This window comes from Stegostoma tigrinum, chromosome 30 (assembly GCF_030684315.1).
Source record: "Stegostoma tigrinum isolate sSteTig4 chromosome 30, sSteTig4.hap1, whole genome shotgun sequence".
Lineage (NCBI taxonomy): Eukaryota > Metazoa > Chordata > Chondrichthyes > Orectolobiformes > Stegostomatidae > Stegostoma > Stegostoma tigrinum.
Window position 1 is genome coordinate 19,025,932 of NC_081383.1, and position 561,228 is coordinate 19,587,159.

General features: G+C 40.1%; 9 protein-coding genes, 1 long non-coding RNA gene and 1 other non-coding gene across 22 annotated transcripts; 5 read left to right on the top strand and 6 right to left on the bottom strand.

Moving 5' to 3' along the window:
• Window positions 1-9,179: 9,179 nt before the first annotated feature.
• LOC125465980 (diencephalon/mesencephalon homeobox protein 1-B-like) lies at window positions 9,180-24,390 on the top strand. 2 transcript variants are annotated; one of them, XM_048560036.2, is made up of 6 exons: window positions 9,180-9,292; window positions 9,612-9,685; window positions 16,875-17,104; window positions 19,331-19,509; window positions 21,856-22,126; window positions 22,979-24,390. In XM_048560036.2, exons 3-6 carry the CDS (start codon window positions 16,936-16,938, stop codon window positions 22,987-22,989), a joined length of 630 nt encoding a protein of 209 aa, XP_048415993.1. In that variant the 5' UTR covers window positions 9,180-9,292; window positions 9,612-9,685; window positions 16,875-16,935; the 3' UTR covers window positions 22,990-24,390. The 2 variants fall into 2 exon arrangements, with proteins under 2 accessions (XP_048415993.1, XP_048415992.1); XM_048560035.2 differs by having other exon boundaries at window positions 23,986-24,390.
• Window positions 24,391-30,591: 6,201 nt separating this feature from the next.
• On the bottom strand, window positions 30,592-47,342 carry LOC125466021 (uncharacterized). The gene is made up of 5 exons (XM_048560116.2): window positions 47,150-47,342; window positions 42,438-42,794; window positions 35,765-36,085; window positions 32,564-32,659; window positions 30,592-30,764 (listed from the first exon to the last, which is right to left on the bottom strand). The coding sequence occupies exons 1-5, from the start codon at window positions 47,205-47,207 to the stop codon at window positions 30,712-30,714; spliced, it is 885 nt and encodes a 294-aa protein (XP_048416073.1). The 5' UTR covers window positions 47,208-47,342; the 3' UTR covers window positions 30,592-30,711.
• A 4,058-nt stretch (window positions 47,343-51,400) lies between these two features.
• ap3d1 (adaptor related protein complex 3 subunit delta 1) lies at window positions 51,401-161,161 on the bottom strand. 2 transcript variants are annotated; one of them, XM_048559804.2, is made up of 34 exons: window positions 160,828-161,161; window positions 128,743-128,838; window positions 127,961-128,041; window positions 120,371-120,451; window positions 120,136-120,243; window positions 119,909-120,038; window positions 116,762-116,901; window positions 114,673-114,746; window positions 112,734-112,783; window positions 104,487-104,536; window positions 103,621-103,669; window positions 102,722-102,867; window positions 100,348-100,496; window positions 99,934-100,164; window positions 98,540-98,771; window positions 96,175-96,320; window positions 95,240-95,384; window positions 90,653-90,724; window positions 89,287-89,362; window positions 86,889-87,082; window positions 84,101-84,174; window positions 82,374-82,397; window positions 81,030-81,183; window positions 80,243-80,371; window positions 75,228-75,281; window positions 70,771-70,845; window positions 67,941-68,078; window positions 66,014-66,061; window positions 63,773-63,962; window positions 61,497-61,585; window positions 61,326-61,411; window positions 57,911-58,032; window positions 55,323-55,402; window positions 51,401-52,109 (listed from the first exon to the last, which is right to left on the bottom strand). In XM_048559804.2, the coding sequence occupies exons 1-34, from the start codon at window positions 160,921-160,923 to the stop codon at window positions 52,011-52,013; spliced, it is 3,708 nt and encodes a 1,235-aa protein (XP_048415761.1). In that variant the 5' UTR covers window positions 160,924-161,161; the 3' UTR covers window positions 51,401-52,010. The 2 variants fall into 2 exon arrangements, with proteins under 2 accessions (XP_048415761.1, XP_048415762.1); XM_048559805.2 differs by lacking the exon at window positions 82,374-82,397.
• Window positions 161,162-194,684: 33,523 nt separating this feature from the next.
• On the bottom strand, window positions 194,685-297,251 carry LOC132206088 (uncharacterized). Its single transcript, XR_009442811.1, has 3 exons — window positions 296,812-297,251; window positions 258,595-258,713; window positions 194,685-194,791 (listed from the first exon to the last, which is right to left on the bottom strand). It is a non-coding gene; the product is annotated as an uncharacterized LOC132206088 (long non-coding RNA).
• A 110-nt stretch (window positions 297,252-297,361) lies between these two features.
• Window positions 297,362-397,124, top strand: dot1l (DOT1-like histone H3K79 methyltransferase). Of its 4 annotated transcripts, none has more exons than XM_048559494.2 (29): window positions 297,362-297,907; window positions 313,306-313,349; window positions 314,903-314,977; window positions 316,951-317,014; window positions 318,539-318,767; window positions 319,015-319,109; window positions 322,453-322,515; window positions 326,554-326,609; window positions 332,003-332,082; window positions 335,257-335,325; window positions 337,074-337,180; window positions 338,026-338,067; window positions 339,955-340,032; window positions 340,456-340,675; window positions 341,772-341,885; window positions 345,334-345,425; window positions 346,439-346,540; window positions 348,328-348,465; window positions 349,030-349,155; window positions 352,919-353,400; window positions 354,876-355,014; window positions 360,155-360,307; window positions 362,848-362,965; window positions 364,925-365,556; window positions 368,582-368,784; window positions 376,858-376,943; window positions 379,687-380,205; window positions 391,566-392,181; window positions 392,937-397,124. In XM_048559494.2, the coding sequence occupies exons 1-28, from the start codon at window positions 297,827-297,829 to the stop codon at window positions 392,150-392,152; spliced, it is 4,794 nt and encodes a 1,597-aa protein (XP_048415451.1). In that variant the 5' UTR covers window positions 297,362-297,826; the 3' UTR covers window positions 392,153-392,181; window positions 392,937-397,124. The 4 variants fall into 4 exon arrangements, with proteins under 4 accessions (XP_048415451.1, XP_048415452.1, XP_048415453.1 ...); XM_048559495.2 differs by having other exon boundaries at window positions 379,687-379,866; XM_048559496.2 differs by lacking the exon at window positions 391,566-392,181.
• plekhj1 (pleckstrin homology domain containing, family J member 1) lies at window positions 345,827-428,848 on the bottom strand. 3 transcript variants are annotated; one of them, XM_048559500.2, is made up of 7 exons: window positions 428,355-428,848; window positions 418,443-418,510; window positions 415,752-415,818; window positions 412,269-412,359; window positions 411,643-411,706; window positions 409,493-409,558; window positions 345,827-347,225 (listed from the first exon to the last, which is right to left on the bottom strand). In XM_048559500.2, the coding sequence occupies exons 1-6, from the start codon at window positions 428,446-428,448 to the stop codon at window positions 409,493-409,495; spliced, it is 450 nt and encodes a 149-aa protein (XP_048415457.1). In that variant the 5' UTR covers window positions 428,449-428,848; the 3' UTR covers window positions 345,827-347,225. The 3 variants fall into 3 exon arrangements, with proteins under 3 accessions (XP_048415457.1, XP_048415455.1, XP_048415456.1); XM_048559498.2 differs by lacking the exon at window positions 345,827-347,225 and adding an exon at window positions 404,793-405,858 and having other exon boundaries at window positions 409,497-409,558; XM_048559499.2 differs by lacking the exon at window positions 345,827-347,225 and adding an exon at window positions 404,793-405,858 and having other exon boundaries at window positions 428,355-428,847.
• A 91-nt stretch (window positions 428,849-428,939) lies between these two features.
• Window positions 428,940-448,206, top strand: sf3a2 (splicing factor 3a, subunit 2). Of its 5 annotated transcripts, XM_048559502.2 has the most exons (10): window positions 428,966-429,053; window positions 433,353-433,559; window positions 434,012-434,170; window positions 434,261-434,332; window positions 435,931-435,977; window positions 437,790-437,899; window positions 441,156-441,205; window positions 442,220-442,360; window positions 443,355-443,423; window positions 447,112-448,206. In XM_048559502.2, the coding sequence occupies exons 3-10, from the start codon at window positions 434,045-434,047 to the stop codon at window positions 448,057-448,059; spliced, it is 1,563 nt and encodes a 520-aa protein (XP_048415459.2). In that variant the 5' UTR covers window positions 428,966-429,053; window positions 433,353-433,559; window positions 434,012-434,044; the 3' UTR covers window positions 448,060-448,206. The 5 variants fall into 5 exon arrangements, with proteins under 5 accessions (XP_048415460.2, XP_048415458.2, XP_048415459.2 ...); XM_048559503.2 differs by lacking the exon at window positions 433,353-433,559 and having other exon boundaries at window positions 428,940-428,992; XM_048559501.2 differs by lacking the exon at window positions 433,353-433,559 and having other exon boundaries at window positions 428,944-429,053.
• Window positions 448,207-451,782: 3,576 nt separating this feature from the next.
• amh (anti-Mullerian hormone) lies at window positions 451,783-472,077 on the top strand. The gene is made up of 5 exons (XM_048559467.2): window positions 451,783-452,164; window positions 457,912-458,093; window positions 460,716-460,836; window positions 467,786-467,957; window positions 470,918-472,077. Exons 1-5 carry the CDS (start codon window positions 451,810-451,812, stop codon window positions 471,873-471,875), a joined length of 1,788 nt encoding a protein of 595 aa, XP_048415424.1. The 5' UTR covers window positions 451,783-451,809; the 3' UTR covers window positions 471,876-472,077.
• A 9,520-nt stretch (window positions 472,078-481,597) lies between these two features.
• On the bottom strand, window positions 481,598-520,118 carry LOC125465750 (glutamic acid-rich protein-like). Its single transcript, XM_048559529.2, has 7 exons — window positions 519,839-520,118; window positions 500,926-501,023; window positions 499,755-499,801; window positions 493,932-494,073; window positions 491,698-491,841; window positions 487,085-487,155; window positions 481,598-482,440 (listed from the first exon to the last, which is right to left on the bottom strand). The coding sequence occupies exons 2-7, from the start codon at window positions 501,014-501,016 to the stop codon at window positions 481,730-481,732; spliced, it is 1,206 nt and encodes a 401-aa protein (XP_048415486.1). The 5' UTR covers window positions 501,017-501,023; window positions 519,839-520,118; the 3' UTR covers window positions 481,598-481,729.
• On the bottom strand, window positions 483,824-483,952 carry LOC125466088 (U6atac minor spliceosomal RNA). Its single transcript, XR_007250381.1, has one exon. It is a non-coding gene; the product is annotated as a U6atac minor spliceosomal RNA (small nuclear RNA).
• Window positions 520,119-530,677: 10,559 nt separating the features above from the next.
• oaz1a (ornithine decarboxylase antizyme 1a) lies at window positions 530,678-536,853 on the top strand. Its single transcript, XM_048559530.2, is given in 6 exon segments — window positions 530,678-530,952; window positions 532,165-532,222; window positions 532,224-532,310; window positions 532,742-532,914; window positions 533,551-533,636; window positions 536,443-536,853. Coding segments are annotated over 6 exon segments (645 nt in total). The 5' UTR covers window positions 530,678-530,842; the 3' UTR covers window positions 536,574-536,853.
• Window positions 536,854-561,228: the final 24,375 nt, after the last annotated feature.

Sequence of the window (561,228 nt, forward strand, 5' to 3'; positions counted from 1 at the left end):
CAAATTCAGTCACAGTTTGTGATCTGCTTAAATACACAGGTGAAGATTCAATTTCCATGCCAAGTTTTGCATCATGCAATTTTGTTAGTTTTTATCTGTCATGGTTTGGGGAATGAATGATTCAAACTTAGTTGCATATACAACAGTAATTAGTTCAGTTTAGATGTTATTAATCAAATCCCTCCAGTGTGGAAATTGGCCCTTTGACCCAACAAATCCACACCGACCCTCAGAGCATCCCACCCAGATCCATCGCCCTCATCTACACAGAATCTACAGGAGAGAATGTGCAAACTCCACATAGTCACCCAAGCGTAAGATAGAACCTGGGTCCTTGGCACTGTGAGGCAGCAGTGCTAACCACTGAGCCACTGTGCTGATTATTTTTTTTTAATCTTCTTCCCTTTAAATGTTGAAATCCTACAGCAAGCTCACATTTCGACAAGGAGATATGCCCAAAATGAAGTTGCTCACTCATGTAAAGATCAGGAACGGCTATCATGCACTCTCCGCACTGACTGGATCTACAGTTCCAATGTCAAACAATTTATATTCATCCCACCCTTCTTCCAGATGGCTTGTCAATCCTCTTTAGGCAATTTACCTTCACTGCTCCTTGGCGTTCCTCCAGCCAAGGCAGCCGCTGAGAATCTGAATATTCAGGTTGAGATTTCATAAGGGGCCTTTGAAAACCTCTCAGGAGGCGAGCTGAAAAGAACCAGCAGTTTGGAAGGGAAAAATTGTCATGTTAAGAAAGTTGTTAGGATAGAAAAATGTCTTTTTTTTTCTTTCAATAGTTTGAAATGTTAGCCTAGCCACAGCAGTGACTCTGTTTTGCAGTGAAATGTGGCTAAATCAGAAAGTGGTGGACTTGACTTCACTCATAGCTGAGTACAAATTCTAGGCAGGCATTTTCTTTTAAGTGGGATATAGGCATCTCTGAGTACGCCAGCATTTATTGCTTATCTTTAATTGCTCAGAGGGCAGATAAGAATCAACAACATTCCTGGCATCTGGAGTAGCATTTAGGGCTAGACCAGATTTCCTCCCCTAAAGGACATTAGTGAACATTTTTTTTAAAAAATGACAATTGACAGCAATTACATGGTTACCACTAGATTAACTGTTTCCCTCCAGATTTTAATTAGATCTTAATTTAGCCATCCAGCATGATGGGATTCTGAACTTACGCTTTCTAGCTTATTAAATCTAGCAACATTACCACCATAATATCATTTCCCCTACAGAAACAGCCACAGAGAATGCTGGAGAAACTCAACACATCTGGCAGCATCTGTGGAGAGACAAATGGAGTTAACATGTTAAGTCTTGACTTCCCAAGAAGAGACTGGAGGTGCTGCAGTAAGGAGGATAAAATTAAACCAAAGTCCTATTTATCCTTTTAGCTGGCTGTAAAAGATGGCATAGACCTACTTTGAAAAGAGAAGCCTGTTTACTATTTATTTCTTAGTCAACACCTGCTGATTTGGTCAACATCACTATGCTTTCCTTCAGATCATACAGTGTGCAAATGCATACATGCTTGCTACGTTTCCTTTACTCAGAACGGTTACACTTCAAAAGTAGCTCAACGGCTGTAAGATGGTTTGAACACCCTGATGTCTTAGTTTTCAGAGGTGTAATTATTAAATTCCCACATCAGCAACTTCCAAACCCATGAACTCTACCACCTAGAATAACAAAGGGAGACAATATTTGGGAACACCTGCATGTTCCCCTCTAAGACATCCATCCTCCTGACTCGGAAATATATTGCCATTCCTTCACTGTTGCTGGATCAAAATCCTGGGACACCTTTCATAATGATACTATGGGTGTAACTACACCCTAAAGACTGAAGCAACTTAAGCTCACCACCATCTTCTCGAGGGAGGGGTAAGAAACATTTGTTTAACCAGGGACACCCATCCCATGTTGAAGTTCTTTATCTCCAGTGAATCGTATGGATGACTGGATGTTAAATATGCATTCAATCAAAATAAATTTAAATCTTAATGTAGATTTGATATCACATTGTTTTGTCAGTTTTGAAGCAATGAGTCTCATGGTGGTATAGGCTATTTTCAGTAGCTAAAATCAATTATTTGATTTTCTTGTTTCATTACCAAAGGATTTGTTATCTCAGTAAGGTGAAAATAATTACACTCTATTGTGGAGAAGTTGATGTACACAAAATTATCTGAATTACAAAGCTCAAAGTACTCAAGGATAAGAAGATTAGAAATAGTTACAAATTATGCTTTTTGCAGTTTTGACAGGAACATACAAGCTTACATATATATTGCAGGTCAAGGTTGTACACAATTTCAGAACTTGAACACCATCAGCACATTGTTTCTGGAGGAAATTGAACAGAATGGAAAGAATCTGGTCCTCTTGTACCTGTTTTTAGAACAATGAACGTGGGAAATCAATTTTAGGGGGCAATCTCTCTGGCTTAGAATTGCACTGAACCAGAATTGCACTGACTTGCCAAATTGGAAGTCACTGACTTCCATATGCCCAAGGAACATACTCATTTCAATGGGAGGACACTGATATCACCTCCGCTGTTGGTGACTGTTGTCTCAAAATAAAAAGCTGTGGTGGGAAATTCAAAGTTTTCCAACATCATTTCTGGAGAGATTCATGCCTCAGCCTGGGAAGGTTGACTATCCGAATGGAGTCTAGAAGTGTTCAAGAGATGACTGCATGACTATGATGTAGAATCTGCTTGGAGACATGCTATATGTAGTGAAGATAACCAAGTGGATCTATTATGGGATGAAGCTGTAGAGAAAGGGCCAGATGAGCGACAGCAAATTCCACATAGAGAATGAGTGAAATTTGGTATAGCAGTTTTACCAGGAGTCTTTGACATGGAGATATTCCATCCTTTAGGGGAATACATACCAAATACAGTAGTATTTAACTTGGAGAATTGGCTTTAGAGTCAGGTGGTGAATTAAATTAGGACCTGAAAGTAAAACAAAAAGTTAGAGATGAGAAAAGTCATTTGACACAAATGGGACAAGGATGTTAATTGTCAAGCATCATCTAACTGTGCATTCCCCTGGAAATGCCACTACAAATCAGGGTTAACTGGCCAGACATTTAGTACATTCATCTGATGTAGGATTAAAATATTGTTCCCCCTCATGCTGGTATTCTGTTGGATATTCTGAGGGGTGCAAGATGGAAAACTATTTGTAATTGTCCATAATGTGCATGTTTTATACCACTAAATGATTTGTTAGATTAAGTACAATTATTTTCTTGTTTAGAAAATACAATTCAAGTAAAATAATCATGAGAGAGGCCATTTTTAATCTGTTCAATTTGTGTAAAAATTTCAGCGTTCAATTTTCCCTTAACAAAGACCAAATTCAGGATAACAACAACAATACTGTCCAATCTTCTTTATGTTATATGCTTTGGTAGAAATGTCTAGAAATCAATTACATTTTCACTAAATTTGTCCACAAAAGTGTGCCATTTTAACTTAAATATAAATTAAATGGGAACTTTGGAATTCCACAGTGCCATCTGTTGCTTGATGGAAAAAGTCAAAAGGTCTATCTTCATCACTTCATCAGCTCCTCAACATCCACACCCGGTCCTTAGCTTCTGCTCTGATCGGATTTCAGTGGGTTATCATTGAGTAATTGCTCAATCCTCACAGATTTCTTCCTCCCATCCCCACCCCATCCCAGCCACAACCACATTCCAAATGAAGGAATAAATGTTAGAATTACACAGCAATCCGGGCACCAGTTTTAATATCAGAGATAATGGGAACTGCAGATGCTGGAGAATCCAAGATAATAAAATGTGAGGCTGGATGAACACAGCAGGCCCAGCAGCATCTCAGGAGCACAAAAGCTGACGTTTCGGGCCTAGACCCTTCATCAGAGAGGGGGATGGGCTGAGGGCTCTGGAATAAATAGGGAGAGAGGGGGAGGCAGACCGAAGATGGAGAGTAAAGAAGATAGGTGGAGAGAGTATAGGTGGGGAGGTAGGGAGGGGATAGGTCAGTCCAGGGAAGACGGACAGGTCAAGGAGGTGGGATGAGGTTAGTAGGTAGATGGAGGTGCGGCTTGGGGTGGGAGGAAGGGATGGGTGAGAGGAAGAACAGGTTAGGGAGGCAGAGACAGGTTGGACTGGTTTTGGGACGCAGTGGGTGGGGGGGAAGAGCTAGGCTGGTTGTGTGGTGCAGTGGGGGGAGGGGACGAACTGGGCTGGTTTAGGGATGCAGTAGGGGAAGGGGAGATTTTGAAACTGGTGAAGTCCACATTGATACCATTAGGCTGCAGGGTTCCCAGGCGGAATATGAGTTGCTGTTCCTGCAACCTTCGGGTGGCATCATTGTGGCAGTGCAGGAGGCCCATGATGGACATGTCATCTAAAGAATGGGAGGGGGAGTGGAAATGGTTCGCGACTGGGAGGTGCAGTTGTTTGTTGCGAACTGAGCGGAGGTGTTCTGCAAAGCGGTCTCCAAGCCTCCGCTTGGTTTCCCCAATGTAGAGGAAGCCACACCGGGTACAGTGGATGCAGTATACCACATTGGCATTACCCACTTCCTACAGACTAAGTGGGTGGCCGTGGGCACCCACATGGGCCCCAGCTATGCCTGCCTCTTTGTAGGTTACGTGGAACAGTCCCTCTCCCGCACTTACACAGGCCCCAAACCCCACCTCTTCCTCCGGTACATTGATGACTGTATCGGCGCCGCCTCTTGCTCCCCAGAGGAGCTCGAACAGTTCATCCACTTCACCAACACCTTCCACCCCAACCTTCAGTTCACCTGGGCCATCTCCAGCACATCCCTCACCTTCCTGGACCTCTCAGTCTCCATCTCAGGCAACCAGCTTGTAACTGATGTCCATTTCAAGCCCACCGACTCCCACAGCTACCTAGAATACACCTCCTCCCACCCACCCTCCTGCAAAAATTCCATCCCCTATTCCCAATTTCTCCGCCTCCGCCACATCTGCTCCCACGATAAGACATTCCACTCCCGCACATCCCAGATGTCCAAGTTCTTCAAGGACCGCAACTTCCCCCCACAGTGATCGAGAACGCCCTTGACCGCGTCTCCCGTATTTCCTGCAACACATCCCTCATACCCCGCCCCCGCCACAACCACCCAAAGAGGATCCCCCTCGTTCTCACACACCACCCTACCAACCTCCGGATACAACGCATCATCCTCCGACACTTCCGCCATTTACAATCCGACCCCATCACCCAAGACATTTTTCCATCCCCACCCCTGTCTGCTTTCCGGAGAGACCACTCTCTCTGTGACTCCCTTGTTCACTCCACACTGCCCTCCAACGCCACCACACCCGGCACCTTCCCCTGCAACCGCAGGAAATGCTACACTTGCCCCCACACCTCCTCCCTCACCCCTATCCCAGGCTCCAAGATGACATTCCACATTAAGCAGAGGTTCACCTGCACATCTGCCAATGTGGTATACTGCATCCACTGTACCTGGTGTGGCTTCCTCTACATTGGGGAAACCAAGCGGAGGCTTGGAGACCGCTTTGCAGAACACCTCCACTCAGTTCGCAACAAACAACTGCACCTCCCAGTCGCAAACCATTTCCACTCCCCCTCCCATTCTTTAGATGACATATCCATCATGGGCCTCCTGCACTGCCACAATGATGCCACCCGAAGGTTGCAGGAACAGCAACTCATATTCCGCCTGGGAACCCTGCAGCCTAATGGTATCAATGTGGACTTCACCAGTTTCAAAATCTCCCCTTCCCCTACTGCATCCCTAAACCAGCCCAGTTCGTCCCCTCCCCCCACTGCACCACACAACCAGCCTAGCTCTTCCCCCCCACCCACTGTATCCCAAAACCAGTCCAACCTGTCTCTGCCTCCCTAACCTGTTCTTCCTCTCACCCATCCCTTCCTCCCACCCCAAGCCGCACCCCCATCTACCTACTAACCTCATCCCACCTCCTTGACCTGTCCGTCTTCCCTGGACTGACCTATCCCCTCCCTACCTCCCCACCTATACTCTCTCCACCTATCTTCTTTACTCTCCATCTTCGGTCTGCCTCCCCCTCTCTCCCTATTTATTCCAGAACCCTCTCCCCATCCCCCTCTCTGATGAAGGGTCTCGGCCCGAAACGTCAGCTTTTGTGCTCCCGAGATGCTGCTGGGCCTGTTGTGTTCATCCAGCCCCACATTTTATTACCAGTTTTAATATTCAGACTTTTAAAATATGCTGAATTTCTTTTTTTTTGGGAAACCTCGATGAAATTCCTTTAGGTTTCCATGGAAGGTCGTTGCAGGTTCATTAGTAACCCACACAACAGAGGCAAGTTTAGCTTGGAAAAGTGCAATGTAGAGGATCATACTACAATATATCGTGGGTTGGTATTGATGTAACACTTGAAATGAATCCAAATACTCCCAGCCCTTCTAAAAATAGGGGACAACAGAAACATATTCGTATATGTAGAGGGCTATTTTTAAGTGTTTGCCTCAGTTCACGAAACACACAATAAATTCGCCTTCCCTTTAATAACTGGTCTTGCAAAGTGATCAATAACTGTTCCTAGCTGGGCGCCTGCCAGTCTCTTTTTGACAAAGTTTATTAATTTCCAACCAAATAAGTCGTTTAGATCATCCTTTGCCCTCGAATTTCCAAGTCTTTTTAAATCTTGCAGATTAAAGTCATGCTCTTTGTTTAGCCACACGGGGGATTAGGAGAGATTTGCCGCTAGAAAACTTGCGATTTAATCGCACGTTTATCCCTCAATAGTTCGAAAATTGGTGCTGGCTGCGGCTTAGTGCCAGACAAAGCAAGACTTGTGCAGAAAAAAGAACTGATGGAAAAAAATGCTCCCGTTTGTTTCAAGTGAGAGGGATCTCTACAGATTTCCACGGTGTTATTGTTGTCTCCCAAATCCTCCTTTCAATTTGTTTCCATATTTCTCGGCTCCTTTTCAATGGTCAGTGAGAATATTATCTTCACAATGAAAAGGGATCTCGCCGAATCTTCAAATATTGACGACGGTGATGGTGCGGAGTGGAGTGAGCTTTTGTCAAATGGAATTGTTAAATACTCCCCTTTCTAATCTCTCGTTTCACTCCCCGCCCGTCATTCTTCATTGATTGTACTAGTTTTATTTTCCAAAAGTTAACGCCTGTTCTAAAGCTCACACAAGGGATTTTACATTGTGGTAGTTTTAAAAAAAACTTATTTTTAAAAGTTTTAAAGTTCTTAAAAATTTACCCTCCATAACACCCTCCTCTCCCGCATTGAATAATTTATCTAAACTAGTTTTAATATGGTGTTTCATTTGATAAGCCCTTTCTCAAATGGTTTCAAGGTGTTGCCCTGGTTTGAAAGGAAGGTCCACGATTAAGCGAGAGATGTTTATTACAATTTCAATGTTGATTTCTTTTTTAAAGAATTCCTGCTTCAGGAAACGCGTGGATGGATTTTCCCGAGGAACCGAGTAGCGAGGATCTGTATAATTACCTATCAGATTTGGAAGAGCCCAAGATGGACCGGGAGTTTCCTCGCCTCTGTTCTCAGATACAGTTAAATCCCATGGTTGGTCCTTGATTGAATGTGTTGCCGAGTTCTGCACCAAGCTGGACAACATGCTCTCTCAAAAACAGGGGTTTGTAAAAGAAAATGCGGTTTCTCAAAATTATTGACTGTTCGCAGTTTTACAAAGGTGCGTCAGTGCAGCCAAACAATAATTTATCAAATCCACATGCAATATATCAACAGTATTGATGTAAGATTGAAACAGTGTTTGAAGTACCGCAGGATGAAATATTCATCTTGAAGGGAAACTGATGCACTTCGATACGGGATTATCATTTTATCAGCACACTGACTTCAAATAACACAATGCAAATAATAGACTGTCAAATAACTCCAAATCCTGACAATACAGAGCAGATTCTGCAGAGAAAAGACGACTTTCACCGTTGCAATCTGCACTTTGGAGAATTCAACGCTCAGCACTTTTTGCTCGCTTTTGCACTTCAGAACAAAAATGTATCAAACAGGTCGGAAGTGCCAAGCATCCCACACTAACAGAAAGGAAGGAGGGAAGCATTGGGAATCCTGCCTTAAAGCTTGGTGAGAAGTGGATTTGCTAAGGATTTATAGAGGGATTGCAGTTTAGTTAATACTGGGAAAAAGATGTGGGAATGCAGAAGAGTGCTGTCCGCGGAACTGAGGGTTCCGCTTATGTGGAATTTCGGAGGAATTAAAGAAATAGGGAAAAACTAGTCAATTGATGATTTCATATACTGGAGAAAGGAATTTCAAACGGAAGCTATTACTCAATAAACAATCAATGATTGCTGTGCGTATTTAGTATCAAGGACAGAAGATGAAGATCTCTGTGTTTTCTGTAAATCCTCCCAATTACCTGGGATTTCAGAATTCAAACAATTCCATGTTCCAGAGGGTGATGGGGGCAATGTTTTTGAATAAATTTGAAATGTTCGAATGTTGTCGCATGAAACAAACTAGCCCCGATCGAATCGGGCAGACACACGAGCAACAGAAATTAAATATGTTAGCAGTTCCGGACAGCGCACCTTAGTTTGCCGTGAGGGGAAAGTACAATGCAGGTATCGTCCCATAAGACAAGGACTTCAAGCTAACAGGAGTGACGCTCTTTGGGGAAATTCGACTAAGTTTAAAACTTCCATGCCCCAAGTACAACTGATTATTGATCAATTGTTCATTTGAAAACTGAGATTGTTTTTGTTTGAAAAACAAAGATATGATAAGGGTGTGGAGAAAGATGAATATTTCGAGTTAGACGACAGGTGGTCACGATTTCATTGTGTGGTAGAATATAGAAGGGGGGCGATGTGAACGATCCTGCTCCTGTATCTCTGGTCCATTCAGATCTCTTTTATGTTCCATTCTTGTTTTGTATGTGAAATTAAACAGTAACTGGGGCCAACATTGTAGCTTTGGTGATCCCGGGGTTGCAGTTTGTTCGAGACAGAAACACGTTGAGAAACGGCAGCAGCGATTCCCGGACAGATCAGCTTTCACTGGCGATCGAATGGAGGGGAGGATCAACTGGATATCCCCTCGGAGATGGGGAGGGAGGGGTGATCCTTTTTCATTGGCCAGGGTCTGCCGCCCAAGAGCTTACTATTACTGATAAACCGCGGTGGAGTGTCTTATATAAATCGCTGTAGTTTGAGAGGGACTGCACACAGGGGGTTACTGCTACAACGACAGACGAAAGGCTGAGCTCCGGCCCATTGAGCAGCGGAATTAAAGGTTTGATCGAAATCAGATTTCAAAGCCGTCCAGTGAGTTTTTTTCTGTGTTCTGAAGGAGGCTCTGCTTTCTCACCAAAGATGCTGCCAGACCTGCTGAGTTTCTGCAGTCATTTGTGCTTATGTTTCTGATTTCCAGCATCCACAGTTCTTTGTTTCTTTCGTGTTTACATGTTTTTAAATTGGATTTCAAGAGTTCTTTAAGAACTGAAATGGGATCAGAAGTTGTATTGGGGAATGAAACGGGGTGTACTTTAGCTGGGGAGATGTTTGGAAATCCCCATTCTTTCAATCCTATAACACGTTTCTTTCGGTTGCAGATTGGATTTGCTTGGGAAACGTTTATTTGCGGAAGGGGTTATTGCGGGAGCAGCACAGTCCCGCGGGGTTGAAGGTAATTATCTGAACAGCTCCTGTTTTTGTGTTCGCAGTCAATAGAACCCTCTGAGCGTCCCAATGACTACTACTTCGGGATAGTCATGTTGTTAGAAAGAAAGTGTGATCTATGAAGTAGCCCCCAGGGAGATTAAACACACATTTTACTATGTTTAATCAAACAGAGTTCTCCTTTTCCAGATTTTCCTTGGATTTTCACTCCGTGTCTGGTTTCCAAACTGCTTTTGATTCACAGTGTTTAATAGACATTTCCGCTTTAAGTTTGGACGGGCCGGGGTTGAGTTGGGATTCCTGCCACTTTGAATCAAACATGTGAGAACGCAGCGTTTTGATCAGGAGTACAGTACAGTGGCAGATGGTTGGTTTCAACAACGCGCTCTGCACACACTCACCTACACACACACATACACACACCCACCAACACACACATTTACACACACACACTTACACACACACCTACACACACTCACCTACACACACACCTAAACACACACACATCTACACACACTTAAACACACACACCTACATATATACGCATACACACCTACACCTACATGCACTCCTACACACACTTATACTCACACACACCTACACCTACACACACATACTCGACTGTTTAAAAAGTATTTCATCAACCTGTTCAGAGTTGCTACACGCTGTCATTTGACAACAAATGCCCATTGTCAGCAGTTAGGTACGTAAGAAAATTTAAATTGAATTATGTTAAAGAAATTGTCCTTTAAACTAAAGTGATTGGTAGAAGGATTAAACAGAGAGATGAAGATATCAATATTTCATCCAAAGGATTCTGGATCACACTGCCTGAAAATGTGGTGGAGACAGAAACGCCTAGCTCATTGAACACATGCCTGGATAAATACCTGGAGTAGGCCAGGTGCTTTCTGTCAGGAGGCACAGATCAAATTGGCCGAGGACATCCATCCAGCTGTAACATTTTCCTACTTTTTCAAAGTGTTCCAAATATTTGAAAAAGAGAAAGGTGCAGGGGTATGGGGGAGGGAGGAGCGCTGCATTAGTTGCTGGTCAGGTGACATAGAGTCATACAGATGTACTGCACCCAAACAGACCCTTGGCCCAACTTGTCCATGCCCACCAGATGTTCTAAATTAATCTAGCCCCACTTGCCAGCATTTGGCTCATATCCTTCTGAGCCCTGCCTATTCACGTAACCATCCAGATGCCTTTTAAATGTTGTAATTGTACCAGCCTCCACCACTTCCTCTGGCAGCTTATTCCATATGTGAACCATCCTCTAGGTGAAAAAGGTACCCCTTAGGTCCTTTTAAAATCCTTCTCCTCTCACCTTAAACCTATGCCATCTAGTTTTGGACTCCCCTTCCTTGAGAAAAAGACCTTGTCTAGTCACCCTATCCATGCTCCTCATGATGTTATAAACATCTATAAGGTCACCCCTCAGCCTATGACACTCCAGGGAAAATAGCCCCAGCCTAATCAGCCTCTCCCTGTAGCTCAAATCCTCTAACCCCAGCAACATTCTTGTAAATAGTTTCTGAACCCTTTCAAGTTTAACAACATCCGTCCTAGAGCAGGGAGACAAGAATTGAGCACAGTATTCCAAAAGCAGCCTTACCAATGTCCTGTACAATTGCAACTTGACCTCCCAACTCAAAACTCAATGCACTGACCAATAAACGCAAATATATCAAAAGCATCTTTGCTATCTTATCAACCTATGACTCCACTTTCAAGGAACTGTTGACCTGTACTCTGAGGTATCTTTATTAATCAACACTCCCTGGGGCCTTACCATTAAATGTATAAGCCTTGTCCTGGTTTGCCTCAACAAAATGCAACATCTTCCATTTATCTACATTAAAACCCACCTACTGGAGGGTCAGAGGAGACAGGACAGATTGACTGTCCCTTTTCTGTGCTACAAAGCTTCTATGATTCAATGTGAACAAAACCAACCAATTTAACTCCTCCAACCTTGTCCATCATTATTTGAAATAATTAGTTACCTGTATCTTTACACCATTTCCTGTCTTTTATTCCATAGTCCTTTATACCCCTGATGCCAATATCTGTCAATTTAAATTAACTGAGACAAAAATATTGCTTTCCTTAGAGAGGTTCACCCCACTTGCACGAGTAAGTGCTTTTCAATTTCTCTCTGGAATGGCCTTTCTTTGACTTTTAAGCCATGTCCCATCATTTAAGACTTTCTGAAAAGTAGGATTTTTTCCTACCTATCTATCATACCAAAATTCTAAATATCTGAATCAGCCATCCGCTTGGCCTTCAGCTTTGGAGGGAATATAAACCTGGTTTACAAGATCTCTCCCTATTATCTAACAGTTACACCCAAGTGAATTTCTGCCCCAGTTCCTCCCAGACCAATGTATCTTTTCTAAGGTGTACCCAGATTTGTTCAATTCTCCAAATGTGATCTAACTAGGTCTTTGTTTGGTTAGTTGTTAGTACATTAGCCTCTTTGATTTGGTTTTGCCCCTTGTCACCACATTTTATTATTCTCCATACATGGACTGCTCCGTGTCTTTGAGCCCTTCCTGTACCTAGACTTGCTGAATATCACAAATATTCTGGTATAAAACACGAACAGTTCAGTTAATTGTGTTATATTTCAGAGCTGAAAATAAAAATTTTTCATGAAATTTTATGCAATGTTGTAAAGTGATCTGTCCCAGAGCGGAAGATCCTTACATTGATGACAGGGACATAGAAGACTGAGTCCTAATTCATCCTCTATCAAGGGTTTCAGCTATATTTAGTAGGAACAAGTAACATTTCTATTCAATCTTTATCAAAGTGGGAAGAATTAGAATCTAGCTCAAATATATAAATATGTTATAAACAAATAATAATTCAAGTAAATGCATAAGATAATAAATGCATGAGTGAAATGCCTGATTAATACATTCAGGATATTTATATTATTTAAGAGAAAACCTCAAGCAAGTTGCAACTATTTCTATACCATTTTCATTCAGAACTTGCATTGCATCTTTTTGTTGAAGAAAAAAGCTTTTCTTTCAATTTAATCTCCTCATTCTCTTCCTAACCTGATTCTGTGGGCATTTCCTGCATTGTGGTGCAGCTATATAGGTTCTATGCATCTCTTGGTGACACGCCTGTTTAGCTGCTCTTCATACAAAGGCACGGGTAATGAGGATAAACAGGCCTTTCAACTACTGGTACATCACCATTAACATTGGCTTGTCCTCTGCTGAAATCCATGTTTCTATGCTTTCCAGCCAGAACCATTGTATTATAATTAAGATCAGAATTTCTGGCTGCATTCTTCCTTCACTAGTCCATTTCATTGAACCCATACTGCAGCATGTGCCAAGAAAAGGAACATCTGTGACTTTAGTATCAAACAGCATTATCCTTCGGCCATTGTTGTAATGTGGAAAGTCAAGGAAACATGATGAAGGCGGTGAGAATCTAATTGAAACATGCACTATCATATGTTTGACAGCATGATACCATTTCAGCAAAGTGTGTTTACTCAGAAGGGAACCAATAGGAACTGCTTTGTACTTGTAATATTGCTCTGGATGTAACTGGTCATGAAAGTGAGATCACATGGGATCTAGAGAGAGCTAGCTAACTGGAATCAAAATTGGCTCAATGGTAGGGAGCAGATGGTGATGGTTAAAGGTTGTTTCTTGGACTGGAGGCCCTTTAACTATGGTGTGTCACAGTGGCTGGTGCTGGGACCTTTGTTATTTGTTATTTACAGAAATGATCTGGATGTGAATGTACAAGGCATGATTAGTATGTTTGTGGATGATACAAAATTAGGAGGTATGTTGATGACAAAGAAGGTTATCAAAAATTACAGAGGGATCCTGATCAGTTGGGGATGTGGGCTGAGGATTGTCAAATGCAATTCATTACAGATAAGTGTGAACTTTGGAAGTTTGGAAAGTCAAACCAAGGTAAGACTTATACAGTAAACAGTAAGATGCTGTTGAACAGAGAGACCTAGGTGTTCAAATACATTGTTCATTGAAAGCGACATCACAGGTGGACAGGGTGGTGATGAAGGCATTTAGCATTCTGGCCTTCATCGGTGGAGACATTGTGTATAGAATTTGGGATGTTATATTACACTTGTACAAGTCATTGGTGAGGCTGCACTTTGGATACGGTGTACAATTTTGGTCGCCTTCTTATAGGAAAGACATAGTTAAATTAGAAAGTGTGAAAATAAGATTTATGAGGATGTTGCCAGTACTAGCAGGCCTAAATTATAGGGAGAGGTTGGCCAGGACAGAACTTTATTCCTTTGAATGTAGGAGAATGAGGTGTATAAAATCATGAGGGGCATACATAGGGTGAATGCGTGTAGTCTTTTTCCCAGTGATGCAGAGTTGAAAACCAGAGGCATAGATTTAAGATGAGTGGGGAAAGATTTAAGAATAACCTCAGGAGCATGTTCTTCATGCAGAGTGTTGCGTACATGGAGTGGGCTGCCAGAGAAAGTGGTTGAGGTAGGTACAATAGCAGCATTTTAAAAAAAAACACTTGATAGGAACATGGTTGGAAAGAGTTTAGAGGGATATGGACCAAATGCGGTCAATCGGAACTGGCTGCATGGGCAGCATGGCCAGCATGGACCAGTTTGGGTGAAGGGCCTGCTTCCACGCTGTATTATTCTATGACTCTAAGTAATCTAATTTATTTAGTAAGTTAAAGTCACAAAGTATGCTTCATCACTGAGAAGGAAATTTACGTGATTTTGTGAGTCAGTATCCTTTATATCCAAAGCCTCCACTGGGAATTGTTCCTCACTCTTAACCTTATATGTTTGGAACCCATTGCACAAAGCCTTTTGTGGTATATAGTTGTTTGCTGTATTCACCTATCATAATTTTTATCTGGAGACACATACATGACATCTGACATTCATTAGAAATCATCAGTATCATAGAGATGATATGGATGGTATGTAAAATGAAGGCATTATCAAAGTTTTCATGTAGTTTTTAGTTTAGCAAGTGCGGAAATTGCTTTCCTAAGATAGATTGAATGGGAGGATGGTGAGTTTAGGAGTGTGCAAACCTTTGCCTGTTTGCTAAGAGAAGGTGAAGACTTGACTGTTAATGAAATGGTGAGAAATATTAAATTAATGCAAGTCAATGTCTTCTACAGAAGAAAAAATATGAATGTAGTAGATTTTACTCTGCATTCTCTTGAAATTGCTTATATTCATCAACCAGACTTTTTTTTATTACTGGTTTTGGGAGTCTCTCTCCTCTAAGCTACCTATCAAAGAATTCCTTCAAAGGCAAAGTTATATGGCAAGCAGCAAACAATTGTTATTCTATAGATATCATAGCAGGTTTACATTGGAAGTCTCTCTCTTGAGGAACAAGTGTCTGAACTGTAATTGCTCCACACCTAGTTTATATTTCACTAAGAATCTGAAAGCCACATTATCTTCATTATTCTGAGGAGAATGAAGACATCTCAGGAGAAGAGATTGCGGAAGAAGATTTAAGGAGATGGGGCAAGCACTCCTGCCCTCCTTAGCCCAAAAACAGTGTCCTCCAAACATCGGCTTATCAGTTGGATCCCATCCTTTGGTGGCTGGGTTTTCCACGCCCTGGGAAAGGGCTGGGTCCCACTTTAAAAAAAAAATTCCCAAATTCTGAAGAGATAAAATTCATTTAAATATTATCCACAGATTTGCTTCACGAGAGTTTTAGTTTTTGTATCAGGTTTCATATATTTGTTTGCTCAATACCTTTTCCCTATTACCTCCTCATAAATGGCTCAAGCAACTAAATGATTTACTTTTGCTCTTATTTTGTAGGAGTGTGTGAAAAATTTTGTCATTGACAGAACAATCATTAGCAGGCAAAAACTTTATGTAGCTTGGTGAATAATGAGTCTTACCAACCACAGGGCTGCTCTCTCATTAGAGAGAGAAACAACTGTTGATAGTTTAAATTTTTGTCCAAATCTTTTGTTAAATAACTTTTTTTAACAATGGGCTGAAGGAACAGGAAGAAACTAGACTCAGAAAAATATTAGTTCTAAGCAGATTTGCATATCGTTGCATTAGAAATGGATCTGAAAGGAGTTATAAAATTATGTCTCCTGGCATAATGAATCAGCATTAGATTCTCGTGGTGTGACTCACAACTCCACAGTGCTACGCCAAAGTGCCTCACAGCCACTGAAATTACTGCTGCACTGCAGGGAAATGTTGCATCAGCTTTGTGCACAGCAAGGGCTAACAGATTAATGACAAGTAATCAGGTTAGTGATATTACTTGGGGATAAATAATGGCAAAGACATGAGAAAACTTACCCACACTTTTTCGAATGTAACCTCTTTCATGGGATCCATTATACCAGCCCAAAAGGGCAGATAAAGCCTCAGTATAATAATTCTTCTAAATGATAGTACTTCCAGCAGTAAATTTACACAATAGCCTGGACTATGTGGCCAAACCTCTGGAGTGGGCTTAATCATGCCCATCTGGCTCAAGCCTAAGTGTTACTTCGTGTTATTAGCTCAATTGGCAGGACGGTTGATTTACAAGGCAGAGTGATGCCAACAGCATGGATTCAATTCCCATTACTGGCTGAAGTTGCCATGAAAGATTCTTCCTCTCAACCTCACCCCCTGTCTGAGTTGTGATGGCCCTCAGCTTAAACCATCACCGGTTGTTTCTCTCTCCAATGAGAGACCAGCCCTGTGGTTGGTAAGACTCATTATTCACCAAGCTACATAAAGTTTATGCCTGCTAATGAATGTTCTGTCAATGACAAAATTTTTCACATGCTCCTACAAAATAGGAGCAACAGTAAATAATTCAGTTGCTTGAGCCTGATCTCCAGTCAATAAGATCATGGCCAATCTATTTGTGTTTTGAATTGCACATTCCTATCTACTTCTCATAATTTTTGCTTTACTTGCCTAATACGGAACTATGTCCCTCTGCCTTAAAAATATTTAATGACTGTACATCTTGACCAAAGTTCCAAAGCCTCATTAACCTTTGTGAGAAAAGATGTTCTCCTCATCTCTGTCTTTTCAACAATCTGCAGAGATGTAGTGAATTATTGCCTCATAAGAAGTGACTGAGAAAATACCAAACAAGAACATGTTTATATCTTTATCATATATATCTGAAGAATAACTTCATGTTTTTTGAACTTTTCAGGTTTTAATTTGAATTATAAAGAATAAAGCCCACCTCTCTGCATAGCAGTTTCCCACAGAAAATGAACATGGTGTATTATTACAGCGGGAACAGCCATCGTCTGCAAAGTGTGAATTCCCTAGCTGCAGGATTTTACCTGCACCAACAAGTGAATGACCTGTTTCATCGAACAGAGTCAGGACGGCAGCAACCATTTAATCAAACCCGCACAGTGGCTGAATACTTAGCTGGTGAGTGTTCATTATTCTGGCACTGAGTAAGAGTGAAGTTAATTGCACTAGAGACGATGACTGTGACTCAATTATTATGTTGATACTCATGCTTTGCAACTTTTACTAACGAGCCTCAGCTTGGTAATAGGCTCTTGTGGTGCAGTGGTAATGTCTATACCCCTCAGATAGGAGGGCCTGGGTTCAAATCCATCTGTTCCTAGTGTGTGTTATAACCTGCCTGAATAGGTAGTTTCAAAATTTACAAAGATTAGTGATGGAGCTCTTGTGGTACATCTGAATTAGGAAGCCTGGGCTAAAGTTCTACCTGCTCCATAAGTTAGTCATAATATCCCTGCAGAAGCTGATTAAAAATGCCTAAAACTTGATGATAACCAAAGGCATGTTCATACAACGTTTGTACCTTCTGTATTAACTACTCCATTAATATAACTACCAGATAACTAAATCCATTGTCATTTTAATTCATTTTATTAACAATTAAAATTTGGTGTTTTCTAAAATGGACAAGAGTTCTACCTTGTTAATTTTACAATAGGCCTTATTTTCAGTAATTTCATTTGTCCCTCTTTCAACACCACATTCCTCACCATTCCTATATCCCAAACTTTATGATATAATAATCACTGGCTCCTACATGTTCCCCCACTGTCACCTGTTTATTTGTTTCTCTTCATTCCCAACAAATGGGCCCAGTAGTTTCTCTTTTCTTGGTATATTGCTACAAAAGATCTCTAGAACACAATCTAAGAACATGACCATCACTGCCCCTTACACTACCATTACCCGAGTCTGTATATGAGTAATTGATGTCACTGTTATAAATACTCCATGATATTTAGACCTTTCTATAACTTCCATGCAAATTTGTTCCTCTATCCCCTTCCCAGCAGTCATGATGTGGAGGTACCATGTTGGACTGGGGTGCACCAAGTTGAAAGTCACATGACACCAAGTTATAGTCCAACAGGTTTATTTGACATCACAAACTTTCGGAGCGCTGGTCCTTCACCTACAAATAAACCCATGGATTATAACCTGGTGTCATGTGATTTCTGACTTCCTAGGTGTCAGCGATCTATGGAGTAAGCTGAGCGATGTAATTGTTTCCTTATTATTCCCGAGTACTAGTCAAATCAATTCTGTCCTTGAACCCTTTGAACAAACAATCAACTCATGACTTTCATGTGATGCTACTCTTAAAACTTGTTTCTAACGCAGCTGAGATGGAAAATAAGAGGGCCCTTTTGTGGTGCAGCGATAATATCCCTAACCCTGGACTGAGACACCTGGGTTCAAGTCCCAGCTGCTCTAGAGGAATGCAAATAACATCACTGAGCAGATTGATTAGAAAAATAGATTTAGTTTACAAAGAAATGAGTAGGAGGGCTTTTGGCTTGCAGTGGTAGCGTCCCTACCTCTGACACAGAAGTCCTAGGTTCAGGACCCATCTCTGAACAGTGTGATTCAAAAATATCTAGGATCAGAATTAGGCCATTCACCCCTTTGAGCCTGCTCCAACATTCAATATGGCCATGGCTGATCATCCAACTCAGAACTTGTTCCTGCTTTCTCCCCATACCTTTGATCCCTTTGACTCTAAGAACTATTCCCTTCTTGAAAACGTTCAATGTTTTGGCCTCAATTATTTTCTAAGACAGATAATTTCACATGTTCACCCCGCCCTGGGTGAAGAAATTTCACCTCCTAACTGTTAATTATAGTGGGGTAATGAGTATGGTATTGCATTATGAACATAGATGTCTGGAGTTCAACTCTTAAGAATCTCTCAATTTACTTGAACAAATTGGGTAATTTTTGGGCTTGCACCAGAATTATCTTCATGGAGCTTATAAAGCTTGTTAGGTTCGCCAAGAAACTTCTCAAAGGAAAAGGTTTTGCCAAGGAGAATTCTTGTCAGATCTGGCCAACACTTAATTCTACTTCACAAGAAATTGATGAGTTTTAACATGTTTGCAGTGGTCTGGATGCAACTTAAGCATAAAAAATTTATTAGAAGGTAGACTACTCCTAACCACATGCATCAATTAGGGAAAGGCAACCAATACCAATGTTATCCATATTCTGACAACAGTTCCTTAAAAAAAATTATAAAGCCATTTTCTTTGTTCTTTAAAAATGTAGAACAGTGCCAAACCTGTTCAGAAAAACACTGAATATTTCAGACTTAATTTAGTTAAACTGACATTTATTATTATTTTGAAGAAATAATCCTAGAAGCGAGATATGGCAGCCGTCATCAGAAACAGAGACGGAGTAGAACAGCCTTTACAACTGAGCAGCTGGAGGTATTGGAGCAAGCTTTTCAGAAAACACACTACCCTGACGTGGAGATGAGGGAGAGGCTTGCAATGTATGTCGACCTTCCAGAGGCAAGAATTCAGGTATATTTAGAGGTGGTCAGAGACTACAGTATGGTTGCTATAGTAGCCGTGGACCAACCTACCAGATGGATGATTGTTCAACTGAGTACAAGATTGCCCATTACTGAAACTGGTCATCGTTGGGCAAGAACATTGCCAGTTTCTGCCACACCCCCACAAGATGCAGGATTGAAATGATGAACTGTGTCCCAAATTAGTCTGGAATGTGCCACGATGATGTGGTGAGGCTGGTGTGCACCCGATGCCAACTTCCATTGCTGGGAGGGTTGTGTGAAGGAAGAGGCTGTGGGCGTGAATGCCGAGGGAGGGGCAGACTGGGATGTTAGGAAATGCTTGACAAGGTGGAGGCTCAGAGAAGTAGGCAGTGAGCTGCAGCTGCCAAGTACCTGCTCAGGCTCTCGTGTCGGGAACTATCATTGTCTAGTTTCGCTCTGACATGTGGGAGAAAAGGTAATTGCATATAAATGAGATGAAATTAGGAAAAATAAGGATGTAAATAGATACAAATAGGCCTCTCTGCTCACTGGTGAGATTCTCAGCTCACCATTCAAATCTTGGATGGAAAATCAGACCTTTTTTTCTTTAACATAGAAAATCTAATTTTACTAATCATGTCATATTTTCCTAACTGACCTGCGATTGCCCATATCATCCAATCGCGGGGACAACTCAACGCTATGTGTCCAATTTTGGGCACCATACTATACGAAGAATATGAAGGCATGGGAGAGATCACTGAAAATATTTTTGAGAATGATTCTAGGGAGAACAGGCTTCAATTACATAGTTAGACAGAGGAGTTGGACGCTTTAGAAAGGAAAAGACTGATTAGAAATTTGTTAAATGTACTCAAAATTATGAGAAAGTAGGCAGGGAGAAACTATTGATGGATGTGCAAAAGATAAACGGAATACAAAAGATGACATTAAGAAAAACTTCTCCACACAGTGTGTAGTTAAGATCTGGAATGCACTGCAAGTAAGTGTGGGGTGGAAGAAGAGCCCATCATAGCTTTTAATGCAAATTTGGATAATTATTTGAAGAGAAATCATTTTCAGCACTGGGCGAGGGATGGAGAAATTGAACTGAGTTGCCCTTGTAGAAAACCAACACAGATACAGCCCCTTAGCTGAATTATGACTCTATATTTCGTCTGTCAAACTTTTGGTACATTCAAATACTTTGGAAGCTGAAGGTGTAGATTTCTCATTGGTGAGTCTACATCATTGCAGTAGTTTTTCAGGTTTGATTATTTGTAAATTTAATGCCTTTAAAATGGCCCTGTCTACTCCAAGCCAGTTGCTACAACGACGTCACCTGAACTCGCGCGTTAAAGAAAATGATTATACATTTGTAGTTTTCTCAGAAAAATGGACTAAATCTCATCCATAACACAGAAACAAAAAAAAGAATGACAACCCAAATAGTGGAAAAATGGAACTTGACAATTTTGTCATTTTATGTCAGTGAACTAGACAGATAAATTGTCATGGACAAAACTTTGGAAAAAGCCTTTGAATCATTAAATTAAAGTGGAATTTGATGTTTTGTCAGTCACCATAAATCTGTAGTTCTAGATATGTTTGATCGGAATTATGCATAAGGATTGTTATTTATTGTCTGGGATCTGCTACTTTAGAGAAATCGTGATCTATGCTCTTGTAATTTTCTGATAAGCCTGTAAATACTGTTTGGAAAAGAGAAATGGAGAGCTTTTGAAAAATATCTGCAATCTTTACCTATTATACAAAATGCATCTCCCAGTGCCATTAAAATTCATTTGGTTATATACACCTTTAAATTGGTGGCATAAAAATGTGCTTCCCAAGGACTTAATTATTGGTAATACACATAAGGATGATAATTTTTTTGATATGTTGTAGAGGTAGTTCAGGTTCTGACAGTGGTCTGCGAGGAACTAAGGCAGGGGAGTTTTGTTTAATTATGGAGCTTTGGAGACCAGCAATGAGACACAAGTGACGTCTGACCAAGAGGAGCAATAAGAATCAATGAGGGTCCAGGCAGTAGTGTCTAAGCAAAGTCAAGCCTGAAGAACGTAGTTTAAACAGACTCAACTGAACATGAGGACACAAACTATTCATGCTCAAAGCAATGGTCCAAAGCAGTAGACTATTTACTTCTGCAGTAAATACTGGTCTGATTGGGTTCTTGAAAAAGGAAGTGTTTTCATTTCCTAAATCACCAAGAATCTCAGTGAGTTGTGACTGTTTCTGCATTGTACAAATGTGCTTTGTAGACCTAAAACAACTATTGGAAACATATAAACTTTCTATTGAATACGTCTATGTCTTTTAAACAGAAATACTAATTACTCACCTAATTTAGGTATGGTTCAAAAATAGACGAGCCAAGTATCGCAAGCACCAACGCAGTTCAGAGAGGGATGAGTATCTGATGGATGAAAGTCAATGGATGAAGAACGGTGACAGAAGAGAAAGGAAGATCAAATTGGAAAAAGAAAAACCTCACATCCAACAAAAAGACTCGGAATTCTGTAGCTCTATTAGTACCACATCAACATCAGTAATTAGATCTCTGGCTACAGATCTGGCCAGCAGAGAAAAACCAGCAAAGCATGTTGTTACAGCAGGCATGGGTAAGAAGCTTGGTTTCAGATTCTCTCCAACTATGTTCTTTGTGTGTGATCTGTGTAAGAATAGTCAATAGGTATAGCATGCAATTACAACAAACAGTTATCTTTCTTCATGAAGCCATATAGTTTTTACAGCATGGAAAGAGGCCCTTTGGCCCATTGTACCTGTACCAGACAGAAAACATCCATCTTTTTTAATCCCATTTTCCAGCATTTGGCCTGTAACCTGTTTTCTGTTGCACAAATTTCAATAATAATTTTGCTTGACTATTTTATGGCTTTTGATGTTACGTGTTGCCAGATATCTTATGGAAAGCTGACAGGAAATCACATCTTTCGAGAAAGGGAACATATGAGCCAAAAATGATAAAACTTGATTGAAATCCACTGAAAACAATTTTAGATTTGTTAGGTTTAGTTGCGTAGAAATTGGCCCATTTTATGGGAATAAAATGAGCACAACAAGGCACAGTTTTTAGGACCATCAATCTGTGCTGCAAAGGTATCTGAAAAATGTCTTACCAAAATGAAGTTATATTATTTGCTAGGCGTTGAGCTGTCTTAAAACCTACTGGGTCTCCTAAATTTGTAAGTGAGATACCTTACGCTTGTTCTAGGCTATCTTGCTGAAGTTGGTCAGTGATGAATGGGAAAGCTGTTAGGCCTGGCCAGTTCAGGGTCTTTTAAGTTAAAATATTCAAATATTTACAAAAAACCTTTTGAGATCAAGGAAGGGTATTACCTCACTCTCAACCCCTGAAGTGAGGTAAGTTTCAAATTAATCTGCTATCAATGGAAGTTAGATAGTGTACATGAGTTATGACAAAAGATCTAAACTTTACTGATTTTTTAAAGGTTTCACTTGAATATGTGGAGAACTTCTTGAATGAATACACGACTAAGAAAATAATATGACAAATCTGATGTGACTACAAAAGCAGTATGTATCCCGGGTTACGGATGATGCTTAATACTAGTTGGAATGTAGGACTCCTTCCGTTATGCTTTTTTTTTGCTTTATCTAATATCCTGAAGACCATCAGGAGGCCATATGCAAGCTTTATCTGTAGAGATTAAAATAAAAACATGTACATCTATTTAGACCAGGCAAAAATTCAGTTCAATTTGGTTCCTAAATTTAATGGCAGTCCTTTAGCATGAAGCTATTGTAGCAAGGGGGTAGGCTGTGAAATCTCATTTCAAACAGCTTCCAGGATCACCCAGAAGAAACCCCCCCAAGGCAGTTAGTGGCCAGAACATCAGCACAGATTGGACATAGGTCTCTGTGCTGCTAGGTTGGTTATCATTGCACACATTTGCATGGAAAACGGATACAATAACATTGAACTTAAATTCCACTAAAGTCTATAGAACGCGCAAGCTTAATAAAACTAAAAGGGTGATGTTATCATTTGATGCTAACCTTTTTAAACAAAGTCTACCTTATACGAAATGTGAATGGATTATGTTAGTAGATTGAACCCAGCCACACTCACGTATTTTCCACTAAGTACCAGGAAACTGAAATTGGAGGTGGGAACTACTGGCTATTTGTTTCCTCCTTTCCATTTAGGGGAACTCTGCAACTTCACTTGCAAAGAGGACAGCTTCTCTGCAAGAGAAGAGTAGAATTTTTCCTAAACTGCCTAAATTAATTATTTTATAATTACTAACTAATTCTAATAATGTTGAAAATTGTGGCTTTCCCTTGAAACTTTCCTCACGACTTTTTTAAGAATTATGGAGATGGGTTTCGCATTAACCTCTGCGTTTTTTCTGAGGACAGAACATTTTGATTGTCTGCACTTCAATTGTATGTCCTTTTAAAAATGATTTTATCCTCTGAATAATGTTTACTGCAGGTCCCATTGCAAAGCTTGGACTAATTGACGAAAACATCAACAATCAGATGCCTGAATATTGTACCATGCAACAATATACTGCAACTCTGCATGATCAAATTCAACATCACATAGCTTTGGCAAGTTTCTTCCTGCCAGAATCTCACTATGGAATCCATGTCCCAAATCTGAATGTAAATCAGGTGTCCGCACTGTACCCCTCATACTACCAGAGGGTTGCTCATACATTGGAAGCTTGTCCCAACTCACTCATTCACCACTCTCATAAATTGTCAGACTTGATCCCAAAACCCAATAGTATGGGGATCATGAGACATGCCAAACAAAAGGCAAATTTGTTGGGCCTTAGTCTCCAAAATTAAAGAGAGTTTGTATTAATCACTGAATTTATGGATGGTTATGATTTTGTATAGTGAAAAAATGAACAAAAATAAAGTGAGTTTACATTGAAATCTAGTTTTTTTTATTTTACTAATACCTCACAATGATCACCGACAAAAAAGATAAGTAACCTTTCATAAAAGCATGTGTATTTTTTAAATTCAAACTCCCCATTAAAGAAGTATAACATGAATAAATATCACTTAAAAGAACGGCCACTATTTAGGCTGCTCCACAGAAATATCTGCATGATTTAAGAAACATTTGAATGAAAGATGTAAAAATTGATATGTTGTCAATGGGGCCAATTCTTTTGCAAGACAGCTGCTGTACTTCTACTGGGAGAGCAGTGGAAAGAGGGGCCAGGGAGAGGCCATTTAAGCAGGTTTCAGCCTTCTGCCAAAACATTTCTAATGGGATGGGGGGAGACAAATCTCTACACAATCCAAGCATGGACAAATGTGTAGTGGCAGAGGGGCAAGTGAACTCCCAGCCCAGAATTTCCACAGCAGGCAAGTTATTGGTGGCCAACACTCAGGGTGGAGCTCTGGTGTAGTAACCCATCCACTGGCAGGAGTCAAACCCATCTGGAGCTGCCGTCCAAGGATTTGACCTAAACCTCTGCACAGGAAACTATTTTGTGGTCACCTCCCAACATGCTAACCAAAGCCACAGTTTGCAGACCATCCATCTTTGCAGGCACTTGAGATGCGCCCCAATATCATAAGTACTCAATTTAATTAGTTAAGATTAGGAAACCTCTCCTGAACCAAACGACACTGTCAAGGACATCATTGAGATCCTAGAGGTTATATCTTGACATGTCCTATAGGTGATGCCTCGACAGATTTTTGGCCTCATCATCCATATCACTCAGTGTAACATTTAAAGCAATCAAATACAATGCAATTAAATATAAATTAACCAGTCCTCTAGTTTGGATTTTATTTCTGAGTTCTAAGCTGCCAGGTACAGCTGCTATGCAAATATTTAATAAAAGCTTTAAACTCTGTGTTCTCCTTTGTGAACTGGTTGTTGACCACAAGAATTGAAGTTCCTTCATCGCTCTAGAAACTTTACATATTTTATTTCAGAAAAGAAAGCATAATTTTAAATAAATAAGAGACGCCTTGTTGAAAGAATCCGGGGGAAAAAAGTCTCTGCTTCTAAGAAAATGCAAACAAATCCTTAGACCATGAAACCATGAGAAATAGGAACAGGAGTAGGCCATCTGGCCCTTCAAGCTGCTTCACCTTTCAATAGAATCATGGCTGATCTGACATTCTGCACAACGAGTTCACTGCCCTTTCCTCATAATATTTGATTCCACAACTAACCAAGAATCTATCTATCTCAACCTGAAATTAACAAGGACTCTATCCCCACAGCTCCCTATGGCAAGGAGTTCCAAAGACTCACAGCCCTCTGAGGGAAGAAATTCCTCTTCGTGTCAGCCTTAAATTAATGAGGTGTAATTCTGAGACTGTGACCTCTGGTTCTAGAGTCTCCCATGAGGGGAAACTTCTTCTTAGCATTTACCCTATCAAGCCCCTTAGGAACCCCACATGTTTCAATAAAATCACCTCTCATTCTTCTCATTTCCAGTAAGTAGCATCCCAACTATTTTTGTCTTTGGTCATAAAACAATCCCTCCCCTCTTTCGCTCATCCTAGTGAACTTTCTCTAAACTAACTCCAATGAACAATTGTTTTAAAAAAGGAGATCAAAATAGCTCACAGTTCTCCAGTTGTGGTGTCACCAGCACCTTATACAGTTGCAGCAAGACTTCCCTACTCTTTTACTCTAACTGCCTTGAGATAAGGGCCAACATTCCATCAGACTTCCACAGTACCCGCTGCACCTGTGTTCTAGATCCTCCATTTAAGATCAGTGTTCAGAGTTTCATAAACATTAGAATTCATTTTTTAAAAAAATACATCCCTTCACACAGTTAAAAACAAAAAGATGTCCTTCCAAATAGCCAGTCAATACTAGAGATGTACACTCACTACTTATCTTAATGTAACTTATTAGGAACAAAAACCCACCCGTCCTTTCTCTATTTACTTCTGAGCTCCCTTCTCACTTTCTGTTTACCATCATCTCTGCCACTTAACTGGTCCTCCCACCTACTGACTAATCCCTACCACTCCCTACCTGCAATCACCTATCACCATCCCACCTACCTTCCCCAGCCCCATCCCTCCTCTCTCTATTTATTACTGAGCTCCCTTCCCCCTCCCCATTTCTGAAAAAGGGTCCTGGCCCGAAATGTCAACTTTGCTGTTCCTCTGATGCGGCTTGGCCTGCTGTGTTCCTTTAGCTCCACACTGTGTTATCTCTGACTCTAGCATCTACAATTCTTACTATCTCCAACCTTAAATTTAGGTCTGGATGCTGGAAGTTCAGTCCATTAAGACCCAGCAAAGCAGAGGCACAGAGCTAAGGACCAAAACAATTCAGTTGTAATGTCACTATGTCTTTCCTTCAACTTGTTCCTGAAGATCATGGTTCACACTTCATACAACTACGTTGGAAATCTCACTCAAGTTTCTACACTTTATCTACAAGATCTCATGAGTGTTGTAGTGGAGAAACTACCAGGCGACACGGCGAATTCTTCAGGAAGTTAAACTTTTATTTGCAAACTAAAGCTGTGACAGTCAGAAAATGGTTTCCCGATTGCCCCCGATCCTCGTGGCTCGTTATTTTTTATACCTTTTTACTAACCTATTTTCTTCAAATTTTCAGCATGCCCAATGGTATTAATTGGTAAACAACTTATGTCACTACTCTTAGATCATTTCTATCTCATGACAGAGAGCCACTGCACCTGCACTTGAAGGTCAGTCAGAGTGGTTAGTGATTCTCTATCTTATCAGGTTACCGCTGTATTTTGAAAAGCTTATTGTCTACTATCTTGCTTTGCAGCGGCCTGAGGGTTAGTGAATTATGTAGCTTTAGCAGAATTAGTAAACAGTTTGCAGCCCAGAAGCCATTTTGTTGCTAACTTGCATCGAGAAGCCATTTTGTGCCTGTATCCAAGTTTCTTATTTATTATTACATCTGCCACAAGCAATTGAGCTGCCATTAACAGCTAATCTAGGTGTACTACCATTGTGTTACACTTCTTCGACATATGCTCAAGCACTTCACTCTATTAACGTACAACATTCTATTGATTATTGTAACACTCCATAAATCAGTACATCATCCTGCTGATCATTGTGAGATTTAACCCTTCGTCTGCCCCTATAATTTTAATTTCCATCAGTGTCCACAGGCCCAACTAGCTGATGGGAAAGGGAATAATTCCAACAGTATCCTGAGATCAACTCATCCATAAATCATTGACAAGATCTTCAATATTTCTGACCCACTCCATCTTACTGAGTGGGTGCTGCAGGAAGTGCACTAGTTCTCTTTTTTAAATAAACAATATGCTATCAGGCATGATGGTTTGGATGGGGAGGGAGGGGAAATGAAACAATGTAGTTGCAAAGATAATTTTGATCTGCTTATCTGTCATTAATCTGACACTTTTTCATAGATATCTCTGTACTTTCAAGTTTTTTATAACTTCAGCATCTGATGGGCATTAGGCTGTGGTTAGTTGGAGGCACAGTTTCCTAACCACTGATACAGCCTTCATTTTTACTTTGCAGTCCAACTCCCTGAGGGTTGGCTGCATATTTTATCTCTATGATCATTACACACTTGATATCCAGTGTGCCTTGACCTACATAGTTTGCACCATCTCTCGGTTAAATCTGAACTTGTCTGCTCCACTTTTAGATCTTTTCCCAAGAAAGTGCTCACTGACAGGAAAATTAAAAATTAATCAATTAACTATTTGACTCCGAAATTTTATTCATCGCTTTTAACCCTTATGCTTCTTAATCTTTAACAAAATGTTTTGCAGATATTCAGTCCACTCGATTGTCAGCAAAGTGACTGGAGATTTCAGTGACATTGCTATCAAGCAATATCCTGAGTGGAAAATAATATTCAGGATTGTCCTTTACAATCACAATTCTCTTGTTGGTAATTCAGTGTAATAATATAGTTATTTAAATAATTTAAATGCAATAATTCCATCTGACAAATCAAAGCAGCCTGTCTTTTTGTAGTTAGGGTATTTTAATAGGCCTGGTGTCTGTAAGAAGGGTATCTTTGACAGTACTGTCATGCAGCACTTACTGAACAGTAATGTTCTCATGTACTCGGTTCAGGTTCCACTGGGAGAACTTAATTTCCGAGTTTCTTTGTTACTCATTCATGGAATGAGGACATCACTGACCAGGCCAGTATTTGTCGCTCATCCTTAATTGCTCAGGGGTGGTTAAGAATCAACCACATTGCTATGGGTCTGGAGTCACATGTAGATCAGACTAGGTAAGGATGGCAGCTTCCTTCCCATACTGGCATTAATGAACTAGACTTCCCCCGCCCCTGACAACTGATTCATGGTCATCATTAGCATCTTGATTCCAGATTTTATTGAACTCAAATTCTACCATTTGCCGTAGCAGGATTTGAACCTGGGTCCCGAGAACATTACCTGGGTCTCTGGTTAACAGTTCAGTGAAAATACCACAAGGCCGTCACCTCTCCATTGCACACAGTAGTGTTAACGGGTACTTCTTTGGCGTGGAAAAAGGTTTGCAGTGGAAAACAGTCATATTGGATTTGAAACGTTAACAATGTTTTTCTCTCGACAGACACTGCCAGATCTGCTGAGGTTCTCCAGAACTTTCTGTTTTTACTTCAGAGTTCTGGCATAAACAGCATTTTGCCCTTATTCAAATCGACATTAACAAGCTGGTGGAACGTGCAGATAGGTGGCAGGTGAAGTTTAATGTGACTAGATGTGAGACAATACACTTTGTACAACAAACATTGAGAAACAAGATAAATAAATGGTATACTTCTGAAGTGTGTGCAGGAGCAGAAATGGGCGTATATGTGCATAAATCATTAAAGGTAACAGGATAGGTACACAAAGCTATTAAAACAACTTTCTACACTTGATTAATAGGGGCATGGAATCCAAGAGCAGAGAGGTTATGCTGAACTTACGTAAGGCACTAGTTAGATCTCACCTGAAGGATTGCATTCAGTTCTAGCAGCAACACTATTATGTGGATGTAAATGCATTGGTGAGTGGGCATAAGAAGTTTACAAGAATAGTTCCAGGGTTAGAGACTTGAGCTATGAGAATAATTGGAGAAGTTGGGACTGCTCTCTGGAAACGTGAAAGCTGAGGGGAAATTTAATTGAAGTTTTCTAAATCACGTGTGGTCTGGCCACAGTAGACAGGGTGAAACTGTTTCCACTTGTAAAAGGATCAAGAATCAGCAGATACAGTTTCCAAGTGTTTTGCAAAAGAAGTAAATACAAAGTAAGAAAAATCGTTCTCATACTAACATTGCACCACAACACTTTCATCCTTCCTCTTCGTACTTGAGTCTATGGGCCCATTTGGTTAACAGTACTCAAGAATGAACCATCTTAATGAGAATAAATAATGGTTTTAACAAGATGTAATTTATTGCGTTTAGGAATAGGCTGAAGTTGTATCTGTGGAGCAGTGTTAGTGTCCCTAGCTCTAAACGGGAAGGTCTGGATACATGTCCCATCTGCCATAGAGGTGTGTCGTAACATGTCCAAACAGCTGATTAAAAATAAGATATTGACGAGTTGTACATAATAACTAGGCCCATTATGATACTGCTCTTTCCCCTGCCAAAGACTATATTGGAAAGTGCTTAATCCCATCTCCAACACTGAATTTTTCAGATCCACTACATGGTACAAAATGTTTTACTAAGGCAAAGGCCTGAGATGAGCCATAGCTTAGCTCCTGTATACAGCTTCAATACTGATGCAGCTTCACTGCAGAGTGGTCTCCAGGTATGTCATAAAATAGAAATGATCTGTAGGCTGTTGTACTGTGGCGTGGGAGCAAATGGCTACCATCTGTTAATAAAAAGAATATATGACTGTATGGGTGCATATGTGTTACTATTCACTGCAAAGGCAGATGAGTAATTAGAACTTATTCATGACATGCATGTATTAAGGCACACGCTAACTTGTGGCGATGGAGAAAAATAGTTGGAGTAGATTGGCCACATGTTACACTCCCTGACTTCTTTCACAAATATTTACCACTTGAACTACTGATCTATTTAAAAATATTTTAATAAAAGCTAGAAAGTGATTTACAGCAGATTACAAGTCATGATACACCATTGTTAAAGTGGATGTATGAAGCAATTTATTTCCACAATCCTACATTGAGATCTGTGTGGAGTACTGCAACATTTTTAATTGACAAGCTTTTCATTTATTTTCTTCTTCATTCCATTGTTGTGTCTTCAGATTTCTGCTACTGCCTGAAACAAATGAACACATTTTATTCATTTTTCTCCATTTACTGCAAGATCTTGAGATTCCAGGCAATGCCAAAATATATTAATTGCTAACAATGTTTTTAAAGAGTAGAAAACAGAAATGTATTTATTAGCATGCATGTACAATAACATATTTCCATGTAACAGAAACTACACAATTTGGTTGAAAAGTAGTCAGAAACGATCTGTGGGTGAATATATTTGCTCATGCACTATGTATGCACAAATATTAAGACTTCCCACAATTTAATACTGTAATCTAATTGTACTGTCACTGCCATTTCATTTCAAATGGTGGTCATTTCAAACAGGATTCAATAAAATGGAAGAAATCAAAGGTGATTTACTGCCTAAGAATCCTGTGCATTTCAGATTTCTTTTTAAAATCGTGATGACTACTGTTTATGATGTGTAAATGTATTCTGTAGCTGTCTGAATAGGAAAACACATGTGTGTCACTCCCTGCTATAAATACTCTAAGTATTTCCAGATTTGGGTCATGGAGAACATATGAGATTTGAAAGAACCAATTTCCCAACTTCAGTCTGCTCACAGCTCAGAGCCGAGTTTGGCACAAATAAAAGGCAATCAAACATTCAAGACGAAATCAAATGCATTGTGAGCATCACAATAAGTAGGTTAGAGCATAAAAAAATCTGCCAGTGTACTTTGTGGGTGCGTGTGATAATGGGATGAAGGGTCTAGGCCCGAAACGTCAGCGTTTGTGCTCCTGAGATGCTGCTTGGCCTGCTGTGTTCATCCAGCTTCACACTTTGTTACTTTGTGGGTGCACTGGCTTTATGTGGACAGGTTGCAAATAGAATTAGCTATTTGCTCAGTCACAGTATTTTACACAGTAATCCCCACTACTAGAAACATGGTAATCACTATAAATAATCAACGTGTAAATGTACTTTTGTGAAAACTATTTCAAGAGTATCGGCTGTCTCTGAGCCAAAAGATCTAGGTTCAAGTCTCACACATGGACTTAATAGCCAAGAAAAGTATGTTCATAAAGTCGCTGAGCAGGTAGACTATCATCTAGAAGATGATTAGTTTATGGCAGGCTGTAAGTGCGGGACTGTCTCCTGGTCAGCCAAGCTTGGTGTGGAGTGGCCTCCCCCTTCAAGCTAAAACCTCTGGCTATATGTTCCAGGAAAAGCAAACTGTGAAAAAGGACATTGGCACGGGCTGCACCTGCCTCATGTGCCACTAGACATGGCAGAAAACCTATGAAGAAGTATTTGTCTATTTTTTAATCTAACAAGCGAGTTATGTCCTCAGAGAGTTAAATCATCGCTGGTGCAGCTACAGGTGCATGATGTGACACTTTAAAAATGTCAAGTTGATATAGTTGTGGACGAGCTATAAATTTGACAAAATGTCTCTCAACAAACATTTGAAATGTGTGAAAAGTCTGAGCTCCACTTGAGAAACAGATCGCCACAATATATAATTTAAAAAAATACTTTTCTTCTAGTTTGCATACATGTATTTGTCAGCCTTGGATTTGTACAAACTAATCCCTGAGTCAGTAGAATGTGATCTAAGAATTTTTTAAAAATCAATTTGTTCTTTGTGGGTTCTTGCTCTATGTAAATTGACTGCTATATTTCCCTATTTTACACTGAAAAAGAATCATGAAATGCTTTCGGACATCCTCTGATTTTACAAAGGTGCTATATGCAGCAAGTGTTGTGTTTCATAAACAACACAATTACAGGCTCTGCCTTTGACAGTGTGAACCCCTCGAGAAGCTTCACACTTGATATTGCACTTACCATTTCCGTTTGCAAACCCAACGACCATAACAATCACCAAGACAACAGCTTTGCAGGCAATGAGCAGAGAAATGTTCAACAGGGTGGGGTTGATTGCTGGAAAAATAATAAAATGGTAACAATCTTCCGGTGAAGTATTAAATGACAAGAATATTTAAAATTTTGAGGATTAGCGCAATCCCAATTTCTACTCTCAGACTCAGACTAGTTGTTGCTTAAAGTGCAGAACAAGGTCATGTGGCCCACTGTGTTCACACTGGTGAACAAAGATCTGACCGCACCAACCCCATATTTCATATTTTGGCCGATAGCCCTTGAGGCTGTGACAACCCAAGTGAATATCTAAATGCTGCTTAAATGGTATGAGAGTTTGTGATTCAGCTACCCTTTCAGCCAATGAGCTCCAAACTGCTACCACCTTCTGGTTGAAAATCTCTCATTAACTCTCCTTGGAGCTTTTGACCTCTCACCTTAAATCTATGCCTCCTGCTTATTGACCCCTTCGCCGATGGCTAAAGGGCCTTCCTCTCCACTCCAACTATATTTCTCATAATCTTATATATCTTGATCAGCTCCTCTGTCAACCTTTGCTCACCCAAAGAAATTATCTCAGTCTATCCAATCTTTCCTCATAGCTCAAACCCTCTTACCTAGGCAGCATCCTGGTAAATCTCCTCTGTACCTTCTCTAGTGCAATCTCATTCTCCCTTTAACATTGTGACCAGAACTACACCCAAAAGTCCAGCTGCAGCCTAACCTAAGTTTTGTACAAGTGTTCAGTGTTATTCTTGCTTCCGTGTACAGCAAATGTTAAGTTGCACAAACAAGTGAATTTTTTAAATTCATTCATGAGGTGTGATATTGTCCATCCCTGGAGAAGGTGGTGGTGGTGAGCTGTCTTCTTGAACTGCTGCAATTCTTGGGGCATAGGTGACCTCATGCTGCTGGAGGGAGATGCAGGATATTGATTTCCAGTGATTATGATGGAATAGCAATATAGTTCCAAGTCAGGTAGCGCCCTATCTTGGAAGGGAACTTGCAGGTGCTGGTATTCTCACGTGGTTGTTCTCATTGTTATTCTGGGTGGTAGGGCTTGTGGGTTTGGAAGGTACACACTGCTGTCACTGTGCATTGGCAGTGAAGGGAATAAATAATGTACAAGATGGTTGCGTGACTATCTAGGACAAAGTAGTCGACTTGATTGTGTCAAGCTTCTTGCAGGTGCTTGGAGGAGCACCCATTTCTCTTTCATCAAATTGACTGACTCTGCAAAGTGACAGGCTAGTGCAATCTCTTACCATACTCAGTAATGTGTTTCCACGCTGTCCTGCATTTACTCTTCCATTCCCCATCCTTATTCCAAACTTCTTTTGTCCAATTCTTTTTCTATTTCCTTGTATTGAGACCCAGCTGCTGTTCCTTAAGTTCCTCCTCAATCAACCTCGAACCACTCATGTTTCACTGCAATCCCATTTCTACTTCCTATTGGTTCCCTTTCTCATGAAACAAGCTCTACCCTTTCAAGATTGCCTTTGTGGATTTTCTCTATCAAAAACAGATATTAACTCATTTGCAATGCCTAACAATTTCTCCGTTGTTAACCCCTCTCTCCATGCAGGACCTTTTGGTTGTGTTATCACTTCTGAATTCCATTTTCATTTAACAAATAAGATCCTACTTGACAGATAACAACAAAATTGCACGATCAAAGCCAATACTTTTTATGGTGTGACCTTGGTGTACTATTACTCCTGCTGTCCTCAGTCGCTCTTCAGGGTTTGACGCAGCAAAACACATTGTTCTTCTCCATTGTCCAGACTTACTGGGACAGTTCTTGCATGGTTTCACTCTTACTTGCCTGAATGTAACCAATACTTAATGGTTTCTCTTCTTGCAACTGGTATTATCTTTGGAGTCATGAAATAGTCTATCCTGGCTTCCTTCCCTTTCCTCAGGCTATTCCTTGATTTCATGATTTTGTATGCTCACTGTTAATACCCACTTTTCAAATGTAATGTTCATTTGCATTGTGTCATAATATCTGTTTGATGTTAGGCCATGGATAAGTTGAACTGAGCTTTGGGAAGACTGAGACCATTATAGGAACAAGAGTAAAGAAACGAGTAGGTCCGAAGCAAGGAGGACACAGTCAAATGCCATGTGGCAGGGAATGGCCTGTACACTGACAAGGAGTTGGTCGTGAGGTTCAGGCCCTGGCAAGTATCAGGTACATCTCCGGCCTGCTGAACTGCATCAAAATAGACATTGAAATCAAAGGCTACAGTGCCTCCTACAGGCCTCCTAAGATAGGGAAAGGGCTTCTTGTTTGATCTCTATAAATTTACCTATATGTGATGGTAAAATGCAATGCAATAACTACATCCCTAGTGCCCTAACCTGCTAGCATAAGGCAATCAAGGCATCATGCATCTGTAAACAGCCGTCTAACCTGCTCCACCATTCAACATGAACATATCTCACCCTTCGACTCCACTTTCTAGCCTACAACCCCTCCCTAAAATCCCATGATTCTCTGAGAAGGAAAACAAATCTGTCTATGTCAGCCTTAAACAACAATCGAGTATCCTTAACCCTAAGGGCTAGAGAATTTCAAAGTTTCACAACTCTGAATGAATTCGCTTCTTCTAATTTAGGTCTTAAATGATTGGGCCCTTATCCTGAGACTGTGCCTAGTGGTTTGGAGTGCCCTTTTTTATAAATTGCCTCCATTCCACCAAAACCATGGGTAACATTTGGAATCTCAATGCAATTGAGCTACTTTTAGGTAGAAGCGAGGAGGAACAGAAATGGTTAGATTTCAGGATCTGAAATCAAATCCCAACTGGTCTGCTGAATGAGCTGTTACTCTGAGTTGACTGTTCAATAATATTCATGGTTCCCTTCCTGCAGCTGATACTATTGTATTTTCTTCATGTAATAACATTTACTTCTCCATTGTTCAAAACTATATTATAAGAAAACTGCTTTATGCTGTAAAAATCAAAACTAAATGCACTCAAAAGAATGCAACATGGTTCGACATTTTAATTCAAGGTCAGAAAGGAGAGATTGATGGCTTAACATTATGCTTTTCAAATACAAAAATTACAATTAAAAGCAGAGGTGCTTGAGTTACTCGTGGCAATGTTGCATTACTATATAGAGCTTTTTTAAAGTCCTCTTAAAATGAACGTAACTCACCGTAAATTTGCACATTTATTGAACCGCTTGCAATGATCTGTGATGAGAGGTATGTAGCAGCACAGCAGTAGTAATCTCCAGCATCTCCATGTTGAAGGTTGGACAGAATCAGTGTAAAATCATACCTATTCGTTGCCATTGATTCATTGTAGAATCTGCCACTGTTAATTGGTATCGGCTGGCTACAATTTTCATTATCCTTTGTCCAAAATACTTTCAGTGTTTTACGCAAATTCTCACCAAATTTCATGGTACACTGAAGCTTTAGGAAGGCTCCTTTGTGTCCTCTCATTTTGGAATTGGGAACAATCATCTTGAGTTCTTAGGATTAAAACATAAAACTATTTGTGATCATGAGATTTAATAAAATGTGTTTTTGTGGCTGACAGTATTGCAAAAGCAGAGAAGTCTTATCGCATGGATGGAAGCCATCCAGTCTGTTGTGTCTGTACCAGCTCTTCGAATAAGTACCATTACCTGGTGCTAATGTCCTGCTGTTTCTTCATATCCTTGTATATTCTGTTTGCTCAAATAATCATCCAATGCCTTCTTAAATGCTATAGTTGAACCTGCTCACACCACACTTCCAGGCAGTCCATTCCTTAGCCTAACCACAGACTGAGTGTAAAACCAGTTTTCTCATATCAATTTTTCTTCTTTTGCAAAGCATTTTAAATGTATGTCCTTTCGTTCCTGTTCAAGCTGGGACAGTTTCTCCCTAACTACTCAATCCTGCCCACTCGTGATTTTGAAAAATTCTATTGGATCTACTCAGCTTTCTTCTCTCCAAAGAGTCCCAATGTCATCTTCATCTATCCTCATAACTGAAATTCCTTATCCCTGGAACCATTCTTGTAATTCGCCTCTGCACCCTGTCCAATGTGTTCACATCCTTCCTACAATGTGGCACCTTGAACCATACACAATACTTCAGCTGAGGTCTAACCAGCATCTTATGCAAGTTCGACATCTCCTCCTCACTCTTATACTCTATGCCCATATTAGTAAAGGAGAGAATACTATCTGACTTACTTACTGCTCTTTCCACCTGCCCTGTCACTTTCAATGATCTCTGCACCCCACTTAGAATTGTAGCCTATTTAATATTGCCTTCAATATTCTTCCTACCAAATTGCATCACCTCACACTTCTCTGCATTGAAATCCATCTGCCAACTATCTGTTCACTCTACCAACTTGTTTGTGTCCTTTGAGAATTCTACGCTGACCTCCTTATAGTTTAAAAATCTTCCAAGTTTCATGTGATCTGCAAACTTTGAAACTGCCTCAGGCACATTAGATCTAGATCATTTATATACATTGGGAAAGGCAAGGGCTCCAATAACAACTATTGGGGAATTGCACTCTGCATCTTCCTCCAACCCCAAAAATATCAATTGTCTATTACTACATGGTACTTCATACATAGGAACTGTCTCAGAGTAGATCATAGATCAGAGAATTCCCACGGTGTGGAAACAGGCCCTTTGGCCCAACAAGCCCGGACCGACCCTCAGAGCATCCCAAACAGACTCATCCCCCTATAACCCACCTCATCTACACAGCCCTGAACACTATGGGCAAGTCAGCATGGCCAATCCACCTAGGCTGCACACCTTTGGACTGTGGGAGGAAACCAGACGAAACCCGTGCAGACACAGAGAGAATGTGCAAACTCCACACAGATAGTCACCTGCGGCTAGAATCGAACCCTGGTCCCTGGTGCTGTGAGGCAGCAGTGCTAACCACTGAGCCACCGTGCCAAAGAGAGAAAGGGGTAAGATATATGATGGCTGACAATGAAGATCTGGGAAAGAGAATGGTTCTAGAAGGTGAAGGAGGGCAGCAAGGTGGAGAGTTCTGGGAAGCTGTTCTATAATAAATGGAGAGTGTGATTGGAGGAATAGCTACAAATGCTGGGAATTAGGAGCTTAGGGTATATGCAGCAATGTTGAACTAGAGAGTATCACTGGTATATGGTGGGACAAAGCTATGAAATATTTGAAAATGAGAATGTGGATCTCTTAATTGTGCTCGGGCACAAGAAGGCGATGCAGATTCGCGAGGGTGATGGTGATCGGAGTGCTGGAAATCTGGTATGTTACAGCACATGGCACAGAAAACTCACAAGAAGATTGGATCAACAAACATCAAGGTGTTACATGCATTGAATAAGGTCTGAATAGTGCTGGGAAGATGTACAGAAGAAAGATGGTATTGTTTCAGAGGTGCTTGTGGTTATGCATCGGATAAGACTAACATCATCTCAAACATGAGCAGGATACGAGGCTCAGCCTAATAACCAGGTTCAGGCCAAAAACTGAACAATCGCTTTTCACTGTAGATTTCCATTCCCTTACACTTCCACCATCCTGAGAATGGTCTGCTCCTTTCTGGGATGAAAGCCCACTTAGTCCTCACCCATCAGAGTCCTTGACTGCACTGAACTTATATTTTCATTGTTGCTCCAAATAACATATCGCTGTGCAAATCCATACTTCTCCAGGCTATGCCTAGCTATTTCTGGGATTTATCTATCAGCCTTTGTTCCAACCCCATTCCAGACGACTAATGAAACTCAGCTGATCGAGTCCCACAACTCTTTATCTTGTATTTTCTGTCACAGACACATCTTTTCTCACAATACCAGCTTCCATGCCAGTGTAACCAATGTGTTTTCTTTATTCCTCCAGTGAGGTTTTCCTGCCAAGCTGATTGATTGGACCCTCAATTTTGTATGTTTAATGCTCTTTCTGCAGTCACTCTTTCCCCACAACTATGACAAGCCTGTATTTTCTACCAGCCTACACACTTAACAGATCAACCTCCAACAGTTTTGCTCCATACAGCATGATGTTATACCTTTTTAACATCCGAGGGACCACAATATCCTGGTCCACATTTTACACATTGCCAACATTCCCACGCCTCTTTTCAATAAATCTTCTTACAGGAGATGCAAAAATTTGCCTTTTCACCTCCTTTCTTCTCACTGTCCAAGACACCAAACATTTCTTCCAAGTCACTTCATTGTAGTTCTTTTGGTATGTTGTACTGTAATGCACTGCTCAGGTCTGCTAATGATGCTGTGTCCTCCGTTGTTAGGAGAACAAGCAAAGATCGTATTTTGCTGAACTCTTCTGTCCAGGTCAATCATGAGCCAAAGTTTCTGACAGTCAATTTTATTTATCCACTGCAGTCGACGTCTGACACCTCGGTTCTTGGCCTCCTACACTTCACTGAAACTCAACAGAAACACAGTAATGTATCTGATGAGGCACATTTTCATCTTCCCAAGTAAAATACTGTGATCAACAATTTAAAATCTTGGCAACTTCTCACATTTTCTTTTCACAGACTAACAATAAATAATGATTTGCTATTTTCATTTATAGCTCTTCAAGGTTTTCATCTTTATTTACCCCACTACCTTCATTTTTTTTCTCTGTAACTGTATACCATTTGTCATGTTATATTATAATAATAAAACAAAGAACTCCGGATCCAGGAAATCTAAAGTGAAAACAGAAATTGCTGGTGAAACTCAGCAGGTCTGTCAGCATCTGTGGGAAGAAAGCAGAATTGACATTGAGTCCAGAGCCGAGTTCTGATGGAGAGTGGCCAGATTTGAAATGCTACCTGTATTTTCATTCCACAGATACTGCCAGACCTGGCAGCAATTTCTGTTTGTGTGTCACTTTATGTCTCCTGCCTTGAACCTTTATCATAGACCATTCCTTCTGTTCCTCCCCTGCTTTTAATGTTTCTGAAGTGCTTACAAACTGTTCCATCCCTAGCTTAGCCACTTTTGAAGAAAGTTAACTCTGTTCTCTCTTTACAGATTGGCCTCCTCATTTCTGTTTGACTTCAGATTTCTGTTTTCTGATTAAGTGTGACGCATCAATAACTTATCTAGTCACGCTATAGGTTTGGAAATTCAACAGTATTACAACTATCCCATCCATTTCACAGATGCATCCTGTCAACTGAATGCCATTTATAAATTAAGCTACAGGAGATTAAGCCACATAGCTGGCTGCAGTCTGCTAGAGGGTAAATGGAGCAATATAAGGTCCTCTGTTGCAGAAAAGCTCTCAATCACATACAACTCTGTTGTGATGGTTACATAGCCAAAGTATGCAGGAGGTATAGAATCATACAGATATACAGCACAGAAATAAAGCCTTTGGTCCAGCTCGTCCATGCTGACCAGATATCTCAGATAAATCTAGTCCCATTTGCCAGCATTTGGCCCATGTGCCTCTAAACCTTTCCGATTCATATACCCACCCAGATGCCTTTTAAATGTAATTGCACCAGCCTCTACTACTTCCTCTGGAAGCTGAATCAATATACACATCACCCTCTGCATGAAAAAAGTTTCCGCTTACGTCCCTTTTAAATTTTTCCACTCTCGCCTTAAACCTATGCCTTATAGTGGTTAGCACTGCTGTCTCACAGCACCAGGGACCCAGGTTCGATCCCGGCCTTGGGCGACTGTCTGTGCGGAGCTTGCACATTCTCCCCGTGTCTGCGTGGGTTTCCTCCAGGTGCTCCGGTTTCCTCCCACAGTCCAAAGATGTGCAGATTAGGTGGATTGGCCATGCTAAATTGCCCATAGTGTTCAGGATGTGTAGCTTAGGTGGGTTATAGGGGGAATGGGTCTGGGTGGGATGCACTGAGGTTCGGTGTGGACTTGTTGGGCCAAGGGGCCTGTTTCCACACTGTAGGGATTCTGTGAGTTCTAGTTTTGGACACCCCACACCGAAGAAAAGACCTTGCCTGTTTACCCTATCTGTGCCCTTCATGATTTTATAAACCTCCATAAGATTATCCCTCAGCTTCTGATGCTCCAGAGTAAAAAGCCCCAGCTTATTAAACCTTTCCATTTAGCTCAAACCCTTCAACCTTACTTTCTGAACCTTTTTTCAAGTTTCACAACATCCTTTCTGTAGCAAGGAGACTAGAAATGCATGCTGTATTCCAAAAGTGGCCTAATAGCTGCAACATAACCTCCCAACTCACATACTCGATGCACTCACCAATAGAGGCAAGCGTACCAAACACCTCCTTCACTTTCCTTTCTACCTGCAACTCCACTTTCAAGGAACTACGAACCTGCACTCCAAGGTCTCTTTGTTTAGCCACACTCCCAGGACCTTATCACTAAGTGTACAAGTCTGCCCTTATTTGCCCTTCCAAAATGCAACACCTCACATTTATCCAAATTAAACTCCATCTGCCACTCATTGGCCAATTCGCCCATCTGGTCAAGATTCCATTGTACTCTGAGGTAACTTTCATTGCTGTCCACTACACCTCGTACCTCTTGTATTCACATCCAAACCATTTATATAAATGACAAAAAGCAGTGGGCCCAGCACCGATCCTTGCGGCACACCGCTAGTCACAGGCATCCAGTCTGAAGAGCAGCCTGCCACCACTACCCTCTGTCTTCTACCTTTGAGGCAGTTTTGTATCAAAGGACACCCCGTAGTCCATGTGATCGAGCCATGCTAATCAACCTACCATGAGGAACCTTGTCAAATGCCTTACTGAAATCCATATAGGCTGATAGGTGCAGGGAAAGGTGAATGACTAAGGAAATTGAGGTTGTGGTCAAGAAGAAGGAGGAAGCATGCGTCAGGTATAGACAACGGAGAAAGTGAATCCTTAGAAGATTATAAAGGCAGTAGGAGTATATTTAAGAGGAAAATCAGGAGGGCAAAATGGGTACATGAGACAGCTTTGGCAAATAGGGTTAAGGAGAAACCAAAGTGATTTTATAAATACATTAAGGACAATAGGGTATCTAGGGAGAGAATAAGGCCCCTTACAGATCAGCAAGGCTGGCTATGTGTGGAATCATAGAAGATGGGGGGAGATAGTAAATGAGTATTTTGCACCAGTGCTAACTGTGAAGAAGGATATGGAAGATATAGAACATAGGGAAATAAACAGTGATATCTTGAAAAATGTCCATATTATAGAGGTGGTGGTGCTGGAAGCATAAAAGTGAGTAAATCCTCAAGACCTGATCAGGTGGACCCTAGAATTCTGTGGGAAGCTAGAGAAGTGATTGCTGAGCCCCTTGCTGAGACATTTGTATAATCAATAGCCACAGGTGAGGTGCCAGAAGATGGGAGGTTGGCTAATGTGGTGACACTATTTAAGCAAGGTAGTAAGGAAAAGTCAGGGAACTTTAGGTCACTGAGCCTGCCATCGGCGGCGGGCAAGGTATTGGACGGAATCCTGAGGGACAGGGTTGACATGTATTTAGAAAGGCAAGGACTGATTAGGGATGGTCAACATGGCTTTGTGTATGGGAAATCATGTCTCATGAACTTGATTGCATTTTTTGAAAAGGTAACAAAGGGCACTGATTAGGGCAGAGCGGTGAACATGATCTATGTGGACTTCAGCAAGGTGTTCGACAAGGTTCCTCATGGTAGATTGGTTAGCGAGGTTAGATGACTATTCCTAGCAGTTTCAGAAATGACTGACTAGAATGCATTTAAGACTGCATGGTACCATATGTCCTTGGTTGAAAGATGTAACAACAACCAAAGTTTGACTGGATTTGTTTAGAGAATTGAGCCTTGGACATGTCTTGAAATTTCAAAACATTACACACTTGAAAAAAAAACTGAAAATTATTCTTTATTCATACTTACTTTTTACCAAGATTGTTACCATGTGGCCCATCACAGTGGCTGGACTGTAAGTAGGGAGTCGGCCCTGACACTGATAGACTCCACGGTGGTTCATGTGAACAGGGGAGACCCGAAGGACAGAAGTCATTGTACCTGGTCCAAAATGAGTACACGATGTGGTCCGATTGACAAAATCCTTCAGCTGAGGTAACAATGTGCAACCTGTTGACGTCTGCTTACACCAATTTACTTCTGGTAGGGAGGAACTATTCCTGCAGTAATTGGTGGTGCATGAGAGAGAAATTTCAGTACCTTCCACAGCATAGATTGTAGATTTTGAATAAGTGAGTTCGAGTTGACACTTCTTTTGATTGTATCCTGAAATTGAGGAGGGAAAAAGGAATGACTATTTGATGCTTTGTGAAATAATAATTTGAAGAAAATTAGTGTCATTCATTTTCAGTGGTTGTGTCGATAATGAGTTCTTTGATGAAATAATGAAACAAATTAATAAAGGAATGCAGTGCACATGGCTTTTACAAGATGAGTAGAATAAAGCATGCAACTGAGTAAAATAAATATATATGGTACTGAAGCGAATGAAGCAGACAGATCTCCAGTAGATGGCTTAAGGATAGAAAGGAAAATCGTGGGTCACTTGATATTTTGAAGACTCTTAGAATGTAATATTGATTGCGACAAAAGTGATCAAGCTATATTGAATTGTAGTATGAAATTTTTGTTAGAGTATAATTTTATTTGCTCTTTGCAATGTGTAAAATAATGGTGTTGAGACCAAAGTTTCCTACAGATCGAGCTATCATTAACTTCCAAGTCCCATGAGCTAATTGTACAGGAACATGATGTATAGATGCCAGCGTTGGACTGGGGTGGACAGAGTCAGAAGTCACATGATACCAGGTTATAGTCCAAAAGGTTTATTTGAAATCACAAGCTTTTGGAGCTGGTGTTGTGTGACTTCTGACTTTGTACAGAAACAGGCAAATATTGTAAGAAAGAGAAGTAAGGTAGGGCAACAGGGAACTGCTTGTGACTGGATAATTGTGATTTGGGCTTTTGCTAGCACAGAGATTTTTTTCAGGTGAAAAGTACAATCATAGGCATGAAGAAGCCATCTGCTTTCATCACACTACCTCTTAAATCAGACCACGTACATTCTTTTTATGGCTTTTGTTAATTACTGCTTATGTGCTTGGATGTTACAAACTTTGCTTATCTACTGTGACGGAAGCCAGTGATTTCAATTTTAACCAAATGGATGGTAAAAGGGACTTAAAAACCATTTGTTTAAAATAAATGAAGTATTGTAAACAGTGGTGCCCTCCTGCTACACTCCATCCAATACAGCTTGATCACTTATGTTACTAACAATAGTACATTCTAACAGGCTTCAAAATATTGAATGGCCAAAATTTTGTTTGCTATCTCTCAGCCTAGATTCTATCCTTGTGTTAACAACACAAATACAAAACTTACCATGGACTGGAAATCTATTCTTTTTACTTGGTTCACTGCAGTACCATATGTATGTATTTTACTCAGTTGCATGTTTTATTTTACTCATCTTGAAAAGCCATGTACAATATATCCCTATATCAATTTTCTCCATTATTTTCTCAAAGAGCTCATTATCCAGACAACCATTTTGGATTTGAAAAATGGAGTACAATAAAATATTTTCAAACAGCTAAAAAAGTGTTTAACTATAATATAATTTCAGAAAGACAAATGGGTTAGTAAGTTGCTTAGACAGATCTCTAAAGAAATTGGGCATGCTATATATGTAGGGAAAATGAAAAAGGCAACATACACTCATTCATAAAACTTTAAAATGAGAAGCAAAAATATATAGAGGACAAATTGCTAATGCCGTCAAAAAGGAAATGCGGTTGTTACTTTTATAGAAATGGGGATAAAAAGCAAAAACAAATAAGTAATGCAAAAATTATGCAGAATGCGGCTTAGACAACATTTACATTGCCATATTACTGGAAGAATTGCTTAAGACTGATAACAGTGATGAGATTCGGTTATTAAGAGGATGAGAGCAATTTGGGTTCTTTGCAAAGGATGGAAAATGTTTGCGAAGATATGCTGGGGACAGAAGTTAGTTGTGATTTTAATGATTAGCACCAAAGGAGGTGCTTGGTAACATTTTTAGAAGATTTCAGAAAATAGAATATCTTTTAGTTTAAATGGTGAGAGGGATTTTTTAAAAACAAAATGTGACAAACCTGCCAATCCCTAACTACCCATTTAAGAGACAGAGAGAGAAGTTTCATATGTGCCAGAGATGGTAAATACTTTCCTGAAAGTACATTAGTGAACCAGATATGTCTCTATAATAGCCACCATTACATTAGTTTTTAATTTGGATTTATTGAATTCAAATTTCACCCTCTACCAAGGTGGGATTTGAACCTAGGTCCCCAGGACATTAACCTAGGGTTCCAGGTTATTTGACTTGTGACATTACTAACATGCCACTAGCTCCCTACAATAAGAAAGCGAATAAGGAAGTGTTGTAATAGATTCTAATACACAGAATTACCCTCAATTCACGACCACCAGAAAAAAAGGTGGCCACTGCAGGCAAAAAGAAGTTCGTGTGAACTAATACTAACCTTGGGTCACCTCTGATGGGGCATACCCCGAGCTGACCTTGTCAGAATTCACATTAAGTTGGTTGTTGGAACTCAGTTGAATTTCAGCCTTGATTCCTCCTTTCTTGACCTGATTTCCTTCTATCTAACCCCTCTTCCTCACACTCTTTTTTTTCCCCTCTTTCTCTATATCTGAGCCCCTTTCTCTTACCCCTCTCACTATCTTAGTCTGCCCCTTTTGACATTAAGAAAATAATGCATGGGACTCTGCATTTCAAAGCTTTCCACTAACATCATTATTCCACTCATAAACATTTCATGTTGAAATTAAAATGGCCATGTTTTTTTTCCCCAGAGAGATTCAAATCCAATTTGACAAAAGGCAAGAGATAGTAGGAACTGCAGATGCTGGAGAATCTGACATAACATGGTGTAGAGCTGGATGAACACAGCAGGCCAAACAGAATCAGAGGAGCAGGAAAGCTGATGTTTCAGGTCTGGGCCCTTCTTCAGAAAATGGTTTCGCAGTGGGGTTAAAATTGTTTCAGAGATAAGGTCTAGGCCCGAAACATCAGCTTTCCTGCTCCTCTGATGCTGCTTGGCCTGCTGTGTTCATCCAGCTCGACACCTTGTTATCTTGGTAAAAGGCAATTTCTTTTTAGAAAATTGAAAGAAAGAATAATCAGCGGGAGGGTCAGCCGATTAGTCCCTCTCCCCCCAAACTCTTATTATCTTATACTAGTGATGTGACTCTCATCTCCTTTCTGTTCTTCTTAGCCACAGGCTCCTTGAAAAACTCCTAACCCCAGAGCTGGCCCATCGACTCCTGGCCTTGGGCTACTCATTGATCTTCCAAATACAGACTACTGCTCTCCCATGTTTGTTGCTCATAGTCTCACCAGTAAGGCCTGCAGCAGCACAACAGGACAGAAGGAGCGTCTGATGGAAGGGGCAGCTCCTTGCAAAGTCTTCCTCTTCTAGTTAAGTGTACTTGCAACTGTGGCTTCAAATAAAACAAATTCACTTTTCATCATTATTTCCTGGTCAATCACACAGATCCAATGTAAGATTGTTTAATTATGGGCACCCTCTGAATGAACTGTAAATTCGCTCTAGCAGTAAAACAAATATTGGGTCCCTACAAAGTCCTCTAGTGAGCCATTTGTGGCCTGCCAGCCATAGATAGCGCACCCCAATAAGATCTTACAAAGGTAAAGTCACCAAAATCTTACCAGGCCATAGACTCAGTCTCTCATTAGAGACAGACAGGTGACTGGCAGTAGTTTTAACCCGAGTGTCACCACCACTGAAGAAGGGAGAGATTGAGAGGAGAACACTTTGTGGCAACCTCAGCCTGTGCAGGAATTTCACTCACATTGCTGGCATCACTTAGATCGCAAACTGGCTGTCCAGCCAACCAAGCTAACCAACCCCCTAAAGATGATTTCATGACGGCACAGAGAACGGGTGGACTACTCAGTTCTTAGAGAAAACCGACGAGTACAATTGGCCAAAAGACATCCTTCTGTGTTATTGTATTTTTTCACACCTTTAGATACTTTAGAGGAGGGTAAATTTCAATTGCATTTTTAATGAAGTTAATTTATTTGTTATATACTCCCAGACAAGTCTTTAATCCTAATTTAGGAGTGGAGAAACATGGACCCTACCAGCACAATCTTTTTCATTAACCAAGAAAACACAAAATGATAGCATACTCTATTAGTTTTCATTTATAATTCAAATATAACTGTACACAACAAGTTTTCCTATGTATTAACAAAATTATTTGAACACCGAACAGAAAGATTAAAGGTTAACTTGTGGAGTTTTTGCAGGTAGGGGGAGGAATGGTTGAAAGAACTCCTTTCACATAGAAATGGTTACAATTCTATTCAGAGATAGTAGGAACTGCTGATGCTGGAGTCTGAGATAACAAGGTGTAAAGCTGGATGAACACAGCAGGCCAGGCACCATCAGAGGAGCAGGAAAGCTGATGTTTCAGGTCTGGACCCTTCTTCTAATGTTCTGACGACAAGCTACTTACAAAAGAAAATCTTTTGTAAGGCTTGGAATTAATTAATTACTGAATTTTATGAACATGCCTACCTTGTACAGCAGACATCCACCAAGTAATTATCAAGAATAACCTGCTGAGAGGCATCATTACACACTTAGACTGTCGACGGTCCTTCCCGACTGTTTTCAAAGTGCTGCTTTCAATACAAATTTTGCTTCAAAGAAACGCTGTATCCATTGAAACAATGTGCAAAGCACTGTGCTCTTTCTTGTTGCCTGAACCAGAACGTGGCATGAAGGACAATATTTTGCTGCAAGCAGGAAGTGGCTTTTAAAAAAAACCCACCAATAAAACAATGTAGTTTATCATCAGTTGCTGACAATGAACATGACCTTTCCACATCCCCAGTTTTCCATTTAAATTTAAACAACTTAACATTCTTCAGAAAAAGGTAAATTTTTCAAAATCTTTTTGATCACCTTATTTACAAAATTCTTCTCCTATTCACCTGGAATCAAAGTAAGCTAGTTAAAATATTTACCAGGGTTGCATTTATTGAAACCATGCTTAAGAAATTGTGCTTTAATAGCATAGCTGTGAAATTACTAACTAACGATTGCACACATAAAACACCTCTCAAGTCCCAAAATACTTCACAATGAAAGAAGTAGTTTAGAAGCATGTTTGCTGCTGCAATACAAAGTCCCCTCTGGGCTCATTCTCTAAATCCCTCAATTGAGGAGGTATTAGGTGAGGTCTGTGGCCATAAATTTACATTTTCTTTTGCTATAAATGATGCGCCCATGAACTTTTTAATGATTGACAACGGAGAAGCAATCTGTGCAGCAGGACGACTCATACTGAGACAGAATAAACTAAGGACCAGGAAATCAAAGATTTATATCACCAGATCCGAGTCTGAAACATGTCACGCTGAATTCTCTTGTGTTTTTTTACATTAGCGCAGTGTATTCATTAACCCAGTACACAGATGACAGTGAGACAAGGACAGGAATAACTTTTTTTTACATTAAATGGACAGTAAAGGGTAAACATTCTCAATTACCCAGGACCTAACTCACAAAAGCTAAAATGTAGAACTTGTCAGTACTGTACAGTATTTTCTTAAAATGATGACTCATAGATCATAGAAACAGACCCTTCAGTCTAACACGTCTATGCTGACTAGACATCCCAATCTGAACTAGTCTCATTTGCCAGAATTTGACCTATATCCCTTCCGATTCACATACCCATAAGGTTGCCTTTTAAGTGCTGCAATTGTACTCACGTCCACCACTTCCTCTGATAGCTCGTTCCAAAAGCACACCACCCTCTGTGTAAAAAAAGTTACACCGTACAAGTCCTTTTCAAATCTTTCCCCTCTCATCTTAAGTCTGTGCCCTTGATTTAGACTCCCCACCCTTGGCTACTCGCCCTATCTATGCCCCTCATGAGTAGATTGAAAATTGGGGTGGATGTCTGTTCTCCAGATAGTAATAGTGATTCTCTCACTTTCTATATCGGAATTATTTGTGAACAAACAATTATCTGCCACACATCACACAAATCTGTGTAATTCTGACAGGCCTAACCCAATAAAGGTTCCCCAATTGCTAGTCCAAAAATTAAGACTACAGATCCTGCTGGGCCAATTGGAATGTTGAAAATATGCCCAGACATTTAAAAGGGTGGCAAAGTTACCTTGATCAGAGGCAGGTAAATAAAGTTGAGCTACAGATCAGAGCTGATCTTATGGAATGATGGAGCAGACTCAGCCTGAATTATTTACTCCTACTTCTTTATAATTAGTAAGGATTGAAGCTGGACCCCTCCTATTAGGTTTGATCCCATCTCATTACAATTCTTTCATTCATTGAGTACCTACTATAATGTTTTTAACATGGGTCAGCAGTACCTAGGGTTATTTTGAGATCATAACACTTTGATGATTTCAATTTACAGGTTCATCGCTTCGACTGTACATTAAAGCATTTTCTATAAAGATGACGTATCTTCTGGAGTGCAGGATAAAGGACCTTGGAGAGTTAACATTTGCACAGCATGCCACAAAGAAAGGTTTTATAACCATTGCAGTCAATCTCCTGTTGATATTTTTCATGTAGAAGGAACAGTCTGTCCTCAGCACATAATTTAGCATTCCCAACACTACTGAAGGAGTGTTGCATTATCAGGACATTTCAAACTAGCACGTGACCAGCATTTCTCAGTTGCCACCAACCACAAGACACTGTGTGAACAGGGACATGGACTTTTCCAGGCATTCTAGGCAAACATGATCACAAAAATTACTAACTGATCATGAAGTTCAGGACTGCTTCTGAGATATTGTTCACTTAACAAATGCTGTGTTGTTTGTACAATGTAGTGGCAAAAGCAATTCAGAATTGTGACATTACAAGATGCTTTGGAAATTATTTTTTCTCACATTTTCAAGCAAATTATTTTGTTTCCCTCCACCCCTCCCCACCAATTTCACATTTCCCTCTTTGCATGCTAATTTGGTCAACTTTTGCTCCTTTATATTCTTTCAGTTGTATTTTCAGTCATTCTTCATGTATTTGGATAATATGCATACAAGTAAACCAACAGTGATTCTGCCTACCCTTAGAAGATGAATTTAAGATGCTTTTTAAAAAAATAATTCACCTCTACAATGTCAGCATCATTTGCTAGGCCAGCACTTCATGCCCATCACGAGGTGCCCTCAAGGCGACAGTGCTTCAGTCCACATGCTTGAGGTAGATCCCAGAATGCCATGTGGGAGTGAGTTCCAGGACCAAAAATGAGTTAAGCTTAACCCAATTACACTGAAAGAGCAGCCATATATTTTCAAGTCAGGATGGTGAATGGCTTGGAGGAGAACTAGCAGGTTTTAGTGTTTCCATGCATTTGCTGTCTTGGTCCTTCTAGATGGAAGTGGTCAGGAGTTTGGAAGGTGCTGTTTAAAGATCCTGGATGAATTTCTGCAATGTCTTTACAGTCCTTCACCTGACAAAAGAGCAGTGCTCCAAAACCTGGCAACTTCAAATCAACCTGTTGGACAATAACCTGGTTTCAGGTGACTGCTGACCTTGGAGACCAAAGTAAACATCAGTACTTCTCCATCAGCTTTACACAGCACAAAATGTTATTACCGAGCATCAATGAAGGCAGTGGATGCGTGTCAGATACAGTACCAAGGTAATTGGGCTATATGATTACAGGTCAAAGTCTTTGCATATTGCTGTAGCTACATTCATCCAGGCAAGTGAGGGAGGTGTACTCTTGACTTGTATTCTGTAGCTGGTGGACAGATTTTTTGAGGAGTCAGAGGGTAGTTATTTACTGCATGATTCCTGATCTCTGCTGTAGCCAGAATATTTATACAGAGTCCAGTTGAGTTTCTGGCTGATGGTAACCCCAGGAGGTTGATAGTGGGGACTCAGTGTTGGTGAGACCACTGAATATCAAGGGACAAGGGTTAGATTCTCTTTTAGAGGAAATCAATGCAACGTATTTGGGTATTGCAAATGCTACTTGACACTTTTTGGCCCAAGCTTGGAAAATTGTCCAGGTCTTTCCTGATTTAAACATGGACTGATTCAGTTGTTGAAGAGTTGCGAATGGTGCTAAACATCGTGCAAGCATCAGCAAGAATCCCCCCCACTTCTGACCTTATGATGCACGGCGCAAAGAGGAGTTCTTTGATGAAGTAGCTGGAGATGGTTGGGGCTAGGAGACTGCTGTGAGGAACTCCTGCAGAGGTGGTGTAGAGCTGAGACCCCATCCACTTCCCAAACAGTAGACACTTTCTCTATTTCCATTGACTCCAACTTTGCTGGAACTCCTGGAGGCTACACACAGTGAAACGTAATCTTGATGTCAAGGGCAGTCACTGTCATTCGAGCTCTATAAGCAACTGTTTTCACTATGTTTGAACCAGAATGTAATCAAGTATGTATATTTTCTTGAATGCTAATGGTTTAGGATTATTTATAAAATTAATTCCATAGAATCCAGGGGTCACATGAAGCCCAGCAAATTTAGAAATAACAAAGGAATCCAAAAATGTGTGGGGTGGAATTGTGTATTTTCCCCTATAAGCAACGGAGACAAATAAAGCTTGTATGGCCCTTTTAATGTTTCACAAGAAACATTCTCCTGGAATCAAATGGACTGATGGACTGCTTGATGAAATCAGAAATGATACAATACACCAAGTTCAAATTACCTGACTGTATGGTGAATTAGGGGATGAAAAACAACCTGATGCAAGACATTTAAAACTAAAGGAGTGAGGACGAGGTGGGGTTTTTTTTGAAAAAGCAAGCCAACAGAAGGTTTTATATTTTTATTGGTTTATCGACACAAAAGATAACAGCAGCTTGTCATTATTTCTTTTTAACCTCCAAGAGGGAATGGTGATAAGTAAATAATTTTAAACACATTGTTCAAAATCCTAGAATCAACACACAGGATTCTATGAGAACTCTACATGCTAGATTGACAGTTTTGACCATCAAACAAAACACCACTTTTTTTGGAATAAACATTTAATTAAGACAAATTTAAAGTAAATGTTCAGTCTCTGACTGAGACTGGCAGATTACTTTGGGTTCACAGCTGCTTACACAGCATCACTACAATTCAATTCTTCAGGAATGCAGTATCAATTTGAAATACACAAACCAGTTCAATACACTCTAGGAGTCTGGATATTTGAACGGCTGCTGGTCTCAGTAACCAGTATAATACACATGGTTGCATAATGAGATTGTAATGAAACAATATGTGGAGTAGTGGCCAAAGAAACCAAAAAACCTTAAACACGAGATTAAGATGTTTAACGGCAAATGACTGTGAAGATAAATAATTCACATGCCTTGTGTTATGTAGCTCATGCTTTCAGGGAAAACATAATACAGTTCTAGTGTGATTTACAACAGCTCAGCACGTCTCTGTCAATGTCTGCTTCAATTCATCAAGTAGATTTCCAAGAAGGGAGGAATCACTGCATTTCCCATCCACAGAGACAGAGCTATCACCCTGTTTAAAATAAAATTGTAATGCTTCAAATGAACGCATCAATTCACATTTGAGAACATAAAATCTCACTTGAAAGCAATTACTCTGCAATATTTCAGTCCGAAAAACACTTGATAAAATTGAGAAGATTTGTAGCTCAGGTTGAGTTTCTGGATGTGAGTTTGCTCGCTGGGCTGGAAGATTAGTTTTCAGACATTTCGTCACCATTCTAGGTAACATCATCAGTGAGCCTCCGATGAAGCGCTGGTGTTATGTCCCGCTTTCTATTTATCTGTTTAGGTTTCCTTGGGTTGGTGACGTCATTTCCTGTTCTTTTTCTCAGAGGATGGTATATTGGCTCCAAATCAATGTGTTTGTTGATAGAGTTCCAGTAGGAACCTAGAAGCATGGCATTCCAACCAGAACTTCATCAACAAACACACTGATTTGGAACCAATATACCATCCTCTGAGAAAAAGAATGGGAAATGACATCACCAATGCAGGAAATGACATCACCAACCCAAGGAAACCTAAACAGATAAATAGAAAGCGGGACATAACACCAGCACTTCATCGGAGGCTCACTGATGATGTTACCTAGAATGGTGACGAAATGTCTGAAAACTAACCTTCCAGCCCAGCGAGCAAACTCACATCCACTTGATAAAAGTCAGCAAATTCAGACCCCAGAGTGACTCTGAGCTGAAGATTATGCTTTATTGTTTGGCTGTGCTAGGACAATTATAGGGTACTACAATCAGTCCAGGCACTGCTTGTTTAGCTATAGTGCCTTCTATAACCAGAATTCCTAATATTCAGTTATCTAGTCCTGTAAGAAATCTCACATGGCACGCTAATATTTTTATTTGACATTAGAAAGATTCAGACGAGGGTCTGGATCAGAGAAACTAAAACAGTGGGAACAGGGCTTCTAATTTGTAAACTCATTGCTTATCTTTACAGGATAGCAGTCATGACGAGGATATCAAATATAGCTGGTCCCTTTTACAGGCTGAGCAACACAATGAAATTTGAGATAACTGGATAAACAAAATCAATTGCAAAGGGACTGTTAGAAGAGAATTTCCAAAGTATTACACAAACTTAAATTCTGATTTGAAATGAATACTTCAGAATTCCAAAACAGAAGAATGCTGGCGCCACATTATTTACAATATACATTAATGACTTGAATGATGGAAGTGAAAGTACTACTGCCAAGTTTGTGAACCATAAAAATAGCTGGGAAGTCAAGTAATGAGGATGACACAGTCTACAGAGAAATATAGACAGGTTGAATGAGTGGGCTAAATTTAGCAGATGAAATAAGTAGGATGATACAAGATTATGCAATTTGACTGAAAAATAGAACAGCTGAACATTATTTAAATGGGGAAAGACTGTAAAAATGTGCAGCACAGAGAAATATGGGAGTCCTTATGCATGAATCACAAAAAGATAAATTCTAGGTTCACTAACTAATAGGACGGCAAATTGATTGTTCGGCTTTATTTCAAAGGAAATGGGGTGTTAAAAATAGGGAATTTTGCTAAAAGTATATATGACATTAGTCAGACCACGCTGCGAATAGTTTTAGTCTCCTGATCCAAGGAAAAATATACTGACATTTAAAGCAGTCCAGAAAAGGTTCACTACAATGAGCTCAGGAATAGAAGGATTTTCTTCAGAAGGTGGGGCTGCATTGAGTTTACAGGCTTTGACAGAGTAGATGCTAAGGCTGCTTCACCTTCTGGGGAGAATCTAGTACCAGAGGGCATAATCTCAGAGTAAAGGGAAGCCCATTTAAGACAGGGACAAGGAGATTTTTCTCTTAGAATGTGATCAAATCTGTGGAATTATTTACAACAGCTGGCTGTTGTGACTGGGTTTATTAGGAAAATTCAAGGCTGAGGTAGACAGATTTTTATCAACAAGGGAATCATGGGTTTATGGGCACAAGGCAACTATAATCTCAATGAACTACAGAGAAGGCTTGATGAGCTGAATGACTGACATCTGTTCCTACAACATATGGTCTATGGGTTCCTTAAGAAAGAAAACAAAAACTGCGCACACAAGTTGTAGCCTTACCAATGCCTTGAGTTTTATTCTTTTTATATATTCTTTTATATTTATATATAATTATATATTCTTATTCATTTGCACATGCTCAATTTCCTTCATAATAAAGGATAGCATTCTATCAACCTTCTTGATTACAACTAACCTTTTGAACTTGTGCACCAGTTCAACTAAATCCTTCTGCACATTGGATTCCCTCAGTTTTTCTCCATTTAGTTAACACTACCTTTTATTCTTACCGCACAGTGTGACGTTGTTCACTTTTCTCATACTATATTCCATCTGCCAAATTTACGCCCATTCACTCAACCTTCCATTTTGCAAACCCCTATGCCTGCTTCATAATGTATGTTGCTATCTGCATCATCTGCAAGTTTAGCTAGCATTCTTTCATTCCCCTCCCCTAAGTCTTTGATGTTCAATTATAAATTGAGGCCTCAGCACAGAACTCTGTGGGACTTTACTTGACGCATCCTGTCAATCACAGATCCACTGCTTAACATTAGATTTAGTGTCTAGCCATGCTATCATGTCACAGCCTACACCATGGACTGTACCTTCTGAAATAACCCCTGATGTGGCATTTTACAAAATTTTCTTAAATTCCTTCCTGAAATATAAGTACAACATCCACAGTACATCACATTACTCCTTCAAAGTCACTTAATAAATTTAGTTGAACACTATTTTCATTCAGGAATCCCTGAAAATCTTTCTGAATGGCTTTAGATTTGATGAGGGCACGTCTATAACCTCTGTAAATAATCCACTTTAATATTTACAGCTTCCAATCTGATTAAAACTTTTGAATCTAAGGGCTTTTGGAAAATTAACACCAATGCATCTACTACCTCATTAGGAACCTAAGATCCGAGGATGAGGTCCATCTGCGTTTAGAGACTTGTCAACCCACAGTTGCTTCAGTTTGCTCAGTTCTGCTTCCCTAGTGATTCTGACTTCAATAAGGTCCTCCTTGTCTGCCTTAATTTACGATTATTATGGGAACATTCGCAATGTGTGATTAAATTCTTGTTGCGCTTAAACTATTGGAGTCACTTCCTAGTTTCAAAAACTGATGGAGGCCAAACAGAAGCAAAAAGGATTGTGGCGTAGACACATCACTACATTCTACTTATAGGCTCATACTCACCATCTTCACCAAAAGACACATGTGATGACCCTGGATAGAACGACTATACATAGATGCACATGAATTGATTCGTTCCACAACTATGAGGATGGAAAGAAAGATTATTGCACACACAATGCCACAATATACAATCTGACATATTATAGTGAAACAATTTAAACGTAAGTGGTTTATGACAAGAAAGTACAAAAAATGCTAATGCAGAACATTGAAGTTTTATGAATCCATTTTATAGAATTTTCTAATGAGGTGTAGGGACCAAGATGGCTCAAGGCTGCTTGAGGAAATGAATTGGAATTAGGAGAAAAAAAAAACTATTTTAGTTTTACAAATAGAATTTCAATCAAAATATTACATCTTTCAGGAGATAACAAGCCTGCATTGTACTCAAAAATTAACAGTCGGGCTCTTTGCAGTAACAGACAAGTTGACAGCAACCAGTAAAATAATTGTCGATCTATCACGTTCTTCTTGGCTGTCTGAAGATATATGAGCCATTCCAAATAGAACCTTTTTACATACCCTCAAATTAGCACATGTTGGTATTAGCACTAGCACTTTGAGATGCCACAGTATTGGGATATACTGACTGATGGCAAAACAATGGAGTTTAACATGGAATGTTTTGATGGAAGGTGTGCGATTTAGATATACTTTATTTATTTTTGAGTTTGCATGCTTGAATTCGAATTAGTGACATGTGGGTTATGTGTGCCTGAAGGTGTTTAATGTACGTATTTCTGTAGTCAAGGAGACTTATTTTAAACAATAATGTGAAGGTTTTTGTTTAAACTGCAAGAATTTACGTTGAGCAAAGTAGTGCATTATAGCTTTAGGTAGAAGATTCTGGAATAATTCTTTTTGGGATGTAGGGGGAACAAACAGGTTGGAAAAAGTATTTTAAGTTTGGGCAGTTCTGCAGGGATCTTAGCTAAAGATGGATGTCTAAAACAGGGTGCTCTTAAAAAAAGGGAGAAAGTAATTAAGAATGATTAAATATACTTTTAGATTAAAAGTTTCACACCAGAGTATTTGGTTAAAACAGTGCAGAGGTTATGTGAAGCTGAAAAGGTTTAAGCTTAGTCAAATGACAAGGCAGACAGAAGGCCATCAGATTTTCACAAGTGGGAATTGAATCCACAGCAAAGTCAAACCTGACACAAGATGGAGAAGAGCATGGTCTGTACTGTCATGGAATGCTGTTTGGATTACTAGGATTTACTTCTAGTGTGATAGTAAGAACTGCAGATGCTGAAGTCAGAGATAAAGTATAGGGCTGGAGGACCTTCCTCCAGTTCTATACTTTGTTATTTTTTATGTTCTTTGAAATCTTTAGATTTGTACTACTTAGTTTGGTTTATTCTATTTTGCCATTTCTTTTGTACAATAAAAGATCTGTTTTATTGTTAAAACCAAAATGTACAAGATTGAGTGTTTGTGTTTGAGAGACCATCCCATTAAACAAATAAAAATCAAGCTAAAGTTCAGCCTGTGATCTTTCTGGTAAAAATATCAGCTGAGATTGCGACAGTAAGAAAGATAGAATGATCAATCTTTCACTGTTCAAGTTCCAGCAGAAGATTAGTTATATTTTTCACTAAACACGGATCTCTCAACATACATGCACTGGACAGTCCGTTCCAGAAAATGAGTGTTCACTTTTGAACAATGGAACAATTATGACCTTTTTGTACATGATTTGTGTAACTATAGCAGAATTAAGAAGAGTCAGTCAGAATTTGACTAATCTGAAAGTAGATTTTTAAATGTCTGACTGTAACTAAATGCGAATCCAACACACATAGCATACAAACTAAACTGAGTGAATATAGAGCTGGTTTGACACATACTGGATAAAATGCATGTTCATTAGCAATTCATGTACGTTACTATGAATGCAAATACATCACTAACATTCAATTTTCACCATTCTGGCAAGAACAAACACTTAATTTCACTGACGTGCAGTGCAGTCTCAGGCAAACAGAAGGAATTGTTAATCTTCAAGTTACCATTCAATGGATGTTCCTGTGATTGTTATAATTGCTGAGTCTGTGATTAATTCAAATGATGCATTTCTACACGTCAATGGCCAGGTTATACTGGAAATGCATCACATGTAGTAAAAATTAGTGCTTTAAGTCAAAAGGTTCTATGTAAAAGATAGCAGGAGATTGCAAGTACTAAGTACAAACACTGCATTTGTTGGAAACTAAAAGCGAGAAATTATCATGCACTGTTGGAAACAAATTTCCAGGAAGAATGCTTTGCATTGGAAAAAACACAGCTGTGCCACAAGTAGTCCAAAACATTGTGTCCATGAAATAAACTTATTACCAAGTTGTTTCTTTCAGCTTTCACTACACTGTTCATGTAGGTAAGGCCAAGTACATCTTCTATGGTCTTTGAGTTTTAGGCAAAGGCTCGGAATTGTTCTACTGGCAAATTACGGGGCTGTGAAAACCAGTATATCTGCAATTCACTCTTAAAAATACAATGTCAGTTGTATAGAGGTCATTAACATTCAAAACAAAATGCAAATGTCAATACAACAAAACAATTCTCTAACTGAGTACAGAAAGAAGTACCTGAGAAGTGGTGATGAAAGCAAATTCTAGCCAGAAGAAGCTGGAAAGAAATATTTATTCCATCCACTTTCATTGAACACATCTTCAATTCACCAGACTCTAGCAATTTTGCAAATGCATCACTGCAAAGCAAGAGAAAGCATTTATAAATGGTAGGTTTTTGATTGCAGACTTTCAGTAAAAGGTCGGTCTAATATGTAAAGCAGAGGATATAATTACATCAACAAGCAGTACATGTACTCCATATATTGGCATCTTTATAGCTAGAGAATTCTTGCTATATGCAAGTTTGAAGAATATTTAAATTCAGTATCTAGCAAGGTTGCCGAGGTAGTGGACTTCCTTGACAAAAAGCTAACAACTGAGAGACCTGAATGTCAATTACGTAACTGAAGTCACACATACACCAGGCCAGCATAGGTCATTTTAGGAAAAGGAATTTAGTGAATAAATAAACAACTTTCATACAATTCTTTTCTACTTGTCCATCCACTAATTTACAAACATAATTTTGAAGTCAGAACTTGACAGTGATGCATATCACTAAATGGCATTGCTATATATGCTGGCATGGCCCTGTTAATAATCAATAATAATCACGTCAACTTTTACTGGTCATAAGCTCAAAACATTATAAAATTTACACTAAATATAAACTAAATCTTAGGCACACTCAGCGTATCTGGTTGCACTTGTTCAGAGAAACAGCTAACATTGTATTGACTCAGAAGTAAAGGTAGGTAGAAGAATAATGGGTTTTATGAAAAGGGAGCAAGGGACAATAACAAATAGACTAATTTGGGAAGAGGTGCAGAGGGTAGATGAAGTTAAAAGACAAAGATGACGAAGGCGGCACAAGGAGTTTATAGTAAAACAAACAAAAACATTTTTTTCCAAAGTGAGTGAGACTGTCGGGATAACAGACAACGTTTTTCATGAACTTGTTTGCAGGCACACAAAATTAAGACCAATATATGGCCAAAAAACTGGGGGACAGGCTCAATTTCAAAATTGTTGAACTGCACTTCGAGTCTTGCAGGCTGTAAAGTGCTGATTCAGAAGTGCTACTCCTTAAGCTTGCAGTGAGCTTTACTGGGACAATGCAGCACAATGAAGTACTGAACCATGGCACGAGAGAAATAGTGGCAAATTAAAACGCTAAGCAACTGGAAGCTAGGGAAACAAGGAGGGCTCTCAAACTATCCTGGTTGGAGAATCAAAGTACAGAGAGATCCCTAGGTGTCCCTAGTGAAGTGGCGGTCAGGGTCAAGAAATTGGAAATTACTGAGTAGAGTGACAGGGGAGGGAGAAATGGCCTAGACTGAGCAGAGAAAAAAACGGAGACATGTTAAAAAGAAACAGGTTCAATGGAGCAGGTACAGATTAAAACAATGAGTGAACCAAAACAGCCTCATCTGTAGGTTTTGGGGAAGAGGTAGAATTAGATTTATATTAAGCAGGTATATTGGTGTTGTATCAAAAGGACTACTCCAGGAGCCAAACAGGAGACCATGACTGCATTCGGCAGTGCAGGACCACCATTTGTTCAAGTTTTAATTTGTAGGACCTTGAAATTCCTTCTATTTAATCAATTAAAAAAAACCTGCCACACTCAAACATGGAGTCTGGCCCTTAGGAGAAATCTTGTAGTTATTGTATAGAAAATGTTAAGCCACTGCTGAACAATTATTCAAGATACTAATTCAGTGGATTCCATAAAATGTTAGAAGACAGAAAGAAGAAGATCCTCCTATAGAAGGGTTGTGAGATTACAAAGCACAACTTTCTGCAGATGAGCAAAAAACAAACACAAGCTGCATTATTCATTAACCACGAGACAACTAGCATGTCATTGCATCGGACTGTCCACTACAGGATCCGAACATTAACTTGCATTAAGGCAAGAGGTATAAAAACATACTATCATTCAGGATTTGATCTTGTAACAAAATAGGCAGATAGACTTGGTCACTGCTGTGAAGTTAATGTTATTTCTTCTTAAAAAAAGGTCAAAATCATGAAGTCAGATCACTGCCAAGAAGGCATGTGACTTCAATCAAATGCCTGGCAAGGTACCTGTGGTGAATGGATAGCATGTTTAACAAAAACAGAAATTGCTGGAAAAGCTTAGCAGGTCTGGCAGCATCTATGAAGAAATCAAAGTTAATGTTTCAGCTTGAGGGACCCTTCCTCAGAATCCGAAACATTAAATTTGATTTCTCTCCACAGATGCTGTCAGACCTGCTGAGCTTTTCCAGCAATTTCTGTTTTTGTTTCTGATTTACAGCATCCGTAGATCTTTCGGATGAAACGTTTATATGGTTGACTAGAGACTTGTTGCTTAGCTCTGGACTTCAATACAGAATAATAGTTTTCTCCGAGCAGATCAGAAGAATCAGGATTTCAATTCAGGACACAGACCAGTTTTCTCCCAGCTGGGAATTTGTGAAGTTTCCAAGCCGACTGAGCTTGAATGGAAGTCTTTAAGCTATTAAAACTCAAAGTTTGGACCATTCAGAATTGTGAAAGGTTCATGCCAGCAGACCTGGGAATGATTTTTAAAACTGTTTCAGCAGTCCAAGGGGAAAAAAAAACCACAAACCAGTTTAGAGTATAGAAGAATCAGTTTAGTTAAAAAAACGTATGAGCTAAGACAGGAGTGACATTTCTCTGTATTCAAGTATTGGGAGAAGAATTGTGTTGGGAAATAGATTGAAAAACTTTGCTTTGTTGCTGATTTTAAGATCTAAATGCCTATATACTGCTATAGTTGCTATTTTTGTGTAACGTATCAACGTGCTTATGTTTCAGTGATGAGCCACCACAGTAACCAACAGCAAAAATAAACATATTATCTATCCAGTTCTGAGGAAGGGTTACTTGAAACAAAATGTTAACTCTGCTTTCTCTCCAGATGCTACCAAACCTGCTGAGCTTTTCCAGTAAGTTGTGTTTTTGTTTCTGATTTACTGCAACTGCAGTGCTTTCAGTTTTTATACTATCAATCGAACGAGATTTCATTCCAAGATCTGACTCATCCAGCATTACCATCAACCACGATCATAAGAACTTACAGCTGCAATACTACACTGTTGTAAATAACTACAAAGAGAATAAATGCACATTTGCCCAAAATAATTGAACAATAAGTTTAACGTCTAATGTGAAAAGTTGCAGTTATCTGATGACACTAAAGTTGTGAGCAAAGACAATTATAATCCTCAAGAAGGATCTTTAACTAAAACGTAACCTATAATTCACTTCAGATCACAACTGTACATGTGAGTATTCGATTCTTATTTCAGTCACTTTATTTTAATATGTATCATTATTAAAATATCATTAATACTTGAATTGTCTTGGGAGTCACCAATTTTCTCAAAGTAGAATAAGTCTGCATAAGTTGAAAACAAACCTATAACAAGGCGTCGTAATCATGTAGGAAGTGCAAGTGAAGTGCAACTTAAAATCAAGTTTTTCGTGCGAAGATCCATCGTCTGTCTGGAAAAAAAACAGTACAATGAAGTACTAGATAGAATAGAAGGAAAATTCAGAGACAGGAAATCTACACAATGACTGAACTTACTTTTACTATAAAGGTCAGGGTTCCTTTCAGTTTTTGTGGCATGACTATGCTTTCCACAGTAAACACAAACCGAGCTTCATTTGAAACTCCTATATATAAAAAAAAAATGCAGTTCAACTAGTTAACTTTCTCTCAAACACTGTGTTAAACATAACACAAAAGCCAACAATTAAAGTGAATATACTATGCACAAAGAAAAACAATGCCGAAACAGTTTTGGAATTTCACCCCAATACAAAGATGATGCAAAAGGTTCCCTCCAAGTAACACACCATTCCGAATTAGAAACCATCACTGGGTCAAAGCGCTGGAACTCTCTAATAGCTTTCATAGATCCTTGAATTTGCAATTGTTAAGGAGGATAGCTCATCACCACCTTAAGAACAGGTGGGAATAGGAAGTAAATGCTCCCTACACCTCACAGACTAAAGAAAAAAAGAATGGCTTGAGAAGCAGCCTTGCAGAATGTGCATCTTTCCAGTGCTAAGAGGTTGCACAGACAGTTATCCCTTTTCTCCCATACGTGGATTTCTCCGCCAGCATTTCAGAGAAAGAGGAGCATGCCAATACAACATGATGACAGCCACATGATTGAAGATGGTACACAAATGGATGGGCTAGTGGTATTATTGCTGGTCAGATAATCCCGAGACCCAGATAACCTTCTGGGGACCAGTGTCCTGCCATGGCAGATAGTGACATTTGAATTCAATAAATATCTGGAATGATGATCATACATCCACTGCCGATTGTTGGGGGAAAAAAAACCCAATTGGTTCACTAAAGTTCTTTAGGGAAGGAAACTGCCATCCTTGTCTGCCTAGCCTGCATACGACTCCAGGCACACGGCATTGTGGTTGACACTTGACAGCCCTCTGGAAAACTAGGGATGGGCAATAAATACTGCCCTTTCAGCGATGCCCACACTGCTGCCTCTCAGCATCAGGGACCTGAGTTCAACTCTACCTTTGGGCGACTGTGTGGATTTTACACATTCTCCCTGTGTCTGTGTAGTTTTTCTTCCATGAGTTCCGGTTTTCTCCCACAGTCCAAAGATGTGCACGTTAGGTGGTCTGGCCATGCTAAATTGCCCATAGTGTTCAAGGATGTTTAGGTTAGGGGAATGGGTTTAGGTGGGATGCTCTTAGGGTCAGTGTTGACTTGTTGGGCCAAAGGGCCTGTTTCCACACAGAATAGAATCATAGAATCCCTACCATGATTCTTAAAAAATGCAAATGCTGCCAAATTTGCACAAAGATATCACAAGTAGTCATACAGGTGACACAAATGGCAACTTATCTATGACACTAGATGTTAGTTTGCTCACTGAGCTGGAAGGTTAGTTTTCAGACGTTTCGTCACCATTCTAGGTAACATCAGTGAGCCTCCGACGAAGCGCTGGTGTTATGTCCCGCTTTCTATTTATCTGTTTAGGTTTCCTTGGGTTGTGGTGTCATTTCCTGTTCTTTTTCTCAGAGGATGGTAGATTGGCTCCAAATCAATGTGTTTGTTGACGGACTTCCGGTTGGAATGCCGTGCTTCTAGGAATTCTCGTGCGTGTCTCTGCTTGGCTTATCCTAGGATGGATGTGTTGTCCCAATCAAAGTGGTGTCCTTCCTCATCTGTATGTAAGGATACTAGTGATAGTGGGTCATGTCGTTTTGTGGCTAGTTGATGTTCATGTATCCTGGTGGCTAACTTTCTGCCTGTTTGTCCAATGTAGTGTTTGTCACAGTTCTTGCAAGGTATAAACTGATGATGTTGCCTAGAATGGTGACGAAACGTCTGAAAACTAACCTTCCAGCTCAGCGAGCAAACTTACATCCAGAACCTTAGCCTGAGCTACAAATCTTCTCAAAACTCGCTATTATCTATGACAATTTAAAAGTTCTTATTTGAACAAATAAGAAACTGCAAAACTCTGTTGGAATATCAAAATTTTAAACAAGAAATTGGTGAAAAATCACAGGGCAGTAAAAATCCACAAAGCAATGTCATCCTTTGTGACAGACAAAATTAAAGCTAACTTTTCAAAAGATGCCAATGATTGGGCTTTTGGTTTTTTCCAGATTTCTGGCAGATGCTGCTTTTGTTTTAAAACTTGCTTTGTAATTGTACATTGATTGTTGTTTGTTCTTCAAGCAGTAAATTTGTTAAGCTTGCAATGTTTATCAACTACATTCTACAGCACTGCTAAAGTAGTTAGAAACTACCTGAAAATAAGCCTGAAAGTAAAACAACATGACTGATCACGCCATAGCAATGAAATATCTTACCTGGTGGAAGTTGGAAAGGAACTGGTAGACCATCGTGTATAGAAGATCCTTCTGGTCGAACCAGTTTAGTGTTGAGAGAATCTAAAACATTGAACTCCATTGATTTAAGATAACCACTACTTTGATTTTCGAAGATAACCGATACAACAACTTGACTCCCATCCTGAAGGTTTCCTTGAACATCATACATCTAGGAAATAGTTCAAAGTAGTATGTTCTTAAATAATCATGTCATTCAACAGAAACAGTCAACATATTTAATAAATTACACAATCACCTGTGACATGGCACAAGGCGAATAAGGCCCAAGTACAGTACATGGCTAAGGGGAAAGGGAAAAGAAGGTGGAACAGGATGGAGAAAAAGGACCAGCTTGAGTGTTCGTAGGGTTAACTGTCAGTGTTAAGCAGTTAGTTTTTTAACAAGGGTCCAGGTGGATGGCAGCAGGGAGCCGACAGTGGCTGAGCAATTTTCAGCTTATGGGTGAAAATTTTGCATCAGCTCTATTCAACTCCAATTGTGTCTAAACATGGTGCTGATCATGAGGGTTTCACTTATTTATGGAGATTTTGTACTGAGTTCACTGACTACCAGAGACATGACTTGGTGTGGTTTAAGGTGAGGTGAGGTGAGAAAAGAAAATTTCTGAACTTCTCACTCAATTGTAAAATTACAGGACAGAAATCTTAGAATCCCGATAGTGCATTTGACCCATTAAGTCTGCATCGACCCTCTGAACAGCACCCCACCCAGACTCTCTCCCATACCCCACATTAACCACGCTCATCTACATGACTTGCACATCCGTGGACTGATGGAGGAAATACGATTAACCTGGTGGAAACCCACACAAACACAGGGAGAACGTGCAAACTCTGCACAGGCAGTTGGCCAAGGCTGGAATCAAATGGGGTCCCTGGTGCTGTGAGGCAGTAGTGCTAGCCACTGAGCCATTGTGCTGGCCTTACTATTTTTGTGTGTATATTTAATTCCATTACCTGTTCTGGGGCCTCTCCTACTTCCGTTCTGGTCACTCTCTCATGTTGGGTAAGAAAACTTTTCTATTCTAATTAGTTGGAACTATCCTCTCCCTGCAGTGCAGTTTCCTTTAGCTTGGGTGGGTGGAGGTGGGAAGTATGCCTTTGAATCCTCGGAAAAGTTGACACTGGTGGGGGTGGTGGTGGGGGAAGAGTTGGCAAGGTCTGAAAGCTATCGAACATGGCACCATTTAAAATTCCACACTGCACTTTTTCAGACAGTTTAGTAGAGGGGTTCTCTGTACTGATGCATTACCAAAAGATTTCTCAAATTTGCACAACATACTTGGAAAATACTGCTGTCTGTTATGGTGTTATTTCAGCACATATAAAACTGCACTTGACAATACAGGCTATAGTTTAATACTGAAAATGGTGATCACAGCATCACCTAGAGGCCCAACTGGCACTGCAGGTCACTGTCAGCACATCAGAAAATACACAAAGAATGGAGTAAGACTTAATGTGTCAAACTGCAAGTATAGAAAGCTCTTCCAAAATTGATAAAAAATTGGCTGAACTGTGAAATAGTGCAGACTAAGAAGAAATAAATCAGAGGAATGGATGATCAACCTCCTGTTGCCTCAAACTACATAGTTGAGGAACAATCCCTTTGCCTGCCACACCCACATTCAGGCACGGACTCAAATCTTTGAAGTAATCTTTTCCTCTTCTTTAAATATTTGTGTCCAGTGTTAAGACAGGCATACAAGTACATCTTGTGATGTGTACTAGGTGTATGAATTGTGCTTGAATGACACTTCTGTTGATTTACTTGGGGTTTGCAATTTTGTAACGCTGGGGTGGTCGAAACATTATTCATATTGTTTGCAAATAGCTGGTCATATACACTGAAGCGAGAATTTACTGAGAGATTCTAATTTTGGGAACCATTTTACGCGCAACACAATCTCACCATATTCGTTACACCAAAAGAATGCAATAGGATCGTGTTCATTAAAAAATAATGTGAGCAGCACCTGTATGAAATCTGATGACACATTCCTAGAGCAAGCCACGGCCTAAACCAATGTCGTTCTCATCTGCAGATGCTAGAAATTCAAACAACTATAACTGAGGGATAAAAAGAGGCAACTTGGAGAAAAATTGAGGAAATCTTATTCTGGATTTATTTCAAAATAAATAATGCTTCATTTAAATGCAACTTGCACGACAATGTAAATTGAAGTATTATGGTACTCACCATTTTAATGTAGGCATCTTCTGCTAGAAGGCAGTAGTTGGACATTGGCTAGAAAATATTTAAAAGAAGAAGAACTGGTAAGGATGTACAAAACTACAAATAAAAATATAAAAATGACTGGCAGGTAGAGTCAATACAGCATGTAAACCAGAAACGTTGACTTTCCTGCTCCTTTATGCTGGCAGACCTGTTGTCAGCCTCTAGCTCCATACTGTATTGACCCTAACAATACAATATCTAACAGATTACAGGTTACCTATTACTTGAGAGAGTGTGAAGCACACTCCTATATGAAACAGTCCCACTTCTTGCCTGCTAGAATGAATAACCTCAGTTTTCCACATCAGTTCTTTACCCCCACTAACTTAACAGTGTACATCTGTGTAGACTGTTTTTCTTATTACTTGCTCTCAGACCTGTTGTATGTCATTCACAAACTTTATTATTGTACATTCACATTCCACTTCCAAGTTATTAACATACAGTAAATAATTGTTGCAGGGCATTGGTCCTTGTGGCACTCCACTTGTGACTGACTGCCACCTTTAAAATGCCCCCTTACCCCAATGTTGCCTTCTGTTAGTTTGCCCATCCTCTATCCATGTTAATATAATACAGTCAACAGTTTGGGCTCTTACTCTTTTAAATAACCTGACAATTACTTGCTTGTAACCTCTTCAAAGATTTCCTCTTTGTGAAGCAATGCTGATTCAGCTTGATTATATTTTGCTTTGTTAAACGCTTTGCTACTACACTCTATCTAATACAAAGTAACTTTTTAGTGACTGTTTTTGTATCTCTCTCCCTTTTTGAAAAAAATGGTGCTCGCATTGACAAATTTCCAAATCTTGGGATATTTTCACAATTTATCGATTATTGGAAGATTATGAACAGTACATGCTCCATCTCTCTATCTAGTTTCTTTAATATCTGAAGATGCAAACCATTAAGTCCAGGGGATTTATTGGCCAATAGCCTCACAGGGCTGCTGCTATTTCCTTTGGGCTTTGTTATAGTGATAGTTACAGTATGTATTTCCTCCTCTATCCCACATACTATTAGCCCCTTGATTATTTAGTATTTTTGGAATGGCATTAGCATCTTGTACCATGAAGCCAATTGCAAAGCATTTATTCAACTCCTCCATTTCCAGGTTCCCCATTATTCCTTGCCACACTCATTCTTTAATATGCCCATGGTCACCTTGGGTCCTTTACTGTATATGCTTTTACAGAAGCTCTGACTGTCTATAATTTTTTAGAAATCACTATTACCACATTTTATATTATTAAACTTTTTCCTAGTTCTGATGATTTGCTACTTGGAACAAAACATTCAAGGCAGACATATATGTTTGAAACCTGGTTGCAATACATACTACTAAAATCATCCTACAGTGGAATAAACTTTAACAGTGACTCATCTTTGGTTCTGTTTACTACAATTAAGTAGTCAATACTGTGTTCTTTTGCATACCCACACACTTTTGGGCTTCATTTGGACATTATATTAGTTGAAAATCATCACTAGGCCACAGTTAATGGCTATGAAAGAATGTAAGTGCAAGTGTTATCATTCCCACCCCCCTCAACTGCAGGCACTTTGCAGACAGACAGACGCAATGGGCTGGAAAGGGTATGCCCCAAATAAAACTTTTAAAGTGAGCTACTTAACCTGAAGGCTATTTGTAATGATGACTTGTAACAATGATGCTTGACAATTTAATTGCGAATTCATTACAGTCTGCAAATTTACAAGGTTGAAAAGGTTTCCTACATCTCCTAACAGGAAACAAGTATCGTAAGGTCTTACAGCATGGCAATGGCAACAAAACACAACAGTGATTCAATCATTTTTGTTTTGATACCGCTCTGCAAAAGGATCGGCCACAACCTGAAAACCTACTGCAGTATACAAATTAGCATACCGGTAAAGGCTCATCCTCCAAGCTACCATTCTGAACAGATTCTGGAGCCTCTTCATCACTGTGGTGTTTCTTTTTCTTTGATTTCTTTTCTTCTTTTGATTTTTCTTTGTGTTTCTTCTTTTTATGCTTCGATGATTTCTAAAGCGGTAGCAGCACAGCAATCAGAAAACTGTAATTATAGGCCCTATTTAAAACTGATTTGCCTTTTTTATGAAATTAAAAGCCGTATTCCACATTTAGCAAAGCCAATTTATGAAACAGCCAGACTTTGATCTATGTCACCAATTCTTCACTCTCTCAGAGGAACAAAATCATGGGGCCCACTTTCTGTTTGCACTGTGGATTTACCTTCACTTTAGTATCCACCAGCAAACCCATACCTCTCATTTCCACAATTCTCAGGTCCAGACTCTGGCTCGTTGATCCTGAGCTCCTTTTGCTCTGCTACTGACGGTGTTGGCCTTAGTCACAGGTGGTACAGCAATGCCTCCCAAGCATTTTCCTTGGTATGACCCCTTTTAATGCTTCGTCTGTTATGTGACTACAGAGTGAAAATTTGGAGGCTTTGCATACTGCTGAGCTAGCTGTGCGGAAGAAGAGTCTTCAGCTGAGATAGTAAGAACTGCCGATGCTGGAGTCTGAGATAACAGTGTGGAGCTGGAAGAACCCAGCATGCCAGGAAGCATCAGAGGAGCAGGAAAGCTGATATTTTGGGGTGGGACCCTTCTTCAGAAATGGAGGGTCCCGACCTAAAATGTCAGCTTTCCTGTTCCTCTCTTACTGTTCAGTCTGCTTTGCTCCTCTAGGTCCACACTGAGGCTTCTTCACACTGGGTTGTTGGAAGGAGAAAGAGAATCCAGGAGTTGAGAATTGGAGTGGGGAAAAAAAAATCAAAAAGGTGTTTTCACAAAAAAAAAGCTGGACAGCCTACCTTTTCAAAGGCTTTTTTTATTTTCAGTAGCAAATAGGGCCAAAACACATCCAATCTGACCAGGCCCACCAGTATGAAAAACAAACCCAGGTATTGAAATAGATCTCTCAGCTGCCAGAAATCAGTCTGTGCTCCACAGCAGCCACCACCTTGATGTTCTTAATCCTAATATCATGGCCTAAGAAACTACCTGGTATCAAGACTTTATTTCAGCACTATACTCTGAAATTCCCTCTATTTTTCGTGTTTCTCAACCTAGTCCTTGTTCAAAATTTCCCTTTTTTAAAAAAAACTTTGGTCACTGGTATTATATGGTATTTTAGTTTGAGTATTAATGGTCTGGTCAAACTTCCATGAGGCTCCCACCGCCCCCTATAAATTTAAGTTTGGTTTGCGCTTGTTTAATTATCCAACACAGATGATGTATGACCAGATTGTCCTGTAAACTGTGTTAATGCCTGTTTGCCATGGAGCCATGTAAGTACTGTTCAGGGAACAAACTGTGCACAAACAGTTGTCCATATCGGCACACAGACAGAACAATCTTGGAGGGACCCAGCAGTGCAACAAATGGGCTACACACAATAAAGATCATTACAGGGAAATAAAACCAGACAGCACAGGAGACACTCAGCGTCTCTGGCAGCACCTGTGCTAAGAGTTTACATCAAAGGGTCTGTTCCCACTGCAACACGCTGGCCCACTGTATCACCGCCAGTACCAAATGTGTCCTGTTCTCTGTGGCAACTTCCCATGCAAATCGCTGGAGGTGTAACACTTGCCCTTGAACCGGGTCCCTCTCCAAGGCCCAAACCACACTTTCCAGATGAAGCAGCAAACTTCCTTATACTTTTTTCGGTTGAGTCTATTTTATTTGCTGCTCACAATGTGGTCTCCTCTACATTAGGGAAACTGTGTTGCGGAGTTGGGTAGAGTATTTGTGGATTGGGAGGCAGGAAGTTGGAATTTGGTGTTTGTAAAATACTATGGGGTGTAGTGGTGCGCGGTCCTTTTAAAACATCTTTTGTGCTTTCAGTGCTTAGAGATTTAAAATGGATGTGAGCAGCAGCTTGAAAGTTTGCAAGAACACAGACAAATTGAAACATTTGTATTGAAAGGCTGTACACAGTTTGCAGGCTAAGCAGCAGTTTTTATCAAGACAACAAGCTTCTAAATTTATCCTACTTGAACCAGACACTTAAATACCCAAAACCTATTAAATTTAAATTTGATGGGTGTGACAAGATACAACCAATCCTATTGTAAGGAATATTGATAGATCATCAAGGGCATAAAAAGAAAAGGACAGTTGGACAAAGACCCAGAGTCAACCACATTGCTGTCGGTCTGGAGTCACGCCACGGACAGACCAGGTAAGTATGGCAGTTTTCTTCCCTAAAAGACATTAATAAACCAGATGGTTTTTTCCCAACAATTGACAATGGATTCATGGTCATCATTAGACCCTTAAATGCCAGATTTTTATTCAATTCAAATACACTATTTGCTATGGCAGGATTTGAACCCAAGTCCCTAGAACATGAATTGAGTTTCTGGATTTTATAGTCCAGTGATAATACCAGCAGGCCACTGCCTCCCCATCATAAAGTGTTGATGCCTTAAAATAACAGCTCTTTGCAAGCAACAATGCTGAAAGGAGCAAAATCTTACAATAGAACATACATTCTTAAAACAAGGTTACTTAGATGAGAAGTACTCATGACAGGATGGCAAACGCCAACATCGTAAGAATCCCAGGATGGTTAACTCAACTTGATAAACTGCAGAGAGTATTTACACTTGATGAAATAGCACCACAATAATATGGAAAACCCTTATAGGTATTTTGTTTAAGGCGCAGCTTGATGTCAACTAAGTCTCTGAACATTAAGTACTTACTGTATCCTCTTTCTTGTCATTTTCTTTTAATGTCTCTGGAGGTTCAGAAGCCACTTCATTCCTAAGCGGTTCTTGCTGCAAACAGATACCAACATTTCAAACTATTTAATGTCATCCACATTACAGTTTTTCTTGACTTCGCTTCACTTCAGTTCTCAATAGAAATCAATCCATGCAACTGTAAACCAAGATCTAGATTGTCTTATTTCTAATGGCAGCAAGGTTCAAAAGACATGTTTTCCAAGATTGTGGGAGATATCTGCAAGGCTACATCTATTCCTCCCACTGACTGAGGACGAACGGTCAGTCCTTAGCAAGGGGCTCACCTTTGTCCCCCTACAACCACACATCAACGAATACCAGTCACGATTGGACATAGACGGCAGAAAAACTGCTCTTCGCCTCCATGCCTACTTCTTCAACCGGGAACCTAACCCTCCTTCCACTGACCCCTTCACCCGCTTCCAACACAAGTCCTCCTCCTGGACACCACCCCCAGGCCTCCTACCCTCCCTCGACCTCTTCATCTCCAACTGCCCTCGAGACATTAACCACCTCAACCTCTCCACCCCTCTCACCCACTCCAACCTCTCCCCCGCAGAACGGGCAGCCCTCCGCTCCAACCCCAACCTCACCATCAAACCCGCAGACAAGGGTGGCGCAGTGGTAGTATGGCGCACTGACCTCTACATCGCCGAGGCCAGACGTCAACTCTCCGACACCACCTCCTACCGCCTCCTCGATCATGACCCCACACCCGAGCACCAAACCATCATCTCCAACACCATTCACGACCTCATCACCTCAGGGGACCTCCCACCCACAGCCTCCAACCTCATTGTTCCTCAACCCCGCACGGCCCGTTTCTATCTCCTTCCCAAAATCCACAAACCTGCCTGCCCTGGTCGACCCATCGTCTCAGCCTGCTCCTGCCCACCAAACTCATCTCCACCTATCTGGACTCCATTTTCTCCCCTTTGGTCCAGGAATTCCCCACCTACGTCCGTGACACCACCCACGCCCTCCACCTCCTCCAGGACTTCCAATTCCCTGGCCCCCCAACACCTCATATTCACCATGGACGTCCAGTCCCTGTACGCCTGCATTCCGCATGGAGATGGCCTCAAGGCCCTTCGCTTCTTCCTATCCCGCAGGCCCGACCAGTCCCCCTCCACCGACACTCTCATCCGCTAGCTGAACTCGTCCTCACACTCAACAACTTCTCTTTTGACTCCTCCCACTTCCTACAGACTAAGGGGGTGGCCATGGGCACCCGCATGGGCCCCAGCTATGCCTGCCTCTTTGTAGGTTACGTGGAACAGTCCCTCTTCCGCACCTACACAGGCCCCAAACCCCACCTCTTCCTCCGGTACATTGATGACTGTATCGGTGCCGCCTCTTGCTCCCCAGAGGAGCTCGAACAGTTCATCCACTTCACCAACACCTTCCACCCCAACCTTCAGTTCACCTGGGCCATCTCCAGCACATCCCTCACCTTCCTGGACCTCTCAGTCTCCATCTCAGGCAACCAGCTTGTAACTGATGTCCATTTCAAGCCCACCGACTCCCACAACTACCTAGAATACACCTCCTCCCACCCACCCTCCTGCAAAAGTTCCATCCCCTATTCCCAATTCCTCCGCCTCCGCCGCATCTGCTGCCACGATAAGACATTCCACTCCCGCACATCCCAGATGTCCAAGTTCTTTAAGGACCGCAACTTTCCCCCCCACAGTGATCGAGAACGCCCTTGACCGCGTCTCCCGTATTTCCCGCAACACATCCCTCACACCCTGCCCCCGCTACAACCGCCCTAAGAGTATCCCCCTCGTTCTCACACAGCACCCTACCAACGTCCGGATACAACGCATCATCCTCCGACACTTCCGCCATTTACAATCCACCACCCAAGACATTTCTCCATCCCCTCCCCGGTCTGCTTTCCGGAGAGACCACTCTCTCCGTGACTCCCTTGTTCGCTCCACACTGCCCTCCAACCCCACCACACCCGGCACCTTCCCCTGCAACCGCAGGAAATGCTACACTTGTCCCCACACCTCCTCCCTCACCCCTATCCCAGGCCCCAAGATGGCATTCCACATCAAGCAGAGGTTCACCTGCACATCTGCCAATGTGGTATACTGCATCCACTGTACCCGGTGCGGCTTCCTCTACATTGGGGAAACCAAGCGGAGGCTTGGGGACCGCTTCGCAGAACACCTCCGCTCAGTTCGCAACAAACAACTGCACCTCCCAGTCGCAAACCATTTCCACTCCCCCTCCCATTCTCTAGATGACATGTCCATCATAGGCCTCCTGCACTGCCACAATGATGCCACCCGAAGGTTGCAGGAACAGCAACTCATATTCCGCCTGGGAACCCTGCAGCCATATGGTATCAATGTGGACTTCACCAGTTTCAAAATCTCCCTTTCCCCTACTGCATCCCTAAACCAGCCCAGTTCGTCCCCTCCCCCCACTGCACCACACAACCAGCCTAGCTCTTCCCCCCCACCCACTGCATCCCAAAACCAGCCCAGCCTGTCTTTGCCTCCCTAACCTGTTCTTGCTCTCACCCATCCCTTCCTCCCACCTCAAGCCGCACCTCCATTTCCTACCTACTAACCTCATCCCACCTCCTTGACCTGTCCGTCTTCCCTGGACTGACCTATCCCCTCCCTACCTCCCCACCTATACTCTCTCCACCTATCTTCTTTACTCTCCATCTTCGGTCCGCCTCCCCCTCTCTCCCTATTTATTCCAGTTCCCTCTCCCCATCCCCCTCTCTGAAGAAGGGTCTAGGCCCGAAACGTCAGCTTTTGTGCTCCTGAGATGCTGCTTGGCCTGCTGTGTTCATTCAGCCTCACATTTTGTTATCTATTACCCCTACTTTTGTTTGCTAGGCTTGTGGGTGTTTTTCCTTGAGGAACAGAACAAAACCATTTGGGTTGGTACCATAACCTGACAGTTCTCACAGCATTATTTTCTTCACATCTGATTTGCTGTTGAGATTTATCGCACTGAATTTCACAAATTGTCACAATGGAATTTGAACTCGACATCTGAGTCGCTAGTTCAGTACCACAACTAACACGTCACTGCCTGATGCTGTGCCAGGAATATTAATACCAGGGTGCAAACCCTTCACTTGATTGCACTTATTCTCTAGGGAACATAAGTGTCCCACTATATTAGAAGCTGGTTAGATACAAGCACTTCAGCACAGATCAAAGACTACCTGCAAATACTGGCAGTAAAGTTCTTTCTCTCCTGATACAAAAACACAACGCATCACTAAATTCACACTTCAAAAACAAACGAAACTGGCAAATGGTCATTCTCGTCATCCACACACAAAAGCATTATTCAAAATATTACAGCTCAAAAATGGAAAAAATTAGGTCTCCATGCATCCTGGGATAGCAAAAACTGCAGATGCTGGAGTCAGAGACAACACAGTGTAGAGCTGGAGGAACACAGCAGGCCAGGCAGCATCAGAGAAACAGGAAAGCTGACGTTTCAGGTCAGAACTCATCTTCAGCATCCTGTTTCTATCCATAAGTCACTTAGTGTAATGCTATTATCCTGTTTACTGTCAGTATTCTTTTTCAAGATATTGATTCATTTTCACTGTAATTGACAATCCTGCATCAACTGTTTGTGCAGAAATGCTCTCAACCTTCTTTTCAATGCTGTTACCCTATTATTATTTATGCCCTTGCTAGTGAAGGGCAACTGCAAACATTCCATTCTTTCTCAAAATAATGTTGCAGATATTTGAATACTTATCAAGTTGCTCTCAAATTCTCAACTCTGGTGAAAGCAATACCCAAATTCTAAGACATCTTGACAAAACATGAACCTCTACTTGGAACAATTCTTCTTCTGATAATTGAATTTACAAAACCAGTGCTTCCCAAAAATTTTGTACTGTGATTCTACTTTGTGCACTGAAAGTAGTCTTAACTCAATGGTGAGTAGTTGTGGGGCGGGATGGAGATTGGGGCTCGTGACCCCAAAACTGAAGTTCACAACACTTGTTGTCCAGTCCCCCATTTTAGGAAGTCCTGTACTTAAGCACAGAAAATACCCCAGTTGTAGCTCAAGGTCCAACTATTTATTTCCACAAAAGTCAAACATAATTACTTAATATGTTTCTACACAGAATTGGCAGGATCAATTCAGCTAGCTTAATATTCTTCTGTAGCCTCTCAAATCAAAATTTGCTTTGGTTGTATCTGGGGCTGTGTGTAATCTTACATCTTCTCTCAAGACTGTAAAACAAAGAAATACAGACACTACATACTATTCTGAATACTTTAAGCACAAGAAATAAGGCCAGCTTTATTTGAGATGTGGTTTTAAGTTTCATGGAGTACTTTGCTAACTATTCAGCTTAGGTGCTTGGTCTAAAATGAGTAAGATTAATAGATGAACACGACTCTGAATATACATACCTGCAGTTTACTTTGTATGGGAGCAGGAGACAACCAGAAGTCCATATCTGATGCCTTAACAAGATTAAAAAGAAATTCAGCAAGGTTATAATCAAAATCAGGAACTAAAAATAATAAGCAGACCTCACAAAGTGAATGTAGAAGCTGGAGTAGACGCAATTGGATCTTCCTTTTCAGAAAAGGAACATTAGGATATTAAAGTGAACAATAAACCTCTGTTTCTAAATTCCAACACAGCTAAATGAAATTTCTTTTAAAAGAATTTAGAAACATAAACTATTCTGAACAGAAACCTCTCTCACTTTCATATACTTAAGTTTCAAGGAAAAGCTGAAACAAATTTACAAGTGTTTTGGCACAATTTGTCAAATGCCATTGTTCCTTGCTTCTCAATACCAGCCTTTTTCCTTCATTTGTTCCACTATGCAGTGGCTACTCCTTCAGCCAATTTGCCGTCATTTGTTGGAACTCTGACATCAGCGCCTTCAGTCGTTTATAAAACTCTAGGCTTGCCACAGATATGTTACAATCAGTTATTTTCTTTTTAAGAAAGAAAATAACTATCAAAGATGCTTGACTCTCACCTACTCTACTTGGGTCAAAACACTGGCATCGGATCTGTTCGGGGGAGACTGCAGTGTAGAGTTCTGGTTGCAACTCAGTAAATTGCCAGTCTTAGGTGGCTCAAATCACCCCCAGACTATGATATATAGGATCAAGCAAAAATCCTCATCAAAAATACTGGACAAGACTCCTGGACTTTTCAAAACTTTTCAAAGTAAGGGGACAGCTGGGCTGAGGTCTGGGAAAAATACACACACAAAAAGGTAGCTGCTCAGAACCATTGTTCAGCCTGCGACTCCAATTTAGGCCTCTACACCAAGAGAGCAACCAAGCAAACTTAACACTCTAGAATGGAGAGGGATAGCAGGTACTGTAGATACTGCAGAATCTGAGATAACAAGGTGTAGAGCTGGATGAACACAGCAGGCCAAGCAGCATCAGAGGAGCAGGAAGGCTGACGTTTTGGGCCTAGATCCTTCTTCAGAAATCGAATTTTCTGAAGAAGGGTCTAGACGCGAAACATCAGCCTTCCTGCTCCCCTGATGCTGCTTGGCCTGCTGTGTTCATCCAGCTCTTCACCTTGTTATCTTATACTCTAGAATGAAGCTAACTTTTATACCTCAGGCTACCCAGCACAGTCAGCATAGGCCTACACAGATTACAAACAAACATGAAGTTTCAATTGAAATCGATTCACTCAAAGTCTTAACAATCAGGAAATAATCGACTTCAGAAGAAACATCAGAAAGACAATATGCAACACAGATTTGAGTGGAGATAATGGGGCACATGGTCTGTACAACTGCTAGCGCTGATATGACCTGAGAAGAGAGCCTTTTGCAACAACAGGTTCTGAACAAACAACTTCCCCACAGACTTCCAGAACTGTTACAAAGCTGGGTAGAGTAATTGAGGAGGAAGGCAGAAAGCTAAAATAGGTGGTTCCTAGGACTCGGACTGTACAGTCTGACTGTATTTAACAGATTTGTGCTTTGTACTTACAATTTTTGTTTAAAATGTCTATGTGCACAGAAACTCAAGTTGCCAATACAGAGTCTCAAAAAGTGAAACAAATATGTCAAAAATGCCTTACAGGTGGCAGGCAAAACAACAGTCTTGTTTTGATGCTATGACAACAAATTTGAATTCAGCCAGTTACCTTAAAACCAAACTCAGCAATTCAAAGCCAACTGAGTTTAAAAACTGATGGTGTTGACAACCTAAAACCAAATCATATTATAACAATTTGTGTCATTATGAGTATATAAGGCGAGGGCGTTTGGAAAATTGTAAAGAGCCAACTGCAATCTAAAAGACAGCCTAGTCACCTGCCACAGTTAGCACCATTCAGCTCTTACAGAAAGCCCATCTAATTAATCAAAGGTACCATGGTATTTTAGCTCAAAGTCGTCATGGAAGAAATTATAGAAATAAAACATCCCTGACAGCAGAATTAATGGAAGAAAAGTGTTTGTGAAGAGCACGGAGATGACAGAATATTCCAGAAGACAGAATATTCCAGAAGACAGTCTGTGCGAACTTGGAGTATAAATTAGAATTTATTGCTTATTAATTGGGTTTATATGAATGGGACTGGTCTTTATTTAAACAGCATTCCAGCAGAATTTAGACCAGTTCAGGTGTAGTTACTAGTCTAAAGGGTTTTGTCAGTTTGTTAGTAATTTTGTTAATTTGTTTGTTGTTGGGATAAATGAATAAATAAATTGTTTCTGGTCACTTGTCAAGTGGAGATCAGGGATTTTCTTTTAACTAATCTTAAATTATGAGGGGAAAAGATAGCTTTTCTGGGTGTTTTGGGGGTAATTATTAGTAAGGAACCTCTAATCCTGTCAGCAGATTGGGGCCTGTGCTTTAGTTTAATTATCAGAGCGGGGTGGGGTTCGGCCATTCTGAAATCACGAACTACAGAGGCAAAACAGAGAAGCTGAACAGGGAAGCCAAACCCAAGGCATCATCGCCAAAAAGATGAGCGCGAGGGGGCGGGATCCAATCGACAGCTTCCAGACACGGGCCTGTTTCAATCCAACAGAATTGACAGCAGAACCTCACCAACCAGGCACACTTTAAAACCACTTATTCGTCAGTAGTGAGCTTAAACTCCCATGACCCCAACGCTCCTGACATAACTAGCAGGGACGAGAAAGCGGGTGGTGACAATGCATGGGACCCCAACGGTAGGAAGCCTGATTAAAGTTTATGATAACAAAAGCTATTTAGCTTCTAATATTTTTAAACTGTGTTTAATTTAATGGTGTACTTCATTACTGCCCTCTGTAATTGATAGTGTTAATTTCACTTTGTTTCATTTACTTTTATTTCTTATATTATACTTACCCTTTATATTTAAATAAACATGGAGATACTTTTTCCCAAAACACCTGTCCACTACCTCCTTCGTTTCACATTCTCTGAACAAGTCCAGTGTCTAGAACCAAAGATCCAAGGTAACTTAGACCACCTCAAATCAGTAAATTACTGAGTGCAAACCAGAATCGTACAGCCTTCACCGTGCTAACAATCAGTCAATCCCCAAAGTCCTAGTAAAGTACTTTAAACAATTATGCATTAAAGTGTCCATTTATTTCCAGGATAAAAGTTGGGATAGCAGGCTAGAATTTTTACTTGGATGAAACCTATACAAGTCATGTAGTCATGGAAATGGGGCTTGAAAGGGATTAAGATATCCTAAAATCACACAAAAGTTAGTCTTCAGGATCCAAGGCAAGAATACAATAAGCAGCAAGATGCTCTCTGGAGCAAAGAAATTAGTAAAAGACATTTGAGATTCAAAGTCCCAAGATTGAGAATGGGAAAAAACAAAATGTTTCCAGGATTGTTCAATACCTACTTGAAAGGACAGTGTAAGCCATGTCTGAGAAGTGATTTTGTGCTTGCACTAAGTTCTGTTTTATGCTTTATACTGCAAGTTACCTACAAAGAAAGTGTTCAGTCAACAGTGCTTTTAGTGACAAGGCAGACATGTTGCCAAAGTTTGCCTTGAGCTCAACATGGTACACCTACAATGCTAAATTTTGAATGATCATAAATGGTTTAAACCAAGAGAAAAGGGCTGTTGATTGTTTGGAAGGTTGACTCTGATTAGCCAAGACATTACCAAGGAGAAAGCAGTGGAAAATTATAGAATTCCCAGGCTCCAGGGGAATGCAAAATAAAGTACAACATTTGAACACATTTCTTTTGTTTGCATAATCATCTATGGTTTTTATGAGTCATGTTATGAGCCCACCTGATCTTAAATGTAGGTGTTAATGTAGCTATTGACATATCAGGGTTGTTCATTAAGTGGTGCCAAATTGTGGCATCTAACTCAACAGAAGTCTCCAGCCTGAAGGCATCATAAGTGAGATCTGGTTGAGTGCAATCTATGTTTGCCTCTTGTGACAACCCTCGGAACATGTTTGATGTAAGTGGGAAATACATGGGACATAAGGTCAATGTACCTGTCATTACACTGATACAGAACTCATACAACATGATTCGCTAGACAAAGTTCAAACATCTCTTTTGGACAGACAGACATTGCTCAATTGTGAGTGATAGGGTGAGTCTGCTTGCTAAGCCTTTTCAAAATTTTGAGATACCATGCCTTTCTAGCATAATTTGAAATAGGCTGAATACGTTCCACATCCAAACATGGTAGCTTTTGACTCATTTGTAGGTTTGGACATTTATCCTACGGAACACTTGTGTTCTATTTCTAGGTGACGTTTTCAAGGGCAATGTTACTGAGTGTAGAAATCTGACTGGAGAGGGTAGGGTTGGGACAGAGACAAAATTTTGGTGATGTTGGAGTGGCAGGTACTCAGGGTCATAAATCTCAAATATTTGGCAACATACTCCTTTTCAGCAATATGCAAATCCTGTACCACTAAGTGGCTGTTTTAATCATTTGTTAGATTAGAACTTTACAAAATGTGAGATTCTATCATATCAACCTCCCAACAATTACCTGGCTGTTTGAATTTCCCTCTACGTGTAAAGCTGCAGCATTTGGAAGAGAAAAGTGGTAATGCATGAAATAAACAGTGCATGGGGAGAAGCACTCAGGGGAGCAAACTGGCAAGAAGAAAGGTCAATGACAATGGCAATGCGGGAGTGGTGACCAGGAGAGTTTGCAAGGGAAGGGGCAAAGAGGGGTGGCAAGTGACACCAAGTGAGCAACATTTGTAATCAAATGATTGGCACTTAATTGACTGGTACCTGGCTGCATGGGTTAGATGGAACTGCAATCAGCAGCTGAGCCGCTCATCTTTGATTGCCAGACTCTCACCTGCTCTTTCAGCCACAGTCAAGTTTGAATGCACAAAAGATTGTGCATGCAACAGACGGCTATTATTGATTCAGGGAAACCAATGTTCTTTTTCAGCTCAATAAAAAACATTAAATAAAATGTTCACTGCAGTACTAACCCCTCCTGTGGGCTTTTCATTTTCTTCCTCTTGGGCTGCAGGTGCAACAATTTCTTCTTTAGGTGCATCATGTTCATGTTCTGTATTTTCAGAAGACTTGTGCTTTTTGCTGACTTTTTCTTTACCTTTCTGTACCAAGAGAACAGATAGCCAAGAACTATAAAGCCATCATATTTGTGCAGAACATGATTAAATTCCTCCCAAGCAGTAGGCTAAAGTCCTCAACAAAATTCCTATTTATCAACAAGATGTGTGTATCTACTGCTTAAATGAAAAAGACGGAAAAACCCAAGTCTTCAATCAATAAAAACTCATTGTACTGCAGTTTTTGACTTCTAGCCAGCAAATAATTTAGAATGCCAGGCCGTGGTTTTAGTTATTGTTTCACATAACTCATTCATCAACTGATATTGTGACATCATTAACACATACTTGGTGTTGAACAAAGGTCCTTCATTCTGGTTTCTGCCAACAATGTGCCCGAATTTCAGCTTGAAATTAGCAACTTGTCACACCAATGTAACTTGGATATTAATTATTTCCATTAAAACCAAATGGATAGTTCTTCCTTCATAACTGCTACACTAGGGCTAGTTTGAAATATTTCACTGCTCTTTGGTAATCTGATTTTGTTATGTGATGCTATCCAATGTTCAGATCTTGTATATCCATTACTTAAGATATTGCTCCAGCAAAATAGCTTGTTTTGTCTTAAATTAACCCATGCAAAATACTCAACGACAACACAATTCCATAAACTAATCAAAACGCAAACAGTTCAGTTTACCTTTTTCTCTTTATCTTTCTTTTTGTCTTTGTCTTTCTTTGCTTTCTTAGGCTTTTTGCTTTTATCCTCTACGGAGGCAGCTTCAACTTCTGGTGCTTTCTTTTCAGTTACTCTGTGCGTTCTAGCAGGCAATTTTTCATTATCTGTTAAAGGCCTTTAAAATACCACAGAAATAAAATTGCACTGTTAAATGACAATAAAGGTTGAAGGTAATGATGACAAAGATTTGGGGAAGTTCTGGATTCTAAACACCATTCAATAATTTCAGTTTAATCAAATCACAAGTCAAAAAAATTCTACAATCCGTTCACAGAACTACCCGGTATACTGACACAAGTCGGCAAATCCAATGTATTACTTGCACGTCCGCACTCAGAAGAAATCTTGAACCTGCTGACAACATGTTACTGATCAAGTCTGACCAATTGTATGTAATTTTTTACTGATGAGAATTGAATATTTTCTTAGTCCACACAGCTTTCCAAGTCTCCATTTATAAGACCAATATAAAATACTTAAATCACGCAACTTAACAAGTGGCACAACTTGAATCATTGATCAATTATAAATGGAACATTGAAGCTTATGGGTTTAATTATGAGAAAACATTAGAGAGAAGGCAACAGAAGTTAAAACATTTTAACACCACTGACAGGTATAATACAAGATCAGATTTCCTGAGACACACTTCGGAGCATTAAAAAGTTGGATAAGACCAGAAGCAACAAGCAGCTTCTTAACATACAGTAACTGTGGAAAGCATTTAGAAATTCCGAATGAGGTCAGAATAACAAGCATGTTTATTAAGCTGGGAAAATATGAACCTTGTTTTTGTTCTTAAATATGTTCATTTTGCCGAAATGGAAAATCCAATATCATCATACCCATTTCACAAAGATTACAAAACTTTAACAAGGAAGTAACAAAATGGACTTAATGAGTAGACGTGACAACAATAAAGTGTCTACTTTGAGGTTTTGGGAGATTCATTTAAAATAGTAATAATTTCAAACTTTTCACAGTTTTCTCATGTAACTCACTGGTACAATTTTTACCAAATACCAGTAAGTGTCGGCAGATTAATCAGGTTTTCATTTAACCCTTTGACTACTGAAATTTCAGGTTTGACTATTTCAGCTAAATGAGCTGCATGATATCTTCAGATCTTCAAATATTCAGCCTCAACAAACATAACGTTTTAACCATTCACCAAAAATGCGATTACTGGGTAAATATCAAAGGGTTAAATCTTCAAAAGCACACTCAAACCCATCTCCAAGTCAAGTTTACACAAGTTCACAAGTAAATTTTAAAAACAAACACAAAGCATTACACTTTACATACCTTCCTTTTTTCATGGGATTTAGACTTTTGTTGGGGCACAAAGATGTTGGTTGTGGAAGCAGTAGAAAGAAAGACAGAAAGAATGGCAGAAAAAAGTTGGAGTGGCATATTAAGTGTGGAAGGAGCGAAAGAGAGACAGAAATCACAGAACTCAAAAAACAAAGTGGTGTTCACTTTGGAGCATTTAAAAAAACTCAGTACATACTGATGCTAAAACATAGTTGTTAGCATAATACATTTTCCTATTATAGTTACATTTGGAATCAAGTGTTTTCATGGAAAAGTATATGCCCAATTAGGTAACATTGTTATACTTATGATTTTGTACAAAGACAGGGGGTAGGGCAAATACACTAAAGCTGGGCTTTATGAATATTATACATGCATGAATTAGTTTCATTCCTGTCCAAAATTACAGCAATACATTCAAAAGGATGTATAGGTAAAAACGCACCCATGTAACTTCAGAGAAACATCTCAAGTTTAGTTGAATTATTTGTTGTTTGCAACATTATGCAATTTTAAATTACTTTAGTCAAGCTGTTTGAACCAGTAAAGGCTCAATAAAAAACCCTTAAAAATCAGTTTAATAAAAATATGCCAATTCATATTATTTGTGCACTTTGTAATTTCCCATGACCAACATTTGCTCATGACTGGGCTACCAAAGGAAATGCAGTACAAGGGTCAATAGGTGGGACTGAGGGAAAACAGACAGGCACAAGATAAAATGAGGGAGGAATGAAAACAGTCAGCTCATGCAGCTCAGTCAACACGAAACCAAACATCTCCAGCAGGGAAACGTGGCCAGCCAAAATTCTGTTAGAAAAATTATGCAATAGCAGGGAAAGGAAAAGAAAACAATACATCTAAAGAGGGCAGAAGAAATCCTAGAGGGATGAGCTAGGTCTAAAATCAATTATTTCAAACTATTTAAATTTCAAACTCTAAAAACACTATAAAACCCAATTATTTTTGTTGAAAAATGTGTGAACATAGGGGCAAAACTTAGTGGTCTGTCAAAGAAACCGGAGCAATTATTAATTAGAATTAACATGCTGGCACACAAAATTTACTTTTTCTGACACAATGAAGAATAGTGAGCATCACGACTAGAGGATGACATAGATGTGACCTTGTACTGGTAAAAGGAAGCCTGCAATTATATAGAGCTTCACACAACTGCAGAATATCGCAAAGCACTTTACGGCTAATAAAGTGCTTTGGCAATGCAGCAAAGCAGGAAACTTACACATTGCAAGCTCCACAATATGGCAATGTGATGAACAGCTTATCTGCCTGCGTGATATTTGTTGTTGGATACATTTTGGTCAAGACACTGGGGAATACCTTCTCTGCTTTTCTTCAAGACAAGTGATGGACTCTTATACAGTCAGCTGAGCGCAAATTTGACTTTTAAATTTCATCTAAAGGAGGGCACCTCCAACACTGCATTATGCCCTAAGCCACAATACCAGTCACGTGAGGTTTTTTTTTGCTGAACTCCTGGAACGAAAATTGAACTCAATTTTTAACTCTGAGGCATGAGTGCTGATGTACGAGTGCTGATGTACTGAACGTCAGCCATGTAAATCACCCAAAACTGCATCAGAGCCAGTAATAATTTCCCTTAAGCAACCTTTCTAAATGCCAGCTGCAAACAGAATAAAGACAAATAGCTTAAAAAACAACTATCTTGACTTTGTGACAAAGTAATGTACACTTACTTATCCAAATCAATATCCAATGCTTTGTATGGATCATTTGGATCTTTATCATCATCATCACTAGGCAAGGCATTCTATAAGCAAACAACAAAAAAATGTCTGGCGGCAGAGTTCAGTTTATTTTACAACACTATAGCGCAATGAGTTACTCAAAACATGTTGAAAAAAATTACAATAGATATATGGCATCAATGAAAGTCTTCAAAAGTACAAAACATAACTGCTTACCATAACTGTATGTCACTAATGTCCCCCAGCACAATTTCAATTCAATATGAGCATCACTGGATTAGTTAGAGTTCTCTCAAATATTTAAGTTGTAACAGAAGCACAAATTCATGCCCATGTGTAATATGGAAGCAGCCAGATGATAGTGCAATGTAGGGGGACAGAATTCGATGGAAGACATTTTAAAAATGTCACGTTGCTGAAGACTGTGCCAGAGAATTTATTCCCACGTAGGAGACTGACACATAACCAAGGAATACTACGTTAATTAATTTGACAGCAACTGTGAAAAATCCATTACATTGAGACCTAGACAATGATATGCTAGAATAAAGGCAATAAACCCAACCAGATATTTACAAACTATTTAATGGGAATATTCTTGAGTGCATTAATAGTGGAAGAAAAAAAAGCAAAGAGGGCAACCGAGCAAGGAAGAGGGAAGGGACAAATAGTGGTCTGATTTTGACAAAGCATTGTTTAGAGTAGTATGGACGTAACAGATTTATCTAGGGCTTCTTTAGCATTGCAGTCTTCAGTAACAAAATAGAAGCAGAAGTATGCTATTCAGTCTCTCGATCAACATGATTGTGACCAATCGCCTAACTCAGTACCCTGCTCATTCTTTCCCTGTACTTCTCATTTTTTTAGCCCCAAGAACTATATCTAACTCTTTCTCGAAAACATTTAATGTTTTGGCCTCAACCACTTTCTGTGGCGGAAAATTTCATAGAATCTTCAAGTGAAGAAATGCCACCTCATCTCAATCCTAAATGGTCGAGCCCATATCCTCAGACTGTGACCCTAGATCTGGACTCCCCAGTATAAGACTGTTACAAATCTACTAGTTTCAATGAGATCTCCCCCTCATTTTTCTAAACTCCAGTGAATTATATCCTAACTGATCCAGTCTCTCTTCATAAGTCAGTCAAGCCAACCAAACAATCAATTAGTCTCAAAATTCAATTCCATTGCCTTCATTATTTCCTTTATCAGACAAGGAGACCAAAAACGCACACAATACTCCAGGTGCGGTCTCACCAAGGTTCTGTACAACTGCAGCAATATATCACTGCTCCTATACTCAAATCTTGTAGCTTTGAAGGCCAAAATACCATTTGCCTTCTTCACTGTCTGCTACACCTGCATGTTTACTTTCAATTAGCATACAAGGACACCCAGGTCTAACTGCACCTTGCCCTTTTCCAATGTCTTGCTATTCAGATAACAATTTACATTCCTGTTTTTGTTATCAAAGTGGAAAACCTCACATTTATCCACATCACAGCTCATCTGGCATTTATTTGCCCATGTACTGGACTTGTCCAAATCATACCAAAGCATCTCTGCATCCTCCTCATAGTTCACCCTCCCAACTCAACTATGTCTCATCTGCAAAGTTGGAGGTATTACATTTTTAGAATGGACTTCAGAAGGGTAAATGGACTCAAACATTAACTCTGCTTTCTGCCCACAGATGCTATCTGACTTCCTACATTTCTTCAGCAAGTTCTGCTTTTGTTTCAGATCTTCCACATCTGCAGTTGTTCCATTAACTTTTATGTATTCAGTTAGTCTGTAATGTCTTTACTCCCGACTACATCTGTTTCTAACCTGAATTAATACCGTAAGCTACACGTCAACTTAGAAACTAAAACAAAATTTTTGATTTTGAAAGATATTTTCAAGTTGTAAAAACCTTCCTTCAGCTCACTAAATTTAAACAGAGAGAAGCAGACCAAATCATAAGCACAGAAGAGAATGTACACAAAAGCGTGAGAAAAACTATGTCACAATCATGTGATAAGGAGAATCAGTGCACAAACATAAAAACAAATGCAGATGTGACAAGTGCATTTATGACAGCACCGCATGAGTACAATAAATTGAGGTATAGTAAGAATGCAAGAAAGCAAATACAATGAAAGATCAAGGTCCAAAAGAATGACATCAACAGCATTCAGGAGAGAGGAAAGGGAAATTAAAAAGGCCTGCCTTGATACATCATTTTCTGATAAATCTGCCAAAATCCTACACAAAAACAAACCTTCATCTGTACTCATTAAGACTTACTTTTAGGGATCATTGAGAGTTTCTGATTTGAGAAATGAAATTTGCAGAGGTCACATTGCCCAAATAGCACAAAAAACCCCCACAATCGACATCTTTTGGAAACAACTAAATGCTTTGAAGACTTAGATGCGATCTTGCATATTAGCTTGACAGAGGCTGCTTTGGTCAGGATCTCATCCAAAGATAAAATAGTGCAATAATTTTACAAACCTGCACTAACTTGGTCCATAATACAAAATATCACCAATGAAAATCAGTTAAACATTAATCATATTGTGTGCAATGTCAAATAACATACTGATATTAAGAGAAATCCCATGTGATCTTTTATGAGCATGCAAATTGCTTTTAGTGGAAGTTTTGGAGGCCTATTTGTGGCCCACACTGTTCTTTTTCTCCCCTAATTGTGTCACATCAATTGCCCATTATCTAAATATACTTGCTGTTAACTTTGTCATACTGAAAAGGTGAACCTTTAACTACTAACCTCAGGCATTTCTTCTGTGATAATGTCAACATGATGAACTGGAGTAATGTCTTCATCACTTTCAGTATGAAGTGAATCATGGCGACGTTTGCTTTTGTCTTTCTTCTGTTTTTTCTTCTTTTTCTGTCTGTCTTGTTTTTGCTGTTGCCTCCGTTCTTCTTCCAGCTTAAGATACTGATCTGACAAAGGCATTCCTGTGTGCATAAATATAACAGATGGTTGCACCTGAGCTACTTACACATGACTATATCAGAGATAATGGGAACTGCAGATGCTGGAGAATCTGAGATAACAAAGTGCAGAGCTGGATGAACACAGCAGGCCAAGCAGCATCTTAGGAGCACAAAAGCTGACGTTTCAGGCCTAGAGGGGGATGGGGAGAGGGTTCTGAAATAAATAGGAAGAGAGGGGGAGGTGATCAAAGGTGGATAGGTGGCGAGGAGACAGACAAGTTAAAGGGGCGGGGAAGGGGCCTGTAGAGGTGAGTATAGGTGGGGAGGTAGGGAGGGGATAGGTCAGTCCAGGAAGGACGGACAAGTCAAGTGGGCGGGATGAGGTTAGGAGGTAGGGAATGGAGGTGTGGCTTGAGGTGGGAGGAGGGGATAGGTCAAAGAAAGAACAGGTTAGGGAGGAGGGGATGAGCTGGGCGGTTTTGGGATGCAGTGGGGGGAGGGGAGATTTTGAAGCTTGTGAAATCCACATTGATACCATTGGGCTGCAGGGTTCCCAAGCAGAATACGATTTGCTGTTCCTGCAACCTACAGGTAGCATCCTTGAAGCACTGCAGGAGGCCCAGGATGGACATGTCGTCTAAGGAATGTGACGGGGAGTTGAAATGGTTCGCGACTGGGAGGTGCAGTTGTTTATTGTGAACCAAGCGTAGGTGCACTGCAAAGCAGTCCCCAAAACTCCGCTTGGTTTCCCCAATGTAGGGGTACCCACAGCGGATGCAATATCCCACATTGGCAGATGTGTAGGTGAACATCTGCTTGACGTGGAAAGTCATCTTGGAGCCTGGGACGGGGGTGAGGGAGGTGGTGTGGGGACAGGTGTTGCACTTCCTGTGGTTGCAGGGGAAGGTGCCTGGTGTGGTGGGGTTGGAGGGGAGTGTGGAGTGGACAAGGGAGTCCCGGAGAGAGTGGTCTTTCCAGAAGACAGACAAGGGTGGGGATGGAAAAATGTCTTTGGTGGTGGGGTTGGATTGTAGATGGCGGAAGTGTCGGAGGTTGATGCGTTGTATATAGAGGTTGGTGGCGTGGTATGACAGGACGAGTGGGATTCTCTTTTGGCGGTTATTGCGGGGACAGGGTGAGAGGGATGAGGTGCAGGAAATGCGGGAGACGTGGTTGAGGGTGTTCTCAACCACTGCTGGTGGTGGTGGTGGTGGTTTGGGGGGGGGGGGGGGGGGGGGGGGGTTGGGGTGTTTGTGGTCCTTGAAGAATGAGGACATCTGGGATGTGCAGGACTAGAATGTCTCATCCTGGGAGCAGATGTGACAGAGGTGAAGGAAATGGGAATAGGGGATGGAATTTTTGCAGGAAGGTGGGTGGGAGGTGGTGTATCCCAGGTAGCTGTGGGAGTCAGTGGGCTTGAAATGGATATCAGCTGCTAAGTGGTTGTCTGAGATGGAGACAGAGAGGTCCAGGAAGGGGAGGGATGGGTTGGAGATGGTCCAGGTGAACTTGAGGTTGGGGTGGAAGGTGTTGCTGAAGTGGATGAACTTTTTGAGCTCCTCTTGGGAGTATGAGGTGGCACCGATACAGTCATTGATGTAATGGAGGAAGAGTTTAGGGCCAGTGTAGGTACGGGAGAGGGACTGTTCCATGTAACGTACAAAGAGGCAGGCATAGCTTGGGCCCATGCGGGTACCCATGGCCACCCACTTTGTCGTAGGAAGTGGGAGGAATCAAAAGAGATGTTGTTGAGGGTGAGGGTGAGATCAGCTCAGCGGATGAGGGTGTCGGCGGAGGGGGACTAGTCGGGCCTGCAGGACAAGAAGAAGCGGAAGGCCTTGAGGTGTTGGAGGCCAGGGAATTGGAAGTTCTGGAGGAGGTGGAGGGTGTGGGTGGTGTCACAGATGTAGGTAGGGAGTTCCTGGACCAAGGGGGAGAAAATGGAGTCCTGACAGGTGGAGATGAGCGAGTTCGGTGGGGCAGGAGCAGGCGGAGAAAATGGGTCGACCAAGGCAGGCAGGTTTGTGGATTTTGGGAAGGAGATAGAAGCGGGTGGTGTGGGGTTGGAAAACAATGAGGTCGGAGGCTGTGGATGGGAGGTTTCCGTAGGACTTTCCATAGTGACAGATGTGCACTATAAAAAAAATTAACAGTGCAATATATAGCAACTACACCTTATGTGCAATAGATGGAAGCCAGAGAACTGCAGTAATGCCATCAATTACCTGGTACTCTCAATGGTACTGTAAGATCAATCTGCACCACAGGTATATGATCAACACCACTGGCATCTTGGTAATTCTGGAATCAAACAAAACATAGCTCTTCGTGAAATTAATCAATATCATTTCGTATTAATTGTCTACAATGAGTTCGTGGAAAATAATGGCAATAATGTAAGAATTTCTCACACACAGAGATATGTTCAACTCATGTAGAGTTAATACCCTAGAACTATGTAAAGAATAAATATGCTAATCCTAACACAACTGATACCTTGATCTATTCTGTTGTCAAAATTCTTCCTAATAAGTTATTACAATTATTTCCATGCCATGATATCATTTCTGAAAATAGTTAATCGCTGAGTAATTTCAGCAAACAAAGAGGCTCCTTCATTCCACTGAACCCATGCTGGCTTTGAGGAATATTCCAATCAGTTCCATTTCCCCACTATATCCCTATCACTCTGAAAGCTTACTTCACTGAAGTGCCCCATCAAATTTCCTGTTGAAAATAAACAATATTCTACACATAATAATAAAATGTGAGGCTGGATGAACACAGCAGGCCAAGCAGCATCTCAGGAGCACAAAAGCTGACGTTTCGGGCCTAGACCCTTCATCAGAGGGCTCTCTGATGAAGGGTCTAGGCCCGAAACGTCAGCTTTTGTGCTCCTGAGATGCTGCTTGGCCTGCTGTGTTCATCCAGCCTCACATTTTATTATCTTGGAATCTCCAGCATCTGCAGTTCCCATTATCTCTGATAATATTCTACACATGATCCCTTTCTTCCTGCAGACACTGACCTTTGTTGAAAATGCCCACAAGAATGGAGAAAACCTGCCCTAGTTACTATTTTTCACTTTAGGTTCCAGGTATCAAGTGGTAGCATTTGTGAATGTCAATGGTGAAGATGAAAATTTGAGTTCATACAAATTTCACCCAAATGCATTTCTAACCTATAGTCAGTCATTTATGAAATTTGGGGAGAAATCCTGCCTGAATTTAATCTCCTTTTCAGCTCAAAGGCAGTAATGCCAATGTGATAGCCCAAAAATGCTGCTACAGCTGAGATTAGCTAAGGAGTCTTGAAGCCTTAAATCTATATGGTTTAGGCTTACATTTGCTCATGTATCATTCCAGCAAGACATTAGGGAATAGATCTTTTTTTAAAAAAAGTCTAGGAGAGTTCAACATACTTTCTTCTCGTCAGCAAAGTTGAACAAGAGTTAACCAGAGGCACCATGTCCACCATTGACTTGGACACATAACCCCCACCCCCTACCAAATTAAACAAAGGGTGAAACATACATCACAATATTGAAAGGAAAATGACAATGTAGTATCAATTTACACGTGGCCAGCTCACCTTCTGAGAAGATGGAGAACTCTTGATGTAAAACGGATTGTTTGCCTGTTCTTGTTTCCTTACTTCTCGCCGCTAGGAAACAAAGCAAATCCTTACAACTCAAAAGTTACATTTTACTTGAAGCTTGACACCAACTTTAAAATTCTAGATTTATAACTCCCATGCAAATGATTGCTTGCAGCAAAACAGTCTGAAAGAACATGGTTAAAAAACCTCGGCCTGATACCCTTAAAGATCAGATGTGGCAATGCACCTTAAAAACTGAGAACTTGATTGTAAGACACTCCAATAATACTGCATTTTTGACTTCATTCGCGTTACAAAATGCAGTGTCCCATTGTACTTTTACAAAAGGAAATTTCATAACAAACTGGAGTGGGACAAACTCCAAATCTGTGTTGCAACACTTCAAAATGAAAAGCAGCAAGCTTTTGAAGCAGCTTCAGGCGGAGAAAAATATTTCAGCTAGGTTGAAATGTTAAGAATAACTACAGTACCACCTGAAACTGTTGAAGATAATACAACTCTTAGCACACCAATGAACAGGTGAAACAGAATAAGCTAGAATTGGAAGGGGGAGACATTGGACTTTTAGAATGGATGTATTTATTTTTAAGTTAAATGTTCAAGAACAGAAAACTAAATCAAAGGTCAGTGAGCATTTGAATGTAGGCAAGTTGGAAATGACTTACACTGGGTTTGTAAGCAAAGTAGTTTTCACTGAGTTGGAATTTAAAGGGAGTTTAACAGGCTAAGAACTCGTGAAGAAGTCATTGAGCCAGAGTCTGAGCATGGAAACAGACCCTTCAGCCCAACTAGTCTGTGCTGATTAGACATCACAATCTGACATAATCCCATCTGCCAATATTTGGCCCATATCCCTCTGAACCCTTCCTATTCATATAATTACAAATTTAAAAGGCATATGCACGGATATATCAGCCTCCACCACTTCCTCTGGTAGCTTATTCCATAACACACTACCCTCTGCATGACAATGTTGTCCCTCAGGACCTTTTTTTTAAAAAATCTTTCCCCTCTCATTTTAAACCTATGCACTCTAGATTTGGTCTCCGCACACCCCAGGAAAAAGACCGTGGCGATTCACTGTATCCCTGCCTCTTATGATTTTATAAATCATAAGGGTTTATAGATTATAAATTTCTCGTAAGGTGGATTTCAAAATCAAGGCGATTAGGTCTTGGGTGCTTCTGGGAAGGTTACCCTTCAAACTCTGATGCTCCAGGACATTAGTCCCAGCCTATTTAGTCTCCCTCTATAACTTAAACCCTTCAACCCCAGCAACATCCTTGTAAACCTTTTCAAGTTTACCATCTTTCCAATAGAACAGTGATAAGATTCATACACTGTATTTAAAAAATGGCCTCACCAATGTCCTGTACAGCTGCAACAACCCCTGAACTCAATGCACTGGCCAATAAAGGCAAACGAACCAAATGCCTTCTTCACCACCTTGTTCAACTCCATTGTGAAGGAACTATGCACCTGAACCCCTAAATCTCTGTCTGGCAACACTTTTCAGGACCCTGCCATTAACTGTACAAGTCCTGCCCTGGTTTGGCTTACTAAAATGCAACACCTCTCATTTACCTAAATTAAACTCCATCTGCCACTCCTTGGCCCATTGGCCCATCTGATGAAGATCCCATTGTACTCTGAGGTAATCTTCTTCACTGAATATTACACAACCTATTTTAGTATCTTCCAAGTTACTAACCATACCTCGTACATTCACATTCAAATCACTTATAGAAGTGACTAAAAGCAGCGGGCCAAGCATTATCCTTGCGGCACACTGATCTGCAGGTTCCTTCAATCCTAGCTGATGGAACCACTGGACAAGTCTGATCCCAGAATAAAACCTGGCTAAATAGATTTTTTTTTCCATTCAGTTGGTTAACATGATGGCGAATCACTGAAAGATATTCACACAAAGCTGTACATTTCTTGAAAAAGAGATCAGGTTTTTTGTACAGAATAAGAAAAAGACTAACCCAGTTATCTAAACAGAAAACAGTGGCAATATCTAAATTAAACAGCAAAACAATGTTTTAAGCCATTTTCCAACACTATCCTATACGTTGAATCAAGTCCAAAAGAAGTTACACCTCAATCTCAAGGTTTTAGGGTTCTACTTAACTGATTCCTGACAGTTTCTTCAGTTGTGGACTGTGGAAACAATTCACTGAGTGACCTGCTGATAGGAACTTCTCATAAATCAGAGTTTAAACTTGGCCAGTCTCAATAACTTGTGGACTTGCTTGTCAAGACAAGACTCAAATTGCACGTTTCCATGCAGTAACTTGATTTCTAACCAAATTCTTCTAGTTTGGCTGATTCAAAAATAAAATCTCGCTGCTGAGATGACTTGTCCCTTAAACTATTCTTTTGGGGAAAAACCAATTACGCTTCTGAATGCAACTCTGGCATCCTCTGAACTGAACAGCTTTTAAAAAACGTGCTCAAAGTTCAATTCTTCTGAACAACAGTATAAACATCTTTTCATTAATATCACAGGGACCTGCAGCTCCCATTTGTTGACAAAATGCTGTAATGTGTCACTGTTCCAGAAGGACCTTGACCATTTCAAAAAGCAAAATTGCCCTTCCAGAAGGAAACTAGACCCAAATGCTTTGATTTTGAAATCCAACTTACGAGAAACTTCTAAGCTATATATACACATTATACACATCTCATCACAAGCAACAACCAAAGATAGTCAATAAATAAGGGATAAGGTGAGGAAATTAAACTGTTTTGTGTGTGAAAATGTGGAATTGTTTTGGACTTGATAACTGCTGTACAGTTGAACATAAATTGACATTTGAACAGTCAACGCCAGTACCATTTGAGTGCCATCAGCTTATGCATGCAAGTTGCTCTAGGGTGAGGCATGATGTAATCAATTAAGTTGCAGGTGACAGTCACATTTTACTGAGTGCAAGAATTTATTCTGTAGTTCTGAGCAAGTTTATTTTCAAAGGATGCATTTAAGACTGGCTGCAACTGGATCCTTATTAACCGAGTGAGCTAGGTTCTGTGTTGGGAAAAATTACAAGTAACTAATGTGACGATGACAGCCTCTATACTTTTATATAGGTTCTGAGAGAGTAGGTAAATCTACAATATGAGAAAATGTGAGGTTATGCACTTTGGCAGGAAGAATGGAAGAGGTGAATTTCTTTTTAAAAGAAAGAGAGACCGCAGAAGGCTGCAGCACAGAGGAATTTTGGGGGTACTTGTGCATTAGTCATAAAAAGACACCATACAGGTTTCGCAGATAAATCAGAAATGCAAATAAAATGCTGGCCTTTATTTCAAAGGGAATGGGGTATAAAAATACAGAAGTATTGCTAAAACTATACTAGGCACTAGGTAGACTACAATTCTGTGAATACTTTTAGTCCCCTTTTTCAAGCAAAGATACGCACTGGAGACTATCCAGACAAGGTTCACTGGAAAGATTATATGAGGTTAAGTAGATTGGGCCTGAACTCATCCCAGTTTAAAAAGAATGGGAGGCAACCTTATCCAAACACGTAAAATTCTTAAGAGGACTGACAGGGTAGATGAAGAGCTGCCTCACCTCGGACTAAATCCAGTACCAGAGAGCATAATCTCAGAACAAATGAAAACAAGGGGGTGCATATTTAAGACAGAAATGAGGATAATTTTCTTCTCTACGGTTAGTGCATCTGTGGATTCTTTACTATAAAGGGCTGTAGAGGCTGGGTCTGTAAGAATATTCAAGAGTAAGATACGACAGATTTTTATGTCAGTAAGGGATCAAAGATTATAGAGATAAGGCAGGAAGGTTGACTGAAGATTATATCATCCATAATTTCAGTGAATGGTGGAGCAGACATCACAGGGTGAATGACCTACTCCAGCCTCTACATCCCATGTTCTTAAAGGGTAGATGCTGAGCGGTTATTTTCATTTGTGGATGGGTCAAGGAACAAAGGGGATAATCTCAATGACAGGTCATCTATTTAATGTAGGTGAGGAGGTATTTCTTGAGGTATGAATCCGCACAATACTTTACTGCAGGCTGTCGAGGCTGTCATTTACTATATCCAAGGCTGAGATAGTTAGATTTTGAATCAATAAGAGAATCAAGGGTTGTGGGAATAGGGCAAGAAAGTGGCGTTGGAGCTTAACAAAATCAACTGTAACCTAACTGAAGAGTGAGAAAAGGCTCAAATGGGCGAAATGGTCTACTTCTGCTCCTGCATCTTAGGGCTCCAAATGCATCGCTGAGGCAACATATACACAAGAAAAAGTGAATTAGTTGCAATCCAAATGGTCCCTAAAGCAGATGCTAGAAAAGATTGCTTTTGACTTAAATTGTTAGCAAGATACCAAAAGTTATCACTGTCTGCTGGTGAGGTAAATAACAATATTGTTGTTTTTGACTGAATTCTTAGTACTTTGGGTGAGGCAGAATCAAAATTTTTGGATTAAATGCATTTCAGATTTACGAACAGCCGGTTGAGATCTGATAAATTTTAGACACAGGTCCAGATTTCGATTTTTTTTACCGAAGAATGTAAATTCAGAAGTTACCCGTGCAAGTTCATCTTCATCTATTTCCGGCCGTCTATGCCTGACATTCCTTTGTTCCTCCTCATGGAAGATCATTTTCTTGGGGTTTTCATCATCTGAAGAACTTTCTGAAGGTGCATCATTGATCCAGGCATCAAGATCCAGTCTGAAGAGAGAAGATAAAATAACAGCAACAGAAGACTTGCCTTACTTAACACGTTCTCCTTTTATCTACTCAAGATTGAGTTACAATTCAGTGAACACTGACTGTACTTTCACCTAAGAGACTATTTCTTATATACAAGCTTAACTGAGGAGGGCAGCAACTGTTATTGTTCTGTACAGATAAAGCTAAGACAGTCTGCAACCACTTATGCCCAAATGCACATAACTCTTCCCTGTTAGCACAAGTGTGCTGACCAGCCACCTGGATGAAGTCAGTGGAGACTCAGAACTGAACAGGAATTTTCTAATCTGTTCAGTTCAGCATTTTACTGGACTTGGATCTTTGTTAAGAACAGAAATTGCCCAAGACTCAATGACTAGCAGAAGAACACAATTATACTAAAATAGCACTACAGTCTGAAACACACTGAAGAACCAAGACAACAGCATGAGCCAGGAAGTGACCCATTCATTTTTTTCTTAAGTAAATAATGCATCAATCTGTTGTTAACTATAGTTCACTTCGGTTCTATAGCAAGGGCAGCTATCTGCTTAGATCATGGCAAAAATCATTACAACAGTAAAAAGCTTAGTTCTTCAAATTTGCAGCAATACTGTTAAGCGTACCTCAAACATTGGAAATAAGCATTCATAGAGTCCCTACAGTGCAGAAGACTTCAGAGTCTGCACCAACTCCACACAGACATTTGCCCAAGGACAGAATTGAACCCGGGCCTCTGGTGCTGAGAGACCAACCACTAAGCCACCGTGCCACCCAATAAGTTTCTTACCCATCTGGCAATGGAACTTTCTTCTGTGCCTTGGGAGCGACAGGGTTAAGCTCTCCAGCAAACAAAGCCATCACTTCTTCTGCAACAGGAACATCCTTCGCTTGAAGCTTTTGTATGTATTTAATCAATTGAAGAATACAAGAAGCCTAGAAAATAAAAAAAAACAAATGGGAGACTCAAGGATGCTTGAATGATATTGATGCCATGAGATTCCTTTTTATATTAAATAATTTGCATAAAGAAACAGCTGAGGCATTGAGCCTGCTCTGCCATTCAATTAGATCACAGCTGACCAGTGACCTCACTATTTTCCCATGCTAGTTTTGAAATCACTTGATGTCATTTGTACCCAGAAAGAATTGCCTTCTGTTTTGAACATATTCAGTGATTGAACTTTCACAGATTTCCAAATATTCACCACACACTAACTCCTTTTCACTCCCATCTTAACCTCAGGTCATTTGTACCCAAGAACTGACAGGAAGCATCTCATCTACATTATTTTTCTCTCTTATTCATTTATGGGGTGTAGGCCTCACTTGCTGGGCAAACACTTATCATTCCCACATGCTCCGGAGAAGATCGTGGCGAGCTGCCTTCTTGGACCACTGCAGTCCTTGGCTGCAAGGCAACCTCAGTTCTACTATTCACTATTGCTTGCTCAAAATCTTGGAACAGTGATATATTCCCATTCAGGGTGGTGAGTGGACACGCACGCATGTAAATATAGTTTTTCGGGTTCGGACAAACTGATGATTGTTATTTTTGGAAAAGGTTTGAAGGCAGACACCAGGGTCCCTTTGGATGTCAACATTACCGAATTTCCCACCAATTAAGAAATATCCTCTTCTTTCTAGAACAGGATTTCTTCAAGCTATTCACACTGTATTCTACCCATCATTTTCTAGCCCGTTGACCTAGGCTGCCTACTTGTTGAGAATTCCCAACAGATTTCAATTTTTTTAAAAACAAAAAAAATCTTGCTTGACAATAAAGAGTAAGACAGATTTATCTCATGGCCTTTACTGCATGAGGGTTTGGGTACAGAGCAAATGTGCATTGCAACAATTTTACAGAGCTTTGCTAAGACTAACTGCAGTATTGCTTACAGTTCTAGTTTCCTCAGCTGAGGAAGGCTACAGTTGTTATACAAGGAATGCAACTCAAGCCCAGCTGCTCCCTGGCATGGTGGAATTGAGTTTTAAGGAGACAGTCTGGAAGAATGAAAGGTGACCCCATTATAGCAGAAAAAGTTCTGAGTGTTCAAGAGGCTACATTTAAGAAGAATGAATCTCCTGGGTATGGGCTGTAGAACCAGACAGTTTCAGGATTATGGGAGGTCACTTAGCATATAGATAAGAAGGATTTTTTTTTAAGAAACTTGGAGATTGATGAATCTTTGAAGTTCTCCACCACAAAGTGCATCAGCAAGCGTATTCATAATCTAGATCAATATATTGCTTGATACTAATGACATCAAGAGGGTAGCATAGAAAAATGGCAGTCAAAACTTGGTCACGGTCTACTTTAGTGACAAAGCAGACTTAATTTGCTGAACAACTTGCATCTTACACTCCTGTGAAATTCCGAGTAGAAACGAAGCGTCCCTGCTGTTCATAAGAAGTATGCATTAAAATCTGACTTAGTAATGTTGATTCTAAAACGATCACTTTAATGTTCGAAACAGGCAGCAAATTTCACGATCTTGTGAAGCTTTGTACTGAAAATGATTCTTTGACGTATTAAATGCCCATATACAGGACAGTTACATAATGAAGACATCAGTTGCTTTGATTTGTTGAGTACAAATCAGACATGGTGGCTGAGGCGGGGCCAAACAGGAATTTGACAAAGGACTGAAATCAGTAGTGCAGGTCTTCTTCAGAGGCCACAGGTATAAAAAAGACTATGGTATAATGGTTATATTCCAAACTTCCCAAATTCTGTGGTTGTTACCATTCTTACAGCAGCTTCAAGAATATGCATGCCACAATAGAAGGAAAAGCTAATGGCTATTAATGTTTGTCTATAGGTATATCTTCAATGACTGAATAATCTCTCAACAGTAATGGTTAAAAATTATACATGACCATCTGTTCAAGTAAAATATCAGTTCTGGTGGTTAGTTCCCACAAATCCACCAACTTTTCCAAGCGAGATGGGTTAAAAAAAAGTGAAATCAAAGAATATTGATTCAATGGAATGTGTTTCTGCTTCTGGACTGGGGAAACAGATAACTCTATCCTAGTTAATTTTGCTTCGAAAACAAACTAATGTAGCAAGTGGAGAATATATCTAGGACACAGTGATGGACACAGTGAAATTGCTTCTTCATCTTTGATGAAAGGAAAGGCTGTTCACGTACCCGCTCCTGCACTTCAAGGTCAGCATTCTGAACAAACTGGGGTAGCTTGTCAATCAGCATTTGTGTTATTTCTTGAGCAGCTTCTTTGTCGCCAGCTTGTTCATTTTGCTGCAAAACTGATGCATACAACTTTGCAGCATTCTGCACATAAACTGCCTGGATATGCCCTGGCAGCGTTGTGACTTTGGATTTCAGCATAGCTTCCAACGTTTGGTTAGGCTCTTGAAGGTATCTGAAAAAATACGCAAGTTAGAACTGTACACATGCTAAATGTTTTCCAAGAGCTATCAATTGCTTAATAGTATGATACAGAACGAGTAAAGGAAACGTTTTCTGATTGAGATTAACGGACTTTTGTTGGGTGAAGATTTGGAGAATACGGAACAAGGCCAGGTAAATGTCTTAGAAGTACAGATTAGCAAAGATCAAATGAAATGGTAAAAAAAAAACTCAAGCTAAATAACCTGGATAACAAAGTGTAGACCTGGATGAACACGACAGGCCAAGCAGCATCAGAGGAGCAGGAAAGCTGACATTTTGGGTCTGGATCCTTCTTCAGAAAACTTTCTGAAGAAGGATCCAGACCCAACATGTCAGCTTTCCTGTTCCTCTGATGCTGCTTGGCCTGTTGTGTTCGTCAAGGTCTACACCTCGTTATCTCGATCCTCCAGCATCGGCAGTTCCTACTATCTCTTTGAAGCTAAGTAACCTGCTCTAGTTTCTGTGAATGCGTTCTGACTTGGGTTATTTTTCAGCATGCAAATACCTGTTTACAAAACCAACCAGATTCTAGTTATTGCACAACTTTAAGATGGTTGTGTTGTTCCTAGTATGTACGGCCTTAAAGCACAAAAATTGCCCCAAATTAATCATGAGACAGGCCAAAAGATGGCTAAGATGTCTTCAGCACTGGACCTCGGCATAAGACCATAAGACATAGGAGTGGAAGTAAGGCCATTCATCATTGATCTTTGCTCCTTCTCTGCCACTGTTGAAATAAAAGGACATTTTCTAACACCTTCCAGCTCTGAAGTAGAGTTAGAATCAGACTCAAAATGTTAACCCTGTTTCTCTGTCCACAGATGCTGCCAGACATGTGAGGTTTATCCAGCACTTTGTTTCAAAAGATAGCTCGTGCAGGAAATGGTAAAAAAAAATCAGACTGCTACAAATGAACACTCAACGTAGGAGCTGGAGCTGAAAAATTTCATCATTGCCCTGCAAGAACAAATTGAATTTGTTTAGTGCAGCCTGACTTCAGAATACACATGACAGATATTAGGGCCTAAAAATATTCCACTTGTCTTTAAAATTCTCCACTTGACAGCAGAAATAAATAGAATCACTATCAAACAGCCTTGAAATTTCTTGTGAAAATATTAGGCAGTACATACTCAGAGAATTCACCACAGATCCAGGCAGCAGCATATAGAACTTCACAGATACCATTTCTTTGCATGTTGCCAGCAAGCAGATGGCCATTATCTAACAGCATAGCCATCTGTGACACAGCAAATGCCCTAATAGCCTTCACACGGATAGCCACATCAAGCATTTGTGCTGCAATTAGATGGCCATGTCGTGTTCCCTCCAGTCGTGTCAGTTCCACCAGGATGCTAATATACCTGTGTTTAAAATAAGCACACCAGAATTTTGGGAACTAAATATGACCCGATAATTTGATTAACATTTACTAAACCTTAAGGCATTTGAAATACTTTGAATAAAGTATAAAACTTTGATGGAATTCAGCTTGGAGACAAACAATGCAATTTATTTTCATAAAACAGTCACTACTGAGAACTTACCATTCAAAATTGGTGATATATTGATAGTTGGACTGACTGCATATGTCAATGATTTTTGTCAGGAGCTCATCTCGGTATGTTGTGCCTTCTGCTTTATCCACGTGAATCATTAATTTCTTTACTATTTCCATCAAGTTCTTCTTTGAAACCTAGCAATATTTAATTCCATAAGAAAATTAAGTTTACAGAGGGTGGAGGATGCCTGGACCTTGCAGACGAAAGTGGAAGCAGATAGTACAGTGACTTTTAAAGGGTGCCTTGACAAATACATATATAAGATAGAAATAGAGGGATACGGTCTCCAGAAGGGTAGGGGGGGTTTTAAAGGTGATGAGCAGCATGTCGACACAGGTTTGAAGGGCCGAAGGGCCTGTTCCTGTGCTGTAATTTTCTTTGTTCTTTATTACAGCTACTATCGCTAAACCTCAGGCGTAAGGCATTTGATAAGGTTCCCCAGGGCAGGCTCATGCAGAAGCTAAGGAGGCATGGGATAGGGGGAAACGGGGGAGATTGAATTCAGAATTGGCTGACCCTTAGAAAAGAAAGGGTGATAACAGATGCAAGATATTCAACATGGGGCTCAGTTACGTATGGTGTACCACAAGGATCCGTTCTGGGTCCTCTTCTATTTGTGATTGCTGTAAATTATTTGGATGAAGGCGTGGAAGGGTGGATCAGCAAGCTCACGGACGGTACGAAGGTGGGTCATGTTGTGGACAGTGCGGAGGGCTGTTCTAGGTTATTAACAGACATCAACAGAATGCAGAGCTGGGCTGAGAAGTGGCAGATGGAGTTTAACCCTGAAAAGTGTGAGGTGATTCATTTTGGAAGGGCAAACTTGAAAACAGAATACAGGGTTAACAGAAAGATTCTTGGCTGTGTGTAAGAGCAGAGGGATCTTGGGGTTCATTTCCACAGTTCCCGAGAGCTGCCACCCAGGTGGAGAGAGTTGTTAAGAAGGCGTATGGTGTGTTAGCTTTCATTAATAGACGGATTGAGTTCAAGAGCCGTGAAGTTATGCTCCAGCTATACAAAAACCTGGTTCGGCCACATCTGGAGTGTTGTGTCCAGTTCTGGTCACCTCATTACAGGAAAGATGTGGAAGCACGAATGGAGGGAAGTTCTTACAAGGAAAGGTTGAGAGGTAGGACTTTTCTCTTTAGAACGAAAAAGGATGACAGGTGACTTGATAGAGGTGTACAAAATGATCAGAGGTATAGATAGAGTAGGCAGCCAGAGACATTTTCCTAGAGTGGAGGTAGCTTTTATGAGGGGACATAGCTTTAAAGTGAAAGGAGGTAGCTATAGGGGAGACAGAGGTAGATTGTTTACTCAGGGTGGTAGGGGCATGGAATGCATTGCCAGAAAGGGCAGTGGAGTCGACCTCATTAGGGGCATTTAAGCGGCTATTAAATAGGCATATGATTGCTAGTATAAAGGTAGCGGTGAAGGCTAGATAGACCTTAGATTTCAGGTAAAAGTTCAGCACATTGTGGGCCAAAGGGCCAGTACTGCGCTGTATTGTTCTATGTTCTCAGTGGTTTCCCAATATCTTTAGATGATTACAGGCTGTAGTTCTGATATTAAGGCATTACAGAAAAGCTTACTGACAACTTCAGAAGTGGGGTTCTGAGTTATACTTTTTGTATAATTTTTACTAAATATTAAGTACTATTGAAATCAACTCATGTTAAACAAATATGAAATCATAAATGTCGATCATTTATTACATGGGAGATAGTAAATTTGCTTTTAAATGATGGGTCTGCAAAATTTACAGGCAAACACTTTAAAATGCATGATGAATAAACTTTTACTGGATCAAATATCAAGTGATATTACACAATTAGAAGACAGGAAATGACAAGTCGGTTAATAAATTATGTTGCAAATAATGCTTTTATCATTTGTAGTGGTAACATTTGATGAGCATAATGATATTTCAGTTTAAGTTACACCTCTCAGGAATGCAACTGCAAAGAAGTGGGGAATTACTAGTCATGACTCTATTGTTCCCATTTACACCTCTTCTAAACCCATTTTACTTTCCCCATTAGCAACTCCTTTTGCAATTTAATTTCTATCTTTTGTCTCATCACTAACTTTCCTTCTTGTTACTCACTCAACCTTGGCCAGGCTTAACATCAGTTAGCCTTTTCAACATTATCCAATTCTAATGCAAAGTCATCAGCTTGAACAGCATTTATTTGCCTCATTGATATTTTTGCCATGCAAGTATTTCCAGCATTTCTTCTTTTAATTTCAGATTTCTGCCATTCCAAGTATTTAGCTTGGTGCAAGAGAAATTTTCATTTGATTCACCAAAAACTCAATAGTCACACATCTAGTCAGTAAAAGATAATATTAAAATTACCATTCCATACAGAAGATCTAAAGCACGGAGTCGTATAGATTCATCTTTGTCATCCAAGCACTGTAAAATAAGATCCTTGTGGGATTGTACAGACTTAGGGTGAGTCTTCAAAATTTTTGACATGGCCAGCAAACCCAGGTACTTCACTGCAAGACAGTTCAGAATCTTTCACCATTGGACAGAACAATTACCACAAGTAGAAAAAAATGTTATCTACAAAATAAACAGGTTTTGAAACTTACTGAAGTTCAGAAATTGGAAGTTCTTTCTAAAAAGTATTAGACTTGTGTTAAGGCTGTGGTTCTCTTACTGGGGTCTATGAAATAATCTCTCTAGCTGGCCTCAAACAAAAGCAGCTTCCCATTTGTTGGGTTTCTGAAACAATCAACCATCTGACCTGGTTATTGTTTAGGATGGGAAAAGGTTTTAAAAACAGAGTACGGAAAATTCATTAATCTTAAATTAAACAAGATTTTTTTAATATTTACTAAATAAAAATTCCACAAACATACATACAATCTTAGGTATTTTTGTTTTCTTAGGAAAACAAAGACCAATACATACAAAATGGAATGTTGTGACAAATGTAAATGATCCAATAAAGGAGATCACAAGAATGAAACAGGTGGTTTTCAGAATGATCTTGCAAAAAAAAAATCAATGATCCTTCATGGCAAAACATTCCATCTCAAAGAAAAGCCCTGAGTGCTTCAACACCAAACTAGTTATGATTATTGCTCAAATAAGGTTTGACTTTGATGGTGAAGCTTCAGAGTTGCATAGTTTCAGCAGTCTTTTCAGCTCAGTTGAAAGAAACAATGACAAGGGTTCAAAGCAGAATACTTAAAAATCGCAAAATGGAAATAAAATTTAATGGCACAACACAAATACCCACTTACAGTTTTGATCAGAATCTTCAATAAGAATGCGCAATTTCTGTACACAAAGCTGAACAGAAAAACATATGTCAAGTTTTAGAGTAATTGGTGGCATCTCAATAATTTGGAAATATCAATGCAAGAAAACATACAAGACCAGGATGTACAGAATTAAGTTTATGACAAGGCAACGTAATCCACTAAGCAGGACATTACACTCGTGTGCTGTAAATAGAAATTTATATCAAACAACAAGCCCCTAAGGTTGTCCAAAGAACACGAACATTTAAGTGCTCACATGATTCCAATGTAAAAATCACTAAAGGGGATAGTTTTAGATCAGATTAGATTCTCTACAGTGTGGAAACAGGCCCTTCGGCCCAACAGGTCCACACCGCCCCTTAAAGCATCCCACCCAAACCCATCCCCCTATAACCCACTCACCCCTGAACACTACGGGCAATTTAGAGTGGCCAATCTACCTAGCCTGCACATCTTTGGACTGTGGGAGGAAACCGGAGCACCCGGCAGAAACCCATGCAGACACAGGGAAAACGTGCAAACTCCACACAGACAGTCGCCCGAGGCTGGAATCGAACCCGGGTCCCTGGCGCTGTGAGGCTACAGTGCTAACCACTGAGCCACCGTGCCGCCCCCAAGTTAAATTAATTTATTCAACTGGTCTAAAAAATTTAAAATTCAAAATTCAAACTCCATTTTAAGTGCTCCAAGTTGAAAAGCTTCAAATTATAAATTATGTAGAATTAACAAAGTGTTTATTTAAAAATTATATATATACACAAATAGGATAATAGTCATAAAGTCACATGCTATACGCACAAAATGTACTTCAGCAGGGGTTCTTTATGTTTGATAGCAAATATTACCTGGATGCTTGCACTGTGATTTGGCATTCCAGTGGATAGAGAGATGAGTACTATAGGAAAAAGAGGAGTCTGAATCTAGCAACAATTTATTTTCACAAAAGCACCAAGTTCAATAGGCCAGCGAAATAGATTTTAATGCTTTATACTTGGAAGAGGCATTGAGCCAAGATAGCTGCCATTTACATGTATTGACAATGTAACATTTAAAGATTAATGTCACAATACAAAAGTGCACAAATTTAAACTATTAATCTTAAGGGTGCCAAAATCACTACAAAACAAATTTTATCCTGCAGGTGATTCAATAGCCATAAGACCATAAGACATAGGAGTGGAAATAAGGCCATTCGGCCCATCAAGTCCACTCCGCCATTTAAATCATGGCTGATGGGCATTTCAACTCCACTTCCCAGCACTCTCCCCGTAACCCTTGATTCCTTGTGAGTTGACAATTCTTTTCAACTGCTTTTCCCCCAACGTTCTAATTCTCTTCTCATATTTATCCACTTCACTCCTAAAACCTGTATCAGGCTATGCTTCAATTACATTGTGTCCTTACACCATGATGTGCTGCCATTTTTTTTTCAAGCTCTACCCCATATTCGTAAACTAATTCGCTTATTTGTGCCTACTAGTTCCAGACTTTTGTTCTCCACTCTTTGAGTCATTGCTTCAATGCCCTTCAAAGAGTGTTGAAAATGGTGGTTTAACTGATGACTAACTGTGGTTTAACCAACTGATTTACTTTGGCAGGGTTAATTTAGTTGCTTGTGACGTCAAACAGAAGAATCTAATATGATCCCACAGGGTTGCACTGGACCAAAGCTGAATTGAAGTCAAATAAGAAGCTAGTTTGTTAACAGTCTGGATTGAACCCACACATTAAACAGGAGAGGAACTGGATTACTGGCGCAATTATGCAATTCATGACAGTGGCCAAAAAGTGGTTTTGAGTTCCACCTTTTGTGTTCCTGGACAAGGCTGTGCCTTAACTCAGACTGGCACTGTCACAAGAGGTAATGTAAAGGTTGAGAGGTGGTGAAAACAACATGACCAAGCAGAACAAGAGGAGGCAAGTCCAAATTTGATTTTTGCTGAATCCTGAAGTGATGCTACAGAGATGGAAACAGAAGCTGCTGGTGGAGATGCTCCATCTCCAGATAACTGGACTGAAGATAGCCCCGTGGAGATGGACAATGGGAGAAATTACTTACAGGAGAACAGTATTGTTCACACCAGTTTCAGATGACAGAAGGACTGAAAAGTAAGGAAGAGAAATGTACTAATGTTCACATAAGTTACGGACATCATTTGTGACTGATTTGGAACTGGCTAAAGTTCACCTGATAAATCTGTACACACTTCAAGAATGTTAAGCATGAACTTTGTGGTAAAATGGCGATCAAAAATTTGAAACAAAAAAGAAGTTGGAGAGATGTACTTTTAAAAGACAGACATTTTGGGTTGATTTGTCAGGATATGGGTGATGACGACAGTTCTGAAAAGATGCAAACCGCCAAGGAGATAGGATCCTACTGTGTTAGCTGATAGAAGGGCGAGGATGGAAGTCAGCATGTTCAGTAGATGCAAAGAAATGGGATTAATGGCTGAGTGGTTAGCAGTGCTGCCTCAGCATCAGGGAACCAGGTTCAATTCCAGCCTTGGGCAACATGCTTGTGTGGAGCTTGCACATTCTCCCTGTGCCTGCATGAGCTTCCTCCAAGCACTCCAGTTTCATTCTGCAGTCCAAAGATGTGCAGGTTAGGCGGGTTAGCCAATGGAAAATGCATGGTCGCAGGGATTAGGCAGGGTGTCGGTCTGGGTGGGATGCTCTTCGGAAAGTCAGTGCAGACTTGTTGGGCCAAATGGCCTATTTCCACGCTGGAGGGATTCTATTTTAAAAAAATAGAGGTTTTGCCAAGGACAAAAAGAGATTTTGTGGGAACTATTCAATGGATATTTCTTGTGAATTATTCTGATCAGTTTAAGATGAATAGCTTGGATAAATTTTGCAATTTTAAGCAATACCGAATATCTGCACAATCAAGTCACTAAGAACAGGTTTCTTGCATTAGCAGTTAGAAAGTTCACAAATGAACACAGCGAAATAAGCAAAACACAGATTCACAGCTAGGGCAGGGAGCTCCTTGGAGGTGGTTTGACATGGTAGGCAGGGGAAAAATGGAGATGCAACACAGGCAGTTAAGTAGACAGTGTCTATCTTCTTGCTCATTAAAATTGGGCTTGCTGGAGTTAAGAGTGGAGGGATCAGGAAAATGGGTTTATGAACAAGCTTGAAAGGAGAAAGATGTAACTGATTTTGCATACTCATAAGCTGCTCAAGTGGTATAATCATGGATGTCGACTAAATGTTTGCCAGTCAGCACTGCAACATCTATGAATGGCCATGAAATGAACACACAAACTACTTGTGGTGTTGGCTGAAGAATAATTGCTGGCAACAACGTTCCCTGCTAACCTTCAAATAATGCTAAGAGATCTGCGAAGTTCACCTGAAGAAATAGCAAGAGCTTAGTCGCTTACATGAAACTTAGCATTTCAAGCATTGTTTCTATCACTATACTGATTTTAAAATGCTTCAGTCTACAATTAGCATGTGAAAATGAACCAAGTTAATGCAGAGTTCTGCAAATTATGATTTCACTTCTGCTAACGTCTCCTTTCAACCACTTAAGGAACTTCCAAAAAATTTAAAACCAACCAGATCAGTGATCTTTTGGAAATGATTACACCTACTCAGAAAATCAGCATATAATGACCTGTTTGTTCTCATTTGATTCAATTAACTTGCTTCGCAAGTAAGTATTTTCCTGATCAGGATAATATTCCTTAAATTTTATGCCTTCTTCATGAACGTTTGATTCCTCATTTCTTAATGATGTATTTACTTTATACATTTAATGTCTGTTCATGATTCATTGTTTTCACCATGAATCTCAAATAACCTTCAACTCAAGTAATTTTGTATACAGTGATAATGGGAACTGCAGATGCTGGAGAATCCAAGATAATAAAGTGTGAAGCTGGATGAACACAGCAGGCCAAGCAGCATCTCAGGAGCACAAAAGCTGACGTTTCGGGCCGAGACCCTTCATCAGAGAGGGGGATGGGGTGAGGGTTCTGGAATAAATAGGGAGAGAGGGGGAGGCAGACCAAAGATGGAGAGAAAAGAAGATAGGTGGAGAGGAGAGTATAGGTGGGGAGGTAAGGAGGGGAGAGGTCAGTCCAGGGAAGACGGACAGGTCAAGGAGATGGGATGAGGTTAGTAGGTAGGAGATGGAGGTGCGACTTGGGGTGGGAGGAAGGGATGGGTGAGAGGAAGAACAGGTTAGGGAGGCAGAGACAGGCTGGGCTGGTTGTGTGGTGCGGTGGGGGGAGGGGAAGAGCTGGGCTGGCTTTGGGATGCGGTGGGCGAAGGGGAGATTTTGAAGCTGGTGAAGTCCACATTGATACCATTGGGCTGCAGGGTTCCCAAGCGGAATATGAGTTGCTGTTCCTGCAACCTTCGGGTGGCATCATTGTGGCACTGCAGGAGGCCCATGATGGACATGTCATCTAAAGAATGGGAGGGGGAGTGGAAATGGTTTGTGACTGGGAGGTGCAGTTGTTTATTGCGAACCGAGCAGAGGTGTTCTGCAAAGCGGTCCCCAAGCCTCCGCTTGGTTTCCCCAATGTAGAGGTAGCCACACCGGGTACAGTGGATACAGTATACCACATTGGCAGATGTGCAGGTGAACCTCTGCTTAATATGGAAAATCATCTTGGGGCCTGGGATAGGGGTGAGGGAGGAGGTGTGGGGGCAAGTGTAGCACTTCCTGCGGTTGCAGGGGAAGGTGCTGGGTGTGGTGGGGTTGGAGGGCAGTGTGGAGCGAACAAGGGAGTCACGGAGAGAGTGGTCTCTCCGGAAAGCAGACAAGGGTGGGGATGGAAAAATGTCTTGGGTGGTGGGGTCGGATTGTAGATGGCGGAACTGTCGGAGGAAGATGTGTTGTATCCGGAGGTTGGTGGGGTGGTGTGAGAGAATGAGGGGGATCCTCTTTGGGGCGGTTATGGCGGGGGCAGGGTGTGAGGGATGTGTTGCGGGAAATGCGGTCAAGGGCGTTCTCGACCACTGCGGGGGGGAAAGTTGCGGTACTTGAAGAACTTGGACATCTGGGATGTGCGGGAGTGGAATGCCTCATCGTGGGAGCAGATGCGGCGGAGGCGGAGGAATTGGGAATAGGGGATGGAATTTTTGCAGGAGGGTGGGTGGGAGGAGGTATATTCTAGGTAGCTGTGGGAGTTGGTGGGATTGAAATGGACATCAGTTACAAGCTGGTTGCCTGAGATGGAGACTGAGAGATCCAGGAAGGTGAGGGATGTGTTGGAGATGGCCCAGGTGAACTGAAGGTCGGGGTGGAAGGTGTTGGTGAAGTGGATGAACTGTTCGAGCTCCTCTGGGGAGCAAGAGGCGGCGCCGATACAGTCATCAATGTAACAGAGGAAGAGGTGGGGTTTGGGGCCTGTGTAGGTGCAGAAGAGGGACTGTTCCACGTAATGTACGAAGAGGCTGGCATAGCTGGGGCCCATGCGGGTGCCCATGGCCACCCACTTAGTCTGTAGGAAGTGGGAGGAGTCAAAAGAGAAGTTGTTGAGGGTGAGGACGAGTTCAAATCACTGGCTCCTGCCACCCACAAGAGGATTCCTGCACCTCCCAAATCCACAGCCTGCCCCTCCCCCACCATTGACCATGAGTACACGGCCAGAGACCCCACCGATGACGTCACATCTGCCACCGCCGGGCACATCACTTCTGGGACCGCTGCTGCAGTCACCGCCTCCACTTCCAGTCACAACACCACACACACCACCCTCATCGCTGCTGCTGCCGCCCATCCCGCTCCTCCCACTGCCGACGGAACCCCGCCCTCAACCTCCACAGCCAGCAACCCCAGAGCAGACAGCCACGCTGAGCCCTGCCAAATCTTCACCATCCCCCCAGACCTCCCACTGACTGAGGACGAATGGTCAGTCCTAAGCAAGGGCCTCACCTTTGCCCCCCTATAACCACACATCAACGAATACCAGTCACGTTTGGACATAGAGCAGTTTCTCCGCCGTCTTTGCGTCCACGCTTACTTCTTCAACTGGGAACCTAACCCTCTCTCCACTGACCCCTTCACCTGCTTCCAACACAAGTCCTCCTCCTGGACACCACCCCCAGGCCTCCTACCCTCCCTTGACCTCTTCATCTCTAACTGCTGTCAAGACATTAACCGCCTCAACCTCTCCACCCCTCTCACCCACTCCAACCTCTCGCCTGCAGAACGGGCAGCTCTCCGCTCCAACCCCAACCTCACCATCAGACCTGCAGACAAGGGTGGCGCAGTGGTAGCATGGCGCACTGACCTCTACATCGCCGAGAGCCAAACGCCAACTCTCCAACACCACCTCCTACCGCCCCCTTGATCATGACCCCACCCCCAAGCACCAAACCATCATCTCCAACACCATTCATGACCTCATCACCTCAGGGGACCTCCCACCCACAGCCTCCAACCTCATTGTTCCCCAACCCCGCACGGCCCGTTTCTATCTCCTTCCCAAAATCCACAAACCTGCCTGCCCTGGTCAACATATCGTCTCAGCCTGCTCCTGCCCCACCGAACTCATCTCCACCTATCTGGACTCCATTTTCTCCCCTTTGGTCCAGGAACTCCCTACCTACATCCGTGACACCACCCACGCCCTCCACCTCCGCCAGAACTTCCAATTCCCTGGCCCCCAACACCTCATTTTCACCATGGACGTCCAGTCCCTATACACCTGTATTCTGCATGAGGATGGCCTCAAGGCCCTCCGCTTCATCCTGTCCCGCAGGCCCGACCAGTCCCCCTCCACCGACACCCTCATCCGCCTAGCCGAACTCGTCCTCACCCTCAACAACTTCACTTTCGATTCCTCCCACTTCCTATGGACAAAGGGGGTGACCATGGGCATCCGCATGGGCCCCAGCTATGCCTGCCTCTTCGTACGTTACGTGGAACAGTCCCTCTTCAGCACTTACACAGGCCCCAAACCCCACCTCTTCCTCTGTTACATTGATGACTGTATCAGCCCGCCTCTTGCTCCCCAGAGGGGCTCGAACAGCTCATCGACTTCACCAACACCTTCCACCCCAACCTCAAGTTCACCTGGGCCATCGCCAGCACATTCTTCACCTTCCTGGACACCTCAGTCTCCATCTCAGGCAACCAGCTTGTAACCGATGTCCATTTCAAGCCCACCGACTCCCACAGCTACCTAGAATACACCTCCTCCCACCCACCCACCCGCAAAAATTCCATCCCCTATTCCCAATTCCCCCGCCTCCGCCCCCACGATGAGGCATTCCACTCCCGCACATCCCAGATGTCCAAGTTCTTCAAGGACCGCAACTTTCCCCCCCACAGTGGTCGAGAACGCCCTTGACCACGTCTCCCGCATTTCCCGCAACACATCCCTCACACCCTGCCCCCGCCATAACTGCCCCAAAGAGGATCCCCCTCGTTCTCTCACACCACCCCATCAACCTCCGGATACAACGCATCATCCTCCGACAGTTCCGCCATCTACAATCCGACCCCACCACCCAAGACATTTTTCCATCCCCACCCTTGTCTGCTTTCCGGAGAGACCACTCTTTCTGTGACTCCCTTGTTCGCTCCACACTGCCCTCCAACCCCACCACACCCAGCACCTTCCCCTGCAACCGCAGGAAGTGCTACACTTGCCCCCACACCACCTCCCTCACCCCTATCCCAGGCCCCAAGATGATTTTCCATATTAAGCAGAGGTTCACCTGCACATCTGCCAATGTGGTATACTGTATCCACTGTACCCGGTGTGGCTACCTCTACATTGGGGAAGCCAAGCGGAGGCTTGGGGACCGCTTTGCAGAACACCTCCACTCCGTTCGCAATAAACAACTGCGCCTCCCAGTCACAAACCATTTCCACTCCCCCTCCCATTCTTTAGATGACATGTCCATCATGGGCCTCCTGCAGTGCCACAATGATGCCACCCGAAGGTTGCAGGAACAGCAACTCATATTCCGCTTGGGAACTCTGCAGCCCAATGGTATCAATGTGGACTTCACCAGCTTCAAAATCTCCCCTTCGCCCACTGCATCCCAAAACCAGCCCAGCTCTTCCCCTCCCCCCACTGCACCACACAACGAGCCCAGCCTGTCTCTGCTCCCCTAACCTGCTCTTCCTCTCACCCATCCCTTCCTTCCACACAAGCCGCACCACCCATCCCTTCCTTCCAACCTCGTCCCACCTCCTTGAACTGTCCGTCTTCCCTGGACTGACCTATCCCCTCCTTACCTCCCCACCTATACTCTCCTCTCCACCTATCTTCTTTTCTCTCCATCTTTGGTCTGCCTCCCCCCCTCTCCCTATTTATTCCAGAACCCTCACCCCATCCCCCTCTCTGATGAAGGGTCTCGGCCCGAAACATCAGCTTTTGTGCTCCTGAGATGCTGCTTGGCCTGCTGTGTTCATCCAGCTTCACACTTTATTAATTTTGTATACAGTCCATTTATGTCTTTAAGCCTGTCGGCACCAATGAGGTTGTAGCTAATCTGATACAGTTCCATTGACTTGCCTTGGTTCCATATCTCTTGAAACCTTTAGATAACAGAAATCAACGTGGCAGTTTAAAATTTATTTAAATTGACTAATTACTGTTTAATGAAGTTCCAATTTCCTATCATTTAGAATGCATACATACCACTGTCACTCCTAAAAGGAAAAAATTCTAACTTGGACACTAAACCTCCCCCAACATTAGAAAAGTGTTTATAGACTATTCCCTTCAAAATTCTGGCAGACTAGAAATTTTAAAAAAATCACCCTTGACATTTGTTTCAACGAGCACAACCCTATTTGTTGTGTAATCAGCCCTTGGAGTCAAGTTATCATTCTAGTCAACCCAATTACACTCCTAAGGTCAACACAACTTTCTACAAGGTGTGGCATCCAGTAAGATCAAACCAAAGCTTTGCATAGCCGAGCATGACTTCTACCAATTGTACTTCAAACAAGTTATAAAGGCCAGCATTTCATTTGCCTTGTTGAAATGGCCCAAAGATAATCATTTATGAACCCAGGCTCCCCTTGTCTGGTCACCACTAAAATGCTAATGGAACAACCTTTTACACTGAAAATAACATACTTCAGATCAGTAGAGAAACCGTTTGTTTACCTGCTATCACAGTGTTCACACATTCATACAAAAGGGACATGGCTGAGGTGCTGCAATGGAAAGAAATTATTTTGTTCACTTTATGAAAAATTGGAAGTTTTGACATCAGTTGTATTTTATACTAGTATTATGCATTTTTGCAGGATTGCTGTTGTGTTCATACTATACTATCAACTACACAGAGGTATCCAAAACCTTTTATCAAACGTCAATTTCTCAATGTCCATCCTGAAGGCCACACTTAAGAGGCAGTTTAAGAGAGATTTTTTATCTTTTCAAATGACAAGGTTTGCCTTATCTGGGTAGGCAGCCCTGAAAAAAATTCTACAACTGGACTAGTAATTCATCCCCCTAATTTCAGCTCTTCATTCTTCCATTTGCAGTTTCCAACAGGCCAGAGGTTACTCCCCTTACACTGTTTCCCTCCCAGCGAAACATTACACATCAATGAAGTGCTGTCCAAGTACAAGCAACTGAATGACAAAATGCATAATGGGTGGATATTCAGAGAGCACATATACAAATATTTATAACTGGTAACAAGCCACTGGTCATGCTCAGATAAAATATTTTCTGCCTCTTCCTGTCCTCCCAGATGTATACCCTTTTCCTTCCACTTTCTGGGATACAATGTGAACTAATTTTAGGAAGTTCATTTTGATAGCAGAACCATGGGTTTCACCTTAGGAGGAGTGGGCAAGTACTCATTCTTATGTAAACAGTAATTTTAAGTAGACAGATTAACAATACCCCTTCCCTGACATAAATTGGTGACATTTTGCACTAATTCCTAAATGTGACAATGAAAGCAGCAGTGACTAATCATGACACACAAAAATCATACCTCTTTACTAGCCATACTGAATATGAAATTAACTCTTGGAAACCTAGGGACTAGTAAAATGGATCTGCTGCTATTACAGGAGGAACAATTCTAAAATTAAGAACGAGCCAGTCATTCTCTGCTGGCAAAAGGAAGGTAAATGAATAAGGTGACGTTAAAATGCACAATAAACATGCAAACAGATTTATGGTAAATATGTTTTGAGTAAAATACAACACTGGAAAATATTACATACGGAGTTTTATAAAAAATTAAAAGGCCATTCAAATCAGAAAGTGGTGGCTGTCACAAAGTAATAGCATAGTTTGTGCAAATCTTAACCTCAAATCAGACAAAATCTGTACAGTATTAGGTTATTATGCTGCTTCTCCAAAGTAACATGAGGAACTCCAATTTTGTAGGATAGGCATGGTACTTCAGCAATTTTGTCAAATTCAAGCTACACTGTCTTTTCAGGAAATAATTCACTCAGAAATCTTTAGCTATCTTAATTGCAATACAACAGTGACCTTAAAATTCAGCACTCACTCTAATCATGGGGAGGTGTTATATGAAAGTGGTGTTATTGCTAGACTATTCAACCAACAACCCAACTAACATTCTCGGGACCTGGGTTCAAGCTGCGATGGCAGATGGTTGAATTCAATAAAAATCTGGAATTAGGAGTCTAATGATGACCATGAAGCTCTTGTTAACTGTCAGAAAAACCCATTTGGATCACTTTTGCCCTTTAGGGAAGGAAATATGTCATCCTTCCATGGTCTGGTCTACGTTTGACTGCAGACACACAGCAATGTATTAATTGTCCTCTGGGCAATTCAGGATGGACAAGAAATGCTGGCCTGCTTGGAGATGCCCACAGTACAAGGGTGAATAAAAAAAAATCTGATATTGAGAAACTATCCTGTAAATTTAGTGACACGTACAACAGTTTAAAGTTACTTATTAACATGCAACAAGATCAACAAACAAACCAAACAAAGCAACTTTTGCCTCAACACAATGAGATAATATAACCTATCTGTACACAGTCAGAGCTGGATTCATAACCAACAAAAAGGAGGGAAATGCTGAGCATGAAATGCAACCACTCACCTGTGTATTAAATTAGTCAGCGGCTCAATGAGTTTTTTCCCCAGCCGTGGCTCAAGTGGAGTAAGGGCTCCAAACTGAAATAAAAAGTAGGTCTCAGCACAAGATGACAAACTCCCTAGCTTCAAATACAATATGCATATGAAATGCCACTTAAGACACAGTGGCAAATAGGCAATTTTTCAATCAAGCCTGCTCCGATAATCCTCAAATCCACTTTCCTGCCTTTTCCCCATGAACTATGATTCCCTGATTCATAGTCTTAATGACACAGCACAGAAATAGACTCTTTGGTCCAATCTGTCTATGCTGACGAGATATCCCAAAGAAATCTAGTTCCCACTTGGCTCATATCCCTCATTCCATACACATACCACCCATTCTCTTGCTCGAACATATTTAATGACCCAACTTTGACAGCCTTCTGTGGCGAAGAACTCCATAGATTCACAACCCTCAGAAATTCCTCTTCACTTCTGTCTTATATGGACAACCCCTCATTCTGAAATGATGGCCTTGTATTCTAGACTGTCCCACCAAGACTACCCCTCAACATCTCTCCAAGCCTAAAGATTGTCCTGCAGAAAGGTAACACCCGAAAAGTTGACTGCTCCTTTTCTCCAGATGCTGCCTGGCTAGCTGTGTTCTTTCAGCTTTGTTTGTTCACCTTGGATTCCAGCATCAGCAGTCAACTTCCCTCCAGCTGAGAAATGTTAGAGTTGATTTTTGTTGCAAGTGACTTATCCATGAGCTGCATAAAAAGCAGGTTTTACCTCAGCATTCCAATTTGACAGAGATCCGTTTGTATCCTTCTTCACAGTTCCCAATCCACCTTACAAATTCCCCAACAAGCTCTTTGAAATACCATGAAATCGACATGACAACTGTGTTTCAACCCAAAAAACCCATTTGCAACTGATGATTACTCTGGGTGTGGAGCTGTAACATGTTAAAATCTGGATAGGGAAAATATTTTCAAAAGCATAGCATTTCTCTTCAAATCTGTCAGGACTGAGATTAGTCATAACCTTCTATAGTGCAATAATTACAATTATTCTAATCAAAGCCCTGCTCAGTGAATCCAAAGGTCAGACAAACGCTCAAGTCTTATTCAATTGCTTGCAATGAACAGAAAATAAGTCAAATTTCCTGAAGCTGCTATGTTTTCAATATTACAACAGCAACAGCACTCAATCTATTGACTGGAAAGCATTACCAAGATATTCAGTCACCATGAAAGTCATATTAAACGTAAGGCTTTCTAGAAGGTTTATTCAATCTATGCTTGCATATTAAAATATCAGATGCATATCCTCTATGTATTTTACTAGACTCAAACTGGTCTCAAACTTGCCTCAACCCATGATTCTGGACTAACTAGATCTTGAAATGCAATTTTGTTAAATACCTTAATAAATATTTCCAAAAGTTTCAAGACCAATCAATATTAAGGACAATGTTATAAAATTTTTAGTAAAATCAAACAGGTAACCCCCAACCTGTGGAAATAATTAATGCATAATAAAAAATTAGAATAAAATAATTTCTGCTGCACTTAATTCTAAAAAGTATAACAAGTATAGCACACAAAATAAACTGCATATTTCTCATCTTAACAGATTAATATTTGGTATTTTACTGTAATCGTAGAACTGATAATCTGGGAATTGGTTAGCTCAGTTGGCTGGACAGCAGGTTTGTAATACAGAGTGGTGCCGACTGTGTGGATTCCGTATGCACACTGGTGGAAGTTACTGTAAAAGAAGTCTCCTTGAGTTTTCCCCTCAGGTGGTGACCCCTAGTTTAAACTACCATCAGTCGTCTCTCTCTCTCTCTCTCTCTCTCTCTAATTAAAGGGCAGCCCTATGTAGACTTCAACCTTTACATTACACAATTCATTGTGAAGTTGAATACACTGGTCCAAAACAATGTTTACATTTTCTTGTGGATCAAATATTCATGATTCATAGCAATAAATAAATTCCTTTGTATCCTATGGGAAAAGCTCCAAGAATAAGTAACAGTTTTCCCTATTTTCTATAACTGACTGCTGAAGTTTCTTTCTCCCTAATAACAGTTCATTGATACTTACGAGTTTGATTATTTTAATGAGGACCCAATTATTAGTTGATGATGTCATTAGTTTGAAGAACAATGGAGCAAGGGAAAGATAATTCTTCGGATTGCGACGGGCAAGCTCACAGATAACATTCACGGCAGCAGACTGAACACCTGCAAGACAGGCAGTGTTAAGAGTCGACACTGACCGATCATTTTTACCAACTTCAACCATGGGCAATGCTGATTTTCATCCCCTCTTGGAATATGTTCCAGCCCTGTGCTTGCTCAACAGTTTGTGGCCTTGTGCAGCACTTCTCTTTTTTAATTTTAAAACTGAAATAACTAAGTATCTCTTGAGGTGTTATAAATGTATGTGAGATACTAACACAATGCAAAATTACTTCCAAATGCAAATGGCCATTTCTGAATACCATAAACATCCAATTGAGAATGCAAACTGTTTATGTCTGAAAGTAGAGTTTGAAAGCACATTTTTAGCCCCAAACCAGAGAAACAACTTGTACACATGTAAAACACTTCCATTCTTAATACAGTCGGTTCTGCTATAATGCGATAGTGGTGTTCCTGCGCTACACTGTTACAGAAAATCACACTACACAGACAATATAGGGCCTATGGGAAAAGTGAGTTTAGGGGCAGGTCTCCAAAAAAAAAACTCCAAGGTCTAAACACAAAGGATTGTGCTCTTTGAATAAACATTTAATTCCTATCTAATAATGAAATAAAAGTACATTTAACACCTTACCTTGAAAAAATGTCAAGGTGACTTGATGGGGGGAGGTAGTTTTGAGGTTCCTCTGTGAGTACAGGGGCTGACAGTCGTCATCATGACCATCTTCAGGTGCAGTTGTGGTTGCACAGTTAGGGTGAAAAATAGTTAATCCAGAAGCAGGTGGCTGTGGCTTATTGTCTTCAGACTGCTTTTTGTGGGTTGGCTTAAAAAAAACTCCCAGTTTTTGCTGCTTTACCCTTTTAGTTCTTTTATGAAGAAGCTGTTCATAGGGTGCTAAGTAAGATCTTATTTCACAAACCGCTACTCAGTTCTCGCTACTCTCTACTCTGCATTGTAATCATTCTCCTCTAAGAGCTGCAACTCCTTCTCAATTTCCCGTAGGATAGAAGACAAAACAGAAGTGGAAAGGTCTCATGGTGCTGCATCCTGGGCTACTACTACTTCATCTACAGCTTCCACTTCCCCCCCAGCGACAAGTTGTTACAAACTGGGGACTCGAGCAGTTCTTCAACATCCTCACTATCCACTTGTTCAAATCCAACTTGCTTTGCAAGATCATCATAAGCTTGTTTGATTCTTGGCAGTTCCTCTGATAGATCAAAGCCCCTAACATCTTAAAAAAAATGAGATAGAAGCTTCCACAAAACTGCATGCAAGCAGCCCTTACTGACATCACCCCAGGCCTCCACGATAATGTCAATTGCATTCTTGATATTAAAGCTTTTCCAAAATTTGAAGAACACTGTCCTCATCCCCAGCAGTGGCTGCAATTAGCCTCTTAAAATGTGCACCTTAAATAATAAGCTTTAAAACCTACTACTGCACCCTGGTCAATGGGCTGCAGGAGATAGATTGTGTTTGGGGGCAGACATAGCACTTTATTTTCAGAAAGCTCACGAATGGTGGGAGGATGGTTTGGCACATTATCCAGGATGAGGCGAATCTTGAAATCCAAGTTTTCTTTTTCCTGCAATACTCTCCAAAAACATCTTCTAAAACATCAATAATAGTCAGAAAAAATCTGCCCCATCACCCAACCTCTTTTGTTTGGCCTAAAGTAGATGCCTTGAATTAGCTTCGGGTAACCTTTTAAGGCTCATAAGTTGGCAGAATGGTACACCACCACAGGCTGAAGCTTTAAGTCTCCCTTGGCAGTGGCCCCAGCAGCACAGTCATACAAGCCTTTGCCACCTTAAAGCTTGGAGCGTGTGCTTCATTCACAAACATGCAGATTCTCAATGGCACTTGCTTCCAGTATAATCTTGTCTCGCCCAAACTGAAAATTTGATTGAAGTTGTAGCCTTCTTCAATTTATTTCTGTTTTTTTAAACGATGGAAAGAAATGCCATCGCAAGCTCATCTGCATTGGCAGCTTTGCCACACAACTTCACATTATGAAAAGCATACAGGTTCTTAACACCAGCAAACCAGCAGCTGCTAGCACGAAACGCAGGCACATCTGCAGGATTTTCAGCTTTTTTCTATGGTCTAGCTTTCTCTTATATGGTGAGAAAGGTGGTTCCAGATCACACTTTCTTTTTATCTTCCATCCACACATTTTCAAGCCATTTCATCTCAAGTTCCTTTGTCCATGATCTCGCAGACTTGCTAGCACTCAGACTTGCTCCAGCAATAAAGCTTGCTTTAATCTTTTCTGCTTTGTCTCTGATGGCGTAGACTCCTTTATTCCTGTTGCACGAACTATATCACATGTTCACTCATTACACTCAAAACGCTTTATATAACATCTTGTTTCTCTTCCAGTTTTATAACATTTTTACATTCACCACCTGCAATTTTATTACCAGGACACTTCTTGCTAACATTCTCATCACTTTGTCCACACGTTTTTGTGGGTAACACAGGAAATTTTGCAGAAAATGAAAATCACAGAGTACTGTGCCTCTCACAAAAAGCAATGTACAACGAAGTATGCAAAATGATCATGTGATACCAGCACAGAAACTCTTTCGGTGCTAACATTGCGCATGTTCAGAGAAAGCCCACTAAATGATCACGTAATATCAACACACACTCCTCCATGCCCTGATGGAATTGCATTAAAAAAAAGCCACGCAAGCTTGTGCTTTAGAAATAGCGTTCCCCTATTCAGTTGCTTTATAGCTGGAACACCCGCTACAGCAGAACCGACTGTAAGGGCTAATGTGGGAACTAAACTAAAATAGAATCAGTACATTCCTTAAGACACACTCAAATTTGTCTCCTTTAGCATACTAATGAAGTGGCAATTGATATAATTAAATTCCCAACTATCGTCTTAAGAAATGCTAAGCTCTTTAGCACAGTTGTACAGCTATGGAGTTCTTTATTTATGCAACACCAAGTACTGCTACATAGTGGGAAAGTCTTAATAACTTTAGAAGAACTGTTGTGTGTTTGCATGCCATGAAAAAGATAACTCACCAGAATCAGGATCCTCCAGCTTTTCCTTAAGGCGAGGGAAGGCAGGTCGTAGGGATTCTGGGTATTTAAGAAATACCTTGTACATAATAAGCACAGCTTTCTTTCTAATATAAGGCTTTGTATGAGACATCTGTGAACCAGAAGTCACACATGTTGTTAGTGAACTAAAGAGATCCAACAAGGAATTCCTATCAAGCACAAGCAAGTACCAAATCCAAAGCACTCACCAGTGTCATAATGTCATTTGCCAAATCCCTGGCAAGATCTGGGGTAACAAAACAGGATAAACCAGTCAAAGCAACTCCAGTATCATACTGATTTGGGCTGCTGAGGTCCTGTGAACATTGTAAAACTTGCCATTAGGTTAATAATGGTACTTCAAATAAAGAGAAAAGGTACAATTTTGCACCATAATCTGCACTTGTTTGGAACTGAAAAAATTGCAAACATCTCTCAAGTTACCTTACGAATCTGATTAGTTGTCAACATGATTACATCAGTCCCTTCATAAAAGCACTGAGAGGCAGTCAGATATCCTATTCTCTGCAATAAAGAAAAAACAGTAACTGACAAAAATTTCTAAATTAGCATCTCTTCTGGTCATGCTCAATATTCACGTAAACAATTAATTGACACTATTTATCAGCTTAGATGATTTTAGAACATGGGCACAGAACAGGATTTCCTTCCAAGAAAAAATAAAGTCGAAATAGATATCCGATGAGAAACAGTGCACAGAGAGTAGGAACTGCAGATGCTGGAGAATCTGAGATAACAAGGTGTAGAGCTGGATGAACACAGCAGGTGCAGCAGCATCAGAGGAGCAGGAAGACTGATGTTTTGGACCTAGACCCTTCTTCAGGGGAAAAAGGAGGGTCTGAAGGAGGGTCTAGGCCCGAAGCATCAGCCTTCCTGTTCCTCTATTGCTGCTGCACCTGCTGTGTTCATCCAGCTCTACACCTTGTTACCTCAAACTGTGTACAGTCTGAATTCAAGACTAGAATTAGACCACAGCTTCTTGGAACCTTGCTAATCCTGCTGACCAAAATGGTTTTCATTTAGAATTTCAAAAGAAATTGCACAATTGTAAATTTCCTGCATTTATACACGCAGAGAAAGCTGCACTGCAATTTTCTCTCAGTCTGGAAGCTAACAAGCTATATTATCCAACTAATGGCTAACTATCTGGGGCTGCACAGTGGCTAGCACAGCTGCCTCACAGCACCAGGGACCCAGGTTCGATTCCATCCTTGGGCGACTGTTTGCACGGACTTTTCTCGTTCTCCTCTGGGTGCTCCAGTTTCCTCCCACAGTCTAAATGTGCAGGCTAGGTGGATTGGCCATGCTAAATTTCCCATAGTGTTCAGGGCTTAGTGTTATTGGGGATGGGTCTGGGTGGGATGCTTGAAGGGTCGGTGTGGACTTCTTGGGCCGATGGGCCAGGAAAATTAGGAAAAGGATCAATTCATCATGTCTGTTCAGAGTGATGGGACCCAGGAAAATCTAGTCTCAGTTCAGGTTGAAAACAAAGTTAAATAAGGCTGTAAATAAAGGTTGTAAATAAAGTTAAATAATACGTGCATAAATTTGAAACAGAACAACTGCATCTTGACAGTTAACAATTTCTGAAACCTGGAGGATAAAAGCATGTAAATAGACAATGTCTTATAAAAGTTAAAGATTCCATTTTCATCAGGCCATATGAAAAAAAATCAAAGTCCATTTCAAAATTTCTTCCTCTGAACTTCAAGCCACTCCATGACAACAGTCCCAAACCTGAAACTTGACCAGGCTGTTTTTAACCTTGAGCAATTGCAAATATTATATGGAGCTTTAAAAGATATTAACGGGTCTCAATCTTGCTCAAGGAAGTTCTCAGACTCGAAGCTCATTACAGTGGTTCTGATTATCCAGGATGAGATAGCCAAAGCACCACAATGAGGAAGCACTACCAAAGACAATAACTGAACCAAGTTTTGCATCAAAACTTAGTTTCTATCCAGGAGAACAGAAGATGGGGCGAAATAAAGACACAGTTGATGCCTAGGTCTTGATCATTACTTTGATTTCAGGTGATAACTAACAGAAGAAATCAGACAAAATAATATCAGGAGGATGCACAAGAGTGAGAAAAATGATAGAGATGCATATTGCAAGGCATCACATTCATACGAACATACAAACACAGCTATCAGGAGGAGCGGGTTATTAGGCTCGTTGAACAGAAGAGCAGGTTCAAGGAGGCCACAGTTATGTGATTATTCCACATTATGGTCGACTCTGATAACCTTACACTGATTTCTCATCAAATATCTCTACTTCTGCCTTAAGAAATTCGAAAAACAATGGAGGCAGACGAATAAGAAAGAATGTTCCCAAGACTCATGACCCTTACCAAGAAAAAAGAATGTACAAATCTCTCTCCCAAACAAGCAATTCCTTATCTTGAAATAATAATCCTTAGTTTTAGTTTATCCCACTACTCTAAACATTTTTTCCATGCATCCTATCAAGATTCCCTGGGATCTTAAAGGAGACCAAGTTTATGCACAGTAGTCCAGTCTCACCAGGAATCTACATAACTAAAGAATGATCTCAATTTCTATATTCATTTCCTCTTGTAATAAACATTCTATTAGATTTCCCAATTGCTTGCTGTACCCGCATTTTAAGATTTTGTAATTCATGCACAAGGGCTCCCAGATCCCTCTCAAATCTCTCTCCATTTACAAGATTTTTTTATTCCTCTTGGCAAAATAAACAATTATGCATTTTTCCAAACTGTACTCCATTTGCCAGATCCTTATCCTCTCACGGAATCTATCTGTATCCTTCCATAGTACTCTTCACAACTTGCTTTCCAGCACTCTGCCATCAGCAAATTGAGCAAACATACCTTGAATCCTTTTTACCATTTGTCTGAGTGACTTAGATAAAAACTGAGGTCACAACATCAATCCATGAAACAGAGCATTCACTTTCAGAATTCCTACAAGTGCACATAGAGACCATTTGGCCCATCAAGCCTGCAGTGACCCTCCAACGAGCATCCCACCCAGACCCATCATTTTCCTGTAACCCTTCATGGGTTTTTAACTATGGCTGGCTCACCTAACCTGTACATTTTTGGACTTTGGGAGGAAACCAGAGCACTTGGCAGAAACCCACAGACTCCAGGAGAATGTGCAAACTCCATACAGATAAATGCCCAAGACTGGAATCAAACCCAGGTCACTGATGCTGTGAAGCAGCAGTGCTAGCCACTGTCAGTGACAAAAGAAAACCCATAAACGCTGTTCTGTTTCTTTTCAGAGAGCTATTCTTCTAGCCACGCTAAAATGTAGCACGTAGAGTATCAATGTTTATTTTCCACATTAACCTTTGTGGTGACTCCTTTTTACATGGATTCTGAAAATTTACATACAGTACACATTAGAATTCTTTGACAGAGTAATCAATTGGTCAAATATGATGCCCGTTTCTAAAAACCAAGCTGACTCTGCCTGGTTACTTTCAATTTTTAAAGTGCCCCGCTGTAGTGTTTTAGTAATACTTTCTAACATCTTCCTTATGATAGGTGTCAAGTTAGAACATAGAACATAGAACAGTACAGCACAGAACAGGCCCTTCAGCCCACAATGTTGTGCCGACCATTGATCCTCATATATGCACCCTCAAATTTCTGCGACCATATACATGTCCAGCAGTCTCTTAAATGACCCCAATGACCTTGCTTCCACAACTGCTGCTGGCAACGCATTCCATGCTCTCACAACTCTCTGCGTAAAGAACCTGCCTCTGACATCCCCTCTATACTTTCCACCAACCAGCTTAAAACTATGACCCCTCGTGCTAGCCATTTCTGCCCTGGGAAATAGTCTCTGGCTATCAACTCTATCTATGCCTCTCATTATCTTGTATACCTCAATTAGGTCCCCTCTCCTCCTCCTTTTCTCCAATGAAAAGAGACCGAGCTCAGTCAACCTCTCTTCATAAGATAAGCCCTCCAGTCCAGGCAGCATCCTCGTAAACCTCCTCTGAACCCTCTCCAAAGCATCCACATCTTTCCTATAATAGGGCGCCCAGAACTGGACGCAGTATTCCAAGTGCGGTCTAACCAAAGTTTTATAGAGCTGCAACAAGATCTCACGACTCTTAAACTCAATCCCCCTGTTAATGAAAGCCAAAACACCATATGCTTTCTTAACAACCCTGTCCACTTGGGTGGCCATTTTAAGGGATCTATGTATCTGCACACCAAGATCCCTCTGTTCCTCCACGCTGCCAAGAATCCTATCCTTAATCCTGTACTCAGCTTTCAAATTCAACCTTCCAAAATGCATCACCTCGCATTTATCCAGGTTGAACTCCATCTGCCACCTCTCAGCCCATCTCTGCATCCTGTCAATGTCCCGCTGCAGCCTACAACAGCCCTCTACACTGTCAACGACACCTCCGACCTTTGTGTCGTCTGCAAACTTGCTGACCCATCCTTGAATCCCTTCATCCAAGTCATTAATAAAAATTACAAATAGTAGAGGCCCAAGGACAGAGCCCTGTGGAACCCCACTCACCACTGACTTCCAGGCAGAATATTTTCCTTCTACTACCACTCGCTGTCTTCTGTTGGCCAGCCAATTCTGTATCCAAGCAGCTAAGTTCCCTTGTATCCCATTCCTCCTGACCTTCTGAATGAGCCTACCATGGGGAACCTTATCAAATGCCTTACTGAAGTCCATATACACCACATCCACAGCTCGACCCTCATGAACTTTTCTAGTCACATCCTCAAAAAACTCGATAAGGTTTGTAAGGCATGACCTACCCCTCACAAAGCCGTGTTGACTGTATTTGATCAAGCCATGCTCTTCCAGATGGTCATAAATCTTATCCTTCAGAATCCTTTCTAACACCTTGCAGATGACAGACGTGAGACTTACTGGTCTATAATTGCCGGGGATTTCCCTATTTCCTTTCTTGAAGAGAGGAATTACATTTGCCTCTCTCCAGTCCTCAGGTACGACTCCAGTGGAGAGCGAGGATGCAAAGATCTTCGCAAGTGGCGAAGCAATTGCATTTCTCGCTTCCCAAAGCAGCCGAGGACAAATCTGGTCCGGGCCTGGCGACTTGTCAATCTTAATGTTTGACAAAATTTTCAGCACATCAGCTTCCTCTATCTCTATCCATTCCAGCATGCACACCTGCTCTGTAGTTAACTGCCCTGTAGTTTTACCACCTTCTTTGGGAACGAAGAGGTTAGACTCATTACTTTTCAGTCTTCTAGAACCTGCCAAAAATCTAGGGAAATTTTCAAAATTTAAACCAGCTTATCAATTTTCGCACTAGCCACTGGTTAGAAGACTCAAGGATAGAGTCCATCAGTACCCATAGCTTGGCACAGCTCAGTACCACTCCCCCTTGCAATTGTTATTTTATGGAGTCACGCAATTCTGTTCATAGCAATTTTTGCATGTTACTTGCACCTTCTAATGTAAACACTGTTTAATTCATCTGCCTTCTACTATATTACCATTAATTCCCTTGACTTTTTCTGTAAGGCTCTCATTTTGATCAACGTTTTCAAAAAAAACCTAAAGATTCTCTTTATTTTAACAAACTCCCATGTACTTAAATTGTGCCTTGTTAGTTTTTCTCTTGTTAGATTTTTTCCAATACCTGATTTGTCACCCATTTGCTTGTATGGTCACAAAGTCATTCCATCACCCAAATCCATTCTCAGCATCACTTTCTTAGGACACGTTCGCTCCCTCTCTACTCCATCAGCCGGATTCTTGATCTCTCAGTCATTGCCTGCGTGAGTGAGTTCTTAATTGTGTACTACATATTGGAAAGAGGTTTGATCTAGCCACAGGCACAGACCAGTCATCATAATCGCTAGCCAGTCTCTCATTCTAATCTAACCAACTTTCACACCTCTTTTGTCTGATTCTTTTCTTTCACTTGTTTTTCCAGTTTTCATTCATTTCTGCTGTTCTTTCCTTCCTGCTCTATTTCTCTTTAATTTGGACCTTTTACGTTGAGGTACAGACTGGACTGAAGCTGGCAATGGGTGTAGAAGGAGATCCAGCCAAGGCTGCAAGTGCTAGTACAAGAAAAGCAATAACAGATCAGGCCAAAGACAGCAGGCACAACATGAGGCACCATGATGAATGCTCAGTTTCAAGTTACCCCAAAAAAGTTACAAATTTAATGAAAATTAACAAGTGCCTGTACTTCTGGAGTGAACTGGAAGAAACAGTTGATGCCACGTGGGGGATAAAACAGACAGACTGACAGAGTCTGGTAGACTACTATTTATTTTCAATTAAATCTGCAATACTCAAACTTGAAAATACATATGGTGAAAGTCAGCTTGGCAAAAGAAGAGCTATTACTTACTAGAATGAAACAATGGTACACAATAAGCAAGGCTCAAAATCTTGCATGTGCAAAGGAACAGTTTCCACTGTACTGGTTAGCCTTGCAATTTTCCCAAATTCACTTCAAATGTTCAAGGAATTCCCAACGCATGTTCACGAATCTTCTACAATTTAAGAAGAATCATATTGGAAGACAGGCCTGGCCAGAAAGCTAGCTCACGTCCATAATTAATCCAAGTGTAGCAAACTTCCCCCAGTTGGAGACAGCAAGAACTATAGATGCTCGAGTCAGAGTCAATACAGTGTGGAGCTGGAGGAACACAACAGGACAGTCAGCAACAGAGGAGCAAGAAAGTTGATGTTTTGAGTTTACTCCCTTCATCATGACTGTGGAACGAGAAAGGGGTTTGGAAATAAATAAGGGGTGGTGAGGCAATGATAGGTGGGTGAAGATAGGGAGTTCTGGAGATAGGTTGTGGGAAGGGTGGGGGGGAAAAAAAGTGAGAAAAAAATGAACAGGTTGCGTCAGGTCAAGGAGGCAAAGAGCAAGGGTTGGATCGGAGACGAAGCTGGGGCAGGGCGTGGTGGTCACTATGATTGGGGTGGTTTTGAAACTAGTGACTTCTATATTGAGGCCAATCAGGTTCTAAGCTCCCAAAAGCAAAATAGGTGGTATTGTTCCTCCAGTTTACATGTGGCATCACTGAGACACTGGAGGTGGCCAGGGTGGACCTGTCACCAAGGGAATGGGAGGGGCAGTTAAGATGGTTAGCAGCTCTCCGTCATCCCTGCGTCCTTGTCCTGACACAAGCTGCCCATCTTCTTTCTCACCTACCCATGAACTATCTCCACAAACCCCTGCCTGCATCCACCATTACCATCCCACCAACCGTCCCCCAGGCCCAGGCCCAGCCCCACCCCCTCCATTTATTTCCAAGCTCCCTTTCCCCTCCCTAATCCTGATGAAGGGTGTAAATCCAAGAAGTCGACTTTCATGCTCCTCCTGCCTGACATGCTGTGCTCCTCCAGCTCCAAAGTGTATTCCTCCAATTGGATTTGTGGACTTTCGAGGAGGGCCAAGTTATTTTGGTGCAAGTACACAAATAGGCATCTTTTAAATACATTTACATGTTGAAATCTCTTCGATTTATGGAGAAATCCTCTCTTTTCCAGAAAAGTAATTTTCAGTTATTTAAAATTGTCATCATGGGTGGATAGCATTTTTTAAGATACTTGTTTTGCGATAAAGACATCGTCAGCTTCAAAAATAAAACCGCACCAATTTGCTATACATAGATCAGAAATACTTCTTATTCCTGGGAATGCGTAATAATCTAAAACACTGCCTCATGGAGCTAAATCACAGGAAACTTGATGCTGGTGATTATATACAAGTGCAAGGTGCAATGAATTTTTTGAACTAAGCCTAAGATTCTTCCCTCGCGTGTAATGAGCCTTGAGAACAAAGAAAATTAAAATACATTTCTCAGTTCATAAATTTACAATTTGTCATTAGTAAATCTCAAGCTGAATTCCCAGAAAAAGTGTTATGATATTTTAGTAGAGTTCATAGCTCTGTTCCTTGTGAAGAATGTTTATTCTTTTTGCCATACTACGATATTGTTCATTTATTAACCAGACCACTATACTGATCAGAAAAAGACATTCCTACCTTGAACGTAAACTTAGATGAACTCATAACTTCTATAATGTTGAAGGCAGCCCAGCTGATGTCATAACCCAGCATCTGCAGCTGTTTTGGAGCGGAAAGACATTTTCAACTGTAAGAGCACTGTAGAATTCTTACTTTAAAATGGGTATTCAAAACAATTACATGAAAACCACTAAGAAAATACCAAAAAAATTTCATCTTTTTTTGTTAAAAAGGTTCCCCAGAATTATTTTTCTATTGTTCTTACAATGATGAACTTAAACCAGAAGTTCACTCTCAGTCTCAACTTTACTAAGTTTAAACTTATCCCACATACATTAGGTATTCACGATGTAGCAAAACAAACTAAAGAGTCTCTCCTCCAGGATGTGTCACTCTATTTCAGTAACACATTGCAAATCTTAACTCTTGATCAAGATTTATTATCAGGGATCATTTATGGTGCAATTATAGTGTCAGTACATAGCAAAATTCTCTATTTCATTCAAGTATAAGACAAAAGTATCTTCCTTGGTAATATTTTGGTACTTGGGCAGTAGAGCACTGGAATTAAGAGAACAAATTTCAATTACATGTTCCTTACTATTGTACCTCAACAAAGAATTGACAAATGTAAAAACAAAATAGCTATAACATAATAATCTTACAACTTGAACATATATGTAGGATTTGACCTAAAAGCCTGATTTATTCCAGCTGCCTTGAACTTAACTGAATAAACATACATACTGCCAAGCACTCTGCACAAGTAGGATATATCAAATTTGTGGCATTTTACTTACATAAGCAAGCTTGATGACTGCATTGGCCTTGACTGCGATATTATCCTGCTTCAGCTCCTGCTTTATTTCATCAATACATTGTGAAATGTATTTGGCCTGAAAATTAAGAAATATCAACATGCTGAATAGTTAAGCAAAACCGCTATCGGACAAAATTTTGAAAATTTACCAAGAAAAGCTACCAATGTAATTATTTTTCACATGCAGATTATAAAATAACTCACTTTCATCAGTTAGTGTTGTGAGACAAAAACTTCCACCAAAGCTTGCACAATGCAAGTGCTATTAAAAACACATTCCAATTGCTTCTCTTAAAAAGAATGGAGACCAAATGAACACAACCGACGGCAAGCACAAAGTAATAATTAACATTGTACAGCAGTAACTGTCTACTGAAGTCACTATCAGATGTTTAGCAGTACTGTTAATTTGTAGCTAGCGCAATTAGTTTTACAGTATGATATCCAGCTCTTCCATTAGCTCAAAATTGACAGAATGCTATGCTGACATTAAACACTGAATGAGGAGAAATTTCTTCCACCTTAATATTGACAGGGAGGAAGCCACTTTCTTCATTGCCTGCTACAAATTCAGCTCCTTTGCTGCAAACCCTATTCTCTTCCTGGAAACTATCCAAAGCAGATTCAGACTGCTGCAACATTGGTTTTATATTCAATCCCGAGCTGAGCTCCTGACCATATATCCTTGCCATTACCAACTTGTCCACTTCCAACTTAGGAACACAGCCATTCATTTCGCTGTCTGTCAATTTGTTGCTGAACTCTCATCCAGATCTTTCTTGCCTCTCAACTTGACTATTCCAATGCACTCCTAGCCGATTTGCCACTTTCCACCTTCCATAAAGCTGAAGTTTCCAAAATGCAACTAAGGCACAGGGCACTGACAGTGGCATTTTGGAGACTTCAGCACTTTAGGACTCTGTGTTAAAGCTGCCATTCAAGTACAAATTGTTGTTGTTGCCTGTCTCAGATGCAACATTTAACTATTATGAGTCCATGACTGTCATAACATAACGTTGCCTAGTTTCATTGCGGTGACAACTAAAAGGTGAATTTGGCCTCAAGTGTTCCTGGTTTCAGATTTTACTTCTGCTTAGTCCATCAAAACAAAAAAGGCATCTTACTTCAGAAGAACCATTTCAGTCAACCAGCTTCTGTTGTGAACATGAACATGAACACATGCACCATTCAAATGAGCCAAGAAGTGACACAACATGTGCTAACAAAATGTGCTAACAACATATAGTTGACACTGCTGACTTCTGACAAATATGTCATTCAAGCATCCATCAATTATCAATGCAGAGTAGATTACATGCAGGAGAATGTTCTCTGTTACTCTTAACCAATCTAAAAAGTACAAAATAACATGAATGCAAGGTTGTAGAGGATAAAATGATCTAGAGACTGTTTAACGTGACATCTGTCGTAGGGAAAATGTAAGAGTCTGTTATGGAAGATTTAACAGTAGAGCACTTGGAAAACAGTAACAGGAATTGGACATAGCACAAAAGGAAAATTGCACTTGATATCTGCTGAAATTTTTCTATGAGGTAACTTGATGATAAAGGAAACCAAGTGGATGTGGTTTACTTGGACTTTCAGATGGCTTTTGATTGGGTCCCAAAGAAGAAATCAGCATGAAAAATTGAAGTGCATGGGATTGAAGGTAGTATGCTGACATAGATATAGACCTAGTTGCCAGACAAGAGAAAAAGTAGGAATAAACAGTTTTTTCTCCTCCCCCCCCCACCCCACCGAAAGTGGTAGGCAGTGAGCAGTGGCACACTGAAGGCATCAAGGCTTGGACTCCATCTATTCACAATATATATTCATGAATTGGATAAAGGAAAATAAGAATAATAGCTCTATGTTTGCAAATAACACAAAGATGGGTAGGTGGGTCAACTGTGATGAGGAAGCAGAGCTATTTCAGCAGATAAGTTCAGGGGATAAATGCATGGCAGATGAACTAAGTGGATAAATGTGAGATTATCTAATTTGACAGCAGATGCAGGAAGATAAATTCTGAGGAGCTATAAATTGAGATACAAGAATGCACAATGAGCCCTTCGCATCCTCATGTACCAGTCACTGAAGGTAAGCATGCAGGTTCAGCAGGCGGTAAAGGCAGCAAACGATACGCTGGTTTTCAGAGCAGCAGGATTTGAGTATAGCACAGGGACATCTTGCTCCATTTGTATGGGCCTTGGTGAGACCATACCTGGATTAATGTGTGCCGTTTTGGTCTCCTTATCTGAGAATGGATGCGCTCACTATGGAGAGAGGAGCATAATAGTTTACCAGGTAGATTGTTGGGACAGCAGGAATCACATATGAAGAGAGATTGGTTATGTTACAGTGATATTCACTGGAGCTCAGAAAAAGGTGATGGAGCAGGGGACACTCAGAATCACACAAGAATTTTAATAGGATTAAAAAGGGTAATTAGACTAAGGATGCACTTGACAACTATGGAGTCCATAACCAAAAAATCAAAGTCAAAAGGATGCAATGCGGGTCACTTCAGGTTTGATCTAGCAAACTTGTTCACCCAGAGAATGGTGAGCCTGCAGAATTCTCTTCCACAGAAAGCATTCCAGCAAAAACAATGGATCTTTCAAGAAAGATGTAGATGTATTTCTGCCAGTTAAAGTGATCAAAGGGTATGATGAGAAACCAGGTACAGGTATAGAGTTGAATGATCAGCCATGATCATGCTGAATAGTGGAACAGGCTTAAAAGACCAAATGGCCTACTCATGTTCATATTTTTCAATGATTGACACTTAATCTGTACTTGCATTGGAAATGCTTTTGCAAATTAAACAGAACTAGGAAGTATTATTCCAATGCACAATTCTCTTTGGGCAACCTCTCAGTAGGATTCCTCAATTTCGCATTTTCACTTTCACACTGAGCTTTCAGGATCTGGTCAGTAAAAGCAAGACAAACCTTGTCCCTCTCCTCGAGGAGGTATTTTATGCCACCTGTACATCAGCCTCCTCAATCCTTTGCTACGGTAAGGGCACTTCATACATTATTAAATGCTAACTGAAACTCAAACTTTATTGCCGAAACAGAAATTGCTGAGCAAACAGAATAGGTCTGGCAGTATTTGTGGAAAAGAAACGGAATTAACATTTCAGGTCCAGTGGCCCCGCTACAGCACAGATTGTGAAGTTGGTATACATGGTGAAAATAGGGTGGGAAGGGGGAGTAGGAGGGTTGCAAAAAATGATTGATGGAGCTACGTCCAGAGAGAGAACAATAGGGCAGACAAAATGAGTGATAAAGGTGAGCCTGGGAGAATAAATGGCAGCAATCTTGGACCTTTAATGGTTTACAATGGGAGGATAGTAGTCATAGCCCATATGACGACAAGGCATGCTATGCGAGGGTCAGGGTACAGACAAGGGAGAAGTTGCTCAGATAGTAAAAAATATTGAACTCAAAATTAGAGCAGAAGGCTGCAGATTCCTCAGGGAGGTACTGTTATTGAAGCTCAACTTCTCTAACTCCATTAATGCAGTGCACTATACCTAAATCATCTCCAGAAGGTGACCCACCAAGCTTTAAATAAATTTTTTCAGCAAGCAGTGGGGCTAATGTATCACTTTTGCGAACAGCTTTAATGGTACGACTGTTCCACGCAACACATTGAACACGATTTCAATATTCTGTGATTATAACATTTTAACGAGTATGCATTCTCCTACACCACCACTTTCTATATACAGAAGAAAAATTATCCAAGAACACTAACTCCAATTTCCAAAAGCTGTAAGGCCATAAGATGAGGACCAGAATTAAGGCATTTCCCCCATCAAGTCCACACTACCATCAATAACTGCTGATTTGTTTCTTAACCCTATTCTCCTGCAATCCTTGCCCACCCCCCTTCCTAACAAAGAACCTGTTTTAAATACAGATGACTTGGCCTCCACAGTTCTCTGCAGCACTGAGTTCCACAGACTAACCATCCTGGCTGAAGAAATTCGTCCTCAACCCAGCCGCAGTGAAGGGGTGAGCCGTTAGAACTATGCCCTCAGGTCCTATTCTCTCCAAGTGGCAACATCTTCTCCACATCTACTGTATTTAGGCCTTTCAGAATTCTGTAAATTTCAATCAGATCCCCCTTCTTCCTTCTCATTCCATCAAATACAGGCCCAGAGCGCTCACCACTCATACAACAAACCCTTAACCCCCATGATCATTGAACTGAATTTCCTCTGGACCATATCCATGTCAGCACATCCTTCCTTCAATACAGGTCTGAAGCTTCTTAAAATATTCCAAAACGCACAACCGTACTTTCCCATTTATGTTCTGTCTGCTACATCTTTGCCCACTCTCCTAGCCCGTCCAAATCCTTCTGCAGCTTACTCAACTCCTCAATACTACCTGCCCTTCCACCGATCTTGGTTTCGCCTGCAAATTTAGCAACAATGACTTCAGTTCCTTCATCAAGATCATCAATGCAACGCGAATAATTGTGATCTCAACATGAAGCTGTATGGAACTCCCCAGAGTCACCGGCTGCTAACCTGAAGACGATCCCTTTATCCCTACTCTCTGCCTTCTGCAGTCAATTAATCCTCTATCCATGCATTTAAATATGCCCTTAACACAATGGGCTCTGAGCTTATTTACCACTTCCTGTGCCGCACTTATCAAAGGCCTTCTGGAAACCCAAGATGATCATGTCTACTGGCTCTCCTTTGTCTAACCTGCTCATCCTCAAAACAATTCAAACAGATTTGACAGGTATGACCTCTCACTGATGAAGCCATGCTGATGCAGCACAATTTTACCATGGACTTTCAAGTCTCCACAACCTCACTTTCAATAATGGACTCTAAAATCTTTTCAATGACAGAGGTCAGGCTAATTGGCCTATAGTTTCCAGTCTCTGCCTCCCTCCCTTCATAATGGGGTAAACATTAGCCATTTTCCAGTCCTCTGGGACTCTTCCTGTCTCCAGTAATTCCTAGAAGATCACCAATCTCTTTTGCAAACTCCTTCAGAACTCTAGGATATCATCCATCTTGTCCAGGTGATTTCTTCATCTTCAGACCTTTCAGTTTCTGTCCCTTGACTAGGAATTCTGGCATGCTGGGGTTTTTTGCTGTGAAAACAGCTGCTAAGTACTTAGTCAGTTCCTCCCCAATATCTTTATTCCTCATTTTTCTGACCCCAGTCTCATTTTGCAGCAGTCCAACGTTCACTCTTGCCTCTCAGCTTTTTCTTATCCTCTGCTGGCTTTTAAAGGATTCCCACTAATCATCACCATATTTTGTGTGTTGTCTTTTGCTCTTTAATGTCCCTGACCTCGTCAGCCATCCTCCCCTGAATACGTTTCTTCTTCCTTGGGAAGAATTTCTGTTGTGCTTCCTGAATTACTCTGAGCAACTCAACGCCATTGGTGCTCCACCATCTTTCCTACTAGTCTGTCCTTCCATATCAACAATGGCCAGCACCACATGTCTTTATAGTTAACATTACTTAATCGTGAAATTGTTATCAGAGTCCAGCTTCTCCCTCAACTGCAAAGTGAATTCCAACATTCTGGTCACTGCCCCCTCCGGGGTTCTTCACCTTCAGCTCTCTAATCAAGTCTGCCTCATTACACGTTACCAAATCCACAACTGCATTTTCCTAGAGCACTTGACCACAGCTGCTCCAAAAAAAATCTCGTAGACATTCCATGAATTTCTCCTCTTCAGAACCACTTCCAACCTTATTTTCCCAGAACACCTACATATTGGAAGTCCCCCTTGACTACTGTAATAGAGTCTTTTTTACATGACTTTTCTATTTCTTGATTTATGTTCTACCCCAGATCCTGAATACTGCTAACAAGCCTGTATACAACTCTCATCTAGTCTTCTTTCCCTTGCCTGTCTTTAACTGTACCCACACATTTCACACCTCCTGACTGTATGCTACTTCATACTATTGATTTCATTTCATTCCTCAAGGCAGCCCTGCCCTTCTGTCTGTACTTTTGGCAGAACGTGTATATTTAGAAATTTAATTGCCAGCCCTGATCCCCTTGCAGATCAAGTCTCTGTGATGCCCACAATGCCTGTTAATTTCAAACTGCATTACAAGTTAATTTACTTTGTTTCAAATGTTGCGTGCATTTAAGAATAACATCCTCAGCCAAGTGTTGGCGGCCCAGTTCTCAGTTATCCCTTCATCTGCTGCATTGTCTATCACAAGTGATAGATAATGTAATTAATTATGGCAAATTTAAACAAGATTTATTAATGTTGATACTATTACATTGCAGCAAATGCTTTTAATTCTACTTCTGCTTTTACAATGTTAAACATCTTCCCAAAAAGTATTAAACTGAAAAGTGCTAGAACAATTTTCACATGAAGTAAACAAATAATTCTGTCATGTTTCATCAATGGCTAACCTATTTTGATTACATATCCACAAATCAAACACTGCTGGACAGGGATTTGAAGTCTTAATGGTGGTAATGAGTTTGTGTCAAAATTTTTAATCATTTTAATTCCAAGTGTATTTACTTATATTTCTGTTTTGCATGAACACTACACCTGTTACGGAATGCTGCCTGAAACTACACAATCTGTACCCGAGATCGAAGTGATCAAAATAAATTTAAAATAAAAACAAGAGCTATATGGGAAAACCATAAACCAGAACAGAAATTGCAGGAAAAACTCAACAGGTCTGGCAGCATCTGTGGAGAGAAAGTAGAATTAAAATGCTGCTAGAACTGCTGAGTTTATCCAGCAATTTCTTTTTTTTGACTGAAACAAATGTAATGTCCATGACAAGCCCAAACTATCACACTGCAATAATAACCACAGCATGAATACATGCTCACAAATTAGTTGTCAGGTGATTAAGATGAAAAGAATTATGAATTCATAACATGGCACCAAAAGTCATTCAGTTTGAAGTCTGCAGACAACAAGTCAAAGAACAGAATTCACAGAATGGACGAAACCAGATCATCCAGTGCGTCAACCCTCAACTTACCACATCTTCAGTTTTGATGCAGGCCAGCATGATGGCAAAGACCGATTAAATCATCTGATGCTGCACCAATTTAATAACTTGACAGACGGAGGATTGGTCATTGCATGAACTTTGCTTCACGGATGGCATAGCATAAATTTGATGGAGTCTGCACTGCCATCTCAGAATTACATACTCCTATATCCAATTGATTCAAAATTGAACCTGCGAACGTGGTGGTGTTTTTGCACCCAGTCAACTCAAATCAAAATTTGGCTAAGTTAGTTGAGACTTATTTTCTTTTCTCAATTTATCTACTCATGGGATGTGGGCATCATTGGGTGGCCAGCATTCAGCATTCATCCTCAGTTACCCTTGAGAAGGTGGTGGCGAGCTGCCATCTTGAACCCCGCAGTCCACGTGCTCTTGGTTGATACATAATGCCCTTGGGGACGGAACTGCAGAATTTTAAACCAGCAACAGTGAAGCAATGTTACCTACAATCAGTCAAATGTAACTTGATGTCAAGGTCTGTCACTGTTACCTCACGTCTGGAACTGATCTTTATCGTCTCCTGTTGGAAAGCCCTGTGCTATTTTTATCCCCATTTCATCCAAATTTATTAATGACGATTTGAAGACTTGCTGTAAAATGAATTCATTTCTTAGTTCATAAGTTTTCTCATCTCATTGGAATGCTAATCAATCACACTTCAAAAGAGACAAAAAATTCATTAGGCCACGTGCTAAAGATCATGGCGTCCAATATACACAGATACCTTGGCTTTATGACCAAGGTTTAATGATCTTTTGATAAGACAGGTAGTGGCAAATGTTCCAGTTCATGCTACCACAAAGATCATGATGATTAGCAAGCCTGGAAATATTCCGTGCTCCAAATTAAGTTGGCATTTTATTCACGGTACAGGAAATTTAATGGCTGAGTTTCATTTAAGTATGACGGGTGCATGGCAAATGATAGCCAGTCGCAGCACAATAGGTTGTGGTTAGAATAGTATTACGTCCAAGATGTCAATAAGGCAAATTGTAAGTAGTACAGGTAGGTTTTACGAATGCAGCAGAATGAGATCCCAGGGTATCAATAATGCTGACTCCACAGTTTCAATTCTTTGTTTTGTAGTTTACTTGGATGGACACTGGTCCATCGACTTTTAACACTGTCCAAATAGCTTAACGGTTTGACATGTAATATATAAATATATCTTTATATAAATTGATATTGAGATGACTCTCATGTATCATTTGAATAATTGCCTCAGGCCTTCATTTGTGTGCCTGCATTGAGAGGCAGCATGAAGTACTGATGTTAACAACAGGTGGAATCAAAAAACTTTGCATTTAAACACACATTTAGGTTAAATCAGACAAGATCTGATTCTAAGGTCTTCAGGCATATATTTCAGTTATATTGCTTGCATTAGATGGAACATTAAATTGAGAGGAAAAGTCTAAACTGGTTAAATTAGGGTAGATAGACAACTTCATATTAAAAAAAGCACTAACTCTTAAAAGGATTGCTTAAAGTTGGAAAAGATTTGGAAAATACTAGTCCTTATATGTTTGAACTCATTCAGACGTGGGCGTCACTGGTTCAGCCAACTTTTATTACTCATTCGTACTTCTACTAATAATATGGCGATGAGCTGCGCTTTTCAACCACTGCAGTCCACCTGGTGTAGGTACACCTAGAGTGCTGGTAGGAACAGAGTTCCAGAATTTGGGCCCAGCAACACTGAAGGAACGACAAAACAGTTCCAAGTCTGGATGGTTGGTGGCTTAGAATGGATCACTCAGATAATGGTGCTCCCACGTAGCTGTTGCCCTTGACTTTCTATATGCTAAATGTTACGGTTTTACAAGAAGCCAAAACAGTCTTGATGAATTTCTGCTGTGCATCTATAAGAAGGAAGACATTTGCTATTGTGTGTCAGTGGCAGCAGGAATGATTATTGGGGGACACAAACCCAGTCAAACAAGTTGCTTTGCCTTGGATGGTGTCAAACTTCTTGTATGCTGTTGGAGTTGCACTCATCCAAGCAAGTGGAAAGTATTCAATCACAGCCCTAACTTATGCTGTCTGTGGACAGACTTCGGATGAATTACTCAATGCAGGATTTCTAGCCTCTGTTCTGCTCTTGTAGTTATTGTATTTCTCTGGCTAGTCCAATTCAGTTTCTGGTCACTTATAATTTCAAGGACATCAATCTACATATATTTTAATGTCTTAGCTCAGTTGGGTGGCTGGCTGGTTTGCAATGCACAATGACACCTACAGTGTGGGTTCAATTCCTGAAGCAGCTGAGATGACCAATAAGGACACTGCTTCTCAATCCTTCCCATCTCAGAGATTGCGATGGTCAGGTTAAACGACGAGTCATCTCTCTTAAATGAAAGTGCAGCCTAAGATCCGACAAGACTATGCCAATTTTACCTTCAGTGTTTTATCATGGAAATTCTAAGCAGCTTTTGGGCTTCCAACTTCTGAGTCTGATACTGTTAAACAATAGTTCTATTCAATTCTAGAGAGCTGCATATTGAACCAATGACAAGTTAAAACTAAACGTCACAATGTTTTAGGGCAAATTCTGGACAGCCTTTGTCTTTGACTACCATTCGAGGTTACCCATCAAAATAAGAAAAGTTCATTATTTTAAGATTCCAATCATATCCAGGAGGATGGTCCACATGGTCCTCGAGTTGAACGAACTTACAGGAATGGGTTCCAGGTGAAGTCCGTGTGTTACACTTTCGGACCAACATGTATCCACAAATCTTTCATGCATGCTTTTCGAGTTGCTTTCAAAAGGTACATTTGGTAAGAGTTAACAGGGAAACATCTAAATCAGTCAAGACAGTTGGATAAGCCACCAGGAGGTCATGGAGAGCAGTCACTCAATGTTGAGCAGGGCCTGCAAACAGATCAGATTGGATGATGAAGGATTCATTTCAAGGCAACCCATTGTTACTTGGATTATCCCTCAAAAAAAAATCACTTAATTCGAATGGTTTTGTTCAAGTTTTAATTTGATCTCATGTTTACATCACTTAATTAGTTTATATTTAATAACTGAATTATTCAGTGGTACATTTGCAATTTTAGACTTCTCAACACAAGCATCACTGCCAACATATGATATAAGCCATATCTGCCACTGATCCACAATGTTAAAAGGACAATGCCTGTTTTCTACACCACCTGTCACAACCACAGCCAATTCTCAAACTACTTACAGATTTTCTGTTGTGGTTTCTAGAACCAGTGGACATAATCTCACAATACAGGATCGAGATGAGGAAACAGTACAGGATACAGGGTTAATGGAAAGATTCTTTGCAGTGTGGAGGAGCAGAGGGTTCTTGGGATTCATTTCCATAGTTCCCTGAAAGCTGCCACCCAGGTGGATAGAGTTAGTGGAAGGCATATGGTGTGTTAGCTTTCATTAATAGAGGGATGAAGTTCAAGAGCCGTGAAGTTATGCTCCAGCTATACAAAAGCCTGGTTCGGCCACATCTGGAGTGTTGTGTCCAGTTCTGGTCACCTCATTACAGGAAAGATGGGGAAGCGTGAATGGAGGGAAGGTCTTATGAGGCAAGGGTGAGGGGGCTAGGACTTTTCTCTTTAGAATGACGAAAGATGAGAGGTGACTTGATAGAGGTGTACAAAATGATCAGAGGTATAGATAGAGTAGACAGCCAGAGACATTTTCCTAGGGTGGAGGTAGCTTTTACTGGGAGACATAGCTTTAAAGTGAAAGGAAGTAGATATAGGGGAGACAGAGGTAGATTGTTTACTCAGGGTGGTAGGGGCATGGAATGCATTGCCAGAGAGGGCAGTGGAGTAGGCCTCATTACGGGCATTTACGCGGCTATGAGATAGGCATATGGATGATAGTATAAAGGTAGCGGCGGAAGTTAGGTAGACCTCAGGTTTAGGGTAAAAGTTCGGCACCATATCGTGGGTTGAAGGGCCTGTACTGCTCTATGTTCTAGTTTAAATGCTTTTGAAATGTAGTCCATTTAAAAACTAGGAAGCCAATCAGCACAGGACAACTTAATAATGATCAGATAATCTGCTTATACAGTTTTCTTGCGGGGTAATTATTAGTCATAGTACCAGGTACAAGTCCTCTGTTCTGCTTCGAGATCATGCTTTGGAATATTTCTCATCTACTTGGAATGCAGACAGGGCTTCAGGTTACCATTTAAACTGAGAGATGTCACATTCAAAAGCACAGCACTGTCTTATTGCTGTACTAAGACCAGAGCTTGATTTTACATTCAAGTACTGCAGGAGCAGTTGGAACCACAAGCCTCTGATTCACAGGTAATGGAACCAAAAAATGACTTTGCGGACGCTGTGGGACCCCTAACAGAAATATCTGTATCATGTACTATCACGGTGAGGTGCTAGAGAACTGGAAGGAGGCTAATGCTGCGTCTTTACTTAAGAAAGGCTGTAAGGAGAAGCCTGGGAACTAAAGATAGGTGAGTCTGACATTAGTGGTGGGTAAATTGTTGGAGGGGATTCTAAGAGATAGAATCTACATACGTTGAGGCGCAAGGACTCATTAGGGATAGTCAACATGGCTTTGGCATGGGAAATCATGTCTGACTAACTTGATTTGAGATTTTTTTTGAGGGGGGGTAACCAAAAGATAAATAAGGGTAGACGTTACCTATACAAACTTTAGTAAAGCCTTTGATAATGGTCTAATTAGTAAAGTTAGATCATATGGGATTCACAGAGGCCTTGCCAATTGGATACAAAATTGGCTTGCCAGTTGGAGACAGATGGTGGTGCGGAGGGTTGATTTTGGATTGAAGGCCTGTGACCTACCAGGGTTAGTGCTGAGTCCACTTTTTTTAATATAAATGATTTGGATAAGAATATAGGAGATATGGTTATTAAGTTTGCACACAATACCAAAATTGGCTCACAGTGAAGGAGGTTACCCAAGATTACAAAGAGATTTTGATCAATTGGGCCAATGGGCTGAGGAGTGGCAGATGGAATTCAATCTGGATAAACGAGAGATATTGTATAATGGTAAAATGAACAAGGGCATCGTCTATATAATTTATGATAGGGCCCTTGGTAGTGTTATCGAACAGAAAGAGACCAAGGAGTTCAGGTACACAGTTTTTTGAAAAATGCGTCATGGGTAGACTGTGGTTAAGGCGGCGTTTAACATACTTGCCTTCATTGCTCAGCCCACTGAGTATTGGATCAGGCATGTCATGTTGAAGTTGTACAGAACGTTAGTATGGTCACTTTTGGAATACTGTGTACAGATCTGGTCACCATGTTATAGGTAGGTTATTAAATTGGAGAGAGGGTTCACAAAAGATTTAATAGGATGTTGCCCGGGTTGCAGGGTTTGAGTTATAACGAGGCTGAATAGGCTGAGACTCTTTTCACTGGAGCATAGGAGATTGAGGGGCAACTTTCTGGAGGTTTATAAAATCATGAGGAGCATAGGTAATGTGACCACCAAATGTCTTTTCCCTATGGTGAAAGTTTCAAAAATCAGGGAGCTGAGGGCAGAAAGATTTTCATCAAGCACATCAGGCAACTTTTCCACACAGAGGGTCTTTTGTATGTTGAATGAACTGCAGAGCAAGTGGAAGATGGTGGTATAGTTGTAATATTTAAAAGACATTTGGACAGGTACACTAATCAGGCAGGTTTAGAGGCAGATGGGCAGGTTGCATTGGTTTAGTTTGGGAAACTTGGTCAGCAAGGACTGGTTGGACCAAACTCTGTTTGTGTGCTATAGGACTCTGAACATGTCAAAAAAAAATTGGTTGAAAATTCTATAATGCAATATATTGCATTAAGTTTGGTATAAATATTTAGTGTTTACAAACTGAAAATTTAGAATCTGGTGCTTCAATATCCTAATGTTTAATTATAATGATGAGAATGTTGCAACATCATCCACGTGACACCGAAGACAACACAACCTGCATTATTCAAGACTCTTCAGGGTACCCCTTGTGTGGCATGGTGGTAGCATTTCTGCCCCTGGAACAGAAAGCCTAGGTTCATGTCCTACCTGTTCCAGAGCTGTGTTGTAACAACATGTAAATAGCTTTATTAGAAAAATAGGTTAAAATGAAAAAAGGCTCTCACTCTGACGGTCTGCATGTGATTTTTCATTGACTTGCTATGCATAAGCTGTTGTGTATGTTTTCTGCAAATGTTATTTCATAAGTGTAAAAGTTAACTTGCTATCAGCTGACCCAATTAATCTACGTTTGAAATTAAGAGTGGGGAAGAGAAGGAAGGGAAATACAAACAGAGGTCGTAGAGAGAAAAAAATGAAAAACAATGTCTCAAAGCCTGCACTATCCACCAAGTACACTCAAGTACCACGAGCTGGTTTGCGAACAATTTCTAAAAAGCAATGATCCAGCTAATGGTAATAAGGTTCCAAGATAGATCCTAAAGTGACACGAGTTTGATAATAAGTCTATAAGACTTATGGTTTTTTTTGAAAACCGTGGTGGTCAGTCACTGAATATGATCACAAGAGATCAATATACAGATCCTTTTTGTATAATTAACAAAAGTTTAAGTTACAAACCAAAAATTCTAAAATTATTTTACTACAAATATCAGAAAAAAGCCTCAACTCTTTCACCCTTAAAAAGCAGCATAACTGACTTCAATCCACAGAAAAAAAAGTCATCCTGTTTCCTACTTCAACACCAGCTTAGTTGGCTTAACTAATTGATTTCTTCTGGCAAAGTCTGGCACTGAATGCACTATCCGTCATTAATGTCTTCGTCAGAGACCTTTTAAGATCAATACAGCTCACTGGTTTCTCAACAGACTGCCTGGTTGCTTCTGGCAGCTCGTCTTTCTGTGCTACTGAATTCCTGAAGTTAGGCAACAGATTTTCTTAGGTACATAGACAGAGTGAATGCAGTGTTTGGTATGCTTGCCTTTATTGTTCAGTGCATGCAGTACAATTGTGGCTCTACAGAATATTGGTTAGGCCATTTTTTGAATACTGCATTCAGTTCTGGCATCACTGCTATAGGAAGGATATTGTGAAACTTGAAAAGGTTCAGAAAAGATTTACAAGGATGTTGCCAAGGTTAGAGTGCATGAGCTATAGGGAGAGGCTGTATAGGCCATGGCTATTCTCCCTACAGTGTCAGAGGCAGAGGGTGAGCTTATAGAAAGATATAAAAATGAGGGGCATTGAGGAGACTGAGCATTCAAGGTATTTCCCCCAGGGTAGAGGAAGTGCAAATCTAGAGGGCATAGGTTTAAGGTGAGAGAGAGGCAAGTTTTTTTTAACAAAAAGGGACCCAAGCAACAACCTTTTCTACACAAAGGATGATCAGTGTATGGAATGAGGTGCCAGAGGAAGAAGTGGAGGAGGCTGGTACAATTACTTTTGAAAGTCACCTCGATAGGTACATGAATAGGGGAGGTTTAAAGGGATATGGGTCAAATCCTGGCAAGTGGGACTAGATATATTTAGGATTTCTGGTTGGCATAGATGAGTTGGACCAAAGGGTCTGTTTCCATGCTGCACAGGTGGTTGACTCTATGACTCCACCAAACTGTTTACTTTAAAGAGTTTAGCCATCTCATTAAAACACCTGTAGATAAAATATTTCCAGACACCTTGTGACCAATCAAATCAAAAAGAAAAAGCAATCTCATTCCCCTTACTTAACACATCATAAAAATAAGAATCAAACTTTAAGCTAGACATTTGGGCAGCATGGTGGCTGGCACTGCTGTCTCAGAGCACCAGGGACCTGGATTCAATTCCAGCCTTAAGTGACTATGAGGCGGGTGCATGTTCTCCCCATGTCTGCATGGGTTTCTTCCAGTTTCCTCCATCAGTATTAAGTAGTACAGCTTAGGTGGATTGGCCATGTCAGATTGACCCGTAGTATGGCAAGTTTGAGGTTATGGGTTAGGGCGGAATGCTCTTAGGACGGTTGGTACGAAATCAATGGGTGAGTGGCCTCTAACTGCACTGTAGAGAATCTACAATTCAATAGTTCTACATTCAAATCCTCACCAGAAAATATACTGAAGGATTATTCAATTACAAAAGTTACAAAATTTCTCATTATCACAACACTCACTGCAAAGTGTTCAGTGCTCAAGAACCTGCTAAGTTCCTTTTTGAAGGACTATAATTTCTCATCCCTGTACTCACTGTCCTCCATCAGGCTGATGGATATTTCTGACAGGATTTTTAAAATCGAGCTTAAAAAATTACTAACAAAGTAGCACAGCAGGTATACCTCATACCACATGGCTACATATGCCACTCACTGTCACGTTAGAGGGCATTAGAAATGAACAGTACATGCTGATCTTGTTACATAAACATTCCAAGAATAAAAAATGAAAAGTGTACTATTTATTCTGTCAGTCGAAAATTCCCAGTCTCAAGGGCACAAAGGCTTGAAAAATGTGACTTCAAAATGAATTCCATTCGAAAGCAAATAATAAATACAGAGCTAGAATGTGACAAGATTGGGATCTTCACTATCCTCCTCTGTTACCTTATCCTTTGGTATACAAAGCAACTGAAGCTGAACACACGACTGACTGGAGGATGCTGTTCACATTTACTGATGTACAATTAAACAAAAGCCACTACCAGTCCATAAGGTTTACAAATTTTTAAAAAGGAAGAAATCAGTGAGTCAACCTGGTTGTGGCCTTGATCTTTTACTTGAATGAGCTTCTCCCAACCTAACTTATTCATTGATTTTTCCAAATGATTAGTTAAAACATCCTCAAATTTCTAACACCAAAAGCATGATTCTGCTTCTTCTTAATAGTCATAAGAAACCTATTTGACTGATGAAGCTCTTTCCTTACTTTGCACTAGCAACCTATGGGTTTGGTGCTCAATTCTAAACATGTATATATGTTTGTGCCATGAACAAGTTTAATAATCAAGGAATTAACAACTACATCTAACTGTAGTGGCAAGATGGACATGGAAAGGATGTTTACTCTTGTGGGTGAGTCCAGAACATGGGACACTGCTTTGAAATTAGGGGCTGCTCTCTTAGGTCAGATTTGATGGGAATTTTCTTTTCTCTTAGGAGGGGTGAAAGACTTTGGAATGCATTATTTCAGAAGCAGAAAAGCAGGGTCAGAGCATTTTTTAAAAACGGGATGTGGTTGGATTTTGGGTAGGCAATCGAATCAAAGCTTACTGTGGATAGACAGAAATGTAGAATTTGGAACAAAAACCGATCAGCCATGATCTTACTGAATGGCAGAGGAGGTGGCTTCAAGGGCTAAAATGTCTATTTCTGCTCCCAATTTGTACAGTGATATTAATGTAAATGAGCAACAACAGTACTAAGAAAACAGCTTGAGAGACATAACTCAAATATTCCCATTCAGATCCTCGAGTTTATACACACCTATTTGAAACCATTTACTTATTGAACATGCAGCAGCCTCCTGTCCAAACAGCAAGAGATGCTGGGTACATTAACCAAGTAAAACTCCAAATTCACAAAACCCAGGCATAATGCAAAGACAGCAGCCAGGTGCTAATCATATAAACCATAATGTAAAAGGCAACAGTTATCCTGAACAGTCATATTCCCAACAACTTATCCATTAAACAAAAAAGAGGGCCCAGACAGAAAGGCACCAGTTCCTAGACACAAAGAAACAAACAGGAGCAAGCCATCCAAATGGTGGACAATGTTTCAAACCATTAAGGTGTAGTGGTATATTACTCCTGTACTTTAGCTCTCCAGACCAGGGAGCATGGATTTCAATAGTACCATTGAGCTGAAGCACTCCAAGCCAAATATTTGCTTTTCATTAAAGTGAAGCAACTCCAGCCGCACATCCATCCTGCAAAGGCTCCACCAAGAGCAGCTATTTTCTAATCAAAATAGTTGGAGACATTATTGAACAATTCTAGAGGAGGTGGGGCTTAAACCCTGGTCTCTTGGCTCAGAGGTAGGGCACACTCACCCTGCTATAAGTTGCAACACCTGAAACTTGAAGTACCCAGTGCCAGTTTGAGCTCATCAAATGGATTAAGTACTTGGGCCATCCTTTCCATAACAATTGTTAGATTACCACCATCCGATGTTTGGCTATCAGCAAGTTAGAACTTTTAAAATATACAAATATTAAGTTGAGTAACTTGTATACCTTTTTGTCATAAGAGTTTCATACCATTAAATACACAACAATGAAGGCAAATCAAATAAAGCAATTCATCCAAATCTCAACTTAGAAACAGCCTTGGTGGTGACCATTCCATCCAATGATTTAACTTCAAGGAGAAATAAATCAAAGTAAATTTTAGAAACAAGGTCACCGTGTGGTCCATCATCACATAGTGATCCACTGGTTTTACAAGTCTATACATACACTTTGAACAGCTCACCAAGTATACGCTAACAAAAACACAGCTACCAAAATCCTACAAGAACTCTGACCCATTGTTGGTTGCTCCTGCTCAAGCCAGTTAAGCAAAATAAAAATTTAATTTCCCCCTTGGGGACCGCTTTGCAGAACACCTCCGCTCGGTTCGCAATAAACAATTGCACCTCCCAGTCGTGAACCATTTTAACTCCCCCTCCCATTCCTCAGATGACATATCCATCATGGGCCTCCTGCAGTGCCACAATGATGCTACCCGAAGGTTGCAGGAACAGCAACTCATATTCCGCTTGGGAACCCTGCAGCCCAATGGTATCAATGTGGACTTCACAAGCTTCAAAATCTCCCCTTCCCCCACTGCATCCCAAAACCAGCCCAGCTCGTCCCCGCCTCCCTAACCTGTTCTTCCTCTCAGCTATCCCCTCCTCCCACCTCAAACCACATCTCCATTTCCTACCTACTAACCTCATCCCACCTCCTTGACCTGTCCGTCGTCCCTGGACTGGCCTATCCCCTCCCTACCTCCCGACCTATACTCTCCTCTCCATCTTCGGTTTGCCTCCCCCTCTCCCTATTTATTTCAGAACCCACTCCCCATCCCCCTCTCTGAAGAAGGGTCTAGGCCCAAAACATCAGCTTTTGTGGTCCTGAAATGCTGCTTGGCCTGCTGTGTTCATCCAGCTCCACACTTGGTTATCTTATATTTAATTCCCCCCCTCTTGCTTTTTGGATGTTGGAAATATTTATCCTGGTGGATGTTTAAACAGAAAGCCAAAATTTCGGCATTAGGCTTCAATTTTACTTAAAATCTCACCAAAGGAACATGATACGATAGTAACATTAGCATGAGCAAAGGCAACAAAAAAGCTCACGTGTCAGCCTCCATTGCGTAACCATGGCACTTCAAACCTTGAGAAATTCAGAGGCATTGTGTGAACAGCCCTTGACGTCGTACCACATGAAAGACAGGTCAGATTTCAGACATTTGTGCTAATTCAAACAAGGGCAATATAATTAACCACTCTCAATCACCAAATATTTGATAATAAAAGAACATGACTTAATCTATTCATAGTGTTACAGAACTTCACACTTTTGTGTGATAGCACAATAACAAGTGGATGCTGTGTTCGAATTTTTGTTGTTCAGCAGTAAAGCTAACTGTTCCAATCTTAAGGCACATCTGAGATAACACAGTGGAGCAGGAGGAGCACAGCAGGCCAGGCAACATCTGAGAAGCAGGAAAGCTGATGTTTTGGGTCAGGACCCTTTTTCACTTCTGAAATTTAAGCCAACAATTTAACATTTCCAAATGGATTTTCTGATCTAATATTTCAGATAAGAAATATCTTTTTATTGCGTGCACTAACACTGCTGCTGGGTGTTGACAAGCACAAAATAATCTACTTAAAACGTAAATCTAAAAAGAGAGCTCCAGTCTTCCAAGGACTCTCAATCTTACCCTTGTTCTTATTTTCACTTCATATTAAAAAGCTACCTAAGCAAGGAAATTCCATAGTGTGGCTTTCTTCAAGTTCAACTTTTAAGAAGCAGACCAATGAAAAATTAAACAAAGCAAATTTATCTTGAGAATTTTTGAAGTAGGCTAAGCAAGTAAATGTGATTTGATTTCAGGGCCCTATGTATGCTTGAGTAATTTCTTCAAAGTTATTAGAAGATAGTTAATTGATTTAGTTTACAATTCCAGCCTATTAAAACCACAGACAGATGTTAAGGGTAAAGAATTCCAACACGTTTGTATCAATTAAAACAACTTTATTTTGACTTGTGAAAACATTTGATTTCCTTTTCTCTAAAAATACAGTTCTGAAATGTAAATTCTTTTGTTCAACATAACTTGAAAATCATAAATTTCCTCTCCATCTAATTCAAAACAAAACTTGTTCTTCTTGACTAATCTTCAGTTTTTTCCCTTCTCCAGGTCAAAGGATCCATCTCAGTCCCTTTTAAACAAATCCACTCACTCATACTGAAGTGATTTTGTGGAGGTTTTTCCACTCATTTTCTACTTTAGAAACTAAATGTGCTGATACTGTACAATTTGAAGAAACCGAGGCCAATATAACAGAGCAGCAATGTGCCATAGCATTTAAGGATCTAAGTTCACCCTGAACATTCCCAAATGGTAGGAGCCTAATTCTGAGTAGGTCATCATGCAGTCACTTAAGTGTTTTCATACAGAACTTTGAAAATGGATAGATGTGCTTTCCAAATGAGGAGGTAATGATGGTGTGGCAACATTAAATTGCTGCAGTATTAATCCAGAGACCTAGAGAATATTCTGGCAGATGGTGGAATTATAGTCTAATGACCACCATTGTTCATTATCTGAAAAACCCACCCAGTTCACTCATGCCCTTCAGTGAAGGAAACTGAAGCTACTGGACCTATGCCTCACAACCCAATTCACCTTTAATATTTAAATGTATGAACGGATCAACAGGACACCCATGGGATCACCTATCTCCGGACTAATAGCCGAAGCGACAGTGCAGAGACTTGAAAACATGGCCCTTCCGCTAATCCAACCAAAATGATGGATACGCTATGTGAATGAAACCTTCATCATTATTAAACAGACCAAACTAGAGGAGGCAAACAAACTAATAAACACCACCCTCACTCAGATCAGTTTCACCAGGGAAGAAGAAAAGAACAAACAGCTCCCATTCCTGGACATCATGACGGAACGCAGGATCAATGGGGAATTCCTAACAAAGGTGCATAGGAAAGCCACACACACTGACCAAGTACTGAATTTCAATAGCAACCACCCTAATGCACAAAGTTGCACAAGAACATTATTTAAACAGGCAACAATACACTGCAGCAGCACAGAACTATCCCAAAGAGTACCTCTTCCAAGTATTCAAATCACAAAGGATACCCAAAAAACTCGCTCAGAAGATGCCTATTACACAAACACCAGGAAAATACTGCACACCCCCAACACACACATCACGCTACCTTATATCAAGAACACATCTGAACTAACCACAAGACTCCTATGACTACTAGGCAGAGTTGCACACAAACCCACATCAACCCTACACAACTGCCAGCCTGAACCAAAGATCCACGATGGACAGGGCCAATGCCATATACAAGATTCCCTGCAGCGACTGCGACAAATATTACATTGGACAGAAAGGAAGGAAATTAACCACAAGGGTACACGAACATCAAGTGGCAACACAGACTCGACCAATACTCACTCATTTCCATCCACATGGATAAGGAAAACCATCAGTTCAAGTGGGACAACACCAGGATCTTGGTCGAAACGAAGCAGACACAAGCAAGGGAATTCCAGGCTACCTGGTGGTCCATTAAGAAAACCATCAGTAAACACTATCTAGATCCCCTATACACTCCACTGCAAAATACATACTGGAATGAGGTAGCCCAGCTTAACGGACACCAGAGCATAAACAACAGGCAGGAAAGCACAACAGCGCTTCATCAGATGCTGCACTGATGCTATTACCCAGCAGGGTAATGAAACATCTGCAGAACAACGCAACAGCTCAGGGAGCCAGCCAACCACAACATCCACAATCCAAGCTGCAAATCTACCTAAAGCCTTAGAAATTGCTGTCCTTACCTGGTCTGAACGACATGTGACTCCAGACCCACAACACTGTAGCTGACTCTTAATTGCCCTCTGGGTAATAAGAGATAGGCAATAAATGCTGGCTGAGCCAGCAATATCAACATTGCACAACTGAATTTTAAAAAGCTAAGAAAAACAATTTAAAAAGGTGCCAAGGAAAGACAAAAATTTGTCTCACCTGTCAACATTGAAAATGAATTAATTAGCCCTTTACCTGAAAAAGGAAAATTCAAGATGACTATTCACTTAATAACAAAACAACCAACTACTGCCACACTCGAGCCAAAGAAAAACTGCACTGCCAACAAAAAAAAAATCGAATTTCCTCCAATGCGGCCATTAGATTTCCTCTAAACATATTATTCTGATACTTATCTTTCTTTCAAAGCTTCAGGACAAGAAATAATTTCCTTCGTCAATGATAAAGTGTGGGGCTGGATGAACACAGCAGCATCTTAGTGGCACAAAAGCTGACGTTTCGGGCCTAGACCCTTCATCAGAAAAGGGGGATGGGGAGAGGATTCTGAAACAAAAAAGGGAGAGCGGGAGGTGGACTGAAGATACACAGAGGAGAAGATAGGTGCAGAGGAGATCCCACTTCCTACAGACTAAGGGGGTGGACATGGGTAGCTGCATGGGCCCAAGCTATGCCTGCCTCTTTGTAGGTTATGTGGAACAGTCCCTCTTCCGCACCTACAGTGGCCCAAAACCCCAGGTCTTCATCCGTTACATTGATGATTGTATCAGCGCCGCCTCGTGCTCCCAAGAGGAGCTCTAACAGTTCATCCATTTCACCAACACCTTCCACCCCAACCTCAAGTTCAAGTGGGCCATCTCCAACATATCCCTTAACCTCCCTGGATCCCTGTGTCACCATCCCAGGCAACCACCTATCAACTGATGTCCATTTCAAGCCCACCAACTCCCACAGCTACCTGGAATACATCTCCTCCCACCCAACTTCCTACAAAAATTCCATCCCCTATTTCCATTTCCTTCGCCTCCCGCACATCTGCTCCCAGGATTAGGCATTTCACTCCCGCTCATCCCAGACGTCCTCGTTCTCCTCCCCCCGCCCCCACCCCTCCAGTGGTCGAGAACGCCCTCGACCGTGGCTTGGGGACTGCTTTGCCGAACACCTTCGCTCGGTTCACAATAAAACAATTGCACCTCCCAGTCGCAAACAATTGCAACTCCTCCTCCCATTCCTTAGACGACATGTCCATTCTGGGCCTCCTGCAGTGCCATAATGATGCCACCCGTAGGGTGCAGAAACAGTAACTCATCCCTGCAGCCCAATAGCAGCAACGTGGATTTCACCAGCTCCAAAATCTCCCCTCCCCCACTGCATCTCAAAACCAGCCCAGCTTGTCCCCACCTGCCTAACCTGTTCTTCCTCTCGCTTATCCCCTCCTCCCACTTCAAGCCGCACCTCCATTTCCTACCTACGAACCTCATCCCGCCTCCTTGACCTGTCTGTCCTCCCTGGACTGACCTACCCCTCCCTACCTCCCCACCCATACTCTCCTCTGCACCTATCTTCTCCTCTATCTTCAGTCTGCCTCTCCCTATTTATTTCAGAATCCTCTCCCTATCCCCCTTTTCTGGTGAAAGGTCTAGGCCCGAAATGTCAGCTTTTGTGCTCCTAAGATGCTGCTTGACCTGCTGTGTTCATCCAGCTCCACACTTTGTTATCTTGGATTCTCCAGCATCTGCAGTTCCCATTATCTCGGATCACGATTTCCTGAGTCAATGTAGTTTTTAGGTTTTATATACTGATTTATTTTTAAGATCTGGCAAATTTTCAAAGGCAAAAATAAAAAAAAGTCAGAACTTGTTGCCTTGAAATACATGTACAAGGCTCTCAAATATATCTGCTTCTCAGGGCAAACTTCAATCAAAGAAAATTACTGACTACACCGAGATGGTAAAAACTACTGATGCTTCCCTTCACCCTCTCCCATTTCTGAAAAAGAGACCGGACCCAAAACATCAACTTTCCTGCTCCTCTGATGCTGTCTGGCTTGCAGAGCTCCTCCAGCTCCACACTACGCTGTTCCAGGTTTTCATATTTTCCACTAAGAATCCTGCTGTACTCTGTAAAATCCTGAATAGGCCATTGCCCAACACTGATATACCACACTTTGTTCAACACCATTTAACAAAATCTCAGAAGATCTTAGACAAGATTTTGCCTTCAAATCTTTGTCAGGTTCACACTGCAATTTAACACTGGTCTTAAATTTCACACAGACTTCTTACGCATTGCATGTTGTCAACCGCACAACAAGGCTGACTCATTTGTGAAGCCCAATGAGATTGGTATCTATCTGCTTTTAACCACAAAAGTAACCTCTAATCTCTATCATTTTTAAATGGGCTCCCAATAAACTTACGTTCTTTGGAGGGAATTCCAATTTCTATATTTTGTTGCCAGTTTTAGTGACTGGATTAGCACAGCATGAATTTACTGTAGAAAAAAGGATTCTTTGGTAAAACATTTCTAAAACAAGTTAATAAAATGGATTTTACTAAGAGGTTTGAAAATTTAAAATAAAAACTGTAATCCTGATTGTTTGGGTATTTACTCAGTAGCTGAAGAAAGTCTCCTTCACTATTGCTCAAAATGGATTTCAGCACATTAAAAATACCATTCCAACCAAACAACAGAGGGGAAGTCCATGACAACAGCAGCATCCATCCTGAATTATCTTTGAGTAAATTTAAAAATCAATGTTTATATTGCAATTATCTATAAAGAAAAGCAATCCAAGATTTTTAAGTGTGGTCATAAAATGAAACCGTCGCGAGGCCAAAAGGCATAACAGAAAGCAAGGCTGAAGGCTTAGCTGAAGTAGGTATCAAGGAACAACAACAACAAAAGTTGCTGAAAAAAATCTCCAGCCCGGCAGCATCCGTGGAGAGAAAGCAGAGTGTGTGTTTCAGGTTTAGTAGCCTGAAGTAGGGTCACCGGAGCTGAAACATCAACCCTGCTCTCTCTACTGATACTGCCAGGCTTGGCACAGTTTTTTCCAGTAATTTGTTTTTGTTTCAGATCTACAGCATACAGTTTTGTTTTACGTTTCCAGGAAGGTGGTGGCCGAAGTGTTGAATCTTAAAATTCGAGGCAACTGATAGGTTGCTCATAAAGGCACAGTGGAAGTAGGGGCAACGTGGGTGAGAAATTTTATCATTTCAACTTTCAGGAGATTGGAAACCGACAATGAAGCTCATGGAAGCTCCAGGATAAGGCATACAGTTTTACAGGTTTGGAACAGCCGGATATGGAAGGTGATAAAGGCAAGAGCACGCACGCGCGAGAGCGTGCGGTGTGCTGATGTGAAAGCAGATATGTATTAGATCAGGTCATAGTTTTTTCAGTGGATTTGATAATCTGATCACTTCTCCCCCAGCCCCAAAGAAACATGGAGACGTATAAACAGCCAAAAATCTGAAAGGAATTCAGTTCTGAGAAATCAGGACATGCCTACTTGTTCATTAAATAATCTGATCAAACCATTTCCTTTAAAGTTAGTATTTAAATGAGATGTCAAAAAGGTAAAGTTTCTTTTTGAATTCTAAGTTGCAGCTAGCTCATAACCTTCTCAAAACTAATTTCAATATTCATTATTTTAAAAGTGTGGGCTGTATTCATATTGAGTAATCACATACATTCCAGAATTATCCCTCACCAAACTAAAACTGACTCAACTTCAGAAACTCCCTTGAATTTATCATGGGAAACAAGTAAAACCTATCACCATGATGTCTACCAGAATAAATACACAGTGAAAAATTATATCAGTCTTGTTTGTTTTGCTATCATAATTCTGTCCTACGCAATAACTGATTTATTAACATCATTTAAATATACTCACACAATGCACAAATAGGCCCACACACTGATAGGCCAGGAAGTTCATGTCAAGTTTGTTAATGGATATCGTTTATATGTCCAGTCATTACTTTAGGTTTTACTATGACAATGCACAATAGTAACTTGTCATTTTTGGCTCATTATCTAACAAACATTTAGTTCCAGCGTACTTAATCTTTTTCCCTCAATCCAAAAATTTAGCATTGCAATGGAAGGATCCTATGCTTGCATTGGAATTCTGAGAAGTTTTCTTAAACTATCCGCATTCAACAGGTCATCTGTGAGGGATTACTCTCATACAGTATCAGCAATTAATACTAAAATAACTTAATTAGAACTACAAATCAGGAGTGGCTAAGTTCACTCAAGTTCCACTAACTACATTTTAAGAGAAATCTACTGTGAGCTGAATGCCACTAGAAATATAGTTGAATTACTTCTGCATAGGTAGACTGCTCAAGTTACATTTGATGTAAAAAAAACCAACCCTGCTGCAATTAATTTTTGAATACTGAGTTGCAGAAATGAACCAGAGCTCATCATTGTGAATGATGAACCAGTGAACAAAGTGACTTTTTTTTGAGTTACAATTATCAAAATATCTGGAAAGCTCAGACAACCTGTGCCCCTGTAATTTTGAGTGATAGCTTCTGGCTGTGGAGCTATCCAATTGAGGCTGAAGAATGAAACATTTTTCTTTATCCATCAGTTCATATTTCTAATGCATGTGCACATTTTAGAGACTTCACAGTTTAAATCAGATGTATGACATTCCTCTCACTCTCAAGCAAAACATCTTGCGTACTCTGTAGTCCAAATATTTCATTTCCCCGAGTCTTAGTCATTTGCCCTGCAGGAGTTTGGTGTGATATTTACTATGCTCTTATTGCATACTGAAGTCCAAAAAATGCAACCGACATTCCAGCAGCTTTATTGAAAAATATCTTGGGGCCACCACTAGTTAAAAAAATTCCAAAAACATTGTTTGAAAAGAAATTGGAAACTTAAAGTATAAAATGCATCATATTTAAGTTTAATTTCACCAAAGATGAAAACTGCATATAAGCTTAATCCTACAACTAAAGTTTTCAACAGGAGATATTAAAACCGATTGCTCAACTGGAAGACAAATGCTGTCACTGATCAGTTGAACCAAACAGCCCAATCAAAATCAAAATTTCAATACAAATCTGAGAAGATTTCATGTTTGAATAACAGCAACATAGCATGCAGCTGAGAATTCACAACAATTTGCAATAACCTTTTCACAATCGTAAGTGGAAGGACATCAATGCGACAAATGTTTAGAAATAAACACATGAGATTAAAAATTTGTCCACTCGCTTTACTAGTTTGTCTTTATTGGACATGTTTTAGCCCTAAACAAACATGTCCAGTAATGTTTAGTAGGTTTTCAATTGCAGGAACAAGGCAATGGCATGCAACATCAAGGCTGAGAAAAATAGACCATGAAAGTGACAAGGCACAACACTAATCTTTGCTGTGATAGGGCAAGTTAAGGCAGCGAGCTAAACCGTCAAAAAACTGAAGCAGATTAAGCAGTTTCTACCAGCAAAAACAAATATTTAAACAAAAATTTAAAACATGACAAAGCAATGCTATTCCTCTGCTATTCTGTAAAGACCCAATATTCCAAGTTTGCAGGGAAGTTTCAATTTTCAAAGAAAGGTTAAGTATTTTTCATCAATCCCAACCTGTTATGGCACCTTAAGAAAAATATGCACAAATTCAGATATTAATATCACTGTCAATCAATATCTGTAAAAAGCACTTGCTATTTTTATGCTGTCAGAAGAATGAGTCATCTCATGGAAATTCACTTCTGGAATTTAGCGTATCTGGTTATACATGCTTCTCTAGAAGCTTCTGATCACATATACAACATTGACAAACTTCCAATTGATAGTGCACCAAGCAAAAATGCTTTTTGTTTCTGATCAGTGCCACAAAGTTAATGAATTATTTCCCCTACATAAAAATAGGATCTTTTCACCTCCACATAGATATCTGTAGAAAAGTCAAGCTTCCCCATTTCTTCAAATGCTTTCATTGATTTTTATCAAGAGAACTAGCAACCAAAGTGTCTCTCCTTCAGGTTTGCAATTTAAATTAAAAATGAACACCACCTAAGAACATTCTATCATGTCTCTGCACCGATTTGATTTGAATCTAAGATTTGTTCAGATACTCTGAATGCAATATTTCCCAGAGGAAAACACTGCCATATTTATAAATATAATGCATTGAAATTGCTACATGTTCCCCCTTAGCAATAAACATATACTTAGCCTTGGAGACATTGTTTAACTTGAAAATAAGAGAATGAACAATTGCTATGAACAATTCCTATTCTAAACATCAATACTTTGATGTCTACGCCAATAAAACATGCCATTACTACAAAAAAAACGTTTCTAAGTAATACGTCGAAGTTAAATTAAGTTACTTATTTCACAAACTGACAGTGACATGCTCAAAGGGCTGAATTGCAAAGCAAACTGACCAGTATTTCTTAGACTTATACTTCCCCAATTAACTGGGAATGAGCCCCAGAAAGATGCTTCGCAAAAGTCAATCATTCTGGACCAAAACACAAACATAAACTGGTTTGGAGTTACATTGCAAAATCATAAATGGCCATCAGCACAAAAAAAGACAGTCCCTACAACAGACCCTACATTCCTTGTCAACTGTCATAAATGTGCATATTATTCTTATTTTTGGGATTTAGATTTAAAATTCAGGCAAATTCATTTTTGGCCAGTGTGAACATTTTGTTTTCAAAAGGTAAGAAAGTAATGTAGACAGTAACCAAAATACATTATATCTATGACTGCAGTCAAATGCCTGGTTTATTCCTTCCAAACGTTAATTGATTTACACATGTTTATGCTGCAGTGTTTATGTCAGATAGAATAAATGTATGAAGGCTACCAAATGCTGAGTAGCTATTAGTTTTGACTTCTGAAAGGCTTAAAGGCTCAATTCACATGAACCCAGGGTTCATGTAGAAAATAAATTTTCTCCTAGCAGGAGAACTTAATTGATCTGTTTAATTTCATTCAGCAGAACCAATCACCACAGAAGTGTTTTCCAGACTGACATTTAGGCGATTGGAATTGAGTGAGGTTCTAACCAGCACAAAGGAATCTTTAAAAAATATACTTCAGCAGTCCAATTAAGTTCATTTTAACATTTGTGTTAAGGCTTATCTTATTCTTTGTTTGTAATAAACACACTGTTGCTCGAGGCCACCAGCAGCCTTGTGTGAATACATTTCAGTGACAAGAAGGTAAAAGGTACATTTGCCATAGTCTCGCCTAACATAGGACTGTTCTCTCATTCCAGAGACAACTACTGGTGGTTTAACCCGGGGGTCACCACACCATAGGCGAGGGGAGAGGTTGGGAAGCAGAGTCTTTCATGATAACCTCAGCCAGAGTCAGAATTGAACCCTCCCTGTTGGCATTCTTTGGCACTGTTATCCAGCTGTCCAGTAAGTCGAGGTCCTGGTGACTAACAACCATGCTCACCAACTGCAACAATAACTGTATGATCTATGAAGCCAGGCTTCATTCTCGGATCTGACTTGAGTAGTATCACCATCAGGTGGGATCATAAAATGAAACCAAAGACTTCATACATAAAACGGTACAGATTAACTGCTCAAATTATGACCAATATGGAAATTCAGCAGACAAGGACATAGGATTTGCCTTAGTAAGTGAAACTTGAATTCTGAATTCATCAAATCATCACATTTATGAAAATCTTTCCTAGTTTAGGCATAAGTACAATACATCATTTTAAAAGACAACCATTTCTTTGTCTTCCATGTCAAAACTGCAAATCACACGGTCGGAACAGATCTTTTTAAGCAGAATTCCTACGAAACCTCGATCATGAAGAACTTCAGCTCCCAAGGTTGTTTTCATGATTATTCCAAAAAAAATCCAAAAGGAAGATTTTGTAATAGAAGTTCTCCAACTTCAGCTTTGAAGTTCACCATTCAACATTTAGATATCTTTCTCAAGTGGGACAGATTCAGATCACTCAGCAACGCAGGTTTCTAAAACAGAAGTGACCAGTTTAATCATTTCCATGAAACACTGAAGGCCTGCTCTTCAATGACAGTGCCCGTGGGCTCAGCCTTAAAGTTAGAAGGGGTAAATTTAAAACTGAAATGAGATGACATTTCTTCAGCCAGAGAGTGTGGTGGGCTTGCGGAATTCATGGCCATGGAGTGCAGTGGAGGCCAGGACATTGGATGCCTTCAAGGCAAAGATCGACAAATTCTTGATCTCAGAAGGAATCAAGGGCTACGGGGAGAATGCAGGGAAGTGGAGCTGAAATGCCCATCAGCCATGATTTAAATGGCAGAGTGGACTTGATGGGTTGAATGGCCTTACTTCCACTCCTATGTCTTATGGTCTTATGGACAGTTGAAGATTGCTGCAACTAGCATGCAGCACAGAGGTCACAAAGCCAGCTATTGGAAAGGATTATACAACTTAGATTTAAAATGCTTATGGTGATTTGACTCACCCATTTGCCATTAGCACTTTTGCATCAACAGAACTGAAGCAAAACTGCAGCCCTACAATGTCAAGAAACAAGATTTGTGCACTAGCTTCAGCCACGTAAATTGAATTTAAACAATTTCCAATATCACCAATGTCAGATGATGCAATTACACACTCCCTACTTAAGAACTGAATAATGTTGGCTAGCAGTATGCAGAATGAAAAGAAGCGTGCAACCACACAACTTCACCAGAGCAGTTTGGCACAATTGGAGTCTGTGTTTTGCTATATTACTAAAATGAATTCCATGGATATTAACTTTTGCTATTATTTGTAATTTCCTCTGGTGCATAGAGACCACGCATGGGCGGAACTTCAGAAACCTAAATAAAGTTTAAATACATGTCCCAATGCTTGCAGCATATGTTAATCGAATGAAGCAAACATGCTAAATATTATAATTTAAAAGTTTAACTTGAAGTAAAGGAATCAGGACACAGAATCAAAAAGTGCAGTTGGAAACACCGACTATAGATGATTTCACAGTTTTTGGGATTGTGCAGTCACTGAAAGGAATACAACCGCTCAAAATATAAACCAATTTTAATCATGTTATAGCTGAAGTTTACATGTCAAATTACTTTTGACAATATTAATTTGGCTATCCTCATTCTCCTAACAAAATTAAGGTACCTTGACCTACACGATTGGTGTTTTACTGTTCCCAAATGATTCTTCTGCTTAAGAACTAACAAATCAGTAGTTCCAAAAAAAAGCCCAAAACTGCATTCCGTCTCTCTTCCACTCCCCAACAAATCATATCAGTTTGGCACGCATAAAGCTTTTTTCACAACCTGATTACATTCACAAAACTCCAACTCCCACATTAAAACTTTCATACTGCCGCAAAGAAATGTAACCTGATGACTGTACCCTTAACAAAAATTAACAAAAAAACTTTTCTTCAAATCTACAAAGTTTGCATTGTTGCACCTTTCACAACTACTCCAAGAATGATACAGTGAATTAAGTATTTTAAGTGTTGGAAATGCACAAAACCAATTTGCACAAATCAAGCTCTCACAGCCAATATGTCAGTGACCAGATGTTTCTGAGATGTTGATCAAGGGGTAATCATTCACTTGAGCACCAGAATTTACACCCTGACATTCAGTGAATTGGTGCTAAAATGTTTATGTTCATTCAAGTAGTCAGATGGCCTTTCATGCGCATGATGCCATATCTAACAATGTCCTTCAGAACAGTATTGCAGTGCCACCCTCGATTTTTAAGCGCTCCAATGCTGGACTGGGGTTGGTCCAGCAAGCCTGTCTCACCCCAACACAATGCTTGTCATTGAACATATCCTACCCCCTCTCCCTCAAGTTGCACAGTCACCTACAAAAGACGAAGTGAAACTTATGAGGAATTGGCTCTTTAAATCTGTGATCTAACTAGTATTTCTTAATGAATAGCAAGTGTTTAAAATTTTCAACATAATTATGAATGGATGTGAACTAATCAACATCTGATAAAATCTGTATATATGTGTCAAGTGGCACAAAACTTCAAACATTCGTTTTCATTCACTATTTTAAAACAAAATAGCTGATCCTAGTACACAGGACAAATTCTGTCATCGTAGGGGGAGCACAATATTGGTTGCACTCAACCTAGTTAATTTAACTTGAGTAAAGCTATTCCTGTTAGAAGAGCGAGCTTTCCACTATGTTTAAAACATCTGTTTTGAAAAGCATTGTCATCTCCAGTCTCAAAAGGTTAACTTAGTTGTTAGCTAAAGAAACACAAAAAGGTACAGTACCAAAATTATCAAACAAGGATTATACCACAGGTTTACCACGACATCACCAAAGGTTTTACAACTCTACGTTGGAGTGAATGACCACTTTTATACACTAAACAACCGTGTCAAAACAAAATGAAATGCCGTATTGAGAAATTCAAGACAACAACAACGCATCAGGACTTCAATATGTGCACATTTTCCGTTTATGTAGGTAAAGTATTGACAAACGTAAAACATATTCGCGCACAATTAGGTAAGCAATAAGGTGTGAGTCAAGTCAGAAGCTTGGCCACATACGTCCCTTGGTGATCAGGTTACCAAACGTCAGCATCAGCAAAACTATCAGCTTTTGGACCAAAACACAGTTGGACCCTCAACTGTCAATTTCATAAAAAAAATAAGTATTACTGTTGGAGGGGAGATAGAAACGGGGACGGCTGGCAAGGGAAACAATTATTTTGGGCGTTTGCTTTAACACAGATTTACATTTTCGCAAGGAAATTAAACGCCAGGCAAAAACAGGTTAGAAGAAAAAAAGGAGCCGATTCTTGGGAGCTCCTGTCAACAGCAGCTGCTCGTCCCACAGCCCAGTTTCCAGACTGAAATGAACTATCCCGAGCGCCGGGCCGAAGTGAAGAATGGAAAGATCGGTTTGTCCCGTTGTTATCAATGCTAGGCCTCGGATACATTCGTTTGTAGTTACTTTCCCCGTGTTTCTTAATCCTCCTCATTCTCGTGTGACAGCGATGTGACGGTGGCTGCAAAACAGCTCCAACTCACCTCGTCTTCCTTGTGGTTCCGGATGCCACGTACCAGGTCCTGCAAATTCTTGTCAAACATTCGGTCAATGCTGCCTTTCACGATTTTCAGAGCCATGTTCCTTCGGGTCGGCTTTCTCCGGGATCTTCTTGAGAGCTACACAAACCCTTCTCCCTTTCACCGACCACCGATGTTGGAAAACATGCCAGATTTCCTCTCCCGAATCTACACAACCGTAGAAAGGGAATGTAGAATAAACCAGCGGAGCCACAACAATGAATTATACTGCCTCTGCACTGTCCCCCACTTACAGGTTACAGATAGCAACAGAAAATGGCCGCGGCTAAGCTAGAGTCAGGTGACCAACTGCGGGACTGGAAAGGGGAGGAGAAAAGAAGGAGCGCGGCGGAGTGTGGGGGTGGAGCCTAGAGATCAGGGGGCAGGTCCGGCAGGGGGCGGGGACTGTTGTTTGAGATGGCGGGGCCTGGGATGGGACATAGGCGGGGTCCCGCTGTGGAGGGGGCGGGGCCTGTGGCGTTGACAGGGCGAACTCTTCGCGTCCTAAGAGGGGGAGAGGCTTTTGGCAGGAGAAGGCGGGACAGATGGTGGGTGTGGTCTGTCCAGCCGTGGGCGGAGATTTAATCGGGAGAGGGCGCGGCCTAGGGACGGGCGCCCATGACGGGGCGCAGTGGGAAACAGGGCGGGCCCTTGCAGTGGGCGAGGCCAGTGTGGGGCGTAGAATGCGGTGGGGCTGGGCGCAGAAGTTGGGACCTTGAGTGGGCGGTAGCGGGCGTCCGTGGGAGGGTACCACAACTAGAGTAGGCGGGGCCCGCACCGGAGGGGGCGGGGCGGGGCGTTGATAGGGGTACAGTCTTGTGCCGCAGGACCGTGGGCCAGCATTGATAGGGCTGTGCGATGTTGGCTCATCTTCACAATTATTGATATTTCCACTCAGAATCTTCGTTTCCTAAGATTGCTTTCTTGCATAAGACCGTTTATAGTCTCTCCGTTGTTTTATGGTTTCCTTTGTAAGCATGATTTTGTGGTGTTCAGTTGGGCCGTGCGTATGAAACTGAGTCAGTTGGGTATGAAGATACGAATTGGGAGCAGATATAGGCCACTCGCTCCTGAATCCTCCTCTGTGATTCAATTAGATCACAAGATCTGATTGCTCCACATTTCCGCCTGACCCAATGATCTTTTACCCATTTGGTCATCAAGTGTCTCATCTGCATCAACTCTAAAACGTTCAAAGACTCTGATTTTCAGATTTCTAATTTTCAGTCCAGTTTACATAGAAGCATGGAAAATAGGACCAGAATGCTGTTCAGCCTTTGGAGCTTGCTCTGCCATTCAATTCGATCATGGCTGGCCCTGTTTTCTCTCCATTTGCTTTGATCCTTTTGGTCCTAGGACCTATATACATATTTAAAACTTACTTGAAAATGTTCAATGTTTTGGTTTCAGCAGTTTCCTTTGGCAGAGAATTCCACAAGCTCATTACCCTCTGGGTGAAGAAATTTCTTCACATCTCAATCCTAAGAGGCAAACCCTTTATTCTTAAACTGAGACTGCACACACTGTCCTGGTGTTGTCTTACAAATCTATTGTACAGTCACAGCAAATCACTCCTGTTCCTGTTTTTGAACCCCCTCGCTATTTTGTGGTAGCAATGATAATGAAAAAGTGCCACTGTTATTCCTCTTGAAATCAATAATCTCTTGCCATTGTGTACATGTGGAGACAGATGTAGAAGTTGCTGCCACTGATTCTAATTGTTTCACTAGGGCATACTGTCGAACTTCCTCAAACTGTGATCAACTTCGAATCACTAAACAGACAAAGAACTTTGTCTTTTATGTTGTAATACTGCTGTTAACCACCACCAGCGTTGACCCAAAGTCAGCAATTTGTCTTTTATGTTGTAATACTGCCGTTAACCACCACCAGCGATGACCCAAAGTCAGCAACTTGTCAATGAAGTATGACTTTTTTTAAATGTTGTACTACTGCTGAATAGTCTCTTTGGCTGTTGAAAACTAATTTCATATTTGTCTAAATTTTTTTTTCCATTCCACTTTAAGTTCTCTTTTTCCAATGTGATTTAAGCTTCAAATGTGTGTGACTTAAACATCTATTTCACTCTAAGGCGAAGAACGGCCAGTGCATTTTATTTCCTGGTTTGCAGCCTGAAGACTATTTTATTGTGATTGGTTGGTTAACGTCAAGTTGCTCAACAAGAAGTCAAATTGAAACTAAAGTCAGTAATAGCAAAACCCATCATACAGAAATTGCTCAATCTAGGAGGGTGTGTTCCTTCAAGCTTAGTGATAAGTGCCAATACTTGACACTGACCACAAAATGAACCAATAGCTCTTTGAAGATAACAAAATGTGAAGCTGGATGAACACAGCAGGCCAAGCAGCATCTCAGGAGCACAAAAGCTGACGTTTCGGGTCCCTCTGATGAAGGGTCTAGGCCCAAAACGTCAGCTTTTGTGCTCCTGAGATGCTGCTTGGCCTGCTGTGTTCATCCAACTTCACACTTTGTTATCTTGGATTCTCCAGCATCTGCAGTTTCCATTTTCTCTGAGCTGTTTGAAGATCTGACTCACCACAGTAAATTTAGTGCTGCACATTGGGAAGGAATTTCTCCAGTGCCTATGTGCATCGATTCATTTGTTGCAATTGTAGGAAATATGTCCATTCAAATACATGCTGATTGTAAATGCAGACGGAAACCACTCATCAAATGTGTGGGCTGGATTTAATGGAGAAGATGGGGTTCTTGGTCACTGGTTGGACAGCTGACAAAAGCCCTATATCACAGGCACTTGATAGAGCAGTGGAGGGCCTTCTGCCAAAATCATGGAAGTTCCACCCACTAAGAATCACAAGCCAGTCAGAGGCTAGCAGCCCTTCTACAGCAAGTAGTGCCATTGGAGAGGGGATGGCTGCTGCCAGTACACCACCAGATAAGATCCAGCATTGCTGATGGACCGGGGCACAGGAGAAGGGTAGTAGGAGGCTATTCATGGGATGTGGACTTCTGGTAAAAGGGCTTTGGGGGGATCAACAGGAGGAGTGAGAAAGTTGCTGTTACCAGGCCAACTCCCTACTCGATGTGGAATCCTTAATCAGGCTATAAATACCGTTGAAAAAGGGAACCCTTCACACTCTTGAAGGTTGCAAATAATCCCTCCAGAGTTCCATGTATGCTGTGCCTCCTGCAGTAGTGGGATATAACCCTAAAGTGGGCATTGTTATGAAGGCATTTAATATTTCTCAGTGGGAAAAAAAGTTACATGGATTAGTTATTTGAAAAAAAGGTTTCTGGAAGGCCATTAGGCATTGAAAGCTTTTTGACAAGGCTTCTTTGGAATCACGAATCTTGTGAAAACCATTTCTATTGGTATAGACAAGTGTGCGGTAAATTCCACCAATGCACGAAAGTTGAGTCAATGCCATGATCCAATTAAGTGGGGGGGGGGGGGGTGTTATTGCTGGTTAAAATTCGGGTTGATGGCCCAATTTGCATCCTTAATATTTAGGCCCTATCTTACTAAACTCACCTAAAAAGCTGGATGTCAGGAAACCTCAACATCAAAACCAAATTGGGTACCTGGCATATTCTGCTCACCATTTACTCCAGGCAACTTCCACATTGCCCATGACTGAATCACAGTCCAAGGTATGCTCCAGGGTATGTCTGAGACGTCTCTGACATCAAGCACTCTCAACATTTAAGTAGAAAAGGGTCAAGTCAAACACATCACAAAGCCAGTGAGTTCACACAGAATGATTTGCTATATAACATTTGCAATCTGAACTGCAAATGGAGATTGCTTTACCATTTTGTATGAGACACACGTTAACCTAAATGGAAAAAAATGAGACTCCTTACTAAGCATATATCCATTGAAGTAACGGAGAAACCATCATCATCACTGAACATCATTGCCACATGCTAGATTGTGACTTTACATTATGTGTCTTGCAATATTGTGCAGGAATTGTACAGAAATAGAAAAGTGACATGAATTCTTTGGCTTCGGGTGGCAGATAATAATTACTCTGTTACATTTTACAACTAAAACTATGAACAATAAAGCAGCTTCCTGAAATGGTTAAGCGGCAGCATAAAAACAATCCAATAATTTTCACATGATTAGAGAATTTGTAATATATTCTGTTTAATTCAATTCATAGATAAACACAGACTTTCCTTCATCCACATTGATAGAGTTTGAAAGGTTTATAAAATCTGCTTCGGACTTATGTCTCGTGCCTATGAGGTCCAAAGCTAGGATAAGGACTTTAGAAGATTCCCTTTCATAATTACACAAACCTTTGAAAATGAAAGTAATGGTTTGTTGACCTCAATCTAGATACTCTGCTTGAACCTAATTGCATGTCTTAACTAACCCATTATTTACATGTTTGATTGCAGGACCAAGAAATCATGGGTGGAATTTACTGCATTCCTATGGTGAGTTGTGGATGAGAATTCCCACAGCCTTCTTCCTTCCACCCCATTTAATTTAATGAGGGAAAGGCCTATGGATGATCTTCGCGTCTTGTTGCAACTGATGTTCTTAAAGGGGCAATTCCCACTGTTATGACCTAGACTGGAGGAGTGCAGTATCCCTCTAATCCCATTCCTTATGGTGTCACAACATAACATTTACTAATTGTACCCAAGTCCAGTTAATACTCAGTTGTGTACTTACTCTGTATTAGCCCCGGAATGAAAAGATTAATCAACCAAGTCTCATTAATTGAAACAAAATTATTGATATATTATGAAACAAAATCTGTTCAACTGTGATGCAGAATTCGTTAGCACATACCATTTGTAATATGAAAAGATAAACATTTCCCCCATTAACTAATCCAAACGCGCACACCTACAAACACTTTGGGTAAAGTGGGTATATTGGATTTCTCACTGTAGAGATTCGTTAGCTAAAGACTGCTTTTCTTTTTAAAATATCAATCTGGTTTTTGTGCATGTGTGGTTAATTCACTAATATACACAGCTGTCTCTGGAGTCTTGACCGACATGGCTTGCTCAGGAATCACAGCATTATGAAGTTCTTCTTGTTGCTCTTCAGAAACAGGAGAGACCCACTGGGCACAGTGTTCCTCATAGGCTTCTGGTCTCTGAATAATTCTAGACACCAAAAGTACTCTCCAAACCACTCACTGTTCAAACAGTAGTGGCTTACAGCAATACATATGGTTTTCACAAGACTCGTGATTCTAAAAAATCTTGTCAAAAGGTTTTCAATGGCTAATAGCCTTCCAGATACCTTTTCTTCAAATAACTAATCCAGATACCACATATAACTTGAAGTAGATCTATTTTACTTCCTACTGAGAAAAATAAGGAACTTATTAACAATGATAATGGGAACTGCCGATGCTGGAGAATCCAAGATAATAAAATGTGAGGCTGGATGAACACAGCAGGCCCAGCAGCATCTCAGGAGCACAAAAGCTGATGTTTCGGGCCTAGACCCTTCATCAGAGAGGGGGATGGGGTGAGGGTTCTGGAATAAATAGGGAGAGAGGGGGAGGCAGACCGAAGATGGAGAGAAAAGAAGATAGGTGGAGAGGAGAGTATAGGTGGGGAGGTAGGGAGGGGATAGGTCAGTCCAGGGAAGACGGACAGGTCAAGGAGGTGGGATGAGGTTAGTAGGTAGGAGATGGAGGTGCGGCTTGGGGTGGGAGGAAGGGATGGGTGAGAGGAAGAACAGGTTAGGGAGGCAGAGACAGGTTGGACTGGTTTTGGGATGCAGTGGGTGGAGGGGAAGAACTGGGCTGGTTTTGTGATGCGGTGGGGGAAGGGGAGATTTTGAAGCTGGTGAAGTCCACATTGATACCATTGGGCTGCAGGGTTCCCAAGCGGAATATGAGTTGCTGTTCCTGCAACCTTCGGGTGGCATCAGTGTGGCACTGCAGGAGGCCCATGATGGACATGTGCGGAAGCTTGGGGACCGCTTTGCAGAACACCTCCGCTCCGTTTGCAATAAACAACTGCACCTCCCAGTCGCAAACCATTTCCACTCCCCCTCCCATTCTTTAGATGACATGTCCATCATGGGCCTCCTGCAGTGCCACAATGATGCCACCCGAAGGTTGCAGGAACAGCAACTGATATTCCACTTGGGAACCCTGCAGCCCAATGGTATCAATGTGGACTTCACCAGCTTCAAAATCTCCCCTTCCCCACCGCATCCCAAAACCAGCCCAGTTCGTCCCCTCCCCACACTGCACCACACAACCAGCCCAGCTCTTCCCCTCCACACACTGCATCCCAAAACCAGACCAACCTGTCTCTGCCTCCCTAACCTGTTCTTCCTCTCACCCATCCCTTCCTCCCACCCCAAGCCGCACCTCCATCTCCTACCTACTAACCTCATCCCACCTCCTTGACCTGTCCGTCTTCCCTGGACTGACCTATCCCCTCCTTACCTCCCCACCTATACTCTCCTCCCCACCTATCTTCTTTTCTCTCCATCTTCGGTCCGCCTCCCCCTCTCTCCGTATTTATTCCAGAACCCTCACCCCATCCCCCTCTCTGATGAAGGGTCTAGGCCCGAAACGTCAGATTTTGTGCTCCTGAGATGCTGCTGGGCCTGCTGCGTTCATCCAGCCTCACATTTTATTAACTTATTAACAATGCCCACTTTAGGATCATATCCCACCACTGCTTGTATTAGCCTAGTAGTGGCCAGAGGCACAGCATGCACAGAACTCTGGAGGGATTATTTGCCACCTCCAAGAGTCTCAACAGGTCCCTTATCCAAAAATATTTATTGCCTGATTAAGGTATCCACATCGAGAAGGGGGTGGCCTGCTAACAGCAACTTTCTTACTCTTCCCATTGACACCCCATGCCCTTTTACTAAAACCCCACACTTCATGAACTGCCCCTCATCATCCTTCACCCCTGCCTAGCTCTATCAGCAATGTTGGATCTTACTGGTGGTGTACTGCCCAAGCGTCATCTGGGCAATGGGGTCGCAGCAGAGCCCAAGTGTCAGTGCCAGAAGGAGCACGGCTCAAGTGACAGACCGGGATGTACAATGTGGGGAGAGGGGCTGATTACAACGTGTGTGTGGTATTGAAACTGAAGGAATAATGTTTAAACAAAGCCTTACTTGAGAAAATGCATGAAATTCTTCAAATCCTTTTAGTTGACAAATTTTGAGCTGGAAATTCATGTCGTAGGGCAGTTCAGTTCAGATTCTTCCATGATTCCAAAATCTGACTTAATCTCCTGAAATTGTACTGTTTAAATGGTTCATTAGAACTGCCTAACAGAAATGGAATTTAGATTACAATGAAAGCTGGCAAGATTTTGGGTCATTTTTAACATGGGTTTTAAGATTCACAGCGAGTTTTGAGAATATTTGTAGCTCAGGTTGAGGTTCTGGATGTGAGTTTGCTCGCTGAGCTGGAAGGTTAGTTTTCAGACGTTTCATTACCTTTTTATTATATTTGAAAAAATATACTTTATTCATAGAATGTACAAAACTAAACATTTATACACCTACCCAATCATGCAAGCTGCTCCGGGTTACCCAGGTGGTACGTACACCAACTAAAGGCAAAAAAAAAACAAAGAAGAAAAAAAAAACGAAGCAAAGAAAATACCCCGGCAGTCGTCTCCCCGCACAGTCCCCGTTGGCCCCCTGACCAGTTGGGGAAGGCGCCAGCTGGGCCCAGTTACCAGATAGGGCCCTTTTTCTGTTCTGGACGAGGGGTTTCATACGGTGGTCTTTCCCCACCGCTCCTTGGCAGTGGCTACCCCAAGCTTTAGCGCATCCCTCAGCACGTAGTCCTGGACCTTGGAGTGCGCCAGTCTGCAACACTCGGTTGGGGTCAGTTCTTTCAGCTGGCAGACCAGCAAATTGCAGGCAGACCAAAGAGCGTCTTTCACCGCATTGATGGTCCTCCAGGCGCAGTTGATGTTGGTCTCGGGGTGCGTCCCGGGAAACAGCCCGTAGAGCACGGAGTCCCATGTCACGGAGCTGCTCGGGATGAACCTAAACAAATACCACTGCATCCCCCTCCAGACCTCCTGCGCATAGGCACACTCCAGAAGGAGGTGATCAACAGTCTCGTTCCCCCCCCAGCTGCCGCCTCGAGGGCAGCGTGTGGTGGCGCAGAGATTCCGGGCATGCATAAAGGATCCCACTGGCAGAGCCCCTCTCACCGCCAGCCAAGCAATGCCCTTGTGCTTGTTTGAAAGTTCTGGCGATGAGGCATTCTGCCAAACGACTTTGGCAGTCTGCGTGGGGAACCACATGACGGGATCCACCCTCTCCTTTTCCTGAAGGGTCCTGAGGATACTACGTGCTGACCGCTGCCTGACGGCCTTGTGGTCAAAGGTGTTTCCTTTCAAAAATTTCTCCACGAAGGACAGGTGATACGGAACGGTCCAACTACTCGGAGCGTTCCGCGGCAACGAGGCCAGGCCCATCCTTCGCAACACCGGGGACAGGTAGAACCTCAGTAAGTAGTGACACTTGGTGTTTGCGTACTGAGGATCTACGCACAGTTTGATGCAGCCGCACACAAAGGTAGCCATCAGGGCGAGGGTGGCGTTCGGTATGCCCTTTCCCCCATTTTCCAGGTCTTTGTACATGGTGTCCCTGCGGACCCGGTCCATCCTCGACCCCCAAATGAAGTGAAAGATGGCCCGGGTGGCCGCAGCGGCGCAGGTCCAGGGAATAGGCCAGGCCTGCGCCACATACAACAGTACCAAAAGCCCATCGCACCTGACAACCAGGTTCTTACCCACGATGGAGAGGGACCGGAGCATCCACCTGCCCAGCTTCTGCTTCAGTTTGATGATACGCTCCTCCCAAGTCTTATTGCACGCCCCAGCTCCACCGAACCAAACACCCAGCACCTTCAGGTAGTCTGTCCTGATGGTGAAGGGGATGAAGGAGCAGTTGTCCCAGTTCCCGAAGAACATGGCCTTCTCTTACCCCTGTTGACTTTGGCACCCGAGGCCCGTTCAAACTGGCTGCAGATGTCCAACAGCCTACTTACCAACCGACGATCGGTGCAAACGACGGTGACATCGCCCATGTACAGGGAGGTCTTGACCTGAAGGCCTCCACTGCCTGTGATAGTCACGCCCTTCAAGCTCACGTCCTTCCTGATGGATGCGGCGAAGGGCTCCACACAGCACACGAACAAGGCAGGAGAGCGCGGGCAGCCCTGCCTGACTCCAGATCTGACGGGAAAATAGTCTGATTCCCACCCGTTGATCGAGACTGCGCTAACGATGTTGGTGTAGAGCAGCCGGATCCAATTGCGGATGCCCTCCCTGAACCCCAATTTGGAGAGGACGTCCCTCATGTAAGCATGAGAGACCCTGTCGAAGGCCTTCTCCTGGTCCAGGCTGACGAGGCAGGTGTCCACCCTCCTGTCCTGCACGTAGGCGATCGTATCCCTGACGAGCACGAGGCTCTCAGCGATCTTCCTGCCCGGCACAGCACAGGTTTGGTCAGGGTGAATCACCGACTCCAGGACAGACCTGACCCGGTTGGCAATGACCTTGGCCAGGATTTTGTAGTCCACGTTCAATAGAGAAATGGGACGCCAATTCTTAATTTCTTCCCTCTCCCCCTTCCTCTTGTAAATGAGGGTGATAATGCCCTTCCTCATAGACTTGCACATTTCCCCTGCCCGAAGTGCATTATCGTACACCTCCAGCAGGTCCTGGCCGACCACGTCCCACAGAGCGGAATACAGCTAGACTGGTAAGCCGTCGCTCCTGGGAGTCTTATTCCTCTCCAAGGACTTGAGGGCTCTGGTCAGCTTGTCCAGGGATAACGGCCGGTCCAGCCACTCTCTCGTGCCGTCTTCTAAGACCTCCATGATAGACAACAGGAATGGCTCGGAGGCCGTGCTGTCCGTGGGCTTCGCGTTGTACAGTCCGGCATAGAAGGATCTGCTGATCCTCAAAATGTCGGGACGAGACGACGTCACTGAGCCGTCGCCCTCCTTCAGTCAGCTAAGCACAGAGCTGTCTTTGTGCGCCTTCTGAAAGAAGAAACGCGAGCATGTCTCGTCCTGCTCCACGGAGTGGACCCTGGACCAGAAGATTATCCTGGAGGCCTCCGCAGCGAAGAGCAAGGCTTGCTGACCCCTCATCTTGCAGAGGTCCTCTGTGACATCAACCCCCATCAACTGCAGAAGGAGCAGGTTCTGCACCCTTTTCTGGAGTCGCGACAGCTTTCCCCGCCTCTCTCTCACCTTCCGAACACCCTTGAGGACAAAGAATCTCTTGATGTTCTCCTTCACCGTCTCCCACCAGTCACCCAGAGACTCAAAGAGGGGTTTCACGGTTCTCCAACCAGCATACTCCCTCTTATGCTCCTTGACGTTCTCTGGGGTCAACAGAGTCGTGTTGAGCTTCCATGTCCCCTTGCCGGCCGGCTGGTCGTCCTGTAAGTGACAGTCGGCCAGCAGGAGGCAGTGGTCAGAGAAGAACACCGGCTCGACGCCGGTGGACCTGACCGAGAACGCCCGTGACACAAACAGGAAGTCTATCCTTGAGCGGATAGACCCGTCTGGCCGCGACCAGGTGTATCTCTGCTGCGCTCCGTCTGCAGGGGTGCTGAAGACGTCGAGCAGCTTGGCGTCCTTCACTGTGCCGATCAGGAATCTGGACGTGACGTCCAGTTGACTCCCCCCACCCGCTGTCCCCACGCTGGATCTTCCATCTGCATCGCTGATACAGTTGAAGTCTCCGCCTCGGATGACTGGCCTGGACGTAGCCAGCAGGGGTGGAAGCCGCTGCAGGATGGCCAACCGCTCACTCTGTACCGCTGGGGCGTACACGTTGATCAACCTTAGGGGAACGTTCCTGTACGTGATATCAGCCACTAGGAGGCGCCGCCCCCACCACCTCTTGAAGTTGAGAGATGGTGAAGTTGCGCCCCCGCAGCAGAATAGCCAGGCCCGAGGAGCGACAGTCGTTACCCCCCGACCAGATCGAAGGCCCACAGGTCCAGGCGCCGGACCATTTCCTGTACCTGCTGAGGTGCGGTATCCCGCACTCCTCCAGAAACAGGAGGTCCGCCTTGACGGTGGTCAGGTAGGCCAACATGGACACACATCTTGCGGTGGACTTGACGCTGCGCACATTAATGCTCACAACTCGTACTCCCATTGTGGGCAGTGACCGCAGTACCCTCCCCAAGTCCAAGGTCCAGCCCCTCCATCTGTCCCTTCATGCCCATTGCCCAGGCTAACTGCTGATGCACTCCGGGCTCAGGAAACCGTCCGTGCTACCTTCCGGGTGGCATCCCCCCATCGGGGGTATGGAGGCAGGAGAGTCTGGCTCTGGGTCAGGCTGGGGACATGCTGTTTCCTCCTTCCCGCCTGAAAGTTCCGGGGGGCCCCCTCGGGCCCCAGCGGCACGTGGCTGGATGTCGGAGGGAGCCTCAGGACACCTCCCGTCACCTGGAAGCGGGGTGCTGCTTTCCTTCTCCCTTGAGATCTTTAGCTTCTGCTTTGGGCGGGCCTCCTCCGAATCTCCCTCGTCAGAGGAGTTCTTATAGCCCCCCTGTAGCTGCCTCTTCCCGCCTGATGGTTGCGGTGCCTGGGCCCGCCGGCGCACCTTCCTCCATGATTTCCGGACCATCGTCCACTCCCCTGGGTCACCTGTCACCTCCTCCATCAACTCCGGGTTGTCGGGGGGGAGCGGAGCCTGAAGGGGCACTTTGCTGGCCTCGGGTCCTTCCGGCAGGCTGTGCCCTCCTGCACGACTTGGCCCTCCTGCACATTAGGGGGGTCCTTGCAGAGCCCTGGTGCCTTTCTCTCCTCCGCGGGGGCTTGCCCTGCATTGCCCCCGTGGGCGACCTGGGCATAGGTGGTCCCCCGCTGCGGGCATGCCCTATAGAAGTGGCCCGCTTCCCCGCAAAGGTTGCAGCTTTTTTCTTTTGGGCAATCCTTTGCAAGGTGACCCTCCTCCCTGCAGTTTCTGCAGATGGTGGCTTTGCAGCCGGCCGCCACATGATCTGACCTACCTCAGTCATGGCAGACTTTAGGTTGCCCTGTGTAGGTCAGGTAGCCCTTGCTCCCGCTGATTGTGAAGCTGGACAGTGGGGGGTGTACGATGTTCCCATCCGAGCCCGTCCTCAGCGTCACCCTGACCTGCCTCTTACTGGTCCAGATCCCGATGGGGTCCATGATGTTGGTTAGGTCCCCTTCCACCTTCACGTACCTTCCAAGGAAGGTCAGGACATCAACTGCTGGCACATGCGGGTTGTACATGTGTACAGTCACCATACGGCTCCTCTGCACCGGCATTACGAACAGCGGGACAGCGGTCAATACAGTGAGGGGGCTCTCACCTCCTTTCTCCTTGAAAACCTCCAGGAAGCGCTCGCAAAGCTTCGCACTCCAGAAGGTTACATCGTAAAAACCTCCACCGTGGAAATCCTGCAGGCAGTAAATGTCCACAGCAGTGAACCCACAACAGTCCAACAGGACCCTCTTCACGAAGAAGGTGCGGTCCACAGGTGCACCTTCATCCACCTTCTTCACGGAAACACGGATGGTGTTCCGGATCCCCTGACCTGGGGCACGAGAACTCGCCACAGCCATTGTTGCAGGTTGGCTGCTCCCCTGAACCAGCGTTAGGCCGAAGCCAGCATTAAGATCCACCGATTGCAAGGGTGCACAGCCAACCCGAGGTATTCCTTCCATCTCCAACACAGTCGCGCTCTCCTCTTCTCGGTCCACAAAGGAGTGGGTCTTTGTTTTGTTCTGGATGTAAGCTGGTTCACTGAGCTGGATGGTTTGTTCCCAGACAATCCATCACCATTCTAGGTAACATCATCAGTGAGCCTCCCGTGAAGCGCTGGTGTTATGTCCCGCTTTCTATTTATCTGTTTAGGTTTCCTTGGGTTGGTGATGTCATTTCCTGTTCTTTTTCTCAGAGGATGGTAGATTGGCTCCAAATCAATGTGTTTGTTGATGGAGTTCCAGTAGGAATGCCATGCTTCTCGGAATTCTCGTGCGTGTCTCTGTTTGGCTTGTCCTAGAATGGATGTGTTGTCCCAATCAAAGTGGTGCCCTTTCTCATCAGTATGTAAGGATACTAGTGATGGTGGGTCATGTCGTTTTGTGGCTAGTTGATGTTCATGTATCCTGGTGGCTAGCTTTCTGCCAGTTTGTCCAATGTAGTGTTTGTCACAGTTCTTGCAAGGTATTTTGTAGATGACGTCCATTTTGCTTGTTGTCTGTATAGGGTCTTTTAAGTTCATTAGTTGCTGTTTTAGTGTGTTGGTGGGTTTGTGGGCTACCCTGATGCCAAGAGGTCTGAGTAGTCTGGCAGTCATTTCGGAAATGTCTTTGATGTAGTGGAGAGTGGTTATGGTTTCTGGGCCCGTTTTGTCTGCTTGTTTGGGTTTGTTGCTGAGAAATCAGCGGACTGTTCATTGGGTACCTGTTCTTTTTGAATACGCTGTATAGGTGATTTTCTTCTGCTCTGCGTAGTTCCTCTGTGCTGCAGTGTGTGGTGGCTCGTTGGAATAATGTTCTAATGCAGCTTCGTTTGTGGGTGTTGGGATGGTTGCTCCTGTAGTTCAGCATTTGGTCGTATGTGTTGTTTTCCTGTAGACGCTGGTTTGAAGTTCCCCATTGGCTGTTCGTTCTACTGTGACATCTAGGAATGGCAGCTTGTTGTTGTTTTCCTCCTCTTTTGTGAATATTATGCCAGTAAGGGTATTATTGATGGTCTTGAAGGTTTCCTCTAATTTGTTTTGCTCAGTGATGACAAAGGTGTCATCCACATAGCAGACCCAAAGTTTGGGTTGGATGATTGGCAGACCTGTTTGTTCAAGTCTCTGCATTACTGCCTCTGCTAAGAACCCTGATATCGGAGATCTCATGGGTGTACCGTTGGTTTGTCTGTAGGTTTTGTTCTTGAAAGTGAAGTGGGTGGTAAGGCATAGGTCCATTAGCCTGATGATGTTGTCCTTGCTGATGAGGTTGGTGGTGTCTGGTGTATGTGTCTTCGGTTCTTCTAATAGTGTAGTCAGTGTTTCTTTGGCCAGGTTGATGTTGATGGATGTGAACAGGAAGATTCACATTTAATATTCTTTTGGTTCACCCAATCTATGTTTCATTAAAGAGCAGACGATTGTGTGAGGGGGTGTATGACTTGGAAAATTCACTGAAATGTGAAGTATTTGTGAATCAAAACATTCATTCTCTTATTGTTATGGTTTGGTGATGCAGAATTAAATTGTATCTTTTTCTTTTGTTGCACAGTTGGAGCTTTGGAAATCAGTATTCTGATTGTATGAGGAGGAAAGAAACCTGGCATTAGCTAAACAAAACCAAAGAAAACTGGAGAGCTGCTAATTGCTTGAAATTATTTTTTAAAGGGTCTGTAGATGTGCGACTCATTTCCAATACATTATCTTGCACCAATTGAGTAAAATTAAAACTTTGGAAATGGAGTGTAGGTGATTTCTTCTTACAATAAATTAACGAGAATATAAAATTTGTACACTGCAAATTGGAAGAGTTGATAACATAATCCTTGGTATCTGTGCTGTTGTCACTGTCATGAAGAAAATTCTGCATGAAATTCAACAAAAATGCAGAAGTTAATGTTATGACTCAGTAGCTTTAACTAACAAAGGAGACAATAAGAATGGAAAAGGAGCTCTGAATGCAAAATAAACCTTTAAAAATCAAAAAACATAGCCCTCCAGGAAATCTTACAAAGAACCCTAGGAAAGAAAATTCTTTGATCCCTAATAGGAGCACCATTGAATCCTCAGTTAATACTCAACACATACATACAACCAATCACAATCTTAACATGCTCCTGACTTGAGTCAGTATGATCACAGGATAACACATTTTTGCCATCTTCAGACTAATGCTTCAGGCTGTCTATCATATACCTTGTTCTTTTCAAATAAACTGGTAGATTGTTGTCCTGAAGTTGAGTGGTGTCATGCTTAAGTACAAAAATTAGGTCGAGAATGAACTCGAGTCATTTGGAATCCATATTTACCAACAAATTTACATAAGATAACCACCGATGACTACTAAATATTATTGGAGGAGTTTGCAATATTGATGAGCTAAACATAATGGCCTTTCCCAGGCACAGAACGATGTGGACATTAATGAGGAAATTGGGAAAACTATCGGACATCGGCAGTGAGGAACTTCTTGACATCATGCACAATCATTGCTAACTACCACAAAGGCAAGTACTATTTTTACTGAACCCCTTCTAACTCCACAGAGAACAGTGTTCCAGTCACAAAGGGTAGAAACTTGACACTGCACTGAGTGGGGATATGCAAGAAGTTTGGGAGAATTGCATGAGATGGCCAGTGAGGAGTAGCTCACTGAGAGCAAAATTTCCATTTTCCAACCAAGTGTTGAACGATGCTTCAATATGCAGCATTGAAATGCAGGACCATCCTGATAGACTGGAAATCTGCTATGATGATGCACTGACTCTACTATATGTTGGATGCCAATGTCCATCTGTGGGGTGTGCGTGCAGTTGCTACCCGTGGACTGTGCCCTGAGATATTGGTGCCTGGTGTGAAAGATGGGGGGATGGAAGAGCAAGCAGAGAGCTGGGGTGAACAGCTAACTGCACTGACCTTCACTTCCAGAATCACAATTAGTCACTTGTTTTTTGAAGTAAGTACCAATGATTACATCAAAATATGAGAGGCATGGAGATGGTGGATATTCAGTCTCTTTCCCATGGTGGAAATGTCAAATACTAAGGGGCAGAGGTTTAAGGTGGGAGGGGGAGAGTTTAATGGAGATTTATGAGGAAAGTTTTGTATATACAGGTGGTTAAGTGCCTGAAAATCACTGCCAGCGGAAATGGTAGAAGCAGATAAGATAGCAACATTTGAGGAGCATTTAGATTGACTCATAAACAGGCAGAGAATAGAGGGATATGGACCATATGCATGCAGATGGGATTAGTTTGGAGTAGCAACATGGAATAGCACAGACATGGTGGACCAAAGAGCCTGTTCCTGTACTGGACCATTCCATGTTCCGTGTAGATTTAAGGATAAGATGTATGATTAAGAAATTTTCAGCTGATACAGAAAATGGCGTTGTGGCTGATGAGAGTGTTAGGAAAACTGGAGTGAGGAGGTAGATATCAACATAATTGTTGATTGGGCAGAAAAGTGACATTTATTATTCAATCTGGAGAAATGTGAAACAATGCCTTTGGGGAAGACAAATAAAGCAAGGCACAAAATAAATAGAAAAGGAAAAAATTAGAGGACCAGAGGGACTTTGGAGTACATGCCCACAAGTCTGTGAATGTTGTAGGAGTTAAATAAGGTGGTTAAGCAGGTATGTCGCCTCCACTCCTTTATTGTTCAAGGCATAGAATATGAGCATGGAGAAGTCATGCGAGAACTGTGTAAAATGTTACTATGGGCCACAATTAAAATACTGCATAAAGTTCTGATCACTTCAGAAAAATGTGATCATACGAGAGAGGGCACAGAAGTAGTTAGAATAATGTTACCAGAAGAGGAAAATAATAATTATGATAAAAGTTTGAATAAACTGCATTGTTTGTTTTGGAACAAAAGGGAGATTTAATTTAGATGTCAAGATTAAGGGATGAGTACTTCAAGCAGACAGGGATAAATCGGAGCGCTGATTAACAAAAATAGTTGAATGAGAGGTGATTGGAGGAATTGCTTTTCCATCTGGGTGGCGGTGGGGTTTTGGAATTAGTTGCCTGAAAGGGTGATAGAGATAAATCTTGGATATGCATTTGAAGTGTCACAACTTGGAGTTTGGAAGTTAGATTACAGGATAACACATTTTGCCAGCATAGACAAAGAGAACCAAATCATCTTCTGTGCAGTGAATTTCCTGACTATGTGCCATTCTATTTATGAAGATTTACAATATTTTAGTCATGAATGTGCCATAAGAAGGCACTCAAGCTATTTTGAACTGCTGGACAATTCAAAAGCATCTGCAGTTTGGATTTTTGGGGTTTGTGAGCTTCTAATTTTTATGGGAACTGACTGGCAGAAAGGAAAGTTACAAAGCTACTTTAATACGATAATGTGAGATCAAATTTTCAGCTAACCTAAAGCATTACACTTCATCAGTAAATAAAGTCTAACATGGACTATGTACTTACTATATTACTGGCAGGGAAGTATATGATGAATTCTCTTCTTACCACACTTGATCTTCTGGCTCATCTCTGTTTTTTCTCTCTGCCTCCCTCTTACTTTCTCTTGTCCAGTTTCCTACATTTCTTCATGGTGCAAACTTAATCCAAATAAATCCTTCCTTTCTCCAATCATCCTCAGTGTTGTGTGTGAACATAATTTTCTTGTCCCATCATATATCTTTCACATGGACCTTACACTGTAGCATAGTGTTTTTCATATCTATCTATGCTTGATTGTCTTTTATTTCAAGGCTCCAATGCCTTACCTCCTAGATAGGCCTAGACATTCCAATCCTGTGTTTCCACATGCACAAGCAATTATCACAGACAGTCCCAAGGTCTCAGCTTTTTACTCTGTGTAAGCTTTTAAGTCAAACTTGATACAATTTTCTCATAGTTTCACTACCTTGGTATCTTCCCTGTATTGTGCCCGTTTGTAAGTATTCTGATCTTTGTACACTCACGGAGGATATGTAACAAAGCAAAGTGTTTTAATAAAGTTAAATTTTAAGAATTAGTATTCTGCTTAGTAACTTAATAATCACAGAATGGAATCAAAATAATCTACTTCAAAGTCCACGCTGCAGCCTTCTCAAGGCCAAGAACAGCTTCTATTGATGTTATTTGTCGTCTTTCACATTACAACAATTTTCCTTCAAAAAGAGCAAGGAGCGTGATTGAAGGCTGTCACAGGAACATGAAGACACCACAGATTCAGTCAGGTAGATGGTTGACTGCCAGGAATGGCAAGAGTGGTAGCCAGGTAGTGCAGGAATCTCCTGTGGCTATTCCCATCTCAAATAGGTATGTTGTTTTTGATACTGTCAGGGGCTAATGTCTTCTTAGGGGAGTATGACTCTGTCAGTCAGGTTTCTAGCTCTATTGTAATGAGGGGTAAGTCAGGTTCCAAGCAATCGATTTGAGTAGGGGACTCTCTAGTATGGGACAGAGACAAATGTTTCTGTGGTCATCAGCAGGATATCAGAACGGTGTGTTGACTCCCTGGTGCCAGGGTTAAGGATGTCTCGGAGAGGGTGAAGAATATTCTAAAAGGGGAGAGTGACCAGCAGAAGGTCATTGTGCATGTTCATACCAACAACATTGGGAGGGAAAGGGATGAAGTTCTACAGTGGGAATAAAAGAAACTGGACAGAAGGTTAAAAAGTCAGTCCTCAAGGCTAGTAATACCTACTACTATGTGCCATGTGCCAGTCAGAGTAGAATTAGGAGGATAGGGTAGATGAATGCTTGGCTGAAGAGCTGGTGCAGGGGACAAGAGTTCACATTTTTGGACCATTAAGATCACTTCATGGATAGAAAATAACCTGTATAAGAGGGATGGGTTCCACCTGAATTGGAAGGGAACTTATATCCTGGCGGGGAGATTGGCTAGAGCTACTCAGGAGGCTATAAACCTGTAAGGGGGGGGCGGTGGTGTTGGTGGGAGCCAAAGCGATAGTGAGAAAAGAGAAAAGGCCAAGGCTGGTACACTAGATAAGGGGAGCAATTCAAATAGTCGTTACTGTGCTGTAATGTTCTATGTTCCAGACAACAGCTAGGCAGAGAACAAGGTAATGCTGATAAATTAAGCTGCATTTACTTCAATGCAAGAAGCCTGAGAGGTAAGACAGATGAATTTGGGGCATGATTGGGAACAAGGGACTGGGATATCATCGCAATTAAAGAAACGTGTCTCAGGGATGGCCAGGACTGGCAGCTGATGTTCCAGGACATAGATACTGTGGGAAGGATAGAAAGGGAGGCAAGAGAGGAAGGGAGTGGCGTTTTTGGTTAGGGATTACGTTATGGCTGTCCTTCCTGGGAAATCATCAAGTGAAGTCATATAGGTGGAATTGAGAATTGAAAAAGGGATGATCACTTTGTTGGGATTGTATTATGGGACCGCGAGTAGTTAATGAGAAATTGAGAAGCAAATATGTAAGAAGATTTCAGATATATCTGTAGGATAAATAGTGATGTAATGGTAGGGAGTTTTAGACATGAACTGGGATTGTCATCGTATTAAGAGTTGGAATGGGAAGGCATTTGTTAATTGCGTACAAGAAAGCTGCGTTATTCATGGACAGCCATGGGTGAGATAGCGGAAGACTGGAGGTTGGATATTGTGGTACCACTATTTAAGAAAATCTATGAGAAAAGACAGGGAACTATAGACCAGTGAGCCTTAGGTCAGTTGTGTGTAAATTGTTGGAGGGGATTCTGAGGGACATGATTTACATGCCTTTGGAAAGGCAAGGACTGATTAGGGATGGTCATCATAGCTTTGTGCATGGAGAGTTGTGTCTCACGAACATGATTGAGTTTTTTTGAAGAGGTAACAAAAACAATTGATGAAGGCAGAGTGGTAATCATTGTCTATATAGACTTCAGCGAAGCATTTGACAATGTTCCGCATGGTAGACTGGTTAGTAAGGTTAGATCACTGGTTAGTAACAGATCCAGGGGACCTAATCAATTGGAAACAAAATTGGCTTGAAGATCAGAGATAGAAGGTGGTGGTAGAGGGTTGCTTTTCAGACTGAAGGCTTATGACCAATGCTGTGCCACAAGGACTATTGCTCGGTCCACTGCTTTTTGGCATTTATATAAATAGCCTGTATGTGAATATAACAGGGATGGTTAGTAAGTTCGCAGATGACACCAAATTTGGTGGTGTAGTGGACAATGGAGAAGGTTATCACAGAGCACAATGGGACCTTGATCGGATGGGCCAATAGCCAAGAATTGGCAGTTGGAGTTTAATTTAGATAAATATGAGGTGTTAGATTTCAGAAAAGCAAACCAGAGCAGGATGTATACAGTTAATGGTGGGGCTCTGGGAATATTGCTGAACAAAGATAGCAAGGGGTGCACATGCACAGTTCCTTTAAAGTAGAGTCGCAGGTAGATAGGGTGGTGAAGAAAGTGTTTGGCACACTTGCTTTCATTGGTCGGAATATTTAGTACAGGAGTTGGGACTTCATGTTGTGGCTCTACAGGATATTGGTGATGCTACCTTTAGAATACTGTGTCCAATTTGGTCACCCTTCTATAAGAAGGATGTTAAACTTGAGAGTTTGTCGGCGGGGCTGGAGTGTTTGAGTTAAACTGAGAAGATGAATATGCTGGGCTTTTGACGATGGAGAGTCAGATGCTGAGGAGTGACCTTTTATAAAATCATCAGGGCCTGGACAGGGTGAATAGTCAGGGTCTTTTTTCCTTGCATGGGGGATTTCATAACTAGCAGGCATAGGCTTAAGATGAGAGGGAAAAGATTTATAAAGAAACTAAGGGGTAACTTTTTCAGGCAGAGGGTGGTGCAAAAATGGAATGAGCTGCCATTGGAAGTGGTGGAGGCTGGTACAATTGCAACATTTAAAAGGCATCTAGTTGGGTGTATGAATAGGATGGGTTTGGAGGAAATGGGCCAAATGCTGCCAAATGGGACTGGGTCAGATTGGTGAGTCTGGTTGATGTGGATAGTTGCACCGAAGGTTTCCATGGTGTATGACTCTATAGCTCTAAATAACTGAGAGTTTAACACTTTTCACATCTTGTGAATGAGATGTTAATGCATTCCCTTCATAAACTTCTCAGATAGGATGCTGCTGCAATAATGCATTCCCCTCTTGACTCAAAATTCATAACGAATAGAATTGTTTTATTGCTAGAGTGTCTGTGAAATCAACCATAACCACACCCACATCTAAACATCATCCGACCAGCAAAGCAACCATCATTGATCCACCTCATATATTAGAGACAGCAGATCAGGCTTGCTACAAAAATTTGCAATAATATAATTTAATTGAGACTAATGGTGACTAATGGATGATGTAATGCAGCACTAGGAATGACAAATAGGCAAATGCTAATGGGGCTTCCTATTGTTCTTGAACAATCAACAAGTAAATTAACCTACAGATGAAACACATTATCGACAGTCTTAGGTACTGCTAAAATGCATGAGACAACTCTCAATATTTCTCTTTGTTACTGTGTCAAAGAATATTGAAAGTACAGCTTGCTGATAAGCAGACAAATCTCTAATGAGAGGTCAGTTTGACTCCCTTGCAAAAATATAGTCATTAGAGTGTATATCACATCAATAGCAAGCAAGGAAAGGGAAAAGGCATTTTGTCAGAATATCCATAAAATTCTCTTGTTGAAATTGAATTTAACATTTCAAGCAGTGTTGAGAGCCATGATGTCTAGATTTTGGCATATCTGATGCAAAAAAGCAAGTCATTAAGATTTGTTTAGCATTTGGGAATGAAGCCCGATACAGATTTAACATGCCAGGATTAACAGCTGATGAGCTAAAAGATCTCCAGAAGTATGGATTAGATTAGAATACAAATTCAGAATGTGTTTAAACTTGCATATTTGTCAACTATAGTTCATGTTATTTAGAAGGAAGTGGTCAGAATCCAAAGACTAATAAATGGGTAAATGCAGATAAAAAATCTCTTTATATGTTTTTAGAAGGGGCTATTGAAAACAAAAACATACAATGTGGCAAAAGTTAATGGTAAATCAAAAGATTGATAAATTTAAAAGCCAACAAAAGATGGCTGGAAAAAGAATATAAGGGGATAAAACAGACTTTGAGGGGAAGCTAACAAGTAATATCAAAATAGACTGTATGAGCGTTTTTAAATAAAGAAAAAGGAAGACCAAAGTGAACATTTATCTTTTAAAAAAAGATTTAAGGGAAATATTAATGGGAAATGAGAAAAAGGCAGAGGAGTTAAATATTTTGCATCAGACTTGACAGTAGAAGCCACTAATAGCATTCCAAATATACAAAATAGTTAAGGGGCAAATGGAGAAGAAGTAATAAATGTAATAATCATCATTGGAAAAAATATGCACTTACGAAATGAATGATGCAAAAGGCAGCAGTCTCAGTATGGATCCCTGCAGAACACCACTAGTCCTGGACCTCTTGCCTAAAAAACACTCTTCCACCACTGTCTTCTATGGGCAAGCCAATTCTGAATCCATGCAGCCGAGTCATTGTGGATCCCATGCATCTTCATCTTCTGGGTGAGACGACCATGAGGGACCTTTTTGAAAGCTTTTCTAAAATCCATGTAGATAACATCCACTGCTCTATTCTCATTGATCACATTGTCACCTCCTTGAAAAATTCAAGTAAGTTAATAAGACATGAACTGCCCTCCCCAAAGCCATGCTGACTGTCCCTAATTAGGCCATGCTTTTCCAAATGTGTGAAAATCCTATCCCAAAGAAGTCTCTCCAATAGCTTCCCAACCACAGATATGAGACTCACCGATTTATAGTTTCTGATTCAATTCATGGCACTTCCTGACAAAATTACCATTACTTGATCTGGTCCTGTTAGCAAATTCTCTGTACATTTCAGAGATGCATCATCTCACTTGTTATTGTTAATAATTAAACATTACTTTGTAAAGAAAAGGGGATGCTGTATGCCAGCCTTCCCTTTAAGAAAGCTCATACATAAGCATGTCATGTGCTAAGTGTATATAATATTGAGATTCTACCTGGCTGGAAGTCTGCTTTGGGTTTGAAAGAGATGTCATTAGTATGTAAGATATGCACGGCATTCAGTAAAGACTATGGTATCTCAGATTAGTGTGGACAGTTTTATTTAAGGTCGTGCGTTGTTAGCTGTCACTTGGTGATGAACTTTGAGTATAAACAGCAATTTGGTCCTTGATCAAGAATTTCGTGGTATGTCGGTTCATCTCTCATATTTTCCTTCAATTGCAATGCATTCATTTGTCTCATTTAATAAAGCAAGATCTCTGACATCCAAATATTCTGATTTCCAATTTAAATTTGGACATGTTGATTAAATTAAAAACCTGCAAACGGTAGGATATTGAGATTGCAATATAGAAATTGTTTCATTTCACATGTTATTAAGTATTGTTTCTATAAATACCCTGCTATTGATATAGATCTCATTTTGGCAGCTGCATTTTATTAAAAATGTAATATCAATAAATTGTGCTTTGAAATACGATTGTTTTTAGCCAGTGAAAATGATATGGTGTGCCATGTTTTTAAGAATGTAGAAGAGCACACAGGAAGCTCATCTGATTGAGAGAATGTTTCAGTTTATTCTGATATAGAATAAAAGCATGATTGTACTTTGTGAGATACTTAGATTGTTTCATTTGCAAGTCTTAAATCCCTTGCTAGATTGCCCTTCAAAGTGAAGCATTGAATTGCAGAACTGTGCTGTAAATGAAGAAGAGATATATTATGATGATATGGTGAGATTGGTACATGTCCAATGCCAAATGTCGTGGAGGGAGAAGTGTGTGCGATCACTGCCTGCAGTGTGTGCCATGAGACGTGAAACTACTGTCCAAGATGGAGGCCTGGAGTAATAAGCTGTGAACTGGAAAGACAATTTCGCCCAGCATCTGGCTCCCTGAGCCATAATGGCATCCTCATTGACCTGTGATCTATAAAGAAAATAAATGTGACAAAGACTTCAATACCCACTGAAATAATGCATCTAATCATTGCCCTTGACTGATTTTGTTCTGAGGAAAAGCCTGAGAGGAAAGAATGTTTCATTTAATGGCTATCCTTAGTGACTGATGCTCAACTAAGCGACAATGAAATATATCAAATTTTGGATAAGGAAAGACAGTATCATACTTATATCTATTTAGCATGTAAAACATACAATGCCTGATGATTAGCAACAAGGACTAAGGAACATAGGTAGAACCTAGAAGCAGAGCAGGCCTTTGAGTCCTTCAAATCTGCTCTGCAATTCAATAAGATCTGGTTGTGGTCTCAAGCCCATTTTTGCTGTCTGAAATCTGGAACCCTTGGCTCCTTTGTCCATCCGGAATTTACCTAAATCAGTCTTAAATAAACACACTTTATGAGGAAGAGAATTCCACAGAGTAACAAACCTCAGGGAAAAGACATTCTCTTCATCTCCGTTTTAAAAGGGAAAACTCTTATTTGTAATAATTAAACTTTCAACTTTAAACTACAAGAAAAAAGAAAGATAGAATTTTAATTTGTACATTGCCTTTCATGAGCTGAGGGCAGCACAATGCACTTTAGAGCTGCTTAGTACTTCTCATGTGGTCAATAACGCAAATAGCAACTGCAGTAGTAATTTACATATAGATAATAATCAGATCACCTGTTTTGCCAATGTTAGTCGAAAGATAAATATTGCCTAAGATGTAGAGTGAACTCTGTAATACCCTACATCAGAACAGAAGCAGGCCATTCAGCCCAACCCTCCAAAGAGCATCCCACCCCGACTCATCCTCCTACTCTATCCCTGTAATCCCGCATTTCTGATAGCTAATCCACCTAACCTGCATATTTTTGGACTGTGGGAGGAAACCCGAGTAATTGGAGGAAAGCCATGCAGGCATTGGGAGAATGCAAATTCCACACAGTTGCTCGAGGCTGGAATTGAACCCAGGACCCTGGTGCTCTGAGACAGCAGCAGTAACCACTGAGACTTGAAAATGTTAACTCTATTTCTCTCTCCTCAAATGCTGCCAGACATGATGAGTTTCTCCAGCATTTTATGTGTTTGTTTCAGATTTTGAGCATGTGCAGCATTTTGCTTTTACCTTTATTGGAGTGAAAACTCTCTTGTTCTTCCATAAAAAATGTTGTCATGGAATCTTTTGCATCTGCCTCAGATGGAAATAGGGCCTTAGTTAACGTCTCATCCAAACATGGTACCTCTAATAGTGCAATTACTGCATGTGAATAAATAGACCATAAGTTGTTCGAGCAGAATTAGGCCATTCAGCCTATTGAGTCTGCTTTGCCATTTGATCATGTCTGATATATTTTTCAGCCCCATTTTCCTGCTTTGAAGTGTGAACTCTTTTACAGAGATCTTTGGTGTGGACTTGGACTCATAGCTTTATGACTGTCAAATATACTTTAGCCATTCACGTTCTTCAGGAGCCTAACTCTAATCCTAAATGTAATATTTGATTAAGGGAACTGACTAAATGCAGTTTTTAAAAATATTATCTCCTATAACTTTTTTAAAGCAAATAACGTTAGTCCTGGTGAATGAAACACTTCTCATTAACTGGATTCAAGTTATTTTCAGGTTTGACAAGGTCAAGAACTCTGCAAACATTCTATGTTACCCCCACAGAAGCACCTCTACCTCAAGTGGGGAACAGCACATCCCTCTGCGCACATAGAATATAGCAGCTGGTGTGGGAGGAACAGCTTTACCAGCACCAGGAACCCTGGAGAAGTATGGTTAACTTGACTCTAGTAGATTTGCCAAGTCAGCTACTGTTTTTAATAGATAATTTGCAGAAGCTAGGAGCAAGGACAAATTTAAAAGAGTTGCTCCTGAGCCACTCCTGCAACCTCTGGTTTGGAGTAGGAAAGCATGAGATCTGGGAATCACTTGTTAAAGAGCCATAAAGTCATACAGCAGTGAAACAGGCCCTTTGGTCCAACTTGTCCATTCTGACTTAATTTCCCAAACTAGGATAGTCCCATTTGCCTGCGTGTGACCCATATCCCTCTATACCTTTCCTATTCATGTACCTGTGTAATCCTCTTGGGTTTAGCTCACCCAGGGTAGTGGAAGACAGAGCAGAGAAAAATGGGAGAGAAACTTGAGTGTGAGTACACCCGTAAAACCGTGCACATCCATTTTTAATGCAGTTAGCATTTCAGAATGAATTTGTAAATCATTGTGAATCTTTACATCATATATAGGTCAATAAGCACCCAGCTACAGACGCTAGCTCTGACTCAGTGTTATCTTTCTAAATAAAAGAATATAATTAGAACTGAAGATATATTTCCACTAGCTGGGTAATTTGACAATCATCCTTCTCTCCTGCTTAGCAGAATTTGAGCAGCAGATGCTGTTTCCATATGTTCTATGCATGACTTAACAAAGATAGACATAAAGCCCAGGACTAAGTGTTGCTTTATCAGAGTAAATATGATTGTGAGAAACATTTAGCATTAAGTGTAACCATAAGTTCACCTTAATATCACTTGTGTGAAATTCTGAAAACGTAATTGAATTCCTACCATATTTGCTGACAGTAAGGTTTCTGAATTCTGGCAGAAATTAGTGAAAAAGAAGGAAACAAAAAGGTAAGTGTTCCTGAATCATTCTTTTTTGGACAGATAAACTACATTATCAAAAAAACTAAGGCAGTATGAAAGCTTCTCACATGTTTCTGTCAATAGCAAAATTGTGGATTCAATTTAAATTCCTGGGGGAAAATACAGAGAATAGGAATTTCAAGTTTTGCCTTGTGAAGATGCTCCTTCATTTGAGCTTAATGCATATTTAAAAAGAACACTGCTGGTTTATGATAGGTGTTCTTTCAACCTACAATTTATGACAGCTGTCAGCAATTTGAACTGGGAGATTAAATTGTCCTGGTAACTCTAGGGAAAGGCGACCACTTTATATTGTATTGTATATATCATGAGTTCCTAGTATTCATTCAGTACAAATAATTGAAGGTAATTATTGAGCCATTTCCATATTGGAGTCATTTTCACCTTGAACAACAGTGTATACCAGGTGAAAGTGAATCAGCTACATGTCATAAATCTCTCCTTAATTTACTTCCACTGATTTCAAGTGAAAGACATTTACACTGTTGACAGTACCACAAAATGATGTCACACAGTTTACACTACCTTCAAAGTTAGAAGTATCCCAATGCAACTTACACATTCTTTAATTTAGAAAAACAGTCAGAAGAATAACATCCACTTGCCTAGATGGTTGATGTCCAACAGCATTCAAGAAGCTCAGCTCTATCTAGGGCAAAGTAGCCCACTTGATCAACATCCCTTCTACTCAATAAATATTCACTGTCTCCAACAACAATACATAATAGCAGTTACGTTTTCTATCTGCAAGATGAAGTGCATAAACTTGCCAAGATGCTTTTGACAGCATCTTCCAAACCCACCATCCTGACAGTGCAGAATAAGGGCATCAAATGAGTGGAAACAACAGCATCCTCCAAGTCATACAGTATCCTGTCTTAGAAATATATCATGGCTTCTACTGTTGCTGTGTCAAATTCCTGGATCTCCTTGCAACTGCACAATAGATGTAGGCATGCTAAATGGACTGCAGTGGTTCAAGAAAGCAGCTCACCACCACTTTATCAAGATCAGAGACAGGGGAGCCTCCATCTTACGAATGAGTAAAAATGAGAGTTTTTACAGAGGGTGAGGTGGGCTCGGAGAGACAATCAAAGACTGAAGGGAGATAACCAAACTGTCATTGAAAAGAGCTGCTCCATATTTTTGTGGAGGTATTGTGCATTGGGAAAGTCAAGGCATCAACATGTAGGAAGAGACATCTAGATGAAGAGATCATGATGCCTGAATGATAGGTCATCTGTGAAAGTCTGACAGCAGCATACACTGTTCAGATGACCAGAAAAAAAATAATAAGGCATGTTATAATTAAATTGAAAGAGGAAAAAGCATAGACCAGAAATGAGAGAATGATTGGATGAGAGAAAATTCAGCTGTGTGTTTTGGTAAAGGTTAGAATTAAACCTATTAAAATGGTCATCCCTCATTTATAATGATTTCTAATGGAAGTAAAAATTATAAACCCACTGATAATATATGCACAGCTTGAACCCATTTGAAAATGATACTGATTGTGACTTTACAAGTGCTGGATACAACAGTTTACTGAAGTGATAATTAAAACTAAAAATATGCTGCAGCTGTTACACTTTACTCAGGTTGCATAGAAATATCTTAAACACGAGAAAATGAAAAGATTAGCTGCATGCAGCATACTTTGAAGAGATCTGTTTTCAGACTCAACAGCTCAGGCAGCATCTGCTTCAGTGCTGGTTTACCAACCTGAATTATTTGGCTGGATTTGTATAGAGCTAGGGAGAGCTGGTGGATTAGACAAGATAATGGCTATGACTCGATTCCAGCATGAAAGGCACAGCTTGATACAGGTGTATGAGGCACCATGGGTGTGGGTGGAAGGGAATGGTTTGGTATGGGGGTGAGGATCTTAGATGATGCCTGGGAAATGTGTAGGCGTGAGGGGTCATGTTGGATAGACAGCTGTATGTTTTTAAGTATAACCAGGATGCGTTGCCTCAGTAGGCATTTAATAAGCTCAGTTTGGCACTTTGAAGCCCCTGGGGCTAAATCCTAACTCTTTCCTAGGTCAGCTGATGATGGCCCCAGCAAGGAACGCACTAACCCCTGTACTGAGAATTCCATACTGGCAGGCACAGTTTCCCATGATGGGCACCAAGCTTGGGAATTTTCTCAACATCCACCTCAGAGGTGAAAATTCCATCCATTAACTCAGCTGATGCCTGACGTGCTGAACATTTCTACCGTTTTCTGTTTTTACTTCGGATTTCTAGCATCTGCAGTGATGTCCTTCCAATCACCATTCATTCATTGGTAGTCCCTTGCAGACAAGGATGACTCTTCCACTCTCAGAGTGAGTTTGTAGGCGGCTGTACAGACCATTATGGCTACTGCAGGCTCGCTTGGACTTGGGCAGGTGGCAGCGACGGGAAAGAGTGAGTGGGGCATTGATGTGGCAGCAGGCTTGCTACGCTGTTTTCACTTGCCTTCTTCTTTTCCAAGCCTTGAGGTGCCCAACACCTTCCCGGATGCTCCTCGTCCACTTTGGACAGTCCTGCGCCAGTGATTCCCAAGAGTCCGTGGGAATGCTACACTTCGCCAGTGAAGCCTTGAGGGTATCACTGAAGCGTTCCTTATTCCACCTGGGGCTTGTTTGGCATTTTGGAGCTGGGAATAGAGCGCCTGCTTGGGGATTCTCGTATAGGCCATGAGAACGATGTGCCCAGCTTGTTGTAGCCGATCGGGGTGGTCAATGCCTCAGTGTTGGAGATGTTGGCCTTGTCAATGATGCTAGTCTTGTTGCGTCTTTCTTCCCAGCGGATTTGCAGGACCTTGCATAGGCAGCATTCATGGTACACGTCCAGTGCCTTGAGGTGTCTCCTGCAAACAGTTCACATCTCAAAGCCGTATAGGGGGGCAGGACCCACCACAGCTCTGTGAATCACGAGCTTGGTGTCAGATTTGATGTTGTTTTCCTAGACTAGTGATCACGAAAAAGACATGAACTTTGCATGCTCTGATCCACGGCTTGTTAACTTGCATCTGTGGTAAATTAAGACATCCAATCAGATGTTTGGTTGAATTATTTAAACTTACTCCTGTAAGGGATGGAAATCAGAAACTTGACCTCAACAAATGAAGGTAACTGATACCTGTGGAAGGAAAGGAAGGATCATTTGCTTGAGAAGCCATTTTCAGAAGCTTGAATGATTTGAATCAATCAAATTTTAGTCATATGTAAACAAATAATGACATTCTGTCATTTAATCCAATTGTGATGTAAAATCCTGGCTATCGTTGCACAAAGAGAAAACACAATTTCTGAAGTGCCAAGAGATTCAAACATAGCACCAGCCTAGCACTCAGGCTGGTGAGAATTGCAGTTCTAGTTTCCCTGGCCCAAGCGATTGTGTTTACTTTCAGCTCATACACTGTAATGTTAAAAGTAGTGTCAATGTTACAATCATTAAACCAATCAAAGTTCAGAATAGCTTTAAGGCAGTACCGTTAGTTCTGAAATTCCATAGCTTTTGACCAGTGTCCTGCTGTGACTCTGTTTTCAGCTACTTCTGAAATATCTTGAAGTGAAATAGCGATCAAAAACTATTACAAAATTATTAAATGTAATCTGCTTCTCATTGATCTGGTGTTAATTTAATATGATCCCATACAGTAGAGAAGTGTGCTGACTTGTTTTGCACTTAATTTGGTGCCCAGTGTTGAAGCTGTTTGAAGTCTTCGGAATTGGGCTTTCCACATTTGCCAATTTGCTGATCTATCGAATGGATCTGAAAGTTTGTCTTTCTTTGAAGGAAAGAATAGTATCGGTAAATATAGTTGCATTCACTAATTGTTGATAGGCACTTGAAGTTGTTTATTATTTTCTTAATTTGGAAGATGATTGTTAGCAATTTTTTCTCCTTGTACTCAATACATTTTGTTGCCTCATACTCTTTGTTGGTCAAATTTGCTGTTAAATTCTTGTAAAGCTTGATGTTACACTAAAACTATAAGCTGCTATTTCAATTTAAAATATACTTTTCTTTTATCAATGTGACAACTTCGTGGGAGTAAAGGAAGACATTCTTTTTCCAAGATAGCTGAATTATGTCACTTAGATCTATGTTTAGGACTTTCTCAAAATGGCTACACTCGAGAAAATTTGTCGATGTTTTTGACTGTATCAAAGATGGCTGCTAGGACATCATTCATGTTTTGTGCATCCAAGGTACTTTTGTGCAGATTTTGACACAATGTGATCATTAATTGCTCTCTTTATGTGTCTTTCTTTTGTATTCTAATGATAAAATTGGTAAAACTGCTTAGTTGTTGAATAAAACTTTGAATTAGTTGTAAAACAATTGAAATGTTAAAGATGTCATCAACTTCATTGTTAGGGCTGTGATATTTGAGTTGCATTTTTTCTTTCTTCAATCAAATTTCGTTCAAGCTTGTAGCTGAAGAATTATCTTAACTTACTGTTGTTAACTTTGTCATTGTTAACTTTGTCATTGAATAAATGGTTCTAAAATTTGTGAACTGATTGTGAGAAGTCTTAACACTGCTTTAACTTCCCAGATGGAAACAAAATATTTTGGTCTTTTCCTCTGGAGGATCAAATCAGCTTTGTGAATACAGTAATCAGCCTTGTTTTCTGGAATCTCAATTTCTTCCAAAGAATTTTTTCCCTTTCAATAAAAACAGAAAGTTCTGGAACATCCGTAGTGAGAGAAACAGATGTAACATTTGATTATAAGATTGACTTTTTTAAGTGCAGGTGGTTACAACATTTTCCAATTTCTTTAATTTCAGATTTCCAACATTAGCTGCATTTTACTTTAAATTTTGATTTAATTCCACCCCCTCACTTAGTTTCTAATTATTTTATACTTTGTGCTGATTTTGCAAAGACTTGCTTCTGCTATTACTGTTTGCAAAATGTTTTTTGAGACTTTGTGTTCAGGTGGTTCCTGTGAAAGAGTTTCCTGTTCAGAGATGTTTTCTTCATAGCAATTGTGAAGTTCTATGGCTTTTCATTGCCACGGAAAGGCTGCCAGCATCGTCACAGACCTCTCCCACCCCTGGTAATGCTCTCGTCCAACCTCTTCCGTCAGGCAGAGGATACTGAAGCTTGAACACATGCATCAACAGATTCAAGAACAGCTTCTTCCCTGCAGTTATTAGATTGCTGAGCGGACCTCACTGACTTCAAATAATGATGATCTTGATTTGTGCACCTCCTATGCAGCTGTAACCTTGTATGCCTCATTCTTTCTAAGTACGTTATGATCTGTATGTCTTTATTTACGATGATCTATCTGTACTGCTCACAAAACAAAGCTTTTCACTGTATTTAGGTACATGTGACTACAATAAATCAAATCAAATCAAATTTCTGGCTGCTAGATAACAAAGTGTGGAGCTGGATGAACACAGCAGGCCAAGCAGCATCTTAGGAGCACAAAAGTTAGCTTGGCCTGCTGTGTTCATCCAGCCCCACACTTTGTTATCTCGGATTCTCTAGCATCTGCAGTTCCCATTATCTCTGATACACATTTCTGGCTGCTAGTTGGCCTTAAACCTATATAAATGATTTCTCCAAAGAATAATTTTTTTTGAAATCTTTACTTCTCCAGATGTCCTCAGGTCTGTTTCTGGATCTTAACTGGTGACATTATTTTCTCCACAGTTGTATGCCATAGCTGGCATCATCATTTATTGTGTGGTTTGCTTCCATACTATGAATTTGGCTTCAAGACTGTTTGAGGAGAGGATAAAATTAAAGACTACCTTCAAGCTGAGATCTCAGTGATGCTATCATATATCAATACAAAACCGCTACATGTTATATGGATAGATATACCTGGCTCTGACCAGCAATTATCTTCGACAAGAACTAATATATCCTCTTAGATATCAAAGTGTAGAGCTGGATGAACACAGCAGCTCAAGCAGCATCAGAGGAGCAGGAAGGCTGACTTTTGGGCCTAGACCCTCCTTCAGAAGAAGACCTTTTTTCTGAAGAAGGGTCTAGGCCCGAAACGTCAGCCTTCCTGCTCCTCTGATGCTGATTGGCCTGCTGTGTTCATCCAGCTCTATACTTTATTATCTCAGATTCTCCAGCATCTGCAGTTCCCGCTATCTCTAATCTGTCACCTTCTTGTGTTCACATTGATGTACTCATTTGTGTCTTCGGTCTAGATTGTTGTGGTCTGATGGTGTTCTTCCAGAATTTCTAACTCTGTCCATTCTGCAGCATTTATACTTAGTGATGTGCAGCTCTGTGACATCATTACAAGTTTGCTCCAAGATCCTGGAGCCCTTATACAACACTAATAGCAGCATAACTAAAGAAGAAACAAAAGAAGGAGAAATCTTCAAGGAGTGTCTAAAAATTTTGGTGGCACATGAAAACTAACATTCATCTTCTAACAGCTTCTTAATTTTTAATTTGCCACAGAACTGACTGCTATTTTTAAGGTAAGGCAGTTTTCAATTATTTAAAATTTGTTTACTCATTGTTGACATGGTGATGAAGAATGTTATCTTTCATGATAAATCCATTTCCAGCTGTATTAAGTACTTATCCGAAGTTACCATCCTTAAATATATCAGAAATATTTAAGAATATATTTCTTTAACAAAAAATTGTTTACAAAAATGCTACCTATTTGTGCGAGTTTGACATTTTGCAAATTAGTTTAACTGGAAACATTCAAGATACAGACTCTTCTCAAAACTAGACCAACATTGGGCTAAGTTTCCTCTCACTTGTAGCTTTGATCCACAGTGCAAACTTTACCTATTATGTTCATTCATTACTTCAGAATTTGTGAATATTGTTACAGTTGTCAAGTAATATTTAAAAATTTGTGGTATTTTGGAGGCATTTTGACCTTAGAGACAAATCTAAGATTCACATAAATTTATACCAGACCTGTGTTTTGTTTCTCAAACATACTTTACTCTGTGCTAGCAATGGCTAAGTTGGTAGTTTAGGTAGGTATTTCCTCATTCATATAGTTGCAAGTTTAAGTCCTGCTTAAGGGCCGAGTACAAAAATCAAAGCTGACATTCCAGAATATTAGAAGTGCCTTTTTAAAGTTGAGATTTTAAATCAAGGCTGCATCTGCTTGCTCGGGTGAATGTAAAAATGTCATGGTGCTGTTTCAAAGAAGAGTCATAGAGTGGCTGATATTTACCTCCCAACAACATCACAAATTAACTGGATGTAATCACATTGCTGTTTGATGTGTTTCTGTTGATTGTCAATGCTTTCCACTTAGCAATAATGACTACACTTCAAAACACACTTCATTGGCTGTAAAGCACTTTAAAAGATCTGATGGTCACGAGCAGCTCTCTTAATGGAAATCTTTCTCTTTCTTTTACGCAGACAGTGCCCTCTGGTGTTTGCAAGCTAATTTTAAGATTAAACACAAAAGTGGAAACATACATTTATTTAAATAATTTATTTGATTCAATTTTTCTTTGACAACACCTTGAGCAGAGTGAAATCACAGGGTGCATTTCCACTATTATTTGCATTTTGTTTTCTCTTCTTTGTTGATGAATCAGTAAGTCTTTGACAATTTTGTATTTGTTCTTGAGCCTAAAATACAAAATCAAATTTTGGAAATTAATAATTATCCACCAATTTCCGTTGCTCACTGGATGGCTCCCTTCTATTATAATGGACAATGTAGTTCCCAAGTTTGCACACCTCTGCCAACGCCAATGCCTGCAGTTTTAATCAGTGTGGAGTAACGTTTTTACAAACACGCCACACATGTCCAGTGCAAATTATAAAAAAGACCTCTCTGCCTGATAACATTGGTTCAGAGCAGTTTAAAACCCCTGCATTGTTGGGTACAGTCTGTAAATGTTGACAAACTCCCAGAGAATGTTCTGAAAGGCTGCACCAACAGCCTTGGAAAACAATACAGTCTTTGTAATGAATGTTCTTTATCACAAACACAGCAACAGGAACAAAATCACTGGTTGGTCAGTGATTACAGAACATGACGGAGGCTGCTGATAGGTGATTCAGATCTGTTTGCTTCAGCTTACTCCCAGTAAGAGGCTTGTGCTACACAGATGTGGGTGCAGTATCCTGTGACATACTAGCCTCAGTAACTGTAATTATGAATGTAAACACAAAGATGAGAAAAAAAGCATTAAAAACCTTTAAGACTCTGAAATAGTTGGGAAAAGATTAAGCCTGATCAAGAAAAAAAACATGTTGTGCTCCTGAGATGCTGCTTGGCCTGCTGTGTTCATCCAGCTCCACACTTTGTTATGTGTGATATGAAAGTTCAATGAAATCTTGAAACAATTAGTGTGTGTCCTGTGACTATCTGTATGAAAGCTCACATAAAGGAGTCGGATTGAACTGTACAATAATGTGTCCCAACCTTGGGCATCACATCTTGCTCACATTTCCCTGCCTTTTTTAAAAATTGTTTCAAGGGATGTGCATTTATTGCCATAGGACAGGACAGATAAGAGTCAACCACATTGCTGTGGGTCTGGAGTCATGTGTAGGCCAGAATGGATAGGGATGACAGATTTCCTTCCCTACAGGACATTAGTTAACCAGACGGGTTTTTCTGACAATGAAAAATAGTTTGATGGTCATCGTTAGACCCTTAACTCCAGATTCTTTGTTTAATTCAAATGGCACCTCTGCCATGAAGCTGGGTACCCAGAATGTGAAATGAGTTTCTGGATTAATAATCTAGCAATGATACCACTAAGAAACACAGAAATTGCTGGAAAAGCTCAGCAGGTCTGGTAGCCACTGTGGAGAGAACTCAGAGTTAACAATTCAGGTTGAGTGACTCTTCCTCAGAACTGGTAATACCACCAGGCCATTTATATCATAAAGAAGGATTACTGACTCAGTGGCATGTTTATGTTTGTCAACATATTGTCATACCAGCTATCTCTATCTTGGATGGAATCCAGATGTTTAAAAATAAGGTTGCACTAGTTTGATGCAAATAGATGGTGCGATCGTCATTAACCTTTCCATGGTACCTTTACATGCAAAGAGCAGCTTGTTCTACAAATCTGAGAGAAAGGCCAATTTAATCAGTTTAATCTATATTCAGTATACCTTTATTATACATCATGGCCACTTGGCAACACAAATGCCTGTTGGAATCCTCACTTCTTCCAAGGTTTGCATCAATTGACATTGTTGGTGAAAGGCATTGTGAAAATGCCACCATTGCCTTCAACAGTTGTGTTGACACTGTTGGACTTTTAATGTGGACACTGAATTGAGAAGCTGACATCAAGAACATGAAGCATTGACAGCCCACTTCATTTTTTCAGTGAATGCAGCGCTGACTAGTGAACCCACAGAGGGATAACCAGAAATATTACAGCAGCAGGGTGACCGATTGTTCTCTACCACAGCTGTTCTCATCTCATTTGTGATGGTGAACTAATTTTTGATTTGTAGACCCAGTTGCAAGTGTTGAAAATGAAGTCACTGTTGGAAGAGTGGGTGAAGGCTTTGTGGTGTGCTTTTTCATTTAGGGGCCTGACTCTGTTCTCCTCAAATATTAAGATAGCTTGATGTCAGAGACTTCTCCGTTTAGATCTGTCCAAGATTGTTTTTATTTCTCAGGTAGTGGAGTACAACATACAGGCTATGAGGGTGGCCTTCAGGACATGGTCAAAGCTATGTTTGGAATGTCTTACAGTGTGAGCTCAGCTGGCTGAAGAATGCAGGAATCTTCGATGTGAACCACAGAGAATCAGACAGATATACAGCACAGAAACAGACCCTTTGGCCCAACAACTCCATTCCAACCAGATATCCTAAATAAACCTAGTCCTGAGCTACAAATCTTCTCAAAACTCGCTAAAACCTAGTCCTATTTGCTGGCTTTTGGCCCATATCTCTCTAAACCCTTCCTATTCATATACCCAAACAGATGCCTTTTAAATGTTGTACTTCTGCCAGACTCCACCACTTCCTCTGGCAGCTTATTCCAGCCCTGCACCACCTTCTGCGTGAAAAGGTTGTTCCTTACATCCCTTTTAAATCTTTCCTCTCTCACCTTAAAACTATGCCCCCTGGTTTTGGATTTCCCCACCCTGGGGAAATGTCTTTGTCTATTGACTCTATCTATGTCCCTCATGATTATATGAACATCTATAAAGTTACCCCTCAGCCTTTGATGCTCCAGTGAAAATAGCCCCAGTCTATTCAGCCTCTGCGTATAGCTCAAACCTCCAACTGTGGCAACATCCTTGAAAATCTTTTCAAAACCCTTTCAAGTTTCACAACATCATTTCTGCAGCAGGAAGACCAGAATTAAATGCAGTATTTCATTAGCACCCTAACAAATGTCCAGTACAGCCACAACATGACCTCCCAATTCCTATACTCAATGCACTGACCAACAAAGGTAAGCGTACCAAATGCCTTCTTCACTATCCTATCTACCTGTGATTCCACGTCCAATGGACTATGAACCTGTACAACAAGATCTCTTTGTTGTCCTGTCCTGATTTGCCATTCCAAAGTGCAGGGCCTCACATTTGTCTGAAGTAAATTCCAGTTGCCACTCCTCGGCCCATTGGCCCATCTGATCAAGATCCGCTTGTAGATTAGATTAGATTAGATTCCCTACAGTGTGGAAACAAACCCTTCAGCCCAACAAGTCCACACCGTCACTTGAAGCATCCCACCCAGACCCATCCCCCTATAACTTACACACCCCTGAACACTATGGGCAATTTAGCCAGGCCAATCCACCTAACCTGCACATCTTTGGACTGTGGGAGGAAACCGGAGCACCTGGAGGAAACCCACGCAGACACAGGGAGAATGTGCAAACTCCACACAGACAGTCACCCAAGGCTGGAATCGAACCCGGGTCCCTGGTGTTGTGAGGCTGCAGTGCTAACCACTGAGCCACCGTGCCACCGTACTCTGAAGTAACCTGCTTCACTGTCTATAACACCTCCAATTTTGGTGTCATCTGCAAATTTACCAACCATACATCCTATGTAAGCTGAGTTCTAATGAATGCACTCTCGGTCCTAGGTATATGACGGTTCTGGTGCAGTGGCGGTGTTCCTAGCTTTGAGCCAGAAGACCTGTGTTTAAAACTCGCCCACTTCAGAGATGAGTCAGAACACATCTGAACAGTTTGATGAACAGTTTTCAGAGCAATAATTTCTGTCAGGACTCTTGTAATGTAGTAGTAGTTTCCCTACCTCTGAGGAAGGAAGCCTGAGCTCAATTCTCACAAGCTCCGCATATCATCTCTGGGCAACGTAGGAGCAAATTACTGCAGATGCTGGAATCTGTATTGAAAACAAAAAAACGCTGGAAATCACAGGGGGCCAGGCAGCATCCGTGGACAGTGAGCAAGACTTGAAGTGTTAGTTTGCTTTCTCTCCACAGATGTTGCCTGACCCGCTGTGAATTGCAGCATTTTTTAGTTTTCAGTATCATCTCTGGACAGGTTGATTGGAACATTTCTGTGGTATTTATAATACTTTGCAGAAAGGAAGTTTGCCTTTCATTAGTTCACTAGAGGGCAGCAAACATTATTTATCACTGGCAAATATTTAGAAGGTACAAATGTATTTTGTATCACTGTAATCCTTGCTCTAATTTGTTTGGAAACACAATCGGAGCTACAAATCGCATTTAATATTTAATAATATCATTCATTCCCTTTGCTTTTCTGTGGAGAAAATGCTGGACAGGTTAAATTATGTAGTTGCTGGACTTGGAAGACGAAAGAGACAACATTCTTTCTAAACTGGCTACACAGCCGCTCAGAGGTTCTGCACCTGCTCATCGATAGGCAAACAGATTATCTTCCACATCTGGAAACTACTGCCACATATAGACCAGGAGGTCTCTGCAGCAGAAAGAATAATTAAAGGGAACATTGGTAAGAGCTAACATGATCGGAACATAGAACATAGAACATAGAACATTACAGCACAGTACAGGCCCTTTGGCCCTCGATGTTGTGCCGATCCGTCATACCAATAGAAAATCCTGAGTGGACTTGACAGGGTAGATGTGGAGAGAGTATTTCCCTTTATGGGGAATCCAGAACTGGGGGGGTCATTGTTTAAAATTCAGTAGGCATCCATTTAAAATAGAAATTAGGGAAAAAAATCTTAGAAGTTGCAAGTTTTGGAATGTTCTTCATGGAAAGCTGGTGGAAGCCAAGTCCTTGAATATTTTGATATTTTGAAGGCAGAGGTAGTTAGATTCTTGCTAAGCAAGGTACGCAACGTTATCAACGGTAGGCAGCAATGTGTATTTTGATTAGATTAGATTCCCTACAGTGTGGAAACAGGTCCTTCGGCCCAACAAGTCTACACCGCTTCTTTGCAGCATCCCACCCAGACCCATCCCCCTTTAACCCACACACCCCTGAACACTGTGGGCAATTTAGCCAGGCCAATCCACCTAGCCTGCACATCTTTGGACCGTGGGAGGAAACCGGAGCACCCGGAGGAAACCCACGCAGACACGGGGAGAATGTGCAAACTCCACACAGACAGTTACCCGAGGCTGGAATCGAACCCAGGTCCCTGGCGCTGTGAGGCTGCAGTGCTAACCACTGAGCCACCGTGCTGCCCATTTGTAAGTACAACCGGATTAGGCACAATCTTATCGAGTGGCAGCAGTCCTGAGAGGCTGAATAACTTACTCCAGCTCCTAGTTTGTTTGTTTCTCTGCCATTTGTTCCCATTGCTGCCTTTTCTAGTATGCCATTCGTAATCAGTTTGGCAGGTTGTGAGCAGCTTTGGGGTACAACAGGTTTTGACGATTTTTCTTCTCACTTCCCAAATAAAGGATTCTGCTGCTTCACCAATCAGCCAGGAAGAGGCAGAAACTGTTTAATAAAAGTCAAGAGGTCTTGACTGTCAATTGAAAATGAGATTTGAGCTCACTGCTTACTGGTTTGGAGTCCATTGTTGTCTAATTACAGGATTATCCTTTCATTACTGCAGAAGCGCTCACTGACAGAAGAATGAAGAGAAAAGTCAAATGGGAGAACAGAACTTAAGATAAATCACAACTGGACAAGCAAATTTTCAGAAAATGGAATTTGGAGACAGAATTTTATATCAGAGGTATGGCTTGAACAGAGTTGGAGTTTGTAGATTTTGTTTCTTTAAATCTGTAGTTTGTATAGCTGTGAAAATTCGCACATAGCCTTTGGTCAAAAAATTGTTGCTCATAAACATGCTTTCTGTTCATGGCAAGGTAGTTTGTCCTTTTCATAAAATCATAGAGACTAGGATTAGGAGAAGATCAATCACCCTTCAAAACTGCCTTGCTATCCAATGTGGTCATGGCTAATTCTCTGTCTTAATGCGTAGGCCCAGTTTCTTTCCATACTTCTTCATGCCTTTAAAATTGAAATACAGAACAGTTTCTTCCTTCAATATATTCAGTGACTTGACACCTGCAGCCATCAATGGTAGAGAATTTCTCAGGTTCATTACCCTTTGGGTGAAGACATTTTTCCTCATCTCCATCCTCAATAGCCTACCGTATTTTGTGAGATTGTGTCCCGTGGCTCTAGACTGTACAGTCAGGGAAAGCCTCCTCTCTGCATCTTGTTTGTCCAACCTTGTTAGAATTTTATACATTTCAAACACCCCTCTCATCCTTCTAAACTCAAGCGAACACAGGCCCACTGCTTTCACTCAGGTTCCTTCTGGCAAGCAAAATAATAAAAAAAAACAAAAGTACTGCAAACATTAGAAATCTTAAAATAAATAACATGTTGGAGATGCACCATAGGTTAGCTCAGCTTCAGTAATGTAGAATTTTGAGATGGGTTCTCCCAATCTGCTTCTTTGACTTTGGCAGAAAATAGATTGAAACCACAGGGAGAGAAAATAAAGCTGCTTTTCTGGGCAGTCTGCAAAGCTGCAGCAGGCGACCAGAAGAACTCCTGTGGAAATTCTACTCCTGGTTGTATTTCTGTCACTTCAACAGAGATCAGCTGAATAAACTCGGGTTGGGAGGCACCCCTGCCGCTTTTTAAACTGTAGGACTCAATTACAGAATGACTTTACCACCTTGGGAAGCCTGATCCAGTCTTAATGACCATTAATGAGCCAGGCTCCTGACATTTTGTTTCCTTGCTACTGTATTTGGAAGATCTTGTAATCAAATTGGAATTTATGTTTTCCCAAATTACTGTAATGACCATACTTCAAATGTACCTCATTGGCTGTGAAACACTATGAGCTGTCCTGGCATGTGACATCGTCAAAGGCACATTATATATGCAAATTTCTTCTTTCTTTTTCTCAAGTTCAACATGATCTTCTTTCCCCAGCTTTTCCTCTCCTGAAGACAAATATAGACATTGGTGTGGTTCACTGTTTGCCATTGAGCCTCCAGTTTCTTATCTAAGTGGTAAATTTGAATTGCTAACCTACTCAATGAGTGCTCACAGGACATTTTTCTCGATGCTTTCCTCAACCAACAACTATTCACTCGCACTTTTTAGAAAGATTTATTGGATATTGAAACCATGTGGGAATCTATGCTGATTTTTATTTTCCTTCCATAATAAGCATGCAAACCTCCAGCATTGAACCCAAGTCTCCAGAAAATTAAAATTGATCTCCTGGACACTGCTGGGAACAATATTGGAGAAAAATCGTTGGCTGTAAAATAGTTTGCCATATTATTCATCACTTTCATATGCTGTCCTTTTGCTTGCTCTAAAACTTATTGGAGGTGCATGAAGAAGAATTTTTAGTCATCCACTCAGTATCTAAACTATTGTTTATCGGTGAGTGAAAGTGAGTCACCATGAGGCAGGCATGTTGGATGACCAATGGCTGGATGTCACATGATTCAACCACCAGGAACACATTCTGTTGCAGTTGGCAACCCTAATGTGTAGCTCAGGAATGGTAATAGCAATTCAAGCACTTCAACAACCATTGCAGCTTAGATCATATGAACCTGGATGAACCTGGATCCTCACTGGTTAGAGGAGTTTCTGGCTTGGGGAAATTAATCTATTGATAATGACAATGAACTACTGCATGCAGTATACACTTCCTCCCAGCAATCTGAATATCTGTTCAAATATGTATATCTTTAAAAATTACAGAAGATGAAACAAAACATTGTTTAAACTTATAACCACATGTTTTAATTATAAAAACAATTTCAAATGCAAACTTTTATGTGGAGAAACAGCTCCTGACCACCCAATAATTAGTTAGATTGTTCTCTGTGGAGAGATTAAGGCTGACAGGAAATACGATAGAGGTTTTAAAAATAATGAGTGGTCTGCATACGGTAGATAGGGAGAAGCTGTCCCTGCTTGTAAGAGGAACAAGAATGAAAAGATCTAGATTTAAACTCACTTGCAAATCATATGAGAAAAAAATTAAAAGATGGGTTTCAGGTCAGGGTCCTTCTCAGTTTGGGCATGGAATGCACTATATGGAAATGTGGTGGAGGTAGGATTAATTGAGGCATTCAGGAGGACATTGGGTGATGAATTTGACAGAAATAGTATGTGCAAGTATGGGGAAAATGCAGAAGAATGGCACTGGGTAATGATGCTCATTTGAAGAGTCAGTGCAGGCATGATGGGCCAAATGTCCTTCTCCTACACCATATCAATTCTGTAATTTATGGCTCTATAATGTAAAAGATATACAGATTTGGTTTAACAGAAAAATAACATAAATCCTTGAATATATGTATATTCTGCACATTTTGATCTGAATAACCAGCATGACTATTTACAATTGCATTTCAAACGTGTTGTTGTCCATGTTTGGCATAGAATTACTGTTGTATGTTATATATCTATCATCAAACAATAGTTGAAATATTCTAAAGAGTGTGATATATTCATTTAATCTGATCAGCAGTGGGTTCAACAGACTTCCCATTTTGGTTGTAGTATTTTTAAGTTTCTGCTGAACTGATGGCTCTCTGATTAACTACACTGGCTGCGAAACGCCAATGCCACGCTCAGCAGAGAGAACACTGCTTGGAAAAATCCTATTCATAGTAACAGAGGAACATGAAGTGACCATTCACCTCTGAGTTTCTTCTGCCATCCAGTTAACTCATAGTCAATCTGCACATCAGCTTCATTTCCCTGACTTTGTTCTATACTCCCATGATTAATAAAAAACACAGGTATATCAGAGTGCATAGCTTGTTTGGAAACCTTTCAATGTTCTTCCAGCACCCGCGGATCAATAAATTGTTTTCCTGATACTGTGTATAAATATCAACTTCTGGGAACATCTAACTCCATTGACCCGGATTTAATTATCCACTTGTGCCTTTGACAAAAAAAAACTTTCTTGCAGTGTTAACAAAACTATAAAATAGTTTCATGAACATCATTTCCTTAAAGTGAATAAAACATTTGAATTTGATGACATACTTATGGCAGAAACAATCATCTAGTGGCATTCTAGACATCAATGTTCACAGCTGGATCTTAAAAAAGACTTAAAATGGAACAAATGGAGAAAATAGATTTCGGGTATTAGTCATTGTCTTGACATTGCACTATATTGCATTCTTATTTAGTTCAAAGTATACAACTTCCAAAGTTTTGAGAACTGTTGCCAGAGAAACACTCCAATGTCAGAGAATAGTCTAAAATATTTGCTTTGGCATTGGTGGCATCTCGCATTAGCATTGACTAATACCCACTGGAACTTTTTTGTGGCATACCTACTATGGAGCTGGAATGCTGACTGACTTAAAATTAAATGAAGTTCGTTTGTAGCACTTTATACTGACTAAGCTAAGAGAGAGAAAAAAAGCATATTTAAAAGTGTGCTCTTCATGACCTCAGGAAGTCCCAGCGGATTTGACAGCCAGTCAAGTACTTTTGAAGCACAGTCATCATTGTAATGCCAATCAGACATTATAGGAGTACATTTTCCTTTTAGCCTCATGGTAACCATTGAAGATAGTCCCATAAGGTTGTGGAGAAAGGGACCTGGGGAGGGAACGGTCCCTGCAAATTTACACCTGCAGTTATTTTATCTCTTTATAAGTCCTCTTTTAAAGAATCATTTTGGAATTAAAGGTGAAATAAGCCCTTAGAATATCAGGGTTCTCACCTGTTGTCATAATGCAGATAACTGGTGCATTATTGAGCAAGGCCAACAATTTCATTTCCCTTCCAAATGAACAGAATTATGAGGATAGTAAAAATGGAATTTCAATTTTTGACTTTGATCATTTGATTTTAATACCTGGAGCTTTTCATGGACCAGAAGTGGTATTGAAAGAGGAGCAACATGAAGCAAAATGGCTACAATGGTTACCTGATCAGTTTCAGCCAACCTGAGCACAGCAAACACCCTTAAAACCCAGGCCCTTAAAAAGAGGAAAGCAGATTCTCACCTTCTCACCGACTCATAACAATAGCAGTAAGACAGCACTTGCCAATTTCATGACATTGTTGGGTTTCCAAAAATACTTGGAACAGTTGGCAGTACCATGTGTCCTTTTGGGCTTCTGGCCACAGTGCCATAGGTTACATCAATTAGTGGAATTGTGTTGGTTACCATCAGAAACACTAGCTAATGGAAAAGGATACCTACTTCCCAGGTAACACTTCCAATGCTTTCATTGTAACACCATCATTCACAAGCCTCTTATTAGAATACCAATGTTGTTTACATTTGTAACAAGCTTTCTTTATCATCTGTTATATTTGACGACTATAACTCTGTTTTTGATTAATGCCACAGTGCAATCTCATTTCCCTTCCCCATTCTACCGAATATCATTGATTAGATTTCTTGTCCTGCAGTTCGGCAGCATATTTATCAAACTGAAAGAGTTCAGTTTGGCCACAACATTATTGCCTCTGTCCTGCATTGTCTTGAATTGTTGTGCCAAACTAAACAGTTTTTAGACCAGCCCTTCTCCCGTTGTCCTCCAACAGATTGTAATGTAACAATGTAACTCATATACAGTGATGTCAACACTTTAAAAATGTATTATGGTTTCAATATCACTTTCCCTATCTTCAAAAATTGCTTTTTCAGTAACTTTGTGAAACATTATTATGGAAGAGGTAGTGTTGGGCAAGGTAATGGAGGTAAGGACTGATACGTCTCCTGGCCCTGATGGAATGCATCCCTGGGTACTAAAAGAGATGGCAGAAGAAATAACAGGTGCACTGACGGTAATTTTCCAAAATGCTGGGCTCTGGGGCAATCCCAGCAGATTGGGAAATGGCAAATGTGACACTACTGTTTAAAAAGGAAGGTAGACAAAAGATGGGGAATTATAGCCCAGTTAGCTTGACCTCTGTAGTGGGGAAGATGCTTGCGTCTATTGTCAAGGAAGAAATAGCATGGCATCTCGATAGAAATTGTCCCGTTGGGCAGATGCAGCATGGGTTCATGAAGGGCAGGTCATGCTTGACAAATCTTTTGGAATTCTATGAAGATGTTATGAGCAAGGTGGACAATGGGAACTCCGCGGATATGGTGTACTTAGATTTCCAAAAGGCCTTCGACAAGGTGTTGCACAAGAGGCTGCTACATAAGACAAGGATGCATGGCATTAGGAGTAAAGTATGAGCATGGTTAAAGGATTGGTTGACTAACAGGAAGCAAAGAGTGGGGATAAATGAGTGCTATTCTGGCTGGCAATCAGTGACTAGTGGTGTGCCTCAGGGATCGGTGTTGGGACCACAATTATTTACAATTTATATAGATGATTTGGATTTGGGGATCACGTGTAGGGTGTCAAAGTTTGCAGATGACACTAAGATGAATGACAGAGCAAAGTGTTCAGAGGACTGTAAAACTTTGCAGAGGAACATAGGTACATTGAATGAGTGGGCAAATGTCTGGCAGATGGAATACAAACTAAATAAATGTGAAGTCATACATTTTGGTAGGAGTAATAGTAAAAGGGATTATTACTTGAATGGTAAAAAGTTGCAGCATGCTGCTATGCAGAGGGACCTGGGTGTCCTTGTCCATGAATCACAGAAGGTTGGTCTGCAGGTATAACAAGTAATTAGGAAGGCAAATGGAATTTTGTCCTTCATTGCTAAAGGGATTGAGTTTAAAAGCAGAGAGGTTATGTTGCAGCTGTACAAGGTGCTGGTGAGGCCACACCTGGAGTACTGTGTGCAGTTTTGGTCTCCGTACTTGAGGAAGGATGTTCTGGCACCGGAGGGGTTGCAGAGGTGGTTCACTAGGTTGATTCTGGAGTTGAGGGGTTGGCTTATGAGGAGAGACTGAGTAGATTGGGATTATATTCATTGGAATTCAGAAGAGTGAGGGGGGAATCTTATAGAAGCATATAAAATTAGGAAGGGAATAGACAAGATGGAAGTAGAGAGGATGATCCCACTGGCAGGTGAAGCAAGGACAAGAGGGCACAGCCTCAAGATTAGAGGGAGCAGATTTAGGACTGAATTGAGAAGTAACTTCTTCACTCAGAGGTTTGTTAATCTGTGGAATTCCTTGCCCAGTGAAGTAGTTGACGCTACTTCAGTAAATGTTTTTAAAGCTCAGGTAGATATTTTTTTGAACAACAAAGGAATTAAGCGATATGGTGAGAACATGGGTATATGGATCTGAGTCCATGAAAAGATAAGCCATGTTCTTACTGAATGGTGGAGCAGGCTCAAAGGGCCGAATGGCCTACTCCTGCTAATAGTTCTTATATTCTTATTAACAAGTCCATGCAGTTTGCAAATATTAAGTGACTTTGATAAATTGATAATTTAAATCTCATTTATAGTTTTGGCAAACCCTGAGTTGACTGGAAACATCCCATTTTTAAGTCTACTGTCCAGTGTCGTCATGTGCAGCTCATGTTTATAAATATATGAAGTTTCTGTTTTTGTTCTTCATTCTGAGTAGTAAACATGAGCATGAAGATTTCCAGACCAAAATTCTATTTTATCAACTTTTTCTTGTTCTGAGTAAATACATTCTAATGTCACTCATCTGAACGAGTTGCGATTTTCAGTTTCAAATTATTTAATTTGTCTATCCCACCCTTATCTTCCTAGGTACCAAGTCACTTAATTGGTTGCCACACTGAAACTGGCTCAACAAATCGTGGTATGAAGGAGGCTGTGAAAAGATTGTTGTTGAAATTTAATTAAATAAGTGCAAGAACTATGTACAATGGCTTGATGTATTGCTGCATCGTCTTATCAACGATAGAAACCAGGCCACACATGGAGTAATTGTATGCTGTTCACTCTCACTGCAGGAGGGATCTTGATGAGTTGCTGAAATGATTAATGCACCAGAAAATAAAATTGTCAGGAAATTCACTGAAAGAGAGAGGTCTGAGGGAAGATACGGTCGAGATATTCAAAATACTGAGGGTCACAATTGTATGCTGTGCTCAGTGGGAGGCCAAATGGAATTTTGAATTATGGTACAAGGACGGCACAAAAAAGCCTCAACAACTTTATACACAGGATGTACGAATCCTTGCATCTTGATTTGGTCCCCACACTTGATGAGATTTAACGGATCTCTGGAGAAGGTACATACTGGAGTGAGCAAAATGGACACAAGGCTCTCAACTGTCAGGACAGATTAAAGAAATGCATTATTTTGGTAGAGTATAGTTTTAGAGGGAAATGCTGTCAAAGTAAGCTTGTTGAGTTGCTATAATGTGTCATGTTGTATATCTTGCACCCTGAAACCATGGTGCATCTGACGGATGGGGTGAATAAAATACTAAAATCCTCTTTCTTGAAATGTATCAAGATGTCATACCCTGCATTCATCGAGGTAATTGGTGAGTCTTCCATTGCATTTTTGAATTTGAGGCCTACCGATGATAGATAGGCTTTGGAATTTCTTGGGGAATGATACCATTGTGAAATAATAAGCTTCTGTCAACTGAACGTTCAGTCAACATCATGTTCATGAATAAACACAGAATGGGACAAGTGAAGAAACAAAAGATAGATCTGCGCAGGGAAACTGTAAATCCCATTAGCAGAATCATTGTCACCAGCTTCTGTTCAAAAATGGAAAGAATGGTTTTCATAACCTTGCCCAATTACCATCCCTTTTGTCTTGTATTATTGTCCCTTTTGTGAAAGTGCCAATGTTGGACTGGGGCGGAGGGGGTCATAAATCACACAACACCAGGCTATAGCCCAACAGGTCTATTTGAAAAGGGATACTACCATCACACATGGGAACACCACCCACCACGAGCACGGCAGATACTCATGTGACTCAGCCAATGTTATCTATTTCATATACTGTAGGTAAGGATGTCCTGAGGTATGGTATGTTGGCGAAACCATGCAGGCGCCATGATGATGAATGAATGGACACTGCGCAACAATCGCCAGATAGGGGTGTTCCCTCCCAGTGGGGGAAAGACTTCAGTGGTCAAGGATATTCGGCCTCGGATCTTTGAGTAATCGTCCTCCAAGGCAGACTTTGGCATACACAACAATGCAGAGTCACTGGGCAGTGGCTGATAGCCAAGTTCAGTACCCATCAGGATGGCCTCGAATGGGATCTTGGGTTCATGTTGCTTTACAGGTGACTCCACCACACACTCATACACACACACACACACACACACACACACACACACGTGAACCTATGGGATGGATTTGTATTTGCAGACACATTTTATTTTGGTCAGCACGTTGCAAACCCATACCCACTTGCAACTAGAAGGATAAAGGAGCAGATACATGCAGAGACCACAACATGCAGGTTCCTCTCCAAGCCACCCATCATCTTGACTTGAAAATAGATCACTGTTCCTTCATTGTTGTAGGATCAAAATCTTGGAATTCCGTCCCCAATCATATTGTGGGTAAACTTACAGCTGGCGGACTGCAGTGATTCAAGAAACCAGCTCACCACCAAGGGCAACCAGGGACAGGCAATAAACACTAGCCCGCCAGCAATGCCATGCCCCGTGAGTGAATAGAAAGAAACTTGAAACTTTATCTATATTTCACTCATTATAAAAACTTCTTGGGTCATAAATAGAATATTATGTTCAATTCCAATCACCAGGCTTTAAGAAAGAGTGAGGGTCCTTCAAAGGTACAGAGGATGCATGCATGGTTGTAAGGATGAGGGATAACTGGAGAAACAGAGGTAGTTTTCCATGGAATAAAAGAGATAGAGGGAAGATTTGACATATGTGTACAAGATTGCAATAAGTTAAATGAAGAATCTTTAAAACATGTCATTGTTGCAGCACAAAATGAGGCCATTCACACCATCACATCCATGCTAGCTCTCTGCAAGTGCAACTTGCCTAGTGCCAACCTTTCGGCAATCTGTGCAAATTCTTCAATCTTCAGATAATTGGTCTTTTCTTTTGTGAATGCCACTGTTAAATCTGCCATTGCCACAATCTCAGCTCTCAGCCTTCCCTGGTAGTCTCGTGGTTAGGATTTGGCACTCTCACTGCTGTGGCTCAGGATCAATTCCTAGTTCAGGGAATGCAAGTTCTCCTCTGCTAGTGGGGTGACACTGTGGCTCAGTGGTTAGTACTGCTGCCTCTCAATACCAGGGACCTGGGTTCAATCCCACTCTTGGGTGACTGTCTGTGTGGAGTTTGCATTCTCCCTGTGCCTGCATGGGTATCCTCTGGGTGCTCTCGTTTCCTCCCACAGTCTAAAGATGTGTAGCCTAGGTAGGTTGGCCATGCTAAATTACCTGTAGTGTTTAGGGACATGTAAATTAGGGGGATGGGTCTGGCTGGGATGCTCTGAGGGTCAGTGTTGTCTTTTTGGGCAAAAGAGCTTGTTTCCTCACTGTAGGAGTTCTATGAAATCTATATTCTAGCAATACACTACATGAAATTTTTTCACCTTGATTTTCAATTACTTTAAATTGGTGAGCTTTGATTCTTGCTCCTTCTCACAATGGAAGCAGTTTCACCACGTCTTCCCTGTCCAGACCCCTCGAATTTTAAACACTTATATCAAATCACTCTTATTCTTCTCCTCCAAAAGAACAGCTTCAACTTCTTCAATCTAATGATCTAATAGAAGTTCCTCATCTTGAACCACTCTCATGGAGCTTTTCTGAATCCTCTCTCATGCCTTCACATCCTTCATAAAGTTGGTGCTCAGAAATGGGCACAATACTTTAGTTAAGGTTGAATCAGTGTTTCTGGTGTATCTTAACTTTCTTGTTTATCCTTTCTTGCCTTTACTTATAAAGCTCCTCGCTTTATTGGTCTTGCTGCCAACCTAATCTGCCTCCTTCAATGATTTTCAACTTATACTTCCATATTCCTCTGCTCTTGCAAACCCTTTAGAATTGTACATTTTTAAAAAAATATCACCTCTCCTGTCCATCCATTTTACCATTACACTGGTCTGGTAATATTGACACAATGTTTATCAATATTTTCCTCACCACTCACAATATGTCCACTTGCATATTTTATAATTGTGTCTGCACATCCACATCTGGATGACCAATATTTATCAGGAAAAGCTGAGATGCTACACAAAGCTCTGGAGAACCCTATATACCTTCTGAGTGCTGCAATATACCTTAGCCCAGCTAGACAAAGAAAACATTAACCCATTTGCTGAAGCAACAAGGACTAAAGCATATCAACTTGGGCAAGAGATGGAGGAGGGCTGTGAGGAATAATTTTTTTATATAGTAGAGTCCATAAACATGGAATTTGCTGTCCACAAGGATGGTGAAAACAAAGATAAGAAATTGATAGATGTTTGAGGGAAATAAACCTGCAGGATTAAAGAGAGAGAGCATACGGGTTGGACTGGCTGGATTGTTTTTCAGAAAGCTGACATAGTCACAATGAATCAACCCCTTTTGTGCTGTATTGATTTTGTTACTTTACATCAATGTCCACAATCTTCAATTACATAGCAGAAGTCACGGTTTGGGTAAATGCACATCCTTCTGTGATCACTAGCCCCTACCCTATCCACATAAGCTAGGTCTAACAGCATGGGCTTTACAATTTTTGTTTTGAAAGGGAAATTTGTTGAAATCATGGTTGTTACTAAGGTTATGAAGGTGGCAGAACTGCAAAGCTCATAGCTACTATCCTTTTCTTTTTCAAAACCTCCCAAACAGTAAATTACTCATCAATTCATCACCTCCATTATCATCTCACCTCTGATCAGCAAGATATATGTTCCAATCCCATTGTTGGGCCTGACAGTCTAAAGAAAAAGCTGACACTGAGGGAGCACTGCATTGTATGAGTGTCATCTTTCAGATAAGATGTTAAACTGAGGTTCCATCTGTCTGTTCAGGTGAATGTAAAATATTTCATTGTTTGGTGTCTTGTCCACCACTTGTTCTTCAATCAATGTTGCAAAAATGGATTATTTGTTCGTTATTATACTGGCAGATGATGTCACAACTCTGGATTTCTTACAGACATATTGGTCTTTTCATGACAACATGCATTTTTTTTTCTGAAGGAAGTGGCTGTCTGAAAGGAGAGATCTCAGAAAATTATACCTGAGCAGTATCGAGGCAACTTCAAGTATCTAAAAGGGAGAAATGAACTAGAAAACTGAATTTTAATCCCCTGTGAATATTCCAGATTGTGAACATGATGGGAGAAAAAAAGGCAGCAATCAAGCATGCATTTTCTCTTTTCAAGTATACACAGGGATAGAAGTTAAAAGCAAGGTTCTACTCTATCAGTGTGTGTTAGCAGTCTGATATCCTATGTTTTTTTCTTCATTAACAGGATGAGGGTGTCGCTGACTGAGCAGCATTTATCGCCCATCCCTAATCACCTAGAGGGAAATTTAGGGTCAACCATATTGCTGTGAGTCTGGAATCACGTATAGGGTAGACCATGTATAGAGTTAATGGTAATTGTCTTTTCCCTAGTATAGGGGATTTCAAGACGAGGGGGGCACATTATTAAGGTGAGAGGAGAGAGACTTAAAAAAGACATGAGGGGCAAATTTTTACACAGACAGTGGGTTTGCGTGTCTGAAATTAAAGAGGAAGTGTTGAATGTGGGTATAGTTACAACATTTTAAAGACGTTTGGATAAGTACATGAATAGGAAAGGTTTGGAAGGATGTGGGTCAAGAGCAGGCAGATAGAACAAGTTTAGTTTGGAATTATGGTCGGCATGGGCTGGCTGGACCAAAGGGTCTGTTTCCATGCTGGATGACTCTTTGCAAGCTTGGCAGATTTCCTTCCCTAAAGGGCATGAATGAATCACATAGGTTTTCCCTTCATAACTCTTAATCCCAGATTCTTTCTTGAATTCAAATTCCACCAAAACCATGGCAGGATTTGAGCGTGGGTCCCTAGAATGCTCGTGGAGTTTCTGGACTAATAGTCTAACGATAATACCACAAGCCATTGCCTCCTACGGATTCAAATGAGTGAATTAATCACTAAGGTTTTCTTGCGTGAAAGATGTGAATTTTATTACCTAAGAAAAAGAATAAACATGCAATATCAAACAACCACAGGTAATAAGTTTAAAAAGGTGGAAGTGTATCCTACAGATAGGAAAAATAGGCTATGCAATTTTTAAAAAAAGTCATTTTGAGTCTTTCGAGTGCAGAGTAACACCAACAGCACGGGTTCAATTCCTGCACTGGCTAAGGTAACTACGAAGGATTCTTCACAACCTCACCCCTTGCCTGAGGCATGGTGATCCTCAGCCTAAAACAGTGTCATTTGTCCGACTAATATGACAGCATTGTGATGCTAGATTTTGAACCTGAAGCCAATTGTTTCATTGTTGGCCATTATTCATGACTCATATTATTTCTTCGTCTTTCTGCTTCGCTCCTTGAAGCAGCCGTTGGTATTGGCCTATTTGTGTATTTCTCAGTCTGCCACGTTGCCCTCTTAAATTGATAGTTGCAGGTAACCTTTTGATGTTCACCATGAGCAACCTTGCAGGATTAAATAGGGGATGAAATTTCTTTTTAAGAGCTGACTCAGTTTGGCTGATTTCGGTCTTTAGATCTCAGTGCAAATGGATTTTGTTTATTCCATATAGGTTCCCTGGATATTCCAAAATCTGTAGTCAGGTGAGCACAGCAGGCATTTCATCCTGTTTCAACATTTATCCTGTTTCAAAACCGTTCTTAGCCTATAAAAGTCTCAAATATTAAAGTTAAATTATGGAGGCTGAATATTAATAATGCATGTTTACCCTTATTATAGCAGACACAAAGTTTGTATCTTCGTAAGATTTTTCTGAAATGCTTGAGAAATTTCTTCTCCTATCTCTTTTCCTCTCAAGCATGCAAATATAAGAGTGTGCCTAAAGACATATCAGCAGCCAGATAGTAGTAATTTCTTTATCAGTTACTGTGATGCAATTGTTGAAGGCGTTGGTTAGCTCATTTGGCTAGATGGCAGAGTAAAACCAGCAGTGTGTGTTTGATTCCTGTACTGGATGAATTACTATGAAAGACTCTCCTTCTCAACCTCACTGCTTTCCCGAGGTATCACCAACATCACTTGTGTCTCGAATGTGAGAGCAACTCAATGGTCGGGAAGGACTATGGCGAATGTATGTTTTATAATCATTGACAAATGATGCAGTACAGATTTCAGTGCCTCTCAGGGACTGTTCAATATCTTTGCTGTTACAGTACAAAAGATGCACCCCAGCTACTAGCTGCTCTGGAACAAAGCAATGGGAGCAATGCTCCTTTTCAGAAACAGTTCAACTTTGGAAGGACTCCTGCAAAAAAAAACTCAACCAAATAGGTTGATGAAGGGTCTAGGCCCGAAACGTCAGCTTTTGTGCTCCTGAGATGCTGCTGGGCCTGCTGTGTTCATCCAGCCTCACATTTTATTATCTTGGAATCTCCAGCATCTGCAGTTCCCATTATCTCTCAACCAAATAGGTGTTGCGCCATCTATTGCATTATAACAAGATCCCAACAGTTTAGTAAATTTGAATGTCTTTTACACAAAGTGGGAGATCCAAGTGACAAAATAGAACTTTAAGGTACTAAATGAACCACAGCCATCATTACCCAATAATATACTGCCCCAAAATGCTGTACCATCAATCTTCACAGTCATCAGGCCCAATGACTCTTAATGTAATTAGGAAGCATTTGTACAGAATCCTAATTATACAAATAGAACTGTTCCATGTGACAATTCCACCTGCCTTTCATTTGCTGTATTTCGTCAGCATTTACAAATAAATTGCCTTCTTATGAATGCCCAATGTATAAAACACACAAGAAATTTTTGACCTAAAGTTTTTTCCTTCTGGAATTTCATGCCTTTCTTTTTGTTATTGATTGGGTTGGAATTTTACCAGCGTCTGAAAGATGTTGGCAGACGCAAGAACCTTTGGAGACGATAGCAAAAAATAATAAACTGTGATTCTCAACGTTGAGAGAAAGATGTCCATTTTCACTTTACTGTTACAACAGTGAGATGAGAACCATGTTGGTGAGTGATGAGGGCCCTATTTCTATGCAGGATTAGCACAATATGAGGTAATCTTAACTCCTTCCATATGCAGGTTGCTATTCCCTGAGGCAGCAGACAGTATCAGTTTCTGACTTCGGAGTCAGAGTGTTTACCCGGTGACTTCAGCTTTCCAGTATCTTTTTTTGGGCCTCCAACTTGACCACAATTCCCTACATGTCAGGGCAGGTCATACGCTGTGCACAGTGAACATTTGCACCCTGTGTCAATATGGGAATCAATATGGGCAAAGCATCAGTCTCCCCACATCATCATGGCACTTGTAAGATGATTCTGCAGTTCAGTACAGCCCCTGGAGCTCAACAATGCCTTATACTGCAGTGCTGCTGCCAGGCTGCTTTGCATACAAGGACAGGCATCCATTGAATGCATTGGTATAGCATGAGCCTTCCTCAGTGGAGTGTTACAGGCCAGACCAAATCCCTTTCAAATTCATCAAGGAGATACTGTAGACCCTAACTTTTATCTTACTTAAACGAAGTGTAAGATGTTGTGTTCCAGATGTAATTCAGTTGGTTCCATGACTCAGCTTTAAGCAAAACATGTCGACAACATTTCCACTAATCTTTTCCTCTTGTTTTCTTCTTCCTCTGCACAGATGTCCAATGTTTGTGTGCACAGCGAATTCTGGAACTGGAAGTCAATACTTCAAAACCATCTGCATGCTGGTCAATGTATGCAGAAACTGGGACTGGCTGCATGACTGCAAAGCTCACAGAGAATGCTAGTCTTATGCGGCACCACATTTCAATAATCCCAATGCACTTGTAATATACTTTGTTTCCACAATGTGCCTTGTGCTGCTCACAGTTTAATAAGTCTAATATGTCAGAATCACATTGCAGCTGGCCTTGTCTATGGTTTCCCTGTCCAACTTTATTGACGCCTACATTGAGTATACATGGAACATGATAAACTACTTGCAAGGAGATGTTTGTTCCTGCAGAAGGTTTCGTTTTCATGCCCTTCCTCTACATCCCAGCACAGTCTCAGGCTCCATAGCTGGGATGGATGGAGCTCTCCGATACTGGGGCCGGCTGGATTTGAAAGATTGGGCAGATGCCGCTGGCCGTAGTTGTAGCCTGATGGGCTGAAATCCTCTGAATGTCCTGTCCAAATGCAGGCTCACCCTTCTTGGCTTGAGTTTACACAGGGTTGGAGATTACATACAGGCTGGAAGTGGAGGTCTTCATTACACTAGCATGTCCTGAGAGGAGATTGCTGGAGGGACTGTCCTTGAGATCAGGAAGAAACATCTGGAGTGAGGCCAATGTTACTTTACCACCGGTGCTGAGCATCAATGGCTGAAGTAATGGAGCCCGGATCTGTAGTCACCAGTGGTAAAAGCTGAGCGTTCAGCTGGACCTGGCTCTCCATGGCAGCCACCAACCTGTTCACAGAGATAGACTGATACGTGTACACCACAGCTGGCACGATACATGTAAAATCGGTGGAATCTGCTAACCTTCCATCCAATTCATCAAGTATCTCTAAGAAACCTGCCTGCTGCTATTGTGTCTGTTTCAGCCTTTTCACAAAATTATTACTGGCTGATGCCAGCACCCACCTGTAGCTGAGTCGGTGCCTGATTTCCAGCAACCCTCTGAGTGCCAGTGACCTGGGACATTTCATCCTTGCAGAAATATGTCAGTGTAATTTTCACCAGACTGTGCTCTTGACTCTCATTTAGCTAATGTGCCCAATGAGGTCAGTAATTGAGCTGATGGGGGATGCAAGGGATAACCATACAGAGCTTCCTCCAAAGGGTCTGTGTCTTTTTTCATAGCGGAGCCAGAACTTGATGTCCAGAGATATTGGTCTGTTGTGGATGGGATCTGTGTGGATTTTACTGGTGACTGCATAAGACAAGAATGAGTTGTACAATAGGGGTGGAGCATTGGACATTTTAAGATTACATTCACAGTGTTGATAATGGGAGAGCTGCAAAGCACAATGCAATGAATCTGAGATAGTAGGAACTGCTGGAGAATTTGAGATAACAAGGTGTAGAGCTGGATGAACACAGCTGGCCCAGCAGCATCAGAGGAGCAGAAAAGCTGACATTTCGGGTCTAGACTCTTCTTCAGAAAACGAATCTGACTTGGTTTTTGGGACACAGATGTCTTGGCATCACGACACGAGTGATAAAGGGAAGGTGTGAGTGAGATGAATGTGGCTAGACCAGTTGCTCTTGATGCAGATGCAGGAAAGGCTTCTGGATTGAATGAGGAGGAATTGCAAAGAGCAGGAAGGGTTCATAATTTGGGGCTTGGAGTTGGCAAAAGCTATTTGAGTAAGATGCTGAATGCATTAGTAAGTTTGGTGGACCATGTGACTTGGTGGGAGGTAGGTGTAGTTGCGGAGTTAGAGTGGATATGTGGTAGCAGATGGTAGCACTTACCCTTGCAGCATTACTGACCATTCCTCAAGAGCTTGGATCCTGGTCTGACATGAACAGCTACTTCAGGCCAGGTTGGTAGTGACTAGTATCCTGGTCTCCTCTGGCTGCCCTGGAGAAAGAGAGTCGTTCCCTTCTTCATCACCCCATCCATGAAGGCTGGCAGATCTGTGGCCTAAAAGTGAAATTGCAACTTCCTTCTCTATCATGTTATTGGAAACTGCACAGCAAAACATTAAGGACATTTCCTGGCTTGCAGCATTTGAGGCGATGCACGGGTGAGATTAAATATTGACCCCATGACATGAAAGCTAGAATGTTGTGGCAACAGCAATTACTCGCCCGTCTCAAGAATGAACAAGAGCAGTGCTGGAGAAGGAGGATGAATAATGAATGAAATGAACAGTGGAGAATTGTGTGACAAATAGCAGGAACCCCTCAATAAAACTCACTGAAATTGATGCTTAGTCAACAGATGGGAAAGTTCAGTTCAGACAGCTTGACTCTGCTGCCCTGATGGAAACTGGGTGAATGGGCTCTGTGTTACCTACCTGCTAGAAAGTTGCCTGAATCCTGTGGGGTCAGATTTTAGCCTGGTTTTCTGAGAAGAAGGAACCTTTCTCTGATTATGCTAATCAGGATCTAATGGCGTTGTAGCTCAGGTTCCAATGGGGAATCCATTACAACATTTGCCTTGTGCCAAACCAAGCAAGAACAGGGCCAAGATTGATGCCCCGAGCGGTAATGTTTTACATCTGTTCCCAGGGCCAGATGGAGCTGGAGTGGAGTGAGCTGGCTGAACATTATTTTCAGTCCATTATTTTCTCCCCTTCCCTGTTACTTGCCATCTGTTGCCGAGGCAAATCCTTGATCTGTGTTACTCACAACAGGAGTGTGTGAGAGTGGCCCAGAGGTAGTCCTTCCATTAATTTGTCCTCCCTGTAGAGAAGCATCTGGGCCTCCACTGAGAGCTTCTCTACAGTGACAGTTAACATTGTCAGAATTCTGGAGACATCCCAGATCTCGCCCTGATGGTTACCAATAATAGAGATGGGCACAGTTGCAATAAATACTATACAACATGCCAGGCGGAGAAACTGTCACACATAAAAGTGAATCTGTGGATATTCATATTTTAATTCCAGCTTGCATTGTTTGCCATTTTAATTTCACAACAAAGATTAAGAATAGAAGCTGAAGCTATTTGTTTAACCATTTTCAGTATTTTGACTTTTTGGAGTTTGTCTTTGTTTGCTTGTTTATTTATTTATTGTTAGAAGTAATAGCCAATGTTACACAAAATCCATTGTTTATTACAATAGAAGTGAGAATATATCTTATAAAAACAATGACATTCACTTGTAAAGAAAACTGATGAAGTGGTGAATAGCGAGTTTTGAGAAGATTTGTAGCTCAGGTTGAGTGTCTGGATGTGAGTGTGCTCACTGAGCTGGAAGGTTAGTTTTCAGACGTTTCGTCACCATTCTAGGTAACATCGTCAGTGAGCCTCCGACGAAGCGCTGGTGTTATGTCCCGCTTTCTATTTATCTGTTTAGGTTTCCTTGGGTTGGTGATGTCATTTCCTGTTCTTTTTCTCAGAAGATGGTAGATTGGCTCCAAATCAATGTGTTTGCTGATGGAGTTCCGGTTGGAATGCCATGCTTCTAGGAATTCTCGTGCGTGTCTCTGTTTGGCTTGTCCTAGGATGGATGTGTTGTCCCAATCAAAGTGGTGTCCTTCCTCATCTGTATGTAAGGATACTAGTGATAGTGAGTCATGTCGTTTTGCGGCTAGTTGATGTTCATGTATCCTGGTGGCTAACTTTCTGCCTGTTTGTCCAATGTAGTGTTTGTCACAGTTCTTGCAAGGTATTTTGTAGATGACGTTCGTTTTGCTTGTTGTCTGTATAGGGTCTTTTAAGTTCATCAGCTGCTGTTTTAAAATCACCTATACGGCGTATTCAAAAAGTACGGGTACCCAATGAACACAGTCCGCCGATTCCTCAGCACAAACCCAGACAAACAGACAAAACGGGCCCAGAAACCATAACCACTTTCCCCTACATCAAAGACATTTCCGAAATGACTGCCAGACTACTCGGACCTCTTGGCATCAGGGTAGCCCACAAACCCACCAACACACTAAAACAGCAGCTAGTGAACTTAAAAGCTACCATCCTCTGAGAAAAAGAACAGGAAATGGCATCACCAATGCAGGAAATGACATCACCAAACCAAGGAAACCTAAACAGATAAATAGAAAGCGGGACATAACACCAGCGCTTCATCAGAGGCTCACTGATGATGTTACCTAGAATGGTGACGAAACGTCTGAAAACTAACCTTCCAGCTCAGTGAGCAAACTCACATCCAGAAGTGGTGAATGATATGCTCAAATAATATATAAAAGTAATACAGATGAGTAGGGGTGATTTTCTGAGGCCCATAACCAGATGAAATGGATCTCCTGAGTAGTGTGCACGAGAATTACTAACGTAAAACAAAGAACTGGTGGTGTTAGGAATCTGAAATGAAAACAGAAAGCATTGGATAGCATTTGTAGAGAGAAAAACAGAGTTAACATTTCTAATCGAGAAACCCATTGTCAGGAGAGTCTAGATCCAAAGGCCACAGTCTAAGTAGATCATTTAGAAATGAGATGAGAAGAAATTTCTTCACCTCACTTCAGAATAGTGAACCTGTAGAATTCACTACCACAGAAAGCAGTTGAGACCATAACATTTCATGATTTCATGATGGAGTTGAATGGAGCTAAATGGATCAAAGAATATGGATGAAAATCAGGAATAGGCTATTGAGATGGATGATCAGTCCTGATCATAATGAATGGCAAAACAGGTTCAAAGGGCCTAATTGTCTACTCTTGTTCTTAGTTTCTATGTTTCTATCCTCTAACATTCCAAATTATCATGGGTTAATTCTACTTTAAAGACAAACAATTGTGTTAACACCTAACAGAGTGCATCAAAAAGCAGATGTGGTCAGAAAGATTATACGAATTTTTCAGCAAGTCACCCAAATTCTAGTGACACTTTGGGTCTTCAAATCTCATTAAAATATTGCCTCCTTCACAAAAAAAGTCAAATCATCACTTGCAAAGATCTAGAGCTTCCTCAAAACTTCTCCAACTCGGACTGTATCAATGACCGCTCTCATCCTTATTGATTGTTTCTTTTAAGATCAAGTTTGCCCGGATTCCTGAGACTCATTGCTAATATGTAATTGCCAGCACAATTTCAGCTTTTTAGCAAACATCCAACTTCACTGGGTCGACACAGCCCCTGGATTTCTCTGCATTTCATATATTTTCAGCTACACCGACAAAGCTGCAACAGCTTGTGGGCTTCCTTCAGCCTCACTACCATATGTATGCCTTCTTATCTGCTTTTCTATCACTAACTTTCCAACTGAGCTGAAAGTGCTCCAGTTACCAAACTGCTTCCCAAGGATTCCCTGAACACCAAATGCACTGAACTATCTAACAGCAGTATTTTAGCTGCATAAAGCCTCTTCCTCTGTTACTGGCTGACTCTCTGACTAAAGCTGATGAACCCTTGAACTCACTGATTCTTGAACTGATTTCAATAACCTATTAAAAAGCCTGTCTGTTCCTAGGCAGGATTAGATATAACCAGCATTGGTACATCTTGTCCCTGAAATGTTGCAATCCCCAGCTAAGTAGTTTTCAGCTTTGTAACGCACACACACGCAACCTCTCTCTTTCTCTCTCTCTCTCTCTCTCTCACACACACCCTCTCTTTCTCTCTCTCTCTCTCTCACACACACACACCCTCTCTTCCTCTATCTCTCTCTCACACACACACACACACAGTGGATTTTGTCACAGATTGCGCAGTGGACTTTTAGTTTGATCATCCTATTTTCCAAGGTTCATGTTTCTACTGTGTGTAACTAATGTTCATTTCAATCCTGATTTGTATCATTAGCAGTCTGCCATTTGAGTCTGTAAACAGTTGGGCTGTATAAATTGCAAACATACAACTTTGTCAATAAGATTGCAATCCTGGGAGATCTGGCTTCAATCTCACTGGTTTGCAACCTTTCAGTTAAAAAAAACTTGGTACATAGACACCGTTATGAACACAACTGTTGTGCAGATGTATATCTTCTTTTGCAGCACCGTGGAAATACTGCTGTCAACATGATGAATGGCAATTGCCCCACTGAACACAACTGAAGTTCTCTAGCTGAAGGAAGTTTGTGATTATTTACCAATTCCCTCAGCAAACTGCATGATTTGTTTCAACACATGTAAGACAAAGACAAGCCCTAGTTTGCCTCAGCCAGAACAGTGTTTAAACCACTAGCCAACATTGTGCTGAATAAAAGGAATATTTTAGATAAGTCAGTCAGGCTAAGGGAAGACACAGCCGACTGGAATGCTTCCTCGTCCCTAAGGCGGATGAGGAAGGAAATTGCCAAAGCTGTGGAAATTATATCTCAAGGCTCAATTGATTGTGGCTTCATGTCGGAGGAATAGAGAGCCAATTAAAATAATAACAGGGTGGCAGTAAGGAAAATTTGAGAATCTTTTAAGGATGAAATTAGCAAGTACCTAAATAAAGAAAAATAGTTGGAAATTACCAGCATGAGTCTTAAAAGGGACAAAGAGGTTATCGAAATGCTTCATAGAATTCTTTTAAGGGGATCATAATGGTAGCTGGAAGAATTACAATGATGGTTGTGTGCACAAACTTCAGAAAAACCATTGACAAGTACTTTACAGGAAATTACAAAATGGCATTAGTATGAATAGAATTGTGGAGAGAATAAGATAATGAATTAATTGTTGGTCAGAATGGAGAAAGAAATGATTGAAGTTAAGAACAGCTTGTCATACGTTTGGAAATGGGTAGTAGTGTTCGATAAGGCTTACTTCTGGGGCTATGTCTGTTCGCCAAAAATCAAGAATTAGATAATAAACTAAAGGTGTGATGTTGACATTTGTAGATGATAGGATATTGTTAATTGTATAGTTGATTCCTTAGAAGACCAAGGCAAAGTACTGGGCTAATGGTGAGATTCTTAGTAGTGTAGATGAGCAGAGAGATCTCAGTGTCCATGTACACAGATCCTTGAAAGTTGCCACCCAGGTTGACAGGGCTGTTAAGAAGGCATACAGTGTTTTAGCTTTTAGTGATAGAGGGATCGAGTTCCGGAACCAAGAGGTTATTGTGAAGCTGTACAAAACTCTGGTGCGGCCGCACTTGGAGTATTGTGTACAGTTCTGGTCACCGCATTATAAGAAGGATGTGGAAGCTTTGGAAAGGGTGCAGAGGAGATTTACTAGGATGTTGTCTGGTATGGAGGGAAGGTCTTAGGAGGAAAGGCTGAGGGACTTGAGGCTGTCTTCATTGGAGAAAAGAAGGTTGAGAGGTGACTTAATTGAAACATATAAAATAATCAGAGGGTTAGATAGGGTGGATAGGGAGAGCCTTTTTCCAAGGATGGTGACAGCGAGCATGAGGGGGCATAGCTTTAAATTGAGGGGTGAAAGATATAGGACAGATGTCAGAGGTAGTTTCTTTACTCAGAGAGTAGTAAGGGAATGGAACGCTTTGCCTGCAACGGTAGTAGATTCGCCAACTTTAGGTACATTTAAGTCGTCATTGGATTAGCATATGGATGTACATGGAATAGTGTAGGTTAGATGGGCTTGAGATCGGTATGACAGGTCGGCACAACATCCAGGGCTGAAGGGCCTGTACTGTGCTGTAATGTTCTATGTTCTATGTTTAAGACCAGACAAGGCTGCAAAGGGATCTTGATGAAGGAATGAGCTAAATTGGAGTGATGGGATGGGATTCACTTTGGGATAAGCTAACAATTGATGCATCGTGAGTGAAAGTTAGCTCACTGTGGTGGATCTCCAAAGAGATTTCGGATACAATAAAAATGTTTTCTGGGTGAAGTTTGAAGGAGCCATTAAGTCTGTTGACATCAGGCCAAACATGAGCATGAACACGTCCTACGGATTACTATCCATTTCCCTCTTTCAGCTAATGAATCATGCACTCTCAGATTAAAAGACTGCACAGAAAAGGCATGACAGGTAACCAGAGCATCGAATGTATGCTGGGTGTAGGATTTCAAGGTATACCTACTGCATATAGACTGCAGCAATTTAAGAATGTGGCTCATCATCGCTTTATCAAGGACAGTTACAGAAGAACAATAACTACTGGCCTTGCCACAAATAATTAGATCACATGAATTGATTCATGAAACTATATTCATTTTGTGAAACCTGCTGATGTATAAAACAATATACATCAATCTTCTTCACTGAAACCTCTTTGTATGCCCTTTTTTGTCCATGTTCTAATGTTGACAAAGTTTCCTATCATCTAATTTTTGTTGTTGTGCTTAATTTTCATTCCAAAATGTTTATGCCAAACTCTTCAGGAAAATACAGGACGCCTTGGATATGCAGGTACAACAGTGATGAATGGCTGATGATCATCCTCCTTGATTACCTTGAAACTTTGAATTGGCCACCGTTTTCTGAACACCCCCTCCTTATTTCAATGTGCACTTTATTTGCAACCATGCTGTTGTATCTCGTAACTGCTAAGTTTTGTCTTTACTGATGAGTTGATATCTGTTCTGAAGAGGACATTTCACGATTTTGCAACACAATCCAAAATAATCCCTTAGTTCCTACAATTAAATTAACTTACGATAACTTTTTTTCCAATGGTTGTACACACTTATAAATCCAAAGAACGTTGAAACAGATGTAGGCTGTTCAGCCCATAGAGTCTGCTCTGCCGTTCAATAACATCATGGTCGATTTGATAATCCTCAATCCCACTTTCCTGCCTTTTCATCATAACTTTTGCTTTCCTTAATGATTAGAAATCTGTCTATCTCAGCCTTGAAAATACTTAGCAAACATATGTGTCCCATTACTATTACAGCTGACAGTGTAGAAAGAAAACATAAGGAATTAGAAATTAGAATTGCTAGCGTGCAAAAGCAGGCCATTTGGCCCATTGGTGCTGTGAGGCAGCAGTGCTAACCACTGAGCCACAGAGCTGCCAAGCAGGAGAACATCAAACAATTCCTTGATCTGTTCAATCATTCAATAAAATTATATTCTATATTAACTCCAATTTCCTAAAATAATCCCATATCACTGATTCTCTTCACGCCTTTGGTAATGTATTTGATGTAACATCTTCTGACTACCTTCACCCCACCACTGTAAAAACTCATTCGATTCAAGGAAAGTTCCTTTGGATTGGAAAATGTAACACCTTTATTCAAACAGGGAGGGTGGCAGCATGCAGGAAACCACAGGCCAGCTAGCTTAACATCCACCATAGGGAAAATGTTAGAAGTTATTATTAAAGATTATCAGCCACTTGGATAAATCCGCCGTAAGTAGGCAGAGCCAATATGGATTGTCAAAGACAAATCGTGTTTAATTAATTTATTGGAGTTCGTTGAAAAAGTAACTCGTCCTGTGGATTAAGTGGACCAGAGGATGTATACTACTTCGATTTCCAGAAGGAACAAACGAAAAAGAACAAAGAACAAAGAAAATTACAACACAGGAACAGGTCCTTTGGCCCTCCAAGCCTGCGCCGATCCAGATCCTCTAAACCTGTCGCCTATTTTCCAAGATAACAAAGTGTGGAGCTGGATGAACACAGCAGGCCAAGCAGCATCTCAGGAGCACAAAAGCTGACGTTTCGGGTCTAGACCCTTCATCAGAGCTCTCTGATGAAGGGTCTAGGCCTGAAACGTCAGATTTTGTGCTCCTGAGATGCTGCCTGGCCTGCTGTGTTCATCCAGCTCCACACTTTGTTATCTTGGATTCTCCAGCATCTGCAGTTCCCATTATCACATATCGCCTATTTTCCAAGGATCTGTATCCCTCTGCTCCCTGCCCATTCATGTATCTGTCTAGATACATCTTAAATGACGCTATCGTGCCCGCCTCTACCACCTCCGCTGGCAACATGTTCCAGGCACCCGCCACCCTCTGCATAAAGAATTCTCCACGCACATCTCCCTTAAACATTTCCCCTCTTATCCTGAAATCATGACCCCTGGTAACTGAGTCCCTGACTCTGGGAAAAAGCTTCTTGTTATCCACCCTGTCTATACTTCTCATGATTTTGTAGACCTCAATCAGGTCTCCGCTTAACCTTTGTCTTTCTAATGTAAATAATCCTAATCTACTCAACCTGTCTTCATAGCTAGTGCCCTCTATACCAGACAACATCCTGGTGAACCTCCTCTGCACCCTCTCTACAACATTCACATCCTTTCGGTAATGTGGCGACCAGAACTGTATGCAGTATTCCAAATGTGATTGAACCAAATTCCTATACAACTGTAACATGACCTGCCAATTTTTTTTTCATCCCTCTGCTATATAAGCAATATTTGTGTAAACCCAAGACCCTACCCTTATAGGGCCTCCCACCTATCCACTTCCTCTAACCTTATACACCAGGGACAAATCAAGGTAAGGTTCTCTTTTTTTTCACTTTCTGTTTAGGGGATTAGCAGGGATGGCAGTGCAGGTAGAGGAATGTTCCTCCTGCATGATGTATGAAGTGAGGGATGCCATTAGTGTCCCATCTGCAGGAAATGCACCCAACTCTTGCTCCTCCAAGACCGCATTAGGGAACTGGAGCGGGAGCTGGATGAACTTCAGATCATTCGGGAGGCAGAGTCAGTGATAGACAAGAGTTACAGGGAAGTAGTTACTCCTAAGCGTGAAGAAAGCTGGGTAACTGTTAGAAGGGGGTAAAGCAGTCAATGCAGGGATCTCCTGTGGTCATTCCCCTGAAAAACAAGTATACTGTTTTGGATACAGTTGGCGTGGGGGGACTTACCGGGGGCATGCAGTAGGGTGCAGGTCTTTGGCACAGAGTCTGTCCCTCTTTCACAGAAGGGAAGGGGGGATAGGAAGAGAGTGATAGTCAATGGGGACTCAGTAGTTAGAGGGACTGATAGAAGGTTTGCCGGGAATGAAAGAGACTCACGGTTGGTGTGTTGCCTCCCAGGTGCCAGGGTCTGTGATGTCTCGGATCGTGTCTTTGGGGTCCTGAAGTGAGAGGGTGACCAGCCCCAAGTCATGGTCCATATAGGTACCAACGACATAGGTAGAAAGAGGGATAGGGAGTCAGACAGGATTTCAGGGAGCTAGGGTGGAAGCTGAGAGCTAGAACAAACAGAGTGGTTATCTCTGGTTTGATACCCGTGCCACGTGATAGCGAGGCAACGAACAGGGAGAGGTTTCAGCTGAACACGTGGCTGCAGGGAGGGTGCAGGAGGGAAGGCTTCAGGTACATGAACAGTTGGGGCTCATTCTGGGGAAGGTGGGACCTCTACAAACAGGACGGTCTCCACTTGAACCAGAGGGGCACTAATATCCTGGGTGGGAAATTTGCTAGTGCTATTCGGTTGGATTTAAACTAGCTCAGAAGGGGGATGGGAAACTGAGGTGTAGTCCTAGTACACAGGAGGATGAGCATAGGGAGGACATGGACAGGACTTCACTGCCACAGGAGTGTGCTGGCAGACAGCAAGCTGGATTGAAGTGTGTCTACTTTAATGCCAGGAGTATCCGGAATAAGGTAGGTGAGCTTGCAGCATGGTTAGGTACCTGGGACTTCGATGTTGTGGCCATCTTGGAGACATGGATAGAGCAGGGTCAGGAATGGATGTTGCAGATTCCAGGGTTTAGATCTTTCATTAAGGTCAGGGAAGGTGGTAAAAGAGGGGGAAGTGTGGCTTTGTTAGTCAGGGACAGTATAATGGCGGCTGAAAGAAATTGTGATGAGGACTTGTCTACTGAGATCGTATGGGCTGAGGTTGCCGTGGAAGGTTTGTCAACTGAGTCAGTATGGGTGGAAGTTAGGAACAGCAAGGGAGCAGTCACCTCACTGGGGGTTTTCTACAGACCCCCAAATAGCAGCAGAGAGATCGAAGAACTCATTGGCCAGCAGATTGTTGAAAAGTGCAAACGTAGCAGGGTTGTTGTTATGGGTGACTTCAACTTTCCCAATATTGATTGGAACCTCCTTAGTGCAGATGGTTTGGATGGAGCCGTTTTTGTCAGGTGTGTTCAGGAGGGTTTCCTTACTCAGTATGTGGTCAGGCCCACGAGGGGGGAAGCCATTTTGGATTTGGTGCTCGGCAATGAGCCAGGACAGGTGTCAGATCTCGCGGTGGGAGAACACTTTGGCGACAGTGACCACAACAGCCTCACATTTACCATAGCCATGGAAAGGGAAAGGAGCAGTTACCAGGGGAAGATATTTAACTGGGAAAAGGAAACTATGACGCTATCAGGCAGGAGTTGGGAAGTACAGATTGGGAGCAATTGTTCCACAGAAAGGGCACAACAGACATGCGGAGACTGTTTAAGTAGCAATTGTTGCGAGTGATGCATAAATTTGTTCCTCTGAGACAGGTAAGAAGGGGTAAGATTAAGGAGCCTTGGATGATGGGAACAGAAGTGCTTCTTGTCAACAAGAAAAAGGAAGCTAATCTAAGGTGGAGGACGCAAGGGTCTAGCACAGCTTTAGAGGATTACAGGCTTGCTCAGAAGGAACTCAAAAGTGGACTGAGGAGGGCCAGGAGGGGGCACGAAAAAGGCTTGGCAGGAAGGATTAGGGAGAACCCAAAGGCATTTTACTCATATGTGAGGAATAAGAGAATGATCAGGCAGAAGGTAGGGCCAATCAGGGATAGCGTAGGGAACTTGTGCGTGGAGTCTGAGCAGATAGGGGAAGCCTGAAATGAGTTTTTTGCTTCGGTTTTCACTAAGGAAAGGGACCTTGTTGTTAATTAGAACTTTGAGGAGCAGGGAAACAGGGTGGAACAGATCGAGATTGAGCAAGTTGATGTGCTGGAAATTTTGGCAAACATTAAGATTGATAAGTTCCCAGGGCCAGACCAGATTTATCCTAGGTTGCCCCGGGAAGCGAGAAAGGAGGTTGCTAAGCCACTGGCGAAGATCTTTGCTTCCTCACTCTCCACGGGAGTCATACCGGAAGATTGGAGGGAGGCAAATGTTGTTCCTCTTTTCAAGAAAGGGAATAGGGAAATCCCTGCAAATTACAGACCAGTCAGTCTTATGTCTGTGGTCAGCAAGGTTTTGGAAAGAATTCTGAGGGATAGGATTTATGACTATTTGGAAATGCATAGTGTGATTAAAGGGAGTCAGCATGGCTTTGTGAGGGCCAGGTCATGCCTTACAAATCTTATTGAGTTCTTTGAGGAGGTCATGAGACAGGTTGACGAGGGTCAAGCAGTGGATGTGGTGTACATGGACTTCAGCAAGGCATTTGATAAGGTTCACCACGGCAGGCTCATTCATAAAGTCAGGAGGTATGGGATACAGGGTGATTTGGTTGTCTAGATTCAGAATTGGTTGGCTGACAGGAGGCAGAGTGTGGTTATAGATGGTAAATATTCTGCCTGGAGGTCAGTGCTGAGTGGTGTCCCGCAGGGCTCTGTTCTTGGGTCTCTGCTCTTTGGAGCTTTTATAAATGACTTGGCTGAGGAGGTTGAGGGGTGGGTTAGTATGTTTGCTGATGACACAAAGGTTGGAGGTGCCATTGATAGTATCAAGGGCTATTGCAGGCTTCAGCGAGACATTGACAGAATGCAGAGCTGGGCTGAGAAATGGCAGATGGAGTTCAACCTGGTCGAACTTAAATGCTGAATACAGGATTAAAGGCAGGATTCTTGGCAGTTGGTGCTCGGCAGGATTAAAGGCAGGATTCTCGGCAGTGTGGAGGAACAGCGGGATCTTGGTGTTCAAGTGCATAGCTCCCTCAAAGTTGCCACCCAGGTGGATAAGGTTGTTAAGAAAGCATATGGTGTTTTGGCTTTCATTAACAGGGGGATCGAGTTTAAGAGCCGCGACGTTTTGCTGCAGCTCTACAAAACCCTGGTGAGACCGCACTTGGAATATTGTGTCCAGTTCTGGTCGCCCTATTATAGGAAAGATGTGGAGGCTTTGGAGAGGGTGGAAAGGAGGTTTACCAGGATGCTGCCTGGACTGGAGGGCTTGTCTTATGAGGAGAGGTTGACTGAGCTCGGGCTTTTCTCTCTGGAGAGAAGGAGGAAGAGAGGTGACCTGATCGAGGTGTACAAGGTAATGAGAGGCATGGATAGAGTCGATAACCAGAGACTTTTCCCCAGGGCAGGAGTGACTGCCACGAGGGGTCATAGTTTTAAGGTGTTAGGAGGAAGGTATAGAGGAAACGTCAGAGGGAGGTTCTTCACCCAGAGAGTTGTGAGCGCATGGAATACTTTGCCAGTGGTAGTCGTGGAAACAGAGTCATTGGTGACATTTAAGCGACTGCTGGACATGCACATGGACAGCAGTGAATTGAGGGGAATGTTATTTTATTTTTGGATTAGGATTATTCCATGGCACAACATCGTGGGCCGAAGGGCCCGTACTGTGCTGTACTTTTCTATGTTCTATGTTCTATGTTCTAATTCTTGTACTTAATACCCCATCCAATGAATGAAAGTGTGCCGGTTTGACCACTCTATCGACCTGTGTTGCCACCTTCAGGGTACAATGGACCTGAACACCCAGCTCTCTCTGTGCATGAATTTTCCCCAGGGCTTTTCCATTGACCATTTCATTTGCTCTTGAATTGGATCTTCCAAAATGCATCACCTCGCATTTGCCTGGATTGAACTCCATCTGCCATTTCTCTGTCCAACTCTCCAAACTATCTATATTCTGCTGCATTCTCCAGCAGTCCCCTTCACTATCTGTTACTCCACCAATCTTAGTGTCATCTGCAAACTGCCAATCAGACCATCTGTACCTTCCTCCAGATCATTTATGTTTATCACAGGCTTTTTGATAAGGTGTCACATCAAATGTTATTGCAGAAAATGAAAGGTCATGGTGTTGGGATAACACATTACCGTGGACAGAAGATTGGCTGGCTATCAGGAAGCAGAGATTAGGACTAAATGGATCTTTTTCAGGCTGGCAGAATGTCACCAAAGAAGTGATACAGCATTCAGCACTGGGACCTGAATTCTTTGCAATTTATGTAAATAATTTTCAGAAATGGACTAATTGTATGGCAACTAAATTTGTTGATAGGTTGGAAAGTGGGTTGTGAAGAAGACATAAAGAACTTACGAAGGATTAGGGTCAGGTTAAGTAAGTGGGCAAAGACCTAGCAAATAGAATATAATGTGGGAAAATGTGAAATTGTCTATTTTGGCAGAAAGAATTAAAAAGAAGAATATTATGTAAATAGTGAGAGGTTGCAGAGAGATTTGGGTGTTTTTGTACGTAAACTGAGGAAGGTTTAGTTTACAGGTATAGAAAGTAATTGGGAGAAGTAATTGAATGTTATGTTTTATTGCAAGAGGAATTGAATGCAAAAATAAGGAGGTCATGCTTCAGTTGTGTCGTTTTGGTGAGACCCACTGTACTGTGTACAGTATTGGTCAATATACTTACAGAAGGATGTTAATGCAATAGAAGCATTTCAAAGAAGGTTTGCCAGACTAAGACCTGAAATGAGTGCATTATTTTTTGAGGAAAGGCTAAACAGGCTAGGCCTGTATACTCAGAGGCCTGTATACTTAATTGAAACATAAAAGATCCTGACGGACTGTGGAAAGGATGTTTCTTTTTGTGGGAGAATCTAGAACTAGGGATCATAGTTTAAAAATAAGGCATCACCCATTTAAGACAGGAAGAGGAAAACATTTTTTCTCCAAAGTTTTAGGAGCTTTTAGAATTCCTTTCCTTAAAAGGCAGTGGATGAAGATGGATTCTTGATTACCAAGAGGATGAATGATTATCAGGGGTATGCAGGAATGTAGAGTTAAAATCAGATCAACCATGACCTTTTGCATGGTGAAACAGGCTCAAAAGGCCAAGTGGCCTACTTTTGTTCCTTGTTCGTATATTCATGCATCATTCTGACAGAAAAGCTACCTACTTCCATCTCCAGACAAGTGCTTGACTCCACCTGGACCTCAGCTCAACTGCAGCTGAAACCCTTTTCAATGCCTCTGATACCTCTGGACTTGATTATTCCAATGCACTCTTGGTGATCTCCTCCATTCTCCATAAACCTGAGCTCATCCAAAACTCCGCCCATATATAACTTGCACCAAGCACAATTCACCTGAGCTGACAGTTTTTGAATCAGAAGTGCCTCAATTTTGAAATTTTTATCCTTTTTAAAAAATTTCGCCATGGATTTGATTTGATTTGTCCCTTCTTCCGACCCTAACCCTCATTCCTGTGCCCTCTGCCAAGCTGACAACGCTCCCCAACCTTGTTGGCAATCGGTTCACAATAGATGGCTGTGCCTTCAGATGCGTAATTTCAAAGCAATTTTCTCCCTTACCAATTGCACATTCCTAACTCCCCCGGAACTTTAAGATGCTTCTTAAAACATAATGTCTTTGTTAAGTTTATGTTCATTTCTTACTGACAAATATGTCTGAAAATCATTCTTGCAAAGAGCCTTGGGACATTTCACTATGTTAAAAGTGCTTTTTAAAATAAAATTGTTGTTTCTGTTGAAGCATAACTTTGATGAACATTCACTTTTATTAAATATTATTTCGTATTAAATATTAAACTAAATAACCTCGTGCACAGTCTGCTTGTCTGCAAACAATAGGCGGGAGTGGATTTTTGACCTCGTGCGTACACTTGTAAGTTCACCTGAACAAATTTACATATCATTTAAGGTTCCTTCCAAAAATTCAATGATTTGTTGTTCCTGCCCCCTCAGCTTTGGATCTCTTCTTGCTGCTTCTGAGTTTGAAAACCGTCATTCAACACTACACAAGGATCTGTACCAGCAATAAATTCTCAGGAAGTGAAAAGCTTGGATTGATCTGTAGTGTTGGCACCAACTCATGCTTTTAAGGCCAACATTTCTTTTTATTTGATTGGCAAGGTATTCTAGGGTTTGAAATGCAAAAGGTTGATGTGTATTGAACTGCCAGAGAAAATCACACAGGATACCCCAAGGATATGCCGCAACATGTGAAGCAAAACTGTCAGAGCAATAAACTTTGAGTACAGGGATGGCCTGTTGTTTTATATGAAGGTTCACATAGTTTTGGGGTGTAAATGAGACACGGCACCACTTACACAGGTTCAGATACCTTAACTGTGACATACTTACTGTTGCAATTAGTTATTGGATGCTTCAGCAGGTAGCAGGAACTGATCCAATACTTGTGAAGGATTACAATCCTAGACTTGGAATGGGGGAGCAAAGAACTACCCTTCCAGATGAGAAGCTGCAGTACTGTTAGCGATTAAAGAAAACATTCTGACACAGTGTCCTGTTTGTAATTTCCTTTGTTCAGCATTAGAAAACTAAAAGTGGACACAGTCATCGTCCATATGTGAACGGATTGCAGGAAAATTGTTTAAAACTTGAATACAATAGTGATCTCCCCATGGCTGCTTCATTTTCCTCTGTTTTTTGGAAGACTTTCTTGTTTTACAAATAACACTCAAAACAAAACAGTAAATTGAAAGATATTTATGAACTATTGATGACTTTTGTGGGGACGTTTTGCTGGCCCTCTGCCCAGAAATAGTGGACAGCCAAGGTGCAGTAAATGTTCCATTGCAAGTCAGACAAGTTCTTAGTTTGGAAAAATCTCTCTGATCCCTCATCTTTACTGGGTCAAAATCCTAAAATTCCCGATCTAAGATCACAGTGGAGTTCACAACAGAGATTACCATGTTTCAAGAAAGCAGTTCTCAGCTGATATAGGCAACTATCTTTGGCCTGGCTAGTGTCACCCACATCCCATGAATAAACAGCTAAGAAACAAAATAGCTTGCATATATATATAGCATCTTTGACAAAATAAAATATTTCAAGGTGCCTAACAGGGGCATTATAAAATCAAATATGTCACTGAGTCTTGTATAAAGATTTTAGGGCAGATGGCTAAAAGCTTTATCAAAGAGATAATGGGAGCTGCAGATGCTGGAGAATCCAAAACAACAAAATGTGAGGCTGAATGAACACAGCAGGCCAAGCAGCATCTCAGGATGAAGGGTCTAGGCCCGAAACGTCAGCTTTTGTGCTCCTGAGATGCTGCTTGGCCTGCTGTGTTCATCCAGCCTCACATTTTGTTAGCTTTATCAAAGAGTTAGGTTTAGGGAGAATTCAAATATTTAGAGCTGAGGCAGCCAATGGAATCACCAACAATGGTGGGCCTATTCAATGCTGGGGTGTTCATGAGACCAGAATGAGAGATGTGTTGTTACCTCAGAAGACTGTGATTTAAAATGCAGGGGGGTTAATTGTGTATTGAACTGCTGGAGAAAATCAGAGCAGATATGCCAAGAATACCATGCACATTGTGAGAAGAAAATCTGGGAAGAAAGCACAGAAGCAAGAAGGGGGCAGAACATAAGGGACTTGAATGCTTTAGAAATGGCGGCACAGCTAAACCTGAAGCTGAGCTCAGCAAGCATGGGCACATGGGAACACGATTTGTTGTGTGTCAGGTGCCAGACAGCAGAATGTTCCATGACCTCAATTTTACGGAGGTCAGAATATAGGAAGCCAGTCAGGAGTGAGTTCAAATGTTAGAATTGTTTGTACTTAATAAAGTCAAGGATGTGTGTTTCACCAGCAAAGCAGCTGTTGCAAGGACAGAGTTTGGCAATGTTACAGACGAATGAAATTGGTGATTTAGCAGTGGCAGAAATATGTGGTTGAAGCTCCTCTTGAGGTCAAAAATGACCCTGAAGTTACAAATATTCAACTTAGTGACAGATAGTTGTTGTGGAGAGAGATAAAGTCAATGGTAAAGGAATGGAGTTTTTGCCTTCAGTCTTTCCGGTATTTAATTGGAGGAAATTTCTGTTCCTCCTTGATGTCAGGTAAGCACTGGTAAGACAATTTAGATCCAGCAGAGTGGCTGGGATTTGTGGAAGTGAGTAAATACTGGATGTCATTAGTGACATGTTGAAACTGACAAACTTTCAGACAAGGGAAAGCATAAAGACAAGAAATAGGAATGATCTAATGATAGATCCTTTTGGAAAGCCAAAAGTAATTGTGTGGAAATAGAAAGGGGAACAATTAATTCTCTGGATATGATAGGATATGATAGGGCAGCACGATGGCCCAGTGGTTAGCACTGCAGCCTCACAGCTCCAGGGACCTGGGTTCAATTCCAGCCTCGGGTAACTGTCTGTGTAGAGTTTGCACATTCTCCCTGTGTCTGTGTGGGTATCCTCTCACAGTCCAAAAATGTGCAAGCTGTGTGGATTGGCCATGCTTAGTTGCCCGTAGTGTTCGGGGGTGTGTGGGTTATAGGGGGATGGGTCTGGTTGGGATGCTCCAAGGGGCGGTGTGGACTTGTTGGGCTGAAGGGCCTGTTTCCACACTGTAGGGAATCTAATTAAAAATAAAGAAGAATGGAACCTAATGAGCATGGTCCTATTAGCCAGATGATAGTGGAGAGATGTTGGATGGTGTGATGGTCTGATAAACTGTATAAAAGGCTGCAAACAGGTCAAGAGGATGAAGAGGGATTGGCTACCTTTGCCACACTCACTAAGAATCTTTAGTTATTACTTAGCTACAAACAGTTTTGATAATGTGACACAAAGAAAAACTTGATTGAAATAAACTGAAAAGAAAACTTCAAAAATTGGAGCAGGTAATTGGAGCACACACCTGTAAAGGAATCCATCTTTTCATACTCTATCTCACAGGCTTAGCCAACTCACCAATTTACAATTGCCATTCAAAATAATGGGCTCAACTGTGAGTTAAACATTAAAATCTACATTAAAATCCAGCCCCTGATGGATGTCTTCCCTATCAAGCATCTGTGGGACATTACCTGAAACTGATTGAGTAACTCAAACTAATTCTTCAAAGTATGGACCAATTCCATAAAAACAAATCTCCCGAATCGACGAAAAGTTTATGACATCACTCAGGAAGGTCATGGGACGGTTGGTGCAGAAGGTGAAAAACTGTGACACTGATACATCTGAAGTGGTGCTTCTGAGCTTGCAGCTGAGTGACTTTGCAAGCTCTGGGAAAGGGGATCCTTAGCAATCCTCACCTGACCTCCAATTGCTTGATACTGAAAGTTAATTGCATGTTGACTCACTGGACATGAAGCTGCATGCTACACACTGGTGATACAACACATTACTAAAGCAATACGGAACACAACCCACAATGTTTTTATTCAATTTTCCTTTAGCCATTCCCTAACAGGATGATTCATGCTGAGGAAGCATCGTGATGTGGAATGATCCCTGAATGTGATATGCCAATTTACTCATTGTGAATGTTAGTCACATCCCATTGTCTTCGGCAACCACTGAAAACACTCAGCGTGATTAAATGAACCTAAGGCGTGCACTGTGGCAATCATTACGCAAGTGAAAATAACACAAAGAACTGGTCAGGATCTCTCATTACTGAGAGTCAGTTTATTAAATTGGTCACTTCAATGCTGAGTCCTCACTTTGAGTGAAAATTTCAAACAGGATTTGGCTTCATTGGACAGTAGCAGAAGCCTCACATCGAAATCTACATTCAAATTGATGAATTTATATTCAAAAGCAGCAGTAAGTGGAGGCTGAGTGGTTTACTTGTTGAGTGAAAAGGTGTGTTCAGGCCCTACTCCTGCCGCTTCTGACCTTAGACAACATTGTCCAAGCGGCTGGCTGAAAGCTGTTAATCAACCGACAAAGCAGTTTTGTATAGTTTGTACACGGTGCCAATTAAAAATAGCATATACTCAACATTGAAAATATTTATATTAACATGAACTATTATTGGATGCATAGAAAGAAAACCTATGCTCCTCAGACTTCAGGATTTAGGTCATAACAAGCACCTTTGCACTCTGGGAGCTTAATATCAATTAGCCATTGGTTGAGCATGAGCTCTTCTTTCCAGTCAAATACCTGAACTTTACAATGACTTCCCTTGCATCTTTCCCTGTGACAACATGAATCAAGGGCCTTGTATCTAGGATGAAAGGCTGAGTTGGTATTTGTTAGACCCCCCACCCTTCTATCCTATCATAGAGTCAAATGAATGGTTCAAAGTATAACCTTTTACGACTTGATATTCTTAACACTTCCCTGGGACTTGGAGACCTATTGTCTGTCCACAAGCATCAAAGCAGTCCTCTATATTGTCTTCAAGTGTGAATATCTTGCATCCTTTTCCTGGTAAAACAATTTAGGCTTTCATTTAGTCTTTAGCAATCCTATCACTCAGCCCTGTTGTCAGCTAAATGTCAGCAAATGTCGCATGACACTCTTTATTTTACCCTAGCTTTAAAGGCACAGTCCCAAAATTTGATAATTTTATAAGCACATAATTGTAACATGAGATGTGGTCTTCAAATTATAATGCAGGAAACACCACCAGAAGTTCACACATTAAAATTTCACAAGCTGTAACATTGAGGGTTAAATATTGATAAGGATACCAGGTACAACTATCCTGTTGTCCTCAAAATTCCAATGTTCGGACCAAATGATTATTTCCATCAGAAGGGTGGATTGCCCTCAGTGTAGCAACTCATTCAACGTACGACACTTTCAGAGTGCAGTCTTCCCTCAGAACTGCATTGAAGCTTCCGTCTGGAATATTGTGGTCAGATTTTAGAGTGGGTCATGAAAATATAACCTCCTGATTTAGAGATGAGAATGAGATGGAAATATGCCTGATTGATAGCATATGGAAATGAAACTGCCCGTAAGCAGGGCCTGTAGGCCTCACTTTAGAAAATAACATCAGGAAACAAATTTTAACTGTTCATTTACAGGATTCACTGAATAGCAAGTAAAGATTGGAAGCCCAGTTGATTTTGTCCTTGGATTACCCAAAAGAATGGGCATACCTCATCAGTGTCTCAATCCAGATGTGTCAAGGAGGCATCATTGATTAAAACTTCCTGTTTATAATAATAAGAAACATATTGCCATTCATCTGTTCAGCAAGCTGAGAGATGCTGATGCTGTAAAAGTGACATTTTTGGCATGAAAATCAAGTACTCCCAGTTCAGTAATTGGAGTATTTGATAAATAGCTCTCTAATTTTGCTCAGCTTGAAGATCGGAAGAACAACTACTATTTCACAACATTTGCATTCCATACAAATTACAGTTGCACGCACATACATTGGAATACAGCTTTGAATCTCACCATTGTCTTCCTTACTGACACATTATTTACGGACCTGGCCTGTAGCCAATCCTATTCAGTTCACTTCGAACAAGGAAGACTCCAGGAAAATGCAGCAATGGATGCAGGTGTGAAGGATAAAAACACAGCAGCCATGTTAAATTCTCTGGGGAACACAGCAGACTGCCTGATGTGTGGCCCTTAAATCCAGGGCTGTTCCCTGAGATTCTGCTAGTGCATTTTTAATACTTGTTGTAGGTGTCACTGGTAACCTATGAATAAGGACATTTTAGGAGCCTTTTCAGTTCACCAGGTCTCATCTGTTAACACATTCAATTTCATTTGAACCTTTGTCACAAACTGGATTTAAATGCTGAACTGAGGAAGTTATTGCTTGGAGATTATTTTATCCTTATACTTGATTTACAATTTTATGAAAAGCACAGTACCAGCCATGGCTATCAAGCAGCTTTCAAATTGCTGAGCTTGGGCTTGTAAGCTTGATGTGTGCTGTATTGTTGAGTGGGTTCCCTTTGAGAAGGAGATGCTAATGGTATGGTTTCAATGACAGTGGAATGAGAGCACAATGTATGTCCCAGGTGCTACTGCACTCCATGCCATGGGATGAGGTCAGTGGTTTGACAATGGTTCAGCTCTCAGCTCACAATTTTTGAGGTACATTCTTTGTACAGTTTCTTAAATATTCTGAACAGTGAGCCATCAGTAAACTTGCCTGTAAAGCCAAAAGGAAAGTCAGCAAGTTATGCCTTGGGGCTTTTAATAGAACTGTCACACATAAAAAGTGCTACATCAGAGCAGGAGAAAAACGTACTCTGGCAAACATAGGACATTTCTTGCATAACCTAAGCCAGAATGAATGTGATAGCAATCTTGGAAAAAGTGCTCAGAATGTATCATCTTCCAAGCTGTTTGATGGCAGGAAAGATGAATTAAAACAGGAAACATGGGTAACCAAATTACCAACTATTATAACAGCTAAGCTGATTTTATATAGTGCCTATCAGAAAATTCCCCAAATATGTCCCCAGTTGCCCATTAATAACTCTAATTTGTGAATTGTAAGTCAGAAAATAGAGTAAGCTTAATAAACCAATGGTTATGAATCACAGTGTGGCCAAGAATCAGAAAATATTGAAAGAAATTACTTAAATTTAATATTTAAAGAATTTTGCATTTATAGTGTGCACTTTTGAAGTGTATTTAGTGTTAGCATTTTGTACACAACAAATAATCATAAAATGGCCAAATAATCTGTTTGAGTGATGTCAATGCAGGGATATTGTTGGCCCAAATACTAGGGAAAATTTGTTTTTGTTCAAACTAATGTCCGGGAGTTTTTCACATCTACCTGAGAGGCAAGTTGAAGCTTCTTGTTTCTTCTGAAAAACTGCACCTGAGACAATGCAGCAGTTCCTCAGTGCTGAAATAAGTTTCAGCCTAGATTTTATACTTAATTCTCTGGACTGGCACTTGAACCAAATGTTTTTACTCAGAGGACAAAGTGCTGACCATTAGAAATGGCTGATACCATTAACCGTTTGGACAATTTAAGAGAATGTACAAAAACACAATCTACTAATGTCCTGTAGGACAATGCAAATCAGTACGGCATAGATTGTAAGACAGAAATCAGATTACGTTTAAACTCTAAGAGTTAAAGATCAAAACAAATCTGAAATGTCTGCCTTTTCTTACCACTGATTTTATGAGAATTGATTAAATTAAATCCTCCCATTGTGAGTATGATTTTCCCAATCTACGTCCATTGTGCAGATTTGAAACGTGAGACCAATTGCTCAAGTTATTTGCCATTCTGATTATCCAGGCAATGAATTGAAGGAACAAATCCCTATAGTTTATATAGTTTGCAACGTAAAGACTCAAGAGAGTTCACAATCCTCTAAGAAAACATGCCAGAAATTAATAGGATCGTTGTAAATTTCAGGCTATATAGCTTGTTTGCGTTTCTGGGCTGGGTCGTTTGAAAATACAAAAGCTGATTCAAGAACAGTCACAATCACTGACAACTGGAAACAGCCATTTTTCAATAATTCAATCATAATATATCGTGCCTGTATATCGAATTCTGGGGATATAAATTATTTGTTCAATTGAAGTTTCGAACCTGTCATCTACACGGGCACACATCCTGCATTGTGCAGGCCCACAGGATATCCATTAGCTGGAGGATATCAGGCCAACTTGACAATATTTCTTTGCACTGTAAACAAACATCCAGAGTATCTTTGGTTCCTCCTTATAGCTCAGATGTTCAGTTACATTAATCAAATTCATTACCCTTCATTGTATTCTCTTCAAAACCAAGATGTCCTCAGGTGTACAATGCTGAGAACACTACACATTATAAAAGATGGGGATGATACAGATCTTGTTGAAAGTTAGCTGCCAATTTTTACCACTTGTACTCCTCAAGCTATAATTCATCAATTATAATGTGAACTTTGTGGTGATTACTGATGGATATTTTGCACTAAAATTCCCAGAAACCTGTTGTGTCTCATGACTTGCAAACCTTTCCAATGTATTATATATCATTGTTGTTTCGCTTGAATTTTCCACTTATGATCTCCCAATCTGCCAACAGAAGTGAAGTGGTTGAGAGCACAAAGCAGGCAGCAGTTCAAATCTGTCAAAACAGCACCCACTGACAAGTTTCTGAAGGGTATGGTAGAAGTACTGGCTGCACCCACCCCAAATTTATGGATGTTTTGTTTAAATATCAAGCTCGGGATTGGAGACATTCACCAGATCATTGCTTAATGTTCCATTGTGTGCAAATTATACTCATCTGAATTTAGCTCGCAGGCTGTAAAGTGGGTGTAAGTATGTGGCAGGAGAGTGTCATTCAGCCGCTATAAATATACCTTTGCTTCTTTGTTTTTCCCTCCTCCAGGAACGCTCGTTCTAATGATCCCTTGTGTAAAATAAATCTGTCTCACAGGAAAACAATGGACAGAATTTTCCCAACATGTGAATTATGCAGCAATTCAAGAAAGTTGGGAGAATAAGATTAGAAAGCAATGGCCTGGTGATATTATTGCAAGAGGATTAATTCAAAAACTCAGCTAATGTTCTGGTGACCTGGATTTGAATCCTACTGTGGCAGATGATGGAATTTGAATTCAAGAAAACAAAATCCGGAATTAAGAATCTACGGATGATCCTGAACCACTGCCGATTGTCAGAAAAACCAATGTGGCTTTCTAATGTCCTTCAGGGAAGGAAATCTGTCATCCTTACCTGGTCTGGCCTACATGTGATTCCTGAGCCACAATGATGTGATTAGTTCTCAATGGGTGGCATGATGGCTCAATGGTTAGCACTGCAGCCTCACAGCACCAGGGACCTGGGTTCAGTTCCAGCCTCGGGTAACTGTCTGTGCAGAGTTTGCATGTTCTCCCCATGTCTGCGTGGGTTTCTTCTGGGTGCTCCGGTTTCCTCCCACGGTCCAAAGATGTGCAGGCTAGGCGGATCGGCCATGCTAAATTGCCCGTAGTGTTCAGGGTTGTGTGGGTTATAGGGGGATGGGTCTGAGTGGGATGCTCCAATGGGCAGTGTGGACTTGTTGGGCTGAAGGACCTGTTTCTACACTGTAGGTAATATAACAACTGCCCCCTGAAATGGCCTAGCAAACCACTCGGTTTTGTCAACCGCTACGAAATCTCAACAAAGGAGCAGCACGTGGACTGCAGCAGTTGAAGAAGGCAGCTCACCATCATCTTCTTAAAAGAAAATAGGGACAGGCAGTAAATGTTGGCCTAGACAGTGATGCCCATGTCCAATGAATGAATTAAAAAAATGAAAAAAAAATAGATTTGCAGTGTTGAAGAAAAAAGTTAACGTTTTCTGCTTATACAAAGAAGATTCTTGCTTTAAGAGTTGAAGGGCTTGTTTGCAGAACTGACATCTCATTGTATGTGCTCACTTCATTAGTATGCGGGTTGCTGTTCTACCAGACACTGGTCATAAACTAGCGGGTGAAAATTTCTGACTTGAAAGTGAAAGTGGTAACCTGATAGCTGCAGCTCACCAGCGCCTCCTACAGAGCTCCATGTTGCCCAGCACTGTCCAACAGTATAGGGCACAATCTATGGGCAGTACCTGCTTGCACCATCCAAAGCGCTAGCCTCACCACTTTATCATGGCACTGCTTGGACAAATTTATAACATAGTTCAGCACGTCAATGTTGCACTTTGCAGGTCCCCAACACCTTACATTGCAATGTTACTGCCAGAACACCTTGTAGGCAGGGACTGGCATCCATCTCCTGCATTGGAACAGACTGCACCTCAGGCCCTTAGCTTGCTTTCTTAGCACTCACTCAGTTTGCACCTACTTGGATGCTTACAGCATCTCTGCCTTGCCTTTATGTTCATTGCTATTTTATTCAGAATTGCAGGATGACAGCATTGGTGTTTTAACTAACCTTTTAGTGCAGACAGAAAGCAAGGCAACTTGTCATGGAAGCACTGGACAGCAAAGGGGGCAGACATATTGGCATAATGTTACGTCAATGATACATTTGCAGCATGTGGCAATAGTTTATGCAACAACTATATGGTATGTGTTCCAACCAAATGGTCACATCTGAAAATCTCTGGGATGTTGTCCTTAGACCAGTCCGGGGAGGAGATGGTTAATCACGAGGTGCTGCACAGTCAGTTTGGGACATTGTCTGATAGTAGGTTAGATGATTGGCCATGGTCAGTCAGGTGGTTGGTGCGATCAGTGTACAAGAATCTGTGTCTTCACTTTCCAGAGGATGGGCATAGTCCAGCAGGTCAAGTCCATTCAATCTGGGAGTTGCCAGAAAGTCAGTCAGTCAGGAAGCTACACAGAAGTTTATCAGGGGACTAGTCCATTAAGAAACATGGTGAGGAGTGCCAAGTGATTGAGTAAGTACGAAGCATAGACGGGGGAGAAGTTAATCATTTGAAGAGATGGAATAGTGAATGCCGTTAAGGTAAGATGTTAAATGCAATAGAATTGTAGACCATGTGTCTTAGTGGGAGGTGGGTACAGTGAGAGAATCACAGTGAGTGTAAAGTAACAAAGAAATGGTCGCACTTTTCTGTTTGGACGGTAGAAGCTAATTAACCTTATTGTAACATCCAGTGGATGGTGGGCACTGCAGTGGCAACTTCAGATCAGGCTGGCAATGCCTGACACTATGATTTCCTCTGGTGGCCCTGAGGAAAGAGGATGGCACTCCTCTCCACTACTCCATTGACAAAGACCTCCAGATCCCTGTCTAAGGAGTAGGATACTCACTCAGCTCTCTCAGCCATGTGGTTTGGAATCGCACAGCAAGACACTAAGGGCAGCTCCTGGCTAGCACTCTTTAAAATAGTGCACAGCTAGGGTTTAAATATAGCAACTGAGCATAAAATGCTTTAATGTCCTGGCAGTAGAAGAGCACTTCTGCTTCTGCTGACTGTGTGGTTATGCGAGAGCAGAGCCAAGAGGTGGGATGCATAATTGGTGAGGATAATTGCAGAAAATTACATGAGAAATGTTCGCCGTTCTCCCACAGGGAATCTCTTCATAAAACTCCCTAAAACTGACACTTCACCAAAACAGGTGAATGTTTATCCCACTGGTTTCACACTGTGAATCTCCAGTTTGATATGAGATATTTGGATATTTTGAGAACCAATGAAAGTCCTGCAGACAGTGTGAGCATTGCATTTTATTCACGGTGAAATTAAAGTACACAAAAGCTTAGCTTCTCAATAGAAACCGAGGCAGCAGATCTACATGTTACACGTGAAAGCCAACCATCTTATTATTGTATATCGCCTAAAAAACAAACTAATTACTGTGTCAATTAATTGCATGGCACTGTCTGACCTTCATTGACATTTCATGAAAAGAAGTGTGCCAGGATGATAAATGTCCTCCCCAATATGACCACACCCATCAGCAATATCCATAGGTCTAGGCACACTTTGACCGGGCAGCTCTGCCTTTACAGCAGCAGCCTCTGACAGTACAATGAAGAACAGGTTCCCACAACCACCACCAACTGTGACTTAAAATTTGAGTTGCCCTCCTGGCAGATGTACCACCATGTTGGCCAGTGAGGGTGGGCCACCGGAAGGGGCAGACGGCCAGATATGATAGTTGGCTCAGATAACATGGTTGACTGTGTTGAATGACACAAGGACATCAAGGAGGACAAACGTGAACATAATGCCACGGTTGCAGACAAAGAGGATATCATTGGACGTATTGGCTATGGCAGCCTCTTTGCTGGAAGGTCAGCTGAAGGAACTTAAAAAGTTGTTCTCGGAGTGGTAAGCAAAAACAGTTAAAGGACTATGGAGAGCAAAGGATAGTTTGAGTGGGGGCCAATAGATGGAGAAGATACACAAACCAAATAATTAGAACCCTATTTTAGTGAAGTGTCACTTTTAGGGAGTTTTATGAAGAGATTCCCTGCGGGAGAACAGCGAACATTTCTGACATAATTTTCTGCAATTATCCTCACCAATTGTGCATCCCACCTCTGAATTTTAAAAATTCAGAGAAAAAAGTTTCATACTTTTGTCTGTATGACTGTCTGAAAATTGCTTGATGGGTTTAGGTTCATGCTGATTGAACTCACTGATACGACCAATGAATCATTTTGTCACATTGGATTGTACTTTCTTGGCAACTGTACTATCTCAGGTTCTCTAAACTGACGTTGACACATTTCTTCTTCTTGGAAATATCATGCAGTAAACTGCTGGTGACCTTTCAATTTATTTCGAATGCAACATTTGTGTAACACAGGACTGGATTTGAGTTTGGCAATTGGATCGCACCAAGGCAAACCATTTGAGGAAAGACAAAGCAAACAGCTGTTACACTGACTTTAAAATGGAGGACGACAGACTGATAGCAGAATCTGCAGGACCTGGGCTCCAATCCAAAACTGCAAAGCAGCGGCAGAGATCTGCATTTGTGGTTTCAGTTTCTGTCCTCGGTATCAAAGCAGGTTTCTTGGAATATTTCAAATGTAGAATTAGCAATGAAGAGAGAATATCTAAAAGATTAACAATATTAATTTATTTTGTTTGAGCCACAGGACATTCATTATAAATTAATGATATTATGATTGTGTAACAGTGGAAATAATTACAGTGTGTGAAATTTCATTTTTATTATTTTGATGCAGTTAATATTTGCATTCTGATGAAGGCTCTCTCCCCCGCTGAGTTTGCTCAGTAGTTTGCATTTTATGTTTTTATATTTTCTTTTCATGTAAACCACCATTTGCAATTATTGCTGTATTTTTAAAAAAATTATTTTGCTTCCTATCTTATAAATTCTTACCTCTCACCTCATTTGATTCTTCTAACCCTACGTACTGTTTCCTAAATGGGCAGTGGGGGGTGGGATGTTTTGTATGTTGTGCTGGTGGTGTGCATTTTGGCTTCTTCCTGTGAGCCAGGTTGGCTTCATCTCATGAATATGTTGGCCTGTGGTAAAATGTCAAAAATAGTTGGCAAATTGTCATTTTCCCCATCACCTCTTTCTTTTCTGGTTGTGATTCACTCAGCACGTCCATTTTAAGCATTACAAACAGCAGCAACTCCTCTTGCTTGCACTGAGATGGATTAGCATCTGGTCCTGATCTGACAATTTTGTACTACAGAACTATTTTGCTGCTTCAGGTAATATTTTTCTGAAATCAAAAATCCCTTACAATCATCCAAATTGATGAAGGTTTCAGACCTGACGCTCCAATGCCTTCAACACGGCATTAAACTCCTTGTAAATGAGTCTCCCTATCCACCTCCCCAAGCACTAGAATTATATTTCTCATGTTCTACTGCCACAATTTATGTTGTCAGAAGTCATATGACTCCAGGTTATAGTCCAGCAGGTTTATGTGAAATCACAAGTTTTCAGAGCTTTCCGAAAGCTTGTGATTTCAAATGAACCTGCTGGGCTATAACCTGGTGTTATGTGACTTATAACCTTGTCCACCCCAGTCCAACACTAGCACCTCCACATCACTGTTTATATTGAAACAGTATTCCAGGTGTTTATTTTTGACACCACTTAAGATCACATGCATCTTTTTAAGCAGCAACCACAGATCACCTCCTTTCAAAGCTTAAAAATCTTTCACTCTATCATTTTGTCCTCTGCCACTGCAGTTCAGGCTAGCTCCTTTGTGCACTCAACAAATCAAATTGCCTCCCTTGCATGCCAGTGAGCAGGATTTGATGCGGTACTCAGGATGTGGTCTCAGAAAAACTTTCTAAGTTTCAAGTATGACTTCCTCTAGTGTGTATTCTATTGTTTTAGAAATATGAGCTGGCAGTTATTTGCTGCATTGATTGTCATTGTTTGGACAGAACCTTCAACTGCTTTCAACTTCACATTGAATTAATAAAACAATCAAATAGCTCATTCTTTCATTTGTCATTTAGTGGTTACACATACCTTTAATAAATTCAATAATCTATTTTTCTACTTCAATGCAAAATGTACTTCATACATTGCCTCCTATGATTCAACTATCCTTCCTACTCTTGCAGATATTTTTATTTAATCAGATATGTTACGACACTTGTCTAGGGCATGTGGGATTGTGAACTTGGACTTTATACCCCAGAGGCAGGGACATTACCACTGTGTCACAAGAGCAGGTCTAATGTTGTATAATTTACAAATTAACCAAGGTGCACTAAATTACTTAAGCTAAATAACTTTCCATGTAGGTGTCAGTGGACTATCATAGAGTCATACAGCATGGAAACAGACCCTTTGGTCCAACCCATTCATGCTGACTAATTTCCAAAACTAAACTAATCACAATTGCCTGCATTTGGCCCATACCATCTAAAACTTTCCTATTCATGTATATGTCCAAATACGTTTTAAATGAACCTGCATCTACATGTACCACTTCCTCTGGCAGTTTGTCCCACATATGAATCACGGTCTGTGTGACAAAGCTGCCCCTCAAGTCCCTTTTAAATCTTTCTCCTCTCACCTTAAAAATGTGACCCCTAGTTTTGAACTCACCCATCCTATTGCTATTCATCTTATCTATGCCCCTCATGATCTTATAAACCTTTATAAGGTGAACCCTTAACCTCCTGCACTCGAGTGAAAAATGTCCCAGCCTAACCAGCCTTTCCTTATAATTCAAATTCTCCAGACCCAGCAACATCTTGGTAAATCTTTTCTGAACCCTATCCAATTTAATCATATCCCTCTTGTAGCATGGCAATCAGAACTGTACTCGAAAAGTGGCCACACCAATGTCCTGTAGAACCTCAACATGATGTCCAAACTCCCATACTCCATGGTCTGAGTGTTTTCAAATGACTGTAGCAAGTTCAATACAAATTAGCAGATATTCTGAAGGCTGATATTCTGTTTATAACAGAGTCTTCCTAGTTGTTGGCCTTTACAAATCTAATCAGTTCACATTGGAGTTCCTGGTAATGGCTTGAGCATTGGCAACAAATATGCAAATACTTAACTGATACTAATATTAAAGCAGTGGAATCTGGAAGGTGTCATCAACAGTGTTTTAAAGCAACAGTGTTTTAACCTGCTCGGTGATGCTCAGTTTGGGTTCCACTAGGGCCACTTAGCTCCTGACCTCATTACAGCCTTGGCTCAAACATGGAAGAAAGAGCTGAATTTCAGAGGTGAGGTGAGAGTGACTGCCCTTGATATCAAGGTCACATTTGACCAAGTAGAGCACAAATGAGCCTGAGCAAAACTGGAATCAATGGAAATCAGGGGGAAAACTCTCCGCTGGTTTGATTCATACCTGGCACTTAGGAAGGTGGCTGTGGTTGTTGGAGGTCAGTCATGTCAGTTCCAGGACATCTCTACAGGCGTTCCTCAGGGTAGTGTCCTTGGTCCAACCATCTTCAGCTGCTTCATCACCGACCTCCCCTTCATCTTGAGGTCAGAAGTGGGATGTTCGCCAGATATATTGCCATTCCTTCACTGATGCTGGGTCAAAGTCCTGGAATTATCTCCCTAAATATTATGTTTCTACCTGCAGCACATGGACTGCAGCAGTTCAAAAAAGCAGCTCAACAAGGGCAACAAAGGATGGGCAAGAAATGCTGGCTTGCAGCAACATCTAATGAGTAAAAAAGAGAAAAGTTACATAGAAATGAGAAGATAGAAGCAGGAGGAGGCCATTCAGCCCTTAAATTACTGGACACCAAAATGTGTTTGACAAAACATTTGACAAAAGACCATTACTAGTGTTTAGAATAATGAGGATTCAAGATTAAAACCTGAAAGGATAAAAGTAAGCTCGATATAGGAAGCTGTAGGGACTTCAAATGAATTATATCAGCAAGTTAGAGAAAAAGGAAATGAGATCAGTGTTAACAGTATATCAATTCAAATGCACATTAATGATATAAGGATCTTCACGATGGCTGGTGTGTCCAGAACCAGGGGTCACAGTGTCAGGATTTGGGCCATTCAGCCCTTTGAGCCTGGTCTGCCATTCTTCACGATCATGGCTGATTATCCAACTGAATAGCCTGATCCTGCTTTCTCCCCACAACCTTTGATCCCATTCACCCCAAGTGCAAAATCTAGTTGCCTCTAGAATACATTCAAGGTTTTGGCATCAACTACTTGATGTGGTAATGAATTCCACAGGCTCGCCACTTTTTGGGCGAAGAAATGTCTCCTCATCTCCATCCTAAATCGTCTACCCTAAATCCTCAGACGGTGACCCCTGGTTCTGGACACACCCACCATCGGGAACATCCTTATATCATTAATGTGCATTTTGAAATGATATACTATTAACACTGATCTCATTTCCCCTTCAACTAATTTGCCGATAAAATTCATTTGACATACCTACTGCTTTCTATATCAAGCTTATTTTTATCCTTTCAGGTTTTAATCTTGAATCCTCATTATGCTAAACATAAGTAATGGTCTTTTGTGTACAATGTTTTGTCAAACACTATTTGATGTCCAGTAATTTAAGGTTATTTTCTCTCAGTCTAGCTGCAATTCACTTCAATCCAGAGTTTAAAATTCACGTTGTACCATGGACCCTGGCTGAACAATATCTCAGGTATGAAAGGCCAATGGGATGAAACGAAGCAGTTACATTCATTCCATCACACACAGTGGAAGGCAGCCAGCACCTGGCATTGGTTTACTTAAAACAGCAGTGATAATACTGTAATCAGAATTTTTTCCAGCATGATCTTTCTCTTGCTGAAGATTCGTTGTAAGTTAAAAGTTGCAACAGGTGAGAGACATTTGCATGAAACAGCACACCAGGAACTAAATCACTTTGTTGCCCATCACAAAACACACCTGATCATTTATCACACACTTCTTGCTCTCTTCTTTTATCCCTGACACTTCAGTACTATCATTGTAAAGGACAAATGAGTTAAAAATTTATCAAGGGAAATCATCAGTGAGATCACTTTGTGACCATTATGAAGTTACAGGACGATACCATTTTATCAGTAGAAATACTTTTTAAGTAATTACAGTGTTTTAATCTAATCTAAAAGGCATTCCAACTGCAGTCTTTTAAACATCCTTCAAATTGGATGTCATACCAGAATACTGAAAGTTTACCAACGTGGAGGCAGTCAACTGAACATCAGGATTGGCTAAATTTTTATAAGTTGTGGAACAAGTTAAAATTAACAAAATTAAGGATAGTAACTAAATAAAAGATAAATGCTTGACAAAACTGATGAAGGTTTGAGAAAACAGATTTAGTTGATGGAGGAAATACAGTGAATGTGATGTACTGAATATGAATATTTAGCAGTCTTTGGACAAAACTGATGATTGGAGAATGTTTAGGAGAACTTAGGAGAAAGCAAATTCAAAACTGTTTATTTAGGAGGAAACATTATGTGGAAATTAAAAACATTTCCCACAGTGATTGGAAGTAAGTAATAGTTCTGTAATAAGACTTTTCAGCTTATGAAGAGAATTCCTGCTCCTCGCCCCTAAGATGGAAACTGTTGTAAAATCAACATAGAGATCATTGTTTGAAACTGGCACACTATATAGAAACCGATGCATGTGGAACCAATCTTTTCACAGCCTTTGGGTGGGAACTGTTGCAATATTGTCATTCGTATAATTATTCAAACCAGGAAAACCTTGCAGGAACCATGATGCAGAATCCATCTTTGTGCCTACAGTTGTATCGTGACCTTGACCACAGAAAATCCTGGCTGATGGAAGTATTTTTAACAGGAACCTCTATTGAAATAATCAGCTACTTATAGGGTGCGTTCTTGCACAGTGCACATTTGCAACGCTTCTTACCTTGGCCTGTAGCACCGATTCTGGTCTTATGAGCTTTTACTTGCATTTCTGTGATTTTTTGGTGGCTGTTGCCACAAATGTGCCCAGAACTTGGCAGAGGAAAGCTTCAGCAGTTGACACAATCCTGTCTAATTGCTGTGATCATGCCCTATGAGTTTTCTGGACTAACTCATAAATACCAAGTAAACTAGTATCAAGATATTCTAAGTGCCAGTATCAGGGGTTTTGTGTGTTTATGTAGTGCATTTGGGATGTTTTTGAAACAGGTCTTTTTCCAGAAAAAAACAACACCTTTACAATAAACTTATATGTTCACTACAGGGACTAATTCATTGTGCATCATGTTGAATTACACATCCTATGGTCGTTCCCCTGCTTGCTATTACAGATGACTGGAGGTTAGAAACAGATGATTCAAATCAAATGTATAAAAAAACGACTCTGAATTTCTTGGGAAAACATGTGCATGTGTTAAGCAGGTAAATTAGTAACTTCAGATGAAGAACTAAATTAGTGTAGCCCTACGTATAAACCCTAAGGGAGAAGATTCATTTCAGATCATCGGGATACAATGGACTGTAACCTCTCTGAAACTGAAGGCTTGTATGAGAGTGATAATGGGAACTGCAGATGCTGGCGAATCCAAGATAACAAAGTGTGAAGCTGGATGAACGCAGCAGGCCCAGCAGCATCTCAGGAGCACAAAAGCTGACGTTTCGGGGCCTAGACCCTTCATCAGAGAGGGGGATGGGGTGAGGGTTCTGGAATAAATAGGGAGAGAGGAGGAGGCGGACCAAAGACGGAGAGAAAAGAAGATAGGTGGAGAGGAGAGTATAGGTGGGGAGGTAGGGAGGGGATAGGTCAGTCCAGGGACAGGTGGACAGGTCAAGGAGGTGGGATGAGGTTAGTAGGTAGGAAATGGAGATGCGGCTTGGGGTGGGAGGAAGGGATGGATGAGAGGAAGAACAGGTTAGGGAAGCGGAGACAGGCTGGGCTGGCTTTGGGATGCAGTGGGTGGAGGGGAAGAGCTGGGCTGGTTTTGGGATGCAGTGGGGGGAGGGGAAGAACTGGGCTGGTTTTGGGATGCAGTGGGGGAAAGGGAGATTTTGAAGCTGGTGAAGTCCACATTGATACCATTGGGCTGCAGGGTTCCCAAGCGGAATATGAGTTGCTGTTCCTGCAACCTTCGGGTGGCATCATTTTGGCAATGCAGGAGGCCCATGATGTTCTGCTTGATGATGAGACACTGATATCTCTGGAGTTGTTTCAATTCCTTGTTGATCTTAAATTAAAAATAGGGAGCACCTCTGGCATCCTAACCAAAATCCTGCCACAGGCGACACGTTCCCTAACAGTTTATTTTGGCATCTGTTTATTAGCTGTTTGTGAAAACCTGCTGTGTGCAAATTGACTGCTACATTTATGAACAAAAAAAAACAGCGACCGCATTATGGAAGTAACTCGTTGGTTATAGAGTGCTTGGGAGCATTTCACAAACCGAGATAGTGACAGAGAGATCTGGACTTAGACCAAATGTTTTACATCTCTAACCTTTTGCAATGCCCACAAAAGATCACAGATCTGAAAAATTAATTCTATTTTCCTTTTTCCATAAATGCTAACAGTCTTGCTGAATTTAAGCAGCATTTTATTTATATTTCAGATATTCAGCTTCTGCAGTATTTTGCCTTTTGTAACTGAATATAATCATTGGCTGTCATTTTATTGGAGTGTTGGAGCTGCCATTAAAAGTAAGTTTGACTTGGCCGACTTAAGTTGGTTTAATCTCCTTACCCTTTATTTTATGCCATTAAAACCCCAGTGCCCTGCTTAAACTATAATCTTGAATCCCTCCTTCATAAGCTAACTGTATGTATTTTAACCTGAAAATCATTGTGCAAATTTGGCTTGATTGCCCTTTAATAAGCGACATTTGCTTAACAAGGATTTTTCTGGGAGCAAGCTATTGGAAACATACTTCAGTTAAGGACTAAATAACAGTCATTAAAGTGGAAAAATCTGTTATAAATCTCTTACATACTTGCACACAACTTCCAATTAGCTTTAACCATAAGAAAACCACCTAACCCATTTCTTTCACTCATTTATCCAATTCATATCTATTTCCATTCATCATTCCCAACTTCTTATTCTATCCATTTGAGTGAAGACCAAAGGGAGCATTCAGGTTAGATTGCAGTTGATCAGGATCTCAATGCTGCTGAACCAGGATTCCTTAAAGGGGCTTGCAAATAATAGCAAAATACTACAGATGTTAGAAATCAGAAACAAAAGTAGAAAAGTGCTCGAGAAACTCAGCAGGTCTGGCAGCAACTGTGGAAAGAAAAAAAAGAAAACCACTTAACATTTTGAGAGATATTTCAGGCTCAAAGCATTACCTCTGTTTCTCTCTCCAAGGATGCCACCAGATTTAGTGCTCTTTTTTCAGTGTTTTCTGTTTTTGTCCATGAAAGGGATCATGAGAAAATATCACCAAAACAGAAAGTGTATTCATAAATACCTGGCCAAAAGTGGAATTAGCAGGAGTGATTCCATCAGCTCCACTGAAATCCTGAAGACAATCATTACCACTCCCTTGACTCATTCCCAATCCGTCGTGCTCTGATAGCCTCTCACACAGCCAATCACTGACCTCCTTGCCAATCATTTACCCTACATGCGACCGTCCCACTGGGAGCTACTAACAGGAATGTAGCAGCCCAAAATCCACAGTCGATTTGTCAGCAAGTTGTGTGGGAGTCCTGGGATGTTTCGACAGTTCACTGATCTGTGACCTGAGGAACACACCCCCACCATACCCAGCCACCCTACCCATTCCAATGCAGGCACTTTGCTCTTACGCCGTTGCTGAAAGGCAGTCTGCCATGAACCAATTTAAAGTCATAGAGTCAAACAGCATGGGAACAGGCTTTATGAGGAACTTTTCAACAACACTACCCAGGAACCTACCATTAACTGTACATGTCTTGCCCTTCTTCATCTTAACAAAATGCAGTACCTCAATTATCCAAATTAAACTTCTCAGGTAAGATTTTAACACATTTAAGATTTCCTTCACTTGCACCTCCCAAAGCTGAGCTCTCCATTTCTTTAAGGGCAAGCGCAGCAGGCATATGGAAACAACATCATTTTACAAGGACCCCTCCAATTCAGAAGCACCTAAACATGCAAACATTTACCACTGCCTCTTCATCACCGTTGGGTTAAAATCCTCGAAAGTCCTTCTGAAAAGCATGGTGGGTGGACCAGTATTACAGAGACTGCAGGGGTTCAAGAAGGCGAGACACACAAACTTCTGAAAGTCAATTTAAGATGGGCAAAAAAATAGAAATTACTTGTGAAATTTGTGGAAAGAAAACAGAGTTAACGTATGGCTAATGTTTCGAGTCCAGTGACCATTCTTCTGAAGTAGATGCTACTCGGAAAAGGTGATATTCATGGTGATGATGGGATGGGGTGGGTGGGAAATGTGAGCAGATAGGTGGAGATGGAACCCAGAGACAAGAATAAAAGGGTAGGAGTAAAAAGGTAATTGATAGTGAGCCAGTGAAGAAGGGAAGCTGGATCAGTTCTACTGGGTTGGCTGTGCTTAAAGTGACTCATGTCGTGACAGGACCTGCATTTGTGGAGGTAGGCAGTAGACAAGGAAGGAGGTATTCTTCTCTTAAATCGTTAAATTCGATGTTGAGCCCCAACAGCTTTCAGGTTCTCAAGGGGAAGATGAGATGCTGTTCTTCCAGCTTGAGCTGAGCCTCACTGAGTCAATGCAGCAGACCCAAGACAGAAATGGGGCTAGGGAACACAGCAGTGTGTCGAAGTGGCAGGCAACAGCAAGTATAGGGTCATTTTTATAGACAGGCTGCAGGTGTTTGGCAAAGAAGTCATTCAGCCTCCATTTCGTCTCCGCAGTGTAGTGAACAGTGACTTTAGCAGATTAGATTAAATGAAATGCAGATACATTGTTGCTTTACCTGGAAGATATGCCTGAAGGTGAAGAGGGAGGATGTACAAGGCAAGTGTTGTTTATTCTTCAATTGCATGGAAACGTGCCATGGGGCCCAGCTAGGGACACCAAAATCTCGTAAATAAACAGGAAAAAAAAATCAACATATATTTACTATAACAAGGTGTAGGGCTGTCTGAACACAGCAGGCCAGGCAGCATCAGAGGAGCAGGGAAGCTGACATTTCAGGTCTGGACACTTCTTCAAAAATGGGGGAGGAGAAGGGGTCTCTGAAATAGATAGAAAGAGGGGGAGGTGATGACGGAAGGCAGATAGAGGAGCAGATAGGTGGAGAGAAGACGGACATTCCATCATTGCCTCTCCCTCTCCTTATTTATTTCAGAGTACCCTTCCCCTCCCCCATTTCTGAAGAAGTGTCCAGACCCGAAATGTCAGCTTTCCTGCTCCTCTGATGTTACCTGGCCTGCTGTGTTCATCCAGCCCTACACCTGGTTATCTCAGACTCCAGCATCGGCAGTTCCTACTATCTCAATATATATTTAATTATTGATTATGACTTCATAGAATGTGAGTTCCCTGATTGGGGCTGTTGATCTGGTCCAATTAGACAGAAAAAAACAGGTCGTGTCAGGCATATTGACACTCTGACAGCCAATTCTGAAGAGGCAGTACTAAAATCAAGGACTTTTCTTCTGTAAATAAATAAAGGGTGACATTATAATGGGATACTGCCAATGTGGAGTCATTTCAGTGACGCCATCGACAACTGGGCCCAGTAAGTAGCAAGAATGCTTTCTTTTTCTGGGCAAACAATATTGTGGCAGATGAAAAGTAATCTCCTGACAGTTTGTGGAGCTGCAACTTTTTCTGTTACTAGGGGTCTAGCCTTCCCTGAGGCACCTGATACTAAAACTGAAATAAATGACAAACATAGTTAAGGAATATTATGACCCCAAGCATCCTCTAATTCTGAGACACTATCATTTTTACTTGGCAATTTCAGAACTAGGGAAATTTATGTCAAAATTTTTGATTAGGTTGAGACAACTGGTAGAAGCTTGTGACTTTGGCTTAGAGGACGTTTGGTATGTTGGATTATGATGCCACTGTGCAAAAACATCTATAGTCTCACTAGATGCCAAGCTGTCATGGTTCTTGTGTGATTATAGGGCCATGCCAAATGCAACTACAGAGATACTCTAGTAGAGTTGCTAATGGGTAGAAGACTCTGCATCAGGTTAAGTCTGATTTTCCAGACCAGGCAGAGACGGTGAAATGGCATCAGAAATGCCAATACCAGAAAAAAGACTCCACCAAGTGAGACAGGCAGTTTGATATAGGGAATGAAGTTTGGTGTAAGAATCACAGAAATGGCCCCACATGTTTAGGAGGCATGGTCAACACAAAGTTAAGACCAGTGATGTATAAAGTACGGGTAGGTACAATAGTCCTGAACAAGCACAGGGACCATACACAAGCAGCAAATTCGCAACTGGTACAGGAGCAAACTGTGCCCTGCCCCTTGGAACAATTGGAAAGGCACCTGGAACCCATGGGTTCACCCTCTCCATCAAGCATAACAAGACCTCAGAATCAGAGATGGACCTGACAGATGTAGGCCCCTCAATGCTCTTGCAACAGAAGAAGAAAGTGAAATTCTACCGAAGTGTTTCTGGTGCAAAAGATGAGCTCCTATGTCATGCCAACTGTCTCAGAAGAACTCAGAGAAACCTGACCCAGCGCTAAAATTCCACTAGATAAAGGACTGGCCTATGTCCTTGCACTCAGAGGGGAAGGGATGTAGTGATTGTAACAAGGTTATAGAATATGAGTTCCCTGTTACTGAGCGGAGAGGGTGAGAGCCCCGTGACAGTCAGTCAGTGTTACTGAGAGGAGCGGGTGAGGGCCCTGTACAGTCAGTGTTCCTGAGACGAGGGGGAAAACAAAAGAGAAAAAAAAGAAAAAATCGTGGCGTTCAACCTGGATAAAATGGAGTTCAACCTGAATAAATGCAAAGTGATGCATTTGGAAGGTCGAACTTAAATGCTGAATACAGGATTAAAGGCAGGGTTCTCGGCAGTGTGGAGGAACAGCGGGATCTTGGTGTTCAAGTGCATATCTCCCTCAAAGTTGCCACCCAGGTGGATAAGGTTGTTAAGAAAGCATATGGTGTTTTGGCTTTCATTAACAGGGAGATCGAGTTTAAGAGCCGCGAGGTTATGCTGCAGTTCTACAAAACCCTGGTGAGACCACACTTGGAATATTGTGTCCAGTTCTGGTCACCCTATTATAGAAAAGATGTGGAGGCTTTGGAGAGGGTGCAAAGGAGGTTTACCAGGATGCTGCCTGGACTGGAGGGCTTGTCTTACGAGGAGAGGTTGACTGAGCTCGGACTTTTCTCTCTGGAGAGAAGGAGGAAGAGAGGTGACCTGATCGAGGTGTACAAGGTAATGAGAGGCATGGATCGAGTCGATAGCCAGAGACTTTTCCCCAGGGCATGAGTGACTGCCACGAGGGGTTATAGTTTTAAGGTGTTAGGAGGAAGATATAGAGGAGACGTCAGAGGGAGGTTCTTCACCCAGAGAGTTGTGAGCGCATGGAATAGTTTACCAGTGGTAGTCGTGGAAGCGGAGTCATTAGTGACATTTAAGCGACTGCTGGACATGCACATGGACAGCAGTGAATTGAGGGGAATGTAGGTTAGGTTATTTTATTTTTGGATTAGGATTATTCCACGGCACAACATTGTGGGCCGAAGGGCCTGTACTGTGCTGTACTTTTCTATGTTCTATGTTCTATGATTGGGACAATTAATCTGGTCCAATCAGGGAGTCCTAGATGACAGAAATAATCAGGAGGTTTAGTGATACAGACATTTGGAGAGCTGATTCTGAAGAGGCAGTACTCGAGCCAAGGACTGTTGATGTGTAAATAAAGGGTGACTTGGTGATGGGATACTGGCCTCTGTGGATTTATCTCAGTGTGTGCATAAAATAGGAGGGAGTTGCAGAAACCATGCAAGGCAATTCACAAAAACCTCTTGGAAGGTGTAGAAAGGTAACACAGGAAGTCATAGGATTATTGAATCTCTCAATTCATTGACAAAATTTGTGAATAACTTTAAGATTAGGAAATTTATTGGATGTGAAAGGTTACATGGGCAGTGTTAAATAAGCGAGTGTACATTTAGCAGTCCCAGTCATGAATGGTTTCTTCACATGCGTGCGGTGAACAGCTCAAAGGCTCTCCACTGAGTAATCATATAGTCATGATATTTATACACAGAATACAGTTTCACGGACAATTTCAGGTAGACAATCTATATGTTCAAATTGCTAAATTAATGTTTAAACCTGACTGTTCATAAGTCATAGAGTCATTGAGTCACAGAGATGTACAACACAGAAACAGACTCTTTGGTCCAACTCGTCCATGCTGAGCTGACATCCCAACCTGATCTAGTCCCATTTTCCAGCATTTCGTCCATAACTGCCTGAACACTTCCTATTCCTGTATCCATCCAGTTACCTTTTAAATGTTGTAACTGTACCAGCATCCACCACCTCCTCTGCCAGCTCATTCCATACACGCATTGCCCTCTGTGTGCAAAAGTTACCCTCATGTCCTTTTGAAATCTTTCCCCTCTCACTTTAAACCTATGCTATCTAGTTTTGGACACCCCTATCATGGGAAAAAGACCTTGGCTATTCACCCTGTCCATGTCCCTCATCATTTTATAAACCTCAAAGGTCACTCCACAGCTTCCAACACTCCAGGGAAATAAAAGAACTCAGGCAGCTTTAAAAATGCAACCTTCCTACAGTTAAGTGGATAAACTTGTTGAAAGCTGAATAACTATAAGTCCATTAGACCATAAAACATAGCAGCAGGAATTAGGCCATTCAGCCTATCAAGCCTTCTCCACCATTCAATCATTCCTGATAAGTTTCTCAGCCCCATTCTCCCACTTTCTCTCTGTAACCCTTGATCCCCTCAACGATCAAGAACCTGTCTATCTCTGTCTTAAATATATTCAATGACCTGGCCTCCACAGTCTTCTGTGGCAGTGAATTCCATAGACTCACCACTCTCTGGCTGAAGAAGTTTCTCCCCATCTCCGATCGAGAAGGTCTTCCCTTTACTCTAAGTCTGTGCCCTTGGGTCCGAACCTCTCCTACCAATGGAAACATCTTTCCAACATCCACTGTCTAGGCCGTTCAGCATTCTGTAAGTTTCAATTAAATCCCCCACGTCCTCCTAAACTCCATTGAGTCTAGACTCAGAGTCCTCAAACGTTCCTCATATGTTAAGCCTTTCATTCGTGGGACCATTCTCGTGAACCTTCTCTGAACCCGCTCCAAGAACAATACATTCTTCCTGAGATATGTGACACAAAACTGCACATAATACTCCAAATGTGGCCTGTGCAGAGCCTTATAAAGATTCAGAAATACATCCCTGCTTTTGTATTCATGACCTCTCAAAATAAATACCAAAGTTGCATTTCTCCTAACTGCTAATCAACTTGCAAGTTTACATTGACAGAATTCTGGGCTAGAACTCCCAAGTCTCTTTGCTCTTCAGTCTTCTGAATTTTCTCCCTGTTTGTAAAATTGTTCACGCATCTCTTGTTCTTACCAAAGTGCATGACCTCACACTTGCCACATTGCAATCCATCTGCCACTTCTTTGCTGACTCTCCCAACCTGTTCAAATCCTTCTGCAGCCTCCCCGCACCCTCAACACTACCTGTCCCTCCACCTATCTTTGTATCATCTGCAAATTTAGCCAGAATGCCCACAGTTCATTCATCTAGATTTTTAATGTTTAAAGTGAACATTTGTGGTCCCAACACTGGCTCTTGGGGAACACCACTTGTCACCAGCTGCCATCCTGAGAAAGACCCTTTTATCCCCACTCTCTGCTTTCTGCCAGACAGCCAATCTTCTGTCCATGCTCACACCTTGCCTCTAACACTATGGGTCCTTACTTTACTCAGCAGCCTCCTGTGCGGCACTTTGTCAAAGGCCTTCTTGAAGTCTAGGTAGATAACATCCTTTGGCTGAAGTCCAGAAAGATAACATTCATTGGTAAACATCCACCTGCTGACTGAAAACAGTGGAAAGTTAATGTATTTTCCTAACTATATTACATTGTAGTTTAAATGCTTCACTTTCGAATTAGCTGTCACTAAATGACATGTAGCATCCTGATTGGTAAGAAGGTGTAATCCTGATCCCTGGCCCCAGTAATTTAACCTGAGAGTTATGACTGGGAAATATGTAGAGGCCACCGAAAGCGTTGGGAGTGCTGTGTACCTAAGTGCACCTTATCTCAACAAGTTACAGGCTCAAAGTCTTCTATTCCTTTGTTTTTGGTTAGTTTATCAAAGGGGTAAATGTCATTCTTCCTTCCTGATTTCAGACATCTGTCCTATGTGTGTATATGATAGTACCAAGGCACCACACGAATCTCTGCAGGAACCGGGTGCTTATTGGAAAAACCCAGATCCCTTCATTGGTCTAAATTGACCCATAATGACCTGAATCAGTTACCCTGCTGCCATTCTCCTGCTCTCAGTCCGTCTCTACAAAATTGGCCTATGGGCAAACTGGAGCTGGGAAATCAGCACGCAAGTCGGCGGTGGAACATTTTGCACTTGCACACCCCTGAACCTGGCACTGGCAGGTGATAAGAACCATGCCCCAAGTTTCTGAAAAAGAAAATCTAACCGAGCAAAACAGATGGCTTCCTGTATTTCTTATCCTGACTTCCTTTGTTCAATCATCATGAAATTCTTTCAGTCTGGTACTTAGCAGAAGCCTGAATACCCAGATTTTTCTGGAGCATCTCATCTCAGCATGAGCCCTGTTTGTTTTTTGGTTTTTGGATGTTTAGCTTTTACAAATGTGTTCCTGGAATTGTGTATTGACGGAAGTCAAAAGGACATCTGGGCTCTCAGGAGAAAACAATCAATGACCAATGAGATGAAAGGATTGAGGAATGCATTGAAAAGGAGTAGATGAATTCAACCTTACATCAGGTACAAATAGAGAAATAAAGAGACAAATGAAAAGTTAGATTAAAAAAGTTGGAATGAGGCAAAGGAAAAAAAATGTTTCATATTTAAAATTTAACTTTTTCATAATCTCTAACAATTTACAACCTGAAGGAATGATATTCTACATTATAAATTGTTACTTTCTAGACAAGACAGGTTGATTATAATCATCAACAATTATCACATTGCTAAGTGTAGTTGTTCTATTAATCACTCACCTTAACTTACTGCAACAATTTGAAAGTGCAATAATGTCCAAATTCAAAAACTTCACATAATTCACAGGATGCTTAACAGTGGAATGTCATTCAAATTTATTGTTAAATGTTTTTCTTGCCAGAAGCTAACTTAGACTTGAGTTCTTTGCAGCATGGAAAAAGGCCCATCAGCCCATCGTATCTGGACCTTACTAGCTGCTTTGTATTAAAAGTGGGAGATAAATGTATCGGACACAGATCATGGAAGGTTTACTAGACTAACACCTAGAATGGATGAGTTATCTTCTGAGGAAATCTTGGACAGTATATACTTGTATGGATGGATTTTAGAAGAGAAAGAGGTGACTTGATTGAAGCATGTAAGATCCTGAGTGATCTTTATGAGATGGATGTGGAAATTTAGTTTCCTCTATTGGAAACTGGGGATCTCTGTTTAAAAGTAAGGAGTTACCTATTTAGGTTAGAGATGAGGAAAATGTTTTTTTCTCAGAGACTTGTATAAGTCTTTGGAACTCTCTTCATCAAAAGATGGAGAAGCAGATTCCTTGAAAATTTTGAAGACAAAGTGGATAGATTCTAGTTTAGCAATGGGGTGAAAGATTATCATGGTAGCTTGAAACGTGGAGTCACCAGAACAGCCACGATCTAATTGAATTGCACAGAAGGGTTGAGGGGCCGAGTGGCCAACTTCTGTTCTAAATTTGTATGTTCATATGTTTGTTCATGCAGTAATGATAAAGTGCATCGTTCAGACGCAATCATAGAACATAGAACATAGAACATTACAGCACAGTACAGGCCCTTCGGCCCTCGATGTTGTGCCGACCTGTCATACTGATCTCAAGCCCATCTAACCTACACTATTCCATGTACGTCCATATGCTTGTCCAATGACGACTTAAATGTACCTAAAGTTGGCGAATCTACTACCATTGTATTTGTTGTATTTTGTATTTTACCAACAATATGTACTTCTGGCAATTCCAGATCATCGGGATATTAGATCGCCAATGGAGCCGCAAACCCCTTGGCAGCAGGCAGCCAATTTCCATGAGGAAATTCCTAATTGGGTCATTGGCACTTTTTTAACGGATGATCAACACCAGCTCCGTTCCCCACCTCCCCCCAACTCCTTGTGAGGAGGATGTCATGTTAAATAGTGACAGCCTCTTCTTGGCAAACAGGGAAGATAATCTTCTAAACCAAAAAATGAACTGCAGGTAAGGAAGGAGATTGCCTGCAGCTCAATCATCTTCCTGATGAAGGGCTAGGCCCGAAACGTCAGCTTTTGTGCTCCTGAGATGCTGCTTGGCCTGCTGTGTTCATCCAGCTCCACACTTTTGTTATCTTGGATTCTCCAGCATCTGCAGTTCCCATTATCACCAATCATCTTCCCAGATGGGATTCCATTCCAGTACTCAGTCCTGGAAATTTCTTCTAATTTTTTTTTGCATAGCTGCTCAAGGCTGCCTCAGTAATGGTCACTGCTCCTGCTAGCATTGCTGAGGCTGCTGAGTTGTTAGCCCTTTGGCCAGTATCTCTCAGGGTCAAGTACACCATCTATAATAGAATGGCACCCTGGCAATGGCCTCCTAATTGGCTCAAATCCAGGAAGGAAAAGTCTGCCAGTAGCGTACATTTCCAGTGGATTGTTCGCTTAATTATCAAATTTCAAGACAGTATATTTTTCAGAAAAATCTGGGCTGACAGCATTCAGACTTTACCTTCTGTGCTCTTATTGCAGTCTACAAATAGCCACCAACATTGCCTGAATGTCTATTTGCTCATGAGGATCTCACAGAATTTCTCATGAAACCTTAAACTATAAGTGTCTCAAAGCATTTTATAAATGCCCCCTTTTATCAGGATGTTCTCTCTAACCTATCAAATACCAAATAAGAAACAAGATATTTCACAGCCAACATGAGTCATATCACTACTTTCTACCAAGCTATGTACAACTTTTATTGCAATAAATTGGCAGAAACCTGAAACTCACTGGCCACATGCAGTAGTGAATGTGGTTCTATGCATCTGCCACTAAGGTTCTGCCAACTTCTCAGCTGGTTTAAATGTAGGGAACACAAAACAACAAACAAATAGGAATGAAACAGGATCTATTTTAAATACTGTGTTTAACTCATGCATACTATAATTTCATGACAACATCACTGAATGATGAAGTGCTGCCACTGTAAAGAGCCCTGCTATAGTATTCCAAATCTGGGAAGCCTTTCAATCCTGTGTTTTGCCAATACTCGTGTTATTTTACATTTTTTTTAACTCTCTCCCAGTTAACACACATAATTACCATGACATAATTATAGAAAGGGCTCAAACTTTACTACTGGGGAAGGCAACAGTGTTCCCAAATTTTTGGGATGCTTGGAAGGTTCACGGACATGGCAGTTGATTTTACAGGCAAGGCCTCTTTAAAATAAAAGTCTAGGGGTCCTGACTCCTAGAAATCTGTCACTTGGTTGGTGGGCAGGATCAGGAATTTGGTGGCAGGAAGGCAAAGCAAGACTGATGGGATTATCCTGCTCATCAGTTCTGGAAGTGATTGGTAGCTGATGTGCAAAGCAGGCAGTGCTTCTAATATGATCAAGGATAGGCCAGTGCTGTGGAGGCCCAACAACTCCTCAAGTGGCAATCCTGCTCCTTTTAGAACACAAGAAATTCAAACAAAAGCAAATTTAGATAAACTTACACTGGCCTCTTCTGGCCAGTCAATTCCTCCCACTGTGATTCTGCAGACTTCATGTGGATAGAAGTTAACATTATGCTGATCTACTGCTAAAGTCATTAGGCCATCATTTCTGAAGATCAAAGCAGGAGCCTGCCTGACCTTCGCAGGAATGAGTCTCCATCAGGAAAAACTGCTGGGACCAGGAACACAGCTGGCTGAAACTGACTGAGGATTTTCTCATTTAGCCCCTCCCACAAACCATTGTCAATGGGGAGGGTGCTTACAATCCAAGCCAAAAACAAATGAGCACACTATATTTTGACGTGTACATAGGAAAAAGTCAGACACACCCAAAACCCCACAAAGCTGAAACAAAAAGAAGTCTATTAACAGTTTCCAGTGATGACATCACTGAGTTGAAGGTTAAAATTAACTTTGATGTCATCTGAATGACTAAACTTTGCATAATTGCTAGCTGTACGAGCATTTCATCAATACTCAAATAGCAACTTTGTCATTAAGATGGCTAATAGTACAATATAATTGAGATCAGCACTAAATCAAAGCATTTTACTTTTAATTGTTTAGCTTTTAAAAAAATGTTCTATATATTCAAACAGGTTGTGCATTTTGATTTTTTTTTCTGCGAGCAGGCTCAGCGGTGTTGAGTTTGTGTGGACAGAAAATATTTGTGCTGCATTTTCAATCAAGTGACGACGTCCAGTGAGTCGAGTAGGCTATACAAGGTCAATGTAAGGGCATCCTGTTGTATTGCCACAACATTACAGATGTACCTTCTGTGCCTATGAACCCAGTTAGCTTGCAAACCCCAGTGTCTGTTGCTGACTTGAGGTGACCACTGACTCCTTCTGCTCACACCAACCCAAAGAAACTATTTTTCCATTTTGACAGCTCCAGAAAGCTCTCAAATCGGTGAATGTTTTCATGACAGCGGTTCTGTTAATAATAAACTTCAGGTACACTAATAGTTTGGAGAAGTTGGGCTATTTTCCATGGAGAAGGTGGTAAGGTGTATTTATAGATGGATTCAAAATGATGTGGAGCCTGAATAGAGTGAAATAGAGAAACTGGATTGATCGAGGATGTAAGAGCACAGATTTAAGGTGATTAGCAAAAGAATCAATGGTAACACGAGGAAAATGTTTTCATGCAGCGAGTGCTTAAAATACGGTCAGCACTCTGCATGTGTGGTGGAAGCTCAAGTTATTCAAGAGGGAGCTAAATTATTATCTGAAAAGGAAGAACATGCATGGCTATGGACAGAAGATAATATTCAGTGTATTATTCCTTTGAATAGCTAGTACAGATGTGACAGGCTGAATGGTCGCTTTCTGTGTTATAAGCATTCTGTGATTCTGTGAATTGCCCTCCCACTGTCTCCAACTTTCAAGAAAGCTGATAAATATTTCTACTTGATAAAAGGTTCCCGTGAAGGAGACTATTTGCCCCTTCCTGGTGTCTAAAAACAGCGGCATCTTTTTTATTCTAACAACATATTTTATTCATAAATGATCTATAAATACATTTCTAAACAGTTCAAGTTAGGCATTACAGAAAATACAACGAAAATGTTACATTTCTCATTTGAGCATTGCACTCTTCGATGCTTCCATTCAAATGCCACATTGAAACATTTATCAGATTTGACAATAAATTATTTACATTTCAAAACAAGATATGAGGGGTTGTAAAATTTAATAGACCCTCAGGATATCACGCCAAAATGGGCTTAGACAGTGGACTTTCCCTTCTGAGACGTGGCACAGCTGCCTGAGCTTCAGTACAACACACAGCACATAGTCCTGGAAATGGGAATGTGCTACCTTGCAACACTCGGTTGAGGGCAACTCTTTGCACTGGAAGGTCAAGGACAAGAAGAGGTCTGTCCCCAGGCAATACTCCCTCAGAAACTTCTAGTGAACCTCCAAACTTTACAGTCTTTCACAGCACTCTTGTTAGAATTACTGCGACCCTGCACCTGAAAGCTTAAATAGATTCAGGGCAAAGTTAGTGTCTTTAATGGGTGGAGCTGTTTTGAACTCAGTAAAATTGAAAGATTGAAGATGGATTATAATCATCTCCAGATGAACTTTATTATTATCCCATCCTAAATTATATTCATGAGAGTTAGCATTGTTTATTGCAAGTATAATCTAATTTTAAAAAAAAGTGTCATAGAATCATAAAGCATGAAAACACACCCTTTGATCCAACTAATTCACACTAACCATGTTCCCAAACTAAACTAATCCCACTTGCTTGCATTTGGCCCCTATCCCTCTAAACCTTTCCTATTCATGTATTTATCCAAATGTCTTTAAAATGTTGTAACTGTTCCTGCATCCACCACTTCCTTTTGCAGTTCATTCCACACACAAACCACCCACGGTGTGAAAACATTGCCCCTCATGTCCTTTTTAAACATTTCTCCTCTCACCTGCTGGTTTTGAACTCCCCCATCCTAGGGAGAAGACCGTTGCTTACTCACTTTCTTTATGCCCCTCACGATTTTACAAACCTCTATAAGGTCACCCTTCAAACTCCTATGCTCCAGTGAAAAAAATCACAGCACATCCAGCCTGTTTTTTTAACTCATACCCTCCAGTCCTGGCAACAGCCTGGTAAATCTTTTCTTTTTATCCTATTTGAATATATTTTGTATTCTTTTACATAGAGAAGATACTAATTAAAGCAAATTATATGGGATCTAGTAACATTAATGTAAGTGGAAACTCAATGAGTTAGAACACATTTCCATTCATTTCCACATTTCCATTCATTCCCACAAATTAGCTTTTAACTCATTGTGGGCAAATGGTTTTTTTAGTTGCCCTGATAAGGTTTTATCAATTATGAGCTTCACATCATTGCATGTTAAATCCAACTTTTGTGAAATTGGCAGAATCTGAGCTACTGATGGCCAGCCACCTTAGAGCTAGCAATTGGCATACTGATGTAATGATGCCTAACTTTGTTAGATTAGTTCACATGAACAATTATGATAAACTCCGAGAAGAGTTTTGCCCCAGCACTGGCAGCTAAGCTGGTGGATGATTCTCAAAATAAGACAAAATTCAAAGGGATGTGTGCAGTTCATGCCAAGTCAGCTCCATTTCACATACTATTAGTAGAGCCCGAGAAAATAAAACCTGTGGTGTATAACTGTTGTGAGGATAGGTCTAACTCTGAAGCACAGCAGTGAATACTTCCTGGAGATAATGTCTTCATACTTTAAATTTTTCAAGTCAGTGTAATGTAAAGCTTTTTTTTGGCAGGACAGCTGTAAATGCAATCGGTAGGACCACAAATTTTGGGTCTGATGTAAATTATTATCAATTTATTACTGCTGGTTTCTGCATTGTCTCTCAATTCCTAAATGACTGATAGAGAAATACAGTAGGTGGATTAGATGATAAGGTGGTAATTGCTGCAAAGGGATCATAGCAAAAACACAGCCTGGTTCTATGAGCAAGACACTGTGATCTTCACATGTGCTCATATGAGCTTTTTCAGTTGATGAAAGTCTTCACCAATCTGTTGAAATAACATCAATGTAAAACCAAGAAGCTGGCTTATTCTGAGATAGTAAGAACTGCAGATGCTGGATCAGAGATAACACAGTGTGGAGCTGGATGAACACAACAGGCAAGGCAGCATCAGAGGAGCAGGAAAGTTGATGTTTCGATTCAGGACCATTCTTCAGGAAGTCTATTCTGCAGACTTAATGTGACTGAACAGTAATCTCTGATTGTATTAAGTTCTAAAATGCTTCAAACAACACATAACACAAGAAAACACACTCCATTGGTTAGCAGACAAAACACTCATCTTTGTTATATTTTCCTTTGCATTTGCCCCTATTGTAATCTGACTAGCTGGTGTTACTAGATTCCAAGCCGTTTGGAGAGATTGAACTCAAGATATAGCTTTTCTTTCGTGAAACGTGAATATTGACTTCTTTAGTCTTTGTATCATTCTACAGACAGTGTTACAGATGCTCTCAATGCTGTTATTCTTAATCATACTCTTTGGAAATGCTGCAACATATCTCCAGGAAAGGTGGGACTTAAACATATGCCCATGGTCCAGAGATACTGACGTACCATTATGTCACAACTGCCCTCCAGTTAATTGTGGATATTTTCTAATCAATTTCTTTAGAGCACACATCAGGAGCTCCTTATATGCTTTCTTTTTCCAATCAACCTGTTCAGAAATATTTTTATGCACCTCCTGGAACAGGTGGGACTTGAACCTGGGCCTTTTGGCTCAGAGGTAGGGATGTTACTACTATGCCATAAGAGCCTATTTTTCTAATCAGCCTGTTCAGAGATGTACACATTCAGACAATTAACGGTCACCATCTGTTTTTTCTGAAGTACAGACAGAAACAAATTTAGCAATGCGAGTAACCACACCTTAAAAGCCCACATTTTAATTTTAAAAACCTTCAACACTGCATTTGTTACAAGTGAATTTGAACACATGGCTGCTTGATCTATTTGAATCATTCCAAGATGGGATATTTTATGCTTAAATTTGTGAATCCATCATTGGCCGTGTCCTAACTAGAGGCTTACATATTAAGCTATCTCTACCATGCCATTCCACTCTACCCCAAATGTGAGCTCCTTGATGCATACATTTTCTTGGTTTTAGAATGAATACTGTTCATATTGTTATCTGGACATGATAATGTTGCAATTTTTAATTTCAAAAATACACTCTATTCATGAATTATCTATAAATAAATATAAGTACAAAACCGCTTAGTACCATTGAATGTTTGCTGTTTTGAAAGGGAGGGGGATACGAGTCAATTGTAATCACTAAAAGGATTAGGTATACGCTACAAAATTTGTAGTTTCTTTGGAGATAGGGTAGGGGACTGGATGGAGTTGGATAGTTTTATCAGCATGATCTTCTGTGGTGCTATAATATTCCATGGTCCTACCCTTGATGAGTTGGGTGACAGGAATGGTTCAGTGCCAGATCCTATTGCTCCTGATTATCTGGGATAACAGTTCAAATAGGTTAACTAGTCATCTTTTTTTTCAAGAATACACTGAAAATCACACTCAAATCTTACTCTTGGAATTGCTTATTCATCTCGAATTGCACTTGTGAAGACACTGATAGGACATCTTCTTGAATACAACTGGACAGATGAAGGATCATTTCAGTCAACCACTCGTTTGTGGGTCTGGAGTCTGATATAGACCAGGTAAGGCAGGTTGCCTTGCCTAAGGGACAATGTAAATCAGATGACAATCCTGTAATTTCAGAGTCACCATATCTGATGCAAGTTTTATAGTCAAGATTTTATTTAATTCATTAAGACTAAATTCCCTACCCACCATTGTTGAATTTGAACTCTTCATGAAATTATTGGATCAGTCTTGCTAAACTAGTCAGAAAACATAGCCTCTAATGTTACCATGCCCTTGAATTGGGCTGGTTTGAATTTGTAGACTGTCATTGCAGTGATTGTAACAAGGTCAGCCAGGTGGATTTCATAGAATAGGAGTTCCCTGATTGGAGCTGTTAACTCGGTCCAATCAGGGAGTCCTGGCTAACTGATATAAACTGGAGTGTCAGCAGTTCTATTCACTATGAGACCTGGGTCTGAGGAACCCAGGCCAGTGTCAAGTACTATGCATGTGTAAATAAAGGGTGTCTTAGTAACGAGATATTGGCCTCTGCGGATTTTAATCATCTCAGGATCTAGCTACTATGCGACAAGGGCAAATAGTTTAATTTTGTCACTTACTTTCCTCAAAGTGGCCTTTTCTAAGTTAGTCTATAAATTTTTATAATTTGTTGCTTTACATCTGTACAATTTTATGATCCAGTTTTTTTGTCACTTTTTAACCACAGTGAAATGGTTTCCGGAAAGCAGTAACATGAAAATGGCAGGAATTAGAACCTGTGATAATGGGAACTGCGGATGCTGGAGAATCCAAGATAACAAAGTGTGGAGCTGGATGAATACAGCAGGCCAAGCAGCATCTCAGGAGCACAAAAGCTGACGTTTCAGGCCTAGACCCTTCATCTGATGAAGGGTCTAGGCCCGAAATGTCAGCTTTTGTGCTCCTGAAATGCTGCTTGGCCTGCTGTGTTCATCCAGCTCCACACTTTGTTATCTAGGAATTAGAACCTGACCCATTTCTGAAATGGACTAAAGCCAATCTTTACAATACTCCTGCCGAAAGGTTATTTACAGCAGTTGAAATTTGACTGTATCTCTTATAATTTCACCAAGACATTTTGAAAGTTTTCAAATGGATCGATGGACAATTCTGAAAAAAATCAAAAACCATTTAATGTTAGATGTGGTCTATCATTCCCAACCACTTACCCAAAAAGGCATGGCACTGCAAGCATGATGCATGGAGATTTATTTGTTGCTGGCCTAAGTCAATCTGCAATAATGCACAGTCAGCAGTTTTGACTTTGCCTAGAGCACATCACACTCCACAGATATTGGTTTGGGAGCAGCAGCTGCATAGTTTTGGAATTAAAATCATATATTAGAGTTGGATGTAGTTTAAGCAACTTAAAGAGGAACTTAAATGTTTGGCCAAGTGTTCTGGAAAAGCGGTAAATTATGTGTTTATTATGTGCATCTCTGTTCTTAGTCTGTTTATATTTTTATTTGCAGGTCCTGTCAATTTTTTCAAACAAAAAAAATTAAGGATTGGAGAGACAGCAGGATGAAAACTGTATGGAGTATTTGCCTATTTATTCATTATAACTATTCTGCCTAATGTTGTGGTATGGTTACACTCAAAGAGATCATTTTGCCTTCTGTTACATAGTTGCAGAATTGAGCGGACAGAGCAGCCTCCTGCAGGTTCTTGTGAGAGGAATTATTTTTAAAAAAGTATAAGGATAAACATAATTGCTTACAAGGTTAGAACAATGATATTTCCCAATCCAATGAAATAAATTTTAACATGAATGTTTACAAAACTACATGGTAACAAGGTTTTTTGTACAGTTGTGAGCAGAAAACAGCCAAATGCTTAAGCTACATATATCAAAGAATATAAATGTGGAATGTGCTCCAAAGCATTAGCACTTAGCAGAGTTGGGATAATGGTTAGCCCCTCAACAGACATGCTGTTTAAAATCCAAGCAATTAAATAAAGGTATAAAGGCCTTTAATTATTTTAATGCCATTGAATATCCACTGTCCAAATTTAGATCAAAAAGGCAAAGTAAAACAAGATCTTATTTTTAAAATGAAGAGGGATCAAATTGATGCACAACAGTTGTTCATTCATGGTATAAATGAGACAGTGAAACAGATGTTGGACCAGGAGATTTATCTGATTGAGGTTAAGCTTGCAGGCAAATGCCTTCCCTGAGTATGTTGTGTCATACAGGCTGTGTCTGTTACATCATCATGAGAAAGTCATGTTAGTTTCCTCAGATAACCATTACTATGTAATTTATTAATGCAATTTCCAAAGAAAACTTGTTTAAAATGCTGACAGATATAGGTTTATTAGAGCTATTGATGTCGGAGGTTTCATAAATTCCTTTCTTTAACTTCAGTTGTTAAATTATCTGTTGCACTGGTAACTAACCTCTAACACCATAAAGTAAGCAGACATTTTTGAGGATCATGACCAATAATCAAGCTGTACATTGTTAAGTGTAGAATATGTGTGATTTGATTTGGATTTATATCATTTAAGATTAAAGGATCTTTGGGTCTGAATTAGTATTGACAAGAATATAATAATCTTGCAGTACCTTGAGCATATTGAAAAATAATGCTATAATTGACGAGGACTTTTCCATCCTATTGAGAAATATAGGCTGGAACTTTTCTATATTCAGTTAAAGTGACTTGCTGAGGGAGATTTGTTATGGTCCGTTATGGCTCAGTGCAATGTTTCTCAAGCAATCCTCTGCTCTTCACCTCATTAATGAGGCAAACAGGCTCTTGGGCACCTTTTCAAGAGATAACATGGCCAGAGAGATACCAGTCTGAGTTATGAGGGTACCTTTGGTTTTCACATCTCTGCTGCCATATTTAAACCCAGTTGCACAGCACTTCAGATTGTGCAAGGTAGGAACTGCACCTTACATTGTGGTGCTCAAGCCTGAACCGGACACGGTTGATAGGGCAGGCAAGTTTTGCAGATAGAGATCTAAGGATTTGTAGATGAGGAGGTGGAAAGGAGGACAGTCCTCTTTCCTGGTAATCACCACAGATGATCAGGGCAGTGTGACCATAAATTGCAGCCTGGATCAGTGCTGTGTCCCAGGTGAAGCAGAATGTCCAGCATAGCAGGAGGAAGGTCAACGATCTTTTGTGTTCTTCTCACTGCTATCTTGCATGAATAGGGCCAACACTGACTGTAACTTTTCCCCAGTGCCTCCCAGACTGATATCTCACAGCACTGACCTGCCTACAATCCTCATACTGCTTGCAAGCAACCTGCAGATTTGACCATGGCCCAGTTCCTAGCCTGGAATGACATAAGTCCTTGAATCTGGCAGGATCATGTACCTAAATGACTGTGACCTCCCCAACACCCTGGAGAGGATTTGGAGAAGCCCCTTGACTGACTGTGGCATCACCCCCTGCCTGATTGTTGTCTTCCTTCACTCTTCTCAAGATGACTTTCCTTTGACTTTTACACATGGCCATTTGCTTGAAGCACGTGCAATGTGTTTGCCAGGTGTAACGTTGACATAGCATGGAACATCGCAATGACACATCCAACCTCTTGACTATTCTGTGCTCCCCAAAGTAACAAATTGCCTATCTCTTCATCTGTGTTAAAAAAATAGAGACTGGTGACTTACAAGTCAGTGAATGTGTGCTAAGAAAGCAGTGTGAAGCGTACTGAGCAGGGCACCTTCCAAGTCAGCCCAATGTGAGTGACTGCCAAAAAGCAAACTAAAAGCCATAAGATGCCTTGTTGCATGAAATGCACATATGTTCTTGCACACAATGTGATTTGACAGAAGCATGAAAGTTTTAGGTGTTCCTGAAACCCAAGTCCTGAGATGCTGAAGTATTGTCTGAATTGACCTGACAATAGAAATGATGATGTGGTGAGGCTGGTAGTGTGTTGCTTAGATGAAGGGTTGTGGTGGTCATGGGGCATGCTGGATTGCTGTTCTGATGAAGCAGCTGCATGTGGGCGACATGGTGGCTCAGTGGTTAGCACTGCTGCTTCACAGTGCCAGGGATCCAGCTTCGATTCCACCCTCAGGCGGCTGTCTGTGTAGAGCTTGCACATTCTCCCTGTGTCTGCGTGGATTTTCTCCAGGTGTTCCGGTTTCTTCCCTCAGTCCAAAGATGGGTGGAGTAGCTGGATTGGCCATGTTAAATTATCCAAAGTGTTCAGGGATGTGTAGATTAGTGGAATTGGTCTGGGTGGGGTGCTCTGAGTGTCGATGTGGACTTGTTGGGCCGAAGAGCCTGTTTCTACACTGTAGGGGTTCTATGATTATGATGGCTGGGACAAACATTCAGTGAGCTGCTACTGCCTGGTACCCCTCTGATTTACATGTGGGAATTTGCTCTGTCTTGTTTCTGGGTGAAGGAGAAGAGAATTAGAAATGGGACATAAATAAGGTGGGTTGGTGTCCTAATAAGATGTAGATGTATAAAAATAAGGTAGACACTGCTCAATGACAAGACTCTGAAATGCTCTTTTTAAGATTTGAGGTGAAAATCGGGAAAATTGTTCTCAATGTTGTCTCACTGTGTTTTCCCACCTTTCATGCCTTTGCTTACAACACACCAGGGAAGAGAAAGTCCTGCAAATGCCAGCCACACAATTATCAAAGAAATCAATAGATCCTGTGTACTGAATAAATTTAAAGCACACTTTTGCCATCAAAACAGCATTGCCCATAATTACAATCTGGAGGAGCTACTGGTAATAAGGTTATTACTGCAGAAAAATCTCTTTTTAAAGTTCTTAAAACATTAATAAATATAAGCTAATGTAGGAAATTGAAAAATAAGGGTTTTGAGTTTGGGATAAAATCTTGTTAATTTACTTTAAAACTATTTATCTTTAATTTTCCATACTGCCAGCAGCACTTTCTCCCATTCATGTGTTCATATATGTAATATCCAGCAGTGGACATTCATGAATGTCTTTAAAAGGTGAACAAAACTATTATGTCATTTTAGAAACCTAAAACTATTAATTAAGTCTAGGCTAGGGCAGAAAATTGCTTAAGAATAACAATTCTGAAAATGCAAACTTTCAATATATACATCAATATAAAATCCACCAGACTATCCTCAGTTAATAAGGATTGCGTCAGGAAGTGAGTCTCAGGCCTCATAAACATGAGCATGTTCCTAACAATATCCACATTGAACAAAATTTTCAGTTTATGACTTTTTCTACTTTACCCTGCATACTGGCGAAAACCAAACATGGTCTAAACTATATTTTAAATTAGTTTAATTGCAGACACATTTTGCTGAATAATGAGTAATGTTTGTGAATGAGTTGTCACAGTTAAATTAAGAAAGCCAAAACATGGTTTCTGTTTTATTGTGGAGTATTGATGTGCAGAGGGTAATGATGAGAAAGAATAGTTGGTTTCAGAATTGAACCAATAATGGAAGACAGCACCAATTAATAAATTAAAGATTGCCCACAATTTCAAGGATTCTGTGGTAATTCTGATTGTGAGCTTTGGCCTTCTCGTCCATAGACAGTCCCTTTACTTCTGCATGCTCAGATACAACATGCTTGCACCTACAGAAAGACCTCAATATCCCCAGGCCACTGGAAACAGGGCGACATATAAAGTGGGCGGCCCGGAAAATAGGAGACAGTCACATGAGGTCAGCTTCCTGACTCATCCCACTGCTGCAAGACTATCTCAGGGACGGGTGGGATACACTTTGGTTCTTCACTTCCACATTTAAGGTCTGGCCACAATTAGGGTAACTTTGCACAGGTGTCGTCATCTTTCAAATCATATTGCACAAATCTTCTATGCCACTGATCAGTCCAAACCTGAATATTGTCCAGACAGCTGTATAAGACCATGGACTTCTTTTTTAAACTGAGGATTTGAGAATGGAGCAAAACACTGTGTAATCAGCAGTCAACATGCCCAGTTCTGACTTTATGGTGGAGGGAAAGTAATTGATGAAGAAGCTGACAATGGTCAAACCTAGGATGCTGCCCTGAGGAAATTTTATTTACTACTTTTATCTTGAGCCTGGCATGAATGGCTTCCAATAAATAGCAAGCATCGTCCTTGTCTCTATATATGAGCGCAGCCAATGGAGAGTTTTTCCCTGATCACTGCATCTTTTCTTCAGGCACAATGCCCTAAGGAAACATTGAAACAAAGGACTTCCATTGAGTTAGTCCATGATTTTGCCTGGCAAAGTACTCCAGTGATTTGCTGTTGCCACCTGTGGATGACCAGGAAACTCTCCCAATCTTACCTTCTGCCATCTGGAACATTGGAATACTTTACAGGCAAATAATCAACCTTATTTGGTGATGTTATGAATGTTTCTTCCATGGCTATCAAACCTTCAACTGTGACTTCAGAGCCCAGGGCTTTTGGCGATGCTACTACTGTGTCATAAGACCTTCAATAAGTCACTACTGAGTTCAATTTTGCCATGTCTCCCTGATGTCAGATTTCATCAAATCTTGCCGACATGTCAAAGTCAATTATTCTCACACCGTCTCTGTGAGTCAGCTCATTTATCCAAGTTTGGACCAAGGCTGTAAAGTGGTCAAACTGAACATCAGTGAGCAGATAAGTAAATGTAATTATTATAGTACTGTCAATAGCTCATTCCATCACTGTGCTGGTATACCAAGTTGGAGCAGTGATTGTCTTGAGGTCTGTTAGCTCAGTTGGCTGGATGGCTGTTTTACAATGCAGAATGATGCCAACAGTGTGGGTTCAATTTCCACACTGGCTAAAGTTAGCACAAAGGACTCACTTCTCAGATTTCCCCCCTTGCTTGATGCATGGTTACCCTCTGGTTAAACCACCACCAGTCATCTCTCTTGAATGAAAGAGCAGCCTTATGATCCTCTGGGACTATGGTGATTTTACCTTAATTGACTATCTGGATTTATCCTGTTTGTTTTATGGTCATGATATACCTGGGCACTTTTTCACTTTATATGGTATTTCCCAGTGTGTTAGTTAGACTGGAATAGCTTGGCTGGAGGTGCAACTCGGAGAACACAATTCCAGCATGATAACTAGAATATTGTCAGACATTGTAAACTTGTTTGTACCCGCTATACCCAGCCCATTTTTTGTATCCTTTGGAGTGCATTAACTTGGTTTCTGAGATAGTTGGCTTTCAAGAGAAGATCAAGATCAATCATCCACTCAGCATTTCTAGCTGGAAATAGGTGTGGACGCTTCATCGTTTTGCACTTAAGTGCTGGTTTCTGACATTGCTAGAAGGAAAATATTTATGGAGACTCCTCCTTTATTAATTGTTACCTGGCTACTCCATTTATAACTGGGCTACAAAGCTTTGATTTGATTATGGGATCACTTAGTTCTGTGTTTAATATGCTGCTTCCACTATTTACCATGCATGCAGTCTTCTGTTGTAGCTACACAAGGTTGACACCTCATTTTTAGATTTGTCTGCTGTTACTCCTGGCACACTATCTAAAATTCTCTTATTTGTTTTTATTCATTCATGGGATGTGGGTGTTGTTGGCTACTTTCCTTCCCGAAAGAACATTAGTAAATCAGTTGGGGTTTTCCCAACAATCAATGTCACTTGACTCTCAATTACAGATTTTTAAAATTCAAATTCCACCAGGTGTCATAGCAGGATTCACACCCAGGATTCCCAAACATCACTGATTTCTGGATTAATGGTCCAGTGATGATACCACTTGGCCATTACCTCCTCTGTCAAGTGTTTGTGCCTTGGCTAAATGGTAAAAGGTGGAGTGCAAGACAAGCTGGGCCATCAGATTTTAGTGACATACAATTCTGTTGATGACACACAGCTCCTCATCGATGTGCAGTTTTGAGATGATAGACTTGTTCCGAGCTTATCTCACTCAGAATGACAGTGGTGCCACACAGCATGACAGAGTATGTAATTCGTGTGAAAAAAGGACTTTACCTCCACAAAAACTATGGGGCTGCCACCCCTACCAATCCAACTGCATCTGCAATAGGTCAACTAGTGAAGACAGGGTCAGTGTGTTTTGCCCCCTATTGTTTGTTTTTAACCAGTTGCAGCTGACCAAATCTAGTTCTTTCAGAACTTTACCAGCTCAGTAAGTAGTCACGCTGCTGAGTCACTCTCAATTTCAACATTGAAAAATTCAGCTCATCGTACATTCTGTGCTGTACCTCTTTTCATGGAGGAGTGCTGATATGTCAGTTCAGAGAGGGCAGTAGGTGGTAATCAGTAAGATGTTTCCATGTTTGATCTGATGCCAAGCAATTTCATGGGGCCCAAAGTCGATGTTGAGAACTCCCAGGGCACTGCATTTTCTTACCCTCAATAATTCAGTGATCTGTCTCTGCCAGATGTTTCTTTTCACATCCCTCAATTATCTAGTGTCGTCCTTATCTTTTACTTTTGCTAGCCCAGCTCCAACATTCTGTCCTTTTGAACTCCCTTCTCAGTTACTCTTTAATCTCTTTTATCTTTGAAAGGATTTTGATACCTTGCTGAGGAACTTTGCACGTCACCACCAGACTTCACCTCCATCCAACTCTTCAAAAAAAAGTGTTTGCTGACCTTTTAGCCCATAAATTCCTCACCTCCAAATAACCTGCATTCCTGGCAGATGACCTTTATTTGTCTTTGCTCTCATTTCCTTCTGTAACCCTGTTAAGGGCTTCTTCTATCCTCCAGTCTCCAGTTCCCATGAATTCTACACACCTGAAGAATTAAACGGCTCCCAGTCTTGATGATTAGCAATACACCGGTGTAACTATACAATTTGGGCTATCTTTTGCAAGTTTCTCACATTTGCAGGTTTTCTTTTAAAAAAAAAATCATTTGAAAGTAATTACCATTATATGTGAAAGGGTCATTTTAAACTATTAATCCTCAAAAATAATTTGACAACAAGCAATATATCTCTATTTTGTCATCGATTTATTTTTGCAATTCTGTACATTTCCATAAATAAAAATATGGTCTGATGATTTGAGAATCTATCAAATTTGGAAGTAAAAATAAGCAGAATATTTTTAACTGGTCAGAGACTAGGATGTGTTGGCATTCAGAAGGACTTTTCAGGGGTGTGGGGTGGGCTTGTATTTTACTTGCAGAAAGTGATCCTGGAGGAGCTGGTGGTGTATTGGCAATGCCACTGATGATCCAAAAGCAAACACTCTGGTACTCAAATTCCACCACAGCAGATGCTGAAATTTGAATCCAAGTAATAAATCTGAAATTAAAACTGGTCTTATTGCTGCCATGCAACCATTCTAGATAGCAGTTTAAAAAACAATTTGATTCATGAATGTGCTGTAGGAAAGAGATCTGCTGTATTTGTTTGATCTGACTGGTATGTGACTTTAAATTGTTCTGAAACAGCTGACTACTCAAGTTGTATCAAATCTCTACAAATTCTAAAGGAAAGGATGGATATGTATTGACCACTGACTTCAACTGAGGCATTAACAACAACGACATATCCAGCCCTTGGAATGTTTTTCTTACTAATGTTTGGGGGCTTCTTCCAAAATTGGGAGAGTTCTTGCACAGATTGGTCAAGCAACAGATTTACATAATCTTAAGGACAGACAATTCGCCAGACGCCACTGTTACCATTTCTGGGTACGTCCTGCCTCACAGGCAACAGGTGTCAGCACAGTTAGGAGTTGACCTCGGAGTCCTCAACATTGACCCTGGACCCCATGGAGCTACATGGCATTGGGTCAAATATGAACAAGGAAGTCTCCTTCTGATCACCTGACTCCATCAACACTATGTTGATGAATCCACATTTCTTTATGTTGAAGCCCAATTGAAAGAAGAGGGTGACAAGGGCATAGAATGCACTCTGGCTGAGAGACCAAGATGCCTTGATATCAACATCGGCCAAGCAGGGCAAGTCCCAAAGCACCTAGCCAAGCTGCTCCAAAATAGCTACAACAATGGTATATATCTGACAATGCCAAAAGTTGCTTAGTTATGTTCTACACAAAAAGTAGACTAGATTAGATTCCCTACAGTGTGGAAACAGGCCCTTTGGCCCAACAAGTCCACACCGCCCCTTGAAGCATCGCACCCAGACCCATTCCCATTCCCATTCCCCTACACCCCTGAACACTACAGGCAATTTAGCATGGCCAATCCACCTAGCCTGCACATCTTTGGGCTGTGGGAGAAAACCGCAGAACCTGGAGGAAACCCACGCAGACATGGAGAGAATGTCCGTCCACACAGACAGTTACTCGAGGCTGGAATCGAACCTGGGTCCCTGGTGTTGTGAGGCTGCAGTGCTAACCACTGAGCCACCGTGCTGCCCTAGGACCAATCCAACTCAGCCAATGACCACCCCATCAGTCTACTCTTAGTCATCAGTAAAATGTTGCAAAGTGCCATCATCAGAAACATCAAGCAGCACTGTCATAGCAATAAGCTGCTCAATGACATTCAGTTTAGGTTCGCCAGGCCCCACTCAGATCAAGACTTCATTACAGCCTTAGTTCAAATATGGACAAAAGAGCTGAATTCTAGCAATGAGTTAAAATAGACTATCCTTGACAGTAGGGCTGCATTTGATTGACTGTGACAACAAGGAGCCCAAGCAAAATTAGCATCAATGGAAATCAGTGGGAAAGCTCTCTGTCGGTTGAAGTCATACCTGGCATATAAGAAGATGGTAGTAATTGTTACATATCAGTTAGCTCAGCTCCAGGGCATCTTACTTGGGCCAACTATCTTCAATTGCTTCATTAATTACATTCCCTCCATCATATAGGTCAAAAAAGAGGCTATTCACTTATGATTACCGAGCATTCAGCAACATTTGCGACACTCAGATACTGAAGCAGTCCATGTCCAAATGCAGCAGGACCTGGACAGTATCCAGTTTTGGCCTATAAATGGCAAGTAACATTCACAAATGCCAGTCAATAACTACTTGAAACAAAAGAGAATTTAACCGTCCTCTTTGAACATTTAATGATAATCTCATTGCTGAATTCCTCAACTATCAACATCTTGGGGATTGGGGGAGAGGGGTTTACCAGATTTAAAGTGATTTGCAAAAGGAACAAATGTGATGTGAGAAAAATTTATTTTTCTACAGTGAGTAGTTGGGCGACAGAATGCAGTGCCTGGAATTGGGTGGAGACAGGTTCAATCAAGACATTCAAGAGGGTATAGGTGATTATTCGGATAGAAATAATGTGCAGGTTTGTGTGTAGAAGCAGGAAATTGACTGTACATAATGATGCTCATTTGAATAGGCATTGCAGACACAATGCTCTGAAAGGACTCCTTCTGTGGTGTAACATTTCTGTGATCCTGTGATACCATTGACCAGAAACTAAACTAAACCAATCAAATAACAGTTGTAGCGACAAGAGCTAAGAGCAGGTCACAGATAAGGAATTCTGGATGTGAGTTTGCTCGCTAAGCTGGAAGGTTAGTTTTCAGACGTTTCGTCACCAATCTAGGTAACATCATCAGTGAGTCTCCGACGAAGCGCTGGTGTTATGTCCCGCTTTCAATTTATCTGTTTAGGTTTCCTTGGGTTGGTGATGTCATTTCCTGTGTTGGTGATGCCATTTCCTGTTCTTTTCCTCAGAGGATGGTAGATTGGCTCCAAATCAATGTGTTTGTTGATGGACTTACGGTTGGAATGCCATGCTTCTAGGAATTCTCATGCATGTCTCTGTTTGACTTGTCCTAGGGTGGATGTGTTGTCCCAATCAAAGTGGTGTCCTTCCTCATCTGTATGTAAGGATACGAGTGATAGTGGGTCATGTCGTTTTGTGGCTAGTTGATGTTCATGTATCCTGGTGGCTAGTTTTCTAGAATGTTATCTAGAATGGTGACGAAACGTCTGAAAACTAACCTTCCAGCTCAGCGAGCAAACTCACATCCAGAACACAAATCTTCTCAAAACTCGATAAGGAATTCTGCAGCTAGTAACTCACCCCAAGTCTCCTCAATACCTGTTCATCATCAACAAGGTACAAGTTGGGAGTTTGACGGAATGTTTTCCATTTGCCTGGATATCAGCAGCTTAAGAACATTTAAAAAGCTCACTACCAGCCAGGACAAGGCAACTTGCTGTATTTTCAACCCATTTACCACTTTCAACGTTCACTCCATTCACCACCCATGCAGAAAGGCAGCATTGTGCACCTCCTGTTACATGCAATGCAAAACTCTTGTCTTTAATGTGGGGGATTGAAATACGTGAGGAAAGAAGGGTGGTCCTTGGTGAGATCATACATGGAGTACTGTGAACCGTTTTACTCTTCTTATTTAAGAAAGGCTGTAAGGATCCACTTATCTAAGAGAGAGTGCAAGAAACATTCAGTAGTCTGACTCCTGGGCTGTTCTGAGGGAAGGCTCACTTGACTAGAAATGTTAACTTTGATTTCTGTCCAGAGACACTGCCAGACCTACTGAGTTTTTCCAGCAATTTCTGTTTTGTTCCTGGGCCTTTGGGATTGTTCTTTGAAGAAAAACTAGGTCTACGTTCTATAGAGTTTAGACAAATAATTTGCGATTTTATTGAAACAAATGCAATTCTTAAGAGGTAGAACAGGACAGAACATGTGATGTTGCAGGCTGGCTGTGAAACGTAGTACTCAGGATCACAGTTAAACTAATACAGTTGGACTCTTAGAAAGAAAATGATAAGATATTTCTTCACTTAAAGGGTTGTAAACCTTTGAAATTCTCTACTCCAGACAGCTGTTGGTTCTCAGTATAAAACATAAACAGAGATTAACAGATGTTTAGATACTGTGGGAATCAAAGGATTTAGAGATAGTCTGAGAATGTGGAGATGAGGTAGAAGATCAGCTTTGATTTCAGTGAATGAAGAAACCACATTTGTAAGGCTGAAGGGTCCTGCTTCACTTCTTAATATGTTTTTGAGTGCATACATTGCAGTAAAACTGAATTTACTACTGTAATATGAGCTTTGACCACATGTTGTGGATTATCACTGTTGCATTGCATTTATAATTAGCCTTAGATGATCAAGAACTGTGAGTGGAAAATATGAGCTGGCTGAGTGGAAGATTTTCTAGAAACCTGCAAAGGTGGTGATATCATAAGCAACATAAGTTCTGTGTGGGTAGATTGCAAAACTATGATTCAGGTTAAGGAGAATCGCTTTGTCATAGTAATGTTAAAATCAAAATTCCCACACCTGTGAATCAGGATAATTGTTGAGAAAGATATATTTCTGAAAGACTGATGAATCAGTGATAAAACAAACATTTGACTCAATCAAATCAAAATGATACTGTTCTGCAAATATCAAAGTGATATCTTTCTGCGACATCTGTTTGAACTTAAAAACTGTTTTAAATAATAGTAAATAATCTTACAAGTAACAAAGACTTGTAAATATTTCACAATAATCTGATTACCCTAATTTTCCACAATGTATGAAACTTCTGATACGTTTGGGTATGAAAACTTAATTATTCTCAAACAGCAGCAAGATGTCAGCTATACTGCTTTTTATTTTCCCAGTGAGATATAAATTTAAAAGGTCTACCTTCCTCGCCGAGATAGTCTATTAATGTTAAAGGTTTTTGATAAAAACCACATGGAAACCTTTTAAAAAAACAGAAACGATCCTACTGGCTGCTAATAAATACTAATCATTATGTCACATTTGTCGATTTTTCACTTACACTTTTAGAAATTAAGTATTCAGCTTTTTGTAAAATTTTCTTCACAATTCAAGATTAGTTTGTATATTTTTCAATGCAGATTATCAGAAAGGTAGATATTATTCATTAGCATGGATGTGGTTTTCATACCCGTGACGTTGGCAGGTTAGACCATGTGTAATATGCCATAGTAAACTGGAATTTATATCATCTTTCTAAAAATCACACAATTCGTATGAAATGATACTTTTTTTCCTGTGTAAACTACTTCCAGCAGTGGTTTTCACTTCCTTTGACCAACTGAACTATTTTTCCCTTCTAAAGGTTAAGTGAAAGAAATTCCATAAGGAGACAGAAAAAAGAATTATGAACATTGTGTACCAATGACATTTTCCAATGCCAACCTCTTGTGCCAGATAAGCTAGCTTGGATAGTTTTAAATCAATGAAATCATTTGTATACGGAAAATAGAAATTATTAGAGAAATGAACAGGTCTGGCAGCATCCGTGGGAAGAACACAGAGGTAATGTTTTGCGCCTGGTGACTCTCCACCAGAACTGTCATTAGCTAAAAAAAATTAGTATTCATGTTGAAGCTGAAATGGGTGAAGGAGAGAGGTCAGCAGATAGGTGGAGACATGAAAAAGTAAGGTAAACAAGGAAATTATGGCTAGCAGGCCAGGACTGAAGAAAATGGGGTTAGCTGTGTTGAATGCAACCCACATAATTTGTCAATATGTCTACGAGGATGTGGAAATGTGTGACTGTGCTAAAGATAGCCCATGTCATAAAATGTGGGGTGGGTAAAAGTCATGGAAAGATGGAATCAGGCTCTAAAGTCATTTAACTTGATGTTGAGTCCCAGACGCTGCAGGGATCCCAACTGGGAAATGAGATGTTGTTCTTTGAACTTGAGTTGAGGCTCACTGGAACACTGCAGCAGGCCTGTGATAGAAATGTTGGCATGGGAACATGGTGCCAGGCAACTGCGAACTTGGGGTCATTCTTATGGACGAAATATAGGTGCATGCAAAGCAGTCACCCAACCTGAGCTTCGTCTCCCCATTGTACAGGAGACCACATTGTGAACAGTGAATACAGTAGACAGAGTGAATGAAGTGCAGGTGAATCGCTGCTTCACCTGGAAGGTATATTTAGGGCCTTGGATAGTGAGGTGGGAGGACGTAAATGGACAGGTATTACACCTTCTGGAATTACATGGGAAAGTGCTGTGGGAGTGTAAGGAGTGCACCAGAGGGAACTGTCACTGTTGAACATCCCTTGTTCCAATCTTAGTCGGTCTCTCCCCACAACTGTTTCTCTGGCACATCGATGACATCATCAGTGCTGCTTCCCTCTCTCATCTGGAATTGGGAAAATGTATCAATTTCACTTCCAATTTCCAACCTGCCCTCACCTTCACCATGCCCATTGCCAACTTCTCCCATCCCTCCCTCACATCTGTGTTTCCATTTCTGGGGATAGGCTGGCAACTGATATACATTACAAGCCTGCCGAGTCCAACAGCTACTTCGACTATACGTTGGTGCAAGTTTTGATAGGTCTTCTTCAAATGATGCATCATGGATGTCCTGATGCTGCAAGATTCCACCACATAACTCATTTATTCCTCTCCCCAGATGCCACTGCCTGATCTGCTGAGACCACTGGGCAAGAGTTATAGCTGGAGGAAAGGCAATTATGATGAGATTAGGCAACATTTAGGGAGCTTAGGATGGGGAAGAAACTGCAGGGGATGGGCACATTAGAAATGTGGAGCTTATTCAAGGAAAAGCTCCTGTGTGTCCTAGATAAGTATGTACCTGTCAGGCAGGGAGGAAGCTATAGAGTGCGGGAGCCGTGATTTACGAAGGAGGTGGAATCTCTGGTCAAGAGGAAGAAGAAGGCTTATGTTAGGATGAGATGTGAAGGCTCAGTTAGGGCACTTGAGGGCTACGAGGTAGCCAGGAAAGACCTAAAGAGAGAGCTCCGAAGACCCACGAGGAGACATGAGAAGTTATTGGAGGATAGGATCAGGGTAAACCCTAAGGCTTTCTATAGGTATTTAAGGAATAAAAGAATGACGAAAGTAAGCTTAGGCCCAATCAAAGATAGTAGTGGTCAGTTGTGTGTGGAGTCAGATGAGATAGGGGAAGCGCTAAATGAATATTTTTCAAAAGTATTCACTCTAGAAAACGACAATGTTATCGAGGAGAATAGTGAGATACAGGCTACTAGACTAGGTGGGATTGAGGTTCACAAGGAAGAGGTATTAGAAATCCTTCAGAGGGTGAAGATAGATAAGTCCCCTGGGCCGGATTGGATTTATCCTCGTATCCTGTGGGAAGCCAGGGAGGAGATTGCCGAGCCTTTGGCATTGATCTTTAACTCGTCATTGTCTATAGGAATAGTGCCAGATGACTGGAGGATAGCAAATGTGGTTCCCCTGTTCAAGAAGGGGAGTAGAGACAACCCAGGTAATTATAGTGAGCCTTACCTCTGTTGTTGGTAAAGTGTTGGAAAAGCTTATAAGGGATAGGGTTTATAAACATCTAGAAAAGGATAAATTGATTAGGGATAGTCAGCACAATTTTGTGAAGGGAAGGTCGTGCCTCACAAACCTTATTGAGTTCTTTGAGAAGGTGACCAAACAGGTAGATGAGAGTAAACCGGTTGATGTGGTGTATATGGATTTCAGCAAGGTGTTCGATAAGGTTCACCACAATAGGCTATTGTACAAAATGTGGAGGAATGGGATTGTGAGACAGTTTGGATCGGAAATTGGCTCGCTGAAAGAAGACAGAGGGTGGTAGTTGATGGGAAATGTTCATCCTGGAGACCAGTTACTAGTGGTGTACCGTAAGGGTCGGTGTTGGGTCCACTGTTATTGTTTGTCATTTTTATAAATGACCTGGATGAGGGCGTAGAAGGATGGGTTAGTAAATTTGCAGATGACACTAAGGTCGGCGGAGTTGTGGATAGTGACGAAGGATGCTGTAGGTTGCAGAGAGACATAGATAAGCTGTAGAGCTGGGCTGAGAGGTGGCAAATGGATTTTAATGCAGACAAGTGTGAGGTGATGCACTTTGGTAGGAGTAACCAGAAGGCAAAGTACTGGGCTAACGGTAAGATTCTTGGCAGTGTAGATGAGCAGAGAGATCTCGGTGTCCATGTACACAGATCCTTGAAAGTTGCCACCCAGGTTGACAGGGCTGTTAAGAAGGCATACAGTGTTTAAGCTTTTTTTAATAGAGGGACAGAGTTCCGGAACCAAGAGATTATGAAGCTGTACAAAACTTTGGTGCGGCCGCACTTGGAGTATTGCATACAGTTCTGGTCAACGCATTATAAGAAGGATGTGGAAGCTTTGGAAAGGGTGCAGAGGAGATTTACTAGGATGTTACCTGGTATGGAGGGAAGGTCTTACGAGGAAAGGCTGAGGGACTTGAGGCTGTTTTTGTTAGAGAGAAGAAGGTTGAGAGGTGACTTAATTGAAACATATCAAATAATCAGAGGGTTAGATAGGGTGGATAGGGAGGGCCTTTCTCCTAGGATGGTGACAGCGAGCACGAGGGGGCATAGCTTGAAATTGAGGGGTGAAAGATATAGGACAGATGTCAGAGGTGGTTTCTTTACTCAGAGAGTAGTAAGGGAATGGAATGCTTTGCCTGCAACAGTAGTAGATTTGCCAACTTTAGGTACATTTAAGTCGTCATTGGACAAGCATATGGACGTACATGGAATAGTGTAGGTTAGATGGGCTTGAGATCGGTATGACAGGTCGGCACAACATAGAGGGCCGAAGGGCCTGTACTGTTCTGTAATGTTCTATGTTCTATGAGAATTTTGCCTGGACTGGAGAATTTAAGTTATGAACAAAGATTAGATAGGTTTTCTTTAGAACAGAGGAGGATAACAGGAGGCCTCATTAAAGTACATAAAGTTATGCAGGATTTAGATCATGGATAGGAATACTCTGTTACCATTGATTGAAGGGTTCATAATCATAACTAGGAGAAGAGACAGAAAGTTTAAAGTGGATTCAAAGAGAATGATTTTCACCCAGATAGTGGTTTGGATCTGGAACCCACTGTCTGAAAGAGCAGTACAGGCAGAAACCATCATAACATTTAAGAAGTACTCAGGTATGGACTTGATGTGCACAGGCCTACAAGGCATTTTCCTAAGAGATGGGAGAAGTGGGATTAGTTTGGTGACTATTTTCTGGCCCGGATGGACCTATAGCCTCCTTCTGTGATGCAAATGTCTATGATCTTCAGAGCTTAAAGTTGGGCAGTTATGAGCACAGGGCAGATTTATGTGCAGAGGACAGCAAGAATTGTATTCATCATCAGGCAAAGATGTGGGTTCAAATTGCACCATGGTCAAATTTGAATTCAACAAAAATCTGGAATTAAAGGTACTGATAGAGTAGCAATTATTGACTGTTATCAGGACCTATGTGGTTCACTGGATGGTCCTTTAGGGAAGCAGATCTGTTGTCCTTACTCTGTCCATACTATATATGACTCCAAACACACAGCAGTGTGGTTGTCTTTTAGCTGCCCTCTGAAATGACCCTTGTCAGCCAGCTCAAGGGATGATCAATAGATCCAGTCCCAACCAGTGGCACCCATATCACATGAAGAATTGTTTTTTAAATTTGAATACGTTTCCAATGAATGTGCCTGTGAATTAGGAAACGCATGGAAAAGCATGAGGGGCTTCTATCCATAGAAAGGAATAGATATAACAGAAAAACAAGATAGTTTTTCATTTTCCCCAAGCATATTTCATGCATTTCAAACGTAAGCCTGTTTAGAAGTTGCATTCTTTCCATTAGTCAGCAGACCACAGGTTTAAGCTGCATACCAAAGATAAGTGTACGATTTAGATTCAGGGTGGAATTTTCACCTTCCTGGTATGGTGTGAGCAATGGTGAGAAGGTTGGGAAAATGAACAGAATGAAAAAATATCAGAATCCAGACATTGAGAAAATCTTTGCAATTTTCCCTGAAGCCTAAATGGCAACTTTGAATCTCACCATTGAGTAGCGAAAGTTTGTTTCCTAGAACATGCATCTTTTTATGCCATTTCCAATTCTTCCTTCCTTCACCAAGAAATTAGATGGCACAAGTTCCTGACATGGATGTCAGTATGAGTACCTGGGGGGAGCATCTCACCGAATGCTTGTCCCAGCCATCATACAAACCCTTCTCTGCAACAATGTCCCTGCGTACTCTGGAGACACCATCATCCTTGACCATTGTCCACGCAAGTGAACAATTGCAAACCATCAACCTCACCCTATCACTATGCCTGCTCTCAGACCAAACTCATGTGCCACTTCAGACTTTGAACAATATACTCTGCACCGCAGGGACACTTATAACTTGCATGCTTTTGCAGTCTCTTCATGCATAGGGACATAGACATCTTATGCATCTGCACAGGAAGCATCTTAGCTTGCCCTCTCAGAACTTACTTACTTTGTGCCTGCTTCAAGGCTGCTGACCCTGTCTACCTCATATAATCTGTCTAGCACATATTCACTGATTTCCAGGCTTCCAGTCTCCATATGAGTTGCATTGCTTTCTGAATGTCCTTTAGTACTCAGTTACAGGCTGCCAGCCTCTGTTGCTTGTATTGATTTTTGGCAATAGGAAGAGGCAGCAGATTGTCATAGTGCAGAGCACTGAACAATCACCTGAATGGATGTGTTGCTGTGAGGCTCCATTGTACATCAACATTATACCCGCAGCATACATCTGCAGTTACTAACCGCTGAATTGCTCCCAGTGGGTGAATTAGAAGTATTGAGGGTAACCTTTGAGAATGAGGTTGGTATGAGCCATTGAGTAGACATGCAATAGTGGGAGTTGTAGCCAAAAAGCATTGGTGGCATGTATTTTGTGGCACTTTTAGAGTAAGTGCTGATCCTCTGGGTGTAAGGTAGCAGAGAGAAGGTGATGGCACGTAGCCTTGTGGATTGTCGAAGATCAGTGAGCCTCTGTCTCCGCTACTGGGCATCCCACCTCATCTGGGACACAACACTGACCTTGGGTGCTATTTGGGTCAAGGCTTGGCTGGTTCAGTGGCACAGCTTCCTTTTGGGGTCAGCTGACAAAGGGGTAACCTCATCGCCAACACCTAATTCCATGCCTGCAGGCAGCAAGATCTTCTTTCCTCTGGTCCATAATGGTGGAGGCCCATCAGGTGATGACTAGTTCCTGACTTGCATCTGAAGGTAAGTTGGCTTACCTGCAGTGTGAACACCAGAAGATCACAGCAGTGACAAGCTTTACCCATCTCCTGCCACATAATTCCTGAGATGGAGCCGAAAAGACCAGTTGCATAATTAAAGTGGTGAAGAGTGGGAGATTGTGTGTTAAAAGGCACCGCGAGCCATGCAGGCCAGGTGCCATGAATCTCTCTTGACAAAACACTGAAAATGGGATCATTTAACCTTGACACTTCTGTGCAGTACTGAGACAATACTACACTGTCAGAGGTATACAGGAATGTAGAAATATGTGTAGATCCTCTGGTCTCTTTCAGATGAGGCATTAAACTAAAGTCCCACCTACTTTCGATGATGTACCAATGAACAGCCCAACGTACTTCATAAACATCAGGTCTCTTTATCAATTTTATTTCACAATAAAACAGATTAACTGGTGTATAATAGTGTTGTATTTTCCAGTGGTAAATGGCTGCTGCCACAGATTATATGTAAACAATATTCAGACTTAAAAAAACTTGATTGACTGTGAATTGCTTTAGAATATCTTAAAATAATGGATTGTGCTAAATAAAGTTCTCTCTTCTTGATCAGTCAAAAATATCAACATATTGGAATGATTGTTTTAAATTAACCGTCAAGCAAATGTTCGCATTGCTGTTAAGGCAGGAAACTCTATTCATAAATAGATATAATTAGCATTTAGTATATTGGTGAAATTAAGAACTACAATAGGAAATTCTGCTCGACATATCTTTTACAGAGTATGACATAACAGCATTTACGCTTTGGCTTTATTTCTTCCACAAAATGCTGCAACCTACTTTATTAAAAATTGCATAATTATAATGATGTAGAATGCACAAAATTATCATTTAAGTATGTGCAAATCATATCTGGTTACTTTCTGCTTAGGCAAGGACAGGTCCGTTGGCTTAGCTTCACAATGTTTATGAAGATCAGTGTCGGTTAATTTCACAATGTTTATGAAGATCAGTGCAGGTATTTGCATGTTATGGAGCAGTATGTGGACATCGCCTAGTCACAACTTTCTTTCCACAAAGTTATCTCAAAGCATGGGGACTGGATCTTGTTTATGAGCCAAAGGAAATTGGAAACTTTTGGAGCCTTTGTTTAAGTTTAGCTGCAAAGTGAAGAAAAATCACTTGTTACATCATCTGGCATTTTTAAACAGTCGGAATAATCTGGTACAATCCCATGACATCAATAACTCCTTGTAGTCAAATAATTTCATATGAAAATTTGATGTCATTGGCCTCTTTAATTGGCTGGTGTTCTTTGTCATGAAAATCATGGTGCAGAATTTTCTACTAGAATTGAATTTGATGTTTCAAGCAATTCAAAACAACATACTTGATGCCAGACTGATCCAAATCATACAGTATACCAAGAATTTGGTTAATCTTAGACAGGAAGCTCAGAAGACTACTCTCAGGAGAACTTGCTCCATTCCTGAAGCTTTGCCTTTGACATTGTCCAATCATCCTTTCAACTTTGAATGACAAAACATCAATTAACAAAATAATAATAAGATATTTTTTGTATGATTGTTAATTATTCTGTATTGCTCTATGCACGAAGCCCTCAAATGTCTTTGTGGAGTTTGTGCCAAGAAGTCAGCGGGAAATTGAGAAATAAATTTGTTAGGAGATGTCAGATGTCAGTAAGAATAATAGGGCTGTAATGGTAAGGGATTTCAACTTCCCAAACATAGACTGGAGCTTCCACAATGTTAAGGGCTTGGATGGGGAGGATTATAAAAATTTTTTTACAAGAAAATGTTCTTATTTAAAATGTGGATGCACCTATTAGAAAAGGAACAAAACTCAACCTACTCTTGGGAAATATGGAAGTGCAAGTGACCGAGATGTCAGTGGTGGAAAATATTGGGACCAGTGATCATAATTCAGCTCGTTTTAAAATAGTTATGGAAAAAGATGGGCCTAAAAGTTAAAAGTTTTAAATTGGAGTTAGGCCAATTTTGACTGTAATAGGCAAGAACTTTCAAAAGTCGATTGGGAGAGGCTGTTCACAGGTAAAGGGATGGTTGGAAAGTGGAAAGCCTTCAAAAATGAAATAACAAGACTTCAGAGGCAGTATATTCCTCTTAGTGCGAAGGGCAAGGCTGGTAGGTGTAAGGAATGCTGAACGAGTAGAGACATTGAGGTTTTGGTCAACAGAAAGAAGGCATATGGCAGGTATAGACATCTGGGATCGAGTGAATCCCTTGAAGAGTATAATGACAATAGGGGTATACTCAAGAAAGCAATCAGGAGGGCTAAAAGGGGACATGAGATAGCTTTGGCAAATGCGGTTAAGGAGAATCCAAAGAGATTCTACAAATACATTAAGGGCAAAAGAAAAACCAGGGAGAGAATAGCGCCCTTAAAGATCAACAAGGTTGTCAATGTGTGGAACTGCAGAAAGTGGGTGAGATACTAAAGGAGTATTTTGCATCAGTACTTACAGTGGAAAAGGATATGGAAGGTGGAGGACTTGGAAAAATAAACAGTGATATCTTGAAAAGTGTCCATATCATAGAGGAGGAGGTACTGGACATCTTAAAGCTTATAGACGTAGATAAATCCCTGGGATTTGATAGGTTCATCCAAGAACTTTATGGAAAGCTGGGGAAGTGATTGATGGGTCCCTTGCAGAGATATCTGTACCATCAATAGCCACAGGTGAAGAGGCGGAATACTTGAAGGTGGCTAGTGTGGTGTCATTATTTAAGAAAGGTAGTTAGGGAAAGCCAGGGAAATATAGACCAGTGATCCTGACGGGAGTGGTGGGTTAGTTGTTGGAAGAGATTCCGAGGGACAGGGCGTACATGTATTAGGAAAGGCAAGGACTAAATAGGGATAGATAATGTGGCTTGGTGTGTGGGAAATCGTGTCTCACTAACCTGCTTGAGTTTTTTGAAGTAAGAAGATTGATGAAGGCAGAGTGGTAGACATTATCTAAATGAACTTGAGCAAGGTGTTTGACACCTTGGTCCAAGGTAGATAGTTAGTAAGGTTAGGTTGTGCGGAATCTAGGGAGAACTAGCCGTTTGAATACACATTTGGCTTGAAGGTAGGAGACCGAGAGAGGCTGTTTTTCAGACTGGAGGCCCGTGACCAGTGGTGTGCTACCTTATAGATGTTTACGAAAATTGTGGGGGGCAAGGATAGGGTGAATAGTCAAGGTCTTTTTCCCAGGGTAGAGGAGTCCAACATTAAAAAGTTTAAGATGAGAGGTGAAAAATTTAAAGGTGACCCAAAGGAGAACTTTTTCATGCAGTGGGTGGTGCAAGTATGGACTGAGCTGCCACAGGAAGTGGTGTAGGCTGGTACAATCACAACTTTTAAAAGGCATCTGGATGGGTACATGAATAGGAGTGATTTAGCCAAATTTAGCAAATGGCCAAATGCTGGCAATTGGGGCTAGATTTTTTTAGGATATCTGGTTGATTTGGACGAGTTGACCAAAGTATCTGTTTCCAATGCAGGTCAACTCAATGATTCTATGCCACTGGATGACTTTCAGGATGCCGGAAATCAGCTTTATATCATTGAACCATTGGCAGCCAGATGCGTATTGTACTCTATTATGCTGAAAGTTTGGAGATTGGCAAGATGGAAGTGAAATCTGTACCTGGTACAATTAGGAATTTGGGATGGAGACGACCAAGGCCAGGAATGCCTAACCTGAAGAAGTTACCCTCTTCCCTCCGGACCAACCTCAGGGACTCTCCATCTTCGGTCCGCCTCCCCCTCTCTCCCTATTTATTCCAGAACCCTCACCCCATCCCCCTCTCTGATGAAGGGTCTAGGTCCGAAACATCAGCTTTTGTGCTCCTGAGATGTTGCTGGGCCTGCTGTGTTCATCCAGCCTCACATTTTATTATCAAGGCCAGGAATTTTTGTTTTTACACTGTCTCTTTAAATTCCTGTCAAAGGACATATATGGTGAGTTTCCTACCATCCCTCAAAATGTCTCTTAGAAATAAGAATTAAAACAGAAAATTGGTGGAAACACTCAGGTCACTTTCTTGAGAGAGCAAGGCATTAAGATTTCACAACTCAAAACACTTTGTCAGAGCTGTAAAATGGAAAAAAAATCTGCTATGGCTGCAAGCTCGTGTGAATTGTGCTGTGGGCTTTAAGAAAACCCCAGACCTTTAGTGATTCTATTTTGAGAAAGGCTGTGCATCAATATTGTGAAATAGTCTCTTCTTACCACCAATGTTAACTGAATTGCTGTTCTATTCCTACTCTGTTTTTATTCCAATGATCATTTTTGGTCATATTTAAAAAGCCACATGGTTTTACATCAGTGTAGATTTCACTGCAGATAAAATCAGGACTTGAGAAGTGAGGCGATTAATACGACGGGTTAGGTCTCACTGTGCGATATGCAATGAAGGGTTTCAAGCCCCTTGGAACGTGTCTGAGTTCCAGAGATTCCTGGTTATGACAAATAAAATCATAAAGCTCTTGTTCAACTTGGCTGTCACTAATAAGCCACTTTCCCTCAACAGTTACTACAAGGCAATACATGCTGTTGGAAGGAAGCACATTCGAGTGTTTTTCAGAAAATTAAAGACATTTTTATCTCACAGGGACACAAGGCTACACAATATCATTGCTGCAAGAGCATTGTTATAGGATTGCATGCTGTACTCTTTCAGATAGATGGATAGAAAATGTAGACCAGTTTACATTTATTAACAGAGATCTACAATGATACAGAAAGAAGCATTAGCTGCTACATTAATCTGTGAAAAAATTTATATTAGTTTCTTAGATCTTCAGTTCAAGATAGATAAGTATGATTTGTCCTGAGTAATATTTAAAGTCTAATGAGTTATTAAAATGTTTCCACAAATACAATGATTCAGACTAAGGATAATGAGGTTTGATACAAAGTCAGGCTGCATTCAGACAATTAATAGCACCAATAATATGGCTCAATATCATCCAATGATTTTGAATAATGAGGCCAGCAAGCAAATTATCTTGTTCTGGTTGAACAATTTGTGACACCCAAATTTCTTTGGTGCAATTGTTGCAGTATATCGAGTCTGAGGACTTTCAGAATGACTAATATCTTGTCATAAGTGAATGAATCATCTCTATATGCAGTTGGCCTCTGTTTGTAGTACAATCTGAGAATGGGATTGTGTGACATGTTTACAGTCATAGAGATGTTCAGCAAGGAAACAGATGCTTTGGTCCAACTTGTCTATGCCAACCAGGTATCCTATTTGATTAGATTTATTGTAGTCATGTAAACCTATGTACAATGAAAAGCTTTGCGTTGCGAGCAGTTCAGGTAGATCATAACAAACAAGGATAGACAGATCAAAGGGTGTTTACAAGAGTGAGGCACACAGGTTGCACTGCACAGGAGGTACGCAAAACAAGATCAATATTATTAGAAGTTAGAGAGTCCATTTATCAGTCTAATAATAGCAGAGAAGAAGCTGTTGGTGCATGTGTTCAAGCTTCTGCTTCTTCTGCCTGATGAAATAGGGTGTAGGAGAGCATTAGTGGGGTGGGAGGGGTCTTTTTTGATGTTGGCCGCCTTACCGCAGCACCAAGAGGTGTAAATAGAGTCCGTGGATTGGGGGTTGGCTTCCGTGATGGTCTGGGCTGTGCACAATCTTCTATAGTTTTTTTTACAGTCCTGGGCAGAGCAACTGCTGTACCAGGCCATTACGCAACTGGGCAATATGCTTTTTATGGCACATCCATAAAAATTCGGGAGGCTTCTTATGCAAATACTGAATTTCCTCAGCCGCAAGAGGAAGAAGAGGCGTTGTTGTGCCTTCTAAATTAACCTAGTCCTATTTGCCAACATTTGGCTCATATCCTTCTAAACTCTTCCCGTTCATGTGCCCATCCAGATGTCATTTAAGTGTTAACTGTACCAGCCTTCACCACTTCCTCTGGCAGCTCATTCCACACATGCACCACCCTCTGCATGAAAACATTCCTCCTAGGTCTCTTTTAAATCTTTCCCACTCACCTTAAACCTATACCTTCTAGTTTTGTACCTGGGAAAAAGGGCTTGGTTATTCACCCTTTCCATGCTCCTCATGATTTTATAAACCACTATAAGGTCACCCATCAACATCTGACACTACAGAGAAAGTAGCTCCAGCCTATTCAGCTTCTCCCTATAGCTCAAACCTTTCAATTGTGGCAACATTCTTGTAATTATTTTCTTAACCCTCTCAAGTTTAACAACATCGTAACAGAGAGAACAGAATTGAACATCGTATTCCGAAAGTGGCCTAACCATTGTCCTGTATAGCTGCAAATTGACCTCCCAACTCCTATGGTCACTGCATTGACCAATAAAGGCAAGTGTACCAAACACCTTCTTCAGCACCCTGTCTACTTGCAACTCAATTTTCAAGGAATTATGAACCTGCACCCCAAGGTCCCTTTGTTCAGTAACACTGGATAGTGACGAAGGATGCTATAGGTTGCAGAGAGACATAGATAAGCTGCAGAGTTGGGCTGAGAGGTGGCAAATGGATTTTAATGCAGACAAGTGTGAGGTGATGCACTTTGGTTGGAGTAACCAGAAGGCAAAGTACAGGGCTAATGGTAAGATTCTTGGCAGTGTAGATGAGCAGAGAGATCTCGGCGTCCATGGACACAGATCCTTGAAAGTTGCCACCCAGGTTGACAGGGCTGTTAAGAAGGCATACAGTGCTTTAGCTTTTATTAATAGAGGGATCGAGTTCCGGAACCAAGAGGTTATGGTGAAGCTGTACAAAACTCTGGTGTGGCTGCACTTGGAGTATTGTATACAGTTCTGGTCACCACATTATAAGAAGGATTTGGAAGCTTTGGAAAGGGTGCAGAGGAGATTTACTAAGATGTTGCCTGGTATGGAGAGAAGGTCTTACGAGGAAAGGCTAAGGGACTTGAGGCTGTTTTCATTAGAGAGAAGAAGGTTGAGGGGTGACTTAATTGAAACATATCAAATAATCAGAGGGTTAGATAGGGTGGATAGGGAGAGTCTTTTTCCTAGGTTGGTGATGGCGAGCTTTAAATTGAGGGGTGAAAGATATAGGACAGATGTCAGAGGTAGTTTCTTTACTCAGAGAGTAGTAAGGGAATGGAACGCTTTGCCTGCAACGGTAGTAGATTCGCCAACTTTAGGTACATTTAAGTCGTCATTGGATTAGCATATGGATGTACATGGAATAGTGTAGGTTAGATGGGCTTGAGATCGGTATGACAGGTCGGCACAACATCGAGGGCCGAAGGGCCTGTACTGTGCTGTAAAGTTCTATGTTCCCCAGGATGCAATACTCATGATTTTATCATGACCTGAGCTTTTCTTCATTCAGTTTAGTGTATCTCTGGTTTAGCTCAGTCGCTGTGTTGCTACCAGAAGAGTATGTGAATTGTAGCAGTGATGACATTGCTAAAGGAGATCTTTGCAATACTTGGAATCGTGGACCTTCTTATGTCAGATAATGAGCCACAGTTTGCCACTGAGTATGATAAAAAGCTCTCAACATCATGTACATTTGTCCATACTACTGGGTGATCAAGATAGCTTCAAGACAATCGAGAAGCTAAAAGATGAGTATTTACAGTGAAAGCACTGCTGAAGAAGAGTGATGGCATTCAACCTGCACTTTGGAGCTCTTGTTCAACTCCACCCAAGAATAGTTTAGCTGCATACAGACCCCTCATGGGAAGAAGACTGAGAACGCAACTCTCTCCTCTTCCACATACACTGACAATGAGTTTTTCAAGGGGCTGCATTGAAAACATGTGGGATAAACTGGATGATTACCAATCCAGTCAGTGGTGAAACTATGAAGAATGTCAAAAGCATGCAAACTGCCAGACCTCCACCAGGACAGCCAGTCTGAATTTTAGCCCGAGATAGTAGGAACTGCTGATGCTGGAGAATTTCAGATAACATGGTGTGAAGCTGGATGAACACAGCAGGCCAAGCAGCATCGGAGGAGCAGGAAAGTTTGACGTTTTGGGTCGAGACCCTTCTTCAGAAATACTGAATACTTTCACCACTGACTGGATTGGTAATCATCCAGTTTATCCCACATGTTTTCAATGCAGCCTCTTGTAAATTCATTGTCAGTGTATGTGGAAGAGGAGAGAGTTGCGTTCTTAGTCTTCTTCCCATGAGGGCTCTGTATGCAGCTAAACTATTCTTGAGTGGAGTTGAACAATAGCTCCAAAGTGCAGGTTGAATGCTATCACTCTTCTTCAGCAGTGCTTTCACTGTAAATACTCATCTTTCAGCTTCTCGGTTGTCTTGAAGCTATCTTGATCACCCAGTAGTATGGACAAATGTACATGATGTTGAGAGCTTTTTGTCATACTCAGTGGCAAACTGTGGCTCATTATCTGACATAAGAAGGTCCACGATTCCAAGTATTGCAAAGATCTCCTTTAGCAATGTCATCACTGCTTCAATTCACATACTCTTCTGGCAGAAATACTGAAGGGTCTTGACCCAAAACGTCAAACTTTCCTGCTCCCCTGATGCTGCTTGGCCTGCTGTGTTCATCCAGCTTCACACCGGGTTTTCACTGAATTCAAACCCAAGCTTGCTTTGGTGAAGCAGTGGAACAGATACCACATTGAACCACTGTGGTCTGACACAGACATGCTCTAATTTCTACCCAACGGCAATGTTCCACACAGTTAAAGCATCACAGTTGAGCAGATCAGGAATATGCATTCATCTAGAGATTCAGGTCGTGGTCAGGTTGCTGAAGTGGAAGCATCTGTCAACTCTCCTCGTGATGAGTCGAGAGCCCATGGAAGATTTGAATTGCTGATCTCCTCCAAAGGAGAGAAGAACATGTTCAGGCAGACAAGTGAAAACCAGCACAGCAATTGTCCTTGGATGAAAGGAAATTGAAATCAGAGAACTTGGGGGGGGGTGGAAAAGGGGGGTGAGGAGGGAAGGAGGTGTTCTCATTCTCAAGGATTAAGTCTGTTTGTATATATGTTAATGAGACAATCTATATCGTCACAGAAAGTGATGCCATAAAACAGAACCTGCTCTCTCGTATGGCCTTATGCCAACATGAAGATAAAATAATTCTTGAATAAAGTTCATGTTTTGCTTACCTCAGCAGATCCTGTAAGTATTCTTTGGCAGTATAATCAGATTAAAATAATCAGAGAATTTGGCTATATCACTAGGAAATGACCTTCAATTTGGAGAGGGTGGCTTGGGTGAGTGGATGATGATACACACAACTTGCAATTTTGCAAGTTTCTCTCTGAAGAATGATCAGTCAGTAGTGTGATGGTGTAAATCAGTTGCGTTTAGCTCAGTTCTGGATTCTCACCATAAAATCTTGCACAGAAATGGTTTTCGTTGATGCACAGCTCAGAGCCCTAACAATAAAATCCATGTACAGAGATGGTTTCAGTTGACACACAACTCAAGGCGCTGACAATGAAACCTAGCACAGAGATGGGTTTCATTGATACACAGCTCAGGGCTCTCACAATAAAACCTCTGCACATTCCAGAGCGCAGCGCCGGAACACACCCTTCGGATGTCTCCTGTTCTCTCCACATCACGTGCTTGGAACAATCGGCTCCGGCTAATTAGCATACATTTGCGGTGTCAAAACACCCCCCCGCATCTCCGACTTGGTAGAACCTCCGGCAAAGCGCAATGTTCAACGGAGGACGGATTAATCAGCGTGACCTTGTCGTTTGTTTCGACCCGTTTCGGGACGAATCGAAGGGCATGCAGATTTTTGCGCATGGGTCATGTGAATTTTGTGAAATAAAGTCGAGCGGAGCCGTGCAACGATGGGATGACAGTTGCAGGAGATTCTGGAAACCCCCTATATTCGCGTGTTGGTCTGGCCTGCGGTACAGCTCTCTCGGTCGCTCAGTTCACGCCGGCCCAAGATGGCCGGGCTTTGGGATCTGGTGACAGTGAGTCGTGCAAGGGATATGATGACAAATTACGTTTGAACTTTTTTTTGACTCACTCATATATTAAAAAAAATCAACGCCCCCCTCTTCCCTCCCACCCTTGTTCCATTTCGACTCTTAACTCCCCTTTTTTTTGCCAAAATCTTTTCAATCCGTCAAGACATAGCATGATAGTACCAGGAAGAAAATGGGTGAGAAGCACGAACTGCGTCTTAAAAGCCCAGTGGGTGCGGAGCCCGCTGTGTATCCCTGGCCGTTACCAGTCTATGTAAGTGGAGGGAAAAGCTAGAGAGAGAGAGAAAATAAAGAAAAAAAAATGAGGTTGTTCGCGGGCTCTCGCGCGGCAATGAGGCGGGGAGCAGGGAGAGGGCGAGCGCGGCTTCCGCGGGGCCCGAGTAACAGCGACAGCCAAAACAAAACCCCTCTTTTTTTCCCCCCCTTCTTCATGGACAGGGAGGGAAACAGAAATACTTGGGTCAGAACTTGGTGGTGATGATGATTTTAAAACAAACGTCGATGTGCCGCGTCGGTTGGGCTTGTGATATATGCGAGGGAATACCGGTTTGTGTGCTCAGTCCCGGAGCCGGTGTCGGAAGACAGGATATTTGTTCTCTTTGTCTCAGACCAACATTCATTGTCGGGGTTTGGCAAAGGGGATTAATCAAAATCGAAGCCGTATGGGTCCCTGGCTTTGAAGGATCGGACCGTCCTTTTTTGAATTTCTTAGGCTGTTGTGGAAAGCCCAAATTTTGCCAGAATGATTTTGAATCGAATGAGTTCTGTTTCTTCACCTTTCTCTTCTTCCCCCCCCCCACCCCCAGTTGTATTGTAGAATGACTTTTAGTCACTAACATTTGCCCCGTTTTCCTAATCCGCCCCTGTATGTAGCTTGGTGACATTTTTTGGTCTGTGCAGTTGCAGATGGGGAGGTTGTCTTGAGGCCCAAAATAGCTAGATCGATATTGGACAGGGTATGTTTTCAAATTTTCTCGGTTCTATAAAAGTGTTTTCGGGGTGCAACTACTTTCAATTTCAATGTCACCACGTGCTGGATTTCCTCTTGTGGTTGTCTATCATTTTTTGTTTGGTTTGTATTGAGTTGGAAATCGGGTGAAAAGCATGATAGTGTGAAAAATGACTATCGCTTCTGGCTTCGGAATGACAGGAATTCACCAGGAGCGACTGCTTTTTATGGACTCGTCTGCAACAACGAGTTATAGTTACATACATGTGCCTTCCCGGACCTGGAAACAGACATACTTTAAACATTATTGAACTTAACTGGCGAATTATTGCCAAAAGCTAGGCGTGGACAGGCTGTCTCTTGGTATGATGACCATGCGTTGTTATGGTTTGATAGTGCACGGCCCCGTGCTGACGTTCCTCACGACTGTGGGAGGGGAGACTCTTAAGTAGATCAGCATCAAACAGCTGTTGGCTCAGAATGATACGGTGATAGATTGGCTAATTAAGGGAAAGCACTGGGCTCTTCCCTGAAAATGTTGACTATTGCCTTATCTGCGTGACTTGTTACCAGAAATGCCACATAATGTTCCAACCTTATTGACTAATATGTTTGTAACATTTATGTCGGTTGTGAAGTTCAGAAACTTTTGTATTGTAACCATCTATGATTCGGCAATGAGTCACATTCAGCAGCGTACTGAATCGACAATTTCTATTTGTCTTTTCTACACACGACTTAGCAAACGTGCAAATTCCTGTCTGTAGTAGCTGAAGGACGTTTGACAGAATAGATTGTTTCAAACTGCAGAATTCTAGTAAAACGACTTGATGTTGAAAATACGATTTGAGGAGCAAAAATAATCCTTCATATTTGAAAATATTGCCCTGGATATTCCATTTGGCACCTTTTTTAAACCGCAGTTTTCACTTTTGGAACATGCTTTAACTGTAAAGAATTATTTTATTTGTACATTATGAAAATAACCTTATTTGAAAAGGCTAATAGTACCTAGTCAGGTATTTGAACAGAACTGGTTTCAGTACACTTAATGCAAAAGTAACAGATTTTGAGCCTTTGGATGCCAGAATGATTTGTTCAGTCCCCCATTTCTGAAGAAGGGTCTCAACCCGAAACGTTAAATTTTCCCGCTGCTCTGATGCTGCTTGGCCTGCTGTGCTCATCCAGCTTCACACCGTGTTATCTCATGATTTGTTCAGTTTTTTTGACTGGGGGGGTGCAATACTTCAGTTATAACTGGAGCACCAGTTTTATCCTGAGCAATGGAACTAAAACTTAGAATAATTAAAAATATTCTGCGTAATTTTAATGTGGCTGTGATTGTTTAGCAATGCTCTCATGTATGTTTTAATTCTCTACAGTTTGTCTTGGTTTTCTTATGACGTTGAATGATGTGAATGTGATATATAGCCACAAACACTGCTTGCCAGAAAAAGTTAGTGTAAGGTTGAAAGTGAATTGTAACTTTTTAAATGGAAGCTGTTGCTCTTTGAAGTGAGGCTACACAGTTATGTCATTTTACCAAACCTTTAATGTGACGATTGGGAGGGTAAGAAATGCTCAACATTCCAAATGGATGTAAATGATGCCGGAAAAATTTAAGGTATTTTTATAAGAGCTGAGAGTCTGGTTAGGAGAACATATTTGGAGAGATGCAAATGGCAACTTTGTATTTAAGTAGTGCCTCCATGTAAAATGACCCAAGGCACTTCACAGGACTGAATTGTCAGGTAAAATTTGACAAACTCTAAGGAGATATTAGGACAAGTAACCAAAAAAAACTGTGTTGGAGGTAGGGGGAGAAAAGATATTTGAAGAAAAATCTTAAATGAGAGCTGTGGAGAGATTTAAGAAGGGAATACCAATGCTTTGGGCTTTAGCAGTTGAAGCCACACTGATCGGTAAGCAGAAGAAAATTTGGATGTGCAAGTGACTGGAAATTGGAGATGACATGAAGACTTCATTTTTCTTTCTTGAAGGCTCATTACTGTTGATATTTGGTTTTGGGTGTATTTTGAAGACGTCTAGACTAACAAGACTGGCTATTAAAATTTTAAATCTCATTTGCTCAAGTTTATCAATTGACTTGCTTTCTTTTTTGCATTTATTAATGAGCATTTTTCCACAATACAATTGGATAGCACTTATGGATAGAAATACTGACTTAATGTCTTGCTTCCCTTTACTCGGTCCTCCTGGTGATCTGATGTTCTTCAGAGTTTTGTAATGAATCGTTTGGTTGATGCCATCTTAAGTCCAGGCGGGTATTGAACTGAGACCTCTTATCTGTGCACTGCACCAAGTTATCCCTTTTACTGTTTGACCATCAGATGGAGCTGTCTTAGAAAGCTTTGGTCTGGATATGAAGTTATCTATTGTCAAGCAAACTGAATTTGTTCTTGTCTCCATGACGATGAATCAACTCCTCAAAGAAATCCATACTCTGTATCCATGGTTGGATTTTTTTATTAACATTTTGTTTACATTCTTAAATGTCTCCAGATTATCATTGGCCACAACCAGCAATGTTCTGCAATATTGAACTTTAAAAGAGGTTGTTGAATTTCTTTTGCTGGAAAATGGTTGCTTAATTTCAAGTATACATACTTTAACTTTTATTTATTTTCAAGTCCCATATTTCTGCTAAATGGTTGGTCACAATTTGGTGTTCAATCTACCCATCTTTGATAATCTGGAATGTGATGACACCTCCACTTGTTTTTGTTTCCCCTTGTTTTGCATACAACACCTTTGTCTCTCCTTAAGATATAGGAGTAGAGTGGAAGTCTACTCCACCATTTGATAATGACTGTTTCTCAACCCCATATTCCTGCATTCTCTCCGTAACCTTTTGATCTCTAATCAAGAGCCTATCTATCTGTCTTTAAATACACTTTGATTTGGCCTCTGTCACAGAGGGCTGTAATGTATTTAACAGATCCACCACTAAAGGATCATCTGTTCACACTGAGCTGTGCCCTCAGGTCCTATTCTCTCCTAGTGGAATCATCTTCTCCATATTCACTCTTTCTGGGCCTCTCTGGGTTCTCTAAGTTTCAATGAGACCCCCTCCCCCTCTCATCTTTGTAAACTCCATTGAGTACAGACCCAAAATCCTTAACCTGTCCTCCTGTGACGAGCTGGTCATCCTTGGGATCAGTTTTGTCAACCACCTGTGGACCCCCTCAAAGGCCAATACATCCATCCTTAGATATGGGGACCAAAACACTCAACATTACATGTGCAGTCTGACTGGAATGTTTTACAGACTCCAAGTATATCTCTAGAGATAACAACAAGGTGTAGAGCTGGATGAACACAGCAGGCATCAGAGGAGCAGGAAGGCTGACATTTTGGGCCTGGATCCTACTTCAGAAAAAAGTAGATCTCTGCTCTTGTATTCTAGCTGTCTTGAAATAAATGCTAACATTGCATATGCCTTCCTAACTGCTGACTGAACCTGTGACAATAATGTGACTTTCAAGAGGTTATTTTGTCCTGGTTTTTCTTTGGAGCAGAAGGAGATTGTGAGGCAGGTTGTGAGCTGCCTCTAAGAAAGTAAACGACATGTGAGTCCTTGGGCTTTTTAACACTTGGAACAATGGAAGCAGCCTGGGTGTTGCTGTTGACATAGACGAGGTTTTCTAGGTTTTTATTCGTAGTTGTCAGGTTTAGCTTTAAGCAGAAGCAATTTGGGTCTCGAGTTGGAAGCTTCAGTCAGTGTCTCCTGGCTGCTATGCTCTGAATTTTGTCTTGATGTTTTTTTTCCTCCTGGATTAGAGAACTGCATGTGAGAATCTCTGAAATTTATTGTTAGTGTGTTAGAACATTAATTGATAGCTACTGTATCAAAGTTATTCTAAATTCCTCCTTCCTTTTTGTTTGAACTATAGTATTTTCAATTGTTTTGCTTAACATCAAAATAGTCTGAGCAGTTACTCTGCATCTGCAATACAGCACCTCATGCCTTCCTTTTACAATAAGAAAGTTAGTCTAGGCTACTATAAAATCTTTTGAGGGAGGTGTCTGATGTGGCTCATAACAACCTACATGTTAATCTTAACCATCTCCCTAGCACAGATTCAGTTCGGGCATTGAATGAATGGGAATTTGACCTTGCATGTTGTGTCATTTGTGGCATTTATTTTAAAGAAAAGACAGGAATGTTATGACTTGTGACCTAATTATATAATAAAACTTCTTGAAGAAACTGTACGTTACTATGGCCTCAAGTTCTAATTGCTTCAGAAACTCCAGTGGTAGATTATGCAGCATTGAGCCACGAGAAAATGATCTGCGTAATTTTGTATAATGAAGCTGTTTTGTGTCAAATTTTAACATTTGTTTCCAAACAAACGATGTTAGTTTTGGGAAGGTTTATACATATGTGAGTGTAAAGTATCCAGTGTGGTCCAATAGTATAGTTTAATTCAAATATTGAATTCCCAGCTAAGATGTTGGAAATGTTTAAATGTTGCCAGGCATATTTCCCATTTGTTTAGGTATTGGAAACTGTACAGTTTCTAACTTTACTGTGTATCTGTCATTGATATGGCAAACAAAACATTTGTCGGTACGGCATCCATGTTAGGAGTGGATTTCAATTATTACTTAAGTGATATTTTTAAAAATTGAGACCTGCAATTAGCAGAAAATATACATAGCTGGAGAACTTGATAGATGAAATAAGTAAACAGGATTGTGAAGAAGTTGAAATGGATTTAATGAACGGAGCTGAACAAGCAGTTAAAATGAAATGAAATCAGGATTGGAAAGGAGGAGGCTAACTGACTTTGGGAAGAAGTTATAGAAGTTGGAGACAAAATTGGTAAAATCCTGGTGGTTAATGAAATGAGAATAGGGTGGCCCATTGTTAAATGTGAAGTATGAATCGGGCTGTAAGCCTGAAGATCATTTAAGTAGGCACAATACATTGGAAACCCTAAGCAATTAATGAGGGGGGCGGGTGGGATTTCATGTGGTCTGTCGTCTGTTGGCCAAAATTATAGATAAACCAGAAGTGCTGACAGCACATAAATATATAAGGCATGGTTTAGAAGTTTGCAGAAGACACCAAAATTGGCAGTGTAGTGGACAGTGAAGAAGGCTAGCTAAGAGTAAAATGGAAGCTTGATCAACTGGGTGAAGGAATGGCAGATAGAGTTTAAATTAGAGAAATGTGAGGTGTTGCACTTTTTTTGAGACAGACAACAGTAGGACTTTGGCAGTTAATGGTAGGATCCTGGAGAGTGTTGTTGAACAGACCTATCTAGCAGTGCGGGTACAGTTCTTTGAAAGTTGAATTGCAGGTAGGCAGTGTGGTGAAGAAAGAATTTGACATGCTTGCCTTCATGGTCAGAGCATTGATTTTTGGAATTGGCATGTTGTGATAAAGCTATAAAAGACATTGGTGAGGCCACATTTGGAGTGCTATGTACAGTTCTCATTGCTGTGCCACAAGAAGAATGCTATTAAACTGGAAGGTGTGCAAAGAAGATATTGAAGGCTATTGCTGGGACTGGAAGGTTTGCCTTGTCAGGAGTGCTGGATAGGCTGGGACACTTTTTCCTGGAGTGTAGGAGGTTGAGGAGTGACCTCGGACGTTTATCAAATCATAAGAGGCATCAACAAGGTGCATCGCTAAGGTATTTTCCCCAGGGGAGAGGAGTTCAAAGCTAGCGAGCATAGTTTTAAGGTGAGAGGAGAAAGATTTAAAGATTCTGAAGGGCTGTGGCATAAAAGTGTCCAAATACAAACAATAGTGCTCTTCATCTGTTTTCATTCTACTGAGGTCCAACTTTGTTTTCTGTCTTCCATTCTATACAATACTGGTAAAGCCGTGTTCCGGCATCTGCACAGGTTTTAGAATTGCTACAGTTTTGCACAAATGAGTTGAAACCAGAATGCCAAAGTAATGACATACTGCATGCCCAGCTCGACCTTTCACAACATAACTACATCAAGAATACAATTTAATGAAAATTAAAATTACTCATTCTTCAATCAGGAACAGATGAAAATTTGGTTATGCCTTGAGGGAAAAACATAGTAAAAGCTATTGGTTTCCAAAATATTCCAGAATCAGATGGTCACACAATAAAAAAAATTTACAAATGGCACTTAAAGATGTCCTTATAAGTAAAGTTACCAGTAAAGCAGTATTACCATATTGGAACATTTTCAACGCAATGCAATCTTCAATAATATAGATGACCCAGGGAAAAGATTAAAGCTATTTGACATGAGAGATTAGGCCTTTGGAGTTAATGTCAAATAGCTTTAATCTTTTCCCTGGGTCATCTATATTATTGAAGATTGCATTGCGTTGAAAATGTTCCAATATGGTAATACTGCTTTACTGGTAACTTTACTTATAAGGACATCTTTAAGTGCCATTTGTAAATTTTTTTTTATTGTGTGACCATCTGATTCTGGAATATTTTGGAAACCAATAGCTTTTACTATGTTTTTCCCTCAAGGCATAACCAAATTTTCATCTGTTCCTGATTGAAGAATGAGTAATTTTAATTTTCATTAAATTGTATTCTTGATGTAGTTATGTTGTGAAAGGTCGAGCTGGGCATGCAGTATGTCATTACTTTGGCATTCTGGTTTCAACTCATTTGTGCAAAACTGTAGCAATTCTAAAACCTGTGCAGATGCCGGAACACGGCTTTACCAGTATTGTATAGAATGGAAGACAGAAAACAAAGTTGGACCTCAGTAGAATGAAAACAGATGAAGAGCACTATTGTTTGTATTTGGACACTTTTATGCCACAGCCCTTCAGAATTTAACACCAGTGGCGTTTTAAGTAAAACTTTATAACTACACTTTTAATTACATCCAAAATAGGGTTATTACTTGCGATAACAAATTAAAAAGGCTATTCTGATTTCATCCTGTTTCTGTCATTGGCAGTTTTGCGTTATGCTGAGATAGGATAAATGTTGTTCTTAGCACAGTATTTTACTTCGTAGTGAATGCATTTTGTACAGCAGGTTTCACTGAGTTTGACTCTTTGAGAAATTGAAATTATAGCTAAGTTACACATTATGCTCCCACAAAACCAATATGATATTGACTGGGTAATCTATCTCCATGTTTACTGAAGAGCAAGTGTCAAGAATCATTGATTAGAAAGCAGAAGCAACCGTTTGGGTTATTGTGCCAGCGCAGAAAATGGAATAAGACGGTCACTGGATTGTTGACTAAATAGCCACATAGGCTGTGGCACGGATTGAACTCACTGCAGAATCACAGAATGGTTCCTGGGCAGAGCAGGCCATTTGGACCATGGTGTGTACTGGAAGAAATGCGATCACCAGAGTTTGAAACTATGTGGGGGTGTGAGTGGGCCCCAGCGAATTTCTAACTAGTTGCTTTATAAATGTTCTATCAATACTACAGACCAGATAGTGTTCAGTTTGTAACTGTTGAAGTTACAGTGCTATAACATGAAATCTTTACTGTGTTCCATTTGTAATGCTGTATTTTGAGACATAATGGCCCTTGCTTATCCCAGCAAAATTCCAAAGCGCTCAACTCTATCAAAAGATATTGAGGCTGTGGTTTTCTTCTGCTGCAGTATCTTCAACAAAAGCATAGTTTATAATAGCTATCTTCTCCTTACTGAGTGACTGACTTCTCAAAACTCCTCCCTTGAATATGTTTAGTGCATGTCAACTCCACTACCATTAATCACATTAAAAGGTCAAAGCATTGTATTCAAGCCATATTGACCTGGATTGCAAGTCATGTGCTGGATGCTGTTGAATTATTGGATCAGTATACGTACATTGTATACAGAGGAAAAGTATTAAGAAAGGATTTTGCTTTTGTTCAGAAACCTGCTTGGAGACCAGATGTATAGTACAGGGTGGTTGAGAATAACAATCTCTCAGGTTTTTTGAAAAAGATGAAATTCATCCTACTGTTTACTTGTCAAGATCATGATTATCAGGTTCCTGAATAGATGTAGTTAGAGAAATAATGTACAGTATGATGAATATTCTGCATTGTAGGACACAAGACCCTTCAAGGAATCTTGCCATGAGGAACTTGTTCCCTGTTTAGAAAATTTGACTTTTTTTGTTTTTTAATGAAATAATTATTTGGAAAATTAGTTTTTAAGTTGAAGCAATTGTGTAATTTATATGAACCAAAGAGAAATTTGACAAGGTAAATTTGAAATAATACTTGGGTGCATTTGTGCAAGTGTTCAGTTCTGAAGTATCTTGTTATCTGAATTAGGGTGATTTTGGCTATTTAATTGATTCTGATTTCCCACAGTAATGAAAGTGTTCATGTGCTGGGTTTCAAGTTCACCAGTCAGCCAAATGTTCGTTTTAAATTTATTGCCTTGGTTATTGCCTTCACTGCAACAAGACATTGTTCTTACAACTGAACCAGGTGGGAAGATCAATAAATGTTAGTGTTACTCAACACTGGTAATTCTGAAAGAATATTCATTGCATTACTTTTATGAAGCCCAGATATGATGATTATCGTCATTTTGTTTTCCCAGTTGGATTTTTTTGGTCAATCTTTTCAGAATTTGTCATCACAATAATTTCCTTTTGTCATCTTCTCCCCTTGTTCTTAATTTATGTTTTGCTTTTGGCTATTATGAAGTTTTGTTCATGTATCAATGCATATACTTTCAGCTATTCTTGTGTCCCTACTAATATTTTTCTTAAATTAAAATATTAAGTATAATGTCAGATTAATTCAACGTACTAGTGTTCGATTTAATGTAAACTAGTCAGATTCAATACATCAGTTCACTGCTGCTGAGCCACACGCCCATGTCATTGTCCCCTCCAAAGCAGGTCAACTTGAACGTTAAGATTTTTTTCAGATCTTAATCGACATGACTTTGAGTTTTAATATTTTCACCTATCCTGTGCTAAATGCTCAATGGATTTCTCTGTCTCAACCAATTTTAATTGAAGTCTTATCGTTCAGATTATTAACTTAAACCCAGTTCTTAGTTACTCCTCAATGCAACTGCTGTTAGTCAGAATATTTCCAAGATCTTTTGACATTCCTGTAACAAATAAGAGTAGGGCATATACAAATAACTGTAGGACCTTGGGTAATGTTGTAGAACTGAGGGGTGCATTTAATTCTTAGAAATTTGCATCACGTAGACAGGATAGTTAAAAAGGCATTTGGCAGGCTTGCCTTCATTGCTCAGTCCTTTTGAGAGTAAGAGTTGAGAAGCCATGTTGAGGTTGTACAGAACGTTGGTGAGGCCTCTTCTGGAATACTGTGTTCGTTCTGGTTGCTCAGCCATAGGAACGATAGTATCAAGCTGGAGAGGGTTCAGACAAGATTGACCAGGATGTCGCTGGGTATGAAAGGTTTGAGTTATGGAAGGCTGAATAGGTTGGGACTTTGTCCACTGGAGCATAGGAGGTTGAGAGGTGCCCTGATAGAAGTTTATAAAATGATGAGAAGTATACATAGAGTCGATGGTAGTTGTCTTTTCCCTAAGATGGGGAATTTCAAGACTAGGGGCCCATTTTTAAGGTGATCGGAAAGACATTTAAAAAAGACTATCCTACTATCTCTTAAAGACATGCAAAGTTTTTATACCTCTGATATAACTTGCAGACTTAATGATGAGTATGAAAATTGGGCAGCAGAATTTGTAATTTCCTAGAATGATGCAAAATTGAATGACTTGGCAGCTTTGGTATTTCCATCAACCTAACGATAAAGAATTTTTTTTAATCTACTGCTTATGAAATGTCTGTATAATGATAACTGCCTCTCACGTGTTCGGAGTCTGTAACTGCATGCCCCCCATTAGAGAAAAGTTGCCACAAAGTGCATGCAGTCGTGAATTTTTAATGTTTTAAATAAATATCAAATAGTGTGTTTAAACAAAGAATCAAATATAATTTCACATTGGAAGCTGAATTCTTGTCTTCAAGATTGCAAAATGCTCTGATTCCCATGTTTCGTGCCACAGAAGTTGATTTCTTTTTAATGTATCACCCCTACTTTGGCTTGATTTTCCAATTAACGCACAGTGCTTAATTTTTTATATCTGTATCCAATTATGAAACCTCTCCCTCCTATCATTGTAAATAAGATATGAGAAGAATATGTTGAATGGTTACGTTGTTAGAGTTGCTCCCTTGGCTTGGATCACGTTTGGTATTTTATCCAATAAGTAAATAAGAATTCTCTGAGGTTTTGGAGTAGATTTGTAGCTTGGGTTGTGGTTGTTGAGGCCGCCAAGCTGGTTTGTTGTTTTGCAGACATTTTGTTACCATGCTGGGTAACATTATCAGTGCAGCCTCCAATGAAGCGTTGGTGTCTTTTCCCGCCTGGGTTTTAAACTCTGGGGACCATTGAGCTGGATTTCCTCACTTTCAGTTTTCAATCGTAGTGGAGTGTATGTGGTGTTGAGTTCTGTGTGTTTACTAATGGCTTTCTTCATGGAGTGCCAGGCTTCTAGGAATACTGTCTGTCTCTGCTTAGCTTGTCTCAGGATTTTGGTGTTGTCCCGGTCAAATTGGTGGTTCTCCTTATCCATGTGGATTGAGACGAGTGAGTATAGGTTGTGTCTTTTTGGTGTTCGTGTATCCTTGTTGTTATCTTCCTTCCTGTTTGTCCATTGTAGTGTTTCTCTCAGTCTTTGCAGGGGATCTTGTAGATGACATTGGATTTGTCCATGTCCACCAATTTGACCTGGACAACACCAAAATCCTGGGACAAGCTAACTAGAGACAGGCACTGGAATTCCTAGAAACCTAGCACTTCATGAAGAAAGCCATCTTTTGAGTTTTGTACTGTAAGTCACATAATGGGTTTGCCTGGTTAGAATATGTCAATCCAAGATAGTTCATAAATATCTGTCAATATTATACGTAGATTAGCAGCAGAAGTTGCAGCCTTTCAGATGAGATTGAGTTGAGAGCTTGATAGTTTGTAATACTGGGAACGCTGCAAAGCTTAGCTAATTTTAGTTTTTTGTAAGGAATTGTATGCTTTCTAGTCTGACTATTGAATGATAGGACAGAAATTAAGTGGCTGAGAAGAGAGACCTGTTGCTGAAGCATTTTTGACTTGCAATCTTCAAGACAAACCAAGAATGGCAAATTTCAAATGATCTCAATTTATATCATGGTAAAAAAAGTGTATTAAGTGGTTGACATATTGGCGAATCAAGGAAACAGAAGAGAACTATAGGCTTTCCAAACTTTTGGGTAATTAAGATAAAGTGCAAGATTTGAAGTACTCCCTTGTGTTCTGCAGAGGCCAAATCTCTCTCAACTGTATGTGAATGTTGTAGGAGCAGTAGGCCATTCACCCAACTGATTTTGCTGCACCATTCTGACATCACGGCTGATCTGAGAATCCTAACTTCACTGTATTGCATTTTAACATAACCCTCAGTTTCTACACTGATAAAATACCTATTTATCCAGCCTCCAATATACTTTACAAACAGTCTCAACAGCTCTCGGCAGTAAAGAAGTCCACATACACTATCCAGTGACAGAAGACATTTCCCTAAATTCTACTTCAATGATTGATCCTTTGCCCTGAGATTATGGCCTCCTGGTCCCAAATCTCCCACAATGGTAAGCACCTTCAGTATCTGCCCTGTCAAGACTCCTCAGAATCTTCTTGTTTTGGTAAGGTTATCGCTTGTTCCTTTCAACTCAGTGCAGGCCCAACCTTCTCAAAGTCCCACTGTGGCTAAGATCAACCTACTGAACCTTCTTAGGATTGCTTTGAATGCCAGTATATTTTTCCTTTCGATAAGGTTGCCAAAACTGTTGACAGTGTTCTAGATGTTGTGTAACTTGTGCCTTGTATAGATTTGGCTGACCTGTATTTTTATGCTTTATTCTCCTTGAAGTAGATGCCAACAGTTCATTTGCTTTCTTAGCTGCTGAACTTGGATGCTAGCTTTTTTTGGTTTAAGCAGAGGATATCCCTCTGTGCTAAAACTTTCTGTAGTCTTTCTCCATTAAAATTCTTATTTCTCTCTCCATAGTGTCTCATTTTTCCAGAAATGTTCCATCTGCCAAGTTTTCTTTTCTGCCCACTTGCTTAACATGTCCATAATTCCACCAAGGACTCTTTGTATTGTTCTCGTCACTTGCCTTTCCACTTTTATTGTTCTCTGTAAACTTTGCGATTATAGTGTACATTCGCTTCTTTCTCCATTCAAATAACCCCTAGACAAGTAGGAAATAATTGTGGCTCCAGTGCTCTGTGGCACTCCATAGTTACAGGTTCCCTTCCAGAAAAGGCCCCCCCACCATTTAAAAAAAAAAACCCTATGAGCTCTTCTTAATAAGACTTACGTGGTAGCCTTATGAAGTCTGTCTGGAAATCCAAGTATGTTACATCATCTTGTTCACCTCTATCTATTGCACTTGTGTCCTGAAACAATTTTGATAATTTGTGACAAGCATTAATTTCTCTTCATGAAGCCGAGCTGACTCTCTGCTTGTTTATGCCTTTTTAAATTTTCTACTGTTACACCCTTTATAATAACATCTACGGGCAAACATCAGATTATAAGATCACAATCCATAGTTTTGCCTCCCCTTTTTGAATAAGGGTGTTACATTGGTAATTTGCCAGTCTTCTGGCTTCAGAAGAATTCTCGGAAGGTTACTACCAGTGCGTCTACTGTCTTTGTCGCTATTTGTGTTGCATCCTAGCATATAAAAGACCAGGAACACAAGACTTAACAGCCTTTAGCCTCTAGTTTCGTGGCTACTTTTTCTGTGGCGAGAGTTATTATACTTGTTTCTTCCTCACCACTCCCCACCCCTCACCCCACTCTACCCTAACCATTTGCCCTTGATTATTTATTTACAAGTTTTGGAATCCGTGTCCTCTGGTTTGAGCGCTCAGTTAGTCACTCATTTGCTGCTCCTTGATTTCCATTACTATTTCCCCAACTTCATTTTCTAAGAGGCCTATGATCATCTGTCTTTCTTTCTAATAATTAGAGGCTCTTATTGCTCTTCTTCATATAGCGTGGTAGTTTACCCTCAAAGTTTATTTTCTTTCTTACATAAAATAAGTTCTGTTGACTTTTTAAAAACTTGCCAGATGTCTTACCGCTAATCCTTGCCCCTTTTTTTTCTTTCAATTTGATGCTATCTTGAGCTTCCCTAGTTAAGTGATTGGCTTCTTCTCTTTCTCTTCCTAGAAATTTTTTTTTGTTGCAAGTGTCTTTGTAAGTCATAAACAGTGTAGGCAGTTCAGAGTTTGAGGAGTTTTTCCTGCTTATATCCTTGTCCAGTCTATTCTATATAATTCTGCCCTCATTCGTTTGTCATTAGCCTTATTCAAGTTTTGCACAATTACTTCCAAATGTAGTTTCTCCCTGTCAAATTGAATGCTAAATTCTCCCAGGTTATGCTCACTCTTTGAGGGAGTCTTTTTCTTTTTCTGAGATTGGTTGGTGAGCCTGGCTAATTGCACATGAAATCGAAAATATCCTGATTCCTGGTTGGTTCCATAACATAATCTAAAACTATGCCAAATACACTGAAGTTTTCCTTGTGATTGCTTCTACTAATTTGACTTTCCCAATCTACATGAAGATTAATGTCACCCATGACTAATATACTTGCTTTTGTACATGCCCTCATTATCTCCTGATTTATTCTGTCCTACATGTAGTTACTGTTCTAAGGACTACCGCAAGTGTCATCATTCCCTTCTTCTTGTCTGCACACTTCTGCATTCTATATTTTCAATCCACAATCACTTGTTAATTTTGCACTGATGTTATCTCATACCAGAAAACCAATGCATGACCATAAAAAGGGCTCAGAAATGCCAGTTGAGCAGGCGAGGAAGTGATGCTTAATTTGTACAGGAGCTCTGGTTTCTAATTTGGACAGTACTACTCAATGCAAGCTATTTTCAAGTTGGACTGGAGTATGGTGCAGAATGATGAGATTTCAAAGGATTTCTATGAAACCAGGTTGCCTTAGCTTCAGGTCCTGACCCGAAACCTCTGCTTTCCTGCTCCTCTGCTGCCTGGCCTGACGTGTTCCTCCACCTCCATGCTCTGTTGCGTAAGCTTTTTTTTTGGTTTGGTTTGATTTTTTTTAAGGTTGAGGGGTGATTTACTTAAGCTGTTAAAAAGAAAGTAGAGGCAGTTGACTGATGCAGAGAACTAATCCTGGGGTTAAATAACCAGAATGAAGAAGCTCACTGAAAGGCTGAACAGGCCAAAAGCGTGCAGCATTTCTTCCCGTGTGCCACCGATTCTAGTCGTGTCAGATCAATTTGAAATTTTTGAATACTGACATTAATGAACCCTTACTTTTTAAAGAATTTTGAGAGCTTTGAATCCAAGGAAGTTTAAACAGAGCTGAGTTGCCAACCGAGTATTAAATCATTCGGCCATGCATTGGTACAGGTTTGAGAAGTTGAATGGTTCTATGAACTTCAAGTTTTTGCCATCAATATACTGGTCCAGCAGCTGTCGTTGCATAAACCAATAGTGGACTTTGAATTTGTGAGGTGAGCTTAGACCAGGTAGCTTGATTTCAAGCATTGTGATGTGTATATCTATACTTTCCTTTATATCTAATCTGTCACGTGAGTGTTTCTATTAAATATATAAAGTACCATTTTCTATCAGTAACTTCTGTATTAAACCGTGCTGTACTGTGCCTTTACAGGACAAACACCATGATGCTGCTCATGAAATTATTGAAACCATCCGGTAAGAACAAAAGTTCATTTTCACTGATTTTCAGTGGATAACTTTTTTCCTTTTGAGCAGGATATATATTTATTATGTATTATCTTTATTTGTTTATGATTAGATATTCAATCTTTGAATGTTGATTATAAACTAAGGTAAATGACTCAGACTTAGCTGAGATGCAATTGTGTTAACCATCTACGTGAATAATGTATTCTGCCATATCAGGCATTGATGTTGGGGACTTAAACATTTGAGTTCCTCTATTCATTTTAAACCTGCCCATCAAATTTTTCTTTCAATTTGCATTTTTTTAACCTTTTCGAAGGCATTTGCTCGTGATATTTGTCATTATAATTACATGACATGATTATACCAGAAGTTTAAAAGTAATTACACACGCAGTATTGATTTTTGTTTAGTTGCCTGTCAGTAATATTGTTTACAAGTGGAATTTCTCACTCAGGAATTTTTTTTCTGCTTTGCTAATGGTTGTGTTAGTCATTATTTTGCTTAATATAGATGTGCATTTCTTGCTTGTCTATAATTGCTGTTCAGCCACGTGACTTTATTGTTCTGGCTCACATCTTCCACATAAGCCAAGCCCTCAAGACCTATAAAACATCAACTTAATAGATAAAGTTTACGTAATATTTATCTTGTGGGTTTCATGTCTTGGTGATTAGTGCTTGCAGTTGGCAAAAACAGAACTATTAGCAAGCACTGGGGCATCTACTCCAACATTTTGTTCCTTTGCAAAATCAAAGTAAATAGTCCTTAAATGTAAAATACTACTGCAGTTAGTGGCAACCTGAGTGAAAGGTCATCTCAATCTGAAATATTTTTCTCTCTCTGCAGATGCTGTATAATGTGTTGAATTTTTCAGGCATTTTTGGTTTAATGTATAACCGGTCATTTATTACCTTGTTTGTCTGCATAATAAATGTATTTCAGTAACAGTAGTTGGATGTATAATAGTTTGAACCATGCTAAAACAATATGATGAGGTCTTGTATGATGGCATTTTCCTATTTGAAAAAGATAATTGGATTTTTATCTTGTCTTTCAAATCTCCTATCACATCTGATTTTTAAGTTGTCTGATGTTTCTTAGGCACTGGAAAGAGTGCTATTTCTTTGCTTGAGAAAAAGAATAGACTCACTGCGGATAGTGAGAGTTGGGCAGTTTTGCAATATTGAAGACCTTGCTCGACTTGCTAAATCTTGCACTAGCTGCAATTTTGCAATAGGATTTTATAAATTATGTTTTTTGCCTTGCATTTTCTATAGGTCTTGGAAGAAAATTCAGCTTTGTTCTCCTGGTTTAAGAAATGAATGTTAGCATCAGTGCAGGACTCTTGACAAAATTAGTGGCCAAGAGGGAATGATAGTTTATGGAAAAATCTATAGTTGAATGACTTTTTGTTTGAATTTATTTGAATGACTTTTTGTTTGAATTTATTTGAATGACTTTTTGTTTGAATTTATTTGAATGACTTTTTGTTTGAATTTATTTGAATGACTTTTTGTTTGAATTTATTTGAATGACTTTTTGTTTGAATTTATTTTCAGATGGGTGTGTGAGGAGGTCCCTGATCTTAAACTTGCTATGGAAAACTATGTGCTAGTGGACTATGATACCAAATGGTAAGATGTATTCATGTTTATTGGTAATTGCAACAAACTTCATGAACACCGTGTTTTTCAAGTGAAACTGCGTGCTAGCATTGAATGAATAAATGCCTCAAGGTCCTCTCTAATTTAAGGATTCTGGGGAAATTACAAACATCAAGACTTTTGAACACATTTGAAATCCTACATTGAAGATACTTAAAACAGAATTTATTCAATATAGGATGACTATGTAAAGCCAGTAAATTGAGCGAGTGTGGAAAACTGTATGCAATAAGCACAAACATGCTTAATTGTTTATGTGCACTGTTTAATAAGTGGTTTGATAATTCTTTAACTTGAAACATTTCTTTTGCTCATTAGACTGACAATGAAAGTAGATATTGAATCCTTGGTAATATCAATGAGTGATGAGTTCTTGGAAATTAAACTGGACAGGACATTGTGGTTTCCTTGAAGTTTGTAGCAAGCCATTTTCTATGAACGACATACTTGTACAAACTGATAGAGAATGAAGGCAATTGCTTAGACACAGCTGAAGAGCATTTTAACTGTTTGTCTAAAATGCACCTCTGTTTACTGGTGGCTGTTCGCAGTTTACAAACAAAAAAAAAATCCTTGATTCGGTGGTGAGAAAGCTGTTTAGTTGCATGCAAAAGCACTTGTGGACATTTTTTTAAAAGATCTTTGGTAAAGCTTTCATGTCACTATCGTAGTGTCCCCTGAGTGAGGGCACTTGGGTTGAAGATCTAGGCATGTGAACGAATGTCTTTCAACAGGTTGATCCAGGGGAAAGGAACTCGTGTTTGGTTCATCCCCAATAGGCTGTGCTTGGAAATTGTTGGGCCTGGATTCAATTTCCAGCTGCTTCAGAGGTGTGTCATAACATGTCGATTTGAGACAGGTTTAAAGTTAAAGCATTGCAAAACTAATAATGGGTTGCCATGTTGGTCATATACCCCAATTTCCCCTTTGCTGGGTCAGTTCCTAGAATTAGATGCTGAGTCCTAAAAAGAACACCCATGTGGTTACCCGAACTGCTAAGCCATGTGAGGTCTAAATCGTGTGGCCCTGAAATGCTAATCTCTTAGCAGATGGCTGGCAGTGTGGTGTGGTTTGGTTTGAAAAGATCTGATTGATAGCATTCCGAATCTCCTGCATTGAAACTATATGTTTCGGTTGGGTTGTTGTGATGCTTTGCTAGTGTTCCTCCCTTTGAGCCAGGAGGGTTGCATTCAAATCTCACTTGCTCTACAGCTATGTCATCGCATCTCTGAGCAGATGGATATTGAAAATTTCTGTTGCACCACGTGTTGTCTTGTTTTGGGTGGGGGTGTGGGAAGTTGACTTCTGCCATCTCTCTTGCAATATGTCGGCCAAGTACTAGAAAAGAGTGCTTGGGAATTTTATGAAATGTATTGTGGGAATGAGGCCCTTTTTCAGATGTTCTATGGAAAAGTGAAGGCTGAATGTTTAGGTGAAAGAGTTGGAATGGTTGTATATAGAGGGAAAAAAAAGTTTGCCCTTGAAAGGAAGATTAGTTGTTTGGATGCATTTTAGGGACTGTGAAGAAGCTCTTTAGGTTTATGGATCTAGTATAGATACTTCTCGGGGAAGCTAGATTAACATACGTGGGAAAATGTGAACATGACAGATGAAAAAGACAAGCCAGCAATTTTACGCTGCAAGGCTTATAAGTACTCGAAGCTGACTTCGCATTTCATCCTTTTCAATCTTCTACAGACAGCTGTCAGTATAGTAAAAAGCTAGAATTTAGAAATGCATTTACTTTCAAATCATATGCTGTGTTTAAATTTAGCCGACATATTTGTAATTTCTTCTGACGTATTTTCTCAGCAGAACCAAGGCAGTCTCCTTCATAGTTGTGGTATATAGAAAATCCATTTCTATTTTTGAATATTAATCTAATCTAGAACTAATTAAATTTTAATTTTAGAATGCATAATTTATAATATGATTTCTTCCAGCTTTGAGAGTATGCAGAAGCTATGTGAAAAGTACAACCGGGCCATGGATAGCATTCAACAATTGGTATGTAGCGTAGTGTACTTTGTAGATAGAATCATGTTATAAGGGTAGTTAATTGTTCATGTGTACACATTCTGTTCTGATATTCACATTCTCTCCTTTCTTTACTTTTGACCCTTCCCTTTGAAAGCTTTCCTCTTTAAAGTTTCCCACATAAATGAATTGTGTTTTGTCTAAATCTCAACTCCTTCACTTTTTGTAACATCATCTGCATAGCAATAATACTCTGTCCTGGATTCCTTTTTATAATTAGCACAAAACCGAGGTGCTCAATAAGTTTTCCTTTGGCAGTTAAAATTTTTGGTTCCTTTGCCTGGAAATTCTCATGTGAATAGTAATTGTTTTTCTTACATTGGGAAAGACCATAATTAATGCCAAACTTTATAAAAAAATTACCCATTTTCTATTTTAGAAACATTCTTGATTGTTCACAGGAATGCTGAATTCTTGAGTAATTTTCATGTTGACATCCCCCATCAGGCTAGCACATCATGTGAATGCGCAGTTACTGGTTTTCTATCAATTGTTAAAAACATTGGCGCAGCCTTGCTGCTGTAATGATAGAAAAGCTATTGTTTGCTGTTACCACTCTGACGCTGATGGCACTTCCTCTGTTGTCTAGATATGCATGTTTAATTTGCAGAAATTCAGAAGTTGAGGGTAATTCCCTTGCCTTTTCATTCAGTGGACTGCTTAAGTCCCTAAAGTGGGCGTTCCATTAATAATCACTAACTTGCTTAGCTCAATGTTAAAAACTATTGCAAATGTTATGCCATTTGAGCTTTGAAGACATACTAAGTTGATAATTTCTGTGGAACAACTTTTCGTGGCTTGAAAATGTGTTTTTAGTTTTTTTTAAACATGATACGCCACTGCTATGCTCCATTTTATACTAAAAATTCCGCAGATTCTAATTTTTGAGTTCTGTCTTTCACTTTTGTGTTCACCTCAAATTTTACAATCACAGAATCCCTACAGTGTTGAAACAGGCCTTTCAGCCCAACAAGTCCACACCGACCCATAGTGCATCCCAACCAGGCCCATTGACCTATAACCCCCTAATCTACACATCCCTGAACACTATGGGCAATTTAGCATGGCCAATCCACCAAGCCTGCACATCCTTGGACATTGGGCAGAAACGCACGCAGATACAGGGAGAACGTGCAAACTCCACATGGACTGTCACCCGAAGGTGGAATCAAACCTGGGTCCCTGGTGAGGCAGCAGTGCTAACTACTGAGTCACTGTGTCGCCCCAAATTATGAATTGTTGTTGTTACTTGCTCATTTACTGTCCGAGAATTTTTCAGTATTCTCGATGAATCACTTTTGGTCTGTGGGAGGATTAGATGAAATATGAAGTATCTGATACAATTCTCCAAGTTATTTGCATGTTAGTAAATCAATTGCCTGTGTTCTATCACTTTGTGGCAGGGTTGTTGAGCTTCGTTTCCAGGTGTGTATACTTGGAAACAAGTTTACTCTTAACTTTGTCTAATTAAAAGGTCTTTCTAATTTAATACAGTGGAAAGGGACGACACAGCCCATGAAACTGAACACTCGGCCTTGCAATGGCCTGCTGCGACATATCCTGCAACAGGTCTACAACCACTCAGTGACCGATCCAGAGAAACTGAACAATTATGAACCCTTTTCCCCTGAGGTTTATGGAGAAACATCCTTTGATTTAGTTGCTCAAATGATTGATGAGATCAAGATGACTGAAGATGACACTTTTGTTGATTTAGGAAGTGGTAAGAAACTTCAGCTAATTTTCCTGAGCTATTGATTTTTAAAACAAAAAGAAACTGATAAAGCACTCAATGAATCTTTGGTAATTTTAGCTTAATGATTAGTGTGAATGTAACAGTTGTGTTTTTGTAGTGTCATTGTTTTGAGGAATTTTATTTGAAAACATAATTACAGAATTTTCTGTTACGCTCACGTGACCCATTTGTGTGGCCAGTTGTACTGATTGCCAACTTTGTTCCCTTCTCCAAGGAGTGGGTCAAGTAGTGTTGCAAGTTGCTGCAGCTACACAATGCAAGCATTATTATGGTGTAGAAAAGGCAGAGATACCAGCAAAATATGCAGAGGTAAGTGTTGTAACATATTTAGCGATGGGTTCTTTGGGGCTTCGTACAAGCTCAAACCAGTCTTGTAGATGACTTCTAAGCAACGCTTTTTAACAAATTGTACACGAATGTAAGGCTGCAGACGCCTTACGCTCTGTACCAGGAGGTTGGACTCTACTGCAGACCATGAGCATGCAACTGTAGAGGTTCTTAACTAGACTATCATCTGCAAATTCATCAAACACCATACCTATATCCTTTCCCTGTCCCACCACCATCTTTCTCTGATACTCTTAGTTTCCAATATTATTAATAAAGCATTTTCTTAACTTAACTCAAAAATTTTAAATATTTCCCTTGTGACTAATTATATTTCCAATTCCACCACCTCCCTGCAAAGCCGATTGTTCACAGATTTGCTGTGGTGATTTGCCAAATCTCCCTGGTCTGGTTATTCAAAATGGTGTTGGAGGGTGATGGTTTTCAGACTGGTATGGAACTGGATTTTCAGCAGCTGAAATAGAGAATATGATTCAGTCCAGTATCACAAAGTTCACTTCAGTGGAAGGATGATTGACCAGTAGCTGCTGAATCAGGATGAAGACATAGACTTGACTGGACGCTGATTAATTTGATGCCTTGAACTATTTCTCCAGTGGAAAAGATGTGACCATGCAAGATGCACTATTGAAGAAGAGGAGTATCACCATTCAGTTGCAGTAGCAGGACAATGTCATTTTGAGGGCCTTAGATTGACTGACTGATCTGAAGACAACAATCAAGAATGCGAAGTATGGACTGACTTCTTCAAAAGACTTGCACAAGGACTTAAAAGAATCAATAAAAATCTCTTCATGGTTTGCTGCTTGTATCGGAAGGTGGACAAGTAGAATTGTAGAGAATACTTCAAAGTTGCTGCAAAGAATTATGGAACAAAAATAGAGGATCTTAGCATGACTGCTGCCATTGCTGACGGTGAATGAAAATGAATACGTTTTCTGGACGCTCGTACAGAAGTAACTCATTGTTCTCTAGGCTCTGATATTGCTGAAGAATTTTCCTGCAAGTGAAGAATTCTCTTTTTTGCTTGAACTCACGAGCAATCTCATCTGTCTGTGTGCTGTTGAATGAAAGATGTTGTAATCCCCTTTGTGATGCTGAAAGTATTGGAGCTTGTATCGTATCTTCAATAGACTGTGTGTGTTTTTCCTTCATTTTACACTATTGCTCGCTCATGTTGGTTTCATCACAGGCGTAGATGGAGAATTCTGCTCACTCTTTGGAAGATGATCAGGGATCTTTATGTACCACATCAAGAGTTGAAGAATGATGTATCACCTGCACATCTGTCAATGTTATGTACTGTATCCGCTGTTCCCGTTGCCGCCTCTGCATCGGAGAAACCGAACGGAGGCTTGGGGACTGCTTTGCGGAAACACCTATGCTCTGTTCGCAACAAACTACACCTCCCCAGTTGTGAACCATTTCATCCCCCCCCCCCCCCCCCCCAAAAAAAAACCAAAAACTCCTCGAACGACATGTCCATCCTGGGCCTCCTGCGTTGCCACAATGGTGTCACCCGAAAGATGAAGGAACAGCATCTCCTATTTCGCTTGGGATCTCTGTAGCCCAAGGGTATCAATGTGGATTTCACAAGCTTCAAAATCTCCCCTCCCACTGACCACATGCCAAAACCAGCCCAGTTAGTTCCCGCCTCCCTAACCATTCCTTCCACCTCAAGCCCCACCCCAATCCCCTACCCACTAACCTGATCCCATCCCCCCGACTTGTCCGTCCTTCCTGGACTGACCTATTTCCCCCCCCCCCCCCCCCCCCCCACCCTTGCCGGCCAAACTCCCCACCTCCATTCACCTTCGCTGGCTCTAACCCTGCCTCTTTGACCTGTATGTCTCCTGTCACCCTATCTTCTCCTTTTTATCCATCTTCTATCCGCCTCCCCTGTCTCCCTATTTATTTCAGAATCCCCTTCCCCTCCCCCATTTCTGAAGAAGGGTCCCAACCCGAAACGTCAAGCTTTCCTGCTGCTTGGCCTGCTGTGGTCATCCAGCTTCACACAGTGTTCTCTCTGATTCTCCAGCATTGGCAGTTCCTACTGTCATTGTAACTAAGTGTTGTTTTTCAAATGACCTTTTAACTGAAAGAGTGGGGCCATCCTGACCTTGATCTTAATTATTGATCAGAAACGGCTGGTGAAATTATCCCAGGTTGTCAAGTCACATAGTATGAATTATTCCTACATCAGGAAAATGTGGAGAATTTTTGACTTTGAATTTTAGTTACCCAGAATTTTGGTTTTACAAGTGATCATTTGTACTAAGATTAGCCTTTTGACTAAGAAAATGTCTAATTTGGACAGTGTTGTTATCTTGTTCAATTTGCTGAATTCTTCTTTGTCCTGGAGATAATCTAATGGAGTTTTTAGACATGGCCTTATGAAACTGCTGAAGGTAGCCAAATCTCCCGCAGTAAAGGTGTTGTTTCTTTGTATCTCACAGTCAACATTTCAAAATAGTACTTCACACCTTTTTCCCATTTTGGGTGGAATTTAAGTGAGGTGAACAACTTTGTGCCTCATCTCCCTACAAGCTCAAATTGAGCTTCAGATTTGCTTGGACCAGACACACTCAGTAACTAGGTTCTTTGATTTAAAATGAAGGCTGCAAGAATTGATGGGAATCCAAGGTTACTCGAGATTACCAGATGAGGATCTCTTCAACAGTGGTGGACACTACCTATAAGACCATGGTCTTCCTGCCCCTTTGGAGTTTGTCTCTGTTTACCTTGCCTTGTATGAGCCTATAAAGGCTGTTCTGTTGTATTCTTCAACGACCTCCTCTTATTTCACAGGTACATTGTCAGATCACAGTACTTGGGAAATCTGGGAATTTCTTCAAATCGCTGTGGTTAAAATGACATCTATCTTGGACAGCTGTCTCCATTGTTGTGTGCTTTGACATTAATTGCCATAAGTGCTTGAAGTTCTTATCAAAGCATGAGGTTACTGTTAAAGTTTATTGATTAGCACAGAATGCTGGAGAAGCTCAGGGCTTACAGAAACTGAACTATGTATTTGTTCCAGATTTCCAGCATTTTGCTTATTAATTTGTTGTACATTATCATAAATTTGCTGAACAACATGCTTTGTGCTATACAAGTTCCAACCGTCCTGCAGAATGCAAACATGACAACTAAGGTTATACTTACTTTACTGCTTGCCTCAGAGACCCTTCTGATATTAATCAAACCCTATTTCTACAATGTGTCAAATACTGTGGGGGGGTGGCAGGAAAACATGTAATAAAGAGAAAAACGCAGAATAATTTGTCTTTTTTTCTGTACACAGACAATGGATACAGAGTTCAGAAAATGGATGCGATGGTATGGGAAAAAATATGGAGAATACACAGTAAGTTTGTTTCATGTAACACTAGACCTCAAATTTTAAATGAAAAATTTTGAAATTTAAATTAAGGAATATTTTCTCACTTTTTTCAAATGAAAATTCCTAAATCTGGGCATTGTCTGTCTTTAAAGCAGCACTTTACATTGTTGAGAGTCAAATTTGTCCTGACATTTAATCTTCTTGCTCCAGCAGTTGGTTATCCTCTGCCCTGTCATTGCATCTTACCTGACATCTACACTTGATCGTGTATCTCAAATTGATGTTTCAGCAAATGAGGAAACACGTATATTTCTCTGTTGCGCAGGCTCCTGAAGCTTGGTCAGCTGCTTCATTTTTGTTTTTGTTTTGAAGCCTTATCTGGATGTTACTGCCAATTGCTCTTTTTTCCCCTTTTTCCTGCTCCGCTTCTTCTCTCTTCATCTGTGGTTGTGTAGGGAATAGAATTGCCCAGAACCAGGTTGAGTTTTCTCAGCATGTCTATGGACGATGAGAATTTTGCTGCTTTCAACAGAATTTTGCTTTCTCTCATTTCATAGGATATACTACGACCTATCCTTATCAGTATTTCTGATTTTATTTTTGTTCTGTTCCTTTCTATATACCGCCTTGTTTCATCTTCAGCTCACTTTCTGTCGCCACCCAATTTCTCCTTTCCCTGTGCCCCTCTTCGACAGTTCCCATTTCCCTATTTTCTTCTACACGGCTACAGTAACTGTTCTTGTTGCCTTGCAATCTCCATCCCCATTAGTTCTGCTCCATACGTTTTGGAATCTTAACTACTTGCTATTCTACATTGGTACCTTGTGCTTTAGAAATAAATTAAATTGTTCACAAGTTGTCTTTTGCCTATGTGACACTTGGAATCCTTCAGCTCTCTTATCGCATAATTTTGTTTCCTCTGATTCTGACATTGTGTTTAAAATGTACATGTCATACCACCAGGCCCTTTATTCCTTGAACGTATGACCTTGGGAATACAAACAGGAATGGACTTCTCAAACACAATTCTGTTGTGCCTCTGAATTATGGAGCCAATGTGTGTCAGCTATCTATATGGTGTCATGATTGCGGAATTCTGATATCGAGTCATAAGCATTAAGCAACTCTTAAAATTGAATTTAAAAACAACTTGTCCTTTAAGTACCTTTTGCTAATCTCACTCATCCTCCTAGTTTATTTATCTTTGTGAAATTGGGGGAAAAATAATTGCTCTTAATACTTTAACCTTGAACATTCTAAAATGCTACATAAGTAATGGAATGCGTTTCTGATTGAACAGTAGGTCCATAGGTAAGCCTGATAATTTGTGTACAGCCGTTGCTTTAGTGCAGAAGATTACTGACTGAATGGAATATTTGTCTATTGCCTCTTGTAATTTTATAAAAAGTAAAGTGAAAAATGCTTAAGTTGGCATTTTGGCACCTATGTTGATAACACAAAACTTTAAAAAAAAAGGCAAAGTCCATCTTTATTCAGTTCATGGTTAATAAATTCCCAAGGTTGTGGAAAAGATGGTGATCACATTCTCTACTGCAATCGAAAGCCGGTAACAAAGCCACCAAATCTCGGAATAAATGTGTAGTCTGTTCTTGGTAAATGTTTCAAAAGACATGCTAATTTGGTTGGTAGAAGAGCTGTTATTTAGTTTGTATCCAACTAAACAAGTAGAATGAGTGATAATGGGAACTGCAGATGCTGGAGAATCCAAGATAATAAAATGTGAGGCTGGATGAACACAGCAGGCCCAGCAGCATCTCAGGAGCACACAAGCTGATGTTTCGGGCCGAGACCCTTCATCAGAGAGGGGGATGGGGTGAGGGTTCTGGAATAAATAGGGAGAGAGGGGGAGGCGGACCGTAGGTGGAGAGGAGAATATAGATGGGGTGGTGGGGAGGGGATAGGTCAGTCCAGGGAAGACGGACAGGTCAAGGAGGTGGGATGAGGCTAGTAGGTAGGAGATGGAGGTGCGGCTTGGGGTGGGAGGAAGGGATGGGTGAGAGGAAGAACAGGTTAGGGAGGCAGAGACAGGCTGGACTGGTTTTGGGAGGCAGTGCGTGGAGGGGACGAACTGGGCTGGTTTTGGGATGCGGTGGGGGAAGGGGAGATTTTGAAGCTGGTGAAGTCCACATTGATACCATTGGGCAGCAGGGTTCCCAAGCGGAATATGAGTTGCTGTTCCTGCAACCTTTGGGTGGCATCATTGTAGCACTGCAGGAGGCCCATGATGGACATGTCATCTAAAGAATGGGAGGGGGAGTGGAAATGGAAATGGTTTGCGACTGGGAGGTGCAGTTGTTTATTGCGAACCGAGCGGAGGTGTTCTGCAAAGCGGTCCCCAAGCCTCCGCTTGGTTTCCCCAATGTAGAGGAAGCCACACTGGGTACAGTGGATGCAGTATACCACATTGGCAGATGTGCAGGTGAACCTCTGCTTAATATGAAAAGTCATCTTGTGGCCTGGGATTGGGGTGAGGGAGGAGGTGTGGGGGCAAGTGTAGCATTCCATTACACACCACCCCACCAACCTCCGGATACAACGCATCATCCTCCCAACACATCCGCCATCTACAATCCGACCCCACCACCCGAGACATTTTTCCATCCCCACCCTTTGTCTGCTTTCCGGAGAGACCGCTCTCTCTCCGTGACTCCCTTGTTCGCTCCACACTGCCCTCCAACCCCACCACACCTGGCACTTTCCCCTCCAACCGCAGGAAATGCTACACCTGCCCCCACACCTCCTCCCTCACCCCTATCCCAGGCCCCAAGATGATGATCCATATTAAGCAGAGGTTCACCTGCACATCTGCCAATGTGGTATACTGCATCCACTGTACCCAGTGTGGCTTCCTCTACATTGGGGAAACCAAGCAGAGGCTGGGGGACCGCTTTGCAGAACACCTCCGCTCAGTTCGCAGTAAACAACTGCACCTCCCAGTCGCAAACCATTTCCACTTCCCCCTCCCATTCTTTAGATGACATGTCCATCATGGGCCTCCTGCAGTGCCACAGTGATGCCACCCGAAGGTTGCAGGAACAGCAGCTCATATTCCGCTTGGGAACCCTGCAGCCTAATGGTATCAATGTGGACTTCCACCAGCTTCAAAATCTCCCCTCCCCCCACTGCACCACACAACCAGCCCAGCTCTTCCCCTCCACCCACTGCATCCCAAAACCAGTCCAACCTGTCTCTGCCTCCCTAACCTGTTCTTCCTCTCACCCATCCCTTCCTCCCACCCCTACCTACCAACCTCATCCTACCTCCTTGACCTGTCCGTCTTCCCTGGACTGACCTATCCCCTCCCTACCTCCCCACCTATACTCTCCTCTCCACCTATCTTCTTTTCTCTCCATCTTCGGTCCGCCTCCCCCTCTCTCCCTATTTATTCCAGAACCCTCACCCCATCCCCCTCTCTGATGAAGGGTCTAGGCCTGAAACGTCAGCTTTTGTGCTCGTGAGATGCTGCTGGGCCTGCTGTGTTCATCCAGCCTCACGTTTTATTATCTTAAAACTAATTTTTATGTGAAATTGTATTTCTTTTCTTTTAAACTAAGTACTCTTGATATTTTCTTAACTGGTACTGCTGAATATGTAACATGGACTTTTATGTGACTCCTTATGATTTATTTTTTCAAGTGAGTTATTTTATAATTATTGAAGAAAGGGACAGCTTGTGCCCATCTATATTATTACATCAAGAGCTCTCATTGAATGTAGTGAAGTTTCTGTAGACTTCTCAAGAGATCTTTTATATTTGCAAAGTAATAGTGACATTGCTGGCAAGTTTGAAAAAGAAATGTGGGAAAAATATCATTGAACTATGGCACAAACTAAGAATTTTGAACGTTACAGGAGAGTCATGGTAGGGAAGAATGTGAACTGAATCATTAATAGGTATTAAACTTTGCAAAATCATGTGCTACCTAAGTATTAAGCTTGTTAGAGGTTATGTTTCTTGATCGTCAATTGATATGAAACTTGTCTTCAAATAAGAGAATTGTACATCGTAATTTGTGCAATTTCTTTCTTTCTCTTTCTCAGCTGGAAAGAGGTGACTTCTTATCTGAAGAATGGAAAGAAAAAATTGCAAGTACAAGGTAACCAATTTACAGTAATACGTAATTCCTATAACATTATATAAAGATATTTTGGCTTTTGGAAGTGTGTATTTGATCTTTTGTGAGCTAATTTTACAAATGAGTCTTGAATAACTGCTTCCCAATTACAGGCAAAAGTCAGATGCAGTTAGTTTCATGGATCGTTGTCCTAGCTATGTTGAGCTGTAACCTGTAACAACTTTTTTATGATACCTGTAGTCTTTCTTCTTTTTGCTTAAAGAAAACAACTTTTATCTTGCTTCATCTGGTTCACTGATACAATTCATGTATTAACAGCAGTATCGGGGTAGAGTTTCCTTGAGATCTAGGTCAAATCATTTACAAGACTTGAGAAATTTCAAGTCTCTTGTGCTAGTTAAAAAATAAACCTTACTGCCCCGGATGCTGGCCATGTTCATGCATGAATTTGAGCTTCATGAGTTTACTCCAGTTGTGCCTACTTGCACTTTTCTGAGAAACATTTAAAGTAATTGCCTTTCCGCATTTTATAAACACTGGTAGGCACTATTAAAAGTTGTTAAATATTTAAGTATATTTAACATAGTAAACTGCCCAGTATACGTCAATAAATTTCAATGGTTTTGACTTTTTTAAAAAAAATCACATTCTGTCCAGTTACTGTCAGGTGGTGGTGTAGAAGAAACTCAGTGCGTGCTATGTTAATACTACCGTTGCTCACATCACATGGCTTTAACGTATGAGAAATCAAGCAAATGTAAAATGGGTAGCACATATGGTTCCACTGGTTATTGGAAGATTTTATATTTATAGTAATGCAAATACATTTGTGTAGATACTTGAACCATAACTTTACTCAGAAGAAACAGCATAATTTTAAGGTAAATCTGGACACAAATTTCATGATTATTTCACAGCTACTATGCCATATTTCTGTGAAGATAACAAAAAGATGGTGCTAGAAATGGATTGTTTTCATTACTTGAACCTAACACTTGTATTCAGAAAAGATGACTGTGAAACCCACTGTGGTGAAAAAATCACATCACTTTTGATAAATCATATGGTAGCAATAACAGTGGAAATGAAGATCTTGGGTTGTCATAAAAGCAGAGCTGGTTCGATAAAATCATTTTAGGGAAGGAAACTTCCGTTCCTACCCAGTCTCTCTGAAGATGACTCCAATAAGACACCAACGTGATTGGCACCTATCTACCCACTGAAGGGACTCCATAATTGATTCCGGTGTTTCACATTGATTATAGCAATTGTATCAGGTCCCGTACCCCCACATTCAGAAGATAGTGAAGCTTAGGGATCACATGCCAATTATTCTCCTATTTGAGAATAACTCTTTTCATTTTAGAAAAGGGTTAAGTAGCACCCTATGTTCAATCCTGAGTTCCTCCAATTAAACTCAAAATTTTGTATTTAAGCTAGTATTGTTGAGCAGAAGTCAAATCTTGTAACTTTTGCCTGCCTTTTTGCAGAATGTGTGTGAATTAAGAACTCATGGAGCAGTTTTCCAAGATGGATAACTCAGTATGGTTACAGAAATGACCTAAAGAATTTTAGTTTCCCAAAGAAGTTTGACTGTTTGAAGCTGAATCATTCTTTTTCAAGTTACATGTGAAGGAAGACCAGAATTCACATGTTTTTAATTATCAGAAATTTTAGTACAGAATTATTGCAGTTACTAGCGAATATTGCTTGTGACTTCAAAGTTTTGTTTTAGTATGCACCCACACCATTACTTGTAATATCTCCCAAGGGTCTCTTTTTAACTACCTCTTGTTTCTAATCCACATTTTGCCCCAATGACATCATCTGAGATGATTAAATTAAATGTGATGATACCCAAATTTACCACTAAATCTCTTAACTCCTCCAATGTTGCTAAATAATAAAACTGCTTACTTGACATGTAGTACTGGCAGTTTTGTCTAGCTAAATATTGGGAGCCATTAATTTTGGTTTCTGTTCCAAACTTTGTTCCTCAGGTACTGACTCTGTTGTTCCAGGCCCTTGCCCGTCCTATTTCTGTAATCTCCTTCAATTTCCCTCCCAGCTTCTGAGATATCTGGTCTTGTTTTATTTTGCCCTGAGTGAAACCGCAGTTCTAATTGATGTACAGTCAGTTGCCATGTCTTCAATTGGCTTGACCCCAAATTCTGGAATTATCTTCATACACCTTGCTTTCCACTCCCAATGATCTATTTTGAGGTAATTTTTCTCCCAGATCACTTAACAAAACTAAATTTAAAAACTGCGATGCCAGTTATAACTTAATGTAATGATGAAAAACCGTTTTAATCCTTCCCTATTTTGAATGCTATCTCAATCTACATCTGGTTCGTTCAAATGCTATGTCACAGCTGTTTTGTAACCTTTATTTGGGCAAATATTCCTTTGAATGTTTTAAGATTTGATCCTTGACAAAAGTCCAATGATATTGCAGTCAATATTGCTCAATTCATTTCAGACCTCGTGCAGTGTGAACTTTTAGATAGTAACACCGCTTCATTGACTCCATTGTCAAAACAAGGCAGTCATAAAGCACGCAAACGGATCATCTGTCCAAACAGCCCGTGCCAAACATAATCCCAAACTCAGCTAGTGCCACCTGCCTGCTCCAGGCCCGTATCCCTCCAAACCTTTCATGTTCACATATCCATCCAAATGTCTTTTAAATGTTGTAATGCACCACTTCATCAGGAAGTTCGTTCCACATGCGAGCCACCGTCTGTGCTAAGAAAAAAATTACTTCATGTCTTTTTCTTTAAACCTCTCTTTGCTCACCCTAAAAGCATGTCCCTCGCCTTGAAGTTCTCCATTTTAGGGAAAAGACAATTACTGTTAACTTTATCTATGCTTCTCATTATTTGATAGACTTCCATCAGGTCACTCCCAGACTCCATTGGGAAAAGTTCCTGCCCTTTCTTGTAACTCAAACCTTCCATACCTGGCAACTTCCTGGGAAATCTCTTCTGAACCCTCTCCTGCTTAGTAATATTCTTCCTATAACTGTGAGATCAGATTTCGATGCAGCATTCCAGAAGAGGCCTCACTCATGTCCTGTAGAATCTCAACATAACATCCTAGCTCCTATATTGAAAGGGCTGAGCAATGAAGGCAGTGTGCTCAAAGCCTTTTTAATCACCCTGTCCATATGTGAAGCAAATTTCCAAGAATTATGCACCTGCACACTAGAACCTTCTTCTACAACACTGCCCAAGGCCTACCATTAATTGTATAAGCTCTACCCTTGTTTATTGTACCAAAAATGCCATAGTTTGTGTTTATCCAGATTGAACTCCAATTGCCATTTTTCAGCCCATTGACCCTTTGTAAATCCCTTTGTTAGCTTATAAAAGCATCTTCACTGTTTGCAATGCCATTAATTTTGGTGTCACCTACAAACTTACTTTATTCCTTTTATGTTCTCATCCAAATCATTTATATAAAATGACAGATAAGAGGACCCAGAACCAATCCCTATGGAACACTGCTGGTCACAGGCCTCTGGTCAAAAAAGCACCCCTTCATCATTATCCTCCTACCTTTTTAAGCTAGTTATGTATCCATTTGGTAAGCACACCCTGAATCCCATGTGACCTAACTTTACTAATTAGTCTACCATGCAGAGCTTCGTTAAAGGTTTCACTAAAATCTAGTGGTGGCTGGTACAATTGCGTTTAAGAGACATCTGGATAGGTACGTAAATAGGAACGATTTAGAGGGAAATGGACAATGGGGCTGCATAAATTTGAGATGTCTGGTTGGGTTGGACGAGTTGGATCGAAGGGCCTGTTTCTCTACTGTGTAACTCTGACCCATTAACTCATTAAAGCAGTTGGTTATTACGTGATCCTTGCGTTTTTCAAATGCCAATTCAAATCTATTTTCATAAGGTGTTTGGTGCATCTGGGGCAAGCAGAGCCTCCAGGCATAGAACACTGCATTTGGCTGCACTTTATGAGATGAAATTTTTCTCTCTGTAGTTACTTTTGAAATTTTATAAGCTAGAACATCCTGAGTAATGGCTTCCAGCATAGGCAAGATAGTCCCTTTCTATGTGGTATTATATTTGTGGATGCTTTGAAAAAGTCTGCATGCAATCAGATGAGGAGCACTCTTCATCTGGAAATCACCCAATTCACCTATAAATGGGTTTATCCATGGTTAAACCTAAGAAAAAGCACTCTGAACAAAAAGTAATACAGATTCTGTCCCAAGCATCCATCAGCTAAAAATTTGCTGCCCGGTATTGTTCACAAGTTCCAGGCATAATGGAAAATACAGATTTTAATTACTCTTCTATTGACAAGGAAAATTGTTGTGTTATAGCACTGAGATTAAAAAGTGTAAGAACTGTTAGGAGAAGATCTTAACTGTTCCTCTGTCCATATCTTGCTTTATGCAGATTTGGACTAGAGAGTAACTAATTAGCTCTATCATTCAGTCCCTGTCTTGCTGCACCTTTTTTTTTTAAAGAAACGGGTATGTTTTCAGAATCAGGACCTGTATGTACCAGACGGACTGCAAACAGATCATATGTTGAGTAAAGCTAATAGGGTTTATGCAGGGATGATGTATTAACTGTACTTTTTTTTGGTTGCCTATGTATGGTTCTAATGCAAAAATTTAAAAGGTTTTGCAGATCGAAACAAAAGGATAGGAATTGGGATCAAAGATGTATTTTCTAAAAAAAAAATTCTAATATGGCATCAAATATACATAACCGCAGTTGGAGCGCATAAAAAGGTTTGTTTTTCTTTAAATGGAGTACAAGTACCAATATACATACTTCGCTGCTGTAATGGAATACTTTCTGCATCTCAAATTGTGCAAGAACTAAAAAAAAGCTTATTTGATGGCTAAAATGATAATTTAACTTCAATAAAACAGCTAACTGTTTTGAAGGGTTAAAAGGCTATCTCAAACTGTTGTCAATGTGAAGGTAAGCTTTTGAATTTGGGCATAGTTTATTATTTTAAAAATCAAGGAATACTGCTGCCAACATTGGGGCAAAGCTTGCAATTAATACAACCCATCCTGGTACACATGCTTTAAAAGACTACATGTAACAAGAGAATAACAGTAACACAAGATCACGAAACAAGATTAATAATTACTAAATATAATAGTTACAGAAGTCAGTGTTGTAACTTCTCATTGAAATGAAACATCTGAACTTCTGCCCTGGCTCACTGACTCAGTACAATTTTCTGTAAATTGCATTGACTTATTGACTGATCCTTTTTTAATGCCCCAACATATTCCAGTAATATGAGGATTTTTCTAATGACCTTTTACCAGGGTTTCATGATATACATTAATTTTAAGAATTATTAAATGTACCCTGTTTTATGTTGTGGGTGATGATAGATTATATTTGAAATCTTTCTTTGCAGTGTTGTGTTTGTAAATAATTTTGCCTTTGGTCCTGAGGTGGATCACCAGTTGAAGGAGCGATTTGCAAATATGAAGGAAGGTAATAGTAACTTCAAATTTTTGTAATCTGTAGAAATTTGGTAACTCAAACCAGAATCATTGTTGACCCTGTCCTGTTTGACAAAAGGAAAATGTGACATCACAAGGTTGTTGATCTTTGTGCTTGAACTTGATTTAGATTCTCGTTCATATTCCCTATATAGATATAAATTACTGTTGCGTTACATTTATTATACATGTTACTAAGAATTTAAAAACTCCAAGTTGGTGCATTAATTTTTTTGCAATCTAGATAATGCTGTGGTTACACATGAAAATATCAAATAACAATTCTTAAGTAGAACTGCATATAGTTGCTAAATAAAGCCTATTTTCTTGGACCAGATGGTTCTCTAGTTTCAAAAAATTATTTCCTGGGATGTAAAACCAGTATTTTTTTTTGTCCATCTTGAATTGCCCTTCAGAAAGTGATGTCAAACATTCCTCTTGAACTGCCACAGTTGCTTGGAGTTCAAGGGCTCTCAAAAGGACTTTCAAGATTTTCTGCATGATTTGTGAGGGACCAGTGATGTAGTTCCAAGCCAAGATGGTGTTTGGCTTGTGTGGGTGGACTTCAGTATTCTTGTCTGTCTGCTACTATTCTTCAATCTGTTGGAGAGTATACTTTTGGCACATGCTAAAGATGCTACTGAAGAAGTTGTGATGAGTTGTAGATGATTCGCACTGCTGCCACTGTGCATTTCTGGGAGGGCATAGATGTTGGAGACCATGAATGGCATGCTAGTCAAGTATGCCAATTTGTCCTGAATGATGTCTGGCTTCTTCAGTATTCAGGCAAGAGAACAGTCTTCCATCATGTAGATTTGCACCTTGTAGATGGTGGATAGGCTTCTTGGAATCAGGACGTGAGTTACTTGCTACAGTATAACCAGCCTCTTTGACCTGCTATTGCAGATGCTATTTATATGGCTTGTTCAGATTGCTTTAGGTCAATGACTTGATCCTTGCGATCCCGACTTACGAGAAACTTAAGGAGGTTGTGTGGCACAAGGAAAATCTCCTCCATGCTATTAGGAACAATCAAAGAAGTTTAAATCAACTTTGGTTAATTTATTAGAATTTTCTGAGAAAGTAAATGAAGTGGAAGTTGTAGATATGATATGCTTGGATTTTCAGAAGGCTTTCGACAAGATGCCAAACTGAATATGTATTTTTGAGGGCCCCCACTCTACTTTGGGAGCCAAGGCATGAGTTGACAATGGCCCTGACGTTAATTTTGAAATCCTCTTTTGGAGGCAGTAATGCCAGAGTATTCGAGGACAGCTAATTTGGTGCCATTATGAAAGAAGGGTTATAGAGCTGAAATAGGGAATGATTGGCCAATAAGCCTAACATCAGTGGTGGGGAACATAGTGGAAAAAAATTGAGGGATAGAATTAATCTTTACTTGGAGATGCAAGGATTACTTGCTGATAAGTTTAGGTTTTTAAAGGGATTTTTCAGGCCTCAATCAGAAGTGTGGTGGAGTGCACCCCACTTCCCTGGATGAGTGCAGCTTCAGTGACACTCAAAATGCAAGTCAAAGCACCCAATGTCTTGGCACTGTATCTACTAGCATCCCTTCTCCACCACTGCTCAGTAGCAGCAATGCATACTACCTACAAGATGCATTGCAGAAATTGATTGAAAAAAATTCTTGAGAGTACCTTCTAAACCGCAACCGCTTTGATCTAGAAGGACAAAAGCAGCAGAAATATGGGAACTCCTCCACCTGCAAGATCCTCTCTAAGCCCTTCACCATCCTGACTTGGAAATATATTGCTGTTCCTTCACTATCACTGGGTCAAATGTCTTTAATTCCCTCCCTCATGGCATTGTGGATTTGGATTGACTGCAACAGTTCAAGAAGGCAGCTCACCACTAACTTCTGAAGGACAACTAAGAATGGGCAATAAATGCTGACATGGCCATGTCCCACTAGTGGAGGAGAAACATGGTGACTGAAAGTGTGGATGAGGGTAATGCAGTGGATGTAGCCTACATGGAATGCAGTAAAGCTTTTGAAAGGAGCTTGTTTTGAGCAGTCTCCTGAGTAAGTGCCCACTAACTCCAAGGCAGTTGGGCAAATTGGGTCCAAAGTTGGCTTAGTGGCAGAGGCGATAGGGTGGTTAAAAATTGCTTGTGTCTAGAAGCCTGTGATTGGTGAGACTGCATCTGAAGTACTGTGTGTACAATTTGAATGTCCTCTCTTTAAGAAAAGATATAAGTACATTAGAAACCTGTCAGAGGTGCTTCTGAGAATGGTCCTCGTTGGCAAGTTGAGATCTGAGGGGGGCAGTTGAAAAAACAAGGTATCTTCCACTGAATACAGATAAGGAGAAATTTTATCAGAGGGTTGACAGTCAAGAGTTGATAGATTCTTGATTAAAGATCGGCAAAAAGGAAGAGGGAAAAGTGAAGCTAATGCCAAAATTGAACAGCCATAGTCTTGACAAATGGCACAGGAAGCTGAAGGGGCCAAAAGGCTAACTCCTGGTCTAATGTATGCATATCACAAATGAAATAAAATTTGCAATAAATTAGCCATAACGTAATTTTGCTTTTACAGTGGCTTTTAAAAATTACAATGGCTTGATGAGGTTGGTGCTTCATGCAAGGTTTATCATCAAGTTGAACGTAGAGCAAAGAACAGTACAGGCCTTTCAGCCCACTATGTTTTGCCGACCTATTATCCTACTCTAAGATCAAACTAACCTGCATACCCTTTATTTTATTATCATCCCTGTTCCTATCTAAAAGTCGCTATAATGTCCCTAATGTCTGATTCTACTACCACCGCTAGCTGTGCTTTCCTTTGGCATCTCCCCTATACCTTCCTCCAATCGCAGTAAAAATATGTCCCCTTGTGATAGTCATTTCCGCTCTGGGAAAAAGTCTGTTGTAAATTTTATTTTTGCTTTTAATTACCCTGTATCCCCCTGTTCAATCTGCTGGATTAGTCTGCTTCTGTTTAGACCATTTCATGGACCTTTGCATGGTGGGAGTCTGAGGACATGGGCCATTTAACATAAGCCAGAATTTCCAACCTGTGCTTCATTCAAACAAGATTTTCTGCAAAAATAGAATTTTATGGATGCTTCATTTTGTGTGAACATTGTGCTTCACATTCTAAATATACATTCTTGAGGAATGTTATTAATTATTATTGTTACAGGTGGCAAAATTGTCTCTTCCAAACCCTTTGCACCATTAAATTTCAGAATAAACAGCCGGAACTTGAGTGGTAAGTCTTTATTTATCTTGTTCGTTCTTGGCTTTATCTGGTGCTACCAAATTTGTATTAATTGTACAGCATTTCTGTGCAGCCCTTTTTGTATTTGAAATCTGCGCAAAGAGTGATTCTGTCCTGAATCAAATAATTGTTCAGTGAAATCCAAATTGAATTTGGTTTTTAGTTTTGATTTGTTGTAACAATCTTAATGCTTAAGTACCCTTTTTGCATCACACTCTTTTGGGTTGTTGATGCAACCCTTCCTAAGCTCTTGTGAGCAGAAATTCCAAACAGTGTGTGCACTGCTGGTCAACTAATGGGCAGTTTGGTGGCCCAGTGGTTAGCACTGCTGCCACACAGCACCAGAGTTCAATTCCAGCATTGGGTAACTTGTCGGTATGGAGTTCGCATGCTCTCCCTGTGTCTACATGGGTTTCTGCTGGGTGCTCTGGTTTCCTCAGATGGTCCAAAGATGTGCAGTTTGGTTAAATTGGTCATACCGAGTTGTTCATAGTATCCAAAGATATGTCGGCTAGATGGCTTAGTAATAGTTTAATGTGAGGTTAGTAATGGTGAATGGTTAATACAGGGATAGGATGGGGAAGTGGGACTCAGTGGAATGCTGTTCAGAGGGTTGTGCAGACTACATGGGTCGAGTGGCCTCTACTGCACTGTAGATTCTTTGGTGCTGGTACTGCACCAACATGGTGCCTCACTGTAGAAAATTAAATAACATTGAGCAAGAAGTTGCTCAGGTTTTTGAGTGTTTAGTACTGTGTTTTAATATGTTTGATAGCAAAATCTTGCATTTGTACAGTGTGTTGTAGAGAATATCTGGGGGTGGTTAAGAAAGTGGTACCTGGTGTAATGTGATAATCAAAGAGTTGAGAGAGTTAAAAACATAATTTAGGGAGGGATGTCTGGGGGGTGGAGTCAAGATGTTTGAAAACTTGGCTGCAATGTGGGGTGTGGATGGACAAGGCTGGAACATGGTTGTGGTTGAATATGTCAGTGAGAAATTTATGAGAGAGTACATGTGATTGTTCAGAGGAAGGGTCAACAGACCCGAAACACTAATTCTGTTTTTTTTCCCCCTACACTGATGCTGCCAGACCTGCTGAGCTTTTCGATCAACTTTGTTTTTGTTATAGTTATAGTTTGACTTGCATGCGTTGGGGTTGTGAACAATGGATTATGAGCTGGCAGAATTTGTCATGGGAAAGAAAGTGGTCTGTGTAGTTTAGGGTGAGATTTTGACATTATTTTGTGATGGGTGCACAGATATAAAACACAATTTGAATTGTATCCCAGAAAAGCTTGTTTTGCTTTTAAGTATTAATCGTTACATCAATACAGAAATTTCAAACAAGTAGGAGGGGGGAGAAAAATCTGCCATACATCGAAATTGTAATTATATTTTGAAAGTGTCATCTTTTAAACTGCAAGTTATTTTTATAACGCCATGACATCAAAAGTGATTTGTTGTAAATTTTGCTGTTTGGGTTTTTTTCTTTAGGAGAAACTACACAGACTGTTGGGAAATATTTGGTCAAATTGATTTTGATGAAATTGTAGAGTTTGAGAAGTATCTCAGGAAGTTTGTTGTTAGCAATTGTGTGATTAATATTTGGAAGTAACTTACAGTAAACAGTGCTTTTCGATTTGATTAAACTAAGAAAGCTGATAAAATTTGAGCCTTACCTAATAATTCAAATTCCAATAATCATGGATGACAAACTTGTTTCTTTTGTGCTTTAAAGATATTGGCACTATCATGAGAGTTGTGGAGTTATCACCACTGCGAGGCTCAGTTTCATGGACTGGTAAACCAGTCTCCTACTACCTGCATACAATTGATCGGACCATAGTAAGTATGCTGTTGTGTTGCTTAAATTGCTGGTATGTCAGTGATTTTTCACGGATGATGGGAGGGTGTGATGTCATTCATGACTTTTTTTGCTGTGGTTTTAATAGTGTTGTGTGATTAGTGGAATTACAGCTGAATAATTCTTCTAAATGTTGTGAATATGCTACAGAAGGTAAGTTGCTGTATAAAAAGGTGAACTTAAACTTTTCATATTTCAAAGCTGCATTTTCCTTCCAGAGATCATTAAGCTTACTATATTTGGAATTGACTTATTTCCAGCTGGCAGTTTTGATCTATGTTAAGCTATTAGTAGGTCTATACATAATTAAAACTAAAGTTTTTTTTCTTTACTGAACGATGTCTCAATTCAGTTTAATGTAGAAGGGAACATGGGGTGGGCTGGATCAATGTCAAGGTTAGTTTTTGAGTTACTGGACACTTGAATGTTCGCACTGGCTGGGCTGGTTGTGGAAGATTTCAGTGAATTGAGCATGGCCTACTGCAAGGAGTCCTGTTTCTCTTAGTATTTCTAGAGCTCCAGGTGTAACTATACCATTTTCTCTCTTGGGAGATGGGGGGAGAAATCTTGTGCGTAAATGTGTATTTTATTGAAGGAGGTGGATCTTGCTGCCTGGAGTGTTTTTATCGTTGCCAATTCAGAGTGGGAGTGGTTCTCCTTGTTTTGATGAGTATACCTGGGCTTTGATCAAAAGGGATGGTTACACCTGTCTTTGCTTTGGTCAGAATCACAGCCTGTTTGCCAAGTGATCTAATTGGCCATTAACCATATTGTTTTTAAGGCATGACAAATAAGAAAGTAAAACAATTCTTCCTCTTCTTTTCAGCTTGAAAACTACTTTTCTAGTCTCAAAAATCCAAAACTCAGGGTGAGTCTTTTTTTAACTTGCTTACTAAAGTTATAGCAAACTGCGTAAACCTGATGTATTGGAAATTGATGAAGGTTATTCTTAACGTTTGTTTCTCTTGGATGCTACAAGCATAATCATCAATCATGTATAGTACATTGCAAATCATAATTTCACACTATCTCTTCCTTTACTTCCCTATGTATTTCAAATTATAGTTGTCACATAACGCAAGAACCAGTAGCAGGAGTAGGCCATTCGGCCCTTCGAGCCTGCTCCGCCATTCAGTAAGATCATGGCTGATCTTTTCGTGGACTCAGATCCATTTACCCACGTTTTCACCATATCCCTTAATTCCTTTATTGTTCAAACAAAAAACTACCCGAGCTTTGAAAACGTTTACTGAAGTAGCGTCAACTACTTCACTGGGCAAGGAATTCCATAGATTAACAAACCTCTGAGTGAAGTTCCTTCTCAATTCAGTCCTAAATCTGCTCCTTCTAATCTTGAGGCTGTGCCCACTTGTCCTAGCTTCACCTGCCAGTGGGTTCATCCTCTCTACTTCCATCTTATCTATTCCCTTCATAATTTTATGTTTCCATAAGATTCCCCCTTCACTTTTCTGAATTCCAATGAATATAATCCCAATCTACTCACTCTCTTAAATCAACCCCCTCAACTCCAGAATCAACCTCGTGAACCTCCTCTGCACCCCCTCCAGTGCCAGTACGTCCTTCCTCAAGTAAAGAGACCAAAACAGTACACAGTACTTGAGGTGTGGCCCCGCCAGCACCTTGTACAGCTGCAACAAAACCTCTCTGCTTTTAAACTCAATCCCTTTAGCAGTGAAGGACAAAATTCCATTTGCCTTCCTAATTACTTGTTATACCTGCAGACCAACGTTCTGTGATTCATGGACAAGGACACCCCAGGTCCCTCCTCTTAGCAGCATTCTGCAACTTTATACCATTCAAGTAATAATCCCTTTTACTATTACTGCTACCAAAAATTTATGACTTCACATTTATTTAGATTTGTATTCCGTCTGCCAGACTTTTGCCCACTCATTCAATGTACCTATGTTCCTCTGCAAAGTTTCACAGTCCTCTGCACGCTTTGCTCTGCCACTCATCTTAGTGTCATCTGCAAACTTTGACACCCTACACGTGGTCCCCAAATCCAAATCATCTATATAAATTGTGAATAATTGTGGTCCCAACACTGATCCCTGAGGCACACCACTAGTCACTGATTGCCAGCCAGAATAGCACTCATTTATCCCCACTCTTTGCTTCCTGCTAGTCAACCAATGCTCTATCCATGCTCATACTTTACCCCTAATGCCATGCATCCTTAACTTATGTAGCAGCCTCTTGCACGGCACCATGTCGAAGGCCTTTTGGAAATCTAGGTATACCACATCCACTGGGTCTCCATTGTCCACCTTGCTTGTAATGTCTTCACAGAATTCCAAAAGATTTGCCAAGCATGACCTGCCCTTCGTGAACCCATGCTGCGTCTGCCCAACGGGACAATTTCTATCAGGATGCCTTGCTATTTCTTTTCTTGACAATAGACTCAAGCATCTTCCCCACTACAGAGGTTAAGCTAACTGGTCTAAATTCCCCTTTTTTTTTTGTCTACCTCCCTTTTTAAACAGTAGTGTCACATTTGCCATTTTCCAATTTGCTGGGACTGCTCCAGAGCCCAGCAAATTTTGGAAAATTACCGCCAGTGCACCTGCTATTTCTCCCGCCATCTCTTTTAGTACCCAGGGATGCATTCCATCAGGGCCAGGAGACTTATCAGTCCTTAGCTCCATTAGCTTCCCCAACATTACCTCTTCTGCAATAATGATCGTTTCCAGGCCCTCACCTACCTTCGTCTCTTTGTCAATTATTTTTACAGGAGGAACAAGAGGCAGCTAGACGTAGACAACAAAAGGAGAATAAAGAAAATAAAAGTAGTACAGCAACTCCAACCAAGGTATGTGCCGTGTTTAACTTGAATGAAATATGTTGAAGTAGATTATCTAATCTTGAAGCTGTTGCAGAAAGTGACTTGTGAGCTGTAATTTGCAGTTCACCATTGATAATATAATTGCTCCTTCTAGTTTCAACCTGAAACTAACACAGATATTGATCTGAAAGTTTTTTAATTTGTAGATTTAATTTAGCTTTAATTTTTAATATGTTGCTGTATAAGCAAAAATTTAGATGACAACTTGGCCTGTTCCCCTTAGAACTACCAGACCAAGTATATTTATTGACACAGTTGAAAACATGTTGAATATGGTAGGAGAAGCAGTATGTACTTAGCAACACAAGTTATGTCATGATTTCTTGCTTTATCGATGAATGGACCTTTTTTTGTAGCCTAATAATTGTGACACTGACACTATATTGACAGGATTCTAGTCCAGAAGAAGATAAAATTGGGGTAACTGGGATCAAAAAAGCATCTTCACCTGCTAAACCACGCAAGACGAAGATAATTAGCAAAGGCAAGAGAATTGCAGTCAGAAAAAGAGGTCGCCCCAAAAAAATGAGCACTGCAAGGAATACCAAGACAAACCAATCTGCACTGGATCTTTTACATGCGCAGACTCTGTCGGCATCCTCACCTCAGGGTAAGCTAAACATCAGGTGCAATTTGTTTTACTTAGTATGAGTAGGCAAACTAAATCCCGACCTGCTGAGTTTGTGCTTTTTTTGTTTTTATATTAATAAAAACATTGTGTGTTTTACATGTTATAGTTATGTTCACTTATTTAAATTGTCTTAAAAAGGGCCCCTGAATTTACCAAGAAAGGTTAGCATATTGGTTCAGTGTTCTTTTAAAATATATTTCAAAAATTTTCCACTGATAATTTTGATTATTGGCCACTTGGAGTGAATATTTTTAATTGACTAATATGATCCTTCATTTATGGCTGTCATGAATATTTTTCCTCATTGGTAATGGTTTATGGATTTGTGAATGGTACATGGTTCAAATGAACTAATCGCTTCCATAACTTAACCCAATAATTGTTGGGAGAGTTTCTCCTTACAAATGTAGAAAAGGATTAACTGAAGCTTTATTGAACTGAGATGTTAACCTAATTGCTCACGGATTCATCATGTGGTTCTGCAAGTGTATTTTACGTAAATCCACACATTTAAATGTCCATTCTCTCCCGCAATGTGTGCACAGTTTTGTAGGTTCCTCGCCTAAAAGGATATCCCTATCAGAATATGGTGTTTACTTACCTGTTTATAAAGATAATTGATCTCCTAATTGTCCTCACTTTTTGAGTGAATACTAAGGCATGATATATCATATGTTAGATGATGTATGAATGGTATAGAATAAGGACAATCTGGAAGCATCCACGGGAGTGATAGCAGCAATAAAATATTAATTGTGCAAGTCAGATACTTATGACAAACTTACTTTTTAAGAAACACAGTTGGCATGAGAAATAATTTCCTTTTTAAATTTGCACTTTTACAAGGTCGGCATTGTTACAAATAATGTAATTGCACAGATGAAGCCTAGTACTAATTTCAGTTTTCTGGAGATATGATTAATACAGGAATGGCAACAATATTTTAGAAGTTTTTAGGTGATTTACTTGAGACAATTTGTATTGAAGCCTGATGATATTTTGTTTTGCCGCCAGAATTACAGTTGCTTGTAATTGGTAGTTTGTGAGAACTGTGTGCACTAATTTCATTTTTCAGATGCATACAAGTCACCTCATAGTCCATTTTACCAACTACCTCCCAAAGTGCAACGCTATTCACCCAATCAGTTTTTACTGGGTCCTACACCACCTGCACTACAGAAGCTGCTAGGTATGTGCTACCTTTTGATATTTGGTTGCATGTAATTTTACAGCTATTCTGAGCTTCACAATTTCGCAAATAATCATTTCAATTCTTTTTGCTATTGCTTGTAAGTAGTTACCAAGGTTTCAGCATCATTTTGTTTGACCTCTGCTAGTTCCATTTTCTATCAACTGCTACTATGCTTTAGTTTTACAAGAGTTCAAGTGGGCAAACTCTTGAGCCTTTCCTGATTATCTTTACCTGACCCTAATTGTTAGTCCAGTTCTTGAAATAATATCTAACCTACTTGACGTAGCTGTAGTCACACAGAATTACTGCATGATTGTTTGTATCTCCAATTCTGTTTGAAGAACTATTTTTTTTGTAGACTAAGTTACTCTCCAGTTGGAATTGAAATGCTGTCATTTTTTTTCTGTAGTGGTTGCAGTTGGAGATGATTGGCTACTAGATCTGCATCACTTGCCCTGAGATTTGTTTATTGTATGCATGTTGTTCTTGATATGCCTGAGGAAATTAATTAATTGATTTAATGCCTTTATAGTATTTATGTTGGAAAACGCGAAAGTATTTTGCCAATCAAGATAGGAAACTACGTTCAGGTTGGCCTCACTGTCTCAAACTGTCATAACTTGTTTTTTTCAATGTCTCCAAAGTGCAGCTTATATCTCTTGCTTACAAATCTGATTATGGGTATTTAATATTGCAACTCTAGCTTCCATTGTGGAGTAAATGTTTGAAGTTTGCAACTTGTGCTGTAGAAAGCTACTTTGTCCATTTAAAGGACAAAAATTGACCAAATTAACAATTATAGGAGTAGACACGAGGAAGAAGTCATGTGCAAATATACATGTTTTGAACAGGGTTATAAAGTAAAGTGAAAACTGTGCCTGCTTGTAATTGTACAGCAAGTGTGGAGTTGGTGTAAATAGTTGAAATTAGTTACTTTGTTTCTTGGAAATTATGTGAAAGGAACCAAACATAGCACTTGTTGGGCCTGTCAGTTTGAATAATCCTGAGTGATTTGGATGATTGAATTCTACTGACTTGACATGAGAGCTTCTTGAGTTTAAATAATGCTGCAGTTACCGTGAGAAATTCCTTCACTTGCCAAGTAGAATATTTAATGTTTTAGTCACTGGTGTTTGAGGACTGGTGACACTGACCTGCGGTTATTCATTGTAACACGTTTACCACATTGATACCAGCTTATCGGTAAACCTAGTGGACTAAACCACTGACTTAAAATGATGCGGAGTCAGATTTTTGATTGACAGGCAATGTGAGATATTTCAAAGCTAATGGGCTGAAATCCTGCTGATTGTAAATTGGGTGTGCTGGTCAAATGCCTGTTTCTTTTAAAAATATGGTTTTGTTTTTGAAGTTTTGGAATGGAATCTGGGACACAGTAGGGCTTTTATCCCTGGTGCCTTAGGAAGAGTGAGGTTAAATACGGTTAGTAGCCTTGATTACTTTGCAGATGAAACCAGCTGAAAGGTTGCTTTTGCACTGGTTTAAAGTTGTGAAGAAAGCTGGCAGGAATAAAATCTATCCAACTCGTGCATTATTAACCAGAAACTGATGCAATGTGACAGGTCTCTGTTACGGCCAAATGAACGGATAGACCTTTGAAGCTGAGCAACCTTCGTTGATCTTGGCTGAAGATTGCAATCTACAAGGCAAAAGTATCCCCCTTCTGTATAACCCAACCACATGGGATGCTGCTGGTAAAATTGCGTTTATTTTTGACTCCATTACATCAAACTGAACCAAGCTAGGAATGAGTATGTTGCTGTCTTTTTTTTTCCACCTTTTATACCTTTTTTAAAGATGTGTGTAGTTAGTCTAGAATGTGATAATAAAATCATTATCCAAAGGAACATTTTAAAGAGATTGGTGAAAAGCAGAAAATCATAAGCAACAGAATAGGAAGTTCTCCATTTTGTTGCAGGCAAGTGAGGTGAATTGCAAAAATGTTGGGAGCAAGCACAGGTATTGGTGCGAGGATTGGGAGTGGAGGTTTGTGGAGGGATGGTCGTGTGAAACCTGGAATTAGAGAAGGATTCAAATTTTTGAGGGGGAATGCTGCAGCACTGAGCCAGTAAGGTTGGGAAAGGATAGACAGCATGGAAATGCAAGAGTTCATATGGATGAGAATGCAGTTGGGATGAGCGAAAGATCATATAGGTTAATGCTGAGGGACCAACTTGAAGACATTGGATATGGGCCAAATGCTGGCAAATGGGACTAGATCGGTTTAGGATTTCTGATCTGTGTGAGACTGAAGGGTCTTTTCCCATGCTGTTTAACTCTGATTTTGTTGAAAAAAAAATCATCTTTTGAGGTCATGAAGGTGTGCAATTAATGTTTTCTTATTAAAAGAAGAAATTGTACAAGTGAAAAATATTGCAGAATAAATTCATTGAGATGAGCTGGTCATGTCTGTCACCGTTTGAGATCACTGGCTGAGTTCACTAACTTGAAGCTGGATATATTGATTGGAAATGAATGGTGTGAATTGCTCCTTGGCCAATCTTCAGCTGGAGAGAATTTTAGTTCCTTCATGTCTGTCTTTTGTTCGTTTTGATCTTTTTATTGTTGAGTGAGGAATAAGTCATCAGTGTCAAAGGTGGATTGGACACAAAATACACTGGCTCAGGCTGGTATTGTTGATGTAAGAAGATAGGTTGAAGGAAATTGAGGAATGGGGAACAGTGTTTCTAATTCTGCAATATGTGGTTTAATTTTGATTAGTGGGGTTTCATCCCATGGATGCAGAGGCATTGGGGGTGGAATATTGAGGGTATTGTTCAGAATAATGATTCCTGAGGTTTGATGGTAGGCAGTTTCCTATAAATTATTTCCCTACTCCATGTCAAGTGTCAAGTTATCAGCTTTTGGGTCTTGAACTGCTTTGCTGTTTCCTACTGCTACAAATATGACTCTGATTTTATCCTCCATTTATCTTTTATATCATTGTATCTGCTTAGTATGTTCTTGGTTGCCAACATGAAAGCTGATAGTGGGAAGCACTGTCGTTTTGTTATACCCCACACATGAGCAAAGAATGCGTTGTGCATGTGTACTCATCGTCTTCAAAGTGCTCTTCTGTAAATTTAGTATTAATGCAGTACTTAGATGTGATAAGGTTTTAAATTATGTTGTTCAGATGTTGAATTGTTTCACATGTCTCTCTTATTGTTAGACTTTTAATGCTTCTTCATTTAAAGGTTCCATTTAAATGCTTGGAAAAGCAACTTTAGTTATTTCGCCAACTATTTTGTTGGAGAAATCAATCACCAGGTGTTCTGGATTCTTTACAATTCAAAATACTGTTAAGATTCTGAAAATTTTCCTTCTAAGTACATGAAATTTTTTTCAGTTTAATGTGTTTTGATTTTAGGGATGTATTCATTTTAAAAAAGATAATGTATTAACTAATCTTGGTCACATACAGAGTCTTTCAGGTTACAGTATCTTCAGTTTATGGCATATATGAAGACCCCTCAGTACAAGACAAATTTACAGCAGTTGTTGGATCAGGAAAAGGTACTACATTTGGATCATTCTTCAAATTCTGATGACCAGTGAAATTTTTGATTTTGGTAAAAGGTCAGGATATCTTGTCAAAGCATGCAATGTTGTGTATGCAGCTATGTATGGACAAATACTAATGGTGAAGTTTACTCCATAATATCTCAGCGGAATTGAGCATTAGTGGAATTGATAAGTTCTTTGCCAGATGAAATCTTGACCAACTACCCAACCCCACAAGCATTACCATATCTAGCATTATTTTCTGTTCCCTACCCTTGCCACTATGTTGTGCTCTTCTGTCGTCGCCACCACCACCATCAACCCCCTCACACCCACCATCATGATCACTGCCACCTTGCTCACCATCCCACTGGTCCTCTACGTGCCCCCCCCCCCACCACACTCCTGTTTTTTCTCTTCCTCTGCAGCCCTGAGGTTTTAATCTAATATGATTTAGGCCCTCTACAGGTACTTGAGCAAAGAACACATTCCTTTTCATAATGACAGTCTTTTTCTTCATAGAATTCATAGAATCCGTACTGTATGGAAATAGGCCTTTTGGCCCAAGAAGTCCACACTGACCCTTGGAGCATCCTACCCAGACCTATCCCCCTATAACCCACCTAATCTGCAATCCCTGAACACTATGGGCAATTTAGCTTGGCCAATCTGCCTAACCTACACATCGTTGGACTGTGGGAGTCTTAACTTTGATTTGACATCTCAGTGGAGCAGAGAATGTGGTTTCCATTGGCATGTTCACCAGAAAGATCAAAAATGCAATGTTAGTAAATTCAAGTTCATTCTTCTTCATGCCATGAGCAAAAATCTAGGATTTTTCTGAAAAGATCACAGGGAAAAGCTCTTGTTTTGTTGCTTTTGCTTGAAGAAAAAAGCAAATTTTCTTTAGCCTGACAACCCTGAGCATGGCCAAACTTGGTATTGAGATTGTAGTTTTGTTTTTGAATTGAAAAAATGCTGACCCTTCAGGTTGCTATCAACAGAATGTAATTTTTGTTTTGCAGTTGAAGAACATGCAGTTGACAGGAAAAGCACAGCAGTTGTTTAGGCACTGTCAGACACAGAAAGAAGAAGTGCGGCTTCTTTTTCAACAAAAACTTCAAGAGGTATAAGTTTACATGGCCACCACCTAATTTATGGAGTTAATGAGCAAGGACTCTTCTCTGAGTTGAGAATTTAGTTTGCCTTTTTAGCAGTAAAACAGGAATTAATGTTTTCAAATGTTTCAACTCCTTGGAGTTCTGAGGAAGAGCTCATGGTCATGATGTTGGCGTTGTCTAATTTTATTTGCTTTGCCTTGGTTACACATGAAATTTTGTTATTATTGTTTTGGATTTTGTGCTGTCATGTTTATCCTTAGAAACGTTACACAGTCGGCATGGACTACTTGGTCCAAAGGGCCTGTTTCCTTGCTGTGTGGCTCTGACTTTGGCTCTGATTAAACCCCTGGGGGTTAATTCATTTGAGATTGAGTTGCCTTTTACGAAGACCAATGTCACCTGTGAATTTTTAGTCCCAACAATTTGAGATTTTGTCTGCCTTCATTGAAGAGTTGATGCAATGGATGGAATAGGAAGACATTTACCACATTGCAAACCTGCTTTTTTGTTAAAAAAAAGGGTACTGTTGCAAAACGTAAAGACTCCAGTTGGAAACAGTGGCTCAGCCTTCACACTGAGCCATGATGCTTGCTGTTTATCTCTCGCAGTTGCCAGAGGAATTCTTGTGGAATTTAGAGTTGGGATGATCAACAACTGGTGTTTCTTCTAGCACAGCACTCTCTACAGGCATCTGTGAAGAGGTCAAGAAACATCAAAACAGTTGAGAATCATGAATGAGGCTTGCAGAATCTCAAACCAAGAAGCGTAAAATAGTACTATTTTAGATTCAACTGTAATACTGTTGAGACTGTAGAACAAAAATGTTTTCACAAAATTTGTAATCAAAACGAAAACCAATCTCACAGCGTATTTCCTTACTTGTATTTGTGAGTTGATTCAATGATTTGGCTCAGGTTTATTTAATTTCAAAAGCAAAGGTACCAACATTCAAGTTTCACTGACAAAAATTGTTTCATAGAATTCATATCATAGAATCCCTACAGTTTGGAAACAGGCCCATTGGCCCAACTAGTCCACGCTGAGCCTCTGAGTGTCCCACCCAGACCCATCCCCCTAAGCTCCACATCCCTGAATGCGATGGGCAATACAGCATGGCCAGTCCACCTAGCCCCACACATCTTTGGCCGCGTGGGCTTCCTGCACAATCCAATGTGGAGAATGTCTGTGTGGAGGGTGCACAGTCACCCGAGGATGGAATCAAACCCGGGTCCCTGGTGCTGTGAGGTAGCGGTGCTGTGAGGTAGCAGTGCTAACTAGGCTGTGTCTTCGTGGACGGAAATAATTTTAATCTAATTGTTTATTGACCATAACATGTTTACTAACTTCATTCTAGTTTTTCTGTTGAGGCTGAACTCTGTGTTGCCTTGTCCATGTTTCAGCTGGTTTTGCTGTTACCAGAAGTTACTGATGTACCATTTAATTACTGGTTGTCAGATATTGCAAATTTTAAACTTTACCTTCATTAAATAATACCAAATAATAGTGGAAGACAGGGATATACTGAACAAGCATTGTTCAGAATGGCTTCTGCTATGTTGTGTGGCTTTAGATCCAATCAATAGAATGTGTATTACATTTAAGCAGCAAACAAGTTAATTTTGCAAATTACTTGAATCAAAATATGATGCACATTTTGAAAATAAATTTTATCGAAAATAAATTACACATCAGTTAGATGCATGTGTGTGGATTGTAAAAAGATATTGACAACCTTCTCAATTGTGGAGCATTTTAAAATTTAAACTTTTGACTACTCCTTTTTCTTCCCACAGTTGGGTATAAAGGCCATGACATTCAATGATTTACTCCAAGCACAGAAAGAGATCATCGCTCACAACAGGCAGCTAAAAGAACAGACAAAGCAGCTGGAAAAAGATAATGGTGATCTCAGGAAGCACAGTCTGCAGCTGGTAATTATTTAATGGGTTTGAAGTGGGATGTAATTAAAAACATGATATTTTTGAATCTTGCTACAGGCTGAGCTGCTTGACCCTGTTGTCAGTTGTAATTAGAAGGCATATGTTAAAATAGAAGTTATTGTTAGACTGAGCTGTGAATTTTGTTTTTGAAGTAGTGTTGGATATGTTTTTGCCATGTGATGGTTTTCTGCAAGAAAATTTTATTCCCTCAGACCCTGTAATATAGTAAAGTATCTGTGATCAATTTTGATTGCCATCAGTTTGTTATGAGCTGCTGAGGAGTGATGTGCTGCTTTGTCCTTGGAGAAACTGAACAAAGCACTATGCTATTCCTGTGCAGCAGCTCGAAGCAAGTCAGTGGCCTAGCTAGCAATGAAGGTTTGGTTTCCCTATGCAGAATTTCTAAAGCTCAGTTACTTAAGTGATAGTAAGGCAATCAACCTTAAGGGAGCTGGGGGTTACTGTAATTTTCAGCTTATAAAGAATCTCTACTACCTTTTAGTTGCGTAAAGGTTGGCTAAATGTATTTTTTTACTCTGGTCACAAATGTTACAGCTGAAAGCCCGATGTGAAGAGCTAAATTTGGATTGGTCATCCCTGTCTTTGGACAACCTGCTGAAGGAGAAACAAGCTTTGAAGAGCCAGATCTCAGAAAAACAAAGGCACTGCTTAGAACTTCAGGTGAGATATGAACGAACTATTCCAGTCGTTTTCAAAAGCCAGATTTTATTTTAGCAATTTGGCTTTTTTGCATCAGCAGCATCTCATTTGGATGAATCTGATTTGTAAATGAAATCAAGACTATCTTTATGCAAAGTTGTCAGGTCTGTAATGTTGTAGGACACCACTGATGACTTGTCAGCCCATTTCCCTTGAATGTGCTTAGAAGGAAAGATGTAAATATATCTCTCTTTGTTCCATTCATGCCTGAGATGTCTTTCAGAATGGAGAGAGTAGAAACTTGACCTTTCCCTGTGCAGTTGCTTTATGTAAAGTTTTAAATGCAACATTATGCATGTATATACTGATGGGCCCTAATGGTGGCTATTTCTATGTTCGCTGGACTTTGTGAAATGTGACCTTTAAGGAAAAAGTGCACTGTTAATATTGCACACTCAGTCTACCGTTGTCCCCTTCAGTATTTTCCTTCTTTGAGTCAAAGAACATGGTGATTTTGCTTTTGTATCTGTCAGATACTGAGGCTGACAAAAAAAATTAATGAGAATTAGCTAAGTTCCTCTTTAGAAAAATGTGTTTTTAGTTAACTTAAAGATTTGTAGCTATAGGATTAGTAGACGTTATTATTTCATGTTTAATTATGTTTATTTTACAATTTAAAAAGTCTGAAGTCTTCTGCTGTTATCCTCTGCATGAAGGTTAGAAATTAATGAAACTGTTTTCCCTTATTTTAACAGCCACTGCTGAATTTAAAACCTAAAACATGTGATCTGAGAGCATTGTTAATGTTTATTTAAAGATATTGAGTAACTTAGGGTAAGGTTTTTGTTATCCCAGATAATAATTAAATCTTGTGAAATTTCATGGTCAGTTTGAAAAGTTAGACAGTCTTGCAAATGTTAACTTGGACATTTGCACCCATGTCCATGATGCTGCCCATCAACCATTTGATCAATGCATTGACTAAGAAAGCTCCTACACAACCATTGGCAATCCCAATATGAACTAACTGGATTGACAAAGGATCGCATCTAGTAACACTTGAATTGAAACCTATAGATTTGTCATTTGTCTTCAGGAAATCCAGCTTTATGTTGGAACTGTTAATGATGTAAGCAGCCCTTGCATCGATTTTTATTTTAAATTGATTTAATATTATTTGTTTGGATTCATTATCTATGTTTAAGAATCAATATGTTTACAAAGCCCTTTTATGAAACACTTTAATAATTTGACTTCTAAAATTCTTAAGTGGAGATGTAAGGCTTGGTGTTCTTTTGTACCTTTTATTAGTTATGCGTAAAATGTGTGACTTTCAAATTAATCTGAGTGTGAAATTATCCTTTGTCTCTCTCTTACGATGAGAAATAAATGGGTCTGATAATATGAGCCCCATACAGTACTGCTGACAGTATACAGATACTAATAGCTGAGCTTGCTGTCATCCAAAATGTTGCTCAAGACCATTCCCCATGCATTTTCGTAGACTTTAGTTGTGAAACTATAGAACATAGAACAATACAGCGCAGAACAGGCCCTTCGGCCCTCAATGTTGCGCCGACCTGTGAACTAATCTAAGCCCCCATCATTATCTATATGCTTATCCAAGGACTGTTTAAATGCCCCTAATGTGGCGGAGTTGATTACATTGGCAGGCAGGGTGTTTCACGCCCTTGCCACTCTGAGTAAAGAACCTGCCTCTGACATCTGTCTTAAATCTATCACCCCTCAATTTGTAGCTATGCCCCCTTGTACAAGCTGAACTCATCATCCTCAGAAAAAGACTCTCACTGTCCATCCTATCTAATCCTCTGATCATCTTCTATGTCTCTATTAAATCCCCTCATAGCCTCCTTCCCTCCCATGAGAACAGACCCAAGTCCCTCAGCCTTTCTTCATTGGGCCTCCGCTCCAGACCAGGCAACATCCTGGTAAATCTCCTCTGCATCTTTTCCAATGCTTCCACATCCTTCCTGTAATGGGGCGACCAGAACTGCACGCAATATTCCAAGTGAGGCTGCACTAGCGTTTTGTACAGTTGCAGCGTGACATCACGGCTCCGGAACGCAATCCCTCTACCAATAAAACCTAAAACACCGTAAGCCGCCTTAACGCCACTACCAACCTGGGTGGCAACTTTCAGGGATCTGTGTACATGGACACCAAGATCCCTCTGAACATCCACACTACCAAGAATCTTTCCATTGACCCGGTATTCTGCCTTCCTATTATTCTTCTCAAAAAGTGAGCCACCTCGCATTTATCCGTATTAAACTCCATTTGCCACCTTTCGGCCCAATTCTGCAGTTTATCCAAGTCTCCCTGCAATGTTCTTCCACACTGTCTACCACTCCACTGACTTTAGTGTCAACTACAAACTTACTAACCCATCCACCAATGCCTGCGTCCAAGTCATTTATAAAAATGACAAACGGCAGTGGTCCCAAAACGGATCCTCGAGGCACACCACAAGTGACCGGACTCCAGGCTGAATATTTTTCATCAACCACCGCTCGTTGCCTCCTTACAGAAAGCCAGTTTCTAATCCAAACTGCTAAATCTCCCTCAATCTCATGCCTCTGTATTTTCTCCAATAGCCTACCATGTGGAACCTTATCAAACGCTTTGCTAAAGTCCATGTACACCACATCAACTGCCTTACCCTTATCCACATGCTTGGTCACCTTCTCAAAAAACTCAGTGAGGTTTGTGAGACACGACCTGCCCTTGACGAATCCGTGCTGACTATCTCCAATCAAATTGTTGCTTGCCAGATGATCATAAATCCTATCGCTTATAATCCTTTCCAAAATTTTTCCTACAACAGACGTAAGGCTCACAGGTCTATAATTACCTGGGTCAACTCTACTGCCCTTCTTGAACAAGGGCACAACATTTGCAATCCTCCAGTCCACTGGTACTAAACCTGTAGACAATGAGGACTTAAAGATCAAGGCCAAAGGCTCCGCCACCACCTTCCTCGCTTCCCAGATAATCCTCGGAAAAATCCCATCTGGCCCAGGGGATTTATCTACCTTCACACCTTCTAGAATTGATAACACCTCCTCCTTACTAACCTTAATCCATTCAATTCTAGTAGCTCGTAACTCTGTCATCTCCTCTATAATATTCTCCTGTTCCTCAGTGAAAACAGATGAGAAATAATCATTTAGCACCTCTCCAATCTCCACAGGGTCCACACACAACTTTCCACTTCTGTCTTTGACTGGCCCTATTCCTACCCTAGTCATCCTCTTATTCCTCACATATCTATAGAAAGCTTTAGGGCTTTCCTTTATTCTACCTGCCAATGTCTGCTCATGTCCCCTCCTTGCTCTTCTTAACTCTCCCTTTAAATTCTTCCTAGCTAATCTGTAACTCTCCATCATCTCATCTGAACCATCTTGTCTCATTGTCACATAAGCCTCCCTCTTCCACTTAAGAGATACAATTTCTTTAGTAAACCATGATTCCCTTACCTTATCGCTTCCTCCCTGCTTGACAGGGACATACCTATCAAGGACACGCAATATCTGTTCCTTAAACCAGCTCCACATTTCGATTGTCCCCATCCCCTGCATTTTGCTAACCCATTCTATGCCTCCTAAGTCTTGCCTAGTTGCATTATAATTTCCGTTCCCCCATCTATAACTCTTGCCCTGTGGCATGTTCCTATCCCTTCCCATTGCTGTGGTAATTTTAAGCATTTGGAGATAGAAGATTAAAAACATTGCTTTTTCCTCTCTTGCTTCCCTGGCACCCTTAGATAAGCATTGTGGAGTTGGAGAAGAGTCAACGACAGCAAGAGTTAATACAGCTCAAGTCGTACATGCCATCAGATGATGTATCTCTTCAGTTGCACCACAAAAGCAAAAACTGTGAGATGGATGCAGAAAAAAACAGATATCAGCTGGAGATTGAATGTCCTAAAATTTCAGTGGCAAATATGAATGGTCTAAGTCCTGAACTCTCTATTAATGGAAATGCAACTCCTTTTGAAATTAACAGTTCTTTAAACCGACCTTCCAAATCACAGAACGTGTACAACACTGTGTTTCCAGACCAGGAGAATGGACTATGTATCCCAAACATTATGAGTAAACACAAAGCAGACAGATTACCAAGTCATTCTCTACCGGATTACACCAGGTTTTCTCCAGCCAAAATTGCACTTCGTCGACATTTGAACCAAGATCATAATGGAAGTGAAAAACTTGCCCATGAAGTACAACAGACCTGTGCCCAGAGGTTAGTAACGAATGATACTTTGAAATGAGAAAGCACTGTTAAGATATCAGTTCTGGGCTGTTTATGAAAGGTAGTCTGCACTCGGGTCACTAAACATCAACATTTATTAAATATTATACAGAGGAAGTAGCAAAAGAGGACATCTCTTGAACTCCACAGAATCGACTCCCAGTTTGATGTGGTCTGTTGTCAATGTCATTGCACCTCAACACGTGTTCAGTAGCTTTTGTTAAAGTAAAGATATAGTTAACCCCTCAACTCGAGACTTTGACTCTTGAAGCAATTGATAAATATATCCTGAGAGAGATTATTGCTTACTTAACATATAAAGAATGTTAAATTACATGAAATTGAAATTTGTAAATATGTATTTATTGGGTGGATCCCCTAAACATGTTTTGCTTGTTTTATTTTATATAAAACAGGCACATGATGCAAATTTTTAAAATTTTACTCTGCAATTCTAGCCATATAATGTAATTGGCTGTACACATGTCTGTCTAGCGAGTTTTGAGAAGATTTGTAGCTCAGGTTGAGTTTCTGGATGTGAGTTTGCTCGCTGAGCTGGAAGGTTAGTTTTCAGACGTTTCGTCACCATTCTAGGTAGCATCATCAGTGAGCCTCCAGTGAAGCGCTGGTGTTATGTCCCGCTTTCTATTTATCTGTTTAGGTTTCCTTGGGTTAGTGATGTCATTTCCTGCATTGGCGATGTCATTTCCTGTCCCCCCCCCCAAAAAAAAACAACTCATAGCTATGCGGCTTGAGACGTGCCCACACATTATGTGGGGCAAGATAAGGGGCCAGGTTTCATGATCTACCACAACAATATGTTCAAACAAAAAAAATTCCGAAATATAATGCATCAAAATAGAAAAGCAATATTTTACCCAAGTAATTGGGAGGCCTGGAATTCAGAAGGCTGGTGTAATTTAGTGTGCTTTCCTGACAAATGTGCGTATGTGTTGACTTTGCCCATTGTCAAGAAACAAAAATGTGTTTTTGTCATATTACAATCCAGGAATAGAAGAAATCTAAATTGAAAATTATAGAGAAGTGCACACAGGCCAATGATCAATCATTTTGTGGTTTCAAGGTTGCTGTTATCTTGCCACAAAGCGCATGGTTCCCAGGAAATGTATTCCGGTTCTCAACTAAAATACATAAAGAATTTTAGAAAGTCCAGTCTCTTTCACAAACTGAGGTTGATGTTCAGTCAATTATTAATTTACAATCTAGTAAATTTCAGTTCCCTAAAAATATTAAGATGTGGGGCCAAGGTTGGTATAGAAATTTCTGTCAGAGATTAATCACAATCTAATTATAGAATAGGCTTCGGGGTTAATGGCCCTCATACTGTTTTTATGGTATAGCAATTGTCCAAGGGTATCGATACAATGTGTTTTGTCAGTTTACCTGTGCCTTCTGTACCATCAGTTAAAATTGCTATGTTAATGATATTGGTTCATGCATTGCAGGATTGAAAACCTAAAAGAAACTGGCCTCCCACATCCAAGTCCAGGAGTTACAAATAGTGTCGAGTATAGTTCGAGTGAACAGCAGCAGCCCTCGTCCCCAATATCCCAGCAGATCACATGTGAGAAAAGTGCAGAGAAGGTATAGTGCAAATAATCTTGTTCTTTTTTATGAAGTGTACACTGGGGTAGGATTCATGCCGAACTTTTCAACTAACAATTTTACAAATAACACTTCATGGTGTTTTCTGTTCTGAAGCTTTTCAATTTCATCAGTTTTTGCATTGTTGCTTGTTTGTTCTCATTTTTTTTAAATGCCAGTCTACTTTAGGATGTTACCTATTCTCTCTTGGTTAGTGATTTGTTAAACCTAAATTCAGTCAGAAAATGTAAGAACAAATTTGGTCTTCGCTTTATGATTTGCTTTCTTAGAGGTAAGGATAGGTCACCTCAGGGTGCAAACGGGAGGAAATAATCAGTCAATGCTGCTTGAATGGAAATCATCTTTTCCCAACTCTTGGTGATTTTTTTTGGTGTTCTTCTTTTTTAATCTGTTCTTAGTGGAAAATGGCTTAGTGTGACCTTCTTAAAACGCCTGAAAGGAACAGTGAGTAAAGTAGAGATGCTTGCTTAATCCAAATTTGATAGACCATTCTTCTCCTCTTGGTAGACACTGCAGTGTTATCGTGGGGAGCAGTTATTAATATCCAAAACAAAATATTTCGGTTGTGAAGGTGTTTCAACCAACCTGATTTTGAAGTGACGTTCAGATGCTAGAAAAATGTTAACAGTTGTGAGAATAATGTGGATAAATGTGATGTAATCTAATTTAGAAGTTAAAATGGGAAAGCAGATTATTATCTGAATGGCAATTAGATTGGGAAAGGGGGAGGTACAAGAAGGCCTGGGTGTCCTTCTGTATCAATTACTGAAACTGAGTATGCAGCTCAAGAAGCCAAATGATACGCTAGTTTTTATAGAAGGTTTGAATATAGGAGCAGGGTTGTCTTGCCGCAATTGTAGAGGGCCTGAGCAAGCCCACACCTATGGTATTGAGTTCAGTTTTGATCTCCTTTATCAGAGAAGGATGTTCTGGCTGTGGAGGGAGTATAACAAATGTTTACTGGAATGGTATGAAGAGAGACTGGATTGGTTAGGATCATGTTAATGAATTGAGACAAATCATGGTTGAACCTAGTCGAAACCTTTTTAGTGCTAAAGAATTTAATGGGGTAAATATAGGAAGGATATTCTGGATGCCTGGGAATCTGGAACCAGGGGGTCACAGACTCAGGATGCAGGTAGGCCATTTGTACAGAAATCGAGAAATTTCTTCACCCAGAGTGGTTAACCTGTGAAATTCTCTGCCAAGAAGCGGTTGAAGCTAAAACACTGAATGTTTTCAAGAAGGAGTTAGATATAGTTTTCAAGGATAAAGGGATCAAAGAATATGGGAAGAAAGCAGGACCAGGATATTGAGCTGGATGATTAGCCATGATCGGATTTAATGTCAGTAAGCTCAAAGGGCTGAATGGCCTATTCCTGCTTCTATTCTCAATGTTGGAGAGTGGTATGAATCTACACATTATTTCCTCAGGAAAGTATTGTTCTGCACGTGAACTGTCAGACCTTGTACCACAAGGAGAGACACCTTTCCAGTTGAGCACAGATGAAAGTCTGCAGATGCACAAAATGACGAATTATTACACCTGGGGATGATGGCCTTCCATATCATTGTTTTACTTTTGGTTCCTGCTTCCCCATGGAGAAGCAAAATAATATCCTAACAGTTCAGAAAAAAAAAAATTTTCAGTGACATCATACCTATTTTGTAAGTTGAGATGCTCTCCTCTTAAGAATTTGTTCATCTGCTTTTCATAAGGATTGTTGAGAATCCAAACTAGCTGTGGCTTGGAGGGTGATGAATCTGAAAATAATTACTTAGCAACTTTTGACCAATGTTTTTTGTATAGCGATACTTCTTGTTCCAATTTTAGCCATCTCAATTAACCTATCCAATTAATCTTTGCTGCCCTTGTCCTTCTGGGTGGTAGGGGCATGGGTTTGTAGAGATGGTTTTAAAAGAAAGTTGATGAGTTGTTCCAAGCTGCTACACATTGCTACTCTCCTAGTAGTTTGTGGTAGCATTCATGCTGGCAAGTGGGGACTATTTCTTCAAACTTATGACTTGTGCTTTAGACCGGTTTATATCCTCAATTCAAGGTGTTTGATTATAAGTCCTCTTTTTGGAGAGCCTCATACAACATAACTATGCTTGGACTCAACTGAAATCATCCATTGTGTTCTTCAGCATTCACAACTGATCTTTGAACTTGCAAACTGAATAAATTCCAATAAAATCACTATTTCGGTCTGCCTGTTTAATATGTGGAACAGTGAAAGTTAATGGAAATGCATTTTTACAGTAAGGCTTTGGTTCATAGGGAGGTGAGTTGCTACAGAATTCACACCCTTTGACCTGTCCTTGTAAGAGCAAGAGTTGATTAAATAGTTGCCATAGGGCTGCTGTTTAGTCAGACATGACTTGAGCTTAATCTAAAGGTCACCACACCTTCGGCAAGGGACAGGGTTGAGAAGATGGGACACTTGTGGTGACCTCGGGTGGTGTGGGAAATTAACCAATGCTCTTTCCATTAGTCTGCATTGCAAACCAGCTGTCCAGCCATCTGAGCTATCCAATGCCCCTGCAGTAATTATGTGACTGACCAAGTTACTGGTCAATGATAGCCCCAGCATGTTGCTGACTGAGTGGCTAAGCAATAGTTACGCTATTAAATGTCAAGAGGTGATAGTTAAATCCTCTATTGGTGGAGATGGTCATCATCTGGCAGTTTCGTGACACAAACATTACTTGCCACTTAACAGCTGCAGCCTGAATATTGTCCAGGCCATGTGGCATGCGGGCATAGACTTCTTCAGTATCTGAGGAGTTATGAATGATACTGAGTGGTGTGCAATCATCTGCGAACATCTCCACTTCTGACTTTGATGCAGGGAAAAGCGTTGTTGAAGCAACTGAATATGGACCTAGAATACTACTTTGAGGAGCTCGTGCAGCCAAGTTCTACAGATGAGATGATTGGTCTGCAACAACCACAGCCATCTTCCTTTGTGCTAGGTATGAGTCCAACCAGTGGTGAATTTTAGCTGATTTCCATTGACTTCAATTTTGCTTGAACTTCTTGATATCATACTTAGTCAAATGCTGCTTTGTCAAGGGCAGTCACACTCTCCTTGCCTCTGGAATTCAGCTTTTTTGTCCATGTTTGAACCACGTTTTTAACCAAGTTGGAACCAATATAAACATCTTTAGACTTGGTTATGGCTTGTTTAAATAATGATTGACAGCACTGTGAAGGACACTTTTTCCATCATTTCACTGACAGACTGGCAGTAATTGGTCAGATTCACTTTCACCTGTTTACGGTTAATGGGACAGAACTCAACAATTTTCCACTATGTTGAGTAGATGCCAGTGTTATGACAGTACTGAAACAATTTAACGTGGGGTAAATCTGGAGTCAATTTTCAGGATTATGGCTGGGATTTTTGTTAGGTCCCATAACTTCAGCATCAGGTGCATTCTGCAATATTTTGTTAACACAAGAATTGAATCAAGTTGGTTGATGACTAATGTCTCTGCTAGGGATCTTAGCATGAGGCTAAGATGGATCATCCATTGGGCACTTCTAGCTGATGGTTGTAAATGCTTCAATCTTTTCTTCTGCACTAGTGTACTGTCTTCTCCATTATTGAGCTGAGAATGTTTGTGGAACCTCTTCCTCATTTTCTGGACTAAACATGTTGAAAGTGTTACAAAAGTCTTGGATAAGGTGATGCCCTTGCTCCTTTCGTGAAGACTATTGAAACATACAAGTAGAGTTCTGAGTCGGGGGTGGAAAAGATTTTTTTTCTGTTTGTTAGTGGGATGAAGTTGTCTCTGACTAGGCAGCACTTATTGTCCATCCCTAATTGCCCAGAGGGCAGTTAAGAGTCAACCAACTTGCTGTGGGTCTAGAGTCACATGTAAGTAAGGATGGCAGTTTCCTTCCCAAAAGGGCAATAGTGAACCAGATGGATTTTTCTGCCATTCGACAATGGATTCCATCATTAGATTCTTAATTCCAGATATATTAGTGAATTCAAATTCCATCATCTGCCGTGGCAGGATTTGAACTCGGTCCCCGGAATGTTATTTAGATCTTTGGATTAACAGTCCAGCGATAATACCACGAGGCCATCATCTCCCGCACATTATATATGTCCTGGTAGTGTAACAAGTACAGTTTGGTTTTTCTCAAATTTATAAACTTATTCAAGATGGGTTTCAATGAAATATTTCTAAAAATTAGAAGTTATGTACTTATTTGATTTTTATAAATGAGCAACCAGTCATGTGTATTAAACAGCCAGACAATACGTCATAAAAGATCTATAATATTTTATTCATTTTGACTGATCTGGTACATTTATGCAAATTTCACTTTTTTTAAGTAGTTCTGAGGTGAAGATATTGAGCTATTATGCGTGGACTGAATATTGAAAGCTATAATTGTTTTTGATTCTTCTCATTCATACTCTGAGCAGGTTCTTTGTTGAAAAGCCAATTTATTTTCTAGCCAAGTTGGAAGAGAGGAGTTTATCAACTGCCATTAGTTGTGAAACTCGTAATACCCGGTGCTTTTTACTAGCTGCTCCTATATTGAATTAACAGAACATTATCCTAAATTGAATTGCAGTCTGAAACAGTCAAAATTGAATGACTTGCTTTCTATGACATGAGTCATGTTACAATTCCATATCACCATCTCTGTTGCTTCAGCACTCGGCATTGAATTTATACTAAATTGATTTCATTGTACATTTTGTGCTTTTATGGAAAAGTGAGACATGGCTGGTTAGAACTGTAGTTTATGGTCCTTGCGTGCTCTTGTTTCTGTCATGCACTTGGGATCCATCGTGTGCAAATTTCTATGTTGTTTATGGGGCCACTGATCTGACTTGAATACAAACCTGAGAGATTCTTCTATGACAAATATCCTGGGTCTGCTTTATTATTTTGATCTTTTAAGGCAGATGCTCACACTTGTATACATCATTGTTCTAACCACGTCCAATATTTAAATTGTTCTGCAAAACTGATCCATGCTTTGTGTGCTTGAAGTCTGTCACTATCATCAACCAATCTCAATTTTACGAAGGACTTCAATTTCTTGGAACTTGCATATTAAATGTATGAATGTTATTTCTTTTCTCCTCAGCTTTCTAAAGATGGCAGCAAAAGTCCAGCTAATAACTCTGAAACCATAACCAGCCTACCGATCAGTATTCCACTGAGCACTGTTCAACCAAACAAATTGCCTGTCAGCATTCCTCTGGCTAGTGTAGTTCTACCAGTCCGTGCTGAAAAAGTGGTAAGTGGTATTTGAATTAATTTGTGCTTCTAAAAGTGACCATTTTTAACCATTTTCCAAACGGCTTGAATAACACAAGTCCAACGTCCAGTCTCATTTTAGTCATTCCTTGTCCTGTCTTGTTTGAAAAGGTGAGCTGTACAACATGACTTGTCTTGCCTCTCATTTTCCCCAATCCACTTAGTATTGCATAATTCCCATTTGTGTTTTATTGGATCAGTGAAATCAGCTACATTGTTTGCCTTGCACATTCTGGTAGCCTTTTTTTTTTCTTTAACTTGACTACTTCTTGAGATGAGCTCACAGAAAGGGATTGTGAGGTCAGAATGTGGCCGTTGCTTCATATAATAGCCCCAAGGTTTATCACCTCTATCTCAAACCTCTAGAGAGTTCATTATAGAATTCCTACAGCATGGAGACAGGCCCTTCAGCCCAACAAGTCCACACTCACCCACAGAACATCCCAAACAGACTCCTCCCTCTATAACCCACCTAATTTGCACATCTCTGAATACTATGGGCGATTTAGCTTGCTCAGTCCATATAGCCTGCACACCTTTGGACTGTGGGAGGAAACTGGACCGTCCGGAGGAAACCCATTCAGACACGGGGAGAATGATACCGTCACACAGACAGTCACCTGAGGGAGGTATTGAGTCCAGGCCCCTACGCTTTGAGGCAGCACTACTAAACACTGAGCTACACCTACACCCTCTCCACCTATCTTCTTTACTCTCCATCTTCGGTCCGCCTCCCCCTCTCTCCCTATTTATTCCAGTTCCCTCCCCCCATCCCCCTCTCTGATGAAGGGTCTAGGCCCGAAACGTCAGCTTTTGTGCTCCTGAGATGCTGCTTGGCCTGCTGTGTTCATCCAGCCTCACGTTTTATTATCTTGGAATCTCCAGCATCTGCAGTTCCCATTATCTCTAAACACTGAGCTACCGTGCCAGCCCAAAGGTTCATCTATATGTCCTTTCTCTCACTCAGTCTCTTTTGGTGACCTTATCTTAATTTGCTAATAATACATAACTCTACCTCTCTGCCAGAAAGTTGGAGTATTTCCTTTCTCTGAATGTTAATAAAACTGGTGATTTGTTACTTCACTCCAGCCTCTGACACTGGTTCTCATCAGTTGTCTGCTTCAAAATCAGAAGTTGCTGGTGAAACTCTGCATCCTTGGGAGGAAGCAGTGTTGATGTTTTGAGTCTGATGACTCATCACTTGGTTGAAGAGATGTAAACGTTAGCCTGCTAACTAGACTGTGAGCTATTTCATGCTTTGCTTCCTGAGTGCATTTTTCCATCTTTGGTAACCCCTGCTTTTGTTTCTCTTTGGCTTTCACCTATCATGGATATAATTTTATTAGAGAACTCCAGCAAGCTCCTCTTTTCACTAAGGTTATTTGTGAACATTTCCTTTTATTGTGTCCAACTCTAGTAATTCCCACCAGAATCCACTTTCAAGTTCTTGTACTAATTTTTCAAATTGTGTGTAGTTTGACTCCTGCATCTTATTCCTCCAATATTTTCCAGATTTGGGCCCCATAATTGGAGATTTATTCAGAACTATATCAACTAGAGTGTCTGCATGTGGAAATTCCTTACACCTTCATCTATTCATGCCACCATGCCCCTCTTCCTCCTTGCACTCACCCATTCCTTAACACTTCAGTATCAGCACCCACCTCTTCAACTTGTGTGAACCAACTTAAACGTACACAAATTGTTGTCAACTCTTCTGTCCTTACTGTTTGAAAGTTTTTTTTCCCTGCCTTGACTAGGTGATGTTGGAGCAAAATAAACAGTCACAAGTGTTCCTTCTAGAAAAGCAAAATGCACTTTTCAGTACAAATATTCTCAAGTTTGTTGGAGACTGGGGTTGGTGCCTGGAGCCAAGTCCTGATTATCAGGAAATACAAAGAATATGCCAACAGGAGGTATTTCCTGTTAGCAAGCAAAGTTTGAATAGAGCGTGAATGGTTGAAAAAGTAACTGAAGTTTTGAACTGAGAATTGGAAGGGGAAACGTTTTAGATGTTTGGTTTTGTGGGATGAGTGAAGGAAGGAAATGGCAGAGTCAGCAGTTGATATAATCTTTTAAATTTAGGAGCAAAAAAGCCTATGTGGTCTTCACACTGGTTGCTAGTGTGTGTTAATCATGTGATTAGATCATATTAAAGACAAATTTTAAACCAACTCCAGTGATGAAATTGGTGAAGTATTCTGGGTGAGAAGTAAATTTGCATTAATAATCATTAGTCAGAAATGATTCTCTGAAATGGGGCTTAGCAGTAAGTTTGGAACCATCATTAATTACAACATAGATGATATTCAGATTGAGTTCTAACGGCTTGATTGTAGAGAACAGTATGGGTCCCAGAGTGTTAAAAGATGTGGACAATTAATGTTTGTAAATTTACTTGTTAGAGTATTAGAGCTGTAATTACGCTACAATGTGGCTCATTTTGTCTTTTGTTTCTTGGTTATTGTTAAACCATTTGCTGCTATTATATAAAATGGTCTAATTTGTTGTATTTTGCAGAGAAGCACACCAAGTCCTGTTAATGTTTCAAATCGTGATTTACCAATGCTTGACAAACAATATGGTGCTAACTATGGAAATGTGGCTGGAAATAAATCACAGTCTTTGACTAACTCAGGTACATGTATTATCCATTTTTAAGTTATAACATGGAATGGGTTCAGTTTTTAACTTGGTTAACAATTATGCTATAGTTACTAAGTTCATTTGGATGAGAATTCCTCATTTATTTGGCCAATAATGAGATATTTACTATTTTGGGTATCTTGTAATAAATTGATGAGGAAGAAAGCTTGTTGAAATTTACAATCTGTGTAATCCTTTCCAAAATACTGTTTAAGATCTTTATACAATGCTTCGGGACTTTCCAAACACTTAGAAACTGAATGCATTCCCTGGAATCCTTGGAAGTCTGTAAATGTATTTTGGGTTAGTTGTATTTTACATAGTTGCAACTGAGTGAAAACAGGTATGTAAGCACAGGAAATAAGAGCAAACATAAGCTATTTGGTCCTCTGAACCTGCTCTGCCATTGACTAGGTCATGGCTGATCCTGTACATCAATACCATTATTTTGCACACTTATGGCTTTGATATGTTTTGAGTTGAGAAATCTGTCAATCCTGGTCTTGGATGCACTCAGTGACTGTCTCCACAGCCCTTTTGGAGCAGCAAATTCCAACGACTTAGCACATTGAGCAAATGTTTCTGCCTGTTTCGGCCCAAATGCAAACGGAAGACCCTTCCGATATCTGTACTTAGCACTTTGTGTACTTTAAAGTGATCACTTCTCATTGTTCTAACCTCATGAGAATATATAACCCTTTCCCTCGATCTCTTCTCATAGGACAATCCCACCATCTCTGGAATCAGTCTGCTGACCTTCCAATGCATTCCCTCCAATGGCAGGTATATCCTTCATCCAGTAAGGAATTCAAAAGTCTGCACAATACTCAAGGTGCAGTCTCACTAAGGCTGTACCTAAGTGTAGCAAGATATCTTTACTCGTGTCCACAAGTCCTCTTGCAATAAAGGCCAAAATGTGCTATTACTTTCTGCACATGCATTTTGGCTTTTGGTAATTGATGAATAAGGACAGCTGATGAACGAGGGCACTGTTTTGAATTGGATAACTTCTCATTTATATTCCATCTTCTGTGTTATTGCCCTCCCACTCAGCCTGTCTCTACCCCTTGAAGTCTATTTGTTGCATCCTCAACTCTCAGTCCAGCTTAATTTTCTGATACCAAGAAATTTTGAGGATTACATTTGATCCCCTCATCTAAATCATTTGAGATATATTGTGAACAGCTGGAGCTCCAAGCACTGATCCTTGTGCACCATACTAGTCAGTCTACCAACCTGAAAATGATGTGTTTATTCCTACTGTTTTATTTCTGTTAGCCAATTCTCAGTATATAGCTTCCAATCCCATGCTCTAATTGTGTTTTGTGTGGTGTTTTATTTGGAAATCTTCTGAAAATCCAAATACAAATTTTCATTTTTCCCCACTTACCTCGTTACGTTTTCAAAAATTTACGGGTTTGTCCAAGATAATTTTCCATTTTATAAATCTATGCTGATGCTACTCATTGTTTTCAAAGTGTCCAGTTATCATGTATTTCTTCCTAGATTCTAGTATTTTTCCTGCTGCTGATGTCAAGCTAGTAGGTCTGTAGTTCCCTATTTTCTTTCCATCCTGTCTTAAATACTGAGATTATACCTGAAGTCTTCCAGTCCGCAGCGATCATTCCTAAATCTTTAGAATTTTGGAAGATGATCACCTTGTTAAGTCTTATTAATTTCAACAGTTTTGATTGTTTATTCACGATAGTTTCTTGGTTCTATAGCTTTCTTGGTAGTTTTTCCCCTCTGTGAAGGCCGGTATGCAGTATTAGTTTAATTCAAATATGCTGTGGAGTTGAGAAGAAATGAATAACTTGACATTTTAAAAAAATCTTTTCTCCTTTCTTCCTCATTTTTATTCAGTACATTTGTCAAGCAATAATTAAAAAAGTGGATCGTTAGTTTTTTTAAATCAACCTGTGGTTATTGCAGTATGATAATTGTTTTGCAGGTTTTTGTTACTCAGCTGGCTCTGTGGTAGCCAATGGGGTCCGTTCTGGTTCTCCAAGTCAATCAGCACTCAATAGTCATGACAAGACATTAGAAGATTCTGATTCTACCAATGAGGGTATTCTTGCCAACAGTTCTGTCCTGCAGAACGTAAACCCACAGAATCCAACAATACACCTGATGCAGTCTCAGAGTTCTGAACAGAACTCTCCAACTACACAGCATTCGGTCAGCCCGAGGTTAACCAGCTCTCAAAATCTAGCAATGAATTCTTCAAGCGTTGGTGGGGTTTTACAGTACATGGACACACACAAAGTCTTCTCAGAGGTAATAAAAAAAGATTTACAGCCAGACCAAGGTGCCTCGGATCAGGAGAATGAATCTAAACGCAAAATAATATTTTCCACTGCTAATGGTGGGAATGTCAAACAGCCCACTTTAAATAAACTGAATCCTCTCACTTCAGCAGTCAAGTTGGAATCTGGACAGACAGTGTCACAAGAAGGAAAAAAGAAGGGCAGAAGGAAACGTTCTTTAACATCCAGTTTAAATGCAGGTAGCTCTCCAAAGCGAAAATCGCTGCTTGCTGCATTAGGGCTTTCTTCAGGATCTCCTTTGAACATAAGTTCCATGGTAAGTGATTTGATTTGTTGCTATCTTTTTATTGTTTTTTTGGAAAGCAACTCTTTGCTTTTGAATTCAATGCTGATCTGAATATATGGAGATGTTGCACTAGAGTTAAAGAAGAATGTCCATAACCGATTCTCAAGTTGCTGTTACCTCCTTCTGTCATAGAGCTATTATAGGTGAGTCAGCTGATCTTTAAAGACAAATCAGTAAATTTTCACCATTCTTTGCCCTCCATTGAAGTTATCTTAGAACGATGCCTCTAATAATAAAATTTGTGCCAGTCAAATGCAGTCCTTCCTGTCTAAGCTGCATCATATCTCTCACATTCATTGTAAAGGACGTGCATGTTTTTGAGTTGCTGAAGTTTCTTCTTGGTTGACAACTAAAATTTCTTTTTATATTTTAAGAATGACTTGAATTTAGTTTGGTTTGTAGTCATGTTTTCAAGTAGTTTCATGTAAACATCTTGTTCACAGACATACTGTTGAGGTATGTCATGGCCTCTGCCTCACTTGAATCAAGCCCTGTGGGTGTGGTTTGCAAAAGACATTGAGTTTGAAATACTTTTGAAAATCTGCTGCTTTGGAGTAACAGATGGTTAAATATTGATTTCTAATTTCATATTTGAAAGTATGGTGTCTCCAAGATTTTGCATTTAAGTGCAGCCATCAGATAGTATTGAGACACCTTGACATCACCCAGTGCAGAAATACCAATGTTTGGTCAATGTTAAGGCTTGCTACTCGGTAACAAGCTGATATCCCCTTTTGAGTAGCACAATAAAGGAAAATGCATTACAAAAGCCCTGGTAACCTAGGAGTGAAAGAGCACTGCATTCTGTGCGCAAGTAGCAAGTCAGTGTGTTTTCTAAATCTGCTGAATACAGCTTCCAATGAAACTTTGTGCATTTTCATTTGGTTCCTAAAAGATGGATCATGACCAACTTGGATTGAGACAATCCATTTGAGAAGCTTTTTTTTTAAAACTTGATCTGTATTTTAAACATTTTGCATTAAATCGAAGTTTTAAATTTGATTCTGAGATAGTAGCAACTGCTGATGCTGGAGAATGAGATAACAAGATGTAGAGCTGGATGAACACAGCAGGCCAAGCAGCATCAGAGGAGCAGGAAAGCTGATGTAACGGGTCTGGACCCATCCCTTCTGAAGAAGGGTCCAGACCCAAAACGTCAGCTTTCTTGCTGCTCTGATGCTGCTTGATCTGCTGTGTTCATCCAGCTCTACACCTTGTTATCTTTAAGTTTTAAATATGTTTTGTTTTCTTGCCCATCTTGTATGTGAGTTCACGTTAAGTACTGAGGATAGCATTTGAAATGAAGTCTGTTTTGCTTTACACTGAAAGAAAAGGGAGCCTTTTAAAGTCAGTTAAATGAATGCTGCAAAAGTCGTTGCTTCATCTGTAACAATCAACCATTCTTATTAATCCTCCAAAGCAACTCAAACCTGTTCTTCCCTCTACTTGTTGAACAAGAGCATCAATGACACTATCCTTATGCCTGTCACTTAATTGACCTCCTGAGAATTGTAGACGTATTCACTTGTCAAATTTACAATGCTGTCTAGATTAACTTTGCTCTTTTCTTGCTATTTCAATCACAAACAACCCAAAGCTACGTTTATAAGCTTTCCTTATAATTTAGATCCCTCAAACTACATTCAGTCCTGTGGCCTTTCTCATCCTTGCTTCTGTTATCACACAAAGTCAGACAGCAGAATCATATCGGCCTTTCTATCTCTGAAATAGCATTGCAGTAAGATTAAAATCTTCAACAGCTCTAAAAAGTGACACCTGTGGTTCCTAACCAAACTTTTTGATAACCAGCCCTTCATTTTGAGAATAATTGATACGAGACACCAGGTTTACAGCTTAAACAAAAGATTTCATAATTTATTAACAATGCAGTGACTTTAGCGAAGTGAAGTGAAATAATAGTAATCAAATTAATGTTTACATTTAAATCTAATGATCTTTGAATTCAGCTCCCATATCTTTGTGTCAAAACCCAAACATACACATTTGAGGGATAAATTTTATAAAGGAAAAATAACAACTGACCAGATTACTTGAGCAGTTTCTGTGAAGCTTTGCTTCAAAGTTACATGGGATTGTCTATTGAGTGACATTTTCAGAAAAATCAATCAGTGCTACATTTTTCAATTCACTGTAATGAAACTTCAAAATTACTTAGTGTTCTTTTGAAAAGGCTATAAGAATTCTCTGATCAAGAACCAACCTACAATTAACTTTGAGGCCTGACTTTGAAAACAGTGAACAACTTATTTGTTCTCCATTTTTAACATCAACTGCTACTCCCAGACGAAAGGCTACCAATCGGCTTTCAGTTCACAGCTCCAAACCAACAATTGATATATTAAAAAATGAAATATCAGTGAGAATTCTATTAATTCCTACATGCTTGTGTCTCATCCTTTTTTTTTGAGTAACCATGTTGAAGATGGAGTCTGAGAGCACTTCCTGGATGGGTCATGACTTCTTTGAATTTAAAATCTAACATTTTTCTGTCACACTTTAGCTCAGTGCATTGCATTTTATGTGAAAATATGAAAGTGATCTGATGCGTTGCTTGCAGTCCTTAAAGCAAATGTATAATTTTTATTGTTGAAATGTCTGCTTTGAGTTTTAAGTTCTTATTTATGTATAAATTGAATTTTCTTGGCAGGGCTAGCTTGAATATATTGCCACAGTAACTGTATTAAATGCCAGAAATATTTTACGTGTGTATATAATGCATGTAAAAATGCTAAGCAAAATTGAATTGGTATTTAAGGGTTCTGTTGATAATTTCTGCATTGTATGGATACTTGTGCCTAAATTATAGGGTTTTTTCCTTGAACAAGGTAGTGGTTCATTGCAGTTTTCTCCTTTTTTTTGTATTGATGATCACTATAATGTACAACTTGCTACTGAAGTTTCTTGGTGTATGAAATATTCTAAATATGAGTAAAAAATTATTACAAAATTATAGTAATAAATTTTGCTTTTGTAGGTCAATAACATCAATCAGCCTTTGGAAATTACAGCAATTTCATCACCAGAAACTTCAGTGAAGAGCTCTCCTATTCCCCATCAAGATAATGAGGGACCTCCAAATTTGAAAAAGAAGAAGGTGTTTGCCTCCAATGGCGTTCATTATTCTCCACTTACATCTGATGAAGAGCAGGAGGAGGAAACTGAACAGCTTAATGGAAGGTAGGCTCATGTAAACAGAGTTTCTCATGCTAATTTAGAAAGACTTATGGGACTGAAACTAAACATTTAAAATGCAGTGCAATTAAAATTGTATTTCATGTGTGTATATATAATGTGTATAAAATGCCAAGCAAGAATTGAATGATCTTGGAGATAGTAGGAACTGCAGATGTCGGAGAATCTGAGATAACAAGGTGTAGAGCTGGATGAACCCAGCAGGCCAAGCAGCATCAGAGGAGCAGGAAGGCTGATGTTTTGGGCCTAGACCCTTTCTGAAGAAAGGCCTGCTGTGTTCATCCAGCTCTACACCTTGTTATCTATTGAATGGTCTTGTAAGGTTTTGGCAGATCATTTCTGCGCTATTTTGATATTTGTGAATAACTAAGTGATAAGGTTGTGTTTTCTTTATCAAGGTAGTGGTTCATACTCATTTTCTTTTTGAACTGATGACCATTATAATTAATTGCAATACAGGACCAACGAGCCAAGATTCTTGGCATATGAAGTATTTTCAAAAAGCAGGGAACATGAGTGCTGCAAGGGCAGTAGATACACCAGAACACTGCACCTTGCACGTTCTCCTCCAAGCCAAGCATCATCCAGACATTGGAGTATATTGCTGTTTCTTCAGTGTCACTCCGTCAGAATCTTGGAACTCCCTCTGGCATTGTGGGTGTACTTACACTAAATGGATTGCAGTGATGCAAGAAAGCAGCACACCACCATCTCCTCTCTGGTAACTAGGGATGGGCAATTGATGCTGGCCCAGCCAGAGATGCCCACACCCTGTGAGTGAATGGAAAAAAATCTAACTCATTGTGTACTCTTGAGTTCCATAAGAGAAATAATTTTTATTGTAAAGGAAGGGTGTTGAGACATTGCAATGTTCATAATTTAGAATGCATCCGTTCTGAATACAAATTGTGTGATATAAATCTCAATTAATCTGCTGAACAATTGTTTTGCATTTAATCATGACCTTTTGGTTAGCTATCTGTTGTGGTAATCATTTTTTTAAAAAAACAAGTGTCCATGGTCGGCCAAATGGTGTAAGATATAAGTTTTCTTTTGCTAAGATCAAGTTGGAATAACTGGAAACTTAGTCATTTGAGAATAGCATGTCACAATCCTGCTTTGAGAATCCTTGGTATTGACATGTCAGACTAATGGATTTAGTGATCTAAATGAATTTCCTTCTTGAAATCCAGGTTATTTTAATATCTGGCAAACGTTAAGTATTAGTCGGCCCTCTTACATTTGCAGCTGTTACGATAGTCCATGACTACTCGTAGTTGAGGCTTTCTATACTCAAGAGATTAGATGAGAGTAAATCGGTTGATGTGGTGTGTATGGATTTCAGCAAGGCGTTTGATAAGGTTCCCCACAGTAGGCTATTGTACAAAATGTGGAGGAATGGAATTGTGGGAGATATAACAGTCTGGATTGGAAATTGGCTTGCTGAAAGAAGACAGAGGGTGGTAGTTGATGGGAAATGTTCATCCTGGAGACCAGTTACTAGTGGTGTACTGCAAGGGTCGGTGTTAGGTCCACTGCTGTTGTCATCTTTATAAATGACCAGGATGAGGGCGTAGAAGGATGGGTTAGTAAATTTGCAGACGACACTAAGGTCGGTGGAGTTGTGGATAGTGACGAAGGATGCTGTAGGTTGCAGAGAGACATAGATAAGCTGCAGAGCTGGGCTGAGAGGTGGCAAATGGAGTTTAATGCAGACAAGTGTGAGGTGATGCACTTTGGCAAGAGTAACCAGAAGGCAAAGTACAGGGCTAATGGTAAGCTTCTTGGTACTGTAGATGAGCAGAGAGATCTCGGTGTCCATGTACACAGATCCTTGAAAGTTGCCACCCAGGTTGACAGGACTGTTAAGAAGGCGTACAGTGTTTTAGCTTTTATTAATAGAGGGATCGAGTTCCGGAGCCAAGAGGTTATGGTGAAGCTGTACAAAGTTCTGGTGCGGCCGCACTTGGAGTATTGTGTACAGTTCTGGTCACCGCATTATAAGAAGGATGTGGAAGCTTTGGAAAGGGTGCAGAGGAGATTTACTAGGATGTTGCCTGGTATGGAGGGAAGGCCTTACGAGGAAAGGCTGAGGGACTTGAGGCTGTCTTCATTGGAGAAAAGAAGGTTGAGAGGTGACTTAATTGAAACATATAAAATAATCAGAGGGTTAGATAGGGTGGATAGGGAGAGCCTTTTTTCTAGGATGGTGACGGCGAGCACGAGGGGCATAGCTTGAAATTGAGGGGTGAAAGATATAGGACAGATGTCAGAGGTAGTTTCTTTACTCAGAGAAGTAAGGGAATGGAACGCTTTGCCTGCAACGGTAGTAGATTCACCAACTTTAGGTACATTTAAGTCGTCATTGGACAAGCATATGGATGTACATGTAATAGTGTAGGTTAGATGGGCTTGAGATCGGTACGACAGGTCGGCACAACATCGAGGGCCGAAGGGCCTGTACTGTGCTGTAATGTTCTATGTTCTATGCTGTACTGTTAATTATGGTATATGAAATACTTGAGAGCCAAACATTATTTTACTCCTGATGAGTCTGAAAAGCAGTGTCTTGTGAAACTGGACGAAAAGCAAGAATACAGTCTCTCTTTCCCTAATCTATCTTCGCAAAACAATCCTTTCATCCTAATGATGAATCTGGTAAACCTCCACTTAGGGGAATGTAATGACAAGTATACCCTTTGTTAGATACAGATCAACACTACACAAAAATCCAGATCAAGTCTCGATGTTTGGAGGTTTGTCTTAACGAATTCCTTTTCCATTGGTTTGCTCTTCATGTTAATAGCATGTGGCATCATCTCATCAAAAGAGCAGGAAGAAATGAGGGTATTCTCCCTAAAGAAGTTACTCAATGCTTGATAATTTTGTTGTGAGGCTGTTGTTTAGTGAACGTTGCTACAGGCAAAAGGAGAAGAACCAATTTTGACTGCTGATCGACGCATGAAAGCTCAGTTTTTACTTCTGTTCAGAGCCTTTACGCTCTTGGAAAATGTTTATGAAGTTTGACTTTTGCTTGGAAACTTCACAGTGTTTCTTTGCCTCTTAGTACTGGTCCACTAATGCTTAACATTCAGTTGGTTCCTGTAAAGCAATCCATGGTGTCTGATTATATTGAAGTGTCATTTTCATATTAAATGTGCTGGATCTAATGATTTATCAGTTAAAGACTCTGCAAACAATTAAGGGATTGTCTTCAATAACTGAATTGTGCTGCAGGTAACTTTTATATGAATAGGAACATGGAAAAAAGTGGGTTAACTATTTAACCGCTCAAACCTCCCCTACCATTCTAGATCATGGCTGATCATCTCCATGCCATTTTCCCTAATTAACTCTGTATTCCTTGCTGTCATTAGCCTTCAGAGTCTATCAGTTTCCATCCTGCACTTGCTGAATGATTGAGCTTCTAGAGCCCTTGGGTATGGAGAATTCCAAAGGCTTATCATCCTCTGAAAGATTTGCTCCCCATTTTGGATCTTAAAGGACCTGGTTTTTGTCTTAAGATTATGTTCTCTAGTTCTGTACTGGACAGCTGGGGGAAATACGCTTAAAAATATCCAGTCTGTCATTACCCTGCAAGAATGTCACAAGTTTCAATGTGATCAGCTCACATTCTTCAAAATTCCTGAAAGGTTTTCATTAGTTTCTCCTCACAAAACAATCTTGCCATCCCAAGAATTAGGTTAATCATATTATGTTGTGCTTCCTCCAGTACATCCCTCCTTAGATGCAGACTAAACCTGTGCACGATTATCCAGGTCGTATCCCCTCAAAATCTGTATATAACTGCAATACTGTAACTTTGCTTCCAAACACTCCATCCTATGAAATGAATACCATTGTGTTGGTTGTCTTTCAATATTTGCTGCATCTGTATGCTATTTTTTGGTGACTTTTGGACATCTGTGGTAAGGGAGCGGATCTGAGAACTCACGCCACTGGAGAGGCGCTCAGGCCGTGTGAGGCACCTGGATTTGGTCGTGAAATATTCTGCCTTGCAGTGTTCTGAGCAAAATGAATGCCTTCTCAATTAACGATATATTCCACCTGACAAGTTCTAGTTCATCTACTTTGCTTGGCCCTGAGCTCTGAACCTCTTGAAACTTCTTTGCACCCTCCTCGTAGCATAGGCTTCAACCACAATTGCTATCTTTAGCAAATTTCCAAGTCTTTCAATAGATCTCTGCAACTAAGTCAATTATTTAGATTGTGACCAGTTGTGGATCAAGCACTGACCTTTATGATACCCAGTGAGTAACAACCTGCTGCCTTGATTGATCCATTTAATCTTATTCTGTGCTTACCCCAATGTCATGTACTCTAATTTTATTTACTGGACTCTGTTTGGAAATGACCTGAGAAAGCCAAATAAAAAAAAATTCTGATAATCCAAATACACCACCTCCACTGGGTTCTCCTTTGTCAGTCCTATGAATAACATCTTCAAAAACTCCAAGTTTGTGAAACATGATTTCTTTTTCATATACCTGCGTGCCCAATTTTGCCATTCTTTCTAAATGTTTAGCCACTGCTGATGTCACCATAACAGTTCTGAGGTGTTCTGTTGTCCCTTTTCCTTCTTAAATAAAAATGGAGTTGTATTTTCTACTTTCTAGTCAGCAGGAAATTTTCCACCATCTCCTGAATTACAAAAGATAATCACCAAGTCACCAGGGTCAACGAGATTGAAGATAAATGCGTGGCTGAAAGATTGGTGTGGGAAATACTGCTTCAAATTCAAGGGACATTGGCACCAGTATGAGGGAAGGAAGGGGCTGTTCTGATGGAACGGAGTCAACCTGCATTGTGCTGGGACCAGAGTCCTGGGGAATTGCTTAACTCTGGCTGCGGATAGGGCTTTAAAATAAATAATGAGTTTAGTTGCGTAGAAAATTATGGATAAAGTTAAAGGGGCGGGGCTCAGCAGAAGCCATTACAGTTTCCGGAGCAAGTAATGAGATACAAATTCCTGATCCTTTCAGTAGACCTAAGTTCAAGCACAGCAGATAAGAGGACAACTGTGAGGAGGATGACAGTCAACATGGTACTAAGGGTGTTGAATTTAAATGCATGCAGTATACAAAACAAGGTAAATGAGCTTGTAGCACAGATTGATATTGTCAAAAATGATGTGGTGGGTATCACAGAGACTTGACTTTAAGGGGATCAGGGCTGGGAAATAACAATCCAATGATCAACATCCTTTTGAAAAGACAGGCAGATGGTTAGAGTGGCTGGATTGCCTTGTTACTAAGAAATGAATTGTATCATTTGCTATCTATTCAAAATCAGAAGGTGTAGAATCTCAGCTTTGTGCACAGAAACTGCAACGGCAAAAAAAAGACCCTGTTGAGAGTTGTGTACAGGCCTAGCAGGCAGTATTAGAATACTCGTGAGCTTCAGTATGCAGGCAGACTGGAAAAATGATGTTGGTAGTGGATCTCAAGAAAAGGAATTTGTGGAGTGTCTGCGAGAGCATTATTAGAGCAACTTGACTTATAGTGCACCGGAAAGAGGCAGTTCTGGATTTGTAGGTGTGTAATGAAGCAGACATGATCAGGGAGCTGAAAGTGAAGGAACCTTTTTGGGGAGGGGGTGGGGTGTGGTGTGGTGGCAGTTACCACAATATATTAGAAGTCACCCTGCATTCCTGAGAGGAGAAGCTGAAATCAGATGTAACAGTACTACAATTGCATAGAGGTAACTGACAAAGGTATGAGAAGTAGCAATGGGAAACAAAGATGTGGTGGAAGATCTGAATAGATATTTTACATCAGTTTTCACAGTGGAAGACACCAGCAACATACCAAACTTCGAGAGTCAGGGCAGAGGTGAGTGTAATGGCCATCACTATGAAGGTGGTGCTGGGGAAACTGAGCAGTCGAGGACTCTGAGTCTGTACTACGAAGTTGAGAAGAATGAGGGAGATCTGACTGAAACTTAGAATACAGAGGGGTCTGGATAGAGAGCTCTTGGAAGAAGTGTTTCCACTTGTAGAAAAAAATAGGACCTAAGGGCACAGCCTCAGTGAAGAGATGACCCTGTAAAACAGACGAGGAATCTGGTTAATCTGTGGAACCTATTGATGCAGAGGGCTCTCGAAGTCAAATCATTAAGTGTATTCAAGGCAAGGATAGACTTTCAATTTGGAACTGGATCAAGCGTTATGTGCAGAAGGCACAAGATTGAGATTGAGAAACATCAGCCACAATCAAATGGTGGAGCAGAATCAGTGAGCTGAATTACCTAACTCTGCTCCACTATCTAATGGTCACCGAGGCATATCTCTACTGTGACTTCCATCATTGAGATTTACTAACCCTCAACCAGCTAACTTGTAAAGTACTAACTGTTCCTTTCTTTCTTTTAGGTCTTCAATTCCACAAGTCCCTTAGTTCAGTCATAGTTGTTGGAGATATTCTGCATTATTTGCTATGATTGAGGGTGCAGCCTGGCTCTTGGGAAGCACTTTCTATTAATCATAACACTGGCTTTTATGCAGAGAGGTGGCAAAGTTTTGACAGGCTGAATGATTTCCTTTTTTCTGTTGAAGGAATTCATTGGTTCCAACAAGGTTAATAAAATGAAACTTGCCCAGGTACTCTGCAAGTACTAGCAAGCAAGATTTGCCACCAAACCCCATAATGTAATAGTAGAAAAAATTTCAAGAAGCTTGACCTGAGTGGATCTTAAAACCAGAATCTTGAAAGAGGAATTCTTTTCTTTACTCGCATTTATTTTGCTTTCTTTTTGCTTTACTTATAGAAAACACATGGTTTTGCTTTTACTATTTGTTTCTGGTGGGAGTTCACTGCAGTAGCAGCTCTCTTAAATTTTAGATCACTTTTATGCTGATTTATATTTATGTATGTGAGTTGCAGAATCAGCTGATGATCAGATTTTTCTCTGGAATCAAAACTTTGAACTTTGAACAAATGTAAATGTCCTGCCTGTCTACAAATCGCCAATGAAATGAACCAGGCCTGTTCTAAAAGAGAGAAAATGTAGCATAATGGATTGAACATTTGCTGTCTGTGGGAGTAGATGAGGCTGGAGGAGAACAACCAAAGTGTTGTAAAAACTCAATAGGTCTGGTAGCAACTGTGGAGAGACATAGAGTTAATATTCTGAGTCCAGTATAACTCCTTTTTATGGAACTAAGGATTGTTTCATACAGCACAAGAATTCCAATGCTGGGACCACTTTTTTGTTTTTTCTTGTATATATACCTTAGTGACATTTTGGGAGCATCTTGGCAAAGGAGCAGGTTTCAGAAAGGTGCATAGATTAATGGATCAATCAAAAAGATGGCTGGTGTAGTCATTGTGGACAAGTATGAAGTAAATAGCTCACAATATAAAGAGAATGCTGAGAAATTTTAATGGAATTTGCTAAAGTATTGCTCATTTCAGGAGTAAATATTAAGCCACTGTCAGTTGTGTGCCATAGGTGGAGTGCTTTTTCAAAAGGTTATGGGATATTGACAGCAAACAATCTATCACACTTAAAAAATCTAGTGACCTATTTCAGGGAAATTGGCTCTTTTCAGTACGCTGGTTACCAGTCTTATATTTCCTTTGGCAAAGTGTTCAAATGCCAATTAGTAGTTTCCAGTCTTTCCTACAAATAAAAATAGCCCTCCCTAAAGTCAGGCCCCAAATATTTGTACATTTTGAGTTATAGCCTAATCTTACTTCAAACTATTTTATTGGGTGTATAAGCAGTTGTACTTTTTAAATCCAATAATAATTTCAAGTGATCGTATTGCACATTAACTGTGGGTAGGACAGCTATGATAATATGGTAAATGGGGCTTTGTCAAATGTGCTTACTTTCAAGGCAATTTTTTTTCTGCAACTATTGGTTAAATTCTGAAATCAAAGGATCTGTTCAAATTATGCATTGCTGTTTTTTGCTATGATTTTCAACTCAGAAGTCGAAATTGACTTAATTCATCCTCCAATCTAAACCCTAACATGAAATGTCAGCATGCAGTTAATGAAACATTTAGTACCTTTTGTCTCTTTTACTTTTCAGAATTGACAAGAAAATGGTGCAGAATCAGTGTACTGCATCAATTGAAAGTAAAGAAATTCCAATTGTTTGTGGAGATGATGAGCAAGGTGAGTGTGTTGAGGCTGTGCAATCAAAGCAAAATGAACCTGACTGTCTTTAACTAAATATTTCAAAACAGTGGTTATTCATTTCTCCATATTCCGCAGGCTATGATGTATACAGGAGACAAGTTCAGTTTGAATTACAAACTGAACAAGGTTTGCCTCCCCATCCATTTTCACCAACCTTTTCACTCAAATCTGATATACTGGCATGTTATTAGATAAAAATTTGAATGAGTACTACGCACTATATTTTAGGATAAGATGAGCGGGTTATGTGGAGCCAGGAAGGCTAAATTAGTGAGGGATTTCAATCAAGCAAGTATGAATTGCACAAGTGGCTTAGATTTGGATGTGGTAAACAGTTGCTTCACAGTGCATTTCATCAGGAAAGCCATAAAACATACATCTTGACTTAAGGCTAAGTGAGATGATGGTTTATAGAAATTGAAGTCATCTCAAGTTGATTTCTGACCATATGGAATGGATGTGAATTTGGGGACTGTTCCCAGGATCAGCAGTGGGTAATTTTCAGATATTAACAAATGTTTCCTCCAGCTAATGTGTAAGCTGGGGCAAAATGGTTTATCTCCAAAGCTATAATAATCTGAAGGCACGTATTGCTAAGATGACCAGCATGGGCTAATAAATATATTCTCCAAATGGTTTAACACAGTGTATACAAAGTGAATAGGCACTTGCATGACGAGAGCTTCATAAATGTTGCAAAAGAAATGAACAAATCCATTGTAAAAAATGTGGGAAACTTCAGATACCCAAATAATCTAACGGAAATGGAATTTGGAACCTGGAAATGATTAAGTGTAGAGTCCAAACAAAACTAAGTAGCGCTGCTTTAAAAGCAAGACTACAGTACTTGATTGAATTATTCCTTTAGTGCATGACTTAAGACTATAATAGCACATCACTTTTTAATGGTAATAATCAAAGCGGTTGTATAAAATTTGGCATCAGTCCTTCTAGACATGCCCATCAAATGTTCACAATAAGCAGATTTTCAGGAATCCATGTAATTGTTACAAAAACTAGGAGAGGATAGTGGTGAAATTTGGCAATTAATGCAGTCTTCATGAATTAGTTAGTGAAGATGAATTAATGTATAATTCCAAAAGATTACCAATTAAATCTTAGAGGAAGCATATCTTAATCGAGCATACAAGCACCCAATACGTTATGAAAGTGAAGGCGTTGTCTCACAACCTCCTGTTTTGGAAGAATTGACATCCCAAATAAGCAATAGAAAATGAGGGATAATGGGAATTGCAGATGCTGGAGAATCCGAGATAACAAAGTGTGTGGAGCTGGATGAACACAGCAGGCCAAGCAGCATCTTAGAAGCACAAAAGCTGATGTTTCGGGAAGGGTCTAGGCCCAAAACGTCAGCTTTTGTGCTCCTGAGATGCTGCTTGGCCTGCTGTGTTCATCCAGCTCCATACTTTTATCTAGCAATGGAAAATGAGATTGTTTGTTTTGGATTTTCAAAAAGCCTTTTTTTTCAAAAGGTTGCTACTGAGACTAAAAGTTTGCAGTAATATTTGGGTGTGATTTTTTTTAAATGTCTGCAAGAAAGAAAACTATGCATATTATTGAGAAACATTTGGGAATGGTAGTTTTGGTGCAAGGGCTGAATATGTCAAAGAATCAGAAACTACATTTTAATACTTGAATTTAAAAAGGTACCATAAACTATTGAAATTTTCAGACACCAAAATCTGGAGGTGTGTTAAGTTGGAGAATGTAGATCAGAGCTGATTAAAGATAATTGATAAAGCAGAACAGGTTAGAAGTATGCCAGTTATAATTGAATTCAAGTAAGTGAAAGCTATGTGTTGGAAAGAAAAAAGCATGTATGTTTTGTTTAAAAGCTGAAAATTAATTTGTAAAATATCTAGAGGAAATTATAGATTTTGGACTTCATTTCACTATACAGCACCAATACCTAATTGTACATAATGTAGAATCAGAAAGGTGTAAATTGGAGAATATACCATGCTGTACATTGAGTGTTCACTTTTTTTAAAAGATCTGAGCAATTTGTGAATGGAAGCTGGGAAAAACCATTTGGATCAAAAGATTCTTACAAGGAAAGAGTACAAAAATCTGGACACTTTAACCTTGATTTAGTCCCAATAAGAGTGGATTTTTTTTTGATGTTGATTTATAAAGCATTAAACCGTAATAGAGCAGCTAAACCTGGAGCAGTAGTTTAGGGTGTGCTGAGACTAGGTGAAGTGCTCATCTAGAATAGGCCAATACTGGTGAATGAAAGCTTCTACAAATTTGTCATGAAGACCTTTTAAAGCATAAAGTAATCCATTCTTGGAATATTGGAAGTAAACGTCATTGTAAGAAGATGAGAGACCAGAGTAAACCATTTGACCCCATGAGTTTGCTTTACGATTTTGAGAGGCAGAAAGGTGGAGAGGTGATTTTTATTTTCACTGAATGAGCTCAGATAGACATGGTCACACCTTCTGTACGGTTCCAGTGGGTGCCTTTTATAATTCTCACCCCGTTTGTTTATTTTTGGTAAACATCTTCTAGTCTTGGGTCTCTTAATGCTAGAAACTTGATTTGTATTTTGAGGTATGACCTAGTTCTATTGAAGTACCAAAGCACCCTTTAGTGAAAATTTTATGAGTGTTATGAATGTAACCTAATTTAGATATGTTTTGCTTCTTTCACATCCATTTTCTTCTTACGCTGACTTTTTAAAAAATTTTTATAGGTGGAAGCTTACCAGTGCGGAAGCAAGGACTCGGTTGCAGTAATACAACTAATAGTAGTAAATGGAAATCCACTTTCTCTCCAATATCTGATATCAGTTTGACGAAGAACTCCGACAACACATCCCAGTCAGCAGTTGCTTTATGCCAAGTATCTCCTTTTGGCACCAGGCCTGTTACAGGTGAACTTTCAGTCAGTGATGCTAAAATGGGATCCCATCAGAGGAAGCACATCACCACCCCAGTCTCGGTGGAGGAAAATGGTTGTCATGCACACTCACCTATCACTTTTAATTACCGTTCTGGACAATCTGCAGATATCAGTTTACATAATTATAATGAAGGTGCTTGTTTAGCTCGTAAAACTTCAGAGATGGTGGGGCTGAATTCCAGTGCACTGTACCAGCTGACCAGGAGCAAAGCCGACTCCAATATTGACTCCAATCTCTCCTCAAACAAGAAGCAACCCGATGGGTTGACTGGTGCAAAAAGTGATGAGCTGAGCAAGTCAGGGGTCAAAGGTAAACAAAATACAGGGAGCATAAAATTTTTGGGAGGCCAGCTGGAGAAATGTGCAACATCAAATAATATAAAGATGACCAAATGGCATGGAAGAGAGAAAGAAATGTGAAAAATTGAAAGCGTTTTTTCACAATCCCATTGGAAGGAATACTTAGTAAAAATGTGTCAGCTACAATTTTTCCAACAGTTATCTAAATTAATCAAGCACAATGTTTTATTCTGTTGCAGATTCCTTTCCTGGTCGGGTTATTACAGTATCACCCTATGAGATTGCAGGGGTAACTTGACTTTGGGATGGGGTGCATCGTATTGCAGTCCTTTGGATTGACACCAGTTACTGCAAACATGGTTCTGGTTATGGTTGTGATGTTAGGTTGCGCTGTTGCTTGTTTCTGAATGTAAGCAATGCTGGTGGGACTGTTGGAGTTGGGTATTTGAGTGTACTGCAGTTAAAGGGGCTGGAACAGCACCTACAAAGTAGGTTTTATATTGTAATGAAATTCATAGAGTTTGAAAGGGGACCTAAAAACTTTCATCATATTTTTATAACCTTATCTATTTACGTGTAAGCAGTACTTGGGTCGGCAAGAAAATATTCACTTTGAAGCTTTTTCTATTCTGTTAATGTGAACTTCACTCAAATGAACATTTCCCACAAGGCCCTTTTCAGAAGATATTAATCTACTATTCTGGTAAACTTCAATGAACAGGATTGTGCTCAAGGAATTAGTTCCCCAATTATTACCCCTTCTGTAACGTAATGCAAAATGAGGGACAGTTTTGTAAGGTAAGCTCATGCTCACTTGCATTGAAATGTTGAACTCCTTTCCTGTAGGATATTAACAGGTGGAGGAACATTTTAGTAGGTTATATTTGACTGTGTTTCCAGTTGGATATTAGTGTAATTAATGGTAGCATTCGGTTTTCCACCGTGTCTATATTTTAAGATCCCATGAGCTATTGGAGATATTCTTGCAAATTCCTAGTTGTAGTTGTTGGATTTTTTTAATGACACAAGTAATTTACAAAACCGTTCTTTTCTTGGAGCCCTTCCTTTCTTTGAAGTCTAGATAATTAACTTCTGCATCCATGAAAACAGATTTGCACATTACTGTAGCAAAGATTGTTCACAAAAAGCACACTGTCATGACTGACTCTCAGTTGATGTTGCAGAATAGACTTATCGCTCCTTGAGGAGAGATGATTGTGGTACAAACTTAGTGAAATATGTGGAGAATGCTTGATAAAATTTAAGTTGCATCTGATCCATAATATTTGTGGACATTGGAGAGAGAACTGTGCTGCTGCACAGCTTTGAAATATAAATACACTGTTGAATTTGCATTACATTTTGGCATAACTTCTTACTTTCTTTTCCTAAATTTAAAAATACTCAGCAATGAAAATGTAATATGACAGTCATTACCTGATAGCTTTTGGAAACCTATCCCATTTTCTGTGCATTTGCACCCTTTCCAATTCATCAATAACAGGTCAAAATAAGGTGGATATTTTAATTTCAATTTCAATTCCAGTTCCAATTCAAATGCTTTCATGATACTGTTTTATTTCTCAATTGGATCCCCAAAGCAGCGATCTCTCTTGTTAGGTTTGCTTACTCAATGAGGAATTGTTGCTTCTTTAGTTTTTTTTTAAAATGGTGATTAAGTTTTTGAATGTGACTATCAGCATTTCATTGGAAACATAAAATTTTGGTGGATACTTTGGTTTGTGGAGGTGTGTGCTTAATTTGTGCATGGTGGTAAATAGAATTAACTAGCTATGTTTGGAGTGCCAACATAATGAGTTGACGCATATCAATTTACAAATTGATATAGAATCAGCACCTATCGGTCTCATACAGCTATTGAGTCACTGAGTCATCCATTTGTACAGCATGGAAACAGGCCCTTTGTTCCAACTTGTCCATACCTCAAACTGAACCAATTCCATTTGCTAGCATTTGGCCCATATCCCTTTGAACCATTCCTATTCATACACCAAACCAGATGCCTTTTAAATGCCATAATTGTACCCGCCCGCACCACTTTCTGTGGCAACTTTTTCTGTGCATGCATCACACTTTAAGAGAAGTTGCCTCTTGGATCCCTTTTAAATCTTTCCGCTACCCCTTAAACTGTTACCCTCTATTTTTGGACTTGCCCTAACCTGGGAAAAAGACCTTGACTAATCACCATATCCATGCTTTTATAAACGTCTGAAGTTACTTCTCAGCTTCCGATGCTTCAGAGCAAAAAGCCTCAGCCCATTGAGCATTTCCTTAACGCTCAAACCTTCCAATCCTGGCAACATCCTTGTAAATCTTTTGTGCACCCTTTGAAATTTAACAACATCTTTCCTAAGGTAGGGAGACCAGAATTGAATGCACTGTGTCAAAAGTAGCCTAACCAATGTCCTGTACAGCCGCAACATTACATCCCAACTCATACACTCTGTGCCCTGACAACTGAAGGCAAATGTGCCAAACACTGCCGCCTTCACCCTGTCTACCTGTAGTTCCACTTTGAAGGAACTATGCACCTGATGCCCGAGGTTTCCTTGGCAACATGTCCCAGGACCCTATAATTAATTGTATGAATTATATGAAGCCCTGGTTTGCCTTAGTAAAATGCAAGACCTCGCATTTAACTAAATTAAACTATGCCACCCCTTGACCGATCTGATCAAGGCTCCATTGTACTCGTAGCCACCTTCAGTGTACACTAAACCACCAATTTTGATGTCATCTGCAAACTTAGTAACCAATTCTCCTATATTCATATCCAAATCATTTATACAAAATGGCAAAAAGCAGCAGACCCAACACCCAACCTTGTGGCATACCACTGGTCACAGGCGTCCAGTCTGAAAAATAACCATCCACCACCAAGCTTGGCCTCTTACCTTGAAACCAATTTAGTACCCAATTGGCTAGGTCCCCCTGGATTCCATGTGATCTAACCTTGCTAAGCAGTCTGCTAAGCGGAACTTTGTGGAACACCTTTTCTCAAGTTCATATAGACAATGTCTACCACTTTCCCTTCAATCATCTTTGTCACTTCTTCCAAAATCTCAATCAAGTCGGTGATGATTTCCCATGCATGAAACTATGTTGACTATCCCTCGTTAGTCCTTGCCTTTCCAAATACAGGTAAATTCTTTTCCTCAGAATTCCCTCCAACCTACTCACCAATGACGTCAGGCTCAACAGTCTGTAGTTCCCTGGCTTTTCCTTTATCATCACTCTTAAATCTTAGCACCGCATTAGTTACCCGCCAGTCTCCTGGCACCTCAACCATGGCTGTCAGTCATGCAAATATCTCAGCAAGGGTCTCCGCAGTCTCATTCCTAGCTTCCCACAAAGTTCTGAACCACACCCGAGTGGTCTATCATTAAGCTTGAATATCTTTTCTGCAATCTATTTGAAAACTGGAATCCCAAAAGTTTTTTAGTTGGTTTCTAAATGATCTTAACCAAAATCTCCAAGTTAACATGTGGCCCATTTGTACACTTCACATTTTTCTTGTCTGAAGAGTTGCATTAGTAATTTTGGTGTTTAAGGACAGATTTGATTTGCTACTATGAACACCCATGTTGATCTATAGCTGAACTCTGGGGTTAGTTCTTGTGAACTGCATAATTGGGTAAATGGGATTTTAAGCTTAATAGTTGTACAAGGGATCAAGTGTGGATAGATGTAGTTTAATTATAAAGTGGTATGAGGTTAATATATTAATATAGGAATTGAAGTTAGGAGAATGAAAAGGAGGGACAGAGGGGTAAAAACCAAGGGATATGCCAATAATCATGGCCAGATCTTCAGACAGGAAAAGGCAAAACTTAATGTATGAGCATTCATCTGTTAATGAAGGATGGCATTTGTGCAATTGTTAGAAATGACTCTGGTTCAGGAGATCAGGATGGAGAATTGGTTTGCGTAGAGAGGAGTAAAGACTGGGGAAGGAATTCGAGTGGGAGTGGTTTACGACACCCCAAACAGTAACCACAAGTAGGACAAAGTATACAAGAAATATTGGGTACTTGTGATAAAGAAATGGCAATAATCATGGGTGACTTTTAACCTACATATAGAGTGGAGAAATCAGTTTGGTCGTAGTAAGCTGCATGAAGAGTTCTTAGAATGCATTTGAGTGAGTTTCTAAGAGCACCATGTTCTAAAACGAATGAGAGAACATAAATCAGAATTGGTATTATAATAGAGTTTATTAATGACTTTGGATTTTAGGAGCCCCTTAGTTGCAGTGATCTCAATATGAATGGATGTTGTGCCCTGTTTTTGAGGGAGAAGATTAGGACTAAAATTAATGTTATATCTAAGTAGAAACTTTGTAGTTGTAGAACTTGATTTATTTGAACTGAAATGGCGTAGTTTGCTAGGGGATAAATCGGTAGAGTCAGATATTTCAGGGGATATGTCAGAAAACGCAATAAGTGTATTCCTACTTTTAAATTTAAATTCTGAAGCAAAAAGCCTATCATTTGTGGTTAACTAAATAAATTGGGGAAAGCATCAAACTTGGTGAAAAACTGTATAGCTCTGCAAAGATGAGTGGCAGGTCAGACAATTGGTTAGAATATAAAGAACAGCAGAGAATGATCAAAAAGGAAATCAGGAGGACGTAATTACAATATGAGAAGAAACAAGCAAGGAATATAACAATGGATTGTAAGAGTGTCTACACTACCATTTTCTAAAAAAGAAAGGGTATGTATTGGTTCTCTGGAGAATGAAAATCGGGAGTTAGTAGTAGATAATCAGGAAATTGCATGAAACGAAAGGATACATTTCTGTCTTTGTACAGGATGTGAAAATGTTCCACTTATAGCTGTATATCAGGAGGTGAAATGGAGAGTGTGACATGGTGAAATCAAATTCACCAGGAAAGTAGGATTAAGCAAACCAATGGAGCTATGGATCAGTGGTTTTTGAGTCCAAATTGATTTCATCCTGGGGTCTCAGATTGCTCTTGAGTTGCAGATTTAGCTGTACTGGTGCACCAAGAACACCAGTAACTAAAAACCAAAGGAAAAAAACTAAATAAAAATATCATGGGACTGGAATATAATGCATCCTAGCCCCATGGTGTCCATTTATCCTGAAAAGTTTCAAGGATACCATGTCCTCTCTGTCTAAGAAGATTCGGGTAAAGAACCAAACCCTTTTATTAATCAACTTGTTCAGGCTTGTTACGACATACCTGTGGAGCAGGTGTGACTTGAACCTGGGACTTTTGGCTCAGAAGTGGGGGCACTACTACTAGAGGTCCCTTTTTTAATATCCAGAAGTGCTCTTACACGAGACTTATTTAGTTCCTCATGTCTAAATCATAAACTCAAGTTGTTCTGGTTTGTCTTTGGGAGGCTGTTGTGGTACAACAAAAGTATCCTTTTTCTGAATCAGGTTCAAGCTCCATCTGCTCCAGAAATGTGCAGTAATATCTGGGCAGATTGATTTAGAAAATATGTCCCTGTTTATCATAAACAGAACTTTGTATTTCTAGCACTGACAGTCCTGAGTTGTGACTTGTAGATGACGGACAGATTCAGGAGTAGGGTGACACGTTACTCCTGTGGAATCCAGCCTCTGACATGGCAATGGCATTTATCTGGCTGGTCGAGTTCAGCTTCTGGACAATGCGCTATCCTTTTGAGGTATTCAGCAATAGTGGTGCTGGTGAATATCAAGAGGTATTGGTTGGATTCTGTCTTATTGGATGTGGTCATTGCCCAACTCTTATGGAGTGTCAAGCTTGCTAGGATGCAGACACAACAACCTAGAATTCTTAGGATATGTACCTTTTTACTCCCAATAATTCCATAAGTTTATTCTTTGCATTGTAAATCCCCTAATTCCTGGAGTTCTTGAACCTGCTTTTAGGTTGATAAATCCTATTCAAAAGAAGTTCACCTATTACACTCTTCATGCCTTTTTCCCATCTGGTGCTGAGAGTTTCTGCTGATCTACTCAGGGCATTTGAAATCATGGGCTTTAAACGACTCTTTTGCCTCTTCCATATTGCCCATACTTACAAAGTGAGTAGTTGCAATATTTTATCGGGTCAGCTGAACCAATCAAAATATGATGCAAAAAGACAGCAGTTTTTTTTGTGCTGCATCTCTACAGAATCTGAATCTTGTTGCATCCTGAAAGTTTCTAGAATATTGTGCTCTTAAATAACTAATTAACCAGTGAAGATAAAACAATGTAATTATCAACTGTCGTTCTCAGAGGTAAGGAAAGGTTATTACCAGATAAAGGTCTCCAGCGCTGGCCATGGGTCAGACCAGCTGAAAACTAAACTCTGCAACATAAAACTGGGTGAGTAGCTGCCGTAGTGAGTTGAGAGAAGGAGCTGGAGAGGACTCGAATAATTGCTGTAGTTGGGCTTGAAAATTGAAAGAGAGGCTTATGATTGATAGTGGGGGGCTTGGTTGGGGTAGTGAGAGCATACTCTCCCCACCACCCCCCCCCCCCAAAAAAAAAACTCCCAGTCCATGAGATCTGCTTTGAGATGCTCTTTTGCTGTGAAATTTCACTCCCACATTTTTTTCCACTGATTCAAAGAAATTTCTTGGTACACAAAGTTTACACTGAGTGCCTGATTTGAGTGTTAATTAGGTGCCCCATTTCTTCATTGAGGAGGTCTGATACCCCTGTTGAGGAAAAAGGCATTAGGTGCATAATGTGTCAATGTTTCCCATATTCAAATCTCAAATGCCCCTCAACTCTTTCTCCACCTTTGCACTTGAATGGGGAGAAAGAGGGGGAGTGAGGGAGTGAAATTCTAGAGTTGCATGGACAAAAACCAAGTTTTTTGCAGTACAATATGTCAAGTTTATGGGAGCTAGTTGTATAAATATGAGCATTGGAATTTATTGTTGGAAAAATAGCAAAAATCTTGGCTTTCTTTGATACAAAAACAAGTGTAGATTTAAAATTGAGTGCAGCCATTTCAAATTTCCATAATGTTTGTGGTAGAAATATGCCTAAATGTTGGCAGTCGGGACTGAGACCTGTATTTGGATTTGTAGAGAATTTAGTCCACAACATATTCTGATTGCTATTGGAAATAGCTCTGGTAAGTTCAAAAAAATTTTGACCACACGTGTAAATATCGTAAATCCATTTCTTAAAAATCCTTTTTATGTTGTAAATCATTCAGAAAACAGTGTCATAGCCTAGCAGAAATTTAGGAAAAGGAAGCTCAGTGACTGCCAGATAATACTGAAATTGCTATTGCAAGTGGAGTAAAAATCTTTGTGCTTTGACATTGTGAAAGTTTGGACCCTTGTGGTTAATTTAATTTGAGTATATTTACATTATCTGTTCTCAAGATAATAAGATTTGTCTGTCTTTTTCATAAAAGCACAAGGATTATATGACTGCTGCTTCAGGTTGAGCCTCAACATTATACACAATGTTTCTTTCAGTGAAACACCATTACAAAGGTCATGATCATTGGTTGGACAGAAGAGTATTTGACTCTTTTTGCTTGAATAGAGGTTTCCGAATCATTCGAAACCTTTTAAACTAATGCTCATCAAGGTCTGGGATTGGCTTGTTTACGCCTTTTTAATGGGTTGGCAGATTTACGATTATTATTAAACTCCAATGTTTTGGTGTGAGGAGAGAAGGAAATTCACAGGATTATCAATCTTTGAGGCAGTTCATTTTCATATGGCCAAGGAGATATATGTAGTGACTGCCATAAAAGGCAAGAATGAAACATATGCTGGAGATGCTGTAATGGAAGGACAATGGTTTTTTTTGTATGGTTGAGTTTTGGGCAAGCCTCCATCCAGATACATCTTGTGTTCTTAGTGAAGAAGTCTTTTGAGGTTTTTACTGGTCCTCATTCTCTCCATTACAACAATAACTAAATTTTCAGAAGTGCTTTATTGTCTGTGAAGTGCTTGGGGGTGTACTGATTGTGGGAAGTATTGTGTAAATGCCAGTCTTTTTGTGTTTTACTTGGATACTTTCCTGTTGGAAAAATTCTTTGGAAGTTAGGCAGAAGCATAATGCTAAGTTGAAGAAACCTTGTATTATTCCTGGTCCAACTCTGACGATAGATCTTTGACATTATTTTTTGGTGACATTTTTGAGATGACCCTTGCCCAAGTCCATGTTTGTAGTTTTGGTTTTTGATCAAAGATTAGTCACAATCTCTGCCTTATCTAATTGTCATGAAAAGAAAAATATGAAAGATTTAAGATGAGGACAGAATTAGAAACCGCCTATTTCATGGCTTTGTAGGTTAGATAATAGTTTTCTTCATTTCCAGCACTAAATTACTGGTCTTGAGTGAGTGACACGTTGACAGCAAATGCAAAAGGGCCCGTTCAGAGGTATTGTCGACCTTTGAATATTACTAGGCATGGGTGTATTTTGATTTGCACTCATCAGGGCAGGTGCAAAAAGACCAAATTTCAAAGGGATTTTCGATGCACCACATGAGAAAACATGTTTTTTGGCAAATGGACTCTGGTCGAGGTATTGCCATTGTCAATGCACTTGAAAATAGTTATTCCCCCAAACTTTAGTTTAGTTGATAAATTTGCAGTGCCTGACATGTGTTTTCCATCTGCAGGGACACGGTCCTTTTCTGTGAATGTTTCCCAGAGAACATGGAGTGATGAGGAAGGAAACACACTCAAATTTATTTCACATGACTATGAACAAAGTCCAAAACTTAGGTTTTCATGTACCATGCAGCCAAATTCATAAGTTAAACACTTTAAGCTATATTTCTGGAAACAATTTTTATACTGACCGATGACCATTCTAAAACCTACAGAAGAACACCTTTTATCAAGGGTATTGTTCTGGGCATGGTGGTCTATAAAATTGGTTGCTATATTGGTTTATGCTGGCACTGTACAAGTTTAGTGCTTGGTGTTCCTTGTTGTTGTTAATGACTGACCGATTCAAACGTTTTTCAAAAAACCTGATCTCATTGAATTATTAGATTACCTTCTGTTTATCCCACAGTAGATTGATCAAAGCTAAATTTAATGCTGGATTCTCAATCCAAGGAAAAGAACGGTTTGGACTTGTTTTGAAATCAATATTCCAAGTGCAAGTGATGAATGATCAAATGTTTTAAAGCAAATGTTGGTGAATATGACAAATTCTTACTCATTTGTCATTGAAGCTTTGTTTGGACAGTATGGAATTGTGGGATGGACTTGACCATGGTGTGACAGGTCATCGTCTTAGAGCAGTGCTTAAGAAGGCAGGACAAGGGATTGACACGAGTTATGTCCTCACTTGAAACCAGTAACACACACGCATGTTATTTGATTTTGGCCTTACAAGATCAGCACATCAAATCTTTATTTAGCCTTCATGTGGATCTCTGATATCCAAAGCGTGCGTGACCCTCCCTACCCCAGATTAGAATTTGACAACAATTGCAGCGTTCAAATCTATCTTTTTATCTTCAGTCATTATTGACCTCAGTGCTGCCTTGTTGCAGATTGATAATTGAGTGGTGCAAGCGTGACTTCTACCACGTTGATGCTATTCGCTGTGCAGTTTTTGTATTGATGCCTGCCATCAGTGGGGCTTCAAGAGGAGAACCCAGAGTGATTTTGATTCTCAGCCTGTATTCCATATCCTGCAAAACATTTCCCAAGCTTTATCCTTTCTGCTGGTTGAAAGGGGTAAAAGATTAAACCCAATTCTATTGTAACATCCTTCTGAACTTCTGCAATGTGGCTCCGTGAAATAGAACTTTGGGAAATTTATCTCACCAATTTTAGAATAAAATAATTTTAAGTTTTTGGCACATTGTTAGAAGGGCCCTTGAGCCTTGAACAAACAACAAAGGAACAAGGTGAAATTTTTCTCTTGGGGTTTTCATGACACCCTTTTGATCTCAAAGGGAAATTCCACTAATTCCTGATTCTCTCTTCTCAATTCCAACTTGCACTTGAAGTAATTTGTTTAAAGTGCTTCAAGTAGTTAGAGATATCAGTGAATAACTGGCTGATATTATCACAAAGCCTTTCACATGGCCTTTCATCTTCAGGGTCTGAGATTCCACGCAAAGAGCAGCTGTATGTGTGTTAGCACACCCATGCTCTCTGGGCAGAGGTGCTAACTTGTTAAAGATGAATGGAAACAAATGTGCTTTAATCAATGTTTGATCAGTACTTGGAGCTGTCCATGGAATAGATAGTGAAATCAAAATCTTGAATTCTGGAGCAGTTTGTTGATGTGCTATGAAGTTTAGGTTTCTAAGCAAAAACATGTTAGTTGGTCTGTTCACTTGTTCTTTTTGTTAAAGGCCATCGTTTAATCTTGCTATTTGGAAGGGTATCTGGATGACCCTTGATATACTGAACAGAAGAAGACTGTGCAAATTTAGAACTGTACGCAAAAAGCGGAAATCATTCCATTACCACAGCTGAAAGCAAAGTGTATCTCCCATTAGCAATTCCGAATTAGGTAGTAAAGAGGGGGAAATAAAATGGTTTACATTTTCATACAGTCCATCTTTGAATTCTTCTGTAGCTTTCCACATGTCCAGTTTAATAATCTAAATAGTACCTAGAATTGGTTTAATTTAGCCTGTGTAATACAGTATATCTCTTAGGATGAATTGCAGAAACAAGCTCTACGTAATTTTATGAAGCGTCTGAAAATATTTTGACATGATGGCTGATGCCAATACGTTTAACATTTTAGATGTGCATTTCAGTGAGCTTAAATCCTAAGATGATGGGAGGTGATCACAAATATAAGTTCAGAGTTAAAGGAAGATCTACACCACACCCTGACTGGAGAGTGGATGAATTCATCAACTGGGGCTTCTGTTTGAATTTCATCCAGAGATCTTTTTCTAGGCAGTGGTCTTCATGTGAGATCTGTCTTAGAAAGATCTGTTTTCAGGGATCTGTGTTCCATGCTTGAACAATATAATAAATCATGTAGATGCATGCATTCGGAATAATTATTTAGTTGAAATAGAAGAAATGCAAGTATTTGTTAGTTTGGGAAGAGAGGAAAATTTGGTAGACGAGGGCAGTGAAAATGGAGGAAAACTTTTGCAAGTAACTTTCAGTATGTGGTGGATAAAAGCATGTTTTAAAGTATTATTTACATTTTTATATAAAACATTTTTCCTTTGATAATCTAGAAATTGACTGAAAAGGAGATTTGCTATGCTTTGGGTAACCTGAATTGTTTTGCTTTATGATAACTATTTTCTTTCATTGCTTTTACTGTGCTTGCTGGACAAAAAAAAACTCAGGTGTGGGCTTAGCTGCTATTTTGATGCTTTGCTTCCTGCTAGTCAAAAGTCTTTGAGCTGTTTTTTCTCTCCTATTTCAGGTATTTTTAACCATGTGGTGCCTTCAGTCTCTTCTCATCAGTTTGGAGCCAATTCCAGCAATGTTCCAGTATCTAGTAGCACGATGTTAAACTTTAACCCACTACAGACTGTACTTACTACTACCCATTCATTTCCGGCTGTTTGTTCCAGTACATTGTCTTCTGCAGAGAGCAGAATGGCCCCCTACCTTACACGGGCACCTACACAGTCTGTGCTTAACACGCCTCCCCCAAATATTTCTTTACCACCACCCCCACCACTGTTAAATTCAAACAGTCCTGATCCTTCAGTTTTCCGTAATATATCCACTGTTAGTGATGGATACTTGTCTTCTTCCATTTCTTGCTCCTCTTCAACTGCATCGCTTCAGTCTGCTAACACAGCATTAGCCATGAAGCTTGCATCTCTGCAGCCCAAAGTGTCTCACCCTTCCTTCACAGTACATCACCCACCTTTGCCACGCTCAGCGCTTGCTCAGTCAGCACCTCTCATCCCTCAGTCCAGCACAAATACATCTGCAATGTGGGTCACACTTGGCATGCAGTCTCCTTATGCTACACATTTCTCTGGGGTTAAACCTCGCTAAGAACTCACGTACTTTATCGGTCTTATAAGGTAAGGTTAGAAATATGTGCAAGGCTAAAATATATTATCAGAATATGTACAGCTATGTGTATGACAACATGATGAAATGCATACTCTTAGTTTGAATAAACTGAAAAGTTTGAGAATATCTCATGGTTTAGGAATTTTTTTCTTTTCTCTAAGATGTGCATGTGCTTTAAATCAGAATGCAGAGGCAGATATTTATTTCAATTTAAAATAATTGCTTTTTAACATCATGTAAAGTTCTAATAATAATAGAAACAGTTAACATTTCAGGTCTATGATCTTTAATCAGAACTGGGAAAAGTCACAAACCTGAAACATTATCTGTTTCTCTTGCTTCACAGATGCTGCATTTTTTAAAAAAAAATTCAGATTCCAGCTTCCTGAGTTTCCTGCTTTCCCAACAATAACATACTGACATGATGACTAACTAACAAAAATTCATGATTTCAGTGATTTAGTCATTTGAGCTTCATGTGAAGATGTATCTACTGTAATATTTGCTTTTTAGTGGAAATGTTCTTGAAGTTAAACTCAATGATTTGCAGTTTAGCTTTTATTAATTTTTTAATTGGGATATATGAATCTCCCAGACTTTAAAACCTGGATGACCTATTTTAAATTGTTGTAATTTGACGCTGTTTAAACTTGACATGGTTTGTTCTCCTTCAGCTAATCCTTGTAGTGTTGTTTTGAATTTGAAGTAAGTCTGCATATATTAGTAGAAGATAGATAACATACTTTTCCCTTTCTATCTCTAGGTAATTAGGAATTCTACCTCAAAACAATGTGACCTATGCAAGGACGATGTGGACCAACTTCATCCACTCCCATCAAACAAAGGTGCTTGAGTGGCCTGCAAACATTGTTTTGCTTCTTTACTACTGGAAAATAAAAGCAAATACATTTTACTGTGAATTGGTTTTAGTGTTGCTGCAAAACAGTTGGCTCCTGTTGTAAAATGTTTTAGAAACTATATTTATCTTTTTTTCCAAGTGATTGGGACGAGTCATTGTTCCAACAAGCCGATTGAGGCTTTGAAGTGTGAAGCGCAGCGCACACCAGCATTCATTTGTTAGCCTGCTGTTGGTGCTATTTTAACCACCAAAAACTGTGCCTCTGTGGATTCTGTTCCCTGGTGCTTATTCTGAAGGGTTGAAAGCAGAATAGCTGCGACCAGTTTCTCAGCAACAAGTGATATTCTTGTAATATTTTGCATCACTTGTTAACAGATTGGTACTTGATGCAAATATTGCTCAGCCTTCTTCAGTTTACTTTATACAAGTACAATCCGGCTCTTCTCTTCCACCGTCTCTGATCTTTTGTATGTTAAGTGGTCATTCATGATAACACAGAAAAATACTGTCATCACTGTCTTTTTGTCATTAATTTAATGGTGTTTCATGTCACTGTAAATTGCAATTAAGCAATGTAAACTAATACCATTAGATAAAGATTTGTTATACATTTGGGTTATTGCTGTGTAATTTTAATTGTAAGCAATAGCAGATTTGATTTTCTGGTTACCTTAGTACACAGTGAAGTGTAAATTATATCAATTTCTACACATTTTGTTCAAGTATGTATTTATGTATAAACAAAATGTAAAAAGGCTGAAATTTAAAATGCAATGGGATTTCATAGACTGTAGGTCATATTAAAATATATTTAAAATTTTCTTTTTCACAAAGTTTTATACATTCAAGTGGGACATCTTTTACTAATCCAGTTTTTAAAGTACCTCAAGTTTTTTAATATCCTTACAAAAGTAAACTCTGGTTCAAGATTTCAATATTGGATTGTGCTTGAAGCTATGTTTTTTTTATCAAATTATTTTAAAAAGCTATCTTTTTTTAGAGGTCTGAAGCAGAGAAATTACAGTAATTTTATGTAATTATATTCACTAACCAAACTACAGTAAGACCAATGCCAAGCATTTTTGTAATTATAACAAAATTATTAAATAAGTAACTGTGGGTGACTTAAATACACATGGGCCAGCAAAGAGCTGTGTTGTTTGTCTCGGTGGAGCTGATTTGCATGTCCTGTATTTGCAGTACAGTACACAGGAACCCCTGTATTTTTTAAAGCATTATCCAGCATGTTCCATAAATGAATAACGTATAAAATGAGTTGGGGGTGGGGGGGGGGGGTTGGTTCTGCTGACTGTTTTGAAACCACATTGCAGTTTAAAAACTCTTCTTTTATCTGAAAGAATTAATTGTTTCTGCTTTTGGGAAATCCAAAAGATTGTTTAGTTTTAGTGGTGGCTGTGTGGGATTTTGAATATGTGACTGAGTAATTGTAATAAAATGAAAGCTTATAAAAGTGTCAGCAAAAATATTGGCTTTTTACAGTATGAGGGCACTGTTTCTTAAGAGAAATTGAGCTTGATGGTCCTCCAGTGTGCATGCACCTCGATGCATGACTAGCGCTAAAAGAGTGATACATTTCCTACATGTGTTCAGTGCTACATGGTGCACATTTTATTGTTTAAATAGTAAGTGTTCAAGTGCAAACATTAATTGGACACCTTCCACTGGCTACCAGCTTTGGTGCATTAATCGTGTTAACCTTTACTTGAAACTCATTTATTCAAGTTTAAAACCCCATAATATAATACTTCCCTTACTCTCTTTCCTTTCTCTCTCCTGGCGTATTCCTGGACAAGACCCCATGAATTGTCATGAGATATTGAGAAAAGGAAAGATGATTGTCATGAAGTCGTTTTTACCCCCTCCCTTTCTGAAATAGCTAAGAGGGTAATTGAACTAGGAAATAGTTGACTAACATTCGATCTTTAGTCTGTTACTGGTACAGATACAATAGTTATCAAGTATTATAAACTCTACTTTTGAGGTGCAAGTCAAATCGTATAAAAATCCAGAGTACTGTTCTATTGAATAGACACTAAAACTGTAAGAAATCTAAATTATTCAAGAACATGGTGTTAAATTGAATTTCTGTAGAGGTCAGTGAGGTTGACTATAGATTGATCATTTGGGTAATGTATTCAACCACAATTTCATGGCAGTATATATATACACAATTATATAATAAGATGAGCTTATTATTATAAATTTGACTTCAGTTTTGTACAATGTGACAAAATTCACACTAGTACTTGCTAGATAGTTAGCCACCAGTAACTGAGTATAACATCAAACTATGGCAGGATATTCTTATAAGTAGCCTTAAATTTATAGGTAGATTGAGATTACATGCTGTGAAAACTGAGCCATATAACTTAATAGAAATAAAGGTGCATTTATGTCATTTTATGTTGGTTTTTAGTAATAAAACTGTTTTTTGGAAGCAGTCAAAATCAATTTGTACAATCCATTGGGGCACCTCTGTCATGCAGAAACTGTAAATGAGATTGCTCCTTAAGAATTGAACATCTGTTGTGATCTGTACACTATTTATCAAGTTCAGTTTACTGTAAGGAATATCTTCTGTACAAAGTAATACTATTATTTTAATATATATATTACCAAAATGCCTGAGATTATATTAGAAGCTATTACATAATTTTCTCGAGTATTCCCAAATACTTGAGGACATTTTATGTTTGTTACAAAATTGTATATTTAACTAGTTTGGAAAAAGGAAGCAGAACTTTTTCTGAACCATCAGAAGGCACAGATATGTTTCAGCACTGTAAGGTAATGTCCATCATATGCTGGATTTTAAATATTAATTGTGTTTTATCTGTCATTCACTTCCCTACCTGTGTTTGAGGGTGTTTGAACATGGCTTTACTTTCAAAAATGCTTGTGTTGGGAGAAATATTTAACATACAAGTACATTTTGATCCTTATCGCACTGCATTCTGAATGAACATTTAAAACTGTGTATATGTAAATATCTAAATTCATGTTATGTAATTTTATAGCTTCATCTAAATAGCGTTGCCTGTTTCATCGGAGTGTAGATATTAGATTTATTTAAAATTAACCACACAGTTAATCCAAATTAAACTGCAATAAATTCCATAAATATTATTTTTGCGATTGTGGTATATAATAAAGGAGATCACAACATATTGTTATCACTCCTGATAATTCTGGGCACATACTATCCCCAAAAAGTTTACAGACAGGAGCTAGGATTATTAATTTTGCAAATTTCTTGAATTGAAAAGTAAATAACTCAGTTATGAGGTGCCGCAGTCTGAAATTCAAGTGTTGTTTCCTCTGGACTGTTGTTATAAACTCCTTTCAGCTTTTGACACCTTTGGTTTTCATCACTTTGTACAATTTGATCAGAAGACTACATATCCTGTGTAAGATGGACGTTATCTTTAAATACACAAGTGGAGGATGAATAAGATTTTCTTTGCACTTGTACCATGCAGTCTGTCTTTTTGTGGCTATAGCTTATATTGTACAATGCTGCTTGGTGTGGAAGAAAAAGAAGTTGTCCTAAATAAACAATGTTAAGTAAATACATTCTGTGGTTGTCTAAAAACTCAGTGAATATACACAATTTGTTCAAGTATGTACAGATGAGAAGCTGATATTGGCGTGTGACTATTTTGGCATGGCTGTAGAATTGAAATATAATTAAATATTTACTGGCTAGTTCAGTTGGCTTTTTCAAATTTTTCATGATGTAGACGTGGTACATATGTGGTAGGGAAAGGGATGGTTTTGTGATTACAGTTGCCTAGTGCTTATTACATTTTGTGAAATTTGTGAAGGTTAAATGGCAAGCATGCAAAAAATTTTCATTTTTGTATGCAGTGTTATAGTGGAACTGCTTTTATTGTTTTTCTGCCATTCCACCCCTTTCTAAAGTACTGTAAATTTGGTTAAGTCGCAACTACTGCTAAAATGTTTGGAGGAATACGTTTTTCTTTGACCTGGCGTTTTTATTTTGACATTTTGTCCTCAGATTGTTCTTGAATTTTGTCTCCTGGTGTTTGCTTTGCCAAGAAATTATGCTTTAAGGGTTTTTTTGCTTTTTAATAAAGTTGTGTATTTCTAAATACATCTTGTGTATTAATTGCAACAAAACGTATTTAGCCCCAAAACTTGTCAAATTTCAACTCAGCAATAATCAAGTCACCATCTAAGTGTGCTTTTTCACGATTAAATGTTTAATCCACTCAATCCAAATTAATTTAATTGCAGTTTTAATTGATACACTTGTAGCGTAACTTTGTGCAGTACAATTTAGCCATTTCTGAATGGCAAATGGAAAAAAAAATTGAATACTGTTAGAGAAACCCAATGTAAGATGTTCTCCTCTTGGATGAAAGAATTGTGGTGTATTTACAGATGGAAAAGTGCCAGCACTCAAAACTGCCCTCCAAACCCTGGCACGATGATATCAGGCTTATGCCTTCACTATCATACCTGGATCTCTCTAATTGAGTTTGATAATTATGTTCACTAATCTTCCTGGCATTAGTGCGAAATCTGTCTTTCACTAGTTTGAACATCTGGTTTCATCTTGAAGTTTAAATTTGTTGTGTTCCAACATTAGAAAATCCCTTATTAATTGTATCCAAGACCTATTCTTGTCATTTCCTAAGAATTTGCAGTCACATCTTGTAACTGATCAGTCTTGTACCACAGAGGATCAACACTAACTTTTCTCTGCACTACTTCAGGTTTTTACGTCCTTGTGATACATTGACAAAACTAGTCACAGTACTCCACGTCTAAGTTTTAATGTAGTCTGAATTATTTGGCCTAATTTACAAATGCAGTTTAGCTTTGTCTTTGTATCGTTAGTCACAGCTCTAGATTCACGAGATGTGTTGTGTGTCAAGTTTTATCACTGGACTTTTTGTATAACCTATATGTACTTCAGCACCAGTGCCTGCATTGAGTAGGACTATAGTGGATTTGAATGCAATTGAAGAATTCAGAGCCTCTGACACCAGCATTCTATATCTCAGTCTTCTATCCAGTTGGATGTCAAGGATCCCATAATATAATTCAGAAGTAAACAAATTCAGCATCCAGACCAATTCCCACATCTTAGGACACCAGTTTCACTATGTGTGCTCTAGTTTAGCAGACTGCGTAAATGATTGCACTTCAAAAGTGATTCATTGGCTATGCAGTGCCTTAAGACTTGAACACAATTAAGATTGACATTCCAGTGCAGTGAAAAATATACTATCTAGAATGAGTTGGAAAATGAGATCCTCATGTGTGTTAAAGACACTATGCTGAGATTTAGTTTTTATGAAGTCTGTATAAATTGCTACGAACTGGATAATATGACGTTGCTGCAGGCAATGGTTTCTGGTAGTCTGCTGTCTTTCTCAAAATATATTAGTTAATTAATTGATTTCCTGGCCTTGCTTTGATCTTGAATTGTGGAATTCCTACAGTGGTGAAGCAGGCCATTCTTCCCTCTGAAGACTAACCCCCTACCCTTTTCCTGCATTACCCACAGCTAATCCACCAGCCAGCACATCTCCAAACATGATTATAGCATGGTAATCCACCTAACCTGCACACCTTGATTGTGGGAGGAAGCCCAAGTACCTGGTGGAAACCTACACGGACATGTGCACAATGTGCAAACTCCCGACTAAGTCTAAGGCTGGAATTGAACTGGAGTTCCTGGTGTGTGTGAGTTGTGCTGGCAGCATTGAATAATTTGCAATAATGCAAGTAATTTTTTAGCTATGCTTTCTGTATGTCCAAACCGTGGCTAAGGCAAAATGCCCAGAATTGCTGGATGTGCTGCCCTGCCATTATAATAGGATAGTTGCATTAATGTTCTTTCCATGATTGTAAACTAAGTAGGCCCTTAGACTCTGGTAAAAATAAACTGCAAGTGAGCCCTGCTAAGAGTCTCCTAACTTTTTATTACCTGATACCAAGTGAGTACTAATTATAGGTTAAACATTTATTATGATGCTGGGGACCTGTGCATAAAGGATACTGTAGTGAAGAGCCAGTATGTTCAGCCTTCCTGTCCCTTAATCAGGTTAGGTCAAACTTAATGATGCCAACATTAACCATTTCTGAACTACTTACCTGATACCAATCTCTCACTGATAATTCCAACAATTCTCTTCATGTATAAACTCTCATTTCAAAGCTTCAGAGTAATGTTTTTCCACTGATCACTCGATTTATTGAAGTCCTGTACGGATTCCTTATTTGTTTTGATTTAAGGTAGTCTGTAAAAACTTGTAAGACTTCTTCAACACAATCTGTGCTATCTTTTAATGTTTTCATGATATATGAAGGTAGTGGTTGTAGGCTTAATTGATTGCAATAATGCAGTGATTTTTCCACTCATGCCACAAAAGACGTGGTGTACTGCCACATTTTTCAGGAACCAGCATTGCGTTACCTGAACATCAAGGGAGGGTCAATGCTTCAGAGCCTTTGTAGCTTCTCTTGTACCTGCTAACATTTGTTACTGTTCTGCAGCCTGCTTATGAAACTACTCTATCTCTGCATGAAGTTTTACATGCAGTGAAGAGATGCACAGTTGAAACAGCTCTTGAACTGGCAAGCCTGCCTCTACACACTTCCATGCCGGTGTAGAAAAATAGTTCTCAAAAAGCATGAAGTCCTCCAAAGCTGAGAATCTCCTGTACTGCTCCTCCTGATGTCCACAATTGTCCACCCTCTTGTACATGCTGCACTGCTAGCCATTACCAGCTTTTGGTTGGAGTAGCATGCTGCTATCTTTGACCTGGTCTCTGAAAGAGGGCACACCTAGTTAAGTGTTGGAATAAATCCCCTAATCAGTTTTATTGGTGGTTCTTGTCTTAAATGTAGTTTATCGTGTAATTGACAGCAATGAGGTCCGAGTTGCATTCAAAAATTAAAAATGGGCCGTTATGATGCAGAAATCCAGCTTCAAGTGCCTACCTGTCCCCATTAACCCTATCTATATACCTCATGATTTTAAACTTCTATAAAAAAGTCACCTCTCAACCTCATGTTCCAGTGGTGGAAGTCCCAACCTATCTAGCCTTTTTGTATAACTCAAACCTTCCATACCTGGCAGGACAGATTTCCAGCACTAAATTAGACTAACACTGGTTGTGGAAAAACAGGATTGATGTGAGATTGTGAAAAGTACTTTTTAAACGAATGCTCTTCACACCGCTTGATAATCTTTCCCCATAACCAGACTACACATTAGATTGAGACTCATCTGCTTTACACTGTATTGAACTGCCAAACATGCATGCAGCTGGGGAGAGGAGTAGCTGAGTGTTGTGGTGTAGTGTGGTGTGCCAGGAGAGGGGCTGTAAGTCTACGCTGAGGCTTGGTACCTTTGCATACTGTAGCTGGGCACAGAAATAGCTAATTATCATTGGAACCTATTCCACAGCCAGATTGTTCTTTAAGAATAACACCACTGGCTGAGTTGATTGTTGAGCAACTGCTGTTGCCATGGCCCCTCATGCCTAAAATACATGAATTAAAGATAAGCATTAACTACAGTCATACAGCGCGCACACACACTGGATACCAATGGGAATTATAATCCCAAACTAGTCCTGCCTGCTTGCTTCTGGCTCATATCCCTCTAAACCTTTCCTATTCATCTCTCCACGTCTTTTACATGTAATTGTACCCACATCCACCACTACCAAAATTTATTGCAAGAGAATTTGACCTGTGTTTTTAAAATCTCTCATCACCTTAAAAATACATCCCCTAGTCTTGAAATCCCTCAGCCAGGGTAAAACCTCAGGGTATACCTCATCATTTTAAACTTCTATAAAAAAAGTCACCTGTCAACCTCATGTTCCAGTGGTGGAAGTCCCAACCTATCCAGCCTTTCTGTATAACTCTAACCTTCCATACCTGGCATTATCCTCCTGGTAAATCTCTCAATCCTCTCCAGCTTAATATTTCTCCTGTAACATTCCTTCTGAGAGATATGGGAAGTTAGGAAGGCTTTTTCTAATTGGCTGACAGAGGCAATGATACCACCACTGCACTGCAAAAGGCCCACTGGGACAACATGTAACGTGTTTTGCAGCACTACAAAAGCTGACATCTTGGATGGCAGATATAGCGGAGGTATATAGAACATAGAAAAGTATAGCACAGTACAGGCCCTTCGGCCCACGATGTTGTGCCGTGGAATATTCCTAATCCAAAAATAAAATAACCTAACCTACATTCCCCTCAATTCACTGCTGTCCACGTGCATGTCCAGCAGTCACTTAAATGTTACTAATGACTCCGTTTCCACGACTACCACTGATAAACTATTCCATGCGCTCACAACTCTCTGGGTGAAGAACCTCCCTCTGACATCTCCTCTATACCTTCTTCCTAACACCTTAAAACTATGACCCCTCGTGGCAGTCAATCCTGCACTGGGGAAAAGTCTCTGGTTATCGACTCTATCCATGCCTCTCATTACCTTGTACACCTCGATCAGGTTACCTCTCTTCCTCCTTCTCTCCAGAGAGAAAAGTCCGAGCTCAGTCAACCTCTCCTCGTAAGACAAGCCCTCCAGTCCAGGCAGCATCCTGGTAAACCTCCTTTGCACCCTCTCCAAAGCCTCCACATCTTTCCTATAATAGGGCGACCAGAACTGGACACAATATTCCAAGCGTGGTCTCACCAGGGCTTTGTAGAGCTGCAGCATAGCCTCGCAGCTCTTAACTCGATCCCCCTGTTAATGAAAGCCAAAACACCATATGCTTTCTTAACAACCTTATCCACCTGGGTGGCAACATTGAGGGAGCTATGCACTTGAACACCAAGATCCCTCCGTCCCTCCACACTGCCGAGAATCCTGCCTTCAATCCTATATTCAGCATTTAAGCTCGACCTTCCAAAATGCATCACTTCGCATTTATCCAGGTTGAACTCCATCTGCCACTTCCCAGCCCAGCTCCGTAAACCGTCAATTCTCGCTGAAGCCTGCAATAGCCCTCGATACTATCAACGGCACCTCCAACCTTTGTGTCATCAGCAAACACACCGACCCACCCCTCAACCTCCTCATCCAAGTCATTTATAAAAACTACAAAGAGCAGAGACCCAAGAACAGAGCCCTGCGGGACACCACTCAGCACTGACCTCCAGGCAGAATACTTACCATCTACAACCACTCTCTGCCTCCTGTCAGCCAACCAATCCTGAATCCAGACCACCAAATTACCCTGTATCCCATACCTCCTGACTTTATGAATGAGCCTCCCGTGGGGAACCTTATCAAATGCCTTGCTGAAGTCCATGTACACCACATCCACTGCTCGACCCTTGTCAACCTGTCTCGTGACTTCCTCAAAGAACTCAATAAGATCTGTAAGGCATGACCTGCCCCTCACAAAGCCATGCTGACTCCCTTTAATCACGCTCTGCTTTTCCAAATAGTGATAAATCCTATCCCTCAGAATTCTTTCCAAAACCTTGCTGACCACAGATGTAAGACTGACTGGTCTGTAATTTCCAGGGATTTCCCTATTCCCTTTCTTGAAAAGAGGCACAACATTTGCCTCCCTCCAGTCTTCCGGTACGACTCCCGTGGAGAGTGAGGAAGCAAAGATCTTCACCAGCGGCTTAGGAATCTCCTTTCTCGCTTCCCGGAGCAACCTAGGATAAATCTGGTCTGGCCCTGGGGACTTATCAATCTTAATGTTTGCCAAAATTTCCAGCACATCAACTTCCTCAATCTTGATCTGTTCAAGCCTGTTTTCCTGCTCCTCAAGGTTCTCATTCACAACAAGGTCCCTTTCCTTAGTGAAAACCGAAGCAAAAAACTCATTTCAGGCTTCCCCTATCTGCTCAGACTCCACGCACAAGTTCCCTACGCTATCCCTGATTGGCCCTATCTTCTCCCTGATCATTCTATTATTCCTCACGTATGAGTAAAATGTCTTTGGGTTCTCCCTAATCCTTCCTGCCAAGCCTTTTTCGTGCCCCCTCCTGGCCCTCCTCAGTCCACTTCTGAGCTCCTTCCGAGCAAGCTTGTAATCCTCTCTAGCTGTGCTAGACCCTTGCTTCCTCCACCTTACGTAAGCTGCCTTTTTCTTTTTGACAAGAAGCACCTCTGTACCCATCATCCAAGGCTCCTTAATCTTACCCCTTCTTATCTGTCTCAGAGGAACAAATTTATGCATCACTCGCAACACCTGCTCCTTAAACAGCCTCCACATGTCTGCTGTGCCCTTTCTGTGGAACAATTGCTCCCAATCTGTACTTCCCAACTCCTGTCTGATAGCATCATAGTTTCCTTTTCCCAGTTAAATATCTTCCCCTGGTAATTGCTCTTTTCCCTTTCCATGGCTATGGTAAATGTGAGGCTGTTGTGGTCACTGTCGCCAAAGTGTTCTCTCACCGTGAGATCTGACACCTGTCCTGGTTCATTGGCAAGCACCATATCCAAAATGGCCTCCCCCCTCATCAGCCTGTCCACACACTGAGTAAGGAAACCCTCCTGAACACACCTGACAAAAACGGCTCCATCCAAACCATCTGCACTAAGGAGGTTCCAATCTATATTGGGAAAGTTGAAGTCACCCATAACAACAACCCTGCTACGTTTGCGCTTTTCAACAATCTGCCGGCCAATGAGTTCTTCGATCTCCCTACTGCTATTTGGTGACAGTGATTGGTTCTTTATACCTATGCACACTAAGTGCTGGAATGCAGTATAGTTTTCAGTTTTAGATATTCCTACAGTGGGTGGTTTATTGGGGGGAATGCAACAAAAGCCAAGTCCACGGTAACTACTGCATTGGGATGGGGTAGGAAAAGAGTAACAGTGACAGGGGAACAGACTTCTGCATCCGTGACATGAGACCAGGGATGCACCTCACCTTCACTGTACCATGGAAGGTACAGTGCATCCCTGGTGTCAAGGTCAAGGATACTGCTGTAGAATATTCAGTAAGTGAGAAAGATGAATAGCCCGGTGACAGCATAATTGAATAGAACTGAACACTGAAGAGCATTCAATTCTTAAGGATAGGTGAAAAGGAAAGCGATTAACTAAAGGATGAGATCGGTGCAGTAGTGAGTTGGCTGTAGGCCTCCAACTAGTGGTGGGAAATTAGGGGATGGTATTAGGTAGGAAATGGCTAATATAGCTTGCCTTTGCTACATTTTGATAGATACTTGGCACATGAATTCCTGGAGCATACATGAGGAAGCAACAGGAAACAGGCTAAGGATTAATTATTGACCATCTTATACAGGGTCTTCTAGTGAAGTGTGACCAAAACAAGACTGAATTATTCCCTGGGATGGAAAGTGATGTAGTTCAAATTTAAAATTAGGGCTCCAAAACTAAATTATGAAGGGTGAGGAATGACAAAATTTCTTACGAAGCACAATGGCTAATATTAAAAGACAGAAGGAATGCATGTATGTCTTACAACAATTGTTTATACATTCCTTTGACCTAAAATACAAAAAAAATTAAGAATAATGTTAGTTGAATCTTTAGCAGCTTGAAAAAAATGTCTTCAAGAGGCAAGTGTCTGGCATAGGGCTGAACATTTTGATGTATATCTAAAAAGTATTAAACTAAACATTAAATTTTCTATACCAAAATTAATTTAGCAATAGGTGTACGCATATATGGGTAATGCCCTCTTTAGGGTGAAATACATAGTGCAGTTTTCAATTGTATTTCTGGAAAAAATGCAACTTCATGAATAAAAATGAAAGCTTTGTTTTATTTTACAGTGTTGGAATTATATGTTAATAGACTTTCATTTCAAAGCTTCTACATTTATGGCAGCACACAGCATTAAACAAAATCAAAGTTTGAAAGTCAACATGAATATACATGCAAATTTGAAGTATTTACAGTTATGGTCACTTAGCTAAAGTGAAGTCCCACTGTCCTGGCCTGATTACTTAAGTTTGTACATAAATGCTACAATGAAAGTTGTCAATATATAAATCCCTCTCGACTAGGCCATCACTTCAAAGTGAAGTTTTTAGATAAAAAGATTTCATTCTAAACAAATTCTGGGTAGTTCAGTGTAGAGGTCAATTTGAAATTTTAGGAACATTTTTTTTAAAAAAATTGCTGCCTGACAATTAGCAGCTACATTAAGTTTTAAACCAAGTAGGTTGATTCCAGTTCATCAGGACATTGTACAACAAATGAATAATAAACTTTTGTTGTGTTCAAATAGGTTGAATTCATGTACATGTTCTTTGGCTGCAAAGAACTGAGCTGCTGTATAATAACATGTAGTTTTCAGTACATGCATGTATCCCTCACTGCAAGCCACATTCCTACAGTGCTCTTCTTTGCAGAGAGCATACTGCACCTGTTTAAACTCTAAATTTGCTAGTTCATTTTTTGTGGGATGCCCAGGTGAATCAGTCAAGCTGCCTATTTAAATGTAAAGGATGACTTAACTGTCCATTAACGCTCTCATGTAGTATAAATGTTGGTTTTCCCCTTGAATTAGTTTTCTCGTGAACAGTCCTGATGAGCACGAACAAAAGCTTTGAAAAGATGTCTTTTTTAAAAAATTATCAGCAATACTCAAGTTCTGTACTACTTAAATATTACCCACAAAGCCTCAAGATACAAAAATCATAAATAACATTCAAACCACTAATTTTAAAAGCTATAAAACACATTCACTCAGATCCCATAAGACCACCACAATCCATGCATACTTAAAAAAATACAACTACAAGTGCTTGAAATTAACAGATACATCTAGAAAATACTGGAGGAGGACTCAAGGTTGATTAGAACCTGTAAAAAGAGGAAATAAAAGAACAAACATTAGTGTTTGTTTTCTCCATCTGAACTCGTGTTTTAAGAATGTAACTGCCAACTGAGTCACTGACGCGAAGATGGCAAAGGCATTCTACGTCTTGTTCACCTTTCGATGCAAGCCCACATTAGCCTACTTAAGTAAGGAATTGCTTATGAAATTAGTCAGATTTTGCAGCCGATGTCTTACCCAGAAAGGTATTTTAGATGTCTGATTGGCTGCATAAAGTGATTAGTATTCATGGTTCAACTTGGAACACCACTGAATTAATCTTTGTTTCATAGTCATATTAAATAGCCTTAACTACCAGGTGCTCGCTATTTCAGTACTGGCTTCATGATCCAGCCTTCTGAAAATACAACAATTTCCAGATCCTGAATGTTTCCTACTTAAAGTCTTAGGTGACTCCACCACTGGCAGTTTCAGTTTGGTAGATATTGCAAGGTTTTCTGCCAACTGCCACGTGTGGAACAGGACATTTCATACTACCCACTCGGTCTTCACATACATGGGTAGACTCCCCATTATCCCTGTCCAAGTTGGAAGTGTGTTCATCATTTCCAGATCCTCATGCCCAAGGAGACTGATGTGGATGCACACACAACTGGCAGCTTATGTTGATGATGCCTGGAACTCTCAATTTGCATCATCTCATCAACAGATGTTGTGAAATAAATTAATCTCTAACCAGGATGAACCAAATTTAAATACTCGCCTCCATGCACTGCAACATTTCCCCGTGATCAGCAATGTAGAAATTTGCAAGGCTTTTTATTAAAAGGTATCCTTGAAATGATTTGTACTGACCACATCTTTGCATTCTAGAGAAATTGAAGTATTTTTCTTAATGAACTCAAAGCAGAGAGACCTGGCCGTATCAAATTTGCTGCAATGCTTAAGGAAGCCAAAAAGAGAATAAAACATCAAGCAGCCAGGATAAATTACCAAAAAGGGCAACAGAAATCTAGCCTAGGCACAAACCCGCCATCATGCCGTCTGTACAGACTTTTGACAAAATTGTTCCAACATCCTACTACGTGCTGTAAAATGGAGATGTTGAGAAGCTTAGCAGATGTTCAAATGACTAGTGTTTTATTCCATTAGCTGTTAAGATAGGAGCAGAGGTTGTAGTGGGCACTCACTTTTCAGAACATAGTGAAAACACCACACCAGGGCTCACAGCTAGAAGTTGCAGCTCAACTTTTGCACAAGTAATGTGGAGTTTCTCTGGATGTACGGGACACAACTAGCCCACAGCTAACTAAACAGTTCTTTATAAGGCAGCTCAACCATCCCTCTAGAGTGTGCTGGGCATTTTATTCAACACAGAAGGGGGTCAACATCCAAAGAAATTTTCTGAAATTAGTTTACAAAGAGTAGATAAAGTATCCAGTATGTTTTGTCTACAAAAAGCACGTTGGCACGCCTCAAACATCCCCCTCCCCACCAAATTTAACAACAAAATACTCCGTTACATTGCACTCTCACCAATATCACTCCCCCGCTATAGGCCTGGGAAGCCTAACACTGACTTTACTCGAGCTTCCTACGTACGTGCAAGAGACCCAGGCAAAGTGCCATTTTTGGGTAGAGACACAGAAATTCGAAGTTTATTACAAAATCCTTAGTGTTCTTGTTTCAGACACTCTTCTCCAAGTAGAAAGTCTAACAGACAAAAATGCAGATCTACTCTAATGATTGTTGCTGTGTTAATATAGCTCAGCGAGTCTCACCAGCTGTCAAAGTGTGCTATTATTCCCAACATCTAGTATGCTATTAGTTACCTTCAAGGACTAGATAATTTGGCCAATGGCTGCATAAACTTGTCCAATTTCTTTCTTCTTGGGTATATGAGCTGTCTGCTTTGAATTTCATTTGCTATAGTTTGTCTGTTAAAAGTTGAGGCTAGCTCACGTTCTAGCTCCTTGTCTGCATTGGTGTCAACAGCAATTTCAAGTTTAGTACTGGTAAAGTTGACCAAATAATTTTGCATTTCTGAATCCGGATTGTTTAAATAGATTAGGAGTCCCAGACTTCATTCCTGGGACACTGGCACTCCAATTTCTTTATTTTGAACAAGAATTTATCTTGCCTACTGAATCATTAGCTTAAGAATTATACAAATGCAAAAAAAAAATTCACAGAATCATTTCCAGAAAGTTTTGCACATGACAAAAAAAAATTATTTGTTCAAATATCGTTAGGTGTACAGACACTGGCTAAGGGGTAGCTGGTCTACATTTGCCAGAGATTGAAGTTCCACAAATGGACGCATTCCACAAAGATTTAACTAAAGAAAAAAAAGGTCAAGTTTCAAGAACCTAGTAGGTTACATTAGTGGTAGCTTCAGCTACAATCACTAATTGTCATTTTCACTTATCTAAATACATGTGACATGCTGAGTGGTGTCCTGCAGGGCTCTGTTCTTGGGCCTCTGCTCTTTGTAGTTTTTAAAAATGACTTGCTTGAGGGGTGGGTTAGTATGTTTCTGATGACAAAAGGTTGGAGGTGCCGTTGATGGTATCGAGGGCTATTGCAGACTTCAGCGAGACATTGATAGAATGCACAGCTGGGCTGAGAAGTGGCAGATGGGGTTCAACCTGGATAAATGTGAAGTGATGCATTTTGGAAGGTCGAACTTAAATGCTGAATATAGGATTAAAGGCAGGATTCTTGGCAGTGTGGAGGAACAGCGGGATCTTGGTGTTCAAGTGCATAGCTCCCTCAAAGTGGCCACCCAGGTGGATAAGGTTGTTAAGAAAGCATATGGTGTTTTTGCTTTCAATAACAGGGGGATCGAGTTTAAGAGCCGCAAGGTTATGCTGCAGTTCTACAAAACCCTGGTGAGACCACACTTGGAATATTGTGTCTAGTTCTGGTCGCCCTATTATAGCAAAGATGTGGAGGCTTTGGAGAGGGTGCAAAGGAGGTTTACCAGGATGCTGCCTGGACTGGAGGGCTTGTCTTACGAGGAGAGGTTGACTGAGCTCGGACATTTCTCTCTGGAGAGGAGGAGGAAGAGAGGTGACCTGATCGAGGTGTACAAGGTAACGAGAGGCATGGATAGAGTCGATAGCTAGAGACTTTTCTGCAGGGCAGGATTGACTGCCACGCGGGGTCTAGTTTTAAGGTGTTAGGAGGAAGGTATAGAGGAGACATCAGAGGGAGGTTCTTCACCCAGAGAGTTGGGAGCGCATGGAATACTTTGCCAGTGGTAGTCGTGGAAGCAGAGTCATTAGTGACGTTTAAGCAACCGCTGGACATGCACATGGACAGCAGTGAATTGAGGGGAATGTAGGTTAGCTTATTTTATTTTTGGATTAGGATTAATCCACAGCACAACATCGTGGGCCGAAGGGCCTGTACTGTGCTGTACTTTTCTATGTCTACGTGCAATGCAACAAAAATACATCTCTACAATTCTGGTTCCACATTCCCTACAAAAAGTCCCTGACAACATGTTTTCATCTTAACACTTAAGAGCTATGCATGCCACTTTCCTCCTTGCCTTGTTATTTAAAATATACTGCTTTCATGCAAGTCTAGTAAAATGTCCAGGAATGCAGATTAAAACAGTTGTGGTTAACAATCAAGCTTTTGTACACTATTTACCTACAGCCTCTGGGATCTGGTTTGAAATCTAGCTTCTTCCGAAATTCCATACTGCTCCAGTGGATCCTGCAATCAGTATTGTAACAAACATTACTTAAATGAAGTCAGATCTGAGAAGTTATACTACATTATTTCAACTTTCATCAAATACCTGCAGGGAATACTCAAGGGGTAGGAAATAGAAATATGTAATTGCAGGATATTCCAATTTTTCCTCAAACTTTATTGCAGGCAGCTTTGGTTAATTGTGCAAATAAGCATAATGAATTAAAAGAACAGATGTTAGTGTAAAAACCTCCTTCCACAGGCCCTAGCACCTCCCGCTTCTTGTTTTAATGCCCATTTCTCATTTACCCAGAAGGTTGTAGCGAAGGGAAATATCAAAACCAAATCAGAATTGGTTCTTGTATTAAGTTTAGACATGCTGATCTCGTTCCAGGGGATCTCTGGACTGCAACTGAGATTAGGGAAGCAGACTGATTTTTAGTCTTTAACCCAGAAGCATCAAGATTCACAATGTTATCCCTGTCCTAATCAGCTTGAGCTTTGTTAAAATCAATTATGGATTCAAGTTTGGATCTTGTTCACATCAGACTTACTTATTTGGAAGAGCTCCTTATCCAGAATAAATTATCCACTATGACATTTCCTTTTTAAAGGATGAGACAATGCATCCACAATATTACCAAATGTAATTTTTTTTATAATGAGGCATAAGATATGAGGATGTAAAGAAAGCATGGAACAAGTACAGTGCGTTAGGGGTCTTCTTGAAGCAAGAAGCAAGTTACTTTGAGAAAAAAAATTGCAAAGTTAAGAGAAAGACTGTAAAGCAGCGTGTAACATTTTATAATTCTACATGTTTCTCAAATGCTGACAAATCTGTCAAAGTAGCTAAGCCACAGTGCGCACACCATTTAGGCCTTTGACAAAACTAGATGTTCGGATGAAGTTACAGATCCATCAGGTACAAAGAAGAGGCTAGAAAAGTGGTTGATACACTGAATGAGGGAATGAGCATGTTCAATAAATCAAGTATGTAGGAAACAAAACTGAGGATTGAAGCATCGTGACTGTCCCCCCACCCCCTTATCAAAAAGGTGGTTTCAACAAGCTTCAAAAATGAGAGAACATCAACTTAGACAGATGAATGGAGTGTTTGTTTTGCTTCCTTCTGGGCTGCAAATGTCAGTGTTTCTATTCTCATTTGGGTTTTATTCATTTGAGGCAACATTGCCATGGAAAATTCTTTCCATCCTTCCAGATTTGTTGGCATTCACACAGGCCAAGTCAGCAAGAAATCCAAAGAGTGAACAGAATTATTACACTAGCATTTATTCCAAAATTCCTAGGTAAGAATAATTCACAAGACTATGCGAGGCCTATGAAAAAAAAATCAGTGCACTCGCTGATTTAAGCATGAAGAGCATAAGAAATCAGAGTTCATTATGCCAACTGCAATGTAAGCATGACCTTTAAATACAAAGACCAACACTGCACAGTTCAGCCCGGTTTGGTTGCATTAAAGCCCTATACAAGTGTGCAAGATTTTGGAACCTTGTAATACAATGCCCTTGCTAGAAAGCCCAACATGTTATTCATCTTGCTCCGTAAGCTAATATTTCTGTTTTTGTGCAAGTACCCTCAAGTTACCCTAAGCATCAACAGGCCTTACAAACTTTCTGCTTTTCTATTCCATCCCATACTGAATAACTTCACGTTACATTGCATCTACACTTGCCTATTTGTTTAATGGAATCCCCCTTAGAGCTTACATTCAAAGTTAACTTTGTATCACCAGGAAATTAATATACACTGCTGTATTTTTGTCTAAATCATTCATACAGATTGTAATGAGATAAAGCTCCGGTAACCTTTCTTATGGCACTCCCATAGTTGGCTTGTTAACTTGAAAATACTTCCTCCATTACTTATACTCTATCCATGCGAATGCAACTGGTTTATTAACTTTTTATATGGCACATTACCTTGTGTAAAATGAGCATTTGATAAAGGTAGAAGTGACCAGAGGCGGCAGAATTTAAAAAAATCTCTCCTCTTTAGAGAGATATTATTTATTGGTTTCAGTGCTGAGTTCATTAGATTTTGATAATGAATCATGTTTTCAAAGCTAAAGAACATCCACTTACTTTTCCAGTTATTTTTTCAATTTCATGTCTGTAAAAAATTAAACTGTTCCGCATGTACTCATAGCTGCAACATGAAACAAAACAATTAAAATAATAAAGCAGCAAGAGGGAAACAGGTATTTTCTGTATTTTATTCCCAAGCTGTTATTTTCACTGTCAAAACATGGAATTGATTATTTAACAGATCGCAGTTACGAAAACCATAATTCTTTAAGAAAATGTCATGCATAACTACTTTTACTACAGAAGTACACAAAAGACATGGATTTTTAAAATAATCTTTCATCGACTCAAGCTTTCTTAATTTCTCCCTGAATCAATAATATTCAAAATGACTGACTATATTTTTTTTGTTCAGAGATCCCACAGTAACCCCTGTTGAGGTCAAATTCAGTACCTGCCCTGTGCTTCAGTTCCACAATAACTTTTATTCCACAAAAACCTTATAATTAGTCAGTCTCCACTAAAGTAGAGCACTTGGATTGTGTGGAGCTTCTTCTGTGAAACTGAATCAGAAGATTATTTTAATAAGGTTTTATAAAAATAGAACAATGCCTAGAATTATAAACGACATCACCTGGTATGTACATAATGTTATGGCAAACAAAGTAACTATGTCAACATACCTGGCTTTTGTCAAAGCTTCAATCCACTCCTCACATTCATCTTTATTGTCACACACAAATGAGTATTTTCTTTCTGGTTCATCCACAAATACTGCAACCAAATTTCAAAATCAACTTGGATATAGTCACTACACTTCAAACATTATGGGACAGCAGGATTATTCATAAAAGCTGCTTATTTCAGTTTTTTTTCCTATAGTTCAGCTGCGAGATGGAGATACATAGTTATAGTTAATAGCACAGACTAAAACCAGTTCTCCTGCTATATGGGGCATTTCTAGCATTCGCTTAAACGTTGTATTTCCATCCAAACATCCTGCTTTAACGAGATTCCTCTGCACCAGGTACAAAAGGCATGATTGGATCACATCTAATCACAATTATATTAGCAAGACAGTAAACATACTTCATTTCCCTTCCCAAGACGGACCTATTCTTTATGTGAAAAGTAGATCACTGATCTCCAATTCTCCATCAATCCACTCTGAATAGAGACTTGAATACAATTTCTCAGCCTTCAATCTCTCCCTCAAGATCCTTGGATGTAACCCATCAGGAAATGATGTTTTTAAATCTTCTTCTAACCTGTCTTCCATATTATTTTCTTTATAGTCAATCATATTCATCTTACTTTTAATGATAAACTTATGATATCAGGGTTTCCCTCTCCAATTATATCCTTTTTATCTTAAAATTTAAATGCCGCCCTAACATTTCTTAGATCAAAGGAACAAAGATGCAGAAGGTTTCTTCAGATTTTGAAATGGAAAGGGAGCAAAATACAGAAGAAGCCAGTATCATGGTGGGAGAAAGTAGGACTTGTTATGAATACAGAATACACAAGTTTTCTATACAGTTTATTTTAAATATCTCCTTTAAAGGTAAACAGAATGCTCAGAACTGGAATGACTATACAAAGCTTCTGCTCGGAAACAGGCCCGTGATCCAGTTATCAAGGGAAAGAAATTCAAACAAAAACCTATCAAAAATCAAATGGCAGTTTTTAAATTTGACACAGGAAAAGGGTTGCTGCTTTGGTGGGATGCCAGGAGAGAGACAAGACAGACTACGGTACAGATGTGGGATGTTGTTAGTAATCCATTTTCCTGCTCAAACGGATTTTGGGGATTTAAAACAACAGTCATCTACCTTGGTGGTAGAATTTGGCGTCTCAGACAGAGTAGAAAGACACTGAACGTTGCAACCCAGCGTGGCTGAAAGAAAATGAACAATCTAGAAATAACTTAGGACTTGGGGAAGACAATGCAAACATGAAATGGGATCAGAGAGTAAAAAATGTCAATTTGAACTGGGAGAGACAGTAGTGAAGGACACAGGAATGAGAATACAAATTGCTGAGAGATTAAACAAAATTGGAAGAAATATTAAAAGCCCTGTACCTTCCTGATGATGGCAACAGTATTAGTATTGTGAATACTTTACAATTAATAAATAGGCATTCTATAAATTAAAAATAGATATTCTGGACTTCATGTACTTGCCCTTGAAGAAAAGGATAAGGGATTAACTGGCGCAAAAATTGTGCACTGCAAATACCGTCAAAGAACATTACCTTATTTGACATTTTGATATTAAATTCTAAGTGCAACTGTGTTAATTTCATAGAATGAAGCTGCAAAAAATTCTGGAGGAAAAGGTGACAATGTAACAAAAATAGGTTGAAATGCTGACTCAAAAATATATTTCAACTAAACGAATGTTAACTTGTTTTTGACAGGTTTAAGTGTAAGTGCACAAATTAATTTCTATTTCAACTTCTTTCGTAATTCAAAAATAAGCTAGAACCTTGTGAATTCATTTCGGAAATTTCATTCCTTACTGCTCATCATGAGCTTGTCTTAATTGAAAATGATGTCAAAGAAATGAAGAACATCAATAGTTAAACATAAGAAACCATAAGAAACCGTCCTAGTGCATAGTGCTGCAGGACAGATATAATCCAAATAAACAAAGATGTAGCCTTGATCCTTAACACCAGAGGTTCTGCACGTTCTTTTTCCACAGATTTTTTCAAAACAGATGGCAGCTGAACTGATAAGTTATCAATACAAGGACGAGGAAAAAGAACACATTTTTAAAATTGAAAGGAATTTTGGACACCTTATCACCCCATCACCCTCCAAAGGCAGAAGCTTTATTTTGAAAAACAGCAATTTCATTTTAAGTGGGAATATTATTAGGACTGTTGTAGTGTTGGCAAATGGTTGCAAACTCAGCCCAGCCTGAAATGAAAGTCTCATTTAATTGTTATTTCAGGAGTTCTATGTAAAATTAGCTTGAATTATTTTAATCCATTTCCAACCATTTAGCCCCAAAGAGTGACAATCCTGATGAAATGACAAAAAGCTGACTGGAATGGGAAGTAGAAACATTGAGACAATAAATAAAAGTATGTTCTGTTGATAACATGGTGTGAAGCTGAATGAACACAGCAGGCCAAGCAGCAGGAGCAGGAAAGTTTGACGTTTCAGGTTGGGACCCTTCTTCAGCATCGGCAGTTCCTACTATCTCTATGTTTTATTGATGTTGGGTGTACTCCAAATCTATGATTGGTTCCCTCACAGAGCTGGTTCATTAGTTTACAAGACATTTCATTACCCTGCTGGGTAACAAGTCTACAAATCTACTCCAGAAGCTTACTCTAAATCTACATTAGTCTCAATCACCAGCACCTGGCCCATAGCTTTCAATGTTATAGTAGCTCAAATACTCATCCAAGTACTTTTCAAAAGTTTGATGCTCCCTGCCTTAACTCTCCTCCAGGCAGTGCGTTCCAGATTCCCACCACAGAGGGGTTTTTTAAAAAAAATGCTTCCCTCAAAACCTCCTGTTAATCACCTTAATTTTATGTCCCCTTGGTACTGCCCCTTCAGTAAAGGGGAACAACTGCTTCCTCTCCATGCTCTTCTATCTTATCCACCTCAGTCAGGTCTCGTCTCGGCCTTCCACACCCAAAAATAAATCACCCAAGCTTATCCAACCTTTCTTCTATAGAAGCTGCTCTATCTGAGGCAACATCTTGAATCTGAGATAATAAGGTGTAGAGCTCGATGAACACAGCAGGCCATGCAGCATCTTAGGAGCACGATTCCTCTAACACACTACCATGCATCACATCCTGCCTAGCATGGTGATTAGAACTGCACACAGTATTCCAACTATGGCCTAACCAATTTCTTGTACAGGGCCATCATAACCTTCCTGCTCTTATAAGCCATGCCATGACTGATAAAAACATGTATCCTGCATGGCTTCTGAACTACCTTTTTAACACATTGTCACGTTCAGGTTGCTCCCATGGAAATATGTTTCAATCTCTATTGATGCCACCACATTTTAAATTATCAAAAAGTTCATGTAAGCAAAAACATTTCAAAACCAGAACTTCAAATAATATGCAAATTAGGCTGGGTGCTCATTTCTGACGAATAAATGGAACATAAGTTACAAAGTGAAAATTACCTAGTGAGAAGCCAGTGTCTTCCTCCTTTTGGATTCTACACTGCTCAAGTAATAAGGCACCAACAGGCTATTTTAAAAGAAAAAGAAAGAAGAAATGCAAATGTCATGTATTGCACTGAAACATTTCTCAGCAAATTGTTTCCCGAAATTATATCTTTGATACTGCTTTGTCTAAGAAACTGAATTCATTTCCATTCAGGTCTGCTGATAAACAAGTTATATGCTATTTCATGATGCTGAACAGCAATAGCCTTCATTGAAACATAGGTCAAAATGGCCACAATAGGTATTCTCTCCTGCAAGCTGTCAGCCAGAAAACAGGCCTCACAATGAAAACATCGCTACAGGTAATCAGTATTGATATCTAAACTCCTGAAATTAACTATGTGCTATAAATTAGTGTTACTTTAACAAGGCAGCATTATCCTTTTTTTTGTCATTGCATTTTCATTCTAAAGGTATCCTGATCTTTGTGATCTACGTACTAAAATACATGTACGTAAGACATTCAAAATTTCAAGAGGATCAGATGTTTTCCTTTACGTGCTATGGTGAAGGCAGTGAAAAAGTATGTGGTGACTTTGGTGTCTAGCGAAGAACCAAGGTCAGTTATGGAGATGACATTCAGCAAGGACTAGTGCTGTTGGAATAGGACAGATTGGAGGACAGGGCAGAAATTGAAAACGCAACATAATCTTTGGAGTTACAGTTGGTCAGCCACATTTTCCGGCATGTCTTGAACAGGTGAACAGAGATCAGGATCAGGTAGGAGCAGCAGCAACATACGGTGTTGATGAAATTAGTAACAGCAAAATCTGCGATCAGCCTCCAGAGGAGTCACCCTTTATTGAAACAAAGTTGCCCTCTGCCTTTTGACAAATAACATCAATACCAGCAGCTCAGTCTTAGATCACTGTTGCAAAGAATGGCATCTCCGATGAGCACAGGAACTACAGAAATCCACTTTATTTCATTCCATCATTCAACTGGAGATTCAACTTGGTTTGTCACCCAACACAAACCTGCCTTTGCCCTTCTCCCTCAATATCATTTGATAACAAAAAAGATTTACTAAGTTGATTTAAAATTAACAATTCCGCTAACCTAACTACAATTTGTGGAAAAGAATTCCAAAGTGGCATTGCCCTTACATACAAGGGTTTTCACTAATTTACTTTTGAAAGAACCAGACTAATTAGTCCTAATCTCACCAACAACAGCTTTTCTCCAACCCATTTAATTTCTTGGAAACTTGACTCAAATCATCCCTCACCCTTTTAAATTCCAAGAAAATTAACCAGAGTTGTACATCAGAAAAGAAAATACTAGAGGGGCTGGATATCTGCAATGAAAACAAGTTGTGCAAAATATTCAGCGGGTTTGGCATGCATGTCTTAAAAGATCTTTGATCTAAAAATATTAACACTTTCTCTCTTCAGGGCTGCTGAACCACAGTATTTCTAGTTGTTTTCTGTATTTATTATTTTTTAAAAGTCAGATTTAGCCCTCAGATTTCATACGTTGTTTTAGGAAGTCTAGGCTGCACCGCCTGCAAGACTAATCCATGCTTCCTAAAGTGTAATGACTGGATTCAAACTGAATTCCAGATGTGGTCTAACTAGGTTTTTGTATTACTGCAGCACAATTTCTACCTTTCCCTTTCTTCAGTAGCACAAACTTCCATTATCAATAGCAGACTGCCAAGTGACAAAATTGTGTGTGTAAACTGACATGGTCAACATATAGTAACTAATTAAATTAGAACATCATAATACAACTCATTCCTAATCAACACTCATGATTGCAAACCACAAGTGTAATGTACAATATTTTGCAGTTTATGCACACTGGAAGAAAGAATGATTTTTAGTATATATTTTTGCAGCCGGTTTTCCACGTCAAGTCAGGGCAAAGTAAACTTTCCTCAGTTGGTATTAATGATGCCATGGGCATAGGTATGGCGATTTGAAATTTCTAGATGCTATGAAGCCATATCTAGCAATATATGTAACAGTAAGAAATTCAAATTGCAACAAATTAGAGTACAACTCTACAGAAGGCCATCCAGTCCACAAGTTACTAGCTAGCCCAAGATCCTAAATCTTTTCCCACAGTCAGCAATTTTTTCTTTGACTGTATGGCATCAACGTCAAAATTAAATGGATAACAACATGCCATATTGAAGTGAAATACATTCCCATTTCCTCCTAGTTATTTTTGCCAATTACCTCGATCTGCAGCCTCTAGTTACAGGCGCTCCCACCACTGGAGCGCATTTCTGCCTATCCACTTTATGAAAAAGCTCTCCATAATTTTGGATCTTACATCTCTCCAACTTTATTCAGTCCAATAAGAACAATACAACCTCTCTAGTCTCGCTCTCTCATTTCTTCATCCATACTACCATTCTGGTAAATCTCCTCTGCTAATTCTGTCAGCTTTCCTAAGCTGCGCAATTTGTTATTACTAATATTTTACTGATATATAGTCAGGCATTTAGACTACAAGCCGCAATGTATAATCCACTATTACTCTGCCTATATTGACCAGATTTCTGACAAAGACATTAGTGTATTGCAATAAGAATGTTAGAGCAAAGCATGTTGGCTGGTTTTAATATTATTTTTGTCATATAGTAATTGATGAATGGATTGCAATTTGATTACCAAATAAATTCTGAGGCACTCTTACCTCTTCTTCATCAATTCTAAAGTAGAAAAGAAAGTTGACAACTAGCTTCACTAGACGACATTTTGCAGCTGTAGAAACAAAAACGTGCACGTTAGACAGACTTTTTAATAGACTAAGTCTTACTTAATAACAAAAACAATGAACCAAAATATTCTTCAAACACAAAGCTCCCATATGCTGTCTGATATCAGACATTGGGTGAGTAGGGAGGAGTGGATAAATCCTGCAACAACAGCTTTCAAAAAGGCACTTGAAAAAAAATGTTGCGAAACACTCAAGATTGCCTACAATAAAGAGCATAAGATGCCAGAGCAGTAGGCCATTTGCAGCCTATAAAATTTCTTGCACCTAATACTCTTATCCGTAATGCTGCCCAAAACAGCAATATTTGGAGATAGCAAGTCGTCATCAACAGCAACATTTGGATATCACTGAAACTTCTTGACAGATTAGCATTTAGTGCATATTAAGATCAGCATTTTTTAAAACACTTGTTTTAATATTATGCATCTTTCCTTACAACCTCATTTTGAGAAGGAATTTATGGGGCAGATACACTGGGGACAAAGTCTTTTTTTGTTGCCATGTTGATTTTTTTTGGCTGTGTTTATAACTTTTCAGCATTTACAATCACTTATGAATTTTAGAAAGAGGACATTTTTTTGAGAAAAACAGCTGCAAAAAAAGTCATGTCTGTATTGCTTGCTAAATGCCCACAGTGCAAACGATAAGATTTTACACAATGTCCAAATGGGAAGGTGTGCAAAAGGAAAACACTGACAAAAGTTAAATATTTTTCTTTCTGCTATGTTTTATTGACGACAGTTAGATTTAGTTTTCTAAAAAAAAAACGAGTCTTATTTACTTGATATAGGAAAGGCCATACCTGTAAACCTTCAAATTTTAATTCTACTCAAGATTTGATAATTATAAGCAATTTCAGGAATTTGACTGGATGTATCACAAACATGATTATTAAACTACTAATAGTTAATATGTACAAAACAGTGAGCCTCAGTTCATTCTGGTGCCTTCCCCAAAGCATTTAGTTTTTTGGTGGCTAACCAATTGCTTTAATGGAACATCTAACTTATGCAATTTTACAAATTTGAACATCGAATCTGGAAGTTATTCAGTTCTGAAAGTGGCTTAAAACCTTCATTCCTTTAGGCTGCAAAATAACTGAACCAGAATCTTAGCTTTATCTGGCAACACAGCAAAACATTTCACCAGTAACTTGACAAGATTAAATATATCAGAATGAAAATATAAAGAATTTTGATGGCTCCTTGAGGAGTGTCAGGCTATCAACATCTGCTGCTGATCTGAAAACATTCTTTAAGAGCAAGTCGAAAAGCAGCTTTTTGTTAAAAGGAATTTTAAAAAGCTTTGTGTATTTGAACTTCGTATCCAGAAGTGTCTACATACTTAAATTTGAAAAAGGGACTTTGTAATCATTATGCATGCATATTATGTATTCTTGTTGTGAATCTACATCATTGGGGTTATTCAGAAAGATGCCAGTTTGGGTCTTTTCTTGCAAAGGACCAAATAACTTATTTCAGTGAAAACTAATATTTCAGTCAATGGCTGTTTTGGGAATATTATATCCTTCCTCACTATTTCAAATATTTGTACCCTTTTCAGGGGAGATAAATACAGCAATGGGAAAACAAACGGGTGGGAGTCACTGGACCTGTAGCATAACTCTGCTTTCTGTTCACAGATGCTGCCAGACCTGCTGAATCTTTATACCAATTTCTGTTTCTGTTTAATTAATTTATTGTCTCACTTAAACTTAATGCAAAGGGGAAAAAAAACAAGTAGAAAACCTGAAATAACTTCTCAAAACCAGATTCAGGGCAGGATCTATTCGCTTCGAAGATTGAGGCATGCACAACTTGTCCATATGACCCAGACTGGAGCAGTGGTAGAGTACAATACCCTGCATAATTAACCACCCATTAAATGATTGAACAGTTAAGCTGAGATATGGTTTGAAATTTCCTTCATTTTAGCAAACTCAAGTGTACATAGCTAACAAAGAATAAAGAAACAGCATTGAAGACAATTTAAAAACCTTGAGTAGACAAAGTGGCAAACGAAAGTTAAATGAATGAGGTAATGCACTGTAGGAGGAGACTTAAAGGTCATTTGTGCCATAGAAAATAATGAACTACATGACATAAGGGAACTGGGACACAAGTGAACAAATTACTCAAACCAACACTAAGCCTGCAAAACAATGAAAATTACTAGCAAAACACCAACAGGATATATTGTACAGGGTACAGAATTAAGAAGTGTGAAGTTGTGTTAAAACAGCACAGATCCTGGTTAGTCCATATTTGCGTACGGTGTAAATTTCTGATCTCTGAATTTAAAAAATTCAGAGAAATAATAGTGAAATGCAATAAAAGCATTCAAGAATGATAGCAAAAGAGAGACTATGATAAGTTAAGAAAGATTAAACAGTCTGGAGCTCTGTGAAAAAGACTCAACAGGTGACTGTTATAAGGTAGATATGGAGAAATTATTCCCACTCGTAGGAACACAAAAACAAGGCAGATATTTTTAAAGATCCAATATGGAAAAAAGGATTTTTCTACTCAAGTAGTTTAAAAAACTGAATTTGCTATGACAGGAAGTGGTCAAAATGAAGAGTTTGGATGCTTGCACAAGGAATTAGTTAAGCACGAGGAAACGGCAATAAGATTCATTAAAATGAGACAGATGAAATGGGGGAAGACTCTTGTAGGTAAACTGGCTAGTCTGTGGTTTAGTTTGTGTGTTGTATATTCCACGCAATCCCATACAGTCAGAAGAATTTTATACAGTCCATTAAGGATCAGGACTTTCTGCTAGTTGGAGACAATAATTTAAAGCAAGCGGAGATACCAGGCTAGTCAGAAACTTTGTAGCAACATATTACCCCATTACCAAACAACTATGTATCAAACAATCATTTTAATGTCGAGGATTTGCGCAGATAATTTTGCTTTTGGTCCTCCATGCTAAGGCTAGGCATGAATTTTGCTGTCCATATAGCCTGGATTCAGCATTTAAACTTGTCCAAAGCGATGTGGAGGACATTACAATTCTGCTTCATCATGACATTAAACGTGTCCCTATGAAATTGTTTAATCTTTGAAATCATCATGATTATCTGGAATAGCAAGGGCTCTTTTCTTATAGTGCTGGATTCTTCAGTATCTGCTTCAAGATGCTTCAAATTGTTATCTCATTTCATACACTTGGATGAAATCAATTCAACAGAATGCACTTTCCAAAAGCAGAATTTTGGAAGGCAAATGAACCACTGATACATAGATCATAAAGACCAGTATGGTCCAAAATTTGTAGTTATCAAAACAAAACAGCTATTGTTTTGGTGAACTAGGTGGCTTGTCGGGCCAGTTTGATACATTTAAGAATCAACCAATTCCCTGGCTGTCCGAAGGAACATGCTGATCAGATCAGGTGTGGATTGCAGATTTCCTTCCCTACGAAAAGGATTTAGTGAACCAGACATAGTAGGAACTGCCGGTGCTGGAGTCTGAGATAACAAGATGTAGAGCTGGATGAATACTGCAGGCCAGGCAGCAGAGGAGCAGAAAAGCTGATGTTTTGGGTCTGGACCAGGTTTTTTTTTAAGACAATAATCAATATTAGTTTCAAAGTCACCACTACAGTCGCTAGCCTTATATTCTAGATTTAGTAACTGAATTCAAATCATGCCAGCTTTTGTGGTGGGATAGCCTCTGGCTATCAATTAACAACAGGAACTTCTGGCATCTGAACATGTGCCAGTCAAATGTGAAAATTTAACAGCCGGCATTGATGTGGTCATTGCTAATGCAATCAGTTTCAATAAGCCGATTGGAATAATAACTTTTTTCAGTATTTTACATTATTCTCACAAAGCATTATAAATATTAAGCCTTGTAAAATGAGATGTACTTGAGATTTTAAACAAACTTGATCATAATTATAATCTCTCCAGCTCTACATAAAATAATTTTACAAGCATAGCACGTTCATCCTCCAGAACCATTAAATATTCCTTGTAAAATTTCTTTTTAAGTTTGAAATTTCACTTGAACATCTCACATATCCCCAAATTTCTTGTTTTTGTAAAATAATTTTTAAAAACATGAATTGCCTTTTTTGCCATGTGAGAATTGTTGAATTTTATTAGCTAATCTGTCCGCTTACTGCTCTACTTGAGCTGGATGCCACAAATAGTGCTAAGTTCAAAGCTGTGCAGAATAGAGGGGACTCACTGTAAGGTCTAAGTATTTTCAGTGGCCAAGTTACCAGAAAGTGCTTTTCCTTTGCTGTTGACAACAGCCTCTGGGCCAACATCGCTGGTTCAAAGTAGCCACATTAGATACCAAAGCACAATGAGAAAAGGGATCATTTAAGAAACCAAATGAGCATTTGATTCAATTAAATTTTTGTTTAAACTATATAATACTGCAGTTAGGTGATCTTCAAAGAATTTTCTCAACCAAAAAGAAACAAGTAAGGACAGGGACAAAAAAAAAAGTCAAAAAGTGGAGATTATACACACAAGGCACAGGACCTCCACCTCCATAACACACACACTCATTCCCTCACAACCCCATGACCAAACATGGGTCTTTTTCTTCTCTTCCCCCTCCTCCCCACTAGAAATGGCAAATTCTCAAATTAGATTGCAACCACCACTGAGAGGAATATGACAAGTGTTTTCAGGAATGGATTTGACTGCGTAACAAATAGAAAACCCATTGAGAATGAAAAAAATCATTTACAGGCAGCATATCCAGTGCTAAGTAACAGTACAAATTAGAATCTCATGCGTTACTTGTTTTTACACTTCTTCTAAACCAACAGAACTGACTACTTGCACTGACCTGTTCTCAACTAATTGAATTTGAGAGAATATCAATTATTTTGTATTTGTTACCTTCCTTGCAGGTATGTTGCTGGTGCAGTTTGATTAGTTACATTTTCTAATTATAGAATCATAGAATTGGGGCCCTCTTTTGGGCAAAGTGGTACTGTGCCTTACCTCTGAATGGAGGGGGATCAGCTGATTAGGTAAATAGGTTAATTAGAGAAAAATTTAGAATCATAGGATTATAAGGGTTTGTTTCCATGCTGTATGACTCTTCAGTCCAGCTTGTCCACGCTGACTAGGTACTCTAAACTGAACTAGTCCCATTTGCGTAAATTTGGCCTATATCCCTCCATTAAGCTGGAGATGGTTCAAAAGAGATTTACCAGGATGTTAGAGATAACAAAAAGCGTGGAGCTGGATGAACACAGCCAGCCAAGCAGCACCTTAGGAGCACAAAAGCTGATGTTTCAGGCCTAGACCCTTCATCAGAAAACAGGGAGGGGGAAGAGGGTTCTGAAATAAATAGGGAGAAAGGAGGAGGCAGATCGGAGATGAAGAGAGGAGAAGACAGATGGAGAGGAGTCAGACAAGTTGAAGGGGTGGGGATGGAGCCTGTAGAGGTGAGTATAGGTGGGGAGGTAGGGAGGGAATAGGTCAGTCCAGGGAGGACGGACAGGTCAAGGGGGTGGGATGAGGTTAGTAGGTAGGGAATGGAGGTGTGGCTTGAGGTGGGAGGAGGGGATGGGTGAGAGGAAGAACACTTTAGGGAGGTGGGGGCAAGCTGGGCCGGTTTTGGGATTTGGGGGGTGGGAGGGGGTCGATTTTGAAGCTTGTGAAATCCACATTGATATCATTGGCCTGCAGGGTTCCCAAGCAGAATATGTGTTGCTGTTCTCCTCCCCTTTACCAAGATGTTGCCAGACATGGAAGGTTTGAGTTATAAAGATACGCTGGGATATTTCTCACTGGAGCATAAAGAAGTTACCGAAGTTTAAAAGACAATGAAGGGTACAGATAGTTAATAGTAGTTGTCTTTTCCCTAGGATGGGGATTTCAAGACCAGAGGACATATTATTAAGGTGTCAGTGGAAAGATTTAAAAAAGGCATGAGACGAAATTTTTTTTAAAAGAGGGTGGTTTGTGTGTGCAATGAATTTTGAGGAAGCGGTGGCTGTAGGTACAATTACAACGTTTAAAAGACATTTGGATAAGTAACTGAATAGGTAATTTTGGAGGGATATGGGCTAGGAGCAGGCAAGTGGGAGCAGTTTAGTTTGGGATTACATTTGGCACAGACAGGTTTCTGATTTCATGCTGCATTACTAAACTTTTCCTATTCATGTACCCATCCAGATGCCTCTTAAGTGTTGTAAATGTACCCACCTTCACAACTTCCACTAGCAGCTCATTCCATACACATACCACCCTGTGAGAAAAAGTTACCCATCAGATCACTTTTAATGCTTTCCCTGCTCACCTTAAACCTATACCTTTTGTTTAGGACTTCCATACCTTTGGAAAACAGACCTTGCTTATTCACCTCATCGATGCCCCTCATGGTTTTATAAACCTACAGCCCCTGACACTCCAGGGATGAAAAAGTACCAGCCTTTGAAGCGTCTCCTTATAATTCAAATCCCCCAGTCCTGGCAGTAGATTGGTTAGTGAGGTTAAATCACATGCTATCCAAATGAATACAAAATTGGCTTGATGGTAGAAGACAGATGGTGGTGTTGGTGCATTGCTAGCCTTTAATTTTCTTTGAATATATTTTTATTTTGATCCTTTGTGGTCCCTGTCCAACAGAAATTGGCGGAGACAGAGTCAAGGGACAGCCATTTTTTGTTCGTTTCTTTATTTATTTACCCCCCCACTCCAAAGTAATAGGGTCTTTGTTTTCACAATACAGTCAAGGAAACTTTATTTCCTGTTTCAAAACAGTAAGCAGGCTTTGCTCAGTGTTTCACCTGGTGCTATCCCAGTCTGAGGGAATATCTGATGGGGGGGGGGGTGGCACGGGAGAAGGGGTCTTGGTATTTTCTGGTTACACCTTTCGTTTAAAAGTAGAGGGATGTTATTTGGACTGGAGGCTTGCGACCAGCAGTGTGGTGCAAGGATGGGTTCACTGTTGTTCATCATTTATGTCAACAATTTGGATGAGAATATAGGAGATATAGTAAGTTAGTTTGCGGATGACACCAAAATTGTTGACACAGCAGACTGTGAAAGAGGTAATCTATGAGTACAATGAAATCTTGACTAAATAAGGCCAATGGGCCAAGTAGTGACAGGTGGAGTTTAATTTGGATTGATGTGAGGTGCTGCATTTTGGTAAAGTAAACAAGGGCAGGACTTACACAGCTGGTATGTCCTGGAGAGTGTTGCTGAGCAGAGGAATCTAGGGGTGCAGGTTCACAGTTTCTTGAAAGTGGCATTGCAGGTAGCTAGGTTGGTGAAGGCAGCATTTGGCATACTTGCCTTCATTGGCTAGAAGATTGAGTATAGGAGTTGTGACAAATATTGCATTATACAAGACAATGGCAAGGCCAATTCTGGCCATCCTGCTATAAGGAGGATGTTACTGATCTAGAAAGGGCACAGAAAAAAATTGCAAGGATGTTACAAAATGCAAAATATACTAGCGATTTGATCTGGATATTGCTGTAATGCAAGGCAGCCAGAAGGCATGTTATCTAATGATTAAACACCCACAAGCAGGAAATGATGATAAACAGGCCAAAGCAATAAACTAGAGCAATCAGTCCTAACACAACTGCTTTTAAATGTTAGTTATATATAGAATTTAGAAAGAGAATGACTTGTTAATGTTTCGGACTGCTTTTCATTCAAACTTGTGCTTCAGTTTAAACTCTCCCACAAAGCAAATATTGCAGACGCTGAAGTGAACAAATTGCAGGAGCTATTCAGTGGAGCAAGTAACATCTGTGGAGAAAAAAGCTAATATTTGAGGGATGCAATCTTTAAAGGAAAAAAAACTTTAAATATAACAGACATTAGAGGTTTTAATCAAGTAGAATTAGGCCAACCAAGATGGGTGATGGCAGGTGGGATTAAGTTTTCTTCTCTCATTCACTTGCCTTGCCTCTTGGATGATGGGGCTGAATATAGGGCAGACTCATTAGCAATTATCATTGTCAAATGTAAGATGGGTAAGTTGCCAAAAGCAGGTAAAGGGTCTAGAAACAGGTATTTGACAGAGGGCAAAAATCTGGCAGATTGAATTTAATGTGAATTTGTCTACTTTGGAAGGAAAAACGGAAATGTACCCACTATTTAAAACAGTGCAGGCAGAGATTGCCAAACTGTGTCTGTGTGACCTGTGATGCAAATCAAAACAAAAATCAGTTTGCAGCTCTGGCAAGTGATTAGGGAGACAAATAGAATGGCAATTATTACAAGGGGAATGGAATACATAAGCAGGAACATTTTATTGCTGCAGGGCTTTGGTGAAACCATATCTCAAATACATGTACACTTTTTTTCAAAAAAGTGTACAAGGTTCAATTGGCTCATTTCTGATATGAAGGGCTCATCTTACAAAGAAACGACTGAGCTGGGTGGGCTAGTTCCTTCCAAGAACTTAGTAGAATGAGGGGATCTTATTGAAATATACAAGGCCATGAGTGAATTTGATACAGTGGATAGTTTTGGATAGGAAAATGGAATGGAGACCACAATCAGATCACGTATGATTTAATGGGAAAGGCAAAAGGAAAGGCCAAATGGCCTACTTCTGTTCCCAAATCCACATTCCCATGCTCCTTCACTTACTAAAGCTTGTTACAGCTGATATTTTCCACACCTGAAACATTAACTCTGTATCGCTCTCTAGAGATGCTCTCAACATACTAACTATAGTCAGCATTTTTAGCTTTGTAAATACAGATGTCAGACCTCTTAGACCTCTCTCTAGTCAACATTTTTGAATGAATTGGATGGTTATCAATCTCCAAACTGAATTTGAAATCATTTCAACACATCACAAAAATCATGCTCATATGAACAAATGTCTCCATTCCTATACAGGATCATTGGCCATTTAAACCCTCATTCATGCTAGTCACCTCCAGACCACTCAACATGAACTCAGCATACTCAAAAGACTTATTTATTGCACAACAAACCCAGTTCGACCATCACCTCTATCCACAAGACTCACATTAACATCCAGATTTTAACAATTTTATGTTACTCTCCTTATCGGCAAATACATTTACAGTCTAATCACCATTACTCCCACATCTGCAGGCCACCTTGTGTTTGTCTTTCCAGCCCAATGAGCAGCTGCCCTTTAACTCCATTTATTGATGATCTTGTTTTCTGGCTATGAGACTTCACACTCAAATCTCTCCCTCTCCCCCCAACCCACTCTTTTTCTGCTACAGACCCCACACTAAAATAGAAGCTTTCTTTTTTTAAAAAAGAAACATTCATAACATTTTTTTGGTTCATGTGGTTTCCCTGTCCCCAGGGTAGGGGTTATTGTTACAGTAAAAACTTATAAAATGCAATCATAATAGGTTGGCATTTACTTTACACTCTCTGCTGTCCCCTCCATCGACAGCTAACATTGACATATAATAGAGCTAAACAATTTGCGGTGCATAACCACTGTTTTCTGATTGTAGTGCTTGCAGCGAATTTAAGAAATGGAACAGGCAACTGGGTTTAAGTAGAAGTGATAACTGCTAATTTAGATACTCGAAGGAAAGGTGGGCAGAGTCAACTCTTGCACGTTGCACTCAATGTCACCAGCGGGTTACAAAATTATGAGGTAGGTATTGGTTCCAATGTAACACCCCAGGACTGTTTTCATCCTCCCTGCTGAGCAAGTGAAATCCCTTTCAACCCATCCGACCCCAATTCTGAGGAAGGGTCACCGGGCCCGAAACCTTAACTGTTTCTCCCCAACCCACCCCACCCCACCCCACAAATGTTGCCAGACCTGCTGAGCTTTTCCAGCAAGTTCTATTTTTGTTTCTCGAGCAGCTTAGATTGCTCCTTACCGTCGTTGCGCTTTGGGCCCTTCATGGTGAGCTCGGCTGCCTTCTCGGCCGGTTGTTTGGAGAGACACAGCAGCTCCTTCTCATTGTATCTCATGGTAGCTGGCAGAAAGGCCCCTTCCCCCTCGATATCACCCCTTCCCTCACCGAGGGGAGGGGGGGGGGGTGGATGTTAATGAGCAGTTCCTTGCCTTCAGACACAGCCACCACCCTGGACAAAGCTGCCCCACCTGGTGAGCGTTATCTCTGGAAGCGAAGGCCGAGCGGGAGGTGCGTGCCGTTGGTACAAAATCGCGATAAAGTCTGCGGCATATCTAAAAGTCAATAAACACGGGCACGCCCAATCTAGCGACAAATCATGACTTCGAGCTGCGGCGGAGGCTGGCACTACGCGGCACACCGAGCGGCAGACGGAACAAAAACCGCACCTCACCCCAACGCTCGACCTCCCTCAGAATCCACCGCGTCTTCTTGTCAATAAAGTTATTGAAAAGCCCCACTTCCGGTGGTCCACGACCTTCTTCCGGTTTTTGGCGCATCGCGCCAGTGTTCTTTGTTAATAAAGTTACTGATAACAGTAAGTTCCGGTGCGCCGCGACTTTCTTCCGGTCGGTTTTGGTGGCTGTTGGAGGCGTGTTCAGGTAGTCGCGGGGCTGATGGTTCGAGGCCGCTAGTTTATTGGTCCCTGGTAGCCGGAGCTTGGTGGGTCAGGCACAATATACCTTCGTCATGATGAATGTTCTTTCCCTCACTTCCCCCCCCCCCGGACCGGTTGTTAACCCGGCCATTTTCTGAGCTGGCCAAGGAACCTGAGGCCTGTGTTTCCAGGCTGTTTAATGCAACGTTTTCCTTTGTGTCTGCTTGTTTGTTCAATGGTAAAGCTGGAGCGATTGGGGTCAACTTTGTTCGGAGTGAGCTGAATAAGCAAAGTGCTTGGTCTGACTGAAACCAGGTTGAGAGTTTGTTTCCCCTTGACTTTTGGGTGGTGGTGTGAGGAGAAAGGTGGTTCGGCATAGAGGACCGAGTACCTAACACTGAGATGAGGAGAAGTTTTTACAACAACGCACTTAATGGGTTAGAGATAGTGGGAACTGCAGATGCTGGAGAATCCGAGAATCTTTTTCTGATGAAGGGTCTAGGCCCGAAACATCAGCTTTTGTGCTCCTAAGATGCTGCTTGGCCTGCTGTGTTCATCCAGCTTCACACTTTGTTATCACTTAATGGGTTAGATTTTGAATCTTTAGAATTCTGTCTTGGAGTACTGCCTACAGTTTTGTTTTCCTATCCTGAGCAGGGGATAAATATTTTTTGATCAACTTGTTCAGAAATATTATGATGTACCTCTAGAGCATCAGAGGGACTTTAACCCAGGCCTTCTGGTTCAGATGTAGGGTGTTTACCAGTATGTCACTCGACCCTTCTGAAAAGGGGATGTACTTGCCATAGAAGGAGCACAATGGCAGTTCATCAAATTAATCCCTCCGACAGCATGTTTGTTATACCAGGGATTGAGGAGATTGGGTATATATTTCTTAGAGCTTTGAAGATTTGGAGTTGAACTCATTGAAACTTACAGGACATGATAGGGTGAATATAGATAAGCTGTTTTCTCTGGATGTTAAACGAAAAATGAGGGGCCATAATCTCAGGATAAAGGATGAGGTATTTGGACTAAACTAACAGGTGCTGTGTTATTAGGTATATTCAAGGTTAAGATTGATGGATTGTTGGTGTCTCACAAATTCCTGATATAGGATTTATGAAGTTAAGGCAGAAAGTCAATGACATTTGTATTATGTGGTGGCCCAAGCTTAATGAACTGGGTGGTCTATTCCTTTTCCATACATTTAGTTTAAGAGTAGTGGAAAATGTTTGTACTGCATATGTACATGAATGATGTAAGGAGGAATGTTTTTGTTAATATATATGCTTCCAAACACTTGTGTGGTGAGGGAATCTTCTTTATTTCTGACGACAGATTTTTGCTTCAGCTTTAACTACATTTCACAAGATTGATCACTGGTTGCATCTGTTCTATTCTGTAGTTTTTCCCAATGGCTTGAGTTGAAACATTCAGCACATCATCACAAATATTTATCTTTTTGTTCCTATGCCATGTGTGTTCCCAGAATGTTAATCTTCTACCAGTTTTTTAAAATATATATTGCCTGACCACAATTTCAGCTGTTAGTACCGTTACATTCTACCCAAGTATGCAGATAATGCCAACATTTGTGTCCTTGCTGTTTCCTTGATTTGATGCTGCCCCTGTTTGGATGAGTGTGAATGGGTTAGAAACTTCTCTGGAATGATCTTAGCTGATGTTCTGACCCTTTGCGAAAAACTGAGTCTATCTCTCTTCAATTGCTCACCAAGGATCCACCATAAACAAGCTTGGTTTGCTGTTTGGAACAACTGACTTTGGCCTCGTTCCTAGTATCACTTGGGATCAGCTCATCTCCAAGTCTGAATATAGTAAATTTAACCTGCCCTCCAGTAGCTGAGCATGTAAGTGCTCAATATTTAAGTGAATTTTGAGACAACTCTGCATCTTTGAAGATGTTATGCTTTTTGGATGAAGTATTAAACCAGGATGTGTTCAACAACAGCAACTTAGCATTTACATTGGGAACAGGAACAGACCATGTAACTAGTCAAGCCTGCATCACCATTCGTTTACTTCAACACCACTTCCCTGCACTATATTAGTACTGTTTGATATCATTAATTTCTGACTTGAATATCTCAAATTTTTTTTTAGTTTCCGAAGCCCCTGGGTAGAGAATTCCAATATTCATTACCCTCTGAGTGACAAGATTCATGCACGTCTTGATTTGAACTTAGCTTACCCTTCCTTAGTTTATGTCCCCTGGAATTATACTTACCAGCCAGATGAAACAGCTTCCCTGCCTTCTCGCATCCTGTAAGCATTATGTAAGTTTTAGTGAGTTCATCCCTCATTTTGTCTTGAAACTTTAGAGAATGCAGATCCATCATCTTCAATCCATCATAGAAAAATTACACTACCCCAGGGATTAATCTAGTGAACCTCCATTCCCCTCCTGTTCTGGCATGCATATCCCTTTGTTAGATATGGGAATCAAACTGCACACTGTACTCCAGGTGAGGTCATGCAAAGGCTTTATTCAACTGCAGCAAGATATTTTTATTCCTGTTTTCAAGTCCCCTTATGATGGAGAGCCAGCATACCATATGCCTTCCTAGTTATTTGTTGAACCTGAATGCTAACTTGTAGGATCTTTGGACATCCTCAGTTTCCAACCTCTCACCATTTAGGAAAAAGTCTGCTTTTCTGTTTTTGTTTCTCAATTAAAGCAAATAACTGCACATTGACTCACATTATTTTCCACCTGCATATTCTAGCCAATTCACTAAGTTTGTCTAAATTCTTCTTGAAGCCTTTCTTAGTCTGTTTCACAATGTACCCACCCAAATTGGTGTCATCAGCAAATTTTGAAATATGACAGTTGGTGCCTAAGCTGAAATTATTGGACTGAAAATAGCTTATGAACACAAGTCAATATAGTTTTGTGCATTATTTAACAGCCTGCTTTCCTGAGCATGGTCTGTTAATTCCTACTCTCTGCTTTCTGTCTATTAAAAGCCCTGTCAACCCTCTACAGTCCTCCTTGCTAACATCTAGGGACTAATGCCAAAATTTTGGCACTACATTCTCAAACATTCACTCCCTCCACCCCCAACACACAGTTGCAGCAGTGTGTACTATCTACAAGATGCATTGCAGAAATTCACCAAAGATCCTCTGACAGCACCTTCCAAACCCATGATAACTTCCATCTCGAAAGAGAAGGGCAGTAGATACACAAGAACACCACCAAGTTCAAGTTCCCCTCCAAGCCATTCACCATCCTGACTTGGATATACATTGATGTTCCTTCACAGTCACTGGGTCAAAATCCTGGAATTCCCTCCCCGATGGCATTGTGGGTCAACCCACAATGATAGGCTACATCAGTTCAAGAAGGCAGCTCACCACCACCTTCTCAAGGGCAGCTAGGAATGGACAATAAATGCTGGCCAGCCTGCAGTGCCCACATCCCATAAAATGAATAAAAAAACCCTCAAGTCCTGGTAACATCCTGGTGAATTTTTGGTTTATGTGTTCATAGGAAGCTATGAAAATAATTGCTATTTTGTTCCAATGTAGTGTTCCTCCTCCAGAGTCCTTACAATTGGAATTACGCCAGCATTCTATTTCGTCAGCTTCACTCCAACTACAACTTATATTAATGAGATTGGTGACCATCTCAGCATTTTACAAGGGGGAGAAATGAACAATGGAAGACTAGTAGTGCATTTGAACAGTTCAGTTTTCATGAGGCTATAGGAAGCAGGTAGAGAAGTATGAAAAATTTCAAGGATGTGTACTAAGCAATTAGAATATATGTGTTGGGAGACAGAAGTAAAACCAATTTAAAGAAATGGATACCAATGGCTGGAGTGTAGTGTTACAGATTTCATAGATTAAAGAGAAGCTATACATGGATTGAATGAGTGGGGTAGGGCCTTTGAAATTGGCACAAGAAATCAATTCAGTTTAGTCAGGATGGACGTGATAATGGGCAGTGATGATTAGCTGAAGCTGATAGAGAGCTTGTGAGAATTAAATTTTTGGAGATGCTTAACACATCAATGGACTATTTTAGTGTGAAGTAACAGTGTTATTTGGCAACCTGCAAGAAGGCAATGTATTGAAAGGGGAAGAATGGGTTCTAATGGTGAGCTTAGAATTGATCAGACTAACTTGATCTTCACTGCAGGATTTACAGCTGGTGCCTGAATTTTGCAGGTGTGAGCAAACCTTCAGTTTGCACTTGTGGACTAATTTTACAATATATTCGTCATGGGTGCTAGGTTTTAACCCAAACCAGCCTCTTTATACTTTATTGTCCAAGCTCTGATGTTGCTTTTGGTTTCTAATTGTTGAGACTAATGTGGAGCTTATAACTATGGTTTCAGGACCTGTATTGAACTCTCAGCCCTGATTAATCAAATTGGTAAAGTATAAAAGTGAAGGAAAAGTAACAAGTCTGCACAAATGCTTCTTTGCTACCAGGAACTGGTTGAATCTTGCCAAACTGATTTAACACATAGCCGTAATAGTCAATCAGTTGGCATCAACAAATATACTGGCTGGATTTAAAAACAGATCACAAGTGTGAAAAGGTAAAGTCTATGCATTACAACAGAGAATGGTATTTGCAAGTATGAAATATTTACTATGAATATTTTTCCAGCTCATAAAGCTGACGTTTCATTGTTAAAATCTATACCATATTTAAGATAGTGAAGTCTATAAGTTAATAACGTCAAGAAATCTTTAGAATGTACTTGACCTTTTTGTAAAAACATGTGTATAAAAGAATTACACAGGTGATTCTGCAATCTGTCACTCCAACTGCAGAGCGATGCTCACAGCTAGTGGACCTCAGGACGTCAGAGGCCCTTGTCTGTCTTTTCCTGAGATGTACAATTGTCTGTGACATCGGATCATTCATGCAGTACTTCAAAAACATTCCTCATAAAGTTGCCATTTTGTGAAACAAACGATAAGTTTCTGTACAGAAAGTGAAACTGACTATTAATATATCTGCATTTTTGTTTTTAAACTCTTTCAGATTTTGTAAAAAGATACTCTTCATCAAATAACTATGGATTTTCAACATCGACCAGGAGGGAAAACTGGCAGTGGAGGGGTTGCTTCCTCCTCTGAAAGCAATCGAGATCGAAGAGAACGGTTGAGACAGTTAGCTTTGGAAACCATTGACATAAATAAGGTTAGTTTCTGAGTGCAATCAGTACCAGTAAATTCCTGCAAATCTCTCGGCATATTGAAATTTTATTACTATTCTCTTTCTAATTTTTAGGATCCCTATTTTATGAAAAATCACCTGGGTTCTTATGAATGTAAACTTTGTCTAACACTTCACAACAATGAGGTAAGTTTAGTTTTTTGTTGACACAAAAGTGGAAAATGTCTGCTGGGAGAGGGAGTTCATCTGGGCTTCAGATGGCAGTATAAGGCAATAAAGATCTTTATTTCTGTTGCCAGCTGTCAGCTACGTCCAAAGGCATTGTGAAAAATACTGCAACAGGTTCTGACAGTCTTGTCTTGGCCTCCCTTCTTTGTTACCTAGGACACGACACTCACTTTATGCACATTAGAAGAATAAAAGTCTGAGTGAGCCATTGTCGTTTTTGCTGTCAGATCTGAACTCTTCCAACCTAATGTTCAGATAGACAGGAATGTTATGAAATTGTTCTTGTGCTGTTGTTGGACTGGCATTGTTATCTTATTTGCTTAGAAATGCTACTGTAATTATTAAAGTTGAACAAAACAGGACAAAGCAGCTCATTATGACCCTGTCCACCACCTTCAACATTTGCTCGCATCCTCCATTGGTACACCATGATGGCATCTACAGCAAAATGCATTCCAGCAATTCACCAAGAATGCTTTGGTAGCATCTTCAGAAATATAACCCTTATCATCTTGAAAAACAAGCAAAGTAGGTGCATGTGAACATCATCACCTGCAGCTCTCCCTCTATGTCATGCTCGTTCTTCCTGCATCTCTAAAAATTATGAACTTGCTCAATAACAGTGTTTTGGCTGGACCTATAAGCACATAGACTGCAGTGGTATTAGAGGCCGGCTCATCTATGTCACTTATTCAACTTCTTCAGTTGGGGATGAGCAATAAATACTACCCTTGCCAATGGCACCCACATCTCATGAGTAAGAAAATTAGGTAAACACTTAAACAAAAAACCTTTTACAGTAAATTTTAGTCGATAATTGAAACTCAAGCCAAGGTTGCATTTCGGATTTACGGTGCTATCTTTGAGCTGATGTGATTTATTTTTCAGTCAACAGTTTGAGGTGTAACATCAGGTGTAACATCTTTATTTTTTGCGTAATCTTATTTAAGCTAGCTGAGTTTGTATGTAATTAATTTTTCCATAATATTTTGCAACACATCTTCTAAAGTCACTTAATTCATTTTTATATGGTTGGACTAAATTTCTATTACATCAAGACAAAAGTAATGCTGATAATGGGATGATTTCCCACAGAACATATGTGGATATTTAAATAGGTTTACATCAAATTCTTTAAGCTGGACACTTCTGTTTTCCACTAGTTTGGATGAGTCTAAATACTGCTTTAAGAACAAGATTATTGATGAACTTGCTTTTTGGAAATTGCATTGAAAATAACTCAAATGCATTTGACATTCTCATCCTTAATATAGGGGTTTTATTGACCTGCCTGTTAGGACTTAAATTAGATCGAGTATTCAAAAGCAAATACAAAGCTTTAACCTACTGATCTTCCTCCCGGTACCACCAGCAATTTTTTCTTTTAAATCAGGTTTTCTCTCAAATAAAGTGTTGTATTCTTGGAACTATCTTTTACATTTCTGATGTTGAGGTTTGTTCAGTTAATTTACCCAAGTTGCCTATCCTTTAATTGCATATAAAATTAGACTCTTTTAAAGTACTGTTTTAACTTGATTTGAATTTTTCTTCTATAGGGAAGCTATTTGGCACACACACAAGGGAAAAAACATCAGACTAATCTGTAAGTGTAAAATTATGTTTAATGTAAAAATATGTGAGTTTTGAGAAGATTTGTAGCTCAGGTAGCTCTGGATGGGAGTTTGATCGCTAAGCTGGAAGGTTAGTTTTCAGATGTTTCGTCACCATTCTAGGTAACATCATCAGTGAGCCTCTGACAAAGCGCTGGTGTTATGTCCCGCTTTCTATTTATAACCTTAACATATAAATAGAAAGCGGGACATAACACCAACGCTTCGTCGGAGGCTCACTGATGATGTTACCTAGAATGGTGACGAAACGTCTGAAAACTAACCTTCCAGCTCAGCGAGCAAACTCACATCCAGTAAAAATATGTTTTTGCAATTATTCTGTGTTCAGTTCCTTTATTTTAACAAATACTTGTCTCATTAGAAAAACATAAACTGTAAAATATGCAGGTCAATGCCATTAGTTGAGATTTTCTGTTTATATTGCAGCTGTTATCTGTCAAAACTTTTACTGCATTTGAATACTGCCTTCCATTTGAATAGAGTCTTCCATTCATTGATGCAAGGTTTTAAATATAAAATTTGGGGTTAAAAAAAGTCTTTGTTTCATTCTGTTAGCTCTTTCTCAGAAGGCCCTTTGAAGAAATATAGTGAGAGGTAGATGAGAGGAGTCAGTGCTGTTGTCAGATATATGAAAGATTTCAGAATTTGTGAAGAAAGTACCTGTTACCTCTATCCACAAGAAAGTTTCTTCTTGGTACTCAGCAGCCAAATGGATGTGCTAAAAAATATTCACACTCGTGGTAAACCTCTGAGAGTGCTAAAGCCTTCCAAATAAAACAGTGCTTTGAATGGAGCTTTGATGTCAGTGATGTTCATCCTACCAACTGGACGGTGCAACCATGTGCATTCTTGTTGCTTTACAGATTGTTGGGAGATTGGATTAAATGGCTTAGGGTGACTTGGTTCCCAGTGGAATAGTGCCTGGCTTTTACTCAACACATTCTCTCTCAAAGCAGCAATATTAAGAGTTTCTAATTTGAGGCATTATAGAGGAGTTTGAGGAGTTTCTATCCCACTGTGCTGCTGAGTCAGCCATCTATCACATTGTCTTATGGAAGGCCAGGGTTCTCAAGATGATTGTATCTTTGAACCTAGTTGTTTGTCTGTGGATTCCTTAGTGGCATGCTCAGCAACAAATAATGTAGCTTTACAACCCATTATGTAGAAGGATATATTTAAACCTTCCATAACAGCATTGTTAGTGCACCTATATCAGACAGGTAGCAATTCAAGAAGTCAATTCACTCCCACCTTCTTGGGGATGGGCAGCAAATGCTAGTTTACCAGCAATGCCCAGATTCCATGAATTTTTTTTTTAAAAACTTGCTGTTCGTATATCCATCAGTTTCGGATGCAGATTTATTTTGCAATGGACTAACTCAGCCTAAGGAATAATCAACATTTTTTTAAAGCATGCTCAGTACCTTCAAATTCATATATTGTAAAACTAAATATTTAATTTATGGACACAGACAAACTGCTACTTTAAAATGTCAAACCATCAGTAATCACTTGCTATAGCTCTTTTTGAAATAATCATGCAGAATTGCATATTTAATTCCTAGTGAGTTCAAGCACTTGGATGCGATGCATAAATGGCCTATACGTTTAATATATATAGACCTGTCAATCACCATGCAGTTGAGCACCAATTACACGATTTTGGTAAATGTGCTGGAATTGGTCACAATTGATCAAAAAAATGAACCAGCTATTATTATTAGGGGGTAGTCATCAAATCATGGGATTTCCAACAAATGGTCCATGTTGTGTTTTGAATACAGGGCACGACGAGCTGCAAAAGAGGCAAAGGAATCACCAGCACAGCCTGCCCCAGAGAAGGTTAAAGTGGAAGTGAAAAAGTTTGTGAAAATTGGCCGGCCAGGTTATAAAGGTATTTTTTTGAGCCTTGAGTGTCACAGTGGGTGAGTGTAGCAAAGTACTTGTAACTTTTGCAGAAATATATGGGTTTTATTGCCAGTTAATTATAAACTTTTGTATTTCGCTAAACATTCCATGGTTTAGGAATATGAAATGTGGAAAACAGTTTTTGAAGTTTTTAGTAATTATGCAGGGTGAACTGTTAAAGAATAATGAAACGCTGAATTATCACCAAACTAAATAACTTGAGAGTTGCCCATTAGCTCCCTAACTCCTTTTAAATTGTGCCTCCTGCTGGTCAAGCAAGTCTACTGAAATGTACTTATTAAGAAATTGCCATTTTTAATACTCACAAATGTGTTGTATGCAGTCTCCATATTCAATCAATGAAATTAGTTTGTGTGGAAGTAAGGAATAGCAACTGAAAGAAATCATGGATGGAAATGTCTGAAAGTTCTTGAAGAGTTGCCTCACTGCAGGACAAAATATAAATTGGACATAATGGAAATGTGTATGAAGGGAACCCAATTGAAATGGGTGATTTTACTCTGCATGTTCACAGGACAAATCAAGTGCACAGAAGTCATGTAGAAGACAAATTTGTAGAGTGCACCAGGGATTGTTTCTTAGAGGAGTACATTGCAGATTCTACTCTGGAACAGACTATTTTATATCCTTAATGTGTAAAGAGGTAGGAGTAATCTCCTGGCTAAGCGTGCTCTAGGGAGTGATGAAACAATATGTTAGTATTTCAAATTTGGTTTGGGGAGAAACAACTTGGGTATCAAACCAGCATCTTCAACATAAATAAGGGAAATTACAAAGGAACCAAGAAAGAATCAGCTAAAGTGGGCTGGGAGAATAGACTAAGGAAGGGTCTGAAGATGAGTAGTGGCAAAATGTGTAAGGGGATATTTTGCCATGCTCAGAAAAAATATAATTCTCATCAAAAAGAAGGACTCAATGAGAAGAATGAACACCCATAGTTAGGGATAATATTCAATCAAAAACTAAGGCATAACAGGTTGCATAAACTGATGGGAGGCCAGAGCATTGGGATTTTTTTAGGAATCAGCAGCAGATAACTAAAAAGCTACTAACAAGGGAAACATTGATAATGAAAGTAAATTCACAAGAAAATATATTTTTAAAAAGCAGCAAGAGCTTCTATACATGTATAAAAGAGAGTAGCAAAAATGAATGTGGGACCTTTGGAGAATGCAACTGAGGAATTGATTATAGAAAACAGGGAAATGTGGATAATTTAAACAAACATTTTGCACCATATTACATTAACATTTTCATGTTGAAGGACACTATAAATATGTCAAAGAAAAAGAAGGTGCTAATAGGAGGGAACAGTCTTCTAACAGTCTCTATGATGAGGGACAAAGTATTTGTTAGCCTAATAGATTGAAAGCAGACAAGTTGTCAGCACCCAGTGACCTGCATCCAAGGATTTTAAAAGAAGTTGCTGCGGTGGTAGTGGAGGCATTGGTCAAAATATTCAAGAGCTCTCTGGAATCTAGGAGAGTTCTAGCAGATTGGAAATCTACTAATGTGTTGCACCTGTTCAAGAAGGAAGGGAGACAGAAACCAGTTGGGCTAACATCTATCATTGCTAGAGTTCATTATTAGGGAAGAAATTGGACATTTAGAAAAGCCTGATGCAGTCACACAGAGACATCGTGGTTTTCTGAAGGGGAAATCATGTTTGACAAATTTGCTCAAGTTTTTTGATCATGTAACAATAGATTTGATAAATGGATCAAGCAAAAATCATGTATTTTAGTTTCCAGAAGGCATTTCATAAAGTGCCACATAAAAGATTATTGCACAAGATTGGAGGTCACGGTATTTTAGATAATGCACAAGCATGGATTGAACAAAAACAAGTTGGTGGAAAAGCTGAGCAGGTCTGGCAGCATCTGTGAAGGTAAAAAACAGAGGGTAATCTGTCGGATCTGGAGACCCTTCCTCAGAACCATCATCCATGTTGATACATTGATTCTTAATGGATTGAAGGTTGGTTAACACATGGAAGACAGAGAGTCAGGATTAATTGAATTTTTTCATATTGGAAAGGTATAACTGGAAGAGTGCCACAAGGATAAATCTTAGGGCCTCACTTTATTTACTATCTTTGTTGATAACTTGGAGGAAGGGCAGAATGTAATATATCCAAATTTGATAATGATCCAAAACTAGGTGGGAGGGCAGGGTGCAATGAGGGCATAAGGAATCTGCAGGAGAATATAGATTGGTTGAGTGAATGGGCAAAAACTTGACAGATGGATTTAATGTGGGGAAAATGTGAGTTTATGTGCTTTGGTAAGCTGAATCAAAAGAGACTACATAAAAGTGCAGCACAGGGATTTAGGTGTTCTTGTGCATGAAACTCAAAAGGTTAGCATGCCGTTGCAGCAGGTAAATAAGATGACAAACAGAATGATGGCTTTTATTGCTAGAGGGTTGGAATTTAAAAATAGATAAATCTTGTTACAACTGCATTGAGTGTTCATGAGGTTGCATCTGGAGAATGGGGTGCAGTTTGGTCCCTGTTTTTAAGAATCGATGTATTGACGTAGATAATGGTGCAAAGAAACACACTAGACTGACTGTTGGGATGAAGAGGCTTACTTTTCAAAAATGACTAAACAGATTAGGTGTTTATTCATTAGAGTTTATAGGAATTAGGTGACGGTCTTAATAGGTTAGATGTTACGATGATGTCATCATTAGTGGGGGAATCTCAATCTAGGCTACATAGTTACTGAATAAGGGGCCTTTCATCTATAACTGAAATGGAAAAAATTTATTTTCGCTAGCTGGTGAATGTGTGGAATTTTCTGTCAGTGTATGTATAGAGGTTAGGTCACTGAAAGTATTTGAAAAGGAAGCAGATAGATTATTGAAATATTGAGGAGTTTAGAACTAGGATGAGCTAGCATGGTAGAGGAGTCAAGGCTTGTGGCAGATCAGCCATGATCTTGTAGAATTATGGCACAGGTTTCAGGAGCTGAATTAACTGTTCCTGCTCCTATTTCTTATGTTCAATCTGGAAATTTCTGGTACAACTGAGAAGTTTTGATATTGGGGAGATCTCGTGGTAAAAAAGACACAATCGTTAAGATTCACGGTGAAAATTGCCATGTAAGTTACCTCACTGTTTATCCCAGTAAGAGAAGAAAATTGCTGTGGTCTGTTTTAGAGGACTTTATTTTAAATAAACTGACAAAGATGCATCGAAGTTTTAACTTTTTTTGTAGTGACCAAACAGAGGGATGCAGAAGTGGGACAACAAAGTCTTCTGTTTCAGGTAATGTACACTACTGCTCTATGTACATCGATTATAATGGTTGGATTTGAACCCATGATGTTGGTCTGGGACACTGGATTACCAGTCCTTTGATTTTGCCACTATGTTGCCACTCCCTTGGCAAACCTTTTCATTTTGGTGTTTTAACACTAGACATTGTCGTGCGTTCAGCATTCGAGCCACATCTTTGGTTGAACCAGCTTGTAACCTTTATCTTTCCAATTTTACGTTAGATGTAATTAAACTTGTGGGTCAAACAGTGAACTAGAATACCTGCTGTGCTTCACAGTAATTCCCTTAATTTTCATTTGTAGAAAAATGTATGCTTTTAGATTGCTTTTTGCTGTAAAGCACTGAAGAAATCTATTCAGCATAGACCAGGCAGTTGAACCATGCTCAAAACAGTCCATATATTTGCAGTTATAATAACCTTTAGCAATTTCATCAGTGTCAAAAGCAGTTTCACCTGTAATGAATCTTGAAACATGGTGAGCAAGGTATCTGGTAGCACAAAGACCTCTGACTTATCATATAAATTGTCATGCATTTTGCTTTTGTCACCAAAAATGACTTTCCAGACTTCTTTGAAGCTATCTCAGCAAAAAAAGATTTATTCCCTTAACTACCTCAGACTTTCAGCTCCATGGGATACTTAATAGTGAATGTAACCAAAGATACATTGATCAAACCAGCATTCTGAATGGTCTGATTCAAGTACCCATTAAAATACAGTGGTAGCAGTTGCTCCACATATATCTGTGATGTGTTCTGTCTGTAGTCCATAAAGGTAGTCAAAAGGAAACAATTTTAACCTGTGACTGCAATGACTAGTAAGGAAGAATCCAAACGTGTTTTCCCCATACAATTGCTGGGGTATTGATGTTAATCTTAAGCACATACCAGGTTAAGTAGCTAACTTTATATCCTCCACCAACGTATATAGTAGCTTACGCTAGCTGATTGTATCTTTGTCTAATGGTTTATTTGTTAAAAATAACCATTTTTATCTCTTAGATTGATTATCCTGAAATTGCAGAAGGTGTAATCCCACGCCACCGGTTTATGTCTGCATATGAGCAGCGAATTGAACCACCTGACAGGCGTTGGCAGTACCTGTTGTTTGCAGCAGAGCCATATGAAACCATTTCTTTTAAGGTATTGTACACACATAGATTGTTGTGCTACCTGGAGAGTCGGATAAATTTGTTTGCTATGACAGACAAAATCTGATGCTGTTTCCACACACGTGCTATTCCTGATCATTCAAACCGGGCTTCTTACAATGGGAATCTGAATTATTTAATGACCTTGTTGATTTAAAGTACACATTGGAGATTTGAGACTTAAAAGCTGCATTATTATGTAATTTGAGTTAGGTGATTTTGAATTAGCAAGAGTAGGTTATAGAGTTACCAACATGCATGCTGTTCTATGTCAAGAATGTATAATAAGGATGATGTAAAATTAAGTGCTAGTACTAGTTTAGTTACATATAGGTAAAGTATCACAATCCCAGAGGACCATAGGGCTGCACTCTCATTAGAGAGAAGTGACTGGGGGTGGTTTAATCTGAGGTCACCACCCCTCAGGCGAGGATGAGATTGAGAAGGTGAGACCTTCCAAATCAGCTGGTTTTGGAAATGAACCCATGCTGTTGTTGTCACTCTGCATTGCAGCAACTGCAGGTGTCCTGCCACTGTACTAGCTGATCCTTAGCTTACGTATATAAACTATGCCGTTGAATTTTGCAGGGTAACAGGAATCACTTCAATCCGCTTTTATTTATGATGTTTTGTGGGATAGAAGTGTTGGTGATCATGGATGGTTAGTGAGAGGAAACAAAACAAACAGGGAATTTTTTAATATTATTGATGGAAACCTTTTACAAAATGGAAAGACGAAGATAAGGAAAAAAAACAATTTTTTTATGGATTTCTGAGCAAATGGACCAGATTTTATAATAGTGCTTGGACAAATTTCTCGCATTTTAATTTATTGTTGAAAAGATGTTTAAAGTGAATGTTATGCATGTCTTGTACTCTGCATATTTAGTTTGGATTATTAAGGGAAGTAGATGGAATATTGAAACATCTATCGGAGATTGAATGTACTCAACAAACTATCATATCACATCTTTAACTGCATATAGGTGCCAAGTAGAGAAATTGATAAAGTTGAGGGGAAGTTTTGGACCCACTGGAATAGAGAAACGAAACAGGTAATCTAAAGTTTATTTCACATTTTTGCTTTACATCAAACAGAAAGTAGACAACGTGTACATTCTTTCATTATAACTAGCTTCTGTCTGCAATGCAATTCTGCTTTTGTTTTAAGATTTCCAGATAGTGGAATCCTTTAAAATCCCTGCAAGAGAATACATAGCAACACAGTGGAGCTCTCTTATCCTCATAAAATAAGTACAGATGGAGAAAGTTTTGGTACATTTAATTCAAAACTGCATTTGCTGCCATTGCAATTTCACACTCACTGCTCACTCAGTGCTTAGGACTGCAATGAGACCATGGTAGCCGCATACATCAAAAAAAGTGTTTTTCGACAACTGTTGGATCACTGCCCTGTCCCAGTCCTTGAACACTTGTTGATTCATTCACTACCCTCCACCCTAAGTGAAGCAACAAACAAGTGAGAATGCAGCAGTGGGTGAGGCAGAGAGCAGGGTTTTGAGCAAGCGGCAGCAACAACAGGTGCCTATCGCTGGCATCAATGGCACCAACCTCCTGTTCAAGTGAGATGGGGGCACACAAAGATGATGCCAGGGCACTGATTTACTGGCAGGCGATGGTGTCATTGAGCCATAGAGCTGTACAGCATGGAGACAGACCCTTCAGTCCAACCCATCCATGCGGACCAGATATTCTAAAATAATCTAGTCCCATTTCCCAGCATTTTCCACTTATCCCTGTAAATCCATACTATTCGTATACCCATTCAGATGCCTTTCAACTGTTGTAATTGTACCTGCCTGGACTACTTTCTGTGACAACTTCTTCTGTATATCCACCCCCCAAACGTGAAAAAGGGACCTAAGGGGCAACTTCTAAATGTTTCTCCTCTCATTTAATACCTATACCATCTAGTTTTGGGATCCCCTACCCTGGGGATACGACCTTAGCTCTTCACCCTAAATATGTCTCTCATAATTAGATAAATCTCTTATAAGGTCATCCCTCTGCCTCTGAGGCTCCGGGGGAAAATAGCCCCAAACTGTTCTGCCTCTCCGTATAACTCAAACCTTCCAGCCCTGACAACATGCTTGTAAATCTTTTCTGATCCTTTCAAGATGCACAACATCCTTCCTACAGCAGGGAGAACAGAATTGCATTTAGTATTCCAAAAGTGCCCTAACCAATATCCTGTAGTGTGCAACATGACTTCCGACATTGGTTGGATTATCCTCCCAGAATATCCATTTGTATCTCTTGTACTTGCATCATCGAGCACTTTAACATCATCACACCTCCAGTTGTGATACCCCATGTGAAGAAATAGCTTTTCGGGCTTGATCATATTGAATGGTACAGTAAGCATGAATGGCCTATTCTTGATCCTATTTTCTATGTTTCTTTACCACTGGGCTCCTACAATACATAACAATCTGAAAGTAACACTGCCTATTTCATTTAGTGTCTTGTATACTTAAAGAAGATGTTTTCACACTCTGCTTTATTCATTAATTATAGTCATTTCCTCTAATTTAGGATCAGCCTGTGCTTTCTTGTGAACCATCTGTAGGGCTTGAGTCCTAGTCACTTTTATTCTGTGGCCAAAACTCTGCAGAATACTTCAAGTGCAGATTGTTCAAAACATTGCATATTTTTAGTGTAACTTATGTGAATTTGATCTAAAATGTTTAACAGTAGAATTGAACGTCCTGTTTACTTTGTTTACTGCCAGCTCACATTGTTGAATATGTTGAGCATTGCTTATTGTAGTGGATCTCGTTCAGCTTCTTATTTACTTTGATCTAATCCACCTTTTGGGGGCCTGATTTTCAGATACTATTGGAATTTTATCTTGAATGTTTGATTGTAGTTCTGGAATATGTCCATCTGTATTGATATTCAGAGCTCCAGGTACAGATTTGATGACAAAGAATCATAGAATAGTTAGAGCACGGAAGGAGCCCATTCAGCCTGTGAAATCCAGGCCACCTGTCTGCAAAAACAATTTAGCTACTTCCGTACACCAGCCTTTCCCTTTACCTCTGCAACTTATTTCTTTCATGTCTTTCTCCGATTCTGTTGTGAAATTGAATTTGCCTCCACTGCATTGTGAGGAAGTAGCTATTTGCTGTCAATTGCTTTGTTAGTGGCCCTGTTTCTCAACTTTTGTCAATAGGAGGCATTGCTCCTTTTCTCTTGCTCTCTGTCTGTCTCTCTCTCTCGCCCTCTTTCCCCAACCCCGTCAAGATGCCTTGTGATTTTGAATCTCTGTCAAATTTGCTTCGACCTATTTTAAGGAGAACATCCTCACCTTTTCTAATCTATCCATGTTAGTTATCCCTAAAATAATTCTTGTAAATTGCCCTCCCTGAAGCCTTCAGATCCATCTTAAAGTACATTGCCCAGAACTCAATATGATACTTAAGTTGACAATAAAACTGTTTATGAAGGTTTGCCAATGGCTATTTTTTGCGTACCCTATAGATCCATCTATAAGGTCCAGCATCCTTGATACCTTTTTAGCAATTTTCTTGACCTTTACGGCCAACTTCAATGCTTTTGGACCTCAGTTCTCTCTGCCACTATATCCCCTTTCGAATTGTGCCCTTCATTTTACATTGCCTCTCTTCATTTTGATAGGAAGAATGAGTCGTTACTGTTCCTGGGAGGACCACTGTACAGACTCCTCCATACCAAAAAAACAGCCATACTCTGTGTCCCGACATACACCCAACTGCTGCTCTGAGCTGCCATATGTTTTTTATATAGGAAGGTAGGCTAAAGTGGGACCAGAAAATTGCTGTTTACTGTATTTTTTTTTAAATGAAGGTTTGTGGACAGAGAGATAGCCAGACAAAAGTCCTAAGAGCATAAAAGGGTCCAAAAGCCTTCCAACTTGATGTCAATTCAGCCAAGACTTAAGTGGCAAATGGCTGAGAAATAATGGCCACAAATGAGGGTGAGGAAAAATATCGAAGTATACACATGAATAGTGGAAGCAGATTCAGCAATAACTTTTAAAACAAAACTATGTTTAAAGGGGAAAAGTATGCAGGGCTATGGAGAAAAACATGGAAGGTTGGATCTAATTGGATAGCTCGTCAAACTGCAGTTCAGACACGATGACCAAAATTGTCACCTGCTGTGCTAAATGGTTTTGTGATTCCTGCCGGGTCAGTAGCAAAGCATTGTAAATTTAAAGGAAAACATAGTGTGCATATTGAGGATAGTTTTTTTTGATCTTCATTATGGCTCACACGTGGTTGTTCTTAAGACATAACCATGAGAAATGCAGCAATCTTGATTCTATCACATCCGGGTTAACCATGTGTTGTATGTCTGTTTGGAGACGAAATGCATAGGGGTTCTGTTGTAATAATAAAAGTGATACATGTTGCCATCTTGAGGTATGTTACAGTTTTAATAGCATGCTTGTCACATGCATTCATTTCTGTGGAAAATATGGTTAAAAATAACACACATACATATTCGTAACCAAATGTTCACAGATTTATTTGATCACTTGCAAAATCTAGCTTCAGGGCCTTCATACAAAGATAATGTGCCACAATTAGTTTGACCATCTTAAGTAAAAATAATGTGTGTTGGAGAAACTCAGTAGGCCTGGGAGCATCTGCAGAGCGAGAAGCAAAAATAATGCTTTGAGTCCAATTTAACTTTTCTTCAGAACTGTTTGACCTCCTATTTCTCCCCCCCCCCCAGTTTTTTCTTCAGTTCCATTTCAAGATGGAAAAACCGTTGCAACCACCGACCTTACCAATTGGACCACCTGGGATAAAGAACAGACCACCACCACCACCACTTATGAATGGTGTGCCAGCAAGAGCTCCCATGCCACCAGATGCCCTTCCGCCTCCAAGACCAGCAGGCATGCCCATGCCACCGATGCCACCAGCTGGCCCAGTGCCACCTGGTCCACCACAGCTTCCTCCGGCTCCGCAGGGACCACCACCAACTCCGCAGGGACCACCACCAACACCACAAGGTCCTCCGCCGACTCCTCAAGGTCTCCCTCCAGCCCCGCAGGGTCCTCCACCAGCTCCACAGGGTCCACCTCCAACCCCGCAAGGTCCGCCGCCGCCAACCCCGCAGGGCCTCCCGCCGCCGCCAACCCCGCAGGGCCTCCCGCCGCCGCCAACCCCGCAGGGCCTCCCGCCGCCGCCAACCCCGCAGGGCCTCCCTCCGCCGCCAACCCCGCAGGGCCTCCCTCCGCCGCCAACCCCGCAGGGCCTCCCACCGCCGCCAACCCCGCAGGGCCTCCCTCCGCCGCCAACCCCGCAGGGCCTCCCGCCGCCGCCAACCCCGCAGGGCCTCCCTCCGCCGCCAACCCCGCAGGGCCTCCCGCCGCCGCCAACCCCGCAGGGCCTCCCGCCGCCGCCAACCCCGCAGGGCCTCCCGCCGCCGCCAACCCCGCAGGGCCTCCCGCCGCCGCCAACCCCGCAGGGCCTCCCGCCGCCGCCAACCCCGCAGGGCCTCCCGCCGCCGCCAACCCCGCAGGGCCTCCCGCCGCCGCCAACCCCGCAGGGGCCTCCCCCTGCTTCAGTTCCACCTATGATTAGGCCTCCACTTCCCAGTGATTCTGCACCAGTATCTGCACCTCCTACACCTCTGCCACCACCAGGTGTTCCTCCTCCTCCTCCTACTAATTGACCTTTGTTTTAGAGAATTTTGTGTTTTCGACATAAGGCAATTTTTGTAGAAAATAAGTTTCCTTGTAATTTTGGTGTAGCTGTATTTCTTTCAGTTGTATGGTACTTTCCTGTACATCATTTTCCATTAAAAACATTTTCCAACGTTTTTAAATGTGAGCCTGTTCTTTTTTTACATTCACATTTCATTCAGCGAGTACAATTTAATTTTTACTGCTCAACTAAAACTTTAATATATTAATTTTTGAAAAAAATGTCCAAGTTAAAAGGCTAAAACAATTAATCATTGACAACTTGATATCTGCAAATATTGTCACTGTTGAAGAAAGGAAACATACTGAACGTCAGGACTTGGGTATTCTCAGTTCTTGAGAACTTCAAGAAATTTAAATTCCAGTTACCTTTACCTTCCTGTCTGTATTAGACACCTTCTCTCCTTTTCAAGCTTATTACCATGTTTGATGTCTCATTTTTTGTTTCCTACATGCAAACACTAACAGCACAGTGGAGAAACAAATTATTCAAAAATTGTTATGAGAAAAGCACTGTAAGGAGAAAAGGTTTTCATGAGTTTCTACCATTTAAAACTGTTAATGTTATTGCTTTCGTACAGAAGTATGAAATAATTTGTGAAGCGCTGCAAGCCCTGTTCCTTGGAAGATTTAAAGTGCAATTTGAGGTGAGGTTTCACCCAAAAGCCAGTAGAACAGAAGTTGCAAAACAAGTGGCAACATAGTTGCAGCTAGAAGCTAAAGGCAATGAAACAGATAAAATTGGATTGGCTAAAAGAACAACTTAGGGTCGAGAGAGTCAAGTTCTCAGGAGTGATGGTCACCAGTAATCTGCCCTGGTCCACCCGTGTCGATGCTATGATCAAGAAAGCACAACACTGCTACTTCCTCAGAAGGCTAAAGAAATTTGGCATATTCATCAAGATTGTTACCAATTTCTTAGATGCACCATAGAAAGCGTTCTATCCAGGTGCATTACAGCTCAGTATGGCAGTTGCTCTGCCCAGGACCATAAGGAACTACAGAGCGTTATGAACACAGCCTATTCTACCATGTGAGCCAACCTTCCATCCATTGACTCCGTTTGTACTTGCTGCCTCGGAAAGGCCACCAACATAATCAAAGACTCCTCCCACCCTGGTTTCAATCTCTTCCAACCTCTCCCTAATGGCCAGAAGGTACAAAAGGTTAAACACCCGTACCAACAGATTCGAAAGCAGCCTTATCCCTGCTATTATCAAACTTCTGAATGGACCTTTTAACTTAAATGTTAATCTTGCTCTTTGTGTGCCTTCCCTGCAGCTGTAATGTTGTATCTTTCATTCCATTGTATTGATCGAATGCACTCTGAATGGTATGATCTGCCTGTACTGCATGCAAAACAAAGTTTTTCACTGTACCTAGGTACACATGACAATAATAAACTGAAGCAAATCAAGAAATAGGAAATAATTACAGGAAAAAGAAAAAAAGTTTAAATTCATGTATCTTGAACTGAGAAGGAAGACTAAGGGCCAATCTGGTGAGCAAACCACACCTGACTCAGACGTGAGGGCTAAAGATTTCAAGTTTGCCAGTTTTATCCTTGAGTTTGATAAGCTGTAGGTGAACACCTTATTTATCTTGCCTGAAAGGTTATAGCTGTATACTGTTGGACACTGCTGTTGCAGAGATGGCTGATGGGGATAGCTCACAAAATTTTTTCTGAGAAGATTGCCACTGTTTATGAAGCTGCAAAAGGAGCTTTTTTTAATTGCAAACCAGTTAGTAATGGGGAATTAGTTAAGACTGGAGTAGTACTGGGAAATAGTACAGCCAAAGTCCATAGGTGTAGGAGCAGACATAGGCTCTTCAGCCTGCCAGGCGTACTCTGCGATTCATTGAGATCATGGTTGATCAGACAATCTTCAATTCAACTTTTTTGCTTTTCCCTAAACCCTTGATTTCCTAACTGATTAAAAATCTGTTTATCTCAGCTTTGAATATACTTAATGACCTTGTTTCTACAGCCTGGTGCAGTAAAGAATCTCTCATTCATATTCCCGAGAGAAGAAATTCAAAATATGCAATCCCTTATGCTGTCTGGCCCTTGGACTCTTCTACAAGGGGCAACAACCTTTCTGCATCTAAACTGAGGAGTCCCTTAAGAATCTTGTCTGTTTCAATAGGGTTACCAGTCAGTCTTCTGAATTCCAATAAGTACAGCCCAACCCACTCTGTCTCCTATTAGACAGTCTCTTCATAGTTGGTGTTAGCGAAATGAATTTTATATGGACTGCCTGCAATGTTGGTATGTCTTTCTTCAGAGGTAAGGCCAACAATGTTCATAGTATTCCAGCTGTGATCTGACAAATGGTTTTGATAAGTTTTGTTTCATTTACCACTCCATTTGACATAAAGGCCTATGTTCCATTTAACTTCCCTACCGCTGAACTTCTTGTGCCTCATGGATGAGGACATCCAAACCCCAATGTTCTGGAGCTTTCTGCAGTCCTTCTCCAATTATAAAGTATTCATTTCCTGTATTCTTCCTGCCAAGGTACATTACCTCATATGATATTCCACCTTCCAAGTTTTTGGCCATCTGCGTAACCGGTTTAAATCGCTCTGCAGACTCACCAGTTACCTTGTCACCTATTTTTCTGTCTTCTGCAAAACACTGTCAATAGTACATTTACTTGCCTCATATAAGTAATTGATATATATTGTAAATAACTCTGGCCTCAGCACTGATCCCTGTGGCTGTCCGTAAGTTACAGCTTGCTATCCTGAAGATGCCCCCTTGTTCCGACTCTTATCTTCTATTAGTTAACCAAACGTCTATACATGCTAAGGTTCTATCTCCAATAGCCTGGGCTGTTTAGCTTATATGGTGCCTTATAGAATGTACTGTAAAGATCCAAGCATGTAACATCAACTGCTTCTCTTATTCTGCTTGTTGCCTCCTCAAAGAATTATTTTAAATTTGTCAATTGTGATTTTCCCTTAATTTCTATTCTTTTCTGCCTTCGAGTTTTTTTTGCTGAAAATCTTGAATTCAGATATTGGCAGATATTGTTAGGTATTACTGTGTGATTCTGGTAACCTTAGTTTTGATCTTTAGCATTATCTTGAAATGAATGTTACTGGGTCCTATGTTCCCCTTGTATTAAGTAATGATGTTATTACCTATATTGTTTTCAAATCCAATTATAATTTCCTTGTTCACCCCACCTTTTCAATGTAACAGAATTCCTGTGCAGCTAATGTTGTAGCATAAAAAGGATTGTTGATCCACAGTTTTCTGGCACGTTTTCCATTGTATGATATCCGTGAAAGAAAATACAAGGTCTGCTTTTGTTCTAAAAATATCTACTAAACACTCCTTCACCAGCTTTAATGTAACACAATGAACAAGGCTTATCTCTACAAAGCCAAAGACAAAGCTGACACTTGCACTACATTCTTCAGTCTTCAACAAAGCCAGATCAATCATGGAAGCTGGTTCAATTTTTGTGGTTTTTCACTTATCCATTTTACTAATTCACGCTTTTCCTGTAGAACAGAACATCAGGAAAGAACATGAAAATGTGGAGGAATCAGCCGTCGACCAACCAAAACAAATTCCTGATCTCCATTCAGCAGAAACACAAAAAAATTGCTCTGTGGACAGCGAATCTGTGTGTAATACAAAATTACTTTTTGCACAAGGAACGGCAGCAAAACTATTACAGTCATCATATGAAGGTGATAAGGTTGCCATGAACATATCCTCCCCTAACGAGGCACAAAGAGAATCTCCATTTGCTAACAGAAGTCAAGATTTGTACACAATTTCTAATCAGAAAAATCCACACACTTTTAAAGATCTGGTATGTAGGCTACAAAGAGATGAAGAAAGCTTTAATTATCTTGAAGTGTTTGGTGCCATTACTGGATATGAACGTAGGTTTATTGAAGATGTGGTTTTGTACAGTGACAATCATATGGCTAAGTTTGGAATTTGTTCCGGTTCACAAAAAAGGCATACAGCATTTCTCTTTCTTCGAAGCCTGGCACTTCACATAAAAGCTGATGCAGAAATGGTGAGATTAATGGCGCTACACCTTTTTGAAGGTAGGAAGTTAATAATTTGTATTCAAAAGGACTAGCTGAAGATATATGACCTAATGCTGATGAGATTGGTCTTTTTACACGCTACTAACATTAGTTACTGTTCTCTTAAAAAAAAAACTGTTGGTTATAAAGATGACAAAAAAATTGTAGGACTGCAGTTTATCATTCAAGGACAGTATAATTAATTTTGCCAGTGCTAAATCTAAAAGAAACATGGGCAGTAAACTGAAAGGCTCATGTATAAAGCATTACGAACAGGCTGCAATGATGTTGGAAACACCTCTAGTGTGAATCCCAGTGTGCTTATTGTGCAATTTAGTTTAAAAATTTTCTGTTGACACTTACTCTTCGGTTAAGTTTGTTTTTCAGAGAAAACCCCTAGAAGTTCTGTAATTAGAATCCATTTCTTTAAGAAAAACTGCTGGCTATTAGTTCTTATACATGGTATCATTTATACCTCATTTCATTAAAATGAATCAATGAAAGGTGTAATTTCAATACCCCTAACAGATTATAAATTTTCTTCTCAGAAAACGGCATTTGTATCAATAGGGCCTGTCCCAGTGCATATATATGCATAAATGATTGCATAATAAGCAAGCAGTTAAATCTATTTGGAAAATTTACAAATCTCACTCCTGATGTCCCTTGTCCTCCATGTAAAAGCACTCTTCCATCAAAAGGGCATGGGTAACTTCGGAGGAAAAAGATCTGGGACCGGAAGAGTTCCAAACAGGTAAATTTAACAAGGAATCTTTGGAGCCACGATTGCTCATGTACAGGCTCCATAGGATAATTAACCCTCTGCTTCACCAGGCTCCCCAAATCCTGAAATCTGAAGTGTTCATAACCATTCCTTGCCTAGTGACTTATTGCAACTTAAATATGAATATCCTGTCCCGAGGACCAGCTGTGACCTGAACAATTTTTAGGTGAGCAATTGACTACATTGGGCCAAAGAGTTTATGTCTGGAAGTTAAAATAGTCTTGTCTTTACATTTCCAAGTTTGGAGTGATTAGGTATTGCTTTCCTTCTTCATGATTACCTTTAACTTTTTTTAAAATCATCTGCTTTTTAAAGCCATTCATCTTTTAAATAGATCTGGGCAAGAATAAAAACATATAAAACGTCTGATGTTTATTTTTAAGTTTTGTTGAGAGTCACTAATAAAAATTTGTACAGTGTTTCTTAGCTGCATTGCAACATATAGAAGTAAATATTTTACAGACGTTTCACCACAAGAGACAAGTGAATGATAAAAATGAACTTCTAGTTTAAGTGCCTGGCTACAGGAGGATATTTAACACTGGAGTAGGAGTAGATAAGGGCAAAATAGGAAAATTTGGGTCTAGAAAGTACATGATTGACACCAAATACTATCTTGGGTAGAGAGTATCTTAGGAAGAAGAATCATATTGGACTCAATGCTAACTCTGCCCATCTCCATGCACAATGTTGCACTCATTGCTGAGTTTCTCCAGCACTTTCTGTTGTCATTTCAGATCTACAACCACATATTCCACTTTTATTTCAATGAGCAAAGAGAGCTGGGCTCACCTGAGAGGTTCTGACCTTGTTTCATGAATACTTGCAGGCATAATTGGCTATTTGCCATGTTCAGCCTATCACAGTGAAGGTCAGTTTCTGTAGCAAGCAATTGTCCAAGCAACCACAAGAGGAACCCACTTTGTTCACTTCGATTTGTCTATTCACATTAAGTTTGCAATTCTACTGTGTACATACTTAATGCTTTTTTCCCGCTGTTTTACCTTTTCAGTTTTTTATTAACTTCACATTCTTTCTATGTTTCTGTGCTGCTAGCTACTCCCTTGATTGAAGGGATTTTTTTTATGGACGTCTGCATAGCCAGGTGGCAAATTGCACAGAATAAATAAATCTGGTAGACTTGAGAACGTCCAATTTTCTGCTGGTCATGTCCTAACCTGTACCAAGTCTCCTCCATGTTGCTTGTCTGTAGCACTGTCTTGAGTGAGTTGAAGATATGCTATGAAGACATCTTGAAATGTGAAGCTCAAAGCCTCTGTAAAAATTTTTTTTGAAAAAGCATTCTTGAGAGACACTTTTACTGAATGTGTAACTAAGGACTGCATGTAAATACGGTTCAAATGACTGTTCACTTGAAGGTTGAGGTGTGGTCTGTGATTATTTACATTAGTTATATGGGAAATGGTATCACATACCTGGATGGCCTACTCCCCTACTAGCCAGGCCACTTTCTGACATATTATGGAAACATAGAAGCAGGTAATTCTACAATTTAATATTACTTCTATAATATCTTTGTATACCTCTCATTCATTTGTACCAGATTTTTAAATAATAGCTTACTTTTTAATTGTATCTTTTTATTCCTCTCCAGATCTTTATCCTATCTATCTTCCCCTCTGTTTCATTCTATACCTGATCATGAAGGGTCTAGGCTCGAAACATCAGCTTTTGTGCTCCTGAGATGCTGCTTGGCCTGCTGTGTTCATCCAGCTTCACACTTTGTTATCTGGGATTCTCCAGCATCTGCAGTTCCCATTATCACTGAGTCTGTTCTGCTGTTCAGTGAGATCATGACTGATCTGATAATCCGCAACATCACTTCCCTGCATTTTTTCCCTGTAATGTTTGATTCCCTTGCTATTTAAAAAAAAATCTATCTCAGGCTTGAACGGGCTTAATAACATAGCCTCGACAGCCCTCTGTGGTAAAGAATTTCACAAATTGGCCACCCTCTGCATCTGACTGAAGGGACTTTGTCCTGGGAAGGGAGAGCCTGCTGAAAGCCATTTTCCTGCTCTTGTAGCTGACTCCCAACTTCTCTGTGACCCCCCCAAGAAACCCTTCTCACTTTTTTTACCTCAGGCCTGGGCCACTCCTCAATCCTGGGCCTCCGAAGCATGTCTTTCCAGCAGCAAAGCAACCAGCCTCTAATTGCTTAGTTGGTCTTGGTAGGCAGGTATTCCCATCCCTTTGGGTCCTGATTCTGTGGAAGACCTGCCTGTGTGACCTCCTTACTTTGTAGTTGACTTGTGACTTGGTAACCTTCTTCAGTTTAGTAATGTGGTTCTTTTGCTGACTTTGCAACTGGAGAAAACAGTGGTTCTACATTCATTGGTCTTAGAATAAACGTGAAAGTTTTCTACAAAACCCAAATGTGAAATGGCTACAATCTAAAGCTCTCCCAACATTGTTTCTTTTGTTGGGCATCAAGAGGCTGAAATCTGTTCAACAATCTCCAAATCTGAATGTCACTAAATAACTGAAGTGGGAGAACAAAGAAAAAAGCCGCTAAATATGTGCTTTGAATGCATAACAAATCAATGTAGATACACATTTTATCTTACATATAATTAAAAAAGGGATTGTACCCGTGGTGATGTTTATGGACCATCCTTTGAAAAGCAGTAACCAAAGCAAACAGTTACAAGCACCAACTAATTCAAGCCTTTATGATGTTTAAATGATGTCTTCTTGGATTGTATTTGTATGTGTTGAATCGTTTATGAATATTTATGCTTGATTATTTTTGGTCAGTAAATGGCCCTCTACAACCCAATAAACAAATATTTTGTGATGGATTTCCCTCTAGGGATGCTATACAGAAATTTGTATCTAGCCTGGGGAGGAGTCACTTATCTGTGATTTTCTATGGGCTGATCAATCAATTGAATCAATCATTGAAACAAGCTTGATTCTGTGTGCTATTAAGTCTGTTGACTCAGGTATATATGAGCATGGCCTGGGATGGAACAGAGTCTTAATCTACTTTTCTTGCAGCTTAGTGAAATTTATCTGTTGTTAAATCCTCAATCCAATCTGCCCTGTCCTGTATTGTAGTCAATGTTGTTATGATCCAATGATAATACAGGATAAGTCACATCTAGAGGGTGTAGGTTTAAGGTGAGAGGGGAAAGATTTAAAAGGGACCTAAGGGACAACTTTTCACACAAGTGTCATGTATGTATGGAATAAGCTGCCAGAGGAAGTGGTGGAGCATAGTACAATTGCAACATTTAAGAGGCATCTGGATGCGTATTAGAAATAGGAAGGATTTCAGAGGAAATAGGCCAAATGCTGGCAAATGAGCCTATATTAATTCAGGTTATCTGGTTGGCATGGATGAGTTAGACAGAAGGGTGTGTTTACATGCTGTACATCTCTGACTCTATCTCATAGTGAAACCTGGTTTTGTAAATAAAATGTTTTTTTTTCAGTTTGTTTACTGTGGTGGTCAGTTGATGCATATGTGACAATGTAGAATGATTGTAACATAGATAGTGACAAAAGAAAAATTTGGCCCTTTTCTCAGCAATATCCTTGAAACACATTCAGCTCAGTAGAGTACAAATCCTATCTAAACTTTAATTTTTCACTTAGCCAACAAGGTTATTTCTGTGACTTTTTGTCTTGCTGTCACTCCCTGAGATAGACTGACACTGGCTACTGACTGTTCTTTACCTACTTAAACTTTAAGAAAAGTCTTTGTCTATTTTGTCAGATGGCACATAACACCAGGTTATAGTCCAATAGGTTTATTTAAAATCACAAGCTTTTGAAGCACTGCTGAAGCCTGACTTCACCTGATGAAGGAGCAGACCTCCAAAAACGTGTGATTTTAAATAAACCTGGGACTATAACCTGATGTCATGTGACTTCTGACTTTGTCCATCCCAGTCCAAAAGTGGCATCTCTGCATCATGTCTATTTAAACTGCTAAAACATTTTAAAAATGCCTCTCCAGCTCTTGAGTGGATGTTCACATATAAACTGCTGGAACCCAGCTAGTAACTGATGTCCATTTCAAGCCCAACGACTCCCACAACTACCCAGAATACACCTCCTCCCACCCACCCTCCTGCAAAAATTCCATCCCCTATTCCCAATTCCTCCATCTCCGCCGCATCTGCTCCCAGGATGAGGCATTCCACTCCCGCACATCTCAGATGTCCAAGTTCCCCCTCTCTCCCTATTTATTCCAGTTCCCTCCCCCCCATCCCCCTCTCTGATGAAGGGTCTAGGCCCGTAACATCAGCTTTTGTGCTCCTGAGATGCTGCTTGGTCTGCTGTGTTCATCCAGCTACACACTTTGTTATGTCAGATCTAAACTGCTGGAATGACTGTTTTTACCAACTGAAATCTAATTGTGGTCCCTGGCCTGTCTTTTTGTTTGTTATAAATTTTAACTCGGTAAACATTTCATTTAGCTTTTCATTTCATTTAATCTTTTAGCTTGGGTCACATGCTTTCTTGGAAAAACTGTCCAAACTCACTGTTCAAGAGTGAATTTCTGACATGTAAAAATAAAACAACCACCTTCACAGAACTGAAAAACAAAAATATCTTTCCTTCTATTGTGTATTATAACAATAAACAAGGAACCATTCAAAGTGTGAAGATTTTCCTGAGCTAATGCAGAATTGCCTTCTATAGTGTTCAGATTCCCTGATGTAATTACTTAGAAAGGAAAAACCACAGACATCAAATACCCAATAAATATTGTCTTTTGTTTTTGAAAATTAAATCACTTTAACAATGCTGCAATTATTATTTGTTGTCCAATCTTTTTTGTCTCATGACTGTATCGTGATTTTCAATACAAAGAATGACCAAGTGTAATTTTTATTGTTCTAGATCACACCTTATACTCGTGGTTCCCTCTGAGTCATTGTCAAATCTCTGCTTTATATTTAGTTCATAAGTGTGCAAAATACAATTACCCATTTCCTTTTCTAAACAGTGAACTGGAAAGAGTACAACCTACAACTACAATTTAAGGCAACATATGAAAGGGATTTACATCGGCTGGTAGAAGACTCAGAGATGTTTTTGTTAGTGTTTTACCTTGGACAAAGCCAAGACTATTTCTTTGGAAGTGAAGGAGGATTCAGATTTAATGAAATTCAATTGGAGGAACATCAGGTGATCTTTTTTATTTATTCAAATGATGAAATACAAATAAAAAAGGCCTGAAATCTTGTTTGGGTCAAAAATGGAGAAGATTCATTTTGTGCCAAAATGTATTTATTTCAGCATATTATGATTTACCACATCTTCATATTGACCTAATTAGATTATTTGAAAATGCCTTAATAGGGCCTGTTATGAGCTTTCTATAAACAAAAGTAAAATGGCCACATTCCGCAAATCACTACTGACCCTATTTAAATCTGAATCCTTTTAGTCTCTCACTGTTATTTGAGTATTTAGATCAATTACTCCCACTCTATCTTCTCCCTATCCACTGTAACATTAGAAAGCAGCTGCCTTGGATTTATTTTTAGCTCATATCTAGGCCACTAGGCAGCCTTTGTTCGGTAGTGTTTTCCCTCATGAATTTATTTTTAAAACTAATTCCGTTCATTTGCACTTGATCCAAATTTGATTACCCTTTTGTTTTTGGGGTAATGAATTTTCAATTCATAAGGGCTTTATTATACTAAGCTGTGAAGCTGAAACTTTGAACAGAAATAAACCATTGTGTCTGAAACCTGCGTTAATTTTCAGTTGAGAAAGAGAGACAGAGAAAAAAAAAGAGAGCAAGTATGGACCCACATTTTTTTCCAGTTATTTTGTGTCACTTTTTTCTATTTTATTTCGAGTTGATCATTTTAGAGCTTCATCGTAGTTCAATCATAAATATCAGAACAAGATTACAGTTTGATGCAGAAAATAATATGAACTGTTTGTTATCTGTCAATTGAATAGATACATGGGTATCATTGAAAGTATATTTTGAACTTAAATTATGTCTCTTTTGTTTCACTTTGTATTTAATATCTGTGAATGATGTAGCCAAATAGCCCAGTGTGATTCACTCCTGTACTTGCCAGTAATTGACAGGCATTAATACAGGTCATTAAGATGTTTATGGAGGCTTGCCACCTTAGACTCATGCTAGAAATGGAGTGAAGTTCCTCATGCTATAATATCGATTATCTCTATTTAATGGAGTGAGATGCCTATGGCCCTTTGGTAACTATGGTTATTACTTATTGACACGCTGTTATCCTCCTGAAAGAGAGGCAAACCATGTGATAGCTAATGTCAGCTGAATGTAACAGCGGTAGACATTTACAGCAAAATATTTAAAACGAATATTGTGAAATGGAAATATATGTCTTGGATTGCTGTATTTGGAATTACGCAGCATATTTTTCTTCTTTCTGCAATGCATTTTCTACATTTTACAGTTATACTATATAAGTGAATTGGTCTTTGAGGAACTCATTGTTAGGACTCCATAGTGGAAAGATGGAAGTTCTAAAAATTCTTTGTCGGAAGCTGGTGAAAGACAGACTTATTTTTGTTTTTAAGAAGTCTAAGAAATCTAACCAACCCAGACAAATCTGATTTAACTGAAGTTAGTGGACCTCACCACTTACCAGTTTGATAAGTAATGGAGACAACTTGTCTCTTGTTTCTTGAGGCTTGAAGCTAGTGTAATCGTGGTGTAAATGGTGGAATTTCTGGGTTATTGCTTTTTGGTACTTGAATTCTGTCATTGAGATCAATTATATGTTCCACTGGAATCTAGTGTATTTTTGAGAATGGGTATAAATTTAGCATAGGTGGTACATGCCCTAAACTCTGGTGCTCTACATTATCTTTCCAAACAAAATAATCTTCGAATTTTTTCTTTATTGCATATTTGGGAAAACATAGGTACACAGATATATCAGTTAATAAATTATCCTTTTCTGTCAGGAGAACTAAACTTGTTCAAAATTAAAACCTTGCATCCTCCCTCTTTCTCTTGTGTGAGCCAAAGGTGAATGGCCAAATATGATTGTGCAAATATGATTGAGAAAAGAAAGCATTAATTTGAGCAGAAAATTTCAGGTACAATAAAAATATAATTTGAGAAAATGAATTTCCACCTTAAATTATAATGTGCTGAAATTTACGCTGTATATAATTTTCCATTTATACAACAATTCTAATTTTTCCATGTAAGCTGTCTTTTCAGCCATGTCACTTGTTAGACCTAGTGATTGGCTGATTTTGTACTTCTTATCCTTTTACTTGACACTTTTAGAAGGTTGTAATGGCAGAAATAACAGAATACATCCTTGAATCATACATTTGATGTTGTAAAACCACCGACAGCTTCCATGAGTACACCACAGCATTCAATTGTGTTCACAGTTGTGGCACAACTTTATTTCCTGTTAGAGTTTTATAAGTTCTCAGATTTGTTATCTTAGTGATTGTGACTTGAACATTGTGAATGCGAGTCATGTTGCGTATCTTTCATATTAAATACATAGACCATATTTAATACGAAATATATTTTATCTTCAAATCACTTATAGCTCACAATCTCCACTATCACTGGAGAAACCCTGAGCAAGGATCAACATGAATAAGATAGGTTCATTTATTTATTGTGTCTACTATCTTTAACTCCTTTGATACTTTTGGTTCTGGCATAGCTTCTTATATCTGCACAAAGTAAATACTATTATTTGAAGTAGTGAAGGACAGGGAGGATATTTGGTGGAATTTAACTGTCAAGTCATAACATTGAATTTTTCTGTTTAGACTGTTTGCTTTAATGAAGAGACAAAGTATGTTATCCTCAGTATTCAAGGAATCCCTGGAAAGTGCACAGATGGGCATCTGTGCATTGATGTGTCTTTAAAAATCAAGCATCTTTCTAATGGTGAGTCATTTGCTACTACCTCTTAATTGTTTTTTCTTCCTACAGAAATCATAAAACTTGCAAAACATATTCAGTTGTAAAACCATGTCTGACATCATTAAGGAACATTTCCAGCTCCACCTGAGACTCCTTATTGATTATATCCACTTTCCTCGCCTATGGCTGCCCTAGATCGGCTGTTGCATTGATGTCGTTTTTATGTAGTTTCTAACTGTATATTCATTTGCATCTTCAAAATGTCACCTGCCTCTATCGCTATCTCAGCTCCACCCTTCTGCTGCAGAAGTTAACATTTGTGGTTTTATCACTCTGAGGTGTAAGTGTTCCAGAGCTCTGCTGGCTGACTTCCCATTCTCTGTCATTTGTAAACTTCAGCTCAACCAATACTCTACTCCCATTCAAACCCAAATCATCCCTTAGCTCTATCTTTGGTCTGATGACCTCTATGGCTTTCGGATGGCTCAATTAAAATTTAAGCCCTAGCACTTAAATTCTATCATGGCTTCATCCTCATTATCTCTGTGATCTCCTCCATCCCTTTGTTCAATCCAGGACTTTCACATGCACTTTGAAATTTATGCATTTGGATTAATAGGGATCTCAAGTGTTATCAGCAGCTGTGGTGTGCATGGAGCTAGACTGAAACATTTGTACTTGGTATTTATAGATTTTGTTCTGGATATTAATAGAGTTTGTTCTTGGTATTGATAGAAAATGAGCTGATGTATAATGTTGTTTTTGGTGTGTTTTGAAATAAATCCATCTGGCAGGCAAATTTCTTTGAAAAGAAATGAAGCACTTATCAGTGTTTGTGCTCAGTGATCAGAGAGCCTTGTGCTTCCATAATTTGAAATGATATTTTTAGACAAAACAATAGATATGCAGCAAGTTTATTTACCAGATGTATGCTCCAGGGCACCTAATCAAGCAAGGGTGAATTGACACTTTGGCAAACATCACACTTAATTTCCCACTTTAATAGGTGGGATTTATAGTGGGTGGCCAACCTATTCGCAGGTGCCTTCATCCTACCTGTTGAAGTTGGACTGATATCCCCAGTGTTTCTCTGCACATGGTAAAATCTGGGTGCAGGAGCCATATAAATGTACAAAACAGAAGCAGAAGTAGACCTTGAGCCATTCAATAAAATCATGATAGATCTGTTTGTGTTTTGAATTCCACGTTCCCATCTATCACCTAAACCCTTGATTCTCCATCCCCTGCCTCTATTCACTCAAGTCTTAAAATTTACTTGATGACCCAGCCTCCACCAACTTCTGAGGCAGAGAGTTACAAAGTCACATATCCTCTTGAGAGAGAAAAAAATCCCCTCACCTCTGTCCTGAAAGGGCAAACCCTAACTTTAATGTAACATCTGATACTTGTAGACTGATTAACAAGAGAAAATATCCTTCCCTCATCTACCTTGTCAAGATTAGCATCCCTTAGCCTTCTTGATTATGTATTGAACCTACATACTTTCATGTTGTGACTCTTACAAAAGAGCATCCTCTACATATTCGAATTCAGAAATCACTCCATGCTGTTTGTTTCCATTCACCCTGACAAAGTGAACAACCTCACATTTTTCCACATTATTTACCATCTGTAAGAATTTTGCCCACACATTCAACCTATCTGTAATCCATCTGCACATCTTTACATCTTCTTCACAACATGCTTTCGTACTTATGTTGGTATTGTCTGTGAATTTAGCTACCAAGCCTTCATTCCTCTCAACTAAATCATTGATATAAATTGTAAGAAGTTGAGGGCCCAGCACAACCCCCTCATCATATCCTGCCAATCAGGCAAACATTCATTTACGCATTCTCTCTGTTTTCTACCAGCCAGCCACTCTTCTATTTAAGCTAATATGTTACCCGCTGCACATGTGCCATTATTTTCCATAATAACATTTTGTTGGACACCTTTTCAAATGCCTTCTGGAAAGTTGCCTGTTGAAGGTCTACAGGCTACCTTGATCCTAAGCACATGTTATTCCATCAAATACATTGGTTAAACATGATTCCATCTTATCATGCATGTTTTACCTTGCATGTTTCTAAGTGTGCAACTACAATCTCTTTAATGATCGATTGTAACACCTTCCCCATGATAGATATCAAGCTAACTGGCCTATATTTTCCTGTCTTCTGCCTTCTTCCTTCTTGAACAGAGGGGTTATATTTGTTACTTGCCAATCTGATGCAACTTTTCCTGAATCTAGGGAATTTAGGAAAATTAACACCAATGCATCAAACTCATGAGCAGTTTCTTTTAAGATCTTTTAACGCAAACATGCATGATTTCTGCTTGTTTACTTTGTTCCACGTTATGGCTACTGCTAGGTGCCTGTAGACCATACCTTCTCGTGACTTATTTTTCCCCTATTCCTCAGCTAATTCTATATCCTGATCTTCTGAAACAAGGTCCTCTCTAACTATTGTTTAATGAACTGATCTACAATTCCCTGCTCTCCTTTTCTCACTTGTTTTAAGTAGATGAGTGGGAAATACAATTTTTCAGTCAAAAAATACAGCTCTTGAAATGAGGGAACTTTGCAATGTACTTTCAACTGTGAGATGTAAACCATTTTCTTGGGGGCTTTTACTCCATATTTCCATTATTTTCTTCAGGACTGTTAAATTACTTGAATTAATTATGGTGAGTTCTTGTCCCTGATATAACATAAGTTTCCTACATCTTTTCTTCTTGACTGTAAATACGAAGTAATGTGAAGTAATTATTAACAAATGTGCCATTTCCTTGTTTTGATTTATAATTATTTTCATTCTTCAGAGACACAGATTAATTAGACCATGCTCTCTATTTGAATATAATTGTAAATATTTGTATTGGTTATGAAAGCTGTTGCAAGTTTCTTTTCATATTCATTTCTGTAGCTCTTACTAATGATTTTATCATCCTTTACTCTTTCTCATTCACCAGGATCTGTGCTAGTTTTTCCATTCCATTAAACTTTTCCCTTAATTTTATGCTTTTACCTCTTTAGTCTTCCATGCCTATTTCTTTTGGCAAGTTAAACTGGTCCCATATCACATTAAATTCTTTTGTGAATACCTGTCACTGATATATTGGTTTACCCATTGACAAATGGTCCCAGGTTACTGTATGCAGCCTGTTTTAGCTCTTTGAAATCTGACTGTCCAAAATCTAAAAGTACCTCTTTTGTGCTTCTCCCTTTTAAACAGAATAGTGAATTTCATCACACATTGATTGCCATAAGGATAATTATTCATACACCATAGTGTTTGCTAAGTAATTCTAGTTCATTCATCATCATATTTTCCTTCACTTAGTTTCCTTAGGCTGTCTTTTAAGGCTGGGAAATGTCTGCTCCTGTTAATTTTTTCCCTAGTGTCTCTTTCTCCAGGGCATTCTTCTGCGATTCTTCCAGTTGACTACTGTAATTTCAGTGGAAGGTTGGCTAAAAACCTAAAGTTTCTTTGTTTTGGGGTTTCTAGCAAAATTACATGATGATTCAGAAGAAAGTCTGAAGACATTTCCAATACATATCTTTGCTACTGTGAAAATGAACCAAGATCACAGTAGTCCAAGTGAAGCCTTACCTTGGCTTTAAAACCAATTGAGGAAACTTACACTTTAAGAAGCCAATTAGCAGTTAACTTCAAATCAGAGATGCTACAAGATTTGTGCTTGACAAAAGCCCATGAGTGGATGGGTGGCATATATTATGCATTTTTATCTACATAAAATGGATATGAATAATGGAGGTATGGTTAGTAAGTTTGCAGATGACACCAAAATTGGTTTTGTAGCGGACAGTGAAGAAGTTGATCAGATGGGCCAATGGGCTGAGGTGTGGCAGATGTAGTTCAGTTTGGATAAATGTGAAGAGTTGCAGGACTTATATTCTTAATAGAAGGGTGCTAGGGAGTGTTGCTGAACAGAGAGACCTTGGGGTACACGTTCATAGTCCCTTGAAGGTGGAGTCACTGGTAGATAGGCTGGTAAAGAAAGTGTTTGTTATGCTTGCCTTTATTGGTCAGTGCATTGAGTATAGAATTTGGGAGGTCGTGTTGTGACTGTACGAGATATTGGTTAGGCCACTTTTGGAATACTGCCTTCAATTCTGGTCTCTCTGCTACAGGGAAAGGTGTAATCAAACTTGAAAGGTTTCAGAAAAGATCAACAAGGATGTTGCCAGGTTTGGAGGGTTTGATCTAAAGCTGAATAGGCTGGGGCTATTATCTCTAGAGTGTAGGGGTGACCTTATAGATTATGAGGGGCATGGATAGGGTGAATAGCGAAGGTCCTTTTCCCAGAGTAGGGAGGTCCATAGGACATAGGTTTAAGATGAGAGGGGAAAGATTTAAAAAGGATTGAAAGGGGCAACGTTTTCACGCAGAGGTTGGCACCTGAATGCAATGAGCTGCCAGAGGAAGTGGAGGAGGTGGGTACAATTACGACATTTAAAAGGCCAACGGATTGATACATGAATAGGAAGGGTTCGGGGGTATGGGTTAAATGCTGGCAAATGGGACTAGATTAATTTAGGATATATGGTTGGTATGAACAAGATGGACTGAAGGGTCCGTTTCCATGCTGCATAGCTCTATGACTCATATATATGAAAAAGCTGACAAAAAACTGAAAAATTAATCTACTCATTGTAAATTGAAGAAGAGCTGGAACTTTAACTCCTTTAGCCCTATTTGGCTATTTGCAACACCCAAGATCATTTATTCAGTGAAAAGTGCTTCATTATTTGCACCAGACAGATTCTTTAGGAGGGGTCATGCTATCAATCATATTTGGTGCTGGCTTTTTTCTGTGGGTCAGAAAGTATCTGGTGAGTAGCGGAGAGCCACATAGTGAGGGGAAAGCCCGTGTACTCTGCTAATCTCAGCCAGTGAGGTGGTAGGTGCACTAAAACTATATTTAGTACAACATAAGATAATTTATATTTAATAAAACAAGTCACATAAATTGGATTGCTCTCCATTTGCGACCAACTGACCACTTATTGAGGAGGAATATTATTAAGCTGTAAATATAATAATTAAGCTCTGATTTCTATGACAACAACTTATATTTATATAGCACCTTTAATGTAATGAAGCATTCAAAAGCCCTTCACGTGAGTGTTATAAAGCACCAAACTATATAAGGTAATATGAGGACAGAAGACCAAAAGCATGGTCAGAGATGTAAGTTTTTAGTAAATATCTTAAAAGGAGAAAGCAGAGCTTTTTTTAAAAAAAAAGATATGTTTTTCAGGGGGTGTGGGCATCAATGGCAAGGCCAGTGTTTGTTGCCCATTGCTAACTGCCCTTAAACTAATTGGCTTTCAGAGGGCAGTTAAGAGACAACCACATTACTGTGGGTCTGGAATCATGTATAGGCCAGACCAGGTAAGGATGGCAGATTTCCTTCCCTATAGAGCATTAGTCAACCAGATGGGTTTTTATGGCAATTAATGATACTTGTCATAGTCACTGGGACTAGCTTTCCATTCTGGCTTTTATTAATTAAATTTAAATCCCACCATTCCCCATGAGAAATGAAGATGTTTAGGGAGGGAGCTCCATGTTTTGAACCTTGTTACCTGAAGGCACAGCAGCCGGTGGGGGAGAGATTAAAATCAGGGATGCTCAAAAAGCCAAAATTGGATGAGTGTAGCCTTTTTGGGGGTTTTGGAGCGTAAGGAAATTACAGAGGCTGGGAGGGATTAAGCTGTCAAGAAATCTGTGAACTAGGATAAGAATTTTAAAATCAAATGTTGCTGAACCAGAAGCAAAACAATCCACTGAGCTCGGGGTGATGGCCAAATGAAATTTGAAGGGAATAAGGGCAAGGGCAGTAGAATCTCAGATCATTTCACATTTATAAGGGTAGAATATACGAAACCAGCCTGGAGTGCTTGGGATTGTCATGTCTAGAGTTAACAAAGGCATGGATGAGGGTTTCAGGAGTAGATGAGTTGAGGCAGGGGCTGACATGTAACTATCAGTTGGACTGCCTGTTTTTGATGCACTGATATGTGGATGGGAATTTATCCCAGGGTGAAATATAACAGCAAGGACGTGAGCAGGCCTGGTTCTGTCTTTGACTGTTCAAGGATGAAATCAGTACATAGGGACCACAGATCATAGGGACTGTAGACAACAGCTACCATAACAATGTTCTGTATGTGATAAACATGACATAATTACAAGTGACTGAAGCTGATTTTTTAAAAAATAATTTCAATCATTGGCATCTATGTATCCCCAGTTTGTCTTCTCTCTCATCATGAGGGGTCAAAATCCCACTGATGTTATCTTTTGCTTCACCCTAGTAAATCCGCAATTCTTACGTGAACTTGAACTGCAAACAACATTGAAAAACGTAAAAGCTGAGTTTGATCCTGTTTTTGCCTGATGTTCATAAATGTTTTATTGATTGAGCAGTGATGGGAAATGGATTGGGTCAGATGGCTTACTTGATTTTTCTAAGCTGAACAATGTGTGACAAATTGGAGTATTCCAACTGCCGCAACAACGAGCTTGAACCTTAAGTCAAATGCAAGGACTCTGCCCCTAGATAATTGATGCCCCTGATCTTCATTGGGAGAGCTCTAATCAGCCCATGAGTGATCACGATTAGACAGATTGACTGCTCGGTGATAACAGCACTGGCCTCTGGGAAGAGCTCCCAGAAGTCGGGAATGTATCTGACACCAACTTCTATGAATTTCCTCTTGGTCCCACTACAAAAAGCTTGCCCTTCCCCAACCCCAGTGTCAAAGCTTTTCATCATCTGTCTCTGAAACTGCTTTTCGCAATGACTGTTGCCCATGTTGTTAGCTACGGGTTCAGTTTAGGCTGCTTCAAACAACACCTTGCTGATGAAGAAGTGTGCTCCTTCATAAGTATTCATGTGATATTCATATGGATTTGTTTTCATTTAATGATGTAAACAGGTGTACGAATGAAGAAAGAGGAGATCCAGCGGTTGCTGTTTGGCTTTGATGAAAAACGTTTCACCAGGATGACTCCAGCCTTGTTCTTTCGCTTCAAAGAGTTGAAGAACAAACTAATGCAGCCATCATGCAGCAACGTACAGGACTCACTGCCTTCACCTCCCATATACAAGTAAGCACTGCTGAAAAACGCAGGACAGTGAGGCAGTATATCAATGGTTATGTTAGAGATATTTATTGAAAAGTAATCATTTTGAGGCATATATACCCTTCCAATGATTATTGTTGTTAAAACGTCTAGTGGGAAGATAAAGCTGAGATTGGCATAACCATAGTGTTAGATATTTTTAATCAACCTGTTCAGATGTGTTATCACACATCTCTGGAGCAGATGGGACTTGAACCTGACCCTTTTGGCTTAGGTGAGAACATCTGTGCTATTCCTGGGAGTAATATTAACTGTTGATGGTCGTTGGAGAAAATAGATACTTAAAACATATGACAATTCTTAAATAGAATTACATATGCTATATAAATATGTTTTTTTAAAAAATCATGAACTTTATCAAGTTCTGGAGTGTAAGTATAATTTTGTTTTCCTTGAAAAGAGAGAAAAAAGCACCAAATAGCAGTGAGACGTACGTGAACTGAACTGTTAGTGCGATAAACATATCAATAAGGGAAATCACACTATCAAAATACCAGGGTAGCACAGTAGCTCAGTGGTCAGTACTGCTGCGTCATAGTGCCAGGGACCTGGGTTTGATTCTACCTCTGTTTGGAGTTTGCACATTCTCCTTGTGTCTGCGTGGGCTTCCGTTGGATGCTCCAGTTTCCTCCCACAGCCCGAAGATGTACAGGTTAGGCTGATTGACCGTTTAAATTGCCCACAGCGTCCAGGAGATATGTAGGGTAGGTGGGTTACCATGGGGAAATGCAGGGTTAAGTGATTAGGTGGGATGCTTTTCAGAGGGTTAGTGGGCCTCAATGAGCCAAAAGGCTTGCCTCCACATTGTGGGGATTCTGTATTGTTGTGGTAAATCACCGGTGCGCAAATATGGGATTGTAATGCCTGATCTGTAAAAAGTGCTAAAATTGGATGCATAAAACTCTTTTCCATCTAAGTAATTGGCTTTGAGAAAGCTCACAAAGAGTTGATACTTTCCACTATCAAAATATAATTGTTGAAACATTTATGTACCCAAACCTATTTAATATCAGACAAGATCAAACTTCCTCAGAGCAACGTTGTGAATTAAAACTCTATTGCAGACTTTCAGCCAGAGGTAGTTGCCCGAGTATGATTAATCCAATGCTTGTTAGGAGTATAAAAATCTCATGGCACTATTTGGAAAAGAGCAGATAGAACTCCTGGTGGCTTAAGCTGCCAATCATCTCCTGATGAAGACCTGCAAAACATAGACTAGCTATTCATCCAATGTCTGTTTATAAATATTTGTATCGCTGCATATTAAACAGTGCATCAAAATTATTTTTTGAAATGTTAAGGTTTAACATTAAGATTAGTGCATGTATTTCGTTAGCCATGTCTATATGTGGCCTTTCATTACCTTAGAGATACTTGATCAGATTTGGTATAGAATACAAGAGCAGCAATAAGGCTGTGGTCAGATCACACTTGGAAAATTGTGAGTAGTTTTGGGCCCCCTATCTAAAGAAAGGTGTGCTGGCCTTTTAGGGTGTCCAGAGGAGGTTTACAAGAATGACCCAGGAGATGAATGGCTAGTTATATGAGAAGCAGTTGAGGACTCTGGGTCTGTGTTTGAAGGCATTTAGAACGATGAGGGGTGATGTGATTGTAACTTACAGAATACAGAGAAGACATGAAAAAGATGTTCCCATCAGTAGGAGAAACTTGGACCTGAGGGCACAGTCTTGGGGTGAAGAGATGACCCATTAGTACTGAGATGAGAGAATTTCTTCAGCCAGAGGATAGTGAATTTGTGGAACACGTTGCTGCAGAAGGCTGGTGGTGCCAAGTCATTGAGTATATTTAAGATAGATAGGTTCTTGATCAGTCAGGGACCAAGGGTTATGAGGAGAAGGCAGGAGGATTGAATACTGGAACAGACTCAATAGCCGGCCTAATTCTACTCCTACATCTTATGATGTTATTAGATCTATTAATCTAAAAAAAATTGCTGAAGAGTGATAGAAAAATGCAGTTTAGTCCACATTTGTCAATTGATGTAAATTCAATACAATTTTGTAACTACCAGCAAATCATTCATTTATACAGGCAATTTTCAACAAATATTCCTTTTGTAAAAGTATGTCTGAAATTCATCAAACTGAAGAATATTAGTGCGTTTTTTCATTTTCTCCACTTCTAGAGGCCCCTATAAGCAATCAGTTTGGTTATAGATTACATGTGTTACCTGAGCTAAGAGCAGATAATGCAAGAACTATTCAACAATTTAAGTAACATCAGTGGGATGGGCAAGGGTTAATTCTTAAGATCAATTACCCTTCAGTAGAATGGGTTACCTCACTCACTCACTGTCCATTAACCCTTTTCCATTTTAACATTGTGTAATGGTGGCACATTATATCAAAGGTGTACATAGTTACACATTTGTGAAATTAACAAGTGTAACCCCTGCTCCAGCTCTTAGACCAGCAATAAGAACAGGTTATTTAATTTCACAGAATATATGTGAGCCTAATATTTACCTGCAGTAAACAGCTGATCCATTTATGCAGTTCGGAAAATTAGCTCCTTCTGAAAAATATGCAGCAATTAGACCTGATAAAGTAGGATCTGTGAATTGATGTACCTGGTTACTTTAAAGAAAAAGCCTTTGCAGCAAAGTCAAAGTGGTGGCTATAATAACTCTAATAGGATACAGCAATGTTGTGGTAAAAGTACATAAAAAGTTTAATTTTAACGGAGTGATACAGTCAGAGACAGACTGGAGAATATGAGACTCGTAGAGAAAAAAACACGAGGCAATAAAGTTAAATGGGGATAGAGTGAATTTCAGAGTGTGAGACAACCAGAAGCAGTTTTTTAAAGCTACCTTTGTTTATGAGTAATATGAAAGAGATTCATTAGTATGCTTATTAATGTGATTATGAAATACAGCCTAATCCAGTCATTCCTACTTTCAGAGAAGCTGCTAAAGCAGTTAAAAGGAGAGGAAGTGATTATTTGGAAACATTGGATTCTTCAGTTAACATGCCATCCTCAACTCATGGGTCACCACGTGAATTTCTACGACATCTCAGTAGATTTTTGAACATGGTCTTAGGTTACTCCACTGACCACAATTCCAGACCTGTGCTTCATCTTGACAAGCAAACCATTGAGAGTCTTCCCCACCAATCAATGAATATATCAAATGCCTATGTCTTAGAGCTGTTGGTGCAGTCAGATGAGCCCTTGATATTTTTATTGCCAGAGAATGCAGCAAACTTTTTGACACAAATAAGAGAAAATGAAAATGCTGGGCAAACTGAGGAAAAGATGCAGCAACTTCTCATCACTAAACTTCAGAACACAATCAGAAGTGTTTTAGAAATTCCCATTTTCCAGAATGAGAAGGTTTTGAAACAGCTCATTCACCTACTGAATGAATGTAATTATCCCTTACCCCTGCCCCAGTTCCCTCAGGTCAGTATCTCACCACAAGATAGCCTAAAGAAACAAAACAACACACAAAAAACATACTATACATTTTTGTTGCTGAAGACATTACAAACAGTGAAGACATTTTGGGAAAAGAGACAAAAGCTCTTTCGGCAAAACAGGAGTGCAACCAACCGGTCAATGTGCAAACTGGAGGAGCTCAGTATTGACTTTGATCGTTTATCTTACGATTGGATTTTGGTTCCAAAATTGTACAATATACACAATTGTGTTGGATCTTGTAGAATTCCATTAATGGGAAACGTATCTAATCATGTTGTCTTACTTATTAAAATGCAGGAGCAGGGCCTTCCCACAAAACGAGAGCCATGTTGTGTCCCAGTTGAATATTCTGAGCTACTCCTGGCCGTTGTCAGTGAACAAAGCAGCATGATTACTGTGTATAAGAACATGGTGGCAGAAGAATGTAAGTGTAGATGACCCAGGCATTTTGGCACATTTTATGATATTGACTGAAAATACTGACTTGCTTGTGAACAGCTCTCATGGCACGTTCTCTCAGTCAAGTTGAGTATTTTCTTACAGTTCTCCATATTTTAATTCGGGAACCCAGAAGATATTTTCAGTCAATTGAGTTAGGACCACAGTGATAATGGGAACTGCAGATGCTGGAGAATCCAAGATAATAAAATGTGAGGCTGGATGAACACAGCAGGCCAAGCAGCATCTCAGGAGCACAAAAGCTGACGTTTCGGGCCTGGACCCTTCATCAGAGAGGGGGATGGGGTGAGGGTTCTGGAATAAATAGGGAGAGAGGAGGAGGCGGACCGAAGATGGAGAGAAAAGAAGATAGGTGGAGAGGAGAGTATAGGTGGGGAGGTAGGGAGGGGATAGGTCAGTCCAGGGAAGACGGACAGGTCAAGGAGGTGGGATGAGGTTAGTAGGTAGGAGATGGACGTGCGGCTTGGAGTGGGAGGAAGGGATGGGTGAGAGGAAGAACAGGTTAGGGAGGCAGAGACAGGTTGGACTGGTTTTGGGATGCAGTGGGTGGAGGGGAAGAGCTGGGCTGGTTGTGTGGTGCAGTGGGGGGAGGGGACGAATTGGGCTGGTTTTGGGATGCGGTGGGGGAAGCGGAGATTTTGAAGCTGGTGAAGTCCACATTGATACCATTGGGCGGCAGGATTCCAAAGCAGAATATGAGTTGCTGTTCCTGCAACCTTCGGGTGGCATCATTGTGGCACTGCAGGAGGCCCATGATGGACATGTCATCTAAAGAATGTGAGGGGGAGTGGAAATGGTTTCCTCTGTTACGTTGATGACTGTATCGGCGCCGCCTCTTGCTCCCCAGAGGAGCTCGAACAGTTCATCCACTTCACCAACACCTTCCACCCCGACCTTCAGTTCACCTGGGCCATCTCCAGCACATCCCTCACCTTCCTGGACCTCTCAGTCTCCATCTCAGGCAACCAGCTTGTAAGGGATGTCCATTTCAAGCCCACCGACTCCCACAGCTACCTAGAATACACCTCCTCCCACCCACCCTCCTGCAAAAATTCCATCCCCTATTCCCAATTCCTCCACCTCCGCCGCACCTGCTCCCACGATGAGGCATTCCACTCCCGCACATCCCAGATGTCCAAGTTCTTCAAGGACCGCAACTTGCCCCCCACAGTGGTCGAGAATGCCCTTGACCACGTCTCCCGCATTTCCCGCAACACATCCCTCACACCCCGCCCCCACCACAACCGCCCAAAGAGGATCCCCCTCGTTCTCACACACCACCCCACCAACCTCCGGATACAACGCATCATCCTCCAACACTTCCGCCATCTACAATCCGACCCCACCACCAAGACATTTTTCCATCCCCACCCTTGTCTGCTTTCCGGACAGACCACTCTCTCCGTGACTCCCTTGTTCGCTCCACACTGCCCTCCAACCCCACCACACCCGGCACCTTCCCCTGCAACCGCAGGAAATGCTACACTTGCCCCCACACCTCCTCCCTCATCCCTATCCCAGGCCCCAAGATGACTTTCCATATTAAGCAGAGGTTCACCTGCACATCTGCCAATGTGGTATACTGCATCCATTGTACCCGGTGTGGCTTCCTCTACATTGGGGAAACCAAGCGGAGGCTTGGGGACCGCTTTGCAGAACACCTCCGCTCGGTTCGCAATAAACAACTGCACCTCCCAGTCGCAAACCATTTCTACTCCCCCTCACATTCTTTAGATGACATGTCCAACATGGGCCTCCTGCAGTGCCACAATGATGCCACCCGAAGGTTGCAGGAACAGCAACTCATATTCCGCTTGGGAACCCTGCAGCCCAATGGTATCAATGTGGACTTCCACGAGCTTCAAAATCTCCCCTTCCCCCACCGCATCCCAAAACCAGCCCAGTTCGTCCCCTCCCCCCACTGCACCACACAACCAGCCCAGCTCTTCCCCTCCACCCACTGCATCCCAAAACCAGTCCAACCTGTCTCTGCCTCCCTAACCTGTTCTTCCTCTCACCCATCCCTTCCTCCCACTCCAAGCCGCACCTCCATCTCCTACCTACTAACCTCATCCCACCTCCTTGACCTGTCCGTCTTCTCTGGACTAACCTATCCCCTCCCTACCTCCCCACCTATACTCTCCTCTCCACCTATCTTCTTTTCTCTCCATCTTCGGTCCGCCTCCCCCTCTCTCCCTATTTATTCCAGAACCCTCACCCATCCCTCTCTCTGATGAAGGGTCTAGGCCCGAAACGTCAGCTTTTGTGCTCCTGAGATGCTGCTGGGCCTGCTGTGTTCATCCAGCCTCACATTTTATTATCTTGAGTTAGGATCACAATTTGCTAATCAGTTTCCAGAATAGATCAGAAACGAAAGATATAAACATTTCACACCCTGCAGCCCAATTAATGCAAATTGCTGACACTAGTTTTAAAATTTTGACTTCTGTAATACTTAAAACTTTCCTTGGAAATTAATTGTTTTAGGTGAAAAATAAAACAGTGGGGATGAAATAAGATATTCATTATCAAGTTAACAGAGTGCTCAGTTCCGAAGCAGGGTCACCAGGTCGAAATGTTAATTTTGATCTTTTCTTCGTAGATGCTGCCAGATCTGCTGAGCTTTTCCAGCAACTTCTCTTTTTGTTAACAGAATAATTTGGACCCCTTAAAGTTGAATACAAGCCAATGGGATTCAATCTTTTCATCCTATTTTCAGAAACATATCAAAATAAATTGAACGTAGCAGCTGGAAACTCTCAATTCTCTGGTACATTATTAAAGACCTGAGTGTATGCATATTTAACTATCCTTAGGTCGTACACAATAGCCCTTTCAAGAATACCACCCTCTAGCATAATGGACTGGATTTTGATTGCTGAGTTGGATAGCTCGAATTGGGAAATTTTCTAATTTGCAAAACCGACCTAATTAATGGAGCACCCGATACATACAATTTTCACCCAGGTGGGAGGAGTTTTGGGGATTGTGAGGATGGTCCACCCATGAGATTGAGTTGTGCCCACCCACCACTGGAAGCAGATGTTAGGCAACCATGGGGGAGTTGAACACTGAAGCAGACTATTTAGAATGACCACCTCAATTCTTCAGGGTATTGTTCTGGTTATTTTAGAAGTTGTTTGCCCTTTCAGCCCTGAGCTTATTCACTCTTTGACTCCCCTAACTCGCCCATCATGGCCCCCCACACTGCACATGCCAACTTGTGCCCTACACCCAACTCCCATTACCTCATTCAATCCATGTCATCTTCAGGATCAATTAACCAGTGCCGATTAATGAGCAGACTTCAGGAAATGAAGTTGAGAATCTTTTTAACAATCCAATACTGTTTGTATTAATCACTTATAAAAATAACAAGCTTCTTTCCAGTGGCCTTCTATTGACTTTTAATAGACTCTTAAACTGTCATCAAAACTATGAATTGTAGCTTTTGAAACTCCAACAAGCATTCATCGGGACAGTTGAAGCAGTTGGGTAGGGTTTTGTTTTGAACTCTTGCTGACAGCTGGAACCTATTTTTACTGTTTAATGAGCAAGTAATTTCAAAACCAGAGTATCTTGCTATTTGTGTTAATCTTATTCATGTTTAAAGAGTGTTTACATACACTCTCTAAATTCATGCCACTCTGTGGCATAAAACTCTTGGACCAGCCAAAATTGGATTTGTGTCTATGCAGCACTAAATTTGGGAATCCTACCTGGGCAAATCATGCCCCATCCTCTTCCTCCTACTGGAAAACATTGGATCCGTTAGAAATCAAAGTGGTTGGGTGGGGTACAGGTTGGGGTGAGGGGAGGGGAGACAGAGAGTTTTCACATGCCCTGTATTTTTGAGTCTATTGAAATCCTGTAACCCCATATGTTGAGTGCTTTTTTGGAACTCTTCAATAGCATGACGAGAACTTTGCTTGTCACTGTGGTGTATTGTACATCAAAATGAAGAAAGGAAATTTCTATACACTTGTACTGAGATTAGCGGATTCTTTCTGTACAGATGAAGCTACAGTGGACATGGCCTTGCATGTATTCCATGAAGAAATAACATGATATCAGCCCCCATTTATTGGTAAATGTATAACTAAACATAAATGTAAACAAGTTATTTACCTGTATATTGTGTGACCTTTATGAAATATATTGATTGATATGCATGTTCTGTGGTATTCTTAAAGGATTTTCTTTAAATTAAGCATTCAATTTTAATGGCTTTATTTTTCAATAACATGTTTTATTTTAATGTTCTCGTATATATGAATATGCCTTTGATTTTCATGGTTTGCTGTTAATTTTGGAGAAAGTTTGCATGAGATGGAATTATGGCAGTAAATCCTGCGATGCATTTAAGGGAAGACATCAAGCAGAAGCTCGGTGCTTTCCATTAAGACTGAAAAGTTCATCTGCTCTTTCATGCTTCCTAATAATTGTTTCATCACTCGAGATGATAATAGTTTAAAGCGAGGACAGGTTTCTTTTCGAGGATTCTATGAGAAAAAAAGAATCACTGCTATTTTTCTAATTAATCTGGAAAGTCACCAGTTCTTTGTTATTGTGTCTTTGTTCTATATTTTACATTATTTTGCAAAGGGTAACAATAAAACTTTTCTTTCATGTGTCATTGGTCTGTTGAGTCATTTGAAGTTGAATAAACAAAATTACTCCTGCCGAATATGATAAATAATTAATAAGCAAACTCTTATCTTAACGTTGACGTAAACATTCTGCTATTGCTTGTAACTACTCCTGCCAGGAAATCAGCCTTGCATCATCCTTACGTGTCCATTGTAACTCATCTTCAAAGTATCATACTTGTGATTGAACCAGGCCTTGGCTGACCCTTTTTTGTCTTCCTTTCATTCTATAACCTAGAAGGGATCTCTGTAGCTTTTCCTCATTGATCAAACAGCTGAAATACTGACATGTTCTTTTCTGGATTCACTTTTTAAGGGTCATATTTGCTCTAGCAATTTCTGGTACTTTTTTTTGGACTTTGCACATAAAGCATATTACATTCTCCTTATTGTTACATTAAAACCTATGACTTTTAGTATGTGAAATCATTGCCTTAACTTTTCATCAGTCCATTATGCTGTGCCATAACACATTTGAAAATAAGTTGCATATTTTCAGTAAGATTCAGCAGTTACTTTGAAGTCAAGATTGTAATTTCAAGCCAGTTAATAATAGGAGTTTATATTAGGAATCTAGAGCATGACTCAGGTTGTCATGATGCAATACCCCTGGTGATGAGACTTTTCCCACTGTGAAAATATATGGTTGTGATGGTAAGTTGCAACCAGAATGATACATTTCACATGAATACATGGACAGAAACCTTAACAAGAAGTATGTCAAGAACATAAGTATATATTCGCTTCAGTAATTCTCATCCCTTTCCATTGTTAAAGTTCTGCTCTGACAATTGGCTCAAATTGGAATTGGCCTAAATGGAATTAATTCTCACCTGCTTAGATTTGACTACTTTAGAATCCACGCCATTCAGATCAATTCACATTCTGGGAATGATGAGGTTACTGCAACATAGCACCATCAAAAAGAAAGCAGAAATCATTATAGGCACATGGAATTACTCAATTAACAGAAATACCAATACCTTAAAGTGCTCATGTATTTTAGGGCAGTCAGTGATTTATATTCTTTCCAGCATCACACAGTATGGAATAAGAATCTAGGCTGTCAACAGGTTCAAAACATGACAATTATTATGAACATCTACAAGAAATAAAACATGGAGACAACAGACAATGGGAAAAGCAGAGACTGGCAGAAATACATGGCAATAACCGAAAGAGAGCAGAAGAATAGACATGCAAGTAAAATGGGCAGAACATGTTTCGGTTGCCTACATTTAGAATTTTGTAAGGCTTATAGGGTGCTTATAGGTAAACCTTCTTTTGTGTATATGTTAACATACTTTGAAAGCATCATATCATTTGGGAGCAATTTATTACTAGTTTTCCCTAGGTGCCAATTTGACAAAGCAATCATTGATAGCAGTGCATTTTGCAGAAATATTTAAACCAAATAAGGAGGTAGTTTCCAATTTTCAGTTCACTTGTTTAATTGTGAGATTCATGGCACGCTGACCAACATGGTGCTGAATAACTTTTCTCACACAATCTTCTCATGAATTATGCAAACAGGCTCTTGAGCCCTTTGTCAGGGAATCAAAGGGCTGGAGAGGCAGGAGCATTCACCATTGATGGGAGCTTCTGGCATTCCAGCTACTTTTATCACATTTAAAGCCCAATTGTACACCAGTTGAGATGCTGCAAGCCTGGAACTATTACTCACACTGCGGCACTTAACCGTTAACACTGAGGACATGGCCCAGAGCAATGGAAAAATTGCTCCCTGTACCATGGACAGGGTTCTGGAGGTGTTGATGGATAAACAGACGGAGAACAAAGCTGTCTTTCATCCAATCGACTGCCACAGGAGGCCACACCACCAAATCAAGCCAAACCTAAACTGCAGCCAATATCAGTACAGTGTCTGGTTGAAGTGGGTTAACTGCAGTGCAGAAAGAAATCAATGATCTTCCGTGTTCCACAATGGTAAAGGCCATCATCATCTCTCTGAAACTATGCAATAACTAGGCCACTAGTTTTTCCTCTGTACATGCCTCCTGCCAAAGTCCAGAGATTTCAGCTCTCTCTATTGCATGCATCATATTCATCCAAAGGTTCTCACCCACTACATCCTCTCTAACTAGTAACCCTTGCTGCCTTCTGTATTTCCAACTCTCTCACTTGGGGACACGTCACGAATTACTACCTTCATGCAGTTCTATTCACTTCAATCAGACTCCTGTCTCATTTCAGGATAAACTAACCCACCCGGAGACTGATATTTCCACAGCTCCCTGACTGACCTCTCTGTAATGCCAAGACTGCTTGCACTTGGCCTGAAGGTCTGACCATGCTCACGCCGCAGGCTGGAAGAACCCAGATGCCCAGAATTTGGTAAGACAAACTGCCTAACTATCCTAGGCCAACAGTCTTGGCTGATATCTGTTGACCACCCGCCCCTTGACTGACTCTGATGACATCTTCAGACTATATATAATCTCTTTTGCTCCACAAAGAACTACTCTGCTTTGACTTTCAAACATGGTCATTTGCTTGAAGCTTGTGCAGTGTGTTTGCTGTATAAACTGTTTGCTCATGTAGGTGTGAAGTTAACATAACAGTGCAGCACAGTGATATGTGCACACCCTTGACCGTGTGAATTCCCCAATGATACAAACTGCCTGCCTCTCCTTCTGCACTGAAGAGAAACGCTTGTCACAGAGTCTGGCAGCCCGTAACCGCACACAGAGTGTTTTGTGCTCTAAGAAATCAATGTGGCCTACACGTAGGCTGACAGCCAGTAAGTCAATGCTGAAGACATTGAGTGTATGCCAAAAAAGCAATGTGAAACAGTGGCTAGCAACTACAAGTGAGTGGGCACTGAGAAGGCAAGTTAAATGCCATAAAATACATTCTGTGTAGCTGTGTGTCTAGACAAATCCTGCATAGACCTGCATAAATGATGACATGGCAGCAAAGGTCAGCGCATAGTAACAAGTTCAGAAGTGGAGGTCAGTGCATCAGCAAACCAGTTGGTGTATGGGAATACCAAGCAAGTCATAGGTGTCCCTGAGCCCCAAAGCAAAATGTTAAAGGATTGAAGTGGTATGTGTGTGTGTTAGACTGAGAGCAGGTGATGATTTGCCAAAGGCAACTTGTGTTAACAAAATGTTAAGGAGGATGGTGGCCATGGAGCATGCAGGATTCCAAAAAATGAGCCATATTGAACTTGAAAGATGTTGAGATTTTCCAGCACTTTCTGTTGTTCATCGTTCAGATTTGCAGCATTATGCATTTATTTGAGCATACAGGAAAATTGTTATGAAGAAGAAGTTGGGTGATTTCAGAGGAAAACTTACATTGAGCTGCAACTTCAGATCTGAGTAGCTGCTTTATGTGTCAAGAATTTTCACTATCTAGTTTCTCTGGGAATAGGTCACGACATAAAAATAAGGTGTGTTGGGGCCATAATTAGATACAAATGCAGGAAATAAGGTGTTCACTTCCACTCAAAGGGTGGTACCGTGGCTCAATGGTTAGCACTGCAGCCTCACAGCCCTAGGGTGTCAATCCCACCCTTGGGTGACTGTCTGCTTGGAGTTTGCACATTCTCCCTGTGTCTGTGTGCATTGCCCTTAGATGCCCCCGTTTGCTCTCACAGTCCAAAAATGTGCAAGCTAGGTAGATTGACTGTGCTGAATTGCTTATAGTATTTATGGTTGTGAAGGCTAGGTGGATTAGCCATTGGAAATGCAGAGTATTGAGGGGTGGGTCTGGGTCAGTGTGGACTCAATAGGCTTTTATGTAGGGTTTTATAATTATGAAATTGTTATTTAAGACTTGAAGGGAAAATCGTAAAGCCTTCTCTCAATGTCAATTCTCTGAATTTTTCATTCTCCCTGTGCCATTGCTCACATCACACCAGGGAAATGGTGGATGTATAGATGATAAAGAGAGATTAAACTATATAATCCGTAAAGAGGGAGAATAAAAACACATAAACAATGGATTGAGCTTCACCAGATCCTACTATAACAATAATATAAAAAGAAACCCTGATATTTATTGTACCTGTTCAACTCTGTGTTATGAACACATTAGAAATGTAGAAATGTACGATATGTATTTACTGACACCAAAATAAAAATTGAAAGCCAGGGTTGGGATTCTGAATCAAAACCTTTGGTTGGATGTACAATGCTGGAGTTACAAGGCTACTCTGTGAGAGTATTCTGTAGGAGGCCTATTAGTTGGGAAAAGGAATTAAGACAGTTTTAGCCAGAATGTTTAGTATCTTCTAATCCACTGACAGAGTAAAAGATATTGAAACATGTAGTGCAATACACTTGGATATGTAATTCAACAAACAGTAATCCCAAAGTGAACAAATCATGTGCTCTCCAATTTCTTATTCCAGTTTAGAGATTACGGAGTATTACACTGCTGCCTCATTACACATAGAAACATGAAAAATAGGTGGAGTAGGCTATTCAGCCCTTCGAGCCTGCACTACCATTTAATATGATCATGGTGATCATGCAATTTCAGTATCCCATTCCGGCTTTCTCTGCAACCCCCATAATCCCTTTAGCCCCAAAGTCTAGCTCCCTCTTGAATACATCTAATGAACTGGGCCCAACAGCTTTCTGTAGCAGAGAATTCCACAGGTTCACAACTCTCCAAGTTAAGAAATTCTTTCTCATCTCAGTCCTGAATGACTTACCTCTTACTCTTAGATTGTGTCTCCTGGTTTTAGACTTCCCCAAATTCGGAAACATTCTTCCTTCATTTAGCCTGTCTGGTTCCATCAGCATTTTACATGCTTTCATCAGATGCCCACCAATCTCCTCATTCTTCTAAATTCCAGCAAGTACTAACTCAGTCCATCCAGTCTTTCCTCATATGTCAGTCTTGCCATCCCCAGAATCAGTCTGATGAACGTTCTTTGGACTCCCTCAATAGCAAGAATTGTGCCTGTTTCATATAATTGAGTGCCTGTAAGGCAGTGTCTTTATTAAAAAGCTTAACTTCACACACAAATAAATAATCCTTTTTGACACAAGGAGATTTTTATTTGGTGCAATAATAACTACTTTTATTTAGAAATATTGCACTTCTCTGATATAAATTAACATTTCTGTTTAGTCTTTTCACACAAAGTGGAAATATTTTCTAGTGATTGCAGCTCAACACAAATACATCTAAGTTGGAACTTGAACCTAATTAGTCATGTTTTCTGCTTTCTTTGAATTTATTTTTACCAAAATGCTTTCCCATGCCACCCTTCTTGTAAATGTTTTCACCTCCATAATGCTTACTTCGTTTGAACACTCTGTACTTACTATATTCTTTATGCACTTTATAATCATGTTTTTTGTTGTCATCTTGCTTAATGAAATATTTGTGCTTCTCAAAGTCTTTATAATAGCCTTGGTTTTTGTTGTATGTTGCTTGTTTAGCATTTTTCTCATGTCTTCTTGGAAAATTGAGTTGATTAAATTTACTCCCCTTATCGCATCCCTCTTCTTTGCCCTTGGAAGTCTTCTTACCATCTCCCTCTTTGAAGTGTTGTTCTTCATAACCCTGGTGGGCCCTGTGTTTTTCCTCCTTATGTTCCTTTTTGGAGTACTTATCATCTTTCTTTTCAAATTCGGTCTTGTGATCTTTCCTGTCCTTACTGGGCCTTCGTTCTGAGTCTTTATCTTTTGGCTTATAACCACTTTTAATGCTTTTGATCTCCTTAATGTATGCAGAGATCTGCTTTTTATCAGCTGCCTCAACCTTGCAGCCTCCTGGCTTTCCTTTCTGGATGGTACACATCTTTTTCAAATCTGTTCTGACAGGAGTTTGAGGGGGAAGCTTCTTCTCAAGTTCGTTGGTGGATTTCTCAGTCTCTGAGATCAATATCTGATCCTCTAGCATAGTCCTTTCTGCCTGGTGAGAAAAAAAAAATGCTCTGAAGAAATTGTGTTTATCATCCAGTGGCCTGACCAATATTTATTCATCAATTAACGTCAGTAAAACAGATGAACTGCTCTTTGCATGTTACTGTGTCTTAGAGCTTACTGAGCACAAATTGGCTGCTGGCTTTCTTACATTACAACAGTGACTATAGATCAAAAGTATTCGATTGGCTGTAAAGCAATTTGGGAGTACTGAGGTTGTGAAAGGTATATTAAAATGCAAGACTTCTTTTTTAAAAAGTCAGTGGGCTGAAGGGGGAAGGTACTAACCAGAGGAAAATACTTGGAAAACCAGTAATAAATCCACCATTTCATTGTAGCCCAGATCCTCTCTTATATTGTTATCAATCAGTTTAAGCCAGATAGGAAAATAAGCATAGGTGGAGGCCATTCAGCTCCTTGAGTCAATTCTGGCATTCAATTAAATCATGGCTGATCTGTAATCTAAGTCCAAATACCTGTACCCAGACAGCCCCCATATATCTTAATACCCTTGGTTAATTGAAATGTGTTAATCTTAGATTTAGAATGAACAATTAATCCAGCAACAATGCTATTCGGATGTGTGATCCAAATTTTCATCAGCACTGCTGCCTCAAAACACCAGGGACCTGGGTTTGATTCCATTCTCAAATGACTGTCTGTTTGGAGTTCGCACATTCTCCCAGTGTCTGCGCGGGTATGCTCTGGTTTTCTCCCATAGTTCAAATATGTGCAGATTAAGTGGATTGGCCATTCTGAATTTGCCCACAGTGTCCAGGGATATGTAGGTTAGGTGGATGAGCTGTGGGAAGTGCATGGATGGGATGGGTCTGGGTGAGTTACTCTTCAGAGGTTTGATGTGGGCTGTATGGTCTGCTTCCATACCAAAGGGATTCTATGATTCAAATTGGCTGCTGAAAGATCTGGCTCTAATTTTTATAACATGTCTTAGAGTCTTTTGAAATCTGTGTGTCATTCTGGTTATCGCAGTCCCTTATAGGCTAATATATCCTTCTTTATGTGCAGTGTCCAGAATTGAACACATTATTCCAGGTGCAACTTAACTAACTATTTGCATAACTATAGTATGATGTTTATTTACTTGTATTCAAATCCTCTGGATAAAGAGGCATTAGGATCATTATGTGTTCTATAACAGCATGTTTTGCTGAATGTAATTTAATTTAATATGAAATTCTACATTATTTACTAGTTAGGTCTACAAAGAGGGAAGATTCCCCAGGCTTGACTTAGTTTTTCCTAATCAGTCTGTTTGGCAATGTTATTATACACATCTGGAGCAGGTGGGACTTGAACCCAGCCTTCCCAGTCTAGGGTTACAGACACTACCACAGCACCACAAGAGGGTCCCAAAAAAAAATCGTCAGATGCGAGTAAGTAGGTGGTAAAAGTCTTAACCATTTGAGTGTGGTAAAACCACTAGGACCCCCTTCCATCCGTGTCTAGTAGAGGGGTAACCTTTTCTCCTTTCATATCATACATTAATTTCCTTTATATTTTTTCAGAACTGACAACTCTAGTAGCCATTGGAATTGCTGTAAAATTTCATGTTTAGACTTTTTGGAAACAATATATCCACATGAATGACTGACCCATAGCTTAAAGAAATAGGAAACATAAGAATCAATTTAGCACATGAATCGGTTATAATGAATGGAATGTACCAAGGTCAGTATTGGAGCACCCATCATTTGCGATCTATACGAACTACCTAGAATCAGAAATACGCTAAATGTTGGTTAAAATCACAAATGGTACTAAGTTGAGGCTGAAAGGGTTCAGGGAATGTAGAAACCAATTAAAGAATTACAGAAGGACCACAAGGATTAAAAATCAATACAGATACAATCAAGGCAATAAATACACTGAAATCAAAAATGATCACAAAGTAGAACTTAGGAAGTTTGCTTGTATTGACATGCTGATCTCAAGACAATATGTCTGTGTATTCATGCACTTTCCTTCACAAAGATGACTGTGATCATGGAAGTCCAACGTACATAAGTGTTAATAAAAATTGCCTGTTGTAATATTATTACTATATTAAAGATGATTACTGAAATATAGAGATTTGCAAGTTTTACACCAGGACATATAAATTTAAAAATCAAAGAATTTGATTTTGTTTATGTAACTATTACAACTTGTGACCAAAATTTCAAAAGTTTAAAAATATATTAAGCAATCTGTTATCCTCTATGTAAAAAACATTACTTTCTGTAGTCATATTTTGTCACCTTCCCATGTCAGAATTTGCCGTTATTAATCATCATCATCACCTTTCGAGTGTTCAACACCTGCTGTAATTTCTCCCTCTGCCACTGATGTCACTAGAGTGCTTCTGTTTTGTGTTTCTCAACTTGTACCAGAAGGAAATTTGTTGCAGTGGCCAATTCTCTTTCTCAAATTGTGGTAAACTTTGCTACTCAACTAATCAATGCTATAAAATCAGATTTTTACACAGAACCAAGGAGACAGTACATCACCGATGCTGAAGATCTGGAATAAAAATGCAAAATATTGACAATAGTCAGTGGGTCACATCTGACACATTTCTCTCTCTGCAGAAAATGACTGATCTGACCATTTCTAATGTTTTCTGACAGGCATTATTGGTGGTATTTTCCCCTCAGAGGTATCAAGAGAAATGGGAAGATGAAGAAATAATTGGGTGAATTTGACATGGAGATGAACTTGCTCCCTTCTCACCAATTCTGCCATTAAATTCTACTGAGAATGGCCATGGATGACTTTTTTGACTCACCAACTTACCCCAATCTGGGAAAATCAGAGGCAAGGATGATGGTCAAAGATGGATGGCCTCTGAGAACCACCTCCCTGCCCTTGAATCCAGCTCTATTGCCCCACTCAGCAACATGAAAAGAAAATGCCCTAACTTCTCATCACTGGATTCCCTCCAGAGTAGGCGTTGTCGCTTGGTCCTTAAGACAAAGGAACTAATTGGCTGACAGCTTCTGGCAACTTGACACCAGTGTCAAAGTGCCTGATAGGGTGAGAAGCTTGCTATGTGCCGCCTCTAAGCTCGTAATGAGCTGATTGGTGTGTAGCACAGACAATTATTTCACCAGTGGGTATGATGTGTCAATCACCACGTTACACACTCACCCCAACAGAGATGAAAAACGTCTGCACTTTAGTAATCATCTTAAATATAGTTGATGATATTAAAATTTTTGCTAACATTTACGTACGTAGGACTTCCATGAAAAGGAGTTCTATTTGTGTGCCATTTTCCAATTACCCCAACCTCTAGCCACTTTCATCTACAAATTATTCATTCTGATCCTGTTAACTTCCACAGCAGAGAGGGTTTCCATTATAGAATGTAGAGATTGAGTGTGCCAACATATGTAATGGATCTTATTTCAATGCCAGAAATGTTTGAAGTTGTGATGATACGCTCATACTTTGTAGAGCAGCTCACCCTTACCTCCTTAGACAGCAAGTGGATGACCAGCCTTCTGTTCTACCACCAAGACTGACTTGAATCACAGCAGAGGGCCACCATGAGGCACATTTACCGACAAGCGTGACAATTAAGAAGCCCTCTATCGGCTGAGGCAGTTTTTGCTGCTGAATTTAGATGGGAGGATTTTTATTGTGGATTTCTCCTGTACATCACGTACAGTTGTAACACAGCTTTACCACGAAACAGTATCATAAATCCCAGCACCACTCTCTGACTGCATCATTCTTGCCAGGCAGCTAAAGTCTAAATGAGCCTATTGTTGTTCATTCTTGGTCTAATCCTCTACCTGGTAAATTTAATTTCTACCCAGCTTTGATCTAATATAAATTTTATTCCGATTCCACTTTTGTTTAATTTTTGCCATCTGCTGTCCCTACCTATAGTTTGTTCACCTAATAGTCTTACCCTTTGTCTTTCCCAGTATGTTTTTCCACCTCACTGAGAGTCTACACTTCTTATTCAGTTTTCTTCTTCCCTATTTATAATTTCTCACCGATGTCAACTGCTCAACATAACACAGTAGCTTTCTCTCCCTAAACCCAAATCCAGTTTAAGAAATAAGTCACAGATGTTATTGCGAGAAATCATCAGTAGCAACAAAGTTGATTGTTCTGACTAATTTACGTGAAGGTAAGGGGATATTTTACTTATGGTTTTACAATCAAAGTTATGGAATGTGTCGATGAATTCAGAAAATTATTCAAAATGTTAATCAACAGATTTTCTGATGGTAGCAGGAGTCAAAGCTTATTATTCATTAACAGACTCAAAAAGTTCCAATATTCTGTAGGCAATTTACAATCTTTTGATTACATACAAATAGGTTGGTATTATCCATAGCTACAAATTTAATGTTAAAATTCAAAGAAGTTGACAGAGAAATTATAAATTGACATTTATTCAAGAGAAGCCATACAGCCAATTTTCTATTAAAAATGCAGCCAAATACAATCAATAAATAATATTGGATTGTCTGATTAGTATAGCTGTTAATGGGTTCACAGCAATTAAAACATTCACTTCTACTCTTACTGGAAAATGTAGCATGTTATATAATATTTCAAGACTCTTTTAAAATATATATTATACACTTCTGTGTACATTTTAAAGAAATCTTCTTACCAATTTCAAATCTTCATTATCAAGAAGTTCACTGTCAGAATACACCAACATATCGTCTACTTCAAAAATACCTGTGAAAATAGTCTGTGTGAGACAACCATGTAAACAGTATAAAAATGCAAAATACTGCACATATTGGAATCTGAAACAGAACAAGGACATCTGAAGAAGGGTCATATTGGATATGAAATTTTAACTCTGTTTCTCTCTCCACCGATAAGTTGAGTTTCTCTGCTTTTGTTTTACGTAAACAGTACCTTAGGTTGCGATCTAAGTGTAGTGTTCATCCACGGGAAAGCCATTTTCATCATTTTATCTATTAGTCTTAGCCATAGAGATATACAGCATGGAAACAGACCCTTCAATCCAACTCCATGCTGACCAATAATCCTAAATAAATCTAGTTCCATTTACCAGCATTTCCACCCACATTCCTCTAAACCCTTCCTATTCATGTACCCATCCAGGTGCCTTTTAAATGTTGTAATTGTACCAGTCTCCACCAATTCCTCTGGCAGCTTATTTCATTCACGCACTACCCCCTAGATTTGGACTCCCACCCTAGGGAAAAGACCTTGTCTGGTTACTCTACTCATGCCTCCAATGATTTTATAAGCCTTTGAAAGGTCAGCCCTCAGCTTCTGACACTCCAGAGAAAATAGTCCCAGCCTGTTCAGCTTTTCCCTATTGCTGAAACCCTCTAACCCTGGCAATATGCTTGTAAATCTTTTCTGAACCCTTTCAAGTTTCACAACATCCTCCCCACAGCAGGGAGACTAGAATTGAACACAGTATTCCAATAGTGGCTTTACCAATGTCCTGTACAGCTGTGACATGACTTTCAAACTCCTATACTCAATGTACTGCCAAATAAAGGCATGCATACCAGATGTTTTGAAAACTGGAAGAACTGCGGTTGCTGTAAATTGGGAACAAAAACAAGAGTTTCTGGAAAAGCTCAGCAAGTCTGGCAGTATCTGTGAAGAAAAAAAAATCACAGTTAATGTTTTGGGTCCAGTGACCTTTCCTCAGAATTGTTCTGAGGAAAGGTCACCAGACCCGAAACGTTAACTGTGATTTTTTTCTTCAAAGATACTGCCAGACCTGTTGAGCTTTTCCTGTAACTTCTGTTTTTGTTCCCTATTTACTGCATCCGCAGTTCTTTCAGTTTTCCAGTAACTTCTGTTTTTATACCAATTGTCTTCTTAACTATCCTGTCGATCTGTGACTCTACTTTCAAGGAACTATGAACCTGCACTGCCAGATCTCTCGATTCAGCAACACCAGGACCTTATCAGGTATATAAATCCTGTCCTGATTTGCCTTTCCAAAATGCAGCACTGCATGTTTATTTAAATTAATCTCCATCTGCGACTCCTCGGCCCATTGGCCCACCTGAATATGATCTTGTTATACTGTTACTTTCTCTATGAAAAGTTTAACCCATCATGTGTATTTTTATGATGTCATTAGATCACAGATCTAGCTAAATTCATTCGAGGAAAAGCTAGACATGCTTCTTGTCCAAATGGACATCACTACTTACAAAGCTGTAGGGGCAGGACTTTACAATTCATATTCAATGTGTGGTCACAGGTTGCATGGTTCACAGGAAATCCCCACCAGCAGAACCAAACCCACCAGATCATGTGCTAATCACGCACCTAAGTGCTCCCTTGGTGAGCTTTCCAGCATGTCATGTCCTTGGGCAGCAAAGACCCTATGTAGCTAGTCAGAGACCAGATGCTGTGGTCAGCATCTTTTGTGGGCTCTTTTTTAGGGATAGGTTAGCTTCTGGGGAGGGTAGTGGGTTCAGGGGAGAAGGAGGGTAAGACAAGCAGTGTATTTCATTACCACCTCTACCCTAATCCTCCCCAAGCTGGGGTGTATACAGGGCCCCACCAACGTGGCAGGCAGGTCACTCATTTTATGACTCAGGAAGCCTGAAAATGTTCTTTGGTGCCAGGAATAGAGTTAATCGCATGGTAGCATTAAGATGCCCTTAGAGGTCCTTAATTAGTAGCAGGTCGAGAGATCGTCCACGTGCGTTCCATCCATTCAGCACTTTGAACCTGTTCTGCCATTTAGTATGATCATGCAGAACATCTAACTCAATACCCTGTACCCACTTTCTCCTCATACTCTTTGATCCTTTCAGCCCCAAAAAGTGCATGTAACTCTTTCTTGAAAAAATTCAATGCTTTTGGACCAAACACTTCCTGTGGCAGAAAATTCCACAGGTTCACCACTCTCTGGGTGAAGAAATTTCTCCTCATCTCAACCGTAAATGGCTCTATCTTGTATCTTTAGACTCTGCCGGGTTAATTTCTGAGGTGGTGAAAAGGGGAAGGGTATCTCATCAGTGCCAACACACCCTATTATCTGCCTTTACAACCTTGCTTGCGACTTCTCAGGATGGAAAATTCTGTTGTAGTACATCAATGAATTCTGGGCCAGGCTGGTCTTCTGCAATTGTTTTGAATGTATAGGTAGGCTGGAAAGTAATTTCCCACCTCTTTTTTTTCATCAAATTGGCTTGGATTTATTTTTCTGTCTTGGATTTTTTTAGTTGGTTCGTATTAGATTTGGCTGTGTGGCGAATGTTTTATTATGATACACAAGGTAATGTGGAACAGGCAGGTGGATCAGAGGGGCTTTTCCAGTCCATAATTTCCACACTGTTCTCATATGCTTTGATAAAGAAGGTCTTTCAATCTGATGAGGACCGTTCAGAATAGCAACTTACACTCTCCTATTATATGCATCCTTTGTTTATCAAACAGATCAGTGGACTGGCCTAAACAATCAATCCTACAACATGTTCCTGCTGTTGGTCATTCTCTGTGTAAAGAAGCATTTTGTAGAAACTATTTATAATCTGCCTTGCACAACTCTAAACCTGTTATATATTCCCCTGCTACTAAGAACACAAGAACATAAGAAGTTACAGCAGAAAGCAGGATGTTGCCTGGTATGGAAAGCATTAGCTATGAGGAGATGTTGGACAGACTTGGGTTGTTCTCATTGGAATGACGGAGGTTGAGGTGACCTGTTAGAGGTCTACAAGATTATGAAGGGCATGGGCAGTCAGAAGCCTTTTCCCAGGATGGAAGAGTCAGTTACCAAAGGGCCTAGATTTAAGGTGTGAAGGGCAAGGTTTAAAGGTGATGTATGAGATATGTTTTTTATACAGAGGGTGGTGGGTGCCTGGAACTCGCTGCTGGTGGAGGTAGCAGAGCAGATACTATAGTGATTTTGAAAGAATGTTTTGATAAATACATGAATAGGATGGTAATAGAGGGATACAGTCCCCAGAAGAGTAGGGGTTTTAGTTGTGATGGGCAGCATGTCGGTGCAGGCTTGGAGGGCCAAAGGGCCTGTTGCTGTGCTGTAATTTTCTTTGTTCTTTGTTCAGAAAGCAAACGCACAGCTCCTTCAACTTGTTTCACCATTCAACAGGATCACAGTTGATCTCCTTAAAATTCACTTTCCTGTCTGACTAAAACCTTTTATTCCCACAGAGTTTAAATAAAAATCTGTCTCTCCTTGCTTTGAGTATGCTCAGTGATGGAGATCTCTCACTGTCTGGGTAGAGAATTCCAAAGGCTCATCGTTCTCTGAGTGAAAACATTTCTTTTCATTTCGGCCTTAGAACATTGACCCCCTATTCTGAGGCTGTTGCCTCATGTTCCAATATCCCAGTCAGTGAAATCAACTTCCCAGCATCCATCTTGCCAATTTCCTTAAAAATCAATGAGATCACATCTCATTCTGCTGAACTCTAGAGATTATAGGCAAAATTCATTCAGCTTCTTATCCCTAAGGTCTAATCAAGTGAACCTTCATTTTATGGCTTGAAGAGCATGTCAATAATTGTTTATATTTTGAGACCAAAACTATACATAATGCTAAAGGTGTGGTCTCATCTTGTACAATTGAAGTAAGGTTTCCTTGTTTTGTATTCCAGTCCCCTTGCAATAATTGCTTTTCTAATTGATGTACCTCCGTGATAATTTTTTGTATTTTTTGTACAAATACACACAATTGTCTCTGAACACAAAAAGGCTTCACACTTTCCCTATATTATGCTTCATTCGCTGCCTTCTTGTTGGCTCACATGACCTGCCTATATCCCCTTGCAATCTCTTTATATCCTTCTCACAACTTACATTCCCACCTAGATTTGTGATACTAAACTTGAGTGAATTACTCACATTCACTTTAATCTATGTAATTGTAAATCTGAGATATCAATCTAATTTACTTCTCTAGTGCTACTAATGTTCTGCTCCAGTAAACCAAGTGGTGAAGGAGAGAGCTGGAGCCAATCGTTGCGTATTTTTCTAAGCATTTATTTACAGAGATATGCATTACAAACTTGCACCTCCAATCACACAATTTCCATTTGGTCATATCAAAAGGGGAACAAGTGGGGTCTCAGTTAATGTACACTACCAGCATACAATTAAATACATTTATATACATTTAACAACTTATGTGGTTTTGTGAGACTAGATCCAAGACTGTGTAACCTTATTTTTAGCAGGAAAAGTTTGAATTATTATATCCAATCTTAGACATCAGAGTTCAAAGGTCCATCACTTAGTGCTTACCTACAATCAGCTGGACACCCATGCTGAACACCACGAACGCTGCTGCAACTAAAATGCATCGATTTAAGGTGATTTGTGCCCAAGGGTCCTCTTCAGCATTCTGCTTCACTTGAATTCTTTCAATAGTCTCTTTTTGCAACTTCACTGACAAAAGGACAGAAATAAATGTTTACTTGCCTCCCTATCTTTGGTTACTGAGCTTTTTCATTGCTTCCCTTCACAGAAGTAATGGTGTTAGAAAGAAAATTAATCCTTAGAATCAGAAAAGAAGTAAACCTGCCCACAGAAAATTATTTGTATAAAATACATCGAAATAGGTTGATATTTCCATGCAAACTCATAATAAGTTCAAAGTTCCAGAACTGACTTGGAACTTTCCCAGGTAGATTTTCTCATCAGTTTACATTTAACATCAGGTTTGAAATGTGTGCACACAATTTGTTATTTATAACTCCCACTTATTTTTAGCGGCCTATTCAATTCCCTGACTATGCTTTGAACGGGCAAGGGAAGCACTCACCAATTTATGGTTAATTATACTAAAACCCAACTCAGTTACAATGGTTTTGCTACATGTAAAGTTATGCCAATTTATTATGAAGAAAATTAAAACTTTGAAGCCTGGTGTTCATTAATCACAACATACAATCCCTATAAATGCTGATAAGACATTTAATTGTATGTAAATAGTTAGCCAAAATTTCTGGTTGCAATTTAATGTTCAGAATCAGAGGTTAACAGAAAATCTAGAATCAAGTTCGTATAAAGAAAATTATTGTTTTTGTACCATCAGAATTTTCAACTAAAAAGCAAATTTTAAAATAATTGTATGTTAAGGTAATTTCCCAGTTTCTACATTGGTACAGTGCTCAAAAATCATCTAACTGCATCAATGATATTGATATTTCTCCATGGAAGTGAATTTAATGTATCATGCATTAAGATTTGTGCCTTTTGTGATGCTTATGAATTTGTATTTTTCCTTGTTTCTTCCATCTTTTAACTTGGGAATTTAAGAGTTGCAATTCATCTTGTGCTTTTTGGAGGAAGAAGAGGACAGACTGTACAGCAGAATAAACCCAACCTGTGTTCACCTTTTAGTATTCTCAATACATACATGCCTAGCTACACATTTACCAGAACTGATGAAATGGGACCTGAGATCATTGGACTGGCATCCACTGCAAACCCACTTCCAGCTAACGTGTACTATTGGATTGGTACTGTCAGAAGAGCAGTGTTTAGCCAAATGCTTAAATCCACTTCCTTTACCTCAGTTCAGGTTTATTTCAATTGAGAAGAAATTTTGGCACAGTTCTCAAAGGGTAGTCATTTGTTGCCGAACTGTGGGATGAGATCACTGACCTGAAAGTTCCCAGTCAAGTTACGATTTTAGAATATACACTGTTTGTTTTGTTACTTTTTTCGCCCTAAACCATTCTAAGTTCAGCTGTTCAAAATCAGCCAACATCATTAAGTTTGTCCGGTATTTGTATTCAAGGTTTACCAGTTGAGAATTTGGGACTGAATGTTTGAACATTCTATTGGAAGTACTTTCTTAAGAGCTTTACATGTTTGTAATTTAGTAGCTGTAAAAGTGTTATGATCGCAAAAATTTCAGGCTGGCAAACAACTACATGTTTAAACATTAAAGATGTCTGTGGGTAAGCTACTATTAGACAGTTTCGAATATCAAAAATAATATTTATTAAAATAATTTAGAAGATGTATTCCCTCTGGTCAACTCATGTTCTATGTGATATAATTATTACTATTGTTTTAATCTTTATGTCTTATTTGATATAAATTTTGCTACTCTGTCAGTAAGACTATCATATAATGGGGATGAAAGCATTGAAATTCCATGAGAGCCCCTTGTATTACCATAGTTGCAACCTGAATAGTTTTCACAGTGCTCTTCATTAATAAGGATGAAGATTGCTACATGGGCTGTGCAGGTAGTCGTCGATAATGCCACCTTCTTTGATAAATTAATCCACTCTTTTTAGAGACTGCTGTATGAAAGGATTTCTCTCCAAAAAGTCTGATAATCAAGAATCACTTTCATTGAAAGAAAGCAGAACAATCCGATCAGGTCCCAACTGGCACAGTTCAGAAAATTTGCAACTTGGAGTTCAATTTGTACTTAAACTTAGTATGTAACAATTTTCTTTTTATGTGGTAAGTCTTTCCCTTCTGTTTTTAAACTGTGAATCATGACTTCTTTGCGTTACCTTGTTCTGGCTTCTTACTGGTCAGTTTTCTTTCCTTATGTGCTTCAGTACTTGATTTCTGCCTGGCCAATTGTCTATCACCCTTAGACCTTACAGCCTTTACTTCCTCAATTTGTAACTCATCTTCTTCCTTTTCTGTGTCCTGAAAAAAAGTACATAATTGTATCATAAAACCTTGAAGGGCAAAGCCCATTGAAGAACTTACGAGCAAAAACATTTTATCCAATATGAACACTGGCATTACGTCTTTGTGGTAGAGGTTTATCAGGTACATGAGACAGAGGGAAAGTGGATGAGTGACATCAATTTAACTTGAGTTCCAGGTACTAATCCTGGCCCAGTGCTAAAACTCTTATGATGGAGGAAAAAGGTTGCAGCTTCAAAAGTCACTCCAGAGACTTGAACATTTAATCTGAAGCCTGGTTTCAATTCAACTCAGGTGGCTGTTTGTGGAGTTTGCACATTCTCCCTGTGTCTGCGTGAGTTTCTGCTTAATGTGGAAAGTCATCTTGGGGTCTGGGATAGGGGTGAGGGAGGAGGTGTGGGGGCAAGTGTAGCATTTCCTGCGATTGCAGGGGAAGGTGCCGGGTGTGGTGGGGTTGGAGGGCAGTGTGGAGTGAACAAGGGAGTCACAGAGAGAGTGGTCTCTCCGGAAAGCAGACAGGGGTGGGGATGGAAAAATGTCTTGGGTGGTGGGGTCGGATTGTAGGTGGCGGAAGTGTCGGAGGATGATGCGTTGTATCCGGAGGTTGGTGTGGTGGTGTGTGAGAACGAGGGGGATCCTCTTTGGCGGTTGTGGCGGGGGCGGGGTGTGAGGGATGTGTTGCGGGAAGTACGGGAGACGCGGTCAAGGGCATTCTCGACCACTGTGGGGGGAAAGTTGTGGTCCTTGAAGAACTTGGACATCTGGGATGTGCGGGAGTGGAATGCCTCATCGTGGGAGCAGATGTGGCGGAGGCGGATGACTTTCCACATTAAGCAGAGGTTCACCTGCACATCTGCCAATGTGGTATACTGCATCCACTGTACCCGGCGTGGCTTCCTCTACATTGGGGAAACCAAGCGGAGGCTTGGGGACCGCTTTGCAGAACACCTCCGCTCGGTTCACAATAAACAACTGCACATCCCAGTCGCAAGCCATTTCCACTCCCCCTCCCATTCTTTAGATGACATGTCCATCATGGGCCTCCTGCAGTGCCACAATGATGCTACCCGAAGGTTGCAGGAACAGCAACTCATTTTCCGCTTGGGAACCCTGCCGCCCAATGGTATCAATGTGGACTTCACTAGCTTCAAAATCTCCCCTTCCCCCACCGCATCCCAAAACCAGCCCAGTTCGTCCCCTCCTCCCACTGCACCACACAACCAGCCCAGCTCTTCCCCTCCACCCACTGCATCCCAAAACCAGTCCAACCTGTCTCTGCCTCCCTAACCTGTTCTTCCTCTCACCCATCCCTTCCTCCCACCCCAAGCCGCACCTCCATCTCCTACCTACTAACCTCATCCCACCTCCTTGACCTGTCCGTCTTCCCTGGACTGACCAATCCCCCCCCTACCTCCCCACCTATACTCTCCTCTCCACCTATCTTCTTTTCTCTCCATCTTCAGTCCGCCTCCCCCTCTCTCCCTATTTATTCCAGAACCCTCACCCCATCCCCCTCTCTGATGAAGGGTCTAGGCCCGAAATGTCAGCTTTTGTGCTCCTGAGATGCTGCTTGGCCTGCTGTGTTCATCCAGCCTCACATTTTATTATCTTAGTATGTTTGCTGATGACACAAAGGTTGGAGGTGCCGTTGATAGTATCAAGGGCTATTGCAGGCTTTTCAGTGAGACATTGACAGAATGCAGAGCTGGGCTGAGAAATGGCAGATGGAGTTCAACCTGGATAAATGCAAAGTGATGCATTTTGGAAGGTCGAACTTAAATGCTGAATATAGGATTAAAGGCAGGATTCTCGGCAGTGTGGAGGAACAGCGGGGTCTTGGTGTTCAAGTGCATAGCTCCCTCAAAGTTGCCACCCAAGTGGATAAGGTTGTTAAGAAAGCATCAGAGATAATGGGAACTGCAGATGCTGGAGAATCCAAGATAATAAAATGTGAGGCTGGATGAACACAGCAGGCCCAGCAGCATCTCAGGAGCACAAAAGCTGACGTTTCGGGCCTAGACCCTTCATCAGAGAGGGGGATGGGGAGAGGGAACTGGAATAAATAGGGAGAGAGGGGGAGGCGGACCTAAGATGGAGAGTAAAGAAGACAGGTGGAGAGAGTATAGGTGGGGAGGTAGGGAGGGGATAGGTCAGTCCAGGGAAGACGGACAGGTCAAGGAGGTGGGATGAGGTTAGTAGGTGGATGGGGGTGCGGCTTGGGGTGGGAGGAAGGGATGGGTGAGAGGAAGAACCGGTTATGGAGGCAGAGACAGGTTGGACTGGTTTTGGGATGCAGTGGGTCGGGGGGAAGAGCTGGGCTGGTTGTGTGGTGCAGTGGGAGGAGGGGACGAACTGGGCTGGTTTAGGGATGCAGTAGGGGAAGGGGAGATTTTGAAACTGGTGAAGTCCACATTGATACCATTAGGCTGCAGGGTTCCCAGGCGGAATATGAGTTGCTGTTCCTGCAACCTTCGGGTGGCATCATTGTGGCAGTGCAGGAGGACCATGATGGACATGTCATCTAAAGAATGGGAGGGGGAGTGGAAATGGTTTGCGACTGGGAGGTGCAGTGGTTAAGAAAGCATATTGTGTTTTGGCTTTCAATAACAGGGGGATCGAGTTTAAGGGCCGCGAGGTTATGCTGCAGCTCTACAAAACCCTGGTGAGACCACACTTGGAATATTGTGTCCAGTTCTGGTCGCCCTATTATAGGAAAGATGTGGAAGCTTTGGAGAGGGTGCAAAGGAGGTTTACCAGGACGCTGCCTGGACTGGAGGGCTTGTCTTACGAGGAGAGGTTGACTGAGCTCGGACTTTTCTCTCTGGAGAGAAGGAGGAAGAGAGGTGGCCTGACTGAGGTGTGAAAGGTAATGAGAGGCCTGGATAGAGTCGATAGCCAGAGACTTTTCCCCACGGTAGGTTTGACTGCCACGAGGGGTCATAGTTTTAAGGTGTTAGGAGGAAGGTATAGAGGAGATGTCAGAGGCAGGTTCTTCACTCCGAGAGTTGTGAGTGCATGGAATAGTTTACCAGTGGTAGTCGTGGAAGCGGAGTCATTAGTGACATTTAAGTGACTGCTGGACATGCACATGGACAGCAGTGAATTGAGGGGAATGTAGGTTAGGTTATTTTATTTTTGGATTAGGAATATTCCATGGCACAACATCGTGGGCCGAAGGCCCTGTGCTGTGCTATACTTTTCTATGTTCTATATTCTATTCCTACATGTTTCAAAAAAGGTCACCTTTCATTCTTATAAATTAGCATAGGCACAATAATCAATGTTTCATCATTTGACAGCCCAATCATCCCTGGAATCAACTGAGTAAACCTTCTTTGAACTGCCTTAAAATGCAAATATATACCTCCTTAAATAAGAAGACTGGTGTTAAACGCAGTACAGTTGTGATCTCACCAACATTCTGTAAAGTTGTATAAGACTTCTCAATTTTTATACCGTATCCTATATGCCATTGTTACAGGCAAGGAGGAGACAGAACTGCAACCCTTCCCTTATTCTTCACAATCAGTGTGCTTTTGAAAAAAAAACGTGAGTATTTGTTAATCCCTGAGTGTGTGGTCAACTTTAAATCAGTAGGAAACTTTCTTGGGTTTAAATAGAGAAGATTACTTGCTCATGCATTTACCCTGAAAGTTTAATGCTATGTCACTTATTCAGCACAGACACATAAGCAGACACAAACAGTTGAGGAAAATACAGTTCAAGAGAATAATGCACTTTCACAAGATATAAACAAAAGAATAATTCATCATTCATATATTTGGTTCATCTTAGCAAAAATGTACTTCACAGGTCTGGTAAAAGGGGCATTTCATTCCAAATGATCGTTTTTTGCTGTTTTTCAAAAATAATGAATACTGATTAATACATTTGTCAAGCATGATAGCTCTTTCTGAAAATTAATCTGCTTGATTGTTTTGTGATTTTCTAAATGGTCTGTTACTGTTTTCTTAATAATTTACTTGATGCATTCCTAAATCAATTCTCAAATCATACTGCCCTGAACAAGGTATTAAGAAATGCTTTACACCATGATATTTTCTTATTGATTATTTTATACAATTCAGAATCACTGACAAGCCCAGCATGAGTTGCCCATCCTTAACTGTCCTTGAGCTAAGTGGCTTGCTAGGCAATTTCAGAGGGTAGTTACAAGTCAACCATATTGCTCGGGACCTAGAGTGAAAAGAATAGCATATTTCATTCCTAAAAGGGATATTAGCAAGCCAGATATTTTAAAATGATGATTAATGTTAGTTTAATGGCCAGCTTTACTTCCAATACTTAAGCTGTCCAGACAGCATTAGCATGCAACTTTGGATAACTAGTTCCATGTCATTACATCACTATCTCTTATATATCCTGTCTAAAACTGGCTTGTTACATTATTGAGGAAGATTCTGATAACAGACCTTTGGATTCCACCATATTAAATTGTATTTACAGCACAACAACAGGCTATTGGACCAAGCAGGTCGACACCAATGTTTATGCTTCACAGCTGGCTCTTCCTACCCTTCTTCATGTAACTTCATTAATATACCTTTTTCCCTTAAATGTTTATCTACTTTCCCCTTAGATGGATCTATGCTGATCACCCTAGTTTAGGGCTTTACAAAGTCAGGGCCCCAAGTGGCATTGTGAGCTGAAATGTAGGAATTACAAACTCCGAAGGAACAATTGCAACCAAGGACCTTCCTCTCACCTTGGAGTAATCTCATAGACCTTAGCCCTTCTCCTTCCTTCTAACCAATTTTCACCAAGGAGTCACAACCATATCCAACCTTATTTGATCTATTAGTGACTTTTTACATTTACGGCCATTAGTTCTAGTCTCCCTCACAGGTGGTAATATCTTTTCTATATTTACCGTATCAAACCTTTCAAATATTATAAAGACCTCAGTTAATCATCTCACTGGTTTCTCCTTTCCGAAAGATAATTTTTCCAGCCTGTTTGCTCAATACTTCCCAATAGGCACAACTTCAGTTTCTGTATTCTCCTAGCATTTTTAAACCTGCTTAGTGTTTTACATCCATTTTATAATATGAAGACCAGAATCATTCACTGTATTCCAATCATGTTTTAAACAAATTTCTACACGTTTAACATAACCTCTCTGCTTTTCAATTCTATTCTTCTCAAAATTAGCTTGAGTGTTTTTTTGTTATTTTCAAACGTTCTTATTAAGCTAGCAGTCACTGCAACTATGATTTGCTGAGGACAGGGTTTATGGTGAGGAAATTCAGAACTTTGTGATCCTTTTTAATCAGGTTCCTCATTTTAAACCCACACTGAGAAACTGGTCTGGCCACCTTTCAGGCAGGTAAGAGTCCAGAAGAGGCCACTACCCAGGAACGGGCATGTTTTGTAGTTGTTGAGGGTAAGGATTGTAAGGGCAAAATGGCAGGAATAATTGGGTGGCCCCGATCTTGTGGCAGGAAAAGGAAGATTGACGGAACTGGGGGAGATTGAAGGATTTCAGTGTCTATGGAATAATGGAAAATCCTGGGGATCAGTGATGGTGGGTTGAGAAGTGATTATGTGATAAGTTCCATTCATCAACAAATATCTAACATGCATCCTCAAAACTATTTCCACCATGTGCTCAGTGTCCTATTAAATAACATTTCTAAATACAAACAATGAGCACTTACATCTGATTTTTCACTGATCTTTTTACTTTTCTTCAATATAGGAACATCTGTAGTGAAAGAATCAGCTGTTAGATAATTCTAAGATTGGTCACTGTTAAGTCATTCATTTGTGAGAAACTACACTTCATTACAATTGTTACAGTGATGTGGAAAAAGAAAATTTAAAAAGTACTATAATAAATTAAGGCGAGAAAAAGATAACAATGATCTAATCAGTAAACCACAAAGTTGTGACAAAATGGAAAGGCAAGAAAATTTGAGGTGGGATTCTAAGACAGATCAAAATAAAAGTTATCGTGTATTACTAGTTCTTCCACTGGCACACATATTTGTTTATAAACCTCTCTTCTTGTCGTCATATTTTGTGTCTTCATAAATTTCTGTGTTCACATTTATAATGAAATCTAATTGATAATTTGCTATACTGTAATTACAGTCATTTGCCAGCAGTGGCAGTATAATGCTTCAGTTTTGTACCTACCAGTTTGCATCATAGAGAATCATAATTGGCCATTCAATTCTATTTTCCAGCCTCCTAAATTCTTTCATTTTCATACTTAACACTAAATAACGTCAATTCAAATTTTATAAGAAAAAATATTTGCAGTTGCATTTGTGCTCCTATTTCAATAGTTCTCTAATTTTTCTTCATCTGAAGACTATTAATCTTAGTGTTAAATGCCATGGGACTTTGATAATAACTATAAGTGGCAAGTAAACATGGAAGAATATTGAAGGTGGACATGAAATGGTGTGAATATGAACATACAAAACAATAAAAATGCTAATGGTAAAGCACACAAATGCAGCAATGAATACAACATAGCTTCACACATATAATTACACAAATTCTCAAACTGAACTATCTCATCAGCAGGAGAGGGGGGAAGGAAAAGTAGATCCTTCTCTATTGGAAAAGGATCATTGGTAGTGAATTACCACCAGCAATAATCCTCACACCTCTTCGTATGTTTGAACTCAGATGAGCCCTGATACAAAGTAGTCTGTTATGGAAGAGAATGTAATGTAGGAGAAAACAGATGAAGCATGTCTTCCAATCGCTCCTACAATAAACTATACCTGCTCATGCTTCTAAATTACTGGAAAGTTAAAAAGCAGAACCCTTTTTAAACTGTTGTTGTAAAGATACAATATTTTGACTTTCATACACCTTGATTTAGCAGGGGCTTTTCTTGAGGTACTATTTCTTGTATTGCATCCGCGAGACCTTCCTCGACTGATTTGAAGATGTCTTCCTCCATGTCAGATCTTTAAAAAGATTCAAATAAATTACTTATCTTTGTTGTAATGTCTGTTGAGGATTATTTTACAGCATTTTATGAAAAAACACACAGGTCATGAAATAATGTTATTGCTACAGAATCATGTTTTATTTCATGTTTTTAAAATATATGCATCTAAAATACAGATTACTGTATCACCATAGTCTTAAAATCACAGTCAGCAGCAAAACAGATTTTCATTAAAAAAATTTCCTTTGATCTGGTTGCCTGAGGAGCCATTGCGTTAACCTGCTGTTTAACAGGAATTGACAGAGTCAAATTTATTTACTGAGCACTTAGAAAGTTCAACTACAATGCATACAACATGGTCTGGAGGGAAATACACACCATGTCCCAACATATACTGATGGTCACCATCTCTACTTATTTCAAGGAAGCCAACAGAATGAGACCCTCACGGCATAAAACCAAACAGACAGTTTTAATGTTCCTACTGGGTGAACAGGAAATCTTATGGTTTATGTACAGGATCTCCTCTTTAATGTATATGAAAGAAACAGAATCAGTTATCTCCTGTAAAGTATCTGTTGTTTGTTAGAGATTATTGAAAAAAAAGCCTCATTAAAATGATAAATTAACTGTTTTTGGATATTCAAATGATATGGATGGTGCTAGATGGCCAGTATTTACTGCCCATCTGAAGGTGCTATTGAGAAAGTGGTGGTGAGCTGCCTTCTTGAACTGCTGCAATCCATTTTGTGTAGGTGGGCTCATAATGCCCCTAGGTAGGGGGTTCCAAGATCTTGACCCAGTGACTTTGAAGGAAGAGTCTTGTATTTACAAGTCACAATTGTGAATGGCTTGGAGGTGAACTTGCAGATTGTGGTGTTCCTGTGTATTTACCGTCCATGTCAATCTAGGTGGAAATGGTAATGAGTTTGAAAGATGCTGTCTAAGAATCTTTGGTGAATTTCTGCAATGTATCTTGTAAACAGAACTGTAGGTATCCTAGCCTCTGACTGGATCATGTAGCCACAATATTGATACGGCTAGTCCAGTTTAATGCCTGGTTAACTGTACAAACTATACAACTGAACTGTATTTCAGTCAATTACTTTTAGGCAGACAAGACAAACAAAATAGTTGATTTGTAACAGCAGAACTGGATGACTCTATCCCTGTTTTCTCTCAGCCTCTTAGCGGACAAAACCTGGTGAAAAGCAAATTAGAGAGACATATGTTCATTGAGAACTCAAAAATATCTACAAAGTTTGCTACTCCTGAGGATAGAAATAATCAATTAAACTATAGTAGGGTCAGATTAGAACCTGGCTCTTCAAGGACTCTTAAGGAATTTTGAACAAGACATTTTTCCCTTAAAAGCCTGTGTTTATGTGTGTCTGATGTTGCATTTATTACATTTCTTGAGGTTAGTTCATTTTGAACTAGTCAACTACATTTTAATTCAAGCATGAGTGCTAAAAAAGAATTCAAAATCTATGTGGCAAAACAAGGGGTTAAAAAGACAGGAGTGATTTATCCCTCCTCATCTGTGCATACTATCAAATTTCCGCGCCAATTCACAAATATATAAAACATGGACTGTTGATCTTTGAATTCCATCATCCAATTTAATATCTAGGACTTTTATGGACAGAAATGGTTTCATAAAGAATCTAAAACACTGACATAAAATTGCCGTGGGCATCACCTGACCCCACAACTATCCAAGTTTCAGAAAACCAGAGTGGATTAGACTACAGCCAGTTGAGCTGAAATTAACAATTTATCCAAAAACAAAGAAGCCAGTCATTGTGTGGGGAGCCACAAAATGCTCTCATCTTCTATTTTGATTTCCACCTTTATGGGAATCTTCACATTTTTGGAGATAGAAGTTCACCTACAGCAAACTTAGAGTAATATTCTCTCCTGTTGATGTTTTCAGAAATTAATGGACCAACTGTTGTCTCAGTTTATACCCTTACACTTCAAGGACACTCATAGGATTCTAACCATTTTTATTTTATCTTTCTTTTGCACTGACCACTATTCTCTTTTAACTTTGCGTACGACCATGTGATTTCATAGAGGCCAGATGGTTGATGTTGCATCTTTATTATTTTTCTTGTGGTTAGCATGTAATAAAATTTATTTTCCTTTTGCTGAAGAAAACCTTGTAATTGATTGTTTAATGTTTTTTGGTGGAAAACCATTAACTTCTTTCAATTGGAGAAAGGTAGAGCTGTTTGTGAAAGAGAACTAACACACTGGCTCCAACTAACTAAGGAAGCTGAAAAGGTGAGAACCAATTCACCTCTCCTCAGCTAACTGTAAAAGCTGCCAGATTAAAGTTTAGACTATGGGAAGGTACTATAGAAAATGAAAGAGAATGTGACAAATAAATTTGTCATGTTACCATGAAAATAGGATTCCCTTAGTTGAACCTTTATTTTAGATGTTACTGAGAGAAACAAATACCAGTTTTCAAACAAAAAGATTTCAGAAAAGAATGCAGAAAATGTTTGATAATTATTGAAGTTCAGTGGCAATTTTGCACAGTGATTAAGCATTTAAGACAATAAGTGAGAACAGAACAATTTATAACAGTTATATGACAAGAACATGACGACAGGACATAGTAAAGATAACGAATACATTGAATAAGGGCCCTGAATTTCTAACACTCAGTTAGTCATTTCTTACGCTTAGCTGAGAGTTTACATGGCGAATTTGCAGAATCCTTATTGTAGCAATCTCTAAAGGAATTACTTGGAAAATTGAAGATTCCACTGGGCAATTCCCTACATTTGGAACCCTCTGAAAATATCCATTTTAATCTGAGAATTTGGAAGGTTTCACTGTATTTAAGTAAACAGTTACTCAGAAAAGGTTAGTCTATTAAGTATCTAGTCAAACTCCTGACTAACTTTTAAACTGAGACCCAACTATCCCTTAACCCCCAACTACACTCCTCATGTTTGTTAACTCCTTTGCTATTGCTTTCCTATCCACTTTCTATGTCTGGATAATCATATACACCTCTACAATGTATCCTCTCTGTCTTCACTTTTCAACTGAAACAAATCTCGCCTTTCCAATCTTTCTCTCTATTTGAGACCTTCCTGCCTGCATCCTGGTAAAAACCAAAGAACTGCAGATGCTATAAATCAGGAACAAAAACAGAAGTTGCTGGAAAAGCTCAGCAGGTCTGGCCTCAGAACTTAGTTCTAAGAAAGAGTCACCAATTCCAAAATGTTAACTCTGATTTCACAGATGCTGCCAGACCTGCTGAGCTTTTCCAGCACCTTCTATTTTTGTACCATCCTGGTAAATCTCTTGTGGTGACCAGTACTGCACACAGTACTTCATATGTAGCCTAAACAGTGTTTTATACAGTTCCAGGTACAGTGTCTCAGTGCTTAGCCTGGAATCCAGGTTCATTTCCACCCTCAGATAACTGTCTGCATAGAGTTTGCACATTCACTCTGTGTCTGCATAGGTTTCCTCTGGGTGCTCCAGTTTCCTCCCATAGTCCAAAGACTTGCAGGTTAGGTGGATTGGCCATGCTAAGTTGCCCATAGTGTTCAGGGGTGTGTAGATTAGGTGGGATATAGGGGGATGGGTCTGGGTGGGATGCGCTGAGGGTTGGTGTGAACTTCTTGGGCCGAAGAGCCTGTTTCCACACTGTATGAATTCTATGAAACTTCCTTGATCTTGTATTCTATGCCTAAACTAACAAAGGCAAGTATCCTATGTGTTTTCTTAACCACCTTATCTACCTGCCCAGACACCTTGCGGGATTTGTGGTTATGCATGCCTAGGTCCCACTGATCTTCAGTATTATCCAGGTTCCTACCATCATAGATAATAAAGTGTGAAGCTGGATGAACACAGCAGGCCAAGCAGCATCTCAGGAGCACAGTGCTTGGCCTGCTGTGTTCATCCAGCTTCACACTTTATTATCTTGGATTCTCCAGCATCTGCAGTTCCCATTATCACTCTAACATTATAGTGCAGTCTCTTGCCTTGTTAGCCCTCTCCAAGTACAATGTCTCACACCTTTCTGATATCTCCCCTATCCTTGCCTCCCTCAACAACCTGGGGATACATCTTATCTGGTCCTTGAGTCCTGAGATTTAAAGGAAACTTGTCAGAACACGGCAGCTAATGTAAAAGCAGTGTGTTGTTTCTTTGCTGGTCTTCTCCTCTGCATTTTAGTCTTCTTTTTGGATGGCTGTGCTGTCTCATCTATACTTCAGCTGAGATTGGAAACAGTGGCTGAAATTGTGCAAATGTTTTTATCATAGGAATCTTTGTCAGCAGCATATTTGCCATAATATTGACAGATTGGAAGATTAGAACCAGATTTTGCCTCCTCTTCTGTAAACGTGGTCCCCATCAGAGAGATTGAGATGGTAGACATGTGAATGACATGTAATGAAGTCCAGATTACAATGGGGTGATATTATGACATCCTCAGGATATGTTATCACGTAAATGGACATATGGCTGTGTGAGTAAAACCCCATAAAAAACACAGTCTGCTTAAGGGAGCCTCTGTCTGCTGCTTCTGAAGCTATGAAGGTAACTATAGTAGACCTAAACCTCTACAACATGGAATGAAAAGAAACCGTATCCATTTAAATTTTTCAAAATAAACTTCAAACTTATATAGTGGCTAGCAAATAAAGAATACCAAAAAGGTTCATTTAAAAATATCTAAAACCCAAAATCATAGGAACAAGCACTATTCACTATCTAAGTATCAAATATATTCATTGCATATAAAATATAGTAAACAGCAGATATCATATACTGAGAATGAGTACTCCAACAATTCATGAGCATTTTCCACAGCAATTTCCGTTATATGATCAGAGTTTCTTGGTTCAATTAGTACAACTCACATTTGTGATACATGATACAAAATAAAAAAAAGTTACACTACTTCTAGTTCAAGTCATATCAATTAACGTAAACATGATGGTCTTCCTTCACGTTCTCCCACAGACCAGGACATGAGAACTATCCCTGCTGTCTTTTGCAGCTTGTTGCTGTCTTCCCAACCAGCAACCTGTTTCCACAAGATTGCCTGCATTTCTAGTTGTTGTGACTCTTTTCTAAATGCCCTGCACATTGTGCCAAAATCCAGTCTATTTTACAGGCTAATGTAGATCAAAGTGTTTTTCAATCGAATAATAAGGGATGTCTTTTCAATTAACTAGACAAACAGATAATCATTTATTGTGTAGTTTCTGGGAGAAGCAATTTCTCATTAGCTTATCGTATACCTTTCAATTAAGGAGCTTCCTTTGAAATTGTTTTGAATATGAATTGCTTTTAAAAGTATTAAAAACTATAAATGTATTACAGCTATGGTCTGAATTTCACAGGGATTTTCCCACTTAGCTGCTGTTCTTCTAACATGTTCATGGCTGTTGTAGTGAAGTTACAGAATGAATTGATCACTATTGAAATTCAATCCTTTATTTTTCTTCCAGCCACGTTCAATGGACAAAAAGCCAAAATACCTTACAATCTACGATGTACATATTAAAATAGTTATTGCAAAGATGTACATTTAAGTCTTGTGATATGAAGCAAACATTCCAAATAATGGTGTTTGTAAAAGGCTATTTAGATGCTTTTTCCTAGGATGGTGACGGCAAGCACGAGGGGGCATAACTTTAAATTGAGGGGTGAAAGATATAGGACACCTGCCAGAGGTAGTTTTTTTACTCAGAGAGGAGTAAGGGTTTGGAACGTTTTGCCTGCAACAGTATTGGTTCGCCAACTTTAAGTACATTTAAGTCATCATTGGACAAGCATATGGACGTACATGGAATAGTGTAGGTTAGATGGGCTTCAGATTGGTACGGCAGGTCGGCACAACATCAAGGGCCGAAGGGCCTGTACTGTGCTGTAATGTTCTATGTTCTATGACCTTCTGAAGATAAGAAGGTATCTACAGTAGGCCTAAGCTTTTACAACATGAATGAAAATGAAACAGTATCCATGTAAATTGGCTTCATGGCCATTGGTAACTTCCAAATTTCATTCGATTATCACCTGCATAAAACGTAATTACTTAGTGCTCTGAATCATAAGTTTTAGAGAGAAAAATTACCTGCACCTCCCCAAATTTGGGAGAGGGGGGTATTCATCCATTATGTATGCTTTTCCTCCCATGTGCTTTTTATAGATTTGTTTTTGGCAAAAACTTCAATGGAAATGGCATGTAATTATTTCACTTTGAAATAATCTATACAAAATGGATTAAAAATTAGTGAGGGTTCATTCGAAGCATTTATAATTCAAACCATGAACTTACTTGCATTGCATATTGACATCTTGCGGTCCTGTCATGAGTAATGTTAAATGGGAGTGTGGATTTCAAGTGGGGAGATGTGTTGGTGATATGACCTGAAGGGATGTCCCCAAAGGACATAGAGGATCTCCAAAGGAGGTACCCACACCTTGCTAAAGCTGTCAGGCTATCTATCCACTTAGCATAGGCCTCCATCTACCCTGGGTAAAATACCATCAGGGACAGAAGAAGGTGCATAAGCGGCCATTAACTGGCCACCAAAGGGCCTTAATAAGGTGGGTGGGATTTCCAACAACTCTACATTTTCCCTTCCCATATAATATGGAAAATAGGTTGGGGCAGGTGGGCAAGACATACATTGTATTTTATGAGAACCACTCTGCCTTTAAAATCACTGCTGGTGGAATTTAAAATTCCATCTTAGGCTCAATGCTACTGAAATATATTTATTATATGGTGGTATATGCACGTTATATAGTGAAATACTGACATTATATATTGAGTGTGTGCTTATACATCAGGCAAGAAAGAAAATATAGAAAATCTGGCATTTACGTAGCTCCTACCAAAAATTTCAGCATACACAAAGCTCTTTACGGCCAATAAAGTGCTTCTGAATGCATTCACTAATGTAGGAAAAGCAGCAATCAATTTCTGTACACAGGCTCCTGCAAACTGCAAAGTAATAACAACAAGATAATTTTTTTTTAGTAATGTTAATTAAGGTATGATGATAACTCTCCTGCTCTTCAGAATGATGCTCTGGGATCTTATACATATACCTGAGGGCAGAATGGAGCTTTGGCTTAATGTTTCAACTCATTAATGTAGGACTACAGGATGTTATATACATATTCAAAATGTAGGGGGAAATGGTATTCATGCTGAAAGTAGGCAAAAAGAATTATTTAAATCCCAATATCTCATAGCATTTACATTGTGACTTTCAATAATCGGTTCTCCATTTTGGACTTCACTGCGAATTTAGGATCAAACCACAAAGGGAGAGGCCTATATCATTGTTGCCAAGACAACTCAGTAAGCTCAATGATTAAAATAAATAATCTTTGTTCTGAGCACTCTGAGTACTCAAGGTTCAGTTCCCAGCAGATAGCTTGCTTATTTTATCCAAAACAATTATGTAGGAATTAAGATTTGATTTCCATTTGCAGATTGAAGCTGTTTTGTAGGTGATCAAAATTAAATGATAGAAATTAATGCATGTTACCTTACACTGTGCTGTATGATGTAAAATGTATATTCTAATCAAAGCTGATCATTCTAGACTTGATTAATCTTTTCTGGGCTAAATATAATATCTGAACAGTCACAGGGTAACTGTGTGGTGCACAATACTGTCTCAGAAATCAAAATGTCTCCACCATATTTGTGATGTACTGCCTTGTTCAGTGTCCTTGGACATTGTTACCATAAAAATAATTGTTTTGATGCTATCTATCTATTTTTGGCAACAAATGAAAAAAAAGCTTTTACTGTGAGACACATTTTAAAGCATTTGGGGTGGAATTATTGACAAATAAATAAAATATCATTGAGTAATTAAGTTTTAATTGCTCTCAGAAACTTGCTTGAAGGAGTGACATTTTCACTTTGACTACATATTAGGACAGCACATTAATCCATTTCTTTATTCAGTATAAATATAACACATCTTCCATGAAGTTGCATATGCAGTCAAAACCAAGCGCTGTGCTACAATTAACCAGAGTTAGAGGATGGGTGGGTGAAGTATATTTGAACCTGCTGCACACAGATGTAATTCAGTCCCCATTTTAATGCCATAACGCACAAAATTCAGATCCATACTGCCCTTTATGTGGTTGCTACAAATTTCCTTAGAGGTCTATTTTATTTGCTGAGGGTGTCCTTTCAGGTATGAGCTGTTCAGAATCTCATAAAGGTCAAAGTGTTAGAGAAGGCAAAATGAAAATCTACTGCTAGTATTTAGAGCTGGTAGATCTTGACTTCAATCTGTGTGTAATGTTGTTCTGGCTTAAGACCTGCTATTTTGGAGATTTAGATCCCAACCAATAACATCTTTAAACCCCCTCACAGCTGAACATTGGCTCAACAGCAGGAAGGATATCCTAAAAGTTATTGTTAAAGGGATCATAATTAATTTCAATTTAATTGCTGATTGATTTCAACTAGCTGTTGCTGCAATTGTGCAAGTATTTGATGATTTCCAGAGCTCTTTAAAGATGTTAAAGTGCAGAGAGTGTTGAAAGATTTTGTCCTAACTTCAAAGTTCTTGCACAAATCAGTTTCTCCCTGCTTTGGTTGGAATAAGAAATATGTTCCTCGCATGACAGTGTAACTAGGTGAATGGGCGAAAAAAAAATGCAGAGTAGGGACGAGGACGACGGTATTAGGTTCTTAGCAAGAAACCATATCTGCCCTGGAGTTAAGGGAGCACTCTCCCAGCTGAGCATTAACAAAGAACAGTGAGAAATCTGAGATGTCTGCATTTGACAAAAGAAATTAGCTGTGGTGGATTGGCCATGAGAAATCCAGGATTAGGGATAGGGTAGGGAATGGTTCTGGGTGGGATGCTGTTAAGAGGGTTGGTATGGATTCAATGTCCTGAATGGCCTACTTCCAAACCGTAGGATTCTATGATTCTAAATGATTTAGTAAAATCTACCACATACAGCTTCAGAATAAAGCAAGGATCACGTCGCTAGTGGCTGTAAAAGTGATCATGACAATGAACTTCTTTAATTAGAGCTTCATCCACATTGTAGTTGGAGGTATTGTTACATTTCGCTATTTGACATCTACATATTTACTATGGGAGTTTACTGATTACATTATTACATTTTTGTTCTGACTGCCAGAGAGCAGCAGGAAGAAAAAACAAATGGCTTTTCAAGGATGTCAGGCTACTCCAGTGTAAAGAATCATACATCACTTTGTGCATGCTGCATGTATACTCTGAGATCTATTGGAACCGCAAAGGCTTCTACTTCCTCATCTGCCACGTGACCATTCAAAGAGACTGTAGGTCAATGCACAGCATGCTGGGCCATCCATTTGTCATTGAGCCATCATGGTGGACCAAAGAATGTTTTTTTCCCTAACAAAAGCAATCCACTGATGATATGGCTCATGGTTCCAGTGCGCAACTCACAAACATACAGGTTTACAGCATGTTTTCAATGAAAGCTATCCATTGGAGGAGCCCATTGACATGCTGAAACAACATTTGTTGCTCTGGAAGAGCCCTGCAGTACTCAAAAGAAAGAACCTGACATTTATAGTGGCCTGCATCTGCACAATTTGCTCCACCTTCTGTAGGTTAACATTAACACATGCCACCGTCTCTTGATTTTGTGTCCATCTACTGATACTTTAGAGGTTAGAATAGAGGAAAGATTGGGATGTGCTGAGGTGCAAGTATGCAGGAGCCAGAGCAAAAGGAAAGAACTGAACAGATGGCAGATTACCAGAGGGTGAGTTTGAACATTCATTAGGCCACAGAGAACATCACTATTGAGGTGCCAAATTATTTCCTCTTCTCACCACCTCTCTCTCCATCTATGGGGGTGGGGACAGGGTAATTCTGCTTAAATTTTAAATGGATAATTAAAACCTAAAATATAGGAAATAAGAGTATGTAATTTACTCAAATGAACCTGTTCTGTCATACAATAAAGTCATGGCTAATATGATTATGGCCTTGATTATATTTTTCTGCCTGTGCCAACCCCAACCCCAAAAGAGAGTAATCCTTGATCCATGCAGTTCACAAATCTGACAAACTCAGTCTTCAATATATTTAATGAACCAGCTTCCATTGTTCTCTGGGAAACAGAATTTCAAAGAAGATTAACAATGATCTGATTGAACAGCAAAGTAAGATTGAGGGGCTGTTTATATCTCCACATCTTTGGCTTCTGTTTGATTGTTACTCTGCTCCTGCTTCTTCTTGTCTGATAGATGTGGTTAGAAATGTTCCCTCATAATTGTGATATTGTTTGGCATGTAGAAAATTAATCCAAAGTTTGAAATCCACTTAGGTGAGTATTGCAAAGCTCCAACTCTTGATTCAGATTTGGATGAAAATTGATTCAAATTCAGAATGATTCAGGTCTAGATTCAGAATCAAACCAGCAGCAGAAGCATTGCTGAGGATAGAAGAATGTTCTATAATGTTTCTTGTGTCATGGTTCTCACTTCTGGTCCTCTGTACATGTGTGTGGTTTTCCGACAGAAGTCATTAGCCACTCATGTACATAATATTTTTTGCTGAGTAGTCTACCTTTGACTTGTTGTGGTGTGTCAAACACTGTGGCACAAAGAGCTGCAGCAGAATGAAGGAACAATGACTGCTGTTAATATGGGAAGTATTTACTTGCATAATGCACTGCCTGTGGTTACATACCAGTTTCATATTGAGGAAATGGAATCCTTCTTCGTGCAGCTGGTCATGCATATGCAAACCTTTTCACCAAGATGGTATGTTGCACACTTTAAATTGAAAATGCATTGACATCTTGGAATGGTACCAATGTAGCATCCAATAGTGGGTGCTACGTTACTCAGTTTAGCCGTTAAGTTATCATCTATTAAGGTGTAAAGGGATTCCTGAGATCCAATAGAACAAAAGAACGGGTGATGGATGAATTAATTGAGTGAGAATTGATTGCTTGAACATCAGGAGCTAATAATCAGTACTGTTGAGTTTTATGGAGCATGCTTAACAGAAGTAAAAGTGTGGACTCTGTTCAAAAACATTTATCTTCTGGTGTATATCAATGGTAGCACAGGAGTCAAAATGAAAAGTTTAGAAAAGTGAAAAGATTGCTCAACTCTGTTTTCTGAGAGTGAATCTTATGACAAATGGAAGAATGAAGTAAGTATTTAGATCAGGGCCACTTCTTTACCAAAAACAAAAAGGCATGGCTTAGCTACCATATAGAAGAAAAATCGATGGAACTGATGTCAGATGATTTGAATGCAGATTGAATGTTTGATAAAATGTACCAAAAATATGGTTTACAGATTGTTTATGAAGTGTTCTTGGATTTTGAAATATTTAGAAAGGATAGTATCATGCAAGAGTATATAATGGAATTCCATAGGTTGTTTGCAAGACTGCAAAAATAACATTCGGAATTTCCCCAATGTCTGCTGACATTTAAGTTTTTGGGCAGTGTCAAAGTATCAAGTATGCACAGACTTCTAACTGTGGTAGCAGTTAAATTTGCAGATAAACAAATTGCTAGAATAAATGTTGGAAACATTAGAAAAATCCTAGGAAAACACTCCTTTCCAGAATTATTTGTAGCCCGGAGGTGGCAGTCAAGACGAAGACACAAAATGGTGGACATAATGTTAATAAATTGGCGACACTGTCTAGATATGAATTGTAGGCGATAGCATGAAAGGATAACTGTAATAGAAATGAGGACAGAAATGCTATTGATAATTTTGACAAGCAAAGAGAATTTGGGATCTACAGTAAGAGAATGAACCTCAGAAATGCCCACAGTGTAGACCATTGATACTCCAGGTTAAAGTCAAAGTACCATTAAGTCATGAACGATTCCAAGTGCTGTAACTGTGTAGTAACTGTGTACTAAGATGAAATGGAAGGTTAAAAACATTATGAAGATACAGATCAAAAGAGGGCATTGTGTTGGTCACAAAGATCTTCAGCCCAGTGATGAGTAATTTGGTACAAAAACAAAGTTGCTGGAAAAGCTCAGACCTGCTGAGTTCTCAGGAGGGGTCGCCAGACCCGAAATGTTAACTCTGTGTTTTCCTTCACAGATGCTGCCAGACCTGCTCAGCTTTTCCAGCAACTTGTTTTTGTTCCTGATTTACAGCATCCGCAGATCTTTTAGTTTTTACTTATGAATAATTTGGCGACAGAGTCTTACTATTGTGCTGTATGAGATAGTAGTTTCATGTCTACAGTGTGTGAAAGAAACTGGCTAAAATGCTACCTTCACTTTCTGAGCAATAAGGATCTGGTCAAACTTAAGGAATTTATGAGATTAGATCTGGGGATGATAATGCACCAAAATCTTTGAAAAGTGATCATTCCTTGTAAAATAACCAGAATCAATCATTTGTTTAGCACATGTATGCAGTGTTCAGTGAAATAACATTGTTATTAAATAGGTCATCAATGAAGAAAGCACAGATGATTTATTTACTAAAGAAATTTAAAGAGGTTGTATTGACATTGATGTGGAAATTTAGAAGTCAAAAGTAAATTATATTAAAGTTACATCGGCAATTTGCCTCCCCATCTTTTTTAAATGCTAAATTTTCATAAAAGATGCAGGACTGAGGGTTGGGGAATGCAATAGATTTGAGATTTATAAGAAAAACTGAAGAACAATGTCATGGTTTGTAGTAGTCTGCCCTTAGCAAGAGATTTCGAAGAGATAGTGGCTCTGGACTTAAAGGTAAAGGATAGAAGAAAAAGAAACAGTTTTCCTTTACATTTTGTAGATTTGGCAACCAGATTTTCAGTCAACAACAATAGTAAACAGTAAAAAATAATTATAGCTAAGTTAATGCAAAAGACTATATTTGGGCCACCAGCAAAATTTTTCACTGATCATGGGGTAAATTTCCTCACAGTGAATTTAGATGTACGCTCACAAATATGAAACATTAATAGTTGTGCATATGGCAGCAGAAATTCCTTTTAGTGCTAATCGTCACCACTTGTGGGAAGTTGTACTTGCAGTGCAGTGAAATTGTTCTATTGTAAAGGTAATATACTTATTTATAATGAGGAAAACAATGACACTAAAATATGACAAAGACAATTGAAAATAAAACTTTGTTGACTGGACAGGATATTATAGACAGGACTTGAGTATACTATGGACATGATTCACTGTTCAATATGTTCACTTGGACACTACTCAGAGAAAATTATAAGCATGCTCTTTCAACATACTTTTAAGCTTTGAGTATAAACAACAACAACAAACAACAATCATCTTACGCCTATGCATTTCAGTGTCTGGCATATGTTATGAAAGAGGCTTCAACAATCATAAATGTCACATTAGTTACAATTTTCCTAATGTAGTGATGAGATTCTTTTCAGTGTCAACAAACTTTTAAAAAACAGAATAAACAAATTGATTTCCACCAACTAATACTGCGGAAGGACCTAACCCAAGATTGTTTGACATCATGGCTTAATCAAAAAATGTCCTATAGTCAACAACACAAGAACAGATTGTTTGATTATTATCAAATTGCTAATTGTGGGAGCTTGTAGTGTGTAATTTGGCTATTGAGTTTCCTACATTACAACAGCGACTTTGCTTCAAAAATACTTCAGTGCTTCATGATATCCGGGGATCGCAATAAGAGTGGGAAGTTTCTTTATCATCACTCTTATTTATAGTCATGGCTGTGAGCTGAAACTGACCCACTGATTTTGAACTTAATTGTTCTACATGTGGAGGCTTTTTCCATTGAATGTCAGTTTATTCCTCAGAGAAGGCAACTGTAGAAACATGCTTCAGACATTTGCTCACTTCCAGTTGGCTTGTTTCAAGCATTTAAATGACATTCTAATGAATATGGTGCATGTCTATATTTTAAAAATACTAGACATGTGACTATCATAATGAGCGATAGGCTAATCAAAACAACAAATAATCAGCAAATTCTAAAATCACAATCTAGTCCAATTCTTGAAGTTGAAAACAAAATGAAACATCTTAAATGACTAAATAATTATCAAGCAAAAGATAGAGGATCCACTATTGTTTCAGGCACATTACTGTTGTACATTCCCGTGTCGGAAACAAAAAGCAACAAGAAGAAAAATTCCTCTTATGCATGAATACTTAAGATTTGAAATTCACTTCCCAACAGGGGAATGAATACAAAATCATTTCCTTCAAAAGTGAATTTGATAAATAAATTGATCTTTATCACTGATAACTGATTCTCATGAATCAAGCATGAATAAAGAAGAATCATATCACCAACTGAATTATTAAAGAGAAGAGCTCTCTAAAGTAATCCTGCCAAATCTTCTGTAGAATTTTAACTTTTTTAAAATGTGCCATCAAGGAACATTTAAATTAGGATTTAACAACTGAACATCTATAAAAAATACTTTTACCCAACTTTTATCCATGTATTTGAGTACTCATAATTACGATGTGATTTGAAAGAGAACAAAATTATAGGAATCTGGGGCCGGAATAGGAGAGATGTTCTAACTGGACTGTTTTTGTAAAGTGCTGACACAGACTTACTGGGCCAAATGGCTTTGCTTTGTGCTGTCAGATTCTATGATTCGGTACCTTATTGTGAAAAGGAATGTGTGAATCTTTGGGGATGAGAGAACATAAGGATATTCCCTCGCCAGTTCTACTTTACGATCATTATGTTCCAGTTTCAATTAATTTGAGAATGCAAGGCCAGAGAACAGAAAAAAGATTCCAAATTTAGAGACCATTTAGCTACAAAGCGGGAAATATATTAAAACTTGGTTTTAATAAATGTAATGAAAGATAGTGTTCTAATATGTCAGTTTTCATGACAAGTCTTACAAGTTTAACAATCTTCAATGTTATTCATAACTTTGCTTCATTATAATGTGAACTTTTTAAAGAATCAATAGTACATATGCAAAAGTCTAAAGGATAAGAATATTGAATGCAGCTGCAAGACAAAGATTTTGAGTGAATTAGAAAATCAGTTGATTTATTGATGCTAATCCTTTGGATTGGTTTTTTGCAATTTTTGCACAGCACTAAGATGACTTGAGACACTTTACCCTCAGAACTAAAGATCTGGGTGGACAGGGGGTGAAACTCTTTGAAAAATGTCATATTATCTTCATGTCCAACTGAACAAGAAGATATAGTTTTGGTTTAACATCTCATCCAACTGGCAATAAGACTCTATTTCCTTTTCAGCTGCAGCAAGTTTCAGCTTAGATTATGTACTTAATCATGGAACTTAGTAAATAAACATAACTTTTCGATTTTACACAGAATTTCTGAAAGGATTTTGTACAACATTGTGTCATATGACCATGCTGTATTTATGTAGGGTATTAAACTACTTTTGTTATTTGCCACGCAGTGACATTTGTCACTGATAAGTGATTCCAAGGCTTCGAATATGAATAATGAAAAACTGAATCACCGAATGAACTGTTCTAGAGAACTTTTCTAATGTAATCCTACTAATAATTTTACAGTATTTTACACCTATTCATATCTACAAATAAGCAATATTTTAGGATATTATCATTTACCTTTTCAAAGGGAAATATTTTTTAACATTATGTTATCAGAAAAAGCAGTGACAACATTGACTACAATATAGTTGTAGAAAGCTGAAAGAATTGTAAACAAATGTTAACACTTACAAATTATAATGAAATAGCCGATGGTACTTTGAGTAGTTAGTCTCTCACAAGTCCCAAAACTTCACTCATGAAATTACGCAATTATTATAACAGCATCCAGGATGATTTTCCTTTTCCGGATTTTCTATTCTTTTGAGTGTCAAAAGGCTTAATTCAACTTCTCCCATAGCAACAATACTGATTAATGTGGCAGATTCTCCTGTCACTTAGACGGCTAATTGTTCAGCAACCAAAATAAAAATGGTTTACAGTCTTGGTGTTGATGTCATTTCATGTGTGACAACAGACTAAGTCTTGATTTGCAAAGCAGTTTGCAATTATTAACATTTAGAGAATTATTATTGCAAACTTAGTATCTACAGAACAAAGTTCTGGTGTGGTTTAACACTGTGCCATTCTGTTCATCCGATTCAAAGTACGTTTTTCACTGTTTTAAGCTTCAATGTATCTTGCACATGGTACTCTACATTATTGTCTGAGCAAGATGGCATTCAAGTAACATGTTCCCAGAGCCTTCCGCTATTTAAATAAATCTGATAATAGGATGTTGTATAGAGTACCATTGCATATCTGCAGCTCTAATGACTAGGGAGGTTGCTTTATGCAACTCCTGCTAAAACAGCCACCTTAGAAACTGAATAGAGAAATGACCTTCAATGTGTAGCACAGAACTCTGCTATACCTATTTATTGTACTAACTGTTTCTGAATTAACCAAGCATTCAGCAAAGTGCTAAAACAAACTGCATTTATTTTTAAATTCTTGGAACTCGAATATCATTCTTAGTCACAGAATAAGCACTTGAGGGATTCTGACGTCACATGTGTTATAACAGAATAAATTATCTACTGACTTAAATCTAAAGCTCATTTACAGATTGCAGTAGATTGTGCCAACACTAATTTGAGTAATATCTTTGGGAAAACCTGCATATCTGCAGCATCAACATGTTCATCTGAAGATTACAATGAAAACATTTTATTTTAATTTAATTCTATTTTATACTTTACGCTGATTAAGTGTTTCAGACACCAGAAAATGCTACTTGTTTTCCCTTTCTCTTGTTATTTATTGAACAACTGTTTCTTCAAAACACATACACCAATAAAATGAACACAAAATGAAATAAATTGAAATCATCTAGCCACTCAGGGTATTCTAAAGCTTTGCAGCCAATGACGTACTTTTGAAGTGTAATCACTGTTATAACATAGGACACTACAGCTTTTATAGACTTGCCTCTCTCATCTCTCCTGGTTTATGTTGTCCCACATTCTTTCCAAATATACATAGTTACCTCATTCTACCATTAACGGTATTTTATTGACTCCAGTTTAAAAGTTACAGTATTATTGCTGCATAATTAGCATTACAGCTAGGAATTTATAACTTTGTGGTTATTAGTTGGATTATGGAAAAGTTCATAATATTTCTGGGGTTTTTAATTCATAGTATAATGCTGATCACAGCTACTAAAGAACATAGCATATTAACTACCAGGTCATTGTGACAATTAATGTATGATTACTTCTGATATTAATATTGCCTTCCTAACCTCTGATTTTCACAAGTTTCCTGATCCTTTTGAGCATGAACTCAACTTGTCTCCAGTGTTAGGATCATGAATAGTCTGTAAGCGGAACTTTGGGAAATAAACCCATATATATATCTTCTGTCTGGTAAAGTATATCAACCAGCCAGCCAGTGGAACTAATTGATATGTGTTTTGAGGTGTTCATAGAATTTTAAATACATTTTGGAAGCATTAATATTACTACTAGCAGCTAACATTTAACTACTTGCATTTTGTAGCACTTATAATATAGAAAAAGATCCCAAATGCTTCACAGCAGCACAATCAAACATGGGACCAAATAAAGAAGGAATTACAAGGATGGGTAGCCAAATTCAAGTAATGATGCAGAACTAGAAAAGAGAACATATTGCAGAAGATTCAACTAGTAGAGTCCAGTGGACTATTTGGTATAAGGGGTTGAGCAAAACAGGATACAGCTTGGCAAAATTAGTCTCCAGCATTTGTGCTATGTGGGAAACTTGGTGAAAGAAGAGGATACAGCACTTGGATTTTCACAACTGAGGAGGAAGGGATGAGTGCCTCGGAGGACTCTTAGGAATTTGAGAAGAGGCACAGGCAGAAGGAGTAAAACTTGAGACATCAGCACAAAAACAGAAGATTATAAGAAAAGTAAAAGGGTGCACCATGGATTTAGATTTGGCAAAATACCCGAGACAGGAGAAATGAAAGGAGGCATGACTCGACAATAGAAAGGAAAGGGAATAGAAGTGTCCAAGAAAGGTAAAGAGAAATACAAAAGACAAGATGAAAATAATAGGTTCGGATTCAAGGAGGCAGATGAAATATACATGTAAATAAACACAGGGAAAATTCAGTTACGATGGGTATGGTAACAATGTGGATGCATATGTCCTCATCGTAAATGGAGAGTAGGAAGGAGACTAGTAAGACTGCAAAAGAATGTACGAGCAGGTCAGTTTTAAAAAGGACAGCACACCCATAAAACAATGTTGATCTACATTATCAATATAGTCTCTATATTGATATCAACTCAGTAACACACTGTTTTATTAACTAAAACCACTAGTGAATGGCCTTAGACTCTAAGAGGTTATCGTATCTAGTTTGACTAAATAATTGACAATAATGTTTAAGGGAAAATATTCAAAATGAAAGTATTTTAGTTTTTAAGAGAGATTTCTTTTAAAGAGATATTTTCATTCTTTAATTTTGGTAAGATATTGTGCTGCCTTGACTAAGACTAAGTTTATTTTAATTACAGTCCTCATCTTTTTCACACATAGTATGAGAACACGTAAAATTTTATTCTCCATGTGAAATAGAACAAAATTATACAAAGTCACAAAAATATCAAATTTCCATTATTTTAATTGCCTTCTTCGTTTTGACAATTGTTTTAAGGAAGCAATAATTTGCCAGATCTGCAGACTCTACTCTTATATCGCAACTCGTCCAGAAATAGCAACAGAACCCAAGGGCCATAAAAATGAAAAAGGACTAACAAGATTAACTATTAAATTCATATGTGAATGAAAAATAAATACTTCATCAAAAGTGACTCACATGATATCTATCAGAAGTGAGGCAGTTGTATATAAAAGCCCTGATTTTGTGCGGTGCTGAGCTCTCTGGCTGCCCTTCTTGTTCTTCTCCGTCTCAGTCTGGGACTGATGAGAGGCAACAGGTGCCAGCTCCGGTAGAATCAAAATATCAGCCAATCCTGTGTGATAATCATCTACAACGCAGACACTAATGAAAGTAACTCTAGAATTGACGGGTAGGACTTGGAATGGCCCGAGAATGAAGTGTGTATTATTGGCATTAAGATCTTGATTTCTATCATCCCTTGGAACTGTTCACAACAAGAAAACCACTAGATGTTACTTTACTATATATATTTTTCATTTTAATTCTCTTTTCTCTCTTCTAGGCTTAATGTGATGAGCTCATTGTGAAATTGTTACAAAATTCTTCCAGGAATTTCTGAAGCTCAAAGTCAGAATCTGTTATTCTAGCCTTCACAACATTTTATAGCGTGATTTTAAACCTATTTACCATTTGTGATTGTCTTTACAATCTAAACCAGATAGCAAATGCCGGATACTCTTCATAGAATATTTGGTAAAGCTCCAAAAATTACTGCAAATTAATTTAGACTAAATGGCACCAAGTGATGATGTTCATTTGCAGGACTAGATCAGACACAATGGGCCAAACGGTGTCCTCCTGTACGAAGTATGTACTTCTCTGAAAATTTTGGACTTAGACAATAACAACGAAAAAGGGAGCAACAGTGAAATGCCTTTAACTCATTTTTGCCTTTTCCACTGAAATTAGCCAAGGGGTGGGTATCAACCCCACTGTAACAGAAGACTTGGCTAGCTAACTGAATTCTCCCACTCAGTACATTCTGTGCCTTCACTACCAAATGTTGTTCAAGATGGAGGAGTAATCATTTATTATCAATTGAGAGAAATTATTTTCTCCTGAATATTTGTTTACACTTCAAGTTGTTTTCATTGTGTGATTCCATTCAGAATGTGAACTCATGATCTATTTATATAAACATCTTAAAAGTGTCCATCGTACTTCAGATCTCCGTTTTCAGACTCCGCTGGCAAAGAATATGTAAACATAGCACAACTCAACAATCTTAAAAAGTAGCATACAATAGCAGAGAATTGTTTCTTGTCCTAACCTTGGAATATTGAAACACAGTTTACAATAACAAAGAGACAAACCAAGCAGGTGTTAGTGGAGGGCATTTTTAAAATAATAATTAATGCCTATCTGACTTGTTATTCCAAAGATACACTTGATTTAGATGTTAAATTTTCAATACATAACAGTTCAAATTGAACAATACATACCATGAAATTTATTTAAACACAGATAGAGTACATTCAGCCTACTAAGTTTGGACCAACCCTCTGAACAGCATCCCACCCAGACATACGACGCATCTCATCCCAACAACCCTCCATTTACCATGGCTTGTTCACCCAGCCTGCACATCCCTGGCACTGGGGGCAATTTAGCATGGCCAATCCACCTAACCTGTATATCTTTGGAGGAAACAAGAGCATCTGGCAGAAACCCATGAAGACACAGGGAGAACGTGCAAACTCCACACAGTCACTCAAGTCTGGAATTGAACCCAGGCCTCTGGTGCTGCGAGGCCACCAGATGCTTTGCTATACTTAATTCTTTAGATATACAATGCATGTTTACATTTTAAAATGAGATATTCTCTGGCACATACAGCCCAAAGAATTTTAGACATTTTCTAGTCCCTCAGTTTTGGCCTCCAGACTAGGCTGTACTTTCCTTTGGTCAACAGTACGCAAAAACAGAACAGAATAGCAACTAAGTCTTACAGCCAGGCTGCAGAACCCTTATTTAAGCAATGCAGTATTTAATTGTTCAATATTTGTTTATGTGTCAGATTACTAATCACATACAATCAGCAGTTAAGCCTGGGGTGTTCAGGAAAAACTGAAACTAGGTGAAAACTAAAACTAGCTGTAAGTATGACTGCAGGAAATACAAACCATTGTAACTAAAGTTCTCAGCATCTATCACATCTCATTATCGCCCCCTCCACTTGTGCAGAGCACAGCATGCTAACATTACATGGCATACTTTGTTTGGTTTATTCAACAGGGCACCACCAGACGGTCCAATGCCACTTCAGCAGGCCAATTGTCTGTGTCACCATGACCTTGGGCAGAGTATGGACTGCATTGTATCTGCATTCAGTCCCAGTCATGAGTTGTATAATAGAGTTAATAGCCATGGTCACAGTTGGTAACCTTCATTTGCAATAAGCAGTTTCGTATGACATCTAGACCCTCAAGTGCAGCAGGAACACTCAAGGACATAGCCATTGCAGCAGCATCCAAGGTACTGGGTCCACACTCCTAAGAAGTGGAACAAATGCTGACAGTTTCTTGACAGAATGGAATCCTTCCCTATTGGTGAATTCAGCTGCATTATGATAATAGCCCTCTCAGCACGCCACGCTTGTGCTGTCAATTGCGCCTACAGGTGGGGAATGCCAGCTATGTTACTAAATGCTACTACTTGGGCTGCAGTACAGATTTTGTCACAGGAAATGAGATGACATGGTGTGATCTTGCACAACTAAGATTCCCACTCAGATCCCCAGTGGCTCTTTCAGGAAGGAAAGTTCAAGACAGCTGTCACCTTGACAACCACCAAGATAGGATGGCCACCCATTCTTCTGTTGGCATAGTTCTGTGACACTCTCTTATGACACTCCTGGTGACACTCCATCTTAATCATCTGGAAGAAGTGGAACAGCGGGTGAAAAACTCGAGCCCTCCTGTGCATTCTGAAGGGTGCTTCAGCTACCTCCTCTTCATGTCAAGGTTGTTCAGCATCTGCTGAAGGGTTGTGGGAGGGAGAGTCTGTTGATTCTAGGTTCGCTGGTGCATTTATTCCTTTTACAGTTCTCTGTACCTTTGCTGCATCTCAGCAACAGCAACAATAAATCCCTCCTGTGATGCATGTAATGAACCTGTGTGAGGAGTAGAAGAAACAGAACAGGCCCTTACCAATGTGAGCAATCAATTTTTACATCACATTCAAATGATGGCTTTTCATACTCCACTCAATGGGACTCAAGGACAGCAGTGAAATTATTCATCTTCCACCCCAATAGTATCTGGATTCAATGGATCATTCTTCACCATTTCCGCTGTCTTCAGTAGGTACCATCATCAAAAACATCCTCCCCTCCCTTCCATTCAGCATTGTACAGGGCCTGTTCCCTCTACAGACTCTATTATACTCCTCCATCATGCCTCACTCCCAATTGCATCTTCCCATGTATTATCAGAACTTGACTTTTCACTTCTTTTCTCCTCATTGAGCAAAGATCAAATGCAGACTGGGTAACCACTTTATGTACTACCTCCACACTGTGGCAGTGGCCCTGACATTCTGGTTGCTTACCATTTCAACAAACCATCTTACTCCCATGCCTTCCATCCTGGGCAAGCTACAGTGTTCTAGCAAAGCTCAATGCAAGATGGCAAAACAACACCTCATTTTTCATTTCGGCATCTTAGCTTTCAGAATTCTACATTGGGTTCAACAACTTCACAGCATGGCCTCTATCCAGTTTTATTATTACCTGCTCCCCCACAAAGACCATGTCTTGTTTGTGCCTTGTTGGCTTTGATTTCAGCAGAAAGAACCAATTTTCTCTTTTAGACCCAAGTCATTAATATCTATTTTACATCTCTATCTCTCCTTTGCTACCATTAGCACTCTTCATTATTTGATCTTGGCACTCTCACCATCCATTCCAATTGCTCCTCCTCTCTTCTTCAACATGATAAAAACCACCACTTTCAAGCTCCTTTCAGTTCTGAACACGCATCATAATTGATTTGAAACATTAATTCTTTTCTCTTTATAGATGATGCCAGACCTGCTGAGATTTCCAGCATTGCAGTATTTTGCTTTTATGTGAATGACACTTGGCACTCTGACATTGAACCTTATTCTGATCAATGCACTACCAGTCCTGTGGTAAAATATAATAAGAGAGTGCAAATGATGCATCAGTATACTGCACCCCCTTTCCTCCTCATCCCACATCACTCAGGGAAGGCATGAGAGTCTTATATTGTACTTGGTTCCATTGAGAGGGCATCAGTTTCATAACTCTGCATCCCAGATGGGCCCTTGCATTAGCTGTGTGCATTTTAAGGTCATCGGTGATTACTTCTGCTTCTTAAGAATGTCTCTCCAATTTGCAAGGGTCAATGACATGGACTACATTGCTTATGACCAGTTTACTTGTCCACTGCATGTATTTCACATGTACAATGATCTGATTGCAAATGATTTCAACGTGCACATGCAACTGCATGATTTATACACTTGTCCTTATATACTTGTACCTCCTGTCACTTAGAAATGGAGTCCATGGTTTAGTCAGGGAACTGACACAGATTCCACACTACTCCAGTAGGGTTGCCAGATTTTTTTTCTCTTTCTAGGTTGCTTTTAGAACTTGACAGATCACAGAAAACAACATAGGTTGTGATCAATAATGTGAGTACCAGATTTGGTCTGGTCGTCAGGTTTCCCTCTGAACCTCCATGTCCCATTTTTACCAAGCAGTCCCTGGATAACCCATGTTTACTAAACCCTAATATGTTCCCACACACCACCTTAACTACCACTCCAATTCTCATCCTTATTTCCTGGGTCACAGCACTACAATTTAATCGTGTCCACCATCATGCTTCACAGTTCCCTTGATAAGGCTGTGGTAGTGACAACTGCCTATCACCTCACTTCTCACAGCATTCCATGTACTACCAGCTCACCCTACTTAAGTATCGAATACCCCCACTTCACTGTCCTTGTACTCTCCACATTTCAGGTTGCTGGCTGCAGTCCCAGCATTGAGTCACCCCAACTTCTTACTGCAGCAGATCGCCAGATAAGAACCCACGAAATTTATTTCTCTGTTCCCTAGGACTGACCATGCTCCACATACTGACTGACCTGGTTATATAGCCCTGAAAGATGACTTGTCAGCTCCCTGTCCAATCTGTGTATATCTCTCCAAATGACAATCTGCTAACCTCTGGCTGGCGCCATTGAACCTGTGCTTCACCCCCAGACAGTGGATGAACAGAACCCCTAATCCAGATGGCCCCATGTGGACATCGGAACATACCAAAGTCTCTGGACAGATCATGAACTGACCTTGACTGACTGTATTGGCCACATGCAGATCCCAACCACTCCCAGGCATAGACTCTGACTGAAAACAGCCCCCTTGACTTCACTGAGTACTACTCACCTTCAACATTGAGACATAGCCATGTGGGTTGAAGCAAATTCAGTGTATTTGCTCACTAGGTTATTTAGGGTGTAATATTGATTTATATGGTCATTCCCTTGACTGATGATAAACATTCCTTCAAAGCTGTGTGCCAGCACCATGCAGACCTCTGAAGGTTTGTAACTTTTAAGGCAAAGATAGATTTTTGAACAGTAAAGGATTAAGTGTTATGGTGAATGAGTGGATAAATGGAGCTGAGTTCATGAAAAGATCAACCTTAATCTTATTGAATGGTGGAGCAGGCTCAAGGGGCCAGATGGCCTACTTCCATTCCTTTTTCTTATGTTATGGTTCTTATGTTAACTGATGACAAGCTGTCCTGTGTATGCGTTAAACAGCAAGACAATACAAAAGTATTGTGTGACTTTAAAGCGAAGCTGAGGGAGTAAAACACTGAAAGATAAGTTAGGGATGTTGTGAGTATTGTGACAGGCATTAATAAATTAACGCTAAGAAAAAATGCAAGAAGCCCTGAAATGCAGCCTGGTACCATCTGTGTTACCTGGGTGCCTGTCCTGGCATACAGAGCATCTTTGCAGCAGCATTCCAATTATTGCTGTGCACCCCACAGTGCAGCATGACAGTGCAGAGCACAGTGTAAGTGGACTGAAGTGCCATGATGGCATAAACTGGCTTACATGTATGAGATACCAGTGTCTAGGTTGAAGATCTGGCGGAGTAAGCAGTAAGTTGGTGTTGCCAGGTACATGCAAAGACTAGCATGTTGTAAATTCTCGCGGCTATTGCCATCTATAATGGCGTAATGGGAAAGTGCATATTAATAAGGCAAGATTAAGTAATAATGATGCGATAATCTCCACTAAGAGGCCTCTCACCATTCACTCGTCTTGATGTGCAGTACTTAGTTGGAAAATATGACTTGTTGCTCCCAATGTTGAGAAAGGCCTCAAATGACATCTCATGCAATTCTAGAAAATTTCCCCTCATATCCCACATCATTCAGGGGCTGGAAAGATTTCACTCACAGAGTATCAGCTCTGTGTATCTCTGAGAGATAAAACACATCTATGAATACCAATTGCCAACTGTTTCCACTGGACAAAGTAATTCGTTTAACAGCTGCATTATCCTGATATTGTTTCAACAGTTGAAGAACAAAGCAAATTTGTCAGGTGTACTTCTATGTAAGTAATCCATTTAAGTTTAAGTGCTCTCTCATTATAGGCAATTGTTATATTACGGCATTTTGAGAATCAGCAGAATGATGTTATTGCAAGGACAGAACAATTTCATACTTGGTTGTCCGATGCAATGCAAACATATGCAGGACGTATAGAAGTGATCAGTGACATATACTTATGAATTATACTAAATGATAACTATCTCTAGAAGCTGCTACAAAGACCTTGGATGTTTTTAGGCTGTAATTAAATGTTACTTATGAAATATTAGTTGCTTTGCAATGATTGCAAAACTCTCAAAAAGTTGTTATGGCAAGATTTTCCATGGATGTAAAAATGAGTTTTTAGGAAGTATTTACTGTGGAGAAGGACATAGAGGTGAAATAAATAACTGTCTTGGAAAGAGTTGATATTAAAGAAGAGGAGATGCTGGAGATCTTAAAAACGATAAAGGGAGATAAATCGCCGGGACCTGATCAGGCGTTTCCCAGAAGCTAGGAAAGGGATTGGTGGGCCAGTGATAATGGGAACTGCAGATGCTGGAGAATCCAAGATAACAAAGTGTGGAGCTGGATGAACACAGCAAGCCAAGCAGCATCTCAGGAGCACAAAAGCTGACGTTTTGGGCCTAGGCCCTTCATCAGAGAGGTAAGGGATTGGTGGGCCCCTTGCTGAGATATTTGTACCATCACCAGCCACAGGTAAGGTGCCATAACACTGCAGGTTGGCTAATGTGGTGCCATTATTTAAGACAGGCTGTAAGAAACTAGGTAACTATAGACTGGGGACCCTTATGTAAGTGGTGGGTAAGTCATTGGGAGGGGATTCTGAGGGGCTGGACTTACATGCATTTAGAAAGGCAGGAATTGATTAGAGAGTAGAACATGGCTTTGTGTGTGGGAAATTGTGTCTCATTAACTTGAGTTTTTTTGTCTATTTGGACTTCAGCAAAGAGTTTGACTAGGTTCCACATAGAAGACTGGCTAGTAAAGTTAGATCACATGGGATACAAGGGGAGCTATCCAATTGGATACAAAATTGGATTGAAGGCTAGGAGATAGACAGTGGTGTTAGAAATTTGATTTTCAGACTGTAGGCCTGTGGTCATTGGTGTGCCACAAAGATCTGTGTTGGGTCAAAAGCTTTTCATCATTTTGGATGTGATTATAGGAGGTATTGTTAATAAGTTTGCAGATGATACCAAAATAGGTGGTATGGTGGACAGTGAAGATTATCTCAGGGTACAAAGGGACCTTGATGAGATGGGCCAATGACTGGCAGGTAGATTTTAATTTAGATAAATGTGAGATGTTGCACTTTGGTAAGGCAAACCAGGATAAGACGTATAATGGTAATGGTAGGGCCCTGGGAGTGTTGCCAAACAAAGAGATCTGGCATGTAGGTGCACAGTTCCTTGACAGTGGAATAACAGGTAGACAGAGTGGTGGAGAAGGTATTTGGCATGCTTGGCTTCACTGCTCAGAACATTGAGTATAGGAGTTGGGATGTCATGTGGTGCAGTGGTAGTGTCCCTACCTTTAACTAGGGAGGCTCAGGTTCAAGTCCCACCTGCTCCAAGTGTGTAGTAACATCTCTGAAAAGGTTGATTAGAAAAATAAGTTATTAAAAACAATTGTTTGTGGGGTCACTTTTAGAATACTGCATACAATTCTGATCTCCCATCTATAGAAAGGTGTGAGGACACAGAAAAGACTTACAGGGGTGTGGCCAGGACTGGAGGGTTTGAGTTATAGAGAGAGGCTGAATAGGCCGGGGCTATTTTCCCTGGTGGATTGGCAACTGATGGGTGACCTTATAGAGGTTCATAAAATCATGAGACACATGGATAGGGTGAATAGCCACGGACTTTTCCCTGGATTGGGAGTCCAAGACCCAGAGGGGAAAGATTTTAAAAGAACCCAAGGAATAACTTTTTCACACAGAGGGTTGTGCATGTATGGAATGAGTTGCCAGACAGGTACAACTACAATTTTAAAGGTATCTGAATAGGTATATAAATAGGAGGGTTTAGAGGGATATGGGCCAAATGGGACTAGGTCAGATTGGGATGTTTGGTTGGCGTGGACGAGTTGGACAGAAAGACATGTTTTGTGCTGTATGACTCTATAACGTACACACCGTATCAGTGTCAGCTCTTCATTCAGATAATATTACAGCTGAAGTGGAGACTTTAAAGTACAGAAGGTAGCAATCAATCCAATAAGAGATAACAGTGTGGAGTCAGAGGAACACAGCAGGCCAGCATCCTGTTTCTAAGTCAGGGTTTGAATGATTCAATAAAAACAATAGCTGAAATATGTTGAGTTGCCAGTTACATCCTTGGAAAAAGGATTCCTGGCTATTCCATACAATTCATTCCTAATAAATAGTTATGTTAAGACATCCAACTGAAGACGTGGGTTTGTATTGTTTTCCATATGTGTGTGGCTGCCAGCAACAAGATCTCCATAGACTTTGAAGTACTGGCTCGAGTAAATTTTTCAGGCAATTTGCTGGGTATCAAACTGGCAGCCCAGTAGATTGAGTGCAAAGGGAACCAATGCAGGGGATGGTCAGTCAAAGCAGATGACAATTGGTATTTTGTGTTTTTTTATCCCTCAGAGATATGCGGAGATGATACAACACTTTCCATGGGTGAAATCTTCCCCAACCTTGGAATAATGCGGGACATGATGGCAAATTTGCAAGAATTGCATGAGATGTCACGCAAAGCCTTTTCTCAACATCACAAGCAACAAGCTATAATTCCCAATAAGTTTTGGATGTCAAGATGAAATATTCGTTTGTGAATGGTGAACTGGGAACAGAGATGGTCCAGTCCCTTTGGAATGGAGGATGATGAAACTGGGCTTGAGAGTGGCAAGGTACTTTAAGGATGGAAAAGTTTCAAAATTAAACTGAATAAATGTTTTTGAAGATGTAACTAGCAGGGTAAAGCAAGGAAGAGGGTGTTTCCAATGGCTGAGTGGATAATTAGAACTCAGGGCATAATCTCAGTTTAATCATACACCATTTAGGACTGAGGTGAGGATAGATTTCTTCATGCAGAAGGCTACGAACCTTCCCTGAAGAGTTTTAAATACAAATGGTGGAACATATTTACACCAAGATCCATGATTAATGAAAAAAGGCACAAAGAAAAATTAAAAAGGATGCTAGAAATCAGAAATATAAACAGAACACCCTGAAAATATTCAGCACTCTTGGCAGCATCTGAGTTAAATATTTCAGTTAAGGTGCTGTAACCTTTCTAGCGTGAGGTTTGTGACTCTTCATCAGAAAACTGGGCACGGAGTTGATCTTGAAGATGAGCTACGACCTTACTAAATGGTGGCGAGAGCTCGAGGTTTCTCTTTGGACTGCTGCACTTTCATTTCCTGAAATGAAGTAAGTTCAAGGTGGATTAACTTGCCCATGTGGTGGTGGTGATGATGATGATGATGCTGCTGCTGCTACTACAAGACAACGACAGACACTGACGGGGGAATAAAATGTGAGGCTGGATGAACACAGCAGGCCAAGCAGCATCTCAGGAGCACAAAAGCTGACGTTTCGGGCCTAGACCCTTCATCAGAGAGGCCCGAAACGTCAGCTTTTGTGCTCCTGAGATGCTGCTTGGCCTGCTGTGTTCATCCAGCCTCACATTTTATTATCTTGGAATCTCCAGCATCTGCAGTTCCCATTACCACTGACGGGGGAATGTCTGATTTCACCGACTGAAATATTGGATTTGTGAAAACAACCACCACCCAACCCAGTGCTTTGAACAATTAGAAGTGATAGTCGGTAATAAATATAAGAAATGTAAGGATAGGACGGCTTTGCTCTAACCTCAGTCCATCACCACCTCCTCCCCCCCCCCCTTCCGCCATTTCGCTGTACCCTATAAAAACTACAAAAACGAAAATCACAAAGGCCGCAGATGCTGATCAAACTTCACTTCCGCCGACAACCAACGACGATATTTAAAATAATTTCATATAGGGGAAAAAAATCTCGCCGGCAGTAGTTAGTGTTTGAAATAATGCTTGATAAATATAAATACATATATATATATTTTTAAAAATCGAAACTTAAATATACTACCCATAATCCCGAATACGAGCAATTGTGTTTTTTTTAAGTTGGAAATATTTTTAAAAACGAAAACCTTCGGCGATAGTCCGTTGGATTTGAGTTTTGCTTTGGTGGCTGGTGGTGGGGGGGAAGGGAAGGAGTTGAAGGAAAAAGCCGTTAAACTGGAGTTTTGGTGGGGCGGGAACGTGGGGGTTGGGAGAGAGAAAGAGGGGCAGACGACCATTTCCCATGAGGCGGCGCGGCCTCTCCCCGGCCGCGGTCTATAAATAACCCCGCCCCGCCGGTTGCTGCGTCATAGTCGGTCGGACTGCCAGACGCTGCGTGTGAGGCAGTTAGCTAGTTTTCGCTTTATTTTTTAATTATATTTCCAGACCAGCGTGTCCGGCACGGCAGAGCCTTTCACCTGGTGTCCCGTGGAGGAAACCCCTTTAAGGCCGGATGGTCAAGACCTCCCTTCAGCGCATTTTGAATAGTCACTGTTTTGCTAGAGAGAAAGAAGGAAACAAAATGCCATCCATGACGTTTAGTAGTAATACTAGTACCGAAAGGTAGGGGGTTTTCTCCGCTTGGAATAACAGAAAATAGACAAACGCGAGGCGAGATTGGCTTCACTTTCTTCTACCCCTTTTTGTCTTTAAATTTCATTTCTCCAGATTAAATACCTGCGTTTGCTGTACACTGGGTGTAATAAGCCAAATATTCGCACACGAATGCGGTTAAGAAAGTGGTTTTCCGTCGACGGAGTCTTTAATTTCTCTCCATTATATTGATTTAAACCTACGGCCATTCTTCTTCTCACCCCCCCCCCCAAGAAACGAAAGCTCGCCCCCCCCCCCCCCCCGTCCCCCGAAAAATGGTATAATCTCGATTAGTTATTTCTAATCATCATGGAGCGTGACCAAAAGTTAAATGGGTGGACGCGAAGTGTAGGGTTTGTAAAATGGCGACTGGTTTTTAGTTGAGGGGAAAACAAGGCCGAGGGTTGTTTTTCTGTAAGGCTGTGGACAGATAAATTAAGAGGCTGGGAAATTCTCTGGGGGTTGTATCTCTGAGTCGACGTGGTGCTCTGATGGTTGGAGACTGAGAATGCAACAGGAAGTTTGCACTTTCTCCCTCAGCGCCTGTCCTTTTTTGCCAAGTCATGAGGCCGACCAGACTGTTTTAACATCCACACTTCTCATGGCATTCTGCTCTTTTACCACTACAGTGGCATTTGGGAGAAAAAGGATGGAACGTGACTGGCTTTAATGCTATTTTGATGATATTATGTGCTACCATTTTAAAAAATAATTTTTAATTTTGGACATTGGGAGAATTAACCAAATAAAATGCTAAGATGTCTGACTGGTCTGAAAGGGTAAATTGGTTATTCTAATTTGATATTGCCATGGTAATTTGGCTGTACATTGTAACCTTAAATGATTTTATGTTCTCCTATTTACTTTAATACAGCATAATTGGGCATGGTATAGAGTTTTTGCCTCTTTTGGGTTGACCTGGTTCAAACCTATGCTGAATCTTAAAGCTATGCATTGTTCTCCCTTGCTGACTGAAAACTTCACCTGAGACTATACTTGAAGCAAAAAAAAGTTGGAAGATTGTCAACATCAAACTTTATCTAACGAATTGTAGTTGAGCTGCTTTGAGTTCAGACTTGAATTTATACTGGGTGTGGATAGTTTTTTAAAGAAACATGAATTTCTAATTTTGTTGTTTTGAATCTAGATGGTGAAATTGCTCTCAATCCTATTTTGTTTCAGTCCCAGGCTGTCGTCCAGTTGCTGTCGTAACCCTAGTCCGGGGCCTCTGTGGTGTTCCTGATGTCCCTCACCCACCCTTGAAGATCCCAGGTGGGCGAGGGAATGGTCAAAGGGATCACAATCTTGCAGCTAACATACTGTATTCAGTAAGTTTTGAGCTATTAAGTTGCAAAATTAGTAACTAAACTTTGAATTCTTCTTGGTACAGGAATCCATGCTATGAGAATGTAATTAGGGGAATTTGCTGCATGAGTAAGAATTTGAAAGTAGGGGGTATTTTTTCTTGGTTGAGGTTGAAATTGAGCTTTAAGTGCTCCTTGGCTTGGGTGTAATGGTAGCTTACGTTAATGGAATAGATCAGTTGTCGTTTCCAAGAAAGCATAAGAAATCTGAAAGATTGTAGGAGTTGTGACTTTTAACTTGCGTTCCTTGTCTGCAGGCTGAGGACAACTGCAATGATGCTTATGTAATAACTGCTTTTGCAGATTTAACAGTAGATATGTGCATGATTTTGAAATGTTTCTGAGTAATCCAGTCTCCTTAAAGAGCATGATAAAATATTAATCATCTTCTCCAGGATAATCGGCTGAGTGTAACAGAAGATTTGAGTGCAAATGGCAGGACTAAGATTCTGCACTTCCAGTCCAAGCTTACTGATGCAAGAGTTGTTCACTGGAGAGCAGTACTGAATAATAACAATCTGTACATTGAACTCCCAGGTGGGCTCTTGCCAGAAGGAAGCAAAGAAAGGTATGTGGTACTGCACATGATTAGCATGGCAGAACATTCATGCATGAAATTTTATTGCTTAGTTTTTGCTTGACCAAATGATTTACAGTTAAGCATTGGGTGTAGAATAAATGGCTCTCTTACTAATCCACTGACATTGTAATATGACTTAGAGCTGGAAATAGGCCAAGTCATTGGTTGGTCAGTTTGTTTTATTCTGATTGTTGTGCCACAAATCTGAATGGAAATGGAGTGCTGAGTTGAAATGTTGTTCTCTGACTTGACATCATAACTATACAAACCAGTGTGGTGCCGGTTAGCTCGGTTGACTAGGCAGCTGGTTTGTGATAAGAATGATACCAATAGTGTGGGTTCAGTTTTTGGCACTGAAGAACTCTCTCCTTGGTCTCTCCCTTGCCTTAGTTCTGATGGCTTAACTGGAGGCCACCACTAGTTGTGTGTCTCTAATGGGAGAGCACCCCTGTGATCCATTTGGATAATGGCATTTTTACCTTTTTTATAAACCAGTGGATATTTTAAAGCTCAAATATGTAGTATAGTCACTAATAGAACATAAAGTAATCCAAACCTTTTCATGTTAATGAGCTTTGCTTTATTGAAAAATAAATTCAGCATTGAATCCATTTTGTCTTTCAGTTTTGCCATCTTGCTTGAATTTGCAGAAGAACATCTTCAAGCTGAGCATGTGTTCATTTGCTTCCACAAGAACAGGGATGATCGAGGTAACAAAGCAGTATTGATAACATCTGTGGCCCTCAATGTACATGTTTATATGGCAAACATTTCTGACTTACAAGTAAACAGTGTAATTTGGGAATGTTGTTCTAGTGTTGTCATGGCTGTTTCCTTCACTTATCTGGAATTCCAGACAGTTTCTTGGTTCCTCCTTGCTCCTCTAACCTTGTTTGCTTAACATGGAGGTGAAGTTTTATCAAATTTTATTTACAAACAAGAATAGGCCAACTTGTCTTTTAGATCTTCAACATTCTATAAGATTGACACTGAAAAAGCAAATCAGTCACAACTAAACATTCCTGTATATCCCTAATAATCTTTCATACCCTTGGTAATCAAGAATCAATTTACCTTTGCCTTTAAAATATTTAGATTCTGCATTCAGTTTTTGTAGAACAGAATTTCAAGACTTTGGTTTTGAACATGACCCCAGTTCTTTATCCTTCCATAAGAAATATCTTTCTGACATTTGCATGGTCACATCCCTTTCAAGATATCTGTGCTGGCTGTTTTGGATTTAGCTTTTTTAACTCAGATGATAACTTGAATTGACTGTCGGACCAAAGTTTCTTGTTACAATACTGATTAAAGGAAACAATTAACTTTTGCAATTGCATTTTCTAAATTGTGTTCTGATTTTGGTTGGTAAGCTTTTACTATTGGTTTTGAAGGGGTGGCAGTTGGATGTTGTCACAAACAAATGTTCTTCTCTAATTCAAACGTCTCTGGCACAGTGTTAAGCTAGTTGAAAATCTCATCTTCCTGATTCTGTAAAAATCCAAGTACGTTTGCCAGAGTTGAAGCTTGCACTTCGTTTTTGTCTGCAATCTTCACTGATTAGTTCCAGCTTATTGGTATAAGGGAAAAGCTACATAATTTTAGAATTGATAGCTGTATGAGCATGGTTCCAAATGGCCAGACAGAACTACGCTGTATAGCTCTGTTGCAAAAGGCCTTTTTTCACCAATCTGTAGACTGCCTTGTGGTACTCCTCTTCTTGGTCAAGCCTGGTTATAGCCATAATTTTATCTAGTATAAAGTGAACAGTATATTGGCAATGCAAGTGCTGTCCAGTGTCTTCCTTAGCATTTTCTTGCAACAGTAGTTTCGTGCTTTGAGTTCAAAATTGAAATTAGTGGCTGTCCTATGTCCACTGAGTGCAGAAATAGAGAATTTACTTAGCTGTTTGATACGCATTGGAACATTGTTTGAAAGTATAATCTATGATGCATCTTGTTTAAGTCGTCTGCAACGCTAGAGCTCTTGAAGTACTTGTATGCTTTAGTGGAGAGATTTAGGATGTGTTTAGAATTTGATTTCATGTAATTCTGTGCGGGTGATCGGTGCAAATTATGAACCCATTGACAGACTTCTGATTTGGACAGGAGGACCACTTGGTGAAGAGGACCACTTTTGATCAAATTTGTTCAGTTCTGGCACAGCAGCTTCAGCTCAGTAATAGAGGCAGTGCTCAGGGATGACTGCATCTTTTGCCTGGTTTCGGCCATCTGAAATAGGGCATTCAAACCCTTGAGTTGCTCATCGTGAGGGTTGAACTTCTGTTTTAAAAACCTTTGCTGATTCAGCCTTCAAAGGAAATGACTGGGTTGGATTAAATAGACTATGTATCCAACTTTGAGACTTGATGTGTAATGATTAGCCACATTTGGCACTAGTTGTTTCCTAATTTGCAAAATCTAACCATCTTTTTTGCTGCCTTTTAAAATTGCATTTGAGTAGAAGAATTGCATTTTAAGATTGCCTGAATTCTCTTTGTTAATAGTCATAGGTTTGTAAACTTCCTTGTACACATGTAGAATGTTGTGCTCAGCTAACTTCATTCAGTATTTTGTCTCTTTTAAAAAATCTCTTGCACTTTACATTTAAGCTGTGACTATTAAATTCAGCTAGTTTGTAAAATTGACTTTTGCAGTTTTCTACAATTTTCTGAAAACTTGAAGACCATGATGTAGGTTTTGGGTCATGTATTGTAACCGGTGTATCAGTCATTAGCTTGGATTATGTGGTGAGAATATAAAATTTGGATGGTAGTGGTAAATTATTACACTCTCTCCCCCCAACACTGTCCTCCACAATTGAATATGCATATAGGTGGATTTTCTGCAAATTCTTTGACCAGCAGCAGTTATCACAGACTAAACAGAAGTCACCCCTCAAAGCTATGTAGCTGCTATGAGCAAGCTGTCAACAGCTTGTTGCATTCACTCTGCTTGTGGAAGTTAGCACCACAGAGACCTCAAGAAATCTGCACAAGCAAAATTAGTCAGGACAACTGACAGTTGTGAGCAAACCAGGAAGTAACACATCTTCCTGTTTTACAACTTTATATAAAAAGAGTGATTGGTACATATGTGGGGATTAATGTGCAAACTGAAGTATCAAACTTTAATTTGAGTTCTGTAGAATAGAGAAGTTTGTTTTTCAGACCTTTTGGCTGTTCAACAGTGATTTGGTACATTTAAAGGAAATTGCCCCTCGCTCAACATGGCACAACGTTTTTTTTCATAAAGCCTGGCATGAAGCCTGGAGGTTTGAGCTTAATCAGTGATTTGCTTTGTTTCTCATTGAACAGTTCACCTGAAGTGGGAAATGAGTGCACCTAAAGAGTTTTGATGTTTAATTTTGTGTGCAAACTGTTATGGAGTAATGGTAAATATTGACAGCTTTGTCTTTAGAACAACTGAAATCTGGACCCTTCCCCATGCACAGACCCAGCTGGAGAAATTACTACTCACGTGAAAGTGTTAACACTTTTTTGTTTCTAAATTCCAGCTTCACTGCTTCGCACATTTAGCTTTCTTGGCTTTGAGATTGTGAGACCTGGACATCCCCTCGTCCCAAAAAGACCAGACGCTTTCTTCATGGTGTATACATTTGAAAGAGACTCATCTGATGAAGAATAAACTTGTGCTTTTATCTTGCTCTCCTGTTTTGGGTTTTTTGTTTTGTTTGTCTCATCTGTGAAGGTATATTGGTGAAATTCTGTCTTATCTAGCATTGCAGCCTCAGGAGAATCTTCAGGTTCAGTGATGGTCACTTGGATAATTTCACTTGTACTGTATCTCAGTTTGCATGTTATGATTATAACAAATAAATTGCTCACCATGAAATTAACTGCATACACTTTTAGTTTTGGTTGACATGTTTCATTAATTTTGAATAAAATTTATTTTTACTGTTGAAGTCTTAGTTTGGAATGAATAAAATGGTTTTGATTATCATTGTTTCAGGCAACAAAGCTTAATCCATCCCTTTTAATATCTCTGTTCCTACCCTTTGCCCTGTTTAGAATTAAGTTTTACTTTAAAGGGATCCCAGTGGAATAGGGACCTGTTGCTGAGTTGGTGCTGTAAAAAGTATTGCAAGCAAAATTGATTGTGCTTGCACCATGTTGGTATAGAATCAATTTGACTGGTATGGTTACAATGTTGCCGTTGCTCCTGGTTCAGTTTGTGTGTTGAAGACATAGGAATATGGGAGATTTTATTTAAACTTGCTAAGCAACTGTACACCAAACAGCTAAGTGCAATTAATTTTGATTTCAAAATTTGGGTTACTCCAGGGTTGGGGACTAGGCTATGCAAATCTGTTTTAGTGCAAAGTGGTGATATGGATATCTAACACCTTACTGCCATTGATTTGGTTTTTATCTTCCAAATTAGGAAATAGTTGTTGGGTTAACTTTGGAACTGGCACATGCAGAAAACATAACTGAATGATGTCGATTGACTAATGGACAGCAAACAGTAATTTGGTTGGTGTTAAGCTTCCTTAATACTTTGTTTAAATTATTTGACATTTTTTGAAACCATTTCAGGTGAAAGCATCAGATGCTCAAAGGTTAATTTTCAGTGAGACTTTGCTTTGTTAATGAATGGTCATTAATTATCTCAGATGGATTTACAAGCAGATGTTCCTGCAACTGAGGTCAGACGAGTGTAAGCAAATTAACATCTCTGCTTTCAGAAGTGGCTGTCCTCTTGCTCTGATTTGAGCTCTTTTAAAAGTTTTACCCATATCTTCATGCTTGCAGTTAATCCACATTCCCCTCTTATTTAGCATGTGAGCCTATTCATATTTGTATCCTTTGGAGTAAGCATTTACTGTAAATTTAGCTCAGTGTAATCTAATTTAGGATTTTGGCATTAATCTGATTAATGGTCAGTTACTGGGTAAAATCTAAATGGCAGCTTTGGGTGAGTTGTGCTTTGAAGCAAACATAATGGAGTGACTTGGGCTGAAACCCCAACTAGGTAAATAGTGGTTGCCAGGATTAAGTTGGTGGATATGGAGTTTAATATCCCATGACTAAACTAGCAATGAGTTATAGCCTAGAAATATTTTTAAAGTGCTGCCTCATGATTGTTTTGCAATACTGATTTTTGTGGAAATTGCAACATTCGTATGACTTCACGATAGCTTCCATCCAGCAACCGTTTGCTAAAATATTAAGACAAAGTTTGATATTGTTATCCAATTAAAACAATTACCAACTTGCAACAGTCTGGGATTTTAAAAAGGCCATAGTGCTTGGAAACATTTTTTGCTTTTATAGTTAATTATTCTTGTGTTAAATGTCACCTTGATGGAATGAATCTGTGTAATGTTTTTCCAGACCTATCTTTTTACAATCTGACCCTGTTCACACTAACTTATTGATCTTTCAACTTGCCTGACTGGTCCCCATGTCAGTTGATATTGTAGGAGGTTGCCCCTCAATCCTTTTTTAAAAGCCTAGCTTTTATTTGGAATTTGATTGTCCATTCTGCACACAAACACTTGACTTTCCAATCAAAATTTCTGCAATCTTTGTAATTTCATAGCTGTGAGACTTCTGTTTTCAGTTTTTTTTCTCATTCAGGCATAGACAGGCTGTCATTGCTACAGTTTTCACTTTATCTGCTTTCATTTGTGCTGTTCACTACAGACAGATTGGGTTTGAATTTGCCAAAATCTGGAATAAAGAAATGGCCTGATGGCAACTGCATAACAACTGTTAATTGTTGTAAAAGTTCACTAATGTCTGTTAAGGAAGGTAATCTGCCATCCTTACCTGGCTGATGTAGTTCCAGCTCCAAAGAAAAGTGGTGGACTCATAACTGGGCAGTCTGGGATACTAAATGTCAGCCTAGCCAGTGAAGCTGACATCTCTGAAATGAATAGAGAAGAACTGATAAATTCTTAGCTACATGCTAAAACCCTGGAAATTTTTGAAGGTGTAGCATGTACTGTAACAGCAGTAAAATCAAATGCAGAGCATGGTGCCAAATTATTCTCGGCAGAGAATGGAACATGAAAGACTTGCAGTTTCTCAACAGCTCCTACACATTACCTCTGGAGTTCCCCAGGCATTTGCCAGAGTCAAATCATGGAATACTTGACTTTTTTGATAGAGCTGTGGTACCAAACTATTGTGTTTTGAGGCAATTTTTAAAAGTTGGATGTTTATAAGCTCACCACCTACTTCAAGTAGAAAGGTGAAGGGTCAATTTTGACTCAAATGACTGTGTAGGTGACCATAATTGATTTTATACAATAACATCTACTATTTTCAAGACTATAGCTTAAAACAAGAATCACCACTAGGTGAAACAATTTGCAGTTTCCAATTGTGACATATACTGATTTTAAGATAATAAAATGTGAGGCTGGATGAACACAGCAGGCCAAGCAGCATCTCAGGAGCACAAAAGCTGACGTTTCGGGCCTAGACCCTTCATCAGAGAGGGGGATGGGGTGAGGGTTCTGGAATAAATAGGGAGAGAGGGGGAGGCGGACTGAAGATGGAGAGAAAAGATGATGGGTGGGTAGGTAGGAAGGGGGATAGGTCAGTCCAGGGAAGACGGACAGGTCAAGGAGGTGGGATGCAGTTAGATTTAGTTGTTTTATCACTGGGCTGTGTTTTTGAAATGTCTTCTGTTTAAGTCATCAGTAAATCTGACCATTGGCTTCATGTTTTCAGTCTGGAAGACTGGTGAAAGTTTTGAGCTTGCAGTGCTATGTTAAGGTCCTTTTTTTAAAAACAAGAATCATTTCATGAGATACATGTGCATATTGCTGGCAAGGCCAAAGTTTAGTCACTAACCTTAATTGCATCCCTTGAACTCAGTGATTTTGCTGGGCAATTTTAGAGGGCATATAAGATTCAAGTGCATTTGGTTCAGAAGTCATGTAGTCCAGACTGAGAGGGTGTTAGTGAACCTGATGAATTTTGTGACAGTTGTTTCTTGGTCACCACCATTGCTGACACTTCAATACCGGATTGTTATTTGTTGAATAACGATTCCACCAACCAGTATCTCCTATTTTGTGTCATTTTTCATTTTCAATTGCTATTGAAATTCGCTTCTGCACAGTTATTACTGTATTATTGGTTGTGTTGTCTTTCACTTGTTCATGGAACAATTTATTGTGCTTGTTTGGCTTGCCGAGCTGGTTGTTCCTTGGATGTTTCATTTACCCTCCTGGGTAACATCATCAGCACAGCTTCTGATGAAGTGCTGTTGTGTTTTCCCACCTGTCATTTAAACAAGTATGGCTCTTACCACTAATCCAGCCAAAATTATGGAAATGCTACAATAACGACACCTTTGTCAGTATTAAACAGACCAATCTAGACGAGACACACAAACTAATAAACAACACCTTCACTGGGATCAGATTCACCAGAGAAGGGGAGAAGAACAAAGAGCTCCCATTTCTGGATGTCAGGGTGGAACACAGGACCAATAGGGAATTCCTAACAAAGGGGCACAGGAAAGCCATGCACACTGACCAAGCACTGAATTTCAAGCAGCATTTCTAATACAAAGTTGCACAAGAACCATTATTTAAACGGGCAGCAGTGCCAAAAAGAAGAGTACCTCTTCTGTATTCAAAGGCAATGGATAGCCAAAAAACTGGCTCAGAAGATGCCTATCACATGAATGACAGCAGGAAATTATCACGTGCCCTGACACTCATCATGCTATCCTACATCATGAACACATCTGAACTGACCACAAGACTCCTATGACCACTGGGTATCAGAGTGGCATGCAAACTCATATCAACCCTATGCCAACTGTTCACCCAAACCAAAGACCCACTACCTGCTATGGATAGGACCAATGTCATATACAAGATTCCCTGCAGACACTGACAAACATTACGTTGGACAAACAGGAAGGAAATTAGCCACAAAGGTACATGACATCAACTGGCAACAAAAAGAAATGACTAATACTCATCTCTATCCACATGAATAAGGAAAACCACCAATTCAACTGGGACAGCACCAGGATCCTGGGACAGGCAAAGCAGAGACCAGCACGGGAACTCCTAGAAACCTGGTTCTCTAAGAAAGCCAACAATAAACACATAGTGTTAGGCCCTATATATACTCCATTGTGAGGGAAGGAAGTGCAGTTGGATGACAAGGGAAATTTATCAGCTTAGTCAAAAAAAAGGAAGCATATCTCAGGTCTAGGCAATAAAAAAAACAGAACCCTTAAATAATATAAACAAAGTAGTATGCTGAAACAGAGTTAGGAAGGCTAAAAGAGGCTATGGGATGTCCTTGGCCAGCAGGGTTAAGGAGGACCCCAAGGACTTTTAGGTGTATTATAAGGAAGAAGATAGCTAAGGAAAGAACAGGCCCACTCAAGGATAAAGGAAAGAGATTATGCGTGGTGACAGATGAAATAGGTAAGATCCTTAATGAGTCTTTTACATCAGTACTCACCAAAGAGAAGGATGTTGAGATCAGGGAAAGGTGTGTGAATACTTTTGGGCAAATCAACATAATGAAGGAGGAAGAAATTAAGGTGGACAAGTCCTTAGGGCCAGATAGGATCAATCCCAGATACTGTGGCAGCCAAGAGAGGGTATAAGTGGGGCCTTAACAGATATCTTTGTATTCTCTTTGGTCTCAGGCCAGGTTTCAGAAATTCCAGGATTAATTCACATTTAAAAGTGAATGGACTTTGTTAGTGATAAGCAGCATGGGTTGGTGTAGGGAAGGTCATGTCTCACCAACTTGACTGAATTTTTTGAGGAGGTGACAAAAATGATAGTTGATGGAAGGAAAGCCTACATAAATTTTATTAAGGCATTTGATAAGGTACCTCATGGCAGATACAAAAGGTATCTGGGATACTCATGGGATCTGGGTGAGCTGGCTAGATGGATACAAAACTGTCTTGGTCATGGACGACAGAATGGCAATGGAAGGGTGCTTTTCGGAATGGATATCAGTAACTAGTGTTCTACAGGGATCAGTGCTGGGATGTTTGAGTTTGTAATATGTATATATGATCTGGAGGAAAATGTAGGTAGTCTGATTAGTAGGTTTACAGATGACACCAAAATCGGCAGAGTTGCTGATAGTGAGGAGGATTGCCAAAAGATATATTGCAGATGTGGACAGAGAAATGGCTGATGCAGTTTAACGTGGACAAATACAAGGTGATGCATTTTGGAAGATCAAATTTCTGTTGTGAATTATACAATAAATAAGCAATCTCGTAAGAGCTTTGATATACAGAAAGACCTGGGTGTACAGGGTCTACAGATCCCTTAAAGTGGTAACATGGGCAAATAAGGTGGTCAAGAAGGCATACAGCATACTTGCCTTTATAGTAAGGGGCATTGAATATAAAAGTTGGCAAGTTACGTCACAACTGTGTAAAAATCTAGCTAGGCCACATTTAGAAAATTGTGTGCAGTTCTGGTCATAACATACCACAAGGATCTGGATGCTTTGGAGAGGGTGCAGGATGTTGCTTGGTCCGGAGGGTTTCAGTTATCAGGAATGGTTGGATAAACTTGGATTATTTTTACTGAACAGACAACTGCTGAAACCTTATAGAGGTCCCCAAAATTATGACAGGCATAGATAAGGCGGATCATCAGAGGCTTTTTTGCAGGGTGGGAATGTCAACTACGAAAGGGCACAGGTTCAAGCTGAGAGAGGGCGAAGTGCATAGAAAATTTTTCACACAGAGGGTGGTGGGTGCCTGGAACACACTGCCAGTGAAGGTGGTGGAAGTAGATATGTTAGCAATGACGTATTAGTTTATGCTATATCATGATAATAAACAGGAGGCAGAGGGACAGAAACTGCATATGAGCAATAAGTAGCAAGTCTAAATAAGGACTAGGAATTGGCGCAGCCTTGATGGGCCAACAGGCCTGTTCCTGTGCTGTATTGTATTTTATTGACCAAAATGTAAAACAGGTTGCCTAGTCCCCAACCTTCATTTTACTTTATTGCACAAACTTTGATCTGCGCTGTTGCCTTTTCATGCTCTTTACAGTGCTGGGCTTTGAAGACTTGAACCCAAAGTAAAGGAAATAAGTTGATTCTACTGAGCCCATGCCTCTTCTGTTAGGATTTACAGCAAGATTAGAGACGTTTTTGCAGAAAAGTATCACCTAATATTTGCAGCAATGTCCTTTGCAATAGCAATGCACGTTCTGTAAATCCCTGTGTTGCTGAAATTTATACCTAACTGGTTGTGACTGGTATTGACTAAGGCGCGTCTGTTTTAGAAATGCTTTGCAGGTGAAAATGTTTATGTAGTATGCTTATCACTCTGCCTGCCTAAGTCTGAAGACCTAGAATAGGTCAGTGTTTAAAATCAGATAGAAACACAAGACCAAAACACACTATTAGGTTACTAAGCACATCTGCCCTAGAAAATGGAAAGAATAACATACTGAAATGTAGGGAAAAGAAAGTAAACTCAATTGAAATTATTGTACTGTTTTGTTGAGATCCTAAAAGTAGTAAACCAAAAAGTGCTTTCTTTGGAAATGGGTTGCTGTCAGACCAAATAATCCAGGACAGACATCTGGAACTAAGAATGAAACCCTCGTTGTAACATTTTACCGTAGGATAACAGGTCAGTGTCAGATTTTATAGGCTGGATTTTCACACAGGTTTCAGAACTTCAAAGTTGCCAGTGAGGATCCTGGATCTACATTTAGAAGTAGCAATATGCCCAATTACACACTCTTCCTTGAGACAGCCTCCGTGTTGGCCACCTCCTTGCTTGAGACTCTTAAGAAAGCCCAATAAGCTCTCAAGACGACTGACTCAAACAAAGGGTCACAGCTCTGGAACCTCAGAGGCCCTCAGAAGTGTTGGGGTCTGAAGAGGCAGGCCAAGAACCTAACATGGGAGGAACCCTCTGAGACATCTATTTAAAGTAAAAATTATTAGGGAAGAAATGATTGGAACTGGAGGGGAATGTCAAAGATTCAGACTTTCCTGCAAGCTTCCCCTTCTTCAGGGAATGGAGCCTTCAATTCTACTGGCCTTTCTGGTTAGTGCAGGGAGGTTGCTTCTATTGCCATTGCAAAATTAAATCAAATTGTGTCTATATTTGGCTCAATTGCTCATCTCCATGATGCTAAAAGCTCACCCATCCACATGGGAAGCCTCCCTGCTGATCAGAGTACATTATGGAGCTGCTTTGATGTACTTCCTTCCTGTTTACTAGCCCTTCCCACCTCTACATCCACAATGATTGGATTGAGAGACTTCTACCCAGTGTGTAGTGTTGCACAAAGTAGGCATTTGCAATATTGATACATGTTTCTCTGGTGGATTGCGAGGGGGTCCTGCCTGGGTATGTTCTTGAGGCACTGGGGGAATATGGACAGGCAGTAGCTTCAATAGCAGTGACAGTATCTGTGATGGTGGTGTTGAGAACAGGCAGCCAGTGTCTCCTGGAGAGTGAGATAAGCAGAGGAGTCATCAAAGACTTGAACTTCTAACTTTTTCCTTTATTCCCCTAGTTTAAATTAGGAAAGACTTTACTGTTAACTATTACCTCATTTCTTTATTTTTCTACCTTTTCTATGAAGTAATGTTTAACTTTTTAACTTTGTTTCTGTTACTACTTTGTACCCAAGATTTTTTGTATCTAGTAACCTTGACAACTAAGGTTATAGCAACACTGGACTCTTGTACTTCTGTACTTGAGTACACATGACAATAAAATCTAAATCTAATCTATGAACCATTGTATCTTTTGTTAGTTAATTATATATAGTTATAATTACTTAGAATTTATAAATATAATTTTACATATATCGCTTTGTAAGTGTTGTTTTAGTTGGGAGCAAAGTTCCTGTGCTCATATTTTTCTGCACACACTATTTTTTTGTTTATAGTAACCCATTTGCATGAGGACTTTAAGTAGGTATGAGAATTTCAAGTTTATCCAGATTAGCAGTGATTTTATTCAATGGTAGAGCAGGCATGCAGGGCCAAATGACCTAATCCTACTTCTTGTTCGCATGTTTTTAAGTACGTGCTTATGCACTTGCTTCTCTGATAAGAAAGTTATTTTGGTTTTGCAGAGAAAGAAACACGTTTGGTAAAGACTTTTATCTTGCTCTCATCGGGACAACTCACAACAAAACCAATTCAACAGGAAAATGAACATGTGAAAGGAAACTGTTGATTGGTTAGTAAATGACCTCTCATTGGTTGAGGCAATTCCATAGATAATGCACCAAACAACAATGATTGACAGTTAACAGCCAGCCTTTGTTGGAAGTTTAAATCAGGCAGATTGACTGATTAGTCAGAGCATTGTCCTGAGAAATGAACCAGTGAATTACTGTAATCTATTTCTACCAATCAGAGTCCATACACCAACCAATCAGCACTTTACTCTAATGCTGTCTAAGTTTTGGTTTTTCCCTTGAATTAGTAATTTTGAAAATTATGCTGAAGAGCACAAGAAGAAGGTCTTTGATAAAGTGTGTATTTTTTTCAGCAATTCTCACAATCTGGTGTTTGATCTGAAGAAATGTGTGGAATACTGGATAAGATTGGTTAGGAAATTGATTGGAAAGAGAAGGCTGAGGGAGAGTTTAACTGAAAGTGTAAAATTATAAGTGATCGACATAAAGTGACTTAGGAGGATATATTTCCCATAGGAGAGAATTTAATGAGCAGGAGGTGTAATTTTAAAGTAAATACCCAGAGAGTGATGCAGGAATTTGCTGTCAGAAAGGGCAATAAAGGCAAAAAGAATCATATTTAAAAAAAACACTTGGGAATGGATTTGAAGACTGGTAACTGAAAGGGGTTATTGGTCAAGAGCTGAGATTAGGCCTGGATCACTTTCAAACACAATGGGCTGACTGACCTTGTCTGCTGTTATCTTTCTGTGATTCTGTAAGACTAAGAACAATAGCTAAGAGGTCATTTCTCTGGCTTTAATCCTGTACAATGTAGCATAATTAAATATGACCATTCACAAATCTTCCCTTATTTCAGTAAGGGTCAATATCTCATATCAGTTTGAATATCAATGTTTTTAGAGTCTTTTAAAAATGCCTGACATCGTATTAACTAAACTGAAATAGCTTGATCTAAAATGCCCAAGTCAGGAAGTGTGCTATAGTTTTTGAGGTGCAGTCAATCCACTTATGGTGCTCAGCTTTTTCACTGATCAAACTGTGTAGTGCACAATTTTAAATGTCAGGGATGTGTTCGTGGTTTTATATTCATTTGAACACACTAAATTGCAGCTGGACTGCTCCATTTAGCAGAAGACTTTAGAACGATGGAAATTTACAACATGGAAGGAAGCAATTCAAGTTATTGTATCCGCCCCACTCCCATTCTGACTTCTATATCATCGACCTCTGGCAGTATTTGAATGAAGCTCAATGGAAGCTCTAGGAACAATGCCTCATCTTTTGATAAGGCACCTCACAGTTGTCCCAGCACAATGTGTTGATCCGTTTCCAGTCTAATCACTATTTACCTGATGGCAGATGTTGGTAATGATTTGGCTACTACACCTCACCACATTTAGATCTATATTTTGTTTGTTTATTTATCTCATTGCCATCCCGTTAGGTCTTTTTTTATATCATTTAATCTTGATTGCCTTCCATCTAGCACAGGGCAGAATGTTATGGAGGAAACAGGTATCTTGGCTGCTGGTTGAAGGTTCAGTAGGAATGCTTACATCATCTCTTTTCAAGAAGGCTGACCACATCTGCATAGATCTGGAATGAAGTCAATGGGCCGAACAGCTAAATTTAGCCATGCTAAATTGTTGTGTAGTCTCGAAGCCGGGGTGGGGGGGGGGGGGGGGGTGCAGACAGCCTCAGAATACAGGATAGGCCATTTAGGACTGAGATGAGAAAACATCAAAGGATAGTGAACCTGTGAAGTTTTCAACCCCAGAAGGCTGTTATGGCCAAGTCAGTGAATATATTCAAGAATGAGACAGATACAGTTTTAGATTTTAAAGGCATCAATGCAAATGGGGAGTAAGCAGGAATATGATATTGAAACGGAGCATCATCAATGAAATTAAAAGGAGGGGCAGGACTAAGTGGCCTACTCCTGATCCTGGTTTCTATGGTTCTATTTGGCTGAGGAGTGTATGGATTGTGCTGCACAAGGCATTTGCAGTTGTGTGGGAAGGCTGCACAGACGTAATGGATTTCTTTCTCGTAGCGCTCACAAATCTGTAACACTCAGCAACTTAAAGTAATCTTTCAGAGCAAGGTAAGGGGGAAGGCTGCTCTAATTGGTCATGTGCTCACCACCCTACAAAGGTGACAAGCCCAAAGTGATGTAGTTGACAAAAGCCTCTGGAAAGAAACTGCACACGATAAAGGGAGAGTGAACAGGAGAGAACAACAAAAGATTGGGGAAAGAAGGTAACAACTACTGTAATAACACAAATATGGCAGTCAATTTGCACACAGCCAGCTCCCAAAAACGCTAATGTTTCAGGCCAGTGCTTCCCAGACATTTTCCCTGTCAACACAAATAAGGGCAGGGCTTATACAATTAGAAGTAGGGCCTTGGGGTTCAGGTACATAATTCTTTGAAGTTTGCATTACAGGTAGACAGGGTGTTTAAGAAGATGCTTAGCATGCTTGCCTTCACTCCTCTGTCCTTTGAGTGTAGGTTGAGGTTGGTCAGGATGTTGGTGAGGCCTCTTTTGGAGTACTGGGCCCATTTCTGGTTACCCTTTTATTGAAAGGACATTGTTAAGCTGGATAAGTTTCAGAAAATGTTTACCAGGATATGGCCAGGAATGAAAAGTTTGCGTTATGACGAGAGGCTGGATAGGCTAGGCCTTTTCTCACTGGAGTATAGGAGGTTGAGGGGTGACCTTACAAAGCTTTATAAAATCATGAGGGGCTTGGATGAGTTGAATGGCAGGTTTATTTTTCCTAGGGTGGGGAATTTTAAGCCAAGATGGCACATTTTTACAGTGAGAGGAGAAAGTTTTAAAAAAGACATGGGGGCAACTTTTTTATACAGAGTGTGGTTTGCATATGGAATGAACTGCCGGAAGAAGCGGTAGATGCAGGTACACTTACAGTGTTTAAAAGACATTTGGATAAGTACATGAATAAGAAATGTTTGAAGGGATATGGGCCAAGTGTAGGCAGGTGGAACTATTTAGTTTGGGATTATGGTCAGCATGGACTGGTTGGACCAAAGGGTCTGTTTCCATGTTGTATGACTGTATTATAATAACAATATACCTTGAGTCACTCAGGCACTTAACTGGCCAGCGATGTGGATCAAATCTCATTCACCGTGTGGAAAACAGGCCGGCCAATCTGGTGTACTTAGGAGCACCACTGGGCAACAAGTGTCTACTGTCAGTACTACCTGAGGCTTTCGACCAGAGAGGGAACCAGGCATAGGTGTGTGATAACTTCTTTGGATTGGGTGTGTGGCACTGGTTGTTGGATGGGGAACAAGAGAGAGGGAGGCCGAGGAGCATCAGTAGAAAGGGGAGGAGATAACTACCAGTGGCTTCCTCTTTTCCTTTGGGAGCCAAAATAATGGCCTGCATTCATAGAATCCCTGCAGTGTGGAATTTCATCAATGAAATTAAAAGGAGGAGCAGGACTAAGTGGCCTACTCCTGATCCTGATTTCTATGGTTCTATTTGGCTGAGGAGTGTATGGATTGTGCTGCACAAGGCAGTTGTGTGGAAAGGCTACACAGATTTGCCATTGGGTTTCTTTCTCATAACGCTCAACTCGGTAACACTCAGCAACTGAGCCCTTTCGGCCCAACAAGTCCACACCAACCCTCAGAGCATCGCACCCAGACCAATCCCCCTTTAACCCTACTAATCTAGGCATCCTGGAACACTACAGGCAATTTAGCTTGTTCAATCTACCTAACCTGCGCATCTTTGGACTGCGGGAGGAAACCCGGAGGACATGTGGAGAATGTATAAACTCCACACAGACAGTCGTCCGAAGGTGGAATCGAACCCAGGTCCCTGGCACTGTGAGGCAGCAGTGCTAACTACCGAGCCACCATTCTGGGTTCAAACACTGCCATGGCAAATGATGGAATCTGAATTCAGTAATTAAGGAGTTAAAACTCTAATTGTGATAATGAAGCCTTCGCTGATTGTCAGAAAATCTTATCGGGTTCAGCAATGACCATTAGGGAAAGAAATTGCCATCCTAACCTGGTCTGGCCTACGTGTGATTCCAGATTCGCAGCAATATGATTGACTCTTAACTGCCAAGACTGAAGGGATTGAGTTGTAAGCATAGGCTGGGACTTCTTTCATTGGAGCTTAAGAAGTTGAGGGGTGTCCTTTAAAGAGGTTTATAAAATCATGAGGGGACATAGATAAGGTAAATAGCAAAGGTCTTTTCCCTAGGGTGTGTGAGTTCAAAACAAGAGGGCATACTTTTAAGGTGAGAGGAGAAAGATTTAAAAGGGACCTGAGGTGCAACTTCTTCACACAGAAGGTGGTTAGTGTGTGGAATGAACTGCCGGAGGAAGTAGTAGATGTAAGTACAGTTACAACATTTAAGAAACTTTTGGATGGGTACATGAAGAGGAAAGGTTCAGGGGGATATGAGCCAAATGCAGGCAAATTGGTTGAGTTTGGAAAATGTGGCTGGCATTCACGAGTTGGACTGAAGGATCTGTTTCTGTGCTGTTTGACTCTGACTCTACGTTTGAGCTATTTTGAGCATATTGCTGGGCCAGTGAGGCATTTAATGAAAAACCAGGACTATGTTTAGTCACTCTAAATGTAGCTGTGGAACTGTCATATATTTTTGTCATAAAAATCCAATTTGTTCCCTGATGACTTATATGCAGTCCTTGCCTGGTCTGGTTTAAATATTACTCAAAACCAATGAAGCTAACTCTTTACCACCATTTTTGTGAAGGGGCCTCATAAACATCCAAATTTTATCAAATCAGTTGCTGTGGTTGACTTCATTCAGCTGATCTTGCCAGTGATGCCACCCATAATTAACTAATTAATATGGCAGCTGTCTATTTGAGATCCAATAATTCTAGGTAAAACAGGCTGAAAAAACATAAAATTAACTCCTAGACTAATGCGTGAAGCTTCATTATACCAGTCCCTTTGCAACTAAACTAAATTGTTACCACATTGAAACTTCTATATCCATACTAAGTTGGCAATATGGGAAATCTCTGCTCAGGGACTTGCAAGATTAATGAGAAAGCAAGTGCAAACAGAAAGCAATGACCAGTGTATGTACTCGCTTGGAAGACATAATGTCTTTTGTCATTATATTCCAGGGCATAAATAGAGAAATTTGGGCAGGGATCATGTGAACCATGACTTTAATCACATTGCATAGACATGGAGGCTGATATTAACTTAAGTGTCTTGATTTGGCTACATGGGTTTAAGACTCTTCGTTGCCACCAGACTATTCAACCAATTGAAATGATACAAAATGTAGCAAGTAAAGTTGAATTTGAATTAGCTTTATTGTTACACATAGTCAAATGAGTACACACAGTGCCATCTTAGGTACAAGGTCCTAGGTACAGACTTTTCAGTACAAAGTCTTAGGAAAAAAATTTAGAAAAATTAAGTGGGGAAAAAAAGTCCAAGATTATCTATCCATTAGCATGAGGTCCTTGAGATAACTTGCTTTTACAATGCACATCTTTCTTGGCAAACAGCCACCAAACTTATTCTAATACAGTTTTTCCTGACAATCTTCAACTTGGAGGTGTAACAGGAAATGGGTCGGATTGACCCATCTTACATTGCACTACATTTTTAACAGTGGTCAAAATTCCTTCCAGTGTCACCAAATCATTGGATTACCTTAATTCCTCCATCCAGAAAGATCCCAAATTCTCCTTTTGCCATCACTAGTTTGTTCTTGAATAGCTTGAGGTTTGTCAGGCAGCAGGGGGGCACAACCGTCGTGTCCTACAAATTATTTTTCCGTAAGTGAAGTCTTTATGTTGGCACATCATTTTGAAGCATCTGCTGTGAGCCTCTATATTAACTATGATTGTTAAGTTGCACTGGAAACGTGATTAAAGAGACTGACATTTGACCGAGATAAAGTGAAAAAAATGTTTTCATCCTCTGTGAAAAGACCCCTATTTTGGTAGCACATGTCATTTATACATCAATGATGTTGGCCATCAATACGCCCTCAGTTTCTAAGTAATAATGTTCTTCTAGGTTATCTCAGGACAAAATGGCAGAATAAACTAATCTTCTGTCCAGAGATCTAGTAAGGAAGTTCCAGATGTATTATTAGGAACATTGAGATCATCACTCACACAGATTTGATTGGTCAAATTGCTTGTCTACACATGTGCACACACACGACAAAATAGAGAAGGTTAATTCAGGAAGCAAAACTCTAGAGACATTGTTGTGAGTGTGTAATGGTGAAATCAGGTTCAGTGACACGACTGAGTTTTCCCTTTGCATGTTGGATTTATTAACTATCTTAGAACGCATTGAACCAATGTGGAAGAAAGCCAGCCTTGATTCCGAGGGACTGCCTATAAAAGTATACTCTTCATATACCATGTTCAAATTTAGAAGAATTTATTAAATTGACTTCTTGAAAATGGAAACTGTTCTAGGGAATCATCTTTATTTTTGTAGGGCACAGCTTTACTCTTTGCTTATTCTTTGAGTTATCTACAGGTCAGTTGTCTTTTTGGCATGTGGTTCCTGCATGCCTGTTTCATAAACTGTGTTTTGTTTCTCAGCTTTTTTGTTGCACCCCTGCACAGATTGCTCTGTTGATGTGGAAAATTTGTTACAAGAAGCTCTGTTCACTCATCTTTAAATAAGCTTCTTTACGAGCGTGCTCAATGCTGTGTCTTTGAAATGTCGTGACCTGAAGGTTTTAGGTTTTGCTCATCATTTTGAAGTATCAATTATCTGTGATAAGGAACCTGTTCTTGTTAGAAAAATAACCACTGCATTTTCAGATTATACAGTGCTATTTCCAAGTATTCATAAGCAAAGGTGCTTTCCTGGCACACAACAGGAAAAGAAATGTCAAAATGAACGAACTTACTTGTGTTTTTATATGGCACTCTCCACAATCTCAGGATGCCCAGAATTACTTTACAATTGACTATTTCACAGTACTATGTAAATTCCACCAGCAGTATTTCTTCTGCGTTCTCCACATTCAATAGGGGGCCATTGAACAAATGTCTTTCAAAGCCAGCTTTGCAACTATTCAGACAAGTTCCTGCCAAAATCAAATATAATTGACTGGACACTACGTTTGGATGGCTGAGTTGTGCCTTCCCACAAAATTGTGTTTTCTAAACTCTCTAATGGCCAAAGCTCCAGAGGATGACAAAGAAAATATTACACAAACATTATGAAGCATTCCTTGAAAGGGGAAACACAGACATTAATGGCCAACAGCAGTTTGCTAACAATTGTTCAAAATTGTGACAACCTGTATATCAAGCTGTTTCATGCTTTGAGTCTAAATACCTTAATGAGGAGCCTGCATGGCAACAGAGAAGGAAAGAAAAGACAGCAAATCCTGCAGTCAGGATCCCACTACCTTTTGTGAGATCCTGCCACACACGCCCAATAGTCTTTAGGTTGAGAGTTGGTCAGTTCAGTCTTGTGAGGACCCACAGCTGAACTCAATACCCTTAGGAGACGTCACCCTTGCATCGAGAAACAGCAAATGATAACAACAATTAAAACTTCAGAATTACGCACAGTTTTGCAATGTAGAGAAATCCAGAACAAGATCTCCCAAACAGCAATGATATAGTGAGATGATCATTTCCTATTTAGTCATGAAAGATCCATGTTAGTCAGGATACCACAAAAACTCATTTTCAAATAGTGCAATGGTTTTTTTAACACCCTCTGAGGGAGCAGATAGGGTCTCGCTTCCATATCTCATCTGAAAACTGGAACGTAACACAGTGCTTTGCCCTCTCAACAGGGATCATGGTTTCAAGTTTCTTGAGTGTGACTTAAACTCATAAACATTTGATAGAAAATGTAAGTTGGAATTTATTCTATTTTGGAAAATTAATTCTGAGTAAAATGAACTATCATGTCAGTATAGTTCTAGTGAAGAAATTTGAGTTTCCTTTTGAAATAATATCAAAAATGTCAGAAAGAGCAATTTAGTATCTTCTTAAGGAAATATTACACAACTGGAGTATGCCTGTAGATGGAACTAAAGACCACCCAATTCTTAAGAAAAACATTGTAATGTCTGTGCTATCGCAAAGAATCCCCCTGCTGGTTGTGATCTTGATTACTACCTTGCAATCATTATCTGTGCTCATTTCTTTATGCAAATATTTCTAATGCCTGCATCTCAGCCTCTCTATCCAAAATTTTCTCGCTTCGTCTTCAGTTTTCTTTTATGACTCAGCTACATTTTTATCTTTCTCACATACTTGGTGGTCTTAGCTGTGTAGTCATAAAGGCATTGAGACTACCTAAATGTCAGCACTCCCTTACTTGCTGCTCAATATGAAGTTTAATATATGTAATATAATGTAGACACCCAAAAGTGAATTTGAGCAAATTTATAGGAAAGACTATTAGATAGAGATTAAAGCCACAGGAATCTATGATAAACCTTAAGAATGGATAAGAAATTTGCTGATGAGTAGAATGTAATGCATACACATGAGTGAAGATATGTCAAGATATTTGCGAGTAAAGAGCAGATTCTAGTTGGCTAGTTTCAGGGTTTTAGGGCAAATCTTAAGAAGTCAAAAAGCGAAAATTCTGGGTTCTCCCTCTCAATCTTACTTTGGATGAGGACAAAAGTCTGAAGAGTGATGAGCAAGGCCAGTCAGTTGCTACCTTTATCAGCTAATGTCTGAGGACATCTGGCTTTGCAAGGGAAGCAATCAAAGAGAATTCCTTGTAGGTTCTACCTCAATGAAACTTTCAAGAGAGGCTACTACTGTTGAGTTGTCTCTTTCGATGGAAGTGCATCTGTATGTCTTTTTCACTAGTCTTGATCTGACTCTTGCTGTGCCTGATGCTGTGGTGACTGCCCTGGTATCCTTCATGTTCTCCACAGCTTGAGGCATTTCAACAGGGTGTGGTAGATGTGGGAGAAAGCAGTCTCATTCGGATCTACTGCAAATAAGATCCTACATCAGGCTCAAAATGGTTACTTGCGTGAGTCATAAATGCACTGAAGGTAACTAAGCATGACCTGGAGGCTCTCCTCACTCATCTTCCATCATGTTAAATCTGGGCAAGTTTGGAGACTGGGGTTTCTAAATCAGCAACCTGAACATTAAAAAACCCCTCATTCCATGTGCTTTAACATACTGTTATGTGACCCTTTTCTGCTGGGAGGTAAAGAGCTGAGGTGAAGAGGTTTTGTACATTTTCAGAGGTTACAAAGATTCCCATATATCTGTGGTGCATCCCAGCACCATGTGTGAACCAGTGAATAGAACCAGTGAATAACGTACAGTTAGTTGGAGGTTTGTTTTGAACACAGAATGTTATGTGTGGATGTTAGTGGTGGCAGTAATTCCAGATCTTGATGGCAATTTACCAATTTTATGAACAAGATATAGAAAGATACTGACATAAGGGATTTCCAGAGCTAAGATTTTGTCTTAGCCTGCATCACTAGGCAGCCAATCTGGGAATTATTGCACTACTTTTTGAGGAAACTTTTGTGTGTAAATTGGCTGAGCCTCTGGTCCATCTAGTCTAACCCACACAAAGTGACACTGTATATCATTTGTACACTCTCCACCTCAATCTAAAAAGGAAAACAAGTAAATTCCTGGGAGAAGTGAAGAAACAGATTAAACTCACTGCCTAAATCAGGGAAAAAGGTCTGAAAATTTTTCCTCAAACCACACACCACCTTGCCTCTCCTTAGACAATAAAAATTCATCTGCAAGATCACTCTGGCTCTACCTTTTGTAAATTATAGTCTCTGCCTCAGCTAGAAACAGATCCAGGCATTTACTGAAAACAAATAATCTAATCCGAATTCTATTTCACAATGATGACTACTCTACAAAATGTACTTGACTGGCTATAAACCACTTTGGGATGTCTGAAGGCAGTGAGAAGCTTTGCATAATCTTTAAAAGAAAAAGAACTGCAGATACTGGAAATCAGAAAAAAAACAGAAATTGCTTGGAAAACTCAGTAGATTTGGTAGCATCTGTGGAGAGAAAGCAGACTCAATGTTTCAGGTCCAGTGACTTCTCTTCTAAACTGGTTGTAACTAAGAAAAGGTTGGTATATTATATTGAACATGGGGTGGGGGGAGAGGGAGGAGGAAAATAAAGGTGGAGATGGAGCCCAGAGAAAGAGAACAACAGTTAGACAGACAAAGAATGGGTAAAGGTCAGCCTTGGGGGAATTAATAACTGCCAACTAGGACCATTAGTAGCTGACAATGGGATGGCTATGATAGCAGCCCATGTGATGGGCTGGAGGTGTGGAGGTTGGGGTTAAGGAAATGAGACAAAGTGCTAAGGCCCTAAAATTACTTAACTCAATATTGAGTCCTGAAGGCTGCAGGCTCCCCAAGCAGAAGATGAGATGCTGCTCTTGCAGCTTGCACTGGGCTTCTGCAGCAAGCCTGAGACAGAGATTTTTGCAAGGGAATACAGTGGTAAGTTGAAGTGAGATAACAAGGTGTAGAGCTGGATGAGCACAGCAGGTCAAGCAGCATCAGAAGAGCGGGAAGACTGACATTTTGGTCTAGACCCTTCTTCAGAAATGGAGAAGGGAAAGGAGATTCTGAAATAAATAGGGAGGGGGGGAGGCGGATTGAAGATGGAAAGAAGAGAAGGTAGGTGGAGAGGAGACAGACAGGTCAAAGAGGTGGGGATAGACCCAGTAAAGGTGAGTGTAGGTGGGGAGTTAGGGAGGAGGTAGGTCAGTCCAGGGAGGACGGACAGGTCAAGGGGGTGGGATGAGGTTGGTAGGTAGGAGATGGGGGCAGGGTTTGAAGTGGGAAGAGGGGATAGGTGGGAGGAAGGACAGATTAGGGAGGTGGGGACGAGCTGGGCTGGTTTTGGGATGCAGTTGGGGGAGGGGAGATTTTGAAGCTTGTGAAGTCCACATTGATACCATTGGGCTGCAGGGTTCCCAAGCGGAATATGAATTGCTGTTCCTGCAACCTTTGGGTGGCATCATTGTGGCACTGCAGGAGGCCCAGGATGGAAATGTTGTCTAAGGAATGGGTGGGGAAGTTGAAATGGTTCGCGACTGGGAGGTGGAATCTCAGGGTCATTTTTGTGGACAAACATAGATGTTGTGCAAACTGGTCGCTCAGTCTGTGTTTCATCTGCCCAATGCAGAGGACCACTTGTGAGCAGTGAATACAGTAGACTTGATTGGGTGAAGTGCAGGTAAGTCACTGTTTCACCTGGAAGGTATGTCTGAGGCCTTGGAAACTGAGGAAGTAAATGGGCATGTTTTGCTTTCTCTCCACAGATGCTGCCAGACCTGCTGAGTTTTCCCAGCAATTTCTGTTTTTGTTTCTACATAATTCAAATTTTCCCATTCTTGCTTTTCATTGAGTCTTTAGTAGAACATGTCAGCTAAGTGGTTGAGGGTAATCATCAGATGCCATCTGCCTGAGTTTTCAGAAAGCCTTTGATAAGGAAACATATAATAGAATCTGATGGAATTAGTGGTAATCTGCTGCAGTAGATTTTGAGTAGGCTCAATGGTTAGGGGCAGAAACAACAACAATAAGTTGTTTTTCTATAGAGTCTTTAAAGAATAAAAATCTCAAGGCATTTCACAGACATATGAATTGGACAAATATTAACTCCAAATTAAAATACACTAGGATAAAGAGGTTATAAAGTCATTTGAACAGTTTTATTTGTGCGGAAGGGAAAACTAAGTATACTGTTCGAAGCCTTTTAATGATATACTGGTCATTTGCTGTCTTATGCACTGCTCATTTTCACCCCCAGAATGGCATACTTTCGCCTCTGCCACCTCCTGACATACTTTCTGGCAGTAACAATATTGAGCTACATGATATTGATCTGCCTGTAGTCGGCCAGTTGGTTACTTATATCCATTTTTATACGAATAGGCTGTTAGCGGAATGCAAATGAGGCTAGAAGTAATCCGCAATTGAGTGTTGTAGACAAGAGAAGGTCCAACAAAATGTGCTGAGGATTGCATTAAAACTTAAATAACTGTGCCAATGTTTCAATATAGACTGACCATTCTCTAGTGATAATGGGAAGTGCAGATGCTGGAGAATCCAAGATAATAAAATGTGAGGCTGGATGAACACAGCAGGCCCAGCAGCATCTCAGGAGAACAAAAGCTGACGTTTTGGGCCTAGACCCTTCATCAGAGTCTCTGATGAAGGGTCTAGGCCCGAAACATCAGCTTTTGTGCTCCTGAGATGCTGCTGGGCCTGCTGTGTTCATCCAGCCTCACATTTTATGACCATTCTCTAGGGCCTTTTCGCTATAGTATACTGAACATTTGGAGACCATGTAAAAACACTTGGGCCATATGTGCCAGAGAATGTTTGACATGAAATATAACTTTACACTGATACTGTATCCTGTAATGGCAAGGGTAGGAATGCATTTCATTTACTATATTGAACAACACTGGTCTGTATAGGACTATACGTAATGGCAAATTTGAGCTGTTACATATTGTTACATACAAATTGTATGAACAAAGGATACTTTTGGAAGATTGCGTTTTTAGACAAATAATCTGTTTTATTGGCAAAAGAAGACAATGCTGTGGAAGCTTGTGAACTTGCATTGATCTGACAGAACTGCAAGAATACTAAATCTCAAGTGAACAATTATTTATACTGCATGAGAAGTGGGTGCTGATTGGTTGCAAAGTGGATTTTCGTAGGTGGAGCCATTGTCATGGAGAATGCAAGTGGGAACAGTGAACTGCCAAATCCTTTGCTTCAATTCAAAGCAGACAAGCTTATTCTAATTGGTCAAAGCATTGCCATGGAGAATGCACCAGGGAATGGCTGTTCCCCAAAGTTTTTGTTTCTTTGAAAAAGGTGCAATTCATGGACACTTTTCCTGTTTGCAAAGAACATTGTCATGTGTAGTGTGCAGGTCTATCATGTGTAAGTGAAACAAAATGAGTGCCTGATTTGTAATCCTGATCTGGTTATTAGTAAAAAATCTTAGCACAAACTGGATTGTTTAGCAAGTGTTGTCCAACTGTGGAACCTTATTTAATGTTGGAGCCTGTGTTCTGAGTTTTGCAAGCACGGGCTGTGTTGAGTACAGTCGTATGTTACCTGTTGTGAACAGCCAGAGGAACAAGATGATCGATGTGATCTAATCATTAGGATGCTTGGCCTACATCCCAGCATTGTACTGGCACGTTATTCATTTATATAGTTGGCTAGAGGTCTTTTCGGATTGACACTGTCACAGTTAGTGGAGAATACCCCTTGTGTTGCTATTGCATGGCTTGATCTGTTGTTAAAATGTTTGAGACACCTTACCCCTAGAGGGTAATTTGAGTTAGATTGGGCATTTTTAGGAGTGAACGTTGTGCCCTCACGCCCATTCCTGAGTTTGCAAGATGAATAGCTAGCAATGATCTTATCAGAGTAACCACTGTCCGAAAGGATAGCTTTGGTGCACCTTACCTTGGCATCAATTTTGCATTGTGAGCAAATGGTTTGGGTCTAATTTATGAAGTTGTTGATAAAGCCAATGTTTTAATTTATGGAACTGTAGGAATCCCAATGCACGTACTGATGAGTCAAAATAGGCATGTATGGTCAAGAATTAAAAAATGCTTTAACAGATTTTTCAATGAACATTTTGAGAAAAAGGAGTTCAGTTGACTGCTACATTTTTAAGGTGAATTTTAGCACAAGATGGAGCTCATTAAAGTGGGTAAGGAAGTTCTTGTATAATTTTGCAGATTGAAATGTAACAAATGTATCATTTATGCATTGCAACTATGCAAGGGGTAGGGGGTTAGGGGTCACTCCATTGTAATACATTTCTCATGGAAACTGATGAAGATGTCAGTGAGAGTTGGTCTAGAGGGCCATGACAACACAGTCTACTTAGGCACATACACTATCATTAAAAATAAACTCACGTCCACAAGTTGCAAAGTTTATCAGTTCAATAGTTCAATGAGTACAGATTCAGGCAATGGTGGTGGGCTAGCCACTGACATAGTGATGCTGTGCAAATGTCTATTGTTTCCTTGAGTGGTACATTAGTGAAAAGGTTAACAATGTCAAATAAGCACAAGAACATGATATTGCTATTGATAGGCAAGGCACAGCACAGCTATACCTCGCTTCAATATATAATTAAGAAGGCAATTACGTTTTCTTGAGTGAAAGGAAGTAGCAACCTAATGACCAAACCTGAGAAAAATGATAAAGAAACAGAATCAAACAGAAATACGGGTACAAAATTTGAAAGGGGATAGCGTCCAGTCTAAAAGGGAATGTAAAACAATATGTATTTTAAAGTCCTCAGGATGTCCCTGAATTATTAGGTTTTAACCAGTCACCACAGTTTGTTAGGGATGTCCTGAATCAACGGCAGCCATGAATGTTGAGATAGCTTTTAGTTTTTGCTGATCAGAGTTTCACACAGTTTGCATCATCACCTGGAGCTTTGTTCTTTGACAGGTCAAGAGGGAGCAAGGAAAGAGAGAGAAACTTCTCCAGTTCCAGATCCGTCTTCCTGCGCTGTCAAAAAAAAACTCCCTGAAATACAGCTGGTTTATGTATTCCAATGCTCAAGTTCCTTGTTTTTAAGCTGAATAATTGTAGACAATTTTTAACATCTCCAACATGCAAACTTTCCAAGGAGAAAGAAATACCAATCCAGTGTATTGTTTTCAGTTTGTAGAATGGCGTATCGATTTCAGTTCAGGCTGGTTCTTGCTAATTGCTGATTTCATGCAGTTTGACTCATTGATCAGGAAATCGTAGTGGCTATTTTTAAGACAGCTTTTCTTCCTCTTTGTTCCATTTCAGTCCAGGGAAGTCCCAGGCATTATAATCAGATTGTGGATGTCAGAAATTGTTGGTAGGTATTGAACCATTGTCATAACAGTGGAAAACCTGCTCTGAACTGATTGGCGTCATAGAGTCATAGAGATGTACAGCACAGAAACAGACCCTTTGGTCTAACTGGTCTATGCCAACTAGATATGCTAAATAAATCTAGTCTCATTTGCCAGAATTTGGCCCATATCCCTCTTAAATCCTTCCTATTCATATATCCATACATATGTTTTTTAAATGTTATAATTGTATTAGCCTCCATCACTTCCTCTAACAGCTCATTGCATCACGGCACCACCCTCTGTGTGAAAAAAAGTTACCCCTTGGGTTCCTTTTACATCTTTCCCCTCTCATTTTAAACCTATGACCTCTAGCTTTGGAGTGCCCCACCCAGGAGATAAATAAAACAATAATAACTCGAAACAAAATAATTCAATAAAACATATAAGGAGAAAAGAATCCACTCTACTCACTATTTTAGATTTTTTAAAAAAAGTAAGGTTACACTTTAAAAAGTCATTTAGTTGCTCCCCTGCAGTGAGCTCTCCTACACAGGTTTCCCAAGGTCAGTTATAAATTTGGCTGTTTGTTATTTTTTTCTTAGATGAACTCTGATGCCCAGGGATACTTGAAATCAAACAGCAGAATAGTCAGCTATATAGATTCACTGCTGGGTCAGACAGCACTGCAGGTTTATTTCTCCATTTGATTCTCTGCCCATGTGGTCACTACCTTTGTCTGTCTTCTTCCTTTTTAAAGTGCCATTGGCTTATTTTTTTTAACTGAAATTCCAAAGCAATGCAACAACTTACAAAACATTAATTACTGCACCTAGAATTTGAGGAAATCATCTCCAACACTGAAAATACCTCAAAATAGGAGGAGCTCTTATAGCCACAACTTTTTCCTGTCCTCCACCTTGAATTACCCATAATCCTTTTTGCAGTAATTGCCTCAACCATTTGGCCAATTTGTAATTTGCAGAACCAGTCATTTATAAGATAGGGTGTAAAAGGACATCACTTTTGAGTGTCTTGGGAAGTCCATACATAGATGAACACAGTGAGCATAAGGATGAATACCATAATTAACTGCATTTTCAGCAGCACTCAAGTTCTGTGCTACCAAACGACAATCAACTGTATTCAAAATAGATAAGGACTAGTAATGTAGACACTACTCATTTCCATAAACAAATGCAGCTCATATTGGTTATTTAGGTGTGAGACAATTGGTGAGAAATGAGAA

What these genes read in the sequence shown, in the direction of transcription:
- amh (XM_048559467.2), top strand. Translation starts at nt 451,810, where the DNA reads ATGAACATATCCTCCCCTAACGAGGCACAAAGAGAATCTCCATTTGCT. An exon ending in GGCGCTACACCTTTTTGAAG is followed by an intron (nt 452,165 to 457,911) that starts GTAGGAAGTTAA and finishes TTTTCTAAACAG; the next exon opens with TGAACTGGAAAGAGTACAAC. An exon ending in AATCAAGCATCTTTCTAATG is followed by an intron (nt 460,837 to 467,785) that starts GTGAGTCATTTG and finishes TGATGTAAACAG; the next exon opens with GTGTACGAATGAAGAAAGAG.
- LOC125465750 (XM_048559529.2), bottom strand. Translation starts at nt 501,016, where the DNA reads ATGGAGGAAGACATCTTCAAATCAGTCGAGGAAGGTCTCGCGGATGCA. An exon ending in AAAGCCCCTGCTAAATCAAG is followed by an intron (nt 499,802 to 500,925) that starts GTGTATGAAAGT and finishes CTTTCACTACAG; the next exon opens with ATGTTCCTATATTGAAGAAA. An exon ending in AGATCAGTGAAAAATCAGAT is followed by an intron (nt 494,074 to 499,754) that starts GTAAGTGCTCAT and finishes ACTTTTTTTCAG; the next exon opens with GACACAGAAAAGGAAGAAGA.
- dot1l (XM_048559494.2), top strand. Translation starts at nt 297,827, where the DNA reads ATGGGTGAGAAGCACGAACTGCGTCTTAAAAGCCCAGTGGGTGCGGAG. An exon ending in TTCAACAAAAACTTCAAGAG is followed by an intron (nt 346,541 to 348,327) that starts GTATAAGTTTAC and finishes TTCTTCCCACAG; the next exon opens with TTGGGTATAAAGGCCATGAC. An exon ending in ACAGTCTTTGACTAACTCAG is followed by an intron (nt 362,966 to 364,924) that starts GTACATGTATTA and finishes ATTGTTTTGCAG; the next exon opens with GTTTTTGTTACTCAGCTGGC.
- plekhj1 (XM_048559498.2), bottom strand. Translation starts at nt 428,448, where the DNA reads ATGAGATACAATGAGAAGGAGCTGCTGTGTCTCTCCAAACAACCGGCC. An exon ending in TTAGAATTGATGAAGAAGAG is followed by an intron (nt 415,819 to 418,442) that starts GTAAGAGTGCCT and finishes CTTTTAAAATAG; the next exon opens with CCTGTTGGTGCCTTATTACT. An exon ending in TTGAAAAAATAACTGGAAAA is followed by an intron (nt 409,559 to 411,642) that starts GTAAGTGGATGT and finishes TACTGATTGCAG; the next exon opens with GATCCACTGGAGCAGTATGG.
- LOC125466021 (XM_048560116.2), bottom strand. Translation starts at nt 47,207, where the DNA reads ATGATGCCTCTCAGCAGGTTATTCTTGATAATTACTTGGTGGATGTCT. An exon ending in GTGGATGTCTGCTGTACAAG is followed by an intron (nt 42,795 to 47,149) that starts GTAGGCATGTTC and finishes CCTCAATTTCAG; the next exon opens with GATACAATCAAAAGAAGTGT. An exon ending in TGGGTTTGCAAACGGAAATG is followed by an intron (nt 30,765 to 32,563) that starts GTAAGTGCAATA and finishes CATTTGTTTCAG; the next exon opens with GCAGTAGCAGAAATCTGAAG.
- ap3d1 (XM_048559804.2), bottom strand. Translation starts at nt 160,923, where the DNA reads ATGGCTCTGAAAATCGTGAAAGGCAGCATTGACCGAATGTTTGACAAG. An exon ending in CCCTGACCTTTATAGTAAAA is followed by an intron (nt 61,412 to 61,496) that starts GTAAGTTCAGTC and finishes TTTTTTTTCCAG; the next exon opens with ACAGACGATGGATCTTCGCA. An exon ending in ATTACGACGCCTTGTTATAG is followed by an intron (nt 58,033 to 61,325) that starts GTTTGTTTTCAA and finishes CTTGCTTTGCAG; the next exon opens with TGATGCATTTGCAAAATTGC.
- LOC125465980 (XM_048560035.2), top strand. Translation starts at nt 16,936, where the DNA reads ATGAACATGGTGTATTATTACAGCGGGAACAGCCATCGTCTGCAAAGT. An exon ending in AGTGGCTGAATACTTAGCTG is followed by an intron (nt 17,105 to 19,330) that starts GTGAGTGTTCAT and finishes ATTATTTTGAAG; the next exon opens with AAATAATCCTAGAAGCGAGA. An exon ending in TTCCAGAGGCAAGAATTCAG is followed by an intron (nt 19,510 to 21,855) that starts GTATATTTAGAG and finishes CACCTAATTTAG; the next exon opens with GTATGGTTCAAAAATAGACG.
- sf3a2 (XM_048559503.2), top strand. Translation starts at nt 434,045, where the DNA reads ATGGATTTTCAACATCGACCAGGAGGGAAAACTGGCAGTGGAGGGGTT. An exon ending in AAACCATTGACATAAATAAG is followed by an intron (nt 434,171 to 434,260) that starts GTTAGTTTCTGA and finishes TCTAATTTTTAG; the next exon opens with GATCCCTATTTTATGAAAAA. An exon ending in GGAATAGAGAAACGAAACAG is followed by an intron (nt 443,424 to 447,111) that starts GTAATCTAAAGT and finishes CCCCCCCCCCAG; the next exon opens with TTTTTTCTTCAGTTCCATTT.